A 510,079-nucleotide genomic window follows, 5' to 3' on the forward strand; every position below is an offset into this window, starting at 1 on the left:
TTTTCTGGCTATTATAAATAAGGTTGCGATGAACATAGTGGAGCACGTGTCTCTTTTATATGTTGAGGCATCTTTTGGGTATATGCCCAAGAGAGGTATAGCTGGATCCTCAGGCAGTTCAATGTCCAATTTTCTGAGGAACCTCCAGACTGATTTCCAGAATGGTTTTACCAGTCTGCAATCCCACCAACAATGGAGGAGTGTTCCTCTTTCTCCACATCCTCGCCAGCATCTGCTGTCACCTGAGTTTTTGATCTTAGCCAATCGCACTGGTGTGAGGTGAAATCTCAGGGTTGTTTTGATTTGCATTTCCCTTATGACTAAAGATGTTGAACATTTCTTTAGGTGTTTCTCAGCCATTCGGCATTCCTCAGCTGTGAATTCTTTGTTTAGCTCTGAACCCCATTTTTAATAGGGTTATTTGTTTCCCTGCGGTCTAACTTCTTGAGTTCTTTGTATATTTTGGATATAAGGCCTCTATCTGTTGTAGGATTGGTAAAGATCTTTTCCCAATCTGTTGGTTGCCGTTTTGTCCTAACCACAGTGTCCTTTGCCTTACAGAAGCTTTGCAGTTTTATGAGATCCCATTTGTCGATTCTTGATCTTAGAGCATAAGCCATTGGTGTTTTGTTCAGGAAATTTTTTCCAGTGCCCATGTGTTCCAGATGCTTCCCTAGTTTTTCTTCTATTAGTTTGAGTGTGTCTGGCTTGATGTGGAGGTCCTTGATCCACTTGGACTTAAGCTTTGTACAGGGTGATAGGCATGGATCGATCTGCATTCTTCTACATGTTGCCCTCCAGTTGAACCAGCACCATTTTCAGCATCATTTTTTAAAGGTCACCAAAGAATGCAATACAAGACACCAAAGGAAGTGTGCTTCAGTCCTCAGTTGCAGAATAAACAAATACCCATGCTTGCCAGGGGAGTGCTCTTGTCACTGTGCCAGGGGTTGGATGCAGGGACTGATCCGCGTCACATAGGCTTGTGAGTTACACCTGCACTCACCACTTTCCTGTATACTTTGGATGGGCATTTTACCTCTTAACTTACCCCCTTGCCCAACCTATAAATAGAACCACAATGCTATTTTTCTGAAGAGAAGAGCACTGCGCTCTGCGCAGAAAGTTTGTTTTCCCTAGGCCATCCCAGACCTCTGGCTTCTTCAGGGTACACTATCCCTGTGGTCTGCTTATGGAGGCCTGGCTATGTCCTCACACTTCTAGGCTAGGGAAGCTGCGTGACTCAGAGTCTGTGTGTCTGGGGTCACACTCGGATCCCACTTTGCCTGTGATTCATTTGGGACCAGGCACCTGACTTGCTCTGCATGGCACCCTAGAGATGAGAGAGCCCAGGCTGAGACTTCTTTGCAGGTATCAATAATCATGTGCCTGGTGCTTGAGAGAACCAAAAGGACTGTCTGAGATGGCGGCTAATGGGGAGCGTGACTGGTTGTCAAGGACAGGTCTGTTCGTAAGGACCAGAATGTTTGGATTATTCTCTCCTTTCAGTGTTCCTCATTTTCTTCCTTTTTCTAATTTCTCCATACAAGAAAGCACCTTTTATAGAGACGTTTCCTTGGAGACCATCACCATTATGCTACAGTGTAAATAAACAGCCTCTTGGTCATGTACACTCAGACCCATTCCAGACTCAGGTAGTCTCTGGTATTTCTAAAAGTATTGCTGTCAAGTCTCTTGCTTCAGAAGCTCCTGGGGTTTGGGTGTTTGTTAGAAAGTAACTATGTAGGCAAGGATGCTCAGGTAGATCCTCTGAACAATTTTTGGATGTGTAGCCCCCAAAACTTCATTTGTAATGGACACCGAGAGAGAGGCTCAGGCACACTTAATGCAAGAACCTCTACCCTGGGAAGTATGACACGCAGATGGGATTTGGAATTGGCCTTTGCCCTTACAGAGTGTGTAACTGGCAGACACTGACGTTGTCGAACTTCTGCATCTTCACATGGGAAGGGGAAAGAATTACTATGTGGGGCTGGTGTGATGATGGATATCATAAAGCGGGAATTCTTTAAAAGCTATAATGGATGGAAAGTTATTTATAGAAAACCAGCCAGGCAGGCAGAGAGGGGGTGGAGTGGAGATGGAGACCTGCTGCCTGGGTACAAACAGCCAGAGTGTGGGAAAGTAGGGAGCAGAAGGAAAATTCATCTGTCGGATGAGGGTGGTGCTGATGGAGAGATACCAAGAGGTTTGCTGTCATTGCACTATGAAGGATCAGCTGTTCTGTTTGTGCTAAGGACTTGAAAGTAGGAGGGTTTAGGAGGCTCGCCTACCCCCCCAGTCTCTCCCTCCTTCCCTCCATTTCTGCATTGCTATCAATCATAGTACATTTATAGCAGTATGAGTCATTCACATGATCTAATGAGAAAAGACATTCATTTGGGGCTGGGGCTGGGGCTGGGGCGCAGCTCACTTGCTGGAGGGCTTACTTAGCTAGCATGCTAAGTTCTGGATTCCATCCCTAGCCCCGTGTAAACTAGGCATGGTGAAATATACTTCCAATCCCAGTTCTTGGGGTTGCAGGGAGCTAGAAGATCAGAAGTTTATGGATATCTTTGGCTATGTAGTGAGTTCTAGGCCAACCTGGGATATAAGAGACCTTCTAACTCAAGAGAATAAAAGGACACAAAATCAGGATACGTGACTGTCTGGTCCAAATGTCAGATCTATTGGGTTTTCAACTAATCGGTAAGAAATTGTGAAAAAAAATTATTGCTATTTGTGAAATTTAAGTATGGGTTAAGCATCATGACACTACCATGTAGCTTTAAAGCATGCCAAAGTTTGTTTTTTATGTTTAGGATTTAAATGTCTTGCTAGCTGCCCTAGCTGCATTCCAGCCCTGGTTGCCCACTCAGAGTCTGACGCTCATACAGGCAAAGTTGGTAATGATTATGAAATCGGTTTCTGAGAGTCTTCTTGATCCAAGACTTTTACATTTCTTTTATTGCTTATTAAATCTGATTATACTATTATTATCAATCTTGTGTCACAGCTGGCAAAGAGCTCACAGGTGTAGATTTATTAGCTTTGACCTGTATCCCTGGGCTGACTCCCAGCACACCCCACCACTTCCTTGAAGCTTACTTGTGCTTACAGTATCAGTTTTTCTTCCATTCAAGGTTACTTTGTGAGAGTCTTAAGCCAATTACAAACTTATGCAGGTTCTTTTCATCAAAACTAGACAAGCACTGTAAATGCCCCGCTTATCGAGACACCACAGATTTAGTAGGTACGTGTCAGTAAGCAAGATAAGGGATGGACAAGGGTGTGGCCCCCGTGGAGCTCCCATAGAACATCTGCCTGCCTTCCTTGAATGTGCATCTCTGACACATAGACCAGAAACTGTCAGCGAGACCTGATTCTGACATACACAGTATATAAACGGAACCAGAGTCTGGTGTTCTCTCTTGTGTTCCCCCACAGGTTGTCACATGTCACTTTTAGACTCTCTTGGGGAATGGCTCTTTGGGAGAAACAGTGTGAAGTTTAAAATGCTCTATAGATGGCTACAGTATTAACAGTTGGCTCTATAACTTCCTCAGAGTATCACTGTGGACCTGACAGGGCTCTTGACAGACATGCAGAAAGCAAGATGGACCTGAGGGAAGACACAGGAGCAGAGAAAGGGCTGTGCACATGCAGTGGACTAGGTGGGGCAGGCTCGGGGCAGACTGGAGCCACAGGGCTGTGAGGAGCAGAGCAACAGGGAACAAGAGTGTCACAGCCACCATCTCTGTGGAGCTGCTTGTCCTGTGCAGGCTGAGGCCAGCTTTGCTTCTCAGCATCTGTCACAGATGGTGGACCTCACCTGAGGATATCATCACCAACCACATTCAACTGTAGGAGGAAATGTTCTGGTGAGAAGTCAGAGTCCTTGTGGCCAGAGAAATAATAAACACAACTGTTTATTGCAGACCCAAACCACAATGGTATCATGTAATCCATTACGATTAATACAATGCAAACGGTCTTTTCATGTTCATGTATACTCACCTAAAAGGTTTTGAGACAGTGTCCTGTGTAGCCCAGGCTAGCCTGGAATTCATGATTCTCCTGCCTCAGCCTTCTGAGAGCTCAGATTATAGGTATGCACCCTATACCTGTCTCCAACTCCAGCCCCTTTAAAGTGGAACTCTGTCATTATGGAGCGTTTTAAAGACTCATGGCATTGACTAAAGCATCCGGTTGGATTGCCCCAGGACACATCAAACTTCAACCACACTGTTTCCTCAGACAAGGACTTCTCTGATCACTGGGAAACAGGATCTCACAAGGCATGTTTTCAGCAGAATCTGAATTCACAGGAGACATCTTCTTTTGGAACAGTTACTACCAGGAGGCAGTTAGTGCAAAGAAGCCCCCGTGGTACAGACATGTTGCAAAAACTCCTGTAAGGGAATAGGAAATGCAGAATGTATATGTGAACGTGAAGCCAAGAGGGGTCCTGACAGGCTGAGCAGAGCGAGGGGCCAGCTGCCCAGCTGCTCAATCAACAGCTCACGGGTTGGAAAGTTTCCTCACAGAACCCATTTGCTCACTCCCGGAACATTCACTGAATTCCCACAGCATGGCAGATGCTAGTTTAGGCTCCAGGAACAGACACGCCTTGTCCTTGAGAGACTGCAGACTCAGGGAGAGGCAGTAGGGCACACACACCACAGTAGTTAGCTGTTCAGCATCATTAACAACATTAACAAAGGCTTTGGAGTTAGAGCAGCCAGCAGCCAACTTTGCCTGTGGCACATAGGGCTTCCTGAGGGAAGTAACATGTGAGCCACACGTGTTCCCTGTGTTCATGTTGGCAATACTGCCAGTTCCGGATGGGAAGGAAATATCCATAATGAGACGGCTTGAGGCTAAGGTTTAAAGAGCTTTATGGTATGGCTTAGGTTAGAGAACAGATCTGCCATTGAATCCCAGCTATTCCAGATACAGGCTGTATGACCTGGTAAAAGTCCCATCATGCACTGGTATCTGGTCCCAGCAACAAAGTGTCAGAATCACGTCTTCCTTGGAAGGTCACTCTGAGCATTAGGTGTCTTCATGTGGGACTCAGTAAGAGATATCAGCCATCACAGCTTGCTCAGTACAAATCTGCTAAACAAAGGGATGGAAACATTTTCTATATTTGGTAGTTATTTTTCAATTATATGATGCCATGTACAGGCATAGTATTTCTTAGAAAGAAGGTTGTTTCCCTAAATTTCATGAACTTTGAACTTTAAGAAAAAGGCATTTGTGTCATTTCTCACTTCATTCATTCAATACTTATTTAAAAAACTGTTGTGGTACACAAAGTCCCTACCCTTATGGACTTAAATTCAGCTCAGGAGTCAGATTACATGTAAATCAATATATGTCACAGGAGGGCAAACAATATGGAAAAAAAAAGATGAGTGGTTAGAGAGTGAAAAGGTTCTAGTTAGAGTGAGACCAGAGATCCTAGCATTTCCTGTGAAGATGACATTAAGAGCCCGAAGGAACCTCACAAAGGTCACCCTGGCTGTGGTACCCAAGGGTGGGGGGGGAAGAGAGAGAGAGAGAGAGAGAGAGAGAGAGAGAGAGAGAGAGAGAGAGAGAGAGAGAGAGACAGAGACAGAGAGACAGAGAGAGACAGAGAGAGACAGAGAGAGACAGAGAGAGACAGAGAGAGAGAGAGACAAGCAGAGCCCAGAGTACAAAAGGGTCAAGTAGCCAGGGAAAGAACGTTGTATGTGCTTTATGCAAAGAGATGGCTCTGGATAGTACTGAGTCAGCACAAGCAAGATGGTATCTCAGATATTGGAGAAGTGGTAGGATTTGGAATCCACTTGGAAGGTAGAATGAAAAGGATTTCCTGATATGTTGGACCTTAATGGGGAAAGGGTAGATGAAGGATGACTGCAACATTTGGCAAGCAGCTAAGGTTTTGGGGGAAATGAAGAGTATGGTTTGGGTGAGTTAATGTGGAGAGGCTAACTGATCACACAGGCTGGTGAAGGGTCACCCTACAGCAAGGATGGTCTAAGAACTTGGAGGCAGCTCCAGGTTATACACAGAGAAGAAGAGCTCAGTACAAGAGATACACAGTGAGCACACTGACCTGGGCCCCACTGTGTCACTCCCCCAGGCCCCATTGGACCACACCCCCAGGCCCACCCAGTCCTCCATCACCCACTCTTTCTTTTCAGCAATCCTAATGTCCTCAGACAAAGTGAGCTCACCTGGGTGAGGAAGCGCTGCAGGTACGGTTGAGACAGATGTGGAAGCCAGTCTGCGTTAAGGAAGGCTCCGCACTTCCTACCTCTTGTCTTACAGCCAACCTCAGCTTCTGGCCTTCTTACGGGCCTTGGGTTAGAGCGACAGTCCCTCTGAGATGAGAGCACAGGTCTTCCACGGTCTTCCTGCCTCAGGCCCTGGGACCCACCTGCTTTCCTCAGACACGCAGCTCCTGTCAGGAGGAACAAGACTGTTGAAAACTGCTCATTCTTCCGTGTTTGCCCAAGATGCCTTGGTTCTTTAAGATTCAAAACACAGTTTACCTTCAAGAATGGTCAGCGAGGAGAGGCAAAGGAGAGGAGAATTACTCCTCCCCCCCAGGAGAAGTTAGAACAGAACACTAAAAGTAACTAAATTATCCTGTCAGAGAAGATCTCCCCTTTAAAGCTAAAGTGTGTAGGATTTTCCAAAATGTTTTATTATGCAGTGCAGTGGGCCCTCACATATTTTCACCTTTCCAATGACCTAAGGTCAACCCTGTCTCCATTTCAATAATGTCACCCCTTCATTATTTTAAAATAAATATGACATTATTTGATTCTGCCCATAATTTTTCAGTAGGTATATTAAAAAACCCAGCACATTTAAAATATAGTAATTCTTTAAAAATAACCACTGTACTCAATTCCTTTTTCTCATTAATAACATACTTGACAAGAAGTAACTTGAAGGAGGTAAGATTCATTGTGGCCATTGTTTAAGATGAAATTGCATCATGGCTGCAAAGGCACAAGAATGTGACATAGCCCATGTGCATCTCAGCACATCAGGAAGCAGACAGAGTGAGGTAGAAATGGGGTGATCCCAAACCCATAAGGCCCAGTGTCCAGCAACCTATTTCCTTCTGCAAGGTACCTTTCCTGAAGGTACCTCCCAAACAAATCCACCAGCAGGGAGCCAAGTGTGCTCATATTTGAGCCTACAGAGAACGTTTCACAGTTAAGCTATGGTGGCCACAATACTCTGTTCACTCTCCAGCTGGTGTTGAAGTGATCATTTCCCCTATGAACGTAGAGAACACACATGCACACACACACACACACACACACACACACACACACACACACACACACAAAGAGACACTATTATGTTTGATGTTTTTAAAGCCTCCTTTAATGTTTGGTGTTTTTTAAGCCTCCTTTAATGCATAGTCTCATTTTCAACTCCCGTTTCTCCTTTGGAGTTTTTTGAAGATTCCAAGACATGTCCATGTTCTCAACCTGGTTGTTGCTGGTAGCATCTGCATGGCGTATGCAGATGAACATATTATATTCCACTGTTCTGCCTAACAGCAAGTTGGCAGTTGCCTAAGGGCTTGATCTAACGTGAGGTTGACTTTCTGTGGGTGCAGGATTATCTTATAATCTTGTTCTAAGTAGTGACATCAATGACTCAATCCCAGGGGCAGGCGGGTTTATAATTTTGTTTTAAATCCCCGTTTGTTGGGCAAGTAACAAAAACACAAACACAAAATGAAGGAAGTAAACCCAATAGGGTCTTAAAAACAAAACCAGTGGGGCGGTGTGGCTTTTTCTGGGGAGACCTGAGCAAATTCAGATAGGATGCTGATGACAGATCAAAGTGTTGTTTCTGCCCATATCTCACTTGGTGAGTTTATCAGGGTTACTTAGAGGAGTACGGACTGCTCAAAGGCAGTGGCTTCACTGAACAGCCTACCATGCAAGTCTGGGTGAGGACTCTTGACAGCCTCATCCTGGAGCTCCCTGCGGGAATCACAGGCAGTTTCTGCTGGGCAGGCAGGAGAGAGACCACCCCAGCAATTTTTACAGTTTGTATGAGGAGGGAACTTTATGGATCCTAGGAGTTTTTGGGTTTTTGTTTGTTTGTTTGTTTTTGTTGTTGTTTGTTTGTTTCCAGTTGTGAGGTTTTTTTACTTCCTGGTCTTAGGAGCCTCTCTTTTTCTTCCAGGAGGGAATGTTGCAGTTCCAGCTAACCAGGAAGCAGGGAAGGTAAAGCTTACATGACTCATGATTGACCAACCAGATTAGTCTCCACATAAGGGAAGCAGTAGGCCAGTAGGCAGAGGGCAAGGCTTGTTGACTTCAAGTCATCTGTGCCAGAGAGAGGAGCGTAAGTGCTCTGCAGTTAGGAGGGCAGGTAGAGTGAGGAGTCTGGATCTGGGGGGCTTCCTTAGAATCGCTTGGTATCAGAATGGACCGTTTGAGGAGATGAGGGGGTGCGAAGAGTGGATACTAAGAAGCTTGTTAAAAAGTATGTTAGCTTTCATCACGGTGATAAAAATTGGAGATAAATCAGCCTAAAAACAAGCAAACCTGAGGGTCTAGACCATGACTGACTGGTGTCATTGCTCTGCAACCTTTGGCACTTTAGCACGTCACAGCAGGAACATGTTGCAAAGCATGACTGAAAGCAGAAGCAGAGGCTGGGTCAGTCCCACAATCCTATTCAAAGACAAGACTCCAGGGCCCTAAAGACTTCACACTGGCTTCTGCTTCTTCATGGCTCTGTCACCTTCAGCAGTGCCGAGCTAGGAGTCGAGCTGTCCCAGCTCCTAGGGGATGCTAATGCTTTAGATTAAAACAAGATAATTGTAGAAGAAGGCAAATTCTTGCTCTGGGTGGTAGAAGAATGGGCCTGTGGAGGGAGGGTGGACTCAGAGCAGAATAAAAAGAAGCAGAAGAATCTAGACTGAACACACAACTGGACAGTTCCCAGCTGGCTCAAAGTTTCTTTTCTGGACAATGGATGCTTCCCTGACAGTAAGGTGGGTTTGAAGGTGGAAGGCCTATGGGTAGAGTACAAACACGCTTCTGTTACTATGGAAATACCTCTGCAGGGCAGTGACCACTAGTTTAGGTGATGAAAACAAGACTTTTTGCTAAGCTTCAATCCAAAAAGAATAAGTATGAAGACATGGACACCTCCATCAGCCTGTCGATCTATGGCCAAGTGCCCTTGATCCAGCCTCTCTTCACCTCCAGCCTCTCTTCACCTCCAGTCTCTCTTCACCTCCAGCCTCTCTTCACCTCCAGCCTCTCTTCACCTCCAGTCTCTCTTCACCTCCAGTCTCTCTTCACCTCCAGTCTCTCTTCACCTCCAGTCTCTCTTCACCTCCAGCCTCTCTTCACCTCCAGCCTCTCATTGCAGATTATTTTGAAAACAAATTCTAGACATTACTTCATTTTCGTCTGAGAGATGCCTTGGCCAGCCCCTTCCTTTTCTCTAGCTGACTAGAAGCCGTCAGACCTAGGAGAATTCTTCAGTGGTCCCTGAGAGACACTGTTCCAGTGCCCACCACTTCCTTCCAAGTATGCTGTTTCTGTCACTTTATTCCAATCAGGATCCAAACAAGGCCAGCCATTGCACTGTGTGCCTTCACTCCAGCACACTTCCCTTGCCTTTGCTGTACTGTTTCTCTCCTACTCTGAAGTGGAAGCTTAAGGGTCCTTTGGAAAGTCGGTTGGATGGTTGCTGGTGCAAACACATGAAAGAACATTTCATTAAAGTAGACACAGGTGTGAAAGGCTATGGCAGACTCCTGAAGGAACGTTTCACTGAAGCAGACACAGGAGAGAGGATGTTCTGCTAGAGCAAGCACATGAAAGGACATGTAATGAAGGACGTGATGTTTGGAGGTCATTAATAGGACTTGATGGAGTGACGGAGGTAGAGCTTCACTTGCTGGTACAGCTGTACAATGCTTGTGGGTCTCGAGTCTTTGCTGATCTTCGCTTCCCTGGGACACGGACGGACTAGGACTTCTCCTGGTGTTCCTTTTGGTCCCTCCTGCTGACTCCAGCAGAGGCTGCTGGGTCGAGTCGATCTAGGCTGAGTGACTGCTGTTGCTAACCCGACTCTACCGAGCTGGACTGCTGGTGTATCAGTGGGGTGTTACAGCAACTTTTATATCTTGGGATTTGATCAACTTAGTGTCAGTTTTATTTTTGTTCTCATTTTTTTTTAAAATAAATCAACTTCATGAATGAGTTTCAGTTATTTTCCTTCAGGAGGCTCAGTGTGTCTGGACCATCTCTTTGTCACTACTCAGCCCCAGGTGGCCAGCTTGATCTAGCCAATGCAGCGTCTCCATCAACTTGTCACCTTAGGCTGCCTTAACAGAGCTGGCCAAACCTTTGACATCAAGACATAGTGCTGTGATCTACAAATGTAGTCATAGTTCCTGAGCTACAGGTCGTGCAGGCCATTTTATGAGGAGCTTCAGTGACAGTTAGGACTTAAGTTGATCAAATCCCAAGATATAGGAGTTGGTCTACAGAAACACAGGGAATAGCCGGGCATCTTAATACCGAAAATGCAGAGGATTCTTCTACATCAAAGACTAGTATAACTTTAATTTTTTCAAACCTTATTTTTAATAATGATTCTTAAACATTTTAACTTCCCTTGTATCCCAGCACCCACCAGAGGTAGTAGAAGAGAAAGGATACAGAGGAAGTGGACCTGTTTAGAAAGGTTCTTTAGAGCAACTCCCGTCTGTGTTGTCTGGAAATCCACGGTTCAGTTTACACGTTAGCAGTGGCCACTCAATCCACTGGCAAACACCTTATGGGTACACCAGCAGTCCAGTTCCATAGAGTCGGGATAGCAACAGAGGTGTGGAATTCTTTTTTATTTTTGATTCAAATAATTGTTATTATTATTATTATTATTATTCACTTTACATTCCATTCACTGCCCCCTCCAGTCACTCCCTCCCACAGTTCTTTCCCATACCCCCCTCCTTCTCCTTTGAGTGGGTGGAGGTCCCCTGGTATCTCCCTACCCCCAGAGAAATTCTTTAAGTAAAAATGATTTCCCAGCCTCAACTATTTGATTTTTGTTTGTTTGTTTGTTTGTTTTTGAGACAAGGCTTCACTGTGTAGTTCTGGATGGCCTAGAACTCTCTCTATAGACCAGGCTGGCCTGTGAGCTGCTATACCCAATTTAATCCATAAATTTAAAAAATAAATGTTTCTTGATTTCTTTTTAAAAGCATGCATTTTAGTTTGATAGTTGTATGCTGACATTGTTTCTGTGTCTTGACACTGACATCATTAATGTCCCTTATAAATTCTCACTTGGTCATATGCTACCAAAGTCACTCTTGGTGACCTTCTTACCTAACTGTGTTGTGAATCACAGTGTTTGAATTAACGGTTACATGGCTATTTCTGGCACAGCACCTCTGTATTCTTAATGTGTGGAAGCCAAGTGTTTGTACTCAAGTCAATGAGATGCTTGAAAATTGATTACAAGTTTCAAACCGCATGTGGATATAAGAAAACAAGCAGTTGGTATAGCCTCACAAGACACAGTACACCAAGAGTTCATAATTTGGAATAATTTCTGTCTAAACAAGTTAAATAATCAACTTAATACTTACATATCCTGATATTACATGTTTAATTATAGGTAGCACACATGCTACATAGTATTTTGACTTTACAAATTTTGCTTTAATGTTAAAATATATATTTAAAAATAAAATTGCTCAGCTGGGAGTGATGGTACATGCCTTTAATCCCAGCACTCATAAAACAGAAGCAGGCGAATTTGAGTTCAGGCCAGTTTGGTCTATAGAATGAGTATCAGGAGAGCCAGGGCTATGCAGAAAAATTCTGTCTAGAAAAAACAACCAACCAAAATAAATAAATAAATAACAAAACAAAAACAACTGCTTGCACAAATTATATGTTCTAAACTTACAATTTCTGTATCCTTCTAAAAAGTTCTAAAAAGCTTGTCATTGAAGTAAGATTTGTAATCCAGACAGAAATCCGAGTTTTATTCCTGCATGACCAGAGTGAATCAGGCAATTTATTCTTGGTCTTTGTCTTAGTTACCTTTATATTGCTGTGATAAAACACCCCGACCAAGGCAACTTATAAAAGAAAGCTGATTAGTGGTGTTCCTTGGGGCAGGTTTGATCTTCAGGGTCAGGATGTCTAATTTCTTCTTGTTTCTTCTTTGCACACAACTACTTAACAAACAGAGACAAACAGAGCCAACCAACAAACGACAACCCACCCTGCCTCCTGGGTACCTCTGAAGAGTTCCCAGAATTCCAAGCATCATCCACTCACAGAAACTGTCTGCGGTTGGCAAAATCATGCACCTGTTAGAGCATGAGGCAAATCATAGTCAATGGATAACCCGAAGCAGCCCTATATCTCACACCTGGGATTAAAACCAAAACACAACACATCCACATAATATTCCTGTTTTTTTTTTAAAGAAACCAAAACTCTCACTGCACCCTTTATCTACTACTCTCTCTCCCTCCCCAACTATTGGAGTTTCCCAACAATGTTCTGTACTCCAGGGAGAGGACACCTCAGAATTCCTCTCTGCTTCAGAGCCTCCTACAGTCCAACATCTATCTTTTCTACTGACACTGCTGCAAGGTCACCAGTGAAGGACCTAGCACCCTTCCATGCTGAAAGCTGACTTTAGGTTCAGAGATCTGTTTTCTGTTTTTATTCCTCTCTCTTGCCTTGTAACTCACTCTCCTCCGACAGCACTGCTCTCAGGATTCCGGCCTCAGCTCTATTTCCTACTCCAGTAGCTCCATGAATCCCACTAACTCATCAGTGTGTGTGCTCTAAGGACCCCAAAAATCTAAAAACCCTGGAGCCAGCATTCTGCAGCTAACGGCCTGACTGCTGTTTCACAGACAATACAGTCCTCTTCCTAAGCTTGTTTTTGTATGACCTCAGTCAGGCGCACCAGTCACCCAGGAGCTGCCTCAGTGGTTCTTGGGTCCATGTTTCCCCTCTATTCCCTTAAGTCAAGTGATTCCAGGTCTCATCATCTCCTTCCTTGAAAATTGCCACGACTACTCCATCTTTCTCTGTGCACTACCACGTTCAAGCCAAGCATGCTCTTCGAATTACCTCCAGCAGAAGTTTGTGGCATGCATCTTAGTATGAATTTCTTCCAAAGCAGGTCATGTTGATTAGCCTTTTATCATTGTGACAAAATACCTGGAGTAACCCATTTAAGAAGAAGGAAGATTTATTGGTTCATCTGGGCCCATGGTTTCTGAGGTTCAGTCCTTGTTCATTAGACTCCATTGCTTTTGTGCCCACATGTGGTGCAGCAGAATATCATGGCAGGGAGTAAGCACATCACGGAGCAAAGCTGCTCACCTATGGTGCTCAGAAAACAGCAAGAGGGAGATGCTAAGGGACACAGTATTCCAAAGACACACACTAGTCACCCTGCCCCTCCAACAAAGCCCCACCCCTTATTTTCTACCACCTGCCAGTAGTCTATTCAATAATGAACCCATTGACGGTCAATTCAACCCATGAAGTCAGAGCCTTGTGATATAGCTCCCCAAAGCTGCATCTGTGCACAGTGTCTCCTTGAGAATCACTGTTCATAAGCCCTTGGGGGAAGTTTAGATCCAAACTACAACAGACTCTAGGATAAGGGTTTTGGTGTACATGATTTATTTGGGAGTGATTCCAGGAAATACATATGTGAGTAGGGAAGTAAGAGGGAAGGAATGCTCTCCAGGAAGGGAGTGGAGTCTTGATGGGAACCTCTTGTAGTTCCTGTGGGATGTTCTTTGCTTCAGGTTTGCACCAGTGAGGCAGTGATGTCATTTCTGTTCTAATTCTCATCAGGCTCTGGGATGGAAGGGGTTAATTCTACAGAGATTCATTCTCCTTCTGGCAAAATTGGATGCTTGTAACATCTTTTTTTTTTTTTTAAAGATTTATTTATTTATTATTTATATGAATACACTGTAGCTGTCTGCAGACACACCAGAAGAGGGCATCAGATCTCATTACAGATGGTTGTGAGCCACCATGTGGTTGCTGGGAATTGAACTCAGGACCTCTGGAAGAGCAGTCAGTGCTCTTAACCGCTGAGCCATCTCTCCAGCCCATGCTTGTAACATCTTTAAGCAGTGGAGGCCATGCCAAACTCAGGAGGTGAGGCCCCAGGAATGAAGATGTGGATGGTGGGTGATATTCTCCTCACCCGCACACCAGTTAAACTTCAGAGACCTCCTTCAGCACACAGCTTACCATTTTATCCTCCCTTGTTTTCCAGCATGTATCCTAAAGACATGAACCCTCATATCTTTACACTTGTGTGTTCCTTGCACTGATCTTCTCACGTAGGCCAGGTGATAACACTGGCTACGCTGGCTAGTTTTATGTCTACTTGACAAAAGCTAGGGTCATCAGAGAGGAGGGAACCTCTTCCAGAAGATCCAGCTGTAGGCAAGCCTTTGGGGCATTTTCTTAATTGGTGATTGATATGGGAAGGCCTAGTCCATTTTGGGTGAGGCTACCCCTGGTAGCAGACTGAGCAAGTCATGGGGAGCAAACCAGCAAGCAGCACCCCTCCATAGCCTCTACATCAGCTTCTGCCTCCAGCCCTATTTGAGTTCCTGTCTTGACTTTCTTCAGGGATGATTTGGAAGTGTGAGCCAAATAAACCTCTTTTTCCCCAAGTTGCTTTGGTCATGGTGTTTCATCACAACAATGACAATCCTAAAGAGGACACTAGCTATGTGTATCAGATGCTTGATATAGTATGATGTAATCTTTATAATAGCGTATGGATTGACTAAAATTATCATCTCTACCATACAAGCAAGGACACTGAGGCTCTGTCAGGTGAGAGAGGGATACATAGCCAGTGGCAAGGCCATGTCTTGATGCTCAGGTCTGATTCCATGGTTGATGATGCCCACTAAGATTCAGCGCCTCAGATAATTAATACTTCTCCCACCTCAGCAGTAGCCTGTCCCCCTGCTTCTGAATCGAGGAGGCATCACCCCCCTCTGTCCTATATAGATGGCATTCCTTTTTATACTTATGCCTTCCATAGCTAGTGTACCTGGCAACATATCCACTTGTTTTGTGTGACTTCTTCAAACTGTGAGTCCCCCTTTCTCTCACTCCCACTGCCTGGACCATTGCCTAAGTTGGAATAAAGCCTCCTTTAATATCTACAATTAGAATTCAGTTGAATGAATATAAAATTTTGATTTTGTTTCCATACAGTACACATAAACAGTGAAGGATTTCTTCTTAAATGAGGCAGGTTACAGTTAATGATATTTCTGCAGATATTGGCTCAGATGGGAAAGAAACAGGAGACTATGCTAAGTACCGAGGGAAATGAGAACATTGAAGAAATCCTTGTTACCTGGGAAAACAAACAGGAGGAGCACGCCAGTCCTTCATTTAGAGCTGTCTGCAGAAAACAAAGATTAATGCACTCAGATAGGAAAACAGCTTTCCTACCACTGGAGCCAGAGGTAGGAATGATATCTAAGAGTCCTCAAGCATGGATTATGTGCCAACCAGCACACTAGGCTTTTCTCTTCTGTTATCTCATTTAATCCCCATAAAACCCTTGTAATTAGTCACCGTTATGCTTCCCAGACTACAGTTGAAAATGCTGACACCATGAGACCAAGGGCGCGGGACTAAGAGGTGAAGAACTGCAGATTCCAAGTCAGATAGTTCGCCCTGATTGTCACTGTTAGGAGGACACCCATAGGTATGCCACAATCTCATCTGGGGTGTTTTACCAGCATTTCAGAAGTGAGTTGAGTTTTGCTGTGTTGAATTTTACTTTTCACTGACCATGAAGAGGGAGTAAGTAGTGTGTAAAGAGAGCACTTTTTCTATGCCATTTGGTCTCTTTTCCAAGTTCCTCATGCTCCTGTGCATGACAGTGATACAGTAAAGCTATTTTCTTAGTTTGTTTCTGTACCTTTCCCATGTGATATCCCTGTAAAAATCACTACCTATAGCTGAGTGGTTGACCAGTTGTCTCTGGCTGCTGTCATTCATGTCAAGCTTGGGGACTTGTCCCTGATGAAAGTTGGTGGTGCTTGAATTATCTTGTCTGCTTGTCCTGTGAAAAGAGCTGTTTTTATTTCTTCAAATTGGTGAAAGAGAGGGGTGATCTGTCAACCCATTGATTTCAATGCTTCATGTAAGCAACAAGGTAGGAAAAGTGTTCCTCAATCTTCCAGGGCTGCTGTTCATTTGGGAAGCAGGTTCTTCAGATACCACAATGTATGCATGAGCCGGGAAGTGCAGTTGGGAACCTACACAGATGGGTTCATTTTTCCTCTACCTCAGCCCTTTGCCAACTGATCCATATGTCTCTTCCCCATCTCTCAGTAATCTCATACATTTAGTTGCCCCTTGGTAAGCTCCTTCCCTGAACATGTTGCACCAAACTGTGGAGTGGGACCAAGGACTGATCCACTGTGCTTCCCTCTATCCCCAGGCCTGTTGTCTAGTGAGGGGGAGAGAAGTACCAATGTGCCAGCACTATACCTGTGGCTAGCATCATACCAATGTGCCAGCATCAGGGTGAGTGATGGCACAGTGATGTGGAGCAGCATGCTAGTCCTAGCCTCATTGCTGGAACAGAATACCTGACAGGAACAAGGAAGACCCATCTGGGCTCACGGTTTTAGAACACATGGTCCATCATGGTAAGAAGTCAGAGCACAGCAGGCCAGTGCAGGTGAAGTGCATGCCAATGCCCCAGATAGCAGTCAGATCTTGAAGCGGGGGGCAAGACACCCCTCTAGTGACCTACATTTATCAGTGACACCACTTAAAGGTTCTACAGTCCTTTAAATCAGTACCGTAGCTGGGGACCGAGTGTGCAAACACGAGCATGGGTTGAGGGTGGGAGGCTTGTTGCATTCAGACCTGAACAGGCACATAAACTAAGGGAGCTGCATGTGACCTGGACTGTATGTAGATCACCCGTGGGATTTTCCCAAAGAGCTGCCCTGCGTGATATTCTATGGCACGATTGTATCATATTTTATTCCCTGAGTCCCTCTTAAGGAACACTGAGGTTTCACAAGTGTTGAATTAAATAGCAGCATGGGACTGTTTCAGGTAGAGCATCTGTGTGTGGGGGAGGGAGGAGGACAGCGCTGTAGGAATCTGGCTGAGGCTTCTTCAAACAGACACGGAGTTCAAAGTCATAAATCCTCCCCGGCAAGGAGAAAGTGTCTGCGTTTCTTCTGTATATTTTGTATCATAAATTTAAAAACTTTTATTTATATTTTCCTAAGGCTTTCAGTCACCTTGAGTATCTGGGTAAAACCTTTCTTTGTCTTGAACTATATATATGGAGATTAATTCTGTCGAAGTGGCAGAAAAGCTGGTCTTGTAGAAATGTTTGTCAACTAAATGCCTGAGAAGAGCTGTGTAATAAAATCCTGGCTCTGCAGCTCCTGACGGTGAACTGGTAGTGCCAGGGTATTTTTCTCCTACTTCTCTTCTTGAGGCTAATACTTACAAAGCCAGCGAAGATTTTTATATGACATTCAGAAATATCAATACAAAAGCCTTTAAGCCCTGGAAAGAAAATTCTCTTCTTTATTTTTTCCACTGATATTGAGACACTCCTAAAGGTAGTCAGGGCTGGGCAGTTTTTGCAGCCTGTCACTGTGTCTGGCGTATGTAAGTTGGAGATAGAGAAATTAAAGTACAACCACCTGGTTGGTTTTTCTCCACTGGTGATGGAACCCACTGCCCTGTGCAACAAACCACTGAGCTACCCCAACCCTCACTTAGGTTAAAGTATGCCCCAAGTGGAGAATGATGGTCACCAGGCTGGGCACAGTTACTCAAGCCGAAGTCCGGATACCAGAGAATTACCAGCATTTAAATAAGTCTAACTGTGAGAGGGTCTTGCCCTGTCTGCCATGTCCCCTCCACACCACCATTACACTGGCACCAGAAAGACCCTGCAATCAGACATAAAGCGATAAGAGGAGAAGATGAAGGGAAATGAGGTCACAGCACTTAGAAACCACGGCTGAGGCTGAAACTGCAGGGCAGCCTCTTCTAAGAAGATGCCAGTAATGCTGATTGTTGTTGTTTTGTTTTGTTTTTTCTCTGTGTAACTCTGGCTGTCCTGGAACTCACTCTGTAGACCAGACTGGCCTTGAACTCAGAAATCCACCTGCCTCTGCATCCCAAGTGTTGGGATTGAAGTCGTGCACCAGCACACTTGACCCTTACTAATGCTTGGTGTGAGATCATTCAGGATTGAGCCTGGAGCTGCATGCATTGGAAGCATATGCTCTACCCCTAAGCTGCACCCTCCTTATGGAGGGTAAATGTAGAAGGAGAGAGAGGAGGCCGAGAAGTGTCTGTGAGCAGGTGGTGAGGATGCCTGAAGGTCTTTGAAGTTCACCCCTGCAGCATCCTCTCAGGAGCAGTGAGAACCCCAGATATGACCTTCTAAGCATTTAGCAACCAATGAGACCCTGGAATATGTCTCAGGCATCTACAGTCCAGGGGCAAAGCCATGCAGGCAGAGCAGCTCATGCCCCTGGCCATCACTGGCAGTTTGAGAATTCTAGATGGCAAGAGTGATCGATAATGGAGAAAAACCCATGGGCAGTTTTAGAATTTATTCTAATAAGTACTTAGGATTAACAAGCAGGGAAAAGCATGAACCTGCGCCACGGCATAGCCATATTTCAGTAAAATAGAATCTCGCTTCTGATGATTGTAGTAATGATAACCAACACAAATCCGAGTGCAACCTTCAAGGTTAGCTGGGCCCAGATTCCTTTTCCAGAAAGTAATAATGAAAAACTGGGGAGCTTATTCCTTTGTCACAGCCAATGTGTCTGGTCAACAGAGTGTATGTTCAACCCATCTCTGTCTAAGTGTCTGCACAACCTTGTGTTTCTGCTTGTTTCTGCTGTCGGTGGCATTTGGGGCTTCCTATATGCTAGACCAGTGATCAGCCACTGAGCTACTCCAGTCTTGCATAATATTGTGCCATATTGTATCCTACCATTCACATTTAAAGGAATTCTGGTGTTATTTTCAACATTTCAGAAATTGTGAATTAAATTACACGGGGCACTCAGTCCAGATCTAACTAGAACTTGGCCTCTTCTTCATTGTATCTGAAGTGTCTGGTTTTGGGTGTATTTCTGGTTGTACCCAAGACTGAATGTGTATGTCTAGCAACCTCAGTCATCTCCACGATATGTGTGGAAATCCTGCCTGAGTGAGGTGACCCACACCCCAGAGGGCATGCACAATACGCACTCACTGACAGGTGGATATTAGCCAAGAAATACAGAACAACAAGGATACAGCCCACAGACCATACGGCCCAAATGACGGTGCTTCAATCCCACCAAAATAATCACAGGAGATGGAGGGAAGGAGGAACCAAGGTGGGAGAGGGGAAGGGAAGGAGAGAAGCAGGGGAGGGGCAGGAGAATGAATGAAAATATGCAGCCTTAGGGGTGGCAAGGGGGACCCCAGAAAGTACCAGAGACCTGGGAGGTGAGAGACTCTCAGGACTCAATGGGAGTGACCTTAGCCAAAATGTCCAACAATGGGGAGAGGAACTCAAAGAGATAGGGCCTCAAGTGGAGGGACAGGGTTCCAACCCACTGTTTAAAATCCTGACCCAGAATTGTTCCTGTCTAAAAGAACTGCAGGGACAAAAATGGAGAAGAGACTGAAGGAAAGGCAGTCCAGTGACAGGCCCTAATTGGGATCCAGCTCAGGATGTGCTTACAGACAGTAGCCTGGAAGAGCTGTCTAGAATATAAATTAAAAAATAATTTTAAAAATATCACACACACACACACACACACACACACACACACACACACACACACACACACGGGAAGTGTTGGTAGGAATGATGTTAAGCCAGATCAAGTATAAGTTTGTCAAGCATAGACTTCTGCTTCCGAAATATTTAGAGCAGATATAATTCAGAATCAATCTTGTCAATTACATTTTTCTTAAAGATTTTATTTATTTACTTATTTATTATATATAATTATGTGCCCAAGTGTTTGTGCATACATCACCTGCATTCAGTGCCAGAAAAGTGTGCCGGATCTCATGGAGCTGTGAGCCACCAGGCCTGGATTCTAGGAACCAAACCCAGGTACTCTGGAAGATCAGCAAGTGCTCTTAACCACAGAGCCATCTCTCCAGCCTCCTACATTTTTTTTTTTAGTATTGAAAAACTGCATGTTTTATTAGTTAAGGAACAACTATTTTTAGCATATTTTCAGGAAGTTTAACTTTTTATGACAGTCTAATAAACAAGTAATGGAATAGAGAAACAGCTGTATTTTGCACAGCTTTTAGACGTTGGTATTTTGTTCTTTTAGACTTTAGCAGCTACACTTGTAATCTCTGTTACTGCGAGTAAGAGGAAGCGCATCTTGCTAAGGAGGAGTTCATGGGTTTCCATGTGGCTGAGGAGGGACAGTGTTTTGGACACTTTGATCTGGAGTAACAGGCCATCAGTAGCCGCCCTTGCTTTTGTTGCTTGGGATGGCTCCAGTTTTAGATAGTTTCTTCCCTCGTGTTATCAGCATGGCTGGGGGTGAAGCTTAGTGAGAGTGCTTGCCTAGCATCATGAGCCTTGGGCTTCATTCCTAGCATCACCCACCTTCCAAACACACACACACACACACACACACACACACACGAACATACACACACATCCAAATGCACATTTGTGCACACACCCAAACACATAGGCATGCATGCACATTTATACACACACACAAAAACACACATACAAACACACACACACACACACAACCCTTCTCTCTCTCTCTCTCACATACACACACACACAAAATCATACACACACAACCCCCCCTCACACACACACACAACCCCCCCACAACCCCCCTCACACACACACACATGCACACAAACACACACAAAAACTCATACACACACACAACCCCCCCCCACACACACACATTGTTTAGCTGGGCATGGTGACACATACCTGTAATCCTAGCACTTGGGAGGCAAAGGTTGGAGGTTGTTCTAAATCTGAAGCCAGCCTAGAGTACTTAGTAAGACCCTGTCTCAGAAATCCAAATTAACAAAACAAAACAAAGCTAAGTAGACTCAGATGTGGGAAATCAGTTCCTTAACTCTCCCATGCAGAGACCCACCACGATTCCTCTCTAGTCCTGGAGCACTGTTCTTGGACTGTATTGTTATTTGAAGGGCTAAGTACATCTTGGATCATCCCCAATGTGCTTAGGTCTGATGCAGATCCCCACCCCATAACTAAAGGCCGAGTGGGTGGAGCTTCCACAGGAATGCCCCAGAGCAGGGGCGATGCCTCAGCAGGTGCTGGGCAGAAGCGAACAAAGATCTTCCATAGTTCCCATGATGTAAGGGGAGGGAACCCACTCCAGCCTTCTCACCCCCAACTCTAAGGAGCTTCACAGAAGCATCCCCTTCTTGATCTAATTTTCACCTCCTTAGTTCCTTTTTGTTTTGTTTGTTCCTTTGAGACAGGGTCTCATTATACAGCTCTGGCTGGCCTGTAACTTACTTTGGAGATCATGCTGGGCTCGTGCACGCACAGAGATCCGAGATCTGCCTGCCTCTGTTTCCCTAGTACTGGGATTAAAGGCCTGTGCCACTGTGACTGAAGGACTCCTTAATTCTTGATTCTTCTCTGCACCTTGCTATGTCTGACTGTTTTCTCCACATTTACTCAAGTAAGCAAAGACTTTCTTTGTACCTAATTTGCTTCAAAGTACTCAACCCTGGATAACCACATGTCTGCTGTCTCTCTATGGGTTTGCCTGCACTGGATATTTTCAATATAATGAAAATCACAGAATATGTGGCCTTTGTGTCTGGCCCCTTAGGTTTAGGGTGAAGTTTCAAGGCTCATTCATGTTGCAATATGCTCAGAAGGGTTCCAGTTTTGAACAGTCAAAATCCACCTATTTGTGTTAGCATCATCTTAAATACATAGGTTTTGCTGGACTTTGGTCAGAAAGTTGTTCATGTTTATTCCTCCTGTATGCCTGCAGGTAGCAAACACATAAGCTGGAAGAGAGAACCAGATGGGTTTATTATAACATTTACAATATACATAATATACGTTGATCATATTCAACCCATGTGACCAACTCTCTTCTTCCCTCTTCTGTCGGTACCTTATGCTCTTCAAATAGCCCCCCTCTACTCTCATGTGTTTTTAAATGTAAATTCTGAAACCGGAAGAAAACACTCGATAATTGTCTTTTTTTAAAGTATGGTTTATTTCCCTTAACACAGTGATCTCTTGTTCTATCCATTTTCCAGCAATGACATAATTTTTCTTCTTTGCAGCTGATTATAACTCCAGTGTGTGTGTGTGTGTGTGTGTGTGTGTGTGTGTGTGTGTGTGTGAGAGAGAGAGAGAGAGAGAGAGAGAGAGAGAGAGAGAGAGAGATCATGTTTCCTTTATTCATCTGTTGTTGGGTCACTAGTCTGGTTTCATATCTTGGCTATTGTGGATAGTACATCATCAATAAACATAGATGTTCAATAGAACATCAGTAAAACCTGATAATCCATGTCTTTGTGGTATGCTGACTTAGATTCCTTTCAGTATGTATCCAGGAGTCGTGTAGGTGGTTAAAGGCTTGGTCTTAGGTTTATAGGGCTGAAGGGACTTAAGTGAGGCCTGTTTGGAGGAAGTTCAGTTGCTCTGAGAAGTGCCCTTGGAGGGGATTTTGAGAGGCTGACCCCCTTCATTTTCTCTCTCTGGCTTCCTGTATGATAATGAGGGTACCGTAGGGCTCCATCACATGCTCCCTGGCATCACCATGATGCACCCACACCTTAGCCTGAAAGGCCTAAAGACACCTTTAAAACTGAGCAAGGTAACCTTACTGTCTAAGTCGAGTATCTCAGGTACTGTTTACAACAAGGGAAAACTAACATAGCAACATACTTGAAGCTATGGCTTTATAAAGATAACAGAGCAAATCTTGTTGTCTCAGCCTAATACCACTAGTGTCCATGTGAGAAGGGAGAACTGGGCACAACACGCATAGGAAGAAGATGATGTGACAACGTAAAAGAAGATAGCTGTCTATGAGGCAGGAAGTGGGGCCTCAGAAGAACCAACCCTGCTGGATCTCGACCTTGGATGATCTTCGCCTTCTGCCTTCCAGAAACATGACAGTCAGTAGCTGTCCCACAAGCCACCTCTTCTGTGACACTTTACTGCAGCAGCTCAGAATGGAGGCGGAGTCGTTCAGAGAGTTGCTGGGGTCATGCATGCTGTGGCACTCCTGCAGTCCTTGCTACTTCGAAGGCTGTGGCGGGCGCTCATTGAGCACAGGCGTTGGACTGACCTGGACAGTGGACAGGATGAGAAAGGGTGATGTGACTTCCATTTCAGAAGACTTCTGTTAGCCACTGAATGGGATCTGGACTGAACCGGAAGAGCGGATGGAGTCAGCCGCCCACCTACAGACGCTGTGGTAGCTGGGTACTGGGAAATGCTCAGATATGGGGAACAGCCTGAGAGTAGAATCACTGGGATTTCTTGATGGGATGCATGTGGTGAAGGAAAGAAAAGGGAGCCAAAGATGACCCCTGATACCGGAACTTAAGTGAAATGACAGAAGTACCATGGGAGGGGATGCAACGGCTTGCATGGGTGGCTTTCAGAGTTGGTCATCAGGAGCTGGGTGATAAGTTAATGATGTGGTAAATTAAAGATGCCCATTTAGCAACTAGGTACAGATATGGAGTAGAAATTGGATACGGGATGGGGCATAGGAACCTGGGGATCACCCGCAGATACTTGAAACCATGAGATAGGTAAAGCCACTGGGTGGGGGAGAGATGGGAAAGTAGCTGGCAGACCAAGCTGCAGCATCCTCTCTGTCATGGACAGGAAGAGGCAGCAATAAAGGTTACAAGGAGGCGGTGAAGGGGGAAGGAGAAGCTAGAGGAGGAGTCCAGGAGTCCAGGGACGGACAAGCATCAGGATGGGAGGGTGACTAGCCACGGCAAAGAGAACCAACATCTGGCAGCCAGTGCTGGCCTCAAGGACGACAGCCCAGTGAGCGAGAGCCTGTTCTTATTTTTATAAATGTCATCACTGAGGAGGGAGTAAGGAGTGTGACAAACGCTAAGCCTTCATGCTCCGTCACACAGAGTAAAGAGCGGATTCTCAAACGGTAAATCATGAAACTGCTGGTTAAGCACATACGGCTCAGGAAAGCAGCTCCAAGAGGCCCAAGCAGTTGCCTGGAGGAGAGGCTGGGCAGAGGGCACACAGCCAGGGCGGGGAATTTCAGAAGTGAGCCTTTGCGTTTTGAACTATCATGTATGTAGTTCTTTTGTGAAGAAAACTTAAGGGACACGGAGAGGCCTTCTGTGCAAGGCTCGCACCACAGGGGAGGGTGGTTTGCGGTGTTGCAGAGGCCCTCATGGCTGCTTGGTCTCCTGTCCAAGGATCCCTGCTTTATTGCGGGTTGACTTAGTCCTTTATTCTTGCCTCTGTCATGCTGGGGAATGAATCACAGGCCTTACACGTGTCGGGAAAGCATTGTGCTATTCCTCCGCCCCACCCCACCCCCACCTCCTTTTCAACATTTACATTTTGAGGCAGGGTATGCTAGGGTTTCCAGGCTGTCCTTGAACTTGTATCCATCCTGCCTGAGCCTAAGCATCTCATTCCTACCCACTAGGCTCTTTGCTGGCTTAGCGACAGGAGGGGAAGGAAGTAATTAGGTCCCTTTCTCCCCGGCTGTCTGTTCTGCTTACTCTCTGCTCTGGAGTTGGGTAGCAAATGAGCTGCCGAGCCCTACCCCCCCCCCCCCAGCTACCCCATCATCTCCCAGTACAAGGTCCCCGTAACACCCAGGCTCAGAGAAGACCAAGTGGCCTTCCTGCATTAGCAAATGAGAATCCTTGGGAGATGAGCAGAAATGCAGGTAGAAAATGACTGAAATTACCCGGTATCAGGAGAGATGATGACCTGCGTGAGAAAGAAGATGTGGGGGAGGAGAGGGTGAAGGTGTCTGCGGCTTGGTAATGACACGATGTGGAGCTGTTTGCTTATGTTTTTTCCTGGCCTTTACTCCAAATGAGCAGTTCTGTCTGTCACACGGTGCAGGGCCAAGTCTAAAACCAGCATTCATAATGGAGGCTCCCGGGCTGGAGGTGGTAAGGGGGGTCAGAGATCCCCTGGTGTGGTGAGGAGAGGCTGGGTAGGAAAGCAGAAGAGACAGACGAGGGGAGAGAGGAGAGTCAAGCAGTAAACAACGGAGGTGCTGTTGTGCTGGGGAAATGTTAGTGGTCCCCTCAAAACAGGAGGCGATCTGCTGCAACTCAGAGGTTTTGGTGGTGGTGGGGAGCCCCATATGTCTATCTGGGCAAGACTTTAGAGTAAGCAGCAAGCAGGGAGTACGTGTGCAAGCCTCTAATAGGAAAACTACGTAGCCTTTAACAACGGCTGGTGCTGGGAGTCATCATAAACTTAACTTCGCTCCCCTCTGCATTGGTGGTCGTTCCGGAGACACTGGTCTTGTTGAGGGTGTAACCCGCAAACATTGGCCTTGTTGGGGATTAGCCTAGAGACTGCAGCTAGGCTCTGGTTTTGTTGGGGGTAACTTGGAAACTAATGCTAGGTATCAGCCTGTTAATTTACCTGAGTTCAAACTTAGATCAGGGCCTCTAAAATGGAGTGTGAATTTAAAAGATCTGGCATCTTGGTGCCAAAAAACCAAACCAAAACAAAACAAAAAGCAGGACAGGGCACATAGATGTGGGTGGATGTGGGGAGGGGAGCTGGCCAGGTCCTAGGTTTGGCCTTATTTTGTGAGGAGGTGTAACAGGCCAGCATCCCACAGCCTCCAGAGGAGATGCCCATCAGCTTGATATCTTAAGAGTGAATGAACTTTCTTTCTTACAATCTAGATCCAGAAATTCAAGCCTTGGGTATCAGCAGGGCCATGATGCTTCTGGAGTAGGGGAGGATCCCTCCTACGTCTTCTGGTTCCTATGGCTCCAGGCATTCCTTGGCATGTGCCAGGGTGCACTGGGCTACTTGTGTTTCTCCCATAGCTTTCCTGTCTGGCTGTTTTCTGTTTCCCTTACTCTGAAGGAGGGAGGACCAGTACCCAGAGCTCCTTTCCACTGGGCAGTAGCGGTATCAGTGTTTCACTGCTTCCACTGACACCTGAGCCTCACTGAGGGCCACAGACTCCAAGGCCACTAAGAGCCGGGAAGTGGTAGGGGCTCAGAGGACATGGAGGAACATACTGGAAGTGGGACATCACATGAACCCATGTGCTAACTCAGCTTTCCACAGGACAGTTCAGGCTCTGGATCCTGGAAAAATACTCACTTCCTTACTTCTCTCTCTCAGCACTCATCTGGCTTGCCACATTCTGCCTGCAAGTGACCAGCCAACACAGTTGAACCCAGAAGACAGCATGCAATGTGGAATAAGACAGTCACAGGATAACAATAACAAATACTTTATGATTCCACTTCCCTGGGGCGACAATGGCAAAGTCTGCCTGGGGTCTGTGGGTCCAAAAGAAAGGCAGGCAGAGAGAAGTGGGCTTTGTGTGTGTGTGTGTGTGTGTGTGTGTGTGTGTGTCTGTGTCTGTGTCTGTGTGTGTGGAGAGAGAGAGAGAGAGAGAGAGAGAGAGAGAGAGAGAGAGAGAGAGAGAGAGAATATGAATCTGGATTTGAGTCAGTTGCTGTGATAAACTACCCTGACTCAGGGTTTACTCTAGCTCACAGTACAAGATACAGTCCATCGAGGCAGAGCGGTGAATCCAACAGGAACTTGAAGCAGCTGTCCAAAGTACAGCCACAGTCAGGAAGAAGAGCAAGAAACACGCTCAGCTGGGTTTCTCCATTATACAGTCCAGGATTCTGGCTAGGGACTGTCACCGCCCATAGTGGGCAGGTCTTCCTACCTCAACTAACGCAATTAAGACAATCTCCCACAATAATCTCTCCCCAGAGATCCTTCTCCCAGTTGATTCCAATCTCTGTCAACTTGACAATTCATTAGAACACTTTGCTTTCTTTATGAGGTTGGGCACATTATTTAACCTTTAAGTGTTTGGGGCTCTCTCATAGCTGGAAGTAAAACAACTATGCAAACTTTACCCAAGAGAGAGTAGAGGTGGGGACATTACGGTCAATTAGTATACATCACTTGGAAAACCCATCTGCTGAACACTGATGGTGAGCACTGGCAGTTGAACGTTGGGCTAGAAGAGCCCCTAGGTAGCAATTGCCAAAGCTAGCTGACTTTGAAATCATCTTCCTAACAGTCCAAGGCAAGCCCAGCACTGTCCTATAAATAGTCATTATTTCCATCTTGAACACTTGCCTGCATGTCCTTTAATTAAATCCATCGCTCTAAATTTTACCCCCTCCCACTAAATGCATCTCTGTTTTTGCTCTCACCTCAAGAAATGAACCCAATGATGCCCCTTTAATCAGAGTTGTAAGACTTTCTACAGATTCTAGAGTCCACATGCTTTCTTCTTTATTTTGTGTGAGCACACATGCATCTGGGGAGACCAGATGATCACTCTCAGGAGCAGTCCACTTTGTTTTATTGAAACAAGGTCTCTGTTTAGCTCGAGGCTTGCCTAGTAGACTAGGCTAGCTCGCCGGGGCACACTGGAGATCCATCTTTCTCTGCCCCCACAGCCCTGGGATTATAAGGACATACCACCAGGCCTGGGATTTTATAAGGGCTCTGGGGATTAAACAAAAGTCCTTATGCTTGCATGACAAGCACTTCACCAACTGAAATGATGAGTTTTGCCAGCCCCAATCGGTCACCTATAGTCATCTCTTTTAAGTGTTTAAGTTCCTGTGATTGCAGACTGAAGTTACCAGTGGGTTGTATCCAATGTTCACATCAGAATGTAATATTGTAGATTAAGTTTCAGCTAAGCTATTTCACAGAAAAAAAAATACAAACAAAATATGTCATTGGTTGAGTGACTCAGAGGCAGAATTCTTACCTAGCACATATGAGACTTTGGGTTCTGCCTTCCACCTCTACCCACTTCAAAAGTCCGGATTATGATACAGAAACTTTCTCCACCTAACAAGAGATGCAACGAGTGCTAGAGACCTAGAAGGCCATTAAGGTGGCCTCTGACAAGGGAACACATGGTCTCACACATGAGGTGTGTAGCCACTAAATGGCCATGTCAACTCGAAAACTGGAGTATTCTAATTCACAGTCACTGCATCCTAGCATTGTATGGTGGCTGTTGACTTATTTTTTTTTAAAGAAGCAATACAGTTAGAAGGGAAAGAGGGCTATCAGACAGATGTGTGGATAGCCATACTGGCTACATGTTAGGGATTAGGGGGACCTTGAACACAGTCCCAAAGCAATGGACAAGAGCTGGGGAAAGAGTCTTCTAAGAAGTGGGCCTGCCTTTAAGGAGCAACAATTTATGGTAATTCTGAGCCTAACATTTAATTTCAAAAATTACTGGAAGTGCCAGGATGGGGGATACCTAGGGTCCTCCATCTGCTCAGAGGAGAAGGGGAGGGAGGAAGGATTGTGGGAAGAGGTGACTGGGAGGGGGGCAGTGAGTGGAAATGTAAAGTGAATAAGTAAAAAATAAAAATAAAATTAAAAACCACACTATTCATTAATTTATTTGTGTGTGCCCATGCGCAAGCATGTGTGTGTGTGTGTGTGTGTGTGTGTGTGTGTGTGTGTGTGCAAGCACAGGCACACATGACCCCGCACCTGTGTGGAGGCCAGAGGATAACTTGTAATAGTCAGTTCTCTCCTACCTTGTGGGCAACGGGATCAAGTTGAGGTTGTCAGGCTTGGCAACCAAGTGCCTTTACCCACTGAGCCATGCTGATGCTCCAAGCCTATTACTTCTTGTTTCTCTTTAAGGAGAACCATTTTCTAAATGTCTGCTAGAAGACAGGGAGTTCAAAACCAGCTTTTAGGCATGTACTTCAGCCCAATTTCCTGCTTTTGCCTTTCTTATCCTTTGGACTTCTTAGTTTTCACACTCAAATTCCCACTGAGGGGATGGTGGCAAAAGCCTGCTTGTCTTGTCTCTGCTTCTTATGTGCTGCTATTCATTTCTTCTTAAAGATCATTCAGAAAGATGACAACTAAAACTAGGTGCTGGGGCCAGCTAGTTACGATCCCAGCTGCTTACAAGACTGAGGCAGGAGGATTACTTGAGCCCGGGATTCCAGGGCCACCTAAGGCAACAGTGAGGCCCCCCCCCCCCCCCGCAAGTAGAATAAGAATAAGAGAGAGAGGGAGGGAGGGAGAGAGAAAGAAAGGTGGGTAAAGGGTGGAGGAGAGGGGGAAGGGGAGGGAGAGGGGGAGAGGGAGGGAGAGAGAGAGGAGAGGAAAGGCAGCTAAGCCCAGAGCTAATGCTGTCTACAGGCTTCATTCTGCCCTAGGCCTTGTGTTAGAACTGTGGCTTTGAGTCCATGTACCTGTGTTCATTTCAGCTGAGATCCCGTAAAATTCACTACAGGAAAGTTTTACCAAAGTAAGTCTTGTTGGCTTATAATGAAGTCTAGTAGCTGCCTGAAAGTGAAATCATGAAAAAAGTACCCGGAGGGCAAGCATGAGCCTTTGCCTCAGGACCCGGGTCTTTGTAGCTCCTCCGATTTCTGAACGCCTGGGGGTGTCATCCTCTTCCCCCCTTCTCCTCCACCCTCACCCTCTTTTTTCCACCTCCCCCCTTTTTTCTCCTTCCTCTCTGCTTCCTTCTCCTGTTTCTTCTCTTCTCAGTATGTGTTTGCTCTTCTGTGGAGGTAGTGAAAGTGGCCACAGGAGAACACAACTGAGGGACTGAGCGAGGGCCATGGGGGTTCCTTCCCATGCCCCCTCTGTCTGTTCTTGAACTCAGTAGCGGGACCTTGGGGCCAGTTAGCAATGATCCCACGATTCCAGGACATCCCACCCTGCTACCTGCGGTTCCCTGGAGACTCGGTTAGTTGCCTGGCAAGCACACAGCAGGACCACGATTCTCCTGGGACTGAGTTTCTTCATCCTCAGTGTGGGAATGAGAATATTTCCTCCCTCACAGGTGGCTGCAAGGAATTATAAACCAATAAAGTGATTGCTTAGCATATGGCGGAATGTCAAGGGTAATATAAATGCTTAATTTCATTTATTTAACAGTAGTTCAGTTGCTGTGGAAACACTAACTTCTCAATTTCTTGACACTTATCTGTGCAATTGTTCTAAAATAAAATTTTACATTTAAACCCTGTGGATTTTCTTTTCTGGAGACAGGGTCTAATTACATGGTCTTGGATGGCCTTTAGCTGGCTGTGTACACCAGGCTGGCCATGACTTTGAAGAGATCGGTATGCCTCTGCTTCTGCCTCTGCCTCCCAATGCTAAGATTAAAGTAAGTCTGGCTTACTGTGAACTTTTTAGTATTGGAAAATGAATAAGGAGGATTAGAACTGGGTCCGCCACTGCCCATCTAAAAGAAACTGCATAATGGGCCAGCATGCGCACACATGTTCACACTTGCACATACATGAATACACTCATATTCACACTCACATGCATGTGCACACACACAGTCTACATAAATAAGTGTGAAAATAAATAAACTTGTAAGAATCGCTATTGTTCCCCTGCCTAGGAGCACCAAGTTATTCCATCTCCTTTCTTTCCCAACTGGACGGATGTCTTTCATTCATGTATGCATACAGCAATCATTGACTTTTTCTATTCATCTGTTCCCTTCTTCCCTCACTTGCTCCACCCATACCTTCCTCCACCCCTCCATTCATACATCCACCCACCTACCATTCATCCCTCCACCCATCTCTCCGCCCATCCATCCACTCATCCACCCATCCATCCATCCACTCATCCACCCACCCACCCACCCATCCATCCATGTACCCACCCACCTACCCATCTACCCATCCACACACCCACCCATCTACCTATCCTTCCATGCATCCCTGTATCCCTGCATCCATCCATCCATCCATCTATCCATCCATCTCTCCATCCACCCACCTGCCTATCCATCCATCCATCCATTCCCACACATACAGTTTTAATTCAAAGGTTGAAGGGGCCACATGAGAGTTGATCAGGACTGCTGACTTTCTAGTGCAGTTTGAATAGAGAAGACTTGCAGGGTGGTGGAAATGTCATGGCAGATTGAGGTGTGAAGCAGATGCCTGTGACCCTGAGATAAGTAAGAAGTGACAATAGGTACAGTTGCTGTACTGGTGGCTACCACAGGTCCTGCTTCTGCCAGTTCTTGCTTCAAGGAACACACAGTGAGGGGTATGAGCATCAGCAGCCCTCTTTACTAACACTGGCCTTGATCCTAAGCCCTACTTGGAGCAATTCCCAGGCTCCCACTTCTCTACAAGTCCCTCTAGGTCCCTAGCAGGCCCGCAGGTGGGCCCCTCCTCCTTCTTGTCCATCCATTGGATTCCGGTTCTAGAATGGCTCTAGAAGCTGTCTGCGGCCTGCTTGCATGTGCCTCTCTGCCCACCACCCTCTGGCTGTCTCTCCTGGTTCTCATTTCCACAGCCGGAGCTGTTGAGACTCCTGTGGCTGAGTCAGAGGCAGCTGCCCCTCCTCCTGGCCACAACAGCTTACTCTGCAGTTCCTTATAGAATTCACAACTTTTAAATTAATCACACACCCTCAGCTTTTAAAAAAGGGACTCTTCTCTTCTTACCAGAATTCAGCCAGTGTCTTCACACCCTTCTCAGAGCTGGGGTTCAGCATCCCAAGGTTCCTGTGAAGACAGCATTCATGGGACTGGGGCTGGACACTGGAGTTCCTGAAACGACCACGCAGCTCAGTTCTGACATGGTTGCCTCAGAAGACCAAACAACTGGCTCATCATCTTTTCTCGACGAAGCACACACACACCTTCCTCCTCTGCCATTTTCATCTCTCCTATTCATTTTAAGAATCTGGAAATCATTTGAACTCCTCCAGGCTCCTCCACTCAGCTCTCTCATCCGATGAAGTGCTGATGACTCGGAAATTGTCCCGTATTCTTTATTCTTTTCCTTCTCCCATCTCATTAAGATCAACAACAGCAGCAACACCCCCACCCCCTTCGAGTTCTTCAGCTAAGTGTCCATGTAAAATCCACTCTCATTCATATATACACTGCAACATTTTCCTCGGTCAATCTCTGCTCCCGTCCCAGTACCAGGCAACCGCTACGTGACTTCCGCACTCGTAATTCCGCTCTCTCGAAACATTTCATGTCAACAGAATCACACAGTGCGTGGCATCTTCTTTCTTCCTTCCTTCCTTCCTTCCTTCCTTCCTTCCTTCCTCCCTCCCTCCCTCCCTTCCTTCCTTCCTTCCTTCCTTCCTTCTTTTACTGAGCTTGACAATTTTTATGGTTCGCCAATGTTGTAGCATATATGATTCTTCATTCACTTCAACTGCCATATAATATTCCATCATATGCTATGTCACGGTCTGTCTGTCTGTCTGTTTACCAGGTGAGGGCGCTGCTCCTATTTCCGTCTCTTGCTACTCATGAATGCTGCTTCCTAGAACCTTTGTAGTCAAATCCCTGTAGAGATGAACATCCTTAATCTGCGATGAAGCGGATATTCAGGGAAACCGATGGACATAGAGTAATTTTACATCTAACTTCTTGCAAACCGCCAAACGGTTTTCCAAGATGGCTGTGATATCTATTTACCTTCTGTACTGGCTGGTTTTGTGTCAACTTGATGCAAGCTGGAGTTACCATAAGAGTAGGGAGCCTCAGTTGAGGAAATGCCTCCGTGAGATCCAGCTGTAAGGCATTTTCTCATTTAGTGATCAAAGCGTTAGGGGTCAGCCCATTGTGGGTGGTGCCATCCCTGGGCTGGTGGTCCTGGCTTCTTTCCGTGAGCGAGCCAGGGGAAGCAAGCCAGTAAGGAGCACCCTCCATGGCCTCTGCATCCGCTCCCACCTCCAGGTTCCTGCCCTGTGTGAGTTCTGTCCTGACTTCCTTTGGGGGTGAAGAGCAATGTGGAAGTGTGAGCTGAATAAACCCTTTCCTCCCCATGGCGTTTCATCGAACCAATAGAAACCATAACTAAGACTCCACCAAACTGTACAAATGTTCTCATCTCTCCACGTTCTCACTCGCAATGCTGCTGACCGTCTCTTGGATTGTGGTTGCTCTAATGTGAAGCCTATCTCACTGTGAGGTTGGCTTCTCATGTCCTGGGTGGCAACGATGCTGTCAGTACAACGTTTAGGGGCCCATCTGTGGGTTAGGTTGGTTTCTAATCACTGAATTGTAACCTCCTCTCGCCCCTCAACTTTTCATTCCCGACCAATTCCCACTTCAAATTGCCTTTTAAAATACTACCAGCTCAAAGGGACAATGTGTCCTCAGCAGAGACTCACTAACTCAAAACCCCTCAAAGTCTTTCATTGTCTCAAGTTAAAAACTCCAAACTTAACATTTGAAATACAGGGTGCATCTTGTCCTTATATACTCCCATTGGCCCGTGCCTCAGCTTGTATACTCCCATTGGCCCGTGCCTCAGCTTGTATACTCCCAGTGGCCCGTGCCTCAGCTTGTATACTCCCAGTGGCCCGTGCCTCAGCTTGTATACTCCCATTGGCCCGTGGCTCAGCTTGTATACTCTCATTGGCCCGTGCCTCAGCTTGTATACTCTCATTGGCCCGTGCCTCAGCTTGTATACTCCCATTGGCCCGCGGCTCAGCTGGTATACTCCCATTGGCCCGTGCCTCAGCTTGTATACTCCCATTGGCCCGTGCCTCAGCTGGTCTACTCCCATTGGCCTGTGCCTCAGCTGGTATACTCCCATTGGCCCGTGCCTCAGCTTGTATACTCCCATTGGCCCGTGCCTCAGCTTGTATACTCCCAGTGGCCCGTGCCTCAGCTTGTATACTCCCAGTGGCCCGTGCCTCAGCTTGTATACTCCCATTGGCCCGTGGCTCAGCTTGTATACTCTCATTGGCCCGTGCCTCAGCTTGTATACTCTCATTGGCCCGTGCCTCAGCTTGTATACTCCCATTGGCCCGTGCCTCAGCTTGTATACTCCCAGTGGCCCGTGCCTCAGCTTGTATACTCCCAGTGGCCCGTGCCTCAGCTTGTATACTCCCATTGGCCCGTGGCTCAGCTTGTATACTCTCATTGGCCCGTGCCTCAGCTTGTATACTCTCATTGGCCCGTGCCTCAGCTTGTATACTCCCATTGGCCCGCGGCTCAGCTGGTATACTCCCATTGGCCCGTGCCTCAGCTTGTATACTCCCATTGGCCCGTGCCTCAGCTGGTCTACTCCCATTGGCCTGTGCCTCAGCTGGTATACTCCCATTGGCCCGTGCCTCAGCTTGTATACTCCCATTGGCCTGTGCCTCAGCTGGTATACTCCCATTGGCCCGTGGCTCAGCTTGTATACTCCCATTGGCCCGTGCCTCAGCTTGTATACTCCCATTGGCCTGTGCCTCAGCTTGTATACTCCCATTGGCCTGTGCCTCAGCTTGTATACTCCCATTGGCCCGTGGCTCAGCTGGTATACTCCCATTGGCCCGTGGCTAAGCTGGTATACTCCCATTGGCCCGTGGCTCAGCTGGTATACTCCCATTGGCCCGCGGCTCAGCTTGTATACTCCCATTTGCCTGTGCCTCAGCTTGTATACTCCCATTGGCCCGTGGCTCAGCTTGTATACTCCCATTAGCCTGTGCCTCAGCTGGTATACTCCCATTGGCCCGTGGCTCAGCTTGTATACTCCCATTGGCCTGCGGCTCAGCTTGTATACTCCCATTGGCCCGTGGCTCAGCTTGTATACTCCCATTGGCCTGTGCCTCAGCTTGTATACTCCCATTGGCCCGTGGCTTAGCTTGTATACTCTCATTGGCCCGCGGCTCAGCTGAGTCTCCCTTTTATTTCCTTCTGGGTGATGGTTTGTCCAAAGTCTTCCCTTTGCACTTCTTAATCCTGGAGTTTGCAAGCCCCAGCTCAAAGCCACCATCCCCGTCAGTGGAGCCACCTCTCCACTGGGAATGTCACTTCCTCTGATGACCTACATCTTACATGAGGATGTCTCCAGTCCAGAGTTGTCAGATCCTGAGGTTGGCAGGCTGACCCTCACTGTCTTCCACTGCTCGTTACTCTTTAAGTGACAGCTCTTCAGCTGACAACAAGAAGGACTCCTGTACTTACATGGCGTTCGCGCACATGCCTTTGTCCGCTCCACCTTTGTCTTTGGCAATGTTAGGCTAAGATCAACGCCGGGAATCAGGCTGGGAGCATAGCTCTCAGAAAGGAAAATTGCTTAGCTTGGACAAACCTATGTTCTCTCCCCAGCACTGGGGGAAAAAGGTTTGGAATTTAGCACACGAGGAATTTCCAAGGGTAAGGTAATTAACTCTTGAAACAGTATTCTAGGAGTGGAAAGCCTTCTTGGGCTCACAGGATAACGACACTTCTCTTCCACTACGGTAGTGACCGAACTCACAAATTAAAATCATCAGCTTGGCAGCCCACACATATGATCATATGGTCCCAGAACACCAGTAGATCATATGCAAATATTGTCTGCATATTCATCAAGATGCCACATGGACAGTGTAAGCTGCTTTAATTATCTTTCAAGGAGAAACCCAGCCGCCTCTGGCACATGCACTCGGCTGGCTCCGTTGGCATGTGGCTGCCTGGACTGATATGGAAATGAGTTCAAAGGAAAGATATTAAAAAGGAGTGGACTCTGTTATATTCTGTGTTCTGCGTAGCAATTAGGGATTGCCAGGCTGATTTGGGGCTTTTATTTCTGACTTGTACTTTTAGGTTTTCCAATGCACAATGGCATAATATATGTTGGCTGTAAATTTTACGAGCCATTCACATTTGAGATATAAACAAAGAGGAAGCTAAATTGAATGCTGTGAGACCGAATGCACCATGGAGCATCCCTGAGGAAGTTTATGCGCCTTTAATAATTAAGTAACAAGGAAGGAGGACCACGGACCCTGTTCTCTCTCCTTTGTGATCACACAGGGACCAGAGACCCTGTTCTCACTCAATGGCTTAATGAACTACTGTTCATAGAAGGCATGCTCTGTTATGAGCCTATATATGATTACTTTTCATTCCTACCATAAGGGTCACTAAATGCAAGCTACATCTTGAAGAAATACTGCCAACATCCTTGAATGTGAAGAGATGAGAAACACCCCATCAATTTGCCCTATCCCTCTTTGTAAAGGTTTAGTTGTATCACTGGGAATCTTCGGTTTAAGAGAAAATGAACTATAGCTAGTCTCAGCTAGCCTCTCCTTGAAACTGTGTAACCACCTCAGCTGGGCTGTAGTTCAGTGATGGAGCACTTGTCCAGTGGGGATGAGGCCTTGGGTTTCACCAGGAAAAAAAAAAAAGAAGTTTAGAGGCTTAAGGTAGGCTAAGAAGCCCTTGACAATAGAATTGGGGAGCAAGCACCTTAGATACAAAATCAAAATTTCCAACAAAAATGATAAAAAATAAACAAGAACTCCAACCACAAACCAATTCAAAGCTCAGGAGAATGGCAAGCAGTAGGCAGATACTGGGGCACTCAGTCCCCGAGAGAAAGGTTCTGCCGAGTCCAGTGGCTTGACTGAAGAGAAAGTCACTCTTCATGGTTTGAGATTGTACCTACTGGTGTTCAGGGGAGTCAGTGGATGGAAAGGGAGCAGGGAAATCCTGGAGCAGAGCCAGCCACAGGAGGCTGCTACCTTGCAGACTGCAGTACGTTTCCTCCTGAGCTCTAATTGGCATCCTGGAACTTTGAGACAGAGAAGATCACCAGGAAGTGCAGGAAAGAAGACATGGGAGGGTGAGAGAATGAACAGCGTTTAACCCGCAGCAGGGAAGCTGACCTCAGCCTCACGTTCAACATGCTTGGAAAACTTGGAGTCCTTCCTGTTGAAACCCCAGAGGGGCCGGATCTTAGGTATGAAAAGCAAGTATCAGGACAATTTTATTAATTGCGAGGGAAACAACTCAATAGAACCCTAACAAAGGAAGGGAAAAATGAAATTATTCTATGTTAAAGAATTTAAATAAAATGGAATATATGAACACACACAGAGACACACACATACAGACACACATAGAGACACGCAGACAGACATACACAGAGACACACAGACATACACAGAGACACACAGAGATACAGAGACACACAGACATACACAGAGATACATACGCACACACACATACACAGAGACACACAGACATACACATTGACACATACGCACACACACACACAGACATACACAGAGATACACAGACATACACAGAGACACACAGACATACACAGAGATACATACGCACACACACATACACAGAGACACACAGACATACACATTGACACATATGCACACACACACAGACATACACAGAGACACACAGAGATACAGAGACACACAGACATACACAGAGATACATACGCACACACACATACACAGAGACACACAGACATACACATTGACACATACGCACACACACACAGACATACACAGAGGCACACATTGACACATTTACACACACACACACACACAGAGGAAATGTTCACACAAATGGTTGTAGAAATTAGGTCTGGTTCTACCTCTCAGCCCCATGCTCCCAGAAATAAGACTCAGACTCAAAATATATCCACAAATACCTTGGCCATACAGCTAGGCTTTTCTCCGAGTAGAATCATAACTTAAGAACCCCTTCATTTTAACACACACTCTGCCACGTGGCTGATCACCTGTGCTCAGGTGCCAAATGTCTATCTCCTTACTTCTTCCAGACTGAATCGCCCACCTGGCTCTATCCCAGAATCCCTTCTCCCAGATGTCCCACCTTCTATTTCCTGCCATAGGCCATCAGATTTATTATTGACAGGCGCTACATCCATACAGACATAAGCTATTAAACAGCAGAAGCAGGAACTAGTGAACATATAAGGGGTCACTGGGAATGGTTCTCGGTCTGTAGAACAGGGGCAGGTAAAATGCCTAAACTGAGCCAGTAACCCATGTGTCATGACCCAAGAGTGTGATGACAACATGCATGTTATTGGAGTCCAAGCAGGACAGAAAGATACAGAATGGGGTGGTGAAAGGACTTGAATAAGCAATGGCTGAAAATGTCCCAAACTTGGTGAAAATTTTATTGATCAACTTTGTGGTCAATTGAATGAGAAACTCCTTCCACAGACCCCTGTATTTAAACACCTGACCCCAGTTCCTGCAGCTGTTGGAGAAGGTTGTAGAACCTTTAGAAGGTGGAGCCTTGCTTGAGGAAAGGTGTCACTGGGGATGAGGAAAGGGGGGGGGGTTGAGGTGTTGTAGACTGACCTCAGTTCTTTCTAATGTCTCTGCTTCCTGAGTGCGAATGAAACACGATCTGTCAGATGTTCATGCCTTCCCCATGGTGATGGACTTTGTTCCTCAGAAACCATAGACCAAAATGACCTCTCTTCTTTCTAAAGTTGCTTTGGTCAGGGTTTTTGTCACAGCAACAGAAAAGTTACTCATACAAATTGTCAGGTTCTAGAAATTCAGCGAACTCTGGGCAGCATGAACACAGATCTACATCAGAAGCATCTCAGACAAACTCCTGAGAAAGGAAAGTGGAAAGAGAAGGTCTTCAAAGCACCCAGGGTAAAAAGGAACACACGACAGATGGAGGAACACCTATGATGATGACAGGTCACTCTACCCAAAAAGAGAAAGGCAGAGAGGACGCTCTAAGAGCAGTCACCACCAAGAAGACTACATCCAGTTAGTTGAACACTGAACAGAGAGATAAGACAAACACGCAGAATCGAGAATATGTGTTGCCAGGAGGAGAGGCTGGAGAGATGGGTCAGAGGTTACAAGCACTGGCAGAGGACCTGGGTTCAGTTCCCAGCACCCAGACCTGGTAACCATCTTCTGGTCTCTTCAGGCACACACACACACACACACACACACACACACACACACACACAAACACACAGGCACACACTAGTAAAAATAGTTATACACATAAAATGAAAACAAGTAAATCTTTTTTTTTAAAAAATACTTTATTTATTTAGTATATATGAGTACATTGTAGCTGTCTTCAGATACGCCAGAATCTGTTATAGATGGTTGTGAGCCACCACGTGGTTGCTGGGAATTGAACTCAGGACCTCTGGAAGAGCAGTCAGTGCTCTTAACCACTGAGCTATCTCTCCAGCCCACAAGTAAATCTTTAAGAAAGAAATAAAGATGGATGGATGGAGGGAGGGAAGGAAGGAAGGAAAAGAGGCAGGCAGGCTAAAGGTAGTTCTCCAGGCTGAAAGAAAAAAAATCAGTTGGAATTTTGGTTCTACAGGAAGAAAAAAAAAGTCCAGATGTGCAAAAATTAAAAAAAAAACTGGATAAGTATATGAACAAAACCATATTTTTTCATAATTCCATGGAAGGACAGATTGTTTAAAACATAATTTAAATGAGGATTTATTGAGGCTTTTTAACGAGTAGATTTAAATCATTAGCTCAAAGGACAGAGGTAAAATGGACTTGAGCCTGCCCAAAGTGTACATTTTAGTGAAGTCTGCCATGCTACCTCTGAAGGGTCCAGGCTGAATCAAAAAGATTCATATGAGAGTCATTAGAGCTAGGAACGCAGTCAAAGGACCAGAGAATATGAAGACATTATTCAATTAACAATAAAGGCAAGCGGGAGGGGAGGAATGTAAGACAGCAAAATAGGAAACAGACCCATGGAAACAGTAACAGGAAACCCCAAACCATGTCAAGCCAAACACAAAAGACGTTCGGATTCTCTAGACATAAAAAGAGCAAACAAACAAACGAAAAAACGCCATCAAGGTCAGTCAAAACTGATTTACGGTGATGTGATGTGAGTCGGAACGGTGATTGCTAATTGTTAATGTGGGGTGGGTTCTGACTGGGAAAGGGGGCGTTTTTCAGTGAGAAAAATTTACATCTTAATTTGGTAGTGGACTATGCAAGATTGCATATATACATATTTGATTATGTATGCATATATTTGATTATATATGCATTTATTTATAGAAACTCATGGAATTTTACACTTAAATTTTATGCATTTCACTGTATGTAGATTTTACACCAACTAACTCTCTTGAGGAGCCGCCATCTATAAAATTTCACCAACAGAGGGCGCTCCGAGCCCATCAAACGCGGGGGAGGCAGCTACTTTGAGATGCACATCAGATCTCTGGGCTCATCATTCTTCAGGACGAATCGCGCAGCTCCGCGATGGCTCTCCCCCTTCGACACCCCACCTTTCCCACTTCGGGCTTTACGGGCTCGTCCATTTCACCTGGCCACATGCTGCTTTGAGGCTGATAAGCCGCGCGTAGCTAATGGCGACGATATTTTCTGCGGCACCTAGGCAGAATACAGATGCGGCTGCAGCCGGCGTGGGCTGCCTGGAGGCTACCGTCCCCCTAAGGTCTTCGGCAGATATGATCGCGTTGAAATTGGAAGTAGGAACGTAATGGAAACTTCCACAGTGTTCTCAACATCTTCATTTTGACCTTCTCGCCTCGCTTTGGAGGCTACGAAATATCCCGGGTGCACGGGCTGCAGAGGGCGCTGGGCGGGGATGGCGGTGCCCGGGAGGCGCCGAAGGTTCCCACAGGAAGACAGGATGGGGGGCGTTGCCCCGGGTTCCAGCACCCCAATTGTTGTCTTCTACCCCCTCCTTCCTCGTTTATATGTCGAAGGAAGACAGCGACTAGGGAAGCCTGAAATGTCCTCCTGCCCCCGCCTAGCCCCAGGCCAGGTCTTTCCGGGGTACCCAGATGCCATTACACCACACGTGATCTCTGCGCCCGGCTGGCCCTGCAGGAGGCGTCTCGCGGGGTGTTAATTAAAGGTCACAACAAAATAGACCTGCCGGCTCACCAGAAGAAATGTCCTCCCGGGAAATGAAAAATGACACCCCGGAGCAGCCACGTGTGGAGCCCGGCGTACGCCGGCTTCCTGCGCTCCGGGGCTCTGCGCGGGGTGGGGGTGTGCGTGGGGGGACGGGAATCAGACAGCGGGCGACAGCTGGGTGCTCTGGAGATCCCACAGGTCCGGGTGCTGTCAGGCAATCGTGCAAGGGGACGAGAGGACGGATCCCCGCCTCCGAGGCCGAGCAGCTCGCGCCACACCCCCTCTCCAGGCCCGCGCAGTCCTCCCGCGCGCGCGTGGCGCGGCCGATCCCTCAGTTTCCCCAGTCTAGTAGCGGCAGGCTGGGTCCCTGGCTCACCTGCGTGGGTCTCGGGAGGTTTCCCCATCATTAACAGGGCCTTGGGCCGGTGGGCGGGCGGGGTGCTCAAGGCTCCGGGTGCTCAAATCGGGGTCCAGGGGAGGAGGGTCCCCTGGCCCGCTGGGGCTAGGAGGGCGAATCAAGGCAAGGTTTACCAGGCAGGTCTGGGAGAACAAAGGGCGGGGGGTTGGCCCCGGCCTGTTTGCGGACTTGTTTGTGACTCAATCCGTTTGCACGGCTTTTCAAAGGCAGACCTGCAAGCCTTGCCAGGAAGAGACCAGCTCCCGGGGAGGGGGGCGGGAAGGCCCGGGCGCTGCGTCTCGGCGCAGCTCGGCCGGCTCCGAGCTACAGGCTCCGGTGGTGGGTAGCACCGGAGCCCCCGGCCGCGGGCCCCTAGCCAGCAACTTCCCCGCCTGGAGTCAGATTTACGACCCCACCCCCGCCCGGGCTGCGCCTGGCGATGCCAGGCCCGAGCGCCGCGCTGTAAATGGATCGCGGCCGGCGAGGCGGCGGCGGCGGCGGCGGCGGCCGGGCGGGCTCCGAGGCGGCGGGACCGAGGTTCCCTAGGCTCCGCGCTGCGCCCGGACGCACACAGGCGTCCTGACCGCGGGCTGCTCTCCGGCCGCGCACAGCCGCCCTCTCCCTGCCCTGCGCGCAACTGTCAAGAGAAAACGGGACGGCGCATATTGGCTCGGCGACACGCCGAGGCTCCTCCCCGAGTCTGGATCCTTATATTTTGGGAGAATTTCTTTGAACTCAGTTAGCGAGCTCGGGGAAGGAGGCAAGTTCCCACCGCCGGCTCGGCTCGGAGAGGGCTCGCCCACCTTCCCTGCAGCCGCCCTGCGTCCTCGCCGCCTTCTCGTCCTCCTCCTGTCGGCCCCGCTAAAGGAGAACGCGCCGGCCGGGCGGAGGAAAATGCTAGCGATCTGGATGTGACCGCGAAGAGAGGACGCGTGGCTGGAGGAGGCAGAGGGATGAGAAGACCCATTATTTGAGAACCACCAGCCGCTCCAACCCTTCCTGCAAATTGGTGCTATCACTTCTGGGGTCCATTTGCTTTTATTCTTCCCAAGCCCCCATTAAGAAACCTTGACTTGACGACCAACCCCTACCACGAGGGGGGACGCCTTCTGGGTTGGCAGACCTTTTGGATGTAGCCTTGTGGGAGCATTTAGACCCTTTCCTCTGGAAGAGCCACCATGAATTCGGTAGCTGGAAATAAAGAGAGGCTCGCGGTCTCCACCAGGGGCAAGAAATACGGGGTAAGTTGTGGTCGCGTCCACGCGGAGATAGGTTCCCAGGGACTCATTTGGGCGGGTGTCCTCTGCTTCCCGGGAGCCAGCGGCGGATGCAGGGTCCCCAGCTCTCCGGTGCACCGGCGTCTCCACGGCCGGCGGGGCCGTGCGTGCGTGGAGGCGGGTCTGCAGCTCGCCTGGCTACCGGAATGTCTTCGGCCCTCGTTTCCTCCCTTTCCTCACACCCTTAACTTTTGCAGTATTTCGGGACTTGCAGGCAGAGTTAAGCCGAGGGGGAGTGTTTCCCAGGAATTCCTCTGCGGTTCCCTCGGATCGCTGCTCCGGAGCGGGGAGCCCCTTTGATTACCTGCGGCACCGGGTGTGTGTGTGTGTGTGTGTGTGTGTGTGTGTGTGTGTGTGTGTGTGTGCCCTCAATGAGTAAACATCCAGAAGTCACAGTCACCCACACCTGGGATAGGGTGTTCTAGTACTGTGTACCTAGACCCTTGCTGGGGTAGGTACCGGGTTTGAAAGAGTGGTGCGCTGATTTTCTGGGTGTTCTCGCAGAAGCTGCAGGATACCCATACCCCACAAGCTCTTCTGCTGACCCCAGGAGGAATGGTGGGGGACCTACGCGCGGTCACTCTGGCGAGGGTGGATGGGACAGGACTCCCTTAAGGATTGGTCACTTGAAGGATGGACATAGATGGAGGGCAGGTTCGCATCAGTGAGAGCAGGACGGCGGCCATCCCCCTCCCCGCCTCAGCGCCGGGGACCGGTGGCCCTGCAGGGCCTGACGCCGCGTGTCTCTTCCGCAGGTGAATGAAATGTGCTCGCCCACCAAGCCCTCTGCGCCCTTCTCTCCTGAGAGCTGGTACCGCAAGGCTTACGAGGAGTCGCGCGCCGGGAGCCGACCCACCCCGGAGGGAGCAGGTTCTGCGCTGGGCTCTTCGGGTACTCCGTCCCCGGGTTCGGGCACTTCGTCCCCGAGCTCCTTCACCGGCTCTCCAGGACCGGCGTCTCCGGGCATCGGTACCAGCTCGCCGGGCTCCCTGGGCGGCTCGCCGGGCTTCGGCACCGGCTCCCCTGGCTCGGGCAGCGGCGGCGGCTCCTCCCCCGGCTCCGACCGGGGCGTCTGGTGCGAGAACTGTAACGCCCGCTTGGTGGAGCTGAAGAGGCAGGCTCTCAAGCTGCTGCTGCCGGGACCCCTCCCGGGCAAGGTGAGCTACTGTGGGGGTGCTCTGTGGGAAGCTGCGCCCCACCTTAGGATGCTGCCTCGGGGCGCCCGGGTGTAAGGCACCTAGCTGAGCACCGGGCCTCGTGGCGCAGGGGGATGCCCCCAGTGGGTAAGCCCTACAGTTCTCCTTACCCTGTCTGCGATTCAGCAGCAGCAGCTTGCCAAAGGGGGCAGTAACAGCCAGCTGCTGGGACTTGCAGTTCCAATGGCTCATTTGTGGCTCTACCTTCCCTGCATCACAGAAACACATTTCCCAAAGCCAGCCTTTCTCTCTTAACACTCCATGTGTCTATCTGAGGAAGATTAAGAGGTGGCTCGCTGTGTGAGCTGAGCCGTATCCTGGCCTGCTCCTGGGTTTCTTTAGTAAGCACATTGGTTCCTCCATAGCAACCTGGTCTGCGTGGTTTGACCAGCCAGGAGCCCCCAGAGCCGAACACAATGCAGTTGTATTTGCACAGTTGGGTCCAAGAACTACCACACGATAATATTTACTCTTCCGCTTCAAAGAGTTTTTATCAGTGGTTCGAGAGAAACATCAAGAAGACCACATTGCTGTCGAGATTGCCGACACTGCTCGATGGCATCTTTCTGGTTTATTTTTATGTGACTTTTGGAATGAAATGTTGTGATTTCGAATAGCGGAGCATAGGAGTCACCACATCTGCCTGCGTCTTCTGCTTACACACACACACACACACACACACACACACACACACACACACACGGATGTTTTGTATACCAGGGTTCAATTACACAGACAGCCTCAGTCTGCTGTAAAATTTAAAACGTGAAAAATCACCACCGGGAGAATTGGTTTTATAAATCTAGAACTTATCTCGAGAATAATTAACTTGGGTTATTGTCCATTTGGCATTTTTGTCGTCCCTTCATTAATCTTCCAGGATACCCCAAGAGTAAATCTCGGGGCGAGGAGCCTTTCCCAGCCTTGCGTGCTACACTGACCTGATTTAACACCTTTCCTGGAACGCAGACTTACTTTAATTTTTCCCATTGATATTTCTTGATTTCCCACCCAGTTCAAAGCACAGCCCCTGAGACAGCAGGTCCTGGTGAACGCTAACCTTATCTGCCGAGAGTTTGTCTTCTGATGGAGCCATTGTCCATCGTGTATTCTCATCTGTGTTGAGAGTTACAAAAGAGGGGCTGTGGATTGGTGTGAGAGAGGCTTGACGGATACAGATTTGAGAGATCCTGATGCTTGAGATGTGACAGTGGCTGATATTTGTGATCCTAATAAGTCACAGGCCACCAAAATTATCTCAGAACATTGAGGTCACATGCTCATAGGGGTTCTTCCTGCTCTTGTTTGAACGCTCCTCTTGTGCAAGAGTGAAGGAGCACCAACTCCTCTCCTAAAAAGGGAAGGGGTGAAGGAACACGGACAGGAAGAAACAAAGGTTGAAGCTTAACTGCACACTTGGTGATTTATGGGGTCGTGCGGGAGACGGGGGCCTTTGTTTTTGTTGAAACCACCTGGAAAATTCATTTCACACCGCTTAGAAGGCAGTGCACTATGTGTTCGGATTTTATTTATTGGCTGAAATAAAAGTGATGTGAAACTGATCGTATTGTAGAGGGAGCTGTGACTCCAGATGTAGCCAAGTCTCGGATGTGCCACGTCTCAGTTGCTCTAGGATCCAGGGGCATCAAGAGGAGAGCTGTGAGTCTTGGGGTTGGCCACTGACTGAGTGCACATTAGAACATCACACACGGCTTCCAGAGTTAGTAAAGACATTAGCATTAGGTACAAGGGAGCTTGCCGGGATCAGCCAGGAATAAGGATGCTTTGGTGTGGCTCTCTGATAGTGAGTTATAGAGCCTTAATTTAAAGTTGTCTTTGGGAACAATAACTTTAGGGATTGTGTAAATGTTAAGATTGTCACCTTCTAATTGGATACAATTTCTACAACATCTTTAATGTTTGTATCATTTTAATCAAACAAATGCCATGTTCTCTGGTGCCCTCTGCATGGTGGGCCCTGTCCACCTGAGACAAGGCATTTCTTCTCGGCTTTACGAGCAAGCCGTGTAAGTGCTGATTTATGAGCAGAACCTCTGTAGCCTGCAGGCCCTGAAAGAGTTAAATTTCAGTAGAACAAGGGATGTCATTGTGACCCCAACATGTAATTCGCCCCCGGAGAACAAGAGTCTGGGAAGATAAAGACATGGTTTTGAGGGAGTAATTAGCAAAAACCATTTTCATAATTCATTTAAGATGCTTAACCATATTTGGGGAATATTTTCACAAATAGGGTATTAAGTCGTATTAGGTAGTATGAAAAGCCTTCTGCAGCGTCATTCAGAAGTCAGAGGCAGGAGAGCATGTCCTGAAATCCCTTACTTCAGAACGCAGCACCGATTTACTTTGCAATGATTGAGAGTCAGTTTCACATCTTAATACAATAAATTTTTAAATTCTTTAGAATTTTGTCTTACTTTTAACTTTCTCATCAGCACAGCTACAAAACAAACAAACAAACAAACAAACAAACAAACAAAAAACCCAGTGGTTAGATGATTGGAGTGTCTGTTACAAGGCAAGGTTCAAAAAGTGCTTCTATTCCTCAGAGAGAGAGAGAGAGAGAGAGAGAGAGAGAGAGAGAGAGAGAGAGAGAGAGAGAGAGAGAGATATGAAATTGACATTTATCTTGCAGACAATATCCTGGAAGTTTATAGTTTACAGAATCAGAGTGTTGTTGAAAGGTACTGCCCACAACCACATTCTAATCTGATGAGTTCACGTTTCATCCCTGTGATGTCAGATGATTTCCCTCAATGTGTTCATTGCTGGTAACAAGTTCTATAGAGTCCCCCCTCTTATTTTGGGGACAGCTGGGTGAGGTGAGGTGATGAAGGGGCATTTGGTTGTCTCCTCAAACTAAAGACTGCCTCTGATGCCCCAAGAGTCACCACCTGAGTCTGAGCGTCCTTGACAGTGCATGCCGTCTGGAAGACTGGGCTCTTGGGCTTTAGGGTAGACCAGTTGTATGACCCCTGGGAGATAGGGTTTCATGTTAGACCATTGAGAGACTTGGATATAGCTGGGTAACCCAGTTAATGATGATATTGTTGACAGAGCAAGAAGTGTAGAGAGAAAGATGGTGATGGTAATAACTTGAGTTTTCTAGAGAGGAGATCAGGAGGCAAGGCAGATTTAGCCATAAATCAGATAGTGGCAGGTTATCTCAAAACCCCGAGAGTGAAAACTCTGCTCTGAATTCATCCTCTTAGGGGCAACTTACCCGGGCAAGGAGATGTGCCATCCTGTTGTCAGGCCGTAAACCCTTCTGACTGACTTTTACTGCCTCAGTAAGAAAGTGCTGGCCAGTTGATGTTCTTTCTTTTTTTAGCTTTGGTTAAGTGGGAGTGCACGGATAAAACAGAGGAGTGGGGTAGCGGGACAGTGTTGGGACTTTCAGTGAGGACTGTCCTTTTCCCCACTGTCATGTTTCACTCTGTAAATATAAAACATTTCCTGCCTTGTGGTGAGTACGCCTTTCCAGTTTTTATAGACAGTCGAGGCACGGAGCCAGAGAGAGCAGCCACGGAAGGAGCCTCTCCTTTTTTGCGCTAACCTAGATCATTCTGATAGCTGAGACAGAACTTTTGAATTGCATGGAAAGCCCACGACACATCGGCCCAAAGAAATTCCCCGGGGAAAGCCGGGATGCTCCAGGTTGGGCTCAGGTTATCTGAATCTGCTCATTTCCACCCCAACAAAGGACAATCTCTTATGTAAAAGAAAGGTTCAGAACTATGGTCCTATCTGATTTTTTCCCCCTCACTCACATATTCTGAGTCCATCTATGCCCCAGAAATATCAGCAAGATTAGCCAGACATCCTGAGCAGGGTGACCCGGGGGTGACAGGGATGAAAGAGAAGAATGTGTCCCGGGTTAAAAACACCAAACGTGGGCTCTAAATAGCCAGAGCCCAAGTAAGTCTAGACTTGGGGAGATATAAATAAATATTTCTGTATTTTGCCAGTTCCAAAAGAGGAAGGGATATGAAAAATAACTCCATTTAAAAGTAACCCCCTAAAGCCATTATAGTGTTTTGCACAGATAAACTAGACTTTACATTTGAAATATTTATGAATTATGAAGGAATTCCAGACTAATTTCCCTAACTCTAAGGACACATCTTTAAAAAGCACCTTCAGAATCCTTCTCATTTTGAAAATATTTAAAAAATGTTTCCTTATTGGGGGAGGGGTGGAGAGGCACTGGAGCCATGACTCCTTATTTAAGAGCACTGCTCTTCCAGAGGACAGGGGTTCAATTCCCAGCTCCCTCATGATGGCTCAAAGCTGTCTGTAACTCCAGTTCCAGGGGCTTCAATCCTCTTCTGGCCTCTGGAGGCACAAGGCATTGAAGTGGTGTGCAGACATACATGCAGACTCTCTTTCCCCTTATTTTCAAACATGTGTACGTGAAATATCATCATATTTACCTTCCATTACCCCCAGTACCTTCCCTCTCCCCAACACAGTTGTCTTAGTTAGGGTCTTATTGCTGTGAGCAGACACCATGACCAATGTAAGTTTTATAAGGGACAACATTTCATTGGGGCTGGCTTACAGATTCAGAGGTTCAGTCCATCATCATCAAGGCGGGAGCATGGCAGCATCCAGGCAGGCATGGTGCAGGAGGAGCTGAGTTCTACATCTTCACCCGAAGGAAGAAGATGATCCAGGCAGCTGGGAGGAGGGTCTCCAAGCCCACCCTACAGTGACACACTTCCTCCAACAAGGCCACATCTTCTAATAGTGCCACTCCCTGGGCCAAGCATATTCAAACCATCACAACAGTCCCATCCCAAATTCATGCTCTCTTTTATTTTTTGATAACCACCAAGTCCCAGTCAGTGCTGCCCATCTGTTCATGGGTATGGGGCCGTTCACCGGGCACAGGTAACCTATCAATGGCCACATTCTTCAAGGCGAGTAAAGAATGATTTTCCCTTCATCAGCAACATCCACTGCCCACAGATCCCCAGTTCCAGGAGACCATCTATATCAACCAATGCCTGGATTTTTCCAGCCTTGTCCTTGTGTAGGACCTGCACAGCTCCTCTAAGTTCAGGGTTGTGACAGCCATGTTGTCTCCCGAAGACAGGATTTCACAGCGCCCCTCCTTGACCTCTGGCTCTTTGAAATGAAGAGACAACTGATACAAATCAGCAGGGATGGAGAAGTGCTGTAGCATTTGTCACTTAAGACCCTCGAAGCCATCTCCAGAGTTTATAAAAACATTCCTAGTGGAGCCAGGCGGGGGGCAGTCTCTTCCATAACAACATTTCATTCTGCCAGATTTTTAAGACTAGAACCAACATGGTTAGTTTTGGAAGTGACTATTCATTTGAAAGACTCCCCAACTGGTAATCATCACCCCCCCCACACACACACACACTCATTCTAGACAAGATCATTGCATTACAAATTTAAATGTCTGAGGCTAGTAGTTTGTCAGGGTTTGGAATGATTAAGTCAATTAAAATTTAGGTCAGTTGCTCTTTGGTGTTAAGTCACAGACCACACCAATCATCAGCTAATAATGTGATGGTGAGAGTAATGACGGATGATTGACAGTTATTGTCTGTGTGCCAAGCAGTGTGCCAAGGTTGACAGACAGCCTCATAGAAAAATACGGATGCATGTGATTTCTTTGTCTTGGAGTTATAGGCACTTATTGTGGTTATTATCATGGTTATTATAGTTAGTCTCTCTCTCTCTCTCTCACACACACACACACACGCACACATGCACACACACACACATACACATACCCACGCACGCACACACACACATGCATACACGCACACACATAACACACAAAGACTGGGGAATCCAAGCTTGCTTTCCCCGTTTAGCCCTTGAGGGTCACTGTTAGAAGAACAAGTGAGATATTGCTGCTGGAAGATGTTAACGGTCTCTGCACTTGCAGATGACAACTTCATACTCGGGGACCTGGAACATGGGATTGTACAACTCTGTAGAGGTCCTGAGGAGCTATTTCAGTTGAAGTATGATGGGTTTGGAGAAGCAACGTTCTCTGCTCCTCCCCCTTGTTGATCTGCTGAGGCTCCATCCTGAACCAAGAAAAGGAACCTGTGGTGGACAGTCAGGGTCACGTGGATACCTGGCTCATTAGGCTTCCCTGCCACTCTGTCCCCAGAGATTACAAGCTGGCGAGTGGTGTAGGGTCTCCCTTCCTTCTTTTCCTTATAACCTGTTGAGTGATCCCATTGGGTTGAGGCGCTCCTAGTTGAATGGGTACTCTGTTGAACTTCCTCAGTTCTGGGCATCGGTTTGAAGGAGCCCATCGTTACGGCCACTGGTAGAGGCGTTGAAGGATGAGATACAACTGTGTTCCTTAGTTAACGTTTGGGATGTTGATCAAAATATCATGTCAGTTTGTACGTATTGTATATACCATCCTTCTAGCTGTTGTCTTTGGGCCTTCTCAAGAAACCCCCCTGGAGAAAAATGGCCGTTGAATTCTGAATAGAAAGCCATCCATTGGAGGGATCTCTTTACTTCCTTAGTTAACGTTTATTCTTTCTGTTCTTGAAAAGGTGTTTCATTTAGCCCAGGTTGGCCTTGAACGCACTACGTAGCTAAGGTCTATCCCTACCAAACATGTGGCAAAGCTTCTTTTTAAATTATTTTTAAACTTTTTATAATTAAATGGTGTATTACCGGTACACAGGAAACAGAAAAATATTCAATAGAAAATAAAATATAGGAATGGACCTGAGTACAACTGAAAATTTGGTCTGTGATCATAGTAGCATCTTTAACTGGTAGTGGGAAAATGGATGTTTTATTAAAAGGGTTGGGGAAAATGGAATAGATCAATATTTTAGAAAACAAGAAATTGATCTATATAGTTCATTATAAACCCAGAAGATCTCCCAATGGACCAGAGAACAAAACACTAAATATTATCAAACAATGAACTTGTGCTGCACTCCCAGCCTCTGGGAGTAAACATTCCTCAAACGTTTTCATTTTGTTTAGTGCTTTGTACTGTGGCCATGTGTGGGAGAGGGTGAGGGTCTGAGGTCAAGGTTGATGTAAGGTATCTTCCTTGGTCTCTTTCTGACTTAATTTTTGAGCCTGAGTCTCTCATTCCAAATCTCACTAGTTCTGCTGCACTGACACTGGCCAGAAAACCTAAGGATTGTCCTGCCTCTGCCTGCCCAGGCCTGAGATTACAGGCATGAGCCTGCTACCGTGCCTGGATGCTTCACATGGGTTCTAGGATCAAACTGATCCTTGTAGGTCAGCATTTCACTGGCCAAACCATCTCCCTAGTTCCTCCTTAGGTTTTTATTGTAAACTAAGGAGCAGGTATCATAATCTACTGAGTACTTTTGTTGTTGTTGTTGTTGTTGTTGTTGTTATTATTATTATTATTATTTAAATGTCTGGGTGCTCTATCTGCATGTACACCTGCATCCCCGAAGAGGGTATGAGATCACATTATAGATAGTTTTGAGCCACCATGTTGTTGCTGGGAATTGAACTCAGGACTTCTAGAAGAGCAGTCAGTGGCCTTAACCATTGAGCCATTTCTGCAACCCTACCAAGAACTTTTAATGCAAATTATCACCATTGATTTCCCGGTGATGAGCTCTCCTTGAATTCCTGCTATAAAGCCTATTCAGTCACACTGCATTAAAAAAAAATGCCACTGGATTCAACTTGATAATTCATTATTTATTGTTTTTTCTTTGATAGTCATATACCAATGATCATTTCTGATTCTCATTCATGTACCAGTGTAATATTATATCATATTATAAATAAAATATGAAAAGTATTAAAATTCCTGCCTAGAGCAATACACTGTTTGCTCTTAGACACAGACACCGTGAGAGCGGCATATCAGGAGCAGCAATTGAACTGCACAGGAAGCTTAGGGCACTGGTAGGAAATGACTTTAGAAAGATGGGTTGGATAGGAGCACACTGGGGCAGGGGTGTTCTAGGATGAGGGAAGGGCGTGAGGGGGTTATGTGTGCCAAGTACACTGTCTCTCTGTGTCTGTCTCTCTGTCTGTCTGTCTGTCTCTGTCTGTCTCTGACTGTCTCTGTCTCTCTCTCTCTCTCTCTCTCTCTCTCTCTCTCTCTGTGTGTGTGTGTGTGTGTGTGTGTGTGTGTGTGTGTGTGTGTGTGTAATGGGCAGGAGAAGTGTTAGGGAGGGAGTAGGGAGCCTTGTGAGAAAAAAAGAGTCAGGATTTTCTCTTGAGCAATGGGCAGACATTGGAAGGTATTGGGGTGGGGGGCTGAAATATCAGTCGTGTATTGTGAGAGAGGGTGTCTTGAGACAGTGTCCTGGAGGGCCACTAGGGGGTCCCTCACAGTGGTGTGAGTGACATTATGCAGACTGAGTTGAAGTGCTAGCAATATGAATGAGGTGTCAGGGAAGATGTCGCAGATTCTGTTCAGAGATCTGCCATATATGGGTGCTGATATAAGGGACAGGAAGCATCCATTCTCCATGCACCAGCTAGAGAACACAGGTATATTTTGTTAATGGGGGTGGGAGTGGCTATGTGTGACAGAACTAGCTGGAGTTATCCTTGAGGTTAAGTCATCCACTGGGGCTAGCTGGGGTCTCTAGGGTGGGTTTGGACGTGGAGACATGGATCTTGGAGCTGCCACAAAGCAAATGGCAGTGGAATGCACAGATGGTGTGAGCTCTGTGTATGTGAGGTGGGCACATTAGCAGACTGAGCGTGCGTCATAAGCATTGGCCCTGAAGAGGCAGGAGGCCCAAGGGATTAGGAAGACAGCCCAGGCCAGAAAAGAGGGTGACAAAAAGTCAGGGAGAGCATATGGCGTCATGGAAACCAAACTGTGAGAGTGCTGGGGACCAGGATGAGCCTCTGAATTTTGCCCTGAATTTTGAAGGAACCAAGGAGGCAAGGACTCAAGTGTCCATGGAGTTGGCTACTAGGGGGTTATGGCAAATCTTGACTTGAACAGTTTCTGGCATCTTGGAGAAAGGTAGGGAATGCGTGTGTGTCCAGCGGTGGATGGAGAATTGAGGTATTTGAGGCATCTCCACTTCGAGGTTATGGGGATGCCATTCCTCATGCTCTTACACATTAAAATGAAGACCCAGGATCAGCAGACTCCGGTACAAAACCAGCCTTATTTAGTTGTGACCAGGGGCAGGCTGCATGGGTTTTTGTGAGCCTGGTAGTTCTGTTCAACAGTGTGTTGAGAGGACCTGCCTCAGGTAGTAGCGAAGGTCTCTCTGCTGTGAGGTAACGGTGAACCATCACTTCATGTTCTTGTACTGCAATGACTTTCCTGGAAGAGTTGGATACAATGAAAGCCAATCTCCTTGCGCCCTCTGTCCACCCTCTCCTTCTGTCGTTAATGGCCCTGACACCAACCAGGAGGAGAGAGAAACAGCTCCAGAGAAAAGGAAGCCATTCAACTCTTTTCCCATTCCTTTATCTCCAAGTCTTTGAAACCTCTCACACGCATCCATCAACCTGTAGGCATCTATCTCTCTCCCCCAGAACAGTTCAGGCGCTCAGTAGAAAAAGGTCGCTGGCTACTCCTTAGCTCAGTTGCTGTGAATATGGGAGTCTTTGCCATAGATGGAAATCCACCCCCTGAGAGCTCCCACCTGGCTCTAAGCACCCCAGGGAGGAGCACAGGAGTAGCTTTTGGCATTCTGGGCCTCGGTGAATGGAGGAGAAGAGAGTTCCTCCAGTGACTGTGTGTGCTGCATGCCGATCTACCCAGCACCAGGAATTCGTCTTGTCTGCTTTCCAATCCATTTTATCTTTCTCAGACAGTTTTCTCTGCAGTTCTACTTTGCTGATTCTGTCGCATGGATTCTCGTGAAGACGGCTGGAAATAGAGACGACACCCTCCCCCTACTTGGCTGCAATTCCCACACTGGTAGCAGCTGTGAGTCGGAGTGGACAAGGAAGGCAGGGCGCTTGTAAACCTTAATATAAAGGGAGGGCACGCTCTGAATGTTGGGCACAGACTGGGAGGCTCTGGGCTGAGCAAGCGTCGCTAGGACTGCATCCGAGGGTGCTGAGGGTGTCACAGACTAAATCATGTCTCTTGTTATTTTTGTTCCTCATTCCTGATTGGTGGCTGGTACTTTGATGGTCCTTATGCACAAATTTCTGCTCTTCAAAATATAGAATGTTTTTTAAAGCTTAATGATTCTTTTATTCCATTTGAGTGATGTCTGAGATTTGTAATTGCTTAAGGGAAGAATTTTCTTCTTTTCTAGGCTAGCACAGTAGCTGTGGGTGTTGAGGTGGTGTGTGGTGTAAGGCCACTCTTTAATCAGCTGCGATGAGCAGCTACACATCCCTAAGAAACACTGTCAGTTTATGTCTAATGGCTGCTTTCAAGGTATGTCATTGCTCCCCTCCCCTGATTCCATGGGATGAGGTGACTTCATGCAGCAGTGAGAGACCACTTTGGTGACTGACAAGAGGCCAAAATGAAAAAGGGCAGCAGACAAGAGCCGCTGGGCTGTTTAACCGAAAGGTTATTCAGAGAATAGTGGAATTCGGGGGCCAATCACTGTCATTCAAGAAAAATAACCTGCTCGCCCGCTCAGTTGTGCGTTTGGAGCGAGTGTTGTATGTCCCAGAGGTTGGTACAATCCCAGACAGTTAGGTGAATCGGATTGTCTGGTCACGGAAGTACAGTGTGGCTTCCAGCAGGGTTAGCACCGGGATTTTAGGAATAGTTCGATTTGTCCTCCCTCTCTCTCTCTCTCTCTCTCTCTCTCTCTCTCTCTCTCTCTCTTTCTCTCTTTCTCTCTTTCTCTTTCTTCCCTCCTTTGGTGTTGGGCATCCAATCCATGACCTCTGAATGCTGTGCAAATTTCTCCCACAGACTAGGAATGGGAGTCAGCAGTATTCTCTCCTGAGTCCATGAGTCTCTGCAAAGCTAGAGAGAGTTCCTCCCTCACATCCCAGAAGGATAGCCCGGGCACATCTTAGATGGAGCTCTGGTTAAGCCAAGAGCCTGAAAGTGCTTAGCAGGCTGCTGTCAGATGCTGGCGAAGGTGCCGTAGACTGATATGGTGGTTCGCCTGCTTCTTTCTGTGCCGGGCATGGAACCCTGGGCCTCGTATATGCTGAGCGCACACTCTACCACTGAGCTTGTCCCCAGACCCATCATGCATTTTTGTTGTTGTTATTGTATTTTAGGGTCTTGCTATGTAGCTCTGACTGGCTTGGAACTTGCTATATAGACCAGGACTGACGATCTTCCTGCTACTGCTTCTGGTTACAGAAGTGTGTCGTCCGTAATACTTGACCCGTTCCTCCATGTTGATTTTAAGAGATGTTTGGTAAGGATTATTTTAGGGAAAGTACAGCCTTATGGACTGTGAAAGGGATGCTTACCATTTATATTAAGAATATCTATCCTGTCAATTAGGATTTAGTAATATTGTGGGGGGAGCTTCCTCACTTAGTAATTCAGGAATGAACATGAGGACTCTAAACATTGGAATCATCATTAAATCAAAAGCTCTTTAGCCCAGCACTCCCCCGCCTTGATTCCCCTTCTTCCGTTTGTATCTTCAAATGTCTAGACACATCGCCACTGCTAGGCCAATATTTACATATTTTCAACCTGCACATCCAGGTCCTGTCACATTTAATGCTGCAGTCTGAGGGAAAGGACGATGAGTCTAGTTGCCTGCTGGGTCAAAGGGGTCCATTCAGTCACTATCAATTCAGTTTTTCTCCTTTATCATTATCCCAGGATGTCTCTTTAAACAACCCACTTCCTGGGGACTCTTCTGCTAACTCTTATTTCAAACACAACATTCTGGGTTTTCATCAAGATATGACAGAGGGGCCTAATATTAAAAGCAAAGCTGCATTTGGCTTTTGTGAGCCCAAAGCACGCTGGGAGCTTGAAGTAGAGTTGGGAACATCCCAGGGGAACAGGAGCTGGGCACATACCACTTGTCACTCCTCATCCTTCCATGGCATTTTCTGGGTGCCCATACGGACCACACTGGCAGAGCATCCAGGGACAGACCCTTGCTCAGTGCTCTGGCCTATGTATAAGTGACCCTCCTCATTCCTTTGGCTGATTCTGCCTGTAGCTGCTGGTTGCTCAATTATTTTCCCTTGTCTCTAAATTTATTGATGCAATTTGGTCTGCAATTCCCAGGATGCTTTGAGACAGTGTGTGTGTGTGTGTGTGTGTGTGTGTGTGTGTGACCATGTATACATAGTTGGTATATGCATATGTGTTTGTTGTGTATGTGTACATGGATGTATATGTAAGGATATGTGTGTCATATGTGACATGTACGTGATATGTGTGGTATATATGTGAGAGGTGTGTGTGTATGTGTCTGATGTATGTGATATGGATCTGAGATAAGCATATGTGTGTGGGGGAGGTGTATGTGAGGTGTGTGTGATTGGGTGGTTGCAGAATATGTTGTATGGATGTGAGATGTGTGTGTGCTGTGGATGTGGTATATGTGATGTGGATATAAATGTGTGCAATGTGTATATTATGGCTGTGTGTGTGTGTGTGTGTGTGTGTGTGTGCGCGTGCGTGCGTGTGTGTGTGTGTGTGTGTGTGTGCCTGTGTGCTTTTAGAGCCCTGAAGGGAGCACAGAGGTTCATGACTCAGTGGACATCCTGTCTCAGGTTTCAGATACTGTTAGGCTGAAGGTTTTATTGGAGGTCAAGGCAGCTAATAAACTGAGCTGTGCAGTTAAGAGTGCATTCATCCGAGGTCGGCTGTCCCACAGGCTGAGGGAGGAAGCCAGTGCCAGCTGCAGGTTGGCCAGTGATGGCTTTATGAGCATTATTTATTTATTTATTTATTTATTTATTTATTTATTTATTTATTTAATTTTTTTTTGTAGCCAGGGTGGCAAACTTAGCACAAAGGCCTGGCTTTAATATGCTTGATTGGGACTTCTGCTTCCTGCATGGGGAAGGAAACCAAGGGTTGCAGACTTTGTGTGGGAGTTAATTCATCTTTTTATAGGGTGCTTGTAGTTTCCAGTGATTCCAATCATACCCTTTATGGTGGTTCAGAAGTCAATGCCAGGAGCTTGGTGGAGGCTTAAGAAGCTCACGTGGCCATGTAGAGGCCCACGGGCTTCCAAGTCCCATGGTAGTTTCCACAGAATTTGTTTCTGCTGATCCTTTGCCCACCCATGTCTGTCTCCCTACCTGCACCCACGCATGTCACTAGCGGTTGATCAGCGTCTTGCTTTGTGGGTTGCTTTGTGCATGCAGTAGATAGTTCTCTGTGCACACGATACATATTAATTCCTTTTTTTTTTTTTTTTTGGTTCTTTTTTTCGGAGCTGGGGACCGAACCCAGGGCCTTGCGCTTCCTAGGTAAGCGCTCTACCACTGAGCTAAATCCCCAGCCCCTAATTCCTTTTTAAATAGTTAAATTCTCTAAAGTTTTTGATGAAGAAGAGGGTAAAAACAAAACAAATGATTCCTGTCCTCTGATGGGTAATGAAGCCATTGCTGGGTGAGGGGAAGCAGCCGGCTGGTGGGCTACAGAGGTGGAGGTGATGTTCTGGGCAGTAGTGCTGGCCTGTTGACATGGCCTCTTGGTCTCCTAAGAGAAAGCTGCAGCGGCAGGAGGCTCCCTTCTCCGAGGCAGAGCCGGGTGTCTGTGGGCTGGCTCTCTGGGGTCCTCGAGGAGCCTTTGTCAACATGTTCTTGGTTTTGCACAACCATCTGCTTGCATCATCGTTTTGCCCTTTGCAGAGGAAAGGGATGTAAGGATCCCGCTGGAGGCTTGTAGAAATGTCTTCTGGGTACCCCAAAGAACAAACTTGTCACCACTGGTCAGAAACTGATGGGGCAAGGATGGCCTTCTCAGGCTGCAGAGTTGTGAGAGTTGGGCGGACAGATGGACTTGTTTTCTTCAATTCTCAGGCGGCCTGAGGTCCAGGCCCCCGTGGAGCCTGCTCATGGCTGCTCTCTGCTTCACACTCGCCACCCCCACCCCCTCTTCTTCTGTGTCCTTTCCCAGGGCAGAAAATACTGGCCTGCTGTTCGGAGTCTCTTTTATGAGGGCCTGTACTCTGTCTGTGAGACTGTGGTGGTTTGAATAAGAATGGCCCCCATTGGCTCATATACTTGAATGCTTAGTCATCGGGGAGTGGCACTGCTTGAGAAGGATTAGGAGGTGTGGCCATGCTGGAGGAAGTGTGCCAGTGAGGGGTGGGCTTTGAGTTTTCAAAAGTCAAGCCAGGCCCAGGGTCACTTTCTCTTCCTGCTGCCTTCGGATCCAGAAGTAACTCTCAGCTACATCTCCAGCATCATATTTGCCTGTGTGCTGCCATGTTCCCTATGTGATGACAATGAACTATAGTCAAGCCTCTGAAACCGTAATCGAGCCTCCAGTGAAGTTCATTCTTTCATAACAGTTTCCTTGGTCATAGTGTCTCTTCACAGCACTAGAACCATGACTAAGACAAAGAGCTTCGCTGCCCCCTTGACATAGTCTCTATGCTTCTGCCATCATTTGAGGGATGCCAATGGTTTCATTTCCAAGCATGACTTTTGGGGAAACATGAACACTTAGCCTACTGCATCCAGCAGAAGTCACCTGCCGAGGTGCAGACCCCTCAGGCCATTCCATTGACTATAACCCTTTTGTTTGCATTGTCTCTGTCCTATGTGATGTGATAACCCATGATTGTCCCCTAGATGGTGGTGGGGAGTCTGGAAGATGTCTCCTGCATTAGAAGCTTTAGACTCCTGTAGGGTCTGGAAGGCAGAGGAGAACAGCACAGCTGGCTCTGAGTCTTTCCGTGCTGAGCATGAAGCAGGCACTTCCGACACTTCATTGGCCAGCGCTGAATTTCCTAAGGTTCCCTCAGATTCTCAAGGCATTTCCGATCACAGGTCATGTGTTGTAGCCTCAGTTTCACAATGGAAACTTGTCCCTCTCTTCTGCACAGACAGATGTAACCTCCCTTATACTTTAAGAAAGAAGGGAATGAGTTGGGGAAACAGGCCGGTTTTAGGGGGATTGCCTCCTGTGCGGGAGGCCATAGGTTCAATCTCCAACATCATACAGAGAGGGACAACAGTTCAATGCTGCTCCCTTGTACCCAAAACTCCGTTCACCACAGTGTCTGTACCCAGCACCCAGCAGGCTGGGAAGAGTTACACAGCTCTGTGTCTGTCACCAGCATCAAGTCTGACACACAACATTTATACTGTGAAGGCCAAAGAACACGGACCTGGTGGATACGTGGACAGAAGGACAATTGCTCCACACGCACTGCCCTCCCTTCTCTTTTTTTTTTTCTTTTTCTTTTTCCAGAGCTGGGGACCAAACCCAGGGCCTTGTGCTTGCTAGGCAAGCGCTCTACCACTGAGCTAAATCCCCAACCCCTAAAGTAGCCCTCCGCTCCACACGCACTGAAGGAGAATGGGGTCCCATGTTGGTGTGTATTTAGCAGATCATGGGTTTCTCAAACCTTTATCTTTCTTACATAGGGCAGAGTCACTATGTCATGTCAATTTGGACCAACATTTTAAGTTTCTGGTGAGGAATACTATTGGACTCTTGCTATTTTAGCCACTGATGCTTCATCACCACAGGGCAGTGGGCCTTAGAGGCTGCCGCACAGTGAAGTAGGTGTTGGCTGCGTAGAGAAGCTCCTGGAGTTTAGAGCCACCACCTACATGAGATGAACTTTGTTTCTATGACATGGCGACTTGGGGCAGGAGTTTGGATGCTAACATTTAATGAGTGCCTACTATGTGCCAGACAAAATATGCTCAGAAGCAGCCATTAATGCCTCTGACAAGAAAGGGAATGGAGGTGGGGCATAGTGAAGGCCTCCCCTGAGTGTATAAGCTGGAAAGACTCAGCCTGGACATCAGCTTCAGAAAAGCATGTCCTCAACCAGAGAAGAGATTTCCTGGGAACTGCCTGGGCAGGCAACCACAGACCATGGAAGCTAACATTCTGGTACATGTGAGTACATTAGGACAAATCTCTCGCTGGTGCCCTGTGAGGCAGGCATTTTGCTGTCTGCTTGACAGGTGAGGAGACCAGTATACCCCATGAGTCAGGTTAGAGCTCAACCAAATCTCCATGTCATAGAAACAAAGTTCATTTCCTGTAGGTGGTGACTCTAAACTCCAGGAGCTTCTCTACACAGCCAACACCTATTTCACTCTACGGCAGCCTCTAAGATGCCAAGACCAACATGTGGCAGGAGACAAGACATGCACTCGGTGGTCCCTGCACTTCTTGCTGCATGTACCCTCTGCCTCCCCCCACCCACTGCTTGCTACCTTTTTAGATCCCCATCACAGTCCTTGGAGAGGGGGAGGGGGCATTTCAGATAAGAATCAGGATTCCTGTGGAGGGCTATAAGATCACTCTATCTTTAAAAAAAGAAATCAAAGGGTTGGGGATTTAGCTCAGTGGTAGAGCGCTTGCCTAGGAAGCGCAAGGCCCTGGGTTCGGTCCCCAGCTCCGAAAAAAAAAAAAAAAGAAAAAAAAAAAAGAAATCAGTTTACTTTCTGGGAATAGCTTGACAGCTCTTCTCTCTGCATCTGCCCTGGGACAGCCTGGGCCACCAGCTACCACGGGAGTGTTTCGTGTGTGCCTGTAACAGTGCGAAGAGCTTCATGCAGGCAGCCCCTATCACTGAGTAAACACAAGAGCTGGCAGATAGATGTGTGAACCTAGCACATTGAATGGCTCCCTGAATAACAGTCCCTAATACATTGCTATAATTACATTGCACGTTTTGCTGTAAACTCCAGAAAAATGATTTATTAAACTCTTGGGTCCCTGACAGCAATATGTTCAATGGCAGAGTAACTTCTTCAAATTTGCCAGCACATTTTGTGCATATGACTTTTTTGGAGTCTGACCAAATGGGTCCTTTAAAAGCTCTGATTAGATAACACGCCTTATATTTACACAGCTGGTTTCCAGGTTACCCCACTGGGAGGTGGCCACTCCCCCACTTTGTTTTGCCCAACACCCCTTTAAGAATTATCAGGGCTGGTCATGGATAGCAGTTTTTTTTAACATTTTTTTTTGTACTAGACACAAGAAAGAAAAGGAGTGGGGGGAGGGAAGGGGAGAAAGATTTCCTCCATCCATATCCATTAATGCAGTGTTGTCGCCTAGAGCCAGTCACTAGTCACTATTGAGGGCTCTAGATCCTAGACCAGTATACCCCATGAGTCAGGTTAGAGCTCACGACTCCTGCCTGCCCTCTGGATTGACTCCTGCCCAGCTTTCTCTACAGAAGAGTCCTTCTGGACTTGTGGGGTTTTGTGGGTTGTCGACACACCCACCTTTCTGGTGTCGGACACTCCCCAGGTATATTATTAGCTGTGTTCATGCGGCTTCATGCTTCATACTGGACATAAACAGCTTAAAGGAGGAAAGGCAGATTTTGGCTCTCAGTTTCAGTCCATCACACAAGACAGACATGGAAGATTTCATGGAGGTGAGAACATATAGGAGACCTTTCACAAGGTAACAGACTGGGACGGGAGAGTGAGCCAGACTAGAATCAAGACGGTAACCTTCAAAGTCCGCTCCTAGTGACCTATTTCTATCAGCTGGGCTCTGCCTCCTAAGGGCTCCATACCCTTTATTGTAGTACCACAAGCTGAGGACTGTGTTCACAACATGAGCCCCTTCCCCTGCCCCCAGGGGGTATTCTCAATCCAAATTATAGAGATAAGATCTCTGCTGTCATGTGACATATCCAAGGTTCTGCCACAGACGACGCAACACTGTCATCCAACTGTCCGGATCCTAGGCTTTCCTTGCAAAGTCTCCTTCAAACTGTTCTCCTGGACTGTGGCTAATTGGGAGTTTCCTTGTGGCCTCTTTTCCAACTCCTGGCTGAGACCAGCTTTACACCAGGGTGTAAAGCTAAAACAGCAACTTTTGTCTGGAGCGGGACATTAGGTAGCACAGCGACTGCTCTCACATGCTGCCAAGGTAGCCTGGATGCAGAGCAGTGAGCCTGAGGTGAAAGCCTTCATATTCCTTTACAGCTGCAGCCTCCAGCCCCCCAGAGCATTCCAGCAGAGAAGGAAGTTAAAGCTTGTGGCACATAGGGAGGCAGCAGCCGGAAGTAGCTACCGGAAGTGGCCGCCGGAAGTACCCATGGGGAAAATCCAAGGACGGAATTTCGCTTCCCAGAGATGGTCTTGTGAAATGCATATCTGTGTTGACTCTGATGATGGCATCAATATTGTAGTCATGTGCTCCTAGGATAGGGCTAAACTCAATTTTATGCAGAGACACAGTATGGATTTACCTTTGTGTAGCACAGAGCTAAGTGAAGACCCATTTTCTGCCCTTTGTGAAAAGATAAAAAAGAAAATCTTTCTTGCCTATGTTAGCTCCTTCAAACGCGAGCGCAAGTTAGAAGCAAGACTCTTACTTAAAACTTACCTCCTTTCTAAATCTTGAGGCTCAGTGTTCCGCTTGGCCCATTCTGGGGGACCGCTGGGACCGTACTGTGAGCATGGTTATGGTGGATAGCTCAGGCGAGCCGGTATAATGAACACAGAAGGACAGAACAGGGACTGTGGAAGAGGGAGGGAAAGGGGAGCCAGGGTTCCTGCTCATATGGATGGAGAAGGCAGCATTCACTATGGATCCTCGAGAGTCAAGTCTAGATTGCAATATAAAGCAACTGTTTGCTCTAACTTAGTAGGGAGCACTTTGCTGGGAGTCTTCACAGCCATGGTTTCCATCCCAGCACAAGAAAAGAAGGAAGGAAGGAAGGGAGGAAGGAAGGAAGGAAGGAAGGAAAGAGTATAAACAAGTACAAAAAATTAGACACGACTTTGAGGAGAGATGTAGAGAGTGACCCAATGCAGCCACAATTAAAACAACTGAGAGGCCATAACCTGAGTTCTGAGATCCCCTTTGTCTTAATTGATGTTCACTAAAATGTCTCTTTACAACGGTTCTCCCTGTGCAGTCAGAAGAGGGGAGTCATAGCTAGGTAGGAAGACTTTGTTTAACTCTTACATTTCACTCTGAGACATTGGAACTCAAGGTTCTTCCCTCTTTCCTGTGCGATATTGACATTCTCTGTCTGGAGAGGAATGGTGTCAGGGCCCTGGAAAACATGTGAGAACTTGGAAGTAGAATATCATAGCTGTGGAAGGGAACCAAGATGTGGCCTTGTGGCCCAATATAGGATTGTTGCCTTTCTCTGCATCCTGGAGTTTAGTGGACATTGGGCGCTTGGCAGTGAGCCCGGACTTGAAAGGTTAGGAGGCACGGAATGTTCCAAGAGCTGTGGTATTGTACTTCTTGTCTTAGTTCCCTCCAAACCATCAGGTATGTTTGGGAGCTCTCCCCACAACTGTCCTCCAAGAATAAAGGCTTTCAGGATGTGGGAGGGCTGGTGATTCCTGTGGTTTGGGGCTTCAGTTTCAGAAGAATGGGTGTGGCTGATAGGGTGGACTGTCAGGAGAGAGGTCTCTGACCTTTAAGTAATTTCTTCTGTGATTTTTACAGTCAGTTTTCTTCTGAAGATAATCTGCCATGCAACATTTAACATCTGGAGCTTCACTGAGTGGGCCTTGCCATCAAACCCTTTACACGCAGACACTCAGAGGGTGGCCAGTCCCTCTATTCTTTTTAAAGACAACTATCATTATTGATCCCTAATTCCTTTTAGGATAACACTTCTCTTTTGGTGAATGTTGCCGAGGGCTCTTAGAAGTCTCTTTAGGGGAATGGGTTGCACAGCTCTCGACTTCAGAAGGACACAGAATTGACGGGACAGTTTCATGCGTCATTTGCACAGGGTGCACACTAGTGAATGGCCCAACCAAAGATGATCACAGAGCAGAGTGAGATGGCTTGAGCAGTGAGTCTGCATGAGCGAAGTATTCACACAGACTTTATTTACCCTGCTTTACATGAAACGAAGCAAGGTGTGGGGTGGGGGGGACCCAGAGCCTTTTGGATTTGGTTTTACTGGTTCTTAGGGTTTATGTTCCCCCTTCCCCCTAGTGATGGATAATGGAGCTGGCAGTCTAGGCCTGTTTCTGATTAGCAAAATGACTCTTAAATGAGACTAGGGGGAAAATGCCCTCCTGAGCCTCTGGGGCCCTGGTTTTTCCCATAGAAGTTTAATGGCTCCGTGGCCTGTGATTTTAGTTGAGAAAATGAAAGACTCCGTATGGGGGGAAGGGTGTGTGCTGGTGTTTGTTTGGAGGGAGGTGGAGGGGTTGCAGGGAACTCTGGCCCAGAGCAGAAGGACTGGCTTCCTTAAGGGTGGAATGGCATAATAAAGGCTGTGAGACACGCTGGCAAGGGGCCATTAGGAGAACATTACATGGGTCCCTTCTCACCAGCTTTTTTTTTTTTTCCCAAAAAAGAAGGTGTAAGCTGGGGGTGGTGTTACACATGTATCTCTCAATGTTCCCGAAGGCTGAGGCAGGAGGATTCTTTTTTTTTTTTTATTATTATTATTATTAACTTGAGTATTTCTTATATACATTTCGAGTGTTATTCCCTTTCCCAGTTTCCGGGCAAACATCCCCCTCCCCCCTCCCCTTTCTTATCGGTGTTCCCCTCCCCACCCTCCCCCCATTGTCCCCCTCCCCCCAACAGTCTAGTTCACTGGGGGTTCAGTCTTAGCAGGACCCATGGCTTCCCCTTCCACTGGTGCTCTTACTAGGATATTCATTGCTACCTATGAGGTTGGAGCCCAGGGTCAGTCCATGTATAGTCTTTGGGTAGGGGCTTAGTCCCTGGAAGCTCTGGTTGCTTGGCATTGTTGTACATATGGGGTCTCGAGCCCCTTCAAGCTCTAGGCAGGAGGATTCTTAAGTTCAAGCCTCTCCTGGGCTACACAGCAAAATCCTGTCTCAAAGGAGAATTAGAGAGAGGGAAAGAAGACCTGATTCCTCCATTTGATAATCAGGCCAGGAGACTTACTCCAACAATTCTGGATCCACTCTGGAAATGTCCTGACATCCCACAGTGGTCCGGGCTCTGGCCTAGAAGGAGAGAGTTTCAAAGAGAGAAGTACAGAGTCCTGCGTGACCGGAGCTCGCCTTATGGTTTGGGGACTGCGTCTTCAAACTTGGGTATCCCAAGACTGAGTCGTTCAGAGCCTCCCTCTTGGTCTTGTCCACGAGCAGGTTCTTGGTTTTCACATTTAGGCATTTGTCTGCTGGTGGTATTTATGCTAATTCTGCATGGTGTGTGTGTGTGTGTGTGTGTGTGTGTGTGTGTGTGTGTGTGTGTGTGTGCATGTGTGCTTATGTGTGTGTAGAACAAAGGTCAACCATGAATGTTCCTCAGGTGACATCTCTCTTGTTTTGAGGTCCTACTACCTACCGGCCTGGAGCTCATTAGTCTAGGCTGGAGAGCCAGTAAGTCCCTGGGATCCCTCTGCCTCTGCACAGGACCCCTTTCTCCTCAGAGCTGGGAATTACAGGCAGAAATCACCACAGTCAACTTTTTTTTTTAAATGAGTTTTGGGGGTTGAACTAGGTTGCCATGCATACAAGCCAAGGCCTTTGCTGACCGAGCCATCTCCCCAGCTTGGTTTCATACTTTTAAACTGTGGTGGCATACAGCTCTTGAGACCTGACCCTTTGTAGGCCTCCTGTCATGTGACAGTAAACACAGTTACATTCCATGACTGTATCCACCATCCATCTCTAGGATGTTGTCATCTCCGCCACTCAAGACTCCACTCCCATTAAACAGCAATTTCCTCGGCTCCTCCTGCTCCCAGGTAATCTGAAATTAAGCAGCACTGAGACAGTCTATAGATTACACTGAAGAGATAGACCCGAGTGAGCTCATGTAGCCATCCGACTGCACTCTAGTGGGTGAGCTCCGTGTTACACGCTGTAGATAAAGGGACCAGATGAAAAGCAGACTTTGGTCTCAAGAGTGGCAAGGGTAACAGGCATGCAAAGGAAAGTCCCCATCTATGTGACAGTGGGCTACAAGACAAGTGTGGGCAGGTAAAATGGGGCACCTTAGGAAGCCTCAGAAAGACCAAGGTGACCCTTCACGGGAGTGGCAGGGGATGACATCAGAGGGGTGGGGCACGGAGCCCTGCAACTGCAAGAGACAGAGGCATGAGCCATGAGCACCTGGATCTAGCACATGTGGACCACAGTGTCTGGGGACAGAGACAGAGAGCAGGTGACATGGGACTTTGGGTCTGGCCCAGGACCCGGACCGCATGTAATGAGGAATACATAGCGGGCCTCGAGGCCACCACTGGCAGCTGCAGGAATTGGAGGACGATACTGTTGCTGGAGGAGAAAGGGGCGATGCCAGTCACAGACTGCTTGGCTCCATCTGGACTTTTGTCTTCCCAGGAGCTATTTCGGGGTCAGAACCACAAAGGCCTGTGTTCTAAAGGCAACACTTCATCACTGTGATAAAATACCTGAGAATATCAGCTTCGTGGTGGAAAGCTGATTTCAGCCTCAGGTCTCAGGTGATGGCTGGCTGGGCCTGTCATGCTAGCTATGGGGACTGAGGAGGTGGTACACTGTGTTGGGAGTGTGTGGTGGAGTGGTATTGCTCTCCTCTTGGTGCCTGTGGGGGGGAGAGAGAGAGAGAGAGAGAGAGAGAGAGAGAGAGAGAGAGAGAGAGAGAGAGAGAGAGAGGGAGAGAGAGAGAATATGAAGGGATATCTGGTTTTCAATATTTTCTCCTGTGGCCTGTCCTAGGGGACCTCATTTCTTCCCCCTATGCCGTGCCTCCTGAAGGCTGTACCACTTCTAATAGCAACAGGCAGGGGACCAGTTCTTCAACACACCAGACTTCCATATGCCAAGCTATAGCTCCGAGGTGGGAGAAACTCACATTTCTCTCTCTCCCTGGATGAACATTCAGTGGGATATTGGAGGCTGCTGACAGGAACAGCTGGGAGATGGGCACTGCAGGTCAGGGCAGCCATTTTCTTGCCCTGGCTCCCTGCCGACTACCTGTTAGAGCTCTTTCCTCAATGCTGCCTGTGCTTCAGCCCGCACCTCTGTAAAATGGGGAGGATAACATCCTCCAGGGCTCCCGACAAGGCTGAGAGAGGCAGTCTCTGCTGCAAGACTTTAGCCGGAGTTCATGTTCTGTGTGAGGTGGCTGTCATTGAGGTCTTTTGTCCCTCAACTGCGACCTTGGCGGAACGTGATCCAGGACTTGAAGAGGGGATTTGTGACCACGTTTTTTACACGGCTCACATCTGCTCACGCAGTCCGCGAAGCTGTCTTAATTTTTCTGCCTGCAGTAGGTATGTGTTCGTCGGCCCGTGGTCACCATGGAAACGACAACAGAAAATTCTGGAAGATGCGGAACCTCAGAAGTGGGGCTACGCTGGAGGTCCGTGGAGTGTGGAGGGCAGCCGACTCCATCTTTCCCCACTCCAACCTGTGAATGACCCTGTTGGTCTCAGAGAGGCCCGAGAGTTTCCATGAGAAATCTCTCTGAGCTCTCAGCCATTTTCTGCATTAAAATTTCTTCCCTCTATCTCTTTCACATACAAACTTAAGCCTCCTTTCTCCCCTTTAAATCACTTTTGTGCTGTTTAACCTCTTTACCCTGATCCCCCGCCTTCCCTTCTGCCTCCTTTTGTCGTAGTTTTTAGCTAATGGGTCACCTGGATAAGATTGCTCCGCCCTCCCTTGTCTCCACCCACCTCCGGCTTCTCAAGAGCAGTTAGCCTTCACCCCAGAAAGCTTGGCAGGCCCCGGGGTAGAGAGAAGGGATTGGGTCAGACTCTTTTTCATTTGAAAATAGGTTATCGATTAGCACGGCTGCCAGTTTACTTTGGGGGCTCTCGACTACATTATGGTGCAAATTTTAAAGATGGTATTACATTCGCTCAGGAGAATTCAGGAGTGAAAAATGTAGTCAAAGTGTGGGGGTGGGGGCATAAGAAAATGGATCGTTTCTTCCACATCACTATTTTCCAGGTAAAAAGAAATGTGTCTACCCCCAAATATGTTCTGAAGTAATGTCTGTGTCTGTCAATCCGTCTCTCTGAACTGAGTTGGTTACATATGAGGCAGAGATGAAGTTAGCAATATCCGACTGTGAGTGTGTTCGCAACAACAGAGCCCTTCTAGTCTGTTTTGTGGGACACCAGAGAAAGGAAGGCCCCTGAGGGGGCTGAGGAGGAGACGTTGGCTACTGTGAGCTGGCCGAGGTTCATTTGTGGGGACAGATGTGTGTGCAGGTCTGACACTGGGGAGGTAGGAATTGGAGGTCACTCTTCTTTTCCTGGTGGCTTAATTGAGATTCGATCACGATGTTATAAAATACACCTCCTTAAGTGATTAATTCAGTATATTTCCATAGATTTGTGGTCGCGGCCGACCATCTCATCGGTAAGCTACTTTCTGTCGCTTCAGATCTCACTGTTCTTAGTCGATAAAAACATGCACTGTTGGTCTCCTGGGTCTGGTTTCGTTCCCTTGCTACAATGTTTGCTGTTTTCGAGGCTCAGCGTGTTGTAGTTTCTATCAGGATTGCATTTCTTTTATCAGCCAGTCCTCTCGTACTCTTTCTATCCATTCGTCCATGTTAGGAACACCGCCGCCATGAGCATTCTGCATGCAAATCTGGGTGAGTCCGTGATCTTTTTACCTCTGGTGGGTGGGTGTCTACAAGTGGAATTGCAGGCTGGCATGGTAATTCATGCTCAACGTTTCGAGAGACTTCTCAACTGTTTGCTGCAGTGTCCGCACCATTTTACATCTGCTCGGTTCTTACACTGACACTAGTGGATGGGAGGGCAGTATATTTCCATAGACTAGTGGATGCAGTGTCACAATCAGCTTTATTTGATGTGGGTTCTAGGGATCGAACTCAGGACCTCATGTTTGCACGGCATCATGCCCTTTACTGACTGAGTCACCTCCTCAGCCATTCGGTTTCAGCTTTCAGGTGCAAGATCCATTCTGAGTTAAGATCATCCTTTCTCCCTTCTTAAAACAACAACAACAACAACAGCAACAACAACAACAACAACACAACAACAACAAACAAGGGCTGGAGAGATGGCTCAGTGGTTAAGAGCCCTGACTGCTCTTCCAGAAGTCCTGAGTTCAATTCCCAGCAACCACATGGTGGCTCACAACCATCTGTAATGAGATCTGATGCCCTCTTCTGGTGTGTCTGAAGACAGCTACAGTGTACTTATATATAATATATGAATAAAAACAAAAACAAAACTGACCCAACTAACCAACCAACCAACCAGCCAAACCAAACAAAACACGAACCAAACATGAACCTAAAACAACCCAGACTAATTCAGAATCCAAGAAGACAGGGTTAAATGACCAGTGGACATTTTCTGTTATGTTCTGTAGTTTTTGAAACAACATGCACAGTGGCCACCACACACACCAAGTTAGGGTCAAGATTCAAACAACTGACAGGATGGCCCATGAGGAGGTAAGGGCCTGAGACTCCTGTGCTGGGAGGAGCATCATAGAGGTGGCCGTGGGACAGGCCATATGAGTCATATGAGGAGAGAGCTTGGCCTTTTACCAGCATCAGAGACAACCGAGCAAATGAGCCATCAGGGAGGCCCGGCGGCGGCCTGGCAAAATTAAGTCATGCTAGCCAAGGCAGGCTGCCAAGCAAGCTGTCAGAGGGGAGACGGAGTGATCACGTTTTTGCTGGTGGCTGTCATGTAGTTATTTGATAAAGCTCTCTCTTGGTCTTAAAATCCATTCTTTCTTTCAGCAGACTTTATTTTACATCCCATTTCCAATTTTCTGTGATGGGTATAGAACTTTCATAGATCCGTCTTTTAAGACCCTCAAGAAAAAGGCGTAATTTGTGGGAGGAGGTGAGAGACGGGGCTCAGTTTTACCAAAACCTAATTTATGTTAGATAAAGTCACCGGGTGGAATGACCTCATGGAGTACCCTGCACCCTTCTCTAGAGGCCTTGGTCACCAAAGCAAATCAAGTCTGTCAAGAGGAACGGAGTACTGTGTAAGCTGAGCTCCCAGCTTGGTCTCAGAGCAGTTTGAGCACATTGCCAGGGATAGCTCAGCTCTGTGGTGAGCTGACGGACCGAAGTCTGTGAGTCTTGGGTTGTCTTCAGGTAGTGCTTGATGCTTGTACCCTGACAGGCGTGGCAATCACTACACACAGGTACACTCTGGGGAAATGGTCTCATGTTAACTACCATCTGCAGTTTGACTCTTAAAACCTTGAGATAAAAATAGTTTTCATCTCTTTTGCATAAAAAAGAGTCAATGTCTTAAAAATTCTGAGGTCATGCAGTAACTTAAATGTGCAAAATTCAGGTTGAGTAGCTGAGTATCCCTTTTCTAAAATGCTGTGACAAAGATTGTCTTAGATTTTATATTTTATTTTCAGACTTTGAATTACGCGTGCACACGTGCGTGTGGACACGAAGGATATGAATGGGAATGGGGCCCACATAACTTTCTGTTACTGTCATACAATAATTGACACAACCAACTTTAAGAGAAGAAAGGTACTCGTGGGAAGGCTGTTCATGGTTGGGATACCAAAGAGAGATAGCAAGAGAGCACACAATCCCTTTGGAGAGAGCACCTCCAGCAGCTGGAGATCTCTAGGTCCTACTTCTTATATTCCATTACCCCTCAGTAGCTCCCTAGGCTAGGGACCCAACCTTTACCATACAGGACTTTGTGTGATGGCCCAGGACTAGACTCAAGTATCCCACTCTTGGTTCCCGTAGACTCATATTCATCCCCCAGTGTAAAATGTAGCCAGTCTGCACCCAGAGTTCCCAAGGTCTCACCTATTCCAGCTCAAAGGCCCAAGTCCAAAATACTCTCTGAGACTCAAGGCACCGTCAGCTGAGTTCCTGTGAAAACAGGCAAACATGAACAATAAAAAGATCTTCGATTCTAACACACAACGACATGCTTCCCATTCAAAAAGAAAGGAACAAACAAGAAAACGTCAAAGTGGGGGCGGGGTGAGACCAAAGCAAGACTGAAACCCACCTGGTGACCATTACGTTCCTTGGCTCTGTGCAAGCACCCAGGGCACAAGGTGTTACGTGAAGTTCCAAGCTCTTGGGCCCCACCTCTGTGACCCTGCTAACTGCAACCCACGTGACCTTGGTCTTGGGCTTGCTCTGCTCCCTGATATATCTTTCCTGGGTATCTCTCATTCCCTACGGTCTCTACTGTGGCTTCTGCTCCATTCTTATACTTTGATATCACCTCCCAGGGGCTGCCTGCCGAGATCCTGACCCTGGCACACATGGCATTACTTTGAAATCCCAGAGGAAGCCTCCATAACTTCCATTCTTCATCCCCGCAAGGCCTGTATCACAAGGAGGATGCCAGGATTTGCTGATGGCACAAGCTGTACAGGATTCAGCTTGGACCATGGCTGTGCTAGCCTGGGCAGAGGAACATAGCAAAGGCTACCCCAGGGACTCTCCTCCCAGTGCAAAGCCTTTGAAATGAAGCTTGTAATAGGTGGACTGTTGCTGTTGTCTTAGTTTTTGTTTTGGAAGAGGTTCTCATGTAGCTCAGGCTGGCCCCAAACTTCCTATGTAGCCCAGGTTGGCCTTTAACTTTTGATCCCAAGAGCTGAAATCCCATAGCATGTGCGTCCCATCACATGTGTTACGTGTGGATGTTACCATGTGGGGCAACTTGTCACAGTGTTCAAAAGGTTTCAGGTTTTGGGATATTTTGAACTTCAGATTTCTAGGTTACAGAGTCTCAACCTATGGTTTATGACTTGCTTACCCCTTGTGGTACACTGAGTGATAGGCTCAGGTACTTGGATCCAGGATGTGGTCTTGTTGGAGGAGGTGAGTCACTGGAGGAGGGCTTTGAGGTTTCAAAAGCCTACACCATTATCAGTTAGCTTTGCCTCTCTCTGCTTGTGGATTAGATGTAAGGGCTCAGGTACTTCTCCAATGCCATGCCTGCCTTCCTGTGCCCATGTTCTCTGCCAGGTCATGGACTCACTGAAACTGTGAGCAAACGTCCAAATGAAATGCCTTCATTTATAAGATGTCCTGGTCATGGTGTGCATGTGTGTGTGTGTGTGTGTGTTAACAGCAATAGAACAGTAAGCAGGACACACTTTGAGGTGACTCAGGAATTCTTTATCACGCATGAGATGCAGGAAACCTCTCTCTGAGGCACAGACTGTGATGAACACCAGGACCGTTCCTAGCTACTGTGGCTGCCGGTGGCCTCCTTCTCTTCTAAGATGCTTGGTGGAAGTTTGCTATTGCTGCAGTTCATAGAGGTCGACTGTGCAGACCACTCAGTACCTCTCCAGGTTTTCAGTCTGCCGAGAGACTTCAGTTTGGAATCCGAGATGTTCCAACCTATAGTTTTTCAGAGTGGAATTTTTATTGCTTCTCTGAGATTATGTTAATTGTTCAACTGAAGATGTATTCAACCCACGCTATTAAGGCTCCGTGGCAAGTATGTGTGGTAGAAATATAGAGTCAGATGTGGTTCCAGATCCCGAGGCTATCAGATAAGGGACGAGGGTGGGCAGGATCCAGACATGCACCCATTGTTACTGAGTGAAGCTGCACCTGTGATGAAGCTCTTCCGTCACTCGGAAGGTTTGTCTTGGTCTCAGGCAGCAAGCGCCATTCTCTCTTGTCTCTTCCCTGGAGTGGGGTTGGGAATGATAAGTGTTGAAGCAAGAACCCAGGGGAGGATTTAAAATGCTAGAAGAGAGATGTGGCTGGAGAAGCAAGGTGATGGGAAGTAGAGTCAGTGTAGGGACAGCAAAATTCCCCTCCCCCTGTCTCTTTTCTCCTCTTCCTTCTCTCCTCCTCCCTACTTCTAAGTCCCAAGGTCTTTGTTTTCTACTTCCACAATTGGGTTTTATTTAATTGCTTGGTTTAGGGAATCCTTAAAAACAAAGGATGGGTATTTTTATCTTATGGCTACAAGCGTTTGCATATATATCTGTATCCCATGCAGGCAATCGTCCCAGAGGCCAGAGAGGATGGCAGATCCCCTGGTGCCAGGGTTACATAAGGTTTTGAGCTGCCACATAGGGGCTGGGAACTGAGCTCAGGTCCTTTGCAAGAGCAAAACGTGTGCTTAACCCCCTGCACTGTGTCTTCAGCCCAGGGAAGACATTTAAAACCTTCCCTTTGTGTTTTCCAAATCAGTGATACGTATTGATGTAAAGCTGGGAGACTTCATACATCGCTGCCATCACACCCAGGGTGCAGCTCTGGGGAAACGGCATGGCGACTGCTCAAATGGTGCTCTGTGGAATCACCGTTTGACGTGAATCCCGCGAAAGCGGAGACTGGAACAGACACTTGAGTAACCATGGTTACAGGCTTATTCACACATCCTCAGGTGGATGGACAAACAGCGCATTGCATGTGTCGAGTTGAGTCTATTTCTTAGAAAAGAGAGGAAATTCAAATACATTCTAACATGGGTGACGTTTGAAGATATTATTCCTTTTTAATTTTTATTTCATGTGTGAGGTGCTTTTGTCTACATGTGTGTCTGTGTATCACATGTGTGCAGTACCCACAGAGGCCAGAAGAGGGCACCAGAGTCCCTGGAACTGTAACACACTGTGATCTGTGATATAAGTGCTGGGAATTGAACCCAGGTTTTCCAAGAGTGGCCAGTACTCTTAACCACTGAGCCTCCTGAAGATTTTGTCACAACCTAGTCACAGAAGGACAAGTTTTGCACGATTCTACTTTAATGAGATGCAGGAATCCACGAAACTCAGAACTTGGAGTAGAGAACTTGGAGTAGAGAACTTGGAGTAGAGAACTTGGAGTAGAGAACTTGGAGTAGAGAACTTGGAGTGTGGGGCAGGGAAGTGAGTTCTTGTTCAGAGGCACAGTATCTGCAGGAGAAAGAAGCGTCAGAGATGGGTGGTGGCTTTGGTTGTGTGGTAACATTCTCAATCCTGCTGAACTGTACACTCAAATGGTCAAGATGGCCAATGCTATGTGTATTTCACCATAATAAAAACAACAAACTTTCACCTTGAACTAACATTTTTCTTTTGAAGAATATTCAAGTCTCTCCTTATACTATCATTGAACAAGAGAGCTAATACTGTTTTTCTTTAAGAAAACATTCGAAAGTCATATTTTTCTTGGCCAAACCATCCGGTTAACATTTCCACAGAAAAACACTGGACTGTGACGTAAAGTCCCTGTGTTGTTAGGCACAGGGGAGCTGTGTTCATGAACACAACCTGTAATTGTCACAGACTATGCAGGAGACAGCTTGAGGTTCCTGTAAGAATGGCTGCAGGAGAATGCCAACTCCTGACTCCCACAAACCCATTTTCCTTCCATAGAGATGATGTCTCTCCCCCAAGCTGTCTATAGGTGCTGTTCTGATAATCATTCAGGCAGCCGCTGAAGTCTCAATCTTTATAAGGTTTTCTTTGATTTGGAGAAAGTATATCTTGACTTAGACTTAAAATACTCAGCTGCCCAACGAAGACAAATGTGTGTGCATGTATGTGTGTTGTACATCATTTTCTTATTTTTTATTGTTATTTGGTGTGTGTGTGTGTGTGCATGCACTCATGCATGTGTGTTCATGTGTAAGTGTGAATGAAGATGGGTTTGCTTGTATATATGTATGTATGGGCTCTAGGTGGATGCTGTTCTCAACCTCTCTCTCTCTCTCTCTCTCTCTCTCTCTCTCTCTCTCTCTCCCCACCCCCTTTGCACCTAGTGATCATCCATTTGACTGGACTAGCTGGCCAGGAAGGCCCTGACATCTGCAGAGCCTGCCCCTCAGCACTGGTGTTAGTAACAGTAGTTTGTCCGCTGCACAGGCAAGGTGCTGGAGATCTGAACTCAGGGCTGCTTCCTTGCTTACTATACGCTACTCCCTGAGTTCTTCCCTCAGCCCTCATTCGAGACAGGGTTGCTCTGTGTAGCCCTGGCTGTCCTGGAACTTGCTCTATAAACCAGGCTGGCCTCGAACTCAGAGATCCATCTGCCTCTGCCTTCCAAGTGCTGGGATTAAAGGAATGCACCACCACCTCTTGGCTGAAATTTGATTTTTTTTATGTGATCAGGTGCCACCAAGATTTGGAAGTTGAGGAGACCACATCATCTTCCAACATGCACAGGAAAAAAAATCCTGTAACCAAATCATTGTAAGAAGAGATTGAGTCAGGCAATACTGGCTGGAAGGGCAAGACTGTTGCAGAGGAAGTTAGAATCAACTCAGTTGTGTTGGAAAATGGGTCATGAACTGATTGACGATGGTGGGTCTGGCTGAAGGAGAGGAGAACTCAAGAATTATCAGGGCCTTAAAATTCCAAGGGAGAAGGTGCTGAAAAGCTAGCATTATGGTTGCAGGTGTCTGCAGAGGTAGGCAGACATTCAACTCATGGTCCCTGTGGCCTCCCGGGCAGTTGATGGTCATTGTCTTTCGTGATCTACTTGGCCATCTCTCGCTCAGGACCCAGGTAGCACTGGGTGATAGATACTTTGACTGTTGTTCACGCTAGAGGTACCCATTAGCTATTTTAACACATTCCCAACTCTGATACTGAGATCGAACGAAATATTGGTAATTTTTCACTGTAGTCTTATTCAGAGTTATGAGGAGTAGGAAAGGGCCACACAGTTAGCATGAGAAAAATGGTGATGTAAGCTGTTACCACTCTGCATGGACAAATACTATATAGTGTCTTCAAATTACAGCTATACAAAGTTTCTGGTGCTTCAGGGAATGCCCACTGTCTAATGTCGGTGTGGGGGGTGGACAGCAGGATACAATACCAAGAGCAGAGTGTTTCCTGGTGTAGACTATTTGAAATTTTATGGAAAAAAAGCTGTGAATAATTTCTAAAAAGTTTAAGGAATAGCTGACAGACAGGTAGTCTGTTCTAGTAAAGTGACTTTTGAAGTTGTCACGAAGGTCATGCATCGTTTAAAAACCATTGGGAAATTTTCCATTTTGGGACGGTTTGGTTCTTATATATCCTTTCTAGAATTTTCTCTTATTGGTTTTATTTTTCTTGCTCTTTTGAGACTGTTTCTCAAGTAGCCTAGAATGGACTTAAACTCAGAACGTGGGCAAGGATAACCTTGAACCCTCATCATCTTGTCTGCCTCTCAGGTGCTGGGATGAGCCACCACACCCAGCCCTTTCAGGAACAAGTCTACTTGCAAGCCATCCTCTGAGAAGTTCAGTTTTTAAACCCTGTGTGTTGTGACATGATCATCTTATACTGATGTATTTACAAATTATGTGTATTGTCTTCCAGAAGTGAGGGGAGGACTGGAGACATTACCAGTGCACATTAGCTTTCAACTGCAGTAATGAAATACTCAAGACAATGGGCTTCCAGGGCCAACTTACTTGGGCTCACATTTCTTCATCACCAGTTGACCTGGTTGATTTGGGCCTGGGCTAAAGCAGCACACAATGTGAGGAACGGTGGCAGAACAGAGCCACCGTGGACCAGGAAGTAAAGAGGGAAAGGGAGGGGCTGGGGACCCATGTGCTTCTTTTGAGAAATGCTCCCAATGACCTAAGGATCTGCCACTAGGTCTCACTCCCTAAAGGTTCTACCTGTGTCAAAAGTACCTCCCTGGGGCTAAGGCTTTAATACACGGGCCTTTGAGTGGCATTCGATATTCATGCTGTATAACAAGGGACCTGTATCTCCCCAGTGTCTCCTGAAGAGATGTCCTCAGACCCAAAGTTTTGAAGCATAGTTAACTGATTATTTTGAGAAAGGGTGTGATGCTATAACTCAAGGCTGACTTTGAACTTGCAAACCTCCTGCTTCAGCCTCCTGAGTGCTGGAATAGTAGGCCTGGGCCACCATTCCAAAGTCTACTTTAGTTGACGATGACGATGATGATGACGATGACAATGACAATGATAACCACAACAACTACGACTATTACTACTACCACCACCTCTTCCTCCTCCTCCTCCTCCTCCTCCTCCTCCTCCTCCTCCTCCTCCTCCTCCTCTTCCTTCTCTTCTTTCTTGGTTTATTTTTAAAACAGGATCTCTTTTTGTAGTCCTGGCTCTCTTGAAACTTTGTATGTAGATCAGGCTTGCCTCAAAACTCCCAGAGATCTGCTTGCCTCTCTAGTTGACTCCTTAATGCCCCTCTGTCCCCAGAGCTTACAGTAAGAAACAGCATCTGTTTCAATTGCTTTTGTATTAAGACAACTTAAACTTCAGTTTTAAAATCATCTTCCCAAACCCTACAGCTCTTGGGATATATTTGCATATTATATATTAATAGCGTATATTAAAAACTCATAATCAACATTGCCATATGCTGAGCACTTCGTATGCATGACGTTATTTAATACAGCAAGCCAGTAATGGCGGTGCTGTTGTTATGTCCATTTTAGAGATAAAATGGAGCATGGAGAAGACCAGGAAAGAAGGAGCAAGGATGCTCCTCTCCAACCCGAGTATTAATTACTTCTCTGTTGTAATCAAACGCCTGATGAAAAGCAACTCAAGGATGGAAAGGTTATTTTGGCTACCTATCGTGGTGGCAGGAGCATGAGGCAGCTGGTCACCATGTATCTATAGTCAGGAGAAGCAGAGAGAGATGAATGTTGGTGCCTGGCTTCCTTTCTTCTTTTTATTTAGCCCAGGACTCAGTGCTGCCCCCGTGTAGGGTAGGACTAACCATTTCAGTTAATGTATTCAGGCATCCCTCACAGACACGCCTGAAGGCTCATCTCCTTGGAGGTCTTAGAGCCTGTCAATATTAACCATGGAGCCCAGTAACCGAGCTCGAGTTTCTCTCCTACTGAACCTGGTTTACCATGGCTTGCTTAGAAATAATCAACACAAGCACAGACTAAGGAGACATCCGGTGCATCAACAGGGAACCCAGAGATTCAGACCTGAGACCCAGCGAGTCCATTGATGCTTCAAGGAGCTGAACTGTGTGGAGCTAGAAAATGACATCTGTACTTGAAATTTCATCTTTGCTTTCAATTCAAGACCCATAATGTATTATACTTGGTATTTTTTAAGATAGAGCCTTGCTTTGTAACCCTGGCCCTGAACTTGCTGCTGTGCCCCAATTACAGGAATTCCATCTCTGCCTCCTGAGTGCTACTGGGAACCGTCCACAGCCTTGATCTCCCCCTCTAGCTGAGTCTGCATTGAGAGGCCAATTCCTCTCTACATTGACAAACACGTTGTTTAGATTTGTTTTTCACATTGTTTGGCAGTGTCTTGGAGTTTCCTCTCATCTTGTTTGCTACAGGAGGGTGAGGGGTAGCCCGGCCACGAGTGAGCAAGTTGCAAGGGATTCAAGTTGTGTAGACTCTGGGACTGTAGTGATGCGGAAGAGTCAGTACCAGGACACAAAGGGCCTCTCTCCTTCACGCTTTGGAATCTGATAGTGTGAGAATCTGATATTTAGAATCTGAATCTGGTAATAGTGTTAACAAGAGCTGACAGATTCAAATGGCAACATTGGCTCTGGTTTCTGGAGAGATGGCAAAAGAATGATGCCTGGGATCAAGGATTGGTGTTTTGCTGTGATCAAGGATTGCTTCAAAGGGTGTTTCTAGTAGTTTCCTCATTCAGTGGGGTTTACCCCTCCCTCTTTTTCTTTTCCTCTCTCTTTTCCCTCTCTTTGTAGTGTGTGCATGTGCACATATGTGTCTGTAGAGGCTTGTAGATTTTAACAGTTGTTTGACCAAAGTTATTACATAGTACAAATATAATATATAAGGCTCCCGAGGTGTTTAGTGTATGGAGAAAGATTGTAAAGGGCCTTGTTTTAAAAAGGCAACTGACTACACAGGAGGCCTTAGTAATGGTTGGTTTTTTTTTTTATGGGCTCTGCTAGGATTTTATGTAGGAACCAGTCATCCTGTGGTGACTGAAGGCTTTTTTTTTTTTTTAGAAAGCAACCATAGTGTGCTTAGATGGTTTTTCTTGAGACATGGTGCACTACCCTCCTCCCATTCCAGGCAGATCATCTTTTGTTGTATGTGGAAGCTATAACATGCTTCCTAACACTGTAGCCTGGTCTGCAACACTGTAGCCTGCTCTGTAACACTGTATCCTGCTCTGTAACACTGTAGCCTGCTCTGTAACACTGTAGGCCACTCTGTAACATCATAGCCTGCTCTGTAACACTGTAGCCCACTCTGTAATACTGTAGGCCACTCTGTAACATTGTAGCCTGCTCTGTACCACTGTAGCCTTTGCTGTACCACTGTAGCCTGCTCTGTAACACTGCAGAGTGCTTTCACTGCCACTTCAATAGGGAATGTCCATGGTGGCAGGCCATCTTGGTCTCAGCTGGCCTCATGGGTTATGTCATGTGCATTAGCCTTTGAACTGCTTGTTGCTCTAATTCTTTTCTGAAACTGGGTCAATGCCATCCTGATTCTAGGAATACAGGATTCTTTTAGGTTTCTGGCACAGGACATCTATGTATGTACTTCCTGACTCTAGCTTTGGTCCTCCATAAGTCTGAGCAGGTTTTCTTGTCCCATTGGGCTTCTTTTCAATGTGGAAAAGGAGAAAAGGCTGTGTAGAATCTGGGGCAGTCAGCGCCTTGCCATGCTGGTTTGTGGGAAATGGAGGGATGTGAGTCCTTGCCTGGGACCCTATTTGTTTTCTAGAACTTTCATGCTGTCTCCCCATGAACAGAGAATTGCAGAACTTCCTTGTTTCTGCCCTTTTTTGTCTGGCTTTATGGCCTTATGTGCTTTGTTATAGGTAAGATGATACAAGGATGAGATATTGTCCCTTAGGAAGCTCTTGTCCAATAAAATGGTCATTTTATTCCAAATGTAGTGGTCCTCCTGTTTCCTTAGCTACATACTCTGAGATTGGTCCTGAAGATTTCTATACTGTACCGGCTTGGATGTGAACCTGTCTCTCTGCCTCCAACTGGCCTACCTGGTTCGTCTAAGTCCATTTTCTTTCCATTAGTGGTGGCTCTAATCTGCATTTCCCAAACACACCTTCGGTGTGTGGGAGGGAATTTGGTAATTTTTAGACTCTAACTGTCTCTGGAAGCTCTTGGAAGACTCACAGAAGCAGATTACTGGCCCTACCCTCAGAAGCTGATGTCTGCTGGGGCACAGTGTCTGGTCTGGTTCATTACTCTAAGGTCCCAGGGAACTTGCCAAGAATGCAGCTTCTGCCTTCTGCTTTCCTTTTTCTTTGTAGCATGGGATGGAGGACACTCCTTCTGTCTCCTGCATGCCAAGCAATTCTTTTCTGAGCTGTGCCCAGCCAGTGCTTCTTGCTCTGCACTGAACATTCTCCATGCCTTATTCTTCTCCATCATTAGAGGTCCCTCTTCCTTCCCTGGCCACCCACCTTTTTAGGTGTGATTATTATTCCTGCAATGGTGGCTCTGTATACTCTATACCCTGGCTGGCCACAGCCCTGGCATTTTTTTCATCAAAGTCTATCTTATTATTCCTTCTATTTAAGAAAAACAACCTGAAGGAGCGAGGGATAAATCTCAGTTGACCGAGTGTGCACACACTTGGATCCAGCCCTGGCACTGTGTAACTCAGGTGTGATAGTGCATGCCTATGATCCTGGGATTTTAGAAGTAATGACTGTAGAATTTGAAATTCTGGTTCATATTCAGCTACATAGAGAGCTTGAGGCCAGCCTGGCTACATGAGATCTTGGCTCCAAAAATAGTACTGGCCAGAAGGTAACCCTGTATGGTTTTCCTTAGGATCTGTGCCCTGTATTTTGAGAGAGGGTTTCCTGGCCTGAAACTCACCAGATAGGCTAGGCTCTCTGTTTAGTGATCCACCTCACCCCTCTGTTCCCCATGCCCCACTATGATTTTTCCCTTTTCTTTTTTTATATCTACATGTGTTTAACATGTGTGTATGTGTATATGTGCATGTGTGCATGTATGCATGTGAACTGTGTGTGTGTGTGTGTGTGTGTGTGTGTGTGTGTGTGTGTGTGTGTGTTTAGGCCCAAGGCTGACACTAGAAATCTTCCTTAGACATGTTCTACTCTAAAGCAGAGCCATGTAGTCAAACCAGAGCTCGCTAATACATTTGGCTTCCTGAGATAGCTTACTTTGGGGATCCCTTGCCTCTTCCACTTTCTGAGGCTAGAATTATAGGCAGGCCATCATGCCCCCACTGGCATTTATTTGGGCTCTTGTGGACCTGAACTCTGGTTCTCTTGCTTGTGTGGCAGTGTTTTAATCATCAAGTCATCTTCTAGTCCCCTCCCCCTCCTTTAAAAATGTGTGTTCGGGAGATTAAACACATGTTCTTGTGCTTACATGGTAACTACTTGACCAACATGGCTCTTTTTCCATCTCCTAGGAGTCTTCATGAGAATTTACTCCCAGGACTCAATTTAGAGACGTAAAAGGATGGGACTGGAAGGGCACTGGTTTAGCAGGCTCGGCTCTCCTCGTCCGAGTCAAGCACTGAAAAGAGAAAGAAAAGTATATCTATGCGACTGAGTAATATATGCTCGGAGTAAACAGGCGAGGTCAAGGCCAAAGAGAAAGTACCACTGGGGAAGTAAATTTATATAAGTTAAAGGAATATGTAGGAATATTTTGACATTTTAATCCCCTCAATGTAAATGCAGAGTGTGGGAGGTGACGAGTATGCAGGGTACCAGTGAGTGGATTTCTGTGACCTCGGAGCTCTTAGCACACCCACGTGGACCTGCACTTCACACACGACTCCGTCTGTGTGCAGCTGTGTGCAGCTCCCAGCGGTTTCCAGCCCACCCCTGCACCTTCCTAACGCGATGGCTTTAGTCAGTCCACAGGGCAGAAAAGGCCATGCAATAAGGCTGCATGTGTGTGTGTGGGGGAGCAGCTTAGGAGTTGAATATGCATCACGAGACCCTGGGGACCATCCCCAGTACCGAGAGAACAGAGCAGAACAAAGAAAACAAATTCAAACAAACAGAATAACCCTACAGAGTTCCCGCCCTCCGATCCCTCATTCTTCCTTCCATTAGCTGCGACTTATTCCAGGCTACTTCGCTCAGCAGTGATATGATGGTGAACAGAGCAGAATGTGTTGAATCCCGAGACTTTAACCAGTACCATGTTTGCAGCCAGGGCCCGAGGTCAGATCCAAGTTCAGCCTCTCACTACGCCGTGAATCCTTGAAAAAGGTACCTGTGTCTCAGCTTGGTTTTCTCCCTGTAAAACAGGAATGATCAAAATCTTTACGTCGGCGACTACTATAGGATTTAAAGTAAATAATTCAGGCAGGGCGATTAAAGAAAGCCTGATACTTAGTAAGTTCACAGGAATATTAGTCATTTATAATCAGGGTGGGGACAGGCATTAAATAAATTACAAATAAACATGGGAACGAGCATTAAATAAATCGCAGATCAGCATGAAGTCACACGCTGCAGTGGTTGTCTAAGGAAGGATAAAGGATGCTGTGAGTGGGTGAAACGCCTCTGGCGTAGACGGAGAGGTCAAGTGGTGCAGAGACCCCGCAGCAGTCTAGGGTCGAGATGGGGAATGCGTGAGCCCACCCGAGGCTTCAAACCAAGCAGAACCCAAATGTGTTTAAGCATGTTTCACTCATTGTAGAGATGAGGCCTCAAGCACGGGAAGATTTCATGGGGTGACAGGGCTGTTGATGAGGCTTCTGACCAGGCAATGGCTAGAGAGCATCTCTGCTGTTTCAGCACCCGCAGGAGATTTTGTAAGCTCAAGCTTCTCTTCCCTGCACTCCTCTTCCCCTCTTTCCGCTGTCCTCTCCTTCCTCCCTTCTCTCCCTTTCCTTTCCTAGTAGGTTCTCACTATGTAGCCCAGGCTGGCCTCCAACTCAACCCGCCGGCTCTTGGCTTCTCCAGGACTGAGATCACACGCATGCGCTGGCATGCCCACGTTTTAATCTCAAACTTCCACCAATCTGATGGAATGCCGTTTGTTTCTATGTCCTTTCACTTATGTGTGAAGGCAGATGGCAAGCAGTCTTCATGCCGAGAGGGCAAAGTGCTAATACACACGCTGTGCCCCCGACACATGTGTGCATGTGGCGCTTCCCTCTGGTAAGGCGGTGAGGACTCAGAGGCATTTATTAGGTGGTGGGAAGTGCAGAATTGGGGAGAATTCGTGTTCCCTTTTGCTTATAGATTAAGATAATTGGAACCATGTGTTTCTTTATCCGTTTGTTCACTCATGAGTCATCCATTTACCTAGCCATTAATGCATCTGTTAATTCATCCAATACCCATCCATCCAGCCAGCCATCTGTCTGTCCATCTGTTTGTCTGTCTGTTCATCTGTCTGTCAATCCATCCATCCATCCATCCATCCATCCATCCATCCATCCACCATCTACTTACCCACTTACCCATCCATCCATCTCCCAATTCCATCCATCCATCTATCTATCTATCTATCTATCTATCTATCTATCTATCTATCCATCCCCAACCCCACCCATATACTCATCTCCCCATCCTTCCACCCATCCATCCCATGCAATCACTCAAATACTTAATCATTCACGGTTTATGCAGTCTAAAAGTGTTTCCCAAGGAGCACAGTGAATCAAGCATTTTTACCAGGTCTCCCTCATGGGCAGCCAGTCAAATAAACCTAGCCTTTGCCCTCATGCAGGTTGTGGTCTGTTGGTCTGTCAGTGATAAATCAATAGGAATTTATGTGTCTGCGCTTGATATATGATGCTAATGTGTTATGGGATTAGAAAAAAGCCCGCAAGGAATGCGCGGTGATGTTGATCCCAGAAGACTGTTTCTTCGCTAGCTTGTTTATTTTTAATTTCTAAGATGGGACCTACGATATTCCCACATCTCATTTCTCTCCTAAATCCCATTCTCACAGATGCTCGCAAAGGACAGGGAGACTATGGCTGCCACACGATGCCTGCCACGAGGAGCTGAGGTTTGGAAACCATTTTTTATTTCCTCCTCAGTCTCTTGAGTCTGGTTGATCTTGTCTAGAGCCCTGATAATCTCCTAGACAAAATATTTAAATCTTCTGCAGCTCGTGCGGCTTTGAGGCAGGAATATTGTGGCTGAAATCCTAAATATTTTGGAATATCATTAATGGGAGGGTTACACAGCAGATGCGGTTCGCAGCCTCCATCCCCAGAGGAGGTTAGAATCTTTGTGTTTGGAGGTGTACGAGAATAGTCAGCAGTTTCTCCAGCCTCCCAATTCTGTTTTTTTTTTTTTTTTTTTTTTTTTTTTTGTCCTTTGAGGCTGACTCCCACTTTCCTCCATCTGCCTCTGGTTATCCTCATTTTTTTTGTCTTTGTTTTCAGAAAAGGATTTTAAAAAAAGTGTTAGCATTAAGGAGGGGCAGAGGAAGGCATTGTTACTGGAACAGTTAGGTTTTCTGCTCACTGTCTTTTTGCAGAAACTGAAGCTTTAGGCCTAAGAAACCACTCTTGTAACTGTTGAGTTTCAGATGTAGGCTAATTAGTGGGTAACGGGTTTCCCCAAACATTGTCCATCATAACGTATGGAATCAGGCATAACTAGCTCTGCGGTGAGCTTCAACGCTGGGTGTTTTCTAGAAGAGACGAAGGCCCATGTGTGACCTGTCAGAGGTTCCTTTTTTCCTTGTTTTGTGCAAAAGACAGCAAGATTTTTTTCCCTTCAAAACTCTGTCCTGGGCATCATTGGTGACCCCAAGAGGGAGAGATTGTTTTCTTCATTGTGCACATGAATCAGCTGTGTGTTACAGAAGCCGGGGACTTTCTACTGGCCACACAGCTCAGAGCTGAAGCTGGTGTGAGCTCTGGCTCATGGATCAAGCTCTCCCGTGTGGGTGAGGAACCATTCAGTGTCTCTGTTGCCTCTCCCCTCCTGCTTCCGAACTACTGCAGGCTAAACATGCTGACAGGCCAAGTTGGTTCTATTTTGAATTTAGTTAACAGTTATTCTTGAGTGTATCTATGTGTGCATGAAGGGTACATTTGAGCACACATGTGTGTCACACATGTAGAGGCCAGGGAACAATTTTGTGGAGTCAACGATTTTGAAGGAGTCTCCTTTTACCTTTATGTAGGTTGTGGGGTTCTTTAATTATTATTATTGTTATTGTTGGCTTTGCTGTGTACTCAGGTAGACAGCCTCCTGCAGCAAGCACCTTTACCTGCTGAGCCATCTTCCATTTTGTAATAATACAATTACAATATGTGCGGGATTAAGCAGGCCTTGTGTGTGTGTGTGTGTGTGTGTGTGTGTGTGTGTGTGTGTGCAACACTGCAGCAGTGGGGTGACCACGGCTGCCTGCCTGGGGTACTGGGGACCCTCCTTCTTCCAGGAAGGTGTTGTTGGGGAGCCTAAAGTCTGTGTTTCCAGATCCACCCCATTTGCTTCCCAACCCACAGCCCTGCACAACTTCTGTGACCTCTGCAATTCTGCATTCAGAAAGGCTATCAGCCACCTGGATAATTGCTCCTTCAGGAGTGCAGACAACCAGGCAGTGGGATACGACAATAAATGGCTTGTAATTCTAGGTCTCAGATCTTTGCTGGAACATAAAATCTGCTCCCCACTTCCTGGTGTTCACAACCTGGAGAAATCAAAGCTAACCGTTAGAGAAGTCATTGCCCGCCACTCACTCCCCGCCCTCAGATGGAAACAAGCTTCCCTTTTAGGGGCCTGTGGGGGCAAGGGAGACATTTCTAATTTTGCCATGCTTCTGTAGGAATTTTTTTTTAATAGGGGTAAGTTTTCACCCCCAGCCATTCCTCACCACAGGGGCCTGATTGTATCTGAGGAGGCCGCCCTGGCTTCGGGTCTTTTATTTCCTGTTGGGGTTTTAAAGTTGCCCTTGTTTAGGTTGACTCCATTTTATAAGTCAGCCTGAACGTTGGAAGGCAGGAGGCCTGTTAGACTGTGTTACGGCTTTGGGGCAAAGGAATCACAGGGCAGCTTTCTTCGCGATTGCCAAGCGGACATATGTCCTCAATTATCCCATTTGGAAGGACTGGGCCCTTTGTACCACCCCTCCCCCGAGTCCTTCAGTCCAGGCCTCCTGCTGTCACGGCCACGTTCAGAAAGACCTGGGGATATGGCTGTAGGGAAGTCGAAATGTATGTGCCAGGTCCTTTACAACACTGGCCTCTGTCCTTGTTCCTGCTTGGGTATCCTTGGAACCAACTAAGCTGTTTCTGGGAAAAGAACACAAAATTTATCTACCCTGGAGGACACAGGCCAAGGGTTAGTGGAGAGACTATGGACATTAGAGACGGACAGACCTAAGGTCTTTTCCTGGTCTGGTTGTCTCATCTTGGGAAAGGTCACAGAATCATCCCGCCCACAATCCGTCCTCTCTCTCTGTAATCTTCGGGATGGTACCTAGGATTTAATACCTGGCAAGTGCTCTAATAATTTTATTTCTTTGTTTTTTTACTTATTTATTTCTGAGACAGGGTCTTATGTAGCCCAGGTTGGCTTCAATAGCAGAGGACGATCTTAAACCATTGATCCTGTTGCCTCTGCCTCTCAAATCCTGGGCTTACAGGCCTGGCTTTCTCTTTTAAGACAAAGTCCCACTAAGTTGCTCCGGCTGCCCTCGAATTTGTGATCCTTCTGCCTCTGCCTCTGCCTCTGGAAAACAACCGTCTAAATGATTAAATTTTCTGAATCCCAATCTCTCCTTTTGGAAGTGGGTTTGAAGCTGTAAGGAAACTGATTTTGGCTGCATAAGAAACTGGATGTATGGGCGGTTTCTGTGTAGGGGCCTCCCTGAGTGACTTCTGAGTCTCAAGCATTTAACACGGTACCTATTTCTGCCCCCTTGTCTCTGTCTGTATGGATTTTCACCTAGCCACCTTGCCAGTCATCCCAAGTGTTTCAAGATGAGCAGAATGGCTCTCCTTTCAGCAAAAGCCCCAACCCCGTGGATTTCACCTGGGCAGATAGATTGTTGGGTACACGATAGAGGTTGCATCTACCACACTCTGTGATCTCTGGAGTTACTACTGAGTCAGCACTGGTCCCTGTTTAACTTTTATGTTGGCCCAAAAGTCAATCGTTTCATTCTCTCATCGTGGGGTTTTATGATATTGTTTGGGCCGGCCCGGGCCCCTGGCTTACAATGCCCTTCCACCTCAGCTCCCACATGGTTTGTTTTGGTTTATGGTTTCATCCAAACTTGCCTGGCCTCGTTGTTTTGGGCCTTTTGAGGGTAGCATCATCCAGAGTATGGGAGGAGGGACCTGATCACCTTATGGAGTTTAGAAACAAAGGGAGGCAAAAGAGGGTAGGCCTCGCTCAAGCCAATTTCCCCCTGAAGAGTTCTCCACTTCTCCAATGGCTGGGGACAGACCTCTGCAGCTTTGGGGGCAGTCTGGGTCTAACCATTCCTCCCTCAGCCCGAGAGGCTCGTCTCCACTGCATGGAGCAAACTGCATCTCAACTGACAAGCTTCCCCTAATTTAAACAGGTTCAGAATTTCCTGAAAGTCCCTGTCCAGATTCTCCTCTGAAGCTGTTTGCCAGACCCAGATATGAGCCCTGGGGTGGGGGAAAAAGTCAAAAGAGCAAATCCATGCTTCTAAACTACAGAGGCAGGGGGTACACACGCTGTCAGGACTCCCCTCTCCCACTGAATCCGAATCTGTAATGAAATAACCTATGTTTTAAGGTTCTGGAAATATCCCCTCTATAGCTCCATGTCAACTTCAAAACAAATAGGTCTCTTAAAGGACTCAGAGTTTAGCCCCCACCCCCACCCCGCCCCACCCCGCCCAACCCTGCCCCCAAGCCACATTCTTTGTGCCATTTCTTAACTGCTCATTTTACGAGTCCTGATTGGAGCCATAAAATAGCATCTGTGTGTTTTCAGCATCCTCCTGCTACCTCCCAGCAAAGCCTCCTTCACGCACTACGGTCTGTGCACACCAGGGCACCAGATTCTATTAAAAGCACCATTAGTATGCATTGTTGTTGTTTGTAGGTGTGGTTTCTTCCCAGCGATGGCTGGAATCACTTCTGGAATCCATAGTAGCATCATCATTAAGGTGTGTAGAAGGTAAACAGATCCTTAGTCGACAGGAATAATTGACCAGGGTGGAAAAATGCTGCCGCCATATTGTCTCTTCTCATAATAATCCAGGGAAACTGCACAAAATGCACTCGGACAATCGAAACTTGTAGTACGCCTGGCCATAGGAATGCTATGAGGGTGACATTTCCACAGTAATGACGGAGCTGTCTGTCACATTCCCCTGAGAAAGCAAAGAGTCAAACCATTGCTGGGGTCTCCCTGGGACTCCCCTCTGAGACTGGTTCAGAGCAGACAACAGCAAATCCTTTCCAGAGAAGCTGTTCTGCTTGGTGAATTTCACTGTGCTCAGAGACCAGGCGAGGCACCCTGACTTTTCCTCTGTGGCTTCACCGTAGGGTTCCTCACATAAGCTCACAAGAAGTGCTTTAAAATACTCCCCAAGTCCCAGTAAAGGCGGAAAGTGTAACTCAGACAAAAACCTTTCACTCCTCTGGGAAACAATGTCGCAGCTGGTTACAGAGATCAGAAATGGGAATTGATACTTGCAGCCCTCTGGTACCAGCCCCCTGAACGGTGCTCACTTCTTCCAGTGTTTTCGTCTTCCCTGGTCCATCATCTTTCTTCAAAGGATAAGGTGTTTTGTGTGAGGTGTCCTGAGCTGATTTTCTGGGGAGTCAGGAAGGGGAGCGGGGTTCCACAACTGATGAAATCGGGTCATGTGTTTGCTCCATGTTGTAATTCGTTCTCAACTTTGAAAGAACCACAGGCTTCGGTGTAGCCCGAGGCCACATTTGTACAAAGCTACGTGGGCAGTTTTTGATCTGGAGCCCCAACCTCAATGGCTGCTTTGAGGCATACAGTGCAGCGCTGTCAGAAGAGACCAGGGGAGCACTACTACACACAGTAGCCTGACGTGGCCCTCACGCCACTGTGAGCTGCAGATGTGTGCCTCAGGTCAGCTTGCAGATTCCCACAACCCTCCGACCTAGGTTACACCTGCTTCTTTTTGCTTTGCCCTTTAAGAAAATCGAATATATATTTAAATAAAGACTTTTAAAGACGGGAGAACTCAAGAGAGTGTGGCAACTCCTTTGCATGTTTTCTCCCCTCCTGTTAAATTCCTCACAGCCACTTTGATGTGGCTAACTCTTGTCACTGAACAGATTCTAAAAGACTGGTTGCAAAGTGCCAAGGCCAACTGATAGATTAAACACCTGATACCATGACAGAAAGTAGTTGACCGAGTAAAGTTCAGCTGCTTTCCCAGTCACATTTGGATTGTCCATACAGAACGTTTTCTTGATATTTGCTACCAATATGTGCCCTTTTATCTCCCTCCACTTATCAAGAAATTAGTGTGTAACAGGTGAAACCAGTAAGCAAAACGTTTACTCTTGTAAAAGTAATGTATGCCCATATTAGAGACAGGATAATAAAAGAAACTAAGAATGTGGAAGTTTCCTTTCACACCACCATATACATGAAATGGGATTCAGGGTTTAGATGTCTCCCACAGGTTGAAATGTTGAAAGCCTGATTTAGCATGGTGGGTTGTGGTGTGCATTGTCAGCACCAGCCCAAGTTCTCAGAGAACGGCTGTAATCCCCAAGCCAAGGATGAGCCTCAGTGTAGACAGTGTAGTGTTGATGAATAGTAACTGACAGACGGACTGACTGACTGACTGAATGAATGACTAACTGACTGAATAAATGAATGATTGACTGACTGAATGATTAACTGAATGACTAAATGACTGACTGAATGATTGAATGAATGAATGAATGAATGAATAAATGAATGATTGACTGAATGACTAAATGACTGACTGACTGAATGATTGACTGACTGAATGATTGACTGAATGAATGACTAAATAACTGACTGGATGAATGAATGATTGACTGACTGATTGAATGAATGAATTACTGAATGACTGCCTGACTGATTGAATGGACGAATGAATGATGCAAATAGGAAAGGTTGTGTGGACTTGAGGCAGGACTTCCCTGAGCAAACTGGATGGAATACGTCCTTCGATTTCTTACTAGAATATCGAGACATTGTTAGGTTTGCTGGAATATGTGAGGCGAGTGGGAGCTACAGCAGGAAGGAGTATCGGAGGAGAGAGCAGCCCCTCTGTTTGCTTTGCGGCTGCAAGGCGGATGGGGAGCCCATGTGGAAGTGATCTGTGTGGCCACGCTCTCCCCTGGACAGTCCACTCGCTGGTTTCATTTTGTTGGCAGGCTCTTTTTCCCAGTAGATTATTCTACATTAGCTGATCAAGGGCTTCTGGTCTCAAAATCTCAGCCTCTTCTCCCACTCTCTCCCACGTGCCAGGGAATTTTTCTTGGCATTTGAAACCAAAACTATAGATTGGCTGTGGGAATTCTACTTGGCTGGGGGTAAAATAACCAATGATTGCCCGTAATTGCAGAAAACAATTTTGAATCTTATTAATGAGGTGTTCTAAACAACATCTTTTAGCCCTTTGTCTCACTTAGCAGCTGATTCACCAAGGTTCAGTGTCCTGGGATTCATAGTCCTCTCCCCTCGTGACAGCTCTGGGCCCTTGGGCTTTATAATCAACACAGCTGGTCATTTCCAGGGCCGTTTTCCCAAGGCTATAAAATAAGCAGACTTGCTGGAAAGCCATACACCTTCAGCCCCAGCCAGCCAGCCACGGGCTACCCCTATGTGAGGTTTACTTTCCTTCCACAGGCATGGGAAGTCCTGAGGTTAGAGATGTCAGGGGCAGGTCCCTGTTGGCCGGGAATATCTCCTTTGCCTTTCATTTCCTTCCTGCCACCCAGACCCCAACATCTCTACAGCAGGCCAGGTTGTAGGGTGCAGAGCAGGGCTTCTGTGGAGGAGAGGAGGCAAGTGTGGCAGTAGAAGTTGATGAAGTGGCTGTAAGATGCTGTCTTTCAGTGCAACCTGAGGGCAGGGCACGTGTAGGTCAGCGCTGTGGACCACGGAGACCTCAGCTAGCCTGCTCTCTCTTTCCTAGAATGCCTGCAGCTACCCGCTGCGGCTGCCCGCCTAGTACTGATTTGCCGTCTGCCCCACTGTCTGTTCTGCCAGGCACTAACTGCTCTGGGGCATCATGGGTGCTGCTGTTATTTATTTGAACATCAGAGTGTAAGCGCCTTGGGGTCAAGGACCTTGCTGTCCTGGCTCAGACCTTGTACCTCCTGTGAAGCCCAGAATACACCAGACACTTGAGAAACGTTAAATGGATTAGCAGAGAAGGTGCCTAACAGCTTTCGGGTATAGCGATAAAATACTTGAGACTACCGACTTTAAAAGAGGGAAGGTTTACTTTGGCCTCAGGGTTTGGAAGCTTCAGGCTCTGCATCTTGATCTGTTGCTCGGGACCCATAGGACGTAAATGCTCACCCCATGATGCCCCAGAAATAAAGCAGAGAGAAGGGGTTGCACTAATTAACACTGGTCCTGAAGGGGCTTGTATCCAGTGAGCTAACTTCTTTCACTAGACCACACCTCTTCTGTGTGTGTCTTGTTTACAACTCCCCCCTTTGGCAACAGTGTCTCGTGCAGGCTAGCTTTGCCTCCCTATTGGGAACTCAGGCTGAGGAATGCGCTCAGAACATGGGGCCTTTGCAGGACACACACATCAGAGAGGAGAGTGTGGAGACACACAGAGCTGAGAGAGAAAGAGGAAGTAATGAGAGCATTGGTAGGTCACACAGAGAGTTGGGCATATCCTATCTCTGACTCATTCTTCAAATCTTTCTCTGATTCGTCACCTTGTCTACCCCTCAACTAGATGTCCCTTTCAAACATGGGTGCTTCCTCCATGAACTAACTGTACCTTTGTTGTTTGGAATTTAAGACGAGTGCTAATGGTGTATTTGTGTGTTCCAGTCAGAAGGATTAAAGCTGTGTCATTCTGTCAGACCTAGAGCTCTTTGGATGTGATCCCTTTTCAGAGCAGCCATATTGCTGGATTAAAATTCCTCTACAGGCTTGGTTAGAGGAGGAGGGAGCACAGGCTGGAAGCAGACATGGGATCAGAATGCGCTTTGTTGCCTGGCAGTGAGGAGTCATTAAAGATTGGTGGGTGCCAGGCAATGTGACGATTCCCATGGTGATGATGGGTAGGCATCAGGGAAGACCAGCCGGTGTGAGTCCTGCAGTGACACTCGCTCAAGTGTGGGGTCATAGGGCACAAGAAAGATGGAAGGAGGCAGAAAGACCCTGCTTCATGTGGTCCCTAAGCAGCATTCGGGTTAGTCAGATGCCACAGGAAGGAAGACGGTCCCTTCGAATGGCCGGAGGGTCCTCTGGTCACTTCCGAAGGAAGGTCTAGTTTTCTCTAGGGTTTCACCATCTCTTCCAGTGTAATTTCATTGTAGCTGAGAGGGCAGTGCTAAGGGTTCTCTCAAGGCAAAAACTGATAGAAAAGTGTATTTTTAGAGCCATATTGTAATTGCATCATCTGGGGAGCAGAAGAAACAGGCGTTCAAGGTCATTTTGGCCTGCCGACAGCCTGTGCTTCATGAGGCACTGCCTCAAATAACAAGGGTAAGATGGGTTATTCAAAGATGAGAGACTGGCTTTCTGAGCCTCAAGTCCCAGAGTTCCATGAGGGAAGAGATCATCCGGTTGCTAGCACAGGAACAGCCAATGTTCTGAGTCCCTTCCTTCACCACCTGACTCTTTGTGTGGAACGTCCAGGGGTCTGTGGGGTCAGATGAGTTCATTAGGGTGAGGTGCCTTATGATGTCAGTGACTTTGGAAGACATCTGACCTAACATGTCAGATCCGTGTCACTGTGTGATGCCTTCCTTAGGTTACGATGCCCCCACCAGAATGCCAGCTTCCAGAGCTGTGACTTAGAAACCTTCTGTTCTTTATAAATCACACAGTTTCAGGTATTTGGTTATAGCCACAGAAGTCGGACTATAGCCTAGGTGTCTACGTGGGTTTTGTTTTCTTCCCCAGAGGAAGCTCCTACTCAAAGGAAATCACTTGCCCCTCCCTTCTTTCCACAAAAGAATGTTCTTTTCTTCTTGGGACACCACAGTTATGTTACTTTTTCCAGTCCAGAAATATATCCCAAGGAAGCATGGCAGCTTTTATGCTCACACCGAGGGAATGTCTGAGCGGGCTTTGTGTCTGCAAGTGTGTGTCCCAGTGGTGAGTTTGACGAGAAAGACTCATCAACTGTTGCTAAATGGAGTATTCCCGTGTGAATAAAGCTCAGTTTACAGCCAAACCAGACTCTGCCTTGTCTGGGCGTGGACTTGAGGTTTTGCCAAAGGAGCCCCAGACATCTTCCCAAGTTCCTGTGTGGCCCAAGGTGCTCCCAGTAAGTCAGAGTAGGAAGCTGCTCTCTGATGCACACCAGTTAGCTGCCATCCAAAGAGTGGGGTCGTCCTTGTCACCACAACAGCTGTCTAATTTCCTAGACAATTTGTGTCTATCCAACTGCCTGCATGTGGATGCACATACATTTGTGTATACGTGTGTGAGTGTGTGTATGTGTGTGAGAGTGTGTGTAGTATGTGTGTGAGTTTGAGTGTGAGTGTGTGTGTAGTGTGTGTGAGTGTGTGTATGAGTGTGAGTGTGTGTATGTGTGTATGTATATGTATGAGTGTGTGTGTGTATGTGTGTGTGAGTTTGAGTGTGAGTGTGTGGGTGTGTAATGTGTGTGAGTGTGTGTGTGTACGTGTGTGAGTGTGTGTGGTGTGAGTGTGTGTATATTAGTGTGTGTGGTGTGTGTGGTGTGTGTGTATGTGTTAGTGTGTATGTATGTGTGAGTGTGTGTGAGTGTGTGTGAGTGTGTGTAAGTGTGTGTGTGAGTGTGTGTGAGTATGTGTGCATGTGTGTGAGTGTGTATGGTGTGTGTGTGAGTATGAGTGTGTGTGAGTGTGTGTGTGAGTGTGTGTGTGAGTGTGTGTGTGTGAGTGTGTGTGAGTGTGTGTGTGTGTGTGTGTGTAGACAGAGGTCGATGCCAAGTGCCTCCCTTCATCACTCTCCACATTACTGTTTGAGATGAAATCTTTCAATGAATCTGGAACCCATTGATTTGAGGTGGATGGCTGTCAAAGGAACTCCAGAGATCTGGCCGCCTCTACCCAGCCGTTGGTTCTCACATGAGTGCTGGGGAATCTAAACTTAGTTCCTCAGGCTTGCAGAACAGGTAGTTTATTGAATGAGCCACGTCTCCAACCCTGCAGCTTCCTGGAGATTCCCAAGTGGCCCTGCTTTGAAAACCATGGAGACTGGTCAGCTGAGGTGCCTTCAGATCTAGGGTCACCCCAGGTTAGGCTCCCAGCTGGGACTCTTCCTGGTGTACCCACCCATAAATGCTGTTCTGGGCCTTGTTTCCTGACAGAGCCTCCAGATATGGTGCCACTGCGTATGCGGTTCCTCCACATATCTCTCATGTCCCCTCTCTCCCCATTTCCCAAAGACCCCGGAATTACATACTTTTATAAAGAAATTAAATCCTCTCTGACCCTTGTCTTCTCCTACTACAGTCACACAAAGAAAGACTTGCTAGCGGGGCCATTTGGTCCCTTCTTGGGTCCCATCCCCTCTCAGTTATTAAGAAAAACAAGTGAACTCGTTGACACCACACTGAGTTGAGCGTGTAGGTGTCCACTTGGCATGCACCCACATGTGGGCTGGGTGAGGGGCTGAAGAGCTGGGCTGATAAGAAGCTATTGCCCTCAGGGCAGTGCTTCAGCCTGCAGCGGGGCTCGTTAGCCACATCTAATGTGATGTCTAACAATGACTGTCAGCTGGCCAGGCTCTAGAATCACTTAGCAGACGAGCTTCTGTGAGGAACGCTTCTAGATTAGGCTAACAGAGATGGAAAGACCCACCCTAAACATGGATGTGCCATCCCCTGTGCTCAGGTCTCCCACTGACTTAGAAATAAAGTGAGCTGAATTGCTTCTGCTTCTTGACGGTGGACATGTGTGACTGGCTGCCTCACACTCTCTGTCATGGCTTGCCCGCTGCGAAGGGCATGTAGACCCTTGACCTGTGAACCAGCATAAACCTTTCCTTCCTTACACTTTATTTTATAGTTGTGTATAGTATGTGGGTCTGTGTGTGTGCGTATATGCATGTAAGCGATGCTCTTGGAAGTCAGAAGAGGGAGTCTGATCCCCTAGATCTGTAGTTATAAGTGGTTGTGCATTGCCCCATGGGGATGCTGGGAACTGAACTTGGGTCCTCTGTAAGAGCAGTGTGTACTGTTAACCAGCCCCTGTTTTAAGTGATCTATTTATTTATTTGTGTGTGTGTTGTTGTTGTTGTTGTTGTTGCTAAGTGTTTTAGCGATGAGAAAAGAACCCATCATTCCCAGGACAGCTTGCTTGCAATGGTCTAGGCAACTGGGAGACAGGGCTGGCCTAGAGATTCTCTTAGAAACACAGCCCCACAGTCCCACACAGAGAAGTATTTTCTTTAGCCTCATTCTTGCAGGTCTAGGGGTTAGACCCAGGTGTTGTAGATGGCTTTGCTCCTGAACCACACTGCTCACCCCATTCATCTCCACTGTTAACTCTAGGCCCTGGGGATCCAGAGATTTGCTGGTGGCCCAAGAAAACCGTGGAAACTGGAGTCAGATGTTCCTCCTCTTGCAGGATACTTACTACCTCCCAGCTCAGCTGACACTGGGGATGTGTAGATCTTCAACCCCCCCATGCACCATTTTCTCTTTTTCCAACCTCCTCATACAGTCAGATATTGTGCTGCTTGAGTTCCGAGTGAGATGGCACATGTGAACTTCCCTGCCTCCTCCCCCTCAGACACAGCCTTGCCTCAAACCTTGTAGAGAGAGAGTCAGTTTTATGTTTCCTTCCATGCTGGGGCAGGGTGGAAGTCTCACTCAGCTCGTGTGAATCCTACCGCTTTCTCCTTAGACTCGGAGCGGACGCATGCACATGTGCACGGATGTGGCTTTTCGTGGCATTGCCGTGAGAGTGAGTACTGTGGTGGCAGGGGAGTCTGTTGTGTGCCCAGCCGCCTCTGTCCTGCTCCTGCCCGTCACAGGCCACACTTTAGAGCACCACTACCCAGTTAATGGGCATTTAATACCCGTGGATCGAATGAAATTGTTTTGCAGCTGGAATTTTCCGCGACTGTAATTACCAAAAGATTCTAGTTGTTGATTGTGGGTGTCTTCCCTGGAGCTGCCACGGGGTGAGAAGCTGACCTAGTTCCTCTGTAGCTCAACTTAATAAACAGCCTTAACCCATTTTTAGGTCTATTGACTGATACCCTTTGGGTGAGTGTGGCTTTCCATGGCGGGGGTAGAGATCAAATGCAGTAGGATGTTCTTTTCCCCCAGTCAAGCTCACTCATTTTTTTGGTTCACAGCAATTTAGGTCAATTTCAGCTTTTAAAGAATGAACCTCTGTAGGGAGAGGAAATTAACCAGACCTTAAGGGGGCCTGGTTACCATAATTAGACCCCAGAGAAGGACTCTCAGTCTGATAAAGCTGGGGCAGGGCCCCATGACCACTCCAGGTCATCACCTCACATGGAGACCATTGTGGCTTTTCCTGCTTCCTGACAGGTATGGTGACTGTCAATGATTGGGGATGTGCTCCCGGGTGTGTGAGCACTTGGCTGGCATGTGGGAAACCCTGAATAAATAGAATAAAAAAGATGTGTGCTACAACCCTGAAAGCCTTCCTGTTTCTCCTGCTCTTTTTGTGTCTCCCCTGGCAGAATAGACTGTGTCCTCTTTCTTCTTGGGAAGAGAGTCAGCGAACTTTAACCCTCCACAGGACACAGGTGTGGGGCATAACTCAAGCAGGGACAGAGGACATTAGATGGGAAGACTCGTGGCAAAGACAGGGCACAGGATGGAGGTGTGGCCAGGCTATCATTCGATGGACTATCCAGAACTTTCCAGACTCCTTCAACATTTTAACGTTATTTTCATACTGAAGTTTGATTTAAGTCAACAACTACTCTCTAAATCGCCAATCATGGCCTTTCACCAGTCCAGGTCCTCAGACTTGAGTGATGTGTGGTGATGGGCGCTTCCCCGGGAAGCGCAGGTCTTCTGGGAGGATGGGGAGTAGAACTCTAGGCGTAAAACTCTACTAGAAGGAAGGTTGTGGTAGAGGAAGCTAGAGCAAGTGCTGAGGACACATGGAATTTAAAAAGTGGGGACATACCTACAGAGTACAGGGGCACACGTGAGTAACCCCAACACCAGAAAGCAGGTGCAGCGGGATCCAGAATTCCATGCCAGCCTGGGCTATGGAGTGAAAACTTGATCAAAAAACAAAACCATCAGCAAAACAGGAAGGATCGTGTTAGGTGGGTGAAATAAGAAAGACCTCATGAATGAGAGGACTTGGAGTCCGGCCATTGAGATTTACCTGGGTCTCCTACTCCTTTGGTTTAATCTCCGTGTGCGCATGAGTATACAGGTTCCTGTGGGGGACAGAGCTCAGTGGTAGGTGTCCCTCTAAGTTGTTCTCTATCTTACGTTTTTCAAATAGAGTCTCAGCGAATCTGAAGCTCGCCAATCTGGCTAGATTGGCTGGCCAGTAATCTCCAGGAATCCCTCTGTCTCTGCCTCCTAAACTCAGGTCCTCATGCTTAAGCAGCAAGAACTTTACTGATAGCCCATCCCTCTTGTCGACTGAATCTTTTCCTTATGGCCATTCCTCTGGGCTTCCCTTCTTCCCAGACCCACATTTTCACCTTTATCACAAGAATGCATGCACATGAGCAAACACAGCGTGTACCTACGGTTTGAGACTGCTTACGTGTGGTAATGTCTTCTCTTACTGCAACAAATGCCTGAGGAAACCAACTTAATGAGAAGACAAGTTGCCCTTTCTCTGTGGAATCACCATGGCGACTGGAACCCTGTGCACATACCCTGAAAACTGGAGGGCCTTCAAGGGCCTCATCACTGCTCAGTACAGCGGAGCTCAGGTCCATATGAACCACCCTACTTCCACTTTGACCAAACCAACTGCACCCCTGAATTTCTCTGAAAATTTCCTGTGGCAAGCTTTCAGCATTTGAGGGTGATGGAGGATTCGGATTCTGTGTGTTTGAGAGCAATGCCATCGCCTATGATGTAAACAACGAGGAGCTGTGGGGAAGTACGCCAGAGGTGGCAGGTCAGGTGGTGTAGTGGGTGAGCTTTGGTGACAGTGACGTCGTCCCTCCAGCTAGCACCTGGGTGTTCCCCACCTCAGGTATTAGGCACCACAACAAACGGGCCACTGCAAGAGAGGAGGTGAATTGAATCTTGGGGCTTCTGGACACTCACTTGAAGACATGGACTTTTCTGGTGGCTGAGCGAGTGACACTGACAGATATCACAGTTGTCTGCACCCTGTTGTGGTTCTATAAACAGGTCTTAGAGCCTTCTTTTTGCCAGCCCTTCCCTAGTACCAACCGATGGCTCCTCACCTGCATTAACCAGCCCCAGTTCAGGGTCATCTTGGGGGAGGTGAAGCTGTGTGAGAAGGTGGCGCAGTTTGATGCTAAGAAGTTTGCAGAGCAGGCCAAAAGAGAATACCCCGAGGAAAGAAAGGGATTCATGAGAGGAGGAAACAGGAGCCCCAGGCTGAGTGGAAAGAGGAAAAAAAGGCAGCTGTCCCAGCTCCTGAGGAAGAGATGGATGGGTGTGAGCAGGCATTGGCTGCTGAGTTCAAGTCCAAGGACCCTTTCGCTCACCTGCCCAAGAGTACCTTTGTGGTGGATGAGTTTAAGCGAAAGTACTCCACTGAGGACACCCTCTCTGTGGTGCTGCCATATTTATGGGAGCACTTTGATAAGGATGGCTGGTCCCTGTGGTGTGCTGAGCACCGCTTCCCTGAAGAGCTCACCCAGACCTTCATGAGTTGCAACCTCATCAGAGGAATGTTCCAGCGACTGGACAAACTGAGGAGGAATACCTTTGCTTGTGTTATCCTCTTTGGAGCCAACAATAGCAGCTCCATTTCTGGCGTTTGGGTCTTCCGAGGCCAAGAGCTCATCTTTCCTCTGAGTCCAGATTGGCAGGTGGACTATGAGTCGTTTACCTGGTGGAAACTGGATCCTGGTAGCAAGGAGACCCAGACCCTGGTTTGAGAGTAATTTTCCTGGGAAGGGGGCCTTTCAGCAAGTGGGCAAAGCCATCAATCAAGGAAAGATCTTCATGTGAACATGTCTTGCCAGTCACCTAGCTGCCCACACCTACCCTTCAAGGGAGATGGGGTTGACTAAAAGGAACTGAACATTGAAAGAAAAAAAAAAAAGAAGACAAGTTAATATAGGCTCACTGTCTTGGAGGTGTCAGGCCATGGCTGACTGGCTTTGTTGACACACATCAAGGCTGTGTGTAACAGGGCAGACCTGGCCATCTCACGGCAGTTGGGAAGTAAAGAGAAGGTGAGAAACAGGGTCTCAGTATCTCCTTCAAGCTCACGACTCAGTGATTAGCTTCATCCCACTGGGCCCCAACTCCTAGAGCTCCTACCACGCTCCCAAGAACATGGTGGGTAGCTGAGAACACTAAAGACCCCCAGAGGAACTTTAGGGTTGTGATCTCAGGGGTCCAGTGGGGTCTCACTTGGTTTTTCCCAAGGAAATAGAGCAAGCAGGGTGCTTGGAGTTCTTTTTGTAATTTGAAAATGTGCCCCGTGCTTTTCCTTTAGAAAGATAGGATTTGGGCTTGAACTAATCTCCCAAGATTTCCCATGAAAGGAGTCCAGCCCCGACCTCATAGTGACGTCACCCGTTTCTCCTTCCTCGACCCCCCTCTTTGCAGTGCTGAGAATGGAACTCAGCGTCTTTTTCACACTAAGTAAGTGCCCCTCCCCCCGGCTCACACCTCAGCCTCTGAACGATGATTTCATTGGAATGACTGGCCAGAAAAGAAGAGAGAGAGAGAGAGAGAGAGAGAGAGAGAGAGAGAGAGAGAGAGAGAGAGAGAGAACTGCAAACCACCCTGTCCGTGTCAACATTTCCCTAAGACAAATGACCCTGTCTTTAAGTGATGCTTGAGAGCAGACGAACTCGGGCTGGTTAGGAGGAGGTGCCCGCCCATGTTCTTGAGCAAGGTCCCACACTACCCCCACTGTCTCCTCAGTGGCTCCCGGGAACAAAAGGCAATTCAGATCACAGAATATTACTTCTCTCGCCACAGCACCAAACTATTAAAAATAAAACTGTCCCTCAAGGCAAAACATTTCGTTTATTTTCCTTTGAATGACTAACTTGTTTATTAAGATGAACCGAGTGACTACATCTAGATGGAGCACAGGCAAGAAAAATTGATTTATTGTAGGCTTTCGGAGAGCAGGCCTTTTGTTCTCTGGAATTATCTTTGGATTTTAAGTGAAGAGGAGCCATTTTGTTTGTTTGTTTGTTTATTTTGTTTTCTCCCAAAATTGGTGTGACTGAGCTCTGCCTCGGATCACTCTGCCTCAGGTAGTTCCGTCTTGGGTAGTGTCCTGTGTGGCCTTGAGTCTCATGGAAGATCATCCTCCTGAGCTATATAGCAAGGTGTCCCTTTGAGGCAGACTACCTTCCTTCTTCCGCTGAAGTTTTTAGTGTTTAATAGAAAAACATTCCCCGTTTATCTCATTTCATGTTTGAGACCCTGTCAGACTGTATCCATGTTCCCTCCAGGTTCCCAGAATCACCTTTGTGTTATCCTGGCCCAGCCCGGGACCGGTACTTGTGTCACCAGGGAAGTTTCTATTGCTGCCCTTTTCTCTGGAGACACAGGATGTGTTCACAGGCTCTTCTGACCAGAGCCCTGTTTGTTCTAATGGGGTAGAGCTTGATAGACGAAAAAGGTATAAACAATTGGAACACCAAGAGACCCCGCCCATTACAATAACCCCACCCACTCTGATAAACCCCACCCACTCTGAAAACTCCACCCACTCTGATAAACTCCACCCACTCTGATAAACTCCACCCACTCTAAACCCCATCTGCTCTAGAATGGCACGGGCCCACCCCCTCTAGAATAACATGGAAACCTTGTGACTTTTTCTTATAGAATTCAGATGCCAAATGGACACCTGCCTTCCTCTAGGTGGTCAGTTCTACTTGGCATTCCACACACACACACACACACATTATTTCTGTCTTTGGGTCATTGTCTTTTAAAGATAATTAACCTCATTTTTTTAGGTGAGGAAATTAAAGCTTGCTCAAGGACATGGATGGAGCAGTGAATGCTATCAGCCAGATGCACACTGTCCTGTTTGGTCATTACCACCCTGTCAGTTGGGTTTTAACATCCTCCCTAATGTGGTAATGCGAGCTAGGAGAAAAGGGGAATGCTTGAGCTGCCAGACATTGGTCCATAGGCAGCATATCATCTTTTCTTTTAGACAGAGCCTCGTATTGCACAGGCTAGATGGTGTTAGGACCACGGGCATGCACCAACATACCTGGCGTGTGATGCTGGGCGTTGAACCCAGGACTCTGTGCATGCTGGGTAAGCACTCTCCTAGCTGAGCTGCAGCCCTAAGTCTAATGCACCATCATTCTTGACAATATAAGGAGGTGATATGTAGTCACTTTTCTTTATCTCTTATATGTGATGCCTCTGAAGAGGTTCACCCTAATTCTGCTCATGAAGACCCTTTGTAGCAGGCAGAAGGCAGAGGCCCTGGTAGAAAATACAGATCTGAAAGTCTGGGACTCCCAGGGGTGTCCATCTGGCTTTCTGTCTTTCGGCTCCTGTCTTTGAGCAATGAGATCCAGATCTCTGGGGGGATGGATCAGGTCTGTGGCTTCTCACTGGAGAGTTAGGATTGCCACACCAGTGCGGCTCCATCCCCTAGGTCTGGTTTGCACAGGATGAGCAGACATAGCGCCAGTCAGCAGCTATCTCCCCAAAGAACAGGGTGGAACTCAGGAGCAGACCCAAGGGGCTCCGTCTGCTCTTCTTCCTCGGTCCCCTCCCCCCATCTAAGGCATGGAAGGAGAACAGGTAGGAGGAGGGGCTCACTGGAGGCATTGGTGTGGGGCCTGATGGCTCCATCTTTACCCACCTCTGGCAGAAAAGAATCAAGTGTTCCCTCTCCCCTGAGCCGCCCCAGCCAGCATAGTGACTCAGGACTCTGTAGAGAAGCGATATGCACAGCATGACATTCAGTGTCCAAATGGAGAGCTCAGGACTAGGGAGGCACCTCTCTGAGTTTCACATGCGCATTCTGGCACAGAGGTTTTGCTCATCCGTTTAGTCGCTGATCTGAGACTGGAACTCAGGGTGGTGTATGTGTTGGGCAAGAGTTCTGGTTTTGGACCGCGTCTCCAGCCCTCTAGGCGAGAGTGTCACTGGAAAAGTAAGTACATTTTCCCTTGCCATGGGCATGCTTCATAGTTCAAAACCTGTGAATTAATAAACTGGGTGAGGCTCTTTGAAAAAGAAACTTGGGACAGAATGAACCACTGAAAGTGCTTGGCTCTTAAGTTCTGCTCTTTACATACGATGTCTGAAAGCCTGCAGAGCTCCCACCAGTGTCTCTGATCGGCTGTCCTGCTGGCATAGATGTGCCTGTGACACCCAGCCAGAGGGGAACATCTGCTCCTGCTGCCCTTGGAAGCAGATCTCTCTGCCCTTGAGGTCTGCATCCGTCTGAGTGGAACCCACAGAAGCTAGAGTCTTGTATGTGTCCAGGGGAGAGGGGCTTTTGGAGCAACCGACCCTTTCCGAGTTCTAGGACTGGCCAAAGTCTGTGCTGTTTCTTGTGGATGGATTGTTGAGATGGGAGTGCCCTGAGACAAAGCCCATTTCTTCCAGGGGAGTTTGTGCTCCTAGCAGCGGATTGCTAATTTCACACTGGAGACTGATGGGCAGAGCTAGGGGTATGTCTTAATTACAAGCATGCGAACCTAGCAAGAAGGAGGACCTGGCTTCAGTCCCCAGCATGGCATAAACTGGGCGTGGCAGCACCTGTTTACAATCCCTAGACTTGGGAGGTAGCAGGACCAGGAGTTCAACATAATCTTTAGCTACCTAGCAAGTTTGAGGCTAGCCTGGGCTACAGGAGACCCGGTTTCAATCAACTAACCAACGAACCAACCAACCAGTCAATGAATCAATCAAAATACTGGGTGGGGGCAGTGATCCAGGAGGGAGGATGGGAATAGAAAAGAGAAGAGTAGGTGCTTCCTCTCCTCCTTGAGAATCAGTCATCTGTTCCTTATTCAGAGGAACAACGATGAGAACCAGAGGCATTGAATGGCTTCTGAGGTCATCTGAGAACACTCAGTTATTCTCACAGAGACTCTGCAGGGTGTGTGCATATGGGTGTGTGCATGTGTGTGTGTGTGTGTGTGTGTGTGTGTGTGCATGTGTGTGTGCATGTGTGTGTGCATGTGTGTGTGTGCATGTGTGCGTGTGTGCGTGTGTGTGTGTGTGTGTGTGTGTGTGTGTGAATTAAAGTTCTATTGCTGTGTCGAGACACCATGACCACAGGAACTCTTTTGAAGAAAAACAGTTAATTGGAGCTGGCTTACTGTTTCAGGGACTTAGTCCACTGTCATCATGGTGAACGTGGCTGTGCACAGGCAGACAAGGTGCTGGAGAGGTCGCTGAGAGTTCTATATCTGGATCACAGGCAGCAGAAACACAGAGTGACACTGGGCCTGACTTGAACATTTGAAACCCTAAAGCCCACCCCCAGTGGCACACTTTTCTCCGCCACACCCGTTTCAACGAGGCCACTTCTCCTATTCCCTGTCAAGTAGACCATTCCCTAGTGGCCGAACATTCAAATATATGAGTCTATGGGAGCATTTCTATTCAAACCCCAACAGTGTAGGCATAGGTGTGTGTGTATAGTTGGGTGCTCAGAGCCTCACGGTTGGTTTCTGATGGTTTCTCCCCCCCGCACCCCCCCTCTCTCTCTCTGTGTGTGTGTGTGTGTGTGTGTGTGTGTGTGTGTGTAGGGGGCGGTGGCTGAGGCTGAGATGTGTTCTCTGAGCCATGAAATTCTACCTCTTTCGAAGAGAGGCTAAATCCATTTGCAGCTGGTTTCCCTTAACTCCTCCTAACACTAGCACTGTTTCAGAAAACCACGGAATTTCAAAACAGAATAGAAATCATATATGCACTCAGGATGGGTGTGGGGGGCTCTAGCCTTAGCAGATTTGTCCACTCCTGGTGAGGAGTTTCACACTGCTTCACCATCCCCTCTGTCTGCCGGATGCTCAAGTTTAAGCCTGGGAAAATGGAGATCTGGATGAAACAGGCCTCAGGGGACCACAGTGGCCATAAAAGCCAAACACCAGCCCAAGCCAGCCCCATTTGGTGTGACCTCTGATGACTGGCTTGCTCTCAGTTGGTGTCAGAGAAGGCACATGGTGGCAATTAAGTCCCAAAGTGACATTGGGAGAATTATGCTAGTGAGAAATTGATTTTTTTCCCTCCAGTCTTAAAAAAAATGCAGTTTGTCTTTATCCAAATATTTCTGAAGCAGCAGGCACAGCAAGATGAGGGTAGGTTGCTGGCATCACTGTGACGGCATGGGGTCAAGTGAAAGAGAGAGAAGGAACCGCAGAGGCAAGGGACAACATCTGTGATACTTTCTCACGAGCTGCTGACAGTGTGAGTGTAGGAGGCCAGCGACTGGGGTCAGAGGTGGCCCGGCTCTTCTCTGAGGCCCAGGAAAAGGAGTCTTTCCCCCTCATTCACCTCCGTTCTCCCAACCGCCCTACTTTATGGTCTGTGTTTGCCTCTAGCTTTTCACATGTGATGAGCTCAGGCAACCAACCCAATTTTTCAATGATTCTTGAGATTCAACTCTGGGTTTTCAAGGTAAAGCTAAATAAGGATTCTCCATTGCACTGTGCTGACATCCGCGTTGATGGTGTGAAGGCAACTGAAGCTCAAACTGTTGTTGCTTGGACCGGGACAACTCTGTTGTATTCTTCATTAGCAGTCACTTGTGAGAAGATGAGTCAAGGTCAGTAGTGTCCATGTTAAATCGCAGCCCCTCAGAACAAGTGCTCTGGCACGAACAGATGTGATTTTAAAGGCATTATGTAAGGCTCGCCTGCACAAACATTTGCAAGATCTGCTTAGCTTGGAACCACCGGTGACATAGGCATGGTTATATTCTTACATGGGTAAAAGTTCCATTCCAACCGTAACATAGTTACAATGAGTTTTTATGTAACAGAGCACAAAGGATTATTGGTATGGTCTCTAGTTTTACATTGCAACTTACTTTTAGGGAACCACCACTTGTGGACTTTTGGTTTGTACCAAAAGCCAACAGCCATCATTATCTAGATGACTATTAACATAGCCCATCGTTTTCCAATTACAAGTCTGTATGGTGCTGTTTACATGTGCTGCCCACAAGAATTTAGCGCAGCAGAGTGTGTGCGGGGGTCGGGGGTGGGGGAATGTGAGATCACTTAAGAGATCTGCAGTCTTTGAAAAGAGGCACCATTATTGTTCATTGTTTTTTTCTTTTTAAACTTGGTGAAATAGTTAATTTTCTTAAAAAATATGTTAATTTGAAGTGAGTAAATTAATATATATTGTCAAAATTTCTATTTTACCTTCTATTATAAAATATAATACATGTTAGTAAATCTCGCAGGTTCTCAATACTTTAGACTACAAAGACGTCCCAAGACCAGTGAATCTGAGCTTTGCTGATTTCCGTATTCCATTGAAAGCATGTTCGTGATATTTTGAATATGAGAACTTGACTGTTTTTCATTGTGGGCGGTGTTCTGTCCTGTCCTTTTATCATAGTTACTTATTTTTCTCTTAATAGACATCTGGGCTGCTTCAAGATCTGGAGTACTATGAATAAAATTACATCCAGCCTCATACAAATGTTTTTGAACAGGCTTTTCTTTCGAAGGGTCAATACTGAGGAAATAAATTGGATTGGTCAGGTTGTAAGTGTTCAGTGTTCCATGTAAGAAATTCCTGGGTGTCTCACCATCTACTGAAGTTGTTCACCGCTTTACATTTCTGTACAGCGTGTAGGGGCGAGAGCATTTTTAATGAAATTAAAACAAAAGCATGCACGCATGCGCACACATGCACCCCTGTTCTCATCTGTGTGCCTCTAGAATTCGTAGGGTTAAGGTGACACTGTGTAGACCTGGAGGCTGAGGGTGTAGCTCAATGTTGCCTAGCAGTGCAAGGCTTTGGGCTCCAACCTCAGAGCCATAGACAAAGCAAAGCAAAAGAAATCACAAGGGGACTAAGGGTGTGGCGCACACAGGTAGGGGATGGCTGTGACCTTGGAGGGGGGGCGACACACTCTGTGTTCTGACTTCCGAAGGTCAACTAATGCACTGTGCCCAGGGGAGGGGCAAAGGCAGTTTCTCCCCCCAACAAAAAATACTCAGAGTATCCTCCCCCATGGCTGCCTACATGGTTACAGGTGCCCATTCTCCCCACCCTGCGGACCGCAGGAGGGCTGTGGGAGCCTGCTTCGGATGCTCATGCCGGCTGCATCGGAGCCCAGGAACGAGCCCGTCGCTCCTACAATTTAATAGTTCCCATTGGGAATAAGCAGCTGCTTTTTTGTCTGGTTACCCTTACTCAACTGATTTATGGCTCTCCTGTTAGGGATTCAGGCCCCCAGATTCCAGGCCGGTGCAGGTGGCCCAGGCGAGAGCAGCACTCACTGAGCTGGCGTCAGAGGCGGTCCTCCCTTTTCAGTCCTCCGGATGGAATTTAAGCCCAAGTTTATTTACCCTTAGCAAACACAACTAACTTTCCTTCTTACTATTATTTTAGGACATTGGCTAAGAAGACTCGTAAAAAGGAGACACGAAACAGCTTTTACTGACAAACATTATGCTGATTTATCTGTGAGTGGGAGCGGAACCATATGGTCCAGATTCTCTTAAAACACACACGGGGTTCAGGATTAAGGGAACAGGCACTAGGCAAATTCATTTTGCATTTCAGGAAGCAGAACAAGGGCGTTCGGTAGTCCATGATTTGCTGAGTGCTTGCTGTTGTACAAGGAACCGAGTTTAGCGATTCATATTCACGACTTCATCTAGGCCTCCCAGCCTCGAAGCAGTCTGCTGTTTTTTAGCAGGGGTAGACACAGCCGTGGGTGCTGGACCCTGAGTAACGTAGGAACCTGGGAAGAGCTAGAATCCAGGCTTCGTCCTACAGCGACAGGTTTCCCTCCTAAAATCTCCAGATCATTAAAAAAAAAAAAAAAAAAAAAAAAAAAAAAAAAAGGGATGAACTTGCAGCTCGCACATCAGCTGAGTACCATGTAAACCCTTTTGTTCGCTGCAGCCAAGGCTGCTGAGTATCATAGGGTCAGGGTTTCTCCATGCTTGCTTGGGACTTTCAACTGGGCATCATTGCAGATTCGCCAGCGACTCTGCTATGGCGTCATTTCATTCATGGGTTGAAGCTTCTGAAACATCCTGAAGATACTCCGTGGGCTGCGCAGTGGCCGTGAATGTGGGCCAAGGAAACCCCGTGTGCTTGTGTTTTCCCTCCGCTCCCTTCCAGGCACCCATGTCTCTCTCACGGCTTTACCGAATGGCTCTACCTCTGAATGGGCTTCAGGGAATAAGAGCAGGCAGGGTTTTCAAACCCCCCCCATGGTGTGGGTTTCTGATTGAACCGAGCCACGGACCAGTCAAAGACAGGAAAGGGGTCCTATTGATGGCTCATTCACCATACATAAAGGGGAAAAAACCTCTCAGGGTAGGAGATGGCTAGTCATGCAAGTTTAGAGCTGGAATTGCTGGGAGAAGCTGGCCAGCTAGACAAGCCAAATTTGTCAAAATAGCATAACTTGAACAAACCAAGGTGCAAGTCTATTTTTGAAAGAAGTCTCTGTCTTGGAAATTAATTGGACACAGTCGCCCAATTGGATGTGTCCAATTAATTCTTAGCAAGTAAGAATATTTGCTGAGAAAGTGTTAGCAACGGCACAGTCGAGCCAGGTTGCAGTGTTCTCATCAAATCCACGGGATGTCCGTACCACTCGAAGCTGGGTTTATAATGCATGGAGAAACCCACAGGGGCAGCGAGTGGAATATTGAAAAGCCATGCCTCATTGGAACGGAAGTATGCCTGTGCGCCTGTGCGCCTGCGCATGCGCCTGTGCGTGTGCACGCACATGTGACTGGGCTCGAAGCAAGATGCTTGTACGTGTTAAACAAGAGCTTTACTACTGAGCCACACTCCCCACAGCCTAATCATAGGACTTTCTACAAAGAGAAAATTTGAATTTGGGAAGTCTTAATGAGAGATAACTCCCAAGTACATTTGGGTTTATAGCTCTCACAGATATAAGATATATCTTACGGTATTAAAGGAGCGTCCTCATAATCAGTCAAGTTTCCTCTGGGACATTGACAGACACTTCTTCCTTTGGCTGTCTAGACTTGGGGAGGACCCTAACGGGGTTGCTAAACCACAGCACGGATGTGATCACTTTCCCCCTCTGACGTCCTGGTGGACGTCTGTAATTGATCTTGGCAGCTCCTCTTTTTCACCGAACCCTATAAATAAACCTTAGATTTGGGCTCAATGCAGCACAGGGCGAAGCCATCACTTGTCCGTCTATATTTATTGGTAAGTGGAAACACGTTCGCCATCCTTTCTCTAATTGTTCGGGTCTGTGGCCTTATTACGCGTTATCATCATCTCATTTGTGGGGCGTAATGGCATTGCAAACACAGTGTCTCAGACAGGAGCTGCAAGTCCCTTAGCGATGGACAAACCCAACAGGAGTCGCCGGGCCGGTGCACTCAGTTGGTCAATGCACAGTCCTGCTTGTCAAGAGGCCCAGAGCAGGCCCCTGCACAGGAGTGTCCCAGCATGGCCCGGGAGCTGCTGAGGGTGCAGTGTCTCTTGGGCTGTGGTGGACAGGCCTGCTCTGGGGACTGACAGGTGATTGGGACTCCTGGCTCAGGGAGCCTCAGTCTCCAAGTAGGAAGACCCTTTTCCCCAGTACTTGTTAGGGGTGTGGCTGGATGCTGCACCAGTGTATTCAGCTGTCCTTCCCTTGAATGGACTAGCAGGCTTTTGTGGTGTGAACTCAGTGGGGGAGATCTTTTTGCAGCTCTTGCAACACAGGCCTGCCATTAATGGTTTCTAAGAGAATGACAGCTTGCTGTGTCAAAAAACAGCGGCCCTCTCAGCAGTCCTGGGCCCCTTAGCCAATCTGCTGGATACTGGGTGGCCCAGAAGCCAGCTCTGTAGGAGGCCTTGGCCTCCCTAGTCTTTCTGAAGGTGCAATTTGAGTTGTTTCCCACACTCCTGGTAACACAGCTAACTGGTGCCAGTGGACACTGGAGTCCTCCACTTCTTACTCTTTTGGGCTGGGTGCCTGTGGAGGGACGGCACTGGCCTATCTTCAGAGTCGATGTATTCAGGAAAATATCTGCAGATGTTCGGTCTAAAGGAATTAGGTCATATTTCAAGATTATACTTCACAAGGCCCTAGGTAAGGGTACGGCCTTTACCAAGTGAAATTTGTGATGGTTCAACAGGATGTGCCTTTCAGTGTTAGAAACAAGCCCAAAGCACGGTGGGGAGGAGTCCACAGAGTACTGGGTGGTTCCATGTTGCAAAGTTCATTAGAGACAACTGGGGTACTGTTTCAAAGACCTTAAGACCATGCTAAAGGGGGGCCATTTGTGTGGCCTTTGTTTCCTTATATATTGGTTCTTAAGATAGAAGGCCGTCTGCCATCTGGGTGTGCTCCAAGTAGGCGGTTTAAGAAACAGTCACCTTCTCAACACGCACAGCAGGCATCAGCAGGCATCAGCACACCAGGCTGCTCGTGTCATTTGGGTTTTGGGGAACAGGGTTTGTATGGGAGTAATGCAATGTGCTGATTCTTCTCCTGGTCCGGACACCCTCAGCTGGGGGACTCCAGCAAGGTGGCCTCAGCCTCATTCAGCATGAGCGTTTTCTCTGGTGAAATGGAAGTGAAATGTTTCACACACTACAGATGTGTGCAAGTGAAAGGATATTACATAGGAACTGGTGCGTGCCACTGCCATAACTGATACTCCATAGATATTATAATCATTGTATTAATAATACACACACACACACACACATATGAATGATAGTCACATGAGACTATAGGATTCTTTGAGGTGTTTTGCTTGGGATCAAATCCAGGGCTTCACTCACAGCCCCAAACCTCACAGTATTTTCATCATTGGAGAGAACCATGAAACAACAAATCCTTTCTAAACTTGTGGTGTGGGGTTGGGGATTTAGCTCAGTGGTAGAGCGCTTGCCTAGCAAGCGCAAGGCCCTGGGTTCGGTCCCCAGCTCCGAAAAAAAAAATTAAACTTGTGGTGTTAGCAGTCAGTTCTCAGTCAAATTTGTCTCATGAAGTAGAAGTTTGGCATGGTCAGATGTCTTACAGAACATATGTGACTTTCTTCTGCACTCTCTCACACTCCAGTTTCCTCTACTCTCTCTTCTAGTAAGGAAATCTGTCCTAGTTTCCAGGTCACTGTCTACCTTTGAGGAAAACAGGAAGACGGGAACCATGTACAAAGTCTGCTTTACTAGTTTGCTCTTTGATGCACTCTACTAGCTTTCTTATATAGCCCAGACCTACCTGCCTAAGGGTGATGCCATCCACAGTGGGATGAGCTCTACACATCAACCGTCAATCAAGATGATCTCTCACAGATATGGCCAGAGGTCAGTAGGATCCAGGTGAATCTCCCTCCCTGGAGTCTCTACTGTATGTTAAGTTGACAAGCACAGTACCTGAGGAGGCATCCCGGGTTCTCATAGTGCAGGGTCGGAGACCTTGACAGTGGTTCCACAGCTTCATGATGTTGTAGTTCGGTGGGCCAAGGAGACAGTGTTCTGTCCTGTGTCCATGAGGCAGCACTGGGGGCTTCCGTGAAGAGTGGGATGGATGGAGCAGCACTGGGGGCAGCAGGCAGGCCACACCCTCGTGGGCAGGTATGTAGCAGGAGGGGTGACATCAGCGATGACCAGCGTCCCCGTGGCACTTGCTTTGGGGAATTGGCCTCAGCGGCCCACCTTTGCTTGTGACATGTTCTCAGACCACATTTCTTGGCTCCCTTGGAGGCTCATCCCTAACCCAGCCACTCCACATGGCAGGAGCGAGTTCCCCAAGAATCCTAGAGTCTCTGTACTTTCCCCGAGCCTGACATGCCTTTCTTTGTTCAGGAAGCATGGATCTTATAGTTTTGTGTGTGTGTGTGTGTGTGTGTGTGTGTGTGTGTGTGTTGTATGTTATTTTTACAAGGTCTCTGTGTGTGAACATGTTCTCTGTGTGTGCACATATGTGTGGGTATGCAGGCACATGTGTGCATATGCATATGAAGGTCAAAGGTCAGTAGCAATGTATTACCCATTCACTCTCCGCCTAGGTTCTCACTGAGCTTAGAACTTACTGGTTGGCTGGCCAGCAAATTCTAGGGATCCTCCTGTCTTCTATCTCCCCAGTGCCGGGATTACAAGATTGTGCTGCCATGCCTGGCTTCTTATGTGGGTGCTAGAGGCCCATATTCAGGCCCTCATCCTTGCATGCCCAGGACTTTAGTGACTGAGCCAGCTCTACAGCCCTATTCTTATTTTTGCCATTATTTTTTCGTGTTTGTTCCAAGGGTTAAAGCTTCCAGTCCTGTGTTTGCTAATGCACCTTCTGTAGCACCCAGTGGCTGGCTGCTCCTATTTTCGATTTATTACTATGCAGTGACTCTAAACACAAACACTGTGCCAAGTCATTAAAAAGTTAAATGCAAACAGTGTGGTGTACCATTCTGGAGTTGGCATTATTCCTCCACATACGGCAATGAAATGTATTCCAGTTGCTACACGTGTATATGCACACGCCTACATGTGGACAACTAACATACATAAACAATAGGACAAAACCTAAAATACCTTTATTAACGTTTAAAGCTTCCGTCCAATCGTGTAAGTATGTGGCTCATGCACTTCTGTTGACCGACGTTGAGAATGGCTGCCTTTGTCACCTAGGGTGCTTTTGTGTGCATTCTTGTGTGTCTTCTTTTGTGTCCACATGGAAATTCCTTGTAGTACATTAGCGGAGTGTGTAGTAGCAAGCTATAGACTCTACATGTTTTCAACTTTCTCTTTGTTGCCCAATTGCTCTCCCAAGAGGTGGTTCTACTGGATGCTCACCCTGTTTCTGCCGTGCCAGCACTTGTTCTTGTCAAACCTGAAGTATTTGCCAATCAAATGGGAGTGTTCGGATAACTCATTGTGTGGATCCCATTCTCTTGATCTCTTCTGAAATCGATATAGGTTGCAGACACATCCAGGGTTCTCCCTTCTGTGAGCTACCAGTTTATACACTTTGCATATTCTGTCAGGTAGGTGCAGGTCTTATAATTATCTAGAGTTCCTTCACACATTCTACACAACCATTGTTGTAGTTGGTACCGTCTTTTTTGGCCTTGTTTAAAGACTCTCCTCTTGTACCAAAGCTTTAAACTTTAATAAAGGTATTTCTTTTATCCTATTGTTTTTTAAGATTTGTTTTTATTATTCTTAATTATGTGTAGGTGTGTGTGTGTGTGTGTAGGTGTGTGTGTGTGTGTAGGTGTGTGTGTGTGCATTTTGTGTCTGCATGTGCAAATGTCTTATGGGTGTAGGTGCCCTTAGAGACCAGAGGCATTAGATCCCCTGACGCTTGAGTTACGGTTGTAAGATGCCTGATGCCTTTGCTGGGAACCTAATTGGGGTTTTCTGGAAGAGTGGCAAATGCTCTTAACTGCTGAGCCGTCTCCTCGGCCCCTTCAATTCTATTTTGTACTGATGTTTCTCGTCATAGTCTTGTAGCTAGGATCTCTAGCTGGCTTTAGTTATGGGCATTCCTATACTTCCGTTAGCTTATTAAACACGAATTTTGGGCATTCCTAAGGTTCTGTTAATTTATTAAATATGATGTTTGGTTTGCACTTATACTGAGCAAGTCTTCGTGAGAGTAAGACACTTTCAATTTCACTTGACTAGTATTTCAATTTTTTTATGAATGGAAGTTGAAATGTCTTCTCTATATTTATCAAGGTAACAATTTTTGTCCTTAACATTAGTGAGAGAGCAATATAAGCGGACATCCGAATGTTATTCTGTTCTTTTGTTTGTACTGAAGATGTTTTGAGGTTGCTCATGGTAGTACGTGCCTGTGATTCAAGTTGGGAGTCTGAGGCAGAAGACTTACGAGCTCAGGGCCAACCTGCAGAAAGTCTCAAGACACCAAGTCCAAAACCCTGTAAGTTTAACTGTGTCCTAGCTTGCTTTCTACTGATGTGATAAACCATGACCAAAAGTAACTTGGGGAGAAGAGAGTTTACTTTACCTTACAGGTCACAATCCATCATTGAGCCAAGGCGGGAACCCAAGGCAGGAACTGAAGCAGAGGCCGTGGAGGAAGCTACTTACTGGCAATGTACCCCACCCATGGCTTGATCTGCTTGCTCTCTGATATGACACAGGACCACCAGCCGAGGGGTAGCACCTTACACAATGGGCCGGGCCTTCCACATCAATCACCAAACAAGAAAATGCCCTCCAGGCTTGCCCACAGGCTGACTTGATGGAGACAGTTCCTCAAACGATACCTCCTCTTTCTAGATGACTCCAGCTTGGGTTGAGTTGAGAAGAGCTCACCAGCTCGAGAGCTTAATGTGTGTTTTCATGAGTGAATATGGCCTGAACTTTCTGTAGTCTTCTCTTGTGGTTTGATTTCAGTTATTTTAATATCATCAAATGATTTTGGGACTGTTTCCTCCTCTTTTGCTCTCTTAAAAAGCTCACCACAACTTATATTGATAAAGTTTGTCAGATTGTACCTGTAAAGGTATTTGGACGTGGAAGTTTAATTATTCTTAATTAATCAACCACCTATTAACTAACCATCAGTTAATCATTAATTGATGATTAGCTGTTAATTAATTTATTTTGATTAAATTAATTTTCAAGACAAGGGTCTCTCTGTGCAGCTCAGGCTGGCTTCAGACTCATGACTCTTTGCTTCAATGTCCTGAGTGCTGGATTACAACATGCACTGCCACATCTAGCAGTCAGGAAGATCATGTGTGTGCTATTCGAAGTCACTAATTTCATATTTTCAAATGACTGTGGAAGTGTTCACTGTTTCTCCTTAGATTAATAATTTTTATTTTATTATTTTATCTGTGAGTGTTTGGCTGTATGCATGCCAATGTATCACATATGTGCATGGTACCCAAGGAGGCCAGAAGAGGACGTTGGAGTCCATACAACTGGAGTTACAGATGGCTGTGGGCACCCATGTTGTTCCTAAGGATTGAACCCCGTGTTCTCTGAAAGTGTCACCAGTGCTCCTAACCACCAAGCCACCTCCCAAGCTCCTCCACTATTTATTGTTAAATCATAGATAGAGGAAACATTTTATTATGCATATAGAACTTCCAGCCATGCCTTTTCTCTTTAATATTATGGGTATTTTGACATCATTATTCAGTTGCCAAGGAGACAGATTTTTTTTTTTTTTGAGTCAGAGCCTTTCCACATAAGCTTGTCTGTCCTGAAGCTTGCTTTGTAGACCAGACTGGCCACAAACTCACAGGTCTGCCTGCCTCTGCCTCCTGAGTGCCAGGATTAAAGGAATGTACTACCATATCTGGCTCAAGAAGGCAGCTCCTAAAATCGCTTGCTTTGTGCACTTGCTTATTTTTGAGGTCATTTAGGTTGAGGAGACTGGCAGTCTCCCAAGAACAAAGGCTTCCACTTGCAGCCAAGAAGTTAACTTGGGTAATATGCATAGTGTAATTAGCACCAGGGATCAGAGTACACACACACCGACTTCTACTAACTTCGTGTTTGAGTCTGACCAGACACTGGTCACTTCCCAGAAAGCTGCAATTTCCTCGTGCTTGGCAGGTCGAGGGCAAAGGTCGCCATGAAAATGAACAACGCAGGGGGCTTTCCTTTTTGCCAAAGGAAGAGTTGACACACTCTTTTGGAATGCTGGCTTCCTCTGAAACACATCCTGCCTGGACAGATGAGCTCAGAGATTTGGGCCCAAGTGATTTCTGCTGATAGATATTTGCACATATTTCTAAAGGCACACAAAGATGGCAGGATGGCAGTTGTGGGGGACAGTAACTGGAGAGGACATGCACCCCATTCCCTTATGGAGCTCAGGTCCTACGGCACAGAGGATAACATTCTGTGGACCTGTCCTTGATGTCCACTTAGGTCAGGTCCTTACTGCCCACCTGTCCTCTCAGGTGCTGTGTAGGTGAAGCATGGAGAGCTGCCTCTCCCAAGTTTGTCACATCAGTTCCAGGTCTTGAATCGGGACCCTCCAAGAGTTTTGCCTCTATGATTGTTTTTAACAAAAACAAAACACTATCTCCTCCTCCTCTTTTCACGCCCTTCCTCTCCCCTCTCTCCTCCTTCTCTGTTTCCTCCTCCTTTTCAGTACTGGGGATTGGATCCAGACATTCACGCATGTGAGGCAGGTACTCGACCACTGAGCCGTACCCTTGCCCCCACTTACGTATCGTGTAAGTGGTGGGAACACTCCCCCGTCTCTGCTCCTGCCTGCCCACCTTAATGCATCCTGTAGCCAGTGTCCTGGAGAAGTCTCTAGAGTCTCTCATGGAGTTTCCTGACTGGAACAGTGTGAAACCCTTTCACACTGAATTCAGACATGTGATTAGGCTTGTGACTTCTCATTTTAAATGGCAGTCCCCAAGCCCCAGGTTGTGACTCAGTGCCAGGGCATGTTTTTAGTGTGTGCAAGCCTCTGATCTCAATCTTCAGTGATGATGATGACGACAGCAAGGATGATGACAACGAGGATGAGGATGAGGATGACGATGATGTTGAGGATGAGGATAATGATGGAAGAAATAGCTCTCCATGATCTCCATCTGCTATTTCTCACATTGAACCGCTACATATCACACATGTACTTACAGCGCAGTCTGACTGCATGCCCTGTCACTGCCCGCTGCCCGCATCTGACTGACCAACCCCGTGACTCTGGGCCTGAGCCAGCACTGCCTCTCTTAGGAACAGCAATTTGTCTTCTGTTGAGATTCCTTTATTCCAACAGTTTAAAAAGAAGAGGCCTGGAAGGCAGCCGCAGATCTCACATCTAAAGCACATTATTTCCTCAAAAAATATCGTCGTCTTCGTCTTCCTGGCAGATAGTAATTTTGAAATTCTTAGACACATACCTGCTGGCGAAGGGAAAATTAGTTTTCTCCGATGGAGTGTCAATGGGTATCTCAGCCGCATCTCAGGGAAGGCTGCATGCTAAGAAGTAGCTGGCATGTGTGTGTGTGTGTGTGTGTGTGTGTGTGTGTGTCTGTCTGTCTGTCTGTCTGTCTGTCTCTGTGTGTGTCTGTGTGTCTATGTGTTTTTTGTATCACTTTGTTTTGCTTTGACATTTTTTTGTTATTGGGTGTGTGTGTGTGTGTGTGAGAGAGAGAGAGAGAGAGAGAGAGAGAGAGAGAGAGAATGAATACGAGGTAGGTTAGGTGGGAAGGGATTAGAGAGGTGGTTGTGAGAAGAGTTATGGGGAGGGGGAACCCATGATCAAAATATATCGTATGAAAAAAGCTTGAATTAAGATAGAAGAGAAGTTGCTAGCCACAGAGATCTCACACTGCCCCTTTGTTCATGAAACTCTGAATGGGCGAACGGTCACAGTCCTCCCTTCACAGTCACTTCGAGCCACACGAAGGGGAGATTTTACTTCTTTCAGCTCTCGATGTCCAACTACCTGGCACCCTCTCCTACCTGTCCCACTGTTCTAGGCAGCCTGCAGGACTGGAAATGCCTCCTCCCAGATATACAGCCCTAGCAAGCAGGCATGAAGCTGACGTATGCACCCCTCAGGACACTTGGAGGCAGACACGGAATGTTACAGTCTGAAGGGAACTTCACCTCCCACCGGTCCAGCCGAGGAAACCGAATCCAGGTTGCGTTATCATGGGCTGTGGTGCTGATGTCAGCCTCTCTCACTTTCTGCACCTTGGGGAACGTGATTGGCTCTTGATAGCACCTGTATGGGAGTGACAGATTATACCCCCATCTCCAGGAAGCACATGGGGGACTATCTCAGGACACCTTTCAGAGGGTGGGGAGAGACCTGCACAGCTCCCCTTCACTGTCTCTGGAATTCTCGTTCTTTTTGAGTTTCTCTCTGTGGGCACATCGTCCAAGTGTGTGAGAAATGAGCTTCCTGGTGCCTGGAAGTATGTGAGTGGAGGTTGGCAGAGACTGAGAGCAGAATTGGGTGTCTTTGGAAGTGAGTCATGATGGGAGATTGACAGGACACACTGTTCTAGACTATTCCTCATCTGCCACCTCCTACCCCTGGTCCCTGGTCATTTCCCACCAGGACCATGAGCCTTGGGGTTTATTGAACACCCATGTACAAAGTCCTAGTATGCACGCGCACACACACACACACACACACACACACACACACACACACACACACACACACAAATATATATATGCAGTCACAGAGCCTGACTGTCTTCCACCCCTGGAGGCACGACCATGTATGAGAAATCAACAACACACTCAGCTACCCATTCTGGTGAAGCATAGCTTCCAAGACCAACAATATCTGTACGCGGGGAGTCTCTGGGCATTTTGAGAGCTGAAGCTGGGGCTCCGTCCTAACCTGAATTGCTCGTCCAGCTTCCTGTGCTCCCCCATGGGCAAACCCTGGTGTTGGCTTTGGATCAGGATCAAAGCTCTTTCTCCACCATCCCAGAGAAAAGAGGCAGCAAACAAACGGGAGCCGTAAAATGGGGAGAAGTTACAGTGAAAGTCTGATGCGATTAGCAGCTGGCAGCCCGCCAGATTCCACCTGCTCTCTCTGGCACCGTGGTGTCTTGTTCCAAGTGTCTTCTCATGGCATCTGACCTGGGGCCTTAGGTAACAATACGCTGGTATGTGCCAAGGATAACAGTGGCACGGCAACTCCAGGAGCAGGCCATGAGGGACAGCATGAGATCAGAGCAGGCAGGGCCCGTGGGTGGGGGCGATGACAAGCGGCCATACTGCACAGGCCAAGGGTGCCGGCTGCTGACTCACCCTGAGACTGGGAGGTTACCTAACCTGTCTGTGCTCCTGTTTCCCTCTGTGTGAACCCGCTTTCCCATTTGGCACCCCGCTTAGCCAGTTGGCAGGAAAGTAAAGCCAGGACACCTGGGAATCACAGGTGCCCTGCATGTTATGCAACAGGTAAGCGCCCATCACGTTGCTGTGACAGCCCCTGGGTGCAGAACCGGCTCAGCCTGAGGATGAGGGCAACCCGTGAAGTGACTGAATCTGTAGTGGGTCACAAGACCTCAGGCTGTGCCAGAATAACTGTATGGGGCACTGACATCTCATAGTTGCCCTGAGCCACATTCTGCTTGCCACTGAAAGACGACATGTTGGAGAGGATAATTTCTTAAGATCGTTTCCTGTTTTGTTTTTTGTGTTTTTAAAATCTGGATTTGTACATACTGGAGAGTAACTTCTGAGCCCCTCAGCTCACTTCTGCTATTTGCCTATCTGCTTGTGTCACTGCCCATCTGATGGGTGTACAGTTGACACACGACTTCAAAAGTCCTCTCTCTGGCGCCCGTGGACTGCCTCCTTCATTTCCCTGCAGACAGTGAGGGCCAGTGCCCCATCACCAGGATGCACAGGCCTTAGTTACTGGCAGGGTTGCTGGGGTCTGTTCCTGTGAATGTCAGTACCCTGATCAGGTCAGTAGCAGTCACGAAGCCCCAAAAATTGAACATGTTTGAATGGTAAAAATGGGGGATGGGTCTGGTTGTAAGTGGTCAGCAAGGGCAGGGGCTGGGGAGGGGGGGGCTCCCTACCTCTTATCCCTGGGAACATGTCACTAAGTTTCCCGTTGCACTGAGAAACATTCGTCTTTCGAGTTGCAACAAGACCAGATGTTTCAGAGAGGCTTCCCTATTGGGTGCCCGGGATGGTTGGCAGAGCTGAGGCACAGTGTGTTGGGGTAGGAGGTTGGTGAGGTGAGAAATAGGGTACATTCTTGGTGAGGTTCCTTATGAGACAGCAGATCCTCCCCCTGGACTCTGCCTGCTCCCTCTTCATGCTCCCCATGCAAGGCCTTAAGAGCTCAGCCTGCAGACCAGAGAGGACTTGATGTTGAAAAAGAGCAGAATGGGATCTGGGATAGTGCATCTCAGAGGTGGTGATGTCCAGGGCAGGAGCTGGGGCGTCATTAGCTTTTGTGGTCACTTCCTGTGTGCCCCAGAATAAGTCTCCTCACCTCTCTGTTATTCCAGAGAGAAAAGGATACTATTAGGTACTCTCTAGGGACCGGAGGAAATACCCCACCCCCTGTGATGCTTTCCAAGCAGTAGGCATTTATAAAAATTAATTTTTATTTTTCTGAGATCATAATTTATTATTTCCTTTTCTCCTTTCTTCCTCCAGCTCCCCCCATGTACACCAACTTTGCTGTCATTCAAATTCATGACTTCTTTTTTTTGGTGTGTGATTTGTAGTCTGAATGTCTGTCTGTCTGTCTATCCCAAAATATATAGAAACAGCCTGCTTAGTCCATATGTGTTGGTAATATTGGCCATTCTGAGTTTTCATCGTGAGGCTGTGCTCCGCTCTCACTCATGGCTGGAATTCCCTTCCTTTGAGTGGCAGGACGAGGGAGGCTCTTCACACACACTGGGTTTCTTTTGCTGAATGGAAATGTCATGCAAGTGTCTGGGTTTTATCATTTCCCCTGTATCTCGTCTGTGTGGGATGAGTGTGTAGCCTGGACTCTTACCCTCCGTCTGTGCACAGCCCCAGCACAGAACAGTGAACATAGTTCTTCATTGATGTGTGCTGATGACTGCTTGGCCAATGGAGGCGGTTGGAGATGTCCACTCTTGACATTTTTTGGAGTGGGGAGAGGGGTTCTTGACACACAAAGTCTAAGGTCTGCACTCTGGATCTGACATCAGTGGCATCTCTTGTCAGAGTAGCATTTCCTATGCTCCTCTGACTAATGGGAAGTGCTGGGAACACGTTTGAAATATCCTGTCTGCACTGGGGCGAGAGCTACTGCAGGTGGGTCTGGGTGTTAGTTAGTACTGATTCCCGAGCTGACAGGCAGATTGGTGTGCTTGTGCACGTGTCTTCAGAGAGTCTCATTTTCCTCGTATGTAGTATGTACACCTGAGTCCCTATTGGAAGGAGCAGAGGGGCAGCCACCAATCAAATCAAGTGTCCGGCTGACTGAAGAAAAGACCAGGGACGGCTGAGGTGATAGCATGGAGCAGAGCTCTGTACGCGATTCAATTTCCCAGGTGACAGCTACTTGTTTAATGTGCTAGTTAGCTCCTGAGAGACAGAGAATGACGTAGGGAAGGTCTTCTAGACATCTGCCTGTGATTTACTTTTTAATTTCTTTTCCAGGTAGAGTCTCCAGTGGGGGCGGGGGGGGGCTGGCTTCCTGGGGGGATCTCCCAGGAGTCTGTCTCTGGCAGTAGAACACAATGTTTAAAAGGATGAAAGGCATTTCACAGGATGATACAGTGCACACACACACACACACACACACACACACACACACACGAACACACACACACACACACACACACACACACACACACACACATACGCCAACATTCAGGGTTTAGTTAGGAGAACATTCTCTTTATTCTCCATGTGTAGTTGGCCTTCCTTACCTGTGGGTTCCACACTCATGAGTTCAGGAGACCACCAGAGGAAAATACTTGAAAAAGTAATTACATATTTAGTGAGCAGTAGTCCCCAGAGAACTATCCACATAGAACTTACATTATATTAGGTATTATAAGTAATCCGGAGAGGGTTTGAAGGATATGAGCACATGTGTGTGGGTCATGTGAGAACATTTTATATAGGGGGCTTGAGAATCTACATGGAATTTGGTATCTATGGGATCGTGGAATAATTATGATTCTCTCTCTTTTATTATTTTGGCATTACTTACACTGCCTAAGGGCTGATGGTGCAAGTTACATGTCTCTTAAAGGGAAAAGGACGTCTAATGGTCTGCTGGACCACTTAACTCTGAGTCCCCTGAGGGCACTACTGCAAGTGACTTGGTGGGAATCACCTGTATTTTATCATCCTCATCCCCACTGAGAGGCAGAATGTGAAGGACCGCCAAAAGTGTGTGTGTGTGTGAGTGTGTGTGAGTGTGTGTGAGTGTGAGTGTGTGTGAGTGTGTGAGTGTGAGTGTGTGAGTGTGTGTGAGTGTGAGTGTGTGTGAGTGTGAGTGTGTGAGTGTGTGTGAGTGTGAGTGTGTGAGTGTGAGTGTGTGAGTGTGTGTGAGTGTGTGTGAATGTGTGTGTGTGCGCGCGTGTGCATGCGCACACTCATGTGTCCTTAAAACCTTATGTGGTGCATAGTAATAATGCTGAAATACTCATTGATCTTGTTACTATTATTTTGGGGGAGTTCTTTAAAACTTTCTTCCACTTCATTGTGTGTCAGATGTTTTGACTGTATGAAAGCCTGTTCGCCCCATGCCTGCAGTGCCTGAGAAGGCCAGATAAGGATGTTGGATCCCCTGGAACTGGAGTTATGAGCCATCATGTGGGTGCTAGAAATCGAACCCTGGTCTTCTGCAAGAGCAGCCAGTGCTCTTACCTGCTGAGCCAGCTCTCCAGCCCCTTTTGGGTGGTTTTGCTCTCATTGCCATTGTATTACTGGTATTCAGTGGCTCATGGTAGACTACAGGTGGGGACAAGGGACCTTTACGGTTCTGTCAGACTTGCTTTTAGAACTTTGGAATGGCAGGAGATGTGCTCATGGGGGTGATGGGATCCCCATCAGTGTGGATGCAAGGACTGTGGGTGTACTCAGCACATACTGCGTTTTCCAAACTGGTCATTACTGTACTTCTTCACTCAGAGCTCGCACCCACTGCTTGCCCCTTGCTGGGGAGTGAGGGGAAGCAGCGGGCCTGGTAACGGAAGCCATGCTGCATCATGGGTGCTGTATCTGTGTCTGGGGTTTGCATTGTAACACATCCCCTTCCCTCTACGATCATGATGTCAGCACAGCGGATGAGCTGGTAAAGTTTAGTGAGACACACATACTTGGCTATATGTCATGAACCCTGCTATATATCAACAATTCAGATATATGTCTCTCAGAAATATATCCCAAACTCTCCAGGGAAGTGTGTGGAGGCATCTCAAGCATCGTTCGGTTGCTCTGAAGGCTGATCTTGGTTGTCAACTCGACACATCTTGGAAGAGGAGACCTTGGTTGAAAAATTGGCTTTGTTAAACGAACCTGTTGGAGCATTCTCTTGATTGCTAATCGATGTGGAGAGCCCAGCCCACTGTAGGTGGTGCCATACCTGGTCAGATGAGAAAGGAGCTGAGCAGGCATAGCAGCAAACCAGTCAGCAACGTTCTGTGTTCTCTGCTTAAGTTCCAGCCTTGGCTTCCCAAATGGCAGACCAGACTCTACCTTGACCAATGTTGTCCTTCTCCAAGTTGCTTTTGGTCATGGTGTTTATCACAACAGAAACAAACTCTGGCTAATTAGATAAATCAGGTGTGGAGATAGGAAGATGAGAGGCAACTGATTTCACTTGTTTCCTGCTCCCAAGGAACTTGGGTCAATTGGTCCGGAAGCTCAAAACAAATCGTTAGGCCTCTTGGAGACATCCCACCTTTTTTTTTTCTTTTAAAGAATAATAATTCTCATAGACTATTCACTGAGAACTAAGTATCAGCCATCCAGCCTTGGTGCATTCTCCCAGAATCATTTGGGGACAAAAGCAAAAAACATGTACCCAACAGATGTCAAGACGGCTGAATGAGTGAGCTCACTAGTTCTGTCGTCTGTGACCAGTCTGTCTGTCTGTCTGTCTGAATTGCATTCATGCTTGCCCCACTTCTTGCCTGTGTCCCCACCCCCATCCCCATTCTCCAATAGTTAGATGACTAAACTCACAGATGGTGGGTCTGTGTTTGTATGCCAACTGATTAAAGAACTGTGAAGGCAGATTTAGTCTTCTAAAGACAAACACATGCGTGATGGAGATTTGGGGCCAAACTTTGCAAGACACAATAGTGTATTATTTCTTTCTTGAAAATGTATTCCACGATTGACTTGATTATAAAATAGCAGCGCCCAGCATTAATAGTGTGATGTCTGTCTCCACGAATTTGAAGCTGCTGACCACAGTTTAGTAATAATACTTATTCTTGTAGCTTTTTCTTTTCCTTTCTCCCATCATGACTGGCATCCTTTAAGTGACTGTGTTGGTAAATTAAGGGATTGAACGAAGGGGTGGGCATGGTAGTGGCTTTTTTTTTAAGATACCTGTGATTTACAACTAAACAGTGACAGTGACAGATTTTGTCACACCTTACTATATCTTTGTTTTCTTGAGGGGAAGTGGAGAGCCGAAGTTGACTCTGATCCATTATTGTTAACCCACTCAGATTAAATGGAAACTTTTGGTTTGGGCCTCATGCCAATTGGTTCCAGATTTTGTTCTTGTGTGTGTGTGTGTGTGTGTGTGTGTGTGTGTGTGTGTGTGTGTGTAATTTTTATGTCATCAACAATTTAAAAGAGGAATGATTTCCAGGATGAATCCAACCAAAGATAAGTAAAAACCTGATGGAGAAAAAGTACAAAAGAATTTTAAAAGACATGAAAAACTTTTAAAAAGTTGGGAAAATAATCTAAAGATTCAGCACAGTTCTGATGAGAATCAGAATTGGATTTTGGGAAGGGAATTACATACAGTTAAATTTATACGACAAGTAGAGAGGGTGACACAAAGCTATGAGCAGTTTTCAACGCTGTGATATTGTCACAGACTGGTCGTAGTCAGACCCTGTGGAAGGAGGGTTGGCTTAGCACAGATGGGCACTGTGGACATCCAAGAGAAGGAAGGCGTGTTCAATAAATAGTGCAGAGACAAAAGGGGAGCCATACTGAAGGGCAGTAGTGAATGAACCAGGTCACTGCCTAAAATAAACACAGGAAGCTAATTGCAGTTAGACTGCACACTTACGTGTGAAAAACAGATTATAAACAATTCAGGAAAACAAATGTGGGAGGATAATTTTTATGGCCACGTTCAGAAGACACAGAACACGTGAACTATGACCTGTAAGGATGATGAGTTTGACAGCATTAGAATATTAGTTCATTCAAAGGGCATGTCAAGTTGAAAACAAACCCACAAATCATAGAACTCAATTAATAAAGGAATATATAAGTGCAAGGATATATGTTTTCATCTGTGGCTTCTATATGTTAAAATAACTTTCCCTAGTTCTTACACTTTCATGTAGTGTAGTCGTATCACTTTCATGAATGGTTATTGAATTCAGTCAAATACTTGTCTGTGTATGTTGAAATGATCATGTGGTTTTTATTTTTCACTCTGATAATATGGTCTATTGCATTGATTTCTTTTGTATATTGAACCATCCTTGGGTAAATCCTACTTGGTCATGTTATGTGGTCTTTTCAGTGTGCCGTTGAATTCCATATTCGGTCCTTTAAGTGAGGAACATTAGCATATATGTTTATTAGAGTCATTGGTCTGTATTTTCTTTTCCTTTCTTGGGTTTTGTTTGTCTGGCTTTGTTATCAGGGTAATGTTAGACACGAAGGAATGGAAGCTCTGCTGTTATTTGTTGAGGGGAGAGTTTGAGAAAGACTGGCACTAATTCTTTTGTAAAGTTCTGCTAGAAGTCTCCACTGAAGCCATCTGGTCCCAGTCTTTGTTCATATTTACTAAAATATCTTTAAACATACTTATACTAGACTTACAGTGACCCACGCTACTGTTCAAGCGTGGCTGACCTGGAATTGCTGCCATGTTGTTGACTTTCGTCTGAGCTAGTGTCGATGAACTGCCTTTGTTTCTTTGGGAAAATTCTCCTGTTCTTGGTTGGCAGTTTTCTCTTTCCAGCACTTTGATCAGAAGCTACTGTCTTATTCCCTGCTGGCGTGCAAGGTGCCTGCTGAAAGTCCCCTGGCAATGGCTCTCTTGGATGGGAAACACTGGCTTTTTCTTCCTGCTTTCAAAATTCCCTTTGTCTTTCAGTGATCATATTGCGTCTTGGTGCAAACTTCTTTGAGGTTATCTTTCTTGTCTCTGGATGTCCATCTCCTTCTGATTTGAGGAGCTTGCTAACATTATTCCTTCTAAGAAATTTCTGCCTGTTTTTCTCTGTCTACTGCTTGCCCAACCCTTTGAGATCACAAAGCATTATCACTTACAAAGTTCGTGGTCAAGAATCGTGCAATTGCCTTACACAAGTAATTCCAAGAAAACAATATTGCATGAAGTTTTAAGTAAGATTATGGTTTTCTGTTGGGCTGTGTTCATAGCTGTTTGGACATCACTGACTCCGTGGGGACTCTCAGATGTGTGTGTGCTGTGACAGTTGACGGTGTCCCGCAGTGCCGTAGACTTTTTTCGTTTCTTGTGCTTCTCAGATTAGATAATTTTCCATGTTCTATCTTTGAGACTGCTGATTCATGCTTCTGCTTGGTCAAGGTCAAGTCTACTGCTGAGTCTACGGAGCTAATAGATTAGTTTGTTATTATATTCTTCAACCCAAAGTTTTCATTTGATTATTTTCAAAATGCTCTCTCTTTGTTGATAATTTTACTTTTTTCATGTGTCTTTTTTTTTTCAAGCATGTTGGTGTCTTTGCGATGGTTGTTCTTTTAATTCCTTGTTAGGTAATTAATACATCTCCATTGTTTTAGACCTAGTCTCCAGAGATGTATTTGGATCATTTGATAGGACTTTATTTCCATGTGTATGTGTGTTTCTCTCTGTGTGTGGTGTGATAGATGTATGTGGGGTGTGTGTGTGTGTGTGTGTATGCGTGTGTGTGTGTGTATGCGTGTGTGTGTGTGTGTGTGTGTGTGTGTGTGTGTGTGTTGAATTCCTGTAAAATTAGCCACCATTCCTAGTTTCTATAGTTTAGTTTCACATAGGAAAATTTTTACCAGTCAGCTCATCCACAGTTCCTGGGGACTTCTGGTGCCTCTTCTGTAGGTCTGTCTTCTCTGGACTTCCGTTTACACATCTCCAATTTAAGTTGCTCACTAGGGTCTCTGTTCCGGTTGCTCTCTCTGGTGAGCTTAACCGCAGGTTTTCTTGAGCTTCTCCACAGTGTAGCTCTCTCTTGTCATCAGTGGTCTCCAGATTTCCAGAGCATAGTGGGTCCTGCCAGCACCCCGAGGCAGGAGGGCAGAAACTGGCTCCCCAGACATCTCCCTAGAAAGCTAACCCATGGGATGATGCACACTGCAGCTCTTCCCCAGAGGGCGGAGTGTAGCAGGTGAATGCTGGGAATTTTCCTACCGGCTTTGATGAATCTGATTTTGTATTTTCCCTGGAGTACAGAAGCTTCCTTAATTTGTTTCTGGATTCATCACAAAAGGAAGTAGTTCATACATTACTCGGTCTATGTCTGTGTGGGAATTTGCCTTCTTGCAAGATTACCTCATAGACTCTACAAGGTTTAAATGAGCGAATGTTCTTGAAAGGACCCCAGGACGAGTGCCCTCATGAAAGACACGAAAGCAGAAGATACAGAAATACAGAAAAGGCTGTGCGAAGTGGACGTGATATGTCTTTAAGCCTAGGATTGTTGGGGCTCTTAGAAGCTAGAAAGGAGGCAGGAGATGGATTCTCCCTCGGAGCCTCTGGGAGTAACCATCTTTCTTAAGACCTTGATTTCACACTTCTGGCCTCTAACAGTGAGAGGGTATGCAGTTTTGCTCAGTAACTAAACAGGCCTTTGTGGTCATTTGCTAGAGCAACCCTGGAAAACCAACACAGCAGGGAAGGATTATAGGGAGTTTCACTGTTAAAGGATGGGGGACTTTATGAATCTTTGCTTAGCTGCCAGCCTACCCTGTCTTTGTTCGCAGGAGCCTGCCTGTGTCTGGAACTCTCATCTGTGCAGTTATTTTGGTTGAGATTTCTATTCGGTGGCACCAAACTGTATTCCTCAGTGTCCTGGTGTTAACTGTAAGTGGGGAGTGGGTGAGGTGAAGGCCTCAGAACCATGGCTTACCTGCCCATGACAACTTTGGTTTACATGCATTATTTTGGGGGATTAGTAAGGAAATAAAAACAGAAGAAACAAAAAATTCACTGTCAGGGACGGGTGAGATGGCTCAGTGGGTAAGGGCGCCATTGTCAGGCTAGGAAGAGTTCAGTCTCACGATGGAGGGAGAGAGCCTTCTCCCCTCGAATTGTCCTCTGACCTCCCCCAGATGCTGTGGCAACCTCCCACCCCATAAATAAATGAAATGAATGCTTTAAAAAGGGTTCTGTCACTTAATCAGTCAAAAATTAACTCTCAGAGGTCTGTGTTGGCTTCACTCCGGTCATTTCTTCTTCCTCCTCACACTATTCCCTGTCTTGATGGGCTTTTTCAGCCAATTCTGTTTGAGGTGCAGAGGAGAGACTTCTGCAGTCCCAGTCACGCTCTGACACTGTTTTGGGGAATGACAAAGAGGATTGGCTCAGAACCACAGTGAGATGGAAACCCAAATAACCCCCAGCTTTTCAGACAAGAGCCCCAGGAAATTGTGGCTGTCCTCTGCCCTGCCCACAAATCTCCACCCTAAATTCTTGGTCCCTTCTAGTGAGCAGCATCTAACTGGTCCTAGGCTGGCATTTCATGCCTACCAATGGCTCTTGGCAAAGCATAGAGGGAAAGAGAAGTTGGGAGGAGTGGGGTGAAATTACTAAATATGGGGCAAGGGGAAAGTGAGCAGGCAGGGAAATTATTTTGAAAGGGTTAGAGGAGGAAGCAGTGCCTTTACAAAAGGAAATGTCGTACCTGCATTAGAGCGCTGTAATTTCCCCCAAGTATCACCATAGAAATCGTACTTCAGACTCTCCACCATGCATAAATTTGAGGAGAACAATTTACCTGCATTGTTCCCTCTGTGCGGTCAGCATCCTCCTTGCGTTAGTCAGCGGGACTCGTTTCAGACGTTATTATCTGTGCTGTCGAGTGTTTCGTTTCTGTGCACTGATTTCGCTGCCAGAATGTTCTCTTTTCAAGCCACGGACATCATTAAGGCCACTTTTTACTCCGCATCACTTATCGCTTCCCGAGCCCCTTTATTTCATTACTTTGCATTCAGAATTTCAGGCTGAAATCAATAGCCCTGACACAAAGGCAGGCCCCTGCCCTCTCTGGCACTAACAATTCATTTCTCAAATCAGAGGGGTTTTTTTTTTCTCTCTCTCTAGAAGTCCAGTGTGGGAAATAGCTACTATGCCTATGAAGTCTTAATTCACTCGAGGGAAAGATGAATATGAAAAGTGTGGGTGGGGGCTAAGCACGGTGGCACTTGTCTGTCATCTTCACATGGGGCAGAGGCAGGAGGAATTTGAGTTGGGGTCCAGTAGTCTGGGTTACATAGGAGCCCCTGTTTTAAAAACAAAACGAGACAAATGGGAATGTGTGTGCATACACTCATGCTCGGGTGAGCTCCCTATGGCATTTTCCGGCAATCCTCTGTTGGTAAAGTACTTGGTTTACTAACAAGAGGTACAAGGACCCATGTTCAATCTCCAGAGCTCCTATGAAATGCCAGTCCTGGTGGCGTGTACTTTTGACCCCAGCCCTGAGAAGGTAGAGACAAGAGAGTCCCTGCAGTTCACTGGCCAGCCCGTTATCCTAATTGGGAGCTGCAGGCCGACGAGGGATCCTGCCTCAAAGAAAGTGGTTAGCATTCCTGAGAATGACATCCTAGGTGGTCCACTACCCTCCCCACACACATGTATGCATGTGCACAGACACACACACACACACACACACAGGCACATGCACACACACACATACAAACAAAAAATTCACCCTTTACTAAAGAGGTTGTCTTCTCCTGCTCTCTGTCTTTTGTACCCTGCAGGCAGTGCCTTTCCCATTCTGTTCTTCTTTTTCCAAGAAGGACTCTTGTTTCCGGGTCCAGGGCGCCCTGGAAAGTAACCCAGCTACCTTCCCGCCCCAGTCATGCTGTGCGGCACTTGGAAATGGAGCTGGTTTTCCTGTTTTCACGCCTCTCAGACAGGGACTCGCTGCTCTCTGCTTTGCTGGATGAAACACCAAGTAACTGTCAGGAGACGTAGCTGGGTGACGGCAGGGTGAAAGCATGGATCCCCGCGGCTGTGCACTGAGCCCACAGCCCGGCTCCTCTGACTCTGCTCTGGGTGAAGCCTGTGCAGAGTTTCCAGAGAAGTCAGCCCAAGCGAAGGAGATGGGGAAGAGTTGTGTGCTGCCACTGACCAGTGGGTGGAACTCTGCCGGGGAGTAAGAAGCCAGGGCGGTCCTGCAAAAGACTCAGGGTCTCCCAAAGCCTGGGAGAGAAGGACTCCTCTTGCTCCCTTGTTTCAGATTTCCCAGAGAACAGAGCGGTTAGTATCCTGGGGTGTACTCTGGACACTTGAGGGTTAGTGCTGGATGCTTTAGCCCACCCATAGGAGTGATGGCAGCATGGGTCCTCACCAAATGCTGAACAGCCTCGTGTCTGCCCAACCCTCAGACCCTGTTTGCTTCCCTGGAGCGATGCTTTCCCAACTGTCAGTGACCAGTCCTGCCACTGAGCATCTCCTCTTTCCTCTGCACTCTCTGGGAGAAGGGGAGAGCTGCCTGGTGTGGTGAACTCAGCGATGTCTTGCCGTGGACAGTTTAATACCTGTGTGGTCTTTCTCTCCCTTTCTTTCCCTTCCTCATTTCCTATATCTCTTCCTCCATCCCCCATCCTCAACTGGCTGTCTTGTGTGTGATCTCTGGATTGAGTTGAGAGGCACTGTGCCAGGGGATAGAGTATTTAAGGAAGACCCAGGTGTCAGCCTTGGGCCTTCGCACATGTGCATGTGCACACATACACATATGTACACATGCACATGCACCTTACACATACATACATCAATACACACATTCGCATGCCAAACAGAGATTCCTAGCTTATATCAGGAGCTGGCAGAAGGCACAGTCACATCACGAGCCTCTCTACAACATCGTTAGAAGTTCACAAACGTTTGAGAATCTGTCTATAACTGGAAAAAGTCTATTTGGCTCTAGAACAATTTTACTTCCACGATGATTGCTATTTAGCTGTCTTAGTACATTTTGTTTTTTAAGAACAAGAGAGTCATATGTAATTGGTTTTGTTGCTGAATTTTCACACAAAGCAGAATTCACATGTCATAGAATTCGTGTGTATTCGCATAGTAGCTTAGTTATAGCTAGTGTCCCATAGCCTACATGAATGTGTTTCTTCTTTCTCCCAAATTTCTGGGACTTGGCTGAGTTTCCAAGACCGATTAAGAGGTTAGGTGGCCTGCGCTATGGGGGGGGGTGCTGACGTTTAACACTGATGTTAATTATTTTCTTAACTTTTAAAATCCATTTGTCTCTGTGTGTGCGTGCCCACTTGTACTCGTGTGTGCATGAGCGTGTGTATGTGTGTGTGTGTGATGACATGCATGTGGAAATCAGGGGACAACCGGTGGGATCGTGTTCTCTCCTCCTACCGTGTGATTCGCACGGCTCCAACTCAGGTTGTAGGCTTGCCCGCAGGTGCCATTAGCACTGAGCCAACGTTCTGATCCTGCTGTTGCCCATTAAGGACTTCTTGGTATGATTGGGTTCACACAAATGTGTATATGCCTGTGTGGTCGTGCAGCTGGGCGGAGGTGACAACCGCTAGTGGCATTGCTTAGGCACTGTCCACCTATGGTTTGAGACAGTGTCCCATCAGCCTAGGACTTGTCCATCTGGACTTGTCCAGGATGGTGGTGCATTTCTGTCTCCGTGCTGCAAGCACGGAGATTACAAGCACAAGCTGCCAGGCCTGATGTTTTCATGTGAGTTTTGAGGCTTGAATGCAGTTCCTCATGCTCGAGTTGCTTACCTGACAAGCATTTTACTGACTGACCCATCTCCCTCGTCTGCTTAAGTGCCTTTACCTAGGTGTGTCTCAGGCTCTTTTCTATGCCAACACGTGCCCCAGAGGGGAGGAAACCCTCAGCTTCAGCGGTGCCCTGTGTGACGACGTCCCACACTTTCTGCCTTCTAGCCCTGTTTCCCCATTGCATTCTGGGTTATGGTAATTATCCCAACCACACTATAGCAGGTATAGAAAATAATGAATGAGCAAAGAAAGACATAGCTAGAAAAATCCATCGATAGAGTCAACCTTCAAGACCCAAATTGATTCCTTTTACTGTGTGTTCCCTTCATCGCTGTCTACTTGGTGGTGAATGTTCCCGAAAGGGACTTTCGTATTTTGTAGAGATTCATCTGTTCTCACTACTTATCTTCCCACCTGAAGCCATAATATTCCATTCCAAGTGTCATAATCATTTTCACAGCAACTGCGTGTGATTTCACGTGCGGCAGATTGGGACTTCTGCAGGGAGTGAGCAGTGTGAGGAATCCAACCCCTTAGGACAGGGACTGGCTTCCTTCTAATCTGCTTAGCAGTCCACAAGACATGGGGAAATGGACAGCGTAAAGGGTTGAGGATAAGCTAGCATCATTTAATGACCTGTTCTCAGTGCTTCTAGAACATAACTTTAATTGTTTTTTTTTTTAATAACTGACACTGAAGAACACAATGCCATTTTCCTTGGAAAAGGGAGTGCCCAAGTATAATGTATACAAATATGTATAGTAGGGAACTGGGATTGGGCTCATGGAAGATATCTTTCCCTACTGTGTGTGTATGTGTGTGTGTGTGTGTGTGTGAGAGAGAGAGAGAGAGAGAGAGAGAAAGAGAGAGACAGACAGACAGAGAGACAGAAACAATGGCACAGAGAGACACAGAGAGAAACAGAGACTGAAAGAGATAGAGAGACAGACAGACAGACACACACAGAGACAGAACACACAGAGATAGAGAGAGACACGGAGACAGAGACAGGGAGAGACAGAGACAGACACACAAGAGACAGACAAGCACACTCACGCATCACACATGCGAGCGTGCGTGCGCGCGCGCGCACGCGCACACACACACACACACACACACACACACAGAGAGAGAGAGAGAGAGAGAGAGAGAGAGAGAGATAGGGCCTATAGAACTATCACATTATAGATAGGAGGGTTCTGGACACATTTATTTTAAATGTGTGATTTTTGGTTCCCGTATGTTTCAGAGGGAAAGCTCTCGAAACAGAGAATTACATTCATAGCCTCCCTAAAATTGCAGGCAGTCACAGAGGCTGGAGAGATGGCTCAGAGCTTAAGAACATTGATGCTGTTCTGGAGGACCTGGGTTCAGTTTCCAACTCCCATATCATGGCTCACAAACGTCTGTAACTTTGGTCTCAGGGATCCAACGCCCTCTTCTGCCTTCTTCTTCACCACGTACACATGTGGCACACAGGCACTGGTGGAGACAAAGCACTCATACATAAAACAAAAATAAATAAAATCTTTTTTTTTAATTGGCAGCAAAAAGAACAGCCCGAAGGCCTTGGATCCCTGCCAAGAGACTCATGCTGTCCATGCAAACTTAATACTCAGGTTTCCATCAACTGTTATTAAAGAAGGGAGAGAAAAAAAAGTTAATCCAAAGAGTTCAACAAGTGTTTTTCATAACTCCTTCGTATATCACACAGGCAAATGACAGGACGGACTCTCACTGTATTTGCTTCCTGCTGAAATGTCCTTGTTTGTGGGATTTGAGGTTTGAATTTGAGACAATCCTCACAGTCTCCTGTATGAGATGCTTAAACTTCAACTAGCGCCCTATTGTGGATAACTAAGGAACCTTTAGGTGGTGGGGTCTAACTGGCTGACCCCACCAGACTCCTGGGAGTGGGAGACAATTTTGGAAGGTTTAACCCCAGGATCCTGGTTTCTGCTTTGCCATGCCCTTGCCCCATTCTCCTCCTGCCGTGGATTGAGCCCCCCCCCCCCACCTGCTCTTCTCGCAGCCATAGGCTGATTCTCTGAAACATGAACCAACAAAAGCTTCCCTCTCTGAAACAGTTTCCATCAGTGTTTTTCCTCACAGTGACACGAAAGTAACAAATGCCCTGACTTAGAGATAGAGGGACTAGTGTCCTTGGATACAGTAACTGTCAGAAAATAAGGGCTTTCTTCTAAATCACTGGCTACTAGTTGATCAAGTCAGCCTCACTCAGAAGGTGTAATGAGATTGGATATTTTCCCTCGAGTCTTAGATGCAGTTATAGGATGAGCTTAGAAAACATCTTCTGTCCCTGGAGTAGAAGACTATCATTGAAGAAATTACTGGCAAGTTATAGGAATTAAAAAAAAAAAAGCTCTGTAGAGCCCTTCTATTACCCTAGTCAAAGATTATTATTATTATTGTGATTTTCTACTTAGCAAGTGTATGGGCTTGAAAAAATGATCCAATAAACATTTATTAGTAACTCCTCTTTGCCTGATAGCAGAAAATTAGAAGGAACCAGATGCACCCACTTTAATTAATTGGCGTAATCAGGAGTGGTAGGCAGCATCAAGGGTGAAAATTGCTAACTTAAATTGTGGCTTTGTGGCTCAAATGAGTTTCTGTAGTCTTGAAGTCTTTGTTCCCCTTGAATAACCTCATAGGGAGCAACCGTGTTTCCGTTTCCATGATTCCATGGGCTCGCTCTCTCTCTCTCTCTCTCTCTCTCTCTCCCCTTTTGTTGCTGTTGCTGTTTTAAGGAGGGCAGTATTCAATTAAACAATTAAACTCTTGTATGGAATGATAGGCTCCAAATTGGCAGTTTCTCTGAAGGAGCATGGTGGAGGTTTTCATTCGCTGGGGTTTTCTTAGTTTATCTGAAAGAACAGCAAACACCAGAAGAACAGCAAGAGGTGTGATGGCAGCAACGAGCGTTGGTCTCTTGTAGACTGCGAGTAGTGCAGATGTGTCAGTTACAACCGTAGGTGTCACATCCTTTCTCTGAGAACTCTTCCCAAACTGTATCAGAGACCCTCACTCCTCTAACTCCCTTAGGCCAACTTTCCCCTGCCTTAGTATTTTAGACTCTCTATGTTAGAATTGTCTATATATTCTCTACATCCCCCTTACTTGGAAACAGGGACTGAGTCTTTTTACTTTTATATCTCCAGCCTAGAATATGGAGCCCAGCATTCAGTTAGGCTTAGTGAGACCTTGAGTGAGTGAGTGAGTGAGTTAACGACTGGGAGTAGTGAGTCTTATTGGATGGTGGGCTTCTGCACATCTCCTCGGCTTACCTGTTGTATCAGCTAGCTATCGCCGCGTAACAAATACTCCAGTACTATGTTAACATCTCAGCTATTTAGTCCTGTTTCTGCAGACTGGACTAGAAGTTGTAGCTCTCCCAGCTTCATAGTTCTTCTGGTTTCAGTCTCATCAGCTTCTAGGGCAGTAGAGGGATAAAGTGAAGTGACTTGGCCTCAACTGTGTTGTCTCCTTTACTTTTCATGTGATATGTTTTAATCTTCCAGAAGGACTTGTACATGTGTCGGGAGCAGTGTTTCCAAAAACCAAGCAGAAGTATGCGTACATGGTCTCCCGAGGCCCAAGCTCACAGCTGTCCCAGTGTCACGCTGCAAAGGTGCTGGCACAGTTCTGCAAGCTATCACTTCAGTGCCTTCAAGTGCACTAGAGAGAATGAGCTCTTTGAGAACAACGAATATCACAGTTAGCCCGAAACCCAGAATCCCCTTCAAAGAAGGGAAACATGGTGCCGTTCACATCAGGCTGGGCCCGAGTCTCTTTCCCCAGAGATGAACCAAGACCTGTGAAAGCGGTTTTAAGCCAGGAGGAGAAGCGAGTAGCCGCTTTCCTTTAATAATCTGGATTGTGGAGAGACTAGATTCCGAGCTCGAGTGAGGCCCTTCAGTTTCTGCCATTAGACCCCAACCCCGAGCAGGTGTGAGGGAGAAAACTTACCATCCAGCACCATCCAATACCATCCAGTACCATCCAGTGGATTCGCACTGAAGTGTCAGCACCGACTTGGTGTGACATTTGTTCAGAGAGAGACCATCAATGTGCTGCTTCACAGTCCCTCTGAACCAGTGGCTTCAGGGCCCTGAGAGCACATTCAGCATAGGGATTCCAGGGTGCCCAGGACAAAGGGGAGGGGAGAGGCCACCATTGCCAGCTGCTTGGTGAGGTCTCACCTTTTGACCTGGGAGGTCCTGCTGGGTAGGGGTTTCCTGCTGTGCTGCTTAGGGCCCTGACAGGCCCTGGATGTGGTTCTCTCAGGTGGAGAGGCTTTAGCTCCTTCTCTCTCACTTGCTGCAGCTTCTGCCTCAGCCGCCCTCCCCTGCAATGGATGCTGCTTTTGAAATGAGGTGCCTGGTGTTCAGGATACAGGAGAGAGATCCTGTTTGGCTTTCGCTACTGGGACCATCTTTAAGGGTCTTTTTTTTTCCCCCAAGCTTTGCTTGGAAGTGACTGAGGACTCATTTATGGAGCCAACCAATGGATGTCTACAAAGCTGTTTTTCCTTCCTTCCACCATCAATTCTCAGAGTCACAGAGGCAGTGTGGTCGGTTCCTGGCCAGCTTCTTCCTAATGTAAAATTCACATCCCTTCCTGGCCAACAGTTCATTAACATAGCGGGCCAAGCATACCCAGACACTGGCTGGCTCCAGAAATTTCAACATCCGGGGTTCCTTGAAAGCCTGAATCTGCTTATCAGTTGTGTTCAATATTAGGTTACTTGCAGAATGGAGTCATTATCTTCAATGTTTAATAACTGTGCCACCAACATAATATAATCAAATCTAAGAAATGTAATTTAGAGAGGCTTTAGAGTCAAGCCTTTTATGAGAGTGTTTTTAATCTTTTATGATCTTGTCCCCAAGGCTGAGAAAAATCTTGTTTTCTCTCTATCTTCTACTCGATTTGTCTCCTTTATTTTGCTGCTGGTTTTCTTGGCCGGGTCCAGATTGACCTGTTTCACTGGTACCAGAATGTGAGGAGCTGAAATGCTTGGGCTGGGGCTGTACTGGGGCTGCGAGAGGCTAGAGCAGCATCTGGGTGCTGTGACTGGAGTCTTGCACACTGAAGACTTGTTATAGTAAGGTGAACAGGGACTTGTGTGAACTGTTTGCTCTTAACTCAAATGAACAAAGACTCCAGGACTGCCAACATTCAACCCTGGCGGCATCCATTTTGTCCAGATGGAAGTCAGCCTATAGCACGTCCCCTTTGTAAGGAAGAGGGAGTGCAGGGAGAGGTTGGCAATACAGAGACGCCCCCACCTACATTTTCCTGCTTAGGAAATTTCCTGTAGTGCAGTTCAGTCCTTTTTGATTTGTATTCTTAGAAGAAGCAGCCCGATGAATAAGTCTTTGACTTTCCCCGATTGAACTCCGATTTCCCTTGGGCAGAATCCCTTTGAGAAGTAAGGCAGTCAGAATGTTTTGAGTTCTTCCTTTCAGGAACATAGACCATAATGGTGGCCCTGTTTTGTATCCCGAGGGGCTGTGGACAGGAAGTCTACGGCAAGGTTCATAAAACACTTGGAGTTTTCTTGGAGAAAGCAGCCATAGAAATGGAAGGCACTTGTCTGTGTTACAAACCTCCCACAGAGTCTCCAGGCTCTCGTTTCAACCCTGGTCATAAAGGGAAAAGATCCGTTACACATCCCCTCCCCTCCCTTCTCCCCCTCTGTCTGTTACTCAGGGGAGAATCAAAGCCTCAGGGTCCATCTCCAGGATTCCTTTCAGCACACACACCATCCTGTTTGCTCTGTTTGAAGGCACAAGGTAGCTCTCTCTTTCTGAATTCTGCGGTGACCCCTTCTTGTGTTTGATGACTTTATCTGATGACTTGCCCACACTGGGAGTAGGGAGAAGGAGATACTTGGATAGCTGAAGTCATGAAGGGTTGAGCTTTAGGAAGAAATGTTGGTAACAAGGCCGGGTGTAGGTTCTTAGCGGCATGAGTTTTTGGATGTTGTGATATTTTTGTAAGCTTGGCCTTCTTTCCTTCAGTTCACGGAGGAAGATGGAGGAGAGTGGGACCCCAAAGTAGGATGCAAATTTTGAGGTGTAGCTGTGATTAAACCTTTAGTTTAGAGTGGAAACCACCCCTTTCCAAATATCAACTACAACATCGTACATTCTAGGGAGATGTTGGTACACACCATTGGTTCAACGTTTTAACTCTGAATTAATTGGACACTTAAAACAAATGGTTGATTCGGCCAGCTTCTTAATTGAGTTTTAACAAAACCAGACCAACTACGGCTTGAGTCAACTGGCTGTTTGTGTGCTAAAGGCCCAGGTGGGGACAATGAAGTCAAAGGCTCAGTGATAAACGCTTATGGTCAGGCGGACCTGAGACCTCTGCATGGGTCCATGGCTTCCCAAAGAGCAAATGAAGCCGCTGGCTCCCCCTTCCAAGTCTCATCTCCCACTTTCAATGACATTTTCCATCCATGTTGAAAAGCACATGCAAGATGCTGCCTTTGGACTCCGTAATGGCCCTGTAGCAGGGGAAGATGGACTGAACCCCAGGCTGACCTGAACATTAGACATGGCCCTTGAGTGTTTTTTTGAATTGATTGCGGAAACACTGCTTTTCTGTGACTTTAAGTTGTAAAAGAATATATTCCTTAAGTATATTTCTTTATTATGTTTTTGTATTTCTTTTGTGTGTGATGTATGTTAGGCTGTTCCCAGGTAGCTGTGGGGGTGGAGCTTAGAAAGAATACCAACAATGTATGTTTTCTCTTTCCACCATGTGGGTCCCAGGGATCAAACTCAGGTCCTCAGGCTGAAAGATGGCTTTACCTGCAGAACCGTCTGGCCAGCCCTCTCTGAGTATAGGTAGGAAGACAGTTTCATTTGTCTGAGAAACTGGTTTTTATTGCACCATGAGAGTACATTGACTGGCCTGATGGCCTCAGCGAACATGTTTTGAAAGTTTAGATTCTCCTGGGATAGCTCTGTCCAAGACTAAACATCTGGGACGACTTCCCTGTCCCTCTATGACTCATCCGTGTAGCCGTGTCTAACATTATGCTCACCCCAGGCGGTATCCAAGTGCTCAGGGGCTGGCTTGTCACCAGCCCAAGACACGAGCATTGATTTCTTGGGGTGGGTTCTGTTTGCTGGTCTGACCTATCTGTGGCTTAGGAAAAGAAGCTTCTGGGTCCTGGCTATCAGCTGTGTGATCTTGCGTCCCATCACTCCTGCCCTGGGCTGGGAAACTAAAGTCCAGAGGACCAGGGGTCAGGGTTTATATATGGGGACTCGTATTCCCATTCATAGGCATCCTCTCCGCGGAAACCCCGTGTTAAAGGGTTACTTCTACAGTGAATACATTTTATGTGTTTAATAGAGGTGATTAGGTGTGTATGTGTGTGTGTGTGTGTGTGTGTGTGTGTGTGTGTGTGTGTGTGTGTAGGTCAGAAGGCAGTATCAGGTGTCCTCCTCAGTCACTCTGGAGACAAACTGGACCAGAGCTCACAGATTAAACTGAGTCTGAGGATCTCAGGTTCCAGGAGTACACATGTATACCACCAGTATGCTTGGCCTTCCCTATGGATCTAAGGATCTAAACTGAGGTCCCATGCTTACTCTGTGTGCATGTTACCATGTAGGATCGCCCCAGGCCTTTGACGTTGACACATTTCATCAACAGCTCCTCATCTCACAACACGACAGAGCCATGTATTTGTACACTGTTGGCAGGCGGACTCACTCAGGTGTAGTGAGGAGTCTGAGCCGCCCACCAGCACAGGGCTCAGGGCTGCAAATGAATGTGTGCTCTACTGTGGGGGTCCTGGGGGCTTTCACCTGGAGGACCTTCCCTGTAGCATTTCAACAGGGGAAACCATGCTTCCCATCTCGAATGTCATTATGTAGGGGACAAAGCACTTGTTTAGTATAGGCAGCCTTGTTTCTCCTGGCCTAGCTTCTGGCTTCCACGTTGCCTTCTTTAGGAGCATTCCTGAGGAAGAGCTTTGGGTAGGACTCCATCTCGAGGAGCTCAGTGAAGACTTGGCAGGTATTATTTTTATGGCTGTAAACATGCTACTTCACAGTCTCCCTGCTCATAACGTGCATGCGTTGTACAGTGACTTCATGCATGGTCTGCCTTACAGACTTTAGCCATGCTCAGCTGGGTGTGGTGGTGCACACTTCCAGCACTCAGGAGGAAGAGGCAGGCAGGTCTCTGTGAACTGGGGTCCAGCCTGGTCTACAGAGTGAGTTCAAGAACAGCCAAGGCTACCCGAAGAAATCATGTCACAAAAAACTGAAAAAATAAAACGAAGAAAGAAAAGAAAAAAAGAAAGAAACTTCAGCATAGCACATGTTCCTTTTATGTGTGTATAACGAAGATGCAGTTGGCTCACATGATTTTTAATGTTTTATTTGAAAGGAAATGAAATAAGTTCAGAGAGGCTGAGTGACGTCATTAAAGTCACAGCACAGCTAGGAAGCTGAGACAGGAGCTCTTGTCTTCTGACTTCACGTTCATTATTCCTTTGTTTTATTTATTTTATTTTATTTTATTTTATTTTATTTTATTTATGTTAGGTAGGCCTGGTGTCGCACTGGGATGACGAGTATGTGCCTTGCCAGCAGTGTGCATTGTTAGCCGTCCTACCGCCATGCACTGTCTTTTTCGATGGCTGATAAAATAGGTGTTGCTTTCAAAAATTAGACTCACCACAGCGCGGCGGCGGCAGCAGCAGTAACAAATCTTCTTTAAGAATGAGATCTTTTGAACAGCTGTGGGATAATTTGCATTAGAAGAACGCCACTCCCAAGTTACTCCTTTATCAGACATTATGAATCCCTGCCTCATGGCATCGCCCCCCTCAGTGAGAGCGGTACACGGTTAAGCGAGGCTCTGGTTCCCGCTCTTCTTGAACGCATAGCCCCATGGCTGGGAGGTGGGACGGTCGCCACTGGGGCAGACTTCTGGTGGCCTGGGAACATTAGTGCCAAATGTCCACCTTACGTTCATTTACTGTGTAAACCCTAGTCTCTGCAGCCCACTGCCAGGTGAATGGTTGAACAGCGTGCCCTAGGTACATACAAAGGAACGTCGCTCAGTGTTTTTAAAAGAAGGCAACTCTGACACCTGTGGTGTGGATGAATCTCCAAGACCTTGATCAAACACAAAAGAATAAACACCACAGGATCCCACTTAGCTGAGAGACTCCTTTGTAAAGAAAGAGTCAGGAATAGTGGTCATGAGTCTGGGAGGTGGAGGGTGAGTGGTTAGCGTTTCAAGTTGGGAAGACAAAAATGTCTGCCGTGGTTCTTGGTGGTGATTAAAGAACATTAACTGTACGAGTGCTACTGAACTGCGTGCTCTAAAATGATGATGTTGGCAAATTTTGTGGTATGTAACGTTTTGTCTCACACATCCACATTAGTTTATAGAATAGAGCATTGTCAGCTGTGCCTATAAAAACTGAGCGGAGATGAAAAAGCTCACCCGCACAGAGTCCTTCCCCACGGCACCGACTGTGCTCAGAGCCAGAGGTAGTCGGGCCTGCACAGGTGTCCCGTGCCCTTCCGGTTGCTTCCTTCCCCGGCCCTCGGTGCTTGGAGCCGTCCTGGTGAGGGTGAACGCTGGTCCAGGACGGGGTGACTCTCACAGCTGATTGGTAGGGAGAGTACACTGTTCTCTCAGAGAAATGAGAACATGCGTACTGGAAGGCTGCCTCTGCCTAACGTTCCACTCCATCCAGCAGGCCAGATGGCATTTTATGTGGCTTTCACAACGGTGACTTGGGATTGCTTATGAAACCTGTTTGTGTTCCTCCCCAACTCCCTGCCTCCCCAGCCTTGGAGCTTAGCACTCGTGCCTGTGGCATCGTGTGAATGGCCACAGTGTCCCCTTCCTTTCCTCTTTATTTCTGCAGCAAAGCTACCTACCAGCCCTGAATGCCTGCCCAGACATTAACCAGCATAGGAAAGCCTGGTTTTTAATTCTTTCTCATTTTTTAAAAAATTTTCTGCAGCAGGGCTGGTCCTATGAATGGTGAACCTTATGTGCTTATATTCAGTTCTGATTTTTTTTCCCCTCCAAGTTGGGATCATCCATTCAATATGAGCGGTCCTGATGCTAGACTGGCTCTCCCTTCTCTGTCTGGCATCCTATCATCAGATGAAATTTTCATAAGGAATCAAGTTAATTTTAATGTATAATTCAAGAAAAACTCCACTAGGAAGACTGTAATGAAAAGAAATATAGATAGACTTACAAACGGATTTTCAAAATGCTCTTTATATAAAAAAAATCTTTTAGGGGTTGGAAGATACTTAGCAAAGAACCTGCCGTGTGAGCACGAACAACCCAGTTCAGTTCCCAGCACCCATGGGGGAGGAGGGGGACCTGGGTTGTTCCATGCATGCTTGCCATGTCATTGCAGGAGAGAAAGGCAGATTACTGGCTATCCAGACTAGCTGTATTCAAGAGTTCCAGGTTCAGTGAGACCTCATCTCAAAATATAGAGTGGATGGAGATTGAGAAAGATTCCCAATATTGACTTCTGGCTTCCATATGCATGTTTACTTACGTGGATCTGAACACACACACACACACACACACACACACACACACACACACACACACCTTCAGAAAACAATGTTTTAAGAGGATCTTGTTTATTCCAGGCTGACCTTGAACTTGCTAGTGGCTGAGGCTGACCTTGAACTTTTGATTCTTCTGCTCTTGCTGCCCAAGCGCCGGGATATCGGGTTGTGCCACTGTACTTTTTAATGTAATGCTGGGAACCAAACCCAGGCTTCCTGCATGCTGGAAATGAGCTGCCTTAACTGAACCACACCCCTGGCCCCTCTCAGTCTTTGTAGCAGTTCTGTGGAGGAGCTGAGCAGCTTGTCATGGGGGAAACAGAGGCACAGAGAAGTTAAGTGATGAGGGCAAGGCTGCCCAGCAGACTTTGGACAATGCCAGATCTGAGACTCTATCTTCTGGATCCACCTCCAGAACACGTATGGTCACCCCAATATGCCTTCTGGAAAAAGACAGCTCAGCCTAGTGTGAAGTTTCAGCATTACCCATCTCTTTGGGTGGCACTCGGCACCATTGTCCTTCCCTAGCTATATCATAGTGACCGTTTAGGCTTTATAAGAATGCCTTTTACACTTGTGCTTTAGTAACAAGGATCTTTATGTGGTCCTGTGTGTGTGTATGTGTGTGTGTGTGTGTGTGTGTGTGTGTGTGTATGTGTGTGCATGCGCACATATGTAGGTGCATGTGCATATATGGGGCTGTATGTGTACACATGTGGATGTATGTGTATATGGAGATCAATATCAAGAATTATTCTTTAGATATCATCCACCTCTTTTTTCAATTTATTAATTTAATTATTTTTATGTGTATGAATGTTTTACCTGCAAGTATGTATGCATGCATGCATGTATGTATGTATGCATGCATGCATGCATGTATGTACATCACATGTAAGCCCGGTGCAGAGCAGGTAAGAAGAGGGTGTCAGATCCCCCTTTCCCTGGAGTTACAGGAGGCTGTGAGCCTTCATGGGGTGCTGGGAACTGAGCCTGGTTCCTCTGCGAGAGCAGCCAGTGCTCTCCACTTTGTTTTGTTTTGTTTGAGGAAGAGTCTCTCAGTCTGGCATTAGGCTGGCTGGCCAGTCAGTCTTCGGCTCTGCTGTCTGTGTCCCCAGCACTGGTGCTACCAACAGGAACCACTCACTATGCAGGTCCCTCATTGGTAGGTCCTGGGGATTGACCTCTTGCCCTCAGGCTTGCACAGAAACACTTTACCGGCCGTGCTGTCTGTGTGGTGCATGTGGTACATTTTATTGACCTGACAACATGAGGCAGAGACCTTGAGGAGAGACCGTGTGGATTTGGTTGTGGAGTGCTTGTATACCTGCCGGGACCCTTAGAACTACAGTCCTCATGGTTCCGGCAGGGATGATGGGATCATGGAAGACAGCAGATATGATGAAGGATGTTTCTGTGATGGCCCCCAGAGATTTCCAGAAGATCGGGTGGCAGTGTAATGTCCTGCAGTGCTAGCTTGTGGCCCGGCTCATGAGTGTCTGGGTCTACGTACCTTCCTATTTCTGCAGCTTTACCCCGGTTCCCCCTCACAGGAACTCAGTTGCTGCTGCTGGGACTTTGGGAGGCCTTTGCTTTGGTGCGGGTTCATTTGGTGAAGACTTCAGACCTAACTCTCCCTATTTCTCCACCCCTAGTTTTCTTTCTTTTTATATTTGGGGGTGTATGCATGCAAGAGTGATGTGTTCGTGTGCTGTGTGAGCATGTGAGTGTGAGGGTGTGCTTCTCTGCGAGTGTACAGGCAGAGGAGGACACCGAGTGCCCTGCTCCCTTCTCTGCTCTACTCCCTTAAGTCAGGGTCTCTCACTGTGTTCATTGGATTGCTAAGCTGGTGGCCAGCATAGCCTTGTGAGCTTCCTGTCTTCCTGCCCCCAGGACTGGGGTGACAGGTCACCAGGTTATACCCAATGTTTTCTATGTGTGCTGGTATCCAAACTCAGATTGTCATGTTTGCCCAGCAAGAACCCTTACTCATGGAGGCATCTCTCAGCTCTAGCTTTCAAGGAGGTTTCCCTGTCTTTCATTCAGGGTTCTCTGCCTGGCATCTACCAGCCTTCCTTTGGTAGATATGCGCCCGAACTTAAATTGCATTGACATATCCACAGGGAGGGCTGAGTTGTGACCTCTCTCCATGTTCCTCTGGGCTGCTCCTTGCTGCGTATCCTAACAGTGTGTGCAGAGTGGAGGCTGGCTCCCAGCTGCTCTGGGGTTTTGCAATGATCATTCCTGGAGCTGAGCTTCAGTGTGGATCATTCTGTTTCCTGTCGGAATCAATTTTCTGTCCAACTCTCATTTCCTATTGTGTGTTCCTCTGGGGTCAGCACAGCTTTGTCAGACAAAAGCGGGGCTTTCTCTCTTGGAGATGGTCCCAGCTTCTCTTCAGCTGTGTATTTGTCTAAGCAACAGCCGGGCACACAGAGTATGACCACCCAGCCTTGTTGGCTGTCCCTCCTGGTTGTGCTTCAGGGTTTGGTCCTGTAGTCTTTGGGTATAGGGTGGATGGAATCCCTTACCCTGCATCTTAACTCATAGGCTCTCTTCTGCCCTGACGGCATCTGAGCGCTGTTCAGCAGAGGTGAAATATTACATCACCGATACTGTCTCCATTGTTTACTGCTCAAATGAATTTGGCTGAAGATTCAACCGTCTGTGTGTGAACCACAGAACTGGATCAGATCACAGAGAAATTCTTATCTGTTCTCTGCCTTCCAATGTCTGCTATTTACCCCATAAGCATTGTAACCTCCACACCTTTCCCCACTACTGAGCTCCTCTGAACACAGACACCAAGGAGAATCACCCCAGTCATTGTACCCCAAGTGTCCTTGGGGTCCACCTACGTAAACATGTGAGGATTTCCCAGGGTAACAGGAAATTTTGTTATTTCTTTCAGCACACGGAGGACTAATGTGACAATAGAGATGGGACACGGTCATTACAGGATGAAAAAGATGATGTTGGATAAGCCAGGACATTCTGTGACCTAGACTCATTTCTTCTAACACAATGAATGACCTTGAGCAAGCCTTCCTTTGATAGTCCTGGATTCCCATATCCGTAGAAACCGTCCTGACACGGAACTCAGCATAAATACCTTGGCCATAGAGCTAGACTCTTCTCTGTCTAGATCATAATTTAGTGTAACCATTTATTCTACTCTGCATTCTGCTATGTGGCTGGTTGCCTGTGCTCAGGTCTGTCTCATCACATCTTCCCGGGAGCATCTCCTGTGCCTGGCTCTGTCCTAGAATCCTTTCTACCTCCCAGATGTCATGCCTTCTATTCTAAGCTTTTCTGTAGACCAAAGGTTTTTAAATTGACAGGCAATGCATCCATACAATACACAAGATATTCTCCCTATAGCACACATCCACGTTCCCTACCTGTTCGTTAGACTCAACCAGCATCCTCATTCTTACAGGGTTCAGGCCCAGCCCATGAAACAAGGCTACCCGTGTTCCAGGAGGTAGGGTGGTTTCCCACCTCAATTAACAATAGAGACATTTCCCTTAAAGATATTCCTGCAGGCCTACCTGATCTCGACAGTTTCCCAGTGGAGACTCTCTTCCCATGGGGATGATGGCTTTGGTAAAGCTGGGAGTTAAAACAAACTGATCTTTGATGGAGGCAAAGCATCAAACAAGTCTGATGTGAGTTCAGTCTCATTAGTTCCTAAGAGTAAGGTGTGGACCCCATCCCATTGGAGGCTCTGACCACAGAGGTCACACACACCCAAAGACACACTCTCTGGCCAGCCTAGTTGCTCAATGAGACTAGAGCAGGGCTTGATGGCTATTGGCAGAAAGTTCTATGAATTTCCTTTAAGTGGGGACTGGAGGAGGATATTTTTATTCAGGAAGGCATGTCTGACCCAACAATGCAAAATGGAATTGACACCATATTTTAGATTCAACCCTGTCCCTAATGTCTATTCTTGTCTTTGGTTCTGGGCACCCCTTAACTTCCTGCTTTTTCAAGGAGTTTGCCTAGCCTGACTCTTCAGAAGCTCACAGACAAGTAAAATCTAAATAAAACCCAGGCAGCCCTGCAAGCCACTCATGGTGGTCCTAGCTCTCCATCCACTGTCCAGTTTTTTTTTCAGTTTTTCTTGTGTGTGTGTGCGCGTGCATGTGTGATGTGATGTGTGTGTGTGTGTGTGTGTGTGATGGCATGTATGTTTGTGTACACACACAGAGGTGTATATGCATGTGAGTGTGTGTATAGGTCTGAGGTTTACATCTGGAGTCTTGCTCAATTACTCCACACCTTATTAATTGAGGCAAGGTCTCTCCACGGAACCCAGGGTTTCTGACACAGCTAGTCTTGCCAGCTAGCTTGCTCTAGTGACCCCCCGTCTCAGCCTGCTGTCAGGATTAAAGGTAGGCTGCCACACCCACCCAGCATTTGTGTGGCTTCTGGGGAAGCCAAACTCATCCTCAAGCTTACTGTGTGCACAGAAAACATTTGCACTACCTCCCCACCTTAGCGTCTAACATTTTGAAGGTAAAATCACATTTGTCATGCCCGGTTCCTTCTTCTTATCATGAGCAGTTGCTTGAGACTGCCTTGCCCAATGTGACTGACAACTTACTGGTTACCAAGCCAACCACAGGTCAATAAGCTCTTTTGTGAGACTTCATGAGTTTTCAAAAAAAAAAAAAAAAGAATCATCTTGGTACTGTGGGTTCTATTTCTACTCTGTGAAGCCTTCTCTTTGGCTCCCCTTCATAGTGTCATGGTGAGCCTCCAGTGAAATGGTTCAGTCACGTGTTCACTTAGAACCGCTCTGCTGGATTCCCTGTGAATTATAAATGCTAACTGCTCTCGATTCCTGGGGCATGGTGCTTTCTCATGTTTATATCCCTGTCTTCTTTCCTGTTGGCTTTATCCTTTCCTTAAACATAGGCGTCTCTCATGCTTCTCCTTCTCAGCTTCCTTTTCTCTTAAACTGTGCCCACTGTGGCTTAGCTATTCAGCCGATCTGTAGATGCGGCTCCCGAGCCTCTTACCAGCACTGGAGCACAGGCCACTGTCAGGATGTGTGGGACATTTGCTTTGAGTTCACAAGGCCACATATATTCTCCAAGTTACAAAGAAGAACTGTACAGTTGTCCTTGGTTTTACACCCTGCCTCTCTGCCCCTGCCCCTCCTGTCAGGTGGCTTTGGAGTAATTGTGAGCATTTTTGATTTCCTATTATGTAGAAGTCCTGGGTTGGGGAACATTTAGCTTCCTTTCATGGAGTGCGTACACGTAGATCTCAGCTGTTTCTGTGGCTTAAATGCTCCCTCAGGCTCTGTGCAGAATGGCCTCCTCCTGATCACCAAGCCAGCTCCTCCAGAAGGGTGGAGGGCATCACACTACACTACAAACACGTCCTGTGATGTCCCCAATGGAAATCTAATCCAGAAGTTGATCCACGGATGAATAGCTAAACAAAATGTGGCACACAGCAGAATATTATTGGCAATAAAAGGAAATTAAGTATGTATTCATTCATAAAGCATGTGTTAAGCGAGGGAAGCCAGGCACGAAAGAGTGGTCTTAAGATTCCAGTTGTATAGAATCTAGAAGTGGCCCATCTATAGCCACTAAGTAGATTGGTGGTCGATGGGCAGATTTGGGAAGAACCGACTCATGCATGGATCTGGAGTTTCTTGAAGGGAAAATGTGAATGCTTTAAAATTGGTGATGGTTGCACAACCCCATAAATATACCCAAAAGTGTAGAATCGTACGTGTTAGGTGGGCGACTTGTACTGATGTGAATTGCGTCTCAATTAAGGTTTTACAGAGTGGGGGGTTGGGGATTTAGCTCAGTGGTAGAGCACTTGCCTAGCAAGCGCAAGGCCCTGAGTTCGGTCCCTAGCTCTGGAAAAAAAAAAAAAAAAGAAAAAGAAAAAGGTTTTACAGAGTGGAAAAGAGTGTGTCTGAACTCTAAAACTCTGCTCGTTGCCTCTGAAATACAAGACTAAGGACTCACTTTCTCCTCCCAGCACTTTCGTGTGGCTCCCTTTCCTCATCCGTAGATTCATCGACCTTGTGCATCACTCAGATGTCACATCCTGACCCCACGGGTTCATCTCCCTCCAGACAGGAGCTCCCTTAGCAGTAACTGCTGTGTTGTCTTTATCGCTGGATTTACTGTTTTTTCTTTTCATCTGTGTGGGATTGAGGCCAAGTCAAGACAAGGAAGCATGCTTGCCTGTGTGAGCATCCCACATGAGCACCTGGCCTAGCCTTGACGAGGACACAATAAGTTTCAATCACCTGACAGGACGGCTGGACTGGATTTGATCAGGGATGATCCTGGCACCACACTGCCTTTACTTGCCTCCTTCACAGGGGTCATCAGAAAGCAATTAAGGAGCAATGTATAACGACTATTTTTTTTTTAAACTCTCAAAACCGCACAGGGTATTATCATTTGTAACCGTGGTAACTATTCAAATTAGTGTCAATTAACTCCTGGCAGCACCCTCCAGTTTCCTTATCTTTGACATTAGTTTGTCAGGATGAGGTAATGTGCTTTTTCTAGGTACCGTTGCCTTTGAAGAGATTGGCAGTGTTTCCTGGTTGTAAACAAAACTGTCATACATGGGCCTGTGACAGAGAGGGATGAGGAGGCCAGAAGTCTGTGCAAACACTTGAATCCCTTTCAGCCATGAGGAGCTGCGATCTGGCGAGTAAATTAGCTTCCCACTCTGCGGCTCTGCCAATGAATAGGGACAGGGAAGCCTAGTCATGGGCGTTGGGCTGATGAGATCTAGTTTGCTTCAGGTCAAAGTTTGTCTTCTCTAGAAATCTTTGATTCAAGCTGAATTTTTCTTTAATTAAAAAAAAATTAGGACTTGAGAGATGACTCTGCTGTTTAGAGCACTGACTGCTCTTCCAGAGGTCCTGAGTTCAATTCCCAGCAACCACATGGTGGCTCAGAGCCATCTGTAATGGGATCTGATGCCCTCTTCTGGTGTGTCTGAAGACAGCTACAGTGTACTTATATATAATAAATAAATAAATATTTAAAAAATTTAAGTGAAATTTTTTCCATATTAATAACTGTATTTATATCATTCTTCTGCCCTCCCTCCGATTACTCCTGTACCCCCACCCTTTTCAATTTCATGGCTCCTGTTCTTTAATTATTCCTGTTTTCTATGTGTATATACTTACACACACAACCTGCTGAGATCATTTAGTGCAGCTCGTGCGTGTTCAGATATGACCTCTTAGGATTGGCTAACCATCCATCAGGATGTTCATCCCCAGGGCAGCCTGGCTTTTCCTCTCAGCAACCATGAGTTGCCTGGTAACTCTCTTCTAGGAGTAAAGCCTTGTGAGAATCCCCCCATCCACTTTGGCGTGCCAATCGTCATGTCGCTTTTAAAGTTTTGTTTTGGCAAACATATTGCTGGGATTTCCCAGGTGAAGCTTCCTTGCTGTTCATAAAAGTCCTCATGGTGCAGCCGATGCCCATCTTTGTTCTCCGGTCCTCAGAATCTTTCTGCCCGATTTCTGGATGCTCCATGGGTCCCAGGCGTAGGGTTTATGCTGTGGATGTATCGGTTGGGACTGGGCACCGATGGTCAGGCATTCTCTGTATTTTGACTGGTTATGACTTTCTATCATGCTCTCCTGTCTGCTGCTGCTGCTGCTGCTGGAGGAAAAGAGAAGTCACACTTACCTAAGGATAAGTCTTTGAAATGCAGTTAGAAATTGTACTGGTGTCAGCAGGTGGCAGGAGTAGGTTCTCCTAAATTCTTTTAAGTAGGCATATTAATAATGTTAAAAATATTTAACTAGAAATGTAAGAGGATGCAAACACCACGCCTACTTCCCACATCAAACAAACACTGCCTTCCCCCATCTGTTTTGGATCTTCCTTCCTTCCAAACATCCCCAAAGCAGTGTATTGAGCCACCTCCCTCCAGACCCATCCTATGTCTCATCCCTGCTCCTGAAAGTGAGAGTGAACTTCTTCCAGAAATCTCTAGCTGGTCAGTGTGTGAGCTGAGCTCTGAGGCAGGTGCTAACACCCGTCTGAGTCTGGACTGCTTTCCAGAGCCTCCCGTCTGACTCGCCTATGTCGTTCAGGGTCTACCCCAAAGCCCATGCACAGAAATCTCCACCTAGTCTTACTTACATCAGCCTCTGGGCTGGGGAAGCAACTTGGCAATTGCTTGTCTCCAAATTCCTGGCATTCTGGGAAGGAAGGTCGAAGGCTCTGTGATCTTCTTGAAATATATGGGATATATTTCCATATGGAAATCTGGAATTCCAATATGGAAAGTCCTGGTATATAAACTTGACCAACTGGTCAAATGTTTTATTTACAAATAAACGTGCCTCATCAAAATATAAATCTATGTGTACATGTGTGTGCCCTCGTGTGTGCATGTGCACATATATGTGTGCAAATGCCCAAAACGGCCAGAAGAGGGCGATGGACTCCTTGGAACTAGATTACAGGAGGTTGTAAACCACTGCATTTGGGTGCTGGGCAGGACAGGGTGTACTCTGAACTGCTGGGCCATCTCTCCAGTTCTAATCTCCATCTCCTTACCTGTGTAATCCCTCCCATTAGTGTTGGATTTAAGAACTCTAATACACATGTACTATTTGGGTTCAAAAGCTTTCTAATTGTTACCTTTGAATGGTGGGGGGCTCTGAGGACTCTTAACCCATAAGCCTTAAGTAGTCATATGGTAATATTCACTTTAGACAGAGTAGTCCACTTAAACCTCGTAACAATATTCTAAGGGACGTTAGTGGTCAGTCTTGTTTAAGGTCCCATAGTTAGAAAATGACGCAATGTTTTCACGACCCAGATCTGAATAAAGGAGATCATCTCCTGAGGGGAAGAAATTGGGTAAGGATCCGTCTTGGGAGATAATCCAGACATAGCTTTCTTTTGTACCAAAGACTCTCTCTCTCTGTGATACGTGTGTAGGGGAGGGGAGTGTGTGCAGGTTGACAGGCATGTACTAGGTGGAGGCTGTTTACACGACACACACAGGCTGTGGCTGACCCCAAGGGATGGGGAGCAAGCTCACAGGAAGGGGGATATCTGCAGGAGCCTCTGAGATGTGTGGGAATCCATGCAGGGGGAAACTGCCTGCAGCGCGTGGCTGCAAATGAACTGCTCATTTTCCCACAGCCTTTTGCAATTTACAAATCGCTCTCCAGGCGTCATGCGAAGCGTTGGAGCAGGGAGCGCTGAAGCCTCGGTGGTTTGACACTCCTCCCTGCGCCTGTGTTTCTCACCAGTTCCATACACACCTCAGGGATTTCTACTGAGCAGTTGTCTAAATACCAGTGTGCAGCCAGAAAGGGAGAGTAGAACTGGGTCCTGAGGCATGCAGGCGTTCGTAGAGAGCACATGGGAAGCCAAGAGCTGGACTGGCTTTGCAGCAGCTTAGACTTATCCTTACCACCACCGCCCCACCTTCTCTGTATGTACCCCACTTTCTTCAGTCCAGCCCCAGCTCAGCAGATGCTTATGTGACATGGAGTGGTCCTCAGAAGGTCTGGAGGTTTTGATGATGAGAGTGCAAGGATGTGTGCTTAATAGAGCCATTGGTGTTGTTTAGGCTGGTGACCCTTATGGCATCCTTTCCTCCCCCCGTAGCTATTTTCCAAACAACTCTTTGTGGCGCCCATCTTGCCTGCTATATTGGAGAACTGCCCTAATGCAGAATCAACCGAGCTGGATTGACGTCGAGTTACAGATATGTTACATGTGCATTAAAGCTCTTCTAGGGAGGCTATAATTCGGTCCACCTCCATAGAGCCTAGGATCTGATTGAATAGCAGGCTGTGAGGGCAGGACAGGGCTATGGGGAAGAGAAGGAGCTGGAACCTTAGAATCCATCCAAACACTCCTGGGCTGTTGCTTCCTGCCAGGTAAATATTACTTAGGTACCTGGTTTAGGATTAAAGCGACAAGACAGAACTTGTACCGAGGATGCAACGGATGGCCCATGTCAGCTGGTTGGAGTTAAAAAAAATATATTTTAATTTGTTCAGCTCTCTGGGGAAATTATCTGAACCTGCATGTGCTAATCAACTTTCACAGGCGCTTTCAAGGAACCCCAAAATGAGTCAGGCAACAAAATGAGATTTTTAATCTACATAAATACAGAAATCTTTTGCCCCCCCTTTTAAGAAGGAGATTAAAAAAATTCTAATTCATTCCTCCCTCCCGTCCCCAGGACTCTGCCATTAGCAGCTATTGGAAAATGATCATAGCTTTCAAATCTTTCACAGGTTCCCTCCTTTTTGTGTAATTTTATATCAGAAAGTCAGGGGCTGTGACAAGTCTCTCTCTCTCTCTCTCTCTCTCTCTCTCTCTCTCTCTCACACACACACACACACACACAAACATACACACACGAGAGAGAGACAGAGACAGAGAGAGACAGAGAGAGAGAGAGAGAGAGAGAGAGAGAGAGAGAGAGAGAGCAAGTCTTGTAGGATTGATAGACTTGTTCAGGTTCCTGTGCCTGAGGGGTTGCAGTCATCACCAGGACCCACTTCTTGCAGGTACTGGCTTAACACTGTCTGCCCTCTCGCTGCCTCAGTGACAGTAGGGTGGTCAGCACTAGCATAGGATCTACAGGAGAGTGGAGTTCAAGGCCAGGTGGATTTGTGTTACCACCTCTCCTATTAGCCAGAATAAACCAGGTTCAATTATGGTAGCTCATTTATGCCAGATCTGCAGGGGTCCCCATGTATGTAAGGCAAATTCTCTAGCTTGGGTGCATGTGTGTATGTGGGCATCACATGTGTTCATGTGTGTATGCACATGTGAATGGAGTCAGAGGTCACTATAATCAGGTGGTTTCCTTGATCATTGTCTGCCCCCCCCCTTTTTTTGAGACAGGGTTTTTCACTAAAGCAGAGACTCTATTACTCTACCTAGACAGCTGACCAGCCAGCTGGTCAGGGGATCCTTCTATCCCCTTCTTTGTCCCCACTGTTGGGTTACAGAAAGGCCCTGGCTTTTCTCTATTTGACTGCAGAGAATCCATCTTCGGGTCCACGTGATGGTTCTGCAGACATGTGACTGACTGAGCAGTCTTCTCAGAATGCTCCCCCCCCATTTTGGGTTAGCAAATGACGAAATTATAGTTGTAAGATATGTAGATGAGTGTAGGATTGAACATATTTCCCGAACGGTTTTTGCTTTTCTTAGCAAGTAAAATCAGACACGAAGAGCAGGACACAATAGTTAAATTTTCTTACCAATGAATATTGTAACAAGTATTCTAACTGCTAGGATAGAAACATAGAAGATCGTTTAACTGGTTTTAATAACACAACATAAAGTCCATGCATTTGGTAAAGTCATTATAAAAGTATATAATGAATAATACTGCCTTTAAAAAAGACTCTTTGTTTTATGTATATATGTATATATTTACCTTATGTACACCACAGCTGTCTTCAGACACACCAGAAGAGGGCATCAGATCCCATTACAGGTGGTTGTGAGCTACCATGTGGTTGCTGGGAATTGAACTCAGGACCTCTGGAAGAGCAGTCAGTGCTCTTAACCACTGAGCCATCTCCAGTCCAATACTGCCTTTTAAAAGTATATTAAGATTAACAAGACACAAAAATAGGCAAATTTCCAATAAATACATGAGAATTTTAAAAGGAAAAGTTTTCCCCATGTCATTTGAAGAAAGTAAGTTACAGTTTTAGACACTTTATCTTTATTAAGGCAATTTTAAGGACCGAGAAATGTTTAACTCTGGGCTGGGGATGCAGGCTCAGTGGTGGATGCATAGCTGACTTCTGTAATGCTCAGTTTACTCTTACCAAGCACTGGGTGTTTGTCACAGAAGCCATGATAAAGTATCCCATCCCTAACTATTTGGGGTAAGGAGGATGAACCAATGGAAGCTCTTCCCTGTAAAATCTTTCTTTTCTTTTCAAAAGAATATTTTTATTAATTTTTTAATTTATTTCCTTTACAACCCAATATCAGCCCTTCCTCTCCTCCCAGTAGCCCCTCATTCAATTCCTCCCCATACCCCTTTTCTCTTCTCTTTTGAGAAGGGTGTCAAACCCCTTCCCCCAACCCCTCGTAAGATCTTTCACAGGACCCCGCTATTGCCTGGGAACACCGGCTAAGTTTCGTTTAGTTGATGACTGCATGGACAAATGGGACTGAGAAAACTTCTTGTCGATCCAGTGTGAAGTGACAAGTCTCTCTTCTGTCCTGGCTGGGCTGTGCACTTTGGATAAGATACCTATTTCTGAGTTTGGGCCACAGGTCTGCTCTCAGTGTCAGTGCTGACCTGGGCAGTGCCCTCGTCAACTGTCCTATGTCCAGCTAGCCTTTTAGAAGTGGGAGAAATGTCTTCGATTTTAGCATTAAGTAGTTTTCTCTCTCTCTCTCTCTCTCTCTCTCTCTCTCTCTCTCTCTCTCTCTCTCTCTCTCTCTCACAGTTTGAGTTTATTTGCCAGCACAGTGAATGATGAAATGCCAGAAGGCTCCTGGATTATGTGTCTGTCAGCCTCCTTAGCTCTTATCTAATGGGTGCATAGTTCCAGTTTGAGATGACTGTCCCATTGTCAGATGGCGATGATGGCTGTACACTATGGAAATGCACAAGGTGCCAGTAAAATGCATACTTAAAAAACAGCCCAAATGGCCCGTTCTGTGCATATTTTACCTCAACGAAAATAAATTTTCACTAAAAAGTATACTATTAACTCCAAAAATGTAAACAGAATACTAGCAGAATTAAGCTCTCAAAATCAATGAATTGCACAGTACAGGGTCACCTCACCAGCCCAGTGTGCTCCAGGACACCAGACTAGGACGGCTTCCAGGTTGCTGCTTCTGATATGATATTTAAGTGTGGACCAAAGCATGATTTGAAAGCGAGTTGACAAACCAAAAGCAGTTTGACTCTTCCTACCACCCCTTCAAGGAAACTACGAGGTCTGTGTTCCCCACTACCTTGTGTGTTTCCTTTAAGAGCCCTGGCTGGGGCTCCAGTGGCCAGTGATGGATGCCCCAGTCAGGAGCACATATTGGAGCTGCTGTGGTGATCTACGATTCCTGCGTTTCAGGGCTGATTCGGATTTTCTGTTCTCCCCAACCAGGATTTTGCAGCTCTGTTGCTTTGTGCTTTGCTGTTCAATGAGAGAAAAATGAATCCAGAAATGAGCTAGGAAAAGCGCACATTGTGCTCAGTTCTGCGTTATTAGAAGGCCTGAAGAACCAGGCCTTAATTTTCTCATCTGTGATAGGGAGAGTTGAGCTGAGGACCCTGCCTGCCATAGATTCTGAGACTCTATCTAGCAAATGTCAGTCTTAACAGGATCTAAGATCCCTTGCATTTTTTTTCCACCCGACAAGCCCAGAGGGCTCATTGTCTGTGGCTTTTCTCTGGGCTGCTGGTATCCCCCAGGGCTGATTGATCTGTTTATTCTTAGCTTGAGGCCGGAGCTGGAAGGCAGGCAGTTTGTTTTGGGCACTGCTGAGCAAAACAGACTAATCACCTAAATGGCACCTGGGGGAGTGAGGTGGCTCTAAAGAACCAGGCCCTGTTTAGGGGTGTGTGGAGGAAGGAGGAGCTAATAGCCAGATGTCAGCTGGGCCAGCAAAGGAATTCGGTTTCTTCACTTGTCCAGAGGAAGACTGTCCCCCCACACAGCCCCTGGCCTCTGGTTCTGGTCAGGGCAAGTGGTCAGGGCCTTTGGTTCTGGTCAGGGCAAGGCCGGGTCCCATCAGAAGGCTCAGATCTTAGCTTTCTTGATTACAAGTTGAAGGCTTACAGATGAGCTGACCTCAGACCTAAAACAAGAATGCTGAGGTGAAGTAGCACGGCTGTCAGGTTTCCTCTGGAACTTCCAAGCAAGTCTTTCCCTCCCATTGCAGGGTCAGTCACGTTCTGCTTGGTTTCCAGGCTGGGCCTGCATCAGGCCGGTCTCCAGAAGTATCTTTACTTACAAGTGCAGTGGGACAAATTCTTTGTTTCTGCCACCTCAGATTGTCTGTCTCTCCAGGATTAAGAACTCGGAGCAGGTCTGAGAGATCCCTGGGTATTAAGATTTAACTCTGGGCCAGATCAGCAAATATTTATTGAGTACACACAAAAGACAGGACCTGAATCATTAATCAACACCCGCTCTTGTCATTGGCTGGGGCAAAGGTAATAAAATGAATGGCTGGCAAATACAGGTGTGAATTCCACTCAGCCTCCCCAAGGCAGGGAACAAGAAAGTTCCGGAATGGTAGAGTTCAGCCAGGACTAATGGGAATATCCTTCAGGGAGCTTGACTGACCATCTTGAGGAATTTCTACGGGTTCTGCACCACCAAGTAACAAACTGCTTGGCAGAGTTCTGAGCCTGTTTTACTCCATAACCTCTGCAGGTAGTAGACCAGGACTGCAATTATCCCAGAGCTGAGGGATGAGATTTCCCAGCTCTGGTCCTGTGTGGAGGCAGCAAGGGAGGTTTTTGTGACTCCTCAAGGTCATGAGGGCAAGTCCGAAACGCAGCAAGGATGAGGTCAGGAACGTCTGGTTTATGCATTAGAGTCCCGGGGTAAAAACTGTGTAAACGCTGCATGACTTAATTCCCCTGCCTGTTGGGTGTCTGTCATCCTTGAGATTTCCTGGGGGTCAGAAGAGGTCAACCTGAGGTAGTGTGACAACACCTAGCCAAGCAAGGTAAAGAATTTCTCAGTAATGAGGATCAGCCTGAACCAAGGCTGACCAGAAAAATAGTGGATTCAGTTTTACCCCAAGGGGGAGGGAGAAGTTTTGTGAGCAGAAAGAGGACTGTCTTGGTCCTGGCTCTCTTGGGACTATGTTGGAACTGTTGTCTTTCTTCCCTGTTAGTTAGCAGCTTTGACTTCGTGGGAAAAGCTAAGCTTCCCAAAGCATCATGCAGTGGGGGAAGGGATTTGGGATTTGACAGGCTGGGGACAGATGTGGTATTAAAATGTAACTCATGGACTCTGAGGCACCAGGAGGTTCGGGGAGAGAATGAAGTTTGCCTTCACGGAGTCAGAGGACAGCAGAGTCCTGCTCACTTCCTTAGAGAGAAGCCATGTGCTAAGGTCTGGAAAAAGAGGTCGGTTGGCAGGAAGTTGCAGGCTGTGGCGGTGACACTCTAGATCAAGTGTCCTCTCCCAGAACAGAACACACGGGCGATGTTTCCTGATCTTACACTTTTGTAGTTGGAAAAAAAAACCCACTCTACTACTAAGGAGGTGGACTCGGAGGGATGAAACGTAGTACAGCCATGAGCATTCCCCTTCCTTGTGTTTCCCCCCAGGAATCTAGTCTAGCCAGGTCACCAGGACCATTCCCTTAAGTTATGACCCCTGCACGATCAGCATAAGTGGAGCACTGGCCAAACATCACCAAAACTTTAGCATAACGTCCACTTGCTTACAGGCCTCCCGAGACGCGAATCCTCATTCATTCATTTACTGGACTCTCCAACTTCCAGACTTCCCACAGCTGTCAATGTTTAGCATAGATAGCCGCCTGCAGAAGAGTAGGTGACAGTATGGCACACGGCCGGGTGACACCTTGCTCAGTATTGCTCATGTAATCTCCACTGGCCACATGCCAGGCCTGACAAACAGCCATGAAGGTGACTTGTCACAAAGTGACAAGGTTACTCCATGCTTGGCAAAACAATTATTACAGTAAATGATTCTTCTTCTTCTTCTTCTTCTTCTTCTTCTTCTTCTTCTTCTTCTTCTTCTTCTTCTTCTTCTTCTTCTTCTTCTTCTTCCTTTTCTTCTTCTTCTTTCTCCTCCTCCTTGTCCTCCTCCTCCTCTTCTTCTTCGTACTCAAAAGAAAATATTGATGGGTTGTTTTCCTGTCCCTGGATGATTCAGAGTATCCAGTGCTGTCTGAGTTCTGTCTCACGCATCATCATCTCACAGCGTCTCTTTATCCTTCCTGGAAAAAATGTATCTATAAATCTCCAGGAATGAACCTTACTGAGAATGGCAGACCATTGGGGTTTTGTTTGTGTGAGTGCTGGGTCTCATTACTTATCGATACAGCCCTGGGCCTCTTCTACAGAGGGGCAGGAGAAGAAAACCTGTGGCCTTCAGCACCCGTACATGCAAGCGTTTCGAGGGTTAGACTCAGGAGCCTTTGGTGCTTTTCTGCAGTAGCTTAGGTGTGGCTCCCTCAAGAGGAAGCACTTCCAGAGCCTGGAAGGACCACCTGACATTGTCACTCTGTCTTCTGCTTACATTTCCTTAGAGCATGCATTTGTTCCTAATGCCGAGATGACATTGTGTTTTCAGAAATAAGGACAAGCTGAGCATGTTTAGGACATTATTGTTTATAGAGTACATATGCTCAAGTTTGTATTTGATGGGTAACTCTGTGAGATCCAGGAGGCTCAGAGCAGCCATGAGGTGACGCTGACTGTGCCACAGTGACCTGGGCAGGCTGGATAAAGCCCAGGACCCCCGAGTCCTGGTCTAGGGCTCTTTCTACAAAACATCTCTAACACCTTTGTTGCATAGAAGTTTAGGTTTATACAAAAAAATCTGAGCAAAACCCCAAACGATTCTCAAGATTTCTTTCTTTCTCCTCACTTCCCCCATTATCCTTCCCCCTGTATTTGTGTGGTACGTTTGTTATGACCGGTTAAAGCCACTGTTGATACATCAATATTAAAAGAACTCATAGCTGACATTAGTGCTTATGCCTCGTGTTGTGAAGTCTGTGGGTTGGACATATGTGTGGTGCCATGTATCATGTAATAAGGTACTGAGTGGTGAACCTTACCATGCTCTGCCCCTGGGTATATGTATGTGTCATACAAAGGAATTAATTTCATTTTTCTAAAAATCCCATCCAGTCAATTTCAACTTCAGGTCCAGCTCCATGGTATCTGACCCCCCCCCCCCCCACTATGCCCTCTGAGGGTACCTATATCTATATGTACATACGTTCACATGCACGAACTTACATGCTCATAAATAATAAAATCTTTAAAAAAATACTTTCGGTTCTAGTGTAGCAGACATGTTGTACTGTCTTGTAATGTGTGGCCATCAGAAGAGAACTTTACCTACCACGATTGAGGGAAGACCTTGCACAAGCTATGAACAGAAATTACAGTGGCGTTTTCCTTGTTCCCACTGGAGAGGCTACCAACTCTAGCCATGATGGCCAATCTTCTGAAAGAAAGACTGCAAAAGCCTCAGCAACCATCTGACCCATTCAATGCCACAGTTCTGGCCACTGAAGCGATGCTGTAGGCTCCATCCTCGTGTACGTCAGCGTTATTTGGAAATTCATGGTAACCAGTAGGAGTACCTGGCTATGATAGGCCACGTAGACATAATCCTCTAGGTTATAAGAGGAACCAAGAATGTAGGTTAACATCTCATCTCCTCACTCCAAATACGGGACAAGAACAACTCAAACACACAGATCCTATGTGAGGCAGGTGTGTGTGCTTGAAGGAGCTTAGACTAGGTCGGTGGGCGGAAGAAACTGCATTTTGCAGTCAGCCACGGAGTGGTCAGGAGACAAAGAATACATGTCGCAACTGACGTGTACTAATGCACACTTCCTCAGCATATCTAGTTATCATATTTTCTATTGCTCAGCTAGTAGATACCTGTAATGTTTAACTAAAGCCAAGAACTATGTTTAGGAAATGACCCAGATCAGAAAGGTAAGAACCCACTGATAGTTGATGCTCTCTCTTGCTATGTATTGAGTATGGCTTAAATCATGATCCCAGCATCACGAGCTTCAGGTCAGCACAGGGAATGTTTGCACAGCTTCCTGTGTGTCTGACAGGCAGTGTCTGAGGGACACAGGCTGTGGTACAGGTTTACGACACAGCATTGCTGACCTAGGCTTGAGCAGTTGCTCCCACTCTTAAAACTATCTGGAGCCAGGGCCTTTGCTGCCCAATCCCTTTCTTTTTCATAGTTAACTAGAGACAGAAGCCACGATTTAATACAATGTCAGTGTTGCAAGCAGGATTCCATGCTTAGCTGGACCACTCTTCCCTCTTAGAAACATAAACTATTACAAAAAGGCCGAGAAAGGCCGGATGAGAGCTTTTAAGCATGATTTCCCTGGGAGGAGCCATGGCCATTTAGCTGGCTTGCAGTAAATCTAACTGATGGTTTCCAAAGGTAAACTGAACGCCATCAGGTAGTAGAGTTTATCTCTCAAGTTCAGTTTTTATTGCCACAACTGCGTTCTGTTTAGAAAGCAAGAAAGCCGTTAGAATAATCCAACAGAAATGCCACCAACATGATTTAGTAGGTTGGTTATTTAGTGACCATTAACAGAGACCCAGCATTGGTGGACAGTGGTGAATTTGTTTTGCCGACAAAACAAATCTCCAGTCCAGTGGAATGGCCTTTATTTCTTCCCACCCAGGTAGTTGCCCTGTCTCAGCACAGAGATTCAAATCCCAACGGTTGTCAGGTTTATTCCAGAGCCATCAAACACAGGTTCTGGGCCGTTTTCTTTTTCAGTTCCTGGGGCCCTGCAGCGCTTGGAAATGTTGACTTTTCGGGAGAGGCCAAGAAAAGCCTCAATGTGTGCCAAGACGTTGGCTGTGGGCTTGGCACCAAGAAGGTCAGCTGGTGGGGATGGCGGTCAATTGGCTTCTAGGGCACACTTCCCACAGAGACGATTCAGGACAGCTGTTTGCATGAATTTAGCAGGTCTTACTGTGTCTCAATCCTGTGTGGTGAGAAAGGATCTTCCCACTACGGTGACAATTCCCTTGCTTCAGACATCCCTTAGACTTCTGTGTGGTTTTGCTTCACCAGGGCCTTAGAGGGCTCTGAGGCCTGGGAGAATCAAGAGCCACTGTCTTGCAACACTGATCATGAGGGAGTCTAGCCACTGATAACTTCCACAACGACTGCAGGATGTGAGCATGCTTTAAGCCGTTTTTTCTCCATAAATATTTTCTTGCACCTTTGGACTTCAAAACTATGTAAAAAGAAAATGAGCGCTCACACTTTCTCAAGGGCAATACTTTCTGTGGTAACCTGGGTCTTATCAGACATCAAGAGCGTGTGACTCCAAGCAAGCAGTAATGGTCTATCCTGGGAATGCAGGGATATCTTTATCTTAGACATGCCAAAGAACACTTGAGGGGAGAGTGGCAGGGAGGAGACTATCTGGACCCTGTCAGGGCCTGTCAGGAGAGTGACAGGTGAGAGCTGCAGGGGTCCTCCTGTGAGAAACCCTGATGACAGAGCTATGTTTAGCTAAAGAGGTTGAAGGGGAGGGGTCTCGCTTGGGACTGGGGACCTAAGTTGGTCTCTCTTTTGTCATTTGGTGCATGGCATAATGGGACAGTCACTCATCTGTGATGCTTGGCCACTGTGAACAGGGATTCTGCCAGGAATCCTTTGCAGAGGATGCCTGCAAACCCTGGTGTCCTTCGCAGAGCTCAGTCTGTTTCTCTGGTGATTTTTGTGGCTTGTTTTCAGTGCTTCGGGTCAAGCCTGGGAGCCCAGACACACTAGGCAAGTGCTCTGCTCCCGAGCCCCTCATTTCTTGTGTTTATGCTGTTTGTATACCTGTGTAGCAGTGTGGATATACACAAGTGTGTGTCCTGTGTGTAGAAGCTAGAGGAGAATGTGGAGTGTGCGTCTCTGTAGATCCCCTCTTTGTTCTTGAGACAGGGTCTCTCACTGGCCCCGGAAGCTCCGGTTTTCTATCTAAGGTGAGTGGCCATCGAGCCTAGGAATTTCTCCTGTCTCTGTCCCTTGACCCTCTGGGATGGGGTTATAGGTGCCAGCAGCCAGGTTCAGTCTGTGTGAGTTCTGGGAATCCAAACCCAGGTCCTCGTGATTACAATAAGCACCAGTAACCCCCCACTGAGCCATCCCCTGAGTCCTGTCCGTTTATTTTCGTTTCTGAACACACACCTCTAGCAGAGGTCAAGGTCGGAGTTATCGGTTGCATTTATACTGGGTAAGACTTTCTTTGCTGTTAGTTACCTGGACACCTGTGTGCGAGGTGGCTCAAAAGCCCACATCAGCTGTCAGCAACATCTGCCCGAATTCATGCTCTGTTTGTGGTGTGACTTGCACATTAACTTGCATGGCCAGATGATGGGCGCCTGGGGCCGGGCAGGAGGCTCCTCCTAGCAGAGACCATGGATGTGGTGCCCGTCGTCACTGCTGTATAATGCTCTAGCTCCCGTGAGCATGAAAGGGCATATCACTCACTGACTGTAGCATCCGGTCTCCGCCTTGGCAGGGCCTGCAGGACAAGGATGGGCACTGGGTTTAGATGAGTACGGTTGTCTCTCACGGGAAGCTGTAAAGACAGGTGAGAGATGCCAAGGCATGGATGAGGGTACTCGTGAGCATGGTGGGGCCTGTGTCTCCACTGCAGCTCTGGGTGCCCACGTGCATTCTGGGCTGACGTGTGCCTGCTTGATAATGTAATCTGCGGGAGAGCAATTTCCACTGATTTCTTGTCATTTTGTAACCCTGTGCGAAAGGCATCGGATTGTGGATTAAAGTGGGCACACATGGCCATCACTGAGCACGGCAGCTGAACTCGCCAGCTCTGGGAATATTAGTTCTACCATTTCTGTGTTTTCTCCTTTTCCGGAGGCCAGAGAGGGATGAGAGATGTCCCGGGAGAATGCTCTCGAGGACGTGCTCCTCAGTGGCAATTGGGGCTTCCCCCACTGGCTTCATCTCAGGCTTGGGATTCAGGCTTCAGGGAAGCCGCTGTTCTTCAGGGCTGTCAACCTGCCACCTGTCAGTAACACCGTTGGAGAGATATGGCAGCATTGGTCTGTGGAAGAGAGGGACAGAGGCGATTCGCATACTCTGTCTCTCCTATCTTCCGTCCTGCGTCTCCCCACTCATTCAGCTGTCTCCTGTGCAACACACGGACAAAGCACCGGAACGACCTGAGCTGGGAGAGAGGCTAGAACCCCTGTGAGATCGTCTCTGTGGTAGGAAACAGTCCAGTTCTTTCCCTTCTTCCTTTCCGGTGGCTAAGGTGGGAGGCCAGATAACAGCTTCCCTCCGGAGTGCATTCATTCCCCATTCAGTCCCTTGACTGCAAGCCCTGTCCAGCTCCCAGCTCCTTCTCATGTGTGCGCGTTCATCAGATGATATCAGAGCAAGCATGAATTGCCTGGTTATGCACACGATCAGTAAGACCAAAGAGGAGGTGACCATAACTGGTTCTGTCAGTTTTCAGAGTGAGTGCTGCTCTAAAGGACCTGAGGCTCCATGCGGAATTGTCCCTGTTTAGAGCACAGCCCTCTCCCTACCCAGGGCAGCAGAATGTCTTCCTGTGAAACTCCCCTCAATGATTCTAGGCAGACTTCACTGGGCCAGCAAGCTGGCAAGAGGCCCATGGCAGGCGGCCATGTGGCACCTTAAGGATGACAGCAGCAATGGCTGCTGGGGGTGGGGAGAATGTCCATGTTGGATGAGGCTGGACTTACTCACTGGTTCCCTTAATGATTTCAAACTGAGTCATCATGAAAGACACAGTCACCAAGGAGTCTGGAGGAAGCCCAGAGAAGCAGAGTGGACAGAGAGGAAAGAGGGTGAAGGAGTTCCAGGGACAAGGGTAACCCTGACCTTGCTATGCTGATATTCAGCAGGACCTCAGAGTTGTGCTGAAGGGACTCCAGGGTGGGTCCTGTTTTCCACACACTGAAGTGGTAGAAGGGCCAAGGCATGAAGGGTGGCAGAGTAGAACCCATTGCTCTGAAACCCACACCTCTCTTTCTTGTGTGGATGAGAAAGGAGGGCCTGGAGTTTGTTTTCATGGTGAAGTGCTGAGCAGAGGTATGCCCCATATCTAGTTTCAGCAAGATGCAAATACACACGAGTGACACCCTCTGTGTTCAGTCATTGAAGGCCCCGAAGATGAGTGACAAGAAGGCGTCGCAAGCCAGCTTTTAGGATAAGCAGAAACCAGGTGGGAATTATAGCACCACTCATACTTTTTCTCAGTGTGCAAACGGAAAGACCAAAACTCCATGAACTGCTCAAGAAGACCCGCCCATGAGTCAAGACTGTGAGAGAAAGCAAAGGCGTTTAGCCTTCTGTTGCAGTGGTGACACCTAAGGCAATGGTTGAAAGGTTTGTTATTGCTCATGGCCTCAAGTTTCAGTCCAGGACCCCCTGGCCCCATTGCTTCAGGCCCGTGGTGTAGCACATTATGGTGAGAACCCTTGGCAGAAGAAGCCTGCTCATCTCAGGGTTCCTAGGAGCAAAGAGAGAGGAGGGGACCAAGTCTCAATGTCCTCTAAGAGGTAATACTCTCAGTGACCTTTCTCCCATGAAACCCTATCTAATAAAGGTCCACCACCTCCCAGTAATGTCAAGCTGAGGACCAAGCCATTATCACAAGAACCTTTGGGGGACATTCAGACATAAACCAGAACAACAATTATGAGATTTGGTTAAGAAAAATCGAGGGATTCACAGTTACCCACACATTGATTCCACCAAGACAGACAACTGTGACATCTGTATGAGAGACAGGGTTTCCAGAGAGCCCCAGGCTGTTCCCTCTACTGACAGCCACAAAGGAAGCGTTACTTTTGCCCCCTCACAGAACAGTGAGTGGTTGACTGTAAGGTTTTATGTCAATAAGACCATAGTTATGGACAATGAAGAGGTAGATGCCCAGCGCGTAGTAATCACTGAACATTATTGCTATGCAATGGGAAGCAGTAAAGAATGCAGGCACTGTGGGGAAGTTTATGCTCTGAGTGTGCGTGATGCCAGGATAAGGCAGGGCTGCACTCATCAAAGGCCGGAGCATAGTAACAAACAAACAAACAAACAACAAACAAACAAACATTGAAGCCGGAGAGATGATTCCATGGGTAACACACTTGCTTAGTAAGACTCAGTCAGGACTCCCAGCCCTCACATCCAAGCCACTTCCGGTGATGTGTTCACGCAGCCTCAGTACCAGAGGGGCAGAGATGGGAAGATTCTGGTAGCTTGCTGGCTAGCTTGTCTACTCAAAATGCTGAGCTCCAGCTTCAGTGAGAGCCCCTGTCTCACGAAGTAAGGTTGAATTGATAAGATGGCTCAGAAGGGAAGGGCACTCACTGCCAAGCCCAATGACCCGAGTTCAATGCCCACAGCACATATGGTAGACAGGGAGAACCAGTTCCTGTAAGCCACCCCTTTGATCTCCATCTTGTGCTGTGGGGCAACCCTGCTCACCCAGTAAGTAAATACATGCAGTACGAAACTTTTTGAAAGTCAGGCGCAGAGTGATATAAGAAGGTGCCTTCTGTTGACTTCTGTTGGCCTTTACATGTGCACATATATGCCAGCACATAAGGAAGAGTGTACCTGCACACACATGCACAGGGATGCACTTACCACACACAGGCACATACACTGAAAAAGAAATGCAAGGGAGGGGTTGGGGATTTAGCTCAGTGGTAGAGCACTTGCCTAGCAAGCGCAAGGCCCTGAGTTCGGTCCCCAGCTCCGAAGGAAAAAAAAAAAAGAAAAACGAAAGAAATGCAAGGGGTTTGGAGGTAAGATTTTTGTGCTTGGACCATAGAGCACTTTAGACAGTTGAGTGTGTGTGTGTGTGATGGGTCAATCTACCAGACGATCTGAAGTCAGACAGGGATTGGTCCTTGTGTTAAAGATAGGTCTAAATGCTCTTTGAGCCGTCATGAATCCACTCTGAAAGATGACTAAAAGTGGCATAGTTGGGGGACAGTGAGATGGCTCACTGGGGGCAAGCCTGATCACGGGAATGAGACCCCTAAGGTTCACATGGTAAAGAAGAGAACCAACTTACAAAAGTTGTCCTCTGACCTCCACATTGGTGCTGTAGCATTTACAATGTCAATCAATCATCAATCAAAATGCAATCAAAACTTTAAAGTGACATTACCCTGTCCCATCTCTCAAGTTCAGATGAGCAGGGGGTTGGAATGGGGGTTCTCTCTTCATGAGTGCTCACTCCTGGTCCATGGCAGGACTGGAGGTGAGTCTATATGGGGGTGAGCTTCTCCGTGGGCTCTCCTAGAGGCTCTGAGTGCTTCCTGCATGGACCTATCCAAACCGAACTCAATGGAATCAGAGCAAAGATAGGGTAGCATGCCAACGTAAAACTTCCTGGAAACCGAGAGGTGTAGTTTGGGTAGCAAAGATCAGACCTTGATGAGAACTAAGAAGGCAGATGTAGGTGAAAAGCAAGAAGCGACACGATGCCTGAATTAATGTAGCACAGGAGTTCCCCATAGACACTGGCGACCCCTTGTCGCCAAATCAAATCAGCACTATTTGTCACAGGCAAAGTGGAAGCAACCAAGTGTCCCTCAGAGGATTCACCCAAGGAAGGCACGGAATCCAACATGCTACAGCATGAAGTTCCAAGACATTGAACTCAGTATAATAACTGGAACCCAGAAAGTATGAACACGGCGGTCCTTCTCATAGGAGAGATCTCGTGTATGCAGATCTTTGCAGACCCACCGCACACATGCATAAGCATGTGCACACACACGTGCACACACACACATGCATTTGGGTGCACATATATGCGCATATTTGTGCACACCTGCATACATGCATGCACATTCATATTCATACACCACACACACACACACACACACACACACACACACACACATGGTTATCATGAGTCAAGGGAAGAGAAGAGGGGAGAGCCATTGTTTAATGAATCTAGGGATCCACGGGAGGTGGATGGTGATGATAGACGCACGACAACGTAAATGTGTTTCACACTACTGAACAACAGTCGAAATGGTCAAAATGGAAAACTGTGTTATTCGTGTTTTAACAACCCAGATGGTTGGGGCTCCCTGTAGTTTGCCATAAATTCTTAACATCTAACTTCTCCAGATTTTCATTTACCCCTCGAAATATATAGGGAGTGGGGGATTTATTTGGAGCTCAATAGGGAGTAGAAACGTGCAGAGGCCTTCTGTTACCCATATAGTGAGGCACAGGAATCGTGTGTGTGTGTGTGTGTGTGTGTGTGTGTGTGTGTGTGTGTGTGTGTGGTGTATGAATATGAATGTGCATGCATGTATGCAGGCGTGCACAAATATGCGCATATATGTGCACCCAAATGCATGTGTGTGTGCACGTGTGTGTGCACATGCTTATGCATGTATGCGGTGTGTATGTGTGCACATGTGTGCATGTGTGCATATGTGTATGTGTCTGTGGTGGCTAGCTTTCTTTTCCTCGAGGAGGAAATGGTAGAAACTCTGCCGAGCATCTTGCATTCTGTCAAAGCAGTTCTCACATCCACAGATGTGTCTCCAGCCATCCTCCCTCCCACTGACTCAACTTGTGCTTTGCTCCCTCCTCCACCCAGGAAGGCTGTTAAACTGTCCTCTCCTGGCTGTAACTAAGGCTGTTTAGTCCTTGCAGCCTGGCTGATTAGTGACAGGCTAATTGCCTTTCATCTCTTTGTCTTCAAAACATCGCCACCTGGGTCTTTACTGCCCTCAAAGCAGATGTCCTGTGCAAAGAGTCAAATTCCTCCAGTTAGTTCCTCCTTATGCAACACCATGTAGGTGAGAAGCCTTAGGGTGCACAGAAAGGGTGACAGCCTTGCAAGCACAGTAACTTCCAACTGGGGTTAGGCCTGGGACCTCTGAAGAAAAGGACCATTTTCCAGAAAGGACTATGGATGCTAGGCAACTACAGGTCCAGAAAATAAGGAGGAGGTGTGAGTTTACAAAAGAGGGGAACCCTTTTCCTGTATGAAAGCTCAGGGCCAACACCTCCAAATGGGCCTGGTGGACAATAGAGAAATAGACTGACTCGATGGACTTTAGATCTACTTGAACTGGAGTTCAGGCTGAAGACCCTGTGCTCCAGGCCAAACTCTCCATTCTGTGTTTGGAATGTGCAGAATGTCGGAAGCTTTGAGGAAGGATAGCTAGCTACGAAGGACATGAGCTAATAGTACAGCCTAAGGAGGCAAACACAGAGAGGCCTGTCCAGAACTTTCTGGATCTTTCTTCTGAAGTATTTCTTTTTCATCCCACATATGGGGCAGGAGCCCCACGCAATGAAGGGGTTAGAACTTAAGATAAAATAGGGCAGGCCAAAGGGGCTTCTCTGTGTACACAGAGGCAAGATGGGGTGTGTGTGAGGGATTATAGTAGTATTATTAGGGCTATAACTGGCTTAGTAGGAAGAGGCTTAGCTCTCTAAGACCCACATCGGAGAAGAGGAATTCCAGTTTTTTTAGGTCCACTCTGGGAGAGACTGAGACAGAGAGACAGGAGGAAATTCAGAGAGAAACTGCTTCAGAGGCCTTATGTTTCCTGAGCCCCAGTGCCAGTTTTTGTCACACTGAAGGTAATGTTTTCTGAGCATCTGCTGTGAGCCTGCCTCTGCCAAGTAACACTGGAAGATGATGTTGCCACCACACCATTTGTGTAGAGGGGGGAGGTGCAGAGTCGTTAACTGAGCCCGTAGACCGCATTCCTGTCTATGAAGCTGGGGTTGCATGATGAAAGAATTGGAGCTAATCTGAGCTTCCGGAGAGTTCCTAGGATTTCAAACACCTTTTAAAAATAAGTAGGGAAGTGCTAAATGCAGGTGGACCCAGAAACAGTGAGGGGTCCCTGCCTTCCTTCTGTCCAGCTGGTTTACTGTCCATTTTATGTCTGAATTTGGTTACCCACCTGGCCTTCTGTGTTAGCAATCATTGTCTTTGTGACCTAGCATAAGATGTGGGCTTCCTTAACATTCCTCTGTGCTCAGTTCCTATGCCAGACCCCTATACCTAGTGTACCTGTTACCTGGACCCTGCATGCATGTGCGAACATACATATATGTGCCAGTTCCCCCCATAACCTCTTACCCAACAGTTGAAACCAAGACTCTGGTTAGCCTGAGGAGTTGGCATCTGAAGGATCCTGGAATGAAGCACAAGAGTCTCAGGGAGTTGGACCATGAGGAAGGAAGCTTGAGAAGGGAGTCAGGGTGAAACTCTCCACCCACCATTTCCTGGAGGGAAAGAGCTTTCTCCACAGGGAGAGCTGCCCACCAGCCTCTTGGGCTTTGTTCTGTCCAGATATTCTCTGGAGATCATGCATCTACCACTCTCAAAACTAGGAGAGGGGAAAGAGATCGGACTGCCTAGGGACCAAAGGCATTCCTGTGTTGTATCTAGGGATACACAGCAGGCATTGATAGAAACTATTTGTGTTCCTTACTGTTCGATGGCAGATCTGGCCTCGCCGTGAATACCACCATATTACTGGCTTTCTCTGAGAAGGCTGTAGTATTGTCTGCTCACAAATGAGCGCTCATGACCAGAGCCACTGGAGGGGAAATGTAGCTTTCTCTGTACAGTGGCAGTTTTGTGGGGGTTACTTCTTGGGGTCTCTGGGGCTCCTCTGAGTTTAGTCATTCTTCTATCCTCAGCACCTTCCAGTGCTCAGTACTTTGGTTCTTGTCTCTCTGGAACACTGCTGATAGCCTGCAAATCCAACCTCACTCAGCGGGAAACACAGCACTTTTGTTAATTAGTCCACTTTAAGTGAATCTGGAACCCAGGCTAGAATTCTTGTACACCTCCCGGATCACAGGGGTTTATAGCTTCATTAACAGTTAATACACAGTTTTAAAGCATCCAGGCCCAAGCTGATCACTTTGAACACCTCCGTCCCCCTGCCGTCTGTTAGGAACCCCTGCCTCTGGCTGGTTTGCCCTTCACCTGTTTCCCTGGGGGTCACCATAGGGAGGAAAGAAACAGGAAATGAGAACCAAAATTGTAGTGAGTGAGTGGGCGCTTTGGTTTATTAAGTAGAACGGTTTGGGGGGTTGTGCAGTCGGAGGCAGCCTTAGAAGTTTTGTGGCCCATCATTTAACCTGGTGACCTGGAAGTACTTAGGAAGAGGGGTGTGTGTGTGTGTGTGTGTGTGTGTGTGTGTGTGTGTGTGTGTGTTTGTGTGTATGCCTTCTTAACAGCTGTGATTACTAATTCGTTGCATTTACTAATTTAGATCCATTTCTCCTTTAGGGCAAAATGATTAGCTGGATCTAATTGTGCATTTGTGATGATGATGGAGTCAGCACTATGTTCTGCTTTATTTGTTTGAGGTTTACTTTCCAATGTTTGTGTTCATCGATGTGTTTCAAGGACTTAGGTCAGTGACTGAGATTTAAGAATCCAATATTTACTGAAGGAGAAAATGACCACGTGAGTGTAGGTGCACACAAGCCCACAAAGTGGTCTCTTACACATGTGTAATGTTTTTTTATTTTTTTTAGTTTAGTGTGTGCTTGTACATATGTGTGTGTGCTGGTGCATGCACCGGCGTGTGCTCATGTGGAAGGTGGAAGGAGAGAGGATGTTGGGTGTCCTTCTGTATTGCTCACCTTAGTTTTGAAATAGGGTCTTTACTGAAGCTGAAGCTCTCTCTATGGCGAGGCTAGTTGGTCATTGAGCTTCTCAAATCTGCCTGTATCCTCCCAGAAATGGTAGGGTGACAGGCATGCACGGGCCATGCCCCACCTTTCCATGCATGCTGGGGACTTGAACTCAGGTCACCTCACTTTTATAGCAAGCTGTCTTATCCATTGAGCAATCTTTTCAGCCAATGAATCATTGATGGATTAACATTATGTTTGTAAAATAAGCAAGGAGTTAGGATGCAGTACAGAAATCCATGAGTAGCTCTGTAAAAGCGACAAGTCCCACACTTGAGTTTTTTGACCTGTCACCATTCGCAGCCTGGTCACTTTAGGTGCTGTTCTTATCCCAGAGCAGGTTGGAAATGGCGTATTAAAGATAGAAACAATCAATCAGACAAACCAACGAGGTGAATGTTAATAGCTTCATGAGAAGAACAAAGACAAAAGGCAGACATGAACCCTCAGAGGATGGCCATAGGAATGTCCTGTTTCAGGGAAAACAGCCATTGGCACTTTACTGTGTCTTTGGAAACTCTGTCATGTGGCCCGGTGAACCCTGAATCATCTAAAGTTTAAATTCTCCTCTATAACTTATCAGATGGGGCTGCGTCGGGAAGGATCCTCAGACCCTGAGTGATGACTTCTTGAAGAGCATAGCCTTCCATTACACACAGCAGGAGGCAGAGAACAATGGCTGTGCTGGTCCTGGAGACCAAACCCAGGCCACTTCCTGTTTTTATAAATAAAGCTTTATTAAAAGCGACTGCACCCCCTGATTTACATATTCACTGTGGCAACTTTCTCTTTACTGCCAGCGGTGTCCCGTAACTAAAACAGAAACTATATAGCCAAACAAGCAGAGTGTTTGTTGACTGGTCTTAGAGGACTAAAGATATCCAGTTATTCATATAGAACGTTCATATGGCTGGCTACCACTTGAATGTTGGCTCCTACCTCCATGTGCGTTTGATTCATCTGCATGTATGGCCAAGTGCTCGGTGTGCACATGTGTACACACAGTTCTGTCTGGTAGTAAGCATAGTTAAATGCTGGGTATCACATTCCCTCACTTCTGAAACAGAGCTCTGGAGGAGTCTGGGTGAAATTAGTTATCATTCTTGTGTTGCTCTGCTGATGACAGGGGCGGCGGTGTGTTGTAACCTCTGAAAAAGACATTCTGGAGGAACTCCGGTTCCCTTGGAGACATCAGTACACAGGTGCTTCTTAAGGGTGTCCGTATCGATTGGACCCAAAGCTTACATTTACACAAGATGGATGGCCTTGCGTCCTGGATCAATGTGAAGGATTTGGTGAGCACGTAGCCCAGACTACACAAGGTCCTGTGGGATTTTTTAAATGGTCCTGGAAGTTGACTGTGAAGGTGAAAAATATCATTTGCTTTACCAGATAGAATCTTTTCCAGGTTACTTCTGTGGTCTTCTTCATTAGCAGAGAAAGCGTCATCAGCCAAGGTCTCTGTACTGACTTATTCTATGCTAACATGGTCAATGCCACTTTCTGTCGGGTTATAATCGCTCTGGCTTCAATATACTCACTGTTCTACCAATATCACTCTTCACTGTATTCTTTGAATTTTCAAGGAACAGACGCTAACTCTCATCGTGGAAAGGAGGCTTTGGAGACCAATAACTAATGTGGTAAAGCATCTATTAACATCAAAGTAAGCACTAAGACATAACTTGGACTTAGTGTAGGGAAGGAAATGCCTTTTTGTGTTTTTGAAAGTTTAAGGTAAGAGAGACTGATCCTGCATCCTTTAGGGAACCTCACTAGGGCCTGAGAGTGTATGGAAGAAAGATAGGTAATATATAATATATATAATTATATATATGTATATAATTATAGTCAATGAATAGAAGACACTTAGTGGCTTATTGTGCAATTAGTCTATAGGCACCATTGTGGTGTGTAAACCAAAAGATATATTCAGTGTTATTGACAGGTGGCTGCCTTGGTCTAAAGGTGGGAAATTTCTCTGACGGTGTGATATACCAGCCAAGAAATGGAGGATCCATGGAAAGGGCACGTGTGTATAAAGGCAGGGGTCTGTTCAGTGAGAGGAGACAGGTGCCAGGGGAGGTCCAGGTTAGTTGAGGCTGCTGGTTCTCCTATAGGGTCTCCCTCCTCCTCAGCTTCTTCCAGCTTTTCCCTAATTCAACCACAGGGGTCAGCGGCTTCTGTTCATTGGTTGGGTATAAATATTTGCATCCAACTCTTTCAACTGTTTGTTGGGCCTTTCGGAGGGCAGTCCTGATAGGCCCTGGTAAAGAAATTGGAGAGATCCTACGCTAGCAACTTAACAGCACACCCGAGAGCTCGAAAACAAAAAGAAGCAAACACACTCAAGAGGAGTAGATGGCAGGAAATGGTCTAACCCGGGGCCGAAATCAACCAAATAGAAAGAAAGAGAATTATACAAAGAATCAACAAAACCAAAAGTTGGTTCTCTGAGAGAACCAACAAGACTGATAAACCCCTAGTCAAACTAAGTAAAGGGCCCAGAGACAGTGTCCAAATTAACAAGTATATATTATATCTGGATCGAATCTAGTATCTTTTGAAGCACTGAGATAGTATAAGACTCACTTACTAAACTGGAGGGTGAGTAGGGAGGCCCAGGAGGTAGGGTACAGCTGGAAGGGGGCACGGACCCTGGGACTTAAGCCCTGGAGCCTTCATTTGCTTTGCCCTTTGAGCTCCACATCCCCACTGAGTTTCAGGCTACAGGTATTTTACCAGGCGGATGCTATTTTTTATTTTTGACTTTGATTCTGGATTTTCAAATCTTCTGATGACAAACTGAGTTGAAGGTGAACCCTTGTTTTCAGTTGAATGATGAATAAGGATTTGGTCTTGGGAGACCACACTAGGTGGCCAGAGAGGAAAATGACCCCTTGCTGTTTAACTGTTAGCATTTAGTTCAGAGGCCCTGGTGGACAGAATGGCTAAATGTGGTCTCTCTGTGTGTAAGCAATAGAGCCCAACTCTGACTGTGTAAGACTTTCACACGTTTAACCAAATAATGGCTTCCTGCCTCTTAAGGCCAACAGCCATCACACCAAGATGACACAATTCAAAGTCTTCAGCATCATCGGAGTCAGTGTGCTGGTTTTCTAAGTCCAGAGACCCTGAGAGAAGCAAAGACAGCCCTCTGGATGTTTGCTCTTGTAAAAATTATATTGTTGTGCAAGGCTGTTGGTACAATTCTATGTGAGCTCATCACAGCATGCCCAAGGCCCTGCATTCCATGCCCAGGGCCCAAACAAGCAAGCATGCTGTTTAATTAAAAGTATTTGTTTAGCATTTTCAAGCACGAAGAGAAATATGGATGGAGAAGGAATGAGGTCCGTCGTCCCCTCTCAAGGACGAGCACTTAGTCTATGGTTCTCCTAGGTTTTTTGCTTCTGATATTTTTTCCCCTGAAACCACTCAAACCAATTCTTCTCTGCTTTTCCGCCACTATTTTCCCCCCAAGGATTGTGGGCAGGAGGTGGGTGAAGGGACCGACCTAGTTTCTCAGCTGTCCATTCTGATTTGTACAAGATTAGAACACAGTGCTGCAAGCAGGTAACCGAGCCAGGCAGTTAACCGAGGCCTTTGTAAGAAGCCGCAGGTGAAGAGGAGAGGGAACGTGAGGGAGGAGCCAACTTAAAGGGCAGAGAACAGCAGTCAGAGGCGAGGCATTTAGATTCATGTGGCTCTGAGAAAGAAAGAACCAAAAGTATGTGTCCCAGGTGTCTGACGACACTCTAAGGTTGCTGGTGCTGGAATCTGAAATACAGCTTCCTTGGGGATCTTGAGTGTCTTAGCGATTTAGTGTGAGACTATACTCATGTGGAGGCCACCTGAAGCTTAAGACAGGAGCAACTTAATATCTGTAAATCACAAGAACCGTTTATACTATTTAAGACTTTGCCTCTAACCCACCTCCTCCATGGGAAGTGAGCTCGACTTTGCCTTTGCATGGAGAGTAGGAGATGATGCTGTGAGTTTCAGTGACTGACTCAGGTCAGTGTCCAAATCAGTGCAGCGGCAAATAATGTGAAATAAGCAGAGTTTTTCCTGAATCTCTGTCTGTCTGTCTGTCTGTCTGTCTGTCTGTCTGTCTGTCTGTCTGTCTCTGTGTGTATTTGTGTGTGTATGTGTAGTATACATACATGTTTGTAAGTGCATCTGTGTAGTACACACATGGACACATGTGAAGGCTAGAAGTTGACATTGCGCATCTTTGTCTGTCTCTCTCCACCTTCTTTTCTGAGACAATGGCTTCCTGAACCTGGAGTTCATCAGCTCAGTTATAGTAGCTGGCCAATGAGCTCCAGGCAGCTGTCTGTCTGTACCTCCCCAGGGCTAGAGTCACAGAGGAGTGCTGCTTCTCATGCCTTTTAAATGGGGCCTGGGGGATCTGAAGTCAGGGCCTCATGTTTGAGCGTCGAGCACTTTTTCAACTGAGCTGTCTCTCTGGGCCCCGCCTCTATCCTTAAACTTTATATTTCCCCTCCCCACAATAGGTTATACGTAGAGTGGATAGTGTCCTCACCGTTAACAAACACAAATTCTCTCCTTATAACGAACACCCAATTCATCAACACCAGGGACCCAGCTGACAACTCCCGTCAGTGTGTGACAGTTTCGACAGGCCAGAACAAAAACAATCCTGAGTCAAATAAGCAGATTTGGGCACCAGACGTTGACTTACAATTCACAGAACACCAGCCTTCCACCGCTGAAGGAGAACAGGTGGAGGTGTGGTTTGGACAGAGGTAGAGGAACCCCAAACACAAAGAAACAAACAGACAGAAAGCTTTGTTCTGCTTTCACAGCTGTCACAGAGGGTAGTACCAAAGCTCCAAGACCCAGAAGGCAGTGTCAGGCCAGTGGGTGCTGAGGGCTTCCTTAGCGGCGTCTCTGCATGCTCTGGGGATCCAGCTATGGCCCTGGTTCTGCTCAGGTCAGAGCTTGTGCCCACTTTTCCTTCCCTCCCATCTCCATTGGCCTCCACTGCACTTCTTTGTAGAATTTATTTAAAAACAAGCAGCCCCCAAGTATCAAGTATAGGCCTGAGGATGGTGAACTGATTCCCAGAAATAAAATCTGTCCGGATCTAGACAGCCTTAAGGTTTGCCATGATGGTGATGTCCCGGGCATAGCTTTTTGAAAACTTCACGTCTGTCTGTGTCGCCCCACACAAGAGTAAACAGGGGGTTCTGCCTTTTTCACACACATTCCCAACTCCATCTAAAGCGTTGTTGACTGGTTCACCAAATGCATCTTAAAACACGGAGATGGTGGTGGTGGTGGTGGTGGTGGTGGTGGTGGTGGTGGTGGTGGTGGTGTTGTGTGTGCGTGTGCGTGTGCGCACACACACACACACACACATGTATTAATTTAATAGTTACAATAAGTTTTGTGCTCTCTTGGGCTTTTCAGCTCAGTGTACTGATTAGTTTTCATTGTTAACCTGACCCAACCTGAAGTCATCTGGGAAGGGGGAACCTCAACTGAGGAATTCTCTAGATCAGTTGGTCTCTGGGCACATCTGTGGGAACACTGTTTGGATTGTTAATTGATGGAAGAGGACCCCGCCCACTGTGGGCGGTACTGTCCCTACTCAGCTGGTCCTGGGCTACAAGAGAAAGCCTGCTGAACTGCCCAGAGAGTGAGACAGTGATCAGTATTCCTCTGTGGCTTCTGTTTGAGTTCTTGCCCTTGCTTCCCCCAATGATGGATTGCGTGACCTAGAAGTGTAAGTCAAACAAACCCCTCCCCTCTCTAAGGTATTCTTGGTCGACATGTTTTATCACAGGAAGAGGAAATGTAAACTAGGATACTCAGCCTTTGACCATGGACGTATATCTGAATGTCATGTGTTGGCTGTTGACTGGAGGGAAAAGAGACTCAAAGCAATTGCCTTAGTTTTGCTTTTTGCATTAAAGAGGAGTCCATGGCCCTCACTCTGTCTGCACCCTGACTTCAGCTTGTGTGGAGACGGAACCCAGAACGTCTTCCTGCTGGGGACCCCTCTCCTCCCTCCTACCACCTCTTAGCCTCCACTGACAGTCGTCTGGGGAATGTCAGGATTCAGCACGGCAAGCCTTTCATCCCTGCCTGTGCCTCTTGTCACAGGAAGCTGGAGGTTGGGTCAGTTGTCATCTGCTCTCTACATCCCAACTGCTCACTGTGACAGTACGGAATGCACATTCCATTATCGGAGAAAGCCTCCGTGCCTTTGGCCGCTTTCCTGCGAGAGCCTTTCACCCTCACTTTGTAACTTCTCAGATCACATCTGTTTTCTCCCGTGCCCTTGACCACTGAGTCTGGTCTTCCTTGCTGCTTCCCACCGTTCTCCCCTCAGCTGTAAGGGACAGAGAGAATGGCTCTTGATAAGAACTGGATTTATTTGGGAGCAAGCACATCAGCGCCTGTCTTTCTATTGGAATAAAATATTATTGAGGCATTATTCAATTAACTTTCAAGTTAAAGAAAAATTAATAAAAGCTCTCTTTAAAAAGTGTGTCATCATCATCATCATTTTGTGCGTTTTTATTCTAAGCCCATTGTAGAAGTCTTGATCTCCAGCCTTTTTCTCCCTCCATGTGGCTCCACCCCACTTCATAATTTTAGTACTTTTATTATTCACTTCCTCAATTATGCCTCCACCCCAGATTTCATCCCCGGATTTGACTTAAGAGCTTATTGGTCCATTTGGGCGGCTATGGTGTGACATTGCAATCCCGCTGGCTTTTAAACAACAAGTGTAGTTTCCCAGAGGTCTGAGGACTGGGAAGTTGAAGATCAAGGCACTGGCAGGTTTTATCCTGCTCGTCTATGTCATCCTCTTCCTGTGCCCTCCCATGTAGAAGGGTCCGAGAGTTCCCTGGGGCCTCTGATACAGAGGTTGGTCCTCGTGCCCTTGGGTCCTGACCACTTTGCAAAGGTCCAAGACGATAGTGCCACCATGTGAATGTCAATTGAGTGGATTTTGGGGACATGCATTTTCCTACAGCAGTCCCGACGAGCTCCTTTCCACCATTTTCCTCTTTATTTGCTCTGCCGTAGCCAAGCTGGCTTCTTGCTGTTCCTAATCATGACTGCCTTAGAATGTACTCACTACTCTGCCTGGTGTGCTTCTCCCCTGGTGTGCTTCTCCAACAGGCTGGTTTTAGTTCACAGTGACTCCTTTCAGGCTCTGCCCAAGAATCCCTTCGTGGAGACGCTGTGCCCCCTTGTGAGACAGTCCCTCACTCTGATTCCACAAGCCTCCTTTCCTCTGCGCTGCCTTATTGTTTCCCATGTGTCACGTGGGCTGGGCCACCTCCTCTCATTTACTCTGTGGTAGCATGGCTTGGTGTTGCTTATTGACCCTTTACAGTTTCTGGGGCCTCAATACGCTCATTCCCATAGCGCCCTGTGCTTTTATTACTATGGGAATGCATAGCCATATGCTCCCAAAACTCCATGAGCTGAGTTAGGTTTAAATGTTTTTTTTCTTCCATTGTAAATTTAGTCCCATTTACAGACTGAATAAAATAATGACTATGTAAGTGAATCATATTTCCCCCCCTTATTAAGTTTCCAGACACATATAAATGCACCTAAACCTATAATAAAAGATTCCGGAGGATTTTATAACATGTTTTTTAGTTGATGGTAGTTGTAAATAGGAATGGTTTAAATAACACTAACAAGTTATGGTCTGGCTAAAGGGACATGGTGTTCTGAAGAGGAAAAACATCAATAATCTGACTTTACTACTTCTCCAAGCCTTTGAAATGCATGGAACTCATTAATGTTGAGGCATTTAATAGAAATAAAAGAAAACAACAAAAATTCACTGTGATAGTAACTGCCAAGGGTTTAAAGGCCTTTTTAAATAATGCCTCAATGATACTGGATTAATGAATTAAGCTTCTCGGAAAAATGGCCGGACTCGGTTAACAATAAATCGGGTGCTAGTATTTGCAGAAGCAGTGACTCAAGTTCTGCTTGTAAATAATACTGGGGAAAGATCTGGAATGAATCAAGCCCCTGTCACAGCCAGGCTGTGTTTTCAGCTCTCAAACACAGGAGAATTAATATTGAATGTAACTGTATTTGAAGCTCAAAGAACACATACACATACACACACACACACAAAATGAAGTCCTTTGAGAATGAGCTTTTGTGAAAATTCAGCAGGGAACCTCATGAGAAAGCACTTTTCAGAGACAGACCCCCAAAGGCTTTGTCTCAGAACAGTTTTAAAGTCTTGTGGGCCACCTCTTGGCCCTGCCGTGTGGGTAGACAGTCTCGAGTACAGTTTGTATATAATTGCCACAATCTTTTCCCAAAAGATATGCGATTCAGGCAGTGCCTGTGAAGTCAACTGACCTGGTGCTGCTGGGTTGGAGGACACTATACTACGTTCAGGACACGTGCAGCTCAGCAGGTCCAGAAGCGTGTATTGTCTGCCTGGAAACAGTCCCAGGACTAATGTGAGATCTTGTCAAGTTGAAGCGATTCCTGGCGAGTCCTACCCATCTCTGGATAGACAAGACCAAGCGGCACTGAGGAGTGGATCCTTATGTGGCTGCACAACTACTAGGAGACGCTTTAGCCCACTCAGACCATAGAAACTGTGAGTAGTTTATAAGAATGTGCTGGTTACACTCTTAGGCCTACCATTTCCTGTCCATAGTTAGACCAACATGTACATCCCAAAATCATCAAAGGCCAGACAAGGGTTCACTGAGCTTTCTTCCAGATGTAAATGTCCTGGTACTCTGTGGATGTTCTATTGTTCTGCGAGCCACAGGCTACTCCAGCTTGCCTCTCAGAACCACTGAGGTCTGGGAAAAACTGCTGGCTAGTCAGGCCTCTGTTAAATGGGAATGCCTCATCTAGTCTGTAGCTTTGGGCTAGTCCAAGATTCCAGAGTATCCGTGGTTCAGTTCTTCCTAGATGCAAAGACTCTGGGCATCATCTCTAAGCCACCTACTCTCTTGACTTGCCTCTTAAGTGGGCTTATAGGAGACGGTTGAATGGCAGGAGACTGTTGGTTTGTTCTTTTGGAAAGTTCCATTCATCTGCCCGGCCACCTCAGCCATAAAAGGAAGCGGTAAGGAAATGACTTGTCACAAGTGTTTTGTGAGTGTGGGCCCAGTATTCTAATATGAGTACTAATAAAGACCAGGCAGAGCAGGAGCCATGGTGGCCCTTGTTTTGACCCATCTGTTGTGACACTTAGCATACCTCTGGCCAGACGGCAAATGGAGAGGGACATTGTGCTTGGCACTTTCATCTGGCCCTTCATACTCGAATGCTTACCTGGTGGTCCTCTTAGCCCTTCCATGTCACCTCTTCTGATACTTAGGCCTCGAACCATTAGCTCCAAACTGTGTCATGTACCGACAGGGCCTGGATTCCTTCCCAGGTGTGCTTTTTCACATACTGAGCACAGGGACATCTTGGCATCTGTGAGGATGGCATGCTGTGTTTGCAGGGCTCATCACATAGTACTTCTACGTCTGTGATTCTATTCCTTCTTTATGTAAACACCCAGGGAGAGGTCTGTTTGCCTGTCTGATAAGGAAATTCAGCCATAAAAAGACTGAGTGAAGTGGACACTGGGGAGATAGTTCAGTAGTTAACGTGCTAGCTGCAGGAGTCTGAGGCCAGGCTCCAAATCCTTAGAAACCCATGTAAGTGCTGGGTATGTGGCTTACATGTAATTCCAGCCTCAAGAGACAAAGACAGGGTTTCCCGGACAAACAGGCTAGCGGGAATAGTCATAGTGTTGAGCTCTATATTTGAGTGAGAGACTGTATCAGTGAATAGGAATTAAGAGTAATTGAGGATGATTCCTGACAGTAACCTCAGGCTTCCACATGCATGCCCACACATGTACGCATGTATGTCTGCACATATGTAGACATGTATATGCCCACATACATGTCACAACATGCACACACACACACACACACACACACACACACTTGAAAAAATTGGGAAAAAAGATTAAATGACTTGCCACAGTGAGCAAACTAGAAAAATAGCAAAAACTTAGGTCTTAAACTAAAACCTGGCTGTTTAGAATAAAGTCCAGAGCTATTTACCAAGTCCCCACATGCAGAGGGCAGATTGCTTTTCTCTCTTGAATCTTTAACTGTAGTGTGTTTTGTAATATCCATAAATTTCAGGACCATATTAGCTTCCTAACATGTACCAAAGGAATTCACGAGTGAATTCTAAATAAGCCAGGAGTCAATGGCGCTGGTGAAAGAGAGGCATGAGTGAATATTCAGAATGAATGACCTGACAATTCTGACAAAACTCCACCTCGTATTGGAAAGCTTAGCACTGTAAATGCCACTGTACAGTTTAGGACTGGGACCACGCACAGCACGTCACATCCAAACTTTGCCTTCCTTCTGATACATGGTGAGTGTGCACCGAGATTCTCAAATGGTACTAAAAAATCCATAACCAAAAATCAAAATCAAGACCCACTTAAGAAGGTCTTGTCTGGTATAATCTTCCCTTCCGCTTTTCCCTATTTACGGCTCCCTAGAAAATACTCAGGGCAGAGTTTTGTGCTAGATTTTTGTTCTAGGTTTTTCCCTAGACTACATGAATCATGTTATAAACATTTTACAATCCCCTCACCCTTTTCAAGATCAAACTGGAAGTGTGAGAGAGGGCGGCATGGAAGAAAAATGAGTTTTCCTTCTGTTTGAAAATCTTAGCATTCAGCTGGACCTTCTTCCAAAAGCTTATTGTGGAAGAAAGGAGGGTCACTGAGTCCTGAGAATTTGACTGGTGGAATGCAGGAATGAAGAAATGACAGGTATCAGACATTCGAAATCTGGCATTGAGTGGGCTGTGCTTGCTTTGATGGGAGGCACCTACCACACAACCCAGATACCCACCGTGTTCATTCCATCCAGCACACAAGGAAGAGAGGCTAGGCTCGTCTCAGCGGGAGGTCTCTGTGGGGGAGCAGTCTCAGGCTGCAGTCATCCATCCAGGAGGAGGAAGCTGTGCTTGTTAGCTTTTGCACATATCGCTCAGTTGTTCATTAATACTAGCTAGCCCTTGGACCAGAGGACGGCTTTGCCATTTCCACGGATCTGAGACATTCGGGTCGTTGTTGCCCGTGTGTCAGCAATACACTTGGGACTTCATCCTCTCCCCACAGAGGGTAAGAGTGAGAGTTTCTCAGGACTTATGCATTCCTTTCTCCTCACATAAGTAAGCACGAGTTTGGTGATGAAGGAACTCATCATAGATCTAGAAGTTGTTGGCTCGAGTACAGGCGTCTGGTGCCAGATTTTGATGGGATGCTCTAACCTCTGTTCCAGGGTGTGCTGAGCCATTTCTAGTGCATCAAATATGGAGATATAACAAACATGCAATGAGGGCTAGGCATGGGTGGATGGGTGAGGCGATTTCTAAGTAACTATGTAAAAGCTGGGTGCAGTAGAATCATCTATAATCACTGCCTGTGGGGAGGCGGAGACAGTCAGTCCTCTGGAGCTCATTGGCCAGCACTGCCTGTGGGGAGGCGGAGACAGTCAGTCCTCTGGAGCTCATTGGCCAGCACTGTGGGCCTTACGTTTAGTGAGACCCTCTTTCAAAACACAAAGCAGAAACGCGTTGAGGAGGGTACTTCTGGTCCGTACACACATGCAACACTTGCTCATCTAAATATAGTAACAAACACAGGGACACGTGTGCACTCGTGTGTGCGCGCGCGCGCGCACACACACACGTTAGGTCAGTCTTTGTGAGTTTCTTCACACACACACACACACACACACACACACACACACACACACACACACGCATATGACTCGGCCTTGACCTCTAAGGATATCCTCCAGCCTTGAGCATTTAAGTCAGTCTTTGTGAGTTTCTTCAAACAAACCCAAACCAGCACAGGCCTAGTAAATGGTTTGAGCTATGTAAATGTGGTTGGTTTTTTATTTGTTTGTTTGTTTTGAAAGAACAAAGAAATTCTTGGTCTCTTCTGTAATTGCACCAAATTACATCTTCAGATGGCTTTGTCTTCTTGTGGCACTGGTTTCCTTTCTCCAGAAGGGAAACTGTACAGTTACCATGATGTGAAGTCCGACCAGAGGTTTGAACCTGTTTTATAGACCGACCAGAGGTTTGAACCTGTTTTATAGACAAAGCCACCTCAGTTGTCCCCGTTGCTACCCTGGCCAAGAGACTTATGTAAATAACAGTGTCCAGAAGCGGTCCTTGAAGCCACATACCAGACACACAATTTTACGTGACCAACAACGGGGACCACAAGTCCTGCCCACACTGCAAGCCTGCCTGCAAACAGCTGGTGGCTCTCTGAGCCATGACACTGTCACCAGGGAGGGAATCGTCCATAACACCAGTGAGAGGGAAGGATGGAGGCTGGGACAAGTGGTCCAGGATGTGACTTCCACCAGCATGTGGGGTTTTAGTAGTCTCAGAGATGCCACACACCCTCCAAACCCGTCTCCACTGATGGGCAGAGCATTAAGGGGATGAGCCGTTTAGAGTTTAGTGTTTTATGTCCAAGGGAAACCAAGGACAGGAACGCCAGGCTGTGTGTCTGGGTATAAAATACTGACCTCCCTAACCTTGCAAGAGACTTTACTGAGAGTCCTGAGGAGGGATCCTGTGAAGGTCAAAGGTTATGGTTTCTGCCATGACAAAGTTATTTGGGGATGCGTAATATAGGGATGCATTCTGTGTTCTGTAAGATACTTAACCACATGCTTGCCTCTACCCACTAGAAGTCACTATGAACAGAAAACAAAACAAAGCAACCGAGTAGTTTTTAAATGTCCTGTGTTCTGAATGGCAGCATCTGCCACCATTGGCAGCCAGGGGGGAGTGAGGGAGGGAGCCTTGCGGTGCCGTTCTGCCCTTAGCCTTTGGACCGTGTTTCTAGAACTCCCTTCATATCTGGAATATTCTTCGTGAGAAGTGGTCGCCTACCACTAAGTTTCTCACAGGGGACAGAGCCACAGAATAGGACATGGGTTTCTCATGGACTTCTGTCAGGCTAAGATCACACATGAGCCAATGGGGCACGTGTCCATCCCCTCCTTATGTCTGCCTCCCTTTCCTCCCCCTCCTCTGTGACCTCTGGAGAACTCATTAGCTCATGGGTTCCAGAGCTCCTCTCCCAAGATTCCACCACTTCCCCAGTGTGCATCTAAGGGAGGGCAAGGCCTGCCTGCTGAGGGGTTTCTCAGGCAGGGGTCTGTGTTGAAGCAGCCTCTTGACAAAGATGGCTAAACCTCTCCTGGACTGTCAGGACAGTGAAATGTCTGGTTACCATTTTGAGAACAGACTCCAGGGGGCAAGAATAGAGGTTACCACTGAGATGGACATCATGGCATGGCTTTCTGCCTCCTGGGAACTGCCTGTGATTGTGGAGATAGGACACGCACCTCTCACATAAGGAAGTGTTTGCTGAGTCCCATGACTCAGAGCAGACTGATGCTGTGTCCCAGCACGAATGAGTGTGTGTGTGTGTGTGTGTGTGTGTGTGTGTCCATTTAAAATGTATACCTCAGCACATTTGGACATAGCCACAGAGGCATCCCCCATGACAATAATGAGCAAGCCGTTTAACCTCCAAAAGTGTACTGTGATTTTAACTGCAGGGGAAAAATGTTACCAGAGCAGAGAGAGACCTCAGTAGAGACATAGAGATGGTATTTCGGGGAAGAGGGATACAAGGACTTCTGGGGAACAGAGGGGAGCCTTGCTGACCTTACAGGGAGATTTCCTGAGCTGCAAGGTCAGGTTCTGACAGTCATCGTGAGGAGGTAGGTGAGGCCTGGAGTGCCAGACCACAAGGACCAGCCCTTGGGGAACTGTTGAGGCAATCAGAGCTGCTCTGGAATATGGTCAGAGCAGAACTTCTCAGCATTTTATTCTTTAAATTCCCATAACTACACCTTAGGAATTTTACATTTTTGTAGTAAATCCAGGAAATTGTACATTGGCTCAGTGTTTCATACATATAAAATCAGCGAAAGGGAGTTTCACAGACAGTTAACAGGTTTTCAACACCCCACACAGCTAGAACTTCTCACAGAGCAGATGTGCTTCCATTGCCCCTGGTGGCGGTGCCCTGCAGCCTGCACACGATCATGCTTGTGATGTCGATGGATTGCAGGGAAGTCAAATGTCTAAGTAAGTGTGGCATTCAGGGGCTTCTTCAGTATTACTCATGCGTCTGTGTGTGTACACCTGTGTGAGCATGGTGCACGTGCGCACACACACACACACACACACACACACACACACACACACACAGATGAAATTGACTCTGCATGTGTATATAAGGCCAGAGGTCAATGTTGAGTACCCTCTGTCACTCTCTCACTCATTTTTGAGACAGTGTCTTTACTTTCTGAGGAGTTTGACATTTTGTCTAGACTGCCTAGCCAGAGGGTCCCCTGGAATCCACACATCTAGATGCATCAAGAACCAGGGTCACAGTGAACTGCAGCTCCCAGTTCTTACATGGGTGCTGGGGATTTGAACTTGGGTCCTCTTTCTTGTACAAGGCAACACGTTGCTACTAAGCCATCTCTCCATCCCATCTAATGAAGAGAGCAACAAGAACCACTTTAAGGTTGCCCAATTCCAGTGAAAATCATAAGCTCGGCTGCCATGGAAACTAACAACTCTTAGGTTAGTTGAACCTTTAAGGTAGAGAGGAGACTAAGAGCCATTCAGGGAACAGCCCAAGAAATTCAAGTTAAGTCGTCAACTTCTGCAGCTACAGAAGTGGGTACCTGAGGTTTTATATGTGTGTGTGTATACACACACATATACATACACATATATAATTTTCCTTCTTCATAGTTATAAAAACAGTACTCAGCTCTTCTGGATAAAGTAGGAGATAAGTTAATTGCCACCCTTATCACTGCCACCGCCACCGCCACTGCCACCATCCAAAGCCTACATTAGGTTCAGTGTTAGCTACTGAGAGTAACAACAATGAAAGAGCTACCGTGGCTTATCTAAAACTAGTAATAACTGTTGTCACCTAGTTAGCAAGTCAAGGACTGCGTTAAAATGTTTCGTGTTTCATATACATGACATTTTATCCTTTCCAAAATAAAATAGGTATTCTCAAAAGTTCATGTTCTTATACTGAGGGATCCAAAGTATGCATAGGTTTGTTTGTTTGTTTGTTTGTTTGTTTGTTTGTTTTTTGTTGTTTTAAATTGGCTCCTGGTCATGTGTATTGATTCCGGGCCTGAGCCTCCCACACTCCACCAAAAATTTTGGAAAGACTCTGTGGAACAATGACTAGTTGGAAATCCTGTGAGCTAGACAGAATATTCCCCAGTAATTATGATGAGAAATACCTTGCCTAGCTTTTGAGGAATTCATGAACTTCTAAAATCATACTTAAAGGGTGTGGGGGATGGCTCAGTGGCTTGCTGTACAAGTCTGAGTGAGGACTGGAGTTTGGACCCACAGCATCTATGTGAATGATGACACGTATCATGCCCTGCCTGTATCCCGGTGCTGGGGAGATGGAGGTTGGTAGAGCCAGCTGGCCAACAAGACAGGTGAGCTGGGGAGTTCCAGGTTCAGGCAGGCCCCAGTACAGAATGTGTGGGATGACCAAAGAGGATGACCGATATCAACCTCCATCTCCATGCACACACATGTGCCTGGCTACTATTCACCTTGTGCCTATGCACATGCAACCACGCACCCGCATATACCATAGACACACGGGTGCAGAAATGACAACAATAAAAAATAGAACTCTTCCTTTAAAGTAGGAAGGTCTTTGGTTACTATTCTTCAGTAACTTTAAATATGATTTATTCAATGTCTCTTTGGTGACACGGTTGTGAATTATCTGTGATCCTTACAACTCTCTAATCTGGGTGATATTTTTCACCTAGCAGTTGACAAAATCAAGGATCAGGTGAACTGGGAGTTCCAGGGAAGACAAACAATGTCTTCATCAGTTTTGTGGGTGTCACCTGGTTCCTAGGAGCCAGGACAGAGCATCTCTCTAGGCTTGAACCTTTCTTCTTCTGCGTGCTGGTGGTCACCTTATATTTTGGATAGAATGGCACGTTTGTTTGTGTGACTTTCTCGGTGTGTGTTTCACACCCCTGTCTCTGGGCGTATACTTTGGGACATTCAAGAGCATGGTGGTGGCACCCACTCAGTTCTAGTGACAAGGGAGGCAGGTGATGTTCTGTGGTGAAAGACGCAGCAAATGCTTGTCTGTCTGTCTGTCTGTCTGCTTGCCTGCCTGCCTGCCTGCCTGAGCAGAGAGCTCTTTGTCCTGTTAATTGCTTTGCCTCCTGCCTTGGTGGTGCAGAGCTCCACGCATGTGGAGCAGTCATTCCCACTGAGGCTGCATACTTGTGCCTGGGAGGCTCACCTCTCTGTGGTGGTCCAGAGCAGAATGGCACAATCATGACATCTCAGCCTAATTTAGTTTCTTATGTAAAACAACTTTGGTCTGACATTTAACATTTCTCCCTTGGGTGGTTCCCCCCCCCCCCCCTTTTGTCTCTCTGAGATCATTACCTAGCATGTCTTTCTACCTTTACATTCTTTTATCTCCCCACCCCACCCCCCCGCCACCCCGTCTCTCACACACGCCAGGACTCACATTCATGTGCACAGCAATGTGTGATCTTCATTACTGGGGACGTGCCCCTGACTCACAGAACACGCTAACAATGGCATCAAATCCTGGGTCCAGGAAAGGCAGCCAGAAGTTTCTATTGAAGTCGTACGTTAATGAAGTAGAAATGTGAGCAGCCTCTCTCAAGCAGGCTTCTTGCTGCGTTGAATGTGTCTCCTGCCAATCAGAGGGACCCTCTCAGGGACTTCCTTCCGTTCACATGTTGCATCAGAAAGAATGACAGAGCCCTGGAGGCTGGGTACCCTTCCTGCAAAGAACAGCAGTGCATCATGACTTTGTCCAACACTCTAATTCGTTCCTGGCTCATCTCCAGAGGTAGGCACAGCCATTATCTGCGGTCTGAGAATTCCAGAACAGCAGCAATAAAGGATACAGACTTGACTTTTCTCTGTTAGTTCTCGCTGAGCAGATCCAACAACACGAAGAGGGTGGAGGAGACCCTGGCCAGTGTCCTCTTTGGATCCTGCTCCTCGCCTCCACCCAAGCCTCTGCTTTTAAATCTCCACCATCAAACCCCTGTGGAAAATGACACAGAAAAACTCGGGGAAGCTCAAAGACCATAAAAGGCAGGATCTTCTTGGGGGAGTATGTGTTTGAAGGGGTAGACCACTCTGATTTCCAGTGTTTAAACTGCCCTTGCTCACAAGGCTGAGCAAGCTATGGCTACACTCCCTTGAGGTAGAAACCCACTTTTCTGAGAGACACTGCGTCCGAATATTTGGACTCTGAAGCCAATGGGCTGTTATCCTTAGGTCTACTCAGCCTAAGCTTGGCTATCTATTGATTCAAAAACTTTCAATTTTGCAATTCGCCTTCAGAAGGCTCATTAATAAGAATGCCTGCTTTTGTCAAGGAGGAGTGGTCATAGGTTATAAAGAGCAACAGGAAAGGTGACAGGGTGGGAATGCAAACCCTAGACAAGCAGGGAGGGGTTTTTCTCCAGAGTGTGAAGGCAAATCCCCTTGATCTGAGAAGCTGCCTGCTGTGCAAAATAAAACTTTTCATTCTCAGGGCCCCATCTTCTCTCTCAAGCCTCAAGGGACAGTTGTTTATGGAGGGAGAGACTTCAGGAACAAAGTGGCAAGAAACTGCCTTTGAAGAACAGCTTAAATCTTGTGTGTCCTGTCGCTAGAGGCCTCTAGAGTAAGAAACCAGGCTCGAACATCACCAGGAATTTGTACAACACTTGCTGGATGCTGGCTCCAGCTGTTGCCTTCCTCACAGACCCAGAGGCTTCGGAGGAACACACGAGAAGCACTCTTTTGGCTAAAATGATGCACGGAATCACCCTGCCCTCAACAGCAGCACCAGCATTTATTGCTAAGCAACCTGAGACACAGAACAAAAAGCAGCCAGGCTTTTCTTGCCTGAGCCCTGCAGGTTCCACAGCCCTCATTACAGTCCCTCCTCAGTCATCGAAAGTCTGCTATCACCTGCTTGCTAGGGGGCCGACCTCAGCGAACCATGAACCAAATGGAACACTGGTCCAGAATTTCTCAGCTGTTCTGATGATTAGAGAGTAATGGCTTAAGTCTGTTTTATGTAAATGCCTCTCTCTTAGAAATTTAGGAAAGAGATGGAAAGGTTAGCGGAGACCCAGGAATCTCTTGCGATATCAAGGCCAAAGCACTAAAAGGAGGCTGGCCACATGAGACCCTTTACGGTGCAATGGTTGACTGGGAAGCGGTCTGAGCCTGAGATTCTGATGCCTCAGTGTCCCTTCAGCCAGCTGGCTGTCACTATAGCATTTGTCAGCGATGACCAAGTTAAAATTAGAAAAAGTATAGTGGTCTCATGGTTCCTACACTTCATGGTCAGTAGGCTACTGCTTTTAGCTCTTCAGTAAGGCTATTGGACGGCAGTGGTGGGCAACCCAGGTCAGAGTAAAACCAGGAAGTGAAAAGAGTGGGAAGGGGCCACAGTCCATTTTCTAGGCCTCCTTAGGTGTCCTAAGGACCTCTCAGTAGGTCCCACTCCTTTAAAGGCCATAGCGACACTCTTACTTAGCTCATGAGACTTTGGGGGAACACTCAAGGTACATATTATTAGAGACTCGTTTATAAAGAGCGAATGAGTGATGAGCAGTGAATGAATTTGTTACTCAATGGCTCTAGCCTAGAGTGCACCGCTATCTTCATTCATTCATTCATTCATTCATTCATTCATTCTTCACTCACTCACTCACTCAGTCAGCCACTTTCACAAGTAGCTCTTGCAAGATTCCTGTGTAATAGGTAGTGTGCTAAACATTGAAGGACTTAAAAACCAAAGGAATAGTTTCTCTCACATAGCTCAGAGTCCATGGAGAAATGACTGTATAATTAAACAGGACCAACGGTCACTTAGGCCTTGGAATTGAAGACTGAAAACGGAGGGATGATGCCATCAGATGTGCATTTTGCCACAACCATGGTAGGGGTAGAGGGAAGTCAAGGCTAAGAGTGAGGAGACCATGTGACCATGTGTAGTCAGGATGCTAAATACATTAGAATGGCTGGGACATCCGAAGGAAGGCTAGCCTGGCCCTGAGTGTGGAGGCAGCAGCATAAAGGGAAGGGGTAGGATGAGACTCTCTAGAAACTTCCATTTAGCAAGTATGGTGATTGGATGGGAATGAAGGGCAGACAAAGACGATTCTAGAGTTCTACCCTGAGCAAGGTAGATAATTATGTTATTTGCTTAGATAGTGATTATGGGAGTGAAGGAAGATTTAGGGACAAAGGAATTCAGTGTGGAGCTGTCAGTTTGAAGTACTGTTTTGAAGGGGTGTGATTGTGGAGTGACTACCAGACAGGGACAGAAAAATGGAATTCCTAGACACCATGGTAATGATGTGGATGGTTGTTGAGGCCAGGGCACGGGTGTAATTACCTGTGGGAATGATGTCTCCTACATGTATGGCCCAGTCTAAGGGGGTCATGAGACTCAGAGAGCACCCCATAGGTTGTAGCAGGAGACACACTTTTCTGAATTTCCCCCTTAGAACTAGCGGCAAAGCAACGATGGCGCGAGACAGCCACTCTATGGTGTTCTTTGTTCCTTCGAAGTCATTACTAACTGACAGTTTAGATGTGTGAATGTTAACTTCACTACCCCCTTCCTTCTGAGGACCATCACCAGGTACTCAAAAATCTTTTCAAATTCCTCTTCATGTGAGAGATGAGACAAAAATAATTTTTGCATATTTTCTTTGATAGATGAGAGCACTTTGAGCTTTAAAAGTCAGGCTAAAATCTTGCATAGGTGCCAATGTCTGGTTTTCATGTGTGCTGAAGTAAAAACGGACGTGTTAAAATAGAGGTTCTGCATGTGTGTGGTCTATGTCACTCCAATTTGACTTTCCTGAGGTGACAGTGTGGGTCAGAGGCAAAACAGCACAACTGTCTCAATGCCCATAAGCCTGGCCGATGTCAGGCTGGGTGGTTGACTCTCTCTCTCTCTCTCTCTCTCTCTCTCTCTCTCTCTCTCTCTGGCTTTGTCAATGAAGTAGTTCCTCTTACACTCATCTTCTGGACCCTTAGTCCTCTGTGTGTTCATGTCAGGAAAGGCCAGCAAGTGTGTGCTGTCTACAGATAGGAATGCTTCCTGCCCCATTTGCTCCCACCTAATTGACTCGTTAGCCTTCCTCTTCTGGAGATAGCACTGGGTCACTGGAAACTTCTTGGCTGCCATATTGGAAGTAGGCCCAGCTTTGGCATTGATTGGCTTGCTGGCTCTCTTAGGCCTGGTGTCGGTTGCATGTGGAAAAGAGTGTCCAGGAGCTAGAGCCCTCAAAGATGGCTTGTAATTTAAAGGACTACAGAGTTCCACAGTGTGCCTGTGTTGATGGGTTCTGGAGTCACCTCAGATTAGACTAGAGGAGCAGGAGAAGGGTGTGGTATTTGATAATCTAGGAGCCAAGGAGGCCTACAGGATGTGACCTCACACAGGACAGGAATTGTTCGCAGCCCCCAGCTTGGCGTGCTGTTTGGCATTTTAGAAACTAATTATTAATTTGTTAAATGTTGGAAATTGAGTTATGAATAACAATAGACTGAATATAAAGGGATTACTTCAGGGGAGGGCAGTAAAAATCAAAGACAGCGGTGAAAATGTTCTGGAACCAGGGTTGCTCATGAGCTCTGGAGGGCAGACGTGTCTGTGTCAATCAAATTCAGAATCTAAGCCTAGCGCTCAAAATCCAAAATACCATGAAGTGTGCATGACTTTTCTTGTAGCCATAGCCTTACTGTAATGTTTCTTTCTTACGATCGAGTTAACAATGGTAATCTTTTAGTTCCGGGTTAGCATGGCCGGGAACTCACTCTATACCTGAGAATGATCTTGAACATCTGACCCTCCTACCTCCACTTCCTAAGTCCTGAAACAGCAGGTTTCACATCAGGTTTATATGCTGCCCTGGATCAAACCCATGGCTTTGGGCACGCTGGTCAAGCACCCAACCCAGCAAAAGCATTTAAAATAAGCAGTTAAACCGAGACTTCTTGAAGCCCAGTAGATTGTTGGTGACTGGAAAGCATATGCTGTTGGCTGTGGATTCTGTAAAATCGCCCTTCTCAAGAGCATGTGGAGGTATATGCTTCCTCATATTATACTAAATTATGCCGTGGAATGTGGAATACCTCATTTAACAAATAACATCCTAAAGTGCCGTTTATCGATGGCAAAGTTTTCTTAGGAGGGAGTGTAAATGCCTTTTGAATTAAATGAGCATTTCCTACAAAACTGTGAAAAAAAACCACACAGGTGTGTTCTTTGACTCTTGAAGTGAATGATCACGGACAGGTAAGTGGTCAAGATGTCCTTGGTACAGCACAGTGTGCATCCTTTGGATCTGCTTTTGTGGTAAACTAAGGTGACAGTCTGCTCCAGAATGTCCCTCCTCAGGGGTTCTTTCGGGTCCTATGTGCTCTTGAGCTCTGATTAAGGACTGTCTGGACAAAGCTGCTGCCACTGAGGACCCCACAGTGAGCCTTGTCTGGTTTGCATGGCTTTTCCAGGAACCCACGCATCCCCAACCTCCTATTGCTCCAGCCACTTTATGGGCTGCCTTGAGTTTCCACCTCCTGAGCCTTCCTCTTTGCTGCTCTGTGAAGAGGCCTCTTGATTTATTAATCAATTAATCAGTGCCTGGTGAGGAGCTGCTCAGGGTAGTTAAACAGGGAAAACAAAATGCTGGGGCTCATCATCCAGACATATTGCGATTAGGAACGAACCTCCCACTGACTGATCTTCCTGCCCACCATGGCTGCCCTGAGTTACCTTCCAGACACGCCACTTCGTGCAGACAGGGCTTGGATCCATAAAACTGACACTGCTTTTCTGAAGGGTGATTTGGGGGGGGCGTCCTAGAGGAAAATGACTCCAAAGATGAGCCTCATTCATTATTCACAATAATTAATAAGCCTTGCAAACTCAGCCAGGCCCCAAACATGCTGCGGTGGGTCCAATCCTCTGTACATTGACAGTATTGTCCTTTCCTGCTTTCCCCACAAATGAAGCCCTGGGGCTGGAAGGATATTGCAACAAGGGCAGGACACAGTGGTTGCCGACTGAGGAGAGGTTTGGTGCGCTGAGCATGTTATCTAAGGGCACACAGAGCTTCCAAGGTCACAAGGAAAGACCTGGGAGATATTTTGACACCCATTCACATCTCCAGGGCTGTTTCTTTATGTAATCTAGTTTTGTGGGAGTTAAAGCAAATGAACAAGAGACAGAGTCCTCATCACCCCCACTCCTCTTTCAGTTATGACCTCAGAGCTTGAGATACAGGGGTGGGGGTTGAGACAGAGGCCTCAGGTCATAGCCCAGGCTAGCCTGGAACTTACAGCAATCTGCCTCAGCTCCTCTAGTGCTGCCATTTATAGGTGTGAACCACTGCACCTGGCTGACGATTTCTCAGTCGTAGTTTTAGGTAAAACTTGTGTGTATTGGGTGGTGGGGTTGGGGACATCTCGAACTGGTCAGGAAATGAGAAAGACAACCCAGAAGATGGGTCCACATGAGACCAGTGACAGGTCTGAGTTAGCCGGCAGGGGTGTGCTGGCTGCTGGAGCAGGCTGGATCCTGGATGTAGAATCTGTTGGTGAGTTTTCTTTCCTGTGGTGCTGATTTAGTACACGTGCTGCTGAGGCCAAAGTTTGGCAGAATAGGATCTCTGTTCCCAGTCACAATTGACACTTCTGTCCCTTGGCAGTGCTCTGCTGCTGAGAATGAGGTACTCACCCCCACCATGCTGGATTAGGGAGGAAGCAGATTGTAATTATTGAGTGGATGTCGGAGGGTTTAAAATGTTCCCCACTGACTGAGTGGAAGGAATACTAAGAGAATGTGCTCTGTTTAGTACCTTTAGGGTTTTCAGCACCTAACCCTTGCATGACATCTGCCATCTAAGGCTTCTCCTGTGCTGGCTTCTTCCTGGTGATGTCAACCAAACAGTCAAGCCCTTGGGTGGCAGACATCTGAACTGGCTTTACCAGCACCGAGTTACAAATTGCTCTTTTTCTTTCCTGCTTGTGTGTTCTGTAGGACCCCGCTTTCTCTGCTGTGATTCATGACAAACTCCAGGTCCCTAATACCATCAGGAAGTCGTGGAATGACCGAGACAACCGCTGTGACATTTGTGCCACACACCTGAACCAGCTGAAACAGGAAGCCATCCAAATGGTGCTGACCTTGGAGCAGGCAGCTGGCAGTGAGCACTATGATGCCTCTCCGGGCTCACCCCCTGCCATCAACAGCATTCCCGCGCTGGTGGGGTCCCGGCACATGGGTGGGCTCCAGCAACCCAGGGAGTGGGCCTTTGTGCCTGCCCCCTATGCCACCTCTACCTACACAGGCCTTGTCAACAAACACAGTGGCAAACCCAACAGCCTTGGGGTCAGCAACGGAGCAGAAAAGAAGAGTGGATCCCCAACCCACCAGGCCAAGGTCAGCCTCCAGATGGCCACCAGTCCCAGCAATGGAAACACCCTTAACTCGGTGGCCATTCAGGCTCATCAATATCTGGACGGAACCTGGTCCCTTTCAAGAACCAATGGGGTTACCCTGTACCCCTACCAGGTAAGCGTCCCTATAAGCAGGGAAATGTAGCGTTTTCTTCCCCGATATTGAAATGAGTGCATACTCCAGATCTCCCTCTAGAAGAGTCGAGGCAGAGGAAGTCTGTATCTTCCTTCTCCTTCTGGAAGCTTCTAGCTCAGTGCTTCATGCATCCATGGCACCCCTCAGGGTTACACCAAGGAGCTCCAGCCAGAACTGCTTGCTTGGAAAGACTCTCTGCCAATTCCCAACCCTACCCTCTTCTTGCTTAGCTAGTATCTTCTCCTTAAGAGGTCTTGTAAGTTCAGACAATGCCAAGGGCTTCCTAGCCACCAGCTTACTGTGTAGCCTAGTAAGAGCAAAGATGTAAAAATGCTTGAACTGGGCTGATCCCCTGACCTGTAGACATGTTAGCGTCTATCTCAGGCTCCAATCTCTCACTTTGGACCCCTGACCTATACACATGCTAGCAAAATGACTTTGCACAAAGAGATTACCCCATCTCAGGCTCGAATCTCTCACTTTGGAACTGATACAGTAGTAGACAGATTAAGCAAAGGTGTATGTATAAGACACATAGTGTATTGTCTAGTATATGATCTGGTATTGTGCCTGATAATAAGAGATGTAGAAATTAAGACAAATAGGTAAGAACATTTTGACCCCATGACTGCAGTAGTTCCCTAAAATTAGGATTTTTTTTAAAAGAAATTGATGAGTTAGTCAGGGCATCACTAATAATTTAGATGAAGTTTATGGTTGATGTATTGTTTATAGATGAAGGTCTGTGTTGGCATCCCATTGTCACTCTGTGTACCTTCTGAAAGGGCTGGAGAAGAACCTCTTGTACCTTGGGGGACCCTTACTGTCTTTCATTACTTGAGTTCATCTAACATGAACTTGAGGTTCATCCAATATGTTGGAACTGGTCACAGGAGGCTTGGCTTTCTCCTTCCTCCTGTTTCCCCTTTAGGTACTAAAATGAACACGTAACCCCAGGTCTCTGTATACGAAAGCAAGAACAGTTCTCAAGTCTGAAGAAAAAAGAAATAGCTCTGATCTAGACATGGTAGTGCATACCCGGATTCCCAACACTAGGAAGACAGAAGTATCTAGAGTTTTAGGCCAGCTTAGACGACAGAGACGGTTCAAAGCCAGCCTGAGGTGCATAGTGAAGCCTTGTCTCAGAAACAGCAAAAACCCCAAACACAAACTAAAGCAGCCAAGCCAAAAGATGAGAAAAATCATTAGTCCTGATTTTACCCAGGGAGCTTTCTATTGGACGAGGGTCAGAGTCAACTCTGTCTTCTGTCCTCTGTGTCTTGACTGTCATTGATATGGAAAGGTGGCCGTAGTCATAGGGTGTTAGGAGTGTCACTGGTATATGAGATAATCCTGAACACCTCAGATCGCTTCTCAGATGTGCTGTGTCTTATGGGGTGAGAAGCCTTCCCTTATCATATGGGGACCCAGGTTTCCTTCCTTCATCAACAGTGCCCCCATCTTTCAGGGCCTCAAGGTCCTCCACTAGACCTGTAACCAGCCAAGAAGTGTGTGTGTGTGTGTGTGTGTGTGTGTGTGTGTGTGTGTGTGCATCCAGGCCCGCACAGGCTCCCACTGTGGGTTTGAGGCCTAGCCTGGCTATACAGTGCTTCCATTCATACTCTGCCATCAGGAATCCAGTGCTCTAGCCTCACTTCCCTGCAGGAGAAACTGAGAAGGCCAACCTGCCTATGTGCCCAGAAGGAAAACAAACCAACTGAAGTTACACAGATCTGTCTTGTGACCTGAGACGAAAACACGGGGCACATAAAATGAACTCAATGTGTCTGATCCAATGTGAACACCATATGGTTCCCAACCGTGCAGTATGTCGGCAAGACAAGGAAGAGACTGTTAGATCTTTTGGTAATCAAGGAACATGATGCCCAGAGAAAGGGAGCGCCCTCTGACTACACAGCCACAGACAGACCAACACTAGCTCCTTCCTCACCTGGAAACCCATCTCCCAAGGGTGCTGCTTCCAATCTCCCTAGGTTGACCCTGAGTGATCCTGTCAGCATTTTCCCCCTGGCTTCCTTTGAGACCCAGAACAGCAAGGAAAACAGTCCTTATTTTGACCTCCAGGGCTGAGCATCCACTTGACTTTTAGATGAAGTTTTGTGTGGTTTATCTATATATACCGCATTATATCATATAACTATATATTTATATACTGTATAAATAGGACAAAGAACCAGTAAGGAAACCTTTAAGGAGATTTTGTAGCCTCGTCCTGAAAGTCACTGCATAGGGCTGTGTGTGTGTTAGCTTTTCTTTTTTCATTGTTGTTGTTTTAAAATTTGTAGTTATTCGTATCTTGCCTGTGGGGTGTGTGTGTGTGTGTGTGTGTGTGTGTGTGTGTGTGTGTGTGTGTGTGATATGTGCTTGGTACCCACAGAACCCAGAAAATGATGTCAGATCTCCTACTTACAGACTGTTGTAAGCCAACATGGGAATGTTGGGAATTGAACCTGGGGCCTCTGCATGAACATCAGGTGCTCTTAGCACTGAGTCGTCCTCCCAGCGCATGTGGTAGTGTCCCATCATTATAACGGATGAGGAACAATGAACTGATAGGAGAGAAATGTCATTTCTCTTCCATTTTTGAGGTGCCGGTCTGTGGTCAGCTGGCTTCTGTATTAGTTATTCCTTGACACTCTAACTGAATAACTGACAAGACAACTTAAGGGAGGAAGTTTTACGTTAGCACATAGTTGAAAAGGATACAGGCCATTACAGTGGCAGGGAAAGCATACAGGTGAGCCACTCTGGATAGCATGCGGCTGGGACATCTTCCCTCCTTGCATTTTGACACAACAGGGCCAAAGATGGGAATTCTGGTGCTAATCTGGATTTCTCTTTTGCATAACCATGTTCGAGGTTAGCCTTGGCTCCTCAGTTAATCTTTCCTGAAGGTGAGCCCACAGACATGCCCAGAGGTGTATTTCTCCTGAGTTTCTAAACCTCACAGCTTTTGGCCTTGTGGTGAGACAAACTATGTATTACCTAACTGCTAAAATGGGATCCCCAAGCCTGCTCAAAGCATGCTCCCAGTGACCGAAAGACCTTGCATGAGGCCCTACTTTTTAAAGATTCTACTGTCTCCCAGTGGTGCCATTCTAGGACCAAGCACTAGACCCCAGAGGAACATTCACTTCCCAAACCAGAGCTGTCAGGAACAGAACATGTCTTCTTTCATTATGGAACACTTTGATTTTTTTTATTGTTTATTATTTAAAACGCACAATAAAATACATTTTAAAATATTTTTAACGTTATAAGAAGTAAAACATACTTGTTCTAAAACAAAATGGAGACTGTATGAAAAAATTCAACATGATTTCTGAAAGCCCATCTCACACAGAAATGCAATCTAGTCACTGGCAATTCGTCGTAGACTTGTGATGAGACCCAGCACTTTGGCTTCCGATCTGTTGACTGGGCTTATTTTCCTGTGGTCTTCCGTATTCTTCTGAAATGCAATCATTGGGACAAAAAGAGTAGCTCGCTGGAAGACTGCTGGCTTAGCATCTGCAGGGCCTCCCTTTTCATATCTAGCACCAGTGTGAGGTCTAATGTTACCATGATTGTCTATGTTGATGAATATTTAGTCTATGAAGGTGTTCTAACAGATACAAGCATCACTATTAGAGTTTAGGTTTTGTAAGTATGAATTGCATGCTCAGGGAGAAGAGCTTTCCCCTCAGGTGGTGTTTCTACCATGTCTCTGATAGTGCTACACAGGCAATTCCCCTCCCACCTTCCACTCTGGAAGCTGTGACAGCCAATATCTGGACTACGGGATAGACTCAGCTGCTGCACCATTACCGACAATGGGTTAGGACCACAGCGGTAATACAGGACACAGGGGTGGAGATGTGAGAGGGATGTAATGTTTCTGCACAGAAACCAGTGTTTTTTAAAGCCCTTTGTCATAGAGTAGGCACTGTGCTATTTGTTGGGTAGGGCTGTCTCCTTAGGCTAAAAACCCAGGCTCCGTGTCTTCACGGCGAGGGAGAAGCCAGGCACGTTACCCATGATGGAGTTGGCAGAGAGGTATAAGAGTAAGGTGGTGCTTTGCCATTCTGAGACTGAGGAGGGACTGGAATCCAGCTCCCATTGCAGCTTAAAAGTCAGACTCAAAGATGATGTGGACAAATTCCCGTCTCGAAATTGTCCCGGATACATTTTATTGGCAATGTCAGAGCTGACCAACTCATGTATTTTTTTCCCCTGAGTAATGATTAAAGGGACCGGAGGAAATCTCTCCGGGGATAAAGAGATTTGGGGTCTGGCCATGAATCAGTATCCCACGTGTTGTGACTATATCACCCCGATGCCCTGAGGCGTGGGCTCTGGATCTGGCAGACTGAGTGTCTCCTGTTGTGAACATCTCCCTGCAGTAAATATTCTGTCGTCCCCGGTCTAGCCAGCTCGTCAGAGATGGTTGACTGCTCTGAAAGCCAGCTGCAGCTTCCCTGCTCCCACACTCCCTTTTCCCTCTGTGGAGCAGATTTCCTCTGGCCTAGAGCCAGAGCGGTCCTCGAACAGGGAAGCATCTAGGGTTTAATGAGTGTGGCGGGTACGGCTCCACTCCCGGGAACCTGAGCCGGTGGGGACATTATATAAAGAAGGGGAGGCTGTCCTTCTGAACTGCGGATGCAGTAAGGATGACAGAGATGAGGCCCGGCTTCCAACAGGGAGCCTGTATCCCATGTGAAGTTCCCGCCTCACAAGAGGAAGGAAAAAGAAAAGGACACTTTAGGAGGCAGTGAGATGCCTTCAGAAACGGTAAATCACAAATGGAACTAACTTCTTGTGAACTATCTTGGACAGTTCATTTCAGAGAAGAGCATGAGGTAAGCTGTTTCAAAGCCTGACCTTCTTCTATGGACTTGCTGACACTGTGTTATAGGAGCATGCGCAGATCAGAACGTGCCTGTCGACGGTCCTTTAGCCGTGTGAGTCTTGACACTAAAAGAGTACGAGTAGAGCAGCCCTCCTGCTCAGCTGTAGATTAATCATCTCCCTTTACATGGCCGCTGCCTTCACCTGACTTACTCTCACAGTGGTAAATGACCACAGGGAAATGGTGGTCGCGGGTTACTGGCCTTCGACTCCGTTTCTGTGGATGGGCATTTGACTCTTGCCCCAAAGGAGTTGGGGATCTGATGGAGACTCCTCCTTGGCTCAGAGTATCACAAACTATGGTGTCACAAAGGCCACAGTTTCTAGATAGATGAAAGGCAGTTACTTATTGATCTTTTTAGGTGTCCCCTCCCCATGCGCTCCGAACACAGGGAAAAGAATGTGTTTGTGTATTTGGCCACTTACAGCACATTTCTCAAGGATGTGAAATCTAGGCTGAAAGTCCAAAGGAATGGTCACATCATATGAATGGTGGACAGGGTCTTGGTTAGAAAGGAGCTTCTGGACTTTATCAGGAAGCTTAAACAATGCTTTAAATCTGGTCATGCATTTTGTGCGGTTGGTTAAGAAAGGGCCCTGAGGTGTTCGTGTCTGGGTCAGGCTGCAGTTGTGGAACCTTGATTAGGATTTCGTGGGCTCCATGAAGGATCTTGAAGTTGTCTTGGATTTTCCAAGTGGACTCAATGGAATCACAAGTGTCCTGGTAAGAGTGAGGCAGGAAGAGCAGAACCAGAGAGGGAGAGCAGGGAAGATGCCATGCTCCTGGCCTTGGCCTTGGAGGAAGGGCCACGGGGCAAGGAGGACAGACAGACACCTGTAGAAGCTGGAAGGTGAGGAGGCAGATTTTCTCTCAGAGCCTCCCAAGGAACCAGTTCTTCTGGTCTCCTCAGACTCCTCTGGACCATTAAGATAATAGATCAGTGCTGGTTTGTTCCAGTGGCCTTAAGGAAGCATTTGGTAATTATCAACCTGATAAGGGTAAGTGAGAGGAGGTTTGCAGACCTGAGAGATGATGAAGCACGTGGGCTTTTCATTCCACACAAGCAACTACCTCACCCACTGGGTCGGCAGGCACACCACAAGTGGGGTTATTTCATTTGGCTGCCTCCACAGAAGGAGAGGCTGCTCATGCTACACTGTTGGGTTCCAGTTGTCTCAAATTCCCCTATTGTTAGGGAGTCATAATCACAGGCGAGCCACAGCCACTCTCCATCGGCATCCAGGGATGACCGTCGAGTGAGTCTCTCAGAGGGTTGAAACTGCAGAAGCCACTCAGGGCTAGGGGAAGAGAGCCTTAGCTTCTCTTTTCTATCAGGCCTTCAGAACAAGAAGAACAGGGTCTCATAGGACTGCCTCAGAAAGGAATTCTCACCTTTTCTGGTATCTTGAGGATTAAATGTATTTGAAAGACCTTTGGAAGTTGTATACCCGAACATAAGTATTGGCTCACATCAGTTTTTATTAGAAAGTTGAAGACAGGTCCTGGAGATCTGAAACAGGGGAATGGACTGTTTGCTTCTTTGAAAGTGGAGTTTGCAACTTTTGACTACACACTAGAATCCTCTGGGAGATTTAAAAGAAATTCTCGAAGTCTAGGTCGCACCCCGGTTCCAACAAAATGAGAATGTCTGAGGATGAGACCCAGGCCTTGCTTTGAATTGTAGAGGCCAAGAGCCCTAGCCTTAAGGAATGATTTGTCTACCGCTGGCCTCATAGCTTCCTGAAGGCACCAGTGAACTTCTGTAGGAAAGTAGCACACTGTGACAAAATGTCCGAGGCAAGCACTCAGAAGGGAGGAAGAGGGTAAGGGATTTCTCACCTCACAAACATGAGAACTGGGGTCTCCAGAATGCATGCACAGTGGGATGTGTAGCGCTTGCCTATAGTCCTGCTACAGTGAGATAGGAGCTCGAGACAGGAGATCCTTGGAAGTGTGCAGACCAGCTAGCCTGGTGCATAGAGCAACACACAAGAGACCCTGTCTCAAATCAGATGGAAAATGGGATCTGACCCCCAGGTTGTCCTCTGACTTACACATGTGTGGCATGGCATGCACATATCTATACTCAGATGTACATTTGTATACATGAACACACACACACACACACACACACACACACACACACACACACACCACATGTGGGGGGGGCAGAGAGAGAGAGAGAGAGAGAGAGAGAGAGAGAGAGAGAGAGAGAGATTTTAAAGGGGAAAGTTTAATTTTGGTTTATGACTTCCAAGTCTTGGGCCCTTGGTTGCTCAACCTTGTGGCTTTGCTGTACTCCAGCAATGGCGAAGAGGTTGTGGTGTAGGAAGCTCATGATGGCCATGAAACAAAGAACACCATGGCAAGATGCAGAGGTCCCAAGGTCATCCTCAAGGGTATGACCTCAGTGAAAACTTCTCTGAAGACCCAACCTTGAGCAAATGACTTTGGGGGAAGAGTTGCTTATGGTTGTCATAACAAACCATCACTGACTAGGCTGCTTGGAACACGTGTTTCTCTCTCAGTTCTGGGGGCTTCAAGCCTGAGGCTATTGAGGAGCAGAAAGTTTCCTTACCTCCTCTAGACCCTGTTGCTTCCAGTCCGTTTTGGCCTGTGCTAGAGCACCCCGATCTCTGCCTGATTCCATACGATCTTGTGTCCTGTGTTCTCCTTGGTGTATGGAAAGACACAGATCATTGGATTTGGAACCCTCCTTGATCTAGTATAGTCTCTCCCCAATCCTTAATTAACCATACTGTGAAGACTCTATTTCCAAACAAGGTCATATTCTGGGGTGTCATGTGGACATAAATTTGGGGCAAATCCTATGTAATGATTGACAGAGAGATAGACAGGTGAAGAGGGAAGTTGGTGTGAGGGAGTGAAGTAGCCACTGGCTCTTTCCCAGGTCTGCACAGCTGGGCTGCCTCTCTGTGGGTAGTAGAGAAACAAAGGGAGCAAAGATTAAAAGGGACAGAGCCAAGAGAGGGAGGGAGGTGACTTAGCCACACACACCCTCATGAGCCAAAAGGACTCCAGAGCAGACAAATGCAAAGTGGGCAGCCACTGGGAGGAGGGTCAGCAGGAGCACACTGCCCCTCCCCATCCAGTGAAAGCCCCTTCCAGTCAGTTCAGCTCACACAGAACTTCCACACCCCTCCTTGGGGAGATGAGCTAGCAGGCCTCACCTGACAATCATGGAAGGGGTCCTGCTCTATTTCCATCATCCTGACAGACACGTTGAATTGACTTAGTTAGAAAAAACTTGTGTTTTCTTTTTCTTCTTTAAAAATATTCCCATATTCTAGAAAGAGGTTGGAAAATATAAGGAAGGTGCCTTGTCTGCCTCAGTGGGTGGGATGCGGCGGGCCAATGGACAGAGGGTGTTTTGGCTTGTCAGCCCTGATCTCGGCTAAACTAAGCTGTCTGTGAACAAAACTGAGCATTACCACAGGGTGGGGGGGGGCGAGAATGGGTGGGGACTGGGGTCGGAGTGGAGACTGTGGACAGGCACACACAGACTCTGCATTTCCTTTTCTTCCAACTGTCTTCCCCAGGATGTCTTTATAGAGTCAAGGTGTTTGCTGTCCACAGTGGTTTCTTTTAAGATCTCCAATGGTGCTAGGTATCAGGGATTTTCCCCAAGTGTTGCACGGTGAAGGATGAAAAGCCAGGGTCAGGCTAGACTTACTGTGCCTACACAGAAACATCCCCCTCCCTCACAGCCCTACCTGGGGCCTCCATGGAGGACTTCTAACTGTGGAGAGTTTGTACTCTCTCCTCAGTAAAGTTGCAGTTGTCGTGGAGATAATATGAGATGATTTGGCCCTGGGTGTAGCACCCAGTAGCCTCCATGACATCTACTGAAACCGGAAGGCCATCTTTCTTCAGGCAGGTCACATGCTGAGCTGAATAGACCCAGCGTGGCCCTTTCGTGTGAGTTCAGAACTCACCATAGCTGTAGAAACAATACCCAAACCAACAAGTTGGTATGAAAGCCATAGCCCTCTGCGCAGAAGCCAGCTTTCCACAGAGCACGTCACATCTCAAACGAGAATCTCATATTTTAAGTAGAAATTAAACCATTTCACTTCTGCCATTTGTGGGCAAATTGATAAAATACCACAAGACTCCTTGGCCCACTTTCTCCCATGTTTTTTAAGGCAGAGGGGAGACATGTATAGACTAGAATCATTTAAACTTCATGGGATTATAGAGGAGGCAGATTTAAAATAATCCAAAGGAGTAAATGTCCCATTATTTTGGGGCCAATGTTGAAAGAACCAGTCTTCAGCTATGGTTTATGAATCTTGTATTGAAAATGCACTTAGAGACAGAATACTTGAGCGCATCTTTCCTGTTTTCCTAATTAGTCACTGATTTTAATATCTTTGCTCTCACTCACTTACAATTTAATAAAACATACATTTTCTTTTTAACAGAACTCATGATGTAGATTTCTCAATAAACTGGAGAACTTACAGTTTCCTCCCCTGTGAACCCGCCCTGTACATCCAGCTAATTAATATCCAATCTCGGTGCCACTGTGCTAACAGTCTTTAGCGTGACAAATTAGCCTGGCTCTGTCTTAGAAAGATGTTTGTGAGGATTACTAATGAGTGTATTTCATATGACTAAATCACTCCCGGGGAGTAATTTGTGTGTTCAGGAAGTATATTAGTCACCATTTTGGGGATTGTGCAGACCATTTAATGTCTTAACTATAGCACCCATGGCCTCAGAGAGTTAACCCATCCTATACATAGCTTAGGCGAGTGACTGGAAATCATGGAGACACTGGGGGAGGAACGGGGAAACCTTATGAACAGCAACCAGGTCCGCACTGATGGCCGTGACCAGAACTTGTCTAGTGGCAGGACCAATCTGAGCCAACTGGGTAGCTTCCTTCATTCTGGCAGGGCTGGCTCCTGCCATGGATGCAGCAGAGAGGCTCAGGATGGAAGGAAGGAACAGGACCGCGTCCTTGTCCACACACTCTTGGTTACAGCAAATCTCAGGAACCTTCATGCCCTCTGAGTTATAGGTAGCATGACCCGGACTCCGACGCGTCAGCTGACCTACCCAAGGTCGCCTGGCTAGGACTCAAACATGGCAGGGATGGACAGATGTGGGTCTCTTATACTCCTGTTTGTATTTCTACCACTGTTAGGAAAGAAGAAGCCCACTTCCATGAGTTGACCACACAGGTGATCTAAGCCACCCGTAGCACACACTATTGTAGGATTTCTTTGGGGTGATTCTCTATGCAACTAGAAGGTTTTACTTGTGCCGCTTTGCCTGAAAGTACAGACATAAAGGCCGGTAGGGATAAAGGGTGAGGTAGTCATGGACCCCAAAACTTAAGAGAGGCCTTGTAAGCTGTGCTGCCATCTAGTGAGGTGAACATTAGCTTGCCTAAGAGGTGGACTTGGAATCGGGTCAAAATGTTTTAATTTCCTAAGGAAAGTGTGAGGAAACAGAACCCTTTCAGCATCCATCGGGAGACCAAGATTTGACAGAGTGGTGTATGTTTAAATTGACTTTCCCAACATAAGTCTTTGGGGGGGGGGAAGACCTTGTTGGAACCTTTGAGGGTGGGGGCAGACAGATCTGTTTGACACAGTATTCTGGCTTGCTTATCTACGAGCCGAACAATATTTGTTGCTCACAGGGGGATGATACACTCTGGACTTCCTAAACCTTTGTCAGCAAATATTTAACTGAGACCGTGTCTCAAAATAGGACGGTGGGGAAGAGGGAAGAGGATGCTGGTATTGTAGGCTCATGTCAGAGGGACCCTGACTTCAATCTCCATCACCACACATTGCAGTGGGTGGCGAGGGGGAGAGAGAGGGGGGGACATATTTCTATACAGTGATGTAAGTTTCATTTTAGGGATCAGCTTGGTGCAGAGTCTCTGGTTATATCTGGCTGAGAGCTTTAGGAAGCCATGTGCAGATTCGTTCCTGTTTAGCTCCTCAGCCCTTGGTCTGAGCTTTTCTTGCTTTGCCTTGAAGCATGTGACCATCATAGCTGCAAGGGCTACTGGTCTAGGGTGGTAATGGCTCCTACACTTCCTCCCCTCACCGCTACTGGTCTCTCTGAAGGTAAGTCAGCGATATGTAGAAGACCCTCAATGAAAATCAGTTACTTTTCTTATTTATTAGGAACTTCTATGAAAGATTTGGCCCAAAAGGAAATAGGAAGCCAAGCAGGCTCCCCCCTCAAGCACTGCTAATCCTTCTGCTTCTACTAAGGAAATGGGCAATGAGCAGGCATAGCACCCAGGGCTAACTGGTATAGCATCAATAAATACTTCCCAAGGAATGTAAGTTTCTAGGATAATCCCCTTGTAAACATTATAGACAGATTGTGCTTGACCCCAGACCAGGAAGCCAATCTGGGGCAAGGGTTCAAGGAGACCGAGATGAGAGCAGCTCTATAAACATGGGCCATGAGAATGAGAATGGGGTGTTGGGAGCTGGAGAGGATGCAGAGGAGAAGGGAGAACACAGAAACAGAGCAAATCACGGACTTTCCCTTTAGTACTACGAATAAGGCTCCTGGTAGCTAGGTGATGTGAGGTGCTAATAGCTGTGACTCAGTGGGTTCAGGGGAGCAGACCCTGAGAGGGAAGGACCAACTGTGGATTTCGGAGGGCGACAGTCACAGAGGCTTATGGGTATTGCAGATATTTAAGAGGAAGTCAGAGACCTTGAGGACTGATCATGTGAGGGACAAGGAGGAGAGAGATGAGGACAAGGCCCCCAGCCCCGTTTCTGCTTGGTGTGGGAAAGATGCTGAACCATTCCCATGAGCTCTTGTTTATCTGGGACCCTCTGGTCTGGGGACAGATATGCCTGAGAGTCTAGTTAGGAGTGAGGATTCCTTGCGTGTTGAGGAAGGGCACAGGGGAGCCTAGGAGTGCAAGAGAAAGTTATAAAGATGGTTCTGGAATTCAGGTCTACCTTGATGGGTAAGAAGAGCTCCGGAAAGCATGTCTGCTGAGTGACTGTTATCTGCACTGTACAGTCAGTTACCTCACGCCGGTACTCACCCCTCAGAAGTGGTATCTGTGTTCTCTGACCACACCATATAAGCTTGCACATCCATCCATCCATCTATCCATCCATACGTCCATCCATCCATCCATCTATTCAGCAAGCATCCGTTGGGTCAGTTACAGTAGAGACACAAAGGGCTGTCTTCAGACAGTGGAGGTGGGCGAACACTGCTTCAAGTGTGTCTCGGTGTGGGAAATCAGTGAGGGAAGTTCTGAGTTTCCTGTGTGAGTGTGTGTGTGTGTGTGTGTGTGTGTGTGTGTGTGTGTGTGTGTGTTTGCATTCATGGTCTTATGGTCCTTCAGGAACAGCAAAATTATTTCTTGCTCCTGATGGTGAGCAAAGGCCATAACCTAGGCTCTGCCTGATTGCAGCTTGTGGATCCAGGTTTCAGGAATCCCTGCTGCCCAGCCCAGTTGCTTCTTTGGAGAACTCTGACCCCTGATGGGGTGGTTTATGCTGGCCTCCCCCAACTCCCCACCCCACATTTGCTGTGTCATCAGTAAACACCGCAAAGGCCAGAGTGTCCTACTGACCTGGCTTCAGGATCTCACCTGCACCTGCATTGTCTTCCTGGAAACGGGCTCCTCCTTAAAGCTATCTATTGATAAGCTAGGCAATGAACAACTGGGCCAGCTATCTGTGGTAAGCTCGTTTATTTTGTGAGCCTCTTATGCTGGGAGGAGAAAAATGGGCCTTTTTGATGACCAGCACGTTATCCCGTTTGGTGTTTCAGACCCACAAAATACCAGGTGTTGGGGTCTGGGGACACAAAGGTGAGTCAGACTGAGACTTGGCCTTCAGGAGTCTTGGCTCACAGGCTCTGCCATGTGGGTTCAGTGTCCATGGACAGAGCACACCTATGATGTTACAGAGCCTGGTGTGAATTCCACAGAACAATCTGGAACATAGGACTTTAGTACTGGTTATCTACCTGCCATGCTTTAGGTGACTTTGTGGATATGGGCAGTAATCCTGAAAGGATTGTCCCTGTGACTCAGTCTCCAGTCAGGTTTCCAGTCCACCTTTAAAGCTATGTTCTGCCTCTCTTATCTGTATGAGAATTAGATGACTGAAGGAGCTGTGGAATTAGACAGGATGGGCAGCATCCTGGGGGAAGCTTTGCACCACCAGGAGTGCTTGGTTACTGACCAGTTCTTACCTAAAAGGATACTGGTTTGGAGGGCTAGCCCTATAACTCAAAAGCCCTGAGATTCCATCCCCTCCCCTCAAACCATCAAAAGCAGAGGTATTAGCTTTCTTCCTGTGTTTGTTTTTACTTATTTGTTTGTTTATTTTGCGTGTGTGCTCACCACATCCGCTTGCGACATGGGAACTGTCTTGGCATTGTCTTCACCTTGGTTATTTGTTCAAAGTTGATCTTCCTGGTTCTCTGGTGTGAACTCCTGAGTGCTTGCTTTCACTGTAGTTCTGAAAAGAAAAAATGTTTTCTAAACAGAAGGTTTACATAATTATTTTTTAAAAAATCTTGTATGATACATTTTTTTGAATGAGTAGAAGTTGGATAGATAGTTCGCGTGGAAAACAGGTTTCTCTGGTGAAGGCAGGAGGGGAGCAGTGCACTTTTAAGTGCTGAAGAAGCAGCGAGCTCCTCCACTGATGTCACAGGCCTGATTTGCCCAGAATTGCTCTTTTTCTCCCTTCATCTTGCACATATGATGCTGTTAGCATTTATCACACTGTTTGAAAACTGCCAAGATAATGACTATGGTAATTAATCTGGCCCCATAGCTTTTCCCCACAAACAGGAGTCTGGCGGGCGTAGCTCTGTTCCTTCCACATCTGCTTCCAGCTGTCCCCAGAGGGAAGGGAAGCTGAGTCACTGTGGGAAGATGATGCCTGTCGGGTAGGGGTGCTGCTACCCTCTATCCTGTGATGGAGCTGAGTTTGCAACTCACTTCTCCCAAGATCCAATTCCAATTAGGAATAATGCCAGTTCCGGTCTATATGTGTTGTATGAGTGAAGATAGCCAATCGACAAGTTGTTTTTGAGCCTTGGACATACTCAAAGCATAGTTTAGGTAGGCACTGTGATACCACAGAATGTTCTAACCTTTGCCCATAGGCCTATGCCCTGTGACCAACTCTGGGATTATGAACACCGGGGTAGGAGGAAGGGAGGAAGCGGGGTGGGGGAAGCAGTGCTCTGGTGCCAGGTTGTCCCTTTAAAGTCAGTGTCACAGATAATAAGTCACTTTTCTCTTCATGTGTTCTCTCTCTCTCTCTCTCTCTCTCTCTCTCTCTTTCTCCTGGTTAGTAACTTGTGTATATATATTGTGCCTGCCCGCTCACAGAAAAGCCTGTTTTCTGACACACACATTCACATGTGCACACGTGTGTACTGTGAACATTCAAAGGCCTCCAGCAGAGCGGGCGTGAGTAGTTGCAAGTCATCCACTATCATCACCAGACCTGGCTGGCAAACAGCAGGCGCTTACAGGACATCAACCTCAGACTGACCGTGGGTGTCAAGCTCATGTCGAAACCCTTGCCCAGCCGTTCTAGCCCTCAGAACAGCCGGAGCAGTGAATTTTGTCTTGGGAGAATACTTGTTGCTTATGAAATTTACACTTAAAAACATGTTAGTGTTTAAAATTAAAGTCTTGCAGGTACATAGTTCAGAGTGCGGTCATTTGAGAAGCCTTGGGGTGTAAGACACCCCACACTGGGAGTACATCAGAGCCCTTCTTGCTTTCTCGAGATGTCTTAAACATTTATCTCCTCATCTCCTTGGCACTGTGCTCTTCTGCTAACTCTTCTTGACTTGCTCAGATGTTGATTTCCTAAGACTCTTGTCCCTTGGTTTACGATGTCAAAGCTATTGCCATGGACTTGGGGATGTGGCTCTGAGTAGAATGCTTGCCTAGCGTATACAAGGCCTCGTGTTACAGCCCCAGCGACGAAAAAATAAACAGCAGTGACAACCAAACCCCAGCACAGCCCCTCTGTTTTCCCAGCACTCAGACACTGTTTGCCCTTTTTGCTGTGTTGACGTTTGTTCTGACGCTGCAGAGGAAAGAGAGGGTAAAGCTCCTGGCTTTTGTTTTTTAAGGCATGAATCAAAGCAGTAATTATACCGGTCAGGACATTATGCATCACACATATGGAATGTGCCCTTTAACGTTTACTTATTCATTCTGTCTGTGTGTGTATCTGTGTATTAGTGCTCTCACATCCATGCATGCATGCATGCATGCATGCACACACATGACCCACGATGTGCATGTGGAAGTCAGAGGACAAGTTGCAGAAATGGAGTTTCTCATTCCCATTCCGTTGGTCCTGGGGATTGCACTCATGTCTTCAAGCTTGACTTCCAGTGCCTTTACCCACAGAGCCCTCTCACTCACCCTGGGATTATCTTTTGAGAGCATAATTCCAGTGAGTTATGTCCTCAGTGAAAGAATTAAGAGGATTAATTTTGTCCAATCCGGAAAGACCTCTTGACTTGCAGCCTCTGGGTGGCACGGGACAGTTGTCTAAAGGAAAGGCACAAGTACTTGCCATCTTTGCTAGGTTCTTTTTATTTTTTCCTAGAATAAATATTTGCCTGCAGGAATACCAGATGGATAAATTTTAATTGCTCAAAAGTAGGGGTTTTGAAGAGGGTTTCTCAAATGTCCTTTGGAACATTTAAAGGAAAGCAATGAACATAAGGATTGGTTTGTTGATCATAAAATGAGAACTTTCAGTTGAAAGATTGAAGTTTAGAAACCCGATTCCACCACCATGGGAGCCCGGATACTTCTCAACCTTAAAAGCTTTCTCTGTGAAGATTCATGGTGAGAGCAGCAGATGTGACTTACTGATGCCACACATTGTCATGTGCCAATCTCTGGAAGCTGTTTATAACTCAACAAGCCAATGCTGTGCCAGCAATCCATGTGTTAGATTACAGATCTTGTAACATAAGATGAGTTTGAAGTGAACATATGATCCTTTGAAATCTGATGGGTTTTATTTAGTGCACTAGAGTACTTAGTTTCCTTTTACATTTATTTATTTTTATTTATGTTTTAAATAAATTAAACATAAGTTTATTTATGAATTTATTTATCGTGTGTGGGTGCCTGCTTGTCTCTGTGTACATCACCGATGTGCAGTGCTCTCAGAGGCCAGAAGAGTATCTGGAATTTGAGTTGCAAGCAATTCTAAGATGACCAATAGGTGTGCTAGGAACTGAAGCTATGTTCTTTACAAGAGCGGCAAGCCCTTTTCATTGTTGAGCCATTTCTCCCAACCCCAAGCACACAGTTTCTTGATACAGATCCAGAATTCTTATTTCAGGAAACCTTTAAGAGACTGCTGCTTGTTGAACTTTAGTGTAACATCAAGGAAAGCTGTCAACAATGACATTAAAGTCTGGTAAGGTATTTCCTCACTTCCTAAGCAGTTGGCTGGATTTTCTTCACGTATTTAAAGTGAGACAACACATCTGGAGCTAGGCCACACAACCAGAGTACCACGAGCAATGCATCAAAGAAATGTGGGGCTAGAGAGGTGGTATGGTGCTTCCCAGGAGAGCATGGGGACCTGGTTTTGATCCTCAGAAGGTTGGAAGTAGTGTTGTGTATTTGTACGCTTGGTACAAGAAGCAGAGACAAGTGGATCCCTGGGGCTTGCTGGCCAGCTAGTCTAGGCCTACTTGGTATGTTCCTTGCCAATGAGAGACCCTGTCTCAAAAACAAGGTGGATATCTCCTGTGGAACTAGAGCACCAGAAATTGACCTTTGGGCTTAAGACCCTCATCCCAGCTGCCTGAAGTCAGCCTTCTGATAGCAGCCTTCAGATGAAGATGTAGAACTCTCAGCTCCTCCTGCACCATGCCTGCTGGACACTGCCATGCTCCCCACTTTGATGATAATGGATTGAACCTCTGAACCTGTAAGCCAGCCCCAATTAAATGTTGCCTTTTATAAGACTTGCCTTGGTCATGGTATCTGTTCACAGCAGTAAAACCTTAATTAAGACATATGACCAAAGGGTAGGCAACAGGAGTTGGCAGGATCTGAGGTCATCTCCTTGTGAAGGGTCCCATCATGTCCCAGAGTGATGATATGGGTTGATTTAACCATTGACAGGGACTCTGGGGTCTCCTTATGGAAATGAGAGCAGAAGGCAGCCCTGGGCTGCTTCTGGGTCCTGTACCCCTCACTCTACTCCCGGATCAGATGGAAAACTGTGAGCTCTCCGAGGAGCAGTGAGTTGGTGAGATGTGAGCCCTTGCCAGAGCTGAACCAAACTAAAAGCAACAGTTTAATTTTTATGTTAGAGCCCACATCTTGCTTTCAATATCAGTCAGGGAGAACAGATGATTATCTTGCACAGTCTTGAAATCAAATGTGACTAGAAAGAATTGTCCCATCTTTGCGTCCTCTTTCAAGGGAAGTAAAGATACATACATGGATACATATATAGTAAGTTTGTGCCTGCACGTTTTTATTTCCTGGAGATAACTTGTAACTGAGTTAAATGTTACAAGGCTACAAATGGTACAAAGGCTCCTTTTGTTCCCTCCACTTCCCTAATTATCATCCATTTTTTTCTCACTTTTTCCTGAGTAGGAGGTAGACATCACAACTCTCATACCTAAATAATGTGTACTTCTGGGAAAATGACCTGCCTTATCTATTGAGAACATAGTTATTGGCTTTGGTAAAATAGTTATTGGTAAAAAATTTGGTAAAATTTGATCTTCTGGCTAAGATCAAGTACAGCCAGTGCCTGCTCTTACCAATTTAATGTGATAGAGCAACTGCATTCCAGTCGTCCCCCATGTTCTTTGCAGCATTGTTTCCTGTCTCCATAAAGAACAGTGGTTCTCAACCTTCCTGATGATGCGGCCATTTAATACAGTTCTGCATGTTGTGGTGACCCCCAAGCATAATTACTTTCGTCGCTACTTCATAACTGTAAGTTTGCTACTGTTATGAATTATAATGTAATTATCTGTGTTTTTCTGATGGTCTTAGGTGACCCCTGTGAAAAAGTTGTTTGACCCCCACCCCTGAGAGGGGGTCACTGAGGCCCACAGGTTGAGAACCACTGCTATAGACCATACATTAGGATAAGATTGCACTTAATCGTCCTGTGTTGATTTTGTTTGGAGAATTGTTAGGAGTAGCGCTATCATAGCTACTGGTTGTTTGAGCAGCCCACCGTGAACTGTTAGCCAGGCACACATTTCATCACAGGGCATATCTCCTTCACAGCTGGCCTCTGAGTCCCTTGAAAGCTAAGGCTCTCAGGCTGGAGAGATAGCTCAGAAGTTAAGAGTTAAGGCTGTTCTCTGGAGTCCAAGACCATTCCTAAAGCCAGGCTTGGCAATGTGTGTCTTTAATCCCAGCACTTGGATCTCTGTGAGTTCGAGGCCTGTGCCACAGAACCATGGAGACAGGTTACTCAGTACCTAGGTTGTCCTAGAACTTGTCATCCTCCTGCCTCCACTTCCTGGGTGCTGGGATTTACGGCATGGACCTTCAAACTCAGGTTTGTTTGTGCGAAGTGCTTTCTTTTGTGCGCGAGGAGCACAGTGTGTACATTTTTCCACACTTACGGTTGTTTGACCCAGAACACAGAAATACCAGCTCCTATGAGATCCTTCACTTTGTCTATTGAGAAACTGACCCACTGTCATGGTTTCCTTACTGCAAGAGGAGAAAAAAATCATTTTATATCTTTGTTTTATATCAAGACAATACATCTTATGAATCCAGCAACAGATTTATTTACTTGAGGCTCCTCTCTCGGCATTTTTATGCTTCTGATGAGTCAAGGGCAGTAACTCGTAGGATAATTGAGTATTTCTATGCAGGCAGTGCCTCAGCTAGCTCAATCAAAAGGGACATTCAGCAGTTCTGGTCCCCGCCGTTCCAAGCAGCGTCCTTAACATGCATCAACATGCATTATTAATTACAATGGCACATCAATAAAAACACTCACAAAACACAATGCACAGTGCATTAGAATTATTGAGGCAATTTTTAGATGTATGGTGACGCTCCAGCACAAGAAGCTGAGTGAACTGCTGAAGGTTACTAATAAAAACCCCAGCCATGGCGCCAACTGTCCCTAACGTTCACACTGGATCACCTCGCTTTCAAAACTCCCTTTCTGAATGGCTTCCCATTGTATAAGGATCAGAGAAGTGCTGGAAGTCTGACACAAGCTATCTATCTATCTATCTATCTATCTATCTATCTATCTATCTATCTATCTATCTATCTATCTGTTTTTTGAAAAGGTTGCAAGGTTGCAGAAATCCACAGCTTAAGTTCTTTGAAGAGAGAGTAAAATGTAAGGAAGAAATAGGTTCTCATTTTGCAAGAGCACTATTTTCTGTGGAAAGGGACTCCGTGTGGTTCGAATTTGCAAGACTACAGGGGTCTGGAAGGCTGTGGGGAGGGCCAGGGTGGCGATGCTTTCTAATCTATTCCAGTCTTGCAGGGTTCACCTCATCATTGCATCCCTGGTTAGAGAATCCAGTAAACAAAACAAGACTCTCAGAAAGACTTGGAAGCTTAGTGATTTCTGGTCTCAAAGTATTCGAATCTCAGAACCTAAGTGAGTTCTGCTCACAGTGTATAGAGTCACCAGATTGGGGCCTACCCCGAGGAAGAGCTCAGTGGTAGAGCACTTGTCTGTCACTTGCTTACCTCCTGATGATCTGTGAACAGTGACGTCTTTCAAAGCATCCTTCTTTTAGATTTAGTGACTTTATTTCTACATGTATGCGTGCTCTGCCTGCATGTTTGTACGTGTACCACGTGTGTGCCTCGTGCCCGTGGAAGTTAGAAGTGGGTGTCAGACCGTTTGGAACTGAAGTTATGGATGGCTGCGAACCACCATGTGAGTGTTGAGGAACAGGCCCAGGTCCTCCATCAGAACGAGCATTCTCAGTTACTGAGCTGTTCTCCTGTTCCAAGAGTCTTAGACATGTGATGTTCAATATGGTGGCCAATAGCCACATGCAGGTAGGTACTGACATCTGAAGTGGGGCTGGCTAGTTAGAAGTGCTCTGTGCTGGAAGCAATAACTCCTTGTCAGGTTTCAGAGACTTAGTCCCTGGAAAAGTTTTGTTGGTTTTGCCTTTAAATACGATTATGTATTGAATACATATTGGATCTCATGGGTGAGAGATAAGGTCACTGAAATTGTTTCCATCCCTTCCTTTGTGTTTTTAAGTCTGGTTACTGCTGTCCAACACAGCAGCATCAGTGGTAGGAAAGAACGTCTAAAGCAGAAGAAGGAGTTTGTACCACATACATTTGACTAAAGGATGAACAGGACTGCCTGTGACCCATTTCCATGGTTGTTGGATTCTGGTCCCATTAAGGCTCCTTTAATCAAACTTATTGTCAATTTGTCCCCAATCTTTGGAAGGTTCTCTGAATATTTTTTATTTGTCTAAAAACAGTGCATTTATAGTTTGGTCTTCATGTCGGTCCCCTAACAACTGGAGGGGGGGGGCTGTCTCTGACTCCGTTGCCTGCAGTCGGATCCTCCTTTCTTAAATGGACTGACTGATGGCCCTCAGTGGGAGGAGATGTGCTTAGTCCTGCTGGGACTTGATATCTCAGGGCAGGATGGTACCCAAGGGGGCACCCCCTCCTCAGAGAAGGGGAGGGGGTAATGGGGGAGGGATTTGTAAGGGTGGGACTGGGGCTTTGATCAGAGGCAAATCGAATAAATAAATTAATGAAAAAAATTCAAGGACAACTCCATCCCCATTTCAAAACTGACTTATTTTTTCATAGCTTTTGTGAAAAAAAAACCATTCTATTCGTATGGCTGGGAGGCCTGGTGCACAGAGTTCTTAGGAGGCTAACGAATTGTGAAAATTATCCGGAAACTTGTGAAAGACCCTGTCTTGTCCCACGGAGAGGCGTGCAGGGGACTTAAAGGCCCTTAGACGTCTCAGGCCAGCCATTTGCCTCTGTGCTCACACCTTCCTTCCAATAAATGAAGCCATTGGGGAAGATAAAATATTTATTCCTAAGTGTCTATAACTGAATTTATGGCTATAACTTGCTGGATATTATTGCCTGTGTAAACCCATGTAACTGTGCACGTAAAACATGTTTTTATTAGTTCCTACATAAAATTTTTATGATAATGGCGAACAAAGGAGCAATTTAGTTTAGCAGAGTTTGTTCTTATTACTCTGCCTTCCAATAGACCAGCAACAGTGTGAACAGCAGCAGTCTGCAGGGGAGAGGGGCAGGCTCACGGGGTTCATGCTCCTGGCAGTGGGCTGGGAAGGTGGGGAAGTCCCCAGAAGCCCTTTGGGCCTCAGAGGGGTGAGGCTGGGGAGGGTAGCCGTTAAATTTCTTCAGGTCGTTGTTGGACAGCCCCACTCCCCATTGGTGGCTGTGCAGCATTCAAATTTAGCCTCTGAAAGGGCTTCATAATTGCCACTGAAAGAACTCCCACATACTGTATTTCAACCGGAGAATTACAGAGAGAAAAGGGTTCAAGTGGCTCATTGTGGGTCATCTCCCACTCTGGGATTTAAACAAAGCGCACACAGAACAAAGTTCCTTTAGCCCTGGTGCCTTCATCTGAGTCTCCCCTGTCTGCAGGGTTTGGCAGGCTTTCTGGACGGAGAGCCCACGCCTTTCATTCCCACTACCGTCTTTTCATGCTTGACCCCGGGAATGCGGCAAAGGATCCCTGCGGCGACCTGGATCGGAGGGAAGTTCCTCTAAAATCGGAAAATGAAGCATCTTCCATAAACACAGTCAGGTCCTTCCTAATTGCTAGTTGAAAATTGCTAGTCCGTAATCTCGAGTGAACACAGTGCCTGCACTGACACTTAGGGACAGGATTTGACATGTGGGAATGGACTCAGTAACGGCACGATGTGTTTTAAATTGCAAGAACTTGGGAACGAAAGACAGGATTATTGTGGGCATATAACACCTCCCACTGAAGGCTAGCCTAGAAATCGACTGAGAAACTGGGCCAGCATAGTGCGTGCTGAGTTCATTCTGGGATGAGATCTCTCTGAAGCATTAGTTGAAGGACAGCTAGGTCTAGATACTAGACGTTGGAATTCTTAAATGGTGGAAGACTCAGGGTCAAGGTCTGGGGATGCAGCTTAGTCAAAAGGGTGCCTGTCTAGAATGTAGAGAACCTCGTGTTCAGTACCTAGCATCTCATAGCATGGGGGCGGCATAAGGGTTATCCTTGGTTACATAGAGTGAGGCTGAGCTGGGATGAGAGAGAGAGAGAGACAGAGACAGAGACAGAGACAGGGACAGAGAGATATCTGAGAGCTAGCTCAGCCAATAAAGTAACCCGCCTTGCTCATAAGCCTGAGGACCTGAGTTTGATTCCTAGAACTCACATTAAAATCAAAGCCAACCGAGCAGGGTATATATGGGAAAGTCCAGTGCTGGTTAGGCAGAGATAGGCAGAACCCCGGGGCTTGCTTATCTGCCAGTCTAACTTCCTTGACATGCTCAGGCCACTGAGAGACCCTGTCTCAAACCGACCAGCAAAAGCAAAGTGGGTAGCACCTGCGGAATGACATCCTAGGTTGCCCTCTGTTTCTATATGATGTCCATAACTCTCATGCATACAAACTTGCATGTGTACACAAGCACGCACATACACACAAGTCAACAGCACTGTCAACTTACAGTTGAGAAGCACCTGGTTCGTCTCCCTGTTTTGGTAGGTGTAAGGAACACCATTGTAGACAGATGGCCACGTGTCTTGTTCTTAGAAGTATATAGGGCAGTGGTTCTCAGCCATTCTAATTCTGTGACCCTTTAATACAGTTCCTTGTGTTGTGGTGACCCCCCAACCATAAAATCATTTTCATTGTTACTTCATAACTGGAATTTTGCTTCTGTTATGAACCATAATGTAAATACCTGTGTTTTCCAGTGGTAGGTGACCCTGGTTAAAGGCAGTTGAAGATCACTGTTGTGGGGGGAGAGCCTACATCACCAGCACAGTAATTGAGAGACTGGGTTCCTTCAAGGTCTAGGTCCTTTATTCTTTATGTTCCCATACTAGACCTGTTTACTGATTCTCAGATGTGTCTTTGTGTATTTTGGAGGTATTTCTGAGTGTCCCACCAAGGATTTACATCCTGCACAAAGAGTATCTTAGGTGTGCTCATGTGTGTGCATGTATGTGTACATGTGTGTATCTTTTTGCTTTGGTCTTGTCTTCTGCTTTGGCTAAAACTTGCAATATTTAACTATAAAATGGACACACCTGTTGGTTTATTCTTGTCCATTTTCTATGATTCCATTAGTGATAGACCCTCTAGAAATTTAAACCACTCAGTTTTCAACAAGGAGACTGTGCAGGGTAATAAAGATTACTCTACAAGGTTCATTGACGTGACCTTCCAAAGCGAGGATGCTGCTGTCCACCGGGAAAAGGTTACTGCAAGTGGGAGTATCTTTGGCTGCACTGAAAATCGCAGCTTTTGGCACGGGTTTCTTTCTGAGATGGCCTGGTTGATTCTGGACCTTGGATGTGGGAACCGAGACCTGTCTGTATGATGACCCCACATACATGGAAACAGCGCAGTCTCTACAATTGCTTTCTGTTAGGGATAGGGTCATGGTTTGTTGGTCGGCATGGGAGTGAGATGATCCATTTAGTTGAGATGTGGTTGCTTTCTCGGAAAAGATCGTTAAAGAAATGACTCTGTTTTTGGGCGGACTGCAGCAGGACTGAGTTTCAAGTGCAGTGTAGTCTTTTAACCGAGGAGCGGATGAATAGCTTTTCAAGTGTGTATGAAAGGCAAGAATCCCTAAAGATCAGCTGTTTTAAATAGCACACTCCAGGGAGCCAAGGTTTATAACAAAAGGGTAGATATGGCAGAGATGAGCCCCCGGGTCCAGCTCTGAGAATCAAATGTGCTGGCTGGGCTCCCTGAGGTGTTGGGGAATGCCAATCTTGTTGGCTCCAGTTGGTTAGCTGTGAGAGTCTAGTTAGATATGGCCACAATGTCAGTTGGTGTTGACTCTGACCCATATACAAGTGGAAAACACAGCTGAGCTTGGGAAAAAAACATAGCATACACAATAGGACAGAAAAAGCTATGTCTTGAATGGATAGGGAAGAAATCTGAGCAGAACCCTCAAGGGAAAAACAAAACAAAACAAAACAAAACAGGACACTAGATGGTATATGACAGCCACAATGGAAAAAAGCAGATCTTTAAAAATACAAACAGATTATACACATTTCTAGTCCTGGTTCACATGAAAAACCTCTTTGATAATTTTTATGCAGACAGGAGAATTTGAGATGTTGGATAGATTTAAATAAATCTGAAAAAAGGAAAAAATTAATTTTGCAATTTTGTTTTACAACGCATGAGGTCCAGGATTTAAAAAAATGTTTAAAAACTATTATTTTAGTGTTTGATATGAGAGAATTAGGGAAGTAGAGAGAGTATTTGAGCATCACTGAGCCTCTCAATGTTACTTGTCTCAGAGAAGGGTAAAGCCACGACACATGTTAGTATATTTAGTTAGTCATCTAGGCCTGTCGGATGGACCAGTTTAGAAAGCATCAGAGGCCGAAGGTCGCGGGTCCAGTAACAAGATTAGGATCAGCAACCTAGAGCTTCACAGCAGATGACTCTGTGAGGCGCTGTCCCTGACTTGAAGAGACGGTGTGACAGATACAGCAAGTGACCTTAAACCCAGAGGGGAAAAAAATGATTCCCAAACTGTGAGAGGGTTCCGTGAGCTCAGCCCTCCAGCTGACGTTTTTGTGTGCAGGCTCGTGGGGGAAGTTTGGCAGATTGGTTTTGAGTTTCAAGGTATTTTTGAGAATAAAGACGTCTGAGGGTCCCTGTAGTTGATATTCCCTCGGGCATCCCTCTGATTTGGACGGTTAGGATGTGTCAAGGTTAACTGACTGTACTGAGGTCCTAAGGCTGGAACTTTGTGCAGAACTGAGCTCTCGCTTTAAAGCTCACCCACAGACACCATTCGTTCGCCTCTCTCTCTGTATTTAAGAGATTTTCAATTATTTGAGTGCTGATCTCCTATAGCAGATTTCTTGATAGATGTTGATAGATGTCAATATACCATAAAACTTGGTCATATATATATATATATATATATATATATATATATATATATATATATATATATATGTGCAGAATTTGCCACTTCTGCAGTTGGTAAACAGAAAATATGAGGTGACATCAGAACCGGAACCACGTAAGGCAGTGCATCATGGGACAGTTAGCTGACTGCACACTAGTCCTTGTTCCCTCATGGTTTCAGTGCTAGCGGGTGATGTTATTGCTGGCATCTTCGTAGACGTGTTCATAAAGGTTTCACATAAAGGCCACTGAAAGGCTGAGTAAGAACAAACGTAAGGATGTCATTATATTTTTAAATGTCCTCGCTTTGTGTTTCATTATGGCTCAGGCCACAAGGCACATTCAGCCACATGATGTCATTTCATCCCAGATGTACCAGCTCCCCTCACTGGGGAAACTGACTTGTTCGGAGCTTCCTATTTTGTTCCAACTGAGCCTGCCCCACAATAGTTCTTCTTAGTCAATGCAGCATTTACTGAGGGTCCTGTGCCTGCCACACCCTTTTCCACACACTAGGATGAGAATACCAATTCCATTTGGTCCAGCCTGCCTCTGGCTTGTTTCTGGCTATTTACTCTGTTTCTGGGCAGAACAGAGTAAATCATGCAATCTAAAGCCAGCTCCAGTGCGGACGGTTGCCTTGAAGAACCTCCAATAAGGAAAAACGCTTTCCTGGGCTGACCTGAACTCTAGAGACTTATGCTGTAATGGTTGCTGTATCTAGTCTCCAGCAACTGCACATCTCATCCATGTGTCTTCTACGAGCTCTCCTTTCTGCCATCCCTCGTATTTTGAGGAGTGCTCATACATTCCAGGACTGCATGCACGCCTGACATTGTTTCCTTACTTATGCAGGCTGCAAAGTTGTTTTTGAATTGAGCTTGCTGACCACTCTTCAGGCTTTGGTGGGCTACTTACAACTGAGCATTGTCTACCCTAAAAAAGCTTGCTCTCTCCCCCTCCCCCCCCCTCTCCCTGTCCTCTCTGTGTGACATATGTGTGACGCATACATGCAAGCCTGTTGAAATTCAAGGAAGTAAAAGGAAGTAGACTGCTTTTCAGTTCCAGCTCATGATGCGCCATTGGTCTCTTGCAACAAGCATGAGCTCAGATTTAGACAAGGCAGTGACAGGCTCTGGATCTTCTTAGAGACACATCGTGGTGACCTCCACAGACAAGAACACACGACCGGTTAAACAGAAATGGAAAAGGCCATGATCTGTATTAGAATTAAATGCTACAGCAGTTCCAGCTAATCTAATGTGCCATCTCTTAATGTTGTTATATTTACCCTCGGCAGCATGACTAACATACACAGCCATTTTGCAAGAGTTACAAAGGGTCAGTATTCAGACGTCTAGATCCGCCCAACCTTTGTCTTCCAAGGCTTTTTTTTTTTTTTTTTTTTTTTTTTTGTGGGAGGACAACAGCTCAACAGCAGTTGAGTGAAACGGGTCTCTGGCTTGTTGTGCTTGTGTGTCTTCTAGCACTTCAGGGCTCTGAGTTAAGCTGAAAGCATGTCTTCTAGGAGGGAAACAGAGGAGGGCGGTGAGAACTGCCTCTGGCCTGATTTCCCCTCTCCTGGCTTCTGAGTTCTTACGGTCCTTGATCCCATTTTCTGAGACTTCCTACTCTAGCTATGGCTGCAACGCACCAGCCAACATCAAGGTGACGGAGAAGGACGCTCCCTCTCTCCCCTCTTCATTTTCCATCCCTTGTGCAAATTTTCCTTGTCCATCTCTTGCTCAGAAAATATCATCTCAAGGACAGAGGGTGACCAAGGCCAATGGCATTCCTTGCTTCAGGATTTTCCCGTGTGGCAGAGTTGATGACCTTATCGATGACAGTGGTGTTGCCAGGATTAAACATGGTGCTCTTAGGCTGGAGTGGGAGCTCAGCAGATAGAAGCCCTGGCTGCCTTCTCAGAGGACTCCCACATGGAGTTCAACATTGTCTGTACCTCACGCTCCAGAGATCTCTGGGATGTCCTCTTTTGGACTCTGTAGGCACTGGGCACACACGTGGTGCACAGACATACACACAGGCACGTGAGAATTAGCACACATGTAAAACAATTAAAAACAAAGCTGGACACACCACTCTTTACCACCGATGCTCTGCAATGGTCACGGTAATGATGGCGCTTTCTAAGGGTGCCTGATGCCCCCTCTTCATGTCTACTAGGCGCCTCATCTTGTATGGCATTAATATATCACAGAAGGTTCCCTGAGACACTTGGAGGTTAGACTTTAAAGCATTGTTGGTTTAGCATGCCTACAGGATGACCCAACGTCCATATGAGATTGCCCTGTCTTCATAGGAAGGCCTTATCCTCTGTCTTAATGATCCTTTGAAAAGGCACCCAACTGCCGTGCCTTAGGCCACGCATGTTGGAAGTATGAACTTTAAGAAATGGTTCCAAACTAGCAACACGGCTGGCCCTGTGCTTTACTGTGCTCCCCCAGGTCCTTCATGAAGCAGGAAGGTGGCCCTGCCCTTTTACCTTCCAGCAACACAAAGAATAAAAGCAAACACTTCCCGGGTGCCGAGGGGCCAGATGTGAGTCCCGATAACGGCTATTCGTGCCTTGAGCCTCCTCCTCCATTTGCAGAGTCTCCTCTCACAGCGAAGACTGTGAAGGGGCTAAGGCTATAAATTAAGGGTAAGGAAAGGCTGCCCTCGCAGGCTTCGTGTGTCTCCTGTTGTGGAATTCTCTGTTGCAAGAGGTCACTGAGTCATATGCTGTGGATGGATAATTTTATGGCCACTAATAAAATTTATAGCCAAAGCAAACTAAGATAATAAGGGTAATCAAAACGTCTGGCCCTGGGATGGGAGATTCCCATCTTGGCCTGCTGGGCACTGGACAGCACGAGGAGGAACTTATCTATGGGACTCAAGGCCACTGGAATCCCAGGGGTGATTTGTGTGCGTTGGAGTTTCGGGGACAGGGCCAGGCCTGGGGCACGCTTCAAATGAGGTATCGAGTGATTACGTTCTGTGGACAGCATCCTATAAACATCGAGAAATGAATTGCTCTCTGAATGCCCTGAAGAGAACCCTATGCCTAAGAAATGACCTGACCCAGCTGAGTTTAGAATCCTACATTCTGAGAAGAATGAACTGAGCCCCCAGGAGCATGCGTGAGAGCTGAGGGGTGGGGAATGGGGAGGAGGGTGGAATTTTCCTTATGTATGGGGAAAGAGTCTGACGATTTTAATCAGACAGCTAAGTTGAAAGGATTTTTCTGCCCTGTGCCCTCAGCCTGTAGCCTTGATTCCCTTCCCTCCCATTTCCCCTCCACTAAGGGCTCAGACTGGATGTGTCTCCTGTAGGCTTTAGGCATGGGCTAGAAGGGGGCAGAGGAGTCTTGTTACTTTTCGATCCGACCATCCTATAAAACATGACATGATTGTGTGGAGACACATCAAATCCACTGGAGGGCAGAACCCTTGCATTCTTGTCTGTTTTCTTTGACTCTGATCCACAAACGATAGTCTATCTGACCATCTTCCTGAATGAGAGAGCAAGGCGCGGTCATTGGGGGAGGTTGAAAGGAATGGACTCTTTGACATTTTGGGATGCTTTTGATTGTGATAAACTAGACATATGCCAAAATCAAAAACGTAGCATCTGAACTACTTTTTGGTTCATGTTGAGTGCGCCCCCTGTGGTCATCCTTGTGCAGCCTTCCCTGACTCTTGTCTGCAGTGTTCTTCATCCAAGACAGAAATTATGAACCCAGAAGACACAAACTCCCGTCCCCTTGCCTTAGTTCCTGGCGTCCCCACTCTACCTCCTACCGCTATAACTGACTACTCTGGATAATTAGGGTGCAGAAGAGAGTGCAGAGTTCTTTTCATAGACTGTGGAGGGTTTATGTGACCATGCTACTGTGTTACCTAACTCCCGGAGGTAGATGCCTTTCTGAACCCCATGGTTAGCTGTCTGCTGTCTGGATCCTACCCTGAAGTCTCTACACATCTGTTCAGTGTCACTCACCTTTGGGTTGAGGCTGCAGTTTGATCTACTCAGCGGCAAGTTCGTTCCCCTGCTTTTTACTCCACTCTAGCTGTTTAATTCCAGCTGGTTCTAGTGGTCGAAAACCTGAGCAGTAGCCACACAGAAATGTCCAGACTGTACCCATGTTCCACATGAGCTGTAACCCACCTTCGTCCAGACCGGTGTGAGCTGATCTGTGCTAACCCTGATCAAGAGTGTGTACTGAGCCCCTGCTGTTGACAGCTGTAAGCAACAGACAACAAAAGACACTGTCCCAGGATAGCCAGGTACTGATCAAGAGAGAGTCTCATTAGATACTCTTTTCTGGGGCTTGGGAGGGTGTTATCATGTCAGTAAATGTAGTTACCTGAAGACTGGATAGGGAGAAATTGATGTCTGAACCTCCACATACAGAAGGGATGCTGTTTGGAGCTCCCTGATGCCTTGGCACAGTCAAAGGAAGGTGGCTTTCTGGGTCAAGAATGCCATCTATCTAAGATAAACTCCATGCTGATACCCACTGATAGCTCTGAGCAGTTCTTTCAGGGGGGAAAGTTAAGGCCACTGGCTTACAATCCTTTGTTCTGATTCTGTGCTCGAGAGCATAAGCCACTTTAAGAGGCTCGATGTCTTTGGGGATGTACTGGGTGCCTTGTGCTGAGAGATATCCGTTATCAAAATTCCAGTGTGATTTAAAGACATGAGCCTATGCTCAGGTCAGCACGGAGGGGAGCAAGGTGTAACCTGTACAAAGCAGCCCCACGCACAGTCATGGCACATGGATTCTTACCTCGGGGATGACCTGACACACACGTGTGCATGCACCTCTCTCTCTCTCTCTCTCTCTCTCTCTCTCTCTCTCTCTCTCTCTCCCTCCTTCCCTCTCCCCCTCCTCTCTCTCTCTCCTCACACTCCTCATTTGTGTTTCTTTCACTGTAACCCTGTGTCTTACTTAAACACATACATGCACACTCATGCACACTCACACACATGCACACACACACATACACACATACACTCTCTCTTCACATTCCTCAGTCATGTTTCTCTCATTGTAACCCTGTGTCTGACTTGCACACACACACACACACACACACACACACACACACACACGCACAAACATGCACAAACATGTTCACACATGCACCCTCTCCTTCTCCTCGTGGAAGATGGCGGTGTTTGAAAAGTACACTCACTCTGTTAAACAGTGTCATGGCCCTGTGTAACTGAGCTAAATGTGGGCTTTAATCAGAACCAACCCAAACATGACCCGTAGTGAAGACCAGTTCTCCTGAGCTTGTGATTGGAAGTGGCCCCGGCTCTGAGTTTGCTATAGAAACAATGATGCAGACAGTGAAGGTTTTCTACCAGATTACAGGTTTCGATGGGAAACAGCCATTTTGTGGCTTTGGATCTGAGTTTTCTCAGGAACAATGGTGTATTTTCCACAGTGTGGTGAGAGAAGAAATAAATGTGGGACAGTCTGCAAAATCACGGTATATGGAGCCTTTCAAATCAGGCGTCTGGTTCAGCACTGGGCAGTGATGCTAAGGCTCGCTTATGGATGTTCCTTATGGACGGAGCAGTACCGGGGTCAGGGTCAGAGCTGGAGAAAGTCAGACCAAGGGTGGAATGTACTTAGAAACCGCTGTGGAGTTCCCCACAGTGGGGTCCTAGGCTGGGTTTCTTTACTTCCTACCTGCTTTCCCCTGGGGAGTACTAACCTCTCTGACCTTTCGTTTCCTTCTTGGTGGCGTGGGTACATTTTCTGAGGATTCAGCTTCTGGACTACCCTCAGGACTTTGGTGAGGGCTGCTAGGCATCCACTACTACCCATTCATGTGCCCCCCACACCTGACCTGGAAGCCATCGGCAGGGTTGCTGGACAGAGGTGGGGGAGGGACAAGTCTCTAGACATTAGACCCACAGTAGCTAAGGCCACACTGAGGACTGTCCCTCAAAAACAGAGCTTTGAACATAGTTAGCAGGAGAGGGGGCCCTTCCTACAGGTGGCAGGTCCTGTTAGCTAGGAGGAATGGCCTCTGCTCTGACACAAAATCAGAAGCCAGGGCAGGATGACTGCTTGCAAAACACAGATTCCTCAGGAACACTATGGGTGTCTCTGTGAAGAGATAAAAGGAGCAGGGGATCCTCACTGATGGCTGATGGGTAAGAGGACAGAAACTAGGGATCCCAGTGGCTCCTTCCTTCTGAAGCCTGTTGGAAATGTCCCTAACCTCCTCTGGGGCCCTCCATAGCCAAGCCTGGTGCTGTACTCATAGCTCATCCTACAACACGAAAACAGTGGCTTCCTCCCATCCTAGGCCTTTATTTCACCTGGAGATTTATCTGGAAACACATCTGGAAGCCCCTCTATTAGCCCACTATAGATGGTGTGTATATATACACACACATATGCACACTCATAACACAAACATGCACACACATGCACATTCATACACACTCTTATAACACACATGTACTCTCTCACACACACAACAGACACACACACACTCACACATACACACATTCTCATAACACACACACACACACACACTCATGCACACATGCACTCACACACATCACATATGTGGCTGGCTTTATTCTGAGACAGGAAATGTTCTAGGCTCACTACACGTTTCTAATCTATGTCTTGTTTTCTGGTTTGATTCCTTCCCAGGAAGTGATGCACTCTGCACGGTTTACTTCCTGTGAGCCCCCAAATCCACTCCATCCTCAGCTTGCTCAACACGCATTGGTAGCAGGAGCCAGATGGGCTGGGGAAGGAAAACAGAATGGTTTCAGGGCCTGCATTTTCACGGTGCTGTGTGACCTTGGCCGAATCGAGTGTCTCCTTCACAGCTCTCTCTCTCCTCATCTGTGAGCTGGGAGCAAGCGTCAAGCCGTCTAGATGGCATTGTGCCTCCCATGGGCCTCGGGGAAGGGATAGGGCTTATCGGTCTTAGAGGGCTGGCAGATAATGGGGATACGTTTAGTATCCCCAGCATTTCTGTTTAACATGCGTCCAGCTCTGGATGGATTACCTCCAGCTGAGAGCCCAGAAGGAGTTTGTGTTGGACAGATCTTTCCTAACTCAGTCTTAACCAATGGGCAAGTATTTGTCCTTTTGACTCCTGAGATAACTCACTCATGACTGGTGGTGTCGTCTCAGTGCTAAGTGTCGAAGTTGAAGAAGTAGTTCTTGATAGTTAGTGACTTGGTGACACGAAGGATAGCCCCTCACTGAGAAGTTACCACCCAAGCCCCAGCACTTGAAGCCTGCCTTCTAGCACAGGGTGGATGAGCGCTGGCTCATCCGACAAGCAGGCTCCTTTCTCATAATCATCTGGAAACAGTATGATTTTGATTGTTGAGTAAAAACAACCACAGCTTCTGAGGGCATGTCTGGCTTCTCCGACTCTCAGAGTGATAAAGATAGCTGGACAGAGCCCGGGAGCAGAATAGAGCCAGCTACCTATTTACTGTCTGTACAGCACACTGTCAGCCGAGGATGCCTGTACAGATTGCAAAGAAAGTAAATATTGAAGACCCCTGAGATGTGAAGATGTGTTTGCCTGTGGGTCTGCCCAAGTACCCGGCACAGCTAAGCACCAAGGAACTCAGTGGTAGAGCGCTTGCCCGGTGCACATGCAAATGCTCCCAGCAAAATAATGAAATCTGGAAAAGAAATACATTTGCTTGTTTAAAGGACTGTAGACAGGAAGATTTAATCAGATAGACGTGAGCAGCAGAAAATAAAATAGTCAGGATCCGGGCCACAAATGTGCTTTTGTTATCTCTGCATGGTCATTTTGATCCTGGTACCATGGATAAGTCAGCCCTGGACCATTATCCTGTGATGTGTAGCTTGCTGGGCATGACCCAAAGTATAGACACGGAAGTGAAAATGGAAGGGCTGTTTAAAAATTAAAAAGACACAAAATACATTTAAAAATAAATAGAACAAAGGGAAAGGAAATATCCACAGAGGATTGGGTGAACACTCGGTTGATGTCACTATGGTGTGCAAGGTGGCATTGATGCCACACTCATTCACTGACTTCTCTCAGATGTCACTGAGAGTGAAAACCAGGGGTGTGCCTTCATCGTGGCTTTTGATGGCAGCGAGGTGCGGCAGATTTGAGAGTTTGGTTTTGTTCCTGGGTGTTGTCCAGGAGAGCATGATGCACCACCCGTGGCTTTAGCATTACTAGCCAGTGGGGACAACACGGTGTGTGGCAGTCTCCTCATTGTCCCCTCTGGGATGGTGGCAGCTGTTGGTGGTATAGGCAGCCCATAGAAGTGACCTGTGCCTACCGAGAGTAAGTAGCCTCTGTGGAACACAGGGAGACCCATCCTCCAGGCCTTCTCTGTGCTGCCACCTCTCCAGTCCTGTGATGGGGTCACATTTGTCTCTCGTGTGTAGAGTGGGAGTAAGAAAGTAGAGGTTGGCAGAATCTCCACGGAACGATGCTCAACTTCCCAAGTTGCAGCAGGAGTTTAAGCAAAGTTTCAAGTCAACGGTACGCAGAGCAAATGGCTGCTCTGCTAAAAACAGAGAGGTATAAATGGTTTTTATATCCCTGGTTTTAGCCCAGGCCCCCTCATCTCCCTCATGGCCAGCTACCCTGCTCAATGACCAAGGGGAAAGGCTCCTGCCCTGGGTTTTATTACACCCGTGTTTTATAAATGATAGGAATATTTTCCACTCATCATTTAAGAGTAACAAGCCAAGGATCGTTTTGTTTAACTGAAGTCATTCTTCTTTTTGCTTGTTTATGTCAGCTCATGTTTTCCATTATGGAAGTAGATTAAAGTTTTAAAGTTTCCACATATCGCACTTAGACTTCTACCCCATAAAACGCCGTATTATATCAGATGAACGTAAGTGTGGCTCCATACCGTGTACTTATTTTTCCCAGAAGTGTGGGTCTTATAGCAGATTATGGGACATAGACAGAATGGACTATCTACGTGGACTTCCATTACAAAAACAATCACTAGAAATAAAAAAGAGGCAGACTCAGCTGCAGAGTGAGTTCAAGGGCAGCCTGGGCTGCAAGAGAGAGACCAGTTCTCAAGCAGAGAAAAATGAAAACACTGTGTGCTCTAGAATTTCTTCTCTTGCTGGGATAAAACTCCCCCAACAGAGTCGATTAAGGAGGGAAGGAAAGGTTTATTTCACCACAGCATTCCTGGTTATAGTCTTTCATAGCAGGGAAGTTAGGTAGCCAGGACCGGAAGCAGCTAGTCACAGCACAGCCCAGTAATGGATGCATGCATGCCCGTCTACTAGCTCAGCTCACAGTCCTCACTTTTATACAGCTGGGGGCCCAGCCTATGAAATGTCACCTACATTCAGGGCGGGTCTCCCCACATCAATGAACCCAATTAAGAAAAGTCCCTGACCAGCACGATGCCCTGATCAACCTGGTCTAAGCAACAGGTTACATCAAGCTGGCTGTTAAAACCACCATCATACCAGACTAACACTTTAGCTAGATGTGAAGGCGCTCCTGCAGTCCTGGCCCTTGGGAGGTAGAAACAGTAGGGTCAAGAATTCAAGGCAAGTCTTGCTGCATACCTAGTTCTAGGCTAGCCTAGACTAGAAGAAACCCTGCCTCAAAAACAAACAAACAAACAAACAAACAAACACAAAAAACCAAGACCCAAATCAACAACAATAATATAATTAAAAAACCCCCAAAAAACTCTACAAAAACAACAGCAAAACCAGAACAAATAGAAAGAAACAAAGCAGAAGTTGTTCATGGTCCCGTTAATGAATGGATCAGAAGGAAAATGAAGTCTAAAATGTTCTGAACCCTCCATTGAAAACCACTAGGACTACCTGGGGGCTGTGTCTGCTTTTATCCGCATCTGCCATCCACCTGTGTTTCTACAGCCGACCCCAACCACTGGCCCAGAACCCCTCCTGTTCTTTTTTTTTTTAAGATTTATTTATTTATTATATATGAGTAAACTGTAGCTGTCTTCAGACACACCAGAAGAGGGCATCAGATCTCATTACAGATGGTTGTGAGCCACCATATGGTTGCTGGGATTTGAACTCAGGACCTCTGGTAGAACAGCCAGTGCTCTTAGCCGCTGAGCCATCTCTCCAGCCCCTCCTGTTCTTTATTAGCAACCTTGCTTGTGCCTTCAGACTAAGCCTCTGCCTGTTCTCCCTTTGTGAATACTCGAAGCTTTTCCTGGTGCAGAGCCAGTGTTAGTTCAGGTCACGGTTGTGATCCTGGGCTATGAAGAGCATGCGGCTAATAGGTGCCATGTTCTCCTCTCCAGGAAGGGAAGATGTAGGTATAATGCAACTATAATGTCAGGGGTTATTTTACCACATTATTTTAAATGGAGACAGGAAGTGACCTAGCTAACATGGGGGGAAATGGTCATAGAAAACCTCGGCGCCCCCAGGTAACCGAGTGCGGGTGGGATTAAACCCACCCCCATCTCCAGACAGCAACCTGCTGGCAGTGGGCAGACATTCTGTGAGCCACAGGTAATGAGCTCCTTGTCATTTTCTTTGTCAGATCTCCCAGCTGATGACAGAGACCGGCCGTGAGGGACTGACAGAGTCAGCGCTCAACCGTTACAATGCTGACAAGCCTGCAGCCAGCAGTGTCCCAGCCCCACAGGGTTCCTGTGTGGCCAGTGAGACTTCCACAGGGACCTCGGTGGCCGCTTCCTTCTTCGCACGGTAAGAGATGCTCAGATCTTTGGTTCTTTTGGGTACACCCAGCTGGTGTGCATCCTGTGTGGACAAGATCAGCTGAAACCATGAGAAGGCATCCGGTACCACTCTTCGAGTTGGCTTTTTGAAAGCAAGATTTCTCTCTTGACATTGTTGACATTGTGAGCCACAGAACACGGTGTCGAGGGGACTGTCCTATGCATTCCAGTGTGTTTAGCAGGATCTTTGGCTTCTGTCTACTACATGCCTATGTACCCTGCCCCCTACTATGTCTTGGAATAGTCAGAGGCATCCTGGGTTGAGAACCACTGTTGTAAGAACACATGGCTCTAAAGATGGCCCTTGGCGTAAGGCCGTAGTAGGTACAGACCTGTGGCTACTGATCTCACACTTATCTACTCACGAACCTGCCAAAACAGAGACTATTAAAGAGATGCTAGGCGTATTCCTTTTGACACACTACTGGATATATAGCTAGCCAAACACTGGATATAAGGCTAGTCTTAGGGAGTTTAAAGCCATGAGAACCAAAAATGAAAGGTATTTGAACTATGTTTTCAACCTAATTTTAGCAGCAAGGCAGACACAGGGCAGGAGACAAAGGACAGCTGAGTAGGACAGCAGGGTTGTCTAATTCAATCTCGTGATTTTATGAACAAGGAAACTGAGGACCGGGAAGGTTTGTCTGAGTTAACTCATAACAGAGACAGAAATAGCAGGGGCTTGTTGTTTCTGCTCTTCTGCTCACAATTTACTACTTACTGGATACTTGGAGCTAAAGCTTAGAAAATTTTTCTCTATGATTCTCAGGCCCCAGAGTAGACAGGATTCTGACTAAACAGCAGAGGGCATGAAGTCAGAGGGTTTGTATACCTCTGGTTTCCATATCTACAAAGTGAGGATAAGGTCTTGTTTGAAGATTAAAATTAGGTGATGTTAAATTATTGAGAGACCATTACAGATGTTTAAATTCACGTGGTCCTGGCCAGTATTTCATGTGGCCTTGCTTTTTCCCAGGAACAGTGGCTCACAGGACGCAAATGTGAGAAGGGGCTCTGACTGAGGAAGGGAAGAGAGGAGGAAGAGAGGGATAGGGTTTGGGAGTAAGTGCCACCCACAACAGGTGTCAGGAAGGGCTGTTGGGAACCCAGCCTTGAGGGGCTCATTATACCAGAGCTCTGTGTTTATTCTCCCCTGCACATTTGCACTGGGTTGGATGTGGGGAAAGAAGCGACATATGTGTATGCTGGTCACCTAGCAAGGACCATCGTTAACTCCACCTGTGCGTGAATCTCTGCGGTATCTGGACCACCGAGCAAGGAACCCAAGCTCACTGGGATGTTACATATCTACTGTCTGAAGGAGGAGTGAAGAGACGTAAGCATTTAGGAGGAAATGTCATAGGCCCAGATGATCCTGAGACCAGGGACGCCTATCAGAGTGTAGCCACAGGTGGTGAACCTGAGGACTGAGAAGACACCTTAAGGCAGAAATCTTCTGGGTCACTGTCTAAGAGGCCATTTTTTCTGTCTCTGTGGGGTACCCAAGTGTGTGAGCAAAGGCTGAATGAAACCTTAGAATAGGAGGGAGCCATCTTCTAGCTCTCTGGAAACAGTGGAGAACTTGCTGCCTGTTCACATCACTTAGAGAGTGAGGTCTCCGTCAGTGAGGGAGGTGGAAGGTGTGATGAGTGGCTTTCTGGCCTCCATGCTGGAGGGGGTGAGCCTGGCCTCCATGCTGGAGGGATCAGCTTTCCATGCTCTTTGGAGTTGAACTTTTACCTCCTACCTTGGTGCTCCTTTGTTAAATCCCTGTGTTCCAGAGGATTCCACACAAAACTGTCAGACTCATGAACAAAACAAAACACTGAAGAAAGATTTGACTTGGGAGGAAATATGGGGCTGGGACTTCTGGTGGGTTCTAGCTGGGGAGAACAGGTGCTGGGCATCTAAGAGGAATGGGTCAGTAATAATGGCTGGAAGCTCTGTGGATAATGCCAGCAGTGAGCAAAGACTCCAAAAGATTGATTGCTCCCTAGTTCCGTCTGTCTGTCTGTCTGTCTGTCTGTCATCCATTCATATGTCTGTACATCTATCTATCTATCTATCTATCTATCTATCTATCTATCTATCTATCTATCTATCTATCTATCTATCTATCTATCCACCCATCCACCCACCTATCCATCCCGCCATCTATCTGTGTGTGCATGTAGATGCACGTGCATATAGATCAGAGGATAACTTATGGGAGTTGGTTCATTTCTTCCACCATATTGGTTCAGGGGTTGAACTCAGGTTATCAGGCTGGTGGAAGAGGCTTCTGTGCAGAGTGCTCCTTCTGGCCCCCTTGTATATTTTTTGTTGTAAACACTAATAACACTGGAGCTTAATGGTATGAGCTTGTCTTCAAAGGGCTTATAGTGTACAGAGGGACAGAGTACCATGAAAAAAAGCACATAATCACACTCTCTGCTCATCCCTTACCCATCACCCTGACTTGTCATTGAGTATTGCTTCCTATCAGCAAGTAAGGTAGCATATGGACAGCCTGTCTGTCATGGATGGGCACCTACAGCAGAGAGATCCATTCAGGAGTGAGAAGCATAATTAGGGATCTGTCACTTCTTTGGGTCCCAATGGTCCATGAAGAAGTATTTATACATTTCTGTAGATCGTTCACAGTAACTCGAGGCCTGTTGTCTTAGTCTACTCAAGTTCATGTAACACTATGTTCAAGACTGGATGATTTATAAGGAACAAGAGATTCTTTCTTTCCTTCTAAAGGTTGGGAAATCACATAGGATACCAGCACCTATGTGAGGGCTGCTGGCTTCTTCCAACATGGCATCTTGTTTGTTTGTCTTCATGAGGTAGAAGACATAAGGGCAAGGGAGACCAAGCTTTTTCTGAGCTTCCCTGGTCTAGTGGCCTTCTGAAGGCCCAGCCTTGTATTAAGACTGAAGCAATTAGGACCAAGCTTCAACCTGAGCTTTGGAGAGTCACATTCAAACCATTGCAATTGTTAAATCCAAGAATAATAAAAAAATTTCTTTCTTTAGATAATAAGCCTCTTAGCGGTTGCCTATATTTCAGAAATCCAGTCTACTGTTCTTGCAGGGAAAGAAACTTTAAAAATAGTAATAGTTCAGGCTATGAGTGTAGCTTGTTTTATGGCGTGTTCACTTAGCTATGTGAAGCCTGGGAGTGGATCTTCAGCACTGCATACATAGGGCACGGTGGGATTCTCCTGTAATCTCAGCACGTAGGAGGCAGGAGGTCTAAAGGTTTAATGTCACATAGTGAGCTAGAGGTCAGCCACTCTGTCTCAAGGAGGGCCATCTATTTAAAGAAGAAACTATCACATCGATCCTCAAATTAGTTAGTAATGGTGTTGCTACTGGGCATGAAGGCCATTTCAAATGTGTGAATCCTTTAGCATAAGTTTTACATCACTGAGGAGAGATGATGCGGTAGGTAGGCGATGGTTAGAGTTCCCCTGGTACTGACTGTTCTCTAATTATGCACTTTGCTCTCTGTCATAAAAAGTACACAAAACCCAATGGAGGGGACCCTGTCATTGAAGGCTGAAGCAATGAATATTTCACTGTTGTTTGAAAATCAATGAGTAGAACCTGTATCATGCGTAGAGTTGCCTCAAACCTTAGAAAAAGAAAATAAATCCTTCAGATGGCCTCATAGCTTCACATTGTGTTTTTGATTCCCAAGTAATCTGAAGAAGCATTAACAGCTGTGGGAGGTTCCCCTTCACTTTCTGGGTCCCTCCTGTCCCCTTCTCTATGCTTAATGCCTTTCTGTTTGAAGATCCAGCTGCACTATTTTTTTTCTGTTGATTAAAAATATGTCTCTCCTGGGTTTCTATTTTCTGGATAAATGCTAGTGTACAGCATAGTGTTGTCCTCTATGGTTACAATCTTGGTTGCCAATTTGATTGGATTCTGAAGTACCTAGAAGATCAGTAGAACCCACTTGTCTGAGAGGGCCATTTCCAGAGATAAGAAGACCACAAAGGTACTAATATCATGGATGGATCAGTGAAGCCTTCAATGAATTCAGAGAAAGTATGATGATAAAATGTGGGGAAAGGTAGGAGGGAAGACGGAGTTGGAAGAAGCTCACACTATGGCCATGTCTTTGCAGGCTGTATGCCATCTGGGCTCATTCCTGTTCCCCTGCCTCTCCCCCACTGCTTCCCATCCACCAGTAATTGAAGATCATCCACACACTGCTACTGTCCTGTTCTGTCAAGACTACAGGGCAAAGTCTTTATAGACTGAGCCCTCTGAAATGTGAGCAGAGGTAAATCCCTCTTCCCTTGAGTGGCAGAGGATTTTGGTCACCATGATGAGTAACCAAAACGTCTCACGTTTACTTTGTGGGATCCATGTGCTCTGCCTTCTCACTTGCTGTCCATCCTGTCCTGTTCTCTCATGAGGTTGCTGCCATGCCCATGATGTCCCCTCATCAGCCTCCCATGGGGCCAGGTCGTAGTGTCACGTATGAACACACACTGCCCCTCTCACCTTTTGTCTTCGGTGCAAACTTATTCTTTTCCTAGGGACATTACTAACACTGGCTCTGTCTAGTTCTTTCCTGCTTGCCCTTCCATCGTTGCCTTAGGTGGCTTCTCTATTACCTGACACTTGGCTCAAAGTCTCTTGACCATGTCCCTGGCTGTTGTATGACTGATTTGACCAGTAGAACCTCAAGCTGGAGATTGCCATTGTAGTAAAACCAGGTCCCAGGGTCAAGGCTAAACTGATTTTAGGAGGCTAACTCTTGATGCCTAGCACTGCTGTGGGGATCTTGTTTCCCCTTTGCTCAGCCCCGAGTGGGCTACCTGCAGCTGTAGTTACAACTGTCCCCATTCTTCTCGCTATCGAATCTACTATCTTGCTGATAGCCAAATAAAAAGAGCTCCTGCTTACCCTGGTCCCAGCCAAGGCTTTTCATGTCTGATTTTGGATAAAGGAGGCTCTCTTCCATCCCTGGGCACTTTACACATAGTAGTGGTACTTGGCTGTGTGCTTTGAGTTTATTAAGCCCAAGAAGGATGAGGGAGATCACGGGACTGCCCATAGTTGGTCCCCTTGTTCTCCATCAGACACAGTTCCCTGCAGGGACACCTGCGAAACACATCAACAACCATTACTGAGAAAAGCCACCCCGATACCACAATTGGTCTCAGGAGATGCAGGAGGAGAAAAATGGAGCCACGTACGCACAAGATTCATCTCTCGATTGCTGACTTCTGCTGTAGAGACAGGGCTTCACTTCTGCCACTGGCTTTACTGACTGGAGCAGCTAAATTCCAGGACTGTGTTTGTTATTGTATTTATACCTCTAAAGTTTTTTTTTTAAAAAAAAAAGCACCCCCAAACCTAAAAACATACAAGTGAGAGCTGTGTAAGAACCTTTATGAACTCATATTGTAGAAATTCTCTGCTATTATTTTCCTAGTTCCTCGTGTTTCCGTAGCAGCACAATGCTTCCCTTGCCTGCTTACTTGGGCAGGACTTCTTCGGATGGGCAGTCCTCCCCACTCTCCCATCCCCCACTCCACTTTCCTCCACTCATGACTACTCCACAGCTTCCCATGGAAGCAGGCCGCTATGGAGCTTCCTGTGTTGATGCTGGTTAAAGCCAATATGCACAGTTGTGTCACAGAACAGGGTAGCCAATTGAGAATGGACTTTAAGGGCCAAAGCACTGTAGGCTCATGGGAAGACTCCTCAAAGCCTCCAATGGGGGCATCTTTTTCCTAGCTACCTGCAGGTGTGGCCTGGGCTCCAGACGCTCCAACCATCCTACTCCCTTCCTTGGCTGCCAAGCAGAGCCAGGCAAAGTTCACTGAAGGCCAAACCATTGCCCAGTGAATCTCTGGCTTATGTATTCCTGGCAGGCTTAGGTTTACTCCTCTTAGAAAAGGTTCTGAGCACTTCTTGGAAAAGAAAGAAGTGTTGCTCATCAATATGGATGAGGTGAACTCCTAGGAGTCCTAGTTGGATGAATATAGTTCCACTTAAACTCACCTCGGTGGCAGTGTGAAAGGAAGACTTTAAGAAGTAGCCAAGTGAGTTTCTAGTGCCCTTGGATTTCCGAGGCCCCAGGAAACAGTATCAGGTGTAGATTGCACTAAGAAAGACCCCCTGGTTGCCCCGAGAGATGGCAAAAGCATTGCAAACAAGTGGCTGCATTTTGTGCCTACGCTGTGGAGCCCTGAGTCAAATGGAATCTGAAGGGCTGCAGAGTTGGATCAGCAATTAAGAGCACTTGCTGCTCTACCAAGGAACCTGGGTTTGAGTCTCGGCATCTATGCAATGGCTGTCTGTAGCTCCAGTCTGAGGGCATCCAATGCCCTCTTCTGACCTTGGGAGCAACAGACACAAATGCACACAGACGTACATGCAGGTAAAACATCCATGCATACAAAACAAAGTACATAAGCCTAAATTTAATAAAAGATTTTAAAGACACTCTGTACACACCAAACAGCCAGTGTGCCATCCCCGGCATTCACATAGACTTTTGTACTGGCTTAGGTAGAGCAGAAGAGAACCAGTACCTGTGGTTTGGAGCAGACTAGTGCGAGTGGGCAACTCTGCACCCATGAGTGTGTCCCTAACCACATCCCAGCATGGCAGCATGTACAGTATGCATTTCTCCTAAACAGGGACTGTGTCCATCTGCCATCTCCCTGAGATGTGAGCTATCAGCTCACAATATCTGGGACCACTTGGAACAAAACCCCTGGCCATGCCTTGGTGAGAATTTTTGAAGGTGAAGCTTCAGTGAACCCATAGTACCCCAGGGATCCTTGTTAACTGTTCTCTGCGTCTGTGGTTCTAGTTATTGGTGTCCTTTTTACTGGTGTTGCTAATAGGCTGGGAAGGACACTGAACGAAGCAAATGGGAAGATGGACCAGCTCAAGGCTTAACCCCCAGCCACAAGCTCGACAGTTGACTTGACTTCTCCAGATTTTGATTTTCTATTGTTCCTGGATATCATCCTGTCTGATACATAGGGTCATGGTGAAGGTTAACATAAGATGTGATCATCTGAGTTTTGGAGATGATATTAACACAGTACCTCCCTCAGAAGGATAGTGCCCTGTCCTGGGTGGAAAACTCAGTGACTCCCTCACCACCACCACCACCCAACCCCATGGTGCCTGCCTTTATAAGGTCTTTGTAATCCTGCCCGAAGTCCACCCAAGCCTCTATAGCCATTGTAAAGATCTGGCTTCATGCCTCAGAAGGGAAGCCATCTGTACAGGGAGAGCAGACCAGAAGCTTTTAAAATCCAAAGGGAGTCAGAGCCCTTTGCAATGAGCTCACCAAAGACTGGCCAAGAGAAGAGAACTTATGGCTTTAGTTAGTCTAATAGGAACTCTAAACTTTCAAAGTTTCTTTTTCATATGTTGATTGAGTCAGGGTCTTACTTTGAGGCTCAGGGTGATTATGAACTTGCTACATAGTTCAGGCCAGCCTTGAACTCAGCATCCTCCTACCTCAACTTTCCAAGTGTATCCATCTCAAGCATCCATCGCCATGCCTGGCTTCGAAGGCATTTCACTGCTTAGGTTTTATAAACCTGCCTCTCCTGCATTAAGAGTAAAACTGGGGAGCACCATACCTGGGTTTACATGTGGGGTTTACGGGACAGAGCTCAAGCCCCCATGTTTGCATGTAAGACGAGCTGTGTCTTCAGCACCAACCCCAACCCCTGTCTCAGAACTTAATTATATAATCCAGAAAAGTTGGTCGATAATAAAGGATAGTAGATAGGAAGGAGGGACATTTAAGAATTCTGTCACCATTGGGCTCTTGGGAGGTTGAAGTGGGAGGATCAGAAGTTCAAGGTCAACCTTAGCTACATTTCAAGCTCAAGGCTACAATGACTGTGGAAAAAAAAGAATTCTGTTACCCTAGAGTGCAGTGGTGAGTCATGCTACAAATGCCCCAAATCAGAATTGTCATGACATTGACCTTGAAAATCAACCAAACGTTAAGTCAAAGTTAACGATGGAAGGTACTCTTTTGCTTGCTTATGGATTGATGTTGGGGGTGACAAATGGCAGGCTGCAAAAGAATGAACTTGGAGGTAACATGGTAGTCTGAAAAGGCATTGTTTTGGGGGTGACATAGGGTAGTCTGAAAAGGGAGCAGAAGCAATGGTCAAGTATACAGGAGAGGAAGGGGGATGAGGGAAGGTGCACCTCCGCTCCCACCCTGCTGCAGTATGTTTGCAACTAGTTTTCGGTCATCCATATTTACTCATTTGGAAATCATAGCAGCTTCCGTGGTCTGAGGCACTCCCAAGTTCCACACACCATCTCCATTTCACACCGTTAGCTTCAAAAGTACCCCTTCAGCTGACTGTAATACCATACCATCACAGACATGGAAACCATTGCACGGAATGATGTGGTAAATTGGCCAAGGTCACACAAGGTCACACACTCCCTAGTGTGTAGGGAGTGAGCCCAGAGCCTCTGAACCAGAATGTTGGCCCCCAAACCCAGAGACGGAATTTGTCTCTGTTCTTGGCCAAACCCCCAAGAGTAAAATGAACACTCAAGAAATGTTTGTTGAATGAAACAGTGACTGTTCTCTGCTACCATGATGTTTGTTGAGAAGGTGGGAGATCCATGCAAAACACCAACATAAAGAATGGATACCAGAGGGCTGGGGAGGAGGCTCAGTTTGTAAAATGCTTGCCTTGCTATCAGGAGGATCTAAGTTCAAATCCCTAGTGCCTGGAACACTGGGCATGGGAGAGTGTACTTGTAACCCTAGTGCTAGGGTTAATGACAGGCAGATCCTAGGAGCTTGCTGGCCAGCAAGTCTAGCTGTGATTGTGAGCTCCAGGTCCTCTGAGAGGCCTGGTCTCTAAGAATAAGGTGGGGAAGAGATTGGGGAAAGCATCTTGGCTCCTAAACAAATTCACACAAGTAAGTGCTTCCATACAACACACACACATGCACACATACACACACAAACATACACTCACACACACACAGACACACATACATAAACATGTACACACAGATGCATACATACACACAGATGTACACACATACACAGATACACACACTCATATATATGTGCACACAGACACACACATGTATACAGAGAGACAGACACATACATACAGACATGCAGACAGACACACACACATACACAGACACACATATACCCACACACACATATACATACAGAGAGACAGACACATACATACAGACACACAGACACATACACAGACCCACAGACATACACAGATGCAGACACACACACACATACAATCAGAGAGACTGACACATACATATAGACACACAGACACATACACACAGACACATACACACACAGAGAGATGCACACACACATATACAGACATACACATGCACACACAGACATACACACATAAACATACACACATATGCACAGACATGTACATATACACATAGACACACATGGATATATATACACTCATACATCTAGACATATGCACATACACAGAGACACACACATATGTACACATTATACATGTAGACATATAAATACACAGAGAGATAGGAGGAGGAGGAGGAAGAGTACTAGTAGTCAATGCCAAGCTTACCTCAAAATCTGAGTGTATGGGGGATGGTGGGCTTGTGATCAGCAGATCTTATTCTAAGTTTATTAGTTGCTAAAATAGTGCTCTGTATCCCACAGAGCAAAAGCTAGAGATTTTTAGGGGCCTCACAAGTCTCTCTGTATTCCCTGTCCCCACTGCTCCTGCCCAGCTCCCTCTTGCTTGTGCTTGCTTGGGCACCAACATGGCTCCCTTTGGGCAGTACCCACAGGCCTCCTCCTAACCTTTTTCTGTCACTTCCTGCTGTGCCTTCCTTTGTGTGTGGGGGTGCAGCTTCCCCAGCCTAAGGTCTCTATACAAATGCTTCTTCTCTGTGAAGGTGATGAAGGTGCAGCCTTACTGACCTTCCAGTTTAATATGACTGGTGTTTCCCCCGCACCACTACTCCCACACAAGGCCTATAAAGGGATTTGCTTATTAAAAACATTTGAATCTTGAGAGTCTCCAGGTTGCCCTCTGCTGAGGTGCTTAGGCATTCGCCACATAGGTCAAGCTGTGTGTAAGAGGTGAATGGTTCCTTTCACTGTAGGGCACTTTGAGGGAATTCGCATCTTCTCCTGATATGTAAGAGGCGTTTCAGGAACCTGAATGTCTTATAAAGCGCAGTTCCTAACTCTCCCCACAAGGGGGCGTTGTAAAGGACCAGAGAGGCATGCGTCCTGGGCCAATAAGCCCATGGAAGAGTTACCATGGCGGAGGTCTTCTGAGTCACCTGAGTCATGCAGCTGATCGGGGCTCTCCGTCTTCCTCCTTCAATGAGCTTCCTTGCTTTCGGTTCCCCGCTCTGATTGATTATTTTAATTCTAAAGCTGTCTTAGTGAGGTATGTAAAGCATTTGGGGATAGAATCATGAGGAAGGCATTAGAGAAACTAAAGATGTATTATTCTGCGTGGTGTTGGGTAGAGGCTGAGTGCGCTGATGAATGGCATCATGGAGGAAAACAGATCCATCCAGGACAAAGTGTACTTGGGTCTCACTAAGGATGCCGGGAAACACAAATGACGGGGCATCAGGGATGATGCTTTGCTTTGGAACAAATCACATGGAGTCTCAAAGAGACCTGCTTTCTCTTCTGCGATGGCGTTTGCATTTTCTTGCTTCTCCTTCTTCCAGCTCATGACTCGGGAAAACACTCCTACAACTTCTATCTGAGATCATGAGAGCAGGAGAAGGGAGGGCAGCCTCACTTCCACCCCTCAGAATTATGCTCTGTGATAGCCAGAGGATCGACATGAAGAGAATGAATCATGAGTGCTGGAAAACATAGGTCTGTCTTGCTTCTCAGAAGACTAGAATATGTAAAAAACAAACACCCACCCCCAACAAAACCAAAAAGAAACAAAAAGAACAACAAAAACCCCAAACCTGTGAGGTTGTGTTTATAAGATAATTTATTGTGTGCCCAAGCCCTTGATTGTGGGAAAGATTAGCAATATTGATAGAAGTAATCCAGGTATAGGCAGGTGGGAATCTTTCCATTGTAGGTTTTCACATGGATCAGCCCAGCAGTGGCTACTTCTGATAAGCGCTCATCATTTCTCTGAGGCTACGGGATTGGGTGAGGTGTTCCATTGGACCTCCATTCTCTTTCCCTGGTACCTGACCCGTTTGTTCATGAAGCACACTGGAATTTGGGAAAGAGAATTTCATGAGCTTAGAAATAATGGCCCATGCCATTTTCTTGGCATGCTCCAGAACCAAAGCCTACCCAGCTATGGTCTATCCGTGTAAAGCCAGAAAAGGAAAGAAAGGGCCTTGGCAGGGACAATGAAAGGGCTTGTCCCCAGGCCTGTGTTGAAAAGGGAGATAGTCAACACAAGGCAAGACCCCCACCAATAAAAGAAAATGGTGAACTATAAGCCGTCACTCAGAATCCATTTCTGGTCTTTTAGATACTTCAGAGAAATAAATGTGGTTCATTTTTTCTCAAATAAATTTTCATACATTATAGCTGTCTCTCTGGTTCTCAACCTGAAGTGGCAAGGTAGCATTTGTGGGGAAAGGCAGACTGTTTTGAAACCTGGTTATTCAGAATGTTACAGTTATTGTCTAGGATTAAAAGGAAACTTCAGCTGCCATATCTATACTGTGAATGCCTGGGTGTTTAAAGGTCTCATTTCTACCACTGAAGAGCTCCAAGAACCAGGCTGGAGGCTGGGAAAGGACAGAGACTCAAGGATTTCCTTGTGTCTGAGTCTAAGCAGGTCATGTGCAAACTGGCTCTGGGGTCCTCCTCCTCTGCTGCTGTGAGGCCCCTGCTCCAGCCTTTTCCTCAAAGGCCTTTCAGGAGCTCATGAGAAGAACCAACACACACACAGAGACAGACAGACAGACAGACACACACACTCACACACACACACAGACACACACATAACACACACATACTTTTTTCTACTCAATTCTCATATAAAACTTCATATTTCTCATGGTCTAATTAATGTCTGTGGCAATTTCTGAGAGTTCCCACTGACTACTGAGCCCTAGCGTTTGCACAATTTTAGTTTGTCAAGTCAAGGTGGGGTGGGGTCAAGGGAGTGGGTAATGACTTGGGAGTAGCTCCCAGACAAGACTGGCAGGGGTCAGTTTACATAAACCCACTCCTTTGGTCCATCTCTGGAATAGCTCTGGTGAAAGGTTTTCCCACCACTTAGGTTTTCTAAGTGGACTGACAAACAACTGATACCAGTTGTCAATCCCAGGGATGTTTCCAAGAGAACCCTGTATAAAATCCTGGGAGTATATATCATCTATCCACCCATTCGTCTGTCCATCTATCCATCTATTCATCATCCATCCATCTACCCATCTGTCCATCCATCTATCAATCCATTCATCCATCCACCCACCCATCCGTCCGTCCTCCATCTGTCCGTCCATCCATCTGTCCACCCATCTGTCTGTCCATCCATCTGTCCATCTGTCTGTCCGTCCGTCCGTCTAGCCAGCCATCCAGTTATCCTTTACCCATCTATCCAGCAACTATTATTGGTAGCACACACGATACTATACTAGATACTTAAGACACTAAAATAGAAATAGGACTGCCAATTCCATTAAGGAGATCTCAGTCCAATGAGGACAGCTAAAAACAACATACATGTTCAGGACAGCGTTCACAAAAACATCTGCTATTACCTTACCCAAGCCTTCGGAGTGCTTAGAAGTTAAAGGTGTTTATCTGAAACTCACTATTGTCAAAAAGTATCTTCTTCCTTTATTTGCTTTCTAGCATGACACCCAGACCCCCTTCCTGAATGTACTCTCCATAGAGGCAGGTGAATGTCTAGCTCACTCCGTCTTTATGTGGTCCGTTTCCAGTGAGAAACCTGAGCTCCTAGCAGTCACAGAGCATCTGGGGAGTGCATCTCAGTATGGCTATGGTGTATGCCATGGAGGCTGCCAGCTTCCTGCCCTGTCCACTGGAGAAGTCCATCTTTCATTTCAGAAGCAGTGTCTCCTGAACATCGTGGAGCACATCTGCCTGGCCATTGTACCCCAAGGCTGCAGGCCTTTCTTCTAGACCCTGCTTCTTTAAACCTAGTTCTTTTACTAACTGTGTCCTTATGGTGGTTTCTGGTTCCTTTGTTTTCTGTGTCCACTAAAGACTAGCCTTGTGGGTTGAGGTTGTACTGCCTTCTTTTTGAGCCTGCAGGGTGACCAGGGCTGATTCCTTAAAATAGTGTCACAGTCCCCTCGATTGACAGTAGTGCCACTAAGAAGGACCATTTCACCTGGGAACAGAGACATCTGTCAGTCTCAGAGTGGCTACCCACAGCAGCCTTTCCTCTCTAGAGGCATGGCAGACTTCTGTAGTGGGTGGAACTGGCACTCTATGCCACAAGGCTGGAGATAGGTGTGGCTTAATGATAGAGGGCTTGCCTAGCTTGTGCAAAGCTCTGGGTTCCAACCCCAGCTAAGCAAAAATACTAGTGCTTGTTAGTAAAGTTGGGCCTTGCCTCTGTGCTAAAGTATTGGCCTACTGTGTGCAAAGCCTTGGATGTTTAGCCTTGCAAATTATATGTTCTTGTTTATTATTTTGTGCTGTAGACATCCTAGAGTCAGTCCCAGGTTTGCAAGTTTCAGATGAAAACACACAGCCTTTGATGTGGTCCATCATTCCTCCACTGAAGCCGGAGGAATTCACTCCTGGCTTTGCTTCTTAGAGGTCACTCTGGCTGTTGAGGTGACACGTGCTGGCCCTCAGGCAGAATTTGTCTCAGACCTTCTGTGCTTAACCAGTCTTCTATATCTCATTCCTCACAGCCTTGACAGTGTTAGCCCAACCCTCAAGTCTTTTGAGTAAGTTGCACATCTCCTATTGTACACTCCTTGAGATGGTGGGTGTTGGGTTCTAGCTTTTGCAGTAAAGACAGAGAACATAAGACTAGATACCATTACTCTTTCCGCCTCTCCGTGGCATTGATTGCCAACCACAGCCCCGGATACCTGTTGTGGATTTACTACTTTGCATGTTCCCTGTTTCCGTTCAACATAGGCACGCGAGGAGGCCTGATTTATGGAGCTATGCGGTTGAGAGTGGGAGCCCGGAATCAAAGGGCTGTTCCAGCTGCAGTAAATTTAAGCATCACTGGTATTTCTTTACACATCTGGAGGGGTTCCTGAGGAGTGTATTGCTACAGGAGCTCATAAATTAGAAATAATAAGAGTATTTCCTTTACACCTGGAGCTTCAAAATTACCACCCGTTACATTCCGTGATGGTCCTTTCACAAAAGAGGCACAGGGGTGAAAGCTTAAATATGGTCTCCGGCCATAGCTCTAAATACAAATCACCATTCACTCCAGGTCTTTCCACCTCTGCTTAAAAAAAAACACTACAAGATAAGGAAAGTCATTACATGAAGCATAGACTGGGACTTTAATCTGTTTTTTTTTCTCCATCTCTCTCCCTCCTTCCTCTTTTATGATGCTTTGTCCTTCTCTATTTTTGCTTGGAAGTTTTACATAAAATTTAAATCCAGGTCTAAAAGCATCAGAAACAAAGCCCCGTGACTGTCCTTTTCATTCTTGTTCGTTATGTTATAAGCGATGATGAATTCCACCATGTTTGCAGATGATACGGCCCTGGTGAGCTGGTGGTAGCATTCTGACTGGCTCCTTGGATGCCTTAACATCTGACCTTGGAGAACTCCTGTTTTCTCCCCTTCCTAAGGGATTCTCTGTCTCCTGGGCCAACTGTGCCGTGTTCTCCCCTTGAGCTCAAAACTGAGGTGGTCTGCAGGACACAGACATGACTTCAGTTTTACTTTTTTTATCTTGTCCTCTCAGAACTGTGTTGACATTTTTGGGAAAATGCATAAAGGGGAGGCTATGCTTTGGATTTTCAACAAGCCTTTTTAGTGTGTTATAGCAGAAGCAATCAGACTAGATTTTACCACCATGCCACCAGCAGGCATTGACTGGAGGGACACAATGGTGTGCAATAAGATTTGTGCCTGGAGGTGGATGGAGAATAAGTCATAAAAGTCAAAACCTGGGAGCCTTGCAAATGTTCTCCAACAGATAAGTAAACAAGCAAAAAATGTGAGATGTTTTATACAACAGGATACCCTTCAGATACTCAGACTGTTGCTACCTGTGGTGATTTGCATGGATCTCAGAATAATTATGTGACTGAAAAAAGCCAGGCTCCCTCCTAACACCAGAAGGCTCCTTATTATGTGATTTTTATCTGTTATAGAATTGTAAACAACATAAACTAATTTAGTGACACAAAGTGCTCCCGGGTGTGGTGGCCACTTCTCTAGTCTCAGTGCTGAGGAACAGCTATAGGTGGGTCCACGCCAAAACAGTGAATGCCAAGTTCGGTGACAGATCCTGTCTCAAGAAACAAAGTGAAGAGTCAGAGAGGGAGTGATGCTGGCATCAATCTCTGGCCTTCCCATGTACCATGGGCAAATATACACATGTGTAGACATGCATACACACACACACACACACACACACACACACACACACTCTGAAAAAGTATTTAAGAAGGTAGGAAAATTGTCTTAGAGTGAATAAAAGTTTGGAACAGTCGTTTCCTTAGGAAGGAAAGTGTAAATATGAAGAATCCCAGTGAAGGCATGGAATTGACTCAATTACACTTCCCCAAGCAATTAAGAGGAAAACTTCCAAATTTGGAATCATATTCTTCCTGGAAATAAAAAAAAAACCCATCAAATTTGAATAGCCTGGGAGAAATGAGTAGAGGAAATTACATAAGAAAGGAGAAACAGCTAAGGTAAAATAAAATAAGTGTGTGTGTGTGTGTGTGTGTGTGTGTGTATCTGTGTGTCTGTATCTGTGTGTGTGTGTGTGTGTGTATGTGTGTGCCTTTGCATATGCACATGCACATGTGCACACATTTTTATCTAGACAGGGGCCATGCATGCACTTGTCAGCTAGCCCTATGTATGTGGATACATGTAGAGTCAGTGGATGACCTCAGATATTATTTCTCATGAGCCTTCTACCTTTTGTTTGAGACAAGGCTGCTCGTTGGCCTAGAACTTTGCCAAGTAGTCTAGCTAGCTGACCAGCATACTATTACAAGCACATATTGCCTTGTCTATCTTTATCACTGGGTTCTGGGGATCCTTGGGCAAGTATTTTACTGACTGAGCATCTCCCCAATCTCTAATCATTTTTTGGGGTGATTGCCCTGATCTCTCAACTGAGGAGATAAACTAAAGATGGAGTCACTAGAATTTCATTCGACCATTACGACAGGCAAGTTTTGTTGGACATTATCATGAAGAAAATTGAAAACAAAGTAAAGAAGAAAAGTATCATTTTACTTTGGGCAAAATAAGATTTTGAACCTAGAAGACGGTGGTGGCTTGAATGAGAGTGGCGCTATAGGCTCATATGTTTGAACACTTGGTTGATGGTTGATGGGAGGGATTAGGAGGTGTGGCCTTATTGGAGGAGGTGCGTCACTGTAGAGCTTGAGGTTTCAAAAGTCCACGTTATTCTCAATTAGCTCTCTCTGTATCTCGGTTGTGGATAAGATTACAGCTCTCAGCTACTGCTACTGCTCCAATGCCATGGCTGCTTGCCTGTCTGCTGCCTTGTTCCCTACCAGCATGGTTGTAGACTCACCCTCTGAAACTGTAAGCCCCAAAGAAACTCTTTTTTTTTTCGGAGCTGGGGACCGAACCCAGGGTCTTGCGCTTGCTAGGCAAGCGCTCAACACTGAGCTAAATCCCCAACCCCCCTAAAGAAACTCCTTATTCAATAAGTTGCCTTGGTCATGGAGTTTTGTCATGGCAATTGAAAAGCAACTAAGGCAAAGATCTTAAGTATTATCAAAAAGATTATCTTGAAACATAAATTATAGTGGGCTGTGTGTGGCTATGCATATGCCTGTCATGCCCAAGGCATGCCCAAGGCATTGATGTTCAATCACCAAGACTGAAAAATAGCTAAAATAACAAAGGAAGTAAAAAAAAAAACCATCAAGGAGTGTGAATTGAAAAAGTAAAATCTCATGCTGAAGATTCTACAAGAGATGTGACTGATTAGAGCTTTGTGATGGTCAAGAGTTAGGATGCTATGGATGGAGAGCCTCATTATCTTATGCTATCTTTAGCCTTCTTAATGGTCGTTTATTCTCTACGCCTGTATCTGACATCCTGTTGGAGTTAACATGCTAAAGAAGAAAAGAGGCAACAGCGATAATAAAGTCATAGAATATGTTAACCGTGTGAACCATTAGCTTCCACTCCCACCAACCCAGCATCTGAGAACAGCATCTGAGATCTATGCCAGACGCATCCCTGCTCTGCTGCTAACTGCTGACCTGAGATCCCCAACGAAGTATTTGGAAAACACCTTGATTTATGACTCATCGTTCTGTAACTTTAAGAACTTCATAAAACCATCTCCGTGTGGTTTGGGCTGTGTTCTTGGGCCATGGGTCGTTGTAAATGGTCCAGCAAGTGACTCTCCCATTCTCTTTGAGATGAGAGCTACACTAGGTACAGGAGCAGGAGAACAGGCAGTTAAACTAAGTCAGTCTGGGTGACAGGATCTAGAGGGAGCTGAGCAGCTCATTTGACAGTTGGATAGATTATTCAGTAAATCTTGGGTTTAATCTCTTAAGCCCAGAAGAAGCTTCACTGGGGAAAAACAAAAAGTAAGCAGTTTTCCACACCTTAAGATGTAGCAGCAACGGTGAATATAAATGTGTGACTCCAGTTGAATTTACAGACAGCAGGCTGATAGGCTGCTATTAGATAAAGAGGGGGCATTTGGGAGCAAGTCCCCAGTCGAGTCCATGGATGGTCACAGTAGGACGTGGTGTCTTAGGAAGAGTGATTTCCCAGCCAAGTGCACAAGGACTCCGGTCCAGTTTGCTGGCCATCCTTGTTTGGTCCTGACACCTTTTATTGCATTTAGAAAATGGCTACATTATCCCGGGCATTCTTCTCAAGCCCACAAATCCCTTGAGGTAAATGCTTGAAGCTGACCAACAGCAGATGAGGATTGAGAAACGCCTTGGACTTGTCATACTCATCCTGATTCCTCTCAGGAGGCAGGCCAGTGGGTCGGTTGGCCGAGAGTAAACTCTGACACCCCAGGATTCAGCAAGGAATGTCAGTATATGTCCGGCAGCTCCCGCAGCACCTGGATTGTTTCGTGCCCCGGAGGAGATGGGACTAGACGGTGACAGTAAAAATCAATGTGCTCATCCCCCAAAGACAGATGACAGCCCGACATTGCTTGATGGCTTCCTGTACAACCCCCAAGTGCTACTCTGGGACTGCAAACTCAAGCCATCTGCGTGGCCAGAGCCCAGAGAACGAGATAGTAACTCCCACTGCATGCCAGAGGACCAAGGGACTGAAAGACGATCCTGGCCGGTGTAAATCACCAGGAAGTAGTGCCACCTTCATGGTGGGAAGTGAAGAGACAGGAAGCCTGGAGCCCTCTCAGCACAGAAACAGGAGGTCTGTGTTGGAAAACAGTCTAGTTGAAAGAAAAAGAAAACACTCTTTTCCCAGATGTCTGTACCTCCGCCACAGCTAAATAAGCCTCTTTGTCTGCGGCTGACATCTTGTTTGATAGGATCCTGTCGTTTTCTGGTGCTCCATGACCATCGGGGCATCCTTCTCCTTTCTTGCCCGTCCCGTGTCATCTACGAGCTCCCTGGGCACAAAGGTTCCTGGGCACAAAGGTTCCTGGGCACAAAGGTTCCAGTCCACGCAGCTAACGAGTGTGTGACTCCAGAGAGGAACGGGCGTGGGACATTCCTGTGTTTTTATGTCGAGATTGATAATCAAAGCAAACCATGCCAGCAGAAGGTGAGCAGCACATTAAACAGAGAGGAAAGGATAATAAAACATCGCCCGCTGTTTAACAATCGCTGGGTGGAAACGTTCCCGGAACTGTGCAGCTGCTGCACTTGATGGCTCATAAAGCCCCAGTAACGTCCGTCAAGGGCCTTTTTTCTTGGTGAGGGACCATTTTTTTCCATGCAGTTATGATAGCATCTGGTTCCTGTCCCTAGAAGTACAGGGAATCCACAGGCTCGGGCAGTGGCTGCCACCAAGGGAAAGGGATGGACGGCATCTGGCTCCTTTGATGGGTTTGGGGGTCGCTTCTGACCGGAAGGGCATTATCATAAAAATGCAGATTTGGATTCAGTGGGAAGCCACTGTCACCTGCTGTGTGCCCGGAAGTCACTGGGTGGTTTAGCTCATGGCATCCCCTCAACTGTGAGGTTGTCATCCTCAGCACCACAGCAAAAGCTGTGCTCTGGAGAACAGTCCCAGGCTGAAGGACACTGCTCGGCCTTGCTGTTGACAAGTGGCAGGCTGAGTGCCAAGCCTGGTGGCCTTTCTTCTGTGTCATCTTGCTACGAAGATGGAGGATACATGTGATATGGCAAAAAAAAAAATTGCATTTGCTTAGCCTACCTGGGTATCCATGTGTAGATGTGCTGAAAAGAGGATATTTTTCCTGAGTTCTAGACATCACTGATGGGAGTCCTTAGCATGTGCTGGTTTTCACTGGGTTCCCCAGACAGGCATCCCAGAAGTAAGGATGCCTGTGGAGGAAGAATGTGGTCCCCAGGGAGTGAGTGAGAACATGAAGCAAAAAATGGAGGAGGAGGAGGAGGAGGAGGGGGAGGGGGAGGGGGAGGAGGAGGAGGCCAAAGACTGAGACAGTTCCAGCCAAATCTGGTAGTGGGTGGCCTCTGCTCCAGTTTGACTCTACTTGGGAAGCCTCAGGGGCATACAGAGTTGTCCTGACCTGGGGCCAGACATGGGGTACTCCCTGCCTCCTCCTGGATGTTAAGCTCTGTGACTGCTGGGCTGAAGGAAGGAAGGAGGAAGAGGAGGAGAAGAGGGAGAAGGAGGAGGAGGAGGAAGAGAGGGAGGAGGAGGAGGAGAGGGAGGGAGGGGGAGGAGGGGAGGAGGGGGAGGTCATAAATCCAGCTCTTAGGCAGAGCAGTCTCCTGCAGCCCAGGGCAGGCTTTGCAAAAGAGGTATAGGGAGCAAAAGCATGTCGGAAAGGGGAATGCAGGGTCCAGGCTGGGCAAGGGCGCCATTACCTACCTCTCTGCCTGTCCTTGGCAGGAGAGCAGGCCAGCAATACACCTGCAGTGTAGTTGAACATATCCCCTTCTAGCTTACCATGGACAAGAATCAGACTGGCTATTTTATTTGGTTTTGACAATAGCTGGGGGGTAGCCCCAATCTACTTGTCTAACTGCTGGCCCGGCTACTTCCTCCAAATACTTGCTGGTTCTCCTGCTGGTTGCTCAGGGTCCATCTCCTCTCATGGTGGCTTCCTCCTCCCTCCTTTCCTTTCTTCTCTCCTTCCTCTGTAACCCCAACCAGGTAACTCAAAACTCCCTCTAATCCCTCCGTAATTGGTTGCGCCATTTTAATTTTAACCAATGGTTTTAAATTGTGGAACAAAGTTTGCACGACAAAAGCTGGTAAAAGTGAGACTTATTCCTAGGCAACCAGATCTTCAGGTACAGAATTTCGCATTACAATACATAGCAACGGACCAACGCTCGACGCAGGTTTTCACCCAACCCGTGTCTATTCTTGGAATCCAGGAAATCAGCAGAGTTCAGGTGTCTCAGCTTCAAGCCGAGTCAATATGCAGTAGTTCATGGGGTTATTTCATGTCATAGGGTATAACAGTGTAAGGCTGACTTCTACTTCTTGAGAATCAAAGGAAATTAACTCTAGGCAAACTTCCAGGTTTTGTTACGAAGTGGAAAACCAAAAAAAGGTGAGAATGAAAGCCGAGGTCTTGTCCAGGACAGGGTCTTCCAATCCAAACTCACGCTGTGTGGTGAAGTGCTACAGATTCCCGAATTCACACACACACACACACACACACACACACACACACACACACACACACACACACGCCCCTTTCTTCAAAGCCAATAGCAGCATGCAGCAGAATTCTTCTAGAGCATGTGAATCCATAGAAACATCTTAAGGGAAAGCATCTTTCCTGTTTACAAAACACACCCCTGTGTGATTTGCAGCCGAAGATGGCCTGTCCTTGGCTTAGTACATATTGTCTATCAACATGCAGGGCCCTAGAAACCAAAGCATGTGATACGGTTTCAATGTTGTAGCTTAGCAGAGGCAAGAACATATTTGTTTTCTTGAGCTGGTGGATAGAGTGTGGGGTATCTTCCAGCATCCTCAGCATGGACAGTACAATGGAAGAAGACTTCATAACAAATTAAAAGGGTATAAAATATTAAGATGTTCTTTAATAACAACGGAATTGCATCTTCTTAAGTGTTCCGGTCCCGTAGAGTTTGGTACTGAAGTCCTGACAGATTTAAAGCTATGATAGCGGGAATTGCTCCGTAATAACAGCAATAGACGTGGGAAGAACACAGTCGCAGAGCTGTCACGGGCCTGTGACCCTGACACTGGGTCACACTTAGGCAGACTCTTCATTTTTTATTTGGGGATTTTTCCATAGCAGCAAGTAAAGTGGATCACACGCCCAGTCCGCTCTCAGAAATTCCTTCAGGAGGCCGTTGTCTTTCATGTATTCTCTGCTGCCTCTAATGTTTCTGCCATGGAGCTTGGACCCTTGTGCTGCAGACAGGAGCATGAGATACCCCTGTTCTCAGGAAACCGTGCTTAGAACAGCTAACGTACAACTCGGTCCTGCAATGACAGTGTTAGTCTATTTACTACGGCAGCGCTCGGGTGACCTGATTATCCCCTAAGAGTCCTGAGGATTCTCCAATACATTAGAGGGACTTGGGGAGCACATACGGATCCTAACAGGTGACTCCCAGCCTGAGGCCCCCACCTCTGCTGTCACTATATTACCTTCCCAGAACCCCACCCTTCCAGTCTTAAAGCTCCCCAACTTACAACCGTAGAACACTGCAGTCTCCGTAGGCTTCCTCCCTCACTTCTTGCAATATTCCTTGTGATAGAGAGACAAGCTCCTTTGAGCAGGGCAGCCCTTATTTCTACTGCTCAGACCTCATCACCCTGCCTTGCACAGACACAGCCCTTTGGGTACTCACTGGATTTGCTTGTTTCTCAGGAGTTTTATGGCGCTACTCAAGAGACGTAAACGGAAGGGAGCAGAGGGTCTTGAGAGGGATGGCTGATGGTCAAAGGACTAGAGGAGGCTTTGGGGTTTCAGTAGTGTAAATGTCATAAAAAAAATCTCACCACTCTTAGTTTGGCTTGGAATTTAATAGCTATTGTCTCGGAGTCACAACCTAAAATTAGAGTTTTATATTAAATAGAGTTATGTTGACTTTCAATACTATTCCGCTAAATAATTATTTTAATATATATTAGTGATACCAGTAGAGCCCAGATGTGTGGTTTGGCCTTTAGCTAGACTTGGAAACTTGTGATGTTTTGTTTTGGCTTTGTTTTCTTGTAGGCCAGGCTGACTATCCACAGCACAGAAAGACTATTTTAAAAAACCTCAATTCCCTACCTTTAACTTCCGGTCCTCCTGCCAACAGATCCCAAATATTGGGGTTGCGCCAACACGTTTGGCTAACCTCGTGATGCTTAAAGCCTCTAGCATCCAGTAGCCATTCCACCCTTGGAGCAGGACAGAGTAACCAGGGCATTCCTGGGGCAAAGAACATGCCAGGCCCCAAAACAAGAGTCTACTGAGCAAATCCTAACCACAGAGCTGGTTCTGCATTGCTGCATTGGGCCAAAGCAGCAGCATGTGGTTTTGAAGCAGAACAAGCCCAGCAGCAGACACTCTGCACTGCTACCAGAAAGGGGCGAGCATCTGCAGGTGCCATCAGCCATCAGGGGTGGGATGAGTTCTACATCGCTGCAGCCTGATGCCATCCGGAAGTGATTTACACAGGTTGAGGGCAGTGGAGTGGAAAAAAAAAAGAAAAACCCAGACATTTCTAAAAAAACAAGGAGAACTGTTTACAAGGCCAGAGACTAGCTGGGCACACCTCAGAAGGAAACGCATTTCCCCAATAATTTTGTTGCACGGGGTCTGTGGATGACTTCCCTTTGAACCGCTTCTGTTTACGGAGCCTCGGCAACGCCTTTCACTGCCAGGAGACCTTTCTCCCTTTAGACCTAGTTCTCATGAGTAGGTCTGGATGCTCCAAGGCCCCAGATGAATCACCTCCTCTCTGGCTGACATACATTTCCATCTTGTGCTGTCCACCAGAAGAATCACTGGGGATGGGGACATGGATGGGCTCAGTGCTGGGTAGTCCAAAGCCCTTTCCATTGGACATAGGGAGGCAGAAATTATAACTTTCCCATCTCTGGCTGGATTATCGAATTTCGTAGTGAAGATGCTGTTAAAATCTCTGGTTGATGAGATAAAATAGCCTTGATATCTATCTGCTAGAGAGAAACATACATTTCCAGTGACAATTTGCACCGAGAAAATTCACCTACTATAAGATACATCAAGAGTTCATGTGTTATCTTATGCACTTACTGTCAGCACTTGCGGCTAATGTATGGGGTTACCGTACATGGAATCCATTTTTATTCTCATACATAGAAAAGATGTCTGGCTACAGTGGTTGTGTTGTTACTGAAGAGAGAGGAAAATGTATCAGGATGGTCTAGTGGGTATGTGTTTTTCCTTGAGAGATACCAACAGTACAGTACAAAATACAACTGGCGTGTGTGTGGCTAGAGGGTGACAGACTTCTCTCTTTCTGCTGGACCATTCTCGGCCATCAGTTGCTTCCCGAAGTTGGTGTTTTGGGTGGTCATTTTCTCTCGTTTTCTTAATGGTTCCATCTATAGGTTGCTTTCCCTAGCTAGTTTTGGGGGCAGTCGCGTGGCTCCTTCCAGATCGCTGGCTTTCCAAGGCTGAGGGAGTGTGCTTGCCTCCACACTAGGTGTCTGAATTAGGGCTTCACTCTTGCTTTGAATATTCCGAAGGGCAGAATTCATTATTAAAACTGTTCCCATAAAACTTAGCACAGTGGGACCTGGGGCGCTGAGATATCCCGCTGCTGCCACTGTTTGGTTTTGGTGTCTGTGGCTGAGTTGATTTAATCTTCTCGCTGGGAAAACAAGGAGATCTGAGATCTTATCCCTGCAGCTGGGTGTGCTCTGGGCTAATACGGACATGGCTCGGAGAGACTTGGCACTACAACTCATCTTCCTGAGTGATGTGGAGAACAAGTATCATAAAATAATAAAACCCAGAGCCATGTTATCTGGGATGTTCATTTTGATTGGAACTTTAAGACAAAGCATGGACGCCTAAAACTACTTTTTTCCAGTTTTTCTCTTTACTACCTTACTGGTTTTTGCTTTTTCTCTGTTGTTCCTTTGCTATGCTTTCTTTTGGTTTAGGCTTTTCACGTCTATAACATTTAGAAGCCGAGATTGGATACAGCCTTTAAGTTGCCATAAATATTTAGGTTATGGATTTTTTTATTATTGACCATATTGATTGTAGTTTATAGATTCTGATACATGGTGTTTCATTAACATTTTCACTTAATATCAACCATATTTTAAAAATTAAAAAAAAATACATTTCTGAGGGAAGAGGGCCCCTGTCTCCTAGTGCTAGGGCCTCACTCATATAGGGCATGTTTACCTGCACTGAGTTACAGATTCAGCCAAGAAGAGCCCACACCAGTCACACGCACAATTGCACACACACAGAAATAAATACATGCATCGTGTACTCACACATAATTAGTGAATATAATGAATTGACACAATTATTATCTGATCACAATGCAATTAAACTAGAAATAATTTAAAGTAAAATAACAAAAAATGACATCCCAAGCTTGAGACAGGGCCTCTTGATGGTTCTATCTCTGGGTTTGCTAGGCTCTCTGGCTTGTGAGCTTCCAGGACTTCTTGTCTCTGCCCCCCACCTCTCCCTGGGAACACAGGGATCTCAGATACACGTCCATGCCTACCCTTTGCATGGGTTCTGAGGCAGATCAAAGCCCTCACACATATGTAGTGAGTGCTTTCACTCCTGAAACAACCTCCCTGGCCCCATGTTTATGTTTATTATTATTATTATTATTGTTGTTGTTGTTGTTGTTGTTGTTAATTCACATAAATAGCATGTAGTGTGTGACTTAATGAGTGGTAAGATAGTATGAACTTCAGTACAGAACATGCATGATGCTCTGGCATCTGGTTGCAAAGCATGATGAGGATGTAGACGTCTTTATTTTAAAAGACCATGTTCATCATGATCAGCGTCATAAAATAAACTTTATGGCACTGAGAATTTAAGTGTACAGCTCAGTGTCATTAGCTCCATTCACAGTGTAGAATAGCCGTCATGGCTATCCGCTCCCAAAACCTTCATTCCTGCGAATGAATACTTTGCAATCAACGAGCAACATGTCTTCCCTCTGCTACTGACCTCTGTGGGTTTATCTTCCGCCTCTAGGATTTGCCTATTCTGGACTTGTCATGTAAGCACAGTATTTGTCCCTTTCATGTCTGGCTTCCTTGGCTGCGCTGACACGATGTTCTTAAGGTTTGCCAATGCAGGCGTGTGCGCTAGAGTTCAATCCCTCTTCATGCCTAAAGAACGTTCCCATGTGTGCACATGCCACACCTTGCTTATCTGCTTCTGGACCTTTGGGTTAATTTCTCCTCTGGCACCATTGCTGAAGAAAGTGTGGTGGACATTAGCAGGTGAAGCCTCTCTTTGGGTCTCTGTGTCAACTTTTTATTTGCATCTGCACCTCTGGGTGGAATGGTTGAGCCCCGTGGCAGGCAACAGCACACAGCATTTTAAGGAACGGCATTGTGCGCCGCTGTTTTCCATGGCAACCACACAATTTGGCGTTTCTCCCAGCAATGCATGAGAAGTCCTGGCTGTTTGTTTTTGTTTTTCCAGCCTCACTATCTGTTTTTCTTTTAAATTACAATAATCCTAGTGGCTGTGAGATTGTATAGCATGTTTTTTTTTAATTTATATTTCCCCAATAGTTAATGATGTTGGTCAGCCCTTCATATATGTATTGAATACTAGATTATCTCCTTTGGAAAAAATGTCAGTTCCGATTCCTGCTGTGTTTTCTAAGCTGTCTTTTGCTGTTGAGTTTAGGGTCTCTGTAGAAACTCTGAACATCAAGCCTGATTTGCAGATACCTGGACTGTTGTTTAGGTTGCCTTTTATTTCTCTTCTAATAATCCTTTGGAGACACAAAAGCTTTTACTTTTGATGAAGTTCAATGATCTACTTTTAGGAAAAAGATTTATTTATTTATATATGTGAGTACACAGTCACTGTCCTCAGACACACCAGAAGAGGGCATCGGATCCCATTACAGATGGTTGTGAGCCACCATGTGGTTGCTGGGATTCGAACTCAGGACCTCTGGAAGAGCGGCCAGTGCTCCTAACCACTGAGCCATCTCTCCAACCTTGATCTACTTTTTTTAGTTGTTGCTGCTCATACCTGGATTGTCCTACCTAAGAATCCATGCCAAGCCCTACATCACAACGATTCGATCTATATTTTTTTCTGAGAGTTTTAGTTTAGTTGTTTATCCTTCTGAGTGAATTTTTTGTGCATGGCGTGAGGGATTCCGCTGCCTTCTTTTGCATATACAGAGCCAGCACACCAGAAAATCTGCCACTGATCTTGATATACTCGGGTCTCATGCAGCCATACTAGAAAATGAGATAAAAGGAAAAATCAGTAATGGCGATTATATGTTCAGATGCAATTTCATGCTAGATATCGCATGGGCTGGCGTGTTTACTGAGTTTTCTCTACCTCTTTGAGTTGCATGTGTAAGACAGACACTTGGCCCTTCCACCCTAGCCCCAGCCCTGGGGCAAAGGCTCTGGTCAGCGTTTTCTCTATTTATCTTCCCAGCTTCTACAGTTTTTCTTTTTCTTTCACTCTAACTCTTTTGAAGGAGCTACTATATATCCCATTTAAAATGTAAGTGTTACAATTTTGCAAGATCTTTTATCTTGTTTAATGTTTGGGGGCTCGATCTTACTTCGCTATGAGGATCATGGACTATAGGTTAAAAACCCAAGCTCCTGTCCACTCTCCAGTTTACATTTGATGACTATGAAGCTCTTCAACTTTGGTGACCGTCAAAAATTATTATGGTCACAAAGTTAAAAACACATTACTACACTTCTTAGTTCTGACTCAGTCACAGCCTCTGTGTCCTTCAGTGTAGGAGAGTGGTAACATTTTCAAAGTGTACGAATATCCTCAACCTGTTCAAGCAGGGATAGGCCACAGACCCAGTCAAGAGCTCACACGGTCAGGTCTGGGGAAGCTTCTGGGAGAGAGATGCTACCCGCTAGGATTTGGGGTAACCTTTGGCTGAACACATCTCATGTAGATTTGAAAGATGTAAATTGGAAGAAGTTCAGTTGGCTGAAGGAGGAGGATTCAACTTATTTCCATAACTTGAGAGGTTTCTAATAAGATTCTGGGCTCCTTTTTGCTCCCTAAGTTCTATGAGCGAAGGCGGCATTTCATTACTTTATAAAGTATAGTCTCTTTACAATTTGTTCCTGTAATTCTTGCTATAATTCCATACCCTGATCCCCTAAATCCAACATTCACTGAGGATGCTTGAAACCTCAACAGAGTACATTATTTTCTGTACACACATAATAATTTAATTTATAAGTTAAGCATGGTGAAAGCATACTAATAATTGATAATTATATACATGTATATATATAATTATTACAGTATACTATAATAAAAGTTTCATGAATGTGATCTCTTTCTCAAAGTATCTTGCTAAACAGTACTCACCCTTCTTGTGTGAAAATAACCCAATACCCATACGATGATAGAAGGAGATCAAAGCTGCAGGGAATCATATGGAAAAGGGATATGTGGGACAGACAGACCAGGGAGGATGTTGGGAAATGACATGAGACTTTATCATGCTTTTCAGAACAGGATGAAATTAAAAACTTACACATGGTGTACTTCTGGAATTTTCTGTTTCCTACTCAAGAGCTGCAGTCGGTCATGGGGTGCTGACACTGGATTAGAGGGACTACGGTGTGAACCAGGCTGTGTGCATTCAAGTGCTTGGGCAGTACCCGAGGCTACTGTCTTAGTTTTCCTCTCGCCCATTCTCGTGTCTGTTTGAGCAGTGAGGGGAGTGAAGCTGAAGAATGGTGGAAATCAAATCCGCCTGGGGTTGGCCTTAACTGCCCCTTCCTGCTTCTCACTGCGCATCGACTTCCATGAATGGAGAAGAGAAAAGCACATGTTGGCCCAGAAGGTCTCCTTCCTTTGTCTCCCTCTGAGGTGCTCAAAGGCATCAATAATAGTGTGGGAAAACCCTGGCTGAACAGAACCTCGCAGTTCCCCTTGATAACTTCCGCTGGGAGCCTTCACACAATGCGTTCGAAAGCCCTCTGTCAGCCAACTGCTGCTTCAGGGAAACATGGAGGGAACCTCTGAGGAGTCCTCAGTGGGAAAGCCCTACCCTGCCCCAGAAACTGCCCTAGTTCTCAGTCAGCAGGCTCCTCAGCCTGCAGGAGAAAGTACCCCTCAGGTTTTGATTTCCTTTTACCTCTCCCTTCTGTCCTTAGGACTGTGGAAACTCTCAGCGGGGCTTGGCTTTCTAACAAGCATCAATGCCCAGGTTATTCACCTTCCCTTGGTAAAGAGACGGTCTCTGCATTATGAGTCACTTAACTATGACTTCCGTTTGAGTTAAAGAAAGCATAGATGCTGGCTGCTGTGTGCTTGTTTCTGATGTTTTGAGCCAAGGCTGGCCTCCCACTCATGTGACCCAGGCTGGCCTTAGGTTTTTGTTTTGTTTTTTTTTTAATACTTATGCTTCCACTTCCCAAGAGCTGGCATTGCAGGTGCAGCTCTTATCAATAGCCTGCTGCCACGGAGCCCTTGGTCCCCCTTCTGCTCACCCCTAGGCTGGCTCCAGATCACAGTTACACTATTATTCTACCTCTCAATAGTGCCTGTGGGTTGAGTTAGTTGAGTAGAATTATTCCTGAGCCATGGAGATAAGAAGACCATAGGACATCAGCATTTAGGAGCAAATGCTTGAAGTGTGGTACCCAGAGGAGATTTCTCTCTGTACTGAGAGGAGCCCAGACGGGACACAGCGGGAGATGGAGAGGACCGGATATTGTTTACAAAACGGTGTGTTCTGCATATGAATTTAGTAGACCCCAAGCATGAAGCTCAGATGGAGATTGCCCAGAATACTGTGGTTAGGCAGATCTATCCCAACAGGACCACGGGGCTGCAAGCATTGGTGTATGTAGCTCACAGTGGCCCACCTGGGGTGACAGCCACCCTGTGCTGGTGTGACCTTCACTTCCCTATAAGGGACTTGAGCACCTTCAGATTAGGAGTATCCAGGGAGTTCCAGGAACCCATGGCGTGACAGTTTCTCTGCCCAAGCAGAATATTCTCCGCTAATTTTTTTCTTGAATGCTTGCCCATGTCATTTTCTGTGAACTGAGAAACAAATCCATATGAGCCTGCTGGTTATTCCATTACACGATAACATCTTATCTAATGAATACCCTGTTGTATATTTAAGTGATGTGCTATGATAAATGCTCTTTCTCTGAATATCCCTGTGCGTATGTGTTTGCTGTCTTCACCTGTAAGTGTAGCAGGAAAATCTTTGGGGTTGCTGACCTCGTTAGGCTGTTTGGTGCAGAAGGCCAGACTCTGCCCAGGTGCTGAGGACCCAATCCCCTGGATTTGTACCAAGACTGAATGTGACCTTTGCCTTTTGATAGCTTAGAATTGTGTGAAAATTTCCCCAGGATTCCTTTGGTTAGTAGTTTCTGCTAAAGTTTTTTTGTTTCTTTTCTTTCGTTCTCCCCATCTTGGAGTATCTGGGGTTTTCCTAGTTTTGAAAGAACTCCAATATTATGCTATTTTTAAAGTATAAACTGAGTTACCCAAAATATTTTAATTTTTGATGAAGACACTGGCCAGGCTCCTTTTATAATGTAACCCCATTATCATTTCCCAGCCCTGGCAGGGGGCTGTGCATACTCAAGGGACTACATAAATGCTTTTTTAAGAGAGTAATCCATTATCTAAATATGCCGTTGATGTACAGGGTTGGTTAGAAAAGTAACTCGGGAATGCTTTTCTTGACCCTTAGGAGTTATACTAAGGAAATCTTTATAATGAATTGATCTATGGAGGAAACATCTATGGAAGATAAACATCATGTCACATCTGCAGTCTTAGCCTGGCAGCTCATCTCCGAGGGCAGATGTTCTCAACCAAAGCAAAAGTACACACCGAGTGTGCTAGACACTCCCACAACCCAGGAGGCTGAGGCAGGGGGATCAGGGGTCTGAGGCTGGGGCTGCAGACTGAGACTCCACCTCAAAATAGACAGAGAAACAAACAACAACAAAACAATAATGCATCTCAGATATTTTTTTAAGTCAAGCAGTATTTTATACATACAAATTATGACTAGAAGAAGTGTCATAATGTCTTCACTGGCCATTTCATTAAGGAAATAGAACAGCAGTATGGTTGAGGCCTCTGCAGACCTTCACTCAGCTTTCTCCTCTCCTCCTCCAGAAGTGCATGGTTTAAACAGGTGGCATACATGTTTCTCTAAGCAATGTGAAACGTCCGGACACAGTTTTACAAATGTTACCATCAGTGTTTCTATTGCAACATTACTTAATCAGCATTAAGCTTCTGGGATTGAAGCATCTTAATAATGTGGGGGTCGATCTCTTCTATGGAAATAGCACAACTTATTTATCCACTCTGTTCATCACCATCCTAATAGTTTGTGTTTGCGCACACTGCTGTGAGCGCCGTCATTGCCTCCCCTGTGCGCGTGTGCACCTCCCCTTGTGCGCATGTGCACACAAAGCTTTTAAAGTAGTGATGAGATTGTTCCAACACAGGGATGCGTGCCTTCTCCTTTTCTAGAAGCTGCCAAATTGCTTTTCGTGGTTTAAGGTACTATAGAAATACTTGCACTTTCCCTGAGGAAGTTTTGAAAAAATTATGCATTATTATTTTTGAGTGCCGGAGGGCCAGAATCGCTCCAAGGGTAAACACTTGTTCCTGCTTGCATCTCTTCTGCTTTGGGAAACATGAAAACACCAAGGATCTTGCCCAGGCTTAATAGCACAGACCTAGTCACCTGTCCTCAAACCCATCTCTCAGCAGCAGTCCAAGCTCCAGGCGGTAGCAAGAGACAGGCTCTACTCTGTTTAAAATGATATGAAGACAGCAGCCAAAGACTCTGAAGTGGGGGGACGAGCCTTAGGTGGGTGCTGCTGTATGAAAGAACGAGCAGATGATGGCTGGATTTACCCAGCATTCGCTAATGAGTCTGACCAAAGTCTGTTCCAGGTTCCATAGGCTCCACGTTCAGTTCTGGCCTTTTCTAAGTGTTTTTCTGTAGAGGTCCCTTGTTCATATCTTCACAGACTTTTAAAGTTTTTTTCAGCCTAGGACAGGCGACTTGCCGCCGAATGGCCAAATAAATTTTTCAGAAGCTGTAATGGATGCAACTTGTACACGCGAATTTTAATTGCAGCACTTTAATCCCCGTTCTAAGTGCCAAACTTTCAGGATTAATTTGTTGCATGTGTTGGTAACACGGGTACTCCGTCTTTCCAGCAGATTCATTGCCCGAGGGCCCTCATTTCCTAATGAGTAATTGTTGCAATTTTCAGAGAAAACGCTACTGGTACAATCATGTTTGAGCATTCATCAAATATGACGTGAGCCCAGTTAGGAAAAATGTTAACGTCCTTAGCCCACAAATAAAAGCCAAGCATTCATCTCCAGTGTGGTAATTTCCCTAGGCTGGTCACTTTTGTAATCATTTGGAACAATGGTGAACCGTGGGTAGCCGCACAGGTTTGTAGGTGCCTTTTACCTCTGATGGTCTGTAGCCTTGTTCCTATCGTCTCTTGTCACTCAAGCCCATTTGGAAGTAGGCAGGGGTGGAAGGGGAAGCCACTTCAGCAGGAACGCGTCTCTGTGTGCACACATCACAGACGGCCCTGACGTGCTAATTACAGCTTTAGTCAGAGCATTTCCTCTTTTGTGCATTTTGTTTGCAAACACCCAATTATTTCCATCTTGTGGTCTGGAGAGAGAAAAAAAATTGTAAATCCAAGGGAGTTGCTCAGTAGTTTCTTTAAGTCCTGCCGCCTACCTGTCTCCTCTGTTGTGGTTTTTCTTTCCAGCAGGTTGGATTTTGAACTCTGCTTGCTTCCCCATTTAGCGTTCTTTTAGATTCATTTGTTATTATTTTATGTGTGTGTGGGGGGAGGGTGTGTTTTATCTGCATGCATATATGCATCCCGTGTGCATGCAGTGCCCACAGAGGCCCGCTGAGGGCACTAAATCTCCAGGAACTTGCATTACAGTTGTGACCGGCCATGTGGGTGCTGAGACCCAATCTTGGTCCCTCTGCAAGAGCGTCTAGTGCTTTGAACTGCAGAGCCATCTCTCCAGCCCCTAGTTGTCTTTTAAATCCTCCTTGTCTGTGGACCAGCGTCTGGGATTCCATAGCTATATCAAGTTCAGTCTTAATCTATTGTGGGATACAGAAATAGCACCTTGTGCCTGTCTAGACCGTGCTGAACTGATGCCCCATGCACTTGTGGCATGTTTCTGTACAAGGCACTGCTGCTTCCTCTGGGACCACTTAGACTCTGCAGCAGTGTGGGACATGGTCAATCTTGGGATTGATGAGTCAATGAAGGAAGGAATGGGAACATTGTGGTTACCTGAGCTGGAAGAAGAACTGAGTTCTTAAGTCAAAACCAAGCTATGTTCTGGGGCAGCAGAAATAAAAAAAAAAAAAAGTTTGAAGAGTGGAATAAAAATCAGCCTGTCCTTTTGGTGAAACCCCATTTGCCTGTTTTTGCTTTTGTTTCCTGTGATTGTAGGGTCATGTATATTAGTTGCTTTGATAGCCCAGATGGACCTGGAGCCCCAGTACTTGGAATGCTGAGGAACGATTTCTGTGAGTTCAAGGTCAACCTGGTTTACAGAGTGAGTTCGAGGCCAGTCAGGCTACAGAGCAAGATTCTGTCCTAAACAAAATAGGACAATAACACCTCCCCCAACAAAAAACCCAAACAGAAAAGACGAAAGCTAACAACAAACAAATAAAACAAGATATTTAAAATCGTTGCCTACACCGGAGTCTTCGAGAGCTGCCCATGTGTTTCTTCTGTGAGTTTCTGAGTTTGGGGGTTTTGTTTGTTCGTTTTTGATTTTTCTTTTTACCCCCTGGTTCTGGGGATCGGACCTAGAGACTCACACGGGCTCAACCCTGAGCTCTGTCACAGCTCGCCAGCTCCGACACTTAGGTTTTGGGGTGGGTTGTTTTTGCACAGCGAGCTCCATCTCCTTGCAGTGCTTCACATATGGAGGTCCAGCTTTCCCACTGCCAGTTTTGGAACAGGCTGTCCCTTCTCCGCTGTTGTGTGTTTTGGCACCTCTGTTAAGAATCGGTTGGCTGTAGACGCTAGGTACCTGTCAGCGGGTGAATGGAGAAAGAACGTGTGGCTGTCTATGTACAATGCAGTGCCATCCAACCATAAAGAATAATACAGTCCTGTCACTCTTGGCAAACAGGTGGAGCTGGAGGACACCGTGTTAAGTAAAGCGGGACAAACAAAATGACAAGCACCCCTATCCTCCCAGAGCAACTGGTGTTGACCTGAATGACGAGCAGTGGGGTGATCAAAAGGAGCTCTGATTTCTTCAGTGCATGTGGTGTTTATGAAATTAAGTACCACACTAGACTCCCATTATGTGTGCACTTCACACATTTTAATCAAAAGGGACATAAATTCATAAATCCGTGACAGGATGAGAGACGGGAGAATGATGGTGCAGTCTGGTGATCCGGTGCAAGGCTGTTCCTGTTTTTATCGTGACACAAAAAGGACCACACAAAGCTCGGGCGTGTGGAGTACAAAGTCTGTGACTGAGGTCTCTTCCTCTTTCCCTAATTTTTTTCACCCACTTGTAGTCATGGAAGAATAAGGAAATCCAGAAAGGCCCTAGGTTGTCTCAAGAACAACCTAGCCCCACTTTTGGAAATGGAATCTCATTCTAGGCCATTTCCTCCTTCAGTTGACTGTGCCCAATCCGGGACACAGTGCTGGAGATCATGTGATCTATTGTTACTTTAGGTATTTGTGTGTGTGTGTGTGTGTGTGTGTGTGTGTGTGTGTGTATGAACTATGTGTTTGTGTATGTGCCTATGAATGTATATTTTATATATATATACATATATATGTGTGTGTGTATATATGATGTGTGTATATGTGTACGAACTATGTATTTGTGTATATGTCCATGAATGTGTGTTTATATATATATATGTGTGTGTGTGTGTGTGTGTGTGTGTGTGTGTGTGTGTGTGTGTGGTGTGAGTGTATGTATGTGTATGAACTATGTGTTTGTGCATGCGCCCATGAATGTGTGTGTATATATATATGTATATGTATATATGCATACATAGATATATATGTGTGTGTGTATGTGTATGAACTATGTGTTTGTGTATATGTCCATGAATGTGTGTTTATATATGTGTGTGTATATGATGTGTGTGTGTGTGTCCCTGAACTACAATTCTAAACAGAGTTGAACTACTTATGGGTGATGCAGCTAACATTCTAAACTGACTTTTGATTCTCCCTTCTCACAGGTTTTCTGAATCTCATAACCAGTCAGGGCAGCTTCTAGTTGGTCACTAAGCGTACAGGGGTCCAGTGGTAGTAGTGGTCAGTCATAATCCTCTGGGACAAGCCACCAAGGAGCAAGGAAATTCATACATAACATTTGATCCCATTACATTGCTTCAGCTCTGACTAGGACTGATTCACGGCCTCCCCGCTGCCTGGTGGAACCCAGGAGCTCCGCGTTGCCCCTCTTGGTTGCTATGTGTGCTCTCCCATGCTAGGCTATGGAGGTGGTGAAGGAGCAGCCCGTCCAGCCAAGGTGAGTGCAAGTGAAAGAGCAAATGCTGATGCTCCATTAGTCTCTCTACTGCTTCGGGAGGTTGAGTTTAGGTCTCTCTGAGAGATATCCTGAGTAGAATCGTGCTGTACAGAGCGACCACCCTAGCCAAGCAGCCTTGATCTTCATGAGGTCAGCCATACCTGTTGGCAGAAGAGCACCAGGATCAGGCTTAGTAACTATTGCTGCTCCTTCACAGAAGAGGGGGCAGGGGCATTATTGGACACTCATCTGAGAGTCTCCCTGCCCTGGCCATCCCTATTTATTTCTTCTGAGCACATGGGGTCCAGGGAGGGGCTAATATATAGACTCAGGGAACTTAACTGAGGGGAACACCATCTACATGACAATGGAGACACCATCATCCCAGCTGGTGAAGACTTCCTGGTGTGGCTGCTTTGGGGCTCCCCTCACATGCTATTAAGTAAGCCTCATTGGATTTCTCAGGGTGAACAGTAGTTGCACTGGGCTGTAGTTGTCATATGAGGAAGGGCAGGGCATTGTTTATATTTCTCTAGGGGAGAAATTCTCTTGACAAGATAGTAAAGGATTTTCTAGCACTCCAAACGCCTATTCCTGAGCTCATCATGGAGAATGGGAGAGGTATTATGATGCTATAGGATGGCTGTGAAACGCATAGATGTCAGATGACTGTAAAACATACAGATAGAGGACAGCTCTGAAACATATAGAAAGAATGCTTTGCAAAACTGCCTGTCATGTTTTCTTTTCTAAAGGATTTAAACATTTCCTTTTCTTGTATGTGTATGAGTGTTTTGCTTACATGAATACATACAACCTGTATGTATTCATACATGTTATAGTCATACATACAGCATATATGTATTCATACATGCTATATTCATACATACAGCATATATGCAGTGCCTACAGAAGCAAGATGAGGGCATCAGATTCCCTGGAACTGGAGTTCCAGATGGTTCTGAGTTGCCACATGAATGCTGAGAAGTGAACCCAGCTGGGTCCTCTGAAGGAACGGTAAGTGCTCTTAACTGCTGAGCTGACTCTCTAGTCCTGTCTACAGCATTTTAATATCAAGTTTGTGGTTACTTCCTAAAATACTGAGACCGGCAAATTTCGTACAACTGAAAATTTCAAACTAGAACTAGGCCACTGACTCTGAAGTGGCAGGAAGTGACAGTCTTGGTCACTTACTTCTATCTTCACAGGGTAAACACAGCATTAGTGGTAAATACCAGCCCTGATTGGGTAGCTTTGTAGTATCAGTGCCCTTGATCATAACCGCTGAAGACACCATCTTGTTTTGCACTTACCATAAACAGCCACTCGAGAAAGCAGACACACAGAGACACAGAGAGTTGCCAAGGCATAGCCTAGACCTTACAGTTTTCCAGAGACCTAGTGCTCTCTGGAAAAACCACTAGACTTGGGGCTTTGAACTTGAAGTGTTTTGATGTAAGAAGACTTTGTGCTATACAGTCTTCTATGAAAAGATCAATGGGAATGAATGAATGAATGAATGAATGATGCTTACAAGAAGTCCCAGGAAGATTCAGAGAGATGTTGCCTGCCTGGTGATTTATGCTTAGATTGGAGACGAGGTGTAGCATAAGACATGTCGGTTCACAAGAAGTGAACTGAATGGGTGGATGGAAGCTTCTACCTAAGCTTCCCTAGTAGGACACTGTAGGAAGAAAGCCTACCCCCCCCCCCAATGCTCTAGAAGGCAAAGTAGCCAATGTGTTTGTACTCCAGCCTGAGAAAATAAGAATGATGCCAGTTGTCACTGACTTGGGCTCAACCCATTACACATGCTGTCTCACTGTCCTCACGTCGGCCCTAGTAGATATCATTCCTATTTTGTAGGGGAGAAAACTGAGGAAAGCTAGGCAACTTGCTATGTCTCAGGACTCAGAAGCAGAAGTGAGGTCAGAATTGATGTAGTGGCAAAGCAGTTATCAAGCCCAAGGTCCCCACAGTATCTGGTGTCTCCAGGGTATCAATGTTATGGTGGGTTTCTTCAATGTTTCTTGATTGGAAAGGCTAAGTAGGAATGCCTTGGGGCATGATAGATGTGAAGCTAGGGACATGAAAGGGCTTGTGGACTTCAGGGGACATGAAGGCAGTAGTTAGGGGCTTCTTGAGGTAAATTTGTTCCAGTCTCTGGTGCAGTATATGACCATGCTCTTGGTGTGTGCAACATATGTCCATGCTCTTGGTGTGTGCAGCATATGTCCATGCTCTTGGTGCAGCTATTGCTAGCTTAACTCTAGGGCCACCTCAGCTTATGCCAATTCTGAGTTAAGGTGTGAAAGGAAGTGGCAGGTTGCGAGATTGATCTGTGACCTGTCAGTGAGTCTGACTCAATTTCAGGGAACTAGTAGTGGAGGAACATGAGATTTTATTGTGTATTAACACCCCAGAGACAAACCCATGTCTCCTGTTCTCTAGTTGGGAATATTGTGTTGCAAGCTTCATTGTCTAAGATATTCCATGAATGGTTCTTTCACAATCTATTGTAGAAATACATTTTATTATTGCTGTGCTACAGAGATTGAAAACAATGAAGTCTGCTCTCCTCTCTCTTAGGAAAATGTAGGCGTTACTTATATTTAATCATGCCATCCCTACCCTTCCTAGTCTTTCCCTAACCCTCCCTGTTCTTTTATGTATCAGTCAGCTTTCTGTTGCTGTAACAAAAATCCCTGATATAAAAAGGAGGAAAGGCAACCTTCTTGCTCCCACAATGAGAACCACTGTATTCTACTATGTCTTCACAGCTTGACAGATGGCATTTTAAACTGTGAGTAAAATGGACCACTCTTCCCCCAGATTTGTTTGTGTCTGAGAAAACTAACACATTGACCCTTGGTCTCAATAATTTTTTTACATAACTTTTATTTGGGTGTCTGAGTTTTACTTTTATCTGTCTTAGTATCTTATTACTGTGAAGAGACAGACACCATGACCAAAGCCACTCTTATAAAAGCATCTAATTGGAGGCTTGCTTACAGTGTTAGAGGTTAGTCCATTGTCGCCATGATGGGGAACATGGCAGCACACAGGCAGACACGGTGCTGGAGAAGTCGCTGAAGGTCCTGATCCTGATACACAGGCAGAGAGAGGAGGAGCGGGAGACTGAGACTGGAGTGGGCTTGCTAAACCTCGAAGTCCACCTCCAGTGACACACTTCCTTCGGCAAGGCTGCACCTACGCCAATACAGCTGCAATTCTTTTTTTTTTTTTTTTTTTTTTGGTTCTTTTTTTCGGAGCTGGGGACCGAACCCAGGGCCTTGCGCTTCCTAGGCAAGCGCTCTACCACTGAGCTAAATCCCCAACCCCCAGCTGCAATTCTTAACCCTCAAACAGTGCCACTTTCTGATAACTAAGCATTTAAATATATGGGCATATGAGGTTCATTGCTTTTCAAACCATCACAATCTACGCAAACATGAACTCCATGAAAGAGGGATCTTGTTAACTCTGGTTCTTGCTCTACACCTATACTTCGACTTTGACATGTACACAAGATAGAATCCCTTGGTACCTCTTCCTCAAACCTGTGCATTTATGCTGTAGTCTCCTCTCAAGTTAACCCCAAACCTTAGCTCTTTAAAAGCTGCTGTGTCACCACTAAGACTGTGTCACCACTAAGACAAGGTTAAGAGTGTGAAATGCATTTTGCACAGAGGATTTACAGAAAACAAACTTAATTGACACCACCGGCTAGTGCTGGAGGATTCCCAGAATAAGGAACTGGAGCTGATGGCAAGTTCCCAAGCCACAGCCTAGATCTTCCAACTCCCCAGAGATCTGGTGCCCTGCATGTCACCTGCACGGGATGCTTCCTGGATGCTGTCATTCCCAACATTAGTAGGCACAGGAGAAGTTTTGAAGGCTACCTGTAAATCCCTGAGCCATGGGTGCTGCCATCTTTCTTCCAGACCAGCCTCCCTTCTCCCTCCTGGCCTCTTTTCCCTTCCCACCAGTAGCCTGAGACACTCCTATGCTGACCTAGCTGCCCAGAGAATCTATTTGACCTCAAACCCAGCACTGAGGTTGAGGGTAGATGGCAAACTGGAGGCAACTGAGGACAGTGCTGAGATCTTGGATCACTGAGCAGGCAGAGGAGGTGGGTAGAGTGGTAAGGTGCCGACACCTTTCTAAGCTAGAGTATGAGAGAGGCAGAACTGGTCCCCAGGATGGATGGGCTCCTCTGGAAAGGACACATGCAGCTTGGAACAAAGAATGCTGGGCTCCTTGTCAGATGCAGAGAATGCAGAGGTTGCAGGGCATCCTTGGACAGCCAGCTGCTCTGGCGGGAAAAATGCAGAGTGTAAACTTCCTGTTGCACTCTGAGCATCACCTGATTGTTTCTGGTGGAGGGTGCTTACCAGCAGGGCTTTCTCCTCTGCACTCACCCTTCCTCCCTGTGGAGCTGTCCTCAGGGACTCTCAGATCTGGAACATGCTTGCCCAGAGCCTCAGAAGTGCCTCTCTACCCACAGCACACCTTACTGTTCTAAATACAGATCTCAAGCCAAAGCTGCTAACGAGGTTGGAGAAACGGGTAAAGAGGAAGACAGTGGTGGCGCTGAAGGAGCTGAGCCAGCAAATCCAAGACTAAATGCCGGCGGGAAAGGCTGCTGATGGACAGCAGGCAGCTACTAGAGGAAAAATACCAAGTGAAGGCTGAAAACCAGCTTTTCACAGAATACCTGCATAAAAATAAGGAACACTGTGAAAAGAAGCAGGAAGAGCTGTGCAAGTGGTATGCCCAAGAATGTGGTGAGATAGAATGAGAGAGACAAGAACTGACATCCAGATACAACAAGAGAAATGCAGCTCTTCAAGCCCAGCTCCTGAGGGCAGAAAGACCCAGAAGGATTTGAAGCAGCAGCTGCAGGCACTGAAGCCAGTTTACAAGGTAAAGGAAGGCCAGGACACGAAAATACAGACCTTGGAGAAGGAACAAGAGAAAGTCCGAGGTGAGACTGCAGCCAAGGACCAGAAGGCACACTTCCAGTTACAGCAGGAAAAGGCATTGATGGAGACGGAGCTGGAAGAACTGCACCTGATGGAGCTGGGGCAGATCAACACCATGGGGCTTGATCTTCTGAAACCTCAAAATCCACCCCCAATGACATACTCCCTCCAACTGGACCACGTCTACTTCAACAAGGCCACGCCTCCTCATAGTGCCACTCCCTGCGCATAGACTATGGTCTATGGGTGTAAGCATAAATTTTTCTCAACCTACTTTAATAAGGTTCAACCTCCTCTCCAGTATACCACCCACCAGGGGTAGTGGAAAAGAAAGGTTATCAGGATATGGGGAGGCGTGGACCAGCTTATAAATAGTTCTTTGGAGCTGAGTACAGTCTTCATTGTCAGGATATCAGCAGTTGAATCCTCTAGCAAAACACCAACACGAACAGTAGCTGCAGACCAGTTCACTCAGCAGACACCACACAGGAACCAGCAAGGGCAGTTAATCCAGAAGAAACTGCAAGACCCACCAACTGGCCTGAGTCCACAGTGGAAGTGACAAGAAGCTACAGGAACCTCACCAGACTTTCTTTGGTGAGTTTCTCTTTATGACATCACCACAAGAGAAGCCCAGCAAGGCAGTGTAAGGTGAACCAATACACATCTGCCATCAGCAAAGAATAGCAAGGCGGAGCAAATCAAACCAATGCTCCAAACCACTGTCTGTGGGGTCATATTGATATTCCTTTTAAACGTCATGAGTCTTCTCATGTGTCTGCTATAGCAAAACATCCTTTCTCCTGTGTCTGCTTCAGCAAAATATTCTTTCACCTGTGTGGCCCAGCAAAACATCATTTGACGTAACTGACTTTCCAAAGGGGGCCATTTTTATGCAAATCACCACAGAAACCAACTTCAAACCCAGTCCAAACCAATCAAAAAAGAGCTGGAAACTGAGGCACAGAGCACAAGGGCAGGGATTAGACTGATCTGTGCCATGCATTCACTGCTATACGCTCCCCAGACCCCAGAGCTGCTGCATTACTGCCTGCATTAGTGCATTTCTTCTTCTGAGTGTCCCCACTGGTGGCCATGCAGGGGCATCATCATGACCATGACTGGTGCCTCTGAGGTGGATGAGAGATGAATGAACTGCAGACGAACAGCTCTTCCCCTGTAGCTAATGCTAGTGGCCAGAGAGCACTGACTCCCAGGCAAGAAGAGCCTGGTGCTCAGGGTTCCCTTAAAGCCATACAGAGTGTGTCAATAAAAGGATGAGGAAAACCTCAGAGAAAACTCCAAGTTCGTTCTCTGCCCACTTACCCTGAGAATTTCATATTGTGTGTTTTTGAGGTTTAATCCCCTTCCTATTTATACAGGTTATTCAAACGTCAAAATATTTGCAACTCTTTGGAGCTCCTTACCCCTGGAAAACTTGGTGTGTGTGTGTGTGTGTGTGTGTGTGTGTGTGTGTGTGTGTGTGTGTGTGTGTGTAGGGGAGGGTCTTGGCAGAAATGGATGGCACACTCTATAGAATGAATGACTTTGAAAAGAATTCTTACAGAGCTAGGGCAGGGGTAACAAAGCCATAGGATGGTCCTTGATCCTGGAAGCATAGTCTCTTGCTACTCTCAGGGCAGGGTAGCTGTGACCCTAGCCCCCAGGAGGGACACCCCTGAAGGGCTGGCTGGGGTGGGTAACTTCGGTTAGTTAGTCTTTCTACAGAGTGAAAGCTCTGTGTCTTTCAGAGCTCTTCTGTAGCCGGTCAGAGCAGGATATCTGAAATGTTAGCTAGCTCTCTGTTACTATACCAAAGACCTGAGGCGAGCAGTTTGCAAAGAGAAAGTGCTCATCTTTTGTTCCTGGTTAGAGATGCCCTGGGTGCATGATCAGTTTGGCCTCCCTGTTTTAGGGCTTATGATGAGACAACAATAGGCAAGGAATGTGTGGAGGACCAAACTCACACAAGGAAGAAGGGACTGAATCTGGCGATCCCCTCCAAAGACACAGTGACTTAGATCCCCCACCAGGACCCATCTCCTCAATGGTCCACCATTTTCTAACAGCACCACACTGGAGACCAAGCAATGGACCTTCGGCGGGGAGGGCGGGTGGAGGTGGGTGGGAGGGACATCTAAGAGCCAAATTCATAGCATCTGCTGAGGCAGCTTCACTAGTCTGCCTCCTACATCAGGATTGATGTACAGAGAATGAGGAGTGGATTTAGAGGAAGTGATGACATCCTCCAGGCCTCCTCACGGGAACAGCGTAGACGGGCCCATTAGAAAAACATCCAAACATGCAGAAGGAGACCTATGTTTGGGGGCCACTTGTCCATCCCTACATCCCTACATCTTGTTTTAAGAGCTGATTTATACAGGTGGGATATTTATTTTTTCTGGATTAACAAAAACAAAACACAAAGGCCAACCCTGGAGCCCGTGGGCTCCTTTAAGCCCAGAACCACAGAACAAATGGCTGCCTGCGTGCAGCCTGTCCGGGTCAGCTGCGTAACCAGTCAATGCAGTATTTCTTTCCCTGTTCTAACAAAGGAATAAATAAGCTAGGAGGGGATCGGGTCCAGGCAAGGAGACTACAGCCCTGCAACATTTTAAGGGAGTAGTTTAAATTATGGTTATCTAAAGGGAGATTTATGCCTAGAATTTACAAGGAAAACAAAATCTCCTATGGGAAGGAAAAGGAACGATTTTCAAGTCCAGGCATCCTCTTCTATTTGCTTAGCTGAAGGAGAGGTGAGCTGGTGGGCAGACATTGTGAGGATCCCGCTGCAGATTTTACATTGCCTCTCCCCTAACATGCTCTGAAAGCCATCCCCCTTTAAGATGGCTGACACTTACTCTAAGAGGAAGGAACTCCCAACCTGCGGCTTTAGTATAAATGGGACAGAATCACGCAGAGGTTTGGGTACAAGCATGTACCATCCTGCCAGAGATGATGACAGTGGCTGTTTCTACTCAGGAGCTGTAGGAAGGAAGCCAGGGAGCCTCGAGCTCTGAACGCTATGATCTAAGAGTCCAGCAAGACCATTAGCGTCTCTGAGCATCCCATGATTAAAATAAGACCGGCTCCATGTTAGACACGTGCACAGATGTGGGGTGACATAAAAGGGGAGCAGGGAAGGGAGGAGGAGGAGGAGGAGGAAGAGGAAGAGGAGGAGGAAGAAGAGGAAGAGGAAGAGGAGGAGGAGGAAGAGGATGAGGAGGAAGAGGAAGAGGAGGAGGGGGGAAGAGGAGGAGGAGGAGGAAGAGGAGGAGGGGGGAAGAGGAGGAGGAGGAGGAAGAGGAGGAGGAAGAGGAAGAGGAGGAGGAAGAGGAAGAGGAGGAGGGGGGAAGAGGAGGAGGAGGAGGAGGAGGAGGAGGAGGCTGTTGGCTTATCCTGGGTCTACACAGTCATTTGAGCCTGTAGCAGGATGGTACTTTGTGGAGACTTGCTGGCTTCTGATGCCCGCTAGACTTCCTTTGTCCAGATTCTGGGTTCCACTGTCCTTGAAGTTTGAGACGGAATCTGGACTTTGAGGAAGGGATGGTCTTTGTGAAGCACACCTATGCTGGGTCTAGGCCCTTTGTTTGCCATTCTTCCATCTGCTGGCTCCAGGATGGAAACCACTGGGTCCAGTTTCACTGGGCTCTTGTCGTAGTCTGCTTTCAAACTAGGGCGAAGTGGCTTCCACACTAGCAGTCCACCCTGGTGTCTAAATTGTGAGTCAGCTCCAGATTCTGCAAAATGCAACAGAGAACCCAACACAGCACTGCCAAAATCACTGCCCTTTGACCTATAGCCTGTAAGTCTGTGTGGATGCCATCGAACTTCCCCAGGGAGTGAGGCAGTAGAGGAGAATCGCACCAGTGTTGATATTCTCCATTTTCTTTCTGAAGATTAGAATTATAAAAAACGTCTAAGCAGCTTCATGTTCTCCACTGTCGTCGTCCTCTGACACTGTGACAGCATTCCTAGCCTTTGGCAGAGATAGATCGTCCTCTGGAGAGTCTGGGGGAGAAAATGGCCACCTTCAGTGCCTTCAGCTACACTGAAGGGGTTGCTAATTTTGAGTAGGAAAGGACAACGAAGGACAAGGTCTGAGCCCCTATTCCCTTCCAGACACCACTATGCTTCTGCAAATTTACTTTTCTTGCACACGCTCATGGAAGGCCTGATCCCCTGGCCTCACACACCTTCCTGTGCAGTAGATGGGAGCTCACAGGAGCAGGAATCCTGCTCTTCGGGGAAAATGTGATGGGGCCGGGGACTGCCGTGTGCTCTGGATGAGAATCCAAGGAGGTTAAGGAGGAGAGAAGGGAACAATAAGAGAACCTGCTGACAAGTCTGTCAAAAGAGGGAATTGGGCTCAGAAACTTACTGTCTGGAATCCTTAGATCTTAGAGAAAGGAGGAGGCCGAGGCTGCCGTAACTGAATTGAGTGACGTTTCTCTTTATTAAAAACTTATGAAGCCTGCTGGAAAAGGTGCCAATAAGAGCTCAGGTTTTAGCTGTTTGTGTCTAGACTGTTAAACTAAGGGTTTGTTTACTTATTGTTTACTTATTTACTTTTGGATAGGAAAATTCTTATTTATTCAACAAGTGAAGGTACTTGCTAACTGGTTATTTAAATATAAATGTATGTGTAGATGTGTACACATCTTCTTAGAGGTGCACGGTGGGCACGCATACTGTATTTTGTATGGACGTGTGTCAAGTCTGGTTCATTGGTGGGGTAGGAGGAGGGCGGGTCAGGAGGTGTCTTTCTCACTGGGCTAGAAAGAGAGGTGGCTACAGCTTAAGTCACCATCCTTTGCCCTCCTCTGCCCTGCAGTTGCCTGATCCCAGTGTAGGCACGTTCCTCAGTCTCTCCTGTACTCCTGTGTTGTGGCCTACAGGGACTGTTACTCAGACAGCGCCAGGCAGGGACGATCCGCCCGGACTTGAAACTGCCTTGCCTTTCATCTTTTTAAAATTAAGCCATTAACTGCCTTTAATGCGGAGGTTTTCGTGGCTTAATTTTCTTTGGTGGCATCCATTAAAACCAGGGGTGGCTAGCACGGTTGACTGGCAGCATCTTCAGACATTTAGGATGTATTATTAATATTCACATGTATTATTAATATTCCCTACCTGTACCGAGAGCTGTCATGGTTCAGTCTGAGTTATCCCCAGAGCCATAATGAAGCCACGGGTGGTTTTTTTTTTCCTGATTACCTGAAATCCAGGTGGGGCTAAAGTATAGCTCAGAGCATCTGGTAGCGTCTGAAAGTGACTTTTTATTTCTCAGGCTTTTAAAGCTGCCATACAGACTTGTAACAGCGAATGCCGTGTTTGTCCCGCTAACATGTAACTGCCACCATACGTGTTTATTTTAGGGAGGTGAAAACCCCAGAGCCATGTGATGGCATACCCCAGACCCAGTTTACTTATGTGTCAATGGAGCTTTGAGGGCGTGCCCAGGTTATGCACAGCCCCGTGCTAGGCTCTGAGAGAGAGAGGCAATCCAGTCCCTGCTTTTTAAAAATTCAAGGTTTTACAGAGTAGAAGAAAATGTGCACAGTCCAATGGACGCCAAAGAGTAGTTTCTGGTCATGAGAGATGAGTGGCACTGGGGGAGGGGAATTCTATTAGCATGAAAATCAGCTAGTAGATTACAGCGTTCACGAGTGTGTGTGTGTGTGTGTGTGTGTGTGTGTGTGTTCTAGATGTTAAGTTGAAAAAGTCTTATATTGTTTTCTAAATGTATTGTTCTGTATTCAATCAGGACAGTGTACAAAAAAATTAATAACTCAAGACTATTCTAATTTTCATTGTTAATTTCAAGCTCATGTGTCTACATGTATTGCAGGCTGTGTGTATATGGGTACACATGTGGGAGGGGCAAATAAACGTGTGTATGGGGGCCAGGAGCAAGCTCAGTGTCATTTCTGAGGTGCCATCTGGCTTTTATTTTTGAGACAGTGCTTGTCACCAGCCTGGAACTTGCAAAGTAGCCTTGACCGGTGGGTTAGGGAGCCCCAGGGCTTTCCTTGTCTTTCCTTCCTCTGTATAGGGATTACAGGCACACAGACCACACCTAGCTTTTCTATTAACTTTTAGCTTTATATGTATTTGTTTTGATTTCATTTCTTATTACTTGTGTATGTGTAGGCCAGGCTTGCCGCAGTGTAGAAGTCAGAGGACAGTTTTAGGGAGTCCATTCTCTCTTCCACATTTATGCGGGCTCCAGGCATCTGACTCAGATATCCAGACACTCACAAGTGCCTTTATTCACTGAGCCATTGCACCAGTCCCTGACTGTCATTTTAGACTCTTGATTGGCTGTGGGCTTTGCTAACAAAAGTCAAGGAATAGAAGTCAAGTCAAAAGGAACAGCTATGCTGACAAACATTATTACCATGTTTCAATGTATATTTTGTTAACATGAGTTTTCTTTTCCTGCACTGAAATATGTTCTCTCATGGAAGAAAGCCTGTATTTATTAGTGACTTCCTGTCTTGGCAGTCCCCCCTGTTGCCTCAGCAACGTGGGGCCTTTTCTCTCTGTATGTGTAATATTCACATCGATTAATTAATCGATTAGACAAGTGTTTATTGAGCGTGTACCTCTGTGTTTGGCATGAATCCAGGGGCTGGAGTGCAGGGGACATGAACAGCCCCTGCTCTTGTAGATCTTGCACTATCAAAGTGGGAAACAGACCGTCAACACACCAGAGAACACATGGCATGCAGGAATCTGTAATAGAACCAAGCATGCCACGCATGTAGGAAGAGTGCTGTGGGCCATCTCTACTCTTGTAAGATACATAGTAGTGACCAGCACCCTGCTCATGGAGGGGCTCATGGTGAGCACATTGAATGAGCCAATGGTGGATGCATATACTGTCCTACCGTGAAGCCTTCGCCAGCAGACCGTGGACCCGTGCAATCTTATCACACTATCAGTACTGATTCTATATGCATAGTGTTTTCCTTTCAAAGTGCTTGATAAAAAAGCAAGTGGCTGCCTTAGGTGGTCCTGTTTCTCTGGTGTCCCTTCATCCTCCTGCCTCAGATAAATCAGCTGCCAATTTCCCCTTCAAGGTGATAGCTTTTTCCCTAGGCCCCTTGTGTGGCCCTTTCATCCTCCGCAGATACTGTCTGGGTGTCTGTTTCTTTGCCTAAATGAAGCCTCCTGCGTGTGCTTTGCACTGAAATATAAGTCAAACACATAGAACTGTTTGCTGTGCAACGGAAGTTGCATCACAGTGTAGTGCGCTGTCACCACACCAGGAATGCCACGAGGTCGTCCGATGGTAATAACAAGCATCGTCAGTTAGAAACCGTAATGCCCACGTGGGCTACGGCAAGATTTGGAAATATTTAAGCACACACACACACACACACACACACACCGCACGCACGCACGCACGCACGCACGCACCCCACATTGAGTAAGTGAATAAACAAAGGAATACATAAATAAGTGTAAAATTTACAAGGTGAATAATTCATCAGGTTCCTGGTTTATAAGAACTAAACCATGAAGCTGGCCCATTTTCAGCATTGTTCTTCAATTATCTAGGACGGAGGACTTAGAAGGTTTTCTTCTTCCCTCTCCTCTCCCTTCTTTTCCTTCCGTCCTCTTTTTTGTGTTTCTGAGGTTGGAACCTGGCTCCTTGCAGGCGCTGTGCAGCTGAGCTGTAGCCACGCCCAGGGCGTTGCTTCCTGCGTGGTGCCCCTCATCTAAGTCCTCCTTTTTCCCCCCAAGAAAATCAAATATAGTTGTCTCTGAATCCACAGGTTTTATACCCATGGATTCCATTAACCCTGGATCAGAATCTTCAGAAGAACTTGGGTTCATGCTGACGGTGACAGACTTAGCCATGCCTGTCATTACTCCTGAGTGTCAGCTATTTGCATAGCACTTACACTGGATCAGGGACCACAGCTAAGCTGGGGATGATTTACACTCACAGAATGCACGGGTCATTTGCAAACACTGTCATTTTATAGGAAGGGACTTTAGCATCACTGTTGGTAGTATCCAGCGTCCATGGGAGTGACCCGGTCTCATGTGGACAGCGAGAGGTTACTGTGCTTTGCTCTAAATACTCACCCAGAAGGCACATAGGCACAATTATGAAGCTAAAGACACAGGATTCATGCATCCATTCAATAAATATTTTTCAAGCATTCATTGTGCCGTGTACTGCTACAGCATCTGTAACGAGCAGACGACTTCGTATAGGAGATCGCATGGTAGTTTGAAGGTGATAAATTAAATACTATAGAAGAAAAGAAATGCAGTGAACAAGGCCAAAGACAGAGGCAGGGGTCGAGGGTCGGTGGGGGGTGGGCGTGAGGGTGGGGGTTCTGGACCTTTCTGAGGAGGCCTGGCATGGTACCTAAGGAAGGATCAACCAGGAAGCCATGGCGGCTGGGGAAGAGGCTGAAGAAACAGTGGAAGGAGATAAGAGTCTCACAGACCTGGAAGACTTTGAACTGTGCAAGGCCAGGAGATTGCTTTAAGGGCCTGGGGTTAGGGAAAAGCTCAGTGAGCAAAGTGCTTCCTGCACAAGGTTACTGACTTGTGTTTTGACCCTAATGTCTGTGTAAAAGGCAAGGCACAGTAGTGTACACATCTAATGATAGCGAGGGAGCGGCAAAGATCGGAGAACCTGTGGACCTCTCTGGGCTCAGCCTAACCAGGGAGCTACAGACCTTATGAGGAACACTGACTCAACAACAACAACAGAAAAGCAAGGTGGAGTTCTAAGGAAAACACCGGAGGTCAAATTTACACACACACACACACACATACACACACACACACACATACACACACAGAGGCACACATAGAACCATGTACATACACACCAGCGTGCACACACACTCAGACATGTTCATATATACACACAGTAGCACGTGCAACCCCAAAATGCATACATATTACACACAGTAGCACGTGCAACCACAAACATGCATACATATTACACTTGTACCCACACACTTGGGCACACATACACACTACACATACACAAATACCACATATCACCATATCACCTTTAAGTTTAGACTTCAGTGGCTTTTAGTAGAAACATCACCATTAATTTCAGAATATTGTTATTGTTCCTAATAGAAGCAGACTAACTTATAATAAGTCACTCCATCTTTCCCTCCTCCTACCCCCCTACCAATCTCTTATCTGCATACTCCATGATGGTTCTATAGACTGGTCTATTCTAGTCATACGCCAGAATCACGTTCTGTTTGGGCTTCTGCATGTGCACCCTTTCCCTTAACAGTATGCTTGCACGTCCACCCATATGGTGGCCTATATTGCTAATCCATTCTTTTTTATGTCTTTGTAATATTCCACTGTGTGTACACGGCACACACTGTCTGTCTGTCTATTTGCATTGAGCATTAGGTGGCTATGTTTTCTGCCATTAAAAACGTTGTTGTAGTGGCAGGGCACACGCTTTTGTGTGAATGCACCTTTTAATTTATGTGGTATGTATCCCGGAGTGGAAGGCCTTCCCTCCCTCCTCATGTGATGTGGGAGCCATAATGGGTTAGTGACCTGCTCTGCCCTTCACATTCGGTCCCTCTGTCTGTGCAGTGAGTGAGCGTGGACACTGGGTGGGAGTTAATAGTGAGTGGAAATCGGACCAGTTAGGAGCTGATCGCAGTGGTTCAGGTGAGAGCAAGTAGTCTCAGGTCAGGGTAGGAGCAGTGTATGTGTGGAGGATGGTCGCATTTGGGACATATGGTAAGGACAGCCAGGAGGGTTTCTGCTTAGTGGAGGAAGAGGGGACAGGGTGGAGCTAAGGGCTTTGGCTCCATCTGCTAGAAGGAAGGGGCAGCTGTGGAGTGGGGCAGGAGAGCCACACATGGGCGTCAGGAGCTCCTCTTGCGTAGACCAAGGTTAAGATGGTCAGCAGACGTCCGCAGGGAGATGACAGGCAGGCGGATAAATGGGTCTGGAGTTCAGGAAGTCGTCTGTGCTGCAGATATAAATTTGGGGATCTGTGGCGGGCCGATGGTATTTAGAGCCATGAGGTGGAGTAGTCACCGAGTCCCCATTTGTTTTAAAGGGACAAAGCAGCCTACGTGTTGATAGAGCCTTTTCCATGTACTGAGTTCCAACAATGACCTCATGTTATAACTGAAAACATCCATTAGAGAGAAGCTTCTCTCTGGAGACCGTGATTTCAATGTGGTTAGACTACCAGCCCTCAGGGCATAAGTTAGAGGATTGATTCATTAATATATTAGGGCTATCAATCAATGTCGGATTCAGCATCTCGTGTGTTTTTTAACCGATTTTGGGTTGTTGTTTTTTTTTTTTTAAACTGTTGCTTGCTTCCATGGCAGCTTGGGATCAGTATACAAAGGAGATGGAATCATATTTGGTTTTGATACTGAGAAAAGGAACAGTGGCCTCACATATTGTTAGTAGACGTGTGATTTCCTAATACCAGAAGTAGGGTGGTATTGGCGGGCAGAGAGGAAAAGAAAAAGATCTGTTGTGTATAAGGAAATAATAATAAAATCATGAATGAACTGAAGAAAAGTAACCATCAAAAACAAGAGAGAGTACGCTGGGGGACACAGCGCAGTTGGTTAGAGGCATGAGGACGGCATCTGGGCCCCAGCACTCACCTGTGAAGAGCTGGTGCAGTGGCTCACATCTGGAACGCTGCTGGTGGAGGAAGGGGGACATAGAGACTGGCAGGCACCTGCTCAGCTAGCACAGCTGAACTGATGAACTCCAGCTTCAGTGAGAGACCCTACCTCAAAACACAGGGTGGGAGTGGCCACGGAGGATACCACACATTAGACGATGGCCTCAACTTGTATGCAAACTCCCACGTGAACATATGACCCATACAAAGACGAAAGGAGCCTGGCTCGTCCAGAGACCACATCAGGGAGGAGTGACTAAAAATGTAAGCAGGCATAGCCCAAGGAAGACAGGGTGCAAGAGAAGTAGGAATTTGATTCAGCTGTGGGATTCCCTATGTGTCCAACCCGTGACCCACGGGCCTTATGTGCCTCACAGTAGCTGTGCATGTGGCTTCACACAGAGTCGTGAACTTGGAACAGCATGTGGTGGGGTGGTTTTAGTTATTTACTTATTTTGGCATTTTCTTTTTCAAATCACTTATACATGTATTGAGCGTGAGCCCACATACAACCAAGAGCAGTTCTGTGAATCTATAATCCCAGCATGCCCATGGAGAGATAAGGGCAGAGAGAGGCAGTCCATGGGCCAGCCAACCTGCTGCACACAATGACAAGTGACTAGAGAACCAATACTCAAGATCATCCTCTGACTCATGCATTGTGGAATGTGCACGCGCATGCACATGTGCGTACACACACACACACACACACACACACACACACACACCACATTTTAAAAGGAGGCTAGCCAAGATGACAGGCTGAAATGGTTCCTGCCTTTGTGCAAGGAGATGACATTGTCGAATTATTCCTAAGGGGACCTTAGGGTCCCCTCAGGACGAAGGCAGGTTCACCTCCAGCATGCAGATACACAAGTGCTTGTGATGCCCACCCTCACAAGAGCATGCCAGAAGCCATCGTTTCTACTCAGCAGTGGGCAACACATGATAGCTTTTCTTAAAATAAAACCCACAAAATACGATCAAAGGGCATCTATCTGTGGTTATCTTTGGAACATTTCTCCCTTGGAGGAAGCGACTGTTTAGAGCCAGCACTCAAGCACATGGTTTCCCCCTTATCTTTACTGCTGTATGGATCCCTTTGTGAGCAGAGGCTGGCAGAGACCTCTCTGCCCTGGGTACCAGCCTGGCTGGCACAGGAGTCATTTCGGGTTCTGTTCCCATGTTTCAGCCAATCTGTCTAGAGAACAGTGACGCTCTCGAAACACTCAGATGCTCACATGTCACTAAAAGGACAAAGTAAAATCCCAGGCTTCTGTGTTTGAACTAACCCCCAGGGAAAGAACATCACTATTTGGGGCCCATTGTTGGAGGCCATCTGTGAAGTGGGAATCACATCAGATTCTTCAGAACGATTCCGGTCTCCACACTGCACAGACATATGTGCTGACCATTGATTCCTGTTCCCAGACTTTTGATCTTCACAAGAAACTAACACCATTGAATTGTGCCGCTCCCTGGTTCGTCAGACTGCCTGTCAGCTCCCTGTAGAGATAAGAAAGAGATCTTGCCACACATGAAGACAGATGTGACCAAGTACTAATTATTATCTTAAGAGGTGAACGCAAATGTCATCATCATTGAACACCAAGATTTATTTTTCTCCGGAATTCCCAAGAGCCTCTGGTCTGGAATCTGGACTTCAGACCTTGACATATGTCCTCTTGTTAGTCTGAGCAGGCCCTGGTTTGATGTGACATCACGTGGCTGTCTTCCTTCTCTCCAGTGCCACAGCAGCATCTGACCAAATGGTGCTCACTGGAGAACCATGTGTTTTTGCCATTCTTGCCAATGAAGCACATAGCTGAGGGAGAGAAAGTGAGGGAGAGGAGGGAAGAGGAGGAGAAAAGGGAGGGGAAAGAGGAGAGGGGAAGAGGAGGAGGGGGAGAGGGGGTAGGGGGAGAGAGGGAGAGAGGGAGAGAGGGAGAGGAGGAGGGAACATATAAATGAGCTCTGTTTAGAAGGCAATTCAGTGGGGAAATATTCAGTTTTAGGACAGAACTTTAGACTAAGAGAAGGCATAGCTGGGTAGAGAGGGGGTGCTGGATGGACTCCCCAGAGACCTTGATTTACTACTTGCTCTGGAGGCCCAGTCCCTGTGTCCTCCACCTGCCTCCTGTCTTTGGGACGTCTCACCAGAGGTATATGTGTCAGCGGTGTGGGTGTGTCATGATTCACAGTTCCACGGGAGCTGTGAGCACACACACGACCCCTGTTGTTGCTGATGCCGTATGGGGGTAGAATCCTGGGAAACTGTGCAGTTTCTGGGAATGTGAGCCTTCATCAGTTCAGGCAGGGTTGACTACGTCCCATTCAAGCGCAGGAAGTCACAGGAGCAGAGGCGAGGGCTGTTCTCCCACTCCTGGTCACAATTGCCTGGAAAGTGGAGAAGAGTGTGGTAGTCAAGCCTCTAGGCCACCTGTCCACCCTGCCCCCATACCTAGGTCTCGGGGAGTTTTGTGGTGTTTTGTGTCTGATGTTCAATGTCGTCTGGTAATGAGAAGCTGCGTCAGAACGGAGCATGATAAAAGTAATACCTAGTAATGAACCTGCTGAGTATTAGTCTCCAGCCAGAGGATAAAGCAGCCATCTATCTCCACTGGTCCTCACAGGTCCTCACAGACCCTCCATAGAGACACTGAGGATGGAGCTTAGTGTCACAGGCGTTGCCCTAGAGAGGAAACGTTTTCCATGGACTTTGTGTTCGAACCCTTGGTTACCAGCTAGTCATGCTGTTTTGGGAGACTGCAGACTCTCCCACCACACAAATGCTGCACACACGAGACTCTGAGGAGAACACTGATGGGCTGAAGACCTTGTGTGGCCATATCCTGTCACCACAGATCCTCAGAACAAGACATCATAGTGGTGCCCTCTGTCCCTTCACATGAGTGGGGCTGACATTTGCTCCTCAGCTTCAGTGAACAAATGAAGGAAGGATACAGATGCTGTCCAGTGATGCTTTGCATCTCGATCGATAGTCAGGCTGTCTGGCTGGACCATTCTTCTGCATGGTGGTCCTTCCCTGTAGCCTCCATTCTTAAATATCCTGGCATCTATGACAGCCAGATTCCTTTAAGACAGACCTGACCTTTCCCAATGGAGCTTCAAACAATCTATAGGCACTGATTAAAAATAGAAAATGGTGGGCCTTTTCAGGGGTTAACATAGGCAAAGCAAAGAGAGGGTGGTTTCAGTTAAGTCTGTGTTTGAAGGCTTCTTCTACAATGCCTTTCACTTGGTTCTCCCATCCATTCAGGCTCAAACCATGTCACTAAATGTTTTATGAAATCAGTGAAAGACTCCATACAAAAAAGGGGTTCTTGACTTTTTAAAATGGGGGTCATATTTGGAGAAAAGAAAAACATCTATCACTTTAATAAAACGTTTCTAGGAAATAACTTCCAGCAAAGGATTAGAATGAGCAGGCCAGCCGAAATGAAAGGGGGTAGTGGAGAATGTCATATATGGTAATATAGGAATTATTTTCATGTAGAACTTTTAGTACATATAATAACAGTATACACAGCATCTCATTGAATGATCCCAACAACCAGCAAAGAAGCCACCCTTCCTTTAAACTAAAAAAGATGAAGGTTGGCTTCTTCAAGGTCCAAAGGAAGAAGCTGTTTTGAGTTCTAGCTAAGCACAAGTGGTCTGGGGTCCAAGGGCCTGGACTTAGGTTCATTACTTGCAGCTAGCTCTGGATAATTAACCTCCAGGACTCCATCTGCCTGTGGGTGGCTCTCTAATTGTGAAGAAATGACTACAAGAGCATTCTGAGCCCCTCAGAATATGCCATGTTTTCCTAAGATGATGTGGGGGTCTATATTGACAGATATCAAAAGAATGAATGGCTCATACACACCTACAAAGGACCAGCCACGTAAGTCCATCGTTTATCCCAGTAATAAATGAAAGGCAGGGCCTTTGCTTGAAGGTGACTGAGAGTCAACATGGCAACAGAGAAGTATTCAGGGATTGTGAATCTGTGCAGCAACTGCCACTGGCAATCAGAGAAGCAAGCTAACCCTTCAGGTTCAGGCTTCCATGGCTTGCCTAGGTGGGCTGGCTTTTGCGAGACCCACCCCCTTTTGATAGCCTGGCTCTGTGACTTATTAATTGATCTTATAAGAGATGATGTATCAAAGGAAGAACAGTTTCTGGTCCTAAGGATTAAACTTTCTACTTCAACCTACTTTCACTTTTGTGACTTCATGTACACTAGGCAGGCTCTGTACTCCTTAGCTAGTTAGCCTGGGTGGATAAATCAGTGATAGACAGACAGAAAGATGGATGAATGGATAGACAGGCAGGCAGACAGACAGACAGATAGAAGACATATAGATAGATAAATGACAGGTAGAAGAAAGAGATTGATAAAGATAGATAGATAGATAGATAGATAGATAGATAGATAGATAGATAGATAATAGGTAAGTAGATAGAAGACATGGGTAGATGACATGTAGAAAAAAGATAGGTTGATAGATAAAGATAGATAGATAATAGATAGATAGATAGATAGATAATAGATAGATGGATGATAGGTAGAAGAAAGATGGATAGATTGATGATAGAAAGATAGAGAGACAAACAGGTGACAAATGCCAGATAACACATGATATAAATAGATACATAAAAAGACAGCAGGTAATTGGTAGACGGATGATAGTTATATGATAGATGGTCCAATGCATAGATGTGGCAGTGCCACATGCTAGTGTGGTGCTCTATCACTGTCTTAGTTTCTTTCCTATTGCTGTGACCAAAGGAAACTTCTAGAAGAGGGTTTAATTGGACTTACAGTTTCGGAGGGTTGGAGTCCATGATGGCAGAGCAAAGGCAACACAGCAGGAACAACTGAGAGCTCTCACATTTTGATCTGAAAATAGGAAATGGAGAGTGGAATGGGAGAGGGGAGCTGGAAGAGGTTAATTTTGTGACTAAGTGGTTAATGACCAGGGGTAAGAGCAGCTGATGCACAGTATGCTGATGAGATAAAGCTCCTCTGTCAGGCTATTCCCAAATGGCCTTGACCCTCCTCTCAGGGGGTTCACTGGACCCCAGCACCCCAGATCCCTTGAAATGGATTCTGTCCATTTGTATGGATATGAAAGAAAACTGTCACCTTCTAAAAGTCACTCCCATGATTCATAGGACCGACAGTCCACATTCTGGCATCTATGTAGATCTCTGCACTGTGGGTCTAGGCCTAGACCACTTGGTGTTCTTCATAGTGTGTCTATTCTGTCACCATAACAGTTAGGGAAGGGAAAAGTGTTGGTTTTGGCTCACAGTTTTAGAAGAAGTTTCTGTTTGTGAGTACTTAGTTTTATTTCCCTTGGGCTTGTGACAAAGAGCACGAAGCCATTAACCTCACAACCAAGAGCCAAAGAAATAAATGAAGAGATCAGAATCCCACAATCCCCTTGTAAAGTGCACTGGCCGGGACCTGAAGATTTCCCACTATACCTTGCCTCTCAGTGACTCCATGCACAATGTCCCAGTAGGACTAAGCTGGGAACCAGGCCTTTAACACATGGGCAAATCCATCGTGGCTTGCACTAACTTAATACAGCATAGTCTGAGGAAGCCATGTGAATCTATGCCTCTCTCTCTCTCTCTCTCTCTCTCTCTCTCTCTCTCTCTCTGTGTGTGTGTGTGTGTGTGTGTGTGTGTGTGTGTGTGTGTGTGTGTGTGTGTATGTGTACTTGTGCAGCAGCTGTGGGCATGCCATGGCATGGGTGTAAAGGTCAGAGAACGACTTTTGATGTTAGTCCTTGACTTCTATGTTGCTGGAGATGGGGTCTCTGTTTTTCTGCTGTGTACATCAGGCTGGCTAGCCATGAATCTCTGAGGAATCTCCTTACATCTTTCCACAGTACGCATCTCCAGTTCTTACATACGTTCTGAGGATTCGAACTTACATCTTCACACTTGCACAGCAAGCACCTTTTCCCAGTGAGCCATCTATCTACCTCTCCTGCATCCTTTTAAAACCTGAGTTGCAGCAACATTGTTGAAATTGCAGGTACATGTTAAATATCGATAAACACAGGCTGGACTTGTGTTGCAAATAAAGAAGAGGACTTTGGATCTCGTGGACTTGACATGATTGTCCTTTCAAAGTTGTAAGATTCGTGATCAAGCTCCAGGGTACAAACCTAAGAGTGTCAGACTCTGCACTGGGCTACAATGACCTTGTGACAGCCTGCAAGTGTGAGCTCAGCCTTTTCTTTTTGAAGGAGGTCAGATTTGGTATAGTTCAGAACACAGCACTGCCTGCCCCAGAGACTTTAGTTAGTCATAGGTGAAGTCTCAGGAGGTCAGTAGCAAAAGACCGGGCAGAAGGGTTCTGATGTAAGAACGTGGCTGAGTTCAACTGCACCAGACATCTGAGATGATACACATATTTCACTACTAGTCATGCTAGCTAAGGATTACCGAGTGTACTGAACATGCCCAGAGCCTTTTCCTAAAAACTTCATCCTATTCATCACATGCAAACTTGGTTTGCAGCCACGTTGTAAGGTGGGTAGTTAATCTGCACTGTTAGAGCTAAGCACCGTGCTCAGAAGAGCTTGCTAATAAATGCCCAAGCTGTGTGAGACTCTCTCTCTCTGTTTGTGCTCCACCACACTGTTCTGTGCCTATTTGTTTCACGCTCTGGAGTGATGAATCAGTCTCGCTACCCTGCCTGCTACAATCAGATCTTGGCCTGTAATCTGAGTGATGGAGTTGGTAGGAAATCATGATGTGAATTAGTTAGGGTACATGCAGTAGGCAGAGCCAGTATGGAGGAATGAAAACACAGGACTTACCAGTCTCATATCAGTTTATCCTCATTCTGTCCACGGGGGACTTCTCTATTACGGAGGTTTCCATAGGACCTATTTTTATTACTAGGCCATATTTGTATTTCTAGCCTGTCAGTGGGCTACTAGTTAATAAAAAGCAGATTGTTTCATATTAGTGTCTTATCAAAAGCAGCACCTGTCACCCATCAGTCGTACTTTCAGATGTTTTCTTTGTCAATATTGAATCCTTAGAAGAGGATATATGTGATGAAAAAGATTTGAGAATACAGGAGAATTATTTCCCGCTGTGTTTATCTTTGTAAGCAAACCTCAGTGTGAAGACTGAAGGCTGGGGCTGTGGAGGTAGTTCAGTTGCACAGAGCTTGATATGCACAAGGACTGGAGTTCACATCTCAGAAGCCACATAGCACAATCCAGGTGTGATGGTGCGTGTTTTCCAGCACTGGGAAGGTATAGACAGGTAAATCCCTGGGTCTCTATGGCCAGCCTAGCCTAATAGGAGAGCTGTAGACTAGTGAGAGACCTTGTCTCCAAAAGCATGGTCAACAGTCACTGAGGAATGACACCCGAGATTGTTCTCTGGCCTCCGAATCTGTGTGCACACATACACCTACACATTTGTGCACAAACATATGTGTACGCACATATATGAGTGCCCCCTGCCCCAGTGCACGGGCTCACTCATTCACACAAGTGAATTCTGAGTATTGAGTATTGTAGGGTTGTTATAGTTTGTTTGTTTGTTTTGTTTTGGATCAGCCAGAACAGAGGGAGTAAACCTTGTTTGGAAATATCTCTAATGTTTCCGAGTAAGTCAGAGCCCCCACATTCTTTGTGTTTTATAGAAATCTGAACGCATTTCTAACTCTGTAGGACGTAAGGTTTCGTTTTATTTTATTTATTGCTTAGATTGGACTTTGTCCCATAGAAACCACTGAGCAGATTTAATTTTGTGCGGTCTTTCTTTTGAGACAGCGTATTTATTGTCTGCCAAGATTATCCAAAAGAGGGAAATGAGTTTCAACCAGAGATGGAGGACCCAAAAGTTTGAGGTCAGAAGTAACACATAGGTGCCTTTGTCTTGCTGATGGTAATATTTTTGTATTTCCCATCTAGAAAGGAAACAGCTAATGATATTTTAGAATTGAAACCCCTCGCTTTATTGACTGCTGTTATATTCTATTGTTCTGATATAAAAATGATGTTTGCTTGGGACATACGACTCACCTGTGTCCAATGCCACGTTTGTCATTGCCACAGACTAACTTGGTCTAGGGCACAAGAGCAAACCTGAGGGAGTGTTACAGAAGGGGAAGGAGCCACTGGCCCCTAAGCAGCTCCTACTGAAGGAGAGAGGAGAGGGAGCCCAAGCTGGATGGTGGATTAAATGGTGGGCTGGATTCTGGCTGTACCTCCTTGAAGTCTTTGACTAGTACTCACAAAATTTCTCACCATCTCAGGTTCCTTAAAAATCTCTAAGTTCCAGCCAAATCTAAAGTTTGGGGTTTTTGTGAGACTATACCAGGCCCTTCCTGATGTCTCCTCCATGTGGGGCAAGAAAGTAGCAGTGTGATCTTACTCTGTGCACCTTAGGTCCCCTGGGAGCTTTTCCTCTGAGTCCCCCAATTCGAACTCTTTGCTTAAATGTAGTTTAATCCCTTTGTAGTGGTCAGAAATGTCACTATGGTGGCCTGTTTTCTTTGTTTTGTTTTAGAAGAGTTTACATGCTCTACTATTATTTGTTTTAAGATGCTATGCACAAGGTTTCCAAGTTGCCTATGGATTAGGGGTGAGAGGGAGGGATAGAAGGAAGGAGGGAGGGAGAGAGAGGAGGAAGAGAAGGGGAGAGAGAGAGAGAGGAGGAAGAGAAGGAGAGAGAGATCAAGTTATCTTGAATAGAGTGTCAGTTGTCAACTTTGGTAGGGGTAGGGAGTGGTGGAGGGTGTCTTCAGTAACCTTAGTTTCTATATGCGTGCATTTAAGTATATAGGGGAAAGGGAGTCAAGAATTGGACAAACTGTAACACTTTATATTTTTTAAAAGGAAAGCAAAGATGGAGAGTCAGAGAAAATGTCCTGACTACTGTGGTCAGGACAGGTTCACAATGACTTGGGAAGCAAAGTAGGGTTTTCAAAGAAACTTGTGCCCGTGTGGTTGCCTGCAGTTACTCTGGGAACTGCGATTGGCTTCTCATGGTTTGAAGTTGAAGGAAGTATGGTTTTCTCTTTTTAAAGCCTTGTTTGTAAGATGTGGAAAGGAAGGAAGGGAGGGAGGGAGGGAGGGAGGGAGGAAAGGAGGGAGGGAGGGAAGGAGGGAGAAGGATTACATGATATTAAGGTGTATGCAAGCACGTATGTTAACCATTTGACAGTGACATCGTCCATCTTGTAAAATTGGTGAAATACCACAGCCCTGTCCTTCTAGGCATTTCCAGAGTGGTTTACATTAAAAGTTACACTCCAGGGCCTACTTGATGGCTTAGCAGATAAAGACACTTGCTGACAGATGACCTGAATTTGATTCTTAGACTTGCTATGTCAGTCTTGGGTTGGGCTGAGTCAGTCAGACCCAGGGAGGCTGCCTATTTGCAGCCTGTATCTCTGTAATTTTCTTTTCAGTTATATTAGCAAGTATGCCAGTTAAAAATCCCAAAACAAGCACTGGAAAAAGACCTCAGTTACCCAATTGAATGACGTAAATTTTTAAGTGTCTGTGATTGGCATATTCAAGATAATTGATGGCACAGTGAAGAATTTCACCAGAAACCTGGCATCGGGTTTTTGGTTTTGTTTTGTTTTGTTTTGTTTTTAAGACAAACAAGCAAAGTGGTAATGTTGAAACCTAAAAAAAGAAAGAAAGAAAGAAAGAAAGAAAGAAACAAACAAACAAACAAACAAACAAACAAACATTGGTTAGTGGGAACTCACTAGAGAGACCTCATCACATATTAAATTTAGTATATGATGAACCCAGTGAAATGGAAGACAGACCAGTAGATTAGATCCACGTGAACACACTGAGCAAAAAGGATGGAAATTTAGCAAAAAAGCATAAAAGACACATGGGCCATACTTTTCTCCACATTCAAACCTGGAACGAAAGTCTGGGAAATAGAAGGTGAGAACAACACAGAAGTGATATTCTCTAAAACTGGTCAAAACCATGAGAAGACAGATCCAGGAAGCCCCACCTGTCGCCTCCAGGCTCATGTGTAGAAGACTACAGCAAGTGTAACTAAGCTAAAGACAAAAGCCAACGGGGACAGTCAACACAGCAGAGAGGAGACAACACCGTCTTCATGGAAGCTGTTCACTTGCTTCCCAGCAGAAGTGATGGATGCTGAGACAATACCACGTCATGGACATGTGCTGGAAAATGTCTGCTGACCGTCAGATACTCTGAAATAGGACAAAAGCATTTGTCAACCCTTGAAGTGAAATTAGGTCATCTTTAACCAACATTTTCAAGACTCCACTGCTGGTAGAGCAACCGTAAATGAAGTAGGACAGGAATGATACAGGAGGGAAAGGTGGCCCCACACACTCAAGAGTCGAGTGACAGAAAGGGTGAGCATTAGCTGGGCTGGGAAGTATTGGAAATAAAATGTGTGTCAGCGGTCGTTTAGAGGGGATGGGAGATAGGTGACACAGCGTGCAGAAAATGCTCCTTATGGGACTCCATATCACATGCACAGAGTTCCTGCATCTGTGGCTCAGGGAGCATCCCAGAAGATGAGGCAGAAAGATTACAAGAATCAGAACACAAGGAAGCCTGCAGTAAAGCCATCTTTCCTCCACAGGGCTATGTAAGCAAGACTGGAGTGATGCCAATATTGATGGCATATCAACACAGAAGGGGAATTTTTGCACAGTCCCACTCCCTAGACAAAGAACTACAGGCAACTAATGACTGTGGGGAGAAGTGGGATTAGCTCTTCTCAGGGGTGGGCGCCCTTATTAGCTGTCCAACGCTGAGCGGTCAGCCCTGAAACCATACTTAGACAAACAACAAAAATGGCTCAGCAGTTTGTACCATGTCCTTGTGTGTACGTAGATTCCATGTAACAACAACAATAAGTATAAGAAACTATCAACTTGAGAGTGAGGGGGTGGGGTGTGAGGGAGAGTGGCCCTCAGGCACTGGAGGAATGGGAGTGGGCATGATAAAATCCTATCTAAGGTTATTTAAGAAATTTAAATGAGGCTGATGGGCACTCACTGTTGATTTCTTCTCACATTGCTGTTGGAAACTTAGAGAATAAGATATTGAAAATTTACTGGCAAGTAGATACAAATTTTTACCTACTACCAATAGGTTTAGGACCAAAGCCATATAAAAAGAAGAGAGTTAAATGGAATTAAAGCATTATAAGTCATAGCAACATTTGGGAGTGTTTAAAGTTGGAATTGTGCTAGACTACGGTAATTCCGGGGCACATAAAGTAAGCTGTAGAGTAATGAATAAAATAATGTATGTAGAAGGGGAAATAAAATAGAAAATACTTGGTTAATCTAAAAACTGCAAAGATGAGAAAAGAGAAAAGAATATAGGTAGACTGTTGGAAAACAATTCTAAAATGGAAGGTATGTGCCCAAATCCATTAGGAATTTAACGGAATGGAAAGCAACTGAGTACTCCAATTAAAATACATTTTTTCTGCTTATACTTTAAAATAAAATCTAATTGCGCACTCTTCACAAATGGTGCTGCTTAAAGTGTAGAACACAGTAAGGTTGAGAAGAAAAACAGAAGAAAAGATACGCCCTGTAAGCATCCCATACGGTCAGCTGTACAGCTCTATTAATGAAGAAAACTACTAAAGGCAAGGTAAGAACCATCACTAAAGATTAATAAGAATATTCTAACAATAAAGGGTTAACGAAGAATGTGTGGCAAATCCACCTTTGTATATGCCCTAGAGCAGAGCTGAAGTCCTACATACTGCCTTAGTTAATCTTGTCCCAGCCATCATAGACAACCTGGGATGGTCAACTTATACAGAATAGAGACTTATTTCTCACAGTTCTGGAAACTGGTTAAGTCCAAGGGCAAGTGGCCCACATGTGCTTGCTGTTCTTAGTTCCCAAGTTGACTACATCTGGAATTAACTAAAACCCAAGTGGCTGGGAACACCTGTAAAGGATTTCTCCTAATTAAATTATTTGAAGTGGGGAGACCCACCCTAAATCCAGACCTTTTGAGGTGGGAAGAGCCACCTTTAATCTGGGCCAAACCTTCTGCTGGCAACCCATATAAAGGACATGGAAAAATGAACACACACACACACACACACACACACACACACACACACACACACACACACACACATTCTGTTCCTCTAGAGAACCCTGACTACCATACTGCATAAGGATCTTCTTGTCATATCGATGGCAGATGCTTCATGACCTATGACCTACTCTGCTTTTGCAGGCCCTGCCTCTCTGTTGTTACTTTGGAAAGTATGTATCTAACTTGTAAACTTCAGAAGACACATTCAAACCATAGGAAATACTAGGCTGATACTTAGATCATAGTTTCTTAAACAGGGTTCAACTCCATATGGGGCTCCACAAGAAAATGTGGGGCTTGCAAAATATTTGGCAAAAACAAAAGATTTCTGAGTGTGCAATGACATAAAAATTAATTGAAAATCAAATTTATAATGAATTAGGGGTTTCTCATAGCTCCTGACCATATTTATAGTACAAGTTCCCCACAGCCTTGGTCCTAACACAATGTATATATTTTGTTCTGTGCAGACCATCTGGCTTGCAATGACAGAGCTCACTTCCTGGAAGGCTGGGTATGGTGCACACACTTGTAACCCCAGCAGTGAGGGGTCTGAGGCAGGCAGACTTCTGGGCTTGTTGGCCAAAAAACCTAGCCTAGTCAGCAAGCCCCAATTCAATCTCTCACAGAAGAAAGAGGTGGAGAGCACTTGAGGAAAGATGCCCAAAGTGATCTCTGACTTCTACATGTATAAACACACGACGATAATGATGACGATGACGATGATGATGACGATGATGATGATGAAGATGATAACAATGATAATAAAACTGCTGACTTGAGTCCTATTAAAAAAAAACAATCATTAAATGAGTTATGGCCTGGAATTTGGACAGAATTTTCAGAAATTTCTGAAATATCACTAGACACACTTCTGTTATCTGTACTACACATTGATATGAGGTGGTGTCCTCAGCACTGACAATTATAAAGTCAAAATATTTGTGAACTCCTGAAAACATTGAGTATGCTCTATACTTTATAGTATCAAATAACAGCCCCACATAAACTACCTCAGCCATCCTGTTAGTATGGGAATTTGCTTTTGTCTTTAATAAATAGTAAACTTATATCAAATAATTACTTTAAAATAAATATTTCTATGACCTACTGATGAGAAAATGTTTGATTGTAGGTCTATCTTACATGCCCGTGTACCTGGGATTACATAACCATTTCTTTGGTGAAAAGGGACCAAGAATAGGAAAGTTTAAGATTCCTGATGTCAAGCACTTGCTAAGTTATGACTTAGGGTACTTAGTTCTTTCCCAAGTACATGTGGGACATTTACTGACATTGACCACCTGTTGGCTCATCAAGCAAGTGTCAACAAATGTCAGTGGGCTAATTGTATCTAGAGTATCCTTTCTGACCACACAGAGATTTGTACATCAATGTTCCCTGGCCTAACAAAAACATCCCAATGATATTTTGAATTTCGGTGATCCTGACAGTTGGACACATCCTGGGATAAGAAGCCAATCACTGCTGGTGCATACTCTTGATCAAGGCACCTCGAATACTGACTACTCCTCTGGTGTGAATTAATACCTTTCCCATGGCCGTACACTATGCACACTAAGGAATGTGTTTTCGACTGCCAACTGTGGGGACAAGAATGGGAGGTAATTACAATAATGCGTTGATTCAGGTGTGATTTTCAATTACTAGATAAAAAGCAGGACTTGGGTGAAGCATTTTGAAAACAGTTATTTTCTCATATTATCCACATCTCAAAAAAAATGTGATGGTGTGTGTAATTTACAGAGATTTCAACATTCCCAAATCATCATTCCTCATAAACCAAGTAGATCATTTCCAAGTAGATCTCTCTCCTTTATGCCAGTCTTTCTGGGCACAGAGGGATGGGGCGGCAAACTGCCTGCTATGCTTTGCTATCCTTTATGGTCTAATGTTCTTTTATTAACTCTTTGGATAACACAGAGTGATGGGTTCACTGTGACGTCTTAGCCATGTGTGTTCCTGTGCTTAGATATTCTTTACCCTGCCAGTCCCCTCTCTTACCTCTCCTCAGCTCTTACAAGTCTCCATTCTGGTTTTATGTTATACTTTTGAACACACACACACACACACACACACACACACACACACACACACACTCACTCCTCATAGAGAAAGCATACAGTAGATAATCTTTCTTATGCCATGATTTTTTTCATTCCCCCTTCACTCCCTGTAGACATTTTCTTCCTCTATATGTATATCATATACGTGTGATGTGAAAATAGAGGGGAACACACACATATACATACAATATACACATTATATATCCTACACATGAAGGAATACATGTAATGCTTACTTTCTGATTTTGGCTTTCTTTGCTCGGCACGACAATTGTGTTCTAATGTGTTCAAGCAAGTTTACTTCAGTGCCATCAGAGATCCTGAGAATGGAACCAGAGACCTCTCGGTAACCTGAATAATGGGGTCTACCCTGTTATCAAGGTTATTACCTCCTGTGCTTAATTAGAAGCTAGTGGGATGTTATTACGTAGTATACTAGCAAAGAGCTTCCTTGAAAGGCACAGAGTTAGGGAATAATATGATGAAAATAGAGTTAATGGACCAAATCAGGGTCTGCTTACCCACAGCAAAGCTGGGGAAAGCAAGAGATGGGAGAAAGACTGATACTGCCAACCTTTTCATGTGCGTGCGTGTCTGTGTCTGTATTTAAATCTCCATGGATTTTTGCTTTTCTCTTCCATTTGATAATGTAGTCATTATTCTTTCTCTTCCTTTCAGCTTAGGACTTCTAATAATTTCCCAGCTGCCTTTGAGAAAGGCTAGTCTCAGCCCATTCTCCTCATAGTACAAAACCTGAGATGGTCTGGGGAAGACTGCAAGGCTACTTTTCCCTTCCTCCCCTCTGGTTACCTTCCAACATTTCTTCTACTGACTTCCATTCCATCTTTTGCACCCCATAGTAAAGGGTGTGGGGTGCTGGTGAAAAGCAGATGCAAAGTTGTGTTTGTGTGGGTTGGGAGGGAGACAGCTTGTCAGCAGGTGTCCTTTAAGAAAAATCACACTTGCATCACAAGATGACAGGCTGCCCAAAAGAAGTTTGTGTGCATCTTGTCCCGGTTATAATTTCAAATCTCTTAATTTACTGTCAGTCAATGGTTTCTGTTAGTCTTGCTTAAAGAGAAAGGTGTGGAGGCTCCAAGCTGGGGAATGATTCTTGGTGTCCTTAGCACTGACCCATATTAAAAGTCCAAAAGCACTAGCCTGATGGCACTGTGTGTTCACATGTGATGGGCACTTCCTTGGAGAGACACTGTACAAACATCATCAGGGTAGGTCCAACCCCCTCTGAGTATGGAGAAGTCTAAGCCAGCCTAGATCTACTACATGAATTGCTGAAGGCAGCAGGTGAGCTTACAGGGCCTCTGACACTTTTCCACTCGTGACATTTTGTCCAGCACCTTTTTGTACAACCCCCAAAGCATAGGTATGTAACACAGGTAAGCAGCCCAAATGTTTACTGCATAACCAATCATCAATACATTTATTTTAAATGTTTTGATATACTCTATAATTTTATTATTTATGAAAGAAAATTTTCATACTAATAATATGAGTATACTTTATTTTTGCATAAAAGGGTAAATCTCAACTGAGTGATACTGCAGAACACAGGGTCAGTACTTTTCGGAGTTGATTGATACTTTGATTTTATAATCAACAATGTCATGAATAATGCTTTACATAAATACACAGTACAGAGTGGCAGAAATGCATTTAGGACCATTTCAAAAGTTGTTAGACATTCTGTCCTAATTCTAGGCCAAAACCTTATATTGTAACACAACCCAGTCTGAAGATTTGTAGCCCCATTGTTCACGTGCACCCTGAGGAGTGTAGGAGAACATTCATGATTTTCTGTAGCTAAACCACTGTGTTCCCGTAAGAGCAGAGCACCCACCTGCTAGGAAGGACACCGACTGAAATTCCTAATGTCATGCCTCAGACCTGGACTGAGTTGCTTCAGGTAAGACTTACTGTGGATGGCATGACACACACATGCTCTGAGCTCAGAACCAAGGCTGCAGTGTAGTCACATGATGTAACATGCTAAGCATGATTAGAAACCTTGGGTTCACTACCTTATGGTCAGAACTATAGTCTGTCTGTGTACTGACTAAGTACTGTATACTGTTGCCACTTTGCTCACAACCTCCAGATTCAATTTGCAGTGTAGGCGTGGCCCATAGTTTAAGCATCCCTACTTCAGATACAATCTGTGTTAGCTCATTCTATGGGCAAAAACTATGCCTTCTGTCTGATTTAATTTTTCCAAATCAGGTGAACTTGATTAGATTCCCAGTGGATGGATCCCTAACTTATAGATAAGAAGACTTGTTTGTACAGCAAAGATTGAGGAGCCTAACAGTTTCAGTTACAGATTTTGTTTCTGCTTAGTAGTTACACAAGGTGTTGGAACACACAGCAGTAATGCTACGTAGGAAATCCCATTCTCATTGGATATAGCTTGTCAGTACACCGAGCTCTCAGACTCACCTTGGGGTGGGGTGGGGACACGTGCGACTGAACTCAGGTCTCGTTTTGTTTGCTCATGGTCTCCAACAAGTAGAGTTGATGGCTGGAAGGAACTGAAGCTGTAGCCATAGAAAGTTGCAAAGTAAAGGAGCTGGAAGATGCAGGACTTACTTTCTCATGGGGAAAATGCTTTTTTCTGGATTTGGCTAAGGATCCGCTGAGTCAGGATCTTTACTTCCCTGGGTAGACTGTATTTTTTTTCTACCCTGTAGACTTAAGCTGCACACCTAGGAGGCTGCCAGGTCTGATGAACTGTCTGATTCTCTAGAGCCTACATAGTGGAAGGAAAGAACCAACTTTTGCAAATTGTCCTTTAACCTGTACCTACAATCCTTAGTAAGCACACTGACACACATACATACATACATACATACATACATACATACATACATAACATACATACATATATACATAACATACATACATACATACATATATACATACCATACATACATACCATACATACATACATACATACCACATGCTCACACATAAGCAAACAAACAAAGCATCCCTTGTTCGTGAGGCTGAGTAGTTCTTGCCATCAACTGAAATGCAGAGAGCTCCAACCCTTGTTAGGGTCATGAGGGGTTTCCAGTGTCCTAGACCATGTCCATGTCTCTTTCTGGGTATGTGGAGCATGCAAAGTAATTCCTTCCAGTTTGCGATTCTCGAGGATAAAAGTTGCTGGCTTTCCCTTGGCGAACTACACAAGGAGAGCGTCTCGCTAGGACACTGGCCTCATTCCTGTGAGCTTGATTGGCAGGGCGGTGGGAATGACACCTGTCCCACACTCTGCAGCTTTAGAAAGTTTGGCTTTGATTGGGGAATAGTCGGAGTGGTCATTTAGCACATATCCTGAGACCAAGGTTCCTCTGCAGGACTGAGTCCTTCAACACACATTCTAAGCTTTCCCCGTTAAAAAACTGGGGCTCCCTGTAAAGCACCGAAACCCGTAACACTGTATAATCCGAGCCATAGGCCGAGAACTGGGTTTGCTGTGAGTGACACATGAATAGCACCTGGTGTAATGTGTATTAACATGCTCGGTGCCTTGAGCAAACTGCCAAGCACACCTCCAACTCTTGCCAAAAGCTTGTCAAACCCCAACCTAGGGTTCCTTCCAAACTCTCAGAAGAAGGTCCAAGACACGGCACCTCTTGTAGCCCTCAGACTCTACCAGGGCAATAGCTGGATCTCAGCCAATGTAAAACATAGCCTCCAAATTAGAAAAGGAATTCTGTCACGATGGGCAGGGGCCTCGGGTGTCAAGGTGCTCAATATGAACGTGACGGATTGTGTGTTGTGTCAGGCTTAGGAGTCAGAGAGAGGATGAAGGTGAAACTTCCTTCCTTCAGGAGATCTGCTCCCTAGTAACGGAGCAGCATGCTAGAGGTATAAAAAATGCTGCCCCATCCATGATAAATAAGTAAAGAGGCATTATTTTCCCCAACCCAGGATTTGGTGATCCAAATGCCAGAGATCAGAAAGGCAGGCAGACTCTGCAAAGCAATTTGCAGATTTTTCTCGAGGGTCATAGATGAGTCCCATGCAGGCAGACTGCTGGGGAGGGATGGTGATAACACAATCAAGTTGTTACTGGGCACTGTGGTGCTGCAGGCACTGTCAGATGCTTTTTCTGGGCACCCTGACAACTTTAGGAGATTGGTACCACCGTTTTCCCGGTTCGTAGACAAAGACAGATTCCGACACAGTCTGAGATGACTCACGGTCTGGTGCAACTTTTAGGACCCTAAGATTACTAAGTCTTGGCTTTGCCACTTATGTGACCTGAAGGAAATAGCTTTTAGTCCCTTTCTGCTTATCTGTAGAATAAGGAGAATAACATTATATACGTCATGAAGCTGGAAGGCAGATGAAGTAAATAGGTATCTATGCAGCCCTTGGAGCTGGGCCCGCATAGTGTAAGAACTACTTATATTCTGTGGTACTTACTTGTTCTCAGTCCAGTAAGAGTTCTGAACCTAGTCTAGCCTAATGGTGGGTGGGAGTTCCTTGTTATATGACTCCCTTGAAGCAGTTAGGTTAAATTTGTTTCTGTTCTTCGATTACATGTAAAAGGAAATCAGAAGCCTGCTTTAGCAGGGTATCAGGAGAACACAGAGCGTCTTTTAAATGGAGGACACTTGCTATTCAGGCTGGTAGTGAGAATTCACATAAAAATGAGCTGTGAGACCTGAAGGATAAACAATTAGCCCCAAATTTAGAGGCGTTTGACAGTCAGAAGTAATTCTAGTCCTTTATCAACTCACAGACTGAGGGTGGTTGAGCCTTTTGCTAAATCCGGCTCTGAGACACTTCTGTCTTTAGGTCCCGGCAGCTGCTTGATTGTGCACCCATGCTGTCCTGGTATTTTGGTACTGAGCACACTGCTGTACACCCACAGGACACCAGCTGCCCGTCTGTGTGATCCTCTAGGAACAGGGTCGTGTGACACATAAAGTTATCTTATAAACCAAAGGACAACATGCACTTTAGAGAAACAAACACTAGACAGGCAGGCAGACAAGATTCTGCCTTTCTGGTGAGAGAGAAGCTCCACCTGCTGTCTTATCATTACATGAAAGGAATGGTCAGTTTTGCAGGTTTTCATCAAATCTTCCAACTGGAGATTTGAAATTTATGAGAGCTATAATTGTAGATAAGATGGCTTTAGATAAATAAAGAAAAACAGCATAGACTAGGGCCAGGGAGCAGCAGTGAGTACCAGGTCCCTCTTGCCTTGAGAGATTGCCATGGAAAGCTACCTATATTAATAGAAAGAAATGCTCATGGAATCTTTTTTTTTAAATTTACATGTACGGTTTCCAATTTGTCTTTTGGAAATTACGCGGAGCTCTTCATGTATTATGTCTTCTCATGAACATATTTAACATACAGACATTGTACATATTTTCCCATACAGAGTAGGAATGAAGTTCTCATAGTTATTGAAGAGCCAAGGTCTTGCCACTCCCCGTGTACAGTCAAGCCGTCATGCATATCAAGTGAGTTTCTGAGATATTAATGTGTCCCAAATTTAGCATTTCTGTTCTTGAAAGCGCTTCCTTTCCCCATAAAGTTCTGTCTAAACATTAGAAGTTTTGACCTTTTAGTTTTTTTTTTAAAGAAGTGTTTGATGGTCTGATTGTTTTCAACAAAAGAGGTCTGTTCTCGCTCTGTAGGGAGAGATTCCTCAGTTCTTTTGAGAGAGATGAAAACCCTCTCTTAAATCTGCCAGAGTGGAGATCAAGGGCATCCTAGCCTGTCTCTGAAGGATGGTTCCTGCCCATGAAAGGAAACTGGGTGGTGGTGGGCATGTTGAAAACCAATGGGCTTGGCTCTAAAACTTGACATTTCATTCATGGCTGTCTACAGGGTGGCTGTCATGCCTCTGACTCTTTGAGTACGTGTTCCCTGTGAGGATCTGCTGGTTTTTCCAAGGTCAATGAGGCTCGCCTGTGGAATTTGATATGATAGGACCCATTTTCCTGCCAGGCCTGTTCCTTCACCCCAGCTAACCTGCTGGGTCTGTCTGGATCTTTGTGGGCAGCACTGCCCAAGGCTTTCTGCAAAAGGGTTGTGTTCAACACCCAGGGGCCAAGTCAGGGGCTTCCCAAGGAAGAGAGACCCACTCTGCTCCAGCCATGGCCTCAGATCCTTAGGGGTTGCTTGATAAAACATCAACTCGCCAGAACTATTGCATCTTTTTAGCAAGTGGGTCAAGTAAGGGCATGGACAGGAAATCAGGGGCTGCAGCTAGGGGAAAAGGTGGGGCTGGTACCATGTTTGAACAGGGGTAGTTTTCCACCCATCCCCCTCCTTCCCTCTCGAGGCACATACAGATGGCTTCATTCTGCCATTCTTTCACCCCTTTCTTCCTCTTTCCTTTCCTTCCCTTTCTCCTCCCTCCCTTTCAGTTAAACTGGGAGTGGTATTCAGGCCCAGCGCCATTTTGTAATGTTAAAAAAAAATGGGGCACAAAGAGTATCATAGAAACTGTCAAATTTAAAGTGGACAACCCTTGATTTCCTTCTCAAAGATAAACTACACAATGCCTGAACTTTGGAAAGGTAATTATTTCACAATAACACAAAATGTTGTAGGAGAAAGGAGGGAAGGAAGGAAGGAAGGAAGGAAGGAAGGAAGGAAGGAAGGAAGGGAGAGAGGGAAGGAGGGAGGGAGGGAGGAAGGAAGGAAGGATGGACGGACGGACAGACAAGCTTATAGTAAACATCCGCAATGCCTGCCTATTGCATACAATGACCTGGGTGTACTTTAGGTCTGTGTCAATGAACAATTGAAGTTTTGAGAAAGTGAAGAATTATATACAAGGTAATATGGACAATTGTCAATCATTCTATAGCACGCCTTCATTTGTTCATTTGTTCATTCTTTTTTAAATAACAAGGATTAAAAATGATCAGCAAATCTAATCACAAATAAATTATGTAGGTGTGGCATGGCGGGATATTAAGTGATATAAACTTCTTTTTACACAGCCCTTACATCTTTACGGAACGTGCTTGGTTCATTTTAGCTGATGCTTTTAAATGATTACGGCTTTCTATGATAGCACTTCCCACAGTGGAATTGTATTGGTAATTTAGATATGCTTATTTTAAAGGCTTTTGGTAATTCAAGACTATTTGGTAACCATTAGACCCTCTTCCTTGTGAACGAATACATATATGCTATAGAAAGTGTGTGCTCGAGAGTTTCAGAACTAGTGTATTCCTTTCACCCATTAGTCAGAATAACACCTTATATGGCTTGGGGAATATACACAATTAGACACATTGACTACTAATACTCTGAGTCTGCCTTCCTCATACACACTACTATGTGTTGGGGACAGAGAGGAAGAGAGATCAACAGATTTCAATCTAAGGACTTGGTACACTTGACTGAAGGCTGTTTGTGTTTGTTTGTTTGTTTGTTTGAAGACTATGCACCTCAGATAGCCCTGTGAACTAATAATTTGTCCAAACTCCTCCTGGAAATGATTCTTAGCTCCATCACCATGTGTAGCTCCCGCTGTCCAATAAACCAGAAGTTAGCCTGTAAGGCATCTCTTCTTTAATCTGTATTATGATGTTGTCTTTGTATTCAAGTTGATCTATTTCCCCCAAATTAGTGATTGGTCTTAAGAACCGTGTTACTATTCTACTTTTCTGGTGTCTTCTGAGGACAACGAGAGTGCCGAAAGATGTCACAAATGGGAGACAGCTTTGGGGATATCAGAACTAGTGCCTTAAAAAAACAATTATGTACATTTCAAATAAAATCTTACAAGATTTTGGACACCCAAACTACATGAAAGTAAGGTTACTCTTTTAGAAAACGCGGTCACATGGGAGGGAGAATGAGTTCCAGATCCCTCCCACCTCCGGAAGGCTCTGGGTTTCCATAGCCTCTGATGTCTACGGGATGAGAGAGGTGTTTGGAGGTAAGATCACTGGCCCAGCATTTTGAGGAGGAAGAAAGAACCCATTTTCATGGCGCTGACACTTTGGACTCACCGGAGGTGTGTGGAAACTGGAAATTGCTGATAATGAGTCTTGAACAGACAAGCACACCTGGGACGTGGCAGGTTGGATTCTCTGGAAGCGAACACTCATATGGAATTAGGCGTGCGAGTGCGTGCGTGCGTGCGTGCGCGAGCTCGTATGGGTAGAGTTGTTGGAGACGATTACCCGGGATTAAGAGAGAGAACTGAACAGAGAGAAGGCAAGCAGGCTCCACTAAGGCTTCTTTAACCCCATGGGGACTCTCTGTAGCTTACATGGTCCAGTCCATTAGCTGCTGGCATCTCTGTTCAAGACTCATTACCAGCAATTTCCAGTTTCCACATATACTTCTGGTGAGACCAAAGTGTCAAAGCCATGAAAATGGGTTCTTCCTTCCTGGTCAAAATGCTAGATTAGATGCTGGCTCTTCTGTTGTCGTTGACATTGGTCACAGTGTAAGAGCCACCGGGGGAGGCCAATTCTCTATTGCTTTCTGTAGTTTTCTTCAGCTGGAGCGAATTTTTAAAGGTTGAGAGTACAAGCCTGACTGCCCAGCATCTCTCTTGAAGAAAGGTCCAGAAGGACACTGCCAAGTTCACTGTATGTGGCTCCTGGGGTCCTGCTGCCCACAGGAGAGTGGAGAGCACTGGTGGCATCCGATGGGCCAGTCCTTACTTCTAGAGATAGAAAATGGAGACTCCTAGTTCCAAGCTAGGATGCTGTTTGCAAGTAGAACAATGTGCTTCCAGAGCAAGTCTGTCAGCAGGGTCCATGTCCTTCCGTCTTACCGGGTTTATCGGCCATTTTTATATTTAAGGTCTATGTTTGGTCCAGTAGACAATGTGGCACATTGTAGGAGGCAATCTGGGCTCCAGATCCTGTCGCTGACTGTGGGACCATGAACAAACACATTGACTCTCTCTCCTGGATCACAGCCCATCAGTGGTCCTGGTTCCAGTTGGTACCAAAGGGACTACTTTATAAACTATAAAATGGTGTTTAAAGTCTCTCCCCCATTCGCCACTCCATACAGTCATTTGCTTAGTTATTAAATGTTTGTTTTCCAACATTTAACGTGTGAGTCCTTCCATCTCTTTAAACTGAGCAAATGGGAGATTTCGCTTCCTGTTGATTATTTCGGTCTTCTCCAGAGACTCGTTTTAAGTCTCCTTCCACATCAAGCAGCGTTAGGCCATTGCTTTGTGATCACCATGGGTTCTTGGGCCCCAAACACCGGCCATCAAAAAGCATGACAGGACTGGCTTCCTGCCACCGTTGGCCCAGATGAACTCTTTGCAATTTTTCCTTTCCCACTAAGTCACAACCCTCCCAAACCCCAGACATTGGGATTCACTTCAAATGCTTCCTTTACCGTGAAAAGCATCAAGTGTGCAAAATAATACACGAGCGTTGATAGGTACCCAGTTTCAAGACACATAATGGAGCCAACACCCATGCACCAACTGCTCAAGTTAAGATATTATCTTATGCTTCTCTTTTCAAATTAATATTCAGGGTCCACTTGTAGCCAGAACTTGGGACATACATTGATGACTGACAGATCATCTGACCTACATAAATCGTTTACCAGTCGTGTGCAGCGAGAAATATAAACAGGAAGAGAGTAACACAGTTACCTCTAGGAGAGTTGGGATGGTTTCCAGAGGATGTGACTTAAATCGGGGTGATTTGCCTGGGGAGCAAGCGCATTCCAGGCAGCGTGTTCATTTTCCATACTGTAACAAAAATCCCTGAAATCAACTAATAATCAACTAATGTAAAAAGAGGAAGTTGCTTGAGGTGGCCCCTGGCCGTGGAAGTCACAGGCTGTGACCAGGTGGCTCCATGACCTGTGGTGTTAGAATACATCACTTGAGACAGCATGATGGAGGATGTCAGTTTGCCTCATGGCTCAGAGAGAAAAGAGTAAGAGCAGGAGATAGAGCCCCACAGTTCCTCTGGAGGGTACACCTCAATCATCAAAGCCCCCATCAACTCCTACCTGCCTGAAGCATCTGCCACCTCTCAGTGAAACCAGGCTGAGAAACAAACTCTGAATGCATTGGCCTTCGAGAACACGCGATCCGTAGCACAGGAGGAACAACATGCCCTCCGAGTGTCTGTGAGTCCCATCGCATCAGCGCTTCAGCAGTCCCATCCACTCTGATGCTGTCCTTCTCCTGGCGCTCTCTCTCTCTCTCTCTCTCTCTCTCTCTCTCTCTCTCTCTCAGCTCTTGACCATGCCTGCTCAGCTTTGGGGTCTGCACCTTTCTAAATGTCCACATTCCTGTAGGTGTCCCAATAGACACCCTTGGCCATGAACTGTTTCATTCACCCATTCACTGAACGCTGAGAAGAGTCCACCAGCTCTAGCCTACTTGCAGGTCACTCTCAGAGCTTGTTAAAGGCCCAAGTCCATTCTCTGCAAGCTACTCAGGATTTGGATGGGAGGGTCCACGGATTCAGAGTTCTAACACATTGCCACTAGTGGCTGCTAAGGCGGTACTGTAAGGACGCATGGAAACGCAAGGTAGGGGGTGTCTTGTAATGCAAGAGAGAGTGGTAGAGACCCCTGGGAAATCAATCTGTGATGATCCCTATGCTGGATCACCAAGACACTCCCTTCTGTCCCCACCTGTGCCAGTTCCTCCTGTCTGAAAAACACATACAGAGAAAGAGAGAGGAGAGAGGAGAGAGGAGAGAGGAGAGAGGAGAGAGGAGAGAGGAGAGAGGAGAGAGGAGAGAGGAGAGAGGAGAGAGGAGAGAGGAGAGAGGAGAGAGGAGAGAGGAGAGAGGAGAGAGGAGAGAGGAGAGAGGAGAGAGGAGAGAGGAGAGAGGAGAGAGGAGAGAGGAGAGAGGAGAGAGGAGAGAGGAGAGAGAGAGATCTATCTCCAAGTTCCTGCTCAGGGCAAATCTTTCCTGGGGGCATACTCAGTACCTTGCTGATAGGTGAAACATTCTGAGTAGCCATAGTCATTCAGTGAAGAGCAGCAGGTAAAGTTAATCATCTCAGTGTAACCTCTCTAGGCCTCTGCGCTCTTTTTCATGTAAACTACTTCAGGGGGGAGAACCCAGCCAGAGAAAGCAGAGTCCAAAGTCTGAGGCAGGAGGCTGTCTTCCCTGCAAGCATTTCCATTACCAACAGCATTTGAACAATTTTAAGACAGCTAAACTGTGAGCCTGGCCACCTCTACTCACTCAGCTAATGAAATCTGTGCCTGTAGCTCTTTCTCCCCTGGGGACCTACAGTTCTGTGTGTCTACAAATGTTCTCTCACAGAGTCTCACACATATGCACAGAACCTTGGTCCTGTTGGCTTTGTCTGAACACATATGACTCAACATGTACATGGGTATGTGATTAAAGATTTTAAACACTTGGTTTTGATGGTCTGTTTTCCTGTGGCCTCTTTCAGAAAATTCCCAAGCTACTGTGAGTTAAGGAGAGTTGCAGCAAGTGTTTTTCTGCTGCTCTTTCAGTAAAGCTCTCTCTCTCTCTCTCTCTCTCTCTCTCTCTCTCTCTCTCTTTCCCTCCCTCCCCCTCCCATCTCTCCCCTCTCCTCTCTCTCTCTCTCTCTCTCTCTCTCTCTCTCTCTCTCTCTTTCCCTCCCTCCCCCTCCCATCTCTCCCCTCTCCCCTCTCCTCTCTCTCTCTCTCTCTCTCTCTCTCTCTCTCTCCCTCCCTCCCTCCACCACGCCCCTCCCTGCCTGCCTGCCTGCCTCTGCCCCTCCCTCCCTCTCTGGCTCTCTGAGATAGCAGCAGACTGAGAGAGGCTGGTGTAGCGTGCTCTAGGGAAAGAGTGAGCTTGCTTGCAGGGACTGGCAGCATTTCAGCCAGCTCCTCTTGCATGCCATCCATGCAGTGTTCTTGGAGGGCAAGCAATGTTAGAGCAGGGATTGACCTGCACCAGGAGGGTAGCTGGGAGCTCAGGGGGGCCAGGGTCTTGGCTTAGCCAGAGGCCGGAATCACAGGAATGCCATAGCAGGGTCTGCTGTGAAAGTTCCCAGACCCCCATGGACTTGAGAATTTCCCAGCTTCTTCTGCACTTGAGCACACTCTCACTTCCTCCCGAGATGGCCCCAGATCTGCAGGAGACACTTGAGAGAAGCTATTTATTAGCAGACGCGAAGAGATGGATCCTGCGCTTGGTTCTCTAGCCATGATTTATCAGTGATGATGGATTGGCAAGCAGCGTGAGTAATGCACGGTGTATATTCCTCTAGCTACATGCTGTCTTGTGTGCTTTTCTTCTCATTTAATTGTAACCTTCTCAGCGGATTTCCTTTGAGAAGAGCGAGACCCAAATGTGCAAAAAGTATAGCTAAGAAGTTAGGTGGGTTCGGATTCCGTGTGCTTTCTCCTTATGTAAGCGACGTTCTGAATACAGAACAGCCCTTTCGCAGACACGCCAACTATTGGTGCAGAATCTGCAAGCATTCTCCTGAGGATGAGAATCAAATAGGGAGTAAGCGAATGGGGATTTTTGCACGTGTAGTCATCCCTGTGAGGAGACTTATTCAGAGTTGTGAAAATATCTGACATCGGCACCTTTTAGAGTCGAAGATGGAATTGAGACGTGTTCTCTTCACCAGAATCGTGAAAATGAAATTAGCCTATGGCCTCAGAAGAGACTCTTTCTAGCTGCATAGATACAAGACTGATTATTTTATTTTTTTTAACTAAGGTTCAAATATCCAAGGCTGAATATCCATGGGCTGCAGCTCTGCCTGAGACAGGCCCCTCCCTGTTCTAGCAGACTGGGTCCGGGCTGCAGAACACTGGCGAGATCAGACCCAGCTGTGTGAGAGACCTTCCGTCTTTCTGTATGCGCTAGAATTTGATTCAAGTGCCTCAGTTACTAAGAAGCATGGAAACCCAAATCAGTTTGCTGTTACGGGACAAAAGATCTCAAAGTTAAAGATATGATTTGCATTTTTTTCTTGCATCTGAAGCAAGGTTACTTCTGTGTAGGAAGAGCCACTTAAGCTTTCCAGATTAACAACTAGTATTTCTAGATTAACAAACAGTATTTCTAGATTAGCAACTAGTATTTCTAGATTAACAAATAGTATCCGAGATTTTCACCATCATAGATCACTTGAGCACGTGTGCCGCCAGTAGAGGATTCTTTTGTTTTTGCCTGTTTGCTTTACAGATAGTTGTAACTGTCCCCTTTAAAGTCCCTTCGGTAGCAGTAACTATTCCTGCCCACTTTAAGCTGCTTGGATCTGGAAGGGGCTTTCTAAGAGTGCTGTCTTGACTTCTCTGTCTTTCTGGATACAACCCCAGACAGAACTACTCCCCCTTCCACCTGCCTGCCCTCCCTGATTGTCTCCTACCCCCACACTTCCCTCTGAATTTTGGATCATCATGAAATCCCCTTCTCTACATGCCCTGGGAACACACCCAGCCCAGCCCTGGACAGAGAGAGTACTTTAGAGCAACCCGAGGCTCTGCCAATCAAGGACTGAATGAGCTCAGTTGAATATTAAATCAGTTCTGCGAGCAGCAGAATGAGATCAGACCTGACCCAAAGTGGTGCTAACTTTATTAATCGGCACATAACGTTATCAAGAGTCTCCAAGCTCCTGCGGGGATCAGGCGAAAGCCAAACTGAATCCCCGGACTGGTCTGTGATTCTTGCCAGCCAAATCTACCTAGGACCACGCCTTTTAAAATATGCCCTTTGTTATCAAGGGGAATCTGAGACAGAAAACACATGTTGGCAGCATCACGTGAGTGGTTGATTGCAAGGGGAAAGGCTTTGAGCTCTTGGAGCTGTTTTGTTTGGGTTTCTGGTTTATATGAACTCTGGTAGATGCACACATCTGGAAGAGGTTTGGAAGGGAAGGGAAGAACCTGGAGCAAAGCATGCAGGGAAAAGAAACATCATTAAACTTTTTTTTTTTTTAAAGCAGAATCAGACTTGAAAGATTTTTCTTACACTCAAGTTACCTTGCTTGTTTTGGGTCCCCACTAAGGCAGGTATCAATTGCAACCTTCCCGATGAGTGAGGAGGGATTATTTCTTAACCCTTTTGGATTTGGGTGACAGAAGGTGCTTCCTCCAGAACTGGAAAGGACAGTAAGGAGCGACCTTCCTCATGCCCGCTCATTTTAAAAAGAGCACATATCCCAGTCTGAATTTCCTCCCCTGGTCCATGCCCCTCGGTGCCTCAGAGGTGTTCTTGGTGAAAAAAGGCCTCAAGTCCCCCTGGGCCTTCTCTGTCCTATTAAAGGAGAAAGATAAACAACCAAGGACGGGGTTTTAATGGAGGGTGGAGAGTAGCTTTAGTGGTGAATGAGGGAAAAGGCCTGATATGCTGATACCTGCAAGCCATCTTTGAGAGGCAGGTGATTAGCATCAGGAAAACTGCTGAGCAATTGAAAAAAGAAAAAGAATCAAGGTGAGAAAGAGGCTGGGTATTCCTGAGGAGCTTCAGGGAAGGTTTTAAGAAGAGCTGGGAAGGTCTACACTGGTCATACCAGATACTTAGAAAGCTTACACTTCCTCACAGGTGAGACAAAGCTCACTTTGGGGTCCCGGGTTCTGCTGGGAAAGCTTGCTTAAGATGGACTGTCAGCTCATTGCTGTGTGAGCACCTTTGTCTGTCAGCTATCTTCCGAGACAACAGCTTCCATTCCGTGAAGAAAGGTTCTCAGAAAGTGTGGCCTGAGAGTCTCATCTCAGAAGATCAGGGTTGCCATGGAGACCCCCTTGTTTCTCTTAGGGCACATAGGATCTGGGTTCTAATTCCGATCTTTCTTACTTTCACAGCCCCCAGTACTTTTCCTCATGAGATCTGTTTCTCTTCCATGCCACCCGCCCTGCAGAGAACCCCAAGTTCTTGGCAGGTCTGGCTGCAGAGCCAACGCAGGCAGAGAGTATACCTATTTTCAACCCCTCTTTTCTACCTTGTCCCTCAGAGGGACTTCAGGCAGGAAACGCATCTTTGATAGACTTGGAGAATGATTACATTTAATAGCAACAGACCGTATTCCTTAAAATTCCTTAAAATCCCTGAGAGTGGATTTGAAGTGTGATCCCCAGAGATATACGAGGTAACGCCCATCGATCAGCTCAGTTTAGACATTCCTCACTGGGAACACATCTGTCATACACAGCAAATGTATATGACTGCATTAGGTGTCCTAAAAGTTCGTATTATCAGACTTGTAAGGAGAGGACATTTGACTCGTGGGAAATGGCTGTAGAAGTTTTCCTGATCAGAGGAAAATGTTACTCTCCCCCCGCCCCCAGCCCCCCCCTCCACAAGCCCAACCTTTTGACACTGTAACACAGCATTGTCATCTAAAAGGATCTCCCTCAGGAAATGTGCAGTAAAGTTTAACAAGGTAAATTGCAAACACATGATGTTTTAGGCGGGTTCATGATTTTTGCATTCACAGCTCTCCAGGGCCACACGGGTCTCAGGTTGGATGTTCCCACTGTAGGTCAGGGGAGGGGCTGCTGTTAGGTACCCGCTGAGTTGCATAACTGATACTTACTACCTTCACGTGAGCTACTAATCTATAAATTGCCTAGTGTCTCTAACCTCCTAATTCCAGTTCCAGGGAATCCCATGCCCTTTTCAGACTTTTGCAAGTAGCAGGCATGCACCCCGTTCACAGCCATACATGCGGGTAAAACACCCATATATACACATAAAATTAAGGTAAAAAAAATTCAAAATTTTGAAAGAAAGCAAAGGGCCCAGAGTACCAAAAATGTTCCTTACCTACTTCCCCTAATCCTCGTCATGGAGGAGTCAATTGAGTTTGACAACCACAGTCCTGGATCCCAGTTTTGTTGAGTCTTTGCTGCAGTCTGGAGTCCCCTCTATTTTGCTTGTGTTTGTTTCCATGTGGGACTTGTCCACCACTAAGGAGGGTGACACCTATTGTCCACCCTCTTTGAGCCCAGCCTTGGGAACCAAAGCAGGAGCCATCCATTTTCCACAGACTGGGCGTGTGGTTTTCCACAACTCCCTGTGAGCTCAGGTTCATGTTGAAATGGACTCCTTCCTCACTGTAAAAGTCTATTGTCCTGCAGAAAATTTTCTTTCGGGAAAATCAAAACCAAAAGCATGTCTGGCAGGAATGGATGGTTCTAGTCCCGATAGAAAGCCACGAGATGGTCCTGGGATCCCTGGAGCCCTGTACAGTATACACGCGTGTACTTCGTTTGTGGACCAGTCGGTAGGGATGCAGATGGTCATCTCTGTCTACAGGCGGCTACCTTTGTGGGCGGGGCAAGGGCTCTGGGAATCAGGTTCAGGGCCGCAGGCTGTAGCAGCTCCCCTCGTTTTCACGTTCTTTTGACCCCGGATATCTTCACACATGAACCACCTGCCATATCCGGGTGCCGGGTGGAGGTGCGGAGCGAAGCCACAAGCCTGCGAGGCCTTTCGCTGCTTATGGGTGCTCCAAGGGGACATGGCGGAACCCCACAAAGCACAAATCCAAGATGTCAGCTCCTAAGTATGTAAGGTCTATGTTTAGGTAAGAAGGTTGATGATAGCCCAGACTGTCGTTTGCATATTCTCTTCAGCTGAACACAAAAGTTCTTTGCCAGATACTGAGAAAGAAAGCTGGAGGATGGGGGGCTGGGAAGGGAACCACGTCGATGGCTTGGGCTCTCCACGACGCAGCCGTCACCCTACCAGGTGTTTTGTGTGGGTTCTTTCTCTCCCTGTATCGGTTTAGTGTGTGCCAAAATTTAACCATGGGGCACTTGGAAAAGGGTTGGGGGTGAATCTAGATAGTAAGGAGAAACTGTGGTCAGCATTTAGCTTTTGGCAGTGTTGACTAAATCTATAGAAATTTCCATTTCTGGGGCATCATGATTAAAACTCTTGGGATCTTAATACAAATCCAGTCAATCATTTGATATTAAAATCCAGGTCTATGGATCAAGTGCAAGCTGGGAAGTCGATGCACAATGTAAGGATGCTAACCGGGCACCAAAGGAACTTTAGGCATTTTGTATGGGTCCTGGGATTGCAAAGTGAACCTAGGCAAACAATGACTGAGGTCAGAGCTGACTCCAGTCAGCCACTGAGAACTCCTTACTATGGAGGTGTATTTCTAGCAGGATGCTCTCAGACTCACATAAGTAGAGAATGAATAGAGGGTCTAGAAGGATGAGGCAGGGGGTTGTCTGAGAAGGAATGCCATTTTCAAGTGGAATTACCACAAGTTTCTGTTTACTCATGCTAGCCTAAGAGTGGATGGCACTGTACAACCATAGGCATATCTCGCGATGATAAGAACCAAACATTTCGCAGACTCTCAGGCTAGGCAGTGATTAGTGACAGATCACATTAAACAGAACATCACAATAATGACAAACAGAAATTGCACCATAGCAGCTCTCTGTCACTGTGACAAAAACTCTGTTGGAAATAAGCTTAGCAGGAAGTGAGCTTTCCCACGATCCATGGTTTTAGGGTTTCAGTCCATGTCACTTTGGTCCGTGACAAAACACAACATTATCACAGAGGACAGCACAACAACAACAACAACAACAACAAAAGACATTTGTTTCATCGTGGCTACAAGGCAAAGAGAGGGAGAGGAGGGTGAGATTCTGATCTCCCCTTCAGAGCACACCCCTTGGTGATTCTCACTTCCTTCCTCTAGGCCCCGCCTTCCTAAGATTATGTCACCTTACCCAAGCCTTTTGCACATGGCCTTTGGGGAAACATGGAAGATCTGAATTCTCACATATTGAGAACAAAACTCAAGATCACACCACATCCTTGCAGCTGGTTGGAAATAGTAGATCATGGGTCAATAAAGAGGGAGCACAAGTCCTGTGGTTACACCAGATTTTTTTTAATGACTGACAGGGGATGGTCATTTTTCAATTATAAACTAATTGAGCGTACTAGTTTATCTGGAGATAGTATAGCCATTTCTAAAAAGCCTTTCTTGGAAAACAGAGGGGGATGGAGGAGAAAGCTGTATATGAGAGAGAGCAGGAAAATGAGCCTAGCCAACCTGGGGCCACTTGAGAGGACCCGAAGTTGTATCCAGGAAACTGTAGTGAAAGCCCAGGATCGTACAGCACTCTGTGGGTGATCCTGGGTTGTAAGCACTCACTCTGCCTGCATTCTGTCAACTGGTTACGTTATTAATCTGCACTTGACAAGCCAATAATAGGAGGGAAAGATCCTAATGAGCCTTCTAAAGCCCCTGAAGTGTAGGATAATGATTTGGATACGTTTCATAGAAAGCTGAACATCACTGTGGCTGCAGTCTTGACCCTGGGAGAATCCTTACAGCTCACATGTTTGGCTGATTTTTTTTTCAACTCTAAAGAGCAGAATTCTAGGGAAGGGAACTAAAGTTAAAGAGCACACTCCTAAACATGCTTGGATCTCTTCATGATTCTGTCTGCTGTCTGTCTGTCTGTCTGTTTCTGTCTCTGTCTGTCTCTGTCTCTGTCTCTGTCTCTCTCTCTCTGCGTGCGCATGCGTGCGTGCGTGTGTCCACTCCTCAGGTGCCTCGTACCTTTTGTTAGAAAAGGGTTTCTCTGGATTGGAGTTTCCTAAATAAACTAGTTTAGCTGGCCAAAAGCTTGCAATGATCCACCTGCCTCTGCCTCCCATCTCAGCTGAGATGGCACTCGGCTTTTTATGTAGGTTCTGGGGTTGGAACTCAAGTACGCATACTTTGAGGCAAGCGCTTATAGGTGACATCTCTGCAGACATTCTGTCATTCAGGAAGGGCCATAAAGCCCTTGGCGCCCACAGGATAAATACTTGAGTAAACGTATTGGCTTTGCTTTCCAGGAACTATAGGATGTGTGTATAAATGATGTTTGTAAGGAACGAGAAAAGGAAGCCTGAAACAGGAAGTTGCCCAACAAAGCGTTGAGAGAGAGCCTTGGACTTTCAAACTATAGAAACTCACTTCCAAGAGAGATTGGCAATGCTGGCTTGTGCTGGAGAACTTTCTGGATTAACGTAGAACATCTATACTTGTCTTCTTTTAGAAGTTTTATGCATCTAATAGAGAAGAAAAACGATAAAAATAAGTGTTTGGTTTATTTCTCATCTTCATCCTCAGGATATGCAGGATAGGATTGGGATTGAATTGTTGTCATTATTCCACAGCCTATCGAGAACATGCTCAAGAGTAAGAATGTCATGGGTTTAACAGGCGTAGGGACGCGTGCCTACGATCCCAGCAGAGTGGTGCACCCCTGCAATCCCACTGAGGAGACAGAGGCTAGAGGAGGGAGTGTCCTGGTGAGACTGTACCTAGAAAGACTCAACAACATGTACAGAAAGAAAATATACTTTTGAGGAAAAAGTATGCTTTCCTAAAATAAACTACAGACTAATTATGAGTCTGCAAATGTGAGTGATTTCTCAGGGTGTCCTAGTGCTCTGAAAACTACCCCAGAAAGAAGCCAAAGAGACACGGATTAGGGGGTCTCCCTGGAGTAAAGAGAGGTCCTTGCAAGCGATTTCCTTTCTAAAGGTCAGAAGTGGAAAAAAAATCATCTAATCAAACTGACTTCTAGAATTAACTTTGCAAAGCCCAAAGTCACAGCCTCTGATTCACAGAGAGCCCAGAGGCATATTTGTGTCAACAGATAACTTAAGAAGAAAATCTCACTCCCAAAGGCCTGGAAAAACACATGTTGGACACAGATTAATAATGATACAGAAAATTAATTATAATGAACACAATTGTTACATTCATTCTGTGAATGTGATAGCCTAGAAAATAGCGTATTATAAAATGCTTTATGTACCGCCATCACCTGGAAGCCAGCAAACACTAAAAACAAAGGAGAAGCCCATTCATGTATTTATTCTCAAGTGTTTCTTTAATATCTACTAGGTACCGGGCATCGTTCCTTTAACGGATATTTTCATTAAACCTTTAAGAATTCCATACGTTGTGTTTCGGTTCATTGTATTCCGCTCAGTTACATTCTCGTTCCCCTCCCCCTTCCCCCAATTTTCTCTTGTCTTTTTGGTTTTTAATAATTCATCAACTCAAATTTAAGTTGTCCACCTATACTTTTATATACACAGTACACTGTGGTTGACCTACCAGGAGCCACCCCTTAAAGAATACGGACTCCCCCTCCCCTGGGAACCATCAGTTGTCCGTTGCTCTTCAGTAATGGGTGGGGACTCAAGAACCCCTTCCCCCTCTATTCTAAAATGTCCACTGGTTTGCACTTGTGCAGGCCACCACAGCTGCTGTGAATGCACAGGTACTGCTGCCCTGTCACGTCCTGGAGACACGTTTTTAGCTCCAGCCTCATCAATCCCAGACTCTTGTGTCATCTTCTCACTCCCTCCTTTTCGGTTCCGGAGCCTTGGGGAGGGAGTCTTGTGTAGACGTCCAGTCTGTGGCTGGGCACTCTGCTCTCTGCCCTTTGACCGGTTGAGTTCTCTGATGATCATCATAAGCTCCCAAATATACTTCTCTGATGAGGTCTGAGAGTCGTGCTAATCTATGGGTAGAGAGAAATGAATTTAGATTGGCAGATTGACGCTATGTCCACTTAGCAGAATAACTGTAGTAGCTCCATGCTTGTAGGCACCATGAAGCCCTTACCCATCAGTGCCCATTGCTCCCTATTGGAACAGGCCATACTCAACATTAGCGCTGCCTACCTGTTTCTTCCTTTGGAGCAGCATGACATCAGGGAGCATGTGGATGGCGAGACAGGAAAGGGAAGATCCTGAACAGTCAGAGAAGCCCCAGGTTTAAAGGACCACACTAAAACCAAACAGAATCCTATCTCCTGTCCCATCCAAATAATCGAATTCCTTATGCACAGTGAAGTTCCTGTCACTGTATCCCGACAAGCTTGTTTCGCAGTGTGTACAATTGCATCTCGATGCATCCTAAAGCCTCTGCCCCGGAGAAATCCTCAGGTAAAAATCACTCCAGCTGGACCAGTGATTCTAAACTCACTATGGATGAGGAGAACATGAGGACTCTAAGGTTGATCCTGTCAAGAAGAATATTTTCTGTAATACCAATGACATAATCTATCCTCCTAACTGTTCATGCACTCAGCCACACATGCATGTGTCCATCCATCCTTTCACATGTGTGTGGTTCACATTGTGTCGGGGAATACAACTTTAGAAAAGAGAGCTGTCCTGGGACCTTAAAGAGCTTTCAGTCCTGTGGGGATGATACACGTACCTGCAGCCAACTCTAAGATGTGGTACGCGTGTCCCTCTAACATCCTCTTTCTCATTGTGACGATAACATGAGAGGCATGGTGGCCAGACTTTACCAGCCTTCATGACCAGTGTGGACAACTTCTCTCCAGCGGACTATGGAAAGTGATGCCGGCTCAGATTCAGTGAGGGCCAGCTGTGTCCATTTCGTTAGCACAAGGCTTTGGTCTTGTGTGGGCACTGATTTTGCATAATTCTATCTAAGTGCCCCTAAGACACAGCTTACATGAGGTTGTAGTTGACAATCAGTTTTCTTTTCCCTGGACAGTCTTGTCTGAGGATACACTGTCGGAGAAGAAACCAGAGTAAGTGATCTCCCGTGCCCCAGCAATGCAAGGGTAGGGACACATCACTGATCTCTTGGTCCAGTTTTCAGAGCGAAACAAAAACGTGGTCAGAACCTTCCTGGCATCCAGTGAGAGCTGGAGATGGCCGCAGTGCGCCAGTTCAAATGAAAAAGCTCTCTTTTTTGACCATCCCAGCCATAGGGGAAACCAAAACTCAAATTTAAGGTCAAGAATCCAGATTGGCATACATCATTGTCATGGTCTATTTGACCGTTAGTAAACACAAACTAAGGGCTGACATAGAGACAAAGGGATTGGGCTCGCTTATTTTATGTCATCTTGACACAGGCCAGAGCCTGCATTTGAGGGAACCTCAGTTGAGAAAATGCCTCCAGAAGATTGGGCTATAGGCAAGCCTGGAGAGCATTTTCTTAATTAGCGATTCATGGAAGGGGGAGAGCCCAGCCCATTGTGGGTGGGGCCATCCCTGGGCTGGTGGCCATGGGTTCTATAAGAAAGCAGCTGAGCAAGTCATAGAGAGCAAACCAGGAAGCAGCACCCCTCCATTCCCTCGACATCAGCGCCTGACTCCAACCTCACTTGAGTTCCTTTCCTGACTTCCTTGAATAATAAACTATGATGCGCACGCCATATAAACCCTTTCCTCCCACCTCCCTTTGGTCACGGTGTTTCTTCACAGCAATGGAAAGGCTGAATAACTCCCAGGCGCCTGCTTCAGCTCTTTGATTACAACTCATGCACTTAGAAGCTTCTGTGGAAGAGTCTCCTAAAACACACTTGTGATAAAGCTTCCATCCGGACACTGCTAGGCGTCCCTAAGTGCCAGGACCTGCCCAGAGGCTCTACACATTTGTTAGCATTTGCCATCTCTACAGCAGAGCACAAATGTTTTAATTTCTTTTTTTACAGTCTTGTTCCTAGATGCTTTATCAAGGCATTGATATAATTTTCCACGCAGTCATATCGGGCCTGATGATTTATTCTTAGCCAAGCACTCAATGTCAGAAAATTATAGGAATAATTAACATGGTGGTAAAGTTGAAATACTACTTTAAAATCTATATGGCCACTTAAAAGAGCATAATTATGGTTGGGGGATGGTTCAGTTGATACAGTGCCTGCCCTGCAAGCATAAGGAAATGAATTTGAGTCCCTGAACCCATACAAAAAAGCCAGATAGGGGTTGTGGCATTCTCTGTAGCCTGCTGAGGTGGACAGAGGTAGAGACAGCTGGACCCCTGAAGCTTCCTGGCTGGCCAGTCTTGCCAGGTAACCCTGTTTGGAAGAGAGAGAGAGAGAGAGAGAGAGAGAGAGAGAGAGAGAGAGAGAGAGAGAGAGAGAGAGAGAGAAATGACATCCAGTGTTGACCTCAAGACTTCACAGGCCTGTGCATGCACACTTGCATACACAGACATGCATACACCTGCATACACAGACATATGCACCCCTGCACACACAGACATATACACACCATGCACACACAAATAAAAACGAAATAGCAGAATTATACTCAATTCTGCAGAATACAAGGGAAGTATTTAAAGCGAGAGTCTGATAACTATTTAACTTAGGAGTTTCCACAGAAAAATCTACCCATAATATGTCTGCTAAAATTAAAAACTAGCTCAGTGTGCCGTTTATTGTGATTTCAGCCACTTTACAGAATTCACTGGGGAATTTAAATAAATCTTCCCTTTGCTTTGATCGATTTCTCTATTTCTCACTATTTGTTTCCAGATGGTTTTCTTTCCTTACAGCTTCATTTGATCATTTGATAATCCTTCCCAAAAATACTTACTAAGTATCTTATATGACAAGGAAGTAATAAGAAATATTATGAAAAATTAGTTGAGACCAATGAAATAAATACATGAGAGGACGCCACTGTTTTGCCTTAGTTTTAAATTCTTCTTTCTTGCCCCACCCTTGCCATCATTGACCAACCCTCACTGCACATGCGCAGGCCTGTCCTGGAGCGCGGCCCCAATAACGTGAATTGCAGCACTAGAGAGATTTAAGTGGGAGAAGTGCTTAGTGTTTGGTGCTCAGTCTACTTCCCATCAATGGCAACTGGTATCCAGACTTCCGCCCTGCCACCTCGGGCTACTTCATCACCTAACGGCCCCGCCCTCACAGAGATCATCAAAGAGGGCAAGTATGTGTGGCAAAAAGCAAATACGCGTCTTTGGACGCAAGTTTGGCAAAATCATTTCTTCCCAGTAGTCTGGATGGTCCGTGGTGACTACAGAGTCTTCTCTTTAAGAGCCGGTTTCGTTCTGTAGCAATCTCACCCGTACCACCCACTCCACGACTGCTTGTGTTCTTTAGGAAAACCAGAGAAAGCTGCTTCCTTGTCGCTGCTCCGGAGCACTGAACGAATGTATCTGGCACTTGCACCTTATTGCACGACATACCTGCCATAGTTTTTAAACTCCGTCCCAACCTTTTTTTTTTTTTTTTTTAACAGTAGCTAGATTGAGCGAGGCATCTGGTAGCTCTCTCGATATGACAGAGTACACAAGGGAACACTTTAAAGGATGAACGATTCATTCGGACTCATGGTTTCAGAGGGTTGAACCTATGGACACCTGGCTCTGTGCTTCTGTGGCTAGAGTGAAGCAGAAGAACTTCCTGGTGGTGTGAGTGTGTGAGTGTGTGCGTGCGTGCGTGCGTGCGAGTGTGTACAGAAGAGGGGAATCAGAGACAAGACACCCTTAGGGACTAACACCAGAAACCTACTTCCTCTATCTAGGTCCTGCCTCCTAGTGTTTCTAGAACCTACCAAGATAACACCACCAGCTGAAGGCCAAGCCCCTGACACATAAGTCTTTTGGAGGCATATTTTATAACTCAACCATAACAGGGGTGATGTAATTTCAGCCTCTTAGACTTCAGCAGGGTTGCTGAAGTACCAGCAATCCATAACCACGGCCAGAAATCTAGGGCAGCCGCGCCTTGCAGCGGAGACCAGACGGAGAATGACCCACTTCTTGCTCAGTTCCATACAGCTGCCGTGCAGAGACCCCACTCAGCTGGTTTTCATTTGGAAAGCCTTAGTTAATGATTCCTTCAGATTTCAACTGTAGTAAATAATTTCGAAAATCAAAATATGGCAGGGAAGAAGATCACTTCTTCTAGCAAATGAAACTTATACTCAAATTTAATTAACCAAGAAACCCTCAAAGCAGATAGCATGTTGCCTAGCATTGACAATTAATTAGTTTTGCTCTGAAAAGAAAAAAAAACTGTAGGCATTGAGCAAAGAGTTATAGATTAGGCTTTGTTTTCTCTGCCAACGCTGCCCATTTCTAGTTCTCACACCTTGACAGCAGTTTGCAGCTTCAGGTAACACATTCTATCTGAAGTGCGTGATTCCATGTCAGTTTTAAATTTCACATAGGCAAAACACAGAGGAATGAGCATATCGTGCTATTACTTTTATAACGAAGACTTTAAAAGTGAGCAGCAAGACCCCTTTTCAAGACAGTCTTGTGCCAAACAGAGAAGGAAGAGAAATCTTTAGGAAAACTCGGAGGAGGGAATGGCTGCCTTTGGCTCTTAGATGGATGGTCTATTTCTGGTAGATCACGCGACATCTTCTTTTTAACTTTACATTAGCATATGGATAAATGATTTAGCCCAATGTAATGAAAAGATCATTAAATTCATTAGAACCTTGAAATCGGATTACCTGGAATACACTGATTCGCTGAAGGAATTTTCATTTTGGTTGGGCAGTCTTCATGCTGTCGTAGACACACATACATCTTTTATGGACAACCGCGTCTCTGCAGAAAAATCAGGCACTACTGTCTCAAAGGAGCAACTCCCCTAGGACTATCTTTTTCTGCCTGTCATTTATAGACAATCTAAAAAACAATATTATAGAGTTCCATTGCTGTGAAGAGACACCATGATCATGGCAACTCTTATAAAAGAAAGCATTTAATTGGGGCTTGCTTACAGCTTCAGAGTTCTAGTCCATTATCATCATGGCTGGGAATCATGGCAGCGCATAGACAGACACGGTAGCTGAGAGTTCTACATCTGGTCCTCAGGAAGCAGCAAGAGAGAGAAACAGGGGCCTGGCTTGAGCTTCTGAAACCCCAAGGCCCACCCCCAGTGACACACTTCCTCTAAGAAGGCCACATCTATTTCAACAAGGCCACACCTCCTAATCCCTCTCAAGTAGTGCCACACTCTAATACCTAGCATTCAAATACATGAGTCTATGTTGGCGGGGAGGGGAATTCCTATTCAAAACACCACACATGCTTCCATTCAGTATGACCAGCCGACTTACTACCGCTCATTCTTAGAGGACACAGCGTCAGGTTTATTAACTAAAACCGTTTTATCTGGCATGGTGGAATATGTAACTTGCATTCCCAGTCACTTAGGTCTGTTGTTTGTGGCTCTCTTTTGCCTTTGCGAGCCCAGATTAGCACAGGTGTGACACAGGATGGGTAAGAGGACATCCCTCGGTAGTAACCATGTTTGGGTCTGGGCAGATAGAAAGATCTTCAGACAGGGGCTTCTAGGAAGAAAGGGTTTGATTAGTTTCAGTGCCTGTTTCCATGATAAAATATTCTGACAATAGCTATTTAAGTATCAGTCCCAGGCATGACAACCATTACTTTTGGGACCGGGGATTGAATCAGGTTAACTGCTAAAGTGTTGGTATTTTGTAACTCGTAAATTTCAATACAAACACCTTCTCTGCTTGACTGGGCGCTGGGTCAAGATGGATGTGGTGACATTAGGGCAATGCTTTAGGAAACCGTAAAACCTCTCAGGCATTAAGAACTACTGAGAACTCCAGACGACTTAACTGTGAGACTTTGCTGTGTTGCTGTAACACCCAAGGTTGGGTGGATTAAGAACAGTGTTGGGGCTGGAGAGGTGGCTTAGTGGTTAGGAACACTCACTGCTCTTCCTAAGAACTGGAGTCCGTTCCTCAGCACCAATGTTGGATGGGTCGACATCACCTATAACTTCAGCTTTAGGGGTTCCAACTCCATCTTCTTCACCCTGTAGGCATCCATACTCACACATGAGCACAAGCATGTGTGGGTGTCACACACACACACACACACACACACACACACACACACAGAAGAAGTCTAGTGTGTCTCTATGCTATCCCATCAGCAAGATGCTAAGCTATCATGCAGGTCTGGGGGCCACAGAAGGAGGAGAGCAGCCCTCAGTGTATCTACAGTGCAGGGGAGGAGGAGACACAGAAGCAGAAGGCCACACTTCAAACCATGAGCACTCTTTTAAAGACCTACCGCTTTACGATGTCACTAGAAATAAGGACACGGACAGCTGAAGAGGTGGGTGGGGATGATTTGTAAGAGAAGAACAAATGCACAGCCATTCTCACCCAGGGCTAAGGTCGAGTATTTTGTGCACAAAACTCAATCCATTTTGAAGTCACAACCCATTTCCTGTGGCGGCGTTTTAATGTGATGTTGTTGGAGGGTGATGGTCAGTCGTGCTTTGCCTCCTAGCAATGAATGCTTTATCTGAAGTCATTGTCACAAATTATCTTTCTGTGATAATGAAATGGATCATTCGCATAAAAATCAGAACAACTCCAAGGCCCATATGTTGGGTTTGTTTTGTTTTGTTTTTTTTTCAGTCTCTGGAGATATAGAACTGTCCTTCCTGATGGCCAGTTAGGAACTAGGAAGGCAGTGGGGTGTGGGAAGGCACTCTTCCTGATTGTAGAAATCCCAAAATGCCTGTGGTGTATTTCACAGCCCAAGCAGAGTGCTCTGACACAGGTTGACAAGCTGCTATCTCAAGCTGAGGGGTGGCTGGTGTTTGTTACACGCGGTTAGGTGTCTTAACTCTCTTCAGAGGGTCCTTCTTGAACCACGAGCTCTTGCCACCTCCTCTGCCTATATATAATCTGTCTTGTTTATCTTGTCTCCCTGTGTCATTGACCCTGTGGATTTTCTGGAAACTCCCGTGATCTGTCCTCACTCATAATGAGAGAGTCTCAGTCCTCCGAGCATTGACATATTTCCATGATGGCACAGAAGCCCCAACAGTGCCAGCCATTTTCACGTTAAATTGCAGCTTGGGTTGTCCTTCACGTGCTGGTGGACATGATTTGGCTGTCGCGGTCCCACACCTAGGTCAGGACCCTGTCAGGGCAGCAGGTGTGACTGTGTGATGACCTTGTCATTTCTCAGTGGACCCCTTCCATGCCTTGTCCCACTGGGTTGACTAGGCCTCGAATGACCTCTTAATTTGTGTAAACACTTCCCCCACCTTTTCTGAGCTCCCCATCCTTGAACACCCCTCAGACAAATCCTCAAGTCACGCTCAGCAACATGTTCTGGGCGGAATCATACAAAGGATAAAGGCCCTTTAGAAACGACTCTGTGAAAGGAGGCTGTGAGGGAGATTATGGGAGGGAGATGGCAGGGTGTGGGGGCAGGGAACTTCTCAACAACATTGTGTTTGAAAAAAATGCCATGATGGTATATAGTATCTTGTATAGTAAACAGAAAAATAAAAATTAATTAATTAAATAGCAAAGGAAAGCTTGTAAGTTAAAAGGAAAAAAAATAACTGTATTGCCTGATTTTTCTGACCAACCTTTAAGGAAATTTCTACTCTCACGAAGCTAGTAATTCTTCAAAAATGATAAAGTCTATAGTATAATAATCATTGACCATCAAGGTAGATAGGCTCCAATTTAATTATCTTGAGATACACTGACGATTTCTATTTAATTACACCACACTTCTAAAAGTCAAGCATTGCCATCTAATAAAGTCTATCATACATTGTTATGTACATATAATTATATGTATATATAATTATGTTATGTATATATAATTATGAAACATGTATATATTATTTATAGATTTATTTGTGTATTTATGTACACACATATACATATTATATATGTATATATCATGTAAATATATACATATATACATATAAATGTATGTATGAATATACACATAACTATATAAACACGTACATATACAGAAATATATAATTTATGTATAACTTAGTATGTAGTGTATAGTAATATAATTAATATAATATAAATTATGTATAATAATGTAAATAACCTATTATTATGTATAAATGATGGGAAAAAATCCTTCCTAATTTTCTACTGTGATTCACAGCTGGGGCCTAAAATGACCTCACTATTTAAACCAGTTAAATCTTCCCTATGAGTATTGATAATATCAGTTTTTAGCTCTGAGTCGACCTGGCCAGTGAGAACAGGAAGCCATCGGATGAAGGTCATCAGTTCTAAGCTGATTTCTAAACCCACATCGACGTGGTGGGAGAATAAAGTGGTGGTGAGGAAGGATGGAGAGCCGGAGGGTAGAATCATGCGCAGTGCGAATCCTGCTCAGTGCGCCTGCGTCCTCTTCTCACAGTGCCTGTGCTTAACGCGGAGCCCCTTTCTCCATACGGGCTCACTAAATATTACTCTCATCCTGCTAGGGAGACGATCTTTTCCCTTGAAGTAAGCACTGGGAAGCATAGGAAGTTAATGGACAGTTAAAGAGGTCTGCTGGGATGAATAGCTTTGGGAAATATGTCATGCTGCCCTCATAGGAACGAGGCAGGCAAATATGGCCTTTTGGGTTAATTTGCCACTTGAACATTTATACAAAACAACTCACCTGTTTTCCCTGATTGGGGAGGGGGGTTCCTGTGGGACATGAATCTCGCAAAACATGCCTCTGGCCAGAAATACCAACCTTTTCAATTCTTTTGTGACTCCGTCTCCTTTTATGTCCCCGAACAATACCATTATACGTGAGCGATTTCTAAACTTTAACCTTCTCCTATCTGTGTGTCATTGAGGCGTATATAAAAGGAGCTGAAGCAGCTGGCCTCCACAGAATTGGAACATATAAGACACATCAGAGAGCTGCTCACAACGATGTCAGGGTGAGAGTGCCTTTGTGGAGTTACAGCCACTCTAAGGGACGTCCTGCTCATTTCAAATTTCTGAAATTTTCCTAACATGAGCTTAAAAGTACCCATTTTAAGAAGGAAACGATTTAAAATTTATTCTCAAAATAATTAGCTCTAATTGAATCTGGTTTTTCAGAGTAACCACCAACGAGGCTTTCCTAAGTGTCTGGGAGATTGGAGGAGTCTTTCGGTCTCCATGCAGTAAGACCGGAACTCACCCGTGTCTCCACTGCATGGTTCTCTCACTGATATCCCTTTAAAGTGATTTCTGCCTACCACTCAGACACTTTCAGGGACACAATACTCCATGTTTCACGAAGGCGATTTATCAAGAATGCGCTCTCTGATATTCAGAACTCCCTTCTAATTATAAAGCCAGCGTGCTTCTATGTCTCAGCTAGTGTCAGCTAGTGTTTTGCTCTGGTAGAGTTTGCTACCTCAATCTAATCCCTATTGAGAGGCCATGTGAGGTTGCTTCAGCTAGAGTCAGTCTGAGTTCCAGCATTTACTATGTATCTCACCGAAATACCACTCATTGGTCCCCTAAACTCTTTATAATGCTTTTATTTAGTCTCCTAAAGGAGCCTATGAAAGCAGACAGTATTTTTTTCTGAAACTTACTGTGGAAAAACAAAGTCTTGGAAAGAGTCAAAGTGATGATGATAAAAAAAAATAATGATATTGATGTGCTAGGCACTACATGGATGCATGGTCAGAATTTAGGCATTTTGTCCACTGTTACCTACTTAGTTTCTGTATTAGTCACCTTCTCATTGCTGTGACAAAATACCATGACTGAAGTACGTTACAGAAGGTATAGCATGCCAGTCATGGTAGGGTGTCATCGTGTCAGGAGCATGAGTTGGTCATATGGCATCTACAGGCAGGAAGCAGATGAATGCTACTGACTACTCATTGTATCCCAGAACCCCAGCCAGGACCCAGCCAGGACCCCAGGACCCCAGCCAGGACCCAGCCAGGACCCCAGTACCCCAGCCAGGACCCCAGTACCCCAGCCATGGCCCATCCAGGACCCCATCCAGGACCCCAGGACCCCAGCCAGGACCCCAGCCAGTGGGATGATGCCATGGTTAAGATGGCTCTCCCCACCTCAACTACCTAAACTAGGTAACCCCTCACAGGCATCCCAGAGAGGTCACCTAGTCAACTACAGATCTCTAATTCTGGTCAAAGTAACTAATGTTAACCAGCACAGTGTCTGGAGAAGCTGGCTGTTCAAGTTCAGGCTGGGTAACAAAGGCCCTAGAGCTGACTTTGTCTCATGTTAAGAGGGGTAATGTCGTCTTCATCATCTCTTCCTCTCGGATTCGAGTAGCCTATGAACACGCTTAGCCTCCGTGCTCCATAGACACTTTGTCATTCATTTCTCTTCAGCATGTTTAGAGGTGGTCCTCCCGTTTCTACCATGCCCACTGTTCCTTTTTCTGGAAACTAAGTAAGCTTGTTTTCTTTATAATTAATTAATTAATTAATTAATTAATTAATTAATTAATTTTAGAGGGCCCTTTCTTCAGTTTTCTCTTCTCTAAGGTAACCCCAATGTCTTTCAGTCTTTTCGTCGCCCAACAGACATTTTTGTGCTTCTTCATTTTTTGCCCTATTGGGGTTTTTATTCTATCAGGTTAATAGATAATAAACAAAATAGCTAAGTAAACCATGTGCTACATTACACGGTCAGAGTCTGGTCTGGGAATGATCAGAGTTCAGGAATTGGGACTTTGGGGGTTTGAGGTGCTTTTCCTGGGGCATCTACTTTTACTCACCTCCGTAGAGGAGGAAATAACAAGTTAAAGGAACCATTCCACCTAAATCCATCTTGAGGAACCAGGGAGTTTATTAGGGTCACTCACAGGAGTGTGGGGGAGGGGTGCTCACAGGAGCGCTGGTGAGGTGTCACTACAGCAGTGTGGCTGACTGGGGGATATGTATCACTGAACAGCCCACCCCAGCATCAGTGATGATTCCAGAAGCTGCATCTCTCGGTCCCTCATATGATTTGCACGCAGTGTCATAAACTTTCCCTACTGTGTACTGTCTAGATAGCCTTAGTCCTGTGAGTTCCCTGAGCTTTGTGAGCCTGCAAGAGGAAGGCTTCAATCTTGAGGAAAGAGCCAAGCAACAGAGAGTGAGCAAGTCCCTTCCTGGGGCTGTCATGCTCACCCCCAACTCAGTGGTTCAAAGTGACAGTGGTCATTTATTAGCTTTCACGGTACCTGGGGGTCAGAAATTCAGACGGGATGCCATAGGCGAGGCTTCTGTCCACTGCATGACATCTGAGACTCTGGAAGAAAATGTGACAGAAATCATCTAGAAGGACACTTTACCCCCGAGTCTGTCATCTGGAGACTGTGTGACTCTGTCCATGTGACCTGGACTTCATCATAGTCTGTACAAAGTCCACACTGCATTTGGTGACTCAACCTTGAAACTCACACAACAGCTCTTCCCTCATGCTCTGTGGGCTAAGGCAACTTGGAATTCCCTCACAGGGTCTGGGAGGAGGAACACAGACCCCACCTCTCAACAGCAAAGTGTCAGTGATAGGTTGTAAGAACATCAGTGACAGAGTCATCTTTACAAAATACAGTCTCCTGTGGTGGGCAGGGTCAATGTGTGGATAGAGTAACATTTAAACCCAAATTTAAAGGAGGCAAAGGAATGGGCCACATGCTGGTCTCCCTGAGGCAGGGCTAGGAATGTGAGGTGGAAATGTACTGGGGCCATTTGGAGACCAGCATGAGTGGCCTAATTTTAATGTCCATTGCCTCATAATCAAAGGGAGCGGTGTGCAGTGGGAGAGATAGGAAATGTGAGAGTCTGAGGTGGTAGAAGGATCTTGGGTCTGGTTTGTGTCATAATGGATTAAATCTGAGGTGGCTCAGGTGTGCTGTGTGAGGTGAGGTCTAAACTCCTAAATGGTGGGCTGTTTTATTGTGAGATAGGGAGGGGTGAGTGCATAAGGAGCCCTCAGAAGGAGAGAAGCCATTTAGTCTTAAGGATGACTGTTAGAGATGTTTACTGGATACTCAAGTGGGATTGCTGAAGGGGCATTTAGATAAATAAACAGGGAGCTCCAGAGCTAAGCTGGACAGAGCACTCACAGACTGGGGATGGGATCCCCGCAGCCATCAGCAGCAACTGCAGACAGAAGCAGGCGCTGAGCCCTGCATCCCCTGAGAGGACACCGGAAGAGAACAGGATGTCCTGGAAGCTTAGGGGACAGGGAGGAAGGATGCGTTCTTAGCTCTGACAGGTCCAGGTTGGGGCTGAGACCGTGACAGCCGTCATGCAGTTACTGGTAACCTATCTGAGCAGTTTCAGAGGGTTGAGGACAGATGCTTAACTGAAATGAGCTTCCAGAGAATGGGAGGGGAGGGCTTGGGTGGGAAGTTGGCAGGTGGCATTTCCTGGGAGTTTGGGTCAAACCAGTGTGGACAGTGCTGCAGCTAGCTGCTGAAGTGTCACGTGTGCTTGGCTTTCCAAGGAGAGAGGAAGGGCAAAGTGCCTGTGTGGTAAATAGATGGATCTAGAAGACCATGGAAGTGGGACATTGTAGGAAGAACACCTCTGAGTGTCATCCTCATGCATGCTTTAGTTACAAGGAAGCCTGTTTCCCTTCCCTATGGATTACATGTGGGAGTAGGCGGCAGAGGCACAGGTTTCTAAGCTGTGTCTTGGTGCCAGTCTTGCCCCAGCTGTGGCCAGTCCTTACCCTGCAAAGAATTCTTGACATATATAGATAAGTACCACCTTTGGTGCTGCCCCCCACAACACACACATGCACGTGCACACACACACACACACACAGACATACACACACAGACACACACACACAGAGACACACACACAGATGCACACATACACAGACACACACAGACACACACAGACACACACAGACACACACATACAGACACACACACACAGACACACACACACAGACACACACATACAGACACACACACAGACATACACAGACACACACACATACAGACACACACACAAGCACGCACACACATATATACACACAGACACATGCATACAGACACACATACAGACACACACATATAGACACACACACAGACACACAGACACACACACACACACAGACACATATACAGACACACACATACAGACACACACACGCACACACACACATACAGACTCACACACACAGATGCACACATACACAGACACACACACACAAACACACACATACAGACTCACATACACAGACACACACACACAAACACACACATACAGACTCACACACACAGACACACACACACATACAGACACACAGGCGCGCACATGCACACACACACACATACAGACTCACATACACAGACACACACACAAACACACACACACACACACACACACACACACTCCCTGAGAAGGAGGCAGCCTGCTTTGGAGCAGCAAGGGCAGATGAGGTGAGGCTTGATGTTCAGTGATTCCATCACTGTCTCCCCTCACACACACCCTGAGCTGCAGGCCATTAAGGAAGAGAATCTCAGGGACCAGTAAGAGACACACTGGATGAGTGTAGAACAGATCTTTTCTTTCCTTTATTTTAGATGGAAACCCCTGGGAAGAATGGTCATGGAACTGTGCAGAAGGGATGGGGGTGGGGTGGTGGAAGCGGGCCTATTTTTTTCCTTTCACTGACAGGGAGAGAAGGCATCTTGGAAAAGCTCTTCCAGCGCAGCCCTGCCCTCTGTTTCCTGCCATCCCACAGTAGAGTGAGTTCAGCACTCCCTAAGTTTGGCACCCGGAGAGACCTTGTTCCACTTGGTTCCCACTCCTGGTGTACCCTCTCCCTGGACATGTCACTGTCCTTAGAATTAAGCTTCCGTTTTTTAGTCAAGGAGAGGTAAGCTTTGAACTAATAAAGCTATCTGGCTATGTTTGTGCAGATATAGTTCTGTAGCTCCGGATCTGTCAAAAACGGTGCTTACTGGTACAAAGTTAAGACCAACGTTCCAGATCATCAAACAAGGCTGGGTTGAGGGAGCATGGAAACAGTGCTATGTTCCTTGTTCTCTTGTCCTTCCGCTGCCCCTCAAGGATCCATTATGTCATTGCTAAGAAGGGTGGAGGCATTGGGAAGTTTTGACCTGAGGAATAAAGCAAGGAGCTCTTGTTTGAAAGCAGTGGTCCTCAACCTTCCTACTGCAGTGAGCGACCCGTTAATACAGTTCCTCATATTGTGGTGACCCCCAAACATAAAATTATCTTCATTGCTACTTCATAACTGTAATTTTGCTACTGTTATGAATCATGATGTAAATATTCTTAGAGATAGAGGTTCGCCAAAGAAGTCTCCACTCACAGGTTGAGAACCAGTGATTTAGGAGAGACTTAAGCATTTAACAACATTTTATAAGGAAATTAAAATTCATACAAGAGCCTGGCATGAGCTGCTGTGGTGGTGAATGCCTGTTATCCTGTCCTGGGAGATTGAGGCAGGAGGATCAAGAATCTATAGTCAGGGACTGGTGAGTTGGCTCAGTGGTTGAAATTCTTATAGGACAAGACCAACGTTCAGATCCCCAAAACCCACGTAAATGTCCAAGCTTGTGAGCTACTTCTCTCTGTAGCCACAACCCCAAACCCCCCGCCCCCCCAGCTAGCCATACCGATGAGCTCTGGATTCGATTGACAACTGCCTCAATGAAAAAGCTAGAAGCGCTAGAGGGAATAATTCCTGACATCAATCTTGGGCCTCCACACACTCGTCCCCCAACCCACATGTACAAAACATATATATATACACATATGCATCACACACACACACACACACACACACACACACACACACACACACAGAATTAAAGACCAGTCAAGACTATATAGTAAGACTATACTGTCTCCTCCTCCTGCCCTCATCAAAAAACCCATACATACACCTTTATACTTATGTAGAAAGACATGATATAATACAGCAAGAATTAATTTAAAAAGTGAGACTCACAGGCTGCGTGAAAACCTGTCTCACACTGCTGTCTGCACCTTTATGTCTTTTCTATGGCAGGATTATGGTGCCCTAAGTGCCACGGTGCACTTGAATGGTGTGGTGTGAACAGCCAGTGTCATTAATGATGCTGCAGCCGCACTACCCCATGTGTCTCCATTTGTACCTTCTGTGCCGTTTGGTTACCTCGACCCTCTCCTTCCTTGCACACCCATAAACATCACTTTGTACTTGAAGACTGTGCTACCCAAGAGCCCGTTATCCACCTGAGGAGATGGTAGTCTTGTGCCCTGCACCTTGCTGGAGTGGATACTCTGGCTCATGTCTGTTCCTCACACCAGTATACTTCATATTTCTCCAGTGCCACTCCCCAGTCAGTCACCACCAGGCTCTTCATCAGACGGGCTTGGTTTTTTACAAGGTGTAAAAAATTCTAAATGAGCTCATATGGTTCTTCACAGTTGGGCTTATGCCAGAGAAATGGCATGGGGAGGGGGGTGACTAGCGGACTAGGTACTGTGGATCCCCAAAGATGACTGGCTTCATTCATGCCCAGGCTGAGTGTTGTGGAGAACAAACAAGTCTTTGTAAGTTGCGATCTTAGAGCCATGTGGTTTTATAGCTCCTTTCTCCTGTCCCAGTGATTACATAGCTTATTAATTAAGTTCCTTGTGTTGTAGCACAGGGCTGGAGGGTACAGAGAATGAAGACAGAAGGAGTAATTAGAGGGGCTCTTTAAGAGAAAGGGGAAAGCGGCCAGCCCAATGCATCTGATTATACCACTTCTCTTCTTTATTGTCCCTGTGCAGAGCTGCCCAGAAGTTAAATCTGTCATCTAAGAAGAAGAAACACCGGCCGTCGACCCCGTCTGTTGCGGAGGCTCCCCTCTTTGCCACCAGCTTCAGTGGGATCCTGCAGGCCTCACCTCCCCCGGCCCCGCCCTGTCTCCTGAGGGCTGTCAACAAGGTGAAGGACACTCCTGGCATGGGCAAGGTAGGTGCCAGCTGCTGCCTCTGCCGTTCCCTCAGTGGGCAGGGCTCTGGGAAGGTTGTCGAAGAAGAGAATAACCTTGGTTTCTCATTCGTTGGGATGAGGAAGTAGCAGGGACGAAAAGAGACACAAAGAAGTTGGTTTGGAGGTAGCAGCGTGCCGACCATCTGGGATTTTATTCACCCAGGGTCAACCTCTGACAGAAAACGACCATGGAAAGGCCTAGAAATAAACCACTAAGATGCTCAGAGTAACTTCCGCTGCCGCACATTGCTAGAGTTCGCTGCTACTCATGTTCTTCTCTGTGCCCGATGTTTTAATGGAACTTTACATGGGGACATGACACCCATCTGTCAGGTCTAGCCACTTCTGCTGTCCATAGACTACCTTGGCAACTAGAGATGGTAAAGTCTGGTTCACGCAAATTGAATAGTATGTTAAGTTGGGGATCTGATTTGATTCGGGTGGTGAGGGAAATGGCTTTGCATTGTTGAAACAGACCGCAGCCACTTCAAGATTAGAGACGCGAAAGCCAAAAAGCAGAGGCTGGAGGCCCAGGGAAAGCACACAGGCGAAACAGGATGAAGATATTCTGTCTCGTGGCGCTTCTGAGCCTTTCTCCCCTTCCAAGAAGCGGTGACCTCTGCATCAGCACCAGATCACTGGTGTGAGCTCTGTGCGGAATGGTTCAGTAGCTTTCCAGCCAAGAAACACAATCCAAAGTTGTCACAAGGGCTTAGAAAGACGCAAGGGAAGTCTGTTCCAGGATATTACTGGGCTACATTTATGATTATTTTATTTCTAAACGTCAACTCTTAACTCTTTCTCTCCCAAGATAAAGGTCTGCGTGACGTAATTTACAGCTTAATCTTCAGTGGGGGAAATAATCTGGGACTTATAAAAAAACGTAGCTGGAGAGATACAGAGATTCTACTCATTATTCTCCTTAGAGTACAAATATACACAGAACGTGGGACTTGACATTGGCCTTGGGTCTTGTTTCAGACCCAGCTGTTCATGCAGAACAAAACAGAGCCCAGTGTACAGTCAATGAGTTTTACCAGGGCTTGTCCCTTTGACATCAAAACTTGCCTGTGCCCCACTTTAGTCTCCAGATGAGCATGGTCCTTCCAGAAGGACCCTGCACTCTGTGCCGGCTCTCCTCCATTCTCCTCTTTCCATTCTGTACCCCTGGCACCCCACTGTCTCACAGGAAAGCCCTTACTTCATAATGCTCTTCCCCAAAGTGAACCGATTTCAAGATGAGGTTAGACAGAGCAGTGGCGAGTGTAGTAGAAAGCCTCCAGTTTTAGAATGTTCCACGGTGTTTCTCATCAGATGAGCATCATCTGAGAAAACTTCCAAGTCCAGAGGTAAAGACAGAGCTTAGATAGGGCTGCCCCAACTTCACACCGTGTGGGAGCAGTGGAGAAAGTGGAAGAGCCCAGGATGTCCCTCCCAGAAAGGGAGCCTGAGGGATAAGACCACTGAGAAAGGGCCACAGTGTCTACATTGGAGACATGGAGCTATGAGAGGAGCTTCGCGGGTCTAAGTGACTGCAGGCCTCCTTTAGTTGCGATAAATGTACACAGTGTAAGGTGTCCCATCACAGACAGGGCTAAGTGTGGTAGGACATTTATTTTGTTCCTGTGTTGGGACTCGAATGTCAAAGGTATGTCATGGGGCAAGGTGCAAGTTGACATCCCTCTCTTGCTCTTGCTTCTCATCAACATCCTACCCTAAACCTTGACATGATGTCTGTTAGAAAAGGTGCCAGGTGGTTGACCATCACAGGGGACTCCTAGGTTTCCTCTGTGGCCCCATTGACAAGAAATGCTGCCTTCATCGCTCACCCTGGCCTGACACCATCTGTGTGGATGCTTCTTGAGGTGGGCCTACCCCTAAGCCTTCTGGGTAAGATCTCCTGTGCCCTTTACCCACCTCTCTAAAATACTCCATGGAATTCCAAGACACAGGTGACAGGGTACCAAGGTCAGGTGACAGGGTGCTGAGGTCAGGGAGCAGAACAGTGGGGAGAGGAGTCAGAAGTGACTGAGCACTGCTGAAGAACAATATGGATGGGTAAGAGTACAGTGATAGGCTGGGTTTCCCTGCATGGAGCATGTGTCTGTAAGGAGCCTTCCACCATATATCCACTCCTGGTACTATACCTAGCAGATCATAAATTTAACGTTTGATATTAAAGGTATGACCTAACTCATGTACTTGCAATTCAGAAATGCAACCAGAGACCTGAGTTTGCTCTGGAAATGTCGTGGGCATCCGAGGGCGAGTCACAGGAGAGATGCTGTGGCTTCTGTCCAATCCGTGGCCACATGGTAGCGGAGGAGCCCTTCCTGTGCTTGTGCTGACCCATGAGGAGCAGTGATGGGGAGGAAGTGACTTTTGGATGGACTATGTCCTCTGAGGGGTGGTGGTAGGAGTCTCCTTGCTATGTTAAAACCACAGGAAGGCCATCTTGCCACATACCCACCCCTCCCCAGGCTTCATCCCCCTTCCTAGATACTACACTGCATTTAGGAACTGCAGCTTCTCTACTCCTGTGGGGAAAGCTTCATTCATCCATCTATTAAAATAAATTATGTTTTAACATCTCAAATAAATACAGTTGAGCTTAATATATAGGCTAAATAGTCGGTGGTATTTATATGTTTGAGGTAGATGAACTTGATTGAATTGCCTACAACCACTTTGTGTTCCAAGCCTGACCTTGGGCCTCTGGAACACTGTTTTAGGATCTTCAGCTCCTAGAATGGCGCCTGGCACACAGTAAGGGCTTCCTGAGCACCTACTGTGTGCCAGGTGCTGCAGTGATGGGCAGAGGTGAGTGCCTGTCCTCCTGACACTTAAACCCAGTGTCTTCTTCCAGGCAATCAAAGAAATGTCATTGATTCAGACCAATATGAGGGACCCTGACCTAAGGGAAAGTCAAAATTACTGACTCACCATGGCTGTAAGATGTGCAAAGATCTAACTACTATTAACTGGCTTTGTAAAGTCCTACTTAATAGACAGATTCAGGTGATTAGAGGATCAAGGCAGCTTACCTCCCATTCATATTTCATTGATTTGGCTTATATGTAAATGATACTTGTAATCTCTTTGAAAATGGTTCCTTCTCTCCTAAGTCAGTAAGCGTTCTCTATGGAATCTGTTTGCACAACTAATTAACAGGCGTGTTCAAGGTTCATTTCTTAGTGTGTCACGATGTAGTGACAGACCTCTTCATCTGGGGTCGCAAGTTTCTAGAGAAAAGTCTGTTACCTGTGTAACACTTGCATTTCTGGCTCTGTGGCTACATTTAAAGCAAGGACAGGAATGGCCACTGTCATACTTGATTGGTGACAGTCCACTTGGAGTTCAGTTGCTTCTTCCTTCCCTGGTGACTACCTGAAGGGAGGTGTATGAGGCATGAAGGGAAGGTGAGGCTTCTATCCTCACAGCCCCAGCAATGTCTTAAAACAGTGACAGTCTGTGGGTTATACCTGGTCCCTCCTGTCCTTCAGTGTGTTTTGAAAGAATTGGAAACTTCCTATAGTGGATTCCAGAAGCAAGGGAGGACGTTGCAGAGGGTTCTGAAAGAATCATAAGGAAACCAGATGAAGGAAGTGTGGGTCGACTTACCGTGCTTGAGTCAGTAGGCACGTGGTAGAGACTTCCAGTCTTCTGGTTCCACAGCAGGGCCACTGGTGGAGGCAGGACACGGGAAAGACGAATGCCCATCTCAATGTAGGTACAAGGAGGACTGGCGCTCAGCCCCAGCCTCCCTGCAAGTATCAGCTCTTGTTTAAAAAAAAAGAGGCTACTGTGACATCCTATGCCCATCTAGCCTAGGAGGTAGGAGGTAGGCTGCCTGGAGTTCATTGGTTCATTAAGAGTAAAGGCCTACCACACAGCTCATGGCCAATTGACTATGACCCTGGAGGGCCTCACCGAGAGTCTTCCTCTCTGAGCAGCCATCCAAACATGGGTAACTTGGTGGAGGTGTGGAACTGTGGACTTCCTAGGGCAACAAAGACCAGAGCCATTAATGTGTTCTCCACTATCCAAACTCAGTGATGGCTTACTTTGACCTCTGATAATCCCTGGACACACAGATACACACATACAAATAGACACACATGCACACACGAACACACATAGGCGCACACACACACACATACACACACACACACACACAGAGAGAGAGAGAGAGAGAGAGAGAGAGAGAGAGAGCTCACATCACCAGGTTCTGTGTTGTCTCTCTTTAGTTTCTGAGGTTTCCTTTGTTTTGTGTGTAAACTAATAACACAGAAAAGAAAAACCGTCATGTCTGTGTTTGTTAAGACTTTGGTCTTTTGTGCATTTACTGACATCTTCAGGGTAGGAGTCCTTCAATTACTAGATCCTTGTAACACTCTACAGAAGAAACAGTTCCCGCCCCTTGGTGTCCTTATTACAATGAGAGGATGGCAATAAGATTTAAATTAAGGTGAGGCTTTCCCAGAGGTGCTAACGAAGCTCTTGCTCGTTTATTTAACAAGGAGAAGTGGCAAGCACAGCTTCAGGCTCTGACTTCAGGTCCATATCAAGGAGAAAAATCTCCTGCCTTCCAGCCCAAGAAGGTCCAGGTCATTTAAACACATGCAAATTATTCTGTTCCTCATTACCATGCTTGCCCTTCCCCCGTCAGTCCTAAGGCTTTTAGCAGGGAGAAGAGCAAAGATTTGAGCCTGTCTTTAAAATTCATTTCAAGTCTCTATGAAATAAAACATTCGGCTGGAATGGAAAATTCTGGATCTCCGCAGTCACTCACCATCACTACTCCATCTTAAGTACAAACGACAGGAAAAGTGAACCATGACGTCCTTCCTATTTTTGGTGTCCAGTTGAGGAAAAAGAGGTGGGCCTGGCTGCATAAATAATACACATTCATCACCGTGGCTCACCTGATAGCTCGATAAATTACATTGGTAGCTCTTCCGGGAAATAAACCTGTGCGGCCTCCCACTCCCTAATTGCAATTATGCCTCTCCATGCTCAGTTGGTTTTGGTCCCTTCAGCTTAACTCACGAAACCGTGATTGGTTGGGTGGTGTCTTAGTAAGGGCTTCACTGTGGTGAACAGACACCATGACCAAGGCAACTTTTGTAAGAACAACATTTAATTGGGGCTGGCTTACAGGCTCAGAGGTTCAGTCCATTATCATCAAGGTGGGAACATGGCAGCATCCAGGCAGGCATGGTGCAGGAGGAGCTGCGAGTTCTACGCCTTCATCTGAAGGCCAACAGAAGGAGACTGGCTTCCAAGCAGCTTGGACAGGGTATTAAAGCCCACGCCCAGAGTGACACACCTACTCCAACAAGGCCATGCCTTCTAATAGTGCCACTCCCTTGGCCAAGCATATGCAAACCATCACAGGTGGTTTGGGTGGTTTTTTTGTTTGTTTGTTTGTTTTGTTTTTTGTTGTTGTTGTTGTTGTTGTTCTGTTTTGTTTTGTTTTTTTTTTTTCTTATTCTCTCTGCCTCTGTGAGTTTGACCCTTTCTTTCTCCAGTCTGTCACCAGAGGAAGGAGATGTGGAGAAGTTGTTCTTGCTCTTTGACCTTTGTGAAATTGTTTTTTCTCACATGGATTTGGGCTTTCACCCACCTCTGGGATGCACAGACTTGATGTCACTGAGCCCTGATGGGGGCCTAGCCCCCAGGCACTCTTGCAGGGGACACAGTAGAGCTAAGTAATAGAAACTCTTCTCTAGAGTAGCCATGCCACTCTGACACCCCAGCATTCACCATTCTTGCAAACAGAAGGAGACCTCTTAGGAAAGTGAGTGCCATTAAAGGCCACCAGTGAGAAAAGGCATAAAAAGTCTTTTGTGAATTAAGTGTGGGATGATTTGTATTCCTTCTGAATAGTGTGCTTCCTTTAATTCTGTGGGCAAGGTTGTGTGGGTGTCATTTTTCTGTTGTCTTCTTATTCGGGTGGGCAGTGCATTTCCATGAATTCTAGTGTGACAGACATACTACATATGAAGACCTTAATTTCCAATCTCAGATGTTTTCATAATGTTGTAGACTGGGTGAGAAAACCTCAAGGCTATTGAGGAGGAATAGCCCGGTGTGCTGTCTCCTGTCCTAGCTCTCCTTCTGTTGCTCTCCTAATGCAAGAAGGGAAAGAGAATTTTACAGCCAGTGTGTTCCTGGAGAGGGTGCATTTACAGATTTTAACTTTTTGTACAGCTCCTCAGGTGAGGAACTGGGTTTTCTGGAAAGTGTCAGGGATTTGAAGACCTCCAGGCATGTTGCCTTCCCAAGATATGCACGTGGGCAAGCCCAGATTCAGATCCTGTGTTTCCAGTGAAGGTTTTTCTTTCCAGCTCCCCTCAATAGGTTATAAGCTTCTTGGGAGAAGAAAAAAACTGTTTCGAAAGGCTCTCCATAATTCCCTTCAGTGCTTTGAAGTCTTGGGTGGACGTTGAACACTACATTGGTCCATCCTGAAAGAGAGCAGAGGAGACAGTGCAGAAAGGCCAAGAACCTGGAAATGAGATTCCATGTGCCTGGCCATAGCCACATTTTCTCTAGGCACAAGTTGTCCTGGAGGACAATGTCCATGTTATGTCAGAAAGGTGACAGTGCCCAAGGCTGGCCTCCCATTAAGCAACACACACTGTTCACATTCAGAATCTTCATAAAAGCCACTTGTTGGACCTTGTACATTTTATGTGTAAGCAAACTAAGGCACAGAAACGGGGAGCAGTTTGAGTAGCCGCCCATGGGGAGAAGACACAGGTTAAAGCTTTAGAATGAAAACTGTAAATCAGAGTTGGAATTCACATTAAGGCGGTCTTTATCTGCTTCCCAAATATGTCATTTTTTTTTTACCTCAAATCTACTGGCTCTGTATTTTTAAGTGAATGAAAATGGTAGTTGTCTGTGTGTATACACACACATGCACACATGTCCACACACACCCATACGTGTATGTAAAGGGCATTTTTATAAATGGACTTTTGAAAAGCTAGCAACCTTTTTCTTGGGATTGGGGATGGTTCTGGAACTTCTTAGGATCCCCATAATTTCCAATTAGCCCTTTGGCTTGTAGAATAAGAACATGAAGTAACATGAGGAATTCTCCCTGGAATAAATGTCACTGTTTCAATTAACCAAAGAGCACTGTAAGAGGCATTATAAGGCTGGGCCGGGACTTTTTATCAGTCTCAGTCCAAAACCCACCTTTTATCAATCTGAGCACAATTAGACGATCGTTGATGTCAAAGAATAGCAGCTCTGTTTTATGCCCACATTTCTAATGTCTTAAATCCTATGTCTCTCTCACTCACTGTGGCTGAAAAGTAATCATAATTTGCTATAATTGTCACATTGAAGTGGGATTGCTACCAAGGTTTTATAAAGGAAACAGGAAGTGTAACGCTTGCATGTGTTGGCAACTTTGTCTTGGTACCTAGCCTGCTGGTGAGCGCCGCGCTTGCCTGTTGCTGATTTGCATCAAATGGAAAATATTTTCAGACCTTCCCGATGCTTCAGTGAACTAAAATGTATCATTAGGGATGTGAAATCACTTGGCATGTGTTGTTTTTTTTTTTTTTTAAAGCAAGATATGCGTTCTTCAGATTGTTAAATGGCTGCTGAAATCAAAAATCCCATCTCTGCTCAGAGCCTCGTTAACCCATTGGGTCCTTCCCTGTGGCTTTTAGCCGTAGCTCCATCTTCCAATCGGCGATGATGACTTCTAAACACGAGCGCTGACTGTAGTTGGCCTTCCAGACAAGGCTTCCAAAAGCGGCGATGTTCGGGCACATTTTGGAAGTGCTAAGCGCAGATTTCCCTCGAAGCCGCTCTCCCGTTCCCTTGGTTACCTGTGTCCCAAGCCACAACCAACAATTCAGATGGCAGCATTGCCATGTGGAGCTCAGGGGAATATTCTTTTCTAACAATGACTATTAGCTGGACCGGAAATGCTGGGCCAGCGACAGCTAAATCAGAGGGGTGTTCATGCTTTGGGTTTTGTTTCATTGCTGAAACCATTGGTGAAATCAATGTCCATTTCTTAACTGAAAGCTGGTTGTGGCTTCAGTTCTCTTGGTCCAGAGCATTGTGCTGTACGAGAAGAGCCCCTGTACCCCTCATGTGGCAGGCTCCTAGGTCTCCCAGGCTCATCACCAAGGCCTCACAATGAAGGTTCACCCGCCCACCCCAGAACAGTGCCACGTGAGCTACCTTTGGATCCTTATTACACATTGCAAACCCACAGATACAATTGTCATAGCATAGCAGCCGAGGCTAGCTGTGGGTGAGAGGGCAGACGACTGGGACCGAACAGTGGATTCAGCTCAGCAGGCAGAACGGTTGGTACGGATAACACAGAGGGTACCAACGGAGGAAGCGCCAACAGGAACTCACACCGGAGAAGGATAGATTGGCCCTGTGGAGATTTCAGAGGTGAGAATACTGGATCAGTGACCATAGGCAACTTAGAATCCCAACTTCTGTTCAGAGAGGCATGCTGGGAGTTGGATGGGCACCATGTTTCGTTACCTTCCTGTTGCCACTGTAGGACAGCCTGACAAAATGCAACTAGGAGGAGAACGGGCTCATGTGGACTACAGCACAGAGAATAGGAGGACGAGCCTGGCTTAGCAGCTGGGAGGCAGAGAGAGGAAGGGGGAGGGGAGACAGGAAGTAGAGTCAGATTACAAACCCTCAAAGCCTGCCCCTGGTGACATACTTCCCCCAGCAAGGCTCCATCTCCTAAAGATTCCGTAGACTTCCCAAATAATCTACAAGTAACTAACCAGGGACCAAGCATTCAAATATACAAGCCTATGGAGGATGTTTCTGAGTCAAGCTAAAACACAGTTTGTAGAAACACTTCTGGGAGAAGGGCGTCTCTAGGGTTGCCATGCCCGTCCTTGGTCTTCCCTTGGCTCACGTTTCTCCCATCACGAATCACAGGGACTTGCGGGTCTCAACCCATCTGCTTCCCCAGTCATGATGAGTCATTCATTTTCTGCGTCACCTCATGTATCCCTGACTGGTTCCCTCTTTTCTATTTTGTTTATAAACTACCACCATGTTTGTTTCTTTGTGCTTCATGGGTGTGGCTCATTTCTGGTGAGTTTTTAAACTGTGTTGTCTTAAGAAACAGTTCTCATCTCAATGGAACAAAAGCGATGACTTATTCTGGAGCCAAATATGAGTGACTCTGGTGAGGAAATACAATTTTAGGTTCCCTAGACACCGTGTTCTAACATGGTATCAAGTCCATGGGGTTTTCCATGACAGAACTAAGACAGTCATGAATCAAGACCCTTTTCCAATGCATTGGTGAGTAGGCAGCATAGGTGGGTCACAGAGAAGCGGGGGGATCTCAGCTATAGGCCCCAGACACTATTTGATGGCATCCTTAGCTTTTCAACCAGTGGGAACTAGGATTCTGCTTATACATTCCAGAGGATTTGCCTAATGGTCACAGAGGTGTTAGGTCCCATACAGAGGAGGGTGACAGATGGCTATGAAGCGGACCTGAAGATGCCCCCAAGATAACTTGGCTCTGGACTTGCAAGACCCCAACATCTCTGCCTCATGTTCACAGTTCCTCACAGGTTTGAATCTTGGTTGACTGATATTTCTTCCCTGTCTCCAAGAATAATTATCCGTACACAAGCTGCACATCGGCCATGGGCTGGGCAGTTCTATGTTCTGGATGTAGTTTCTTCCCTGAAGGTTGACGGGCTGGAGTCTTTGTCCTCAGTCTTGCCATGCTGCGAGCTGGTGGATTGGTGAAGAGGGGGAGCTTAATGAAAGATAATGAGGTCACTGGGGCTGTCACTTCAGGGACAGATTGATGGAGTTTGGTTCCTTAAAGTGAACTGTTGTTGTTGTTGTTGTTGTTATTATTATTATTATTATTATTATTTGAAAGGGAAGCATAGCACTCAGATCTACCTGGCTTTCTATTTGGCTGTATAATCTCTCTGCCTAGGCTCCCAGGATACATCTGCCATGCTGCGATGTGGCCAGGAGCCCTGAGACTCAAGGCAATGTTGGTGCCACCATTTTGAACCTCAGAACCTCGAATGAAATAAAGATCATTTTCTTTGTGATGTGCACAGTGTCAGATACTTTTGCAGCAAGAGAAAACAAAGTAAAATAGGCAGACAGAACTTCCAAAATTAAAGTAGATTAAACATAGAAGACAGCAGTCGTATGTGATAATGCCCTCTGCTTTTACCTTTGTAAACCCATCCTCCATCCCTCCTCCACCCATGTTCCATCACCCATCCACCCACCCGTCATTCATTCACTCACTCACCCATCCACCCGCCATTCATTCATTCATTCATTCAGTCAGTCAGTCACTCACTCACATTTTATATTCCATATTTTCTAAGTGTCAAGTTACTTTTGGGAACACTCAAATAAATTAGAATTTTTCTCCTTCCTTATGGATCCCAGAAACTGCTATTCTAAAGAGTTAAGAAATCATGTGTTAGGCAGACAACTCAAACTAAAAATACCTATTATTGTTATCACTACTCTGCCTTACCATGGCAGATGAGACTGGGATTTATGCAGGGTAATTGGCTTCCTGGCTCGCTCTCTGCCGAGTTCCTTTTTACTGAGGACAGCACAGTATCCCTGCAGCTGCTCATCACGTTGCAGTGACAGCCGGCCATGCAGACATCAGGAGAAGGCTTGACTTCACTCTGTCTTTAATGCTTTAACATGCTGCTTGCATGCTGTGTCCTGCACTTAGTTTGTGCGGAGGAGTCCCCGCAACATGTAAACATCGTTTTTCATCCAAGATTGTTCAAGAGCACACAAACATCACTTGCTTAAGACGTAAGTCCTCTGAAATATCAAGAGGAAGTGGTCCTTTGCCGAGGGGTCGCTCTGAGGGGCTTTGTTCAGGGTCACATCATAGCCCTCTCCTATTCTTGGTCATGGCCTTTCATCTCTGAGGCACCTCCTGTTTCCTCCACTCTTCTTTGACTTCCAACCAAGAAACTCCATGCATTTTGAAATTCCAGTGTTGTCTAGCCTTTCAGGAGTTTGTGTCATGCAAGGGACAGGCAAGATCTTAAAGTTGTCTTGGATAGTGCATGTCCTGTGAGGTGGCCGAGATGAGCCTGGGGATGGGAGGAGGGGCTGCACTTGTTAGAACTCTTCTTAGTATTAAGCCACAGAAGCCCTGACTGGTCTTGTGAAACATTGGAGGGACACTGTGTCCTGTCTCCTGGCCAAGGACACCTGAATGTGTCTGTGGTGATTCTTATACAATGCAACATCAATCTTTACACAATTCCCCAACAAGTGCTGGAAGTTCTGAGATAGACTCCCCACAGCTTACCAGAAGGCTGCTGTCCCTTCTGGTACAAACCTTAGAAGTGAAGTCCCAAGAGGTGACTCAGCTCAGAGTGGATGGAAGGACAGAGGGATGGTGTAAGTGTAAGGCAGAGGGTGCTGCCCTGGAAAAGCTGGGCAGTTGTGCATGAGTGGGTTTGTTCTGATAGGCAGGGCATCAGGAATGAAAATCCAAAATAGAGGTATGAGGGAATTGTGCCCTGAGCTCAGGTGAAACCCTATGCCAAACCCCAGCCAGCCTTAACTAAGTATCTACTATATGCATTTCTGCATATGGAAGGGTGTCCCCGTGTGCATGTGAGTGTGCGTGTGCTTGTGTGTGTGTGTGTGTGTGTGTGTGTGTGTAGGTCAGAGGTCAACCTTGTGCTTTCTCGGGAACTATCCACTCTGATTTTTGAGACAAGGGCTCTCACTGGCCTGGAGTTCACCCATTCCACTAGGCTAACTAGCCAGTGAGCCCCAGGGTTTTCTGGTCTCTGCCTCTCTGGCCCTGAGGTGGCAAGCTTGGGCCTCCACAGTTAGTTTTCTATACTCTCTGAGGATTGAACTCAGGTCCTTGTGCTGTCAGGGCAAATACTTTACCTACCAAGTCCCCTCCCTGGCCCCTACTGAGTGCCCTTGAAATCCTGTAGCAGTCACTGAGCCATTGCTAATGGATAAGCACAAGTGATTTGCTTGGGGAGTAAATTGTGGGAAAGCGCAGATAGCCCTCAGCATATTCACAACAAGTCTATGTACTATTTCTCAAGAGGTTGGGATACAGCCCTGAGGCAGCTCCATCACTCAGTCAGCCTGGATTTCAATTCCTTGATGCTGATGAGGCTCCAAGGAATAGACAGCTTCCATTGCTTTAAAGACACCACCTGGGCCACCTGGGCCACCTGGGCCACCTGGGCCACCTGGGCCACCTGGGCCACCTGGGCCACCTGGGCCACCTGGGCATATTTGTCTCCATCTTGGTCCACTTTGCTTCGTGCTTCTTGAGTTTTGTCATTGTTGCTGTTGTTGTTGTTGTAATTTTGGGGGTTTGTTTGTTTGTTTGAGACAGGGTCTCACTATATAGCCCAGGCTAACCTCAAACTCATGGCAGTTCCCCTGCCTCGGCCTCTCGAATGCTGAGATTACAGGTGTGAGCAGTCCCGCCTGGCTCTTCCTCGACTCTTAATGCATCACAGTTCCTCTCCAAGCTTCTGCTTGGGTGTCACCTCCTTCCCCAACCTAAAGACATTTCCCACAAGTCCCCGGGTCTCTTGCTTTCCCATTGCACAGCATATCTTTAACTACCCTGAATTTGTGCTCATTCCCTTTGGAATCTCGTTGAAGTCCGTGCTCATCACCGGCTCTGCTGTACCCAACCACCTCATCTCTCCCAACACACAGAAGGTGCTGAGCAAACGTTTACTCATTCAGACTTGGCCATGAGGTGCCAGGACACAGAGCCACCCTGTGATCTCGCCATCCTGCCTTTCTTCTCTAAACATCCCCTTGCAGTCATTTTGTTGTCCCTGTTCACTTGACGAGCCACATGGTGCTTGAGAAAGACATTGATTTGTGCAGCCATAGGGGAGACTCTCTGTACCAAGTGTCACTCATCTGCCACCTCAACCTAGGCTTGGAAAGGGCTGCTAACGGATGAGAGTTAGTGTGTGCTGTCTTTCTGGGCAATTTAACATCTGAGAGCAGAGACTCTCACATCTTCTCTGGGAGGCAGAGTTCCCATGCCAATGGATGAGAAGCCACTCTTCCCTAGAGCGATGGTGCTCATGGGAAATCTCTGTGTACTCCCCTATATGCCCGCTCATTAGGCTGACCGTAGACGCGAAAGAACTCTGTCCTTGCTACCCAACTCTGGTTTGGCACTAAGGAGTTACAGGGTTTCCATTTGTTCTTGGGTGAGTCATTTCCCTTCACTTGGTATTTTTCAACATTTTAGTTCAGATCAGAAGTTTTAATGCCCATCAGATGCTACGAACAGGCAGGTAGGCCCCTTTGTGCCTTTTACCCTCAATAATCCTCCTCTGTCCCCCCAGCGTCCGTTGGCCTGCAAATGGCTGCTTTTGTCCTAGGACTAGCTCCCATGGCACCCTACCTGAGTGTTGTGCACATGACCCCCAGCTCATGAGTCATCTATGAAAGGAGCCCTATTCACCATTCCTTTAACATACTCACTGTAAAATACAGGTGTGCACTCAATCACTCCTTGGAAGGAGACCCATTTGCCCTTGGACATATAAGGCCCCTGCCTGTAGAGACTGTTAGGAGAGGAGAGACCCTTTTTTGAGCCATACATATATTATTGCCCCAACCACCTCTCCCGTGACTAAAACTTCAGCTGTGATACAGCTCCCTTTTTAATTCTGGCACTCTGTTTCGGGGTTCTCAGGGACCCTGCAAGTTTCCGGAGTGTAAGTACAAGCCTGTCAGGCCATCAGCTGCCATCCTCTGAGGCAATCTGATGGAAGGCTGTCAGGTTGTCACGCCTGCTATCAGCACCATCCTCTTTTCTGAGCGCAGCTTTCTCTCTAGCTACCGCTGTCATCATCCTTCAGTCCCCACCCCTACAATGCTTCCCTTAGACTCTGGTGACCAGCCCACAGCAGCCGGTTGCTACTTCCCTGGAGACACCCATGTGCCTGGAGAAAAGAGGTTTGGACTCTGGTGCTCGCCTTCCAGACCATAGCTCCTAAGGGCAGTCGTGTGGAGGCTACATGCTACCAGCCTCATGGACGCCTGGTTGCCTGCAACCAGTGGACTCTGTTGTAAGTGGGTGGCCCCTACCCCTCTTTGAGAAGCAATGGATGCCTTAGAGCCAGGGTGAGCACTGCCTGAAAGGTGTTTCATTGGGTGCCCTGAGGAGCGGCAGCCTCTACAGTTTAGAGGTGGCCATTTGTCAAGAAGGGCATCAGGCAGACAGGAGGCCACTGAAACCCAGCAGTTCAAAGCTGCTTCCAATTTGATCTTGGCTTGTTCTTGATGAGAACATGGTAGTGTGGGCAGACATTGGCTGTAAGTGGGTGTACGGAAGAGGGGAAGAGAACAGTTGGGGAATAGCCTGGGCAGATACAGAGGGAAGCCATTTGGTGTGTATTCCTCCTCTCCCTGGTGAAGAGCCAGCCTGACAGGCCAGGGTGTCAGCACAGAGAAGCTGGGGTGTAAATGCTCTCCCTAAGGGACCAGGTTGGTTTGCTCAGTGAAGAGAATGTCAGAATATCACCTTAACTCAGACTTAGCTCCTGTGTCTCGTGCAGTAGAGATAGTAGCTAATCCTGGAGCTGAGCACACCTCAAAGTGTTTTATGTTCAGCTGTCCATTTATAGATCTGATACATTTCTACATATCATTTATATATGGCACACTTATATATTAGCTCATTTACATATATAATATAGCCATATACCAACTTGTTTACATACATGACACATTTGCATGCACCAGCTCATTTACATTCGCCATACAAGTTACATGTATCAGGTGACTTACATACATACTTTTACACACTAACTCATTTCTATACATCAGTCATTACACATACAGCACATTTACATGCACTCACTTACACCATATCAATCATTTACATATACAATACAGTCATACCAGCACTCTATTTCCATACTCTCATTCTATATAGTGCATTTACATACATCAGTGAATTTGCACATACACTATGTCTGCATGCATCCAATTACTTATATGTGCATATTTTTACACAGAAATCATTTACATATACAACACAGCTATGCAGCCCGCTTGTTCGCATGCATGAGACATTCCTACACAGCCACTTGTCTCTACATGAAGTGCAGTTACATATGCCAACTCATTTCCATACGTGATACTTTTACTCACCAAATCATTTATATGTGTACATGCATATACATTTATGTACATTGGATCATTTTACATACACATTTGCATACCTTAATGCAATGGAAACATCTCTCCTAGAGATGAGAGACCTCGACCTATTTTCTGCCATTTTGCCTCTATTGATCTGACTCAGGTCCATCGTATACCCGGGCACATCGTAACAGTCGTCGTGTGAAGGTGTATCCAGTTAACTAGTCATTTCTCCAGCCAGCCTGATGCCCACAGATTCCTGCTTAGGCAGCAGGCTTGTCCCCCAGGGCTCCCCAACGCTCTGCAACTCAGCCTACTACTTCGGATGCTTTGCAGAACTGCATCTGTCTCCCTAGGCAACTGCACGTCACTGGTTTTTTGCCTGGATGGTACAAGTCATTCCCTGGGCTCATACTGTCTCTTAGAATTGGCTATGGTCAGGTTTAAAGCGTTTTTCCTCTGTACCAAGTGCCCACCTCAACAACAAAGACCAGAGCTTTTTACACAGTCCACAGACAGTGGGCTAGGGACAGAGAGAAACTGAGAAGAGGAGGGAGGGCAGGAATCAGCATGTAGCTCTACAGTGGTGGTGTAATTTGCTTATATTTACTGTGGAAAGCAGACTCTTCGAAAAGCGAAACCTCAGGACAAGACAGTCTTCATGGGAATCTCGGGAGGATTTAGCAAAGGTCTTATGGGTGACTCTGCTGTATTGGTTCATTTTCATCCCAGGCTAGAGCGGGCGTCCTAACGGTCCATTCTGAATTTTTTACACAATAGTTGTCCCGATGGTGTGTTGGCCAGTCACCTTCTGTATAACAGTTTCTCAATAGACCTGTTTGCCTGGGACCACCACTTCCAGTCCTCTCCAGACAGACTGTTGTAGCCCTCTGTTCCCATTGTGGGACAGGATCTATGTTCTGGCCTTCTTCTTCTGCACTGAGCCCTTCTCCAGACCACAATAGTGCTTCAACCTGGTTCTGGACAAGCTTCTCTTCCCCTTTCACACAGTAGGAACACAGCAGTGTCAGCTACTAGATCATTGTACGTTACTCTAAATCAAGTATCTTCCTCAGTCACTAAGCCCCTAACCCCCTTTTTGGAGTCACACTCTCTCACTGAAACAGTTTGGCTGGATCGGTAGCCAAAAGCCCCAGGAAAATGCCTGTCTCTGCCTCCCCTCCTCTGGGATTCCAGTTGTGCAACTCACCCAGCTTTTTACATGGGTCCTGGGGCTCCTACCTCAGGACCTTGAGTACTTCACTCACTGATCTTTCTCCTTACCCTTACCTGTGACTACCACACTACACACTGCTTCTGTTTTAGATTGACAAGAGATCTGCCTAGTTGTGGGAAGTTATTTGGTTCCTAGATGTTGGAGCAGAGGGGCCAGATTTTCAGACAGACCTCTTGTTCCAGTGCTGCTGCCCCAGTGTCAACTGCCTCACAATTCCATCTAGACTGGCTCTTCTGGAGAGGTATATCATTGGCTTTGGCCTTGATATCCTTAGACTTGGTAGCTGCTCCATTTAGTCACTGACAGGCTGTTCTTTGGAGTTTAGAGAGCTGCACAGTCTCTCAGAAGAGGGCTTAACCACGCCAGCTCCTCGGTGTAGGAAAATCTATTCCTTGACCTCCTGTCATTCACAGATACAGTCTGCGCTGCGCAGAGGTCACGGCAGGTCTGCCGTGTATTGTCACAGATTTTTCTGTTAGCCTGTAGTTCACATGCTGAGAGGACATTCGCCCTTCTCTGCCCTCAAGAGAAACAGGAAAAAGATTTCCTAGTGAGAAATCAGGCACTTGGCAAGAGCCAGACTTCCAAGGAGGCACCGCTGTGAGGAGGGCTCATCATCCACATGACGGACACGCATGGCTGCCTTCCATTTTTATGCCACCTTGCTGGAGATGAGATGAGCCGGCAGTTGGCCCAGCAATGCAGAATTCTGTTAGAACAACATCCTTGGGGAATAGCTTTATCCGCTAAGGATGACACGTGAGACCAGTCCGCACAAAGCTGGGATTGCATGGCCCTGCTATGCAAGTGGGGGTGGTGGCTCCTGGGTACTCCTTCCCCTTGGCCTGTAGGAAATGGAGGAGACTGGTGATGTTTTCATGTTTCAGACCCTGAGTAATCCACTGTTTCGCTCTTCATTCTCCATGGGGGTAGAGATGCCCCCATAGCAGAGGTGGTGGGCAGGTGGGGTACTCCTGCCAGCAGGACCTGAGTGACATTTACATTATTCCCGGGCTGTTCCCAGGCACACATGCCTATGCTGCTGGCACCTCAGCTATTGCCTCCCACTGGGCCACCTGACCCTGCCTCTGTGCCCTCTTGTTGCTGGTTCCAGAACATGTGGGAATGTTACCATGGCATCTGCCTAGAAGCCCCTTAAATGTTCATGCCCAGCCAGAGCCATAGAGACAGACGGTAGATTAGGTTCCTGAGGCTTTCGGGGAGAGGAATAAAGAGTCGCTCTTGGAGGCGTGGAGTTTCTTTTGCCGGTGATGGGAACATTATAGAGTCTAGGTTGTAACGATGGTTGTACAACATTTAAATACACACACACACACACACACACACACACACACACACACAATTTGCTTAAAGTGGGGAATTCTGTAATATGCAAGGTTTGTCTAAAAAAAATTTAAAAGGTAAATTAAAATGGAAAACCTAAATATTGAGTCCTGTCTCTTGCTCCTCTGGTCTGTCCCACGCTGAGGCCCAGGTTCAACTCAAGATCTGAGGCTTGCCACAGAGCACATTGTTTCTTTCTGTTTCCTGTGACCTATGACCCCCATCCCGGCCTGGGAGAAAGCTAGCTGAGTCTCCAGGCCCCCGTGCAGCTCGAATGCCCAGGTCTCTGTCAGGAAGCACGCTGGCTCTACCAGATCCGGAAAGCAGATCCCACTGTTCCCGGCCCCCTGCTCAGAACACCTTGATTCTGTGGTGAGGATTTTTTTTTTTTTTATAAATATACACATCAACAGAGTTCTTGACGTTCTGCCCAGACCTGCAGAGGAACAAAACCTTTCTAACTGAAACGGAACACACACTGAATAAGAAATGAGCAAGGAAGAAATCACTAGTTCTGAACGAGAAATGGAGAAGCCCACCTCACCATGGCCCCTGGTGGTGTGTGCAGGACGCTTAGGCGCAAATTTAACCTAAATTAAGATACTGACTTCTGTGCATTAAAACCTAAAGGTTTACCTAAGCCACTGTGGTTTTCAAATAGATGGATGAAGATTAGTCTCCACCTGAGGTCAGTTCCCTCTGGTCAGCCCACTGCTCAGTTTAGCTCTGTAGGTTTGGTCCCGCCCCACCTCTCCTTGTGTTTTTGTTTTCAGCCATTGGCTGAGGTGGAAACACCGCCTCTCTATGTGTCCTCTGGGGAAATGAAGGCCAACACTCGTTACCTTGTCCAATTTTAAGTCTGACCTCATCCGATTCCAATAGGTAACCAAGCAAGGAGAGGAGGACTTGGAAGGAGCCCGAGTCGCCCCAGAACGAGCCCATGTAGGAGGCTCTGCTGCCCACAAGCTGTTACCCCTTATTTCTACCAGGGCTGGTGTCTCCTCTGGGAGGTTCTGGATTTCAGTGGAGGGTGGAGTCACTTGTCCCTCTTGTTTGCAATGGGGACAGTGGTACCACCCTTCTTCATTCTCCGTTGGCAAAGACCGAAGAGTTACCACCTTCTGTGGCCAGGGCAGGATGACAGGGAATCAAGGTGGCTTCTCCCACATCCTTACATCACCTGTCCCCCACTTACGAAAGAATGATAAGACTAGGAATTTTGATTTTGAGGAAGATTGTTCTCCTAGCATCTCAAGGAAAATGATGTATTTACAATTTCCTGGGCATGGCTAGATGAAAGTTAGATCTTGCTCACTACCCTGATACTGACTTCTCTGTTTACATTATAACTAACTCCCAGATGTGTCAGGTTGCTGGGCTGTTGACCTCGCCATCTTTTGCATCCTCTATCTCCACTCAGAGAGTAGGGCTTTTCAAGTCATGGGGACTTGGTCGTGTGAGCAATGATGTGACAAGAAGACTTGAAATTCTTTCTTTTTTCCTTTCTTTCTGTATTGTTTGTTTGTTCCTTATGGCAATCTCTCCCAGTGAGCATTGTTGACTTACCAAAGCATGTTGATCATGGAGAATGCCGGCTAAACTTTCTCCTGTGCCCTGCATTATCAGTGCTTGCCAGGAGCCAGAGTTAATGTCCTTAAGCCCCACCCCATCTCACTTGGGGACAAAACTATAGGTGAGGCCCTGAGGAGTATGGTCCTGCACTGCCTGTCACCTCCATGGCTTGCAGGGTCAGGATCAGGAACACCACTCTTGTTTAAGGAGCCAAGACTTCCACACCCTGAGACCCTGCAAACCCTGAGACCCTGCAAACCCTGAGACCCTGCAAACCCTGAGACCCTGCAAACCCTGAGACCCTGCAAACTCTGAGACCCTGCAAACCCTGAGACCCTGCAAACCCCGAGACCCTGCAAACCCTGAGACCCTGCAAACTCTGAGACCCTGCAAACCCTGAGACCCTGCAAACCCTGAGACCTTGCAAACTCTGAGACCTTGCAAACTCTGAGACCTTGCAAACCTTGAGACCCTTCAAACCTTGAAACCCTACAAACTCCGAGACCCTGCAGACCCCGAGACCCTGCAGACCCCGAGACCCTCCAAAAGCTGAGGCCCTGTAAACCTTGAGACCCTCCAAGCTCTAAGACCTTCCAGACCCTGAGACCCTTCAAACCCCGAGACCCCCCCAAACCTTGGCATTTGAAAAGTCAGATCATTTCCCATGCGCTCCATTTCCCCTACTCTGAGAACTGTGTGTCTAGGGAAATATGGAAATGAAACTCTGGAAATTCTCAAGCTTGGAGTTTTTCTGGTTTTGTGTTTTTGTTTTCTTGTTTGCTTTTTGTTTCGTTGAGACTGAGTCCCATGTAGCCCAGGCTGGTCTTGAGCACTTCATGTTGTTACATTCTGCCCAGCACTCTTGATATTCCTCCCTCTACCTCCAGTCCCAGTGCTGGGATCACGGGTGTGACCCTCCACAGCCACCCAGGGTCCAGACAGTTGGTTCTAAGGTTGGGCCAGCAGCTGTAAGTCACCCAGAGCTTCTGTGAACCTGGACCCCAGGGTTGTGGCTTTTCAGTTCACAAGCAACCATGCTTCTGTGAGCATCTCTGCTGCAGCTCTCTCCTCTCTCTGTAATTAATGCTTTTCCTTTTCCTCAGCTCCTGGGCTTCACGTAACCTCTCTGCCACCAGCTATTATCATGAAGGTTTGTGACTTTTCTAGAGTGGATGCCAATGCTGGATCCCTCCAGGAGCTTCTTGCTCTTAGCCCTTGTCAGTGGACAGCTCAGTGGGGCACCTCTGCCTATATAGCAGCCATTGGTCACCTGCTGGCCACCGGAACGCTGTGTCTGACCAGCCAAGAGGGTTCCCTGGGGCTTCCCAGATCTCCCATGTTCTGGACAGCCAAGTCTTCTGCAGGCTGGGGAGGGGCTCCTTTATCCAGCTCTTCCAGTAATGCATTTCCTCACAAGCCACTGGCCAGTCTTCCGTTTGGCACATGGTTTAGACAAAGAGGATTTTGTATGTATCACTTCCCGCCAGACTCTCCTAAGTGGAAGCCGGGGATTTGGAAACTAGGGCTGTTTTTCTGCTCCTTAAATGAGAGCCTTACTGGACACCTTGTTAACACAGTACAGTTCCTCATGTCTTTATTACAAGAGGGACCACCTGAGCCCCCCGGGACGTTCTCTTACCGTTAACATGTGTGCCTGTGATCCCGTTTGTATACTTCAGAAAATTAATTTTTGCCTCTCAGTACAACGCGTGATATGTGACTCAAGTCCAAGCTTAATGTAAGATTATATACTTTCCCAAATGTTTCAACTACATTTCAGGATCTAGTCTCTGAAAAAAATTATTTCCAGCTTTCGTTTTAGCACGTGAGAAAGCAGAGATCTAGAGCAGGGCCCTTCAGTGATGGTACTGCTAACATTTGAGCCAAGTGACTGTGTGACTGGGGTTGGAGGGGTGCCTGGTGTCTTGGGGAATAGTCAGCAGCATGTCTAGTGTTTGCTCTCCAGATGACAGTAGGCTCCTCCAAGTTGCGATCGAGGCATCCCCTGACATTGTTACATGTCCCCTAATAAAGTACTGCCAGAGGTAAAGATCATAGGACAGGCCACAGCAAAGTCACATGACCTCAGCTTCTGTAGGTGATTTACATCATGATGTGCTTTGGAACCTTGTCACGCCTGTGTCCAGAGAGAACAGATTTGGGGAAGACATTACACGAGTGAGAGGAAGCTGACCGTCTCGGTATCGGGCCCCAGCACAAAAGCTCCACCCACCTCATGGATATCAACTTCCTGAGTTCTACCCTCGTCTGGGGAGGTCTTGATTCAGAGCTGAGGCATGACAAATACCCAGTTAACGCAAAAGCCCTTCTGCCTCTCCTCGCTCAGTTACCAGTTTAGAGGTTATATAAGACCACTGTGTTTGAGGAGCTGGGCAGTACCTGACCCACTGTCCTTCTGAAGGACCAGGACAAGGACACCCAGAAGGGACTTCCAAAACCCTGCAGTTGGGGCTCTGGGTGGATACTGCCCTAACGTTTATCTGCAAAACTGTCTATCATACCACACCACTGATCTGGTCATATTTAATTCTCTGAATCTTTTGTCCCCACGACATCAGGCCTAGCAAAAGGAACAACTTCTATACCAAATTACTTTGGGTAGGAAAAGGAAGGTCTGAGCCGAGGAACTGCAGTGAGCGAAAGAGAGTTTCTGGTTATAATCCTAGCAACTGGTTTTCCTCTAATAAGTCACTGCTTTAAAGACAGCTCCTTCTAAAGCTTTCCTGCCCTGTTTCCTTTCTAAAAGTTCTTTGAATGAACAGTATTCTCTGTGTTTCTGACTTGTTTCTTTCCCAGCCACCTGGTCATAATCCACGGAAAAACAAATTAGATTAACTCACTGCCGTTGGCCCATGGATCATAATTGGAGAAGACCATTCTAGAACAAAATAGATAAAAAAAAAAGCACAAAAATATATGAGTGAATGACCAACTAATTGAATAAGTAATTTGTATTTGCCTCTACAGTTGGAAGGCTGTAGGGGGTGGGGAGAAAGCCTTAAGTGGGGGCAAAAAGGAATCTTGAAGTTGACTAACAACAGTCTGGGGTGATTCCTGCTTTGTTCTATTCCTGTCAGAGAATGGCCATGGCTGAAGGGAGAAGCTAGCTGTCAGCCGCCCACAGTAACCGAAGATTCACACTTGGGCCCTCATTTCCCTCCACCATGTTTTTCTAGCTGGGGCAGAGTCTGGGAATAACAGTGGTGTCAGCCTTAAGCCACCCACCCACCCCCACAGCAATGGTCTGAGCATGACTGCTTACAGTGGAAAGGACTCTGACTGACAGACTGAACAGGGGTTCACATTCGCCACCCCTACTCCATAAGCCACGTTCCTCCACTTACCCGTGGGCTAAACCAGACAGTCTTCCGCTTGTTCCCTCTGCTCTGAGGGCAGCCACTGCCCGCAAGGAAGATGACAGTAACTCCCCATGAACCCATAGAAGCAGAAAGCAGAGCATCCAGGGTCAGTACAGGAAAGAGGTCTCACACCAGAATTAGTAAGCGCACTGTTTACAGCATTGTGGAAAGGGTAGAAACATAAAAGGGCTAAGCTGGGAGCCCAGGGCTGGAGTAGCAAAGCCCAGAGTCCCCTCCCCCGATTATAAGGAGGATGGAGAAGAGTAGACAGTGAATCTGGAGGGTAGAGAAGACATTAGCCACTGCAGACCAGTCTCTCAGCACAGCCCTCTTCACTCCCTGGAACTCACAGATCTTGTCAGAGCCCTGCCACACTCTGTCTTTGGAGAGAAACCTCGGGTGAGGATTTTCCAAACCAACCTCCTTCCTCATTCTGCCGTGCTGTAATAATGGGCAGAGTTGCTCAAGGCTATTTCAAATATTCTCTTTTGCCATTGACAACATGAGGTTTGTTCTGCCATTAAAGTGACACAGGCCCTGGAGGAGGAAAATCTTAGGTTCATTTTCTTTCATCCATTTTCTTCAGTGTACAGCCATCTCTCTTGGCAGCCCACATCTGACAGTTCTGGCTGTGTGGGACACAGTGGCACGGTAATTTCTTTGGTCCACTTGTCTGCTGGGTTATTAAATACGGATTCCACATGAGAGGAGAGACTGAATTACATACTCCCGAGTCTAAAGCTTTTGGGTTTGGGTCTCACTACCATGGAGCTTACTATGTAGACCAGGCTGGCCTTGAACTCTCAGGGGTGATAATATTAAAGACATAGGGCTCTTGAGTGACATTCAGAACATCATTTCTTCAGACACATCATCAGTGCCCAGGAGACTTACAAGAGTTTGATCTACTTGAAGAATAGTCCCCAGGTTCTCTACCTTCTTCAAACCAGGAGCTGTCTGTGGCTTTGCCTTTGATCAGAATAGCACTAGGTTTTGTTGAAGATTCACTATAATCATCATCATCACGATAAAGGGGAGTAGAAAGCTCTGTGCTCTCGATTACTAGACTCTCTTGTTTGTTCCTTGCTGCCTTCCAGAAGGAAACCGGAAGTTGGGAATCAGCAGAGAACGGGACACTTGCTTAGAACTTGGGCAGGAATTGAGGAGAGGCTACGGCCCAGTTTCTTTCTGCCCTCCCTCCAATGACAATTGTTAGAAATGATGAAACACAAGCAGAAATGAGGTGTGTGCAGATTTACTGCGAGGTGAGTTACCAGACCTGGGAGATGAGAAGTCACTTCCCAGAAGATGGCTACCCTTCCAGTTTCAGGACTCACACCATCATGGGATTTCTAAGACATTGTAGTTCTTTTAAGTGCTGTTCTGGGGACTGGAGACATGGCTCAGAGGATGAGAGCACTAGCTGTTCTTCGAAAGGATCCTGGTTCAATTCCCAGAGCCCACCTGGCAGCTTACAACTTATGTTACTCCAAGTCCAGTGGAGCTGACACCCTCACACAGACATACGTGTGAGCAGAACACCAAGGCACATAAGAACCAAGTGCTGTTCCTAAGGCTCCCGTTTACACTGCTAGATCAGCAACCAGTATACTAAGGCGGGAGGACTGTGATTTGAAGGCATCCTGGGGTACATAGCTATACCCTGTCTGAAGGAGAAGAAAGTTAAAGAGGAGGAAAAGGAAGGGGGAGAGAGGGAGGAGGAAGAAGGGGAGGGGAAGGAGTGGGAAGAGGAGGAGGAAGAGGAATTTCCTGGTAGAGAGTAGACAGATTGACAAATATATAATAAAGGTTTTTTTTGAAAGAATGCGGTTGATCATTCTGTTGGAAGATGTCATGCTCTCAGCATTGGGGGTCTAGAGAGGGGCTGTTCCTGTTTGCAAGATGGCTAACAGGGTCTCAGTCTTCAGAGCCTTTACTTCCTATTAGAGAGTCCACAATCTTGTGGACCTCTAGAGTGACCAGTGGTGTCTTTGGCATGGCGCACATGTGGTGGCGTCCTCAGTGCTGGTGTCCTCAGTGGTGCTGTCCTCAGCATGTCTGACTGTTGGACTGAAGGTGTCACTCTTTGCCTCTTTGGATCTCAGTGCATTGTCTGAAAACAACAGGCAGTGTCAGCTCCTTTCAGTGGAATGACTTAGCTGTCTCCTTAGCACCTCGGTGCTAACAGGCAGTTATATGCAGGTATAACAAGACTCATCACGGCCTTTTGGAAGTCAAGCCTATCAGACACACAAGGAAGAGGGATAGTAAATTTGATGTTACCTGGCGCCAACCTGCCTCAGTCTGCTGAGTGATTCACAGGTCTGTTTGCAGAGAGCTACACAGGTTGTGAATTTACGGTATGCTTCCCGAGAGGGTCAGTGTGTCTGTCAACCTGTTAATAAACTACACTGTAGCGATTCCGAGTAACATGACAGAACAGTTTCAGAGGGCTTGTTACAACCCATCAAGTTGGATAATTTACAATTTTAGGAAAAATCCCCCACGTACAAATTTACACAATTTTGAGTTGTCTTACACTCTATCAGACCATTAATCTAAGATTAAGTGTTAAAGTATGTTTCAGCGAGCTCAGCCACAGGAACATGAGGGGGTTGGAAATTGACTTTAGAGAGCTGCATAAAACTTGCCAAGGCAGCCCTGAATATATTCATGGTGAGGTCTGTTTTGTGTACAATTTATATGCAATTGGCTGGCTCGAGTGAGAGGATTTATGCTGCCGAATTGCTTCCTCTTTGCTGGGTGGCAGACGGGCAAACTCAAAGATCATAGAGCCTCAGCTAGGCTTCAGTCTCGTTTCCTGAATCACAGCCCTTAAAAATTCAGGGGAGCGGTTCTGCTCTCTCTTTTCACCTCTCTTCCATGAAAGGGCAGCGAGGAGCAAAGCTGAGATTAGCCACTGGTGGTTCTGTGTTGCGGCTAAACCTAAACCGTATGCACGAGCTGAGACCAAGTCTGAGAGTTCCCCAGTAGCTTCAAAGCACCCCCCGACAGACTCAGGACTCTCAGGACAGGCTCATCTTCCTTTATTTTGTCTGAATTTCAGGCCCCCCACCACACCATGTTCACCCAGTGAGGCTCCCCTCCCCTTCCCATGCCACCCACGCCTAGAGATTACACAAAGGCAAGAGTTAGCATCCGAGCATGCTGCCTTCCCAGCACGTGGACCTGAAGTGCCATTCTTCATAGAACATTCATCCTTCAAATCTCCTTCTATCTGCAGAATCTTCCCAGTAAAGATCCATCTCTCACTACTCCCAGCCATGCTTTCTGACTCCCAACTTAAAAGGATCCTGGACTTGTAGAACTGAGTGCTAACTGTGTGAAAGGTACCATCGGCAACCTTAGGCTGCAAAGATGTATGGGCGGCAGGCTCCCGCACACTCCCAAACCAATCTTATTCATTTGGAAATGTGTGTTTCGATTACAGCCTGACTGCCATGTAATCTTTAAATATGAATGCCAGCCACAGGGCTCATCCCACTGAGAGGCTTTCCAGCGCGAGCCACCTGCCTGGTCCCAGCCGTACACCTCCACTCTAAATTCAACCTTCTTAGGGAAAGTCATTATAGCCTACGTGACTCCATGTGGATAGCTGAATGTTTCTTATCATGAACGAGAGTTTATTCAATCAGTTCGTTCTGAGTGGAGGTCACTAGCTGCCCTTTCAGGGCTGCCTGAGTTCTTCTTTGTTGTCTGGATTATGTCATAGATTCGTAGCATCATAATAAGATTCTTCGTACCTGATTGAGCCTCAAGATGAATCTGGGTTATATCGTCTTTATTTTCAGTGTTGACACACTGGCAGGTTGCCAGGGTTTGTGTACCCAACAATGACTAATGTGGTGTCTGCTCTGCCCCATTCAGGCAGGCATATGTCTTCAGTGACAGGTTCTATCAAATTCAAATGTCAATCTGGAGGAATTATGACTGAGTGGAATTATCCCAAGTCCCCTGCTTTTAAAATCTATTTTCCACATGAAATAAATATTGAACATCCATACTAGTCAGGGTTCTCTAAAGGAAATGATCTGGAAGAATGAATAGCTATATCTATACTTACATCTACATCTGTATTGATAGATAGGTAGATAGATAGATAGATAGATAGATAGATAGATAGATAGATAGATAGGAAGATAGATAGATAGATAGATAGATAGATAGATAGATAGATAGATAGATAGATAGATAGATAGGCAGGCAGACAGGCAGGCAGATGACAGATATTAAAGAGGGATTTATTAGGTTGCCTTACATGATTCAGTCCATGTATTCTAACTATGGCTGGCTTGCAGGGGTGAAGCTAAGATCTAGTGGTTTGCTCTCTGCAATCCCAATTTGGCACTGGAGACCTAGAACCCTTGCAAGCTGCTGGCCTTCAGTCTAGTGTTGGAAGCCAAAGAAGAAGGCTCTAATCTTGGTGAAGGGATGCCAAGGCAACTGGATAGCACACTTTATGAGCAGAAGTTAGAGCAGGCAGGCAAAAAATCAAAGTTTCTTTCTCTCATGTCCTTTGATCCAGGCTACTGCTCACATTTAGGGTGGGTCTCCCTGTCTCAAAGGATCGGATTAAGAAATGACCTCACAGCAGCAGTCCATGGCTTGTGGCTTAGTTAATTTCAGATGCAGTCAAGTTGACAACTGAGATTAGTCATCACATCATCCTACTCAACCATGTATACGTATTTATTCTAAAAACTGTCAAATAAAATCATTAAACATTATCCAAGGCATACTAACTCTTACACACTCATTCACTGCCAGCTGTGTGCATTTTATTACGTGCACACCACAAACACACACACTCATGCCCTCACACTTTTGTGCACATATACACACATGCACACAGTTAAATTTGTGTTCTCATAAACATATGCTTACACACACACACACACACACACACACACACACACACACACCACTTTGATGCCAAGAGGAAGAGTGATCTCAAATAGTTCTTAGATTCTTTTAATATTGATTTCTCATGTGCAATATTTTAGTAAGAATTCAAAGAAGTGATTATTTCAGAAAAAAAGTCAAGACTGTGGAAGAATTGGTTTTGATTCTATTGTGGGAAGTTTATGCTTCGGTAACAACAAGAACAGTAATAAAGGTGAAAGGTCAGTGTGATGCGGGACTTGTACCACTTTCAACCTGAGAAGCTCCTGAGTCTGTTCATCCTTTCAGATGCTAACACTTAACCCAGTTACACAGTTTCCCTCAAGAAAGCTGGGCGTGGGGAGAAGTCACTACAGCTCCGTTGTTCTTCAGTACTAGGGGAGCTCAGGGCCATCTGCATGCTAGGCAAGCTACTCACCACTAAACCACCCAGATCCCTGCACAGAAACGTTCTTTCCCCAGGTACCTGGATCTTAAACATTGGTGAGGTTGTCATCTCCTAAGACGTAGCACTCACAGTCCTTGTGGTTTTGATTGACAGTGGAGCTGTCCCTTTTGAGACAAAGAGTCCTTCAGGACGAGGCTGGCCTGCCTCATGGGCAGTGGTTCTCCAAACCTGTCTCTGTGACCACCCACTCCACTTGTGGGTAGGAACAGGCTAGAAACACCCATTGTCAGATTCCACCCAAGATTGCCTGAATCAAAAACTGTGAGAGGGGACCCAGGAATCAGTCTTTCAACTCAGATAAAACCTTAAAGAGTTGTTCTTGAAACTTGAATCTCCCCTGTGTGCATCTTTGAAACCAGTTCCCTGAAACCTGTGCTTACTTAAGAGAAGAAATGCCTCTCCAGGGTGGTCAGCTCCTGGGGCGGTGGCTTCCAAAAGTTGACAGAGTAAAGAATATGCCCTTTTGTGATGCAAGTCCAGTGGATCAGAGTCCAAATGGAGAAGCATCCATTGATCCCCTGAAAGGAGGAGTCAGTACCACTGCCCCCTCCACTGGAGAAAAAGATGTCTCTATCGGTCTGCTTGTTAGCCATCATCGATATATTCTGTTGCTGTGGCTAGGACATCAATATGTTGTCCTCCGTGACAAGCTTTCTCGTCTTCTGTCTTCTGAAGCACATCTGTCTTAGGTTCCTTCCTTGAATCTAGACATTTTTGTCATACTCAGTTCTCCTAGGTAGAGAGTGGGTTACTAATCAGCATTGACAAATATTCATCTGTCTGATGACTGTTTTATCACCCCCATACTATGTCACGTGACCTTTACTAGCACCCACACATGCATTTCCATAGGACTAACTCTTGTACTACATATCAGCCCCCTAGCCTTGCATGCACTCAGTCAGTCTTCACACTCAAATCCCATGCTTTAAAAGTACAGCTTGCACACGTCCACCGTTCCCTACAAAGCTGCCCAAACTGGAAGAAACCTTTGGCCTTGGTAGCCTTGCTTTACAGAGAGAGAAATCACGACACCTGGAGATGTCTGCTGTCACACTGAGGAAGACTCCTCCCTCTCCTCCTGGTCACCACTGTCTCTCTGCCAGCAGTGACTTTATCTGCAGAGCCAGGATAAAGCCTCCGTCTCCTCCATCAGCATCCTGGCCTTGGAGGAGGCTAACTCTGCACTGTGCGAAAGGACCTGGCGAGGAGGGAAGTTGAGCACTCAGTCTGGACAGCATGGCTCCGGATCATCCGTCTTCTCAGGGGACAGTTGCCTCTGACATTTCCTTCAGACCCCGTGTGCTAGGAGGGCTCTGGAACTCTCAAGTTCAGGAGACAGTCTTACTGATCAGCTGCCTGTCATTTAAGGTTTCCATCCCTTCTCAGTCGCAGAGGGAAAGCTCCCTCTTTCCAGCCTTCTAGGTGAGGAGGATTGTCGCTGTTTGAAGTGGGTCGTAATTTAATTCTGTGTTCCTGCTGTTAGCGTCGATTCTTAGCAAACACAAGGGAGCAGGCCATGATTAAGCAAATTGTATGCTTACTAGGTACTTCCCTCCCTAGCATCTAGCTGATCACACACACACACACACACACACACACACACACACACACACACACACGATTAAAGAAAAGACAGATAACACACAGCTCTCTAATCATTTTCCATAGTAGAACCTGCTTATGAGCTTCAAACTTGTCTCCTGTTACCAGCAAGAGGCTATCTGCCTAGGCAGAGGGTGGTGAGGAGATTGTAGGGATCAGAAGCTGGCCCTTTGAGGGTGACATAGGTTTATAACTTTCCCCTCCCCCTTACGTTATGCCTTCTTATGCCTTCTAAGAAGATGGCGCAAGGAGCTTGAGGCTTGCCTGAGCTAAGCTGAGGATTGGAGTTGTTTTAGTTCCGAGATGAAACCTAGAAAGTAGAGAAACTCTTAAGCAGAAGTGGTAGTGCGCCTTTCTCTTTTCACCATGTCCCCATCCCTTGCACCCCTGGCCTTGGGGCTATGCAGAGCAGTGCGCACATCTGACTGTGAGGCTCTCCCTTGAGCACTGGCGGAGGAAGAACTGGGGTAGCCCTGGCTACTTACTGGGCTTTCTTACTCTTCCTTATTGTTGAGACTTGAAGACCTGTCAAGGAATAGGGGTCTGGCACCAAGACACAGTGTACCGTCTTTGTTCCCGCTGCGTACTCTTCACCTCCTCCCTTTCTATGTGGGGATGGATATGAAAATGCAGTTTGTGCAGTGATCTAATGAGTGTGTGTCAAGCTTCAATGGAAATTAGAGTTATCTAGAATCCAAAGCTGTAGATGAGATGATTTCAGGCTCAGTCTTGACCTCAGGGCTCCCTCTGATGTCTTTCCCCCTGGGACGGTCCTCAGGTTCTTTACTTCTTCATCAGACTACGGCTGAGAGGTTCAGGCCTTTCTAGGAAAGGCTCCCCACTCCTACTGGTTCCCAGCTCCCCAGCAGGCTCTGAGATAGATGCCTAGTCTCTGCCATCAGACTAGAGAGGTCTTCATGATGAACTGAGTGGGTTTTATGCTAAGTTACCTGCCCTTTGTCCTGTGTAGCCTCAAGAAGTCAGACTACCCTTCATTTGTGTTACTGGCAGGAATGAGATTGTCTCCTGCCCATGTGATAAAGCCTGGGAGGGAGTCTAGACACTGCTCTAAGACGGCTTCGTAAAGCAACTGGACTAAAGACGTACCTGCAAGGAAGATTCATACCTAATAATTATGATGGTTGGTGCTGATGTTTTATTTCAGATAAATAAGTTATTTATAATAGAATTTGTGTGTCTAGCTCAAAGGGCGAGAAGCAACGAGATATTGAGATTCTCAGGTCCAGGAAGAACCCGGCAGTGAGATACTGGAGACAGCAAAGCAAGCGTTCAGTAGCAAGCTGAAGTTTTCCATTTGTTATATAGAAGGTTCCAGAAGGAAACACAGCTTGCCCATTGTCCCGCCTGTTGTTTTCTAAGTCAAACAGCAGCTCTCTGGTGACGCCAAGGCTGCAACACCACATACAGCACTTCTTAGGTCTCGTTTGAGCGACAGCAGAGCTGCAATTTAGCTCTGGTGGTAGCATTAGCATTGGTGGGACACAGGCCCTTTAGTAGATGCCTCAAAGCCAAACTGAACGCATCTGAAAAAATTCTAGTTTTAAGACGTGACCATTGTTGTCTCTCTGAAAACACTCCTTCAGTGATATCTTGAGGGCATGTATAAGGGGTGTGTGTGTGTGTGTGTGTGTGTGTGTGTGTGTGTGTGTGTGTGCATGCTGCATTTCTAGGGCTTAAACCCAGGGCCTTTCACATCTAAGTAACCACATCCAAGTCACATCCCAAACTCCACTTTTCCTTTTCATTGTGATACAGCTTCTTACTAAGAAGTGGAAAATGGCCTTGACCTTACTCAGTGGCCCAACTAGACCTTGAATTTGCAATCTCCCTGCCTCAGCACCCCTCCACCACAAGTAGCTGAGATTACAAACTTACACCACTATGCGTGTCTTATTTCTGGCAATAGTCTCATTTCTGCTTATTGTTCATAAAATGTCCAATCATTGTCAGTCAGTATTTATTAAAAATCAGATAAGAGATAAAGGGGTGGAACTTGAAGGCCTAGATCCTATAAAAATCTGGGGAGCTCATGGAATCCTAACGATAATGTGTCCTAAGCAAGAACTGTACAATTATCACAGTAGCGTAGGCGGGGAAATCTCATAAGGCTCCGTATAAATAGCTATAGGCAATTAATGACTACTTAAGGAGATCTGGTCCAATCCAAGGAGGAGCTACCCAATGGTTATCCCATCCCATACGGTCAGCCCTAAACTCATTTACACACGAGCAACAGTATATGAACACAGCGGGCTGTATTACACGGGCACATGCGTGCTGTGTGGGTATAAAACAATAATATTAGAGAAGAGGTCATGAAGTTAAGGGGGCAACAGGGAGAGTGGGGGGAGGGAGAAAATGGGACAGAAATGATGTAAATACAGTATTCACACATGAGATTCTCCAAAGTAATAAAATTAAATGGATTTTTTTTGCACATAAAAATTAACAGCACAATGAAAAAAAGATGAACCACCTTTGAGAACAACACACTTAAGCAGAATATTGACTAAACACCATGTCATGGGGCCCATCAGTTTTCACTAAAAGTTTGTATGCAAAAAATTTAAAAAAAGAGTGATCTTGGGCGAGCAATTTAGAACATAGGGCTTGGGCCTCCTGAACTCCTGGATAATCTAAATGAAGGAGGTGTCAGTGAGAGCCCAGAGTTCTAAGGATCTTCCACCCCGTAGTGGATATAGTTCTACACGACAGTACCTACTTGTTGAGGTCCTTGTATCCAGGGTTTTGCACAATTAATTATTAATAATCATGTAAATCCTTATCATGGTGATATCAATCAAGGGCTCACAGCCCAAAGTATGCACAATGGAACGCTATGGGACCTGGGTTTTGCAAAGAGAGAAGACTTCAGTCTGTGTTCATCACACAAGGAATTCAAGGACTGCCGGCTCAAGTCTGCCTCTCTAGCTATTGAGAACAGAATTTATACAGACCAGAGGGGGAAGGACCACTTGCTGATTGGCTGGTGAGAAGCAGTTGTTGGGCCTTTTGCTCCCCCTGCCTCCTCTCACGGTGTATTCCAGGCTTGATACCGCATTCTGCACATCCCATTTTGAGCTTTGCTTGTCAAAAGGCAAGGGCCTGGCTCCTTCGTCATGTGTCATTCTTGAAAATCCAGTTTCAAGGTATCCTTGCGTGGATTCTGGAACACTTTTTCTAGAAAACAACCTAAGAACTTGACTGAATCTGTTCAGCCATTAATTTCTAATTTCAAAATCTCTAATTTCAAAAGAGAATATTGTCTCCATTTAGAGATGGGGAGACTACCAAGAGCCATAATCTGTCTGACTTGAGACTCATGGTCTCTTCAGTAAGCTCGGTTACCACAGTAATGGCTGTGAGGCAGTAACAGCTAATCCCAAGTGTGGGCTCGTAGCCCCTGGCTCCATACCTTAGAACCCTACGGCTCTTGTTACCAGTTGATACACCGAACACCAAAGAGCTTAAAACTCTTGTCCACAGACAGGCATTAGCAGAGGGTCTAGATCTCAACCCTGGGAGCCCTTCTCCACAGCCTATGCCCTAGGCACCCAGCTAACTAGCTTATACATCACATAGATCACAGGGAGAAACCGCAAGTGCACATCCTTGACATGGAAGTGATTCTTCCAGGGAAAACTAGCATCCCACAATCCACCTCCATCAGACCCAAAGATGCCTGTCTTAGGGTGTCTGTCTTGACACCAGCTCATCCATTTAAAATGGGTTTCCTGAACAGAATGAGCTTAAGGGTTGGGGTGACTTCTAAATAGGCAACTGTCAGAGATCCAGTCCTTTCTGACAGACTGGCCCCTGAGATGTGTCCTTCTCATCCTCAGCTGCTTGGCCTGCTCTCTCTCGAGTCTACTAATTGGTGTGAGGGACCCTGCTCCCAAAGCTGCCAGCCATTAGCAGGGTTTCAGGGGGGAAGAGCTTTTTCTCCCCACTGTGTTTCGAAGTCCCTGGCTAGGCTTGCCCGTGACAGATGCTTGCTGATGACGAGCTTTATGGGATCTTCTAGGCCCCCTCCACTCCCTGAAGCACGTCTTTATTGAGTACATCTCATTAGCAGGCTCCACTTTCTGGTCTCTCACATGCTCCCCCACACTCAGCTTTATTGTGCCTCCGCTTGTCACCTTCGCCAGCCTGGCTTTTAATAATGTAAATCTCTCCTCTGATGGCATGGCCGCTCGTTACTTGCTGTCTGGCGCCACACGAACTCACCTAATGGCGCCTCTGAAAAGCTGAGTCTTTAGTGAAGGAACTGGCCTGCTCCTTCCCAAGTCCTCAAGGGTACTTCAGCTCTGTTTGCATCCTGGAAGAGAGAAGCAGGTCAAGGCCACAGCCAGGCATTTGGCTTTGGGCAAGTCGATGGAGTACCAGGACCAGAAATCCCAGTGCAGAGCGAGGGAGCGTGGTAGCTACAGGGACAGTGGTAATTCTTTAGCAGGGCTGCCGTGCGGAAAGCACATGGAAAGGAGGGAATAGCCTTCACCAAATGTCAAGGTCTGTAAACCGCTCTTGTCAACACAGAACAGACTGTCCCTCAGGAAGCCTGAGTGAGTGCATCTCAGCCTCTATTCTCCAAATGTGTCACACCAAACTGGACTCTCCAGGTGGACCAAACCCCATACTCTTAGCACACTTCATGAAGGATGACACTACACTTTTGACACAAAGGAATTTGATCTAACAGGTTTTGTAACACACAACTGACCTGTGCTTCCGGTCCCTGAGGTCTCTTTAGGTGTGGTTCTGCAATCCTGTAATGCCCATTGTGCTTTGGTGGAGCAGTGCCATTGTGAGATAATAGGTTTAGAGCTCTAACTGTAAGGAGTACAGTTGTCTTGGTTCTCCCCTGCATTTCCTGGCGTTGGAATCATTAGAAACCTGTGTGCCTTACCCTGACCAACAGGTGCCTCCCAGTCCTCTGCCATTCTCCTTGAACCTTCCAGTTCCATAGAACTGTGGGAATTTGCCTCCAAGAGAAGCCATTTCAGGGCTGGTAAGAGTGCTGGTTGCCAAGCATGGGGTCCTGAGTTTGGATCCACAACATGGGTAAAAGCTGGGTGTGGCCACGTGTGCCTAACCTAGGTGCTGTGGTGGAGGTCAGAGAGGAGAATCACTGGAGCTTTGTGGCTGCCGATCTAGCTGGAAAAGGAAGCTCTGGGTTCACTGAGAGACCCTGTCTCAGGAGAATAAGGCATGGGATGACTGAGAAGAACCCTTCCTCCCGTGTTCTCTGTGGCATGGCTGTACACACACACACACACACACACACACACACACACGCAAGCACGCGCGTGGATGCAAGACATATGCACGCATACACGTGTACACACACAGATACACAGATGCATGCACACACATGTGTGTACATACATGTGTACACATACACACACACACACACACACACGCACACACACACACACACACTGAGAAAGATACACAGACAGGCCTGCAGACAAACCAGCACCTCAAAGAGAGAGAGATGAAGGAAAGACAGACATACACAGAGAGAGTCAGGCAGACACAGAGAGACAGAAGAAAGACAGACAAATGAGAGAGACAGAGGTGAGACAGGTCGAAATTGAGCATGAAAAAAAGAACAAATTTCATATCAGTTTTAGAAATTTTATCAGGGAAATATATAAACTATCATCTTGTGTAACACCTGATTTTAATTTACTGTAATGTTATTGTCAGTCATCTATGAAGCTAAGGAGACATCTTGAATAAATAAGAGGGGAAAAACCTCACATTTGTGAAGTACAATATCCCATGATAGGCTAGCAATATAATCTTACATTATGATATTTAAAGAGAAAGGAGCTCTTCAAATAATGGCTGGGAAATTGCGCCCTTAATCCCTTGCAGTGAGGTTTTAGAAATGAGCACTTCATCAAAGTCTCCCACCACGTATTTGTCAGGATGTCAGAGCATGGGCAGCTGAGGAGGGTTGCTCTTTCCCTAACACAGCAGATGCTGAGTGTGCCGAGAGGAAGACACTGGGAAGTGTTCACTCAATAGGTCTCCCATCCCTCTGATATCATCTAGAATGTGGCAAAGGCACTGTGGTCAGACAGAGAAGAAAGGGACAAAGTATAAGAGATACCTCATTTAGGTGCTGAGATCAAACCTCGTATAGATTACTCACCTTTATAAAAGTGTAAGTGTATCACGTATAGTGTAACAGGCAGTGAGAGGAAAACCATCTTTATCGCGCCTCTTTGTACGTGCTTAATCTGCTTTATGATATTTTTGTATGGTGGTGGTGATGGTGGGAGGGGTTTGCACAACCACACAGAGACCAGAAGTTGACTCAGGCTAAGCTGGCCAGTGAGGGATCTGCCACTCCATCTTCCCCACCCCCCACGCTAACACTGGATTTACAGGAGCTCACCATTGTGCCTGACTTTTCAACATGGGGCTGGGATTTGAACTCAGGTCCTTATACTTGCACAAGCTCTTATTCACTGAGTCATTGCCTCATCCCCATCCGGTGTTAATTTGATGTTCATAGTCTGTTTTCTAGCAGTAGATCCGAGGGAAAGGACCCTGTTGCACCCATACACTGAATTCATACCTTCCTTCCTGAAGATAACACACCCATGCCTCAGTACCTCTGGGTAACTGAGCCTGGGAATCCCTACATATTCTACAGTGCACGGATGCTCAAGTCCTGTACATAAAATCACACGATATTTGTAAAGAACCTATACACAGTCTGAACATTTTAAATTATCCGTATATCAGCTATAATATATGACAGCATGTACCTACTCTGTAGGTGTTTGCTGTGTGGATGCGATGCTGTACCATTTGGGAATTAATGAGAAGCAAAGATGTCTAGATGCCTAGGACACGTGCATTTTTCTTCCTGGGTCTTTCCAGTCTGTGGTTAGCTGGATGCAGGTGGACACCACAGGAGTGGGGAGCTGACTGCAATATTTTGTTCTGTGTGCTGCTTATTAAGCAGTCTTCATGCTTTTGTTCTCCACATCTGTCTGTCAAGGGAGGTAGCACAGAGGTCTACCTTCTACCTTAAGCACATGGATGCCAAGGCCCACATATGATTATCAACCAAACACCTTGGTAAAACATGGGTGAGAACCCCCCACCCCCTGTCCCTCTCCAGGTTTGCTCTGTGCCCATCAAAGGCTACCTGGTGGCCTCTAAGTTTTTCTCTTCATGGTTAGATCTTACCTAAATTAGGAGGGAAGCAGGAAAGGCCTCGATCTATCTCCAGGACAGCATAGGACTGCTTTTCACCATCCACCTCCAGGGCAGGGGCTAGGCCCCCTCAGCTCAGCCTTCAACCCCATGTGAGGCTGAGCACAGTGTGATCAGTATTCCTGTCACCTGCCTTCATGAGGAGTCCTGGCCTCCTATCCCTGCCACTTGCCCCACTGTGGAGAAAACTGGATCCTTGGTTGGAATTACCTACGTTGTCTAAATTGATGACGTGTGTGTGTGTGTGTGTGTGTGTGTGTGTGTGTGTGTGTGTGTGTTCATGTATATTGTGCTCTTACTTACATTAGGCAAGCGCTCGATACCCAGCAGCCACCTCCATTTGCTTTTAGGTCCTCATCTGACAAGACACTTCTTTCCTCTTCTTCCCGCCATTCTTCCTGTGGTGGCTTTCGAACAACCTATCTTTTCTGAAACCAAGTCTCACTACACAGCCTAAGCCACACAGGCCATGCAGGCCATCCTCCTGCCTCTGCCCCCAAGTACTAGAATTGCCAGTGTGCACCATGTTTCACTAATGACCCTATTCAGTCTGCCTCTGGTTTTCTCTGGGGAGAAGTTTTTGTACATGGGCTATAAACATCATGGCTCAGGATCCCACAAACGAGAAGTCTAAAAGAAAACCCTGAATGTGACCAAAAGGGATACCAAATGGCAGTTTGGGGCAGTTGCTACGCTTTCTACTGAGCTTATTCTTAAACGTCCATGTTGAGGGAATTAGAATACAGCGGAGGTGTAAAAGATCGGAAAGATGCAGTGGTTGGTTGATCTAATGCTATTCCCCAGTTCCCTGAGTAGGAAAGCCATCTTCTTACCCAGCATCGATTACAGCCAACTGGGCCGAGTGGTTCCTGGACGGCTTTCACTGTGGTGTTCATGTAAGGAACTCAGTGAGAACGAATGCAGAGTTCTTTGCCCCTCATCGCCTTGTGTAATCTTTCTGATTGGTGAAATGACCTTTGAACTGTAAGCCTGCTCACAGCCTCCTGAGTGTCATAGTTGAACCCCGGCCTCCAGGCCAATAGCTACCGGCGAGAGAAACAGACAACAGAGCCTCACTAGGTCTGTGCCATGATGACTAGCGACCAACAACTGTGTCTGCTGACACGACCGTGTGTAACAGTGATGGTGAGGAACTGCAGAGCCTGCTCCTCATTAGCCTCCCATAAGCTGGGTGGCAGCCGGCTATCACCTCCTCATTGATGGAGGGAGTGTGCAGCTTGAGAGAGTGATGTTAGACTCCTCTCAATGAGTGTCTCACAATTCCTTTCTTTCCGGTCTCAGGATGCCGTCCACCTGGAGGTGCTGAAAAGATTAATGAGCAAGTCATAAAGACAACAGCTGCCCCAAGCAACAGCTGTCTCGCACCAACCATGAGTAATTAGACAAATGAGGCAGAGGAGCTCCCAACCAGAGGGGCCTTTGGTCCATGCTGACGGTCTCCCACTCTCTGGGTGTCTGCCCCTCCTTTCCCACCCTCAGACTGTCCCTTTAGCTATCTGGATGCCATTGTCTCAGGTCTGTTCTTGGAAATGATTGTGGTCTTGACCCTGAGAGTTGAGCTAGGCTGTGACTGTGTATGGCAGCCCCCTCCTCTCCAGGGGGAACAGAGCAGAGGGCAGGGCTGAAGAGGTTGCCAAGAATCCAACAGTGTTTGTAACAAAAGCAAGGGCTCCTGGCAAGAAGTCCGAGGAACTTTCTTGATCATAAGTGGTGTCTCTTAAGCTCTTTAATTACAGAGGATTAAGCAGGAAGTGGAGTGCAGGACCAAAGGAATAATGGCAAAGAGGAGGCGAAGCAGAAAAACCCAATTTCCTTTCTAGAAGGGGGAAATCCTCCATTCATTTAAATGACTTGCAGAGAAAGGAATGAAGGGTGCCTTTTTCCCTGGCTCTGAGTTCCATGTCTTGTTTTGTTTTAGAACTGTGTCCTTTAGAACTGTCCTCCTTAGCAGGACATAAGGCAGGGTCTTCAGTTCATCTGCAGAGAAGGGACTGAGTGCTTCATTAAGATGCAGGCATATGCTTCCTCTTCAAATGGCTGGCTGGTCCCATGCCTGCCTCCCTTCTCCACGTGGGCTTCTGCCTAGCCTACCTTACATTTTCATTCAGAGCCTCTAGTTACCTAGAAATGGAATGCAAAATTTGCAAAACAGAAAGCCAAGCAGGTCGTGTGGCTCCATCGGTTCTGCCTTGGAGTATCAGCATCCGTGACTCGTGTGGTTCATAGATGCCTGGGGAGAGACACTCACAGAAAGCCTGGGGGCCCAGTTACCCCTCAAAAGTAGCTGCATGGCTGGATACCTGCTCGTAGCGTACCGCTGTGTAACGGGGACAAACCTAGACATGAGTAGAGTTAAAATCAGGTTGTAGAGAGTAATGAGGAACAAGGACATGCCCCAGTGGCAGATATACAATCATAGTGGCTATTGTCCTGTGTGCAGTGGCTATGGGACTCTAAGGTGCTGTCCTGGTAGGATCCCAGTCATATCTTATGTGTACTAACTAGCCCTACCTATAGTATCTGTCCTAGGATCCTCTTTGTGTGTCATGGTACCCAGAATCCAGGTCACGGCATTCTGTAGCTTTATCATCCGCATCATCATTGGAAAAGAATAGTCAGGCTGTCAAGGTCCAGAGGAAGACAGATGAAGGGAGCAGAAATTGTCATCTGTGTGCTGTGTTCCACATTTACCACCTTGCACAGCAACTATCACAACAGTTCGGTAGGCAGGCATTGTTACCACAGAGATGGGGAAAGTGAGGCTCCAAGAAGCTTGACCATTGGAGGTAGAAAGTAGAAGGAGAAAACATGGGGCCTTAAAGATAAATTTGGGCCAGTTCTATCATCCACAGGTTTAGCAGCAAGGTCCAAAGTGTATGCTCTAGTTAATACTGTCAACTTGACTCAGCCTAGAATCACCCAAATAGACTCTCAATTGAGTATCTTTGTCAGGTTTGTCTGTGAAGGATTGTCTTATTATTAACTGATGCAGAAGAACCCAGCCCACCATGGGTGGTGCCATCCTCCAGCAAGTTGTCCTTGGTTATATAAGAAAGCTAGCTAAGAACGAGAGCCAGCAAACGGTCCTCCAAGGTTCTTGCTTCAATTTTCCTGCCTTGACTTCCCACAATGATGAACTGTTGACCAGGAAGTATAAGCCAAATAAATCCTCTCCTCCCCCTAAGTTGCTTTTAGGGAGAATCTCTTATTATAGCAACAGAACGAGGCTATAACACAACAGTGTATGATATCCATTTCCTCCTGTTAAATCTTGACAAGAGTTCCCATGTCCTGGATCATCAGGGGAATAAGATTATCCAGATGATGGCACAGGCCTGACATAACACAGCCCATCACCTTCAAATGGCAGGAAGTCTTCTAAGTTCTTGAATAGAAGAATCACATTTTGAACCCTGGAAGGCCAACCACACCCTACCATCAAGACAGCTGGCCTCCAATCCACACTGGTGTGTGTATTATAAGGAGATGCACAGGTTATGGCATTAGACATCTGATGAGCCTGGTACCCTTAGAATTGTTCATGATTAAGCTTTGTAAATGAAGTTTAGTCCCCAGGCCTTAGCAAACAGGGGTGAGATGGACAGGAGAATGACCTCAATCCACTGTACGTGATATGTATTAATCTGTGTACATTTCTATGTTTGAAATGTTTTGTTAAAACATGTATAATCAGAGGCTTAGGGGATGGCTGGAATAGCAAAGAACTTGCTGTGGAAACTTGAGGACTAGAGTTTCAGGGTCCAGCACCCATGCAAATTTTAAGTGGGCATGGAAACCCACCTATAATCCCACCACACGGGAGGCAGAGATAGAAGATCCCTAGAACAAGTGCACTAGCTGTTCTAGCCTAATGTCAAGCTCTGGGTTCAAATGATAGACTCTTCACCAATATAGAAGGGGGAGAGTGGTCAAGGAAAAGACTCAACACCAGCCTTTGACCATGTGCACATACACATGTGCATGCACATACACTGGTACTCACACACTGGGAACCCATGTGCACATAAAGAAAAAAGATAGCAGGTCTCTATTTTTTGGGGCTCTGCCTTGCCCCAAGCCTGCTGGGGGTTTTGTCAGTACCAACAGCTAGTCACACAAAGAGGACAGGAGTTGAAGAATCATCCTCGAGCACTCACAGTTTGCCACGTTATATCACTAAAATTACCTGCCTCTGGAGATGTCTGGCCTGTCCTACACATTATGTGTCCTTTATGCCTAACATAGTGCTGGGCACATAGTAGTTACTCAAAGAAAGTGACCGTCACATGCCGGACTGAATAAACCATGTAGTAAAAAAGAAAAATAGCTGAGTCCAAACAAAAACAAACCAAACCAAACCAGAGCTAAGTCCATCTCCGGGGACTACAGCCTCCAGATCTGTGCTGGCCTCGGCTTGATTTCTGCACACCTTAGGACTACAGAGCAGATGGTCCACTTCTGTGATGGCTGCTGTCCTCGGTCATGGGGCGGAGCAGGGCTGGTCTCGAGCACTAGAGATGCTTATGTTCCATGACTCCAAAGGTGGAATAGAGCACACTCCCCCCTGATTCCAGCCAAGACCAGCTTTCATCCCCACAAATGAGGCTTCTCCACGCTCACGTAATGGGCTCCCAAATATCATACTGCACACCAATCCTTTATCACACTTGCCCCTTGGAACGCATTTCAAATGCTGGCCATTAAAAACAGGCCATTTCACGGGCCTTTAATGATGACACTAATAACTGTGGATTTTTGTCTCCCAGAGCCCTGATGAGCCGAGCTGGGGAGTAAATTATGAAGCTAACTTTTATGTGCATGGTTTATTGATCTTTGAGCTTCAAGGGAACTGCACCAGCCCCTATAGCCTGACAGTCCAGATTAGCTTTTCATCTATGTAATTGGGCCACCAGGGCACAGTTAATTTTTAATTTATATTAATAGGAAGACAAAGAACACAGTGAGCCTTCTCTGCATTAAAGTAATAGACATATCAAAACATTCTACCTGGTAATTATAAATAACCCATCCTTCCCATGACCCAGGGAGGGCTAGCCTGCAGATTCATTGTGTATCTCGCCGTAATGTATCACGGGAAAGTTCACCACTGCAATGGATATTTATACCGTCATGGGCAGAGGGCCACAAACATCATTAAGGAGCCAGCTCTTCAGTCCATGTTTGGTTTTAACAGGTGAAAGTCATGCTGCGTATCTGTTCCGCGTCGGCCCGAGACACCTCAGAATCCAGCTCTTTCCTGAAGGTGGATCCACGGAAGAAGCAGATCACCTTGTACGACCCCCTGACCTGTGGAGGTCACAATGCCTTCCAAAAAAGAAGCAGCCAGGTCCCTCCCAAGATGTTTGCCTTCGATGCGGTTTTCCCACAAGATGCTTCTCAGGTGGGTTAAAGTCCCTCAGGGCTCAGCTAGTCTTTATTAAAGGGGCATGAGCTGATAGGGTATCTTCTGGGACACACTAATGGACAAGTTCCTCCATTCATATCATTGTGCTTGGAAGTCATTCTGAGCTCCACAGACTACCCCAGTTCTCCTGGGTTACTGGTATGGTAGTTGCCTTGGAAAGATTTGGTGTGTTGGGATTTCATCAAGTTATATACTTGGAGGGCTGAAGAGGTGGCTTAGTTGAAATGCTTATCACACAAACTCAAGGATCTGAGTTCAGATCCTCAGCCCTCACGCAAGTTATGCATGATGGTGCACGCTTCGTTCTAATAGGCTCCGTGGAGCTCACTGGCTGGATAGTCTTGCCAAATGGATGAGCAATCCTGGAGAGACAGAAAGAGAGAGAGAGAGAGAGAGAGAGAGAGAGAGAGAGAGAGAGAGAGAGAGAGAGAGAGAGAGAGAGAAAGACAGAGAAGAAGACAGAGTCAGAGACAGAGAGAGACCCAACATCAATCTCTTGCCTCCACATATACTCGTACACATACAGAGACATGTATATACAGACTTGGGGAGAAGAAAAAACAAGGCAGTTATTGATAAGAAACTAACTGGGAAGGTCAGAGATTATGGGGTGACTGAAAAAGGTGCTGACGAGACTGACTGGTTAGGACTCTCCTACCTGGGCTTTGGGAAGTCGTGTAACAAGGGGAAGGTATTGCTGGTGACTGGGTTGAAGTCTCATACCCATGGGGAGTGGAAGGCAGCATCATAGCCCCAGTGAGGAAATGGAGTGCTCGGTAGGGAAGCAGAGGTTCAGGCATCTCCCGTGACCAGAATCAGTGGAGAAATGTGGAAACAGAGAGTGCGCGGTATCAGTCAGCACTCGCCGCATGACAAGCAAGGCCTCAGGTCACTCCTCATACCAAAAGCAAATGAGCACATTCATCTGTGAATCTGGCACATCGGAGACAGCCGGTGGCCTGGTTCACTGCCTGCATTGTGGCATTAGGGACCCTGTGCCTTTCTGATAAACTTTAAGGACCTCCCAAGCTGTATGTAAAACTCTTTGAAGTATCACAGTTAAGGCTACAGCTGAGGAGCAGGGCACCACAGTCAGCATCTGCAGCCTGTTAATTTCCTCTCTGTCCTGCACTGTAGGGGATGCTGGTGTTGACATGACTTGTGTCTTCCACCAACAGGCACTAGCAAATGTAGAAACCATCGTCAGGAGGCTCAACATCGGTGTCCCAAGTTTTATCCCAGGAAGATAAGGTCCTCAGCAGTTAGTTTTGCAGTTTCCCTATTTGTTTCAATTTTTATGTCACACCACCCAATGGGCTCGGTGATTTAAACCAGACACTAGAACTAATAAATGGCCTACAGATAATTTAATTAACAGGTTAAAACTTTCCCAAAGCTATCTGGGGAGGTCGTAAGGGTTCCAAAGCATACCCTAAATTAAGCCTGAACTATTAATGAGTTTTTAGATTTATTCCAGAAAAAAGAAAGAGCCATTTTTTTTTTTTTTTTTTTTTTTTTGGAGCTGAGGACCAAACCCAGGCCCTTGAGCTTGCTAGGCAAGCGCTCTACCACTGAGCTAAATCCCCAACCCCAGAAAGAGCCATTTTTATTGCTAGTCTTTTTTACACTTCTCACTTGGTTCCTAAGCTGAAGATTCACAGATTTCGGGACGTTCTGGTTTGCTTGAGTGTCTAATGGTTTAAATCTATATGTATCTGTGGTTTTCAAGACCTTTCATATACATCAAGCCATGGACTCTCCCTTGGAATCTTTTGGGTAAAAAGGGGCATTTTAAATTTTTTTTGCACCACAGGTGACAAGGAGGCTGGGACTTCTTTTCGCACCACAAGGAAGCTAGGACTCCACAAATAATCTTTGTCACCTTAGTCCCTGTCCTAAGCAGAGATCTTCCCCAGAGCCCACCCTCCCTTAACTGCAATGCATCCTGCTCCGTACATCATGTCTTTGACCCACCAGTATTTTACCCAGTGTTTTCTAGCTTTCTGGGTCCCAATGTCCTTATATGGCAAATACGTATGCCTCATTAGACTGTGATGAGAGCAGGTGCTCAATAGACCTTGTCTGTCTTAAAGGTCATCATGATTTGTTAATGTGACACCGCTGGTTGTAGGCAGTTCAACCCTACAGGTTCATCACCCCTTAAACCTCAAGGCACAAAACAGGCAAATGTGCAACATGGCTCTGTCTGGGCTGCCTGTTCTTGCATCTGTATTGTCCTACACCGTAGGGCAGGCTAGCCTGAGTTGGTGGACATGGCAGCATCCAGGGTATAGGTATGCTGCCTCAAAATTGAGTTGGTCCTGTCATTCCCACTGTATTCCACTGGCCCAAATTCAAGGGCCACTCTTGGGTCCCTGTCTGTGCAGCAGACATCTGTGGTCCCAGGCATCTGTGACTTCTTTCTTCCTATTTCTAGGAACATCATCTCCCTGGTACCAATAACAATAAGAGCGGCCCTGTTCCTCCTTGCCCTTAAGAGCTATCTATCCTTGTTATCCTCGAGGAGCCTTGGCAGCTTTGACCACCCACTGTTGCGAGGAATTTGTGCTAGATCTGCCTAAGGGGTAGATGGAGAGGACTAAGACCTGTGGGAGAGCTAAACCTTGGTCAGAGCTGTTCCTACCATAGCTGTCTGCTCAGGGAGGCGCCCCGCTCCTCTGGGCCCATGAGGAAGGGCAGCAGTTAGTTTCCAGGGGTCACTGTCAGCCCTTAGCAGTCCAACCTAGGCAAATCTCCAGTCAGTCTCTTCTCTCTGAAGAACCAAACAGAGGCCCTACAGGGGAGCGCGTGGACCTCCCTGTACCCTATGAGGCCACTCCTGTGTCTCCACTGCCCCTTCGACTCTTTACTGGTGACTCCATGGCAGTTTGTTCTGCACATAACCCAAATTCTCCTCAGGGTCTTAAGAGTCGCATAGTTAACATTATGTGTGGCCAGGGTGGCTGGCAGTCTCCTGACCCCCACCTCCTTTCCAGTCAAAGGCAGGCTCGTGGGCAGTGACTTCTCCCTGCACTGGAAGACACAACTCTGGCTAAGTCCAGACAACCTCTACTGTTGCAGTCTCGGCTTCAGAACAACATTAGCTCTTGTCACCTTAGTCCTGGAAGTTGTATAAGATCTCATGGTCCTCAAATAGCCCTATCCCTCCATCCCTTGACTAAGGGGGACCCCTGAGGAGCTGCTGAGATGACCACCCCTGAACAACTGATTATTGTCGGGAGTCTGGTTTTTCAATTTCAGTTTGGGAGAGAAAATTGATTTCCAAATACTTAGATCCATTGCACAGCTGCACCAGGGAGCTGAAGGACTGCATTCATGGCCCAGGCTGCCTCCTTTCAGATTCCCACTGGGAGGCACATTACTCTGATGGCTGCAGAGCCCCAGCGTTTGACGGCTCTCAGGGCCTCCGTGAGCTCTGACACCAGCCCTGAGACAGAAGTGAAGGCAAAGCAACAGGACCAGGAAAGAACTTCCATCCTCCTGCTGCTGCAAGGGTCTGAGATGCTAACTAGAGATGTTCTGAGTCTCTGAGGTGGTCCCTATGCACCATGCACTGTCACTGAGCATCAGTGGAGAGATACAAGGAAGTCATCAAGAACATGCTCTCAGTGTAGATTGTAATGATCTCCCCTAAGGCAAGGCACCCTCAGCTAAAGGACACCCCAAATCACACACTGATGGGTGGCAGTCGATGCTGTTCACAGTGAGTATGTGCACAGAAAAGGAGGTTTTCAAAAGTGAGGTGTGAGCAAAGAAAGGAGGGATGGGAAAAAGCAGATGCACATCCAGACGTCTCGATTCTGTTAAAGCTAAGATATTCCTCGGGGTTTCTCTTCTGAGTTGGAAATCATGTTTTCCCCTCTAGTATGACTAGCTTGTTTGAGAAATGGGGTGTGTGGGGTGTGTGTGTGTATGTGTGTGTGTGTGTGTGTGTGTGAGAGAGAGAGAGAGAGAGAATGAGTGTGTGTGTGTGTGTGGTGTGTGATGTGTGGTGTGTGGAGTGTGTGTGTGGTGTGTGTGTGTATCTGTGTGTGTGTGAGAGAGAGAGAGAATGAGTGTGTGTGTATGAGTGCGTATGTGTGTGTATATATGTGTGAGAGAGAATGACTGTGTGTGTATGAGTGTGTGTGTGTATGAGTACGTGTGTGTGTGAGAGAGAGAGTAGGAGTGTGTGTATGAGTGTGTGTATGAGTGTGTGTGTATGAGTGTGTGTGTGAGAAAGAAAGAGAGTAGGAGTGTGTGTGTAGGAGTGTGTGTGTATATGAGTGTGTGTGTGAGAGAGCGTGTGTGTATGAGTGTGTGTATATGAGTGTCTGTGTGAGAGTGTGTGTGTATGAGTGTGTGTGTATGAGTATGTGTGTGCGAGAGAGAGAGAGAGAGAATGAGTGTGTGTGTGTGTGTGTGTGTGTGTGTGTGTGTGTGTGTGTGTGTGTATGTAAGGTTCTGGTGAACAGAGGGCCAATAGAGGAGGCTAGAACTAGGAATGGCAGGTGACAGAGGGGACTAGGGTCCAGAATTCATCCCATTCTTTCACTGAAGCCTGCACCTACTTTAAGACTGGAAAGTGCTAAATGGAAGGGAGGTTTATATTCAGTGTTTTTCGCTGATTACAAGGGTGGAAAGGGTAGAAGGTCCCCAGAGTTTCTAAGTGGCAAAGGCTGAATAATCTGGGACTGTGGTGACACTAGGACTCTAAGTCCCAGGAGGGCAGAGTCACTTATGTCATTGAGGTGCATTTACCAGGTGCCGCGTTTTGTGTCTTCCAGGCTGAAGTTTGTGCTGGAACCGTGGCCGAAGTCATTCAGTCTGTGGTGAACGGGGCAGATGGCTGTGTGTTCTGTTTTGGCCATGCCAAGCTGGGTAAGTGGAAACTTGACCTCTTGTGGTGCTCACTAGGTCATCTCATTTGTGATTCAGTATTGGTTCTAGAGTCCTCGATGCAAGGGCAGGCTAACGTTCCCTCTGGATGCTAAACTGAATAATAAAGAACGACCCTGCCTAAGTGGACACCTATTCCCGTAGGAGAGCTTCCAGTCTAAGAGGAGAACAGTTGAATAACGAGGTCGTAGATCAAGGTCAGAGCCAAGCCTAGGGAATAGGGAAGCAAGGAAGGTATACATGTCTGTCCTGAACAAGGGATCTGGGAAGCAGATTTGGGTGGTGGAGCCAATGGAGGGATCTCCAAGCAGAGCCCCACATGGGGCAAGCAAACCACAGCAAATCCTTGCACCAATATCCAGCCCTGTGGGAACTCCTCCCTGTGTCAGTGGCTAGGAAAGGAGCCACTAGCTAGCCCTACAAAGGACTGGCTTAAATCCCCTCTACAATCTCTTCCCAGTCCTGGCCTCTTTGTCCCCAGGCCTTGTCTGACATACAGAAAGAGTTAGCAATTTGGGAAACTCAAAAAAGTGCTTCTTGGTGGAAGAGATCATCCCAGAGGCCTTGCAGAGGACACAGAGAGACCCCTCCCCTGTGACAGAGAGCCCGTTCCGCCCCACCCCCACTCCTTTCTTTACTTCTTGATCACAGATCAAAGCAGGGGTTCTGATCTTAAGGGCATTTGCTCATGCTATTAAACAACAAACAACAACAACAAACAACAACAAAAAAAAACAAAACAAAAACAAAAACAAGAACAAACCAGCATTTAACTTGGGGAAGCATACAAACTACGAGTGTGTGGATTTAATCTGTGGGGTGGCTATAAAAAGGACTGTAATCATGATGAAGGGCCTCAGCTTCCTACTCTGTGTAGAACAATGCAGAAGGTAGACAGTCCGCCATGTTTGAGGTCCTCTGCAAGGTCCCTGGTGACTTCACCCTTGTCGCTCATTTGGGCTCTCACGTTCTTTTATGAGCTGTTTCATTTCCAGTATAAGGAAATGTTTGCTACTTTCCTAGTCCTTTCATTCTTTGGCTCTAGTGAGTGATCTCTCTCTCTCTCTCTCTCTCTCTCTCTCTCTCTCTCTCTCTCTCTCTCTCCCTGCTCCCACAGGGAAATCCTACACCATGATCGGAAGGGATGACTCTATGCAGAACCTGGGAATTATTCCATGTGCTATTTCTTGGCTGTTCAAGCTCATCAATGAACGCAAAGAAAAGACAGGGGCCCGATTCTCAGTCCGGATCTCAGCCGTTGAGGTGTGGGGGAAAGAGGAGAACCTTCGAGACCTGCTATCTGAAGTGGCCACAGGCAGCCTACAGGACGGGCAGTCCCCGGGCGTGTACCTCTGCGAGGACCCCATCTGTGGCACACAGGTGACTGCTCGGGAAGCTTGGTGGGGGTGACTCCTCTCTACCTCAGAGGACGGGGCATCTCAGCCCTGGAATCACCATGTAAACTGGGAAAGGCTTACGAGCGTTTACTTTAAAGTGGACGGGAACTTTAGGACCTGCAGCTGTGGGGCCATCTGCTCACCCAACCTAAATATTTGTACCTTGAATCTAATTGACAGTGACCAGGAACCGCCACTGTCATAGCATTATGGGGGTGGGGGTGGGGAGATTGAGTCCACTTTCCTGACGCCTCTTTCAGGAATGAAAAAAATAAAAAAGTACAATCTTCCTTTTGTTTAACAGCAAACTGAAATATTTACTGCTCCACACAAATAGCCATTACAGGGGCTGTTTATGGCTCTATAAACTGTGTTTCTGGCACTGCGTTACAGCCGGATTAGCAGTGCTGTGGGGAAACTAGTAACCAGTTTCTAATTAGAACCGTGATATAATCGCTAGAACTATGGAAGCCATGAGAAGCTCTTGTTTGCCTGTTCAGGAAGTCAGGCCTGTTGTGAGCGTCTTCCCTTGGCTGTTTAACATAGGGATGTCTCTAGGGCTCCCCTGTTTCATATCCACAAAGTCAATTCTGCCGGTCTCCTGCAGCAGGCTTCCCAAAATGCCTCCCATCTTAGATAAGTGACTCTGATAAATATCTGGCTCCCACCAGCCAGGCTATTTCTGTGGGTGAGGATGCCCCGGAAACACTATTATACCCCAGCTCAGTCTCTGTTCAGGGGTACCCAGACCCTTCCAGTTTCCTTTAGAAATCTCTGGAGTGTACACCAGGGATGTCTGGAGGACTTGAAACAGCACTGGACTCCTCCCCAAGCGTTTCTGATTCCACTTGGGGTAAAGCTCGCTGCCCTGCAATGTGCATTTCTAGCAAGTTCCCATGTGAGCCAGGGAGCTGCCACTCTGAAGCATAGCTTTTGCTCAGATGTAGGCACACAGACTCCATGGAGAAAGCAGGAGCACCCGGGCCACCACTCCTGCTGCAAGCTCGGCAGGGCTCAAGCATGTGGGACTCAGGTTTACTCTTCAGTCTACTGACAAAGGTTCTCTGGAGTAACGATCTGTTTACCAAGGGTAGATACGATGGAGAAAGTAACAGCCTCTTGAGACGCTTCTTTAAAAATGTCCGCAAGTCTGTAGTTAAGTCTGAAAGTAAGTTCAAAAGTACGCATCCGATAAAATCCCTTCCAAAGTGCCAGGATTTTAAAGCTGGTGTTAGCTTGCAAATCCTGCCTGCACCAAATATTGCTTCTCACAGTTTGAAATTATAGGTATGGTTAAAGGCAGAGTAGAAAATTGTCATAATTTGTACCAACCCAAAGACATGTTGCAAATCAGTTCTTTGAAAAATCGAAGCTAAATCAGGCGTGCACCTGCCGTGCCAGCATTCAGATCGCTGAGGAGAGGAGATATGGAGTGTCAGGGAAAGCGAGGACTTGTCTCAACAATACCGAAAGTAGATTTCCTTTCCCACCACAAAAGGGGCCACTGGGATTCAGACCCTGTTCTCGCCAGATTTAGACACAATGCCCACTGTGTCTTTTCTAACTGTGTGTGAGTTTGCCCTGAGCATGAATTCAGGAGCTAAAGCAAAAACAGATCCCTCTTTTTTTTTTCCCCCGGAGCTGAGGACCAAACCCAGGGCCTTGTGCTTGCTAGGCAAGCGCTCTACCACTGAGCTAAATCCCCAACCCCCAAATCCCTCTGAAATACAGATAAAACCTGCAAGCACTTAGGTGTTTCTACATGGCTTTTGTACATGGTTCTATTGCTATGATAAAATACCCCAACACAAGCAACTGGATATAGTCTTTATTATGACTGGAAGGTGAAGGGTTCAGGACATCACCAAGGCAGCAGGAGCCTGTAGCCGCCGATCACGAGACATTCACAACCAGGAAGCAAGAGTGAGTGAATGCCTGCTGCTGTTGAGTTCCATCTCTCCACTTAGCCCAGGATCCCAGTCAGGGGACAGTGCCGCCCTCCAGGGATGGGTCTTCACACCTCAACCACGCAGTCACAATGACCCAACAGTCATATCTGGAGGCCCATCTGCCACGTGATTCGAGATTCTGTCAGGTTGGCAGTTATCACCATACATGCACTTCTTGTTCATAATTATGCTACTAAATGTGGCCCCAAACCAGCTTTTGCTAAATAACCGAGACACTGGAAATGAACACTAGGTAAGTTCCTTCCTCCTCAGGTGTAAAACCACATTTCACCTGTCTCTCATACAATCTCTAAAGTCAAAATCCAGTCACATCTCTCATGTTACATGAGGATGAATGATGAACGGTCCAAGATGTTGGTTTCTGAAATGAGCGCCTGCTACTATAAACCCCCGACACAGCCCCTTGCTAGCTGTAAAATATTCAAAACCAAGTTGTGTCCAATAAATGTGGATAATCTTGCTTTTCAGAAACAAATTCACTAAGCTGGGTTGCCTCAGCCTTTCAAGTTGTAGCCACAAAAGCTTGAGGATTAGAGTTCAGATCCCCAAAAGCCACACAAATGCTGGGTGGGTGTGACAGTGTGACTATAATCCTAGCCTCGAAAGCAGTTCTCAACCTTCCTAATGCGGTGACCTTTTAATAGAGTTCCTTGTGTTGTGAGCCCAACCATAAAATTATTTCACTGCTACTTCACAACTGTAATTCTGCTACTGTTATGAATCATAAAATAAATAAATATCTTTGTTTTCCAATGGTCTTGGGCAACCAACCCCTCTGAAAGGGTCATTTGACCCCACCTACCCACCCAAGGGGCCACGACCCAGAATTTGAGAACCACTGCCTTAAAGAGAGACAGGATCTACAGAGCAGGCTTGCCAAGGAATTCTTATATCTGGAATTCTGGGGTCAATATAGAGACCCTGCCACAACAAATAATCAAGGATAATTCCCAGTGTTAACCCCAGGCCTCTACAGGCACACAAGTGTGCCCCCACACACATACAAGCATGCCTATACACACATGCATACATGAAAAATGTATGAAAAAAAATGACTAAGCTGAGAATGGCCTGTGTGTACAGGGCCTGGTTTCAGAAGTAGTTTTGGCCTTACAGAGTGGACTGAGCCTTATAGGCAGGAGGGAGGCCTGAAGCCTCAGCTCTTACTTTCTGTCCTCCAGCTGCAGAACCAGAGTGAGCTGCGAGCCCCAACCGCAGAGAAAGCTGCCTTTTTCCTGGACGCTGCCATTGCCTCGAGGCGAAGCAACCAACAGGATTGCGACGAGGATGACCACCGCAACTCCCACATGCTCTTCACCCTGCACATCTACCAGTACCGGATGGAGAAGAGCGGGAAGGGCGGAAGTAAGTCCAGCTTAGCCAGCTCCAACACTAGCTCTAGCCAGCCAGCACCCCTCACCTGAGGCAGCAGCACCCTTTCTTAGCAGGGGGTGTAGTACCCACTTACAGAGAAAAACAACTGTTGAACACTTTATTTCTGTTCACAAGTCCTGCAGGAATCACTACCTGTATTAATCAGGGCTTTCCAGAGTAACAGAGCTTACAGAATGAGTCTCTCTCTCTCTCTCTCTCTCTCTCTCTCTCTCTCTCTCTCTCTCTCTGTGTGTGTGTGAGAGAGAGAGAGAGAGAGAGAGAGAGAGATCCTTCTTAAAAGATCCAGATTAGAAGTAAATCTTTCCACTACAAATTAAGCAGATATCCCCCTCAGATGTGCCCCCCATGTGGGGGTTTTAAGTTCATTCCAGATGTAGTCAAGTTGACAACCAAGAATAGCCATCACCCCTCTCCACGGAAACCAATAGTAAGTAAGCTCTAGAGGACTTCCATCATGCCATTCATCACTATGTTGAGTCTGCTGTACAGGCTGGAAAGTAATGGCCATGTTTCTGAATAGTTTATAAATCATAGTGCGAAAGAACAGCCAGATGTGCGCCATTCCCCTCTATGCTGCCGGTAGAAATGCTAGCACACCGTTCCCCTCTATGCTGCCGGTAGAAATGCTAGCACACTGTTCCCCTCTATGCTGCCAGTAGAAATGCTAGCACAGTACTTCCTCTGTGACAGAGCCACACAGCCAGACCCCAGCTCTGTCCACAGACCCAGCCTGGCTCTTTTCTCCAAGCTAGGACTGGGCTTAAAGCAATTAGTCATCTTTGCCTGTCAGGAGTGTACACTCCAAGCCCACCGGAGCTGGGTACCTCTTAATTGAGTACCTGTATATGGGGATCTCGATCCAGGGGCCACGTGGTCTGCTGATTCACTAGGCGTTCTGACAAGACTAAGCCACAGGACTAGGCTAGTGAGGCAGGGGCCCTCCAGAACATCTGGGTAGGACTTTCCAAGCCTAAGCAACTAGACCCCTCTTTTTCCTGAATGACTATGGATGCCAGGAAAGCCACAGAACCTGAGTGAGGAGGGAAACCCTGTCTTGAGAATTATAAGAAGAGGCCCTATTCCAAGGAAAATCTGAAATTAAAACATCTACCTGTGACCCACGAACAGGGAGACACACCTAGTTTCCCCTCAAGAGTCCTTGTGGCCCAGAAAACTTGCAAAATGTTCCTGAAGATAGTTCTCCGGGGTTCCTGGTGTCCTCAACTGGAAAATCCTCCCTCCCACCTGTTCGTGTCCTTTGACCTGACCCCTCCCGCATTTCCTACTCTCTAGAGTTTGTGGACTTGTCTGCTTGCTTTCACAGTTGTTTTGATTTTCTGAAAACAATGTCTCAGTATTTAGCCTGGGTATCCTTGAACTCACAATTCTCCTGCCTCAGCCTCCAGAGCTCCGGGATTGTAGCCACGTACCCTCCACGGCTAACTTAGCTTACAGTGTCTTCGAGTCTTAGACGCAGGTCTATCCGGTGGCCTGGAAAGTTCTCTTTGCTCTTTATGGTCAGCCCTGAGCTCACTTCTAGTCCTGGCAGACACTGATCTGTCTGCGTTTGACCTTCACCCAGAGTAGTATGTGAATCAATCCTGTGGCCCAAATGGGTCCCTTTGTGCCTGACTTCTTTCATTTTAACACGGTGCACTTAAGATTGACTTCTCCGGGGCTGGAGAGATGGCTCAGTGATTAAGAGTACTGACTGTTCCTCCAGAGGTCCTGAGTTCAATTCCCAGCAACCACATGGTGGCTCACAACCATCTGTAATGGGATCTGATGCCCTCTTGTGGTGTGTCTGAAGACAGCTACAGTGTACTCATATAAAATAAAAGAATAGGTTAAAAAAAAATCAAGTCTTTTAAAAAAGATTCGCACTTGTTCACGTATCTTTCCTAGTTCTTTGCCGGTCTTGTTTTTACTGGCCCTGAGACCTGCCTCCCATCCCCACCAGGTTAATGAATGAAAACAGCCATCTAGTGGCAGGGGTTCCACTAGCCAAAGCCACCTGCACAGATCTGGAAAGTAGATGGAGCAGTTCCCCAGGAATCTAGAAACCCTGGCTGTCACTTGTCACTCTGGATGGGCGCCCTGTCCTCAAAGGGTTCTGCTATTAAGTAGGGATAGATCTCCCTGGACGGCCTGACATTGTTTGACTCAGGAACAGCAGGACACGTTGAATGGGAATCTTTTAAAGGACAATAATTCCCTAAGGGGAGCTCTCCTGTCAAGCACTTTAGTCTAGCATCACAGTCTTGAGGCAGGAAACAAGACCCAGGACTAGACCCTGAGCTCAGGAATCTGCAGCTGAACTGTGAGTTCCTCACTCTCAGCAGTCCTGGGAGCTGACTGTAAGTCCCACCCTTGCTGCTTTTCCTGGCTAATGTCTTAGCAAGTTGATGTGAGAATTAGAACACTGTTATCTCAGTCATTTAAACAGCTGTCAATAGTAACAATCATCCAAACCTGCAGTGAGCTTTGATGTGGTCAGCAGAGGGGACTCCCAACACCTCTGCCTCAAGGGCTCCCAAAGGTGCTGAGCAGAGAGGTCCCGAGGGCCCACACCAAGCTGCAACTCTCTTTTGGTCTGTCTGTCTTTCTTTCTTCCTTCTTTCCTTCCTTCCTTTCTTTTTTTAATTTCTTCATCTTATTTGTGTCTTAGAATCTGAAAGGCAAGGCAAACAATGAAAATGCAGAAAGCTTTCACTAAAGTGCTTCAAATGTAAAACTTCAAATTTCTGACTCCACCACACTGTGAAAGAACATTCTCTAAAACTGACCACTTGCTCCCAAACTCGGCCCTACCAAATCCTGATCACTTATCAAATATTTAACATCTAACTCAGATTCCACCAAAGCTTCCAAACCCCTCAGGTGATGTCTGGTGTTGCAGTAAACTAGATGAGAGAAAGGGAGGAGGCTCGAGGCTTCTGAGGGCGAAGGGCAAACCGCTCCCACCTGCCAGGGTCCCAGCATCTCAAAGGCAAAGATTCAGACCAGGCCTGCAGCCCAGCAGGATTTCAATGGATTTATGTGGCTAACCCATAATGAGGAGATTCGGCGTGTTGTTTAAAATGGAAATTTTGTTTACTTATATATAAGTTATAATCTCTGTGGACTTGGCAGCCAGAACTCAATTAAGGGAAGGTTTATTAATTAGTCACCCTGCGGGGAAGCAGGAAGCAGAGCTGTTAACCAACTGGGACAGAGAGGCTTAGTCTGATGATGGATTCAGAGGCTGCAAGAACTAAACACATAGTGTGTGTGTGTGTATGTGTCCCAGTCTTAGACCTATCTACGCATTGTATGTGTGTGCATACACACACACACACACACACACACACACACACACACACACACACACGCACAGAGCTGACTAAAGCCTTCCAGTCAAGATAGAAAGGAACGTCTTCATTGATGTATCACTGCTTTGTAGATAGTATCAGATTGGGCTTAAAACAGCTCCCTAATTCCCAACACTTGGAATATTAGGGAGCTGGTTCTGGCCATTCCTAAGCCCTTACTATTAAATCTGTAAGGGCTTGCAGGCTTTGTGCAAATTCAGCACTGAGCAGAGGCCCCCAGTGCACAAGTGCTGCTCCTCAGAGTGCATAACCATGTCACTTCAGGGTGGTGAAACAGCGAAGCCAGTTTTCCTTGTCCTTTTCAAGAGCATGGACTCTAAAAGCATTCATTTGTGGGCTGGTGAGATGGCCCACCAGGGAAAGAGCTTACTACACAAACCAGATGCCCTGAGTTCACCCCCAGAAGTCATGGTGGAAAGGAGAAGAGGCCCCACACATGCCACAGTAGGTACATGCCTGTACTTATACCACCCATCATACACATGCACAGTAATAATAGATAATTTCAATGCATCCCTTTGATGAACAACCTTACGGACATCTAGTGCCCATTAGTGAGCAGCTAATGCTGGGCACCTGATACGGTCTCACCCGGCTTCCTTCTTGGGAGCCGTCGTAGCCTAGGCTGTCCACAGATACAGGGACTTGTGACCATGCACCTGGGTAGGCATCCGTGTCTGCACTCACCTGGTTTCAAGTCTAATCAGACAGTTTCCTTAATCCTGGCTTTCTGCTGGCAGTCAGTTGAACACTCTTTACGCAGGCTGCAGAATGACCTAAACCACCATGTCTTACCCAGGGTTGTATAGCTCATATGGCTCGAAGGATCCCTCCTCCATCTGCTCGGCAGATGTGCTTCTAAAGTGGGCGAGCCTCCCTACTGTCCCCGGCAGCACCTTTGTGCAGGCTGGTGCTGTGGGTACACTAACTACACTGGGAGAAGTTGGTCAGTTCACAGAGGACTGGCCTCAGCAGGTAGGTGGATGCATACTGCAGGGCTCCCAGCTCCCTAACCAGAGTCGATTATGAAGTATTAATGTCTCCCACTGTCAATGTCAGAGCTGCCTCACTTCAGGATGGAGGGAAAGGAAACAGTAAGAGTGAAGGTTCTCAAGCCTTCTTCCTCCGTAAGAGGCTGCCTGTTCCTTACAACTACCCCGAATCTCCCTGCTACATAAGATTCTTCTCCTTAGAACCTCGTAGCAGCTTCTGTCCCATTCTACTTTACAGTTTTATCCCCCATGCTTACGGGTTCCACTAGGCTATGTATTGAGAACAGAGGACTCTGATCCTCATCTTGGGTCTCCATGGTGCCGGTCCTGTGCCTGCCTGCCAGTACTTAGTACCTGTGTATCATATCCAATGAAATGTGTGTGTATTTTAACAACCCCCTCTACCATATAAAACAGCTAGTTTTGGAAAGCAAGACCGAGTTGTTTGGGTTTTGAATTACCTAGGGGATTAGTAAGGCACACCTCCAAGTATACATGTAAGGGCTATTCCAGAGATGATAGATCCTGAGGGCTCTGACCTAATGAGTGGTTTAAGGCCTTCAAAATTTGAGTTGACTATTGAGAGGAGGAGAGACAGGAGTGGGGCCTCACTGGAAGAAGCAGATTGAGAGGGATCATACGTTTCAGGGTAGATCTTAGCTCTTCCCTCTGTCTATTTCTTTAGGCTTCCCGGCTTCTATGACATAAGCAATCTCTTCCACCACACACATTCTTGCCACAATGTTCAGCCTTGCCTCACGGAGGGGCCAGGCGACCATGGACTGACACCTAGGAAAACCGAGCCAAAATTCATTCTTCTTCCTTTTGACCATCTGTCTCAAATATCTAAGCCAGCGTGCAAACCACCCTTGGGCAGGCTGGTCTGTGAGTACACTCAGTACCCTGCCAGAAGTTGGCCAGTCCACAGAGAAAGTCCACTAAACAGGGGGGCCATATTGAATGATACACACGTGTTAGTAACAAGAATGCATTTATTCATTGATCTTAGGGGCACACAGCGGGGAAATTTCCTTATGAGATGACGTTTCGACTTAAGGTTTCAATTCACGAGCTGTACACTGATTTTAATCTCTTTTGCTTACATTTCCTCAAAGTGACTCAAGAACTCAAAAGACCATTGGCTACCATTTTCCCTGGCTCCTTTCTTCTTCCTTTTCCAACTCTAATTTCTCACATACATCCGATTTAACTCGAATCTTTAAGACATCTTCCCAAAACATTAAGCTTCATTCATATATAAATGTTCAAACTTCGGATTAAAAATAGCATCTTACTGGTTTCTGTATGATTTGTACTTTAGTTGGATAAATAAATGCTAGTGTCATAAACTGCTGCTCTCCCGGTAGATAGACAGCACAACGTTTTGGAACCAAAGTGCTTAAATGAAGCAGCGGTAAGGCCTTGGCATGCTGTGGCACCAGGCAGTGTATCACAGAGGTGACAGAGAGTGTGACTAACTTGGCCGGGTGGGAAGACGCCGCAGCACATGACAGTTGTCTGAGAATTTGTACTCATTCTGAACTCCAGCCATCTTAAGTGAGAAGGCTTGAGAGTGGGGGGCAGACAGAAGTAGCTCTCCGCAGGTCTCAGGTGATGCAAAAGGCTGCCAAATTGGAAGCCACATTCACGCAAGACCCGTAGAAGGCTATGTGTGTTTTAAGAGTTCACTTTGGGTTTCCGTCTGTCTTGGCATTAATTTTCAATGGAAATCGTGGGTGATTCTTTTTTTCAGCATGGACCTCAGTCTTACCATCTATAATTTCAGCCCAATTAATGTATAAGGTAGGCACCAAGTGATTTTTAGGAGAATTTAGATTTCCCCAGGACCTAGCTGGTACTCAGTACAGTGTAATTCAGAAATAGGTAAGATTAGTACACTGCTCCCTGTGGGGAAAATAAAATATGTGGGTAATTTGGTTTGGTCTACCTCCGGACTCAAAACATAAGAAAGTTGGAGCCTCACATACATGAAGGCCGACGTTTGACCCCCAGCACCGCATGAACTGAGTGTGGTAACACAGGCCTGTTCTCCCAGCACACAAGAGAGACTGAGACATCAAAGGCTCAGAGTTGTTATGCTCAGAAATACAGCAAGTTCAAGGCCAGCCTGGAATACGTGAGATGCTTTCTTTAAAAAAAAAATATTGCTCAAGACAGATTGGAGTGTTTCTTTAACGCTTATGTCCTTGATCTTGGAAATCTGAGAGGCAGATAAGGAGCCCACTCCTCACCTGTAGTAATCCCCACCCCCTCTGCTCATTCATTGCAGAATGACTTTCTCCACAGGCACGTGTGGTGATGTAAGTTCTTGATGCTATCAAACAGCCTGTGCCCACTGACTTGGCACCCTGCGAGATTAAGGACCATCTGGGAGAGCCAGATTCTCTGACCACCCAAACGCCAGTAGGTAGAGGGCAGAGAGCAGCGTTTTCCACTGCGTAAGGGTGCCTCTCACTCTGAATCATGCTGGTAATTACAGGTGTTTTATAAAACTCTCCAACACAATCTAACCTTTTGTTCTCTGTGTACTGTCTCACTAGGTGTACATTACACATTTCATTCCATTACATCAAATGGACTATTAAGTCTGGAAGTCCAAATTGGTCCCTGTCTTTGCCCTTTCATCTCAAGTGTGTGAGGAATACCTAAGCCTTCCCTGTCTATATAATTGGGCTACAAAACAGATGATATTTTGTTTAAAAATAACTGTTCCCCTCGCACGTACATCGCCATGAGCCAATCTTCCATGATTTGAAATAGGGTAGAAGCGAAATAATGTGGCCTCCCTTAGAAGGGGTTGCCCCTAGGACCATTGAAAAGGGACAAAATGAACTTCGTTCACAGCTACAGTGTGGGGACCAAGCAAGAGAAGCTGAAGCGTTCAGCCGCAATGCTATGCTTTCTGGAATGTTCATGACCAGCAGCAGGTAGGGGAATTGAGGGCTGCAAGATGATTTATCCCGAGTTCTTTCCCAACAGCAAATCCATACCTTGCCCTCGAAAATGATCTTTGAGTTCAGGTACTCAAAAATGTCACCTGAACGTCCCTAACCTGAAGCCAACTGATGGTGTTGGGACAAGTATGGAGAGTTTATGCATGTGTGTGCACACACCCATGTACAGGCATGGAGAAGCCAACGGGAGCATGTCTCTCGTCCTCCTCTATTGCCTTCTGCCTCAATCCCTAGAGACGGGATCTCACTGTTCAGTCAGTCTGCCTGGTCAGAGAGCTTCTGGGTTCTACCCATCTGTACCCTCCATCTGTACCCCCATCTGTACCCCCATCCCGCCCCGCAGTGCTAGGCTTGTGAGCTTTCCTAGCCTGCTTCGTCTGTGACTGCTGCTGATTCAAACTCAGGTTCGCCTAGTGAGTGTCCTTACCCACCAGGCCACCCACCCAGCCCCACATGGAGGGGAAAAATGTATTTATGTTCCCTGTATTTTGTAGTGATGCTTTTTCTGGATGTCTGCTACTCGTTTGACAGTTTTTAACTTTTAAAAAAATGTTTCTGTGCTATCTTCTTGCTTATTTCTAAGGAGAACTTGGCCACCGCGCTCACCTTCCTTCCTCTGTATGGACCATGTTTTTGCTCCTCGGGCCACCTTCCTGCTCTGAGCAGTGTGATTACCCTTTCTTTGCCTCACTGCTTTTGTTCATTCTTCTTGTCCTGGGTCTGGCTGGGCTTCTTAGATCTGTGGGTTGATGGTTTCCATCACTGGGGGAAAGTTTGGGCTGTTGTTTATTCGAATACTGTATCTGCGTAGACTCTGGAACTCCGCACGGATTTCAGACTCCTGAGGTTGTCCTGTAGCTCTTTTCCTCCCTCCCTCTCCCTCCCCCCTCATTCATTGTTTACATTTGTATTTTCCTCCATATTTTATTTTGAAGATTTATACTGACATAGTATCAGATTTACTAACCTTTTCCTTCTGGTAACGTGTAGCCTACCGTGAACTCTCAGATGTACTCCCAACTCTGCTCTTAATCTCTTCAAGGCTACTGTATACGCTTTGCTTTAATCAAGACAGACCTTGTCCTACGGCTCCGGGTGGCCATGTCTCTGCTTAAGCATTTGGACTTTGACACCGAATGGCAGCAGTAACGACGTTTCCTCGCCTTCTGTGTGGATTCTGATAGTTCTGCTTTTCTGCGTTTCTTTTCAAAGACTTTTTCATTGTGGGATCGTGGGCCTTGCCCCTTTTCACGCTCCTCTGTCTCTTCACATGAACGTTTAGATTTTCCCATCTGATGCTGGGAATGGACGCTCCTGGCCTTGCCTCAGCTGTTTCCTGCATGCACCTGCTGATGAGCACACAGCTGAAGAAGCTTCCAGAGACTGTAGGCACCTCCGAGAGTTCTTTCCTTTCCAGTGTTCTGCCCTGCCCATGGCTGCTGCCTTGGTTTCCTTAGACTTTGGATTCTCTCTCTTTTGAGCTCAACCATTCGATCAGGCTCTGTCTGGACTCTATCTTTGGCCCGAGCCTGGGAACTCTCAGCACAGTTGGATGAGGGACCATAAGCGTTCATCTCATTGTCTCACATGCCTCAAGAAACGCTCTCCTCTGTCTAATGCCTACTGTCTTAAAAAATAACTGCTCTATACACATTCTGTTTAATTTTGGTTGCTTTGGCTACAAGATGCGGTCTGCTCCCCGTTGCTTTACTGTAGTCTGATTTCATGGGTGAATTTCTTATCATTTCTGAACTTGACGGTGTTTAGATGATTTTGTGTGAGAACTGAGTAAGCGAGATGCCCGTGCACCTGGCAGTTGGCAGACGCCCAGCAAACACTTGGATCTCCCCTGTCTCTGCACCTGGATCTCACGTCTTCCAGGCTTTTCCTGGAGCTACCAACCTGACTCCTGGCTGAGCTCTAGGTCAGCAGCCTTGACAACAAACTAGACCAGTTAATCTCTCGTGAACTATTGCGGTTTCGACTCAGTAAGCTTCAGAACTCTGTTACCCACAGAACGGTTAGCTAAAAACCCTTACCTTCCTTCAGTGACCCATTCAAGCTCCAGGATTATACTTTTATTTGTAAAATAAATGACCACAGGTGAGAGAAAGTTTGTGGTATCTGGAAGACAGAATTTAAGAGCGCCAATGGTGTTTGAAACCTCGGCTTGGCCTGTTTGTGTTACCAAACTTTTTCTTTCCCTTTCCCCATGATTCTCAAAAGAGCTACATGAAGAGAAAATGTGTTGCCCGGAACTTATCCATCTCTCCCCTTTTTTCTTGTGTCTTCCCCTGTACCAGTGTCTGGGGGTCGCAGCCGACTGCATCTCATCGACCTCGGCAGTTGTGTGAAAGCTCTCAGCAAAAACAGAGAAGGAGGCTCGGGGCTGTGCCTCTCACTGTCTGCCCTGGGCAACGTCATCCTGGCTTTGGTCAATGGGAGCAAACACATCCCATACAAGTAAGTGACTTTCCCACTGGCCAGCAAGATTGCGTGAGCACAGTGTTAGAGCCGCAACTGGGTCTCGGTCCCGGAGGGATACCCTGGGCGAAGCGCAGCTAAGGGTCAGTCTGGACTCGGTTACGAGTCCAGTGACAGAGACTGGCTTTAGTTGGTGATCATGTAATGCATCGTCTTCCAAATCGTAAATGTTGCAGATACTTAACTGTGGCTCGGTCCTTATGAGAGCCTCCAAGATGAAACAGAAAGTTATCTATCTCATGGCCGCCTCTGGTCATAATTACCATTGGTGGGGTAATGTCAGCATCATGTCAATGGGTCTGCTCCATGGTGCGGCACACAGTGACCAGAGAGCAGTGGGGCAGCCAGATTAAAGCCACTTGTTAGGCATGGATGTCAGGTAGACAGCAGATAATTTTTAGCTCAAGTCAGACCCCTTTATTATTGCATGGGCACCACAGGCAGCCTGTGTCACATCAGACATCTCTACATGTCGAGCTTAAAAAGCCCGGGATGGGGGATGGGGGTGGCCATGTCTCGTTCCGTGGAAATGTTTACCCCATGTACAGGTTCCTTGCCTTTTTACCACTACAGCTCCAGGAAGATAGAGTCAAAGCTTCTTCCGTTTCTGGGACAGCCCTAAGCATGCCATGTCACCAATGCTTGTGAATGACACAGCCTTAGTCACCCCTCCCCCTACCCCCACAGCCCAGCTCAGCTGTGTCTCCCACTAGCTATAGGAACCCCCCACTCATCTTAAAATGAGGGTCATGACTCTGTGTTACATATGCATCACAGGGAAATAAGATGCGGAATAGGTGTGAAAAAATCCCTGTTTTCAGAATATAGAAGGCTGTCACCGATGACCCGTGGTGACCAGCCAATGACTGACTCGACTCCGTTTTCATCAGATTTAAGTGGAAACAGCATTTGCCTCACAGAGCTGCCATGAGTAGCTATATAGGGGATATTGTGTTTTAACCCATAAAAATCCTTTAAATGCAAATTACTGCTGTGGGAGAAATAAGGGAGTTGGGGATGTCCTTGAAGTGCCTGAGATTCATGGGAAATCCTTGCTTTCTCCTCTCTGCTGGTCCAGACACCATTTCCCACCAGGAGGATCATTCTGGGTTGCCCTCAGGGGCTTGCCTGGCAGTTATAATCCTGCTTGTACCTCTTCTTGAAATTTGGTATCCCAGCCACATAAGCCCCAAAGTGGCACTCCCTGCCCTTGTAAGGACCGTTCCCTATGAAAGAACAATTTCAAGGTGAGGGTTTATTGTGCTCCATGATTTCTGCTGTGAAATAACCCAGAATTTTGGGGGCCTGGCAAAGAAAAAGGTCATCGTAGGGTAGAATGATAGAGGCTGAGGATCTTTCAAAGACAAAAAGTGTTACAGGACCTGGTTAACTTCCAGGAACTGAGGACCGTGTCTTTGAACGTACAACTTCCAGAGTCATCACGTAGATACAGTCCAAAATGCCACCTTGCTATAAGGTCACTGGCTAGGTAGTAAGAAGATAATGCCTGTTTTATTCAGATTATTGAATTGATGGTGGGAGGACTGGGAAAAGTAAGCATATGAAAATTCTTTTGATTAGGCAAAGGTAACTTCCTTCTGCTTGTAGTTTGGTTCCACTGTAAACACATAGGGAAACCCCGTGAGTTGTTTCTATTACTAGCTCCAAGGTCTCTTGTTAGGTTAAACATATCTGTAACATCGACTTGTCCTAATGGCCAGCCACCTGCCCTCTTGGGAAAGCTGACAGAATGTAATTGAATGTCACCAGCCCCTCCAGACATCTGCTTGATTCCGTAAGTCCCTTCTTAACGTCTCGGCTATGCAGGTGATGAGCAAAGTGTTTATATTGTATATAAACACAAACTTAACATAAATGTTGTGTCTGCATAAGACCATGTCAAGGAGTGGTCTCCTGACCCTAACAGCCATTAGCTGCGGACACAAGCATCCATCAGTAACCTTGGTCCTGCCTAACAAGTCACCAAGAGTTTGCTGGGAAGCACACCGCTCAGTGTCAGCAAGCATGGTGGCCTGGCCAGCCACCTAATGACCAGAGAGTCTGTCCTGCCATCCTTCTGTCCATACTGCCTGTCATCGAGCAGAAGCTTTGAAAGGCTTTTGTTCTGACATTCTCTCGTATTCTCGGCCAAAGCATAGACTTAATATTTGGTGTCTGTGAACCTCATTGGCAAGCTGATTGATCCGTGGACTAGAAACTATTCTCTTTCAGAATACAGGAAGCTAAGACAAAGATTTACTCAGATCTGCTGGGCAGTTGGTGACAAGATCAAACCGTGTGACTTTTCCCAGCTTGGGAGACAGTCAGTCAGTCGTTGAGGTCAAGTGGTTGGCTGGTCGCTCCCTGCTCTCATCAAGCTCTGTCTGATATTGGCTTCCTCCACACAGCAGGGTGTTCAGCCTAGCAGAATGGTCCACATTCCCTTCATCAGACTAGAGCCCTCTAGAGCTGTGCTCTGCCGCATGATGTTCGCACACTAAAGCTTTCTGTGCATCAAGCTTTATCTTTGCTTTGTCTTTCTGGGCAAGGGTTTATGTCTTGGCCGCTGGTTTCCTGGTGTTCTATTCACTTTCAGGGGGAAAAAAAACAATCCCAGAAAAATCAAACTTCATATTCTTTGCCCTCCCCCACCTCTCCAAACCACAAGATGCCCTCCCCCCTGCTCTTCATCTGTCACCCTAGACAACTGCTTAGAAGCAGGCATTACCAGTGCTTGCTTCTGGGAAATTAACTGGAATGCGCACAGAGGGGATATAGCCTGTCTCCATTTCTCTTCATCACTGTACCGGGCCATTTGTCATGTGAGCAAGCTGGAAAGTGAGTTGGGATTCATTACCCATCCCCGGTGCTCCCACAGGCACCCTCGATGTGCTCTGAATGGTTCTGACCCTGCAGATGATACCGCGTCTGCAGATGACAGGCGCAGGCGCAGGCGCAGGCGCAGTCAGTTCCCCACCTCAGCCATTATGCGGCACAAGCTGCCTTGGCCAATCCCAGCGCCATTCATTTATCAATCCTAAATAGTGACACCATTCAGAAAAGCGCGGGGGTCGTGGGGGTGGAGATCAGCAAGGGCACCAGCCTCCCCCCCCCCGCCCCCCAGTCAGCTCAGCAACGACAGGAAGCACAAATTGCTCTCCTCTTACTTCAGGGAGTCTTACACCCAGGGAAATCTGTCCTTGTTCTGAGATTTCTGACAGCACATTTGCAAATTTTCTCCCAGACTCATTCGTTATAGTTGTCTGCTAGTTCTCACCATTTCTTGCACAGCGAGGTGCTAGGACTCTCCACAACTGACGGAAAAGGGGGTGGAAAATGAACAGCCGTTATTAGCAGGAATTCTCATGCCGCAAGCCTGTGTTCTCGGTGTTCACTTTGGGAGCTGGTCCCCAAGGGACCACTGCAAGGATCTTCTGAACTTGGCTTCAGCTAAAGTGCTCTGATATCCAGCCCCTCTGATCACAGACGTTCTAGAGACCCTGAAATTCTAACCACAAAGTTCCCTACAAGGGAGCCTGATCCCTTTTAGATGTCTTGTGGTGGGTGCACGCCCTGAGAAAGCATGTTTTTCACACACGGATCCCCCAAGTCCCGAATCCCCTAACTTCATTTATAACTGTCACTGCATTTGGAGAAACCATTACTTTAATAAGCCACACAGTCCAGTACGAGCAGGGGCTTATTCGGACCTCACAGGAGCCAACCCAGCGTACTGTACTTGCGCCTTTGCAAAACGATGAAACTTTTTGTTGAGAACTGACCATCAAAGAGACAGCTGGCCACTAAAGAGACGAGAGACTTTTATTTTTGTACGAATCTATGGTCCTCCTCGTTGGCTCGACAGCTGGGAATGTATGTAGAAGGAAGGAGAACAGGCTGTTTGCTGGTTGGATAACGAGAAAGAGGCTGAGAAAGGGATGATCTCTTGTGTGAGCCTAGAGAGTCACCGTGGCTCCTCGCTGCTCTTGTCTCTGTCCTGGGGGAGTTATATCCTGTGAGAGGAGAGGACGTCTAGGAGTTTGCAGCACACTAAGGTCATTGTCCTGCTGAGCTGACCACTTCTGCACAGGTCGGTTCTTGAAAAGCTTTTCAGGAAAGCCCCCTTAATCCCTTTGCTATTTAAGGAATTTAGTCCCAAAGCCTCACTTCTATGCACTCATTTTGCCAGCAGGGTGTTTGCGTTCTGCTTCTAAACCACAGATATTTATTCGCTAATGTCTGAACGCCCATTTCATAAGGTCACGGAATATCATCCTCTAACACTCTAACCTTGTGTCTGTTTATGATGCCGTTCTGTGGCAACTTGGGAAATGGTGCCGCACAGCCACCTGTGATGGAAGCCGTCAGTTTGTTCTGTGCTGTGGCCCGAGACCCCCATTTACTCGTGGTAGTCACTAGCAAATGCTGGGCTCAGACCACTGTGCTCGTTCCCTCTGTGTTGGAACGGCTCCACCGAGCTTGAAATGCACTGGCGTCAGTCTCTTGTCAAACATCAGGCTACAAGCAAGCGCTCCAGGCAGCATCTCTTCCAGAGGTCTCTGTCTCACCGAAGGGCCGGAACATCCTGCACAGCCTGTAGTGGAAATTCTTGCTTCCTCAGGCTCAAGCAGGGTAAGGAATCCACATTATAAGGACTTCGGAGCACCTGAGCACAGCAGTCCCCTCAAACCAGCAGGCAATGCTAAAACCAAATGCCAGTCAGAGACTCAGGGGCGGAGGGTTGGTGTTCCACACACAGAGACAGCTTTTCCTAAAATGTTAACACTTCTGCTCATTTGGGAGGCAGTGGGGTGCAGACGCCTGCAGACACCAGGTGCAGCGGCAGCTCTGCAGTTTGGGCCGTACCGGGCCACCACTGCAGGAACAGACGTCCTCCCACCTGGCCTTAAAAATCTCATCACTCATCTCCCAGTGTCTGGGTAAATTTGGGGCTCCTCCATTTTCTTGGAACTGGGAACTCACTCGAGAGGTCTGGGAGACTGGAAGGGTTGTGGGAGACTGGAGCACGTGTTATGAACTGCTGTTAGCCGTGACATCCCGCACCCTTGGTGTCGCACAGCCCTATTCCTCTGGATTGAATGTAGATTACTTACAGATACCATAAAATTAAATAGATATTTGTCAGGGAAAAAATGCAAACGAATATCAACTCTAAGATTGACTCAAGATAGCATGAAATTGGGGAGAGGCTCCGTGTAAGGATCTTGGTATGTGAGAGAAGCGCACATGTGCATATTTAACCTCCTCTAAGTGCACATTAATGCTGGATTATCTCCCCTGATTTACAGGGAGAACATCAATTTAGAACTATTTGCACAAACTCCGGATACCAGTTTTATGGCATTCCCTGTTTAGAAATAAAATAACCAAAGTCTCAGGTTGCCAGGCAACTGCGGCGGTGATAATTCTTGGTATTGCCGCTTTAAAAACACTCATTTTATACATTTTAATGACTGTAAGGGAGCAAAGAGAGCGGGCTCAGAGCATCTCTGGGACACGGGAAGAAGTTCTTTTTTAGGAGATTTTTCAGTATCCTGCTCTCTCTCTCTCTCTCTCTCTCACTCTCTCTCTCTCTCTCTCTCTCTCTCTTATTCCTCCCTCCTTGCCTCTTCCCTGGCCGGTGGTATTTTCGTAGTTCATTATAGAATTTACAGAGACAGTTATCTTTTTTTTTAACAACCCAGGCAGCAATTGTCTGTTCATTAACTCCTCTGGCATGATATGTGCAAGTCATTATGGGAGAAACGATGTGGTGTGGACTCTGCTGGGCTGCAGCCTGGGTTCGCTCACCATTTCTCACGCTCCAACTTGGTTAGGTCCTCTCTGGTCCCAAGAACAACTCCTCCCCCAGTTGGACCCCCAGTGTGACCAGACCATCATTGCTGGTATTTTTCTCTCCCCGCTGCCAGTAGCCACTGTTAGATAGTGTAGCATAGCCGCATAGAAGCCAGGAGACTTCTGGGTTTCCTTTTGGAAACCCTTAGCTTCCCTTAGCTTAACTTCTGAGCTGGCCGATGGATGTCTCTTCCTTCTAGATTTGAAGCCAACTGACAATAGATTCAAGGAAATGAAACCCCAATACCCTCTTATCCCAGCAGAGCAGAGGGGGCTCTCCCTGCCCCTCCACAGAGGCCCCAGGACGCAGACTCAGGTCAGCAGTGCCGGATCCCTTCCCCAGTCATGTACTTCAGAGAGGAAGGCAGAGCACAGTCTAGGGGAAGAATGGCCACAATTGAGCTGCTCGTTCCATGCTCCCCCTCCCATGAATAGAGAGGCAGAAGCAAGCGCGGAATCCCCCCCTCTCGACCTTTCAAAGGGAGTAGAAGCTGATTTATGAACTGCTGGATCAGAGGAAGAAGGAGAAAATTGTTTCCAATACTTATTTTCTGGCTTTTCGGCTACATGGCAGGCAGTTAGCATGGTGTATAAATTAGCTGTCTGTGAGGGATGTTTCTCAATGAGAGCATAGTGATAATACCTCTTACTGTACCACCGAGGCTTTTCTAAATGCTTTATGGATGTCTGTTTATGACAGCGACTTGCAACCATTGCTCTTATGGCAAAGATTGGGAAACTGAGGCACAGAGAGGTTGAGTTCCCAGTTCAAGTACATACAGCTGTTACGAAGCAAAGCTATGTCACCGTCTCCCAGTGTGTCGATGCTGCCTACTATGGTCCCTGGAAGGTTGTCAGTGTCCAGTGAATACTTGTCAAGGGACATGAAATCTCCATGGACCATATATGGGTCTATAAAGCCTCAATACAGAGGCCTGTGAGAGTTGAGGCTGGGGAGGGGGCACAGAATCCAGGTGGCTTCCTTGACCTCCCCTGTTTCTACGATGGCTAAGCTGAGACTGGTGGCTAGGTGCTGGTGAAGTGGAACGTGAAACAAAGAAGAAAACGGGAAAGGAAGTCCCTCATTCTAGACCTGAGCCACAAACCAGGGCTCAATCAAATGTCACATGACAAGGATAAGAGCTGAGCCTAGTAATGCAGGCCTGTGATCCTAATTACCCTGGTGCTAGAGGCAGGGGGGTTGCAAGTTCAAGGTCAGCCTGGGCAACGTAGTGTGCAACTCTGTCTCAAAATAAAAAGAATAAAAATGGTGGAGGGGCGCAACACAGCTTAGCAGCTCAGTGGTGGGCTGCTTGAAAGCGTGTGCAGGCCAAGTTCAGCCCCCAGTAACAATGATAACACACACACCACACACCACACACCATACACATACACACACACACACACACACACACACACACACACACACACACTGGCTGAGTGCTCCAGTCAGCATTAGCCATGGGAGCCTGGGAGCTCCAGCAAGAAAAGTGGGTCCGTTTCCCAAACCAGAGAGCTGGGTGCTGCACACAATTGACAGATAGGGCCATGGCTATGGGTTTCCTTCCCTGGGGTGGCACTGTCTCTGAGGCATTCCTGAGGGATCAGGCTCCCAGGCCCCTAGAAGTGGGAGAGGTTGTCATCCTCTGGGTCCTGAAGCTTGAAGTTTGGCTGCATATCCCCTTGGTAATGGAGGGATACACAGGAGGTGTGGATGATTCCAGGGCTCGCTGTGCCTGCGATCGTGTGCTTCCTCAAACATCTGGCTGAGGGTAGACACATTAGGAAGTTGCCCAGATGAGACGATCAGTCTCGAAACTGGAATTTGTCAACTTTCTTCACCCTGAGCTCCCAAAGAAGTGTGGTGGAGTGGGGCAGCTGTGGTCTCCAAAGGAGACGCCACCACCACCTGGGCTGGCAGAGCCACACTCAGGTGAGGCCAGGGAACATGGATGTCAGCACCACTTCTGGTACTCAGGGACTGTTGTTTCCGTCCCCATTTTCAGCCCTGAGATCAGGATTTATTCTTGCCCTCCACTTCTGAAACAAAACAAAACAAAATTAGATCCTATGGATAAGAATGTCTGGGAGGCCCTTTGAGAGGAGATGTTTCAAAGGTGAAAAGGCCAGTGTGTAGGCGTATTCTAAACCTTTGTGATCCAGGTTTAGCCGGCACCATTGTGGCATTTTATCCACTCCGGCTTGTAAAGCAGGTAGGTGTTCTTTGGCCTAATGGATTGTAGTTCCTTGCATTACATTGGAGCCTTCCGCCCTCCTGCCCAGCACACAGGGAGCCTGCCTGATGCAGATCTATACTCTCTGCACAAGACTGAGGTGAGATAAAAGAAACTAGGGACTCGCTGAGGTTGAGGGAGGCTCAGGAGAAGCTGCTGCAGAACCCACAGCTGTGTCTGTTAATCCTACAGACCAGGGTGTGATGCATTCGATAGACCTAGCAATGGCAGCCACACCAGGAGGAGCTCTGAGGCTGAGCCTGTGTGTAACGTGCTACAGAGGTTGAAGAAAACCTTATCTGTGTGGATCGGAGAGTAGGGAAGGGGCAGGTTCTTCTGAAGAGCTTTCCACATTTGATAGAAAGTTCAGGTTGCGTTTTACATCCTGCTTGGTCCATACTACATAACCGATATTCATGGAGGGCGGTGTTATTGAGATCAGCCTATAAGAACCAGAGGAGTTCAAGGGACTCCTTCCCCAGGGTCTGATGGAGCCTACCAAACACACACAAGAGCTAGCTGGAGAAATGTGGAGCCTACGTTCAAGTTTTATTCTAACCCACGTATTCATTTCAATCACTTCTCCATTCAAGAGTATACATTGGGACTTGGTAACAGGTAAAGCACTGGGAACAATATAGCCGGTGACAGCTCAGGCACATGGGTAAGGACTGGTGGGGGGTGGGGGTCAGACATGAAACACCCAAGTGTGATACGTGATGATTATGTGGACACCAGCCCTTACCCTTCACAAAGGGAAGAAGGGGCGGGTGGGAGGAAGGAACCACAGCACCTGCTGCCTTAGCTGATGCGGACAAGCTGCTGTCTCTCTCCTCGTCTACCCACTCCTACTATGGATGCTTAACTGGTTTTCCTGTCTGCCCACCATCCGTTCCTCAAAGCCCGAACCCTTCACAGCTGCTCTGCCCTGTGCCGTATTGATGGAGAGCTTGGCCGATACCCATCTGCTGAGCTGAACGTGAGACTCCAAACTTACAGATTAGTGCTATCGTGGATGATAACTAACCGTCAAATCACAAGCCATTCTGTTCACTCCGGATAGCAAACAGCTGAAGGAGGACAGCTTTCGGTCAGTCCAGGCCACTGCACAGAGGAGCCCAAGATGCCCTTAGGCACCCCGAGCACCCTGTGGTTACTCAAGGATAGCTTGATTTAGGCACAATTAAGCACTGGAAAGGATGGAGCATACAAATGAGTCAGGGCTTAATTCATTAACGAACTGCCTTGAACATTAATTGAACTTCAATCAGAGTATCCAACCATAAATTCTCACCTGTTTCACAACCGATTCAGGCTCAATTGAGCATTCATAGGTTTTTTTTTTTTTCGGTCCATGCAAATGAGGTGATAATTCATTCTGTTGTGTAATTGAATAATTTTCAAATAGATTTATTCACAGGCACAGTTAAATTGTACCATGTTGCCCAATGGAGATCAGGACGCCTTAACCAAGGCAAAGCCAAGTTTTGTTTTGGAACAACAGAGACCTCACAGGACAGAGAGGGCTCTGGTGACGTCGTTGCTGGTATGAAGAGCAGACCTCATGACACCTGACGATGTTCGCTCAGCCTTTTAGGACCACGTCCCCAGATGTTAATTTGTCCTTACTTCTCTGCCCGTTTTTACTGCTGCTTACAAGTAGGGTCGATACAAATTTGCAGGAAGTGATTTTTTGGTTTGGCAGACCCCGTTTGTAAGCGCACACTCCCTAGTTCTGGGCCCCGACAGGCCAGTCTTCCTGAGAGTTCAATGTGTCAGCCAGCTTTTTGATGCTGTATCACAGAAAAGCAAGGTTGACAGCTCCCGAGGAAGGACAATGGAGGGTGTTCTCAGACCTCCACACACATGCACTCAAACACACACATACATAAATGTGCATGATTTTTAAAATGTGTATTCCTTCCCGTGTTCCCCACGGCCTACCCAAGATGCCATCTCCTCTTCCAAACCCTCTCTGAGGTCTTCTCTCCCAATATGTTGCTGCAGAATAATTCTGCCTCTTGCTTAGCACTACTCGGTCCCCTGTCATATGAACTCTTCACGGTAATGACAGCCTCTCCCTTGGGTTCCATACTGGTATCTACTCATCTGGACTGACCCAACGTGATCTCAAACCCTGGGCCTTTAGTAACAAATGTGAATCAATCCAACACACTTGTCTCCATGATCAAAATACTACCAACCCTGTCAAGCTCAGTCTGATGACCCGAAAATTAGCAGTCGCCCCACTCTGCTTAAACACACATCATATCCGTGCCCTGTCGGCTCCTTGGAATATCTGACTTCTCTCTGAAATCGTGTGCTTCTTTCTGTGATCTGGATGGGTTTTCCTTGTGTGACAATCTAGGGCTCACACATAAAGCCCCACAGTGAATAGTGGCAGTGTCACTCTGGGTAGCAAGTGCTCTGTCAGAAGCACAGACACTTGTATCTTATCCCGTGCTCAGAGACTAGAGGGTGGCAGTAAATTCACATGCTGAGCCAATTTCTCCGGCTTTTCTCCACTTATACTTCTGAGTCTACTTGATAGACCTGGCCATTGGCCATCACAGGTCCTCTTGTTCCAGGCTTAATTATTGATATTAACTCTTGGATCACACATTCCTCTTCATACAATAGTGTATGTGTATGTGAGTGTATGCATGTGTGTGTATTGAATGTGTGTGCATTGAGTGTGTATGCATGTATATGTGCGCATGCGTGTATGTGAGTGTATGTGTATACATGTGTGTGTGTTGAATGTGTATGTTTTGAGTGTGTGTGCATGTGTATAGTAGTATGTGTGAGTGTGTGAGTGTGTATGTAGTGAGTATGTATGTGAATGTGTGTGTATATGAGTGAGTGTGTGCATGTGTGTTTGTAGGTGCATGTGCAAGTATGAGTGTATATAAAAGAACGTGCATGTGTGTGAGTGACAGTGTGTATATGTGAGTGAGTGTGTGTGCGAGTATGAGTTTGTAAGTGAGTGTGTATGTGTGTGTGTATGAGTATGTGCATGTGTGTTTTGATTGTGATTGTATACAAGTGTAAGTGTGAATGAATGAATGTGTGCATGTGTGTGTATGGTGAGTGTATATGTGAGTGTGTGTATATATGAGTGAGTGTGTGCATGTGTGTTTTGATTGTGATTGTATACAAGTATAAGTGTATATGAATGAATGTGCACGTGTGTGTATGTGTGTGAGTGAGAGTATGTATATGTAAGTGAGTGTGGAATGATTATGTGTGTAAGTGAGTGTGTGTGTGTGTGTGTGTGTAATTACAGACTGATGATGAAAGGGTTACAGAACTGGCAGTGCTGGAGGAGGTCTTACCGAAGGTAAAAGCCAGGAGTTGGTGAAGAGGGTCATCCCAAGTAGTCAGTTAAGGCAATAAGGACCCTGTTGTAGACTTGGGTCCAGAAAACAGAGAAATTCAAGGGGCTGCATCTAGTGAGGGATTCATCCAGGAGATGGTTGCTATTGCTCCGTTGGCACGTGACCTGAATGTTGTGATGCTGGGTGGATGGCACTGCCACTCACTGAGCAGTCTCTACATTTGTATGTCCACGCGAAACCCATGACTCTCGGCTCAGAGGAGGATAAGAAGGCAGATATGATGACCATGGCCTAGGAACACAGGTGTAGGGCACCCCAAATTCCTGCCTTTCAGTGTGGAAGCAGTTTCATATGGATGTTTTTATAGAAACAGAGCAAAGTCAGAAAAGACTCTCGACACATTAGCGGGAACATTTAATAGGTGGTTAAGGAAAAGTTGAGAATCTCAGCTGGAGGTCTGAGAGGCTATCTGACAACAGCCTTAATTGTTAGTGGAATCCAGGGTTCTCTTAGGCTAACGCATTCCAAAAGTTTTTGTCCGTTAGCCTCCGGATGTTAGGGGCAACACAGAGGTAGGCAAAGGATGGCTCTTTAGAGGACTAAAAGAAGCCTGAGATAAATCACAGTTGGGCCCTAGACTTGCAGCATTCCAACCTCTCTACAGTCACCGAGACCTAACCCATGAGTGAGCCTTCCAGGTTTCAGCATGAAGGTGCAGCTTTCCTGAGAACTTCCATCAACACACATGATCCAGGTGAGGGAGTTACAGTTATTCAGTGGTCGGGTGAGCTCTGAGAGTTCACAAGACGGGTTTCACTGTCAGGTTTTGATAGGCCGGCCCCTGTGTCAGCACGTTTCCTGATTTAATTTGGTAAGCCCAGAGATGGCGTCCTCTCGTTGCCTGGTCAGCTGAGCTGCAGGTCTGCGCAGGACACAGGGAGATGCTGTTCATATGTAGACAAGATACAGAGTCACTCTGCCTCAGCCTGAGGTCTTAAAATGGACACAGTGCGCTGTTGTGTACATGGAGTCACTCGCGACCCGAAAGCCACTGCCCTGGGTGACACGGGACAACTTAGAGCAGCTCTGGCTCTCCGCTTTCTCTGCTACTTAAGAAAAATTCAGTTGCCCTGTCCCCCCAGCACCCCGAATTCTGACCTCGGTCTCTGGTGCTCCTCCGTTTTCTCAAAGGCTGGTTCCCTCTGCCTCTCTGTTCCTGTTATTCAACCCCAACCCCACCCTCCATTTTTCCCCTTATATTTTGTCTGGCTGTCTAGTTATTTAAAGTTGAATGCTAAATCCAGATCTGTTTTTTTAAACAAAGCCCTGAGCAGGAATTGGTCCTTCCTGGCCGTTTTGTTGTTGTTTATTTCTTTGAACATCTTAATTTCCTGAAAGATGTTAATCAGCTTTCTGTTGTTTACTTGAAATCCATGTGTTCATCTCCTCGGCCATATGCAGTTCCTGCTGGATCGATCTCAGGGTGCCTCCCGTCCTCCGGTGTTTATTGTTGTCTGAGGACTCTTCTTTGCATTGGCATTTTATACGTGATATAAAGGGATAAGAAGGGTTTACTCTATGGTGTGTTTGTATTTAGTTCTACGAGGTGCCAGCTAATGATAGTCTAAATCGTATGCTCAGCTTGAAATATTTTGGACCACCCAGATCCTGAGACTCCAGCCCATCAGCCTGCATGGCATTCAGACTGGGGTTCTAAATTCTTAGGAAGATTTCCTTTCCACTGCCTTGGTGCTTTAGAGGACAAGAAAATCATGTCCTCGGTGTGGGAGAGGGACATTTGCTGGAGAAGGAGAATTTCCTAATAAAATGTCCACATTGGACCAGTCTGGGGCTCTGTCTTCTATTTCACAAATCAAACCCACCTCCAGCCCAAGCCACATAAAAACTAATGCTTGTGAGCGTACCCGGCTGGCAAACAGCTTCAGAGTGAAAGCAAGCGTTGTTACGCTGCTTCTCCTGAGTCCCCGACTTTGACTAAAATTACCTTGCTCTTTCGCAAGCTCAACAATGCATCTAATATGATTTTTATAGCTAACCACATTGTGCAATTGCCCTTAGAAAGGTCTTTGGGGGACCTGACCAGCAGATTGTTCTTTTTCCTTGTCACTCACAATTCTCTCTCTCCTGAGAATTGAGCATCTGAACGTAGACTCTGGGTACACCGGTGACCCGTGAGACAGTCCGTCCCCTTCAGAATGTACTCCAACTGCTTCTCGGCCTTGTGACCGAGACCAAGTGCAAACTTTACTCTCCAACATTCTTACACATTGAAAAATATCTCTGCACATTGAAGAAGAACTGTTAAAACTTCCCGGTTGCTTCTCTGAATGTTGAAGGAAATAAGGAAAATCATTTCAGCTATAGTTTAACGTACTTTGTGCTGCCTCTGTCTCATCTGGCTAAGATTGTGCAATGCTTCTGACTGCCTGTGTTCCTGAAAGACCCATGTGTGGAAGGCTTGGTCCCAGGCCACGGTGCTAATGGTAGTGGGACCTTTACCAGTGGGGGCTACTGGGAGGAAGTTAGGTCATTGGAGGGTGCATTGAAGGGGATATTGGGGCTCTGTCTTCCATCACTACCCCTTGCTTCCTGGCTCCCAAGGAATAATTAACCTTGCTCCCTCACACAGAATATTTGATCTTCCCGCAGGCCAATGGGCTATGGACTGAAATCTCTGAAACTGTGAGTCCAGCTAAACCTTACAGCCCTTTACACTGATTGCCCCCAGTGTTTTTGTTATAGTCTCTGAAATGTAACCACGGCAGTGCTATTTTCCTTAATGCTGTATTTTTTTTTCAGCTGTCATCTTAAAACCACCACGAATTTTGTGCGATAACATATAAACTTATCTGTGTGTTTTGATAACTGCAGCTTCCCTTTGTCTTGGTACACTACAAATCTATGAACCCCACAATCTGTACTGTGTTTGTTTCAGTAGGACACGTTGTTTTTCAAGCAAGAATCAATTATACCTCAATTTCCAGAAAGGAAAGAAGAGCTCCAGAATTTCTCGTTTTCCATCCTTTATGTAGGTCGAACTCTCGGCCTTTGTAGCCCAGGCTCCTCAGTTTGCAGGCTTTGTTTTTGATAATTGCCATTCATTACCAGCCTCAAAGCCCCAGGTTTTCCTCTTTCAATTATCAAGCGCTTCGTTACGGATTACAATTTAGTTTGGAGGAAAAAAATTCGATTCTAATTTAGACGACTTGTTTCCGAAACGTGAACACTCAGGTTTGAGTCGTGAAGACTGCTTTGTTTTGTCGACAAAAATGCTGCCGGCTCTGAGCAACTTTGTGGTGTTCCATTTTACTCTTTAAAGTCTCGAATACTCTTCAATCCAGCTGGTGACAGGAAGCAAAGAGAGAACTGGCTGCTCCCCTAAACTTGAGATCCAGCCAGTCTTCCTCGCATAGACCTTGTTGTTCAGTTGGATTCTGATGGGATCTAATGGCTCTCTTTTTATAACGAGAGCTCACTCTTCTCTGTGTAGCACTGATCTCCGCACAGTTATTAGTTGGGTGAATGTATCAGCTAGAAAGGCATTCGACAGAAGGTATATCTCAGTTCATCAGGACTCCATACACCTCACGGATAGATGGAGAGAGGGCTGGAAACTCCGCCCATACCACCCATCCTATTTCAGTGGAAAGTCTTGTAATGGCAAGTGAGACGTCCAGGCTCTCATAAACAGTGGGATACAAGATCAGGTCACATAGGATCCCTACTATGATCCTGTCCACCTCACACATGTTTGTGTTTCCAGGGCAGAGAGAGCCAACAGTACCTCAGGTTATAAAAGCATGCTTGCTAAACAAATGACTCCAAAACTACCTGTCTAAGGGGACATTCTCTATGCCAGTGCAAGGGACTAATAATAGGGCCCTTTGCACCTTTCTAACAGAGTCTTCAGCATTTCTACCATGGGCTAGAGAGATATCTCAGCAGTTAAGAGGACTTGTTTTCTGCTCTTCCAAAAAGATCACTTCCCTGCATCCACATCAGTGGCTTACAACCTCCTTTAAGTCCAACTCTAAGGGATTTGACACCCTCTTCTGGCCTGTGTGGGCACTACACACACTCTCGGCATATACTCACATAGCAACATAAATAAGAAAAGTTTTAAGTCCCAGATCCCACCACACGGATGGTTACTTATGTTTAACCCCAAGCCACCCTTTCTGGGACACATATTTATATTGTCTATGTCAAAGGTGGTAGCTATGCCAACAAGTTTGACCGCCCCTTCTAGCCAAGGCAAACCGCTAAACTTCGGTGAGTTTGGCCTTGTGAACCTCACACCTGGGTGTCTACCTAAGAGTAGCCAAGCGGCCATAACACGGATGCCTCACATTGTGTTGATGAGCTGACCAGAAACTTGCCATCAGATTAAGGCCACAATAGTGGGTCTGTTGGTTTCTCTTTGAAGATGGTTGTGCTCACTCCCTAAGATGATGGCCTAGATATAAATGTCCTTCCTATGCCATTGAGGACTGTGATATGTATAGACCCAAGCAGGCCAGCTTGCTCTGGAGACTGAGATAGCCACGCTGCTCTTCCACAGACAGAAGGGACTGAGCTTTGTAGGAGGGGTGCTCCCTGGAACCCCAGTTCAATAATGTCCACACTGGTTCTCTTGTCACACTGGCTCCTTCAGACAACAACAGAAAAAGATATCTCAGATTCCGAGACTTAGACATTGTGGATTTAGGAAGTTTCATGGGGTAAAGTCTTCTTTTAATGGTTAAGTTTAGCCATTAGACACTTGCTTGAATGTTTATAGGAGGACAACTCTACGTTAGACGCCATTCTGGGTCTGGGTATGGAAAGAACAGACCTTTGCCCTCATTCTGTAAGAAGCCAGCATCCTCTATGGTATTCAGACATCAGCCAGCCCACAGAATATGCCTGCCCTTCATGGCGCTACAGAAAAGCATTGAGTTTGAACTGGGAAACCAACTCCTCAAAACAAAACAAAATCAAACCAAACCCAAACAAACAAAAGGGCCTGAGGAAGGAAGATGTGTTTAATTCAGCAGGACTTTGAGTAACTCGTCCATTAAGGCTTCTTCAGGGCATCTGGGAGTGAGGAGCAGGGACCGAGCCCTCACTTTGCACGTGCATGGCTATGCTGGACTCTGGAAAGAATGGGAAGGAAAGATAAGAGTAGATTAGACCCTTAGCTCAAATCATGTTTATTCTGTGTTTTGAACTCAAGTAAGTGACTTTGGCACTATGTGTGGAACAGGACCTCTGTGCCCCGGCATGGAAGCCAGCCCAGAGACAAATGGCTACTTGTAACCTAATTTTAACAAAATGCAAAACCCACACAATAGCAGCCCATCTTATGCCCAATCAAAACTAGAATCCCAGGGAAATGTACTCTTACAACACAATACATTTTTTTAAAATGTTCCATTCCTTCCTGTGTCCCTCAGTAAAGTTTCCCAGGCTCTCTCTGAAGTTACTAAAGTGCGTGAATGGTCTGTATTCCATCTTCCTCACACTCGTAGCTTTGCCGGAAACCAGTCTTCAACCTAATTTCCTTTCAACTCCCTCCAATTACTGAGGCCTGTTCTTCATGCCAGCACGGTTGGCCCATCTTATGAGAACCCTGAGATCGTGTTTCTCTAAACCACGCATGATACCCAGAAGTCATTGCAACAAGCATTGCCCTCCTCATCTCCCCAAATTTAAGTTCTACTCGGTCTCAAAAGGAATGTAGCCAGGAAAGCTCACAGCACACATGTATGGGAAAATGGCTATTCACAGTTCTTGGGCTGGTCTCTGGGAGCGGCCTCCAAGTAATAGAGACCATATTGAATGACTACTGTTTGTACATAATTAGCCAGACAGATCCTTAGTTGCTCTAATTGGCAAGCTTGTTGCAGCAAAACCACACATTAGAAGGGTTTTAAGCCACATATAAAAAAATTAAGATCTGAGTCTAAAAAGTGTTACATAAAAGTGAAGAGTCTCTCATACATCAAAAGACACCGCCAAGAGATTGAAGACAACAGACCATTCTGACTGTTTACAGAGAAAGCCAGGCATATTGACACCATTTAATCCCAGCACTGAGGAGGCAGAAGCAGGTGGATCTCTGTGATTTCAATGCCAGCCTGGTCTACAGAGTGAGTTTCAAGCCAACTATGACTTCATAGTGAGACCGTGTTTAATATTTAGAACTTTTAAAGCTGCCCTAAAACACAACAGAAGCAATTGAATGATGGACAAAGAACTTTAACCGAAGTGTCTCTGTAGAAGACATGAAAATGGCCAATGAGTGCATGAAACCATATGTAATGGCACTGGTCACCAGAGAAGTGCAAATGAAACCTCAGTAAGACACCTTGTCACAGTGGGGTGTGTGTAAAAGGTTTTACATAAGAATGTGAGAAACCGATGGCCTTTATGACAGCAGAATGTCACAGCTGTCCTATAAACATTATCCCCAAACCTAGTGCTACAAAGGATATTGGTCAGGAGCTAGGCCAGGAGACAAGACAAAGCTCGTCTGACTCTGAATGTCATACAAACTCCTGAAGGCTGATGGCATAGGGAGGCCATTTGCGGGCCTTTGGGGTTTAGTTCAGTGGATGAGAGCTTTGCTACTACCTGTGTAGCCCTATGTTCTGTCATGCACACATACATATACCTGCACAGATACATACACACACTCACAGATGCATATGCACACATGTAAATACCACACTTAGACACATGTGCACCCATACATGTATATACACACATACAAACACATGCACATACACACATGTGTACATGTGCACACACACATGTACACATATATGCATACACACACGCACGCACACACACACACACACACACACACACACACACACACACACAGAGAGACTGGGCTGAGTCATTCCTGATAGGATGTGTCACTGATCACTGGCCTCTCTCACTGTAAGTATGTGGCATTTTTCTTAGATAACATAGGGAAAGCCCAGGATGTACAGCCTGATGGGGCAGAGAGAGGAGATCCTCTGGGTTCGTGTGGGGGAGGGCAGAATAGAGCTAAGCATTTGCAAATGAAGACTCCTAGGATTCATGGTCACGTGTTCTCTGCTGATTATATATAGAAAACAGTGTGAGATAAGTTGACTCTGAAAACTAAAAATAGCAGTGATTCCAATTTAATGTAACCGCCATGCCTAGATGCCATCACAATCTTGCTCAACCTCTTTTAGCCTTTTCCAAGGAAAGGGACTCACATGAGTTTCTAGAGCTACAGAGTAAACCAGCTGCCATTCATATAGTGCCTGGGATACCACTGGGGTAGGGGTGCTGGAGAGGCTGGAGCACAGAAGTCAACACTAGCCATCTTCCTCAGTCACTGGCTAGCTTATATTTTGATACAGGGTCTCTCATTGAACCAAGAGCTCATTGATTAGCTAGACAGGCTGAACAATGATCTCAGGGATCCACCCATTTCTGCTTCACTAGTACTAAAATTGCAGATGTATACCACTGTGCCTGGTATTTTTACTGGTGGGAGAAGGAGGATATGTGGGGAAGGGCTGAGATCCAAACTCAGGTCCTTGTATTTGCCCAGCAAACTACTCTATCAGTTGTCTCATCTCCCAGCCCTCTTCCAACCCCACCTAGTTGTGATTCAGCTCTGAAAAGGGAGATCACAGGGTGAGGAACAAAAGAAGCCCTATCAAAACACCACATCCAATACATGCTTCATATGCATTTGCTACCTGAAACCAATATTGAAGCTCAAAGGAAAGCAAAAGGATAAAAATATTCCAGACACACAAGCTGTTAGATAATTAAGGATATCCGGGTGATCATGGGACAAGGCCACAATCAAAATGGTGGGCAGACCTGAGAAAAGATACTGGGTAAAATCAGATTTCATTGCATCAGAAATTCCGTTTGTAGCCTTATTTTCCTCTCTTCTCAAGAATTCTGTGAAAGTCCAAGGGCATGGACAGATGTGAATAGAATCAGGGAAGTGCCTCTAGGTTACCATGACAACAGTATGCCTCCTCAGTCCCTACATCCATTTTGAATACCATCAGAGGTCTCTGATATCAGGATGAACATGTACTCCTGACCCAAGGATGACAGGAAGTTGAAAGGAAGCAAAGTTTCCAAAGAGCACAGTGATCTCATCTCTACTCTGAAGATGTTCGGTAGCTACCGTGGCATAATGAGGGTGGTCCCTAGTCCCGCCCCCTGGTTAAGCAGCCGTGGACCATGGCAGAGGCTAGCTCACAAGTGTCAGGACTGTAAAAACGGCTGTAGCAAAGCTTTGATGATTCAGACTTCTTGGACTCAGTAAGATTTTTAAAGGAAGTGAAAAGCTAATGGGAAAAATGTCAAGACAGTAGTTATGTCTAGCTGTGGTGAGGGTATTGACAGCGTTGCTTTTGGTCTGGACTGACTAACAGTCTTTCCTCTACATGAGACCAGTTTGCATGTGTGATGCTTGATGAAGGTCTTACTGTTGTCACTGAGCACAACCTTCCTAGCACCCCTTACTTTGTTAAAATATGTGATTTTTGGTAGTCCATTGACTCAAGGGACAGCTGTATGCCTCGTGTACTATTGATCTACTAATCTGTCCTCTTGGCTGCCTTTTTTATTCTTTGGGGCCATTTTTCTTTAATGTGATGGTATCCCTAGTTCCTGGTTATGCTGCAGTGCATATTAATGAATGCAGTCTTTTTCATTCCGCCCTGAACCTGTTAAGTCATACGTATTGGCTGAATAAATACAGGCCAAACACAGTTTCCATCATGAAGGTGCTTGCAGTCTTGTCAGAGGAGCTGATAGAAGTCAGAGTTTCAAGGTTTGAGGGCACAGTCCCCGGGATGCAGCTCTGCCCAAGATTTCTGGTTATTTGGGTTCAAGGATATAGGAGACTGAGAAGAGTCTGCACCTCACTTCTGGCACCAACTGTATGGTTGACAGATACCTCAAGCCACCATCGTTCAGTAGAACTTCCAGAACTCAGGAAAAGCATTCATGGACTGCTGGCGTGTGAGAGGGACAGCCCTGCTGCTCCAAAGCTGCAGGACTCCATGAAACAGGGCAACGACAGGATGTCCTAGAGGAGTCCCAGCATGGATCCAGCATTGATTCTGTAGCAGAAGCTAGAGGCCTCAAGCCAGACCAATGACTCATTGCAATGAACATTGAATGTGGACAAAAGGGTACACTGTGGGACACACTGTGACACACTACAGCTTCCACAGTGAAATGGTTGGTTTGTTTTTTTTGTTTTAAAATTTTCCTTATTTTTATTTTTTGTTTTCTTTGGTCGGGGAGGCTGCAAGGGCAGATGGTAGATGTGAAAAGACAGGGAGATGCTTGGGCACACACACACACACACACACACAGACACACACACAGTCACACACACACACAGTCTCTCTCACACACACACCATACACATAGTCACACACACACATAGTCACACACACACACAGTCACACACACACACACAGTCACACACACACACACCATACACACACAGTCACACACAGTCACACACACACAGCATACACACACAGTCACACACACACACACACACACACACTGAGGGAGGGAGGGAGGAAGGGGGGGAGAGAGAGAGAGAGAGAGAGAGAGAGAGAGAGAGAGAGAGAGAGAGAGAGAGATGTGTGGTAGGGAAGGGCTTATTGTGAGCTCCAGTGACCAACCAAACATTTGGAAGAGCAACAGAAAGACAACTGAGTATTCCTGAGCAACAGAACCATGCGGCATGGCACCCTAAGTGTGTCTAAAACTGCGAAGGGCCTGTGCGGGCGATGGGCTTGTTTTTACCCTGTGTGACCCCAGAGGACAGAGCTAGTGACCGTCAGTTGATGTCGTAAAGACTGAGGCCAAATATGAGGAAGAGACTTCTAATAAGGCTATCTGAAAATATACAGGCTGCCCCGCAAAGATAGCAAGCCTCCCCAGACTGAAAACCATCGCTGCACAGAGCACACCACCCATCGCCATGGCCATTCTTGTGTTGGGAAATGTGAAGACCCCCTCTCCAGGAATCCTTTTGACTCCGTTACTTTATGCTTATCTCAATATGGTTTTCATCTTGGCCTGTGGTTGTATTCCGGAGTCGGTAAGCTGTTTACGTATCGATTCTGGGTGCGGGGATTATCTTCCAACCCTCTGAGTGCTTTCAAACCCGGGTGCTAGAGCTGCGGAGTGAAGGATACCCTGAGCAGATAGATACACGACATCTGGAGTAATTTAGGTTCTACCTGGACATCACAGAGTCCCATCTTATCCTACAGCTAGGAGAAGGAATGGGATGCTAAATAAGTAAAGAACGGGAGGCTTCTGTGGAATGTGTGCAGTTTGCTGAGCCAACCTGCCGAGCATGGATAAGCATGCTGGCTGGTGTACGTCTTACTGAATCCCTCCAGCCTTGCAACCTCCCCCACAAAAATAAAAGGTGCACAATTAAATAACAACACAGCAAACAGAGAAAACATCTCATGGTGCAAGCCGTAGCGTGTCACAGTGTGTCCCTCAGGATGGCCCTCTGTCCACACACCTTCACTGGCAAACCGATCATTGCCATGAGTTTGGTCTCTAGTTTTAGTGACACCATCGGTGGGACTCCACCTGATTTTCCTGGCATTGCCCTGTGTCATGGAGATCCTGCAGCTTTGGATCAGCAGGCCTTTCACAGGCTCCAAAGTTAAAAGATGATGTAGATTTTGGGTTGGGCCAACTCAAAGCCCTGGATCTGGGCCTAGGTGGTAGCTGAGCTGCTTAGCCCACTGTTTCTCCCTTATCCACACCTCCAAGGCAAGCTCTTTAGCACCGCTCCTGCTAGGCCACCCAATGCCTCCATTGGCAGGAGGCGAGGTCAGCTCTTCCGCTCATCTGCCTTTAGGGCCAGCTCACCCACACCCAGCTTCCAGAGCTGCCCAGTCAAGGTGTGAGGCCCACTTTCCCAAGTGTTTCAGCCAGAGAGAGGCGGGGCCAGCTCTCCTGTGCTCACCTATGCCTTTACCATCCAGACTATGTTGCCTGGGCAGGCTGTTGCCCTGGTGACCTGCAGGGCCCATTCTCTCAAGTTCTATAGCCAGCGAGAGGCAGGGCCAGCTCTCCAGACTGTCGCAGGTATCAGGGAACATCACTCCTGCATCCTCTCCATCTCACGGCAGATGAGTGGCAGGACCAGCTCATCTGCGCCCTCTCCACCCAGGGCCAGCTCTACTGTGACCCAGGTGAGGTGCAAGACCTGCTCTCCCAAGCACGGCAGCTGGTGAGGGGCAGGGAAAGCAATCCTGTTCTCATGACCCTGGGGCAGCTCTCCCAACTGCCAAAGGTGGGAAGGGGCGAGGGCACCACTTCTGCGCTCGCTCACACCACTCAAGGCGAGGCAGGGTCGTCTCTCCCACACTCATGCCGTCAGGGCCCACTCACCAGTATTCCTGCCACGAAGGCCACCTCCACTGCTTTGCCTGAGTGCTCTCCTGAGTGTTGCCTGCAGTGCCACCAGAGAAAGGTATGTCCAGCCCCTGAGAGTTTTTATAACTAAAAAAAAAAATATGTTGGATTTTACAGGATGGTTTTTCTTGTTTAATTAGGAGGGTGGTGACAATTTCCTTCTTTGGTCTATTAATGGAATATCTCATTGACTGACTTGCATAGGTTAAAGCAAATCTCTCTTGATCGTAGTGTATGAAGTCGGCATTGAATTTGATTTACTAACATCTCACTGAAGGTTTTCACATTACTATTTATCAGAGGTGATAGCTATAGTTTTCTTTAGTGTCTTTGGCTTAAAGTAACCAATGTTATAAACTATGCATAAGGCATCCCTTGCAACTTAAGTTTTGGAGGAGTTGAAGAAAGACGCATTAGCATCTTGGAAGTCTTAGAATTTGGCTATGAAGCCACCCAGCCTTCCTCTGTTAAAAGATTTTAATTACTCTCTTAGTCTCTTTTTTTCTTCTTCTTCTCCTCTCCCCACAGTGTAGTTGAGGGTTTTCTGCATTTGGCTATAGATGTTAAAGCGATATGGTTTCTTTATCCTATAACCTTTCTAGCTTCTAGTTAACTTACTTCTGCCCTGAGGTTTAGTCTCTCCTTCTCTCCCCCAGCCCCTCCAACTGTGGAGCTTCCTCCTCCTCTTCTTCCTTGAGCTGCCATGCCAGGCTGGGGCTAGGAGCAGGGCTCTGGGGCAGGAGCATCCATTGCTGTAAGATGGGCTATTGCAGTTGCTTTCACAGGAACCCTGTGTGGGAAGTTTTTTCACTGTTACCACTTTCGAGGTAGTTTTCCATTTTCCGTTTCACTTTACTTGGCCCCTTTTTGGTTGTTTGGGCGCATATTAATTTCCACAAGTTTGCCTTTGTGCTGTTATTTTCCCTAAAGTGCCGACTCGCAGTATCAGGTCTGATGCGACCTGCGCGTGGTTGCAATGGCTTGAGGTTCCAGGCTGGGGGTGTTCAGAGGTCCTGTAGAGCCATAGTCCTGAACTCAGGGTCCCACAAACCTGTAGTAATAACTGGGACTTGGGCATGGTTTACTCTCTAAGGCATAGTTTGATGCACACTGTCCACAAAGCTGGTTGTTGATACCAAAGCTCACCCAGCAGCTTAGACCTAGAGCGCCGGGCTGCTGTTGTGATGCTGACTGGGCTGGGGGTGCATAGCATACAACAGTGGCCTGATCCCGGGATCCAGAGTCAACGGGCCCAGGGTTGAGACACCCCACTGTGGCATCACTAACCCCTGGAATGGTGGCACACTGACAGCATCTCAGCGAGCACAGAGCTGTGGCTTAAAGCCCAGGACAATGGTGACTCCACCGTCCAGCATGGTAGGAGACTTTTGACAGCTCAGACTTCAGGGTTCCGTTCAGTTCCCGGGAATCACAGGCCTTTCATGGACCAGTTACCTGGTGGTCTGCTCACTGGGGGCGACTCTTCTGGAGAAACTAGTGTTAACAATAGAATGCAAGCAGCATCAGGCCAACCCCACTTATGGCTTAGTGCCTATAGGGACCACGGGGCTCCTCTCTGGTGAAGACTTCAGGAGAGCAGGTTGGTAACTGTCATGGCCAGGGTCCTTCTGACTACTTTCCCCTCAGGAAGGAGTGCCTGCCCCTGTGTCTAAGCTGATCTCAGCTAGGGTTCTAGGCAGGGGTGCAGGGGCCAGACATGAGCTTCCCCTTACTATGTGGTTGCCCTGAATGCCTGTGCTCTGGAACAGTCATTTGGTCTAGTTGGTTACTTTGCTTTTAAATCAAAATATAGTTGTTTCCTCGTGACCTTGGCTGCTTTTCAGGGTAGCTGTGTTAAGGGCACTTAGTCAGCCATCTTGCTCCTACCAGCCGCCGTTTCCTTTTGTTGATGTCTGTCATGTTGGTGTGTCACAGATCTACTTCCCTGCTCAAATCCCAGGTTTCTTAAGCGTAGCCTGCTGCACAAATGTTCCTTAAATGAGCGGCTGCGCTTCCTAATGAGCTAATTAGTTCCGTGGACACGAACAGCCAAGCAGACCACTTCTGTACGTGGCTGAAAGTGGTGTGAGCTGTGACAGTGGTCGGGGCCTGGTGCTCCAGCGATGTCTAAACCCAAGTACCTTCCCTCTTTGCCGGTTTCTGTGGGACTGACTTTGTTTCCTAACTCTATGAGACATCTAGTAAGACTCAGGAGCAACATTGACTGCTGTCTACCAAATACAGATTATAGACCATTATGGAAGCCAAGGCATGCTCAGTGGTTAATGATTCTATCCACGCAATGATGGTACTATGTCTAGGTAGCATCCCTACGTACAGCTTCCCTACGACAGGGTCAGACACATTCTTCTACAAAGGACCAGGTGAATTCTCGTGGGCTTTACCACAGTGTCTATGACCAATTAGACGATAGCACTTGCTCTGTGAGAACAGGCAGAGAAACTGGTTTGGACTGTACGGGCCCGGTGTGTTAGCACCTGTTCTAAAGTAGTATTCTTTAAGAATTAGGTAGTGTTCTTAAGAATTCTTGGTCAGGCATAGAGGTGCATACGATTAATCAGAACTCAGAAGGCAGAGGCAAGCAGATTTCTGTGATGTTGAATACAGTTAGGGGTTCACAGTGAGACTCTGCCCCCCCCTCCAAAAAATATTTGTAATTAAATAATGTTCATTGGCTTGGGGTTATATTCCTAGTATGTTCAGGGCCCTGGCTTCCATACCCAGCAGTGTAAAACACTAAGGTGTTCATAATTCCTCATTTTCCCTGCCCTTTTATTTAATAAAAAAGATTGTTTTCTTTTAAAAACAAGACTGCCTTTTCTTAAGCATACGTGGTCGGGATAGGCAGGAGCTGGACCACGTGTTCCTAAAAGATGCTATGTGGATGCGTGATATGGTTTCTCCTCAGGCGTGCTTAGTTCTGCCTCGTTTCCTGCCCTTTCTGCTCACCAACCAGTCCTCTAGGACCCCAGGACCCTGCATCTTTGCTCTCTCTAGCTAGCCTGATGCTGGAGCCGTGGCAGAGAGTGTCTTCATGCCTCTCTTCCTGCATTCTTGGTATTGATTTGCTGGTGACTGTCATCCTAAAGCCTCTTTGGAACCTTCTCAGTTCGCTTCAGAATGCTCAGCTCAGCCTGCAGCTAGACGCCTTTGCCACCTTTCTCTCACCTGCCTTCGCAGTTGTCTTCGTTTAGAGTCAAAGCATCACCACGGGGCCAAAGCCGCAGTGGTCAGTCTGCGTCAGTCACTCCCCTATGATTAGAGACCTGTGTCCGTCTGGCTAGCGATTCTGCTGACTTTCTTTCCAGGAGACTGCAGAAAACGTCAGTTGCCAAGCAACACACACGTCGTGGCTTCTTCCAGCCGTGCGGACTCCCTTTCCCAGAGCCCCAGATATCTGTCTACAACTGTGTCACACACGTGGATGGTGTCGAGCACACCAGTCAGCAGACCGGTGGGATGTTATATCATGTTATAACATGCTTTGGGGCCTTTTCCTGAAGACGTCGACAGAGTCGCACGGAGAGCGGGAAGGGTGTGCCTTTGGCCATGGGCATCGATTAGCAAGGAACTTTATGGTCTAGTCAGCCAGAGGGAGCAGATTTGCAGATCCCATAGTTGTATGTTTCCTACCAGGTAAAATTCCTTTGTGATCCGCAAGCCAATATTCCTGAGGCTTTTTATGGTGGTTTAAGGATAGCGCTCGGAGTGGAGGAAAATTCTGAGTCCCTGACACACAGGTCCCCCACTGAAGTGTGACGGGGCGAGCATTGCCTTGTATGCTTTCGGCTTCTGTGATTTTGAATTTTTTATGCTTCCTGCCCCTGATTTCACTGCTTCAAACGATTCCCCGGCATGATACGGAAGTGCTTTCTAGTGGGAAGAGGCACAAAGGGGATGCTGTGTGCCTCACGGAGAAAACACGGAGTGTTAGCTAAGCTTCATGCAGGCGTGAGTCCATGGGCTGCTGGCCACAGGTTCAATGCCAGTACAGCCATAGCATGACACATGGGGGGAGGGGGAGGAATTTGCCTACTGTGACCCAGGCCACTCCTGAAATGGGGAAGGTCACACCCATAGTTCACAGCCGTGGAGAGATGAAGAGGCCCAATGTGTAGGCTCACCCGCTGCTGCACAGTTAAAGAAGGGAGCAACGGACAGTGCTACTCCGAGACCGGGGATCAGAGGCGTCTACTGTCCTGTCTCTCAGGGCCAGAAGATGATTGAACACTCTTGGCAGTATTATCATGAAGAAACATTGCATAAACATCATTATTTATTTTTTTAAAATCCCAGATATTAAATAAGGTGCCTTTCGATAGAAAAGTCACCTAAAGCAAGGTAACATCTGACCAAACCGTCGTTTTCCCAGAGGGGTTCACAGGAATTCTGTATTTCCCTCTGCCAGCCATGATTTAGGATCCCATAAATCACCGTTTGTGGGTATTTTATAGTGTGTAGCTATTATGAATTATAAGAGTTGACTGCATATGGCCACAGCCTAATCTAAACAGAATCCATCTTCTACTTCCTGTGATTCACTCAGATGCACCATCTTTGCTAAGTCAAGCCTGGACCCCAACCTCCTTCCTGAGTCATCCCTGCAGAGTATACTTTGAGAGGAGTTCAGTGTGATCAGAAACCCCCCACCCTTCCTCCCCTTCCTTTTACCACTTTTACCCACCCCTCCCACCCCGACTACTTTGCCCTGGTATATTCATAATTTCCTCTGAAGCTGGAACACAGTAGCCCATCATCCCCGAATGAACAGCCTAATTGGTCCCAGGTAGGAAAAGAAAGCATTATACCACATCTCACTTCCCCAAAGCCAGACATAAGTCACATGAAAAAAAAAAATTCTCCGCTGACAATGACCAGCATCCCACGCGAAGTCTGTTGAGCTGATGGTCCCTCTCCAGGGGATCCTGCAGGGACTTGAGAAGGACGATCTGAGATTGAAACACATCATCTGATCATGGAGTACAGCCAGAGGCTGCCTCAGCCTCAGGTGGAGTGCTCCAGGGAGGAGATGGCATCTCAACCAGCAGGTGCCTGCACGGGGAGGATTCGAGAAGCAGAACCCTTTAAAAAACATGGCAGGATCTCACTGGAGCAAGTACAGAGATAGAAAATTATGAGCTGTTCCTTCAGGTCAAGTCTTAAAGAGCCTAGAAACCATCGAAGTGCCCTGGGCCTTGTTATCGCTAACCAAGATAGTGGTTCCACATAGCAACTGGAAAGTTCCCAGAGGGGGCCTTTCTGGAAAGTTCTGCTTCCTGTTGCTAAGTGAGTGTTTGGGCTGTGCCTTGTCTGTCTCTGCTTATTGGGAATACCAATGTCTTTTCCTTCAGTGTCACTGGCCACAAATAGCAGAGTTGAGGGACAACGGCAGAAGCACGCCTCTGTGCTCTGAGGGGCAACTTCCCACGTGTGGTAAACACGTGGGACTTCAGTGCAGGTTCACAGCATGCTTTTTCTCTATTACAGGGATTGCCCTGTGTGCAGAAACTTGCCAAGAAGGGCTATGTGTGTGCAGATAGCATTCCAGATTGCTGGTCACAAAGCCATTTTCTCCTGATCCCCTCTCCTTGTTTCTATTCCCAGGCCTCATTATGTGAGATGTCATATGCACACAAACAGATACACTAGAATGGCCCATCGTGGCCAGGACAGAAGTGCCAAGGGAGGCGTTTGCACGAATCCCATCCTCGGAGTTAGAAGCACTTGCTCAGCTGCCAACTGCAAATAGCCCGGTGCTGCAAAGCGATTCTAATTAGTACGCCATTAAAAAAAAAAAGCGGAAGAAAACACCACCCACCACCAAATAGCCACACACAATCCTAAAGTCCTGCCCTGACAGCCAGCATGAGGCATGGCCCACTAATGCAGCCTTAATCCACTTTGCTTGGCAGGGAGAGCAAGCTCACCATGCTTCTGAGGGAGTCTCTGGGGAACGTGAACTGTCGCACCACCATGATCGCACACATCTCGGCCGCGGCCGGCAGCTACGCGGAGACCCTGTCCACCATCCAGATCGCATCAAGAGTCTTAAGGATGAAGAAGAAGAAGACTAAGGTAAGGGCTGTGAACCGGAGGGAGAATACCCTGGGGACCAGAACCGAATCACAAAAAGCCAATCCGCCTCGCCATTCTCTGAACGCCAAAGGACGCAGCAAGCGCAGCGGCTGCAGCCCCTGTCTCAGAACACGAGAGCTGGCCAACAGCACGGGAGAAGTTGAGTGTCCTTTTCACCGTGGATGCGGTCATGGGTCATCTACCCGGACCGCTGACAGAGACTACTTTAGGAGATTGCCGCTGTACGATGAAAAATATGCCAGGGGTGGGAAGCCATCAGTCTCTACGTTCCCACATAGGTGAGGAGTGCATCCAGCCATCTGGCTCCAGAGAGGATGGCTAATGCCTCATTCGTGTGGCTCTGCCACGTCTGCCTGTCCGGGAGCCTTCAGCCTGTGGGTTCTTGTGTCAGTGAGCTGGTGTCTGTATTGTGTTGACAGATGTCAGCTTCCTTGGGCGGAAGCCAAGCCAGGGTAGCAACAAATGACAACTGTGTTTGAGAAAAACACATTTATGGGCCAACTAGTGATACTTGAGACTTCCCTTTCTTTCTCCTTTTGTGTATATAAAAAGGCAAGGATTCATGGCCAGTGTTCTAAGGCAGGGGGATAGCCTTGAGGAAGTCAGGTGGGGTCTGGATAGGTCACTACCTTTCCGGAGCAGACTGATACACCTGTGTGCAAATGGGGACTATCTATGCATACATACCCATGGAACAGGACAGGGAGGTATTCTGGCACAGTCCAGTGAGTACTGGCTTCTCCACAGGCTGTTCTTGAAAGACCCTAGGACCGGTCAGCAGCTTGGGCCTGCTGTATGACACAGGCTTCCTAGGAGGGAGGGCTATCTCAGAACAACTCCCCGTTAACAGTTCTCTTGTCCACGTTGCAGTACACATCCAGCTCCTCTGGGGGAGAAAGCTCCTGCGAGGAGGGCAGGATGCGCAGGCCCACCCAGCTGAGACCCTTCCATGCCCGGGCTCCAGTGGATCCAGAATTCCCCCTCGCCCCACTGTCCAGTGATCCCGACTACTCCTCCAGCAGTGAGCAGTCCTGTGACACCGTCATCTACATCGGGCCCAACGGCACAGCCCTGTCCGACAAGGAACTTACTGACAACGAGGGCCCCCCAGACTTTGTGCCCATTGTGCCGGCCCTACAGAAGACCAGAGGTGACAGCCGGCCCGGGGAGGCAGCAGAGTCTGCGGCCAGCAAGTCAGAAAGGGACTGCCTGAAGTGCAATACGTTTGCCGAGCTACAGGAGAGACTGGATTGCATAGACGGCAGTGAAGAACCCAACCGATTTCCCTTCGAAGAGCTGCCCGTTCAGTTTGGGCCAGAGCAGGCTGGCAGATGTACTTCTTTAAGCCAAGCAGCGGGCCCAGATACACTCTCTGAGTCTGATAAGGAAGATAACGGGTCAGACAATGGCCAGTTGACCGAGAGGGAAGGCTCAGAGCTTCCAACCTCCAAGGTGCAGCCGATTCGGTCGCCTGGGCCTACAGTGACAGGCAGCAGCAGCCCCAGTCCAGCCTCACCACGGAGCATCCCAGGCAGCAGTAGCCAGCACAGTACCTCCCAGCTCACACAGAGCCCCAGTCTCCAGAGCAGCCGGGAGAGTCTGGACTCGTGCGGCTTTGTGGAGGGCAAGCCCAGACCCATGGGCTCCCCGAGGTTAGGCATTGCCAGTCTATCCAAGACCTCAGAGTACAAACCTCCCAGCTCTCCCTCTCAGAGGTGCAAAGTCTACACCCAGAAGGGGGTCCTGCCCTCCTCTGCCCCACCACCTTCCCTGAGCAAGGACTCTGGCATGGTCTCCAGCGAGTCCTTGCTTCAGCCTGATGTGCGTACTCCCCCGGTTGGAATGAGTCCCCAGGTTGTGAAGAAATCCATGTCCGCTGGGAGTGAAGGGTTTCCCGAACCCCTAGTTGGAGGAGAGCACCAGGGAGGCCCTCCTGCAGACTCAAAGAAGGAGATTCTGAGTACCACCATGGTGACCGTGCAACAGCCTCTGGAGCTGAACGGAGAGGACGAGCTGGTCTTCACACTCGTGGAGGAGCTGACCATCAGCGGGGTACTCGACAGCGGGCGCCCCACCAGCATCGTCAGCTTCAACAGCGACTGCTCCGTGCAGGCCCTGGCCTCAGGCTCCCGGCCCGTCAGCATCATCAGCAGCATCAGTGAGGATCTGGACTGCTACTCCAGCATGGCCCCCGTCTCGGAGGTGAGCATCACACAGTTCCTGCCGCTCCCCAAGCTGGGCCTGGAGGAGAAGGCTCAGGAAGCAGGTAGCCGGCGTTCCTCCATCAGCTCGTGGCTGAGCGAGATGAGCGCGGGCAGTGACGGAGAGCAGTCGTGCCACAGCTTCATAGCACAGACGTGCTTCGGGCACGGGGAAGCCATGGCTGAACCGCCCCCAGCCTCTGAGTTTGTCAGAGGCATCCAGAACGCGGCGCCGGCGGCAGCGACAGCGGCAGTGGTGTGCAGAGAGAAGACCGAGGTGGGCCCTGACAACCTGCTCATCCTGTCTGAGATGGGGGAAGAGTCTGTTAACCAAGCCACTCCCATCAAAGGCTGCAAAATCTCTACCGTGGGCAAGGCCATGGTCACCATCTCTAACACTGCCAGTCTGAGCAGCTGCGAGGGGTATATCCCCATGAAGACCAACATCACGGTTTACCCCTGCATTGCCATGAGCCCCAGAAACGTGCAAGAGCCTGAGCCCTCCACTGCCGCTCCAAAGGCAAGCCCCAAAACATCTCAGTTCCAGGAGAGCAAGGAAACCAGTACAAGGAGGGAGATGAAATTTGAGGATCCCTGGCTTAAACGAGAAGAGGAAGTGAAAAGGGAGAACACTTACTCAAGCGAGGAAGGGGTGAAGTGTGAGACAAGCTCCCCGAAGACTGAAGGTAAGTCAGAGCAAGAACTGGATAGCAGGCCTGGCTCAGGCAACAGGCTAAGCAGCAGCAGCTTGGAGGCAGCCACCTTTCAAGTGACCGACAACATTAGGAGGGTTGTGGATGGCTGTGAGATGGCCCTGCCTGGCTCGGTGGCCCAGAGTCCCCTCCATGCCAACAGAAACCTAAAGTCAAGCAGCCTCCCAAGGGCATTTCAGAAAGCCGACAGGCACGAGGAGCTGGACAGCTTCTACCATTGCTTGGCAGACAGCAATGGCTTCAGTGCTGTCCCGGGCATCCAGTCCTCGAAGACAACCCTGGAGAGGAAAGTAGCTTCACCCAAGCATTGTGTCCTGGCAAGACCCAAAGGGACCCCGCCTCTGCCTCCTGTCCGCAAGTCTAGCTTGGACCAGAAGAACAGGGCCAGCCCTCAACACAGTGCTGGTGGCAGCAGCACCAGCAGCCCCCTGAACCAGCCAGCTACCTTCTTGGCTTGCTTCCCTGAGGAGTCCAACAGCAAGACTAAGGATGCCAGTAGCAGCAGTAAGCTCTTCAGCGCCAAGCTGGAGCAGCTGGCCAGCAGAACCAACTCTCTTGGCAGGACAACAGTCAGCCACTATGAATGCTTGTCGTTGGAGAGGGCCGAAAGCCTGTCGTCCGTAAGCTCCCGCATGCATGCCAGCAAAGACAGTACCATGCCCCGCACTGGCAGGAGCCTGGGTCGCAGCACAGGAGCCTCGCCACCCAGCTGTGGCATCACCCAGTCTGCAGGGGCCTCTCCCAAAGCCAGCCAGTCTAAGATCTCAGCGGTGAGCAAACTCCTGCTGGCCAGCCCTAAATCCCGCAGCAGCCTGTCCACCTCGACCACCAAAACCCTCAGCTTCTCCACCAAGTCCCTGCCGCAGTCTGTGGGCCAGAGCTCCAACCTACCGCCCAGCGGGAAACACATGTCCTGGTCCACGCAGTCGCTCAGCAGGAACCGGGGCTCTGGGCTGGCTTCCAAACTGCCTTTAAGAGCCGTCAATGGGCGCATCTCGGAACTGCTCCAGGGCAGTGCGGGCCCGAGGGGTGCACAGCTTCGGGCAGAGGCGGAGGAGCGCAGTGGGGCCCCCACGGAGGAAAAGCCCGCAGCCGCCCACCTGCTGCCCTCGCCCTACAGCAAGATCACCCCTCCGAGGAAGCCGCACCGCTGCAGCAGTGGGCACGGTAGTGATAACAGCAGCGTCCTGAGCGGGGAGCTGCCCCCTGCCATGGGGAAGACTGCCCTGTTCTACCACAGCGGCGGCAGCAGTGGCTATGAGAGCATGATGAGAGACAGCGAGGCCACCGGCAGCGCATCCTCGGCCCAGGACTCCATGAGCGAGAACAGCAGCTCCGTGGGAGGGAGGTGCAGGAGCCTCAAGACCCCAAAGAAGCGGTCCAATTCAGGTGGGTGCCTGGCATGGTTTGGGAGGACAGAGGCACCAGGCTGCTGGGACCTCACCTCCCTTGTTCTCGACCAGCTATGGGAGTCAGTCAAGATACTAGAGCTGGGGTCTTGTGCCCCCTTGCTTCAGTGTCCTGAGTCCTGAGACCTTGGCTGGGGACGTAACCCTCAGAGATTTTTCTACGTGGTGCCAGGAGATGCTAGTTGTGGGGGTGCCAGGTTCTTGCTTCCTCTGTTTTCCCTCATCTCTCTGCCTTCACGTGTGCAAGTTGCTATTCAAAGGTTGAGAACGCTACTGCCCAGAGCCTCCTGAGGCATCTTTCAGACCCTCTACTCTTCTGACCTAGTAGCTACAAAAGCCTATATGTTGGGGTTGGTGGCCTCCAAGACTCTGGAAACCAGCCTTGGGGATATGGGGCACTTTATCTCATTGGAAGTGGGATAGGAGAGGGCCTGTCTCCATTCCTACCCCAAACACATTGGTGACAGTCATAGACACACACCAGCCATGGGTCCTGCAATGCCCACCCCCCAGTGTTAGGCAATATATGCCCATCCTTCATCCTGCATACCTGTACATAGGGGGACTCTGACATCTCCAGAAACATGGGGCCAGAAGGCACATACACCCAAGACCTCATGCCTGACCTACTGATGTGCTCCTTGGGGTAAACATGTGATAGTAAGTTATGTTGGGCAAAAAGAAGACCAAGGTCAGATCTGGTGGTCCAGGTACCATAGAGTAAGTGAGTTTAAAGGACAGAGGGAGGGAGGTGGGCAGAGACAGAGGCATGGGTACTAAGAATAATTTAGACGCCATGAGAATTTTATCTGAAATGTCATTCTTCACTAGATACTAAAGAAAGTGTCCCTGTCAGTTCCTTAGTGCAAGAACTTTTGATTTTTTTTTCTTAATGAAATAAAATCAATTGCCCTGTGTATACTTCTGCACCCCTTTGAGTGAGGGCAGCAGAATAGAGTGCCCTCCTGGCCTGGTCTGTCTGTCTGCCATCCTACATGCACTTCTAGGCTCTGCAATCGAGAGCTTTCTGAATCCTTTGCCTTGCGTGTCAATGCCACCAGTCTAGTTAGGATCAAGAGCCGTGACGTGCAGAAATGGGTCCTTCTCCTCCTAGCAGCTGCTGCGGGAACTGTCCGTGGGCCCCTACAATCTGCCATGGGGTTGCTTCTGCCTGTTTCCTGCCCGCTGGGACTCCCCGAGCTCTGCAACGGGTCAGCCCACATAAGGGCTGAGATCAATGCCCGTCATAAACCGTTTGTCTTCCTTGGATCAAAGAATTCAATCTCCAGGGACTACCTAAGCTTTCGGTTTCTCAGCCCCATATGCCCTGATCTAAGAGGCCCGTCTATCGGTGTGGCGGCACACTGTAGATCATAACACAAGGATTCAGCGAGGACACTCCATTCCAGGCAAGCTCAGACACTGTCATGGCTGCTGCCACACCGGCGTCTGCCCTTCCTAGCGGTGCATTTCTACTCTGCTCTGTTCAGACTGAGCTCTGATTTCATCCCTGCCTTGGAACAGGCTTTGCAGAAGACACACACCTCCTAAGAGGAGGTAAAAGTGACAAGCTGCTCCGTGCAACAAAGCAGGCGCTGTGGCCTATCCCCAAGGCCAGGAGCCCTGAAACGTATTACCCATATACCCATAGTTGCCGAAGATAACAAAATACTTTATGTACACCAGTCTTCGTGGAAAACAAGTTTGCTGGCCTTCCTCGGACTTGATTGACAGGCGTTGTTATTACTATCTACTCAGCACTGGTCTTCAGAGCCTGGAGAAGAGTGTAGCGTTTGCTTCAAGGCTCGCCCGGGCTTTCCTGGTGGAGTGTGCTTCTGTAAGCTTTCTAGTCAAGGCTCCCTAATATGCTGGTTTGACTGCAATGCTGGAATGGATAGGGAAAGGGAACAGTGTGGAGAATGACAGACAGCTCAGAGAGAGGTGGTGGGCTTCACCTATGCATGTCCTTGCTCAGGGCCAACACCCGCCATGACTGCTGCCCTCCGAGGGACTCCTTTTAGAAGGCTATTGAAGGAAAATGGTGTGTCATAAAAATGCCAGGGAAGGTGCTGGAACGGGATTTAATATAGAGTCTCCTGAGCATCAGACCTCTCTGTGCAGCCACTGTAGATGGAGGGCTCTATGATAGATACCGCAGGGAAGACTTGCTCATTTCAGGTTAGGTGACCTTGTCTGCCTTATTTATGATTATTATTAAGAGAAATGCTGGCCGTCAGACGTGATCAGCATAAATCACAAACGACTTCTTTAAAAGAAGCCATAAGACCCCTCGAAGGAATTTCCTACCTAGACGGCCAGTCCTCAGTCACAGGAGATGTCTGGGATTTAAAATTGCAGAGTTGGCAGTGAGGTTTTAGCTGTGATTGTTTTGTGTTTGGAGAATTGTGATGATTTAGTTGTTTTCTTACTGAAAAGAATTATAATTGTGTTGCCGGGAAATAACCAGGAGCCCTCTGATTCCTGTGTGGTGTATCTGTAACAGCAGAAATTATCAAACATTTCTGTGTGTCACCACCATTCAGGCCACTCCCCATAGATCCACGCTGTTGAGCCGCACATGAGCTTGGGCTGACAGCATGGTAGAGTGGAAAAGTTAAGCCTGGGGTCATAAGCTATTTGACTTTTAATTAGCCTTTCTGAGCCTCAATTTTCTTATGTATGAGAGTTTGATAGAGAATGGCTGTGGTCCTTCTTCTACTGGGCACATTATTATCATGAAACCTGAAGTAAGAGTGTGGCATTCTTTGCATAGGAAAACCCAGTCTGAATGAACTTTATTGCTGGTTGATGTATTAGCCAGTTTTTTTATTACTATAAAACGATGCCCGAGATGATCAATTTAAAAAGGAGTGAGGTGCTGGGTGGCGGTGGCACAGGTCTTTAATCCCAGTACTCAGAAGGCAGAGGCAGGCGGAGCTCTGAGTTCAAGGCTAGCCTGTTCTATGGAGCTAGTTTCAGGATAGCCAGGGCTACACAGAGAAACCCTGTCTCAAAAAAAAAAAAAACCAAAAAACAAAAAAGAAGAAGAGGAAGAAGAGGAAGAAGAGGGAAGAAGGAAGAGGAGGAGGAGGAGGGGGAAGGGGAAAGGAGGAAGAGGAGAAAGAGGAGGAGGAGAAAGAGGAGGAGGAGGAGGAGGAAGAAGAAAAAGAAGAGGAAGAGGAGGCGGAAGGAAGGAAGGAAGGAAGGAAGGAAGGAAGCTAGACACTCCTGGGCTCAGTCACGGTCAGTTGACCTTGTAGCTTTGGGGCCAGTACTGAGGCAGCACACACAGCAAGGCATGCATAGTAGAGCAATGATGGTTGGATGGGAAAAGAGGGGAAAAGCTAGATTCTCATAGTTCCATCCAAAGTCATGTCCTCAATGACCAAGACCTCTCACTATGTCCAACTGCCCAAAGGTTCCACCACTCCCCAACAGTGTCAGACCACACCTTTAAATCACTGATTGAACACCCATGATCTAAACTGCAGCAGTCATTGGCCATTGATCAGGCATCCCCATACATATGGTAGGAGGGGCAGCATCATAATGTTTAAGACGACCATGAGAAGTGTGACATATCCAGAGAGAGGACAGTGAACAAAAACACACTGCCATGTGGCGGAGGCCATAGTGTAGACCAGCAGAAGGACACTTTTTGCTACAGGCAAGTATCTTGCCAAAGACAAGGTCCTGCAAATCAAAGCCAACTGCAGATGGCTGTGGGGGAAAAGCCTGGTCTTGAAGGATGCTGCTGCTCACACAGGCTTTGGAAGCTGAGAAGTAAATCATGGGAGCCTGGGTTTGGAGCAGCAAGAGCCTGGCCCATCTGCAACATAGTGAGGTTCATTCAAAGTGGGGTTTATTCATACTGGGGTTCATTCAAGGGAATGTTCTTCACAAGCACAGCGAGAGCCTAGAAAATGTAAAGCCAGGTGATGTTATCCCTTGAGCATGTGTGAGAGGTAGTAAGAACACACAGATGTACTCTGTAAAGCTCTGTAGGGCTATACCAAGAGCACCTGATCAGCCATGGAGACTCTCAAGAGGAACTTCTGGTGAGTAGATTATCATTGATTCTTTACAGTTCCTAGCCAGCCCTCTGTAGTCGGCAACACAAAACTGTAGACTACAGCTCTGAGTTAGAGTGATGATAGAGTGGGGAGTAGTGTTTGCCCAGCCCGTAGGCATCACAGTTGCTAACAGAATATAAATCGTCACCACACCAGCCAAGCCCCCACCTTTAACCCTGCCACATCCCTCTGAATTACACTTCACTCTCTAGGTCCTTTTTATCTCGTTATCTGATCCCTTGCATTGCACCAGGGGTTACCCTCTTGCCCTTTTCTTGCCTTCCCTTGGTTTGAAGGGGGAGGCTGAGAATTGACAGGGACCTTCCTTGGAAGGTCGCTCATTCCCACTGCAGGGGGCTTGGCCAGCTGCTACCAGCATCTGGAAAACTTGGGCCTGAGGGAGAGGCTTCCTGAAGAGAAGTCACCCACAGGAAACACATTGGTTCTAAGCAAATTGGTCCATGTCAGGGCCAGCCTGGCCATGAACTTCTGCAAGACCTGCTTTGTATCCAACAGAGAAGGTGCAGGGTGCTGTTAGGTACCACTGTTTGATTCCTTGATTGGTCGTTGGTGGCTGACAGTATAGCCCTAAAATGTGGCTCCTGTTTCTTTTCTAGAGCTTTAACATGTGTTTTCCTATTGGTGGTAAGTGTTGTAAATATTAAGGTAGTCTGCTCTGCTGGGTTTTGGTTGTCTGTCTGTCAGTTGGTTGGTTGTTTTTGTTTTGTACCAAACACGTCTTTCCCTCTCTTAATATTGAGTAGACATCGGCGTTTGATAGGCCGGCACCTATGGGAATATGCAAAATGGGGATTGTACCCCATTTCCCAGCACTGCACACGTGTCTGTGACTAAGAACCCTGGATGAACTGGGAGTGCCCCAGGCTGTCTCTGATGATTATCTAGTTCTCAGGGGCGTGTGGCCTGATTTTGTTGTAATGAGATCAAGAATCACAGTGGCTGTTTCTTGGAAATGGAGAAAGGGAGCAGAAGGTTTCCAGAGTGCTTCTAAGAGACTCCACCTAGACACAGGAGAGTAAACAGGACAGGGTGAGAGGACCTGGTCACAGAAGAGAAAAACCATGGTGAATGAACCTACCCATAGAAGAGAAGGACCAGGGTGAGGGAATCTTCTTAAACATATAGTCAAGAGAAAACAGAAAAGTGACTGGCCCTAAGACAAAGGAAGCTTCTTAGAATAGGTCCCTAGAGTTGACAGAGCAGACAATGCCAAGGTCTTGAGGACAGAGTGAGAGCCACAGAGGATATGAAGTGGGCCAAGCTGTGCCAGGAAACTGGGTGAGCCCTAGCAAAGCTCTGCCTCTCCATCTAGAGCAGTGGCTCTCAATCTTCCTGATGCTAGGACCCTTTAATACAGGTCCTCATGTTGTGGTGACCTCCAACCAAAAATTTATTTTTGTTGCTATTTCATAAACTGTAATTTTGCTAGTGTTGCGAACTGCGATATAAATGTCTGTGTTTTCAGACGATCTTAGAGGACCCCAGTGAAAATGTCCTTTGACCCTCAAAGAGGTCCCACCCCGTAGGTTGAGAACCACCAATCTAAAGGATTGAAAAGTTTGGTCAGACCATTATAACAGACTACCCAGTTGCAAGCCTCGGTCATCTAGGATGCCTTGGCTCAGGCTTCATGGAGGTGAGCAGGATCTTCCCGCTGACTTGTGTCATCATTTCCTACATGTTGTGGCTCTTTCCCTGTGTCTATACTTCATACTCTCCACTCACTGCAGTCCTAGGGTCTGTACCCCAAGCCAGGGCTGTTCTAGTTTGTTTTCTGTGGCTGTGATAAACATCATGACCAAAAGCAAGTTGAGGAAGGGAGGGTTTATCTCGGCTTCAGCTTATGCCTCCATATCACGGTCCGTCTTTGAGGAAAGTCAGGTAGGAATAGCAGGAGTCTGGAGTCAGGAACCATGGAGGAAAGCTTAATGGCTCCTGCTCAGCCAGCTTTCTTATCCAGCCCAGGACCACCTGTGCAAGGAATGGTGCCGCCCACAGTGGGCGGAGCCCTCCCCACATCAATCAACAAGCAAGACAATGCCCCCCTCCCCTCCAGACATGGCTACAGGCCCATCAGATTAGGGATCTTTAATTGAGATTTCCTTATCCCAGGTGACTCTTGTTTGTATCAGGTTGACAATAAAATAAAAAACAAAAACAGGACAAAGACAGAGATAGCAAGTGCCCAAGGGGACCTGTGGGGCAGGAATTTGGATAGAGACAGAAGTGTATTCCCCAAGAGTTTCCTGACTGTAGCAGCTTCTGACTAGTCAAGGCCACTTTCTGTCCCAATGTCAGAATCCTCACCGGGGCATCAGCACAGCAGATGACACAGTAAGACAGTTGCCAATGGTCCAGAGACTTCTCTCAATGTAGGCTTCTGGCAGCTCAGCAGTGAGTGGGTCTGGTAAAAGTTTCCTGAGAGTTATGGGACGCAGGGGGTTGTGGGAATAGCTCAGTAAAGTGCTTGCTGTTCGAGTGTGAGCACCCCAAGAATCCACCTTTTTATTTATTTATTATATATAAGTACACTGTAGCTGTCTTCAGACACACCAGAAGAGGGCATCGGATCTCTTTATAGATGGTTGTGAGCCACCATGTGGTTGCTGGGATTCGAACTCAGGACCTCTGGAAGAGCAGTCAGTGCTCTTAACCACTGAGCCATCTCTCCAGCCCCCAAGAATCTACCTTTTAAAACAACAAAAATGTAAGCCCTGTGCTAGGGGGTTGGTAGAACAAATACTTGAGACTTCCTAGCTAGTCAATCCAGCCAATGAGAGATCCTGTCTCAAAAAACCACAGGGTGGGTGGTACCTGAAGAGACCTCTGGCCTCCTTGTGCATGCATGAACAGGTGCACAAACACATGCATACCCCCCCACACAAACATGCACATGCTTACATTCACATACATGCAAACATACCAAAGAAAATAAGTACAAGAGATAAATTTCTTAGACCAAGCTTGCGCCATTCACAACATAAACTTGGTAGACAGTTGTCAACCTGAGTATTGTTTTTACACACCAAATGTCTTGACCATGTGCTGGCAGATGTAGGGGCAGCCTGCAGTGGGGCACTGCGAGACTTCTACTTAGCTGAGATTTTCTACTTCCCATGGCTTTCAGTAGCTGACACTATCCTAGATCTCACCAGTAGCCTGGAAGGAAGTCATCAGGAAGAAATTGAGTTCAGCAAAAGCTGCAAATACTCTCTCTGAGGTAGAGACGGTAAACCAAGAGGAAACTCCCAGAAATCTTATGCGTATGTGTCCCAACCCAGACCCTGAGCCCAGGCTTCTCCCATAGTGGCATGGACAGCAAGGGCTTGCTTCCACTGCCCTTGTGAACGATGCAAGGCATGGTCTCGGCCTCTGAAATGTCCCGAAGCCAATGATGCTCTAGGTGTGGGATTCACAGGAATCTGTGAGTTAAACGGTGGGGGTTTCAACTGCTGAGGTCGGCTCATTTGTTACACAGCAATAAATAACTACTACATCATCCCCCTCAGTTCTGCCTCTGTTCCTCTCCAAACAGTCTTGACAATGCCCAAGGCTGTCTGAGGGAGCCTAGCTCTGCCCAGACACTGAGAGACACCCTTACCCACACATTCTACTACTTCCCCTTTAAAGAGGTATTTCCTGCCTTGTCACAGCAGGTGAGGAGAAGGGCTTCACTCTCTCTATGATCTGGTTATCTTTTAAATAGGAAATGTTCCCCCTGACTGGCTTGTGCATTTAAAGACTTGGTTCCCAGCTGGTAACAGTGTTTTAGGAGAATCTTTAGGAGTAAATGGGTGACCAGGGGATGGCCTGATTTCTACTAGAGCACCTTCTGCTTCTTGGTCATTGAGATGAATCAGCTGCCTCATATTCCTGACACCACAGACCGAAGAAGCCAGCCCACCACTGTGCCTCTCCACCATGATGGACTCAACTATATACCCTGAACCAGAAGCCAAAGCAATTTCCTCCTTGTTAAGTTGCTTCCGTCAAGGGAAATAATGAATGCAGCAACTTTATCAACGCTGGATCAAATGGAGAGGGGCGACTTAAGGCATCTACTGCCTGCAAAAAGAGCTGCCTTAGACACCCTTGCTTCACTCCACCCTGGACCAATCCGAGCTGTGCCTCCTGCTTTTCTGGTGTTCAGTTTCAGGGCTCCCAGTCCACAGAGGCTGGAGCTGGGGCACCGGGTAATAGAACAGCTTGCTGGGAGTCAGCTGGCTTGAGTGAGCTTTAAAGAACAACCCATTATCTGATCTGTTCCCAGCTAAAGGTGCTGGACCCTAAGAGACAGACATTTGCTTTGCCCCTGGGGTTGATGTTTCTTGGCCTCATAGATCACTGCCTGCGCTTTTCGAAGGGTGTGTGTGTGTGTGTGTGTGTGTGTGTGTGTGTGTGTGTGTAGCCTGGAGGGAGAGAATAGAGAGGACTCCTCATTGAGAGCATAACATAAGTGCATGTGTGCATGATCACACAAGGTAAGGATGAGGGCTGTGCAAAATAGAGGCCTTAGTGTGCAGAGGGTGTCTTGTAGAAAGCGCTCATTGCCAAATGGCTCTGTGTGTCTTGAGAGGGAAGTGACAGAGTAGCTCCCTAGGCACAGAGACAGTCTGTGAGGAGGCAGCCCCGTCCCTGGCCTTCTGTGTCCGTGTTGAAGAACTCTGGCCCCTTGTCTCTGAGGTCAAAGACGATGGTTTATACTTTCCTTTGCAGTCCTCGGACCTCTCAGCATTGCAGACAAGATGGTTTCTTGGGCTGCAGAGATAGCTCAGCAGTTCAAAGCATGCATTGCTCTTCTAGAGGACCTGGGTGCAGCTCCCTGTCTTACTGTTACAAAGAGTGTTCAATAAATATGGACACAAGTGTCTATTTCACAGCATATTTCCCTCTCTGTGGGAAGTGGATGGTTAGATCACAGAGCAGATCTACGTGTGACTTTTTAGACTAATAATCCTTCATAATGCCTATATTCATTTACCTTCCCATAGGCAATATGTGTTGGTCCCTGCTAATATTCCTCCTCACCACAAGCTGTTTCCTAGCAACAATCTACAATTTTAACCTAATGAAATTTAAATATATTATTCTTGGTATGCATGTACGCATGTATGTACACATGTGTATGTCACAGTGTGTGGAGCTGATTCTCTCTGGAAACTGAATTCAGGTTCCGAGTTTGCGCAGAGAGCACCTTTACCCTCTGAGCTCTCTCACAACCACCCTCCAGGACTCATCATGACTAGGGTAAAGTAGTATACCATGTCATTTTGGTGTGTGTTTCTCTGGTGGCTAATGAGACCAGGCATTCTCTCTCTATTTGTTTGCCATTTAGAGTGAGTACATTGCCCAGTGACATAACTTCCTACCCCTAGGACCAACCTTCTAAGAATGGTTCTGTCAACCCTTGAAAACCCACAAGCCAGCAACCAATTCATGGTTATTTATACATGGCCTTCCACAAATACTTAAGATCTAAATCATTACAACACCACTGGGGAAATCATTTGTTATCTGGCTTTTCATTACTTTAAAACATAGAAAAAAACCATATATATATGCATAAATGTTGTATGTTTATTTATATATATATACACATATATTTGTGTTTTCTGTTTTTTTCTTAACCTTAAAACATAGAAAAAAACATACATATATATGTATATATGTGTACATATGTTTATATATGTATATATGTACATATGTATATATGTATGTATGCACATGTGTTTTTATGATTATATATGTATGTATACACACATGTGTAAATATACTTGTATACATACACACATACATATACCCAAACATTTATATACATACATACATACATACATACATACATACATACATACATACATATGTGAAATAAGGAATACTGGGACTAGAGAGGTAGCTTATTTAGTAAAGTGCTTGCCATATGAGGACCTGAGTTCAATCCCTAGAGCACACATTAAGGGAAAAACAAAAGGAAGGAAGAAAAACGGGAGGAAGGAGGAAGGGAGAAAGTAAGAAAGTGTTGGGTACTTGTAATCTCAGAGCTGGGGTCACAAGACAAGTGGGAGATGGGCCTTGTTGGCTGGCTTGCCCAATTTATTCAGTAAGCTCCATGCCAATGAGAGCCTACCTCAAAAATCAAGGTGGATGATGCCTGATGAATGATCTCTGGCTACCACACACCTGTCCACATGTGCATGAACACCAGATAGACACACACACAGACACACACACACAAACACATACAGACACACACGCACAGAGACACACACAGAGACACATAGGAAGAAAAGACTGAGAACTCAGGAAGACTGCCTGCCATCTTTGTATCTGTCTCATCTCATTCAGGGATTGAATGAGATGCCTTGCGTATGTCAGGCAGGGCTAGGCTTTTCTATAAAGAGAAGCTCCATTAATGATAGCAGACATTCTCCTGCTGTGTGTGAGGCCAGAGGTTCCATTCACACACACCCCCACACACTCACACACAAAGAGAGGAGAATGACAATGGTAGAGTGCTGTAGAAGGCTTCTTGGACCTTCATCATTTACAGTGGCCTTCCAGGTACAGTACTGAACACTGGGACCTTGTTCCCTAGCAAGGGCACTTCTAACTTCATTGGAATACCAGCCTCCCTGGGTTGTGCCATCCTGACTCGTGCCTTTCCTACTCACTCTTCACTTAGGGGTGCTTGGAGGGTGGCGGCTCCAAAAGTCCAGGGAGGCCTGTGCTCATCTTCTGTGGATGAAGCAGATGATGGGTGGATAAAGGGGTGTTGGGGAACGGGAGGGTCTCATACCCAGCCCCAAGGCTGATGGGGATGCTGTCCATTATGACCACAGCTAACGAGGGATGTTCATTATGACCCTGTGCCATCTCTCCCTTACATTCAATTCTCCAGCATCACCTGAGGCCTCCCTTTGTCTTAGGTTCCCAGAGACGGAGGCTCATTCCAGCATTGTCTCTTGATACCCCCTCGCCTGTGAGAAAAACAGCCAGCAGCACAGGGGTCCGCTGGGTGGACGGCCCCTTGAGGAGCACCCAGAGGAGCCTTGGGGAACCATTTGAGATCAAAGTCTATGAGATTGATGACGTTGAGCGTCTACAGCGACGTCGGGGAGCTACCAGCAAGGTGAGGCCACGTTCCCCCGAGGGCCATAGTTCCCCACAAGTCCCGCCCTAAGAATAGAACTTCCAGAGAGCCTTCCCAGGTTCTGGGACAGGCAGTGGGTGGTGGCAGGGCTCTGGTCCCAGCCACAGACTTTGGTAGATCCTGCGTGCTCATTTTCTGGAACACCTTAAAAGCTGGTGATACGCTGAGGGACCTTTCTGGCTCCCAGTTCTGAGGTTTCACATGGGAATACAGACTGACATTTTGGGGAGCCACGAGCCTTCTAGATTAGGATAGCCTGCAGTAGTCTCCCTGGAGTTGGGTGTCCTGTCTGTTGAGGTCACCAGGATCCTCCCTATCATGCTTCTGGGAAGCTGGGCTCCTGTCACCTGCCCCTCTCACAGTCCTTCTCTCTGGAGGTGGCTGCAGGGGTGAGTCAGAACAGAAGGCCCTCTGCTTTTCTTCTCTCCACTGCCCACCTCTTCCCCTGTGCACAGGAGGTCATGTGCTTCAATGCCAAGCTGAAAATCCTAGAACATCGGCAGCAGAGAATCGCTGAGGTCCGAGCCAAGTACGAGTGGCTGATGAAAGAGCTGGAGGCGACCAAACAGTACCTGATGCTGGACCCCAACAAGTGGCTTCGTGAATGTAAGGGCCACCGGCACACGCCCATGCTCATTAGCACCGTGGGCTCCGGTAACACAATCTAGGAGCCTAACCCAGGATGACAACCACAGAGACTGCCTGTATCTGAGGCGTGGGGCCCATGGGATGGAGATGTCCTACAGAGTAGCGATCCTTCTCTCAGGCCAGGGCAACAGAAGGGTGGTAAGAATTCCCGTACGAGATGCTCTCTCTTGAGGGTCTCTGTTGAGAGCACATGAAAGCAAAGTGTGTTATCTTCCCAACACCTGGCAGAATATCACTGACCGGAAGACCCCCAAGCCATAGACTCCTGAGGTTTATGTAGCCTAAAATGAACCAGGACTGTAGCTCTTTTGATAGACTAGAATACGCCACCCACAAACTGCTCCTGGGAGCCCTGAAAGTCCAGTGACCAGCTCTTGGGTTATTTCCATTAAGCCAAGGGCCCAGGTGACAGTAATTACCAAGTAAGTATTTTCGATGGTGCTGTTCTTTTTGAGAGGTAGATTTGATTGTCCCTAATTTATTCGTTCCTAACCATTCCATTTACTTCAAATGAAGGCTTAACTCTGCTCCAGCTATTACACTGAGGAATCCTGAAAGACTTAGGGCTAGGGTCTACCAGCTCCTGACCGGGCTTACCAAGAGTAATAAACCCACCTTCACACGGTCTATCTCCTGGTAGCTCAGAGAGCATCTGCGGCTCTGCTCAAGGTCCCACAGACATGATTTCAATACTGTCTTTTGCTACATGCCGGCTGTGTGACTTTGGGTAAGGTGTTTGAATCACTGGTCTTGGTTGTCTTGCTATAAAAGAGAAGAGGTCATGCCCATCCCATGGGGTGGTTCTAGGCTGTGGCAAATGCTTACACTGCATGGCCCAGAGGAGGAGTTTGGCATCTTGGAATACATGCAGTTATCCCAGAGTTCAGTCAACTAAGCCTGGCAGTAGACACTTCCTCAGTGCCTGTTTGCATGCATGGTACATGGTTAGTTCCTTGGTTGGAGATTTGGGCAAAGACACAAAACTCCCCCACCAACCGTATTTTCATCTCGGGTAGAAGAATGAGGCCAACATAGGAATGAGGACATGACCCCAAGTCTGACTGAGGCATAAGCAAACAAATGCCTCTTCTCCTCCCCTGCTCTCACCAGCTTCTGTCATGGACCCCTGGGTCCATCCTGGTATCTTAGGCAGCACCCTCGTTTACACCAACATCTTAGAATTTTATTTTTCAAGAACAGCTTATGCACAAGACAGGCTTCAAAACAACCATCGTTTTCCAAACTAAGCAATTTCCCCTGGGATGTGAATGACCTTACACTGCATGCGCGTGTGCCTCAGATGCTTGGAGGGGGCGATTGCCGTCTTCCTGCCTTGGTACAGTAATTTTTTTGACGCTGAGAAAAACAACATAGAAGGTTACACAAAAGGGAAAAATAAAGATTTTTTTAAAGATAAATTTAAAACAGCAATCGGAGAAAGAAAATCAAGGAGACTGTGTGATAACTCTCCCGATCGATGGGTAGCAGGCAATGCTATAACGGTGATGTGCTGAGACCCACCTCCAGTTTTACTTTCTCCTCCTTTTGCCTCTCTACAGTGGGATAGTGTCTGGTATAATTATGGTAGTGTGAGGCTCTGGTTTCAATATACTGAGCTGAGGTGTAGAGGGGCCCTGGGTCAGTTTCTAGCCACAGTCCTTATTAGCAATATAACCTTGAACAAGGACACTCTCTGAAGTACTCTTCTATGACAGACCCTTGTGTTTCTGTATCGGGTGTGGTTTTGCACATCTGTCTCATGTATGTTCTGTTCTTCTTGTTGGCAACTCAAGAAGGGGGAAAGACCCCTCCACTTCCTCCTCTTGGGTTGCTGTTAAGGAAACAATGCCAGCTGAGGTAGTTTTGCCTGGCTAGGAATTCCATGTGAGGTCCTGCTAAGCTGCCCACACCCATTAACTCTTGTCCATTCCATTCTGCACTCTCCAGTCAGACCTTTATAACACCCCTAAAACTGAGACCAGGCTCTGCCAAGCCATTATGGGGCAAAGAGACCTCAGGAAGGGAATGCACTAGGACTTTTGGCGCTATAGGCTTGAACCCAATGCTAGACATCACGGCCATATGACTTAATTTGTGTTTTGAGCCAAAGGGTTGTCTTAATTGTTGGTACATGTTTTCTAAGCACCATATGTACCCCAGTGACCAGCGAGTGAGCCTGGTGAGACTGGGTCAGGTGATGGTTTTTGCCGAGCATCTCTGTTCTCAGGCAGAAGAGACAGGAAGACTAAAGCTAGGTTTAGGTACATGGGGAGTTGTGTTACACAAGGCAGGGTCAAGATTCCCAGCCTGAGGGGCAGCGACACACGGCACTGAAATGGGAAACAGGAACCTGCGTTTTCTAGGAAGGTGGGATGTGCGTGTCACTTATCACTCTGGAAAAGGGGACTCTTGCTGCCAAAACATCCAAGAGTTAGACCTGCCTTGGTTAACAAAGTGGTGGAATTGAGGGACCTCAAAAAAATCTGTGTTGGAGGCAGCTAGGGTAAGCATCAGAAGGTTCCAGGCCACCTCCCTGTTCCTTAGAATTGCCTCTGAATGCTAAGGAGCCAGAAACCACAATGGGTGTCCCTTTCCTGGCAGATACTGAGCAGACAGGAGGGGATGTTCATGTTGCACTCATGAACTCAGTCGACCTTAGCCCAGGGGAGGTGGGGGAGGTGGTAGCCCTTCTTATAGTTAGCTCTCTCATCTCCAAGAGCGCCTTTCTCTTTCAGTTGACTTGGAACAGGTCCTGCAGCTGGATTCCCTGGAGTACCTAGAGGCACTGGAGGGAGTGACAGAGCGCCTAGAGAGCCGTGTCAACTTCTGCAAGGCCCATCTCATGATGATCACCTGCTTTGACATCACCTCCAGGCGTCGGTAAGGACCGATGGGCTCCGAGCCATCAGTCCCCCTGTCCCCAGGACTTCAGCAGGACACCGCCCTCCCAGGCCCCTCTGTGCTGGCAACACTCAAGACAACAGGACGAGGATGAAGGTTGGTAGCAAGTCTGGAGTGAGCGTGGAGCGAAAGGCGATGTTTCCTTTGTTTGCTGTAGGAAAGGAAGGTACAGACACCAACATGTGGAAGGAGAAAATGATGGGAAGCCCCGTGGGACTGAGAAAGCACTTTGAGGAACCTTGAAGAACTCTGTACATAGGACCGCTAGCAAAGAGACTCTTACCTTGCGGCTGTGAGAAAGGGGAGGGTGACGTGGGATTACCATGGAAAGCGAAACACCAACAAGACGACCCAGAATGATGGATTAAGTGCCTTGCAAATCTTTATGATTATCCAAACATTTGTGTTCGTACTTTCTTGTGTCCAGATGGTGCTAGTCAAGAAGAAAATCAACAAAACAGAAAACTCAACCCAGTTTTTGAAATGTATCTACGGCTTGTTTTCTCATGTTTCTGATTTGCTGTTTTGTTTCCGAGAAGTTGTGTTTGTAGTGATGTCTCCTAATCCGTATTGCAGCTGAATAAATGTTACCTGTCTTTCATGGCTATTCTGGTAAGGCCCCTCAGAATGGAAATCACATTGGCGTGAGCTGGTGTGTTTCCCAGGGAGGTTCGGAAGGACAGGTGATAGGAGATGCCACCTTCCATAAACAGCAGGTCAGCTGGCAGACCCAGGGTCAGGCATGGAAGGGGCGCACATGAGCTTTAGTGACAAGGAAAGGATGTCTTTAAGGGAAAGAGTGACCTGAGCCCCTGTTTCTGTTTGTTTCGTGTGCTCATGGCTCTTGATACAAACTCATGTTCCTTTCTAATCCAAAGACTCTGGGTGGGAATCTTGAACGACTCCAGCAGAGTCCCATTTCTTTGTTTTCTGTGGTGTAGCTGATCCAGGGTGGGGCTGTCTGCATTGCGACTCTCTGGGCTCACACAGGCATCGGGTTGTGTCGCTTTCTGCCACCCAGAGTCCTGTCCAGTAGTAAGAGGCCAACTCTCCCCTGTCCTAAAGCCTCTGTGGCTTGTCCCTGCCACCTTGGTATCCTGAGGCAGAGAGAGGAACCCCATCCCTAAATTCCAGACTCTACATACATAGGGCAGAGTGGAGATCTAGATCTTGCTTCCCCCTAAAACTGAGGACTTTATTCTCAAATTACCCACTTCTTTCAGGATTGTTGGACCACGTTAGGGATATAGGACCGAGGCATAGAATGGCCAGGCAGTCTACAGGCCCCTGGAACAAGAATTCCCCTCTCTCCCAGAGCCTTGCAGTCTGCCTGTGCAAACCCAAGCTCGGGGGTTCGGAGAGAGGACTCAGAATCCTCACCCTCTCTGTGGGAGAGGGCCAGCCCCACTCACCCACTCCTCGACCCCAGATGCTCCCCAAGGAGAAAGAACTTTGTATTTCTGAATCAGCCCTTTTGCTGGACACCGGATTCCCAGCACAGCATGGTGTGTGGTCAGCAGAACTCATCACAGAGGAGTCTTGTGAGTGCCATGGCACCTGATCCTTCCGTCAGAACAGGGCACAGATAAGACCACCGGCTTGACTGTCTCAGAGGTCAGCCTGGTGGACCAAAAGCTAACCCTGTGAGTCACAAGTCCTGCTTTGCACATTCTTAGGCAAAAGGGTCCCAAGCTGCTGGCTGAATGGCCTAAGCTCTGGAATGGCCCGTTTCCCCTTGTGTGTAACTTCCAGCTTTAACAAGTGTGTCTCCTAGAGAAGCGGGGCCTTCTCAGATCTTCCACAGCTCCACCCCAGTGCCATTCCGCAGGAGTCCTGGGCTCAGGGCCCACCTCAGCCTCATAACACATGTGTGCATGGGCCTGCTTAAGAGCCATGTTCTTGGAAGCTTCTATACCCACAGGGATGCCAATACTTTGAACATCTGTTTTGATTGCTGGTTTGAAATATACTTCTGGTTTTTTTGTTTTGTTTGTTTTTTTAGTGGAAGGCCTTGATTTGGGAAACATCTTTAAAAAGCAAGCACGCCTGGGTTTCTTTTCCGTGCTCAGGAGCAAATGTATTTGATTTGTAATCCATGAGCTCGGCTTTGGGGCCTGCTGCCTTCTCCCTTAGCCCTGAGGTCATCGGGCCCCAGTGAGTACGTCAGCAGGCCACCAACAAAGCCCAGTGCCTTTGCTGGAGTAAGACTGTGCTGACTCATCTGTCCAGAGCAGACTCTCAGTCAGCAGGTTCTCCTGGGAGCGCCCCGACCCCTGCCTCCCACTCTGATCTGCTTGCACACACTCCAAGCATAGGCTTCAGCTTGGCCATGTTACCAGGGTTACTTTACCAAGCCAGGTTAGCGTCCCAGGAGGACACATCCACGGGACCCAGTGGTGCAGGGAGATGTGTGTGTAGTAACGCACATCTCTTGTCCATTCTAATAGCCACCCCACCCCCAAAGTAAACTTTAAACATCTTCTTCTACCACACAGCTGTCTTTGCTGGTGCGCCTGTGCAGAACTCCTGCTCCCCGCCCCGCCTATGAGCTGCCGATGGGAGTACAGTTCTTCAGGCACCAAGATGTAGTCCTGGCATCTGAAGATTGTGCCAGTGTGAGGTGGCTCCAGGCTGGGCTCGAGGAACAAGCAAAACAAACACAGAGGAACAAAGGGATGGTTAAAGAACTCATTTCTAACTCATTATCTGTCCATAGATGGCCCCAAAATGTTTCCTTGAAATTAACATTTAGGTACCTAATGCCTTATTTAAATTCTGTCCATTCCCCCACAACTGCAGCTGATGCTGGATTTTACAATCCTAATAAATCCGTATAAAAGACACACAATCCAGACATTCTAACTATAAGCCATATACCTAGACTGGCCATATCTAGAGCTACACTAACTTATTCCCCACTATTAGACCCCGTTACTTGATGCTTCTCCTGGTACCTGGTTCTTGTCTATGGCAGCTTCCTCCTCCACCATCTTCTCTTCCTCCTCCCCCCCCCCCACCCCTGTCCTGTCCCAACCTTCAACTCCCTCTTGAGCTTCTAAGCCCCGCCTTTCCCCTCCACTGCCCAATCGGAGGCTCTCACCTTTTATTGACAGTAAAATTGGGGAGGAGAAGGTTCACGTGGCATCTCTTCAGTGTGTGATGGTCTGGGCACCGCTTCCAGTGTTAGCATTAGGATACAAGCAGCACCAGGCCAACCCACCAGGTCTAGCCCTCCTTCGAAGAATCTAGTGTGAGGTAGAAGCATTTGCAGCCCAAGTAAAACTAAAATCTGAAACAGGGGCACCATTCTCCTTACCTCACCTCACCTGGGCCAGGGAACAGGCGTTGTTGCTCTGAGGGAGCCCGCATTTGCTTTCAATACTCGCCTAAGCGGTGGCAGCTTTGATCTAATCCCTGAACCCTTCTGGACACCTCAGGAAGCTGTCTCTAACTTTCCTCTCAGCAGAGTTGAAGCCCACAGAGCTCTCTTGTGGTTTCACCTTCAGTTGCTCTCCTGAATTTGGAGAACCTAAGATACAGTTTCAGAGACGGATCTCCTAATGACACGGCAATGACCCAAGTAATGACCCCCAGGCAGGAAGATGGCTCCTGAGCTAGAGACCAGTGTACGGAACACCACACAGCACCAGGAAATGGGGCAAAGGGTGGGCAGCAGGGATGCTCATCCAGTGGGAACCAGGTCCCATTTGCCACAAATCAGCTTTAAGCTGGGGGGTCTAACATCCAGGAAGGAGCTTGCATCCTCTGTAAGGAGGTGCTTTAAAAGGATCTAACACTCAGATTGTGCTCACTGCAAGGAGTTCCAGTCAATCTTTGAGCAAGGAAAGCATCTGCCGTGTGGGTGGGGATCTCACATCCTTGGGGAACATCCGGCTTCTCTGGCCTTCAGAGTCTCATGCTCCTTATGGATTAGGGTTCATTCATGTGCCTTCCTCAGAGCTTTGTATTTCAAGCCTGCCATCTGCCCTTGACTTCCTGGTGGAGAAGGTGAGGTTGGTAAGAGCCCACAATTTGCTCAGTGCAAACATGGCCTTTGCTGATTTGAACAGAGTTCTTTGGGTTTCCTTATTCCACCAAGAATTCAAGTCTGTAAAAGAAATTACTAAAAACGATTTCTTTCCAAAATCGAAAACAGATTTCCTGAATGTTGTTCTTTCCTTGGGACATATGCAAAAACATTTCCTCCCTTTTAGGGTGGTTTATCTTTAAAACCCAAAGCCAGGGTCTGTTAGATACATGTTGAAAACCCAGGGTTCTGTGAGTTGATGCTGACTAAGCCATCCACGGTCCTCGTCTTTACTGTCTCCCTGCCACTGCCCAGATTCGGCCCAGGTTTCCTCATCGAAAGGGGTGTGCTTAGTGCTAACACATGTGTGGCAGTGGGAAAGGCCAACACAGCCCCCTGCTCTTCTCTGTGCCAAGTTAAACAGCTGAAGGCAAGTTTCACAGACATGCTTGGTAAATGGTTCTAAATTTTTTCCCAAGTGATAGAAATATAGCGTTCTTCCACCGTATAGAGATTACCACTCTCCTGGACGGCGTCTGTAACCTCTTTACAACATTTCAGAGCTATTTGTAAAAATTCATGAATTGTACTGTTTAGCCATCCTCCTGATGTGTCAGACAGAATATATTTCTGAATGACAAACTGCATTATTTCCGTAAGAATAAAAGCAGGTTTATAACCCAGGAAACTTTCTTAAATCCAATATATCCTCTCCAAAAAAAAAAAAGTTTTGAAAATTTCTAAGAGTTAATTTATCCATTCCTAAACAACAAACACATTCTACGTTGGGGTGGCCCTTTGCAAAACCTGAGGGGATACCACAACGTTGGGCATAGTGTGGCACTGTGGGAAGGGCTTAATATTCTCCACATACAACCATTACTGGTGTCCCAGGGAACTTGGCATGTCAATCCCAGAGTCTGCTTTATGTACAGAGTCTCCTGCCGCCTTTCCCCACACTGCCAGCCTCCTACACTGCCAGGCTTGACTTAAAGAGACATCATTGATTTGTCACCTCAGAATGTTGTCCTGTCGCACCACTTGTGTTCCTAGATCTATTGATGGGTCATAGTCAGGAACGCCCTCCATGTGTTCTGTGTTTGCTCAGTCCGTGTTTTGTCTTTTTCTTCTGTTGTTTTTTTTTTTCACTCCAGCAAAGTCTATTAGCAGAGACATGGGCCAGGGAAGAGCAGAAGGACACAGACAGGTGTGGGATCTCATCCTCAGAGTGCAGAACTTTGCTCTGAATCTCAGCTGTCCCTCCAGCAAGCAATGGGACTAAGACAAAGCTCTCCCTTTCAAGTTGGCATGGCGGTCAACTTGGAAATCAGGTTCCACAAGCCTTCATAACAAAGGATCCAGGCTCCTCCAACTGGGTCTCCACTCAGCCCCTGAGGAAAGTCTGACAGTATTAAGTTCTACTCATCCCCAAGACCCCCAAGTGGTCCTCACCATGGATAGATGTTGTAGCTATCTGTTCTTAAGAAACCAAAGCACTTTAGTGAGTCATACATCCCATGATACTTATGGTGTGTGTCCCCTGAGAGGTGGAAGGGGCTTGGGCTAGGTCTCATTCGAGGAGCAACCAGAGCTAGGAGGAAAAGCCTGGAGCCGGGAAGCAGGGAGCTGGGGCCATATCTGCACCACCACGAGCTGTGAACCTTGGGTGGGTCACTGCATTTCACTGGGCCCCCTGTAGACGGTTGTAGGAAGGTCATAAAAGCTACCCTCCTAGGATCACAGAAAAGGAAGGAAATAGGGTAACTGGTGGGACGTGCTCTGAAGAAATCAGAAACCCTCTCCAGAGGTAAGGGAGGATCATCTGTAGACGAAGAAGTTGACATGCATAGTCACTGCCTGGCCAGGTTCACAGAACAGTCTCACAGCAGAACTGGGGCATGAGCCCAGCCACCTGGACTGTCCCTGTTAGAGCACCTTTCACCCAGGGTGTGTACATGAACATGTGCTGCTCCTGTGGGCCAGTGTGTGCACATACGTGGGTGTGTTTGTACAGGGGCTGTGCAACACAGATGAACGTAGCATGGAAACTCCGAGTCCTAATTCCCCTTTTACAGTAGACCTATCTGTGGCCTGGGGCACACCACCAACTCTTCTGGACCTCGGATTTTCTAAGTTGTATATGGAGGACATTGTGTGGTTCTTCCAGCTTTGGCTATGAGAGCCCATAACGGGTGATGTATGTATGTATATAGCGATATGCTTATCTGTAGAAACGGGCCCATTGGGAAACTGGAGACAAGGCCTGCCCGAGTGCATTGATTTGCATCAGAATCGGCAACGCCACAAGTCCATAAGCCTTCATTTTCAGACTCGATGGGATGGTGGCATTTGCCGTCATTGTTTCAAATTCACTGTCGAACTGGGTAGAGGATTGGTGCTGTTTTCAAAACGAAGTTCTTAGCTCACAAGTGTTTGCTGTTAACTTTTTAAAACACGAGTCGTTTGTTCAATAGTCAAAATTTTAACTCTTCTGCCTCGGGCAGGTCCCCAACAGCCTGTTTTGCAGGCTGGGTTTTGTGTATGGGCTTTTACATAACTATATAAAAGTTAGCTGTTGGCTTGATCACGGTAAATAGGAACAGATTGTCTGGAGAACAGTCCAGAGAAGAATTGAATTCTATAGTTCTCGTCAACTGGTGACATGAAACCATTAAACTGTGTGCGGTTCCCTGGTGTGAAGATGTTGTTCGCTGGCTACGGTCTCTGACTTTGTGGCATATGAGGTATAAAATGTTGTAAAAAAAAAAAATCTGGTGTTTAAAAGAATCAAACTATGGTGGCATTAAATGTTCACTTTTATTCTACCCAGAGTCGTGCTTCCTTCTCTACCCAGTAGGTCTTTTTATACTCAAGGGGACTGGCATTCAAGGACTAAGGTGGGTCACTGTACTAAAGCCCTACCCTAGCCTAAGGGACTCTAGGCCCAATGGCGCCTCTGGGGCTCACCTATCTAGTCTCCTTATGGGTCTATACTATACAAGTCAGAGACCCGGGCAGGGATGGATGGAGGTGAGGGCTGTCACAGAATCTCGGAAATGGTCCTCTGTCCCTTGTCGCAGAGAGTCAGCTAGCACGGCGTTAGAGTCTCCCTCAGTTCCGTATTTCTAGTGCCACACCAGACCAGGGTGTGTGCGGTGGGATTGCATGTGGCTTGAGCCTGGCCACCAAACAAACACCGCTCTTGCTTCTGCCCAGGAATACGCTGCATCCCTATCGCTGCTGACAACTTCTTAGACAAAACCTCCCTGAGCTTCCTATGGGTCGTTACAGAAGAACCCATGGTTTCAAGGAAAAAAATCAGGGTTTTTAGTGGTAACATCTTCTCTAGAAGCTCAAGGAGTGATGCTGTGTGCCGATCACTCCCTTGGGAGAACAGAGAACGCAGGTCATGGAGGGGATTGCCCAGTCCTCTCGTTCCACCATTAAGACCCCCATCTCTCAGTTCCACAGGGGTGAGGGGTGGCCTCTCATCTCAGCTTGTCTTCAGTTCACATCGGGGGGTTGATGAGGAAAATGGCTGTGGTCACCGGAGCAAGTTGTCTTTGTCTCTTGTACCGACATGGTCTCTGGGATTGGTATCCATAGTGTGTGTGTGTGTGTGTGTGTGTGTGTGTGTGTGTGTGTGTGTGTGTATGTAACTTTAATTTTTCAAAGCTCTCTCTTAATGATGGTTCTTAAACTCTTTCACCTCCCTTTTAGCCTACCACCCACCAGAGGTAGTGGGAAAGAAAGGATGGTGGGGGCAAGTAGACCTGTTTACCTGTTTAGAAATGGTTCTTTGGAGCAAATCCCATCTGAGTCGTCAGGAAACCAGCAGTTCAGTTCACAGGTCAGCTCACAGATCAGCAGTGGCAGCTCGATCCACGTGTCAGTATTTCACGGATACACCAGCAAGTCCAGTTTGGTAGAATCAGGATTGCAAATAGGAATCAGCACCAGGGGCACAATGTAGCAAAGACAGCCAGGTCTCAGGCTCTGCTCGAGTCAGCAGGAGGGACCAGCGGGGACACCAGGAGAGAAGTTCTTGACTGTGCCTCTCTCAGGAGAGTGAAGACGTGAGACCCACAAGTGTAGTACAGCTAGTTCTAACAGCAAGCCAAGCTCCCCCTCACTCCCACTCCGTGGAGTCCTTTTTATACTCTCTCCAAACATCATATGTCCTCCACGTGTCCTGCCTCAGCTTACATCATCCTGCCAATCAGCGTGAGTCTGCAGAAGTGGCAAGAAACTGCAGCACACCGCCAGAGGGTTTTTGATGCGGGTTTTCTCCACGGTGTCAGGACAAATGCAGCTCAACTACGAAACGTAAGGCGGACTAATACATACATGCGTGTCTTTATCGAAGAATCCTTCATCACGTGTCCTTTCAAGTGTTTGCTTTAGCAGAACATCCTTTCACCTGTGTTTGCTTCAGTGCAATGTTCCTTCTTGGGTCTGCTTTAGTCATTCACCTGTGTCCACTTCAGGAAAACACCTCTTTACGCGTTTGCCTCAGCAAAACGCCATCCAACACAACAGACTTTCCAAAGAAGCCTTGGGTTTCCAATTCATATGTGTCTGTGTGTCTATGTCTGTGTGTTTGTGTGTGTGTGTCTCTGTGTGTTTGTGTGCCTGTTTTTATGTGTCTTGTCTGTGTCTGTGTATGGGGTACATGTGTGTGACCTCAATGTGGAAGCCAGAGGTCAACCTTAAATGGTGTTTACTTTTTGAGTCACGATTTCTTTTTGTTTTGTTTTGTTTTTTGTTTTGTTTTGTTTTGGCCTAGAACTTGCTGGTTAGACTAGCCCATCCAGCAAGCCGTGGGAATCCACCTGCCTCCACCTCCCCATTGCTCCCTTTATAAGCACATACCACCACACCTGGCTCTTTTAAAGCGTGGGTTGGTTCTGGGGGTCAGACAGGTTCTCACGCCTGTGTGGCCAGCACTTTACTGACCGGCCATCTATCTCTCCAGCCTCCTTCCATTTGTTTCCTGTGTGTGACCATGAATCTGTCAGAAGCAACCTAGGGAAGAACGGTTTATTTTAGCTCATGGTCTGTCCAGGGCAGGGTCTAAGAGGACAGTATCTGTTTATTAATTTTCTGCTGTGTTGACAGCAATATGCATCATTTATAAACAGTAGAAACACAAAAGCACTGTTGCGAGGTCAGATAGTTACTGTACTATGGAGCGGGGAGGGCACAGAAGCAAGAGGGAGACAGGTTTCCTGAGGAAGGACTCCTGGGCCTCTGGTCTCCACACATGCAAGGGAACCTTCCACAAGGTTCCCTAAGAGTGCCAGGTTGGGGACCAAGCCCTTATCTCACAGACCTAGGAGTGGCACTTAATATCTAAACTCCGGCAGCAGCGAAACCTGAAGGTTCTCTGTAGGGACTTCAGGCATGTAGACAGGGTTAGGTCAGGGTCAGGATTATGGTTAGGATTTGGTTTAAGTTTAAGGTTGGGTTTACAATTATGGCTAGGGTTAGGGTCAGGGTCAGGGGTCAGGGTTAGTGTTAGGGTCAGGGTCAGTGTCAGGGTTAGGGTCAGGGTTAGGGTTGGCTTTTGCTTTGTGATTATGTTAAGGTTAGGGTCAGGGTCAGAGTTAAGATTAGGATTTGTGTTTGGTTAGGGTTAGAGTTTGGATTAGGATTAGATTTTCTGTTAGAGTTACCATTAAGGGTGGTTAAGATTTGGGTTAAGGTTGGGGTTAGGGCTTTGTTTTGGATCAGGGTTAGGGTTAGGGTTGGCTTTTGCTTTGTGTTTATATTAAGGTTAGGGTTAGGGTTAGGGTTAGGGTTAGGGCTTTGTTTTAGATTAGGGTTAAGGTTAGGGTTAGGGTTAGGGCTTTGTTTTCGATTAGGGTTAGGGTTAGGGTTAAGGTTAGGGTTAGGGGTTAGGGGTTAGGGTTAGGGTCTGGGTTAGGGTTAGGGTTAAGGTTAGGGTTAGGGCTTTGTTTTGGATTAGGGTTAGGGTTAGGGTCTTGGTTAGGGTTAGGGTTAGGGTTAGGGTCAGGGTCAGGGTCAGGGTCTGGGTCTGGGTCAGGGTTAGGGTCAAGGTCAGGGTCAGGGTCAGGGTTAGGGCTTTGTTTTGGATTAGGGTTAGGGTCAGGGTCAGGGTCAGGGTCAGGGTTAGGGCTTTGTTTTGGATTAGGGTTAGGGTCAGGGTCAGGGTTAGGGCTCTTGCACCAATGCTTACCGATGCTAACTCCTGCTATCAATCTGGAGTCAAGGGTTCTAGGTCCTGTCTTCAGAGCCATTTCTAAAGAGTGGCTCAAAGTTAGCACGGTTATTTGTTTTGTTTGGTTGAGTCACACTGTAAAGCCACTGTTCTTCCCGGTTAAGCTCCAAGCTGGAGAGAACCTTCGGGACCTGCTCAAGGTCTACCTGTTCCTTCTACCCTGCTTGTCCTCCTAACCCCGCTTGTCCCAGTGGCTGAGTGACAGGACGCGATAGAGTTACACATCCTCACCTCCTCACCACACGAGATGGGTCCCACCTTTCTGTTTTCCTCAACAGCATGAAAAAACATGACCTCATACTTTGTATGATAAGTTGTGGCCTTTACCCCTGGTGCCAATTCGCATCCGTCTGTCCGAGAACAGAAAGGGTAGCTCTTCACTCAAGGAATAAACCTGGGGTTCCCTGAGGTAGAAGGAAGGTGTTTGGGGAAACAAGGTGAGGTGAGTATGCTCTGCCCCAGCTTGGGACCTCATCTCTGGGTCCCCACCAAGCAGACAGAAATGGCAGCATTGAGTGGACAGGGTTATAGGCACCCAGGTAAACATTGCTAGTGTTTGCCTCGGCTCACTTTAGAATGTTCCACCCTACGCACATGCAGTTTCAAATCAATATTTGGTGCAAACCTGAGAGAGAATGAAGAGGTGTGGGAGTCCCTTGTGTGGCAACATCCAAGTCTGATGAGCAAAGGCAGTCCTAGGATTGTTGCTGCTCCTGAGAAGGGATGTTCTGACTCTTGGGGGAGGAGAAGAGTCCTGCCTAAGAAGTTTGGCCTGGGTTGAGTCTATTACTACTCTCCGAGAAATATGGATTTATCATCACCAAAGTTTTCCACCACCCCTGGGTTCCTGTGTTGTGAATTTCCCCTTCTAGAATCCTGAAATGCTGACGTAGGTGAAACTCCTCATTCTTATTTGACCCCCTCTCTCCCTGGGCATGACCAGTGGTCAGGGATGGAGAGTACACCCCCTTATACTGACCTCCTATCCCTTGCCACCTATTCAACATCAGGGTTACAGGCTTGACATGGGGTGTAGGACTGCTTTATGAAACATTTGAAAAGGAAGTGTGTATGTCAGAGCCACAAGAGCTGGAGAAGCCACAGCTTCAGAAACCTCGGGGCTTCCTATAACACAGAAAGGCCATTCATGCCAGTTCTAACCCCAGATAACTGTTTTCCTAGCCATGGGAATGACTAAGACTCAGGGGGCTCTGGGAGGAGAAAGAGCATTGGTTTCTGTGACAGAGTGTTTGCAGTCATCAGTGGTATGACGCCCCCAATCCCTGTTGCCTCCATCTTTGTCTGTCTCAGGGTTGGGGACAATCTCCTGCTGTCATTTTCTTTATTTGTGCGCTGCTGGAGATGGAGGCCTAGACCTTGCCCAGGATAAGCACCTGTTTGGTCACTGACTGGCATCCCAGCCTCTGGGCCATGGCCTGTCCCTGACTAAGTCTATTTATTAAGTGCAGAGCCACTGTCTCCCTGCTCTGTACATATGCATTCTATTGGTTGTGCTTCTCTGGGGACCCTTGACTAATACAGGACTTCCCTTCCCTGACAGTGAACCTGCTCTTTCTGTAGTAAAAACTCCCCCTGGGAGAGCCCAGAAAGGAAGGGGGGACAAAAGGAGAGCCCTCATTAGGACCCTCCACCTGCATGGCCACTGCACGGCCCCTAATTACTGCACCTGAATTGCTCTTTTGCTTGCAAAGGAGGGTGTCTCTAAGGTCCTTATTAAAACCCACGAAGCTTCTTAAGAATAGCGAAGTGAAAACGCAGGAGCCCTGTTTGAGCTGACAGGAGCATAAATAGGTCCTGAGGGCAGCTGATCCCCAGTCATATCCTGCCTGGCCCGGCTTCAGCTGACCTGTGCCTTTGAGGGAAGACTTATGAGGGGGTGAGGGGGACTCTGGGGTGGAGGCTCTGACTTGCTCAGTCTTTGATCCTGAGCTTTGGCGCCTAGAAGTGCTAGCTGGAGCTAGTGAAGGGAGAGTGAGAGGGAGGGAGGGGGATGAGAGGGAGGGAGGGAGGGGGTGGGAGGGAGCTTTGGAAACAGCAGGAGGGGGATGTGCTTTCACTCATTGCTCAAGGGTTAGCGATCCCTGCAGTGTGTCAGACAATATCCCGGAAGTGAAGAATCAACAGTGAATGAATGGGACAGACACTGTTCAAACTCTTATTGGGCCGAAGAAGTTTTCGGTTCCTACCCCTGGGTGAGGCACAGCGGTGATGACAAAGCCCTGCGTTTGGCCACCTTGGCTTACCCCCTTAGCAATCCCCTGCCATCATGTGGACTGGGTGTCACCTGTCCCCTACTGGCCTGAGAGTATCTCAGAGGCAGGGTCATTCTTCAAATACTCATAGAGACTCATCTGGTGTCCACCGCTTAAAGAATATGTATCCACTGATGACCTGCTCGGAGCCCCTTGGAGTCAATACCTGTGGTGACTGAGGGGGAAGACCCAGGCTCCTTCTCCAAAGGCCTGGAGCCATGGAGGAGAGTGCTAAATAAGAAACAGCAATTTCATGGGCTCATTTCCAGGGGTGGGGCAGGGGCCCAGCAGCACAGAGGGCGTGGAGGACAGGTCTGGGAGAAGGGATGAAGCTTCCCAAGCATGTGGAGGAAGAGACAGGCCTATAGGGACTGGAGGAAGCTATCAAAGGGTGAGAGACGGAGCCATGGTGTAGAGGAGAGCAGTCAAACTGGAGGTTCCAATAGACTGAAGAGGTTTTACCCTCAATCCTATGGTAGACAGGATGGGCTGTGGCTGCTTTCCTAGCATCCACGAAGCCCTGAGTTCCACTCACAGCACCACAGAAACCAGGCATGGTGCTATGTGCCTGAAACCCCATTCCTCCCAGGTGTAGGCAGAAAGAACTTCAGGTCATCGTTGGGTACACAGTGAGTCCACATCCACCTTCAGCTACACGAGACCTTGTCTCAAAGAAATGAACAAATAAAGCCCCTGAGATATAAAATCACAAGTGGTCCAGTGGGAAGGAGCTGAGACTCAACTCCTCAGAGCATGGAGGTGATTTCTCCAAGGTTGCAAGTGTTTGGCAGAGATGGGACAAGGTATCACAGGACCTCCTTACTCCTCCTGTATCCCCGAGCCCCTATTCCTCAGTACCCTGCACTTTCATTTCTCCCCAAAGAATTTGCATCAATTCCCTGGGCTAAGCCTTGGCCATTTGGCTCATCTGGAGTCCTTGACTGGCCCGTAGGAAACCCCATGGAACTTGAAGCAGCCCAGCAACTTATTCAAAAAGTTGAGGGGAAAAGATGTCTTTTATTTGTAACTTTTCTATAATTTTGAGGATTTAAAAAAAGTATCCAAATAGATAGAGGGGTCAGTGTGAGTCTGTTCACTTGTCAATTTTTATTTTTATTTCTTCACGGTCATCTGGGAAGAGGGGACTTCAGTTGGGAAAATGCCTCCATTAAACTGGCTTGTAGGCTTGGGGCATTCTCTTGATTGATGATTGGTGTGAGAGGGCCCAGCTCACTGAAGGTGGTGATACCCATGGGGAGGTAAGTGGTTCTGGGTTGTGTAATAAGACAAGCTGAGGAAACCATGGAGAACAAGCCAGACTGAAATGTCCCCTCTATGGTCTCTGCTTTGTTCTGCCTCCAGGTTCCCACCTTGAGTTCTGCCTTGACTTCCCTTCAATATGAACTATAAGAAGAAATAAACCTGTTCCTCTCTGAGATGTTTTTGGTTAGTGCTTTTCACAGATACACAGAAGTAAATAATGCAGTCTAATATAGTTTATTGGGCTTTCATTCTTTAAAAAGGCAGTGCAGAAATGGATTTACCTGTAGTGCCGGGGCTGGAAGTCCAGGATGAAGGCGTTGGTTGGTCTGGGCTCCTCTCACGCTGCACTCACTGGCAGTGGCCATCTCCTTATTGTCTTGTCACACTGTCCTTTCTCACAACATTCAGTGTTTGTGCTCAGGCCTTTACTGCTTAGAAGGATACCCTCCAGATTGGAGAGGGCCCATGCTATTAGCCCAGATTGCATTTAAACGTTAAAAGTCCCTTCTCCCAGCAAAGTTAAACCTGGAAGAATCTATGGTTAGTGCTTCAACAAATGAATTTAGAAGGGGACAAAGTTCAATCCAGTTCTTCATTTGACCCTTCACCTGCCGCTTGTAAGTCAGGTACCCCTTCCTTTTGGGGGCCTCCAGTGAGGACCCTCTATAAGAGAGAGTGGCAGTTTGAATGATAAATGTCCTCATAGTATATAGCATTTGAATGCTTGCCTCCCAGTTGGTGGCCCTGTTTGGAGAGGCTTTGGAAGTGTGGCCTGTCACTGGAGGTTCTGAGAGTTTGAAGACTTGAGCCATTTTGTGTTTCTCTCTCTTTCCTGGTTGTGTTTTGGGATGTGACCTCGGGTGCCTGCTACCAGATGTCCCCATTTTGATAAAACCAAAAACCTGAAAATGGCTTTGGTCATGTACTGGCTGGTTTTGTGCATCAACCTGTTGTAAGCTAGAGCCATCAGAGAGGAAGGAGCCTCAGTTGAGGAAACGCCTCCATGAGATCCAGCTGTAAGGCTTCTTGTCAATTACTGGTCAATGGAGGAGGGCCCAGCCCATTGTGGTTGGTGCCATCCCTGGACTAGTGTTTCTGGGTCCTATAAGAAGACAGCTTGAGTAAGCCATTAGAAGCAAGCCAGTAAGTAGCACTCCTTTTTGGCTTCTGCGTCAGCTCCGGCCTCTAGGATCCTGCCCTGTTTGAGTTCCTGTTCTGACTTCCTTCAACAACGAACAGCAATATGGAAGTGTAAGCTAAATAAACCCTTTCCTCTCGAACTTGCTTTTCGGTCATGGTGTTTCATTGCAGCAATGGAAACCCTAACTAAGACAGCCATGATATTTAGCTCAGTAATAGAAACAACTAACACAGCTGCAACTGTCCTTGTCCTGGGGGTAGGGGAGACACCCACCCATTATGGGTCACCCTCAGTGCTTTCTCTTTCCCATGACAGGATGTGCATCCACAGCTACACAGGAAACTCTGGATGGTCAGAGAACTGTATGCTTCCCCGGTTTCTAGTGCTTCATCCTGCGGAGGACAGATCTTCAAGGTCCTCTTCAATGGCTGATTCATTCACCTGCCAGGGAACAGAAAGAAATCTTTGATGCAAACCAGGGGCTGGCAAGATGGCTCAGAGGGCACTTGCTGCTAAGACTGACAACCTGAGTCTGATCCCCAGAAACCTACTCCTGCAAAGAACTGACTCCTGCAGGGTGTCCTGTAGCCTTTCCTTTTGTTTTGTTTATGCACACGTACACTTGTACATACAGAGTAAATGTTGTAAAGTGGATAAAAAATAAATTTTGGGGGAAAAAAGTAACATAAAAGAGAAAACCAAAGAACTGGATATTGTTTGATTTTTAACGTTAATTAAAAATATGTGTTCTGCATGTAGAACATAAACCCGCAGTGAAGTTCCCTGACTGTGTGCGGGCAGTGCAACTTTTGTTAGCTTCCTTTCGCTTTTTCCCCTTCTTTTCTCCTTTATTTGCTTGCTTTGAGGGTCTTGTTTATTTCATTTTGCTTTCTCAGTTTTGCAATGTGCAATGTGCTGGGGTCAGTGTTCCTCAAACCAACCGTGTGTCACATGGTACAGAATTTACAAGGGGGTCCCTCCAAACCCAGGCTCATGGTGTAGCACACAGTAGGACAACTTTTAGGAGCTGGTTCTCTTGTCCCACACATGTTTTCCAGGAATGGAATTCAGGTCATCAGACTTATCTGGAAGGTAACTTTACTGACTGAGCCATCTCACAAACTCAGGCTCTACCTTCTCTGACAGTGCCTTCTAACCTGTAACACCATGTTGCCCCGTACAGATGCATTCAAATCCTGACAGCTCTTAGAGAAGTATTTGCTGGGCAGACTTGTTATGGTCACAGAGTTTACCTGTTCACCACCCAGTCATGCTCACACACACACACACACACACACACACACACACACACACATACACATACACACGTACCCGGGGCACTGTTTCCTGTGTTGACAAAGAAAACCTCCCAGGAAGGCCCAGAGCATAAATAAAGCAATCAGAGTGGCTGATCCTTGGAAAAAGTCATTCCAATTCACTGGTGGTGGGTCATGCTTCTTAACTCAGCCACAGGGAAATCCCAATTCAAGCAGAAGCAATTCTGTCTTCATTATTCTGCAATTCGGTGGGTGTCTACGGTAACACGAACATCCCTGTCTGAAAGGAGAAGACTGCTCGTGTCTTAATAACACGTGTGTCTTCCTGAAATGGCACATTAGCAACTGCCTTTCATTGCCCTGGAACCCAGCTCAGACCCCCTGCGGAGGCTCTTAAGGCCCATTATTAATGCGGATCCCTTCGGGGGTTGTCATTTGGGATTCAATTTGCCATAAAAATCGTCCTGAGTGTCACCTTTGTAATCGGAGATCATGTGACCCATGAAACACATTGAACTGAGAGATGGATGGAGACAACGACAAATAGTCCCCCTCTGTACAGAGGCATCGGCCATTGTGTATGAAGTGAGCTTCACTGTGCCCTAGACAGGGAGGGGAGATGTCTTCCTCTCATGTTCCTTCAGCAGGAGCCTGCAGGGCCTCAGAGCACAGCCTTCCCAGTGAATATAACAACCCCAGCACAGCACAGTAGCCTAAAATAATCCCCTCCACTGGATTTTTAGTTGTGAAACCTCTGTGCTGTCTAGGCTGGCCTTAAAATCCCAGGCTCAAGCTATCCGTCCAACTCAGCCTCCCATGTAGCTGGGACTGCAGGTCATGCACCTGCCCAGGCTCCCCTGTTGGGTTATGGTGCTTTTCTCCTTTTGAACCAAAAACTCGTGAATATCCTAGAAAAAAAAATCTTATACTAACTCCCAATTTTACAAAGTAGGTTAGATGTCAAGTCTACTTCATTATTATGGAAGTCAAGTCTACAATAAATTCCATTTTACATCCATAAGAGTGACTACAATTGAGTAAATAAAACAAAACAAGACCCCAGAAAACAACAAGCCCTCTGGTAGGTGACATATGGCTATATTGACAGCTACTTAGGAATTGGGGCTATAGAGTTAAACTCCTGCTTCAAGCGAAACCAAGATAACCAACAAGTGTTGGCAATGACATGGAGGGATGAGAACCCTGGTACGTTGCTGGTATAGATCTAAAATAGTTCGACTGCTGTGCAAAGCAAAATGAAGATTCATCTAAAAAGGAAATGTGGCTTGACTGCATGGCCAGCTATCCCAGCTCTCAGTATTCGGTCGAAAGACCTGGAAACAGAAACTCACCTGGAATCCTTCTCAGTGCTCACCGCTCGCCGCAGTGCTTGTCACAACTGTCCCATGTCCACTGATGGGTGAGTGGACCTGGGGAACATGATGCATACATACAAGTGCTATTATATGGCCTGGAAATGAAACCATGACACGTGATACAACATGGCTGAACCCCCCAAGACACTGTGCTGAGTGAAAATAGGCAAGCGCAGGAAGACGAGCGTCGTCTGGATTCACTTCAGATGAGGTATAGCATGTGCAGTGCACAGGAAAACCAAAGTCCAGGGTGGGGGACATTTACTGTGTAGTGAGGCAGGGTTTCGCTTTGGAAACATGAAAGCATTTGGGGGAGAGGTGGTGGTGTGGTTAGGAACAATGTGAACGATCTACTTAGGAGTACTTTTTATTTATTCCTTGAAAGTTTCTTACACATATACAATTTATCTTAGTTGTATCTCCCAACTCTCTCTTCCAAACCATCTTAGTAGTCTCCCAACTCATCTCCCTCCCAATTTTATACCACTTATTATTACTATTGTTTATTGTTGTTGTTGTTGTTGTTGTTTTATCATCACTAACAACAACCCACTTAGTCCAATTAGAGCTACCCATATGCTCATGGGTATAGGATCACCCATTGGGGAATGAGCCACCTGCCAGTAGACACACCCAAAGGAAAGAGATTCTCTCCTCCAGCAGTTATCAACCATCAGTAGATCATCACCTGGGGTTGGGTCCTCCATGACTCTTTCCCCATTTGCACTGACATTTTTTTTTTTGGTTCTTTTTTTCGGAGCTGGGGACCGAACCCAGGGCCTTGCGCTTCCTAGGTAAGCGCTCTACCACTGAGCTAAATCCCCAGCCCCTGCACTGACATTTTTAACTCCCTATGTCAAAGTACATTCCAGAAAACAGAGGGAGCACAGAATACAGGAAGGCCAGGGAGTTACCCCAGAGTGCTGGAGAGATGGCTCAGTGGTTAAGAACATGTGTTGTTCTTGCAGAGGACCCCTGTTCAGCCACACCAGGCAGCTCACAATCACCTATAATTCCAGCTCGAGGAATTCTAATGCCTTCTTTTTGGCCTCAGTGGCACTTGCATGCATGTGCAGCACATACAGACAAGCATGCACATACCACATACACATAGATAAAACAATAACCTTTTAAATAAAAAAGTAACCCAAAATTTGGTAACAACAGGAAGTAGCTACCACTCTTAATCGTTAAAGAACCATATGTAGAAAGTAGTGCCACCAGGGTTAGGACCCTTCACATAGCTTGGAGTGCCAGCTGCTTGTCTGTTCTCTTGTTCACTCACTCTTACAATAGTGATCTTTCATCCACAGTCATTTTCCCACCATGTGATGGTGTATACTTTATGGTAGGTATGGACTGCAGCTGTGATGATGGAAGCCAGGGTCCTTGCATGCTAGGTGAGCACGTTACCACTGAGCTACACTCACTCCTAGCCCTGGCACATCCCATTCCCCCAGGCTAGGGTTTGTTAATAATAACTCTTTTGGCTCTTGCTCTTGTCTTCTTGCTCCCACTCTGTCCTCTCACCCACCCCCTCTCCATGTGCTCACGGTCAGCCTACTTCTCTCCTCTCCTCTCCTCTCCTCTCCTCTCCTCTCCTCTCCTCTCCTCTCCTCTCCTCTCCTCTCCTCTCCTCTCCTCTCCCCTCCCTTCCCCTCTTCTCTCTCTCTCTCTCTCTCTCTCTCTCTCTCTCTCTCCTCTCTCTGCCTTTCTCTGTTTCTACTAACATCTCAACTCCCCTTCCCATGCCCTGAATAAACTCTATTCTATACTATAAATAAATAAATAACTCACTCACTCCTCTGGAGTTAATGCTTTTAAATGCTTTCATTCTGCTATAACTGCCAAAAGATAGTTTTGCAGGGTATCATAGTCCATGAACCAGTTCATCATTGGAAAATCACTGTTTCTTCTGACTTGTGGTAATACAGATGAAAGTTACTCTATGAATCATCTGGCAACTGTTTGAAAGCAGACTTCATTTTCTCCTCTTAAAAATCTCTAAGATTTTTTCCTTTCTCGTTTTCTTTTTCGCTCATCATGCTTGGGGCTCACTAGACCCCTGAATTTGTGGGTTAATGCTTTTGTTGGATTGGAGGAATTTGCAACCTGGTGTGTTCAACTTGGTGTCTGTACTTGCACCCTTCTTTCTTGGTGTTCTTAGATCTTGTTTATATAACTCCCACATCTCATGTTTACTATACTTTCCACATGCTCCTTTCTCCCAACTAGGAATGACTTTTAAACTGTTTTCTGGTCCACACTTGTTTCTTTTTCTTTCCTGTTTCTTTCCTAACTAGGATATTCATTGCCACTTTTGATATCAGCAATAGTTTTTACCTCTAGACTCTGTATGGTTCATATTCAAATATAGCATGCCACTTAAAATGTTTAACATTTTATGAATTCTTTGAGAATTTCATGCATGCATATGATGTATCTGACCATGACACATACCCCACTTCCCTGCTTAACTTCCCATAGATCCACCTCTGCCATGTCTCCTCCTTGTTCCTACTTCAAGACTCCCCCTCCTTCCCACTGAGTTTGACTTGTGCTGCTCATGTGCTTGGATGTACGCCATCTGGAGCATGATAGATCTACCAGAAACCATTCTCAATGAAAACTAGCTCTCTCCCATCCTGTGGACATTCATTGTCAATAGTTCTTGAGCTCGGAGTGGATGCTCATGAGCCCCTCCCCACTTTATGATATGAAGTTATTCTCTAGTTTCCAGAATCCTATAGTTTAGTTATTTCCAGTATGTGAAAGTGTTTCTCCTGTCTGTTTTCTTGTCTCTCATTCAAGTTGCTTTTGCTCTTGAAAACCTGACTTCCATGGCAAGGCCATTTGGTAACCTTAAATAGTGACGTCAGAGCTTCCTGAGGCCTGGGTGGTAGCAAGCTTGTGTGAGGTTGTCTATCCATTTCTCCCAGAGCCCTGGGAAGCCTGCTGCTTTAGGGCAACTTTGAATCACTTTGAAGCATGAAGTCTCTGAATGAATCCAGCTTTGCCTGTCTAGACAGCAAGTTGGTACAGCCTGGCCCTTAGGTGCTAGTGGCACAGGTGTCCTTTGCCACCCCTGACTTTCATTCACTGTTCAGTTCATTTCTCCTTACAGTAAATGTCCAGCCGTGTGGGGTCTGAGTGCAATGTGGACAGGATCTCCTCTAGTCTGGCTGTCTCACAAGTTCAAGAACCGAATCAGAGATGCTGAACCTTTCCCAGAAGACATTCTGATGTCCAAGTTTGTAGCACTGACAAATGCCTTTGGACACAGTTTGGCACTCTGCCACCCGTCTAATCTCTCATCTTCTTTTTTTTTTTCTTTTCTTCGGAGCTGGGGACCGAACCCAGGGCCTTGTGCTCGCTAGGCAAGCGCTCTACCGCTGAGCTAAATCCCCAACCCCAATCTCTCATCTTCTTATCAGCCTAGATTTTCCTCCACTGCCTTTAGACCCCTGCAAGGTTTCAGAGATTACCTGTGTCCACCCTTTCATTGTTTTGATGAAAAGCTCCACTGCCGGACCACATGTTCTCCAACAGGAAGCCATGAAGTACAGAGCAGGTTTAACTCATAAACAGAGAGACACGGGGAAGGATAGAGGCAGAAGCTAAAGCCTCGCACAAGCAAGATAAGTATTTTTCCACAGAAAAATACGTAGCAAGGAAAAAGAAATCAAGGTTCTCTCATGTCTTTAATATCCTCAGAGAGATAATATACTGAGCTAAGATGAACAGGGCAACATTTTTTAAAACCACTAAACTAAAGTGTTTTCTCCTTTCCTTTTTAATCCTTTAGTGACTAAAGGATAAACAAGAATTCTTGTAAATCCACAGTGAGAGCGGTGGAATTAAAAGAGGCCCATAAAACCTGACAGTAAAATGGAGGCAATTTACCAGCGAGTTAAGCAAAAACACAGACGTGAAGAACAGCAGAGAAACAGAGCCACACGATCACGTCTTCGGAGTATTCACAGGCGTGATGTTTCCGAGGGACGACTTACAGTTTTAAGTCTACGTTTACTTGAAAAGAAAACGATTAATTTTAAAAATTAGTTTATTTGTGTAAGCATTTGCCCGCGTGTATGTGTGTGCACCACGTGAGTGCCTGGCACTCTCAATGGTCAGAAGAGGGCACCGTATCTCCTAGAACTGGAGTTGCAAACGGTTGTGAGCTGCTGTTGTAAATGCTGGGGATTGAACCTGGGTCCTCTGAAAGAGCAGCTGGTGCTCTTAACTGCTGAGCAATCTCTCCTGCCGCTACATTTACTATTAACATTTGTTTGCAATGGGCATAGAAAGTAGCAGGCTTCCCTGTGGTGTTTTTGTATGTACTTAGAGCGGAGCCCCCTCTCATGTCACATATATGCTATTAACCTCTCCCTACAGTCCCTCAAATCTCCATTTCCGCCTCTCATGGTCTCTTTTCTAGTGTTATAGCCTACAGTGACATTCTTGCATGCATGCATGCACACAGGGCCCTTTGGGACTGGGAAGCTGGTCCCCCTGGAGTATCAGGTTATGTTTATTCAGGGGTGCACTTTATTAAAGTTGAAAACAAAATTTCAGTAGCTCAGGGCCAGGACTAGGTCCAGGGTAGCAATGGAGAAGCCATTCTGATTCTGAGTAGAGGAGTTTCAAGAAGGTACGATGGAGGGAGGTACATCTGCAGCTCTGAGGGAGGAGGAAGAGGTGGGGAGGAGGCGGGAGGAGGGAGAGAGGTGGAGGAAGAGAGTAGAAGAGAGGAATGAGGCATCACGAGCGGCTGAGGGATGATGCTGGACCCTGTGAAACTCTGGGAATGAATGAGAGACTTAAAGTGTAATTCAGGGGATGAATAGATGTGTTCCTTAGGTCAAGGAGAAGGGAGATTCAGCAGCTGAGCAGAAGGGCAATGGAGGATCCGAGATTCTGAGGTGACCATAGAGGAGGAGAAGTGGCTGTTCAGAATTAGTGGTGAACATGCTGTGAGCGTCTTTACCCTGATGCTTACAGAGCCCCAGTGTTAAGGAGGCTTCTGGACTGGGTTTCTTCCATCAGCTTGATCTCTTATAGACCTCAGGGGAGAGGAGGGTCCAACGCCACCCAGAGGTTTCCTTCAGTGACTGCTTGCCCTGAGGATTTCAGTGTTTCACAGACAATGTCCAGAGTCCTGTCCCTGATGAACCCCAGTGAGCTCTGCTATGGGATCCTTGCCTTTACTCCTGACTGGCTAGACTAGGAGGGAATTTTCAAGACATCTGGCTCCTGTATGGAATTTCCCTCTCTCCCTGCAGCCAGTCTAACTGGGGGTCTGTGGTTTGCAGCCATCTGGCTCTGGCTTAGAGGAAGTCAGGTCTGGGTAGCCACCACGAATGGATTCCCAAACAGCTTCCTCCCCACACTCTTGGCATTCATGTGGCACAGCTATAAATTATGCCCGGCGTGTTCATTTTCAGTTTGAATGTGTTCTCATCCCAGAGGAGCGGCTAATGGCGTCAAGTTACTGACGTGAGAAAAGCCTGCCGCTACAATGACTACGGATTAATGAGAAGGCCTCACGGAGGCTGGGGCCGCAATCAATCCTCAGCCGCTGGCGACACGGATTTTAAATTGTGTTCTCTGACCGTTTCCCTCTTTGCCAAAATTATTTTGCTGCAATTTTATTGGGCAAATGTTTGCTTTTGCTTAAATGTTTGCTTTGTATTAAAACTGGGCCCATGCAGGGCGCCTTCACCCTCGAACACTGCTAGCTGGCAGAGAGGGATTTCAAAGCCCATCGGATTTTCTCTAGGAGGCGTGAAGACAAATCTCTTAATCCAGGATCATCAGTGACTGATAAATTTTACTCAGAAAGCTGGCGAACACAGCATTCTATCCACGGACTCTGCTCATGGGCCATGGAAGTTACTCCTGGACTTTTTCTTGGGGCCTTTCATTTCCCCAGTGAATTAAAGGGAAACGAACAATGCAACTTTCTCTTGGTCCCCCCTCTCTTGGTTCCCCACACCCACCATCTTTCCAAAATGTGGGAAGTTTATTTTTCATTTGATGAGAATGCCAGAGAGTGCACCGATGGGCCCTGGGGTGTTCTAAGAATCTGGATCTGAATGGCAAATTATTCTGGTTGGTTTCTGGAACTACAGAGTGTATATTTCATTGTATTCATTAAGTGTTCAATAACATAAAAATAAGTTTCAGGGCTGCTGTGGTGAATGGCACGGACCATTCCCCGCTTCTGCATCTATACCACTGCAAAGAGGCTGTAGCTGTTTCTACAGAGGTGGGAACACATCCACACCTTGACTCGAGGCTGGCATTCCCCTGTTGGGACTAAAGCCAATGGGATGAAAACAGGCTTGAAAAGCACTGATTCGCTGGGAGTTGACTGACTTACTGATCTTGGAACTCTCCTGGCATGTGGGCATAGATGTGTAACCAACTCCAGGCACTGTATCATCTAAAGTCGCTCTGATTCTGCAAGTGACCTACCAAGGACAGCAATGATTCACAACCAATTGGTCTTGGGACAAACCAGAAATGTCCGACTCAAACTGCTGACCTACAGCAGTATGAGCTAAAATGGAGTTCTGTTGAGCCTCTAAGTTCTGGGGTTGTTGGTTACACAGTGTAAGTTAACTGATGCAAGTTCTCTCAGTCTACACTTGGAGGTCATCTAAGTTTTATTTTGACTTTGTGTTCACGTTTCCTGAAAACATCAGAATCAATTAAAACATATTTGTTGAATTGGGTAGACGTGGCCTTTCAAAAGGCTGAGGTCAGGGTCTTCTCAGAGTTACTTAGCAAATCTGGCAGGGGGGGTAGGATCTGGTACATCTGACTTCAGGCTTCTCTCCTCACTTGTGGAACAGCCCTCAAATGCCCACCTATATGCTACTGTGGCTAGCTGAGACCGCATTGCCTTAGGGATGTGCTGGCTGCATGAGACCTGGGGCACGAGCAGAAGCACCCTCAGGAAAGGGTCCTAGAGCTCACGGGTGTGCATAAGACACCTACACACTTCACTGTTTCCATGGCACCAGATGGCTGGCAGGTGAGTCCCAGCCTCCTGGTGTCAGCCTTCTTTGCTACAACTTAAGGTCTACCCCTTCGGGCTCTGACAACCACGTGTCATTCTGACCGTGTGGTTTGCCTCCATCCCTGTGAGGGATACTGTTCTGGGTTCTGCCTTCACACCCTGCATCTGTATCCTTGGGACACAAGGAGTGGGCGGAGGCCTACTACCTAAGGCCCATCTCTTCTGCAGCGGCCCACCGGCCTGACTTGCTACCAGAGTCTCACTGGAACGTGAAGGACCACACTGCTTCCAGCACCAGTACAAGGCTCAGCTTCCTTGGTCAAGGGAAATATTTTTGTTATTTTTCTAAAGCAGAGGGAGGGGTTGGGAGATAGAAGAGACAACGGAAGCAGAGAAAGGCAGACTAATGCGAGTGAAGATGAACACAGTTTACTACAGGGCAACAGAGCTTTCCGCTCTACCCAACAGCATGCCAGAGCACAGAGTCGAGCGATTACAGGAAAAAAGGTTAAGAAAACTTGAACACACAGGAAGAATTATAAAGTACAACAAAGACTTATACAAAGGGCTAACCTCAGCATCTTTTTCTTTTTGTGTAAGACGTATACTGTTTTCTAGTAATGTCTCAAATGACCTAGTCCTAGGATTTGAGATGATGACTTCTGGTTTGGGGAGGTATTCAATAAGAAATAACACATGTAGTTATTCAGCGCAGAGGAGTAAAGACAATGTTTCCAAATTCTGCCTCTTCACCAAAGACTCAGAACAGACGAAATAATCTTGAGCAAAAGCAGCGAGGCCAGAGGTGACATGGACACTCATCTCAAGACGTTCTACTGAGCCACGATAGCAGAAACAGCACGGCCATAGATCAAGCGACCCGTGGGAATGAACAGAGAGCCCAAACGTCAGCTTGCACACCTAGAACCAGCTCCGTTTTGACAAAGGTGCGCAAACCGTGCAGGCTGTGAGGCTGGCCTCGTCAGCAAAGTGTGCAGGGAAAGCAGACACCCACTTGCAAGGGACGGAAACTGAGGCTTTTCCTGACCAATGCATCTTAGCTCACGATGAACCAAAGACCAAATGCAAGGTCTGAACTGGAAACTTACATAGACGCACGTCGGCAAGGGCAATGGAGTATCGTAGATGCGGTGAGCAGTGGCTGTGTGCGATTATAAAAGCAAAGAAATCAGAAATGAGGACAGTCAAACCATTACACTGGAGTTCTGTACAGCATACAAAGAAACAGAGGAACCTACAGAACTAGAGAATTGTTTGCCAACTATCCCCCCAACGAAGGATTCCTATGCGTAATACATAGTATATTTATAATATGTAAGGAATTATAAAAGCAAGAATCTGATTACAAAATGAGCAACTGTTCCAAACAGCCACAAACACATGAGGTACGATCAATACCATCAGTCATCAGGCAAATCGAAACTGCGAGGAAATACCACGGGTGCCAGTTAAAACACGATTAAAGCCAACAGCAAAGCAAGAAAAACCCGTAACAAATGCTGCCGTGAACGTGGAAAACCGGAAGTCAACGGCCAGTATGGAGGCTCATCTAAGAAGTGAAAAGAGTACCATCATGGGGGCCAGCCATCCCCGTATGTCAAAGGCAAACTGTAAACCACAAACATGCTTGCCCGCCATGTGTTCTGTGAAACCATTCATCAGAGCCAAGGCTGCAACTACCTTAGGTGCTCACCAGCACGCACGAAGTACATATAAACAGTGGGACATTAGTCATCCCATACAGTAGAGTGGAACTCTGTCAGCCGTAGCAGAATACGCAGAGCTGGAGGAAGTCACACAAAGGGAAATAAGCCAGGGACAGAGACAAGCACCTTCCCTTTGTGTGTGAAAATCATGGTGGGTGGCTGTGGGAAATGGTGAACCACGGAGGCAGAAAAATAAACGGAGGCTAGATTTGCCCCATGATAGGTGTGCACCACATGCGTGTATCCAGATATAGAAATGTCACAGTGGACCACATTAGTAAGTACGATTAGGACACGTCGATAAAGATAAAAGTACAACAATAAAAAGTCTCCTTGGCATACACTTGTGAAAATGACTACTTTTATCCGTTTATATATATATATATATATATATATATATATATATATATATATATATATATACACACACACACACACACACACACACACACACACACACACACACACAGAGGAAACCTGAACTTACCCTACCCTATTTTTGTTCTGTTTCTGAGACAGGGTCTCTCTACATGGTCATGGCTGCCCTGGAATTCACTGGGTAGACCAAAGTGGCCTCGAACTCACAGAGATCCACCTGCCTCTGCCTCTCATTCCATTCTTCTTTCGGTAAGTTCCTGTTTCCAATGCTGACACCCTAACCATCGAAACCACCCGTGAGGAGGCAAAGCCAAGTCGCCGGTGGGATTTTTGGACTCATCTTTTGTATTTATTATGATGTTAGCACGTGGTTCTGCTCTACCACGAATGAGACGTCTCACGACATGCTACAGAAACACATTTTCCCACATAAACACATCGGTGACTTCTACAGGAGGTCCGCACGACAAACATCACAGCGTGTGTGACCTCGGTAAGGCCTTCGATGAAGGGTGCGCCGCCCTCCCCTCCTCCTGGGTGTCTTAGGAAGCTCTGATGTTGGCATCACATTCTTCCAGGAGAAGAATCAAATCTTCAATCAAGCTGTGCTCGCGGCCGTGGGTCACTTTCATAATGTCAAAGGCCTAAAGAGAGAGGACAGGAGACAGATTAAGACCTCAAAACAGACAAGCTCCTGTCTGGCTTCTCGCCGTTTCCCAATGACCTAGGATTCCCATGGCCCATGGGTGAGCAATCAGCCTTTAAGGAGCTGGCATCACTGTGGTTCACGAAGCCAGAATACAGGCGGTGTGGGTGCTGCCTGGGTGTTTGAAGGTGGACTCCACACTGGACATCCTGGGGCAGACATGATCTTCAGTGACTATACGGATGCACAGGGTTGAGTGGCTAGTGTAGGGATTTGATCATTCTCACTAAGGCCATTTTGTCACACAAAAGAAGAAATGGTGCACTGCTTCCCCCAACAACAAGGTTTTACAACTTTTTATTTTGTGTTGGGGCATGGAGGGCTATGCATGTGTCATGGTATGTTTATGGGGGTCAGAGGGCAAAATGAGGGAGCCAGTTCTCTCCTACCTATGGGTTCGAGAGAGACATCAGGCTGCCATTTTGGTGACAAGCTCTCTCATGTGCTGTGGTGTCTCACCGGCCCGTGGTAATTTTTTTCTTGCGTCTTATTCTCACCTCCAGGTTCTCACTTACTATGTACCATTCAGCATGGCGGTGGCATTTGATGGTCCCTTCCTTTAGCTTCCATGTTCAGCACCTAACTAAGTCTTGACATTCAAACTCTAGAACTTTTTTAAAAAACTGTGTGGAGCTTGTGAATTCTCCAGGACAAGAGCACAACAGAAATAAAGTTAACAGCCCAAAGGCAAGAAGTCTCAGCCTCGGTCACTAGCGTTTGCTCCTGGGACCTCAGCTTCCAAGCCCTGAGGAAGCCCAGGCCACCTATAGAGGCCCCATGTGGGCAGCTCTGGGTGACTAACTCCAGGTAAGTGTCCAGTGGGGCTTCGGATGACCCCAGAATCCAGGCAGAAGTCAGCCAGGCACTGTGGAAAAGCTGAAGACCATTCCTGCTGTCTTAGTCTTAGTCTGTGAAGAGACACCATGACCAAGGCAACTCTTATAAGGACAACATTTAATTGGGGCTGGCTTACAGGTTCAGAGGTCATTATCATCAAGGTGGGAACATGGCAGCATCCAGGCAGGCACGGCACAGGAGGAGCTAAGAGTTCTACATCTTGTTCGGAAGGCTGCTAGAAGGCTGGCTTCCAGGCAGCTAGGATGAGGGTCTTGAAGCCAACGTCCACAGTGATGAACCTCCGACCAGGTCACACCTATTCCAAGGCTATACCCCCTAACAGTGCCATTCCCCGGACTAAGCATATTCAAACCACCGCACCTGCTGTGTTCAATTCCAACTCCTGACTCAGAACTGTGAACACAATCTCATCGCTCTTCACTCTGCCAAGTCTTTGCATGGTTTGATAGGGAGAAATAGATGACCCGAGGAGCAGCAGCACTGTTCAATGTGGGGCAGGATGCAAGTAGGGGAGCGAATCCAGATACTGCATCTGGTGTCACTGTGCTCTAAAGTTCCTGTGGTGCTGGTGGCTGTGAGGCACCAGGCGATGGGCTCCAGAACAACCTGATACCCCCACACCCCACTGAGGACAGGCACAGTAGTAACTCCCAGCAGTCACAGCCATTGTCTGCTTACTCAGTGCTAATCTAAAGTCAGCATGAGTTACCCTTCACAGGTGTGGACGGCTCTACCACGTTTGTAAACATCATTTCAGAAATCACTCTTGAAAAGTTAGGTCACTTCTAGCTGACTTTGACTACGACACAGACCTTGTAGTCTATTGGTTCGATCATGGTGCTATTATTGTTTTGTGTGTGTGTGTGTGTGTGTGTGTGTGTGTGTGTGTGTGTGTGGTGTGTGTGTGGTGTGTGTATGTGTGTGTGGTGTGTGTGTATGTATGTATGTGTGTATGTGTGTGTGTGTGTGTGTGGTGTGGTGTGTGTGTGTGGTGTGTGTATGTGTGTGTGGTGTGTGTGTGTATGTATGTGTGTGTGTGTGTGTGTGTGTGTGGTGTGTGTGTGGTGTGTGTATGTGTGTGTGGTGTGTGTGTATGTATGTATGTGTGTATGTGTGTGTGGTGTGTGTGTATGTATGTATGTGTGTATGTGTGTGTGTATGTGTGTATGTGTGTGTGTGTGTGTCTGTCTGTCTGTGCGTGCATGCGAGAAGCGAGGGGCAGAGATAGGGCTGCAGTTCCATGGTGGGAGAACATAAGTAAGGACATTTGAAAACGAGCCCTGATGGCCCTGGACTGACACTGGCAGTCAGGCCCACAGAAGGGGCCAGGAGAGAAGGAGGGCACTTGTTTCTTGTTCGTCTGCACAGGTCTGCCCTGCAGTAGCTGCACACACATCCCCAGGCAAGGCTTGGAGTAGAGGGTTAGAGCCGAAGCTGCCCCACCTTGCAGGCAGCCAAGCTCTGGGAGTAGATTAGAAGCTAACATCTGGGGCCTCATGTTTTATTCTCTTTTCCTGGCACCGCCCTGGGCCCTCTGCTGCACTGGACACGCTGGGGTCTGAGACGGAGACCTGTATGATGGTGTCACTACAGAGGATTCTGGATCAGAGAGCTCCTTCGTGGCAAATTCTCCTACTTGAAAGCCATTGTGGCTGTCTGGTCCCCTTCCACTTACTTAGGGCTGGCTGTGCTTGTGGTTTGCTGAGGATGAATGTTCTCTGCTAGAGCCCCCTGCAAACAGGACCAGCCCTGCATCCCGCCCCACCCCGGGAAAGGGCTCAGCTGCCAGAGCGCCCTCTGCTGGCTTGTTCTCACAGCTCCTAAGCAGACCAGAGGCTTTGCCTGATGGTTGCCTGTGTTTCTGGGGTTCTCCATCTGGAGAGGGACCTGGGCCTTTCTGTGACCTACAGCCTAATGACAATGTTGTCTTCTTGTCACCCTGGAGGGGAAGGTTGATCTATGTTTTCCCAAGCATCTCTCTTGTTCCAGTCTTCCTGCCCCAGTAACTGCCTGCAGTTCTTGTCCTAACCAGAATCGTCCTGTGCGAGGGAGAGGCAGCGCTGCCGTCCGATAGCAAGGCAGATGCTCAAGTTGTACTGGTGACTTGGAACCTATGGCCACACAGGGGCTGCAGGACCGAGCAGAGAGGAAAGCTGCCACCACTGGGGCTCACAGCCACACTGCCCAGACTGCTTGCTTCCTTAGGGCAAAAAACATCCAGTCAGACACCCTGATAGGAAGAAACTGCTCCAACTCACCTGGTCTGATAGGGGACAGAGTGGGATGCCTACCTCTCAGGTCTCACCCCAGTGTCCACCCTACCTGGCCTGTTCAGCCTCCAGCTGTGGACAGTGCAGTGGCAGTGGAGGAGAGGCAGAGTGTCCTGGACATAGCTTTTCCACAGCCTGGGGACCCTGCGATGGTCCAGGTCAAATGATGTTGGCCATGCTCTATGTCCTCTCATTTGCTGATGACCTCAACTCGAGGGTCATATTGGGATGGGGTACTCGTGTTCTAGGATCCTATGCACCACAATGGCTAGAAGCCAAAGACAGGAGTATGGGAGTTAGAGGAGAGGGGCAGAGTATTAACATGGAGATAGTGTGTGGGGGAGATAAAGATTAAAAGTGTACCATGTGTGTAGAAATTAGAGCTTAGTTTTAATTAATAAGCAAGACTTTCTCTGAGTGACAGTCATATACAGAAGAGAAACTGAGAGAAAGAAGAAAAGGAACGGCAAGTCTGCCAGCAACTTTGACTTTCGCATTTGCAGGTGTCAGTGATGTGACATGGACAGGCAGACACCTGATGATGGAGGACAAGATCTGGTTCTTGTCTGGGACGCCACTTGTGCCTCCCACGTTCCTGGGGCAAATACGTTCCTGTCTCAGGTCACCTCTTCAGCTCAGCTGAAGGTGAAGAATGCTTCCTCTCACTTCACCCACAAAACGAAGCTGCAGTAAGTCTTGGACAAGCCAGAGCACTGGCAGCAGGGAGCTCTGAGGCTCCCTGCTTTTCAGCGCCTCCCAAATGCTACACATGTGCATGTCAGAGGGGACAATTCCAGTTTAATTTCCTGCAGTGGCGTGTAAAACAGATTAAGGAAATTTAAATTGGAGGAGGCTTGGCTTGGGAGAAAGCTTCTCTCTTGCCATTAAATTTTATTTTTTAATGGTAGCATTTAAAAGGAGCCTGCATGCAATCTCGCACGGAGGACTCATTTGAAGCCTCCAGCGGGGTGTGCTGCACCCCCATACAGATTGTAAATGTTACACCGGAAATGGCAATGTAGACTGTCTGCCACACGAGAGGGAAAGGGCTCTCTGAGAAATAAAGGCTCCCACGACTGATTTCCATCTCATCGTATCTTTTTAAAATGTAATTTTAGAATTGTGACCATGTATTAAATAGAATGGGTGAGATCAAATTATGATTTAAAACTGGAAACAATATAGCTTTCTTATTAATTTTTAATATAAATATATTAAGTTTATCAAGGATCTCGTAGGTTTTCTACTGTGAGCATAGGGAATGCAATAAATGAATTCCCGGAGCATGATTTGAATATGGATATAAAAATCAGAAGGAAAAGAAACACATGACAAGAGCCTGTCCGTCAGGTCACCACAGCGGGACACAGATGAGAGCTTTCCTCTTCTGTTCATCCCAAGATGAAAGCCCTGTGTGGGCTAGGAGAGGTGGTCCTGGCACTCAGTAGGGGGCATCAAGCAAAGCTGTACCCACAGGCAGCTCCAGAGTCACTAATTATGGCAGGCAACAGGAAACCCCAAAGTCCCTGAGGACCCATGTGAGCTCAGCAGCTTCCTGCACACCACTCTACACAGCCCAAGACTCACTCTAAGTGCCAAGTACTCTTGAGGGGTGTGCTCCCGGGAGGCGAAATATCGTTGGCGAGATCACCTGTTCACTCATGTACGCTATATTGACAGGCAGCTCCAGGGAGTAGGCCACTGTGGGACGGGCTCTAGCCCTGTCAGACAGCTTGTGCCTATGAAATCATCACGGGGAAAGCAGAGTGGCTGGGATGCCCACAGGAGGGGGTTCCAGATGTGATGAGCTCAAGGGATGCCTGTCGGTGGCGGGAACCACTCCAGAAAGAGCTGCTGTTGTTGGGGATGGAGTGACAGTCCTGTGGTTAAGAGCACTGGACTATTATTCTTGCAGAGGACGTTGGTGCAGTTCCTAGCACCCATAAATCAGTCCACAACTGCCTGTAATTCCAATTTCAGGAGATTTAGTGCCTTTTTCTAACCCCATGGGTACTGCACGCATATGGTTCATACACATACACTTAGGCAAAATGTGTGTGCGGGCACACACACACACACACACACACAGAGAGAGAGAGAGAGAGAGAGAGAGAGAGAGAGAGAGAGAGAGAGAGAGAGAGATCTGTTACTGTGCACTGCATGCTTACCCAGTCCCTTTAGGAGCCAGGAGAGGGCAATGGATCTCCTGGAGCTGGAGTTACAGATGGTGTAAGGAACCATGTGAGTGTTGGGAACTAACCCACTAGAGCAGTAAATGTTCTAATTGTGAGCAATGTCTCCAGAACCAACCCGATCAATATTAACACAGTGCCCGAGAGACCCTGGGGGAGTCGCATACTTTCCCAGGACCTCGGTGTCATCATATGAAAGCACACCTCGGGTTGCACTGTGCTGCGTGACAGAGGTGTCCCACACGGGACAGAGGTGGAGGGCGGAGTCTTGATTCCGTTTCCAAGTACTGCCATTGATTTCTAATTCAACTCCACTGAGGCCAGAGCACTTATCTATGGCCTACGCTTATGAACCGCTTGCCTTGATGATCCGTTTAATGGCCCAGAATGTGTCATGGGTTCTCCTGTGACATGTGTTCTTTACGTGCTTGTGAAGGATGTCTATTCTGCCTTTCTGAGTAGGGCGTTTTATAAACATCGCTAGTGGCAGTGATAAATTTCCTCTGTCTTTGTCGATATCCTGTCTACTTGTTCTTAAGAACTGTGGGTAGAGGGGCTGGGGATTTAGCTCAGTGGTAGAGCGCTTACCTAGGAAGTGCAAGGCCCTGGGTTCGATCCCCAGCTCCGAAAAAAAGAACCAAAAAAAAAAAAAAAAAGAACTGTGGGTAGAGACTTCACGTTTACCCAAACTCGTGGCTTTCTTTCAGGTCTACAGGTTGGGTTTGGTTAGGTTTTGAGACAGAGTCTTGCTATGCTACCCAGACTGGCCTTGAATTTGCTAGGGTGCCCAGCCTGGTCTCCAGTAGTAATCCTCCTGCCTCGGGCTCCACGTGGAGCTCTGCCAGGGTTTGTCTGTATTGTTTGGGACTGTGTGCTTTGGCGCAGCTATGTTTAGTGTTGTCGAATCTTGTGGGTTGGACAGACTACATTTCCATCACATGACATCCTTCATCTCTAGTAAAGTTTTCTTCACATTGACGTCTACTCATACGATATTAACACGGCCACTGCAACTACATTCTGATAATATTTTCATGATGGATCTTCTCCTGCCTTTTTACTTTCAGTCTGCGTTCTGTTCAAAGAGTCTCTTATAGACAGCATATTCTTGGGTTATTTTCGAATATATCTGCTGTACTAACTTTTGCCTTCCAGAGTATTTAGACCAGTACTTCTCAACCTTCCTGATGCTGCGACCCTTTAATACCGTTCCTCCTGTTGTGGTGCCGCCCCCCAACGATAGGATTATTTTTGTTGATATTCAGAGCTGCAATTTTGCTACTTTTATGAATCACGATGCAAATGTCTGTATTTCCTGATGGCCTTAGGTGACCCCCCATGAAAAGGTTGTTTGACTCCCAAAGGGGTCATGACCCCTAGGTTGAGACCCACTGATTTAGATAATTTATGAGACTGTATCGTTTACAATGTAATTATTACTACATTGATTTTACATTTTATTTTTTGTTTTGTTTGTTCTTTCTTCCTGCTTTGGCATGTCCTTTTTGGGGTGTGTGTGTGGGAGAATCCTCCTGTGTTACCATATTTCTTTGAACATGTCATTTAAAGATCTATTTATTTATACAAGTCCTCATGTAGTCCAGGCTGGCCTTGAACTTGCTGAGTAGGTAAGAATCACCTTGAACTCATCGTCCTGCTGCCACCTCTATCTCCCCAGCACTGAGGTCCCAGGAGAGCACCACCACACTCATGTAATGAGATGCTAGAGCTCAAAGCCCCTGCCTTGTACAAGCTCGGCAGGCGCCCTACCCACTGCGCCACACAGCCTATTCGCTCTGTAGAGCCTTTGCCTACATTCCCTTACACAGCTTGTAAAGCCGTGGTTGTTTTAGACCACCCCCTCCTTTCTCATTATAGTCTACTGGCATCTTCACTTTGGCCAGTTGTTACCACATAGAGAGATGTTCCTTCTCTCTCGCTTCAGTCCCAACCCCAAATGTAAGTATCCAGCTATTTCACCACAGGCTTCTAGAACCACCCCAGACAGTGTTCTGACTTTTCCTTCAACTGTCGACATGGAGGACTGACAGGAAGGAAATTCTACTCATTCGTGCTTTTGCTTATTGTAGCCTTTCTTCCTGATGCTTCAAGACTTCTTCCAGCTATTTTTTTTCTTTCGTTTTAGAGGATTTGGGGTGGCAATTCTTTTAGGTGAGGACTGATGGTGAAGAGTTCTTTTCATGTTCCTACGGCTGTGAGCAGCTCGGTTTCCTTTTCAGGAACGACGTCTTTGCTGGATTCGGGTTTGGGGGTTAACAACTCCCTTTTTCCTGACAGACTTGAGAAGAACGTGCTACTCTGTAGGATTTCCGGTGGACAACAGCTCTGGTTCAGGTTGCTCTATCCTCTCAGCACAGGATCATGCTATCCTCTTGCTGTGCTGAGGACTTGTTCTGGGTTTCATTTTTATTTGAGTGATGGATCTGGGAGAGGATAGGCGGTCTCTGTATGAAACTGCTGTAGCAGCAACCTGCCTGCGTCAGAGAGTATTTGGGGGCAGTGCGGAGCCGCTGAGATAAATTAACTCCGGATTGGAATTCTCCAACTTAGTTCTTTTTAGAGATTCATTTTGGCTATTTTGTTGGGGCTGAGGGTGTCTTTTGAGTTTCCATGTGAATTTTAAGATTGATTTTTTTGCAAAAAAAAAGTTTTTGATGGGAATTCATATATCGCTGTGAGAGATGTTTATGTCTTCAGTTTTTCAATCCATAGTACAACATGTCACTTTATATTTTAATGTTTTCTTTCATCACTTTGGTTAATGTCTGAGCATGGAAGAGTTCCATTTCTTATTTTGGTTGGTATATAGAACCACAAATGGCTCATGAATGTTGATCTTAGATTATACTAACTTGCTAATTAACTTGTTAGTTTTAATATTCTGTGTATGTATTTTAAACATTATAAGATTCTTTTCTAGCTTGGATGTCTTTATTATTGTTTTAAGCATTCCTTGTATTTACCCTGTTTCCTCTTCTTTCTCTGGGGGTCTAATATCAGAAAGCTACCATTACTAGTTATCAGTCCACAGGTCCCCAAGGCCATGCTCAATTCTATTTTCATTATGGCTTTTCCCTGTGTGATTGGTGCCGAGTTCCTCACGCTACTCACTTGCTTCCTGAATTTATTGGCTCTTACGTTTCCGTGTGTTCCTTCACACTGTCCCTCTCTCCACGAGACTTACTAGCTTGTTTGTCGTGATAGTGTTTATAATTACTCACTGAAGCAGCATCTTTACTGTTGTGAAATCACTGTCAAATGAATTGAACACTCCTGCTCTCTTAAAGCTGGTATCTGCTGGTCGATTTTAAAGATTAAGACTGGCTCTTTGTGTGGGGAGTAATTTTCAACTGAAATATGGACATTCTGGGAATCTGGATTTTATGTAAACCTCGTTCCAGCTGGCTGTCCCAGACATCACTCTAGAAGGGAGTTAAGGACGATACCTTGCTGGGGTCAGCCAGAGGTACAAGTCCAGGTTTCCCACTCAGCTACTATTGGGTTTAGACTCTCCGATAGGGACATTTATGCGTGTTTTCTTTAAGACATTTTCATCACTATGCTTGCATTTCAGCCACCATTTTTCATTACCCCCCTTAAATTTGATATTAAAAATGGTCTGTGTGTGCGTGTTTGTGTGTGTGTATGTGTGTGTAAATGCATACACACATGCATTCCATGCACATGTGTGCTAATACTCACGGAAGTTAGAAGAGGGTGTTCTTGGATTCTCTGAAGCTAAGTTACAAGAAGTTGGGATGCCTCCTAAAGGGGGTGTTGGGAACTGACCTCAGGCCCTCTGGAAGAACAGCGGGCACTTTTAAGTGCTGAGACATCTCTCGAGCCCAATCTCCTTTCTTTCTTGCTTAAAAACACACACTTGATGTTACTATTTCCTACTGGAATTCAGTCAGCAACATTCATAAGTACCAGAGCCAGGGGCTCTGATGTCACCAGTGGCACTTACAGTATATCGAGTCTTCATGTGTCTCGTTCCCTTCTCCTTCCTCCCTCTGACCCACATGCCAAGTTGTGACATCACATGAGCAGAGAGGTGCCAAACGTGTTTAAAAGAGTCTTAGATAGGCGCTGGCGGCGTCTATATAAGACTGTGGGTCTGTTCACTTTCGTCTGGCGAGACAGGGGCCCTGGTTAGATTCCTGAATGTGAATGTGAGCTCGGAGATTAAAACTACTGCAGAGGGTTAGGAAATGGGAAGAATGAAATTGCACGCTCTGGCTGTGATGGGCTGGGACGCAGGGCCCAGGCTGGGGCAGAGACCAATGTGGTTGTGCTGTGGGATCGGCCTGGATGAGTGGGGTAACCTACATGTATGCATGGGTGAAGGGAGCGACTTTTGGAACCTGACACCTGTACTTCCTGTTTGAGACCAGGAAAAGTCAAATAGATCCTCAAAGCAAGAGGAGAAGAAACATAGAGAACCTGGATCTGGGTTGTAAAAAAGTTATCCAGGCAAAGGACGGCTGACTATAACAAAGCTTCTGCTAGCAAAGTGCCACGAGCAAAGGAACCAGGCTGGGACCCAGGTTAGGGAGGGTACAGCAAATGAATCCTCTGGGAAAGGCTTCTTGGTGATAGCCAGGTAAGCAAGGTTGTTCTTGATGGCCAAAAAGTCAACTTAGTAACAAAAGCGCCTTCTGAGAAACAAATGGAAAAAAACCAAGAGTAGAAGAACACTGTGCAGGGAGGGGCTGCAGGACTGTCTTGTGGTAATCCTGAGAAGAGCATTTCAGCTGAGAGGTGAGGAGAGAGAAACAGAGGACATCAGAGCTGGATGAACTGGATCTTCCTGCAGGACACTGTGTCCTAACTGAATTTATGACTCCTTTCTGCTCCTGTTTCTGAAGATTCTCTCATTTCTGCTTCATGCTTGGGCTTTGAAATCAGTATTCCCAGGTTTTGCCCAGGGCATCCATCAAAAGAGGGTAGCTGTTACAACAGGGGAAGTGTATGGCCTCTTTCCTTTTTTTGTGGGGAGGGGTTGCCTGAATGCTGAGGAAACTTGGGAGAAAAGCTTTCTGTTGGAAGACCCCAGCAGGCATCTGTACTCACAGGTCAGGCATGTCCTCACAGAGCTGTGTTGGTTTAGGCCATCTGCTAGGGAACAGTCATGAGAAGGACTGCTGCAGACTCAAAGAACAGGCCCTGCCTGGGGGCCTAATGCTCTTTATCCATTAAGAAATCCAATCTGTTCCAGTGTGACTTTGGCAGAATGCACATGTGTCTGTGTTTGGTGCCACTGGGGGACACAAAAGATATATCAGTCCCTTGAGGAAGTCCCACTCCCCGTGGGGTTACCACCCCAAGATAGAAGGATATAGTGGTTCAAATGGAAGACCATGTTGTAACCCCAAACTGTAAACACAGTAGAGGTCCCAGGTAACAGGAGCATGGTCTTCCAATCCTTGAGACTGGGAAGCATAGTCGTAACACTGCCCCAACCACTTCTGTAAACTCTACAGAGGAGTTATTACCCTCTAGGAAATAAAATCATAACTGGAGAGTCTAAGTGCTTGGCTTCAAGTTACAAAGCTACATGATTGGATGAGTCCGTGACTCCAAACCTGGCACCTCCAATGCTCTACCGTGTTGCCAGGGGACATATGTGCTCTTGAGTTGCTCATAAGAACGTATTAGAGGCTTGGCGACTCGTCCAACATCAAATGGCATTTGGAGTAAGCCTGAGACTTATCTAGAGTCAAGCAGGCATCTTGGGTAAGACCATGTTTTAAAGTCCGGCAGACAATCCTATGTCATCCCAGGACAGCCTACACTTGGACTTGCTCAGCACTCATACTTGGGTTCATTTCTGGTATCGAGAGGCAGGGAAATGCTGGGCAGATTTCCAACAGAAGCTTCTCGATGACGTGTGGCAACCTCACAAGACGGGGCAAGGTGACAGAGGAGAGTTTCCACTTCAATAGACTAAGTGCAAGAGGTGTTACAGGCCACAGGATGGGCATCAGAGGGTCCTAGCCATGGCCTGCATCCTCCATGAAAGCCATACCACCCATAGGCCCACACCAAGTTATCTGTGTGGACTGGCTCAGGGTTGTCTTTGTAGCTGAGTGCCTGGAAGCCAGTATTCTGCTATCATCCTTCAGATGGAGATGTAGAATTCTCAGCTCCTCCTGCAATGCTGCCATGTTCCCACCTTGATGATAATGGACTGAACTTCTGAACCTGTAAGCCAGCCTCAATTAAATGTTGTCCTTATAAGAGTTGGCATGGTCATGGTGTCTGTTCACAGCAGTAAGATCCTAAGACACCCATCTTCTAAAATCGCATTCAGGAATTCAACTAGGCTTGAAGGCAATTCCAGATGCTGTGTTTCCAGAGAGCGTTTTCTACTTAAATGGGACAGTTGAGAGAAGGGAGGAGCCTTGCATCCCAGTGTAGATTATAAAACCTTTTCACCTGTCTGTCTCCTCCAGTAAACTGTAAGGGCAGTATTATTGGGCTTTACTCAGAGTAGCAGCAGCATTTAACCAACAACTCGTGGTGAACTAAGGAGACTGTATCAGAACTGGCTGTGTCTCAGAAAGAGAGGTTTTTGTGCATATCCTCCTTAGAGTTTCATTTTCCAAACAGGAATGGAAACACTTTTCTTGTTTTTGATACATTATTGTTTTCTACTAAAACCTTCACACAGCAGATCACGGTGTCTTTTGTTGAGATGGATGAACTGGTTGACATGTTCTTGACCAGGTAAGAGAAGGGAATTCTTCCTGAGACTGCAGGAGCTTGTCCTAACATTCATCCAGGGAAGGTGCCAAAGAAAGAGAAAGAGGAAGAGATGGGCACCTCCAGGAAGCCCCAGTGTTGTTCTCATTGGCTGATGGCTGCTGTCAACTAAAGACCAGGAGCAGACAATGTGGCTATCATCCAATAAAAGTTGGCATTGATAATCCTTTAGGCATTTATCCCTTTTCTTGTCCCTTTGGACACTCCCTGAGAAGCCTCACTGCAGTGCTTGATCCTTCTACCACAGCTCTCTGACACGTAAGTGTTGGGACCCAGAAGACCCCCTCCAAGTATCAAAGGCTCCCTGAGAAACCTTACAGTCCAGGTCTCCTATGACCCACCACTACAGGGGCCAAAGTGGCACACGACTGCCGTGACATGGTGATAGGACGTTGCAAAGTATGGGAAGGCCAGGTCAGGATTGCTCTGGGCTGTTCCAGACAGAGACTCCTTAAGAGGGTGAAACTGAGTGTCCCTTTAGCAAAGTATACAGCACTAACCTAGGCCCTCCATTTCATTTTCCAACACTTACTGCTAAGATTGTATTGACCTCTCTCACTCCTTCTCTTCCCACTTCTCCAGCAACAAATACATTTAGGGGATTTCTTCTGATGCCAAGCTTTGAGGATGAGAGCGATGAGTTCTAGGCAACTGGGGTTGGGAAGGAGGCCCCACCCCGCCCGCAAAAATTGAAATGTTTGCAGACCCGTCAAAGAGTTCTAAGAACCAAGATAAGAACGAAAACATTGGAGCTGGGCCCTGAAGGACCAACAGAGTCCTGTCAAGTGCAGCAGGCTGGGAAATACATTTCAGGTAGAGGAAATGGCTTTGTAAAGAGTCAGTATTGACAAGAGCCTTCCCTGGCAGTGGGGAGGGGAAGGGCAGGTGACACAGAGACTCCAGACTGATGGGCAGGGCTCACCTACTGCAAGAAGAGACACTGTGCTCAAAGGATGTGGAGAAGGGTGATTTGTGGGAATGGGCACACGTGTATGGTGTTCTGAGACTCATACCACGGTGCCCGTTAAAACTAGAATGATTGGGAGTCTAGGGAGAGAGTTCGGCAGGTTAAGTGATTGTCATGTGAGCATGAAAACCTGAGTTTGGGCCCTAGGACCCGTGTTAGAAGCTGTGGCTGGTGGAGCAGACCTGTAATTTCCAGTGCTGGGGGTGTGGAGACAGTCAAATCTCTGATGCTCATTGGGGAGTCAGTTTAGCTTCATCAGTGAGCTTCAAGCCAGCAAGACCCCACCTCTCCCCCAAATAAGGTGAATGGCTCTTGAAGGATGACACCTAGTTGACCTCTGGCCTCTTCGTGCATGCTGGCACACCTGCCCACACAGGCACACGCAATGCACAAGCAGGTTGATTCTATACTGACAGTGTAAAACACATTACATTTGGGTATATTTATCCCACGGAAACTGGCAACTGTTGCAAATGTTTTCAGAGACGGTTGTTAAACATTTACCAGCGTACTCGGGCATGTGTGTGCTCACACGCTAAAAGCAGAGCTTAGCAATCACCGAGTAGGGGCCTGCCAACAGCCAGAGGAAGGTACACTGGGCCGAACCCAAGGCTTGGCACACTCACCAGCCGCAGATTCTTCATGGCTTGGGGAAACATGCCTTGATGGAGCTGCAGCTTGCCAACTTTCATCACTTGCACACCTCTGACAGGATGGCTTCCAGGGAAAAAAATCCTGGAAGAGACCAAAAGGCAAACAGTTGACGGGAGCCCTCAACCTTCACACTCAGTATTTCATCAGAAGACTGGGACAGGGGGGAAGAGCTGGCTGCGACTGTTAATGAGCTCCTGAAGAGAGATTAGCTTGTGATCTAGAAGCCAATATGGAGATGAGATGATATATAACCTTCCTTCAGAGCCCCAGAATACCTCCTGCATTGGGGGCGGGGGGAAGAGACATCCATCTGGCCCCGCGCATGCACATTGAGAGAGAATGCTGCGTTGCATTTTGGAGTATGCCTCTGCTCCTGATCCTCTTCCATGGTGCTCCAACATGAGCCCAGTTATATCAAGAGATATTTGTGGAATAAATGAATGAGATCTGCTACACGGAAACGTTTAATCATGGGCTGCACAGGCTCACAGACAAAGAACAGCTCAAGCAGAGAGGGCATAGGGCTCAAATTATCTAAGAGAGGACTCCAAAGATGGTCACATGACCATCCAGGCAGGTCCTCCCTCCTCTGGAGCAGTGGCATTGGGGGCATGCCCAGATACTTTCAATATAGATTTGCTGGCTAAATAGTTGAGCATTTCTCTTGACTCCAAATTGATGCTGCCACACCTCCGTTGCAGAGCCCTTAGATGGAATCTTGGCTCTAGAGCCCGTCATGGTGCACCTTTCCTACGGCACCTGTGTGTTTACTTTCCCTCGCCAATGGTTAAGGTACTGAGTCTGAAGTGTGTTCCCATGGAAGCCAGCACAGAGAAGGAACTCGACTCATACTTGAGACCTTCCACATTGTCTTGGTTTCTGTAATGAAAGACCCTGACAAAAGTAACTTAAAGGAGAAAGGGTTTGTTTGACTGATGGTTCCAGGCGACAGCCCATCACAGCCGGGGATTTACAGTGGCAGTTTGTGACAATCAGTGATGTCTTGTCTATCCACAGTCAGAAGGGGATAGCAATAACTTCATACGTGCTAATGTTCAGCTTGATCTCTCCAGTCAAGTACAGGGAGATGATCGGACCCACTCTTAAGAGGTCTTCTTCCCACATCAATGCAATCAAGACAATGACCCTCAGACCTTCTCAGAGGTTAGCCTTAGGCAAGCCCACACAGATGTGCCCAGAAGCATCTCTCCTATCTGTCGGGTTGGCAATTAATGCTATCACAGGCATAGCGCATAGCACAGGAGGGGTGTTGTGGCAGATCGGAGAATGAGGACTCAAGACTATCACTTTTTATTGTCTCTTCTGCCTCCAATGGGTTCTGAGACAGCGGTTCTCATTCTTCCTAATGCTGTGACCCTCTAATACAATTCCTCATGTTGTAGAGATGCCCCAAACGTAGGACTATTTTCATTGCTACCTCATAGCTGTGATTTTGCTCCTGTCATGAATTGTAATGTAAATATTTGGGAGAGATAAACGTTTGCCATGACCCACAGGTTGAGAACTGCTGCTCTAAGCGAATGCTGAACTTCCGATGCCTACGCAGGATTATGTTCAGGCCCGAGGGGAAATACCACACTGGACAGACATGAGCATTTCTGTCGGGACCCCTTGATCCCACCAGACATGGATAAACATTTATACAAGAGTAAAAATAACATTACAGGGAAGAGTGTGCTTTCGTGCCCGAATTCTGCGAGCGACACATATTCAGTTCAAATTCGGTGGGAGAGAAACTGACACAGTGGTTGACAGGGAGAAGTGACTGGTGGCTGGGTGGCTTGGAAGACACCTGGGGGAAGCTGGGCTCCCAAGACCTTGGACTGACTTTAGGGATGGAAGGATGGGTGTGTAGTTAGACAACCAGGGAGTGCAACCAGGACCTACTCCTGATGTCTTTATGTTCTGTGGCCACACAGACAGTCCAGTGCTGTCCCTGTGTGGCTCAGCTCAGCTGCCCTTTAACCTCCGCTGGTCTTCACCTACTGGGCTATCAGACGTCAGAGAGCCCACTGAATCCATACGTCAGCTCCCCTGTGTAACTGGTCTTCTGCACTCCATTCCCCCATTCAGCTCCTCTCTGGGAAATGCAATACTGACATCTATCCATTCATGCTCTTAACAGGGTAGATTGCTGGCCTGGGGGGCAAGCTGTGTGCCACAGAAGGCGGAGCGTGCCTCTTTAAAGACCCAGAAAGGGAGGAGGAGGAGAACAAAGCAGACACCTGGGTCCCCGGTCTCCTTCATCTCTGGTGTATGCTATGAGGTCAGTCACTTCACCTCCTGTCCCTTACAGAATGGACCTCGTTATGGAGTTGTGTGGAAATGATTTTCAAGATCCTCAGACAAAAGACTTAAGTGCGGGATGCCATTATCAGGAGGTAATTGCCCCGGACACGTTCCCTGAAAAGCGCACCTGGATTCGGGATTTTATTTTATTGCCGTGAATACGGAATAGTTAAATTTAAAGGCCAAAAAGTAATTTTATACTAATAATCTCTCTCCTAAGTGGGTGTCTGTCATGTCAGTGAGCAGAAGGGAAGAAAATCTTTGGTTCTGTGATAGCAGAGAAAGTGGTACATAATTACACTGTGACGGGTACCTGCCTCGGTCACAGGAAGATTAAAAACTGAGTGGAGTTTCTTAAGAGAGGGTGAGCGGGAGGCTCCTGTAGGGAGTGGGGGACGCCCACACAAAAACTCAGTGAGCTGACTCTTAGTAAGAGGCTGCTGGAGACCTTTTGTCTCTGGAGGCCTCCCAGCTGACGTGTGGAATCGGACTCAGGTTTGCTGGTTGGAGCAGCACCCTAGGAGGCTCTGGGGGAGGCTCACTCCTGCTGGGTGGCCCACTTGGGGTGTGGCCTTTCCATCACCCTTTTGCAAAGGGGAGTAATGAGAGAGTGCGGGGGTCCGCTGGTCTTCGCCTCCTGGGTTATCAGATGTCAATCACGGACGCGTAGAAAACCTGAAGGTGTGCTGGGGTGAAACAGGAAATGGGGTGTCAAATCGGGGGGGGGGGCAGGGTGCAGCTGTGAGATGCTGGGTTTTAGTGCTTTCAGACCTCTGCAAACATCCAAGGTGTACTCTTACCCTTGGCGAACACAGAGCTATGTTGAACAGATGAGGATTAAGTCACAAAATAGAAGCACTGGGTATCCCTCCCCTCTCCCAACACAGCAGTTAGGGACCACATTGACTTGGAAAACAGCGGGAGCTGGCTGGTTTGGACTGAGGAGAGGATGGGAAGCTGGGCTCAGCCTGGGGGGCATGGGAAGGGGCAGGCCATTCTACCAACAGTAAGGGAGGTTGAATGCAGATGCGGAGGGGAGGTGCCCTCAGGTGAGGCTACCCACTGCAGTTATCAAGTTCCCAAGTCTTCTATCGATGACACTCTACGGAGGGGAAGGAAAATACACCAGCAGGTAGGAAACACGGATGACTAGAGAAAAAAGGCCCTGGTGTCAAAGGCAGTGGCTGCCTTCTCAAATCCTTAAAAAAAAGAACGATTTGGGACAAGTAAGGTCAAAGAGTTGACTCAACAGGATCCTACTGGGAAACAGCAGTCACAGGTAACCCCAGCCCCCACCCCCGATTCAGAAACACCTCCACAGAAACACATAGGAGAATTGTATGACACCATTATCAGCTGGCGGGCCATTCCACTCATCTGGGCACTACGAATCTTCTCACAGGGACAAGGAGAGCCATCTCAGACTCGGGAGAGCTGGGCCTAGGATGCAAAAGCTGCCCTGGTGCTGCTGGGCTGAGTTGTGCGTGGGGGAGCACATCTGAACAGCGGAGGGGAGGAGAAGCATATAATAATATATAATAATATATATATTAGCTTTCGTTCTGACTAGAGGCACATACGGTCTTGCTGCTCTCAGGTTTTAGCAGAGGCTGACGGTCAGGGAACTGGAATTCTTGAGAATTCAAAGGGCCAAAGAAGAGATGCCTTTGCTGACAGGACCTCTGCTCCGTGCCTGGCGCCCTCCGTGGGATGCAGCCACATTGGTGCTGCCTCAGTGGTGGCACCGCTTTGATGTGTTACAGGACAGGAAGAAACATTTATCGCTCAGGCCTGTTTGGAAAACCCTAAGGCAAAACGGTTGCTGGTCCTAAAATCAGAGTTTAACCTGCCTGTTGGAGTCGCACCTCCAAATGAACACACAGACCTAGTTGTCTGGAGTTTAGCTGAGAAATTTGGAATAGTGATGGGGCCTGGAAAAAAAAAAAAGTTTGCCACTCCTGAAAACCCAGTCCAGGGTGGAGACGTTCTCGCTAGGCAAAGCTGGTAGAGGGAAAGGGTCGTGGAGAATCTTCCAGTGGCTTAGGTTACTGCAAGATGAACGCACTGCCCGGTCGCTGACATGGGAAAACAGACGTTGAGCACTGTCTGAGAGGACATGGCTGAAATTGTTTTACATTTACCTATACAGCATCCTTGCCAAGCCAAACAGAAACCGGCAAACCAAAACAGAACTAGTGGCGCCCATAAAGTTAAATTCCATTTTATGGGAAACACGAGTGATAAAGGAATATGCAGAAGCCGTGGGCAGAGCTGAGGCTGTGGGAATCTACAGGACCTCGGCACAGGGTCCTTCACAGGTCACGACAGGAAAAGAAAGAGAAGGAGCGGGGAGGGGGGGCGGGAAGAAGGGCTGGGATTTAAAGAGACTTAAGAGACGTAACAAGCGCGTGCAGTACCTAGGCCTGGTGCATCCCGGTTCAAGTGGGGCAGTGGTGAAAAGGCCCTTCTCGGATAATGAAGGGAATCTTAACACGAGATACACTCAAGCTGTGAGCAACTGTCCGCCTGTTTTGTATTAGATGATGTAATGTCTGAGATGTGATTTAAATACCGTCAGCAGAATCCATTTTCCCAGCAATGGTGGATTAGCTTGCTTCAGGCTGACTCGTGCTACAAAAAAGATGGAATGATCAAAATATTTTTAAGACCCTAGAAGGGGAGACAGACCATGGAAGCTGGAGGCTCCTAAAGACTCGTGACTGTGGAAAAGACTGGAAGCTTGGGCATGTGTACCTTCTGTGAGGTGCCACTTTACCCTGTGATGCTTGGAAAAGAGAGCCGGGCCAGGAGGACCGAGTAGCTGAGCAGGTGGCCTCAAGGACAAGGATGTGCAACAGCCTATGCTGAGGACCCAAAAAAGGAGGGGGCACACGAGCGAACACCAGGCTTTCATCAGTGCCTCCCAAAGGGCTACAACCTCAGAATGGTGTGGTCAAGCAGGAACAGAGCAGCGCCTGTTCCTAGAATGAGTCACTTAATGTACATCTTGCCTGAATCAAGGTGTTATGTTTCTGCCTTGATTGGTAGCAGCAAAAGTAAACCTCTGTGAGTAACACAGCATCATCCAAAGCCCTGTCATCTCTTTAACTTCTCTGTACAACACGCAGCACCCAGCAAAGCCATAACCAGGTGCAGGAGGAGGGAACTGTCAGAAAACTGAGAGAAAGGAAACACAGGCATGAAACAGAACTGTTGTACTAAAATATTTAAGTTCTGGGAGACTTTTGGAAGAAATGTAATAAGCCAGGTGTGGTGGTGCACACCTTTTAATCTCAATACTCAAGAGGCAGAGGCAGGGGGATCTCTGTGAGTGTGAGGCCAGCCTGGTCTACAGAGCTAGTTTTAGGACGGCCAGGGTTATGCAGAGAGACCCCTGGGTCAAAAACAAAAGTATGTTTGAAAACTTAAGTAACAAGAAAGAATGTCAGCAAAGATCAGAATTTCATAAAAATCGGCAACAGAAACCTTGGAAGAGATAACACAATAGTTTGAGGTAAGATTGGCCCTGGCTCGGGGTCTTGAACTGGTAGCCAGACAGATGAACGCATTTATCATCCTTCACAGAAGGGAAAGGCATGCTAGCTGGAATCTCACGGGAGAGAAGGGAGACGTGGGCAGAGCAAGGTCTGACGTATCAACCCTAAGAGACTTCACAAATAATAAATGACAGCAAGACACAGGTTCAAATCTACAGCCCTGTGAGGAAAATTCACCAGTGGGAGAGTTGGGAGAGAAGACGGTGACAATCACAGAAGGCAGGCCAAGGATATGACGGCGCATCACGAATGTTTGACAGTCTTCTTAATTGGAACAAGACAAAACAGACACGAAAGGGTTTTGTTTTTCTACCTTTAGATACGGTGGACCCTTCTCTTTCCGGAGCCTAGGTTCACCACCCACAGGCTGAAGACAGCCCGGGGTTGAGTGGGTCAATGGGGGCTACTTGGCTACATAATCTATATAAAAAACAAGCGGTTAGACAATGCTAGCCCATAAGGCATTTCTAACTATTTTGTAAGATAACCTGGCATCAAAAACGGTTATTAAAACTCCACCATTTACAAAAAAGGAAGGGAGGGAAAGAGGATGGGAAGGAGGATGGGAGGGAGGATGGGAGGGAGGGAGGGAGGGAGGGAGGGAGGGAGGGAGGGAGGAAAGAAAAAAGGAAGGAAGGAAGGAGGGAAGGAAGGAAAGAAGGAAAGAAGGAAGGAAGGAGGGAAGGAAGGAGAGAAGGAAGGAAGGAAGGAGGGAAGGAAGGAAGGAAAGAAGGAAGGAAGGAGGGAAGGAAGGAGAGAAGGAAGGAAGGAAAGAAGGAGGGAGGGAAGGAAGGAAGGAGGGAAGGAGTCGAGCCCTATCACCACATCGAGTCTCCGTGGGTGCTGCAGTTTTTCTGCATTCGGAGCCTCAAATGAAATGACAGACACAAGAGAGGGGTAGAGTGTTCCTCCACCTTCTCCCAGACACTGACCCAGCAGCTAAAATGCAAGCTGAAGCTTGCAATGAACCCTGAGAGATGTGGCTTCAGGGCTCAGGGCAAGCACCATGGGGAATGGGGACAAGGCTCTATGGGAAGTCACAGGATCCTCCTCCGCTCCCCAGGTTCTGTATAAGTTAATGCAGCTGTTGTAGGGAACTTATTTATGTCCTTGTGACAGGGAAGCTTTGATTTGTAACAAATAAATTTTTTGTTGTCCCCTACCCCCAACAGGAAAGAGCTGGAGAGGGAAGTCAGACCACACTGCCCAATGACCTCAGTTAACCCGCACTGTTAGCCCAGAAGGCTGCGAATCCCCAAGTGGATTGGCCGTCCCCAGTGTCCCCTCCGCCCACAGCTCCAACAGAGGTGGGGACTCCGCTGTGATTCCTGCTTGTGCCTCAAACCCTGATTCCCTCTGCGTCTGTGCCGAGTGCCACCAGTGCCCCATGCAGCCCAGAAGGTCCGATCTGTCTCTGTCGCCTCTGTGCGCCTGCCTTAGTATGAGAACATTCATAGAGCCCACACCGTAACTGGACCTGACACCATGACAATGAAGTCTGTCTTGGGTTTCTTTTACTCTGTAAAATTAGTAAGCGGGACCGTTTCTGCGCACGAAATAATACAGCTCCCATTTCACGTTTCTCACACATTTCCAAGCAGGGCCCTTTGCCCAAAGGGTGGGGGCTTCCTTTTACCTCACGGTTCTAATGATCAGGAATCAGATGCTGATCCACTGTTGGGATGACTCTCTAATTGGATGTTGAGAACCTGGGAAATCTTCTTGTTTAATCTAAACACCGGTGTAATCCAGGCTCAGGAGCAGAGACTCATCTGGGGAAGCAGTAAATTAGAACGAAGGAGACAGAGAGCTGGGCTGAAGCGGCTTGGTGACTCTGTCACATCACCCTTGCCCAGGTGTAAAAAGGTGACAGGCCAGCCCTGGGAACGCATACAACAATGTTCAAACACAGGCACTCACAAACCAGCCAAATGTTAGTGTGGAAAGGGGAAGGGCCCATAAAGTCCCACCCCGTGCCCAGGAGCTATTTTAAAGTGAAGGCTGCTGGTGTAGCAAGAGTCGGTTTTCTTCAGGGGTGTGATCCTGGAGAGCTTGCCCATGCTCCAGCAGACAGTCCCACATCGGTGCCCACAGAGGCTCACAGAGTCAAGTGGCCTTAATGGGTTTAAAAACAGAGCTCATGAGGTGGAGATGGGTGTGGGAGCGGGATAAATCAGAGAAATTGGAAGGGATAGATTTGACCAAAACACATTATATGCATGTGTAAGATTCTCAGATCAAAAAAAAAAAAGGAATTTTAAAAGATAAAACAAAACAGACAAATAAAAATAGAAATATGTTCTCTGAAATGTCTGGCTTTGATATTTCTTTATAGAATGTGAACTGAGAGCCGAGAGCCCACTGCTTCCGTCTGTCTTTGTACAGGGTTAAACCACTGTGAATGTGTTCCCTGTCTCACCAAATGTACTGGTTTCCTCTCCCCTCTGCCAAGCCTGCTCCTCCTGCCCCTATCCCCACCCACTAACACAATGACACCAGGAAAACTGCCCCACAAACTGGACGGACTCCCCGACAGACAGGGTGGCATTCTCCTTCACCTTAGTATCTTTGTGGTTAATACTCCTGACGGCGACAGGATCGTCTTTGCCTGTCCTTTGCAGCTTTCAGATCTTGCAGCAGTGCCACTTTAAGATGTGAAATGTCTGAGGACGTTTGTGAATGCTTTACAAGGGCCAACAGATTACACAATGATTGTATGTAAGTTGTTAAATCCTGGAGAAAACATGGGAATGCGGTCTTACCAGGGCCTCTCCCATGTTCTTTACACTATTCTTCCTTAATACAAGCAACAAAGGCCACTCTAAGGTTGAGCGTGACCACCAAAGCCCTCGGGATCTGAACACCCACATGACTGTACTGTTCTGACATCACTTTCTATGGAAGAACTTGTGAGTGGAGTTTAAACATTTATTTTCAAGGGTTTTAAAAAAATGTTTATTTGAATCTGTTCAAATTTGTGAAGTTTGTTTGCGTCCTGTTTGAAGTCAAAGAGGAGGTTAGGGACCACACTTATTCTTTCTTGGAAAATGATGTAAGATGTTGAAGTCTGTTAAAAATGCAGCAAGTGAGGGAGACAGTAGTAGTTAGAAGGATCCCTAAGAGGCAAGTAAGATGGTAAGATTGTGGGGCTGGCGGGACAGAAGAGCAAGCCTGGTGTCTACCTCACCCAATGAGATCTAACAGGAAATCCTCCCCGATCAGCAGTGGACAGGAATCAGCAGCGGTGTATAGTATGAACCCTCTGTGCTATTATGGCGGGGTGAAGGAAAACAGGCAAATGAGAGTTTGCATTGTGTGCTAGTTCGTTTTATGTTAAGTTGTCACAAGCTAGAGTCCTCTGAGAGAAGGGAATCTCAGTTAAGAAAACCGGTCCTTAAGATGGGGATGAGGCAAGGCTATAGGGCACTCACTTTCTTAATTAGCAATTGACAGAAGAGGACCCAGCCCATTATGGGTGGTGCCATCCCTAGGCTGGAGGTTCTGGGTCCTATAAGAAAGAGGTTCACCAGGCCATGGGAAGCAAGCCAGTAAGCAGCATCCCTCCATGGCTTCTGCATGAGCTCCTGCCTCCAGGTTCCAGCCCTGCTTGTGTTCCTGTCCTGACGTCCTTGGATGACGATGCTCTCATGCTGTTTTGGTCATGGTGTCGTATCACAGCAATAGGAACTCTAAGTTACACACTGTGTGATCACATTACATGCCTAGAGCTGGATCAGGCAGCAGGTAGGGTAACAGTGCAGTGATTCAACACCAGCACACAGGGTGATGATGAAATAAAAACACTCCTGTATCCTCCAAAATAAAAACACTCCTGTATCTCCAACATTTAGCAGCTACACAAAGGGAACTGTCAAGGTCTTCTGGCTGTCCTGGAAAAGATCACACATGTTATGGACCATACTTAGTCTGGAACTTCAGGAACCAAGAACTCATTACTCCTTTCTCATTGTGTATTGATACCCATTTTCCTAACCGATCTCTCCTTCCCACCCTTCTGCTCTCCAGTGAGCATCAGTCTGCAGCTTGTTCTACAGGACAGACTTACTACAGCGACAGTTTGATCCCAAGCAGCACCGGTAGTGCTAAAGCACTAAGGAAACCCAGGGTAACTTGTCCCTGCTGCAGCGCTGGGTCAGAACAGTTCTCCCTCCCTCCCAGCCATTTCATATTCTGTAAGAGGGAGCTAGCCCACAGTGCCCGAGCCTCCAGCATGGATGTCCCAGTCCATCTTCTCTCTCTTTTTTATTTAGTAGACTCCATGTATTTTTGAGTACTTTTTGTTTTGTTATTTTTGTCTTATTATGTTTTGTCTCCTTATTTATTTGTTTGTTTTTCTGAGAGAGAGAGAGAGAGAGAGAGAGAGAGAGAGAGAGAGAGAGAGAGAGAGAACATGAAGCTGGGTGGGGAGGATTGAGGAGGAGCTGGGGGAGGGGAAAGTACAGGATCAAAATATATTGTATAAAAATACACAATAAATTAATTTTAAAAAATATTTAATTACATCAGTTTCCACTTTTCTTTCCTCTCTCCAACTCCTCTCATGCTCCCCATGTCCCTTTGAAAGCAACTATCTTTTTTCTTTGATGTCTATTATATGCACATATACCCAGCTGAGCTCATGTTTATTGTTTATGTATCTATATATGATGACTTCACCTAGTTTATAAAAAGGGGCTGGGGATCTAAAAGGAGAATTCTTAGTTAGATAAATAAAAATTAAAATCTCTGAGGTTTCATCTCACCCCAGTCGGGATGGCAAAGATCAAGAAAACAACTGACAACCAGTGCTGGCGAGGATATGGGGAAGGGACCCTGCTGCTGGTGGGGCTGCAAACTGGTACTGGGGAATCCTCAAGAAGACTAAAATAAGCATATCACACGGCCAGCTGTACCACTCCTTGGCATAAGCCCAAAGGACTGGACATTGTACTCCAGGGATACTCATCAGCCATGTTCATGGCTGCTCTAATCACGACAGCCAGGAACCGGAACCAACCTACATGCCCTTCAATGGATGAACGGAGAGCGAAAGTGTGGTGTATATACACAAGTCAGCTGAAAAGGAAACTGGAGTGGGGAATGTTCTGGTGAATGGCTGGGCCTAGAAAAGACTATCCTGAGAGAGAAGTGAGTCAGGATAGACCAGGAAGGACAAACTCTCTATGTCCTCGCTCCTCTGTGGTCTCCATTTCTAAATCTTCAGATGGGTAACTTCAAGAGGAAGGCAATGAGGGAGTCCAACTATCCGACTGTGGATTTCAGAAGAACAGTAACCAAGACAGAGGGAACAGGCCTGCACTCTCTTACAAGTCCTGGGTATGTCGATTCATGGTCTTTGTCCCCAGGTTTCCATTGACCCTTGGGAAACCCAGTGTAGTGGGGATACATACAGGGAGTCCCAGAATTTACAACTTAACAATGTGTGCTCTAATTACTCATGGCTATTCAAGAAACCACTCCCAAAGGCACAGACACAAAGCTCCCTACATTGACATACTTTCTATATTTGCATGTAGGGGTGAATATATTGTGGCTAACTTGTCCTGGTTCTATAACATCTGGAACCTCAGCTGGATGACCTGAGTGCCCAGCCAGGAGTGTTTCAGGACAGATAAAGGGAGTTCAATAACTCGCACAAATGATTCTACTCACGAATGCAAGTTTTCTAATGTGCCCTAGTGTGCTTCCTCTTGGGGTGGGGGATGGTACAGAGTATTTCACAGGTGTCCCATTATTTTTTACCTGGGGTTGGGTGATTCCTCATCATAGGATCCTTGGCCCTGTTCCCTGAGCATCTATTTCTTACAGAGCCTTCTAGGTTGTTCATATTTGATGACTGCATTTATTTCGGCTCATAGGAAGTTTCCCTTTCCATTACAAATACTTATTAGCAATGCATTTACACACGTGTGAAGGTCAGAGGTCGACTTGTAGGAGTCAGTTCTCTCCTTCCACCATGTGAGTTCTGGGGACTGAACTCAGGTCACTAGGCTTGGCAGCAAGTGCCTTTACCCACTAAGCCAATTGGCCAGCCCAGGTTTCTTTCTTAACAATCCTTGGAGGCAGTACTCAAGCTTGAGACTGACAGTTGACAGCAAAGAGCTGTAAAAACTGAGCACTGCATTGAAACTGGTGGCAATGCTGGGCCAGTGAAGGTAATGGGACTTTAAGAAGGTAAAGAGGGTTACAAAAACTGGGCTTGGGCACCAGGACTAAGTTATCACCAAGGACTTACATGTGTGCTTTTTTTCCTCTGAAGCAATTTCATAGCCACTAATTTCACCGACCACTAGTAAAACCTGGGTGTTTTACTATTACACTTATACAGAGGTGGAACCTGAGGTCCCTGGAGGCCATGTGATCTGCCCAAAGCCTGCAAGTCAGAGAACTGAGATCAGAGCCCAGCATTCTTCTTTCTACCCCACCTTGAGACCTCAGCAACCCCTCCCCTAGCCACTGGTTTTGTCTCAGGCAGCTCCGTGCAATGGGTTAACATCTAACGTTTCAGATCAGTTTCTCTGGCCCCTAACATACCCCGAATCCGCTAAGCATGGAAGTCCCCACAGCCCAGCATCACCCGACCACCAGGAGTCCACGGGTGGAACCCAATCTGTCACTCAACCCAGAGAAAAGGAAGTGAGCTGGAGGGACGTGGAGCCAGTCAGCAAGGTTGTTTCCCACAGAAAACCCAGAACCTTGCATCGGAGGAAATAGTGGATCGCTGTTATCACCAGCTGTGCTTCCATTTGTAACACTATTTGCAGGAAATATTTAGGACACTCTCCTATTTTCTCTGCGCAAAATCAAGAGAAAATTGAGAAATGCCAGATTATATTGTCTTCGGAAACCCTGTCGTGGAGTAACTCAGCTTTCACAAGCTAGTCTCTAAAGACCCAACTGATCGCTAGCAGGCTGGTGGAGTAATAGAATTTGCTGGAAGGGGCAGGGAGGGGCAAGGGAAAGTGTGTTCATTAGGGCAGAGTCTTCTGCAATGCCTACTGCATTCTCATTCCTCTTCAAGATCGCACACCATCTCCTGGGCAGAGCCAGGGCCTTGCTAGGGATGTTTCGGGAATTTTACAGTCGGAAGGCATTTTTTTTTAACACTTGTGCAAATGACTGCTATTCTTGCTCTAAATGGCTCACTTCTGCTGGCAGGGAAAGGCCATTCTGCCTCCTTCTCTCTAGAGTACTACGTGGCTGCTGTTTGCATATAGTTCCCATATTTTAGTAATTTCACAGTAGCCATTTCCAGCCACTTTGTCCAGCCACTGTGTCGAGTCCAGCCTGGATGCCTGGCCTAGTCACATCGACATTTTGCAATGAGCATCATTTGTCTCCACCCCCTCCATCCCTTGCTTCCTTGACAACCTTTCCTTTTCTGCTTGGGCTGGAGACTTTCACAGTACCTTTCTTACTGGTGTCTCCTGCCTTCCCAGGGGCACTTTCCCTTGGTAAGCATCTCCCATGTTCTTTTAGAGATGGCCAAGCTCATCAAGACATTGGGGAAGGTTCACTCGTTAGGTGAACGTCATTTCTCCACAGTTCAAAATCCTGTGGGGTGCTTGAAAAGTCTAAGAACACTGGGAAAAGCTTCCAGCAGCCAGACCCAGTCTCACCTGGGACCATCCAAGAGAGATTTTTGTTGGGGGATGGGTTGATAGATAAATAAAAATTAGACTGGCTGAAGGGAATATGTTGGGAGCAATGCCCTTAAAACCTTCCATTATTGATGTTAATATTATAGCTAGAGTTAAGTAAGATAAAATGGAAAAATGCTAAAATGAAAATATGATGACTGGGTTCATTAAGAGGTCAGGACGATGGAAAATCCCCGGCTAGCTGCAGAAGGCTAATACAAACGTGGTGGTCAGGTTGCCTAATGATATAACAAACTTGTGACCTGAGAAACCAACATCCTGCTGACGTCAGCCGATTACCTGACCACAAGAGCACAGTGTCCTTGGCTTTCGTACATGTTTCCTGCTTCCTCCCTCCCTCTGTTACCCCTGCTATGGTATAAATTCGGCCTTGGGAAAAAATAAAATTTGTCACCTTAATCAGACTCCTGTCTTGGTGTCCTTCTTTGTGTCTCTTGTCCTCCACTCTCTCCTAGGTGGTCCCCAACCTCCGCTGACTGCCCTGTGGGTCGGAGCAGGAATAGTAGGCACAAAATCCTGTGCCTCAAATGCTCTACCAAGAACTCAGGGATAGATTAAACAGGCAGGTTAAGAGTGTTCTGAGGATGGAACACAGTTGCAGAAATACCAGCCACCCTTACTCCTGCCGTGTGGGTGCTAGACTACTGTGTCAATGAATGGTGCTCACTGGGCTCTGCCTGCTTTGGCGTTACAGGTCCAGGTGAGAGCAAGGGAGTTGGACTCAGGTCTGGAAGGTGATTGTACTATCTCTCCCTTGCTCCAAGTCGAGCCTCACTGAGCTATCCAGGGACGTGAAGGCTTCCAGAAAACCAGCACCAACTGCACAAACACAGAGAGATTACCCAGCAGAGGCTAGGCTACGTTTAGAGGGAGGCAGAACAGGGATTTCAGGCTTCCCTTGAGTAATGGGCGTGGATGGTGCCAATTTTTGGTACGATGGCTGAACACCTTCACGACTCCAAATTTCCTGAGATAAAGCTCGGGGTCTGATCTGGAGCTAGCGCCGGACTGCGTCCTGCTTCATCTAATCAGCATGCCCATTGGCTTCCGCTTGAAGTAAATACACTTTCTGCTCAACTCACTTTATATTTCTGGACAAGTTGTTTTCCAGGGGGGAAAAAAGGTGGTGATCTGAATGTGGACTTCATTGTTGTTAGGAGCTAACAGAGGGGCTGCCATGGGAGTCCTCACCCTGACCCTGCACATTCAACAGGCTGTGCCCTGAGGAAGCTGAGACCACACCAGGAGGAAGCCAAGTCCATCCAGATGTAGCTCCTCCCAGATCCTCCTCACCCACAGCCGATGCCTTTGCTAAATTGCTCCAGGCCTTTGCTGGGGAGTGAAGTCAGTTTGGGAAAAAGGAAACTGTTATTTCACCTAGGAAGAGAGAGGTTTGGCCAGCGCATGAAGAGTCCTTCCAAATCCCCCATTGGGCCTTAAAGTGCTGCTTGGAATGCTTGCTAATGCGACGGGCTGGTTTATTTTGTGAATGCCAGGACACTGCAGAATAGCATATGGAAACAGCAGGAGTCCCAAAGTCAGGGCAGAGTGGCACTGTGACTCCGTGGGTAACTGAGGTTTATATGTTCACTGTCTGTGTTTTTCTTGAGTGGGGCCTTGGAGCAGGGTCTGCCAGGCGGATTATCATTTTCTCAAGGTAATGAGTTTACCTATCTCTTAGAAAAGAAAGGGAGAGAGAGGTTGAGAGGAAGGGGAGGAGGGGAGACTTGTGCTAACTCCTGTGAGCATCAGGAGGTACCAGCTTTGCAGAAATTCAATTTATTCCTCTCTCTTTTCTAGTCTGTTGGCTAGAGCCATTCATCCTGTATCTTGGAAATCGGTGGAAAATCCTCAGCAGAGACGGAGTGTGGCCCTGCCAGCCTCATCCTGCAGCCAGTCCATCCTCATCTTCCTTCCCTCATGCGCGGTTATGTTTATGTCCCTCCAGAATGCTGGCCACTTCCCTTTCCTCTGAGCCACTCCCTTCCAGTCCGCTCTCCCTTCCTCCCTACAAGTTCCCACTGTTAGGCTTGGTGATATAGGGCCACCTGATTAGACTGCTTCATATCCCGAAGGCTAGGGGTTGGGGATTTAGCTCTGTGTTAGAGCGCTTGCCTAGCAAGCACAAGGCCCTGGGTTCGGTCCTCAGCTCTGTAAAATACAAAAGGTGAGATAAAAAGTCTAATTTTAGACAGGTGGAAGGGGAGGGGGAGAAAGAAGAAGGGAGGAAGGAGAGAGAGAGAGAGAGAGAGAGAGAGAGAGAGAAGCAGATATGCAGAGCGGGCAGAGAATCCTACAGGCTGGAATATTGATACAGCTAAGAGCATATCCTAGGACCCTCCAAGTGGATTAGACATCCATCCACCTCATTAAGAAGTAGTTCCTTGGGGCTTACAATTAGCACAGTACTGTTACAAGGACTGCAGTACACAAGGACTCCCCGGCAGCATGGAGGTAAGCATCGCTGTGACATTCTCACTTATAAGTGAGGAAGTTAAAATTCACAGGAGTCGATGAATTGGCTTAAGCCACATAACACAACACACTGCAAAACAGGCCTGCACTTTCCTGTGGTTTTTTAGGGGGGTGGGGGCCTTAGAGCTGTTAGCAACCAGGGATTCTCATTGCTAGAGACTTCTAGGCTTTTATGCTTAAATCTTCCTGGCACAGCAGACCCCAAAAGAGGTCTGTTGTGATAACAGGCAACAGGCAAGCTCCTTATTCAAGCTAGGAGGACTCTCATGCTATTACCCCTCGGGGACACGCACACGGGATGCCAACATTCTCCTAGTTTATCTTTTTCTGGAGGTACCAGGCCAGTGGGGCACAGAGCGAGTCTGTCACGATACTGCTAAGCAGTCTGTAGCTAGCGCATTGCTTGGCTTGTTTTGTTTGTTTTTAAATGAATGTGACCCTCCTGGTAGCAAGGGAGTAAAGAGGGAGCCATAAAGCAGGGTTTGGCATGGGAAGGAACCTGTTCAAAGCAGAGGACACCCCACAGGGTTCCTCTGGCTTTGTTCCCTCACCTCAGTGGCTGCTGCCATCCAGTATCCTGATGATGGTGAAATATATCCCCTTATAGCGCAGACACACACGGAGCAACACTCCCTGGCAAAGGCTTGGGTTCCGGAGGGGCGGAAATGCTCTTCGCATTTCTGGTCAGGAGACTTCCGCCTCAGCCTTACGTCTGGCAGGGATGGAGCAGGGCCAAGGCTCTCTGGGAGATGACCAGCAACCTTCTAACTGCAGAATGTCCCTGTGCATTCAGGCGCTCAAATGTCACGCTGTCACGTGACCGTGAGTGTACCCGGGCGCATCTCACGTTAGAGCTCAGTTTGCCCTGGCTCTTCCAACGAAACGAAATGGCCAACTTGATGAGGACTCACTGGTCCAGTCTCAATCACTGTCCTGCTAATGTCCCTCCTCTCCCCCTCCTGCCCTACTCTCTGTCCTTTACTTCCCCCTTTCCAGGAGCTCCATCTCTTGCTCATTCTGCCGGTTCCATCCTCTGCCCCGCCCTCTCAGTAGCCCCTCCCCTACCTTTCCTTTTGCCCTCTACCCACTTCCTGTCTGAAGCCCGACCCCCACCCTTCACCTTTTCCCACCACCTCTAATTGCCTGAACTCTCTGATCTCCCACCCCTCGCTCTGTATAGTTAGTTTCTTTGACAACTGCCACATAGCTCAGGGTAACAGAAAACCCCGCAAAGAGTGGCTCATGGTGACATGTGATCTGGTTTGTGGTTTCCTCGAACTTGTATAAGTACACAAGATTTTATACTCACTGACGTGCTTGTCCAAGTCTAATGTTTAGCAATGGCGCTACTGGGCAGCTTTCTTCTAGCTTAACCTCTTGATGCATCTATATGATTTTCCTTTCATTGTATTCAACTATTTGCTGCCTTTCTTAAAAAAGAACTCTCCTTATTTGTGTGTGTGTGTGTGTGTGTGTGTGTGTGTACAGATCCCTGCAGAGTCCAGAAGAGGGCATCAGATCCCGTGGAGCTGAATTTATAAGCAGTACTGAGCTGCCCAGTGTGGGTGCTGGGAATTGAACTTGGTTCCTCAGGAGCAGCAGCGAAAGCTCTTCTTAATCTAACTCAGCCATCTCCCCAGCCCCTTGGCTACTTTTAAAAAATAATTTTTACTAAGATTTTTCTGTCTGATTGAATTTCTCAGTGCTATCATGTAATTCAATATGTAAACTCATTGTTCTGTTCTGTTTTGTTGACTATAGCTTCCAGATTAATTGGTTCTATTCAATTCTCCCATTCTCATTTTATTTGCTTGGCCACTCATTCCAGAGGGTTCTGTTTCTCCTTAAGTGTTTGCATTATATTTAAGACTTTTGTTCTACTGTTTTGTCTCCATATGGCATGAATTTGCTGCTGTGTGTCATTCTGACTGTCTTTTTTTGATGCTCTTCGAAGTGGAAACTTAAGGGTTCTTTAGAAAGTAGTTGTGTTGAATGGAGTTTTGCTAGGGCGAACACGTGAAGGAACATTTTAGTAAAGAGGACACAGGTAAAAGGCTAAGGCAGGCTTGTGAAAGAACGTTTCACGGAAGCAGAAACAGGTGAAAGTGTGTTCTACTAAAGCTAGCATGTGAAAGGACACGTGATGAAGGATTCTTTGCTAACCACACGCATGTATTGGTCCACCTTACATGCATTGCTGAGTTTCATTTCTCAGGACTCCACAGGGAAAAACGCACCAAAAAAACTTCTAGTGGCGTACTGAGGATTCCTGCTGCTTCCATGGGCTGGAGCTGATTGGCAGAGTGATGTCAGCAAAGACAGACACATGTGCTGAGTCAAGACATATGGTGTGGTAAGACCGGTGGCGAGCATGGGACGTTTTGGGGGAGACTTAACTGACAGTGCAGGACGTGGAGCTTGACTTGCTTGTGTAGCTAAATGCTTCTTGGTCTGAATCTTCCCTGGTCCTCCCTTTGCTGAGAGAGACACAGCAGAGAAACTCTCCCTCTTGGTCCCTCCTGCTGACTGGTGCTGATGTGGTTGAGGCCTGGCTGTCTCTGCTAGGTAATGCCATTGCTGCTGCTGCCCTGACACTACTGAACTGGACCGCCGGCGTGAGGTGTTTGCAAGCGGATCAAGCTGCTGCCGTTTACCCTCGAGCTGAACTGATTCCCAGACAACACAGACGGGACTTGCTCTAAAGAACCTTCCTAAACAGGTCTACTTCCCTTGTGTCTTTTCTTTCCCACCACCTCTGGTGGGTGGTGGGCTAAGAGGGAGATTAATGCATTTAAGAACCATCATTAAAAGTGGGCTTTGAAAAATTAAAATTACAGCTCTCTTTCCTTGTCATGAACGGAATCTCTGGGGGTGGGTTCAGGTATCCCACTCTCAACGACACAGATGGAGATCTGTCACTCAGGTGGAAGGTAGCTTGTCTCTGGTCTGGATCAGCCCACATCTGAATCGGCTCACATCCAATCACCCCCAGGACACACGGGTTTCACAGGAGCCATCATTTCAGGGCCAGCAGCCTCCTGACATGAGCATCTCCCACAGGTGAGGGTGGCTCGATTACACCCCACTTCCTAGAGCGCATGCACAGTAACCAGTCCATGTCAGGAGCCAGCGTGCCAGCCATCTCACTGTTGTCGCACAGGGCCAAGCAGCTGAGGTGCAGGCCCCATCCCTGCTTCATGATTCTCTGCTCTTCGACAGCCTAACTGTTCGTCCTGCTATTGGCTCCGGCTACATCTTCCCGCTTGCCATTGATCTACCTTGCCCCCGTGGCTGAAAGGGGTCTCTAATTGTGCCCGCTCTGACTGTATCTCGTCCTTTGGTCCATGTGTGCCAAGCACCGGCATTAGCATCTCAGTTCTGTGGTTCACCTGGAATTCTTTGCCTCAGGACCAGACCACGCCCGGGGAGAAGAAACTCCCCGCATGCTCTTCTCAGTCGCTCCCTTCTAGGCCAAACACGGTTCTCTCACGGGCGCCTTTTCTGATCGTCTTAGTTGCTTCCACCACATAGCAAACAATCACAAACGTCCCCCACATGGCAGAGACGGGCTACGCTCCCATCCTTCTGAAGAAAGGCTACCCATCAAGCACACTAAAGTTAATGCACAGACATGAAGGGCAAGAGTAGCCACCATGGCATGCCAGAGGGAGGGAGAGAGGACGCACGCTTCTTGGGATGGGACTTAGATGAAGAGATCGTCTGGGACTTAAATAATTATGTACAATAATCAAAGATCCTGTCGCCCCAACACTTCATTGAGAATCAAATGCAGTGCAGATTTCCTACACGGGTAAGGGGGAGGAGAGAGACATCTGAGTGGATGGATGTAAAGGCCTGGGTTCTCTTAGCAAAATGGAAGCTAGTCCCTGCGAGTCTGCACAAGGGCACGGAGCAATGGCTGACGGCCCTGCCGACCAGAAGCCCCGTGGGACTGCGCTAACCCACAGTAAGCGGCTGCCTGTGATGAACTGTGTTTATCCGGGGTGGCATGTGGAAAAGCAGCAGGAAACGGCTACATCCCCTCTGCTGTTTCCTGTATTCATCACTTTCTTAGGAAATACAGTCTTTTCCTATCTGCAGACACTGGGACTGTGGATGTCCGTCAGTCCCAGCCTTCTCGAAGCTACCACAGATTCAAACTCAGAGAGTCTAGGTTGACAACATGTGACACACACGTGCAGATGCTTAAGCACTCTGCTGGGACTGACTGGGGGTGTCCAGAAGCCCCACCCACTTCTTCAGGTTCCCTGCCAGTGAGAGAGGCCCTGTCTCACTGGGGTTCCTAAGGAAATGACCATTGATTGAGGTTATCTTTGGGGTTCTAGCTGGATCCAGAGAATCCAGATGCTTCTTAGTCAAGAACTGCTTCCTCTACCTTCAGAGAATTCTACCATCTTCAGAACCTCTAAGACTTTTTCGTGACATGGGTTCAAGGATGCTAAGCGGCTTGGATTTGCAGTCTGGTGCACAGAAGCCTGATAAGCTTTGCTGACAGCTCACACATGCCAACTGTTTCTCCGGGGAAGCGAGTTAGTCTAGAAAATGAAAAAATTCCTACTTAAAAAAATATGCAGCTCTCAGTGATTATGGGCTATTTCAAAACCTAGGAGACTCCAGAGGATTCTTGGATCCAGCTGTTTGAAGGGGAATGCAGCAGCCCCTGGTTCCCTTCTTTCTGTCACCTGCAGCTTGGGGTCAGTGGCTTTAGCAAGCAGAGCCCGAGGCTTAACCGCACAGTGCAGCTTCTTCTGTGCTCACCACAGAGGTGAGCGTTTCCGTCCGGAGTCCCTCTGCTCCTCCGGCCAGTAAGATGGGACTTTGGTAGGCTTGAGAGAGTCTGGGAAGCAACTGATGAAGAGCAAGATTACGCAAGAGAGCACGTCCTGCACTGGAACGCCAACCGCTTGAGTAGACGGGCCACATACAGCACATTGGCCTTCACGCACTTTGGCCTCAGATAGTGACAGAGGAGGCTCTGTCTGTCCTGCCCTAGATGAGTTTCTCACTGACGTCTATTAATAGTCCAGTGAACCATCAGGGGATTGCTCAGTGGACTAGCACCCCACCTAGAGACGTGTGCTGGAACTCACAGAAACTGAGTAGCTGGCATTACCCCACCACTCCAAGGAGTCATAACGAATCCCCAAGGAGACTGCCATGCAGTTTTCCATCTACATTCGGCCTGCCTGTCCAGTCACATTCTGAACCACGTGTCCTGACCATTTTCTTCATGTCTTGTTCTCAAGGGGCACTCTCCCTCAGGCCACAAGGCAGGCACATAGATGCCTGCCAGCCGAGACCGGTTCACTTCACTCTCAGCACAGTGCTCCCTATGCAGCTAATGGCCAGAGATGAGTCCGAAGAATAAACAGACAGGCACAGGGCAGGCCCCCGAGGAATAGCTCATAGGGAGAGGATGGAGACACAGAAGAGATCCTCTGTAGCCTTGGGAAATGATTGGCCAGTGGACTTCTAACAAGGTCCCACCATCGTAAACTGAGCAGGTGGGTCAGGGGAGGAGGGAACTCGTGGAGCTGCTTGGGACCCCAGCACTTCTCAGTTGTCCTTCTATGCTTTTGCTGCACAGTTTCCAAGGCTCTCTGCTTGCAGGTGACAGTAGAAAGCCTGTCATCTCGAGGTTTTCTGGAATAAGACACTGAACTTTTTCATATTCTTCTGGAGGATGAACTAAGGCTGGCTATGGTGGGTGATGGCCATGGCAGCCCCCGCTTCGGGCCTACTGTATGAAGATCCCATGATGGGATGTCTTTCCTTCCTTGATGTAACTTGTAACCGTGTGCTATAGACTGCGATCATATCAGTATAGTGTGTGGCCCACATGACATGATTAGCTGAGTGGTGACAGGGTTCGTGTATGACTTTTAAAAGACACAATGCTACATCGAGCAGTGTGTGGCACGTGGGTCTGCCATGCAGATGTGTCTCAGTGAACAAGCAAATCACTTCTGTAGATTGAACTGGCTGAGAGGGGCGGCAGCTGGAATACGGGCTCATGACAACTTCGCTCTTAAAGAACGATCTGTGAGCATGCCTAAGAAAAGAGCAAAACTCAAACAGTAATGGGGGTCAGACAGCAAATCACGGATGTTCCTGCACCACCGCAAGGGAATGAGAGGGACAGGGTGTGTCCTGGGAGTGGGAAAGGTCCAGGTTGCCTGAAGACAGAGTGGCTTTCCTTAACCACTATGGCTAGAGATTAAAGGCACTCTTATTGTGGGCGGAGAAGGAGCATAATAGGAGGTGCGTATGGCTCAGTGGAGGTCTAATTTCATTAGGATATGGGGTGGAGTCATTCCCAGCAAATTCTTTGCTCATCACGTTAGATCCTGGGTTGAAGAAACGCGTGAGGCATTACTGTGCAGAGACAGTACTGACTGGGTTTCATTTGGCTTTTATAGACAGCTTTCTGGAGGAGAAACGCAATAAACAGTTCTGTTTAGAGAACACAGCCATAAAGGGGTTTACTTTCCCTAGCTGTGTTACATTAAACCAGACCCAGCTACAAATATTTAAAATAGCTAGACTTTTAAAATGTGCCTGATGCTTTTACATGTAGAAGAATTTTCAAGAAAAGAGCAGTGAGGCCAATAAAGAGAGTCTCAGATTTGACAAGTATCAGCCTACACCACGGTGGCTGACAAACTTCCCAGAAAAGGGTCTGGAGGAACACTGGAGGGTCTCGGCTAGTGTGGTCGAGAGCTATTCTGCATCCTTAGCCATGGTTTGGATAAAGAAACCGAGGATGTGTTTGTGCACAGCCACAGGCTCAGAAGGACGTACACCTTGTCCAGGCCTCACTAACTAACCTACTAGGAACTCCAATTCCTTACCTAGGAAGTGGAGATATTGAGGCCCACTCTCAGAGTCACCCCGAATCAACACCAAAGGATTATAAAAGAGACGGATAAGTGGGTATCTTCCTACACACCAAGAACAAAGAATTGGGAACTTTAAGTCTCAGTTTAGACAACCAGACCAAGACAAAGCTGTTATGCCAAGTTAAAAAGGGGGAACTGAGACCATGGCTTCAAATAAATGACTCTAGTTTAGGACCCAACAACCAGCAACTATGAAATAATGGCCCACCAAGGGAGGAAACAGAGTGAGAAAACCTAAAACAAAACAAACCCATCCAAAGTGGAGGAGGACTTTGAACAGTGACACCAAATCGTGTTCTTTTGGAACATAGCAGTGTCATTTGCAGACCTCAGGAAAATCCTTCTATGCCTGTCAATCAATTCCTTTGGCTAAAAGAAGGCTTCATCCTGAGGAGCTGCCTATGGGAGTATGTCAGCACACCTCTTAACTAGTCCATGGTGATCTGGTCTTATAACCACTTGAGATGCTTTCAGCGAAAGCCTCCATTAAGAGAAACTGATCACCGAGAACCTAAGGGACGGGAGAGATGTGATTTATTAGTGCTTCCAAGGAGGAACTCCAGAAGTTTATATTGGTCACGAGGCCCTTAAAAGTCAACTATGAGTCTCCTGGTGTTCTAGCATGAACCTTCACATCAGGGCGCCAGCCACTGATCTCTCTAAGTCATAAGATGATTCTTTTTATTAAATATTTATAAAAATGGGGGCTGGGGAGATGGCTCAGTGGTTAGGGGACACTGGCTGTTCTTTCAGAGGACCTGGGTTTGATTCAAAGTACCTACATGATAGCTTCCACCCATTTTTGTTTTCAGTTCCTGGGGCTCTGAAACCCTCTTCTGGCACCAGATACATGCCTGGTGCACAGACATATGTGCATACAAACCATCCATGCACATAAAAATAATTTTAAAACAGCATTAAAAATGCACAAAAATAGCTACTTGATTTGAAGATCTCGACCATTTTGGTGGCATATATCTATTCTTAGGAAGTTAGTTGTTTTCAAAATATCGATTCAAAAAAATTGTACAACTTCCAAAGCAGAGGTATTGTTGAGCAGAGACAGAATGATCGTGCTTTAGATGTGGCACGTCAGGAGCTCTGGGCTATAGTCACGGCGTGGCCCTTGACTCTGTGGAGCCCTGGCTACTACGGAGTTTACAATGCTCTCTCATGCACCTCCATGGAAGCAGCTATGAAGAGGGTAGAAAGTGCATCTGACCGTCCCCTCTGGAAGGCAGCACTGTTCTGGGAGATGACGGACTGAGAGGGAAGATGGTCCAGGAGCAAGAGCCTCAGGCTTCCGTTCTGGCTATGGGCAAATTCGTCAGTGCACTGAATCTCTATGGTCTCATCTTACAAACTGGGGTCTGACTCCAGACTGTCCTTTCCAGCTCTGAAATTCTATCCTCTGTTAACTGCCCTGGCATACACAGCCCAGCTTCTTGGTAATGCCTGAGCATGTCTATTCTTCTTCATTGCTGGAGTCACAGAAGCTAATTTAATGTGAAATTCCACACTGGCGTGCAGAACCTCTACCAGCAACATGAAAGATCGCCGTCTTGGGCACAGGATCCGGTTATGAATGGCTTACCATATGTTCCAACACTCTGTCATTTGCCCCCAGCTGTGTACACATCCCACCGAGGTTCAGGAGAGGGGCCAGGGACAAGTCACCAACAACAAAACGAGAGAAACCATCTATGCAAAAATTAATGCAAGGTTTCCTACACACAACTACTGCTGCTGGGAGACACCGCCACTCCGGATCTGTTGATTGGCTGGGCTGCATGAACTCACCAAGTCAGTCATCGGAAATGGCGAGAGACAGCCTTATACAGCACAAGCTACACAGAGACCTGGAGTGGTGGAATGACATCAGAAAGATGAATGTGGTTGACAGCTCAAATGCAGAACCTGGCTGCGAGGAGGCAGAAGGGGTTTTATACAGCAGACAACAATGAAGTGGTCCCTTCTGGGAAGGTCCAAAACTGAAGGGTTTTTAAGGAAAAGAACAAATTACTTCTAGAGATAGCAAGAGTTAAAAGGAAAAAAACAAACTTGCACATCATCGGTGTTCTTTTTTTTTTTTTTTTTAATGCCTCAGTTCAGTATGCCTGATTATGCAGCCAACTCAAGAAGAAACAGAGGTGTTGGGAGACAGCATCCTGCTGTGTTTTTAGGGCTCTGGAGGCAGCCATTCCTGAAACCTCGACACTTTCCTATTACATGAGTTGACAGATTTCTTCTTAGCAGTACATCCTCATACATATAAACATACAGAACAGCCACAACCTGTATCAAAAATTTCTGATGCTGCAAACTGAAATGGTCAAGCACACAGCAAGCGGGGACATACCTCATATTCAAAATCTGAGTTTACGCTTCTAGTCTGACTGGCAAATTCATGGTGTCAAGGCAGTGGCCATTAAAAACACATTGAGATGAATTTCCAAGATTCAGGGACCAAGAAAATAAAAGGACTATGTATCTTGTCCAGAGAGGAGGGATTTCTTTTCTGGTAGATTTGACATCTCTGCCGTCATCTACTGCAGAGAAGGTGAGAATCAGGCTACTCAGTCTTCAGTAAAGCTGATAAGCTGAGTATGTCCTCACCACATGTGAGAAACTGGAGGAGTGAAGAGCTGTGCAAATCAGGACAAGGCACGAAGTGAACTCGGGCCTGAATGACCAAATTGTTATTTATTATAGGGTTAAATTTATTAGGATGTCCTTACAGGTTTCTAATAAAATGTTAGGGAAGGAGTAAATGCCCCCCCCAACTCTTTATGTCTTTTCTGAACTGCATTAAGTATTTGCCACGTATGAAAGGACAGCCACCTGCTCAGCTGGGTTCCACATCTTCCTGCCTAAATTCTGTTCTTCTAATTTGTCTGTTTTGGGCAACTGATAAAGGCTGATTTCCTTTGCTGCCAAAGTCTGTGGCAGCCACAAGAGGAAAGTTGGAGTCAACACGTACTGGGCATTTTACCATCTTTATTTGTCACCGTCTCAAAAAAACAATATTCAGGGATCACCTTCACCACGGCTCCAGACAATGGAAAGAACTAGATACGATTCCCATACAAACCTGCGCTGTGTCGCTATGCCACTCTCCCGTGAGCTAGTGTGGGAGACAGTGTCACCTGCCCTTCCTGACCGTGCACCCGGCCTGGGCACAGCACTTCAAGAACCCGAGGCTTTAACATGAAGTCTATCCCCAAGTTCTTATTACCACTCCAGGGAACGAACGGGTGCCTTGAGACAGAAGGTAAACTACACCACCATCTGATGTACGCGGGGCACTCCTCTCAACCTGCGGCCATCTACATCCTGAGTGCCTACTAGAACTAGGAGTCTTTTGGAGCTGTTTAACTTATCTGTTACTCACAAAAAGAAAAAGAGAGAGGGGGGGATGGGAGGGAGAACATTTTAGGCCAGAGTTCCACAATGGAGATGCTGGCATTAAAATCTGGTGGGTTGACAACAAACACAATAATACCACAAATCACGGCATGCTGTTCCCATTCACTAAACCCATACCTTGCCAAGTTGAGACATGGTCGCTGTCTGTCTGTCTGTCTGTCTGTCTCTCTTTCTCTCCCTCTCAAACACATACTCTATGTGTGTGTGGTGTGTGTGTGTGTCTGTGTGTGTGTGTGTGTGTGTGTGTGTGTGTGTGTGTGTGTGTGTGCGCAGAGGTGAGATCAGAGGTCGACAACAGAGCATGTCTTTCAGCCACTTTTCGAGTTAATTTCTGAGACAGGGTCTTTCAGTGATTGCCCAAGCCAGTGAACTCCAGAGTCTCCCCACCCCATCCCTGCCTACCCATCACTGGAATTACAAGTACACAGCGGTACTCTTGGTAAGTACTGGGGATCTGAACTCCGGTCCTCATGCTTGTGTGGTAAGATTGAGCATTCCCCCTAACCTGGATAGGTAAGATTTCTTTAAGATGACCTTTTACAATAGATTCAGGAAACCGAGAGTCATATCCTTCCTAGAGTTCCAGTTGAGCTCGGACTGAGGAGTGCCTGACGATACTACTGACCAGGACTGAGGCTAGTACCCGAGAATGGCGACCACCACCATCAGGAGTGGAATGTGCAGCTAAGCCGTAGTAACCTCTGCTTTCTCAGAATCTTCTGGCACAGGCGCCGGGGCTGGACCTGTGTGTCCTGCTGCAGGAAGCAGTCCTCTCTGCTGTCTCCAGACAGACTGACCCCTGCTACTTTCCTCAGCACAAAGACCTGGTGAGGTTCTGGCTTCGGGTCAGCAAAGTGCCTTTCAAAAGTTGAAACATGATTAAAGCCTCAACCCAGCTCTGAAAATCATTTTCAACCAACAAGGAAAAGAAATGTAGGTGAGTGAGGGGAAGAGGGAGGGAGCCATGAACACTTGGACAAGGCCACAGAGGTTCCAAATTCTGTCTCTAAAATCCAGCCAAATGCTGATGCTTTGTTCACTGGTGGCAACTCAGGAACGCTCCAAATTGCACAAAACTACTTGAGGGAAGCTGGCCTGGCAGGAGAGAGATAATTATTGGCTTAGGGACAGTATGTATTGGGGACAGTGACCACTGCCAAGTAAAACCTACATTCGCAATGGCCTTCATAGCCTGCTAGTTATTTTCTGGTTTCAAGAAACCAAATACAATTTAAATTCACCATTAATAACCGAACAAAGCCACACATACACACACACACACACACACACACACACACACACACACACACACACACACACCACCCGCCCTCAATCCCTTTTAGAGACCCATCAGTGGCGGCATCCAATCAAAGCTGAATTATTAAATGTCTATAGCTTAATCCCATAATTCTCAAGGGCTCAGGGTTTGTAATTCCCCTGGAAAAAAAAAACAGACACAATCTACACCATGAAAAATTTAATTGCACTTTAATTACCAGTTAAGCTGACTAGCATGAGATATGGGTGCCTTCCATTTTTAATAGTCATTATGAGTCCAGGAGAATTTTGAAGGGAAATAATTGAATCTCATGGGAACACTCTCTCCTTCTGCTACCGCCAAAAATCAAAGGAGAGCAGGGAAAAAAAA

General features: G+C 46.8%; 2 protein-coding genes, 4 long non-coding RNA genes and 2 pseudogenes across 14 annotated transcripts in view; 3 read left to right on the forward strand and 5 right to left on the reverse strand.

Moving 5' to 3' along the window:
* The first annotated feature begins 42,108 nt into the window (after positions 1-42,108).
* On the forward strand, positions 42,109-447,753 carry Kif26b (kinesin family member 26B). Of its 5 annotated transcripts, NM_001109079.2 has the most exons (15): positions 42,109-42,612; positions 43,404-43,805; positions 193,027-193,560; positions 229,213-229,379; positions 330,665-330,848; positions 373,049-373,255; positions 378,067-378,160; positions 379,296-379,558; positions 382,727-382,910; positions 392,582-392,741; positions 421,605-421,767; positions 422,659-426,091; positions 437,129-437,331; positions 437,808-437,958; positions 440,736-441,508. In NM_001109079.2, the coding sequence occupies exons 1-15, from the start codon at positions 42,550-42,552 to the stop codon at positions 440,882-440,884; spliced, it is 6,357 nt and encodes a 2,118-aa protein (NP_001102549.2). In that variant the 5' UTR covers positions 42,109-42,549; the 3' UTR covers positions 440,885-441,508. The 5 variants fall into 5 exon arrangements, with proteins under 5 accessions (NP_001102549.2, XP_063128456.1, XP_063128457.1 ...); XM_063272387.1 differs by lacking the exons at positions 42,109-42,612; positions 43,404-43,805; positions 193,027-193,560; positions 229,213-229,379 and adding exons at positions 263,939-264,488; positions 265,381-265,505; positions 267,165-267,291 and having other exon boundaries at positions 440,736-447,753; XM_063272386.1 differs by lacking the exons at positions 42,109-42,612; positions 43,404-43,805; positions 193,027-193,560; positions 229,213-229,379 and adding an exon at positions 248,218-248,338 and having other exon boundaries at positions 440,736-447,753.
* Eef1g-ps1 (eukaryotic translation elongation factor 1 gamma, pseudogene 1) lies at positions 43,812-99,757 on the forward strand (annotated as a pseudogene).
* On the reverse strand, positions 240,402-247,322 carry LOC134481603 (uncharacterized). Of its 2 annotated transcripts, none has more exons than XR_010057303.1 (2): positions 247,189-247,322; positions 240,402-240,652 (listed from the first exon to the last, which is right to left on the reverse strand). It is a non-coding gene; the product is annotated as an uncharacterized LOC134481603 (long non-coding RNA). The 2 variants fall into 2 exon arrangements; XR_010057302.1 differs by lacking the exon at positions 247,189-247,322 and adding an exon at positions 246,835-246,971.
* LOC134481602 (coiled-coil domain-containing protein 121-like) lies at positions 267,300-270,760 on the forward strand (annotated as a pseudogene).
* LOC134481536 (uncharacterized) lies at positions 281,745-283,525 on the reverse strand. The gene is made up of 2 exons (XR_010057109.1): positions 282,303-283,525; positions 281,745-281,970 (listed from the first exon to the last, which is right to left on the reverse strand). It is a non-coding gene; the product is annotated as an uncharacterized LOC134481536 (long non-coding RNA).
* LOC134481605 (uncharacterized) lies at positions 346,051-353,724 on the reverse strand. Its single transcript, XR_010057305.1, has 2 exons — positions 353,586-353,724; positions 346,051-348,149 (listed from the first exon to the last, which is right to left on the reverse strand). It is a non-coding gene; the product is annotated as an uncharacterized LOC134481605 (long non-coding RNA).
* Positions 381,389-387,284, reverse strand: LOC134481604 (uncharacterized). The gene is made up of 3 exons (XR_010057304.1): positions 386,999-387,284; positions 385,413-385,611; positions 381,389-381,643 (listed from the first exon to the last, which is right to left on the reverse strand). It is a non-coding gene; the product is annotated as an uncharacterized LOC134481604 (long non-coding RNA).
* Positions 447,754-467,955: 20,202 nt separating the features above from the next.
* The window catches only part of Smyd3 (SET and MYND domain containing 3), a 556,948-nt gene continuing 514,824 nt past the window's right edge, over positions 467,956-510,079 (reverse strand). For all 4 annotated transcript variants that reach the window (NM_001025762.1, XM_039090987.2, XM_039090988.2 and 1 more), the window contains 2 exons: positions 482,034-482,142; positions 467,956-468,272 (listed from right to left, as the gene is read on the reverse strand). In NM_001025762.1, the coding sequence (NP_001020933.1) occupies positions 468,171-468,272; positions 482,034-482,142 (211 nt within the window). In that variant the 3' untranslated portion in view covers positions 467,956-468,170. The remainder of the gene's footprint in view (positions 468,273-482,033; positions 482,143-510,079) is intronic.

The sequence above is a fragment of the Rattus norvegicus genome, chromosome 13, assembly GCF_036323735.1.
Source record: "Rattus norvegicus strain BN/NHsdMcwi chromosome 13, GRCr8, whole genome shotgun sequence".
Classification (NCBI taxonomy): Eukaryota; Metazoa; Chordata; class Mammalia; order Rodentia; family Muridae; genus Rattus; species Rattus norvegicus.

Bases quoted from the DNA above. Each gene is read 5' to 3' on its own strand.
- Kif26b (NM_001109079.2), top strand. From the start codon at position 42,550: ATGAATTCGGTAGCTGGAAATAAAGAGAGGCTCGCGGTCTCCACCAGG. The intron at 392,742-421,604 runs GTAAGTGACTTT...TTTGCTTGGCAG, and splicing joins AGCAAACACATCCCATACAA to GGAGAGCAAGCTCACCATGC. The intron at 437,959-440,735 runs GTAAGGGCCACC...TTTCTCTTTCAG, and splicing joins CAACAAGTGGCTTCGTGAAT to TTGACTTGGAACAGGTCCTG.